The sequence below is a fragment of the Macrosteles quadrilineatus genome, unplaced genomic scaffold (genome assembly GCF_028750875.1).
Source record: "Macrosteles quadrilineatus isolate MER2022 unplaced genomic scaffold, UCM_ALF_1.0 Scaffold_1__1_contigs__length_201487025, whole genome shotgun sequence".
Lineage (NCBI taxonomy): Eukaryota > Metazoa > Arthropoda > Insecta > Hemiptera > Cicadellidae > Macrosteles > Macrosteles quadrilineatus.
In genome coordinates, this window is record NW_026542594.1 from 137375337 (window position 1) to 137885966 (window position 510630).

Consider the following 510630-nt stretch of genomic DNA (forward strand, 5'->3'; position numbering starts at 1 on the left):
AGAAGGATTTTCATTTCATTTCATTTCTAACTTATAGGAGGCTGCACTTTGGGTTTTTTTACTTCGCACTTTAGATTTGTTTACTTCGAGTCAGGTAAAAAATACTACTTACCTATGGGCCTCAGGCCAAATCAGATCAGTTCAAAATCGGCTCGCTTTATAAACTGTTGATTTGATATAACATCGATTTTCGAGCCGAGCAGAGCCTGACCTACAATCTTAAAAGATCAAGCACAAAGTCAGAAAATCAAGCTCGAGCAGATTTTCTCAGTACTCGATACAATAATGCCCAATTAAAAAAAAAAAGCTAAAAGCTTTTTGTCCGCGAGGATCACGCTCACGAGATTGAATGATTAGGCCTACGCTTTTGCCGCGATCGAGGATATCGACGAGAACATTTTCTCGTGCGTGACGATGACGATGTCTCCGCGCCCGCAGGAGATGTTAAATATTTTGCCGCTACTGCGGAAGAGGATAATGACGTTTCTTTTTCCGCGATTGGGGAAAAAAACATTTCTCTGTCACCACGAGTCGTGGGAGAAATTAGGGATTGGGCCGTGAATCCGGGAGACGATGATGTTGTTATTTGATGATGTCATAGGTTTGGTTGCAATCACGGTAGACTATGATGATGTTTCTTCCATGACTACGAGAAGTATTCATGATTTTGCCGTGATCATGGAAGACTATGATGACGCCTCGGTGCCTCGGGAGATGCCGTGCCAAGCTAAAGTGCAAGTTTAGGTGGAAATACATGTGATAATGTTTTTACAGGGTGTCCACCAGACCAACCAAAAAAAATTCATGAGTAAAAAATTTTAGGTAGTTCAGGTTGTACTTTTTATATTAAACTTTCCAACATGTTTTGCGCCAACTCCCGCAATACAGTTTTAGCGTTAACACAGCTTGCTATTTGGTTATCGGAAAAGCATCTATACTTATTTAATACGCAAGCAGGTTTTTTGTGACAATTACTCCTCCGAAACTACTGAACCGATTGACATGTTTTTGGTGTCATTGGAAAGAGCGTAACGTGAAATTGTGCAGGAAACTTTCTTTTCAAGAAAATAATTAGAGAGTGAGGCCCTGGCGCCTTTTAAAGTTTCGTATTTCTCCATAAGGATAACATAGGAGATAATTTTTATTTACAGAAACATATGTTTGTTACTTGAACATAGTCAAAGTCTACTACATAATAATTTCTGTGTATTATGACTGTTAATGTATACTACATTTCATTCAAGGATTGTATACCTTAAAGTTTACTCATAATGAATCTTACTACTTTATTTTAATGCTGGGAATAGTAAAATGTAGTTGAGAATAAAGCCTGGTTTACACGGGTCGAGTATGTCAGACGAGTTATTCGGCCCAGTTGTTGATTTGTTCAACTCGCCCAGTACTTGACTGAACTGTCTACACGTATTCCTATTTCAAACAGGGACAGTGTAGGCACAGAGAAGTAATTTTTATTATTTCTCTATGGTGTAGGGTAACTTATTCTGTATACCGTAGCTTTCGTGTTGATTGTTGTTTGAGTTTAAAATGGCCCTTCAAGAGTTTAATGCTGAATCCATACAGTAACTTAATTAAATCACTGATTTAGATTATAAGATGTATAAAACTGAATCACCACTTAAATTCAGAGGTTGCTTAAAAGCTTTTTTGCAAACAACTTTTAAACGGAAGGAAATAGACCAAAGTGAAAGGTGATATTCTGAAAGAGAATAAGATTTGTTACAAATTACCTACTATACTGCATTTCTTTAAAAAAGGCAGCCAAAAGTTGCCTCCAAATAAAAAATTTGAAATCACTGATTTCAATGTATTTCTGATAGAACACATTTTTAGAGAGTGGGCTTTCTAACGACCCATTGATAAATAAAATCGGTCCAGTAGAACTGTAAATGTTAAGTTGTACAACAATTTCGAAAACTGAATTCTATAAGAGTAGATTTACGAGACAATGCAACACAGTAGGCCTACTGTTCAACTTGTACAAAATCACTTGTACTGTTAAAATAAACCATTGAGCATTGAGGGTGAGTAAGCCTACACTACTCACTGAACTAACCTCAATACTGATCGTTCATCGTTGTGTGTGATCGTGATCGACTCACTCAGCGACCACAAAAAATAAAAAAAATTACTTCTGTGGTCGCTGGGACCCACTTTATATCAGTAAACAGATGTTTCGCGGGCACATCGTGGTGGTGGGGGTAGCTACTGGGCCGAGCAACTCGGTTTTCAACTAAATCACTCGACTCGCTCTCAACTGACCTATTTTTATCAACTCGCCCGTTGCTCGACTCGCCTGCATGTCTACACCATGCGAGTTAAAGAGCGAGTGGCAACTCGCACACTGACTCGCCCGCCGGACTCGACCCGTGTAAACCAGGCTTAAGTTACCATGATTTAGAAAACTTTACTAGCCTATAATAATTTATGTATTTAAAATCACAAATCTTTGACATTATTAATTCATTTGAAACAAAACAGCTGATTGAAAAATCAAACAAATCACCTACTTCATGTGAGTAATGTTGTTACACAAACATAGGTTTTTTTAACCAATAACTTTATTAATTTTTACTTGTGGGTGCATTTTGAGTTTACAGTTATGATAGCACCAAGCCAAGTAACTTAAACACTTTAATTAAAGAGCAGTACTGTTCTTACCCAGACCAATTTCAGTCATGAGCAACTATATTATGTGTTGTTTTATGTAAGGCTACATCTTTTAACAGGTTACACATATTCATTACGGAAAATTTTGACGAGGGTAATCTTCCTGAAGACTAAAATCGTAGTATATGTGACAAAGACATTGTTTAGAAGTGCTTTTGAGGTTAAAATATTGTTTTTTTAGTGTTTTTTTTTTTAAGTGTTTTCTTCAAGCAGAATTTTTATGACTCTCAAAATATGCTAACTTACATAGGCCAATTGGTTTGATATGATAAAATATTTTGTTAAATCTGTTTTGAAAAATCTTTTAAAAATAACTACCCTTATAACATACTTGAACTTGAACACTTATTAATTTACTAAATATAAGTACCTGGGGACCGAGCGAACTCTGCGATGCCAGCCTTTACTACTTCCTTCACCATTTCCTACGTCATGGACCTGTTTCCTTCCCTTCTCATAGCATTTAGGTATTACAGATATATTAATCTAACTGCCACAAACGGTTCCCACACTCTGCGATGCTAAACTTTACTACTTCCTACGTCGTGGACCTGTTGTCATCTCTTTCCATAGCACTTTAATATTTTAAATACATTTATCTAATTGCCACAAACATTTCCCTCACTCCGCACTGCTAAAAAGCATTTACTACTTCTTTCACCATTTCCTATGTCTTGGACATGTTTCCATCCCCTCTCATAGCGTTTCAGTATTTCAATTTCAGATACATAAATCTAACTGTTACAATTGGTTTCCAGTTCCCAGACTCAAAACTGCTCGCCTTTACTACTTCATTCACCTCTTCCTACGTCGCGGACCTGTTTCCCTCCCTTCCCATTACATTTTAAGATTGCAGTGTACCGATTTTGTTGTAAAAAGGCAACAAATCAATACAGGGTAACGCGAAGAACAGTCAGCTGGTTTAAACAATAGATCAGTATAGACCAGAATGCACCACGCACTAAAGTAGGAGGGGGAATAAGGTCTAGCCGGATGGTCACTTGCTTCCAGCAGTTCCAGTTCCTATCCAAATCTCATCGTAGCTAGTTCGGTAAAATTGTTCTTCGTTCGTGGAAATTAAATTCATTTCGCGGCGTTTGGTCGGGCAATCTTATTTTTCCTTAAAATCGTACAGCCTATATCCCTAAGGGATATAATTGCCCCGCGATTGGAAATTAGTATCAGTGTCATTGTCAGAAAGTGAAAAAGTTCGTTACCGGCCAACGCAGTTCTGCCATTTGAAAATTACACGTTCGTTTCACGAGTTCAATTGATCGCGTCTTGTAGAATACCGGCTAGTTACATTTCCCAATCCCTTCCCCTTTATTTGTGTTATATTTGTGGACGTCCAAACTGTAAGTAATTTGTGTTATTTATTTGTTAATTTAAGATTTCAGTGAGTCGCACTTTTGTAAATTTTTCCTGTCTTGTTTTGTCATTTCATGTAGAATAAGCACATGTTCGCAGGTTCGAATTCAAATTACTGATTTTCATATCCATTCATATTGTAGCAATCCGCTTTATTAATTAGACTGTAACAACCCTATAGTATTAAGAATAAATAGGTAAAAATGTTTTTATAGGGCAATTCAGAGTTATTTAATAAGATTTTTATAGTGTTGGAATTTTACACAGAGTCATTGTTAATTTTCATTGTTGAGCAAATGGTACAATTCTTTTAAAGAGTGTCACAGTCAGTATCTTTTGGGGGAAACAAATTATTATCAGAGAAGGGAGCAGGTAGCTGGTTCAATTGATACGGAAGTGTTGTTGGAAGTTGTGCCAGTTTGAACATAGATGAACCACCAAAGTGCCAAATTAGCTATAAAATAATAAAGCAACATTCTGATAAACATTACTACGATTGAATACAATATAGTTCAATCAGTTTGGACTGCGAGACGACCTTCGTTTTTAATCGTTGGCCAACGAAAGGATTTGCTTGGTACAGGTCATCTCAACCATTAGATTAAATACCACTCTTCCATTGATACTTTCGAGATCGGTGTGAAACCGCACCACACCTCCCCTTTGATAAATCCATTCAACAGTTTCAATAAATTTCCAACTGATTGTGTATCTCTAGGTCATTTTTACTTGAAAGAACACAACAACGACTGTAATCTGAAATAAGTGTATTATTAAATTCTGTGCAATAAATTCAAATTGTTACTCACTTCTAGTTCTCAATAACCTTGGTATTTTAGCATATGCAATAGTATTTGATAAACAAAAGGTAATTCAGTAAATCATAAACCACTACAAAAGATTCACCTTTTAAGTGCAACACTAGTCACTAGTGTAGTAGTGAGCAAGTAAATTCAGTGTAGAATTAAGACTGGTAAATTGATCTCATTAAAGGTATTACTTTATTGGAAGAACTACAAACAGTGCCAGGGGCGTCCCCTAAGGACCTTTGGGGAATATTTATATTTTGCAGGGTCCACTCATATTTTTCAATAACATCAAGCTTCCACTGCCAAAAAGCTCTGTCTGATATTTTTATTTTCTAGAGTTCTTCCAACCTAGGGGCAACCAACATTTGTAAAGAATTCATTAAAGAGCATTGCAAGGAGTAAATATATTTAAATATAACATTTAAATATATGAGAGTCTAAGTCAGAGTTACTTTTCTTTTTTTTCTTTACAAAAAAATGATATCATCGCGTGATCTCTTGGTACTGTTTGTGTCTGTGCGATTCACTGAAATTGTTTAGATTATAAGAAATTCTATTGTTATTGCCATCGTCATTGTGTATTGTGCTGTAATTAATTGTCAATTGGTTTTTGTCATCGTGGAATATTCATTTTGTTAAAGTCAGATATATCACCGTAAATCGAATTATTTTCCTAGCGAAAAAATGCACCAACAATTTGGGCCTGGGTATAATACAACTGCGAATGACCGACGTGACCGTATGTTAAGGAGAAATTTAGGGGAATTAATCGATTTAAATGCAACGATCAACCATAACAATGAAATAGTTCCACCAAATGACAATGGAGCTAATTTAGGTAGACAAAATTCCGATTGTCGTTTACCGATCGTGAACGATGACGAACCGTCGCCAAGTAGACAAAATTCCGATTGTCGTTTACCGATCGTAAACGATGACCAACCATCGCCAATTAGACAAAATTCTAATAGTTGTTTAATGGACCTAAACAACCACGAATTGACTGAAATACTATCAAGTACGTCGAATATAAATCAAAACAACAGTCATGCCAATAGCTCATCGTATGTGGATATTCAACCTTCGAACAAGTGTGTGAGAGAGAGAGAGATAGCGAATGCACAACAACGCGCGTCATTTCCTGTAGCGACTGGTTCTCTGTCTACTGTTGCCCCGGCCAGTGCCACTGTACAGTCGCAACACACCCTCACTGACCATACCCAACACCCACACCCACACACTCGACCTCTCACATACACTCACCATGACACACACGTACACGCTCACGCATACAATGTCAGTCAATCACTTTCCAAAACTGATCAAATCGTGGTAATTGAATTAATTAATAAATTGAACATAGTCGACGGCACAGATGAACTTGAATTAATTTCATTTCTCAAAAACATCAAACCAATATTTGATATTTCTCCGAATTGTCATACAGAGATCATTAAACTTATTATCCCTAAGGTCAAAGGTCAAATGTTCCAATTGTTCTTAGAAGCAGTATCAAGTAACGCACGCTGGAATGTCTTACACGACGAGATATTACACAGATTTATTCCGTCAATTAGGCGACGAGAGATTGCATCGTTTGAGTTAGATCGACCACAACAACCGAATGAAACTTTTTCAGAATACGTCGATCACATCATATCTATCGCATTCGCTTTAAAATCGTCAATGTCAGAAGGCGAGGTGATTGAGATTGCTTTGACAAAATGTAATCCAACTGTTCGAAGTCATTTTTCGTTCGGTCAAATGCCGCAAAGCTTATTCGAGCTAAAATCATTCGCAAATAGAATCACTAGTTCAATGCGTGCCGAAGAGAGATATTTTGGTAATGCAAATCGACGCCCTTTGATTAATTCGTCGCCTAGGGTTGTAAACCAAACTCGTCATAATCCAACTACGTCGTCAAACGATCTACGTAATAGACCTAGGGAAAGGATCGTAAAATGTTATCGTTGTCAAGGTGAAGGTCATATCGCTAGGAACTGTAGGGTTTCTTTAAACTAGATTCCGACGTTGTCAAGGGCACACAACGTCGAACTGTAAAGTTATCGCCCAACAAAAGCATGCAAGCAACAGATGTATCCGCGAAACTGCCGCTGATTAAGGTATTGTTTGGAAACAATATAGATTGCCTATCGCTGATAGACACTGGCAGTAGCAGGTCATTGATTAGTAAAACACTTTTTAATAAGTTGAAAAGTGCGAATTTGATCAAACAGTCAAGTAAAATTAATCAATCAGTAGAAGTCGCGAACCGTCAGAAGATAACTGTGCGGACGGAAGTCAAAGTTCATTTTAAGATAGATAATCTGTCATGGGACTACAATTTCTGGGTAGTTAATCAACTTCCGTTACAGTTAATCTTGGGGTACGATTTTATGAAGTTTGCGCGAATGTCCGTGAATTTAGGTGATTCAACAGCGGAGTTTAAGTTTAGGGAGAGTATTAAATCATATTGTTTGATAGGAGAAGGAGAGATCCCAACTTGTGATAAACCCGATCTGGGTGACTCACCGCTCACGGAAGTCGAACGAAACAGCTTCGAAAATCTGCTACGACAGTTTAGCGACGTTGTCACAGACAAAATCGGCTTAGCTAAGACTGAGCCTTACAAAATTCGTTTTAGTAAGGATATTGTGCCATTCCGACAAAGACCTTACCACGTCCAGCCAGATAAGATGGTAATAATGAGAAATACTGTGCAACAATTACTAGATGAAGGGGTAATAGAAAAAAGTGTTTCCGAGTTCAGTTCTAGCGCCTTCCTAAGACCAAAAAAGGAACCCGGGAAATTTAGATTGGTAGTCAATTATAAAGAATTAAATAAGTTTATTGAAATGGACAGTTTCCCACAACCAGAAGTAGATAAAGTTTTTCCTTATTTTAAAGATGCTCGTTATTTCACTACACTTGATTTGAACAATAGCTATTACCAATGTCTATTACACCCTGATAGTAGGAAATACGCCGCTTTCAATGTAGGATATGCCTTATATCAGCCTCGTACTTGTCCCCAAGGAATAAAAATCGGCAGCCAGGTGTTAGGACGCATAGTCGACGAAATGCTAGGAGACTTAAAATTTAAATGTGTAATAAACTTTGTCGACGATCTCTGCATTTATAGCGCAAACCCACAGGACCATTACAATGACTTGAAAATGGTTTTGGAACGTCTAAGAGCCGCCGGACTTACGATCAAACCTAGCAAGGTCACCTTGGCAAAGAGGGGCATGCGTTTCCTGTCACACATAGTAAAGGATGGTAAACTGTATGTGGACGATACTAAAGCTGAGGTTATTAGTAATTTTCCTCGACCACGCAATTTAAAGGGTGTACAACGATTTATCGGCATGGCTGCTTTTTATGCCAAGTTCATACCTAATTTCTCCGAAATCAGTAGACCATTGAACTACTTGAAAAAGAAAGGCGTAAGATTCAGGTGGGGTCCCGATCAACAATCTAGTTTCGACAAAATAAAGCAAACATTGTCCTCGCCCGTCGTACTTCATTTGCCAGACTGGTCGAAAAAATTTATTGTGTCGTGTGACGCAAGTGAAAACGCCGTAGGAATTGTCTTGGAACAGGAAATTAACGGCAATAATGTTCCAATTGCTTTTGCCAGCAAAACGTTCTCAGGCGCTCAATTGAAATACAGCATGTATTTGAAGGAATTTGCCGCTGTATTGTACGGCCTGGAAAAGTTCAAAGATTACCTTACTGATAACCCATTCATCCTCAAAACAGATTGTATGGCTGTAACATATGTTATGGGTTCGGACAAGACTACTGGTATGTTAGCGCGTTGGAAGCTACGATTTTCACAATTTCCATGCGAAAAAATCGAGCATTGTAGGGGCACACAAAACATAGTAAGCGACGCTCTAAGCCGGATGTTTGAAGTCAATGAACCACAACAGACTAAAACCCCAGCGCCACAAAGCGACGTTGGCCCCGACCGAGTCAAAGTCAACAAACAAAAGCAGACTAAAACTCCCACATCACAAAATGATGTTGTCCCCGAACAAGTTTTCTTTCTACAACACTTCCCTGAAACTTTTGAGTCACTGAGTTCGAAACAACGCGAAGATCCACAGCTCCTCAATATTATAAATAACATCGAAGATGGAATCGACGTACCAAATTATTTCATAAAAAAGGGTATACTACGTTATCAAAAAAACCCCAGAAATCCGTCTAAAATCGTCGTTCCGACTCAAATGAGGAAAATGCTAATGAAATATTTTCACGACATTTCAATATCCGCTCACTTGGGAATAAAAAAGACTATCGGGCGAATCACACGCGAATTCACTTGGGAGAAAATCTTCGACGAGGTTAAGCAATTTGTCAGGTCATGTAGCCTTTGTCAGCTGTCTAAACCAGCTCAAGCGCTAAATATTGGCCTGATGAATTCTAAACCTCCCGAAAGATGCTTTGAGAGGCTGCACATCGATACCTTTGGACCATTAATACGAACCGCAAATGGAAATATGTATGCATTAGTGTGTGTTGATACATTTTCGAAGTTCAGTTGGATTATTCCATTAAAAAAGGCGAATTCCAAAACAATCATTGCTGCGCTAAAAGAAAAAATTTTCACCCAACATGGCTTCCCAGAAATAATTGTATCTGACAACGCATCCATTTTTAAGTCTGAAATGTTTAAAAGTTTTCTATTCAGCTTAGGAATAAAACACATCAATACTTCTGTAGCTAGGCCAAACTCAAATCAGTCAGAAAGAGTAAATCGAAACCTGAAAATAGCGTTAAAAATATTCCATTCGCAAACACAAAAACGCTGGGATGAAAATATCGCATATTTAAACATGGGTTTAAATTCAGCCGTCCACGAAACAACCAAAGCGACGCCTGCGCGAATTTTCTTAGGACGAGAAATCAAACATCCATTACAATTGCAGTGGGATATCGATCAGGAAAACGATACCGAAGTCACAGAGGATTGTATCGCGAAAATCGTCGATAATATTAAATCAGCCCATCGCAAAAGTAGCGTCAGATATAATAAAAATAGGAATCCATCGCCGTTCAAAGAAAACGATTTGGTATTATATAAAAGGTACATACCAAGTAATAAGGCCAACGAAGTATCGCACAAATTGACTCAAACATGGAAAGGTCCATACGTCGTAACCAATGTGTTAAGTCCAGTAAATGTCAGAATTGAATTAGTCGAGGATCCCAGTATAAATCGAGTAGTTCATGTATGCCAATTGAAAAAATATTACCAGCGGTAGGCGAATCGTATCGTATTGTTTTGTATGTGTTTAAATGTTTAAATGTGGTAACGTAAAAAAAATTGTAATTGTAAAAAAAAAAAAAAAAAAAAAATATTGTTGTGAAATGGTAATAGTGAGTGATTTCCCTGACAGTGAAAAATCAATGATGTGCAACGGTGTAAGTGTGCTGGGTGACTCGCAGGCCAGACGGATGTGCGAAACATGGACTATGGACGACCCCAGTGTCAACATCGACGCCAGTGGGACTCGAGGCGGATGGACAACTACAAACCTATTATCATCCCTAAAATCCATAATGCCACATCTCCGTAAAACATGCTTTCTAATCATTTCTATCAACGACATATTTAAACGAGTCCCCCCAAATCATATCAAATCAAATATCAAAACCATCACAAAACTCATTAAAGCCAGCAGCAGAAATATCATCATTTCAACCCTCCCCCCCACCCTCAACAATAATCCTCAACATCAAACTCAAATCAAAGAAATCAATATTTTCATTCAATCCTTACACAATCCGCCCAGAGTAAGAATTTTACAATTCCACAAGCTATTCCACCCTTTAAATAGTACACGGACGAAGAAATATTATAAACGTAGATATCCTAATGGAAAAAGGGACATTGTTCACCTGTCACGAGAAGGTTATCGCATGCTTATCGCATCACTGACAACACTGATATCGGACCATTGTTGAGCGCTGGCCCACCCCTCCCCGCTGCGCCGCTGACTCACCACAACAATGGACTACTACTACTACACCACAACAATGTACGAGCCCAGCTGTTCGCCACTTCTGACAACACACTCTGCGGGTGGTCACCTTGGTGATACACCAAAATGTTATTCTGTGCGCGGGATGCCTTTGTGTGTTCAATGAGGGAAATGATCAGTTGGTGTCTTGTTACAAAATAGATCATTGTTGTAGTTTAGTATTCTTGTTACCATAATTTGAATTGTTGTCGTTATTGTTGATTGTAAATTGTAATTGTGTTCATGTGTATCGTCGTGGTCCACCGGCTAGACCAAAAATGCTCCGAGGTAGTACGATAGGTTGGACTGTCCTAGGCCGATCACGGATCATTTTTTTCTGCTAGGGGGCATTTTGTACCGATTTTGTTGTAAAAAGGCAACAAATCAATACAGGGTAACGCGAAGAACAGTCAGCTGGTTTAAACAATAGATCAGTATAGACCAGAATGCACCACGCACTAAAGTAGGAGGGGGAATAAGGTCTAGCCGGATGGTCACTTGCTTCCAGCAGTTCCAGTTCCTATCCAAATCTCATCGTAGCTAGTTCGGTAAAATTGTTCTTCGTTCGTGGAAATTAAATTCATTTCGCGGCGTTTGGTCGGGCAATCTTATTTTTCCTTAAAATCGTACAGCCTATATCCCTAAGGGATATAATTGCCCCGCGATTGGAAATTAGTATCAGTGTCATTGTCAGAAAGTGAAAAAGTTCGTTACCGGCCAACGCAGTTCTGCCATTTGAAAATTACACGTTCGTTTCACGAGTTCAATTGATCGCGTCTTGTAGAATACCGGCTAGTTACATTTCCCAATCCCTTCCCCTTTATTTGTGTTATATTTGTGGACGTCCAAACTGTAAGTAATTTGTGTTATTTATTTGTTAATTTAAGATTTCAGTGAGTCGCACTTTTGTAAATTTTTCCTGTCTTGTTTTGTCATTTCATGTAGAATAAGCACATGTTCGCAGGTTCGAATTCAAATTACTGATTTTCATATCTATTCATATTGTAGCAATCCGTTTTATTAATTAGACTGTAACAACCCTATAGTATTAAGAATAAATAGGTAAAAATGTTTTTATAGGGCAATTCAGAGTTATTTAATAAGATTTTTATAGTGTTGGAATTTTACACAGAGTCATTGTTAATTTTCATTGTTGAGCAAATGGTACAATTCTTTTAAAGAGTGTCACAGTCAGTATCTTTTGGGGGAAACAAATTATTATCAGAGAAGGGAGCAGGTAGCTGGTTCGATTGATACGGAAGTGTTGTTGGAAGTTGTGCCAGTTTGAACATAGATGAACCACCAAAGTGCCAAATTAGCTATAAAATAATAAAGCAACATTCTGATAAACATTACTACGATTGAATACAATATAGTTCAATCAGTTTGGACTGCGAGACGACCTTCGTTTTTAATCGTTGGCCAACGAAAGGATTTGCTTGGTACAGGTCATCTCAACCATTAGATTAAATACCACTCTTCCATTGATACTTTCGAGATCGGTGTGAAACCGCACCACACCTCCCCTTTGATAAATCCATTCAACAGTTTCAATAAATTTCCAACTGATTGTGTATCTCTAGGTCATTTTTACTTGAAAGAACACAACAACGACTGTAATCTGAAATAAGTGTATTATTAAATTCTGTGCAATAAATTCAAATTGTTACTCACTTCTAGTTCTCAATAACCTTGGTATTTTAGCATATGCAATAGTATTTGATAAACAAAAGGTAATTCAGTAAATCATAAACCACTACAAAAGATTCACCTTTTAAGTGCAACACTAGTCACTAGTGTAGTAGTGAGCAAGTAAATTCAGTGTAGAATTAAGACTGGTAAATTGATCTCATTAAAGGTATTACTTTATTGGAAGAACTACAAACAGTGCCAGGGGCGTCCCCTAAGGACCTTTGGGGAATATTTATATTTTGCAGGGTCCACTCATATTTTTCAATAACATCAAGCTTCCACTGCCAAAAAGCTCTGTCTGATATTTTTATTTTCTAGAGTTCTTCCAACCTAGGGGCAACCAACATTTGTAAAGAATTCATTAAAGAGCATTGCAAGGAGTAAATATATTTAAATATAACATTTAAATATATGAGAGTCTAAGTCAGAGTTACTTTTCTTTTTTTCTTTACAGCAGATACCTTAATCTAATCCTCATAAACAGTTCCCACACTCCGGACTGCTCGCCTTTACTACTTCCTTCACCACTTACTACGTCTCAGACGTGTTTTCCTCCCTTTCCATAGCCTTTTAAGATTGTAGATACCTTAATCTAATCGTCATAAACAGTTCCCACACTCCGGACTACTTACTTCACCACTTCCTACGTCGCGGACCTGTTTCCCTCCCTTCCTATAGCATTTTAGGAATGTAGATACCTTAATCTAATCGTCATAAACAGTTCCCACATTCCGCACCGCTCACCTTTACTACTTCCTTCACTACTTCCTTCACCACTTCCTACGTCGCGGACCTCTGTTTCCCTCCCTTCCCATAGCATTTTAGGATTGTATATACCTTAATTTTATTGTCATAAACAGTTCCCATACTCCGGACCACTCACCTTTACTACCTTTATCACTTCCTACGCCACGGACCTGTTTCCTTACCTTCCCATAGCATTTTATAAATGCAGATATTTTAATCTAATCGTCATAAACAGTTCCCGCACTCAGGATAGCTCACATAGACTACTTCCTTCACCACTTCCTACGTCGCGGAACTGTTTCCTTACCTTCCCATAGCATTTTAGGATTGCAGATACCTTACCATCCTTATGGAACAGCTGAAGCCACTTTTATAGTTAGTTCTGTCTGGTTTTCGGTAGATGTCGTGTTTTGTTTACAATTTGTTTCTATTATTTTAGGGTTAGTTTCTCATTATTTGTGTCTCACTGCTTGGTTATATAGCCAACGATAGTAATATAGTAATATAGTACGGTAATACAGTGAACGAGTTATCGTTTATGATAAAATAGTATTATTTGGTTAAACGAGGTTTTAAATTACTGAAATAACAAGAAACAAATTGTAAACAAAGCACATCTACAGAAAACCGGACAGAACTAACAATAAAATTGGCTTCAGCTGTTCCATAAGGATGGGAAATCTACCTTAATCTAATCGTCATAACAGATCCCACACTCCGCACTGCTAAGTTAGCCTTTACTAGAATGTATCGAGTAAGCAGCTTCAGTATAATCAATGCTCAATAGTAACAAGTGATGTTTTTGCTTTTGTAGGCCTACTGTATTTTGTAATTTCTAGTATACTGTTGGTAGATGCCTTTATGAACACATGTGTTACAACTTACAAGTCTATGGTAGGAAATATTTTGTATGTATTACAAGCACAAACAGTCATTGCCGCTCTCAGCTAAGGCTTTGTGTGTCCATCTACAGTTCTCAAAGCAGCAATGACATACTTTGCGCCCTGAGTCATCATCAATCAATTGCTATTAATCGTTAAGATGGGGACACTATGTGTGTATTTGACCCAATTATGAGTGAAGGATGAGTGTAGAATGAAGTGTGATGATCTGTGTGGATTTGCTACTTACTAAAATCAGCTATTTCATTACTCAGCTCGTCATTTATTTAAAGCCCAATGATCAGGAACAACTGAGTCCAGTTTCGAACCTTCAAAGTCACTCACTTTTCTTAGGATCGATCCCAGCAACCTTAAGACTGTTAGGCGAGCACTATAACCACTCAGCTACCCAGCTACTCTATAGCTATTGTGTATAGTTGTTGATTTTAAGATAGAAGGAAAAACCTGGCTGTTGTAAATCTCTTAGAAAAAAAAAACAGATTTTATACATTTCAACCATTGACTAACCGAAAAAATAGGTTCACCCCCTTTATTTCAGTTATTAGGATATGAACAGTACCGCATTTCCCATTGGGCCCAGGTCGAGGGCGCCAAAATTTAAGGGGCGCAATTACTAGTGCATTTAACGTCTTGAAATGCATCCCTCGAACACACCTGCGTGTCTGACCGGTAGCCCTGCTACCAGCACACTGATGCGCAGGGGCATCCGAGTGTAGTTTGAATTTGCCGCAATTAGTACCTAAGCAAATCGAAGAAGAAGAAAGGTTGCCTTGTTTGGTACTTTTATTTTGCCTACTGTTTACAGGTTAAAGGCATTTATTATGTAGTCCTATAATAGCAATGTGATAATGTGACAATTTGTCTTGTGGAAATTTATCCACATGAAAAAAAGCCTACATCATTTTGACGTCACGAGGGGCGGGGGCCTATACACAGCCAAGAAACAGCCTGCGACTGGAAATTCACGCCCAATATATTATTAAATAATCAACATGTAATTGCTTGCTTATAAAGTGATTTGCAATACCACAGAATTTCACCCCCAAAATCTCCCCTCTGTGGTAAAATGAGACAAGTCCGACACCGGAATCCTACCCCCCGTGGTCGGCTACGCTATGTATCGTCCAAGATTCATTGTTGTAGTTGGTTTTATTAATTGGTTTATGTAAATCAAAGGCTCTTTGGTTTATCATTACCTTCAAATATCCAGTATTAGGTTAGGTTAGGTCAGGTTAAGTTAGGTTAGGTTACCAATTAATGAAATCAACTACAACAATGGAATCTTGGCTGATACATGGGGGGGGGGGGGGGGGGTAGAATTATGGAGTCAGACATTTCTGATTTGACCACTGGGGGTAGATTTTGTTGAGTTTTTACTTTGGGTTTTTACTTTTACTGTTATAGAAGTGAGAAACACACAGTTATAGAATATTTGTTCAACTCTTGTCCATGAATCCTAAGCTCAAAAACAAAACACAAACTATCTTGTTGCTAGGCAACAACTTGCTCTAATATTAAGTTAAACTCAAACCATATGTTTAAGTAAAGTCCAAATGTTAAAACTATTTCTTGACAGATTTCTGGAATAAAAGGTTTAAATTACCTGTAAAAAACACATCTTCGGGTCAAACGTACATTGATTTAATCCATGGAATGGTCGTCATAAGGTTTAAAGTTCACAAAAATAACACATACACGTACACGAAAACATAAATTGGCCAAAACAAAAATACGAAAAACGCGTGATAGGCATCGGACACGTACGGCGCTGCTAGAAGGTAGGTCATGACTCCCACAAATCAGGATCACTTGACGGATACAGGTAATTTAAACCTTTTATTGTAAAAGTCAGTGAACCAGAGGCTATACCATAAAAATGAGATTTCTGGAGGTAAAATTCCGGTGTCAGGTTTATTGGGATTTTGATTAATTACAACTGTTAAGTAAGCCGTAATATGTCAATTGATTGAAATAAATAATAATTTATCTGTCCTAAAAGTTTGTGGCCATAAATCTCCCCCTAGACCTGTGACATCAAAATGACATAGGAGTTTTTTCATGGGAGCATATTTCCGGGGGTTGAATTCCTGGCGGCCCCCCAACAAGGCAGTGGTTCGCGGGAATTACCTGCTGTTTCGCGTGGATATTTATTTTGTTTTGCTGTAGTCCCGACGACATCCCTGCAGCGACCAAAAGTCAGCTATGTTATTCTCTCCTGTTTACAAACATGTTGTGTCGTTAAAAAAACTCATACTTTTCAAGTTATTTTACACACCATCCAAATAAAATTTTGACAATATCAACAATTATTATTTACGTATTATATATATATAGATTTAAAAATGGTGGGTACATATACAGGGTTAGTAAAAAGTGTGGAGACCCCCTGTTATTTTTTTAACGGCCCATACTAAAAAAATTAACTCGGTACACCATTATGGCATGTTATGAAGTACGTTTTGGGCATAACCACTACTTGGTGTACATCCTCAAAATGGGGGATTTTGGGGAAAACTCAAAAATTTCAAACACAAAGACCCATTGAGTGACCCCTCATTTTGAAGATAATAATAAAATAAAACTAACAATGCACACTAGAGGTCTCTATCTTAACACAGTAAAATATGGCAGCCAATTGAATATAAAATTAAAAGTTATTTCTGATTTCTAAAGATTTCAATCAGCTTCCATTTTTACTGGATTGACATAGAAACCTCTGGTTTGCGTTGTTAGTTTTTTTTTACCAGGACCTTCAAAATGAAGGGTCACTCGATGGGGCTTATCGTTAAAAATTTTTGAGTTTCCCCCAAAATCCCCCATTTTGGGTTTGAGAACCAAGTGGCTATTAGGCTTAAAAAGTACTTCATAACATGCCAAAAAGGTGTGTAGAGTTTAGTTTTTGTAGTATGGGCCGTTAAAAAAATAACAGGGGGTCTCCACACTTTTTACTAACCCTGTATATTTCTACGATACAATATGGTATTGTAAATATTCCACTTCAACATATTTACAAGATTGAGCTTTTCTGGTGGAAGGTATTTATCATTAATCAGTTAATCTCATTAGAGGTGTAGTATTAGCATAGACTAACCAACACAAGTAGACTTCTCATCCCATTGAAAATTTTGAAGCACGTTTTTCGTGTCTAGTTCATGTACGTGACACATGGGCGCTAGTGTCGACGAAACTTTGTTTCTATTATTTTAGGGTTAATTTCTTGATTTGTGCTTTACTGTTTGGTTATATAACTAGGGGACAGGTTATTGTTTATGATTAGATCGTATTATTTGGTTAAACGAGGTTTTAAATGGCTGTAATAACGGGAAACAAATTGTAAACAAAACACGACCTCTACAGAAAACCGTACAGAACTAACAATAAAATTGTCTTCAGCTGTTCCATAAGGATGAGAAATCTACTAAGGGAGTATGTTTTATCTATGGTATTAGGGACAGGTTATAATGCCAATTACAGTACTGCAGAGTTTAATGCTATTATAAATTTTAAAGGAGTTGATTTATTTTAACCTTGTATATACTACCATTGACTATTGGATAAAGAATTGTTATATTAATAGTCAAAGATACTACTCAATGACAATGATTGTGACATTATTTACGTTTTGCGACCAATATTACAGCAGGAAGGGTGCAACTGTTTTGTATGCCTAGGGGCGCCGTTTGGCTAAATGCGGCCCTGGATACGAAGTTGAAGGTCTTAAATTAAAACTTACAATGTTTCTAAACTATTATCATTTATTTAAAACGTATAAATTGCTCAAAGGTATAAATATATTCAAGTAATAAATATGGCACATTAACACAAGAAAAACAGGATTAAAATTTGATCAACCATATACATTTAAACAGCTAACACTTAATAAAGGTATTTACAAAGTATAAATTACAAGTGATGACACATTATGCTAAAACTATTATTAACAATAAGCTTACAAAATGACACAAGAGTGTGCTTTGAGATCAGGAATTATCATATAAAAAAGCTAATAAATATACTAACACTAAAAGTATGGCAAGAAAGAACTGCCATTTTGCATGACTGAAATATAATAATATGCGGTGGTATAGTATTATTTAAACTAGTAGCAGTATACACTTTAACCCTAAAATGCTCACATCATCACACGCTATGATCATGCCTGAAAAATTTGTAATACGGACTATTTTTTTAGTTTAACAAAAAGAATGAAATTAACTGTAATAATTATTAGTAAAACTTATTAAAATAAGCAATAGTGGTATATTTAACACATTTTTTCTCATGATCAATCTATTAGGCGTTTACTTGCAAGACAAAATTTTAAAAACTAAACACACATATTGTAATTTCAGCCAGTCACTTGACTGGGACCCCACATGTGGTAGACACACCAACAGGTTTGAAATATTAAGAGGTTTCATGTATAGCAGTGTGAACACAATGTATGGTTAGGGTGCGTTCACAAAGAAAGCTCGTTACAAGTTACAAGCCCTTGCAAGCTCCAACTGGCGTGAGAAAAGTCTACATTGTATCAAGCGTGAGCGTTCACAGACAAAGCTTGTCCCGGCTAGCAAGCATTTGCTACAAGTTCTGACAAGCTTGCAAGAACGATTGTACTTGTTTTCCAGCTCTTGTTGACCAAAACAGTCAGTGACAAACAACTGTAAAGTATGGATGTCAATGAACTGATATCTCAAGTCTTTAGAAGATGGGCTATTTTGGACAAACGCCTCAAACTACATGCAATAGTTTCTTGGGGATGTAACTAAATGTGGTTAACTTCATTCTCATAAAAGTAAAAAAAACTTCACTTTGTCCAATGTCAATCGAGGAAATAGATGGTGGTATTCCACAAAATACCTCTCCCGCGGATAGCTGCATGAACACAGACTTTCATTCTACGAATTTTTTATACGTCATTTTAAAGCAAAAATAACCCTTCATCACTTGATGAAGACATTGTCTTAACAAAAACTAGCTTGAAATGCAAGCTTTTGTTGTGTACACACAACTAAATTCTCTAGCGCTTGGAGCAAGCGCTGAAAATATGTTACTTGTAACCAGCTTTCTTTGTGAACACACCCTTACAGTAACAAGATGTTGACATTATTTTGTCAATCTTCATTTCAAGTCTTCTACTACTCTTGTTTGTAAATTTAATCCAATAATTTCAAGCTACATGTCTGTGTTTGCTAGCTGTTGTATTATCAAGTCCAAAAACTAGATATAACGAATAAAAGGCTTCACAACAATTTCAAACCACTAAGCTTTATGAGGTTAATTTGCTGCTGTACAAAATCACTAAATGTACTATGATTTCAAAGAACAGATTTCTAAACATAGGCCTACACAATTATTACCCTATCCTGTTTACACTCCAAATATCAAAACAATGTGAGTAACAGGAAACATACATAGGCCCTACATGATTTAAAAAAATTTACTAGCTGTTGGTCCGTCTTACGTATGGGAATCGAGTAGCCCATTAAAACTGTATATAGTTATATTAATATGTCTATTCCTAATTCAAGCCTAGTTTAAGCAGTTCTGTAAAGAAAAATCTGCCAAGATCAATTAAAACATGTGATCATTGTTATTTTGCAAACCTTTCCTCAAGAAGTTGAGGAAAGGTTATAAAATAATTTTCATAAGCTCTCTTTTGATGACTTGTGAGCTTCGATTCGTATACAGCAAAGGTTATAGAATCTTACTTATTTCCTATAATCAATGACAAAACCACAGAGTAAATAAACTAACCTCATAGTTTTATATAATATTTTTATACTCAACCAGCTGTTAGTCAACACATATTATATTGCACTAAAACAAACTAAAGATTTTAAAGATTGCTCAAAAAATCAATTAGAACATCTAGTATTTTACTATGTATATTTAAATAATCTCTCATCCTCTTACCGAATAAATGAACGTATCAATGATTATAGCATTACACACAGTATAAACAAGTCAACCCTACGTATGTCATTTCATTTTCATCCAAATGCTGAATTTGTGTCGACAACGCTGAATGTTTACGTCGGCTGCTAGATTTTTTAAATTTGAAACTTAATTTCTAAAAAACTGAAACCCTAAACTAAAATTATGGCTTCGACATTCCCTAGCTCTCAAGATTATCTTTCTTTCAACACAAAAATCATGAAAATCCGTCAAGTGGTTGATTCAGAATCGTGAAATAAAAAAATCCTGTCACGTTTTAATATATATGATGATGATGATTGCTTATTCTAAAACTGTATTATAGTAATATTGCATGGTTATGAAGTAGTCAATGTGATGAATTACTCTGTCTAATTAGTTAAGTGGTTGCACCTTTTACCAAAATATATCCTTGCTTAGCTTGGGCAAGTAGAGTTACATTGATATCTTAAGATACACAATAAGCATTACATAGTACTAGTAGCAGCCTAGTCCCTACAGTATCACAATGGAGGTTACGTACACATGAAACTACTTTAAGACGTAAAGCTAATAATTTATACTCCTTTCGTTTTTCTACTTTTATATTGTTACACTAAATGCTGCACTGATTTTGCACAGTTTAGTAAAATATTTTAAAACAGTAAATTTTAAGTCTTAACAAACTAGGCTAAAAAAATATAATGTTACACAGAACAACCGTCGGATGATGATATTCTTCTGGAGAAGCTGTCTGCATGGCAGCGTCAGTGACAGTGGCGATTTCCCTTTAACATCTTGTGGTACAATTTCCTACAAGCGCTACAAGAGCTACCTACCTCCCTTGCTCTTTCCTCCACATGAAAACCCCCAGGAACCCGGCAAACCGGAATCAACATCGGGGCAGAGAAGCTACCAGAATTCAGTGGCTGTATTGTACAAACTCCCACAGGGCTATGAGAGATTTAGGGAAATGCTATACTTCACCGAAAGCCCAGCCTTCCACGGCCAAGGCTTTCCTCACCAGTACCATATTGGTTGCTTCATTAGCTCGGAACACCCTTCGCTACCAGAATACATCTGCAAACCCTCCTAGCTCTAAAGCCAAGAAGTCAGGCCCTCCTGTTCACTACTCCAAACCTTCATCACCTAAATTGACTCTTGAAGATTTGTTTCCTGCGAGGCCCTCTACACCTCCGAGGCCAATCTACACCTCCAAACTTAAGACATATGAAGGAAGTTAAATAGTACATAACTTTGGTTTAACAAAATTTACATTTCTTATCAATATTTTTAGACTTATGTCACATAAAGCATATTAAAATATGAATGTGTCATGGATTAAAAATGTCTGACCTACATTTCCACATGAGATTAAAACTTGATACATCAGAGCTTTGATCTGATAATTTTAGGTCCTTGTCCACAACAAAAGCTCATTGAAGACGTTGAGTTAGACAACTACATGTCAACCGGTTTCAAAGTGCACTGCTTCTAAAGGTATTGAGTAGGGATGGTCAAGTCTCAAAATTTCGGGAAATTTTAAATCTCGTTACATGAGACGAGATTTCTTTTTGGCCGAGATTTTTATCGAGACGAGAAAAAAAAAAAAATTAAAAACTCCTGCAGAAAGTCAATGCAATACCCGAAATACAGGAGCGTGTTGTAGTTGTGTTTCCTTTGCGAAGGCGTTCTTATTTAATTAATTCTTCAAATGTAAATATTACTTTAATTATTTAATAACATTTGAGAAGTTTTGTTAAGTGTTAGCAGTGTGAGGAATGTTTTATTACTATAAAAAAAAGGCAAAACAAGTAACTATTTTATCAAAATTAATATTTTATTTTATGATTTATTTTATTTTAGGATAAGTTGAACTCTATTCTAACTGATATCACTATGTTTCCTAATCGTAGGCATTTTTAATAATTTAGGCATGATTAATAAAAAAATGTTATGCTGATGTTTTTTAATAAAAGATTGTAAATATTCTTGTCTATTATCATTATTTTTGTACGTGGGTTATCCAGAAAGTAAAGAACGTTTCGTTATGACGCCGCTAGGCGCGCGCCGATCTCGTACATTTTGGTATGTGCGTACTCGGCAACTCAGTCGGCATCCAGCCGTGACAATTGGAGCATTCTAGCGCTGCCCGTTTTTTCACAATTTCAACTTAAGATGAGCGCTGCAATAAAAAATCCCGCCAGTTAAGGGGTGCGGTCAGTGATACGGTTTGTGTTGGCATTAAACTTAAAATCGATAGACATTTATCGCCAAGGGTATGAAGTTCAAGGAAAAAAACATAATGATTGAAAGTTCTGAGAAAATGGTGCATTCAGATTAAAAATGGCCGATCTGACGCTCATGAGTCATGACGAAGCGAAGGGCGGACGCCGAGCATTGTGACTGATGGAACTGGTCACTAAAGTTGATGAAACGGTTCGCAAAAACCGCCAATTCCCGATAACGGGTCTTTCGCTTTGTTGCGTGACAATTTTAAACAACAAAGTCCGTGAAAATTGAGGAAAAATTTCGGTTTTAAGTGTTTTCCAACAAAAACCGTATCACTGACCGCACCCCTTAACTGGCGGGATTTTTTATTGCAGCGCTCATCTTAAGTTGAAATTGTGAAAAAATGGGCAGCGCTAGAATGCTCCAATTGTCACGGCTGGATGCCGACTGAGTTGCCGAGTACGCACATACCAAAATGTACGAGATCGGCGCGCACCTAGCGGCGTCATAACGAAACGTTCTTTACTTTCTGGATCGCCTAAGTATTTAAACAGTCATCTAACAATGTTACAAAATCAGGTAAAAATTCCGAACGTGCATTTCCCGTTGTGTATGAGAAGGGAAATCCCGTCTCGATCTCGTCTCGAAATTTTATGAGAAATAAAAAATCTCGTCTCGAACTAAAAATCCAATCTCGTCCATCCCTAGTATATTGAGTGATGCACAGAATTAGTTGGGTCACCTTGACCTCCATCTGCTACTAGCAGTTTAGAGTCTAGACGTCATGGTGTCGTCACTGTTAATGTGTGACGAGTGAAGTTGATATCAAACACATGTTTCTTTTTTATCCGTGTTGGAGTCGTCTGAGCACTTTTGCTCCGAGTCACTGGTGATCGGAACCGAATAGTCGTGAGTTCCCAGGTTCACTCGTACACACTCGTTCTTTGAATCTATTGTGAGACCAATAGGCATGGGGCGATGTTTTCGCCTCTTGTGGAAAGGTGATGGAGGGTCAATGGTGGCGTAGAGGTGGCTGCCGTCTGACTGGTCGGAAACAGCAATGTGACAGGAGCCACAACTCTGCTTCGCTGACATACCTCGGCCACAGTCAGTGTCGACAACACTACATTCACTTGGCACCTGGACAGTGAAAATTTTGTAAAATTTGGTCTTTAACAATTGTAAGTTCAGCAAATATAAATATTCATTTGATTTTCTGATACTGATTTTGATTTTATATACAGTAGAACTTCGCTAATCCGACCTCGAATGGTCCGAATCTTCGCTTGGTCCGACCGTGCCGCCTACACAATAGGCTTCCGCTAACATAACTTCATTGTCCAAGAAAAATACCTAAAGAAATCTATAAATTGTTTTTCTTTCGTAAATGTGTTGAAATTTGTTGTATATTTAACTAGTACTGCCCATCATTTATATTCAGTAGGCTCCCAAATTATTATTTTTGAAAAATCACAATTTATTTGACAAAAATAAAATGCAAGCAAAAGAAAGAAATGTCACACAAAGCTTCAATGTCAAGCTATCTGTTTGCACTGACAATCATCTGCTCCTTAAACATCTGTCTGCTGTGTGCTTGCTATGACACATTTTGTGATTTGGTATTTGGTAACCATGACAACTTTAGTAGGTAGCCTGTGATTGGGTGATTAGTAACCATGGCAACTTATTGAATGGGTGGTTGAAGAGAAACTAATGAAAGAATAGAAAAACAAAGAGAAAGAATAAGCGATGTTTTTATGTCATTATTATCTTTATCTGTGTACTTTACGACTGATGTTATCATCTATAAGTAGACTACGATTATTTTATAGTTTTTAATGTGTAATCTAATGTTTTAATCAACATTCTTCTGACCTGAAACAGCGTAGCAGTAGCCTATGAATAGCAGTAGCTTACCGGACTTTATATTGTTCTTTTATTTACTTTGCTGTACAGTGTTTGGCAAATGGCAATTTGTTTGTTTGAGAAAGCTGTGATTTTAAACATTACAGTACATACAACCAAGGTCAATGACTTAACATAATTATCATGATTGCGCAATAGCCTACTATAGGTCGGCCTGATAGATAGCGACCTGCGCGAGGATTTTTAGTGCATGTAGCGTAAAATGGTAACATGGTAACGACGAGTAGGGTATGTTCCCCCTCTCCGCCAATGGCCGTTTTCACACTGCACGACACAGCACTGCCGTGTCGGTGTGTGTGTAAGCAGTTCCATTTGGTAACACAGGATTCCAACTAATTTCCAATTGGATTCCAGTTGTCAAAGAGCAATAAAGACATTATTATTATTAACTCCCACGACACCGGGGCGGTGACGTGCCGTTGTCAAGTTGTGCAGTGTGAAAACGGCCATGACGGGAGGGGCGCATACAGCAGCTGAGTGGGGGTAGAGCCATAGTCTGTCTCACTCCCACAGCTCGGTATTTCTCTCTCGCACCAATGCTATGAAGAGGTCGCTTTCTAAGCGGCCGACCTATAATTATATTTTGACGATGTAATGTTGGATTAACCATGGTTTCCAGTTATCCGTGGTCTGTTCAAAATACAGTTTTAATATGTTTTCATGTCAACAAATGTGTTCCTCTGATAATCCAACCTTTTTCTGTGTTCCGACCTTGCTCCCGGTCCCGGAGGTGACGAATGAATGAATGAATGAGCATATAGTTTATTCCAAAAAACATTGGCTACAATCTGTGATTATAAAACATAAAGTATATTAGACAGAGACTTTTGTCACTAAAAATACATACGAGATTTAATAAAGCCAAAATATATAACAATAAAACAAAGGAACTAGCAGACATAGGCAGTGCTACCTGTGCGTCTGCTAAGTTGCTGTCAAATAGAAAAAAGAAAAATTATTGAATTTTTGGAACGGATATAAAAAAAGACAATAGGTTGTTATTATTATTATTATTATTATTAGTTATATAAGTAAATGTATTTCCATGAACACAGTGCTGGTAAGGTAGCGCTTTATAGATTTTCGTGGTGGCCAGAAGAGAGAGAGAGAAAGACAGTGTAAAGGGGTAGTGAAGAGAGTGGAGAGTGATGAGTGGATTGTAGGGTAAAGAGTGGAGTGGAGTGGAGAGTGGTAAATTCAACTGCGGACAGTCCAAGCAAGGTCATGGGAGCGGAGTCATCAAGGGTTCATATTATATTGTTTTTGTCATACTGCAGTAAAAACAGTCGTTTTTAATGCATTCATTGAGGGTCTATAGTAGAATTTTTAGTCTTTAGGGAGTAAAAATAATTTTTAGCCTCTATGGAGTAAAAATCAGCTGTTGTCTACTCAGTTGTAAATTTCTATTGTAAACGATTGCATGTATCGAAAATATATATCGATTTGTGCTTCGTAATCATTTTAACCTACAGTCTACAGTCTCTTCCCATAGCATTTTAGCATTGCAGATACATTAATCCATTCCCAAACTCAACACTGCTCACCTTTACTACTTCCTTCACCACCCCCTACATCGTCGTGGGGCCTGTTTCCTTCCCTTTTCATAGCATTTTAGGATTGAAGATACATTAATCTAACGGCCACAGACGGTTCTCACACTGTGCTCATACTTTACTACTTCCTAAGCCACTTCCTACAACGTGGACCTGTTTCCCTCTCTTCCCATAGCATTTTAGGATTGCAGATACATTAATGTAATTGCCAAAGACAGTTCCCACACTCTGCACTACAAGCCTTACTACTTCCTTCACAATTTCCTACGTCATAGACCTGTTTCCTTCCCTTCTCATAGCATTTAAGTATTAGATACATTTATCTAACTGCTTAAACGGTTCCCCCACTCTGCACTGCCAGCCTTTACTACTTCCTTCACCACTTCCTACGTCGTGGGGCCTGTTTCCTTCCCTTCTCATAGCATTTTAGGATTGAAGATACATTAATCTAACGGCCACAGACGGTTCTCATACTTTACTACTTCCTAAGCCACTTCCTACATCGTGGACCTGTTTTCATCACTTTCCAATTTTCCATAGCATTTCAGTATTTTAGATACGTTAATCTAATTGCCACAAACATTACCCACACTCCGCACTGCTAGCCTTTACTACTTCTTTCACCATTTTCTATGTCATGGGCATGCTTCCATCCCTTCTCATAGCATTTCAGCATAGCAGATACATTAATCTAACTGCTACAAACGGTTTCCAGTTCCCACACTCCACACTTCTCACCTTACTACTTCCTTCACCTCTTCTTACGTCGCGGACCTGTTTCCCTCTCTTCTCATAGAATTTTAAGATTGTAGATACCTTAATCTAATCGCCATAAACAGTTCCCACACTCCGGACAGATCACCTTGACTACTTCATTCACCATTTCCTACGTCTCGGACCTGTTTCCCTCCCCTTCTCATAGCATTTTAGGATTGCAGATCCCTTAATTTAATCGTCAAAAACAGTTCCCACACTCCGGACAGCTCGCCTTGACTACTTCCTTCACCACTTCCTACGTCTCGGACCTGTTTCCCTCCTTTCCCATAGCATTTTAAGATTGCAGGTACCTTAATCTAATCGTCATAAAAAGTTCCCACGATTGGGACTGCTCGCCTTTACTTCCTTCACCACTTCCTACATTGCGGACCTGTTTACCTCCCTTCCCATAGCATTTTAGGATTGCAGATACCTTAATCTAATCGTCATAAACAGTTCCCACACTCCGGACAGCTTGCCTTGACTACTTCCTTCACCACTTCCTACATCGCGGACCTGTTTTCCTCCCTTACCACAGCCTTTTGCGATTGTAGATACCTTAATCTAATTGTCATAAACAGTTTCCACACTCCGGACAGCTCGCTATGACTACTTCCTTCACCACTTCCTACACCGCGGACCTATTTTCCTCCCTTCCCATAGCATTTTAGGATGGCAGATACCTTAATCTAATCGTCACAAACAGTTCCCACAGTCCGGACTGCTTGCCTTTACTACTTCCTTTACCACTTCTTACGACACGGACCTGTTTCCCTCTTCTCCCATAGCATCATAGGATTGCAAAAACCTTAATGTAATGGTCATAAACAGATCCCATACCCCGAACAGCTCGCCTTTACTACTTCCTTCACCACTTCCTACGTCGCGTTCCAATGACACCAAAAACATGACAATCGGTTCAGTAGTTTCGGAGGAGTAATTGTCACAAAAAACCTGCTTGCGTATTTAATAAGTATAGATTTAAATAGAATTAGTTTAACGAGTACTTAGGTTTGCTGTAACAGGGAGGGTAAAAAAGAGTTTTTTAATGTAAAATGTTAATAGGTACTGTAGTTTAGTAAGAAATTAATGTATTTTCCAAATTTGATTAATATATGTTCATAAATAAGCAAACTACAAGAGTTGACTTATTCTCCATAAGAATAACATGGGGATTTAAAATTACAATTTTTGGGTTCAGTAGTTTCGGAGGAGTAATTGTCACAAAAAACCTGCTTGCGTATTTAATAAGTATAGATTTAAATAGAATTAGTTTAACGAGTACTTAGGTTTGCTGTAACAGGGAGGGTAAAAAAGAGTTTTTTAATGTAAAATGTTAATAGGTACTGTAGTTTAGTAAGAAATTAATGTATTTTCCAAATTTGATTAAAATATGTTCATAAATAAGCAAACTACAAGAGTTGACTTATTCTCCATAAAAATAACATGGGGATTTAAAATTACAATTTTTGGGAATTTTCTCCGTAACCCTTAGGCGCATAATAACGCTTCAATATACAGTACTAAGTTATTTGTAAGCTCTACATAATGGTTTGGAAAGTAATTGTGAAATTTTGTGATTTTAGGGTCAAAAATGGGAAAAACCTATTTTTACCCCATAAAACCCCGTTCCCATAGTCCGATCATGCTGGTTCGTGAACTCATTCAAGTTTATCCTGCCTTACACCTTTAAACCAAATTTCATCAAAATCGGACAAAAATTACTCAAGTTATCGTGATCACGGACACACACATATATATATATATATATATATATATTAATCTATATATATATATACATATATAAAAATTTTAACAAATGGTGTTTTTGGCCTCTGGGGACATCAAAATGAAAAAGTAAATAGGTCCCGGGTCTAGGTCTTACCATGCCACCTACGGTAATAGCTTACTTCCCTATAGGGAAATTCACTAACAGGGGCCCCAGTTAGAATGTGTCAGTAGGTGTGATAGTGACGTATGGTCTATGTACGTGTGTGGAGTAGTGTCTTGTGACGAAGCAGGTTGTGTTGTAGTAGGTTTAGTGATAGTGAGGCCAGTGCTGTAGTGATCAGTGATGGTCGTTTGAATCACAGCTGATTTAATATCGCATTCGTCGTTATATTTTACAAAAATGTGATCCAAGCAGCTCTCAGATACCCCAGACACTCTTGTAGGTTTGTCAATACATTGTACAAATCCTCCTCCCATTATAGGCTAGGCATACTAGGAATATAATTGGCAGTTAGCGGAAAGTTTAGGTACAGTCCTAATCATCTTTGGGTCGCTGAACACGAATATGAGGTTTGCTGACAGATATTTTGCCCGAAACATTGTTTATTTTGTGAAAAACCTTAAAATTTGGGCACTTTTTTTTGGTTTTTCGGGCAAATCTCGGTAAGTATGGGTTTTTGAGGAAATCCTGCTTTGAAAAATTAAAGATGACAAAATTTACTACAAGTTTCCTATATAATGTTTGTTTCTACGATGAACCGTTACGCCACTAGAGCACACTAAAAAAGGCCAGAAGTGCAAAAAATTAAAAACATTGCTAAATGCTGCCGTTTTACATTAGGTTTCCAAGGAAACAACCCATGTTACGATAATTTTAACTATTTATTCATGATAACAAACTGAAACACACTTTAAAATACCCCCGCCGCAGCAAACCTCAGACTAAGCGAATTTCCATTTCCCTGATTGGATTTACACTAAAATGTCTCCTTAAAAATATCACATTTATTCCCTATTTAAATAAAAGTTTAACAAGTACTTAGGTTTGCTGCAACAGGGAGGGTAAAAAGTTTTTTTTTTTTGTAAAATGTAATAGTTTAGTATGCAATGAATGCATTTTCCAAATGTGATCTAAATATGTTCATAAACATGCAAACTACAACAGTTTACTTATTCTCCATAAAAAAATAACATAGGCATTTTAAATTTACCGATTTTTGGAATTTTCTCCGTAACCATTATGCGCATAACAATGCTTTAATATACTAAAATATTTGTCTTTTTAAGCTCTACAAAATGGTATGGAACGAAATCTCTAAACTTTAAGTTTATATATAGGGTCAAAAATAGGAAAAACCAATTTTTACCCCATAAAACCCTGTTCCCATAGTCCGATCATGCTGGTCACAAACTCGTTCAAATAGACGTAGGTTTACACGTTTACAAAATTTCATCAAAATCGGATGATTTTTGCTTGAGTTCTCGCCCTAACGGACACATATATGAATTTGAATGGATGGTGTTAATGAAATATGTGATGAATAAAATAGGAAACCTGGTTTGAGGTTTTTCAGTCCCCTGTGGATAAAAAATATGATGTTTTTATTTCTATTTTTAAGTACTTGTTTGACTTGAATTTTCCAAAGATTGTTAGTGTTGATAAGGGAACCAGGAATTGTGTATGGAAGTCAAATGAAATATTAGAGAAAAAAAGGCACCTCACGGATTTGGAAGAATTAAGCAGAGTGCAAAAAACAAAAGAGTTAAATAAAAAGTTGAAAATCTGCAAAAAAGACTTAAAAGAATCAATACTTAAATCTAAACAAACATTTTACAAGGGGAAAATAAAAAGTGCAACAAACAAAACTAAAATGACATGGAATATAATTAAAAAAGAAATCAAATTAAACTCAAAGAAAAATTCTAACACCAACATTAGCATGTCTCAAAATGAAAAAATCATAACACATCCAATTGCTGTGAGCAATATTTTAAACAAATTTGTTGCTTCTGCTGTGGAAAAACTAATTTTGCCCTCTGTTTCTCAGCAATCTTTAGAAAATTGTAACACTCAACATAAAGCTCCAAATAAAATCTTTAAATTTCAAACAATAACAGAGGATTATCTTGAGAAAACTGTTCTTTCTTTTAAAAACAAATTTTCCTCAGGGTATGATGAGATACCCATCACGATTGTTAAAAAATCTATAATTTTTATTCGTAAGCCATTGACTCACTTAATAAATTCTTCTCTTTCTGGTATTTTTCCTTCTAAATTAAAATTGGCTAAAGTAATTCCTATTTTTAAGAGTGGCAATAGTACAGATCCAACATGTTATCGCCCTGTTTCATTATTACCAGTTTTTTCAAAAATCTTTGAACGTATCGTATATAACTAGGGATGGACGAGATTGGATTTTTAGTTCGAGACGAGACGAGACGAGATTTTTTATTTCTCATAAAATTTTGAGACGAGATCGAGACGAGATTTCTCAACGAGAAATGCACGTTCAAAATTTTTACTTATTTTGTAACATTGTTAGATGACTGTTTAAATACTAAAATAATGATAATAGGCAAGAATATTTACAATCTTTCATTAAATAACATCAGCATAACATTTTTTTATTAATCACGCCTAACTTATTAAAAATGCCTACGATTAGGAAACATGGTGATATCAGTTAGGATAGAGTTCAACTTATCCTAAAATAAAATAACTCATAAAATAAAAGCAATATTAATTTTTATAAAATAGTTACTTGTTTTGACTTTTTTTATAGTAATAAAACATTCCTCATACTGCTTACACTTAACAAAACTTCTCAAATGTTATTAAAGTAATATTATTAAAATAATGAAAGTAATATTTATATTAAAAGAATTAAAGTAATATTTACATTAAAAGAATTAATTAAATAAGAACGCCTTCGAAAAGGAAACGCAACTACAACACGCTCCTGTATTGCGGGTATTGCATTGACTTTCTGAAGGCGTTTTTAATTTTTTTTTTTTTTTTTTTTTTTTTTTATTCTCGTCTCGATAAAAATCTCGGCCAAAAAGTAATCTCGTCTCGTGTAACGAGATTGAAAATTTCCCGAAAATTTCCCGAAATTTCGAGACTTGACCATCCCTATATATAACCAATTTTCTAATTTTCTTGAAATTAATAATTTGCTAGATAGGGAACAACATGGGTTTCGATCTGGAAAATCCACAATTACTGCCGCTGTTGAATTTATTGAATCCATCATAAATGCAATAGACAAAGGTGAAAATGTCATTAGAGTATTTCTAGATCTTAGTAGGGCTTTTGACAGTGTATCACACTGCAAGTTATTATCTAAATTGGAGGAGATGGGAGTTTGTGGTAAGGAGCTGAGATGGTTTTCTTCATATTTAGACAACAGAGAACAGTTTGTTGAAGTTGATTATATTGTCGAGAGTGATAGAGCTCGATACCTTGAAAAATCCAGGTCTCAGTGTCAGACACTGCGTTATGGGGTTCCCCAGGGGTCAATCTTAGGCCCTCTGCTCTTTCTTTGCTACATAAGAGGCATGCCGGAAATGATCCCTGGGCCCGATGCATCAATGTGTCTGTATGCTGATGACTGTAATATTCTGTTTTCAGGAAAGTCACATGATTATGTTGAAAAATCTTTAAATAAAACAGTTCAGTTTATCCATGAGTTCCTTGATCAAAAAAATCTATTAGTAAATAAAAAGAAAACAAACCTAATATCATTTTCAACCAAACAATCAAAAGTCAAATTCGAGCCAAATATTTTCTTGAAATCAGATAGAATAGATCAAGTGGGCCTAACTAAATTTCTTGGTTTAATCATTGATGAAAATCTCTCATAGGATGATCACATCAACCACCTAGTAAACAAATTATCTTCTGGTATCTATGCTCTGAGACAGATGTCCAGAGTCTGTGATTTGGAAACTTTAAAAATTATTTATTATTCATTAGTTCAATCCCACATTTCATACGGAATCACAGTCTATGGTGGAACAACAAAATCAAATCTTGATAAAGTACACTACTTAAACAGCAAAAAAGAGCAATTCGCACTATTATGAAATTACGGAAAACCATCTCAGTGAAGAATCTTTTTCATAAATTGGACATTTTAACTGTGTATAATTTATATATTCTTGAAACCATAATCTTTTTGAAACAAAGGGAACTAACAGCACCCTCCAATCCCGGGCATAAATATAATACTAGGTTAAAAATTAGATTGCCTCAGCATAAATTAGAATATTATACAAAGAAACCCACCTATGCAGGATTGAAATTGTTACAATATTTACCAATAAGCTGTTGCGTGGAAACGCTCTTTTATGGTACAGAAATAACAAGGATTTCTGGCAAACTTTTGAGGACTTCAAAGAATCTTTTGAGGTACAATTCTTGCCCCCGGGGTACAAAAGAAATCTTGAAGACGAGATTCGCTCGCGAACTCAAGGTGAAAATAAGCCATTTCGCAGCTTTGTTGTCGCGCTGACGACTCTTATCCGACGATGTGGTGGCTATAGCTTAGATCAAACTCTTGATAGGTTATTCCTCAACATGCGACCCGAATATAAGCTGACACTAAGAAGAGACTCGTGTTCTAGCTTAGCCGACATGATTACGGAAGCTGAAAGATATGAATCTTACATTAGAGATAAAAATCTGACTGCTTATTACGCTAAAAATAGGAATCAGCGAAACGTGAGTGCAGTAACCGCTCCAGAGGGACAAAAATTTTCTCCGGCGAGGAAACAAACTCCCACAAACATATTTCAAAGTAGAGTTAGGAACGTAGATGACGATCCTCGACCCCAAAACGCACGCACTGGAGGGTTCAATAAACCCCCAGACATCCCAGTTCGTAAGGATTGGCAAAAGCCGGTTCCTAATGCTAGGAACAATGATAAAGTTCCCACTTGTTGGAACTGCCGTGAAAACGGCCACCGGTTCAACGATTGTCCAAAGCCCGAAATAATAAAATATTTTTGCTGTCAAAAGGAGGGCATGCGAACAGTTAATTGCCCATGTAGGCAGGGAAATGCCGGGAGGGTCCCAGCAATGAACGGACCGCTGGGGCCCACTTCGTCCAACAATCACCAGTCAAAGTAGACAAACCAACTCCAACGATAGAACCAATGGCGAGCTGTGGATATTCGAGCATGCGAGACAATAGACCCTTTGTAAATATCAAAATTCTAGGTGAAACCTTCAAAGCTCTTATAGATACAGGAGCTATGATTACTATAATTGGAGAAAAAGTAAAAGATCATCTTCAAAACGCCAGCATAGTACCCGAACAAATAAGTCAACTCTTACAGTTGGCAAATGGAGTCCAAACGTCTGCCACAAAACGATATGATTTTACATTTGAATTTTCTTCTTCAGAATATAATTTATCAGCAGTGTACTTACCCAAATTAACAGTCGATGTGGCATTAGGCATGGATATTGTTAATAAACTCCAATTAGTGAAATTTCTAATAAATCCTGAATCTGGGTCAGGATTAAATGGTATAAACTCGCATCGTAACGCGATCGATGGGCAACAACAGCTAGACTGTGAGGTGTGCTATAGGAAAGGTTCCCTAAATAAAGTGGCTGACGCACTTTCTTGCAACGCACTCCCTGCAATCGACACTACTGAAATGAGTGAAGAGGTCGCTCAGATAAAACAGATTTCCCCGACCTGTTTAATTAGAACACAAGACCCAGATGAACCGTCCATATCTCACGAAGAACAGAAAGACTGGTACTTTCGCATTCTTGGCAAGGTTCAGAAAAATCCAGATCATTTTGAGAACTACAGATTAACTGAGGATGGCAAACTCCTCCGTAAAATGTCAACGCAAAATCGTAACAATAATTACGACCCTACCACAGAGTGGAAACTTTGTGTTCCACCAAACCTTCGTCCGATGGTATTGGAAGAAAATCACGATCGCCAGGGGCGGACTGGGTACTCTATTAGGGCGTAAACCTTGACCAGCCCGAAGGCGCCAACCGGGGGGTGTGGGGGGTATGGGCCAGTCCGCCCCTGACGATCGCCCTGAAGCAGGCCATCTTGGTGTTAGGAAAACCTTGGCATGGGTAGCCGCAAGATACTACTGGCCTGGTTGGCAATCAAGCGTCAAGTCACATGTCCGGAAATGTTTTTCCTGTCAAAAGTACAAGGTAGAACATCAAAATTTTTTAAAAATTATACCTGTAAACTCGCATTTTTAGGCAATCTAGAGGCATTAACAGTGGAAAATCAGAAATCTGATAACTGACACTATTGCTCAATGTTTTGGTTTACAAAATTTAGACTATTTACCCACACGACTTGGTGCTATTCTGACAGTAAATATCCTAACAAAAATAAAAATACAAATGATTTTCTTAGGTTCTTTCGTATTATATTCGTGTATTTTCTTTATTTTCCCTTGCATGACTTGGCTGCATGCATACAATATAAATCATTTGCTTCCTCTTTACAACCTGAACTTGCAACTGTTGTATTTTTTGGCACTGTAAATAACAGAAGTTATATATTTTAGATTTCTATGAAATTATTTTAACACAAACAATATACTTTCACTGTGAACAAAACCAATTTATTGACTTAAACTTTTTTAGCATTACATTAAGTCAAAACTGTAACCCTAAAGTAGGCCTACCTAACCTATGAGAACTACGAAGGTATTTTGAGCTGGCTATCTGTAAGTAAAATAGGAAAGTTGACCAAATTAGTGCCATAGTGCATATTGAAATAATTAATTAATAGGCGGTAGCCACATACGGTATTAAAATAATGTTTACTGTTTAACCTTTACTGTGTAATGGTTAAGTTAACAAATACACTGTCACTAAATCTAATTTAAATTTTGTAAAAGTAGTGATTCTACAATACTGCTTTCGTTCATGTTTCCTGTGTAGGTAAATAATATAAAAATAAATTGAAGCTTTCGACACAGAGACACAAATCAGACACTCACTAAAGAGAGACACATTTTAATTGGCAGCTCACACTCTTTATTTATTTATTACATGCACGGCAAACGCCATTTTACAAGAGAGTTGAGTTGAGATTGATAAAAATTAAATGTGACTTAAAATGAAATAGTTATAGTGTGAGCAATAATTAAATATTATAACAAATATGAATAATATTAAATTATCTTCACTAGTTGTTTACCACAGACGACATCGTGACACCGACCAATGTCGGATTAGTCGGACTGCAGTCGCAGTGCAGTTTTTTTCGGGTTCGGCGTAAAATGACGCGGGAAGAGGACAGCTGTTTTAAGTACCTCAGACCACAGAGTAAAGTGCCTTCCACTCGGAGTAGGCCTACACGTACGAGAGAGAAGAGCTGCTTTGCTCTCGCTTGTCGACAGTGTCTATTCAGGTCTCACACCCGACTTTATGTTTTGCTATTCACTGCTGAAACTTTTACTCAAGGTTTTTCCTCTTGCTTTCTAAAAACACATCTCGTCTCATTTTTTAAATTTTTTTATGAATTTTTCCATTAACGAGGGCGCAAACATTGGAATGTTGAGAAGGCGTATCGGCCCACCGGCCGGTGGGCCGGCGGGCCAGTCCGCCCCTGACGATCGCCCTGAAGCAGGCCATCTTAGTGTTAGGAAAACCTTGGCACGGGTAGCCGCAAGATACTACTGGCCTGGTTGGCAATCAAGCGTCAAGTCACATGTCCGGAAATGTTTTTCCTGTCAAAAGTACAAGGTAGAACATCGAAAACCAGCAGGGAAAATGTATTTTCGACGACCTCAGGCTCCTTGGGTCACGGTAACCCTTGACATGATCGGTCCGTTGCCACACTCGAAAAAAGGAAACAAATTCGCCCTAGTTATTCAGGACAACTTCTCAAAGTGGGTAGAAGTCGCACCACTGAGATCAGCAACCGCTAAACAAGTAGTAACTCATTTCCGAGAACTGGTATTATTCCGGTATGGGGCACCAGATGTGATCATCTGTGACAATGGGACGCAATTCACCTCCAACATTTTTTGCGATTTAGCAAAAGAATGGAGCATTCGCCTTCAGTTCACAGCACCGTACTCGCCTCAGGAAAACCCGACAGAACGAGAAAACCGAGTCTTAAAAACGATGATATCGCAGTTCGTGAAAGACGACCATCGCGCTTGGGACGAGAAGCTCCCCGAATTCCGTTTTGCTATGAATTCGGCGATCCACGACTCCACTAAATACTCTCCCGCAATGCTGAATCTGAACAGAGAAATAAAGATGCCGCGGGCACTTTATCAGGATACTCTGCAAGGCAGCAACGATCCAATCGAACCCCCACTTGAGGAGGTCATACTGGAGCGAAATGCTCGTATGCACTCGCTAATAGGGAAGGTAAAGGAGAATCTGGATAAAGCGTACCAGAACCAAGCTCGATACTACAACCTCCGCCGCCGTGACAATCCGTTCAGAGTAGGCCAGAGGGTTTTAAAAAGAAATCACGTGCTTTCGTCCGCAGTAGACGCTATTGCGGGTAAGCTAGCCGCGAAATATGAGGGTCCATTCGTGATATCAGACAAAGTTGGCGCAAACATCTTCATGTTAACAGACGAAAAGGAGAAGCCCGCGGTGCATATCCATGTAAAGGATTTGAAGCTTTTTCACGATACATAAAGTACGTCACATTACAATTTTCTCACACTTGTAGCTTGCATATAAGTACCTATCCCGCTGAACATTCTTGAAGCCCAAGAAAAAGTATTTTTTCTTTTTGGTAATTTTCTTTTTACTTTGTCCGAAGTGGGGAGGGAGTGTAAGGGTTCATAATATTCGTGAATATTTATAATAAAACTAAACCCTTACTAGCAGAATCGCCTCGCCAATTCGCCAAAGTTAAGTTCCAAGATGTAAACAAAACAAATTAGCAGATGGCACAAGTTCAGCAACAGCTGATCTTGTGGTTCACCGCCTTACCACCAGGCCGCGCATCAGTCGCCCGCGCATGCGCAGGGACCCCAGCCAGAGCGCTGGATGTGCGCGGCACTCGCCGAGACAGTGAGTCGGAGTCGGCGAGAGTCGACAGTCAGCAGGAGGAGTGGCCTGAGCAATTAGGCAGAAAAAGGACGCCCGACCCTACACTCTCGCTCACGCCAAGTAAGTGGACGACATTCGCCGTTGTTGTACCTAGGGCGCCTAGGATAACTCGAACTCACTTGCTATCGCTTTTATTACGCCTATCGTTTATTCACTGTTAATCAATTACGCTATTTAAGTCAAACGTCTGCGGGAAGTTTAGTCTTAAATTTAGTTGAATAATTAGCAGAGATCGCTTTATTTAAACTTGTGATTATTCCTATCGTTCTACTATAACATAGAGTGTTATCTGTTTTGTTAAAATAACTTTGAAAATATATAACGATCAGCTTTGATTTGTGGAATATCTGAATTTCGTTCGATACATAATTTATAGACCGTGAGTTAAAAAGAAGTAACAGTCAGAACGAGATCCGCCCGGTTATAATTCCTTTCTGTTTTAATTGTGTTGTTTTATTTGTATTGTTTAAATCTATTCAAGTTCGATCGGTTCCGGTCACGCAAGGTGTCTTTTCATATTCGTGTGTTTTGTTTGTTTTGTTTATCGCGTAGGTCCGTGAGAACACGGTTTTACCTAAATATAATGTGTGGTGTTTAGTTTGTAGTCAATGTTGTTTGTAATTACTGTAGCAGCACTTCAGCTGTGAGATATTTTATCTATGGGAATAAGAGTGTAAGGTGTTAATTCCGAGGGGGGTAAAACTACACCTTATATGCCTCGGATCTGCTAACAGTCAGGTGTGTCCAGGGTTCAATTTATATTATTAATTGGCTGGGCTCAGACCAAAGGATGTTATCATTGATTCAGTAAATCATTGGTCATCATCATTGCCCAAATTAAAGCCAATTAATCCCCGATCGTGTTTTTATTATCATTGAAGTTAAGTAAAAAAAAGTTAATCAAACGTCACAAAAAGGAAGAACCTTAGGTTAGCCGTGAACAAACACTATCGCTCGTGCGTTACCTACGCTCACCAAAATAAAATTACTTCTACAAAGGTTACTTCACCTTTTAATAAAAACTAATAAAATCAAAACTAAAAATAACTAACGAAAATTATTGTCACGACTAACAACTACGTCCTAGGTTCCCTGAGTTGTTTCACCCGGGTGTGACGTGGGAATATATCAGGTTTAAAACAATTATTTTAAGTGTATTAATCTAGATAGATGTGTATTAATTAATAGACCACACGACGGGACTGATCACGACAAGGCTGTTCCGCCCGTCACCTAATAATCATCGTAATTTGTAATAAGTAGTGATTTAATATAAGCTGAGCTTTTTCGCCCGCCACCTAGTAATCCGATTTAACACAATAAAATGCGTTCTGTAACCACTATAATTTATGGTTATGAATGAAGAGGAATAGGGCTGAGCTACTATCGGTTACGATAGACGTGAGCTGTTTCGCCCGTCCCCTAACAATCGAATTTTAATAATAAAACTAAGTAGAGTACGTTCTTTAACAATTATAACTTGTGGTTGTTACAGACAGTTGTAGAGCTAAGCTACTATCGATGGACGTGAGCTGTTTCGCCCGTCCCCTAACAATCGAATTTTAATAATAAAACTATAGTAGACCACTATCCGTCTACACCATGAAATAAATCTACTCTCAAGAAGACAACTAACAATACCCGTAAATAATCTTGTTAAGAGTATAACCTATCTAACTGTTTTAGCTCGAAACTATCGTGGCCCATAAATTCCAACAAAAAGGAATATTACAGCAAAATTAATAGTAGTGAATTTAATTAATTATATTTAATACCCAGAGTACTTACAGTTGGTGATCGTTTAGAATAGGGACGACGTCCACGTTTATTTTACCCAATGGGTTTTTGTGAATGAGAGCGGGTTAACAGGGAGTAGTCAAGAGAGGGAAGTGACCAGCTACACGCCGGCCGATCGAGTGTCGGTTGATCCTAGGTCCTGGAGAACTCTCGCCCTACCCCTACCACTACGTCCTTAAGACGCTACTAGTGCTGCGGGTGGACACTGCCGGTAACATTTCCCGCTCTAATTTAAAATTGAATAGAGGTCCAATTTGGGACCTTACACCCTCTTCTCACTTTCGGGAAAGAAAAAAAAAACAGACGGGAAAAATGTTTTCCAAATAAAGTTTAGACTTTTATAAGGGTTGAATACGCTACTAAGCTAATGAAACAACCCCCTTTTCAAAATAAAATAAAAGTGTACTTCACAATGACACAAAACAACTGTTAACAATCTATATAAAATAAAATTAAAATAACAAACTTCTCTTCTGGCAAAATTAACGAATACTGTCACAAGGAACTAATAATTGGTAACAGAAACACGGCCCTAGGCCTACGGAAACAATACTTCTCATTAAAAGGAAATCACCCAAATCACCCCAAAAATAAACCCGACTAGTACCAGCGCCTGCGGTACTGAGGCTTGCGATACTGAGGCTTACGGTACTGAGGCTTCAGTACTTTCTCCCGGTAGAAGGTCCCGTCCTCTCTCCACCTTCTTATTTTGTAGAAGCGGTTCGGCCTCCGCCGCCATTCTGATCCTCCGGGAAGTTCATCTGGTCCCAGGGGAGTGTTACTCACCTCCCTCCACAATGGCGTAGACACAATGGTTAACGATGGACGAGAGCTGTTTCGCCCGTCTTCGGAAGCACTGATCTCGAGATCGTCCTCATTCGCCAAAATACTCAGAACCGGTATCGATGGTCGATCTACCGGGTCCACGACTTCCCCCTCTTCCAGCTCGGGCACCCGGGTAGCTTCCTCTTCCGTCCCAGTTAGATCAATAAAAACTGGCGCTGCCCTAAATGAGTTGTAGCTCCGGAAACTGACTTGATCCTCCATTAAATCGTCCCTTATTTGACGTCCTTCTCCAGTGACTATTGTTAAAAGTAGGGGTCTGGCATGGGGAAAGCCTGCATAACGCCGCCCGTGCTCGTCTCCCGGCTTAACCTCAAGTAGGGCGAAGTTCTCGTCTTCTAATCGCCCTCTCCTAAGGGCTCGGGCGATTTTCTTTCGCCACTCGCATGGGTTGATGTTCAAATCTTTAATAAACCCCGAATTATTGGACAGCTTTTCCGCCATCGCACACAAAAAGACGCCACACGACGTCTTGTCAGGCTGTCGCGGAGCCTCGTCTGGTGTCTCAAAGAGGGACCACTCCTCGGGGTTGAACTCCACCCCCTGTATCAACGCCACCTTCTCTAGATAACTAAGCACTACCTTCATTTGGGGAGCCCTGCGCAAGTGGACCGAGTCGTAGGCCTGCAAGAACTTTGCCCGAGTGTTTACTACCACCAAAGCCCAATGCCCCACTTCACTAACCTCCGGAAGGTGTACCGGGAATAGCAACAGTTCGTGCCCGAACAAGGCAACTTTACTCACGCGCCCCCTGGTAGCTCCGATACCACCCTTCGCCCAGTCTCCAAAGAATTCCGTGTCAAAAGCCCAAGCGGAGGGCACTTCACGGTAATACCGACTTCGGCGCTCTAGGAGCCTTACGTAGGCGTTAATTACTAGTCCATCCACACAATCATTATTGTACAGCGCATCCAGCTCACCACTACTAATTTTTATTATCGGCCTTAAGGTAGCCATGCTAAAGTGCACAAGGTATGGCGTAAAGCAACAGTGGGGAAACTATGGTAGCATGCACAAGCCAAGCACTACAATGCAAAAGCGGGACCTGCAAACAAGAGAAATCAATCAATTTTGGATAGAATAGTGATAAAAATATGCTACGCACTAACTATGTACAGCAGTTTAATACTAGTGAAATGAAAACTTAACTATTGGGACCATTTAGGATTAGTCAACTGTGTAGACTTATTTATAACTTAGTCGACAATCGTACGCTCCTGGAGTGCCTTTAAATCTTTGACATGAGCGGTTTGTTTTTTCCTTGAACCGGGCAATTGAATTTCATACATATTGTAGCCTACTTTACGGGTAATAACAAATGGCCCTTCATACTTAGGCGACAATTTCGTGGCCACGGCATTAGCTTTGGACGATAAAATGTGAGTCCGTTTTAAGACTTGCTGGCCAACCGCATATTGTACATCCCGGCGTCGCAGATTATAATATCTAGCTTGAGAAGAAAACGCGTTTCGCAAGTTTCTCTGAGTTGCTTGGTATAGAGCCCTAAAACGTTGCATTCGCTCGTGGTGTAATTCATCAGGAGTTATTTCACCCCCGTCATTAGCAACCTCAAATAATGGACCACGGATCGCCTTAGGCACCCTTAACTCCCGACCATAACACAACATGGCGGGCGTGTACTTGGTAGACTCGTGCACCGCCGTATTCATAGCGTACACGATTTCCTTCAAACTCTCGTCCCAGGTTTGCTGAGAACCCTTAATACTTTGCGCAACTAGGGTTTTAATTACCCGGTTGCGCCTCTCAATAGGGTTGGACTGGGGACTGTATGGGGCTGTATTTTGACAGGTTATGTCCCAGTCCTTTGCTAGCTCCTGGAATACGCGAGCACCAAATTGAGTGCCATTATCGACGATAAGCACTTCAGGAGACCCGTGCCGCAATAAGACCAGTTCCTTAAATTTCTGAGCTACTTGCGCGGCAGTGGCACTCCTAAGTGGCGCCATTTCAGTCCACTTACTGTACTGATCTTGGAAGGCTACAATAAACGTGTTTCCTTTTTTAGAACGTGGTAAGGGTCCCATAAGATCTGCCGAAACCGTGTGCCAGGGCCCACCTGGAGGGCAAAAATGCATAACTCCGGCCGGCTTGGTCTGTTCGACCTTAAACCTTTGGCACGTAGCACAACTTCTAACGTAAGCCCGGACGTCGTTCCGCCAGCCCGGCCAGAAATAACTCTCTCCAGTTCGTTTGGCTGTTTTCTTAAAGCCAAAATGACCGGCAGTAAGGGAGTCGTGGGTTTCAACCAATACCCTTTCACGGTCCTCTACTCGAACGCAAAGCTTCCAACATTCCTTCGGTTCGCCCTGAGACTCTTTCCGCCTAAACAATTTATATAGTTTATTGTCCCGAATAGTGAATCTATTGTTGGAAACTGGATTTCTGTCTACCTTTGCAAAAAGACGGTCGTACCATTTATCCACGGACCCTGTAACACTGTCCTGGGGCTGTTTCGCCACCTGACTCGGGGTGTTCACGTCCACGGGACAAGCCGACACGTCAAGGTCGTCAGTAGTCAAAGCCTCGACCGGAAAACGCGACAACGCGTCAGCTACACGGTTGTACGCCCCTTTCCTATACTCGACATCAAACTCATTTTGTTGGAGCTCGAGAACCCACCTGGCCAGGCGTCCAGTAGGTTCTTTTAGACGCAAGAGCCACTTTAGTGCGATATGGTCCGTCACCGCAATAAAGCGGTAACCCTCTAAATAGGGGCGATATTTCTTTACTGCCCAGACTAAAGCCAAGCATTCTTTCTCGGTTACAGTGTACTTGCGTTCGGCATTTGAAAGCAGACGACTCGCGTAGGCGATGACCACCTCCCCATTGTCATGACGCTGGGTGAGGGAGGCTCCTAGTCCTTCGTCTGACGCGTCCACTTGAAGGACGAACGTCTTTTCAAAATCAGGGCAGGCGAGTATAGGTGTAGAAGTAAGGCGACTTTTTAATTCAACGAACGCCTGTTCTTGTTTATCCGTCCACATCCACGGGTTTCCCTTCTTTAACAGACTCGTAAGAGGGGAAGTGATGCGGGCAAATCGATCTACAAAGCGCCTGTACCAGGAAGCGAGCCCTAAGAAACTTCTAAGGCTCTTAACATTCGTCGGCCTAGGAAACTCGCTGATCGCTTTTACTTTGTCAGGATCAGTACTTATACCTTCGGCGTTAACGATATGTCCTAAATATTTCAATTCGGTCTGACAGAAATTACATTTTTCGTAATTTAGTTTGAGGCCAGCGGTACGCAAACGTTCAAAAACCTCTTTTAGCAAAACAAGATGCTCATCAAAGGTTGAGGTAACAACGATAAGATCGTCAAGATATGCGAACGCATGAGGTTCTAATTCAGGGCCTATAATTTGGTCTAAAAGTCGTTGGAACGTCGCAGGGGCCGAATGGAGGCCAAACGGCATCACAGTAAACTGAAACAAACCCACCCCCGGTACAGTAAAAGCCGTTACTGGGCGGCTCTCAGTGGCTAAAGGAACCTGCCAGTAGCCATTGGCTAGGTCTAGGGTTGATATAAATTTGGCATTTTTCAGTTTGTCCAAAATAGCATTGATACGCGGAAGTGCATAAGCATCCAGTTCGGACGCCCTATTAATGGCACGAAAGTCAATGCAAAATCGATACTTGCCGGATGGTTTACGGATTAGAACAACCGGCGAAGACCAGCTACTACTTGATTTTTCAATTACTCCATCGTCCAGCATTTGTTTCACCTCGTCGTTAATCACACCCTGCATCGCAGGGTTGCGAGGATAGTATCGTTGCTTAATAGGAGCCACTCCCGGTTTCAGATTTATTTTGTGTTCTATTAACGAAGTTCGTCCCGATACCTGATTAAAAAGGGGCAATTGCTTACCTAAGAACTCGTCTAGTTGGGATTTCTGACCTTTGGTCAACGAGGTTAGAGCTCCTAACCCCTTCTCTTCTCGGGTACTATCACACTTGTCCGATCCCTTTAAACAAGTTACTTTGATGTTGTACGAAATCAAATTTAGCTGACTAATCATATCAATTCCTAATATGACATCACACGTCAATGAGGGCAAACAAACCGCCTTAATCTCCTGACGCATACCCTCAATAATACCCTCAAACTCATAAACACAATTTTGTTGCACTTTAGCCCCATCCGCTAACTGTACTAAAATAGACGCGTTTTTAGCTTTTATGCCCTGTGCCTCCAAATGTTTTGCAACTTTAGAGTTAATTAAAGTTATCGCGGCACCAGTGTCCACAAGAGTCCAGAAGTCCATGTTATAAATATTAACTTGAATATAAGGCCGTTTATCTAAACTAGTAGTACCGACTCCAAACCCTTCCGGAAACATTTTGACTTTTTCCAGCCAAATTTGCCAGTCGGAGGATTTAGGATTAGATTTGGACTCGGGCGACCTCCTATCACCTAAGCCCGTGGCTCGTTTCCCTGACGACATCCACAATCACGGGTTCGAATACCTACCTTCTTACAGTGGAAGCATTTTAACACTTTTGGTAATTTACAATCGTAATATGCATGACCAATTTCATTACAATTCCAACAAGTAGGTGTACGTCTTTGTTTATTTGTTTGGGACATCAGTGTATTATTATTCGGCTGTGTTTGTTTACTAACATCGCGGGGAACCCCCTTATCGGAGAGTTGATAAGCCGGTCGAGCATTACACTGCGGACTACTTTCACTTTTTACCTGAGACAAGTCCCGCGGCATATTATTTTGCCATCTAACTGCCGCTTTGTCACTTACAGCCGATTTATTTACAGCAGATATTTCTCCGCTATAAAAAACATTAACACCACAGTGTCCCATTTGTCTATCCTCTTTTCGCCTCGGTTGGTACGCGGTTTCCGGGACGAGTGCTATTGAGGGGGGAGGGGGCGGCCTATATAACGCCTTTTCCCGAAAATAACTTTCCACATGCTCAGCCTGCTTAAGCATACCCTCATAGGAAACGATTTCATCACGTTTCATTGTAAGCTTATAATCAGGTTTCATGTTAGTATAAATAATGTCTAGCTGTTTCGCCAGAGATAACCCACCACGTCGCCTCATTAAAGTGCTCAATGCGACGACAAAGCTACGAAACGGCTCTTTTTCGCCTTGGGTTCGGCACCGTATCTCCTCATCAAGATTCCTCAAATAGCCCGGTGGTAAAAAATGTAAATCAAAACTATGACGGAAATCATCATAAGAAAACCAATTACTTTTATTATTCCTATACCACAATAGCGCGGTGCCATGTAACAATTCGGGTAACACTATGAGAATGTGTCTGTTATCAATACCGTAGGATTCCTTCAATTCCTCTAACCTCTCTAGGAATGATATAGGATCTTTACTCCCATCAAATTTGACATTCCATTTTCGAACAAGGTTACACAACGAAGATGGATCATCTCGGTTTACACCCGGAAAATTATTGTTTTGAGGCGGAATAACGGACGAAATAGGTCTAGCTGAATGACTATGTACAAGGTCGTGCCCATGTTGGTGAGGCCAGCCTAGATAATTACTCTCATCATTTTCCTTAACGTTCGACGTCGATTGTGATTTAATTAACAATTGGGATACCGACCTACAAACTTCATCTATTGAGGTCTCAGGTGGCATTCCTAACACTTCAGAAATTTTATGCCATTCATTCCCTCTCAACTGAGTAAACGTTGGTTGTGAAACGCTTTGAGCAATATCGCTTTGAAAAATATGATCCGCGCTATGTAATGTGTGATCGCGGTACAATAGACTTCCGGCCTCGGTCGACTCACCGGCCTGACCAGTAGGTGTTTGTTTATTTTTCTCGCGGGGAATTCCATCCTTCCAAAACTTTGAAAAACGCCGTCTAAGTTCGTCTACTGTTCCCGAGGTATCTAAGTCGTACTTATTCATTTCAAGTCTAAGTTCATCTTTGCTTAATGACCTTATCCAGCTAGTTCTGGGGTCATCTTCGGACGGGGTTTTGGATATTACACCTACAGCCTGTGTAGTTAATGGTAACTCTAATTGTGATTTACTCACAGTAACTGTATCGACTGGTTTGACAACTTTTGGTATTGTCCCAGTACTACTAGTACTGGTACTAGTCAAAGTACTACTTGCTGTACTTGAAACGACTTTCAGGGTCTTATCACCCTTATCACCCTTGCTCTTATCAGGGGTATTTATGTAAAATGTAGGCCAGAATAGCTGGAACAAAACTTTCAAAAACAAACGCCAAATTCTCATTTTGAAAGTTTAAGATTCTACAACAATACGGTATAATTAATTAATTAATTAAGTCCCTGTTCGGGCGCCAATTTGTAAGGTGTTAATTCCGAGGGGGGTAAAACTACACCTTATATGCCTCGGATCTGCTAACAGTCAGGTGTGTCCAGGGTTCAATTTATATTATTAATTGGCTGGGCTCAGACCAAAGGATGTTATCATTGATTCAGTAAATCATTGGTCATCATCATTGCCCAAATTAAAGCCAATTAATCCCCGATCGTGTTTTTATTATCATTGAAGTTAAGTAAAAAAAAAGTTAATCAAACGTCACAAAAAGGAAGAACCTTAGGTTAGCCGTGAACAAACACTATCGCTCGTGCGTTACCTACGCTCACCAAAATAAAATTACTTCTACAAAGGTTACTTCACCTTTTAATAAAAACTAATAAAATCAAAACTAAAAATAACTAACGAAAATTATTGTCACGACTAACAACTACGTCCTAGGTTCCCTGAGTTGTTTCACCCGGGTGTGACGTGGGAATATATCAGGTTTAAAACAATTATTTTAAGTGTATTAATCTAGATAGATGTGTATTAATTAATAGACCACACGACGGGACTGATCACGACAAGGCTGTTCCGCCCGTCACCTAATAATCATCGTAATTTGTAATAAGTAGTGATTTAATATAAGCTGAGCTTTTTCGCCCGCCACCTAGTAATCCGATTTAATACAATAAAATGCGTTCTGTAACCACTATAATTTATGGTTATGAATGAAGAGGAATAGGGCTGAGCTACTATCGGTTACGATGGACGTGAGCTGTTTCGCCCGTCCCCTAACAATCGAATTTTAATAATAAAACTAAGTAGAGTACGTTCTTTAACAATTATAACTTGTGGTTGTTACAGACAGTTGTAGAGCTAAGCTACTATCGATGGACGTGAGCTGTTTCGCCCGTCCCCTAACAATCGAATTTTAATAATAAAACTATAGTAGACCACTATCCGTCTACACCATGAAATAAATCTACTCTCAAGAAGACAACTAACAATACCCGTAAATAGTCTTGTTAAGAGTATAACCTATCTAACTGTTTTAGCTCGAAACTATCGTGGCCCATAAATTCCAACAAAAAGGAATATTACAGCAAAATTAATAGTAGTGAATTTAATTAATTATATTTAATACCCAGAGTACTTACAGTTGGTGATCGTTTAGAATAGGGACGACGTCCACGTTTATTTTACCCAATGGGTTTTTGTGAATGAGAGCGGGTTAACAGGGAGTAGTCAAGAGAGGGAAGTGACCAGCTACACGCCGGCCGATCGAGTGTCGGTTGATCCTAGGTCCTGGAGAACTCTCGCCCTACCCCTACCACTACGTCCTTAAGACGCTACTAGTGCTGCGGGTGGACACTGCCGGTAACATTTCCCGCTCTAATTTAAAATTGAATAGAGGTCCAATTTGGGACCTTACAAGAGCAAATTAATAGTGGATTTATTAGAGTGATTTTAATACTTTGTTGGCTTCTTTACTAACTAACACGCTTTAATTTGTTTGTACATATTTCAGAACTGTACTAACCATTGTAGCTATTCATTATCTTTTATACTAGAACCAGTGCACAGTAGTTATGTTCTATGTCGTTGCTTAGCCGCTATTAACTGTTAATGTTCTATGTAGTTGCTTTACTATTCTTTGCTATATTTACAACTTCATTATTCATTATTCATTTAGCCTAGTAATTATTGATGTGTTGAACAATATGCATTTAAATATTCTAACTTATGATACGATTCCGCTGCTAACACACTAACCATCGAAATTGCTTCAAATCTTAGCATAACGCTTAACCTTTGACTATCAATGCTTAAAAGGCTTTGGGAAAACTGATTGGCTTTGGGAATTTTAATTCGCCGTGACGTTAGACAGTTAAGCCCCAACCTCTGTTTCCATTCTTCACCATTTCCTTGATTCCTGGAATGTTGCTAATTGAGTGATCTGTGTGTTGTATGTGTTGTGTGTGCAGCTAACTGCTTTGGTTAGCTGTAGTTTGCTAAGTAGCTTTTCTTCTTTCTCTATTACTTCGGGCACACCGGAAATAAGTTAGATTTAATTAGCACTTAAGCTCTTAGCTATAAGTCTTCTACTCTGTCACCTTATGACTATGAATGTTTGTTGTGGCAAACTTTTCTTTCTTCTTTCGCTATTACTTCGGGCACACCGGAAATAAGTTAGTTATAAGTTAGCTTTAACCTATTCTGGAAAACCCGGAAATAAGTTAGTTATTAGCTAGATTTCATCTATTCCGGAAACCCCGGAAATAAGTTATTTATAAGTTGGCTTTAATTACTTCGGGCACACCGGAAATAAGCTAGATTTAATCTATTCCGGAAAACCCGGAAATAAGCTATTTATAAGTTAGCTTTAATTACTTCGGGCACACCGGAAATAGGTTATTTATAAGTTAGACCTAAGCTATCCCGGAAAATCTGGGAATAAGTTAGTTTTTAGTTAGGCTTAATCTATTTGAAATGAGTCTTTGTGTGCTCAACCTGTCTGTGTGTGTGTGTGTCTCGTATGTTACTCTTTCTATAACGACCCTTCTCCGCCCTACTCTGTATGTTCGTTTGCACCTTTCCATATTCCTACTCTCTCACGGGGCTTTGAACTAGTCCACTCGCCCGAAACGCATTGTATTATTTTAAATAATAAAGACGCATCTAAACTAATTCTGCTCGGTCCGTGGCGCACGGACGTAGGGTAGTAAATTAAATAAATAATTAATACTCCACCGAGGAGGCTGTGAACAGAGTCGCGCACGAAGCAATAACTTCGAAACAAAACCTCGCCCTCCCTCTTTTATTCGCTCGTTTCCTGGCGATGATGAGGCACGAATAAAGCCAAGAGGCATAACATTCCCGCCTGAGCCAGGAAAACGACTTTAGGAGACAAAAGTGGGAAACTCGACCAAAATTGACCCCCGGAATAACCCAGCTCGGCTAGGCTATCAGGGACAAGTAACTCCCCGACCCGACAAATTAACGAAAAACACCCGGAAGCGGGTTACAAAATGGCGCCCGAACAGGGACTTATCGCATAATATATTGTTTGAAATAGAGAGAAAAATGGTTGAATTTGAAAATGGAAATACTGTACTAAAATAATATAGAAGGCCTACATATACATACATATACATACATTCCTATTTAGATTGAACTTGATATTTGTCCAACTCCTCCTGATGACAGATCGCAGCATCCTTCTCTCTTGGCTTGACCAGGATCTTGCCAACCTGATATTTGTCTAACCTGATGACAGATCCTAATCGCAGCATCCTTCTCTCTTGGCTTAATCAGGATCTTGCCATTGAAGTACCCAGCGAAGTGGATGAGGCCGTCGCGCTGCATCCCCCTCACATGTCCTAGGAGTTGTTTGTTGCAGGCTGTTAGGTGGTCATTGACGTAAACCTCGCTCGGGTGTAGGATAGGTGACGAGTCGGTCGACTTCAGATTCCTCTTCTTCCTCGCAGCTGTTAACCATTGATCTTTGACAGTTCTTGAGATAAATTGCGCTATGATAGGAGGGTGCGCATGTTTCATGGAGTATAGTCGTAGGCGGTGAGCGATCGAATTAGCGAGGTTCTACTGTATGGTTTTTTTATATATATTTTATGGTCAGTTTAAACAGTTTTTGACATTATCATCTATGAAATGAAGTTAATGTATTAAAATGCTTTCAGAAAATTGTTCATGACCAGTTGATTGAGAATGTTAAAATTACTTTAAATAAAGAGTAATTGTTAAAACCAACTTTGTTCTTGTTCTGCTTTATGTTCCTCTACTGAGAAGATTGAGTTCAATTAGTAGTTTCTAATAATTATGGTTAAATTAAAGAATTAAAAATAATATTTTTTGTAATTCATTCTTTATTTTTATTAATATTATTTTGTGTGTGTTTCTACATCAGTGGCATTTTTAGCGAATTTCCCATATAGGAATAAGCTATTACCGTAGTACTCATGGTAAGACCTGGACGTGGGACCGATTTTTATTTTCGTTTTGAGGTCCCTAGAGGCCAAAAACACCATCCGTTCAAATTCATATATATATATATTTATATATATATATATATGTGTCCGTCAGCACGATAACTCGAGCAAAAATTATCCGATTTTGATGAAATTTGGTACAAACGTGTAAACGTACATTTATTCGAACGAGTTCGCGATCCAGCATGATCGGACCATGGGAACGGGGGTTTACGGGGGGTTTTATGGGGTAAAAATAGGTTTTTCCCATTTTTGACCCAAAAAACATAAAATTTAGCAATTTCTTTCCAAACCATTTTGTAGAGCTTAAAAAAACAAATAATTTAGTATATTGAAGCGTTATTATGCGCCTAATGGTTACGGAGAAAATTCCAAAAAATTGTAAATTTAAAATTCCCATGTTATTCTTATGGAGAATAAGTAAACTGTTGTAGTTTGCTTGTTTGTGAACATATCTTGATCAAATTTGGAAAATGTTTTTATTTCTTACTAACTATTCACATTTTACAAAAAAAAGCAGTTTTACCCTCCCTGATGCAGCAAACCTAAGTACTTGTTAAACTAATTCTATTTAAATCAAGAATAAATGTTATATTTGTAAGTAGACATTTCAGTGTAAATCCAATCAGTCAAATGGAAATTCGCTTAGTCTGCAGGTTTGCTGCGGCGGGGGTATTTATGTTTTGAAAGGGACCGGTCCAACCCCTGGTTTTGTTACTACCTAACGTCGACCTTTTTGTTTGATACCATCATTAATTCATAGCCCAATGACAAATGGCATCTGGGTCTGAAAACAATCTTGTTTGGAATCGAACCAGCAACCTTCAGATTTGAAGGCGAGCACTATAACCACTCGGCTACCCAGACAATTGTTGAATCTAAGTACGATTGTAATACTGTATACTAATATAGATCTTATATGTATCCCAAGTAAGTTCAACAAACCTGATCTTCAGTAGAGTATCCAACTCTGAAGCTGCCATCATTGTTGAGGATGGGTTGAGACCCTTCAGCTCCAATGACCAAGCGCTCCAGTGGAGCCTCCCCATGGAGGATGTTTGGGTTGGAGGAAGGTCGCTGCTCAGGGAATTCCACATGGAAGTTAGTGTTGTTGACTTTGGCTCCTCCTATGAAGGGACCTGGGGAGCCCCCTCCGTCTCCACATCGCCTGGTACCAAGATTGTTCTGCTTACGACGCTGCTTCTTGAAGAACTTGCGTGCGACCCCGCTCTGATGGGGATTGTAAAACACCTCTGCTTCGTTTCCGCTATTGACCAGATTATTAGTGTGGTACTGCCTCCTATGCAGTAACACCAAGTTGAGATTTGCAGGAGATGCGTTTTTATTCACTCCTTGGGGTGGAGAGGAATTTAAAGTGATTGCTGCAGATTTCAACCCCGAACTCGAATTTAAACTATCCGACGAAGAGACTAATGGAGGTGGAGCAGCTCGAGAATCAGAAACATTCCTTGTTCTGAAACAAGGCTTGACTGAGAACCATCCTGATCTCACATCGTTTCTCGCAAAGCAATGAAAGAAGATGACAAATATTCCGAGATTTAGTATGAAAAAAGCGTATGAGAAGCTAAATATTGTTTCTTCGTAAGGTATGTTGAAAGGCTTTAGAACTGATAGTGCTGCAGATATCCAAATAAGAATGAAGAGCATCAAAACAATTAGGAAAGCCTTTAATTGGGTGGAGGGGCAGTGTTCAAGGTCTTCCACTTGACTGGAAGGCGTGACGACACTGTGAAGGCTGCTTCTCTCCAGGGGTACATTGTTGTCTAGCAGTTCTAGGTCAGTTGCTTGAGTGCCTTCTGACAGCTGAGCGTTACTCTCTATGCTGAGTGTAGCACATCGCACCATCAGAGAGCGAGCTAGGAGATAGAGCACCACTCCCACACATGGCACAGTCAATGCACTCACTCCTGGCCCAGGGCCCAGGCTGGAAACAAACATTCTTTAACACCATATATTTGGTGATAACCGCAAATAACAACTAATTCAAAACTAAACAAAAATGGCTCAACAGTAGGCTATAAAAGTTGAATCTTAGAAATTTTAAAATGTCTAGGCCTATATGCGTGCCACTTTGTGTATGTGATTATGACAACCCCAAGGATTAAGAGGATCTTTTTAAAAAAACTTGGTACTCTGCTTGAAAATTAACCTAGGTTTAAAGCCGTGGTTGCTAATCTGAAAAAAAGATCACCAGACTAGACAGTACCTGCAGTGACATGGAGGAGCATAGTGTGGCAGGTTGACAGCCCCACTGAGGCCACACAGTAGCCCAGCTACTCCCCACCCTACCAGGTACAATCCCACCAGTGGTTGGCCGACCACTACAGGCTCAGCTAAGTCCTCTGAGCCAGCAGTCACCACCTCAGGCTGCCTCATTCTCTTGTACATGCCGCTGTAACAACAACCACCTGGAATTATGGTCCTTCCAACAAGTACCTTTAAAAATAAAAATTGATTTTTGTTATAACAATTTTAAATTTTGATGTAATTTTATGTGATTTTTTCAGCTATCCAACATAATGTCACTCTTGTAATGTATTCAAATAAAAAAAAAAAAAAACATAATGAGAGTTTTATGAAAACATCACAATCTCATTTACATTAGCCTATTTGAAAATTGTGAAAACTGTTCAGATTTATTTCCTACATTGAATACATAGAACTTTTAACATAAGCAAAACAAATGTCAACTAATTCACTGAAACAACTGGGAATTCTCGAAGTTTTGATTTTTAAGTTTGAACTAAATATTTTAGGCTCAGCAATAAAATATTTCTACGGTGTACATCAATAAAATACAGTACTCATTTATTTTTTGTTAACTTACTTTATTGTTACTGCCATCCAGAACAAGGAACACAGAGTGAAATAATGGACTAGGAGACCAATCACTTCACAAGTTACTAAATCCTCTGTCTCATATATTCCAAGACTGTAACAAATGCAAGTTGCTATTTTAAAAATGTTTTCAAAACCTTCAGCTGTTCTGAAAAAAAACTGCAAATAAATATTTTATGCAATTTACTTATGGAACAGCAGTCTTCAGAGCTGTACTCAGACCAGTTTTTCCGGACAATTTTACCGGGGCCCGACTTCAAGAGGGGAGGGGGGGTGGGCAGGCCTAATATCTTTACCGGGGCCTGCCACTGGGTACAGCCATTAACTATATAACACTATAGATTGAAGACTATGCGGGCGAACGCGTGAACAGGAAAATTCTACAATGTACTACGTTGTGCACTGTGGATGCACGTAGTACTGACCCCTCTAACTAGATCGCAACACCGTCACCACGAAGTTCATGGAACCATCGCCTGGTGCGCTGCAAGTGCTGCTAACTGGACTGGACTGAACTTAGCGTCGCACTACACTAGACTGGACTGTTGGACTAGACTCGGCGATATGGATTGAACAATTGCCCAACACGAACGATTGCTGTTTGTTGGGTTGTACTCGATGGCGGCGCAGTTGTGTGAATGCGATGTAGGTCATTGCTCCTGATGTAGTAGGCTACTGTTGCGCGCGCGATACTGCGTTTTGTTCACTCATTTGCATGTATGCTTGGTATGGTACGAGTTTATTCAGGAGCGTATAGCAAATCTTTGACAACTTATTTTTACTTTCTCCCCCTATTTTTTTTTTTTTTTTAGGGATGGAGGGATAATGCTTTTACGCACACAGGTAGTCAGCCTATAGTGTGAGACTCCTGAATCTATCACAGACTACTCACTAAAAAACCCCCTCTACTCTGTTGGACACAGACCTGGAATTGTTTGTCACATTACTTCAAGTCAGGCCAACATGTGACCTAAGCCCTAAAAATGTGACCTAAAACTGGAGAAACTCAAGAAGCAGAGAAGAGTAAAAATAAATTCCAAGAGGTGGTGGAGAGTAAGAATAGCATAGCTGAAAGATCACCAGGAGCAAAACTGAGCAAAGCGGAGTCGACAAATCAGAACAAAGCTGAACTCCAATTTATAGAAAAGAGCAAAAACAAGAAACTTGAATCCCAAAAGATGGAGCAAGGCAATGAAAGTGAGACAGTTAGTTAAAAAAAAGCGGTGACAAATTCACTAAATAACCCTAGTAATCGCATCCATGACAAGCACTAAAGAAAAGCAAAGGAAATATTGATTCTTGGGGATAGTCATGCTAGGTACATTGTGCAAAATCTTATGGACTTATGGCCCGAAAATAAATTTAGGATAAGCAACATCTTTAAACCTAATGCGATGACGGCAAACGTCATAAAGGATGTAAAAGCCTTAACAAAAAACTTTTCTAAGGAAGATACATTAGTCTGGTTAGGAGGGTCGAATGATGATATTGCTCAAGCTGAAAGATGTCTAAGCAATGAAGTAGAAAGTCTGCTTGATCAAACTAAACACACCAATGTTATCATTTCAGGCTTACCGTACAGACACCATAATCCAGCCTTAAATAACAAAATAAGCTACCTCAATTGGGATATGGAGGAAATTGCAAAAAAATTCGACCATGTTTCCTTCCTAGCTATAAATAGTCTAACAAGGGAATCATATACTAGGCATGGATTGCATTTCAACAGGCACGGAAAAAATAAGATAGCCCTAATGATTAAAGAAATATTTCAAGTGAAGTCAACTGTTAGGCAAAATCAATCCATCACATTGAACTCAGTGAATGTGATTGCTGCTAACATGAACAAAGTTATTGATAGTCACAAAAATGACCCGTCTGTGGCTTTTGCCCATACAATTTCTAGTGACCTTCAGCATGAAAGGAACATGAGCGCGGGTGTCGCTGTCGTATTCCGAAAACAATTTGGAAGACCAAAACAATCTGAATTTGTATGCTCCAGATTGACATGCCAGACTAAACAAAATGGTGCGACAATTTATAGCCTTGTCACAAAAGACTTGTTCAATGGGAAACCATCGAATAAAGAGTATGACGAGGCATTTGATCAACTTATTCAAGACTTCAAAAGAAAGAAACTTAACAAATTGATTTGTTCCTCCATGGGTGTTGTCCGTGACCAAATAAAGCTGGAGCATTTAATGAGAAACATTACTAAATTGCAGAATGAGACCAATGCAACCGTAGTCGTAGTAGCATATGATCAACCTACTGCCAGAAGAAAACTGTGGAATGGGCTGTCGTATGCAGAATTTCTGAAGCAGTTGCAGAACCTTCTTAATTCCTATCAACCTACCTTTGTCCTGCCTTCTGCTGAGAACAACTACTCTGAGGATCCATCAAAGCAAACCGAAGAGGGCTCCCAGTTCTCTAGCTCGACAAAACAGGATTATCTTGTCAGACCTCAACCTGCTGCCTTGACTTCTTCACAATCTGTTGGTCCCATAGTACACCCGGAAGAGAATCCTTCTAGACCTGTCAGCCCTGCGTTGGTAACTGATCAACTCAGCTACAGTGAGGCACTGAAGTCTACAGTGAGGCACTGAAGTCAACACCAGTGTGTGCAGTGGAAAAGCAGAGTAAAGTGTCTTGCATTCAAAATAGTGATTTATTTTCTTCTGTAAATTTAGATTTAAACTAAGCTGTACTGACAAAGACCATAAGTCTGCCAGTCTCCAAAATTTTACAGTAACAGATATTAATAATTTTGATATAAATAATTTTGACATAAATTCAACTGAAGATAATAAAAATCCACAACTTATTTATCCAGAATATAATTCAGATCTTATAATGTTTTATAATATTCAAAATTTAAGCTCGTCAAAAATATCAGAACTCAATTTGTTTTTAACTCAGTCTGCTTTAAAAATTAAAGTAATATCACTTGTTGAACATTGGCTTGACAATGACTCTATTAATCTGGCTAACACAATCAATAATTTTTGTTTGGCGGATTTTTATGTAAGAGAAAATTGTGTAAGAGGAGGTTCATGTATTTTAATTAATAAACAATGTAAATTTATACCTTTGGATTTCTCTGATTTGAATGAAGATTTTATATTTGAAGGTTCAGCAGTTGAACTCCCAGATTTCAATTTAATTGTTATTTCAGTCTATACAATTCCAACCTACAAAATGAATAAATTGTTTCTGGTTAGATTCGAAAAGCTGCTTTTGCTTCTGCAAAAAAGAGTAAAAAATAAGTCTGTTTTCATCACCGGTGATTTTAATATTAACATTTTGGACAACAATCCTATATCTTGTAGATTTAGAGAAGTGGTTGAGTGTGGTGGGTTCTGGCTGCAGTTTGAGGAGCCCACAAGGATAGACCCAAATCGCAATTCAGAAACTTGTCTAGATAATATTATTACGCAAAAGAAATATGAGGTAAACTTTAAGCTAAATACTAATTTATGTATGTCAGACCATAATGCTATTTTCTTAAATCTCCCCAAGCCAACTAACTGTAAGATTGCTGTAAATAATCCGGCACCATCTAGTAAAAGAATATTTTCAAATGAAAAAATTAATTACTTCATAGATTTTTTAAAAGTAATTGCAATTTTAATTTTGATCCGAGCTTGAACCCAAGTGAAAACTATTCCAACTTTCTGCACCAATTCCTACTAGCATTCAATCACGTTTTTCCTCCAAAAACTTTGAAAAAAACTTGTAAATGTAAGCCAACAGTTTTGAATTGGGTGACACAAGGCATCAAAATATCTAGTGTGAGGAAAAGGGAACTCCACTTGCAAGTAGGGATGGACGAGATTGGATTTTTAGTTCAAGACGAGACGAGACGAGATTTTTTATTTCTCATAAAATTTTGAGACGAGATCGAGACGGGATTTCCCTTCTCATACACAACGGGAAATGCATGTTCGGAATTTTTACCTGATTTTGTAACATTGTTAGACGACTGTTTAAATACAAAAATAATGATAATAGGCAAGAATATTTACAATATTTTATTAAAAAACATCAGCATACCTTTTTTTTATTAATCACGCCTAACTTATTAAAAATGCCTACGATTAGGAAACATAGTGATATCAGTTAGGATAGAGTTCAACTTATCCTAAAATAAAATAAATCATAAAATAAAATATTAATTTTTATAAAATAGTTACTTGTTTTGACTTTTTTTATAGTAATAAAACATTCCTCACACTGCTAACACTTAACAAAAAAACTCTTCAGTTATTAAAATAATTAAAGTAATATTTACATTTGAAGAATTAATTCAATGAGAACGCCTTCGCAAAGGAAACACAACTACAACACGCTCCTGTATTGCGGGTATTGCATTGACTTTCTGCAGGCGTTTTAAATTTTATTTTTTTTATTCTCGTCTCGATAAAAATCTCGGCCAAAAATAAATCTCGTCTCGTGTAACGAGATTTAAAAATTCCTGAAAATTTCCCGAAATTTCGAGACTTGACCATCCCTACTTGCAAGCTAAGTATAATCAAGATAGACAGTTTTTAATGTATGTGAAACAGTACAAAAAAAATCTTTAAAAAAGTAGTAAAGAAGGCAAAAATAATTGCAAATGGTGACTACATAGAAAAGTCTGAAAATAAGTCTAAAGCTGCTTGGCAAGTTGTTAATAAAGAACTTGGTCACGTAAAAAACAAAACTGATGGCAAATTATTTTTAATTAATAACGACAAAGATATAATATGTAAACCTCAGGATATAACTAGAATATTTAACACTTTCTTTGCCTAAACAGCTTTGAATATTAATGTACCAAAGGCCACCGTGCAAGGAGTTCATGAATCTGTTCGAGACTATTGTAGAGATGAAGGAATTTTGTTGTGTAATCTGCAGCAGATTAGTAAGGGCGAAGTGAAAAAAAAATTCTTTCCCCAAAAAACAAAACTTCTGTGGGTTGGGTTGAAGTACCGATCAAATTAATTAAAGCTGCTGTAAATTTAATTTCTGAACCCTTATCTATTATCATAAATCGGTGTTTAACAAATGGAATTTTCCCAGACAAACTTAAAAACTCACAAATAACTCCAATTTTCAAAAAAGGCTCTAGGTCAGATATCAACAATTACCGTCCAATATCAGTTTTAAGCAAATTTTCTAAAGTCTTTGAAAAAGTTATAAATAACCAATTAGTTTGTTTATTTGAACATAATAATCTGTTTTATCAAAATCAATTTGGTTTCAGGAAAAACCTTGGAAAAAATAAAGCTCTTGTACACTTTATTAATGAGGTATCGGAGGCTTTGGACGGGTCAAGGAATGCAGCTGGTGTCTTCTGTGATCTATCCAAGGCCTTTGATTGTGTCGATAATTCGCTTTTGCTTAAAAAACTACATGACTATGGAATTTCAGGAAGTTGTCTTTCCCTAATTAGATCATACCTTTCAGATCGGAAAAAAAGAACTGTAATTTCTGATGGAGGAACCAGGCATTTCTCACATTGGAAATGTATAAAGCTTGGGGTGCCTCAAGCCTCAAGGCTCCATTTTAGGTCCCCTTTTCTTTTTAATCTACATAAATGACCTCCCTAAAGCTATTAATAGAGATTTGATTCTGTTTGCTGACGATACTACTGCAATCATTAAAGAAAATAGTAGAGAAGAGCTTCTTACATCTCTCACAGAAGTTATGAAAGAAATGGAAAATTGGTTTAAAATAAATGGCCTTAAACTTAATGTGGATAAAACCCAAATTATCAAATTTTCAGCCAGAAATGAAAGAGAATTAAATAGTTTTTCCAATTTAGTCAATTCAAATAAATTCCTAGGCATTCATCTAGATGAAAATATTAACTGGAAGGTGCATCTAGATGTTATAAAGAAAAAAATTAGATCTGCATCATCAGTCTTTGTCCACTTGAGAGAATGTGTCACCATTGAAGTACCTACTTAAAATGGTTTATCATGCCTATGTAGAATCCATCTTGAGGTATGGTGTGATTTTGTGGGGACAGGCAACTGATGCAAAAACTATTTTCAGACTTCAGAAAAGATTCATCCGAATTATGACTAATTCCCACCCCAGAAGTCCTTGTAAATTATATTTTCAAAATTTAAAAATCCAAACACTCACAGGACTAGTAGATGCAATTCTATGACTAAATTACTTCTTGCAATTTTGCTCTAAAATTACTTGTTTAGGAGCTACATGATGTAAAATGTACACCGGAAGTCATTTTTCCATAGGCTGTAACTCCTAAACGAGTGGGTTTATCGAAAAAATGTCAATAATAAAAAAGTTTTTAAATTGCATATTCTATTCGAAAACATGATAAAATATAGGGTGTTCCATAAGAAATTTCAAAGTTGGCCTCCATTTTGGAAAATGGCGGCTGAATTTCAAAAAACTAAAATCATATTTTTAACTGCCACACAAAATAAAGGAATGTCCCCCATTTAAAGTTTTCTCTTATTCTTTTGACTGGGTAGGAAATATGCTGTCAACTTTTGTTATTCAGTTAATGGAACATATTTGTTACATACTTCTATCTCTGGGAAACGGACAGCTGGATTGCAATAGTTTAATATAGTTTAGGTTTCCAAACTCAAAACCAAGTACCTAATTAAAAATTGCCTCCAATCCAGTGTTGTTGAAATATAACGTTTTAAAAGTTTTTCTTTTCAGTGATATATACATGTAAAGGTTAAACAATTTATTCTTGCGATAAACCGTTCTTGTATGAAAACCTCTTGACTCAGCGAAACTGAACTTATATTTGATCGTATTTCGTTATATTAAAACTGCTGTTGCTGTTGCATTAGGTCAAATTCCCAATGTGTCAATCGCTTTAACATAGACTACGTTTTTAGCACGGACTGTATTATTTGACTTACTGGGATTTTTGATCTACAGACACTGCAAACATTGTAGTTTTTGACCTATTGGCACAAGTATAAATTATTTGACCTTCCGGCACTGTTGACTTTCTGCAACGCGTCCATTTGTATGCTGTACAACAGTAATTATTCATATATTTTTATACCATGTTGGAGTAACCGTAGTTTTCAGTTATCAATTTTCTCCCTTCCACCAACTACCCCAAATAATCAAGGTTCTACTGTACTAGCAGAAACACTGCTAAATATAAATGATGTACAATTAATATCTTTACTTAATCGGGATGTTCCCTGTTTTATTTTGATTCCTCTTACTTTAGTAGTGATGGTAAAAGAAAATAAAAAATAAAACGTCCCCAAAATCCTCTGAATGCAACTGATGTCTGCCGTTTGCCACTTACTCTACATGATGTGTTAAAATGGCTTAAAAAGCGTACAACAAATTTGTTGGACCTCTGGACCAATGACGGATTATTGAAAGTTGAGGACCATTGGATACCACACTAGAGGGTTTTTACTGTATAGTAAAAATTTACCTGAATACCAAGCAGAGGGCTGAGATGGCCAGCCAAGTGTTGGACAGAGAGTGCTTGGCTTTGTTGGACATCTGTATGGTAGAGTAGCAGACCATATATGTGAGAGTAGTCACTATCATACAAGTGACACTAACAAACGTGCCCACTAACACAGCTGGCTGTGGTAATCTGGAACGGTTGCGGACCACCCTGGAAACAGTAAAACTAACTTCAAGGTCGGTTAACTAAACCGTTGTCACGGTATAAAACGATACTACAAGGTCGGGTAGCCTTGAAACCTTGTAAGCTTTGATTTAGTCTACTAAATCTTACTTGAAAAATTCAAGGAATTACACCATAGACTAACCAACACACAAGAATACTTCTCATCCTATTGTACATTTATTTTTAAGCTCGATTTTCGTGTCTAGTTCATGTAAGTCGACACTGATCGCTAGTGTCGACAAAATTTTGTTTCTATTATTTTAGGGTTATTTTCATGATTTGTGTTTTACTGTTTGGTTATATAACTAGAGGACAAGTTATGATTAGATCATATTATGTGGTTAAACAATGTTTTAAATGACTGAAATAACAAGAAACAAATTGTAAAAAAAAAAAAATCTACAGTGCAGTGTATAGAACTAACAATAAAATTGGCTTCAGCTTTTCCATAAGGATGACAGATCTACTAATGGAGTATGTTTTATCTATGGTTTAACAGAAGATTAGAAGAATTCAAGACAAATTTCTAAATATTAGAACTATTATTGGAATCCTACTTTAAAGTTCATCCACTTTTAACTATAAAAAGATTTCGATACCCCCCCCCCCCGCAGCAAACCTGCAGACTAAGCGAGTTTCCATTAGCCTGATTGGATTGACTCTAAAATGCCTCCTTAAAAATATCACATTTGTTCCCTATTTAAATAGAATTAGTTTAACAAGTACTTAGGTTTGCTGCAACATTGAGGGTAAAAAAGTGTATTTTTTTTGTGAAATGTTAATAGTTAAGTAAGAAATGAATGTATTTTCCAAATTCGATCAAAAATATTCATAAACAAGCAAACTACAACAGTTGACTTATTCTCCATAAGAATAACATGGACATTTTTAATTTACAGTTTTGTAGAATTTTCCCCGTAACCACTTGACACACAACAACGCTTCAGTATACTATAATTATTTGTTTTTTAAGCTCTACAAAATGGTTTGGAAAGAAATTTTGTGTTTTTAGGGTCAAAAATGGGAAAAACCTATTTTTACCCCATAAAAACCGGGGTTTACCCCCGTAAACCCCCGTTCCCATAGTCCGATCATGCTGGTTCGCGAACTCGTTCGAATAAATGTAGGTTTATACGTTTATACCAAATTTAATCAAAATCGGATAATTTTTGCTCATATATAATAGTTGTTTCTGACCCACAAGAAATTTTACATCACAGGCAGCTTCCCGTTCCAGTAGTATCCCAACATGGCCTTATCTACTGTGTTTATTTGGTTAAAGCTCCTAAGCCCAAGACAAAATTTGTTAAATATAGAGATTTCAAGAATATGAATGAGCCTCAGTTTATGTTAGACGTACAGCAAATACCATGGCACACCATCGAAAATCTTGCCTCTGTTGATTTAATGGTCTGTGAGCTTAATAGTCCATTAATGATCTCCTTGATAAACAAAAGGTTCCCAAGATCAAATTGAATTGGAAGAATATCGACGTCTACTTAATAGAGTCAAGCAACTGCTGGGAAACTCAAAATTTAGATACATTCACAAGCTTTTTGGAGATAAAAATCAGTCATCCAGAGTTTTATGGCGCAATGTAAAAAGTCTTGGGAACTGGGAACAGAAAACTGATTCACAACCAGTTAGTATATCTCTTAACAAATTAAATTCCTTTTTTTCTTCATATAGTCAAAATATCAACCAACAACCAGATAATAACTACGTTAATGAGTTGGTTAACTCATTGGACCAATGGTTGGAATATCTAATGTTTCTTTCAAACCTGTTATACAATCTGATGTTTTAAAGGCTATTCGCCGGATTCGTAGCAATGCTGTCGGATCTGACGGTATAACAATACGATTCATCAGACATATGCTTTTTGCCATTCTTCAAAACTATTACTCATATTTTCAATACGTCTTTGAGACAAAGATCATTTCCTTCATCTTGGAAGTCTGCCCTCATTCGACCATCAGTCAGGATTTCAGGCCGATCAGCATTTTACCCGCTCTATCTAAAGGCCTCAAAAGAATCGTTCACAGTCAAATTACTGACTTTTTAACTGAAAATAACATCCTCTCTCACTATCAATCTGGTTTTCGCAAAGGTCACAGAACAGAAACTTCCCTTCTTCGAGTTACAGGTGACATTAGACTCTCAATGGAACGTCGACAGGGTACGATTCTTACCTTATTAGATTTTTCTAAGGCCAGGGCCACACGTGGCGGATCGTCCGCGCGGCTTATGATCGTACGATCATAAGCCGTGCGACGATGTCCCGGCCACACGGAGCGGACGAACCGCTTCCGGTTGAGGTTTCCCAGCCTACGTACTGAGATTCTAACATGGTTTAATTCACTCGTTCTCGTTGTAGTCATGGAAGAAACACGTATGTTAGTTTGTGCATTAGAAGCGTGTGGCTGTTGAAATTACTTATAGTACTTTGTGTAATGGCAAAATGTTCTGCCTCCTAGAAACTGTAAAATAGTTAATAGTTTAATACCATATGTTTTTAGTTTTGTGTTATGAAAATAAGATCAATAATGAAGACTGGTTTAGATAGAAATAAAGTTTGTTACAAGTTCATCTATGTCCTTATTTAAATGTTAAAAGCTATAATTAAAAGTAATAAAAGTAAAAGTAAAACTACAAAATAACAGAAGTGGCGAGCTAGAGTCTCACCACAAGGCAACCGAAGGCAAACCGAAATCATTGGGTCCATCATTTCATAACCGATAAACCATTTGTGTTCCAAACCTTTTACGAGGACATGCGAAACCATAGTTCGGAGTCTTTTTTCGTTACTATCGCATGTAGATAGCATCGTTTGACGAGCTACTTCAATTGCTTTGACCGCATATAACTAAGGAAGATATACTCATGAGAAATGTATAACATGAGAAATCCCACATTATCTTTAACAAGTTCTATTGATTTGTCTGTATCGAACATTTTACACCTATAAACCGAAATGCACAAGCACAAACTAAAAAAAAAACCACTACAAATGCTTGAAAATGAGCTCCAACCGCGCGGACAATCCGTATCGTGTGGCCACTCTCATAAGACTACGTGTGTCATCCCCTCCAACGCGGCTTATGATCGCGCGGACAATCCGCGACATGGCGCGGACACTCCGCCCAGGCGGCTTAGGATCGCCCCGTGTGGCCACTCTCATTTGATTCAATGTGTTGTCGGACCACGCGGATGATCCGCGTCGTGTGGCCCCGGCCTAAAGCATTCGATTGTGTAAATCACAGACTATTATTGCAAAAATTAAGGGCCATAGGATTTTCTGATAGTGTTCTTAAATGGCTAAGATTATATCTGTCAGATAGGCGGCAGTGTGTTCAGGTTGATGACTTGAGATCAGACTGGGAGATAGTTACATGTGGTGTGCCTCAATCCTTGGGCCTCTGCTTTTTGTAATGTACATCAATGACATTGGCACAATCCTCACCCACTGTAAATACCACATGTACGCTGACGACCTACAAATTTACTCACACTTCAATGCCAATGACATTAACTATTGTGTTTCAAACATTAACAAAGACATTGGATGAATCATTGAATGGACCAAAAAACATGGACTTCAAATCAATCATGACAAAACCAAACCCATCATAATATGCCATCAACGACTGCAAGGCTCAATTATTGACTTTCATGCTATAAGGGTGAATATCAAATTGAGAGAGAAAATGAAAACTGAAGAAATAAAAAAATATTATTTTGGTAAAATACACAATTTATTGACCAAATTATTAACAAAGTGTTACATTATACCATGCTAACTTTAGCAGAGCTTAAATGTAAGTTTTTATATTTTTTTACGAATATTTGTCTTATCAATTACAAAAAAACATCAGGTCGCTAACATTTTTAAAAGTAAAAAAAAAGTAAATACTACTGAAAATCAAAAACGATGTTTATTAACATCTACCTTGTTTCCTGAATAATGCATCTTTCATATTATTAAAATTTAATTTTTTATTATATTGAAAAACTCAACAATAATAACGGGAACATTCTAAAATTTACACGTTTTTGATTGATAATTTCAAATATTTAATGTAAAAATTTTTTTTATTATTTTTTTTTACTATTTTAACCAAAGAGAGAACAAACTATTAAAAATAATACATAAACAGTGTAATATATTTTTTTAAATTCATTTTATATTCATTTTTGTGAGCGTTAGCGATCTGATGTGGCGTTAGTGACCTGATGCGGCGCTAGCAAAACAGACGTTTTTCGGCTTTAATTATGACATTTAGAGATGTAAAGAAGGAGTATTGAACACAAATGCAACTTATTTTCAGACAATACAACTTTTAGTACGAATTATCTTGTTTTAGTAATAATATTGATGTTAGAAAAACGTTAGCGATCTGACCCATAGACAAATAACATGGTCATCACCAAAGTACTGTTAATTTGAAACAAAGAAGAGTTACAAAATCAAATCATTACATCTAAATCTACAGGATATGTGATGAAACAAAGAAAAATGTATGAAAACAACAAGATTACATTGTTGAACAAATTAGTAAGTTTGGAACAACTCTGGCAAATTAAACACCCTTTGAAATGATATCAGTACATTTAAGGTTTTTTGTGTTTCTTTATTTAACAAGTGAATTGTTATGACTTGAAGTTAACTCACTAAAAATCATGTTCAGGTACGATAAAATACATAAATAATTACATAGATTACATATAGGAAAATTAAGAGCAGAAAACACAATAGATCGTACCAAGATAAAAAATCTCTAGTACCGTATCATAACTAGCGTAAAGTTGCAATTTCTGAGAAAATTTGTAAAAAAGCCTATTTCCTTTTTGAATAATCTTAGGGGTGGGAAGTGCTCCGACAATTTGTGAATAAGAAACATAACTGATATCGTTTTCATCTGGTAAAAACATTAACTTGTCTTTGGAACAATTTTTCATGAACATGACTTTCACTTCGTTATTATTGAATAACTTCTGGACGACGGCGACAAACTTTTTTTGATTTCCCTACTCAGGGCTGTATTTAGAATCTATGAGGCCCCCGGCGGCTCTCACCAGAGAGGCCCCACTCTATATTCTGATTCTTCAAAGGTTGGAGCTTAAGGGTTTAGAAATACACATGGTATTGCTTCAAGTTGATCAATTGACCTTTTGTTTCCAACAATCTGATTGAAAGAGTCCTAGGAGACTAGCTAATAAAAGGGTCCATTGATTTCTTGCATTAACGCTGACATGTCATCTCAGTCCCTTCCGATCACGTAGGAATCATGAACGTCTCGACATGTGGCCGCGGGGAAATGGTGAAAATCTTGCGTGAGCGCTGAGGCGTTATCTCTGTCTCCTCTGATCGCGGCGGATTCATGAACGACTCATGTGGTCTCAGAGAAATCATGAACATCTCTCGTGGTCGTGAAGACATCATCATCGTCTCCCGTGGTCACGAAAACGGGATCGTCGTCTTGTGATAGCGGCAAAATCATGAACATCTCCCGCAGCCGTGTAAACGTCATCATTGTCTCCCACGTTCTCGAAAACGTGATCGTCGTCTTTTGTGATCGCAGCAAAATGAAAATGAAGAAAATGAAGTCATGAAAATCTCCTGCAGCCATCTAGACATCATCATCGTCCCCTGTGGTCACAAAAACGTGATCATCGTCTTTCACGATAGGGGCAAAATAATGAACGTCTCCCGCGGCCGTGTAAACGTCGTCTTGCGTGATTGCAGCAAAATCAAGTTCATTTCCCGTGGCCATGTGGACATCACCATTGTCTCCCGCGGTCACAAAAACGTGATCATCGTCTTTCACAATAGCGGCAAAATCATGAACATCTCCCGCGGTTTCGAAAACGTAATCGTCGTCTTGCGTGACAGCGGCAAAATCAAGTTCATTTCCCGTGGCCGTGCAAACGTCATCGTATTTCACGATCGCGGCAAAATCAAGTTCATTTCCCGTGGCCGTGTAAACACCATCATCGTCTCCCGCGGTCGGGATACAATCTTGGACTTCTTCCGCAATGACGGGCGAATAGAGACAACTCCTACGCTAACGAGGAAATAGCGAGGATCTTTTGCGGTCCCTCAAATTTCATCAACAGCTCCCGCTATCGCTGCAAAAAAGATGATTAGTGAAATAAATTCATCAAGAAAATAATATTTGAGGCCCCAAGTGAGGCCCCCTTCTAGGCCGAGGCCCCCGGCAACAGCCGTGTCCGCCGTTAGGGAAATACGGCCCTGTCCCTACTTCCAGAGTGACAATAACAAAAGTGTCCGGCTTATATGTAGAGGCCTTTTCTAATTTCACAGGACTTGTCGTAGGTGAAGGTGGATGCTCGAATTTGTCCTCAGATGATGAATAGACCTCTTCAACCTTCAAAACTTTCTTCTTTTTCAAGCAGGTACCAGAAGATGTTGAATGTCGTATTAACTTCTTCTTTTGGGGTTTTGAAAATTCAGGATTTTCACCTGTGGCACTTATAGCAGGGTAATGTTTGCACTGCTCAGACATCTTACATTGAAAACAAGATAACTTGCGACCATTGACGTTCCCATCTTCAAAGCAAAACTGCCTGATCTGCATTATGTCTTTAACAACAGGCAGATTGTTTGGCAATAGCCTTTTTGCTTCTTCGACCTCATCATGGGAGACTTCGTAAGTTTAATACTAGTTTCATTTGTTAATGCATTAACAAGGTCGGCAGCAGACATTATGTCCAATCCATATCTGACTTTGGAGTCAGCGCACCTTTTGATGGACCCCCAAACACCGTCCATGGAGCCTTTTCCATGACCTGGCTCGGAATAGTTCCAGGTAATGTCTTAAGATGCTTGAAGTAACCCGGTAACAAAGTTATCATTAGGAATAGGTTCCCTTTGTTGTGATATTGGGACGATGGGCCATCAGACAAAATATGTACTGTGGTTGTGTTGGGGAATTCCACAGCTAGGTCCCCCAAAACAGGTCGTAGATGGGCCCAAACCCCGTGGCAGTGGTGGCCGAGGTTATCTGATATGGAACAAAAGGACTTGACAGTTACCTTCTCATCTTTCCTCTGGTAGCAAACTCCAGTGTGGAGGGAAATTTGCTTCTTCGAAACCCCAAAATGCATGGCCTGAACTTCTGTGGCACACTTAGCAACGTAATTTTGGGAGAAATCTATTTGAAGTAAAAGTTCTCCCTCCTTTAGGTTTTTTTTCTTTAATTCTGAAGCAGACCTGCTTGATGGAGCATGCTGTAGACATGACTCTTGTACACGGGCAGCGCATTTTGGAATGTATTAACAACTTCTGACGCAAGAGCATTTTCTTCTTTTTTCACTACCCTCTTCACTTTCTTCACCTTCCCCTTGATAATTCTGTCTTCCGTAATTTGTACCCACTTGAAGTACTTAACTCGTTCATTGTCTGTCATGGTAAAAACTATCTCTTTAGACTTGCATGTTCTACATAGGCCAAGCATGCATTTCTCGTTCTTTACTGAACAAACAATTTGTCTTAAAACATCATGGCTATTGCTTTCTTTGATAATGTTTTCTTTTTTTAGAGCAGTGACGAGGAACTCAAAATTCTCATACTTCATACATGAATATGTTTCTCGGTCTTGTGCCTTTGGGAAGGTGACCCAAAACGGCCTTGAGCATGCAAATGTTGCGTAACTGATTTTAAAATCATTTTCCTCGGTAAACCTTTTATAAAGGTGCTTTATAGAGTCCTGTAGTATTCGCCTCTGAACTTTCAGCTTTCCTTTGCAGACAAAATTCTTCTTTCCCGGACACATTTTGGAAAGGTATCGCTTTCAAAAAACTTGCGCAGGGACTGAGCTTCTTTCACTCTTACTGTCTGATACTTTTTCCTTGAGTAATTGAGGTTGAGGCGAGAGAAGTATAATGTCGTCGGCATACATTAATAAATTTACTTTTTCCCCGCTAAAGCTATACTCTCCTCCTAACGCTTCTGGCAAATCATTTAAAAATAGGCTAAAAAGGGTAGGTGAGAGATTACATCCTTGCCTCAGACCTGTCCTTTTAATAAAACTGTTTGTAACTCCCTCCTTGCACCACACACTAGCAAAAGTCTCGTCATATAGTAACTCCTAATATTATTAATCACGCGCGTGGATACTCCAAGCGTTGACAGTTTGTAGAACAATGCCTTGCGGTCAATCGTATCAAACGCAGAACTAAAATCAACAAAAAAGCAGTAAAGTTTACCCTGTTTCTACGCAAGCCTTAGCTTGACCATACAACTTAGGTTAAATATATTATCAATTGTCGAGTAACCCTTTCGAAAACCTGCTTGAAACTCTGTTAGAATATTGTTATCATTGATCCAATTTTGTAATCGATTTGTTAACATACTGGTAAATAATTTAGCTACACAATTTATGAAAGATAAACCTCTGTAGTTCTTCACTAAATCTATATTTTGCCTTTTTTGTGTAATGGATGAATTATGGACTCCTTAAAACTTTTATTGCTTTTGAAAATGCAGACTGCTTGAAATTATAGACTGATAATAATGTGTTTAGAAAATGATCAGGTACGTTTTTCAGGGTGTCTACTACATTCTGGATAAAAATTCATGGACAATTCCCGTACATTTAAGGACACTTTGTCGTAACCTTTGTCGGTGGCATTAGGCCTACCGAATAATTTTCCTGATTTGTCAAACTGTATTAATCTTGTTATTAACTGTAGTTGTACCAGAGAGAACAGTAAATAACAATAGATAAGAGTTAAAAATTTCAAAATAGAAATTTATTGAAAGTAAACAAGTATAGGCCTACCTATACTTTAGGTAAAGCTTTTATAGTGTAACAGAGAAACGCAATCATTGTCTCCTGCGATAGCGACAAATATCTCCATCGGTCACGTAAACTTCATAACATAGCTTATCCGATCCAGGCGGATTAATTTGGCATGATTCCCCCTGGCACAACGTTAGGCTCTCGACTACTTTTGAAAAAAAATCTTTAATGCATATTGTTACTCAGTTCTTAGTACAAAATCAAGGTATGGTAAGCGGCTACCAATAAGCAATAAGCACAGAGTAAGATTATTGTATTTTCATTTGCAAAGTTAATATAGACACATAGCAATCATTAATTGTTTATCTAGGCTCAATTACATTTTCTTAATATATTTTACAGCTCTTTCAAGAATCAAAATACCCAGGCCTAGACCTAATTATTTAGGAGGGCCTATATAAACTGGGTAACAAACAATGAGGTTATAATAGCAGCAAAGTCACTATCATCATTCTAGTTCATAAGATTTAGATTGCTTAAAGCATACAACTCAAAATAAATAAATATATTGGAAACAAAAAACATTGAAACCTGAATAGCCAACAATATAAGACAAAGATACAGAAAATGCAATGACATAATTTGAAACCAAGCAGGCCTACATAGTGATAAAACATTAATGCAAACAGCATTGCTTGTGGTTTTGTCAATTAAAAGATCAAATATCCATAAAAAAGGGGTTAACTTACAAAATAAAACTGTAGATTATTTACATGTTTAATATGAAACCATCAACAGTTTTATGGCACTAGGCAATGGCCGCAGCAAATTGAATCTTCAAGCCAAAGTACAAGTAAGAAGTGAAATTTAACAGCCATTATAAATCTATTATTTTCACGATAAAATAGGTTTGGGATCTCATAATAATTACCCTAGTAATAAAAAAAGAAGTTGTAAAGGAATAAAAGTGATACAACTTTTATGAGCTATAACTGAGTCAACAATTCTTGGAAGTACTTGACTTGACACTTGATTGTCGTGATAAAATATTAATGGGTTTGAAATTGCTAATAGGATTTTTATTGCATAATAACTCTAGTAATAAATTATGAAAATGTAAACAAACATCTGATAAACCTTTTATGTGCTCCTAACCAACTAGCGATCAATAAAATTATGGCCCATTAAAAATTTAAGGACATAGTCTGGCATTTAAGGACAATTCCCGTACATTTCATGGCCAATAAAAAATTAAGTACAATTCCCGGTTTTCCCGGATTTCCCGGTTGGTAGACACCCTGGTTTTTGAAAAACTCGTAAGGAATTCTATCAACTCCTGGGGCCTTATCTGCCTTGACCACGGCCAATACATTCTTTATCTCTACCAAGGTGAAATCGCTGTCTAATCGGTCGTTATCTATGGAAGGTTCTGCATAGCTCATCTCACCTGCCACAAGCGGGGGGTTAAGCAAGGCGCTAAAATGCTCTATCCATTTGTTGGTCGTTATATTTCCTACTGCGTTACTGCACTTTCTCTTAAAATTTAAAATTGCTTGCCACATAGCTTTACTATCTGTATTATTATTGTTCAAATCTGAAATAATTTTGTCGTTATATAACTTATTTTTTAACTTGCACAATTTTTTGTATATATTTACTTGAGTAAGATAGTTACTTTTAACCAAGTTCGAATCAGTTTTTCTAAAAAGACTAAGCAATCTGAACATCTTTTTCCTCTCAGATAAACACTCAAAATCAAACCACTTTTGCTTGTTTATAAACCTGTTTTTTACTGCTGTATGAGTTTTATGTTTTGCCGATCGAACAATGCACTTGGTCAAATTGTCTATATTATCCTGATTATCATTTCCTATCTGAACGTTGGTCAAATTAAGTAATACCCGACTTTTGTATTTCGATTGGTCCTCATCCGACCACTTTAATTTTGGTAACAAAGTTGATGTATTAACCTCTCTCCTCTCCCCTATGTTACTATTTATTTCATCAACTGACAGAATAATTTTGATCGATAGGTGATCGGACCCTGGATATGGCACTACTCTAAAGTCCTTCACTAAATGCAAGGAATCCAATGACACAGTTGCCAAATCTATAACAGACGAGCCCATTGCCCCTATAAAAGTAAACTCACCCTCCTTATCACTAGCTGACCTTCCATTTAGAACGATATTATATATATTTAATATATTTATAGATATATTTAATCCTCTATTGTCAAACAATTCTAATAGCTTATTCCCCCTTCTCTTTATGGTTTTGTCTTTTGACTTCCTACCACTATCTAAATAACTATTTAAATTTTTAATTTCACCATTTTTAAAACCCTGTTCATCACCTATTCGTCCATTCAGATCTCCAAAAAATATTAAATTCCCAATTTCATTACTACTGAAATATTCAACAATTTCACTAAAACTCTGATCCCACTTATTGTAATTCAAATATAAAGGTATGACATTTAGGGATTTTTGAACACCATTGAAACTCGCCTTTACATAACTTAGTTCCTGTTCATTAACAAAAGTCAAATTTTTCTGGAAAGGTGAATTCAAAATTAACCCAATAATATCACCTCTGCTATATCTGCCAACATTACCTATCCTCTCAGCAAATTTAATACACAACTTAAAACATTTTAATTTGTCTCTAATAAAAAATTTGTCTGATTTAACTAAAAATGTTTCTGTTAGGAAAAATAAATCATATTTACATAAAAATTCAACTAAACTGTCATCAATAATTCTATTTTTAAGCCCACATATGAAAGTACCTTAAAGGTTCCTATACCATGTCCCATTACTTGCCCAGCGCTGTCTCCGTCCTGCTGTTGGTTCTCAGAAGGTTTGGCGTAGTCCCCTCACATGACGACCTGCTGAGGAGTCGTGGTCTGCGCCGCCTCAGGTGCCCCCCGCAATGTCTCTCTAGGTCCAGCGCCCGTGTCCATGGCTATAGCATCCGCATATTTTTGAGACGTCATCCGTTGTGGCTCCTCTTCGTCGTCGTCCTTCTCCGTGCCCCGTCGAGACAGTTTGGTGAGGAAGTCTGAGAAGTCATGTCGGAATAGTTTCATCAGTTCTCGGGCTCCTTCAACTCGTCCAGCTTTCAGTGTGTTGTCTTCCCAGGTAAAACGTGTGCCCTTCACGTACAGATGATCATGGACAAGTGGCATCTTAAGTCCTCCAACTAACTTGTTTTTTCTGCTCGTACTGCCACTAAAAGCGACCGTTTAACCCTTATTTCTTGCGGAAAGTCTCTATGTATGATATAGTTAGTTCCTTTCAAAGTCCTAGCCTGGGTCAATATGTAGTCTATATCTGCGACCTCCGGAATGTGAGCAATAATAGAGTTTCCCTCTCTCCCAATTGTATGAGCCCTATTAACCCACAATTTATCGATGCCCAACACTTCTCGGCAAAAGTTTTTTATAATTTGTTTGCAATCTGGACGTTTCCCACTAAACTTAAGGCCTTTGAGTATTAAATTATTCCTTCTAGACCTCCCTTCTAAGTCAATAAGTTTGTCATGCACAAATTTTCCCTGACGCCTAAGCTCACAGATTTGATACCTTAGCGATTCATTCTCAATTACCAGTTCCTGCACCTTATTGTTTATACTACACAGGTCATCTTTAGTAGCTAAATTCCCTAGTTTTTGGTCCAATTTTCTATCCAACAGATCACTCAAACTTTTCATTAACTGCTCGAGCGGCATATCCCCGACCTTCTCCGCACCCATGTTGAGGTTATCCACGCTGTCGACCGGGCTTTCAGGTGACGTGTATTTTCGGTGACGTTTACTTCCCCTCGGCGCTGCAGGTGTGATTAGTCTTCAATTTTTGAACAGCTCATTAAGAACACTTTCACAATTTTAACGTCTTGTAATAAAAACACAAAACATTGGTCACTGTTCGATCACCGTTATACACTATTGCACTAGACTAACCCGTTTGCTCCGGCACGACACGACCACGTTGACTCGAAACTGTTCGGATAATAATCTTAAGCTGCAGAATAAAGCTCTGAGAAATATGACTGACAGCGGGCGATTAGTCAAAGTCAAAATAAACTTTATTCGTATGAATACATTGCAGCATCAGAATAGAGTCACATATAACTAAAAATCCCATACTTTCATGCTATATAGCTAAAATACAATATATTTAAAACTATATATAAAACCCAGGCAACCAGTAGTGGAGCCCTCACTTAAGGAAACTCCGAAAAAGAATAGAGAGCTTTATTAACAAGATATTCTTTCAGCAATTTTTTTAATTTATTGTAATTTTGCTCATTTCTAATTAAATTTGGCAACTGAGTAAAAAATTTGGTACCCATATATTTAGTTTTGTTTTTATAAAAATGCAGATTATGTTTATCAAAAATAATTTTATTTCGGGTATCATAATGATGCTTGGATTCAAAAAATATATCACTTTCATGTTCTTTGACATACTTTATTGTTTCTAAGACATAAAGACTGTAAACTGTCAAAATTTTAAGATCTTTAAATAAGTTTTCGACACTCTCTGTGCTTTTTAAACCTAACATGATTCGTGATTAGGAGCATTGCAAGCCTATATTTGTTGACTTGGGCATACTCACCATACACAGTAACTACATCCTTCAATGTGTCAGCTACATACACTCCAATGTGCATACCTTTACCACCAGACAACAGGTGCATGTGCATAACACCAGGCACAAAAATCACATTGATGTACCCTATTGTAGGCTCAGCAGGACAAAATACGCTTTTCCAGTCATGGCCCTCAGACTGACCAATAAGTTGCCGGTTGCAGTTAGGCATTTGAACCATAATCAGTTTTAAGCCAGGTTAACCTTTATAGCGGTCCATAGGCGAACAGAGTCTGACATTGCGTCATTGACAGTTCCGGTCCTTTGGCGGACTCAGTCCGACACTATTGCGCAACTTATATCGGAGCTATACATCGACTTAAAACGCGATGGTTGCCGATGCATAGGTTATACAGATATCGGGTAATCGATATATTTCACTTTTAGTCTGTTCCAAATCGTAAAAAGTAAAATAAAACAAGTGTCAGATTGTTGTCAGCTCGAGCTCGCCAGCTGTCAGCTGTCACCAGAGTCTGATCGTCATTGCTGCTAACCTCTATTGTTGTTTAAGTACGTTGTGGTGTATTTTATTCGTGTTGGTGTTATTTTCGCAACAAATATTATAAAGAAGGGTTTGTTCTTTGTTTTTATTTGGTTTTCAATAAGTTTTTATGGCTTCAACAAGTAGAACCGGGCCTGACGTTTTAGATGATGATGAAATAGAGGACGCTTTGTTTGACGATATTGATAGCGAAGAAGACGCGGACGATCCTCTTTTTCATTACTCTTAAAATGAGTCTGAAAGTGATGAAAACGATGTTTTAGGGGAAGAAATGTCGGGAAGTGATGAAGAAAGTGAAGTTGAACCAGAAATACCGATTGATGGTGCGGGTGATGCGGTGAATAGGCCTAGGCGTGGACGACAAGTTAGGCCTAACCTGCTGCCAAAAGTTGACGCTGAGTGGGAGTCTTGCGATGAAGATACTCCTGATTTCGATATTTTACCTTTTGATGACAGTGAATTTGGTTTCGTCAACACAAGAGATCCTGGTCAAGAACCACCTACCAAACCTATAGACTTTTTTAACCTTATTTTCACAATTCAATTGTTTAGTGAAATAGTACAGGAAACAAACAGGTATGTGAAACAAAAGATTGCCAAAATAACACCTCTGCGACAGCACTCTATTTGGTGGGGTTGGACAGATGTGACTGTCAGAGAAATGATTGCGTTTCACGGTGTGCTATTGAACATGGGACGTCAAGCCAGACAAACTTTGAAAAGTTTTTTTTTCCGATGGTTGGGTTGATTCATCAAACGTTTTCAAAGAGGTTTTTTCCAGGAAAAGGTTTTTGCAACTTTTTTGGGCTCTTCATGTGTCTCCACCAGATGGATCCCGAGCCAGAAGTATGCAATCTAGGGCTAGAAAAATAAAAAATGTGATGGATTATGTTGGTAGCAAATTTATTGAACTTTATAGGCCTAGCCAGTTTATTTCTGTTGATGAGTCAACTGTCAGTTTCAAAGGGAGGGTAACGTTCAAAATTAGGGATGGTCAAGTCTCGAAATTTCGGGAAATTTTCGGGAAATTTTCAATCTCGTTACACGAGACGAGATTACTTTTTGGCCGAGATTTTTATCGAGACGAGAATAAAAAAAAAATAAATAAAAAAAATTAAAAACGCCTGCAGAAAGTCAATGCAATACCCGCAATACAGGAGCGTGTTGTAGTTGCGATTCCTTTTCGAAGGCGTTCTTATTTAATTAATTCTTTTAATGTAAATATTACTTTAATTCTTTTAATGTAAATATTACTTTCATTATTTTAATAATATTACTTTAATAACATTTGAGAAGTTTTGTTAAGTGTAAGCAGTGTGAGGAATGTTTTATTACTATAAAAAAGTCAAAACAAGTAACTATTTTATAAAAAATAATATTGCTTTTATTTTATGATTTATTTTATTTTAGGATAAGTTGAACTCTATCCTAACTGATATCACCATGTTTCCTAATCGTAGGCATTTTTAATAAGTTAGGCGTGATTAATAAAAAAATGTTATGCTGATGTTATTTAATGAAAGATTGTAAATATTCTTGCCTATTATCATTATTTTAGTATTTAAACAGTCATCTAACAATGTTACAAAATCAGGTAAAAATTTCGAACGTGCATTTCCCGTTGTGTATGAGAAGAGAAATCTCGTCTCGATCTCGTCTCGAAATTTTATGAGAAATAAAAAATCTCGTCTCGTCTCGTCTCGAACTAAAAATCCAATCTCGTCCATCCCTATTCAAAATGTACAACCCTAAAAAGCCCACTAAGTGGGGACTCCGCCTTTATGTCCTGGCAGACGCAACCACCGGGTATGTAAGCGTAGTGACCCCATACTACGGCTCGTACACCACAAACAGTCTGTTACGCCCCGACTTACCTTTCACTGTAAGAATAATTCTACATTTAGCTGAACAGCTCCAAACTGCTACACAGAATGTAGGTTAATTTTTTTTCACTGACAGAGTCTGAAATGGTGGCGCAAACTTTACTTTTGGATGTTGGAGGTTTCTGTTGTAAATAGTTTTATTTTGTAAAACTTGGACAGGAAAAATCATGACTTACCTGCTGTTCGTCACCTCGATTATCGAAAGCAGCTCATAGAGCAACTCGTAGGCGATGTCCGCAACATGCGTCGTAAGAGAGGTAGACCTTCATCTTTGGACAATGATGCAGCCATTCGCATGAATGGCTTATACCATTCAATCAAGGCTCATGAAGGGAAGAAGACCAAAGACTGCGCTGTATGCTCAGATCGAAAAATACCCGGAGGAAGAAAAGAAACTTCGTTTTATTGTGACACTTGTTCGCGTAAACCGGGTCTTCACCCCAATGGATGTTTTGAAAAGTATCACACAAAGAAAAATTATAGAGACTAGACTTCAAAGCCATCCCTTGTAAATATGTAAATAGTAACTACGGTAGCCTAAATGTGGAACTTGCGATTTATTCCAATTTTTGTTTGAACATTTTTTATTTTTTCGATGTGAGCCTATGTAGATTTATTCTTGGTTTTTAGTCTAGATTTCTTTTACATAAAGCAATGTGAAACTAGTACAGTAGTCCATTTTTATTACCCAGTGATTCAGTGGGTGGAGTTAAAGTGAAAGTGGGAAACTCCAGACAAATGATAGGCCTACTTTTGCTTCCCGTAAGTTACAAATTTTATTTTTATTATTTGTATTTTTATAAGTAATAATTTTCAATATTATGTTTCTAAGATTCTTTTTTACATTACTAGAATGCTCTTAGCTATAAGGAATAATAAAGACCATGGAAGAAATATAAAAAACTGACACTTCCTAGGCTAGCCAAAGAATTTTTGGGTTATTTTGTTTTATTTTTGTACATATAAATAAATGTTTTACTAAACATCAGACATCTCATACATAATTGATTTTCACTGAATTACTAGTATTAACATATCGAATAAGTAAAAAAATTTTTTGCATACTTTGAAAGCATAAAAAGAAAATTTTCTGTCATAAGAGAGATGTTTACAAACACAGGTGATTAATCATACTAATAAATAGGACCTGGTGCAACAGTATACCGCCATTTAAATAGACCCCAAAAGGTTAAAGTGTTGGCTGAAAGCTCGGCCTTACTACTCTCTCAAGGAGTTTTTTTGAGGACGACCTCACAGGCCTTTAAATCCACCGCCATATAAGTTTATTTTTTTTTAGTTTTTTTTTAGTCTTAATGACCATACAAAAATCCTACAGTAAACGGAAGTCTGTACATACTGTAAATATTAGTTTTATTTTTTTATTGTAAATATTCTTGACACAGCCTATCCAGCTTTGCTAGTATCAAGCCAAGGAGGAGGTAATAAGGCAATACAGTAGACTCCCTCTTATCAGGACACCTTTTAACCGGCCATCGGTTTAACCAAACTACACTCGGCGGAAATGACATCTCTTTTACCGGACAATTTTTATCAGCACATTGGTTTAACCGGACTAGATGGCAGGAAGTGGGCAGTACTGAAACGACTGTTCTCGTGGGAAAGATTTGAGACCAGTGATCACGTGTCTAAATACAATGCTCTTCTAAATTTAAGTCAAATACTATATACAGTACGCATTTAAACCTTCTATTTTACGATTTTTTGGGACGTCGGTTTTACCAGAAAACCCGTTATCCGGACTGGCCTCGGTCCCAAGGAGTCCGGATAAGAGGGAGTCTACTGTAAGGTAATGTTAAATTTATTGGTTTAGCAGTGAATCATTAAAAAAATAGGCCTATATTTCTGGAATGGTATATATTGTTTTGATTTGAATGAGTTTGGTTGTTAAAGTGTTTTTTGTACAAATAGGCCTAAATTTTATTTTCTTAATCCCTTTATAAAAAAAACCTACACTAATGAAAAATAATCAGTTTTAAAAATTGAAATAGGGATACTGTATTTCCTTTTAAAAATAAAACAATTAAGTACCATAATTTAAAATGAGGTACTGATGGTACCGGAACCGAAATCCAAGAATCAATTTTGGTTGGGAACCGGTACCGGTACCGACATTGAAAAAGTGATACCGACACATCACTAATTCTAAGTGAAAATTTGTTATGTATAGTGCTATTACTCACACTTTGTTGGTGGACAATAGATGAGACGTATCTTGTAAAAGTGCAAAATAGCCCAGTCGATTACACTGGAACACCAAGAGACCATGCAGAAAGTCAGAAAGCTGGCAACCTTCTTGTCTCCATGAGAGAGAGGGAGGGTGCCACCAGGCGGGTCGTGGAGAGCCACTGAGAGGAGCTCTCAACATGACATACACTGGCTCACTCAGCTGCTCTACTAACATGCCAACTGTAACAGTAGAAGCATTACTTTAACTAGTAGCTGGCAACCTTCTTGTCTCCATGAGAGAGAGGGAGGGTGCCACCAGGCGGGTCGTGGAGAGCCACTGAGATGAGCTCTCAACATGACATACACTGGCTCACTCAGCTGCTCTACTAACATGCCAACTGTAACAGTAGAAGCATTACTTTAACTAGTAGCTGGCAACCTTCTTGTCTCCATGAGAGAGAGGGAGGGTGCCACCAGGCGGGTCGTGGAGAGCCACTGAGATGAGCTCTCAACATGACATACACTGGCTCACTCAGCTGCTCTACTAACATGCCAACTGTAACAGTAGAAGCATTACTTTAACTAGTAGCTGGCAACCTTCTTGTCTCCATGAGAGAGAGGGAGGGTGCCACCAGGCGGGTCGTGGAGAGCCACTGAGAGGAGCTCTCAACATGACATACACTGGCTCACTCAGCTGCTCTACTAACATGCCAACTGTAACAGTAGAAGCATTACTTTAACTCTTGTTTAAAGTTTAAGTAATTTATCTTGCCTAGGTGAATGTAATTTTTATTTTCGTAACAATTGTGTAAATTGTGTAGGGATCTGCAGGCCAGGATTGTTTTACTTCGGGTAGGGTTATTTCAGGTAAATAAAATTTGGCAAAAAAGTCTTGGGCTTAAAACGGGTTGCTTAGGAAAGTATTGATTTGAATTCGAACAAATATTAATAGTAATAGTACTATCGGATTATGCATAATATTGTACAATGTACATGATTTCCCCATACTTTAGATTGCGCATCTTCGCAGACTCTCTATGAATGCAAAAATAAAAGCTCAACTTCGCTTGACCCCAACCGAGTCCCCGGGTGGATATCTCCCCAGGTCACGGTAAATCTAGAACACCTTTGCAGTCACAGCAAAATCCTTAACATCCTCGGAGGTTTCAGCAAAATCAACAACATCTTTTGTGGCCACAGCAACATCGTCATCGTCTCCCACGATCATGGCAAAACTATGAACAGGACGTGCAATTGTTGCATATCCTCATTTTTCGATTGCACATCTTGCAGACGCTCTCTGTGAATGCAAAAATAAAAGCTCCCATTGGCTTGACCCAACCCAAATTTGGCCCAAAAATTATTTCCAGCCAGAGCTTATCCCTAGAGCTGACTGTTGGCCCAACCTGACTCAAAAATATAGGGTACTCGCAGACCCCTAAAATAATCTGTTGAATACAACATCAGGTGATAGCACTTACTGAGTTTGCTGCCAACCACAAAGGAGGTGACTTGTTTGCTGGTGTTGAAGTGGGGGAAGAGGCCTCCATTGCTGTACATAGCCACCAGCAAATGTTCTCCAGAGGGGCTAGAGGGAATGCCTTGGACCTCCAGCTGTTCAAAGAGTCTAGCAGGCACCTGGATGGATGCCTCTACTGTCTACAACAGTAAATCAATGATGATCATTGAATAAAATTATGATGCGGATAATCCTAAAACACTTCCTCAACATGAGAACATACACTTTGAACTGAACAAGTCAGTCCTGCTTCCTAATTAATTAGTTATTTACACATCCTCCCTTGTCGATTTGCTATTATTGTGGATCCGGTAAAAACAGTTTTTAGGTTATTTCTGTCTGGTTTATGTAAAACCCCATTTTGTTGTTTGATGTGTGTTTATAGTTAGTATTAAGCTTATATAAAAACAGTATTAACCATTAACATGACCATAAGCTTAGTATCTATTAATACAGGGTGGAACAAAGTTGGTGTTAAAAAAATTGTATGTGTTAAACTACTAAGTATTGCGGTGGGGCACACGGAAGATTTCTCAGGTGCCGTTTGACGTCACTAACTGCTGACGTCAATAACTGCTGCGTCTGAAGAAACAGACAATTTTATAATTTTCTATTATTAGATTAAACTGTCATAACCTAACCAAACTAACCAAACGTGCTGACAATGGAAAAATCGAATAAAGGTTTACTAATCTAAAAAATAGTTTTGTTCATAAAATAAAATTATAATTGCCTAAAATTCAATTTTATAATTTTTTTATTATAAAATTAAACTGTCATAACCTAACCAAACCAACCAAACTTGCTGATATGAAAAAAATTGTTGATAAAAAATTAGTGCCGCCGGCGGGATTCGAACCCGGAACATTCGGATTATCAGCCTGCAACGCTATCCACTGCACCACCGAGGCCTCAACGTATCTTCAAAGTAGCTCAGAAACGTATCGTTGCGGTATTGGCGTTCCCTCAAAGTGACGTCAGCAGTTAGTGACGTCAAACGGCACCTGATAAATCTTCCGTGTGCCGTTTCGCTAAGTATTGGTGACAAAATTACACCAATTTAGGTTTACATACCCTCACAGGTAGGGGGCAAATAGACAACTAAATACTTTTCAAAATATTTGTATTTGCTTTGATAAAATGGCTGTAAGTGCACTAAACATTGTTTTTATTTTGAATTTATTGTCTTCATTAGGATGTACCTCAACTTTGCCTCCAATCACCCCACACACGTTAAGACACTATTATGCCAATACAGCACAGAGTTTTTTATTAAGAAGCCGATTGTAAACCCTATTGATCTGTATGTCAAAATGTGTGTTTTCGTATGTGAGGAATCGGGGGATCCGATTTTGGCGTTTTCAAACGTTCGAAAATGTACCGTTTAGGCTGTATAGAGAAAAAGACGGAAAAACTCAAATATTTATTTAACCAGATTTTTTTTTTATTTAAATACAATAGTCTCAAACCATACTCCGAAATATTCTGATTCATAATGGTTATTACTACTATGATCGATAATGCAGCCATAAGGAAAATCAAAACTCTTATGTTTGCGAGACTATTATGCCAATGCAGTACAAAGTTTTTTATCAAGAAGCCGATTGTTAACCCTATTGATCTGTATGTGAAAATGTATGTCATATGTGAGGAATCCGATTTTGGCGTTTCCAAACTTTCGAAAATGTACTGTTTAGGCTGTAGAGAGAAAAAGACGGAAAAAAGGTAATATTTATTTTAATCGATATATCTTTTTAGTATCAAAATAAATTAATGCTATATAAAACGATATTTAAACCAATATGGACATATGGAGTGCAACTATGGGGCTCGGCGAGTACTTCTAATGTAGAAATTATCCAAAGATACCAATCGACAATGCTGAGGAAGATAACAAATGCACCTTGGTATGTCACCAATAGAACACTAATCAAGACCTTATAAGATGCCTACAGTTAAGGACGAAATCATGACCTCAAGTGAACAATATATTACGAAATTAGAATCTCATCAAAATCATTTAGCATTCAACTTACTAAAAAACACGGATACAATTTACAGACTTAAGAGGCCATCATTTCTGGACCTGCCCTTCAGATTTTTGTAAAGTGTTTTATTGAAAAAATTTTTGTTGACAGTGCTTAACAGCTAATTTTTAATGCTCAAAAACTAATTTGTTGTATTACATGGCATTTAATTATTGTTCAACATAGCCTATTATAGAACAGATTGTAAAGGAAACAAATAAAAAAAAATCATGACATAGGCCTAGTCAAAAGCTTAACATTTTAACAATCTCTAGCAACAGCTGTTACATAATTGAGCGGAGCGAAGCGAAGCTCTTATACTACACTCCTGCTTTTGTTCTACAAATACTCCTCCTGAACGGCTGAAGTGATCTGCATGAAATTTAGCACAGTCATAGTAATCAACCATGGGAGGGTATAAATCTGAAATGGTACAAATCGGACCACAGGGCTCTTCCCTATGTGAATTTAAACTTTTAGAAATTTAACACGGGCCTTATGGGTTAATTGGTTGCCATGACATTGCAAGATAACAATAAAAAGAAAAAGGTAAACAAAAGTTGTAACATGTGTTTACCAATAAGTCATCTAAACTAGCACATTGCAAAATAGAGAACAAAAGGAAGAACAATCGGATTGATACAGTTGAGCATTATTTGCCACGAAATGTATAACCAATAAGGATTATGAACCATTGGCTTTTGATGTTACAAGTTGACATTTTTCATTTACGTGAACCAGACGTACAATTTAATTTGAATACTGCACATGCTGTACATAGGGATTCCAAATTATGTGAACCAAATATATCATTAACTTTGGATACATCAATTAGACATTACATTAACGTGAACCAGATGCATTATTGACTTTAGATACTGGAAGGATAGATATCCCATTTACAAGAAACAGAGACATTGACTTTGGATACTTCAAGTAGACATTTAATATATGTAAACCAGATGAACTGTTGACTTTGATAATGCAAGTAGACATCAGATTTACGTGAACCAAATGTATCATTATCTTTCGATAGGTACTGCCAGTAGACATTCCATTAACTTCAACCAGACGTGCCATTGACTTTAGATACTGCAAGTAGACATGTAATTTATGAGAACCAGATGAACCATTGACTTTAGATACTGCAAGTAGACATTTCATTTACGTGAACCAAATGTACCATTGACTATGGATACTGCAAGTAGACATTCCATTTACTTGAACCAAATGTGCCATTTGCATTGAATACATTAATAGACATTTAATTTATAAGAACAGAAAGAACATTGACTTTAGATACTGCAAGTAGACATCTCATTAACGTGAACCAATTGTACCATTGACTTTGGATACTGCAAGTAGACTAGACATCCCGTTTACGTGATATAAATGCACCATTGGCATTGGATTGACTTTGGATACTGCAAGTATACTTCCCCTTTACTTATAACAAATGTAGCATTACCTTTGGGTTCTGCAAGTAAACATTCCATTGTTTATGTGAACCAAACGTACCATTGATTAAGGATTCGACCAGGAGACGTCTCATTTATGTGAACTAGATTTAGAATTGACTTTGGATACAGTAAGTAGACATTCCATTTACATATAACAGAAGTAGCATTGACTTTGTTGAAATTGATTAATATACTTGCTCCGTTCAATATTGCAAGCATACAACTGCATTGCACACCTAGTAAATATTAATATTAAGGAAAGACTAAAGCATCACGATCACAGCTGTGGCTAAGTTGACGCCACATCAGCCCCCCCCCCCCCCCGCAGAGACCAGGAAGCTTGACCTTTACATTTTGACCAGACCGAGTTGTATAGCTTCTGAATAATTATGCTGGGTCTGGAAGTTTGAGGGATGTGTTTGAAGGTTGTATATTTTGAGGCTCTTTGATTGATGGTGGAGAGTTCATGTTGTTGCTCTCGTAGTAGATTCGCCATCAGGGGCAGATCCATAGGGAGGTGAAGGGGGTGACCGCCCCCCTCGGGCATACACTTCAACCAGGACGTGATTGAGCCATGCGAACGAGCTAATCTTGAAAATGAACGAGCATTTGACATGAAACCACATTAGGACAGGACGACGTCTGTCGGGCCAGCTAGTAAATCTATGTTATATAAAATCCAATGTATGTTTGTTTGTTTGTCCTTTATGGACTCCGAAACCGCTCAACATTATTGAGCAGCCATTATTGTTTAGAGTTTTGTGTTGGCATGCCTAGAGCCACTAGAGCCCTCCCGGTAGTAATACTGGCGAAATCTGGCACCGGATAATGGCGAAATCTGGCAACACTGTTGAACATAATTTCAATAGCCGTCTCCTCACAAAGGTTTGCACGTTCTCTCCAATCTCCTCATAAGGGGGATATCTCTCATTACTGCTGTAGCCCCACAAGTCACCTAAATTTTAACATTTAAATTTTTTAATTGTTGAGAGAGAAGGGTGTTTTTAAAACTGTTATATTTTTCGAAGAAAATCTGTGTTTTCCGATTTTCAATATCTTAAACGGTAACGGAGTTCCCGCAAGGGACCGTGGATTCAGTCTCCTCGCAAGTCACCTTTTGCTGGACAGAGAGAGAGAGAGAGAGAGAGAAAGAGAGAGAGGTTGCTGCTGATCAAATTGAAGAATATTGGATTGGAGGAAATGGCTCTAGAATTATTACGATCATACCTATTCAATCGAAAGCATCGCACAATTCCACAATAGTAATAAAAAAATCAATAAAATATTATTCTAATTGGGCCAGCGTTACATATGGTGTTCCCCAAGGTTCCATACTTGGGCCTTTATTATTTATTATATTTATTAATGACTTGCCTAATTGCCTTTCCACAAATTCCTGTGCTTTCACTTTGTATGCCTATGACACAACTGCTCTTTTAAAAATAAAAACACTAAGTGAACTTAAATTAACTTTAGACAGAACAATTAAAAAAATCAATGAGTAGTTTGAGAGCCATGGTCTGAAATTAAATGAATGTAAAACTTATGTTCTTCAATTTAAACTCAGAAACAGAGTTACAGACACCACAATCAGTAATACAAAAATTGTTAAGTTTTTGGGTCTAAATTTAGACTCAAAATTAAGTTGGTCCGACCACATTCATCATCTGAATAAAAAATTAAGGCCAACAAGGTGTACTGAGTGTACTATCCAAGGTCACGCCGCTAGAAGTCTGCTTGACAGTATATCATGCATATGTTCATTCTTTGTTGGCTTATGGCGTCACTCAATGTGGTAACTCTGCAGAGGCCAAGAAAGTATTCACTTGCCAAAAGTCCATTCTAAGAACTATTTTTCACCAGAAGTCTAAAAAAAGCTGTAAAGCATTTAAAAAAAACATTCTATTTCAACATTACAGGGTGTCCACCAGGCCAACCAGAAAAAATTCATGAGTAATTCATGAGTAAATAAAAAAAAATCCAGGTAGTTCAGGTCGTACTTTTCATAGGCCTACTAAAATTTCCGACGTGTTTTTCGCCAACTCAACAGCTACAAACTGATATTGATGAACTAATTGCTTGGAGTAAAGAAAATATATTATTTAATGTTAAAAAATGTGCTGTTATGAGTTATACAAGGAAAACTACCCAAACTATTGTAAATTTTCCTTATTCAATGGATGGTGTTGTCTTATGTAGAAAGTCAGCATTTAAAGATCTTGGTGTTGTTTTCGATAGTAAATTTCTATTTGCAGAACACGTGATGAATACTTGTAAGGCAGCTTATTCAGTATTAGGTTTCATTCATAGATCTTGCAGCTTTTTAAGAAATTTAAACTCAGTAAAATTATTATTTTGTTCATTGGTGCGCTCACGATTAGAATATGCATCAGTTGTATGGTATCCTCATCAGCTTTATCTTGTAAACATGATTGAGGCGATTCAAAAAAGATTTTTAAGATTTATGTATTTTAAAACATTTGGTCACTATACATTCAACATCTCATACCACCAGCTCTTGACCATGTTTGATATGACTAGTCTCAGTGACAGAAGGAAGTTGGCCGCCTTATCTTATCTCCATAAAATGGTGAGCGGTTTTCTGGACGATAGTGACTTGCTGGGACAAATCAATTTTCACGTTCCACGACACAATTCACGCAGCACTCTTGTATTTACCCCTCGTTACTCTCGTACCAATCTTGGATTCAATTCTCCACTAAATATTATGTCTCGCACTTGTAATTCCTATCAGTATGATATATTTCATTTACCACTAAAAAAGTTAAATGTCTGTTTGTTAAATGAATTCAAACTTTCCTATCAACGTTAATTTATAATTTTTCTAAATAGTACATATTTATTTGTTATATATTTATTGCATATTTATTATATTTGATTCATGACCATCAGTATTATTTTAGTTAGTATAAATTCTCTTGTTACTGTATATTTAAATGTTATATTGTCATTCTTATTTATATTCTTATTTATATTTTATATTCTTTATTTATATTTTGAGTGAAACTGTCACCATTGAAGACGGACATTTTTTCCCTAGTTGTGTTTATTATTAATTGTAATATCATGTTAACATTCCTGTTATTTGATTAATGCTACAAAGTAATTGGCATGTGCTGTTTTGTAGCATTGAAAATAAAATAAATAAATAAATAAATAAACTCCCACAATGCTGTTATAGCGCTAACACAGCTCGCTATTTTAGTTATCGGAAAGAGCATTCTCAGTTAAGAAAAAAATAAATGATTGCTGTAATATTGCCTGACACAAGTATTCAATTTTTATATATTACTGATAAAATAATCCAAAAATTAAAAACTAATCCTTAAACCTGCAATTTATTAATAACTTCCTAAAAATAGTGATATGTCGATAACAAAATTTATCGAATCTCTGTACAGACACCTGAAAAATAGATTCTTAATACTGATTATTTCAATTTTACAAAATTTTCTGAAGGATTACTACACCAACTCCTGGTTTTATGTACTTTCATATAAATAGAATAATTTTGGAGTAATGGGTTGTTTTGTTTTCCAAGTGGCTTACAGAAATAATAATGCAGAAATAACAAAAATTGCACTTAGCCAATTGATGTTTTAAACCCTTCTAAACACATTAAATAAATACCACATTAAAGGTAAATAAAGATATTACAAAACAATATAAAGCAAATTGTTTAGAAGTATGGTATTTTGAAATTTTTGGTCAAGCCAAACTCGAGGTTATATTGTGATTACAAACTAACACAGTCGTAGAGACACCATCATAGTTTTCAGCAATAACTGAAAAATCCTGAATATCTCACTCAGTAACAGAAACATCACCACTGTCTTCCGTGGTCGTGAACAAATCCTGATATTATTCAGCAGCAACTGAAACATTATAATCGTCTCCCGTGATCACAGTAAAGTTATCATAATCTTCCTCGATCGTAGCTTAATTCAAATAATTTCCCGCGGTCATCATCGTCAAGCAATATTTTTGGACAACATCATCGTTTCCCGAAGTCACGGAAACGTCAGCGTCGTCTCCCGCGGTCACAAATACGTCATCGTCGTCTCCCACGGTCACGGAAATATCATCGTCGTCTCCCGCGGTCACGGAAACGCCATCATCGTCTCCCGCGGTACGGTACGTCATCGTCCGTATGAGCGATCGCGGCAAAATCACTAACATATCCCGCGGCTGTTTGGACATCATCATCGTCTCACGCGGTCACGGAAACGTCATCGTCGTCACACGCAGTCACGAAAATGTCATCGTCGTCTCCCGCGGTCACGGAAATGTGCTCGTCATCACCCGCGTTCACGAAAACGTCAACGTCGTCTCCCACGGTCACGGAAATATCATCGTTGTCTCCCGTGGTCACGGAAACGCCATAGTCGTTTCCCGCGGTCACGGAAATGTCATCTTCGTCTCCCGCGGTCACGGAAACGCCGTCATCGTCTCCCGCGGTACGGAAACGTCGTCGTCGTTTCCTGCGGTCACGGATACGTCATCGTCGTCATGCGCGATCGCGGCAAAAAATTTCCGGTTGAATACAAAATTCATGCATAATTCCTGGTTTTTTCCCGGTTCAAAAAAATGACGCATAATTCCCGGTTTTCCCGGTCGGTGGACACCCTGCATTACCATCTCCTTATATATTTTAAATATCAAAGTATGTTCATGCAAATCCTTTCTTTTATGAAAAATATAAAATAAATCATAACTATCAAACGAGAAATAATAACAAAACTTTTCAATATCCCAAACATTCGCACACAAAATTTGAAACTGGGACTCTTTACATGGGATTAAAAATCTGCAATCATATACCTAATTCATACAGAACTTTATCAAAATCAAATTTTACATATAAGCTTAAAGAGACTTTGAGCCAGAAAGCGTATTACAAAATTAAGTTTTTTAAAGATACATTTTAATAGTTTTTACTCTTGTTATGGTATAATTAGATTAAAGAACCTAGATATAAATTAGATATAGATTGACAATGTACCAGCTTGGGAATTACTTTTGTAATTATTGTATCAGGCGTCATGTACAATAAAGCTTTGTCTATTCTATTGTCTATTGTCCACATAGCCACACAAAAAATTCCTGGCAGGCCGACGAACCACACCATATGAGTTGTGTATTTTGCATTGAGTCAGTCTTCCACATCGTTTGCATGTACCATAGAACCAACACAGTAAATAATATTTAATATTCTCAGTCAATAAAAAGAAATCCTGATTAAAAATTAATCACAAAACAGGTTTATAAGGTTGTTAATCCTAATAATTCCTTAATATTATTATTAGGAATTTTACAAGAATTCTGAAAATTACCATACGACCCATTTAAACTTTATTTTTATGCTGCTGTTGCAATATTAGGAAGGCAAATACAAGGCTTTTTACAGGAAATTCAATGGAAGTTTTAGTTATTCCGTGTTTTCAAGAGGAGAATAAAAAATCAAAGAAACAGTAGGTTTTTATTAGGGATGGACGGGTCCCAAAATTTTGCGAATTTTTCGGGGAAAAAATATTCCCGATTATCGGGACAGGATTACATTTGATTCGGGAATTTTTCGGGACGGGATTTGGTCCGATCGTCGGCAATTTTTCCGCTTCGCGAGTGCCGATAACGCCGCTATTGCGAGCGATAGGTCCGCGAACGCAGGAGACGAAGTCATTTCGACGATTGCGCCGTGACCGCAGAGTCATAACGACGATCGCGCCGTGACCGCGAGTCATACCGACAATCATGCCGTGACCGCGGAGTAATACTGACGATCGCGACGTGACCGCGGAGTCCTACCGACGATCGCGCCGTGACCGCGAGTCATAACGACGATCGGGCTGTGACCACGGAGTCATACCGACAGTCACGCCGTGACCGCGAGTCATACCGACGATCACCCCATGACCGCCGAGTCATACCGACGATCTCCCTGTGACCGCGGAGTCATACCGACGATCGCGGCGTGACCGCGGAGTCATGCCGACGATCGCGCCGTTACCGCGGAGTCATTCCGACGATCAAGCCGTGACCGCGCATCATACCGACGATCACCCTGTGACCGCAAGTCATACCGACGATCACCCCGTGACCGCGGTCATTTTGACGATCGCACCGTGACCGCGAGTCACAAGTTTCTATAGGTACCTGTAAATTGTTACCCATTTTTTGGTTTTTATAGATCAGTGCCACAAACGGTAAAAAATGATTTTGTATGTCTTTTTTGGTAACTGCAATAAGCAAGACCTTCTTTTTATGCCCAGAAAAAAATCCCGAAGGAAATAAATAAACCCTTCTTCCCTCCGTGGAGTGGATGCGGTGTCCACACACACACTACTAGTATGGGATTAGTGGCCTTAAGGGGTTGATCGGAGAAAGTTACCAAATTATGACATTAAAATATTAATGGGGGACTTTAATGCAAAAATTGGAAGAGAATATATCTGGAGAGATGTTGCTGGAACGGAAAGTCTGCATGAAAATAGTAATGAAAATGGAGTAAGATTACTTAGCCTTGCGGTGGCAGGAGAAATGAAAGTTATGAGCACATCTTTCCCTAGAAAAGATATTCATAAAGCAACTTGGACAGCACCAAATGGTGTCACAAAGAACCAGATTGACCATGTTTTGATTGATCGTAGACACTCAAGAACCATCACAAACGTTAGAAGTATTAGAAAAGCAGAATTTGGAACTGATCATTATCTAGTCTTAGTGAACATACACCAAAGATTGAACACTGAGAAGAGGAAAACGTCAGATCAAGTTGCCAGGATTGATATCGAATCATTTAAAGACAAAAGAAAGGAGAAAGAATATCAAATTAAGTTAAAAAACCGATTTCAAGCATTAGAGTCACTAAATGAAGAACCTCCCCAAGAAGAAAACACTGTAGAAAAAAGCTGGGAAAACTTAAAAAATTCTATTCACAAATGTGCAGAAGAGGTCTGTGGAATAAAGAAAAAAATAAAAAAGAAACCTTGGTTCGATGAAGAATGTAGTGATGCAGTAAGAAAAAGAAAAGAAGCAAAAGAAATGTGGATAAATAATCAACAAGATCACCTAAAGGAAAACTACAAAACACAAGCCAAAGAAACTGTAAAAATACTGAGGCGAAAAAAGAGAGAGTGGATCAACAGAATATTAGAAAAAGCAGAAGATGATAGAACAGCAAACAATGCAAGAGATTTCTACCGTTCCATTCGTTTCTTTAAAAAAGGCTTCACCCCAAACACCTATGGAATCAAGGATAAAACGGGAAAAATCATAATCCAAAAAGAGGAAGGAATAAAGGTTTGGAGGGAGTACTTCCAAGAGCTTTTAAATGGAGAAATTCAGGAAAAAGAAGACGAACCATGTGAAATATACTATAATGTACAACCCCAGATTACCCCCCCAACATTAGAAGAAGTAACAAGAGCAATAAAGGACATGAAAAACAATAAAGCGCCGGGAGAAGATGGAATAGCAGCAGAGATGTTAAAAGCAGGAAAGAAATACGTAGCAGAACAAATTCACAAACTGATCACAAAAATATGGGAATCAGAAAACACACCAGATGAATGGAAAGAAGCTTTAGTAGTCCCCATACACAAAAAAGGCAGTAAACAGGAGTGTAACAATTACAGAGGTATATCACTTTTAAATGTAACTTACAAAGTATTGTCAAAAATTACACAGAGAAGATTAGAAGAATACACATCAACCATCATTGGAGAACATCAAGCTGGCTTTACCAAAGGAAAATCTACCATAGATCAAATTTTCATTTTAAAAGAATCAATAGCAAAATACTATGAATTTAAACAATCTTTCTACTGCATTTTCATAGACTTTACAAAAGCTTACGACAGTTTAGACAGAAAAAGAATATGGAAAGTAATGGAAAAACAGGGAATTCCAAAAAAACTTATAAAAATGGCCTCATTAAGTGTCCAAGACTCAAAATGTAAAGTAAAAGTGGAAGGACAAGTGTCAGAGGCTTTCTCAGTAGACACTGGAGTGAGACAGGGAGATGGAATATCCCCAATACTTTTCAACATTGCTCTAGAAGAAGCACTACAGAAAGTTAAAAGTTCAGAGGTAGGGATAAAGATAGGAAAGAAAATAAATATTTTAGCCTTTGCGGATGATGTTGCGATATTAGCACATACAAAACAAGACTTAGAAGATCTAGTCAGAATATTGATTGAGGAAACGAAAAAGGCTGGCCTTGAAATAAATGATAGAAAAACTAAATATATGCAATGTGGTAGACGAGATGACCAAGAAGAGGACAATGAAGTCCTGCAGATAGAAAACCATGTTTTCCAAAAAGTGAACAATTTCACCTACCTGGGAGTCTTATTAACAAATGATAATAATGAAGAACTGGAAATAACTAACAGACTCAATGCTGCAAACAGAAGCCTCCATGCATGTAACAAAATTTTGAGCTCAAAGCTGTTATCCCGCAATACTAAAGTAAGAGTTTATAAAACTATAATTAGACCGACACTAATGTATGGATCTGAGTGTTGGGTAATGAGCAAAAAATCAGAAAAACGGTTAGTAACTTTTGAAAACAAAATTCTTAGGAAAATATATGGCCCAACTAAAGAAGATGGATTCTGGAGAATTAGACATAATTTCGAAATAAGAGAGCTATATAAAGACCCAGATATAACAGCTGAGGTAAAAAGCAGACGCATTAGGTGGGCGGGTCATGTCCTCAGAAGAGAACATGGCACAACCTTAAGCAGTGTATTAAGGAACGACCCAGAAGGCAGAAGGCCACCAGGCAGGCCTAAACTGAGATGGAAGGACCAGGTGCGACGGGACTTGAGGAAGCTGGGTAGAAATGAAGACCAGGCGCAGGACAGAGAAGGCTGGAGGCAATGTGTAGGCGAGGCCAAGTACCACTTGGGGTACCTATGGCCACTGCAGTAAAGTAAGTAAAGTAAAGGGGTTGATCGGGTGAATTTACTGTTTGTTATTGGTTTTATCAATTGATTGATTAACTGATTAGTGATTACTATTGCCCTAGAGTTCTTTCATGATTCAAGAGTTTTCTCTCTTATCTGGCATCAGCTAGAACAGGACTGTTATTGCAGGTAATTGATTGTTCTTTTATCATATGAAACACTATATCTCTTATTTCCAATGCAGTAATACAAGACTAGAGGCTTAATAAGCATTTGAATCCATTTTTTAATGTACTTTTGTAAATGCTTAGCTTTTGAATATTGGTAATTAGGTCCTTATTGACTTTTAAGGCTCTAATAGACTATATATCATTAACTAGATAGCCTTGTGTTGTAATATAGCATTTTTAAGAGTTCCAACTATTAAATTACTATTAATTAAAAAATTGAATTAAAAAACTATTATCTAATGAAGTTAATTTCTGCAGCAAAAACTTAAACTCTTGTGAAAGAATCAATTTTTGTTTCATTTTCTACTCAAACAATTGCAATTTTAGAAGTGTTTTTAACAACAAATGATAAGGTAGATATCACTTTAATGAATAGTTTACCTTTATTAATCTCCTAAAATGTTATTGTGCAGTAATATAGTATTTGTTAGGTTAATGAAATAGTAAAATTAATATGGAAAACTACTAATTATTTAAGATGTTTCAACAATCATGAATAATTGGTTTCAAGAGTAATAGTAATCTATTAATATTTAACCCATTGTATATAAAGAAGGTTTAATTAAAACAACAAATATAATATACTAGCTGTAACCCACGGGCTTTGCCCCGTTTAACTTCTTAATTTTCAAGATTATCTCGTTCGCATGGCTCAATCACGTCCTTGTTGAAGTTTGTTCGCTACGCTCACTCACCTTTAGGTTGGAGCTCGTTCGCTACGCTCACTCACCTTTAGGTTGGAGCTCATTCGCTGCGCTCACTTGCCTTCAGTTTAGCTCGTTCGCTGCGCTCACTTGCCTTCAGTTTAGCTCGTTCGCTTCGCTAACTCGCCTCCAGGTTGAAGTTCGTTCGCTACGCTCACTCACCTTTTGGTTGCAAATTAGCTGTTGTCATAAATGTAAAAGAAATAATAGTGCTGCACCCTGTTGGTAATCCTTGTAACTTTAATGCTATTGAACATCATAGAACAGGACCAACTTGTTTAATTGAAACAGCTGTTAAGATTCAATAATTCCATTTCTCATTAGGTTAATATGGGAAACTCCAGAGCCACTGGGGCGGAGCCCGAAAGGATTTTTGAAATAAGAATATGCCTATATGTTAATCGGGAATGTCAGCTATCATCATGCCAAATTTCAGCCCAATCCGACCAGTATTTTTCGCGTTCACTTGTCACAAACATACATCCATACATCCATATATCCATACATCCAAACTTTCTCATTTATAATATTAGTAGGATACAGGGTGTTCATTTGAAAACTTTCCATATCTGTTGTGTGCAAAGGTAAGGCTTTTAACACTTATTTGTTCTCATTTCCCCCTAATTTGGACATGCCAAATCCAATAAAATTATTTTCAATTTTGAAAAATGCCCCAAAAGGGCCCAATTTGGGGGGTAGGGGTGCTTTTTGAGAAATTTTCAAATGTAAACATGGGTTGTGTGATACATCAATTTAAAGGTCTAATCACCCCGATCATTTTGGTGCAAAAAAAGTTTAATTATCTTTAACCGTATTTACAGGGTGGGTCAAAACGTTTTAAAAAAGGACTTTGAAGTTAAGTACCGTATTACCCTAACTACTGAACGGAACAGCGCCAAATTTCTTTCCAAGCTTATTCTTGAGCTACTCTTTAAGATAACTTGTAGTAAGGGCATTTTCAAAGTTATTTTCCAATTTTAAAAAAATCTCAAATTTTAAGAATAAAAGAAAGCTGAAAACTCACAATTCTTAAATAGCAATGTATAACAAATTTCATACCACAAAAAAGTTCCTTTTTTAACAAACATTTTACGTATTTAAGTTTTCTTTCTATCTCTTACCGTTTAAAAATTGCATCGGAAAAACATAATTTTCAATGGTAAAATTATAACTAGTTTTCTAATAAAACACATTGCACTTTGTTCAACGATGTAGTAGGATTCATAACAAATTGATCGACTACTTTTACGTGTGTCAGAATTCATCTTGGACCCTTCATCCTGTTCTTTTCTCATTGGTAACTGAGCCAGTTTCAGAAAACTTCCTAACTAAATCATTTATAGCCATATGACTCAAGGTTATACCTGGATATCTATTGTTAAACACTTTGCAGTTATCCTGGAACACTTTTGTTATGACCAATAAGTAAAATAAAGTCTATTTTTTTAAGTTTACACCATATTTGATTAGGTACTACAGGAAATGGTACTTTTGAAATTAGTACTACCATTGACTAGTCAATGGTACTACAGAAAGCTGGCCACGCTTGGGGTTTTCTCATCAGCTATAAAACTTGTTTTTCTCAAAGTAAAACGTAATGACTTGTTTGCCTATCTGCCTAAAAATAATTATGAATTGTTTCCTTCAGTTATTGTACCATTTAATGTGTCTAGAGACGAATTTTGGCTGTTTTATTAGAAAACTAGTTACAATTTTACCATAGAAAATTATGTTTTTCTACTGCAATTTTTAAACGGTAAGAGATAGAAAGAAAACTTAAATACGTAAAATGTTTGTTAAAAAAGGACCTTTCACGTGGTATGAAATTTGTTATACCTTGCTATTTAAGAATTTTGAGTTTTCAGCTTTCTTTTATTCTTAAAATTTGAGATTTTTTTAAAATTAGAAAATAACTTGGAAAATGCCCTTACTACAAGTTATCTTAAAGAGTAGCTCAAGAATAAGCTTGGAAAGAAATTTGGCGCTGTTCCGTTCAGTAGTTAGGGTAATACGGTACTTAACTTCAAAGTCCTTTTTTAAAACGTTTTGACCCACCCTGTAAATACGGTTAAAGATAATTAAACTTTTTTGCACCAAAATGATCGGGGTGATTAGACCTTTAAATTGATGTATCACACAACCCATGTTTACATTTGAAAATTTCTCAAAAAGCACCCCTACCCCCCAAATTGGGCCCTTTTGGGGCATTTTTCAAAATTGAAAATAATTTTATTGGATTTGGCATGTCCAAATTAGGGGGAAATGAGAACAAACAAGTGTTAAAAGCCTTACCTTTGCACACAACAGATATGGAAAGTTTTCAAATGAACACCCAGTATACTTTTATTACCTTAAACAACATTATGTTATTATTATACAATATTTAAATATTTACATTCAATATAATACACAAAAACAATATTCTATTTACAATATATATACATATTATAGTTATACTTCATTTTGTATTATCCATTGCTTCATTAAATTGACATTCTCAAAAGAACATGTCTTATGTGGTTTATTATGAATACATGTTGTTGATGGATTATATGTAGTTTTTAATACATTTAAAGATGGGCAACTGTAGTCTTCTATATTTAAAATCCTCTTGTCATTAATAAAGTTTTCAACAATTGTCTGTTTTTCTAGTCCTTAAACAAATATTTCTTCAAAATCATTGGTACAGATTTCAAATATTCTTCTTATTTCTTTATAATTTATGTAACCATCCTTCCAGTTATATCCATGATGTTTATTTTCAAGCCAGTTTGCAACTTTTTGTTGGTCTTTAGACAATTCAAAGTAATTATAAGGTGGTTTAAATGTAAAATTTTGAATAGTTATTGATGTAAATGATAGAAATACAATTTCATTTATAACAAAATCATTAAATTTACCTCTAAACCCTTGAAGATCAACAATAACTGACTTGGAGTACATTCTGTTTACTAAATGTATAAAAGTGTTGGTTGTTCTTTCATAGTCAGCAACATGAGATATAGGATGTACCTAAATGTACACTATATGATAACATTTGAAGTATAACCTCTATAATGGTTTATTCACCTTTATATCTCTTCATCTTGTTTCTTGGTGGTCCATTGTCAATAGGATTTCCAGGTCCTAGGTAATTGAAGCTGGGTATAGGGAGTCCTGCAGACGGCCGAAGTCCAGGATCCTTTATTGAAACACCTGGTGATAGGAGTTCATCTTCCTTCCCTCTTCTTTGAATGAAGTTGAGGACGATCCATAAACCACGGTGTTTCTTTCTTCTAGATCACTGTTCTCTCTAACATGTTTAACACTAAGCACAAGTAATAATGTCTGATATCTCTCTGCCTTATCCCCTAGACCAACACTTACATGTCTTTTATTCTACATCTGGCCTTTTACGTGATCATCTGAAGGCCTGTGTATACACAATATTTAGTAGTGATATACCTTGGACAGAAGAGCATTAGAACAGGTAATTGTATTATGTCATCAAACGTGACTTTAGATTAAACAAAAGGTGATTGCTTTACACTTTAAAAACATGTTATATTATCACAAAAAACGGTCAATCTAGCATCTTTTTGGTAGTTGTAGCAGAAAAAACAATCAATCTAGCATCTTTTTAGTAGTTTTAGAACCTTACCTAATCAGTCAATCTATTAATCAGTAATCAGTGTATCTATCAATCAGATAAAACCAATAACAAACAGTAAATTCACCCGATCAACTCTTAAAGCCACTAATCCCATACTAGTAGTGTGTGTGTGTGTGGACACCGCATCCACTCCACGGAGGGAAGAAGGGTTTGCGAAGAAGGGGAAGCGTAATCAAAACTTATGTAATAGTTATTGAACTTTCTCAAAAATCACAAATTCAAACTTCCGTTACAGAATAAGGGATTATAAAGATGTTTTATCTTAATTACTCTTTACTACTATTATTGTAAATTTAACAGGGATTCTAAAAATGACAATAAAAACAATTTTTAGAGCAGTCTAGGCAGTTTTATCAATACTGTACAAATATTTAAAAAAATTGTAACTTGTCTGTTATTCCCTACCTGCAAGGGTATGTAAACCAAAAAAAATGTGCCATTTTGTCACCAATACTTAGTAGTTTAACACATACAATTTTATAACACTAATGTTCCACCCTGTATAACCTGACACCATAACATAAATGAGAAGAACCCTTTAGTCAACATCAGAACACTCTATACGTTACTAACATAAACCACTCATCAAATTGGCATAAAATATTACAATAGGATGCAATGTCTGCTTGTGCTATTCAAAGTCATGGGTTATAATATGGCAAGAGTGCCAGATACATTCAAACACATGGGGTACAATATCGCTTCTGTGAATATACAAGATTTCTTTAGTTGTAATACTCAAATATTTGAAGTTGTCTGTAAATATTTTGTTGTGACTGTGAGTGTTGACCTGTTTGGATCAAAATAGATACATGCAACACCAAAGGGTGCAATACCATTTAAAATATCCCTATGAAGTTCAAACTATGGTCCCAATGGAATCAATCAGAATTGATGACAGATTTGGGTAAGTCCTATTCTTCTATAGTTTATCTTAAGTAATTCTCTTGAGCATAAATGACACCAAACTTAACAACAATTTTTATTTAAGAGCGTTGCTGGTAATAAAAGTTACTGATTATTACCTTATCTTTTTTCCCAATATATGCTGTGTCGTTTGCTATAAGGCAGTGAAAATCCGTGATGACTCCATTGTGGCTATACCAAGTACAAGTGAGTCCATGGAAATCACGGCGAGTGATGGCAATCTCTTGCACAGCTACATTGCTCTGAAAACACCACAGTATTGAAACCATTTTTTTCAAGTGATCTTTAAAAACAAGTTAGGTTTACAAATGAGATTGTTATACCTTGTGTGCTTGGAATGCAGGAGTGAACTGAGTGATGGTCTCTACAGCAGACACAAGACGGGTGCAGGCATTGAAGCTGTGTTGGGCCTCAGTCAGCACTCCTCTAGGTTGTCTCATCACTGCATTCACCACCTCTACCAGTAAGTCTCCTAGCTACAACACGATACCACTACTGATTAAATCAAAATTCTAATTTACCTATTTTAAAGCATGATCAAGTTTGTACTGTAGTAACAAAATATTTTGGTATCAATATATGAGGCGTTCCATTCCAAAACTCACTTATTGCAGTTTAGAAATCTTTGCACAAACTAAAAAAAAACATTCTTGATTGTAATTATCTGTTTTTCAGTTGTTATGGGATTACCTTGTTGGCAAATTATCTCTGGAACCTCTTGAAATATTTATTTTCTATTTCCAATCAGCCGTTTTCCTAAAATTGAGCTTCAAATTCTGTAAGAAGCAAGTTTTGTCATGACCTTTAAGAGTGAGTTTTAGCATGATACAATTGTATTGAGTGAGATTAGATATGACATTCTCTGACAGTAGTGTCACGTGACAATTTGAAGCAACATTATTGGCCAGACGGAAAGAGAGAGTTTTGGAAAGACTATATTATTTAGAAAATAAAATTTAGTAAAGTACACATAATCTGACTGTGTAAATATCCGATTATAAAACAAAACATAACTAGTGACAATCATGAGATTACCTCTTGTTCACGAGGCACGTGGCTTAGGTAGTTGTCTACGGTCGTTGCAATGAAAGCTATATCCACTTTATCTACAAACTGACGAGTTTCGTCACACGTGAAGTTGTGGAACCGACGGAGGCTTTCAATGACACTTCCCTCGCTTGAGTTTAAATTCATCTACGGATAAAAATTCTTGTTAAATAACATAAAACCAACTAAAAAGCATAATACATTCATAGTGTGTCACCACATGTTACAATGTCCAAATGGTTAATAGTACACCAACTATAAAGGACTTGTTTGGTACAATGAAATAATTTTTGACGACTATTTTAACAGAAAGTATGACGACTAGGTTATTATCATTGGTGGAGGGGGAAGACCCAAAGTCAATAGTGCAGAGTTAAATGTGCTCTCTGGTTTTTAAAAGTTTTTTACAAGAAATAATAATTTGTTTACTTACAATTGTCTACAGCTGTGTGAGTTATATTTCAGTGCACGATTTCTAAAACAGGGTTGTCAGCACGATCTATAAACGAAATTCACACATTTTTCCCGGTTTTCCCGGCTAAAAAGTACGGAATTCCCGGCGTCTATTATACTTATAAGAACGGCACAACACAAGTTACACTTATCAGTAAATTAAAAAAAAGCAAGCCAAATTGCCCAAGGGACTACGTAAGCCCCGACCGATGAAACGGTGAACACTTCGTGACACATTATTAATTAGTGACGCACTGATGGTCGGGCGGGTAAGGGGTAGCGCGGTGGGTCATTATGGGTGCCATTTTGATAACATCCACTCATAATACTATATTTGGCTAATAATTTGTTCAGAATTATCAGAGATTATACTCTATTAAACTCTATTAGGTTATACTCTATTAGGTTAAACTCAGGCAGTCAGCAAACTAGTACAGTAGGCTAGACTAGTCATTTGATCAGTTTCAAACTCAAATAAAGGCCACTCTTCTTACTTGTGTGTAATAATTGTTTAATAATGCTTATAAAAGGTTACTATAAGGTTGTATTACAGTGACATATGTCACTGCCACAAAAACTATTCTCTAATGTGAATGAATGAACTGAGTGTTTATTTAGTGTGAAGCCCCGCCCACCGTCTAACGGGACATGGGGTAGGAAAAGAGTAAGTTTGCTCTAAAGCCTGGTTCATATGCCCTCCCTTACCCTTGGCGTCAGTCGCTTGCAGATTTCCATTACACAAACGTTTCTGAGTGTTAATTATTTTAAAACACTGCAAATGTTTGAATTTGACTGTGATGAGGTCTAATAAAGTTTCCTCTAATTTATAAATAGGCTTTGGCCTACAAGTATTAATCTAAGTCATTTGACAGTTTTTGTATTTATTTTTAAAAGCAATTGCAGTTATACTTTTAAAAAACTACATACATCTTGACCTATAAATACTTTTTGTAAGGAGAGTCTTTTCTCTATAAGAAGTAAAATCGATCGTGGTCAAGGAATGACTGTGTTAAAACAGCACACTGTCAATTTTTACAAAAGTATTTTGACTGAAACCTGGTATTTTTTAAAGAGTTGTAGAATAAGTCGACGTCTGTGGAGTAAAGTATGGCAATAGATAAGTTTTACTTTTAGCCTACAATAAAGATTATGTTTAGGGACTGGAATCTCCAAAAGAGTGCTTTTATAAAACATGCCATAGTTTTATTTAGTAACAAAAGTGTTTGACTATGTTCCCGATGATACCAAGAGCATAGGTTCGGCAGAGTGGATTCACTGTGAACCGGCCTGCCTGGCCCTTATGCACGACGTCACTATAACTTCCGTGTAGGGGTGTCAAAAATGGATCGTAACAATCGATGTTTTGAACCTGTCTGTAACTAACCTAGTTTTTTTATACTTAATTACTCATTATGCATAAACGAACACGTACTACATATCGGATCTCGAATCACGATAAATTATCGATACCCTTCCCACCCACAATAAGCAAAGCACATAAAACGATGTCTAGCAATCGTCATTTGCTCCATTGAAACACGAAAGTCGATTGGCTGACATGGTAGTGCATTGTCGCTTCCTGACCAATGAGAACTGTTGTTACATACTTTTATTGTCAACATTCACCATTCGTTATAACATTACAAAATCTACATGGACTAAGGCTTATGATATTTTTCAATAAATGCATTGTGTCATATAGGCTAGGCATATTAGGAATATAAGTGGCAGTTAGCGGAAAGTTTAGGTACAGTCCTAATCATCACTTTTCTTTATGTTTTTTGGGTCGCTGAACACGAATATGAGGTTTGCTGACAGATATTTTGCCCGGAACATTGGTTATTTTGTGAAAAACCTTAAAATTTGGGCACTTTTTTTGGTTTTTCGGGCAAATCTCGGTAAGTATGGGTTTTTGAGAAAATCCTGCTTTCTAAAATTAAAGATGACAAAATTTACTACAAGTTTCCTATATAATGTTTGTTTCTACGACGAACCGTTTTGCCACTAGAGCACACTAAAAAAGGCTAGAAGTACAAACAATTAAAAACATTGCTAAATGCTGCCGTTTTACATTAGGTTTCCATAGAAACAACCCATGTTACGATAATTTTAACTATTTATTCATGATAACAAACTGAAACACACTTAAAAATACCCCCGCCACAGCAAACCTGCAGACTAAGTGAATTTCCATTTCCCTAATTGGATTTACACTAAAATGTCTCCTTAGAAATATCACATTTATTAACTATTTAAATAAAAGTTTAACGAGTACCTAGGTTTGCTGCAACAGGGAGGGTAAAAAGGTGATTTTTGTAAAATGTAATAATTTGGTACATGAAATTTGATCAAAATATGTTCAAAAACAAGCAAACTACAACAGTTTACTTAGTCGCAATAAGAATAACGAGCTTTTTAAATTTACAGATTTTTGGAATTTTCTCCGTAACCATTAGGCGCATAACAACGCTTTAACATACTAAATTATTTGTTTTTTTAAGCTCTACAAAATGATATGGAAATCGCTAAATTTTAAGTTTATAGGGTCAAAAATAGGAAAAACTAATTTTTACCCTATAAAACCCCCCATAAATCCACTCCCATAGTCCGATCATGCTGGGCAAAACAAAAAATGAAAATAAACCCTAACCGTTTTACAAAGGTTTTACATTGGGTTTCCATGGAAACAACCCATGTCACGATAATTAGAACTATTTATTCATGATAATGAACTGAAACACACTTGATAAATCTATGCCAAGATGTATGACTGACTGCTGGAACATTCCCCGTTCCCACAAAACCCCCATTTATTTTCTCAGCACAGGGATGTTGCTGGGCACAGGGTTGACTGCTGTAGTGATTGAAAAAAAAGGATGAAATACATTAAAAGAGTTGTAGATAACTTTTAACTTTGGTAACGTCAAATTCAGATGAGTAGACCGTGTCTACGTCTATTCGAACGAGTTCGCGAACCAGCATGATTGGACTATATGAACAGAGATTTATGGGGGGTTTTATGGGGTAAAAATTGATTTTTGCTATTTTTGACCATAAAAAACTTAAAATTTAGCGATTTATTTCCATACCGTTTTGTAGAGCTTAAAAAACAAATAACTATATTAATAAGTATATTAAAGCGTTGTTATGCGCCTAATGGTTACGGAGAAAATTCTAAAAATCTGTAAATTTACAATGCCCATGTTATTCTTATCAAATTTGGACAATGCATTCATTTCATACCAAATTTTTACATTTTACAAAAAAACAACTTTTACCCTCCCTGTTGCAGCAAACCTAAGTACTGGTTAAACTTTTATTTAAATAGGGTATAAATCTGATATTTCTAAGGAGACATTTTAGTGTAAATCCAATTAGGGAAATGGAAATTCACTTAGTCTGCAGGTTTGCTGTGGCGGGGGTATTTTTAAGTGTGTTTCAGTTTGTTATCATGAATAAATAGTTAAAATTATCGTAACATGGGTTGTTTCTATGGAAACCTAATGTAAAACGGCAGCATTTAGCAATGTTTTTAATTGTTTGTACTTCTAGCCTTTTTTAGTGTGCTCTAGTGGCAAAACGGTTCGTCGTAGAAACAAACATTATATAGGAAACTTGTAGTAAATTTTGTCATCTTTAATTTTAGAAAGCAGGATTTTCTCAAAAACCCATACTTACCGAGATTTGCCCGAAAACCCAAAAAAAGTGCCCAAATTTTAAGGTTTTTCACAAAATAACCAATGTTCCGGCCAAAATATCTGTCAGCAAACCTCATATTCGTGTTCAGCGACCCAGAAAACATAAAGAAAAGTGATGATTAGGACTGTACCTAAACTTTCTGCTAACTTTCCTAATATGCCTAGACTAATAGTAGCACTTAAAACTTCACTAAACTCTTTAATCAGGTAGATAGTACAGATAAATATGGACCTACTTTTTGGCGCAATATAAAGCAAGCCTAAACATACGACGATGACGATGTTAAAGTTTAATGGTTGAATATTGCAGGGAGGAAACTGAACATTTCGACGTGTTTAGGTTATTTATTTTGTACTAAAAATAAAAATAATACATCTAAATGTCTGACTTATTGATACAGACATTGTTTAGTATAATTAATTTCTTGTTGGCAGGATATTCGCGCGCCGGTTGTCTCATGAGTTGAGTCTGACATCTTGAAATGTAGATTGTGTTGTGCAATGAGCTGAAGCTAAACAATGTCACCGGCACCGTCGCTGTTTTGAACTAGATTTTCTATGTTGGCTATGAAAATTGTTAACTGTGATTACAAAACTAATCGTGATTACAAAACTAATCGTGATTACAAAACTAATACTGTAGCTATAAAGTTAATAAATGTTAAAAAAAATATTTATCCCTGTCGAGTGTCCGGTGTTATCGGAATCGACTTTTGACAATCGAGTCTTGGTACCGAACCGATACCAATGTCCAAGTGGTAACCAATGGATGGTGGTATCGATGACGATATTAGATACATCCCTTTTTAGAATCAAATTGAAATTTCAATACATCGCACTCGCTGCACACCACTACCTATCACTATCACCATCACCCAGTGTCAGCTGTCGCTGTCAGTGAAATGGATGACGCAAGCGATGCCTAGGTTGCCGATTATTATTAGGCCTAGTATGTCAATATTGAAAGGGGTTAAGGGATTAAATAAAACTCAAACATTTTCCTTTCTTATTATTTACTTGTCAAACATCAACGAAATCGGCTTAACCTCTACTACTCGACTCGAGTTGCAAGTATATTTAACTAAGTGCTTCCGGCGACCGGCGGCGTCGGCTTCCCGCGTAGGCCTATTCATGGTGGTAGGTAGTGTACATCCAACTTACCTTCTGCTTCTTCCGAACCAACGCCACTCGCCAGTAAACCGAAAATTTTTGTTTACTATAAAATCAATCAAGAAAGTATTGCAAAACGGTTTATAACTATTAAAATTACTTGAAAAAAACTGTATTAACAATATCAATTAAATTCACGGAATAATACGATTTTCACGCATATTTCCCGGTTTTTTCACGGCTGTTAAAATTCACGCATAATTCCCGATTTTCCCGGAATTCCCGGCCGCTGACAACCCTGTAAAAATAATATTTCTGAAACCGGTTTATTCTGTGAGTAAGATGAGAAAAACATAAAAGTTTTACTGTGAAATCACCAGTTTATGCAGGTAAAGAGATAGGCTGGGATTCTTATCAGATCAGATAAGAGGGTTGCACTGCTTGAGTTTTCCTTATCTACATTGGGATGAGTCAACTTTATCTCTGAGCTTCAATCCATTGGACATGGACACCTATTATCTGCCAGTTTGTTTACTTCCTTGTTTACATGTTGTTTGCAACCGGAATTACAATACTGAAGAAACTATAATTTTTTACAAATATTGCCATTACAAAGTTAGAACTAGAGGTGAATTGAGTAGCCACTTATTTTTATTTTTAAAGCTACTAACAGCATTGGAATAACAATACAGTACATGCTACGATTAAAAATTTAATAAGAAATTCCGAACGTGGCGAAACCCATAACCCTGACCCTGATATTTCACCAGATATGGACCCTAATGAAGAAGAATGGAAACCTGTCCATGAAAGTGATGACCCTGGATTTGACCATAACATTTTATTTTTCAAACAACCTGGTCCAAAGCACTGTCCTCCTCGTGATTCTGAACCGATTGATTATTTTTATTTATTTTTCACGGTTACAATCCTAACAAAATTCGTAAGAGAAACAAACAGGTATGCTAATCAGTACATCGAATCACATCTACATAATTTGACTCTTAATTCTAGAGCCCATAAATGGAGACCTCGGTAACATTATCTGAAATGGGCAAATACGGAGGTGTTGGTAAAAAATCGGGGTTGTATTGTGATACAGACAGCTTTGTGTTGGTAAAAAATCGGGGCTGTACAGTGATACAGACTGCTTTGTGTTAGTAAACATATCGGGGGAAAATCGGTCTCTTACATGGATATAGACAGCTTTATGTTAGTAAACAAATCGGGGTTGTACAGTGATACAGACAGCTTCGTGCTAGTAAAGAAATCGGGGTTGTACAGTGATACAGACAGCTTTGTGTTAGTAAAGAAATTGGGGTTGTACAGTGATACAGACAGCTTTATGTTAGTAAAGAAATCGGGGTTGTACAGTGATACAGACAGCTTTGTGTTAGGAAAAAAATCGGGAAAAAATTTGAAAAAATCAGATCCATCAAAACCGGATCCAGCCCAAGATCCGGAATTTTTTGGATCCGATCCGATGCCGGTTCTAGCTCGGATCCGGTAGTCCGATATCCGGATCCGACCATCACTAGTATTTTTGTTTGTTTGTCCTTTATGGACTCCAAAAACCCTCAAAAGATTGTAATAAAACTTTCAGGCATTATTCAGCATTATTCAAGGATGGTTTGTGTGAAGTTTGGTGCAGATCCGTCAAAAGGGTACCGCCCCAGTGGCTGTGGAGTTTCCCATGTTAACCTTATGAGTTCTCATATTTAAATGGAACTAGCTGTGTACCCGTTCTACGCACGGGGATCTTATGGTAATCAGTTGAAACCTTCTTATATAATATAAAGAACAGCAGTTGGTTTGCAGATTTTCAGATATGCTGGCCAAACTATTTATTATACATAACTTCATTTTATGTCGTTTGTTGTTGTTCCGGATCGGTATGACAATCAATAAAAGGCTAAATTACCTGTGTCCACTGGTCGATCCTAATGTATCCTATTACAGGAGATGCATTTCGGCGAAATTAAATCGCCATCATCAGTCCTATAAGGTCTTGAGCTTCCCCATTAGGTGCGTCTTGGAGTTTTTGAAACACATACACGAACTGTACACTTATACACATGACGAATAAAACATAAATACACAGTAGGCCTACTTTTATTTTTACTATAGACAAGTAGACGCGCGTCGGTCCTGTGCCGAGTCTCGACTGAAAACGCTCATTTAAAAAATGTAAGTTTCCCAGCAATACATTTTTACATGGATACCAAAACGCCGCATCTTACTGCAGGGAAAATCAGAAAAGAGGGGGAGTATCCATTCTTGTAAATGATCATTTTAAAATTAAACATAGGCCGGATTTTGAAGAATTAACGATTGAGTCAAGTTTTGAATGTTGTGGGGTCCAAATAGTTAAACCCATAGATCTTATTGTACTGTGTGTCTACAGACCAACTGTTTATACCAAAGCTGCTTTTGATGTGTTTTTTGAACGTCTCCATTTCCTTTTAAGCTATTGTGTAAATAAGACCCCTAAGGCTCATGTTTTACTTGCAGGAGATTTCAATATCAATGTTTTAAATTCTGACTTCTATACCGAAGAATTCTTATCAATTTTAAGTTCCTTTAATTTTTTTGCACATTTCAATGTTCCAACTCGAATTACGAATGTTTCTAGTTCCTGTCTTGACAATATTATCACTAATTTCTGTCCTAACTTGTGTAAAGCAATAGTTTTAGAAAATGGTTTATCTGACCACTTAACACAGTGTTTATGTTTAGATTATAATTATTTTGAAAAAAGACAATTGGAGCCAAAGATAAAAATCAGTCCATCCTTAAAAAGAAATTATAGTCAAAAAAATTTGGATAGTTTTGTTAACGTTTTGAAGTATGAACAATGGACTGAATTTTTTAGCAAATCTGAAGTAATTACTGATGTAAATGTACTTTATAAGTGTTTTCTTCAAACTTTTAAACTGCATTTTAATTCTTGTTTTCCTTTAGTAAATAAGAAATGTTATAGTAAAAATTGTGATAAAGGGTGGTTAACAACTGGAATTAGAGTCTCATGCAAAAGGAAAAGGGAATTACATGAAATTAGTAAAATGTCAAATGATACAAGTTTTAAAGATTATGTAAAAGAATACAAGAAATTATTAAATAAATGTATAAAATCAGCTAAGATATTGTACAACAGAAATAAGATTAAAGAATCCTGTAACAAAACCAAAACAGCCTGGCATATTGTTAAAAAAGAGACTAATACAACTGACAACAGCAAAAAAGAATACCCCTTCTTGTTGCATTCAATGTCTGACAGGACGCAACTAAATCAAATTAATGCATTTTTTTCTGACACATGTAAAAGCTTGAATGTTGGTTCAGATTCTTATAAAGCTCTTGGCTTCCTACACAGTAGAATCCCTCCCGAGTCCAAACTTATATCATTTAAGCCAGTGAACCTTCAAGAAGTGCAAGACATAATAAAAGACTTAAAGTCATCTAAAGCCTCTGGATGGGATGAAATTTCAACTTCATTAATGAAATTAAGTTCAGAGTTTATTGCTCAACCCATTGTTCATTTGATAAACATTTCTTTGTATACTGGTGTTTTCCCTGACCTATTGAAACTATCAAACATAATACCAGTCTTTAAAAAAGGTGACCCAAAAGATATATCCAACTACAGACCTATTTCTTTATTGCCTAGTTTCTCAAAAATATTTGAGAAAGTCGTCTTCAATAGATTGTGTGATCATTTTGAAACATCCCAAATTTTGGATACATGTCAGTTTGGATTCCGGAAGGGACGGAGTACAACAGATGCAATCTTTAGCTTTATTACCGAAGTCACAGGTGCTCTTGACAGATCACAGGCAGTAGCTGGTCTCTACTGTGATCTGTCAAAAGCATTTGACTGTGTAAACCATAGCCTGTTAATACAAAAACTAAACTTTTATGGTGTGTCAGGTATGGCTATAAAGTGGATAACCTCGTTTTTATCAACGCGGAAACAGTGTGTGGACCTACGGTTAATAAATCTGAAATCTGATTTCAAATTAGTCACAGAGGGTGTGCCACAAGGCTCAATACTGGGTCCACTACTGTTTTTGGTTTATATTAATGACCTACCTTTGATTTTAAAGTCAAAATCAGTAATGTTTGCTGATGACATTTCCATTATTTTCACTGATCATAGTAAAATTGTTATGCAACAAACAGCTGAACAAGATTTCCTTCAGCTAGAAAAATGGTTTGAAGCAAATGGTTTGGCGTTAAATAAAGATAAATCTCTTCTGATGGAATTCCAAAAAAACTACCAGAAATCAGACTCATCAACAAAATTAGATTTGAACCTTTCTCTAAATTCAGTAAGCTCAGTTAAATTCTTAGGCATCACAGTGGATCAAAAATTGACTTGGCAAAATCATATTGGTGAAGTTGTAAAAAAATTAAATAAAGCACATTTTATGTTCATTATTTTATCTAAATCTGTTGACATATCCACTCTTATGATGGTTTATTACGGTTATGTCTATCACTTGTTTAATTATGGTGTGATCTTCTGGGGACATTCAGATAGGAGGAAAAAAGTTTTTAAAATGCAGAAGAGAATTATCCGTATTATTTTTGGACTTAAAGGAAAAAAATCCTGTAAGAGTATTTTTAAAAATCACAAAATTCTTACTTTTCCCAGTATATACATATATAATTTAATCTTGTACATAAGACAACATTTATCAAATTTTCCAAGTAACTCTGATTTTCACAACTATAACACAAGACAAAAGAATAGCCTTACATACCCTAGACATAATACCTCCAACATTGAACATTCTCCATACTACTCTGGTATAAAATTGTATAATAGCCTGCCTAGCACCATAAAGGGTTTGACAGATTTTAAAAGATTTAAAACCAGTTTATTCAAATTGTTGTCAGATAAATGCTGCTACAAGATTGGGGACTTTTTCAATTAGCTATTAGTATGTCAAATCAATAGTTAGTTGTAATGGTTGAACAGTAAGTAGTTGTAGGGGAGAAAGTGTATATAGATTATAGCTCTTAATTAATTAGTGCTGTAAATTTGCCAAATGTATAGTTATGTTTATTCTTGACTTGACACAATTCATGTATAGAAATGTACTGTTTGAATAAAGGATTTTTTGATTTGATTTGATTTGAATATACAACACTGATTCAAGGTCTATTTCCCGGTTATCAAAACTCAAGAACAATTTTATACACAAAGAATCTCTATTTTCATTTACTGTTACCCTACATATTATTGCACTTGCGATTAATTAAATCCGTTATGTAAGGAAAAACGTTTTTAATCTTAATTGGTTTGGATTTGCTTTCAAAACGTGATCGGAAATGGTTGCGGTATTTGTAAACAACATTCAATGTAAACATATCAGTGACAGCTAGAAGAAATAATCTTGATTTGAACAGCTGTTCGTTATTTCATAGAAGAATATGTGCTAAACATTGGGAGAAAACTTTACAAAAAATCGCACAAAATTGGGTTTTTAAACGTCCGTTATTTTATTTACAAAGTGGTGACGCCATATTTTAATGGCTAAAGACAATTTCGCCAATCCAGTGAATACATTAAAATGATTTGGAACTTGATAGGTACTCTCGTTTTTCAGGAGTAGGCCGCGTAAAATGGCTCTTGGGTCGTAACAGACATGAAGACAGACAGAAATTTAGATGATGAGACTTGTTTCGGTTTCTCTAATGTATAAAACGTAAAAATAACCTAAAAGTTTATGATTCTGAGCAATGTACAGAAAAAACTCTAATTTTATTTATATAGATTAAAGAATCTTAACAGGTGGTTCAACTAAACAATTTAATTCTGTGATGTTCAATAGCATTAAGAAGTTAATAGGTTTACCAACAGGGTGCAGCACTATTATTTTTTTTTAATTTATGACAAAACCTAATTTGAAACCAAGTGAGCGTGAAGATGAGTGAGCATAGCGAACGAACTTAAACCTGGAGACGAGTCAGCGTAGCGAACGAGCTGACCTGAAGGCAAGTGAGCGCAGCGAACGAACTTCAACCAGGACGTGATTGAGCCATGCGAACGAGCTCATCTTGAAAATGAACGAGCATTTGACATAAAACCACATTAGGACAAGACGACGTCTGTCGGGCCAGCTAGTAGAGTGTAAAATAAAACAAATGCCTCTATCTGTTCAGACAAGGGAGATACATAAATTTTACCAAACGCTTACAGGAATTAGTAAAAATGTCTGGAGTTTTTGGCTGGTATTATCCGACAAAGTACCGGCATTTTTGGCTAGGCCCAAAAAATTTTTGCTGGAGTGCAAAGGGTTAAGATGGGGTCACCACCTAGGTTTGTATTTTAACTCAAATATAAATGAAGGATGAGTGTAGAATTAAATGTGAATATCCGTGTAACTGACCTTGGAGAATTGTTCTAGTATACGAGTGGTCTCACTGGCAAAGGGACAGTTGTCAGTAAAGAGCTGCTCCCACTGACCGCTGGACCCACACATGTAGGATGCCTGTGTAGTAGCTCCCTCTACGATACAGGGAATCTCTACCAGATGACCTCCCACAGTCTTGGGCCATGTATACACACCCTTGTTGTCACTAGTTACTGCAACAACCCACACATCACATTAGGTATTGATACAAGTAGAAATGGACACAATTGTACTTTTAAATTGGGATGGGATAAAATTTATTCCTTGTTAAAAGGGGGTTGTTTTTTTATTTTTTTTTATCTTAAATAAACATTCTCGAAGATAGCAATAATGACAACTAATCTATTTGCAGTCTTTACATATGCATCACCAGTGTTGGGGAAGCTACTTTTAAAATGTAGCTAGCTACAACTACTGCTACATTTACAAAAAAGTAGCTTAGCTACAGCTACAGCTACAGTTCCGAAAAAGTAGCTAGCTACAACTACAGCTACAATGAAATGTAGCTACAGCTACAATTTTAGCTACTTTTCCAAAGACGTTACTTTTTATTCCACGCACATTAGGTAAATGTAAAATTAATTGTAACTACATTTTTATTGAACAAATATTTTAACAAAAAATGTCAGTATTGTATCATTGACTATAGGCCTATACCACATGATATAGGCTTATAACATACATACAGGCATATATAGCATTCCACATTCACAAGCACATTGCATTCTACAGGTATATATAGTCAATGATTGTGTCTAACATTACTTGGAAAACAAATTATTCCTAGATTGTATTTAATTTGTTGGCATTATATACCTAACATTAAAACAACAGAACCAAATAGTTGGGTTTCCCATCATATTTAGTACTTATTTTTCAAATATTGCATTATTTTTAAGCATCTTATATGTAAATTTCATTAAGTTCAAAGGACATAGGCCTACAACCAAACTATATTTTAAAAGCTCATTTTATTTCTTTAATATAGATTCATTTATAGATGTCTTGTATAAACAATTAAGACCAATAAAACTGTAAAACGATTATTTAAAAATACTTGTTGGTGTTACCTACTGAAATTTGAGTTTATTGCCTTTCTTAACTTTTAATGTTAAAAACGACATTGTTATAACTTTTAACCATAGTGATAAGTTACTTGTTCTATGAATAACACTTTTCAATGTCAAGAAATCGTCCTTTATTGTCATTATGCATAGGGCAAATTGCAAATTGTGCTTCAACCTAGTTGGTACAGAAAACAGTATTCAGCAACTTATCCTGAAATCGGCTTTTAATTTAAACATGTGGAAATTTGTAAAGTAAAAATAACATAGCCTATAGGCCTACTTGGCTATGTAACAAGTTGGCTATAGTAGGCTTGTTCTTGCAAGGACTAAACAGATATATTCCTAATAATTGAACTTGGAACTTGGTATTTGTCTTAAACCATAACATAGCCTAGGAATAGTCCTATACAAGAGCTGTTAGCAGGAGCAAACTATGCTATTTTTTCAATGTAAGTTTCATGTTATATGGAGATTTTTTCGTTACAATTATCATTTAGTCTAGGCATATCTTAAATCACATCAGGTAATTTCTTCTTTGTTAATTTAGTAAACCTTTGAAAAATCTTCGTAATCTAACCAAGGAAGGGCTTGTGATGATGAACCACAATCAACAGCTAAAGCAAAGGTTGATAGGACAGCTTTCTCATTATCTTAAGGTTTAGTGTTGGTTTCCATTAAAACCCAAGTTGAAACACTATCGATATAATAAAGAAACTAAATGGATTACTAATTTCCCTGTCAATCACTTGCAAGCGTTCAATAGCTTCTCTTGTCACCGCCCACCGGTAACGTTTAAAAGTCGTCTGCATCTAGCGGTTTTATTTAATTTGACAGTAATCAGAGAGTAGTAAATTAAGGAAATGAGAGCCAAAAATGTGGATAACACTTATTTAATGGCCTCCATGTCCACACAACGTTTATAGGGAATGAAACGGCTGCAACCAGCTGTATGACGCCAAGAAAGTAGGCCTAATTTTTTTGAAAATCTCAGTTTAAAAGGTTTCATGTAAGGTTGAGGTTATGATAAAAATCACTATCTCAAACAATGTTAATGTAGCGAGAAAAGTAGCTGAAATTCCGCTACAACTACTTTAGAAATGTAGCTAGCTACAGCTAAAGCTACAAAATCTTAAAAGTAGCGTAGCTACAGCTAACGCTACAAAAAAAGTAGCGCGCTACTGTAGCGTCGCTACTTGTAGCGCGCTACTTCCCAACACTGTGCATCACAATGGTTACATTGTAGTTAGTATAATGTTTTTGGTTTTGCAGGTGTTGAAACCTTGGATGTACTAATATTCTTTTGTGATTGAGCAGGAGAAGGTTTGTTTAGTTGGTTAATTTCACAAGTTTTATACTTTTGCTTCCACAGAGATATGATCCACGACGATGTGAACTGGTTGGATTGTTTTTTGACCGGTCAGGAATTTTCGGGTGGACTAACATATTTCCGAGGTTGGGTGATAGTCTGAAAACAATGTTTTCAAGACTCTTTTCCATTCAGGTAAGCCTGCTACCCTCACAAAACATCTAATTACAATATACGGTTTTGAAATAGCATATGTTAGCATTTTAAGTATTCAGGGCTGTGCGAATCCAGAAATTTTGGTTCGAATCCGAATATTTTAATTAATCCCGAGTTGAATCCGAATCTCAAATTTACAGCCGTTTTCAAACCCGGATGGAATCCGAATCTCAAATTTAAAGCTGTTATGGAAACTGAATATTTAAACCAGTTCAGAGTCGAATAAAAAAAAGTTATATAATTGAGGCCTACCTATCTGAAGTTTTGAAACTAAACAATTGGGCATAAGTTAGGCCTACCACCTAGGTCTAAGTTACTCGCTAAAAGTGATGGACTACTAATTTGTGTAGTTTAAAACATAGGCCTAGCCTATACATCTCAGTGTTATTCCACTACATAAGCCTAAGTCTGTATTACTGTTACAAGTAACAACTCACACTGTGAGGTTAAGTTTAGTGATAGCCAAGATAGTGTTCAAATGCAACCTACACTAATGTGCCCAAAGCCTAACACCAAGTTATAACTTACTATAGTCAGGTTCCTAACATGAACCAGTCAACAGCAAATCAGAGTATACAAGTAGTTTTTATATCAGCTTTCCAATTGTGACCAATTGCAACTTAGGCAATATCCTACCTTACGTCAGTAAATTATAAATCAAACATGCTAAAAACAGACTAACTCAAACTCCAAATTTAAGTCAAACCAAAGTTCTGGTTCCAATCCCAATTCCCATTCAATTGACACTGAACAAGAAGCAACAAAACCCAACCAGTCCGCCATTTCATTCTCCGTTGGTTCTATAACCGACTAAAACTGATCGAGTGAAGTTATTACAGGGTGCGGCAAAAAAACCGAACCATTTTCTGCAGCGCACTGTTCAGCGACAAGTCGTCTGAGGAAGGTGGGAGTAGGCTCGTTGGAAAGCTCATACAATGTCATTTTTTGTAGTCATAGAGCAGTGGTCGTATGAGCTATGTGCAGTTGTTATCAAGTCGTTTTAAAAAAGTTATTATTTAGTCATTGCATCTCAGCGGTAGTTCCGTGCTTTTATTCAATTAGGTTGACATAGAGAGGTTCTGTCGTGATTATCTGTATGGATGGTTACCAAATTATACAGATTATTAATCTAATCCATAGGGGTGAAAATTAACCTCAAAATTTGTATAGCTCAGCGGTCAGACATGTTCAAGGCAGCCGCTTGTTTTTGGGCTGGCCTACGAGGACTGTTTTCCACAGCAGCACAAACTCTATTGAATGTTTGTTGTCTGGCGTCCGATCTGACTTTGGAAGGCCTGTCATCTTCCTTTTCAACGCAGAAGCCGTTGTTCTAATGTAAGTAACCCACCGCATTATTGTGCTACAGAACAGAACTCCTCCATGTCGCCTTAATTGAAAGAATGCATGAAACTGCCACTGAGTAGCAAGAATGAATTCACTATTTTATAAAAACGACTCCATAACAACCGCACTAGCTCAGGCGACCAGTGCTCTATGACTTCAAAAAATGGCATTGTGTAGGCTTTCCAACGAGCATACTCCTACCACTCTCGGACGACCTGTCGCTGAACAGTGCTCTACAGAAAATAGATCGGCTTTTTTGCCGCACCCTGTATTATTATTATTAAACCCGGCGAGTGTAATTCAAAAACGGAACCAAAGAGTCGATTGTCGAATCTTTGGTTAACAACTCGATAACAATCCGCTTGCAAAACTACCAGTGCGATATACAATCTACTGAAGGAAAATACATTTTGCCGGGTCAGCCGTCAGTTGGTGCTTTAGTGCTTTTGTTTCTAATCTTTGAATGCTGGACCCAGTATTTCAAATCAAAATCAGATGATAAAAAATTCAATTGAATCTGATCCAAATGTGGTAAAATCGAATATCGAATCCTGACTCAGATCTATATCCAGGAAATTTCAATATCGATTCCGAATCAGAATTCAGTTAGAAACAGTAGATCGTTCTCGAATACAAATCGAATCTCTAAAAAGATTCAGATTCAATTCGTTTTTCGAACTATTCGCACAGCCCTGTAAATATGTGACGATCTAGATGCTAAACTTTTACAGCCAGATTATATTTTACTATCTTGTTAATCTCCCAAAGGGCAATAGGCAATACAAAGTGCTATTAGGTGGTTCGGATTTACAAAGGAAATATCTAGATGATTTTTGACTATCAATGAATGTATGCAATACAAAGGTTATGCAACAAATATACTTAAATGTCTTGTAATGTTGGTGTTTTCAACCAAAAAAAGTATTATGAGGCTTAATAAAATATGTTCATATGAAAGAATAATACTGTCAAATTAAGTTTAAACAACACAGATGATTGGTACCTGTGATTGGGCAGTAGATAGTCTGGTTGCTGATGACTATGACAGATATACTAGATGTGTGATTGCCATCATCAGTATACAACTGACACCGCCATTGGCCACTGTGATTGGACTCAAGATGGTTTATTATCAGCAAACTGCAAATCATTAAAAATTCTGGTTGGTAAAAAAAGGTTAAACATGCAGGTGACTTTGAACAGAGTAATTGCTTCTTAAGTACAGTATATTTTTACTTAAATTGCCTCTTATATAGTGTATATAAGCAACAGGAAAGGATAATTTATGTTCTCATGTTGTGTCCCACTACCAAAGGATTTTGTACATTTATATAAACTAGGGATTTGTCGATTCTCAATACTGATTCTCAATACACCACCGATTCTTGGTCATTGGTATTGAGAATCGATCATCAAGAGTTAATGCCAATATTGATACCCAAGACATCCGCAAAGATCTTGCAAAAAAATGCTCACTTTTGCTGCGATTGCCTGACAACATTAACGTTGCTGTTGTGACGCATAGCGGCACGCTATTTTATATAGTGTGAGTATTTCCCGAAGCCGGGCTGCATGACCAACTCGTAGCCTGCCGCAACTGCATGAACGCTCTCTCCCCACCTTCCTACCTACACTCTTGTCCTCCGTCTTGCTCATCCATCTTTCGTACGAGAAGCAGCCGATTTTCAGGGCGTCTCTTCCAGCATTACGGATAAGTAACTTAGAATATAATAAATTATGTAGAATTTAAGTAGTAATTATGTGCGGATAAGTCAGGAAACAAGCGGGAAGCCCTTCAAGCTTCGCCCGACTATTGAAATGTAGGAAATTTAACACTTATCCGGCAAGCCCTTCAGGCTTCGCCCGACTATTGAAATGTACTAAATTTAACACTTATCCGGCTCGCTGCCCTCAGCAGCGAGCCTTCTCAAACCTAAAAATTCAATCTCATGTCCCCAGCAGAATGTAGCTTAACATTTCTCAATCAGGATATTTTTCATTCAGAATTTGAATTTAATCTACGTACAATTTCATTCACTCAGCAGTATTAATTAGCAACTCTCCATGTTCAGTTCATAGTTTGGAAGGGTAGGTATCTAGTTAAATAGTTAGTTAAATTAGTGTAAATCAAAGCTGGCTAGGCAGGTGTTCTGATCTGGTTAAAAGGTCTCCGCCCCTTTGGTCCCCAGCAATCTTCCTAATTTGATTGGAGCAGATACGGCACGTTTAACTTAGGTTTGGTCCAGACACAGATATTCCAAACCTATTAGCCCTTTTTATTCCCTCCAGAATTCCCAAATTCCCTCCAATATCCCACCTAATAGTAACCCTCAATCTGAGCATCCACCATCATATATTCTAGTGATGGTCGGATCTGGATATTGGGCTACCGGATCCGAGCTGGAACCGGCAACCGATCGGATCCAAAAAATGTCGGATCTTGGGCTGGTTCCGGTTTTGATGGATCTGATTTTTCCCGATTTTTTTACTGACATAAAGCTGTGTGTATCCATGTACAAGACCGATTTTATCCCAATTATTTTACTAACACAAAGCTGTCTGTATCCATGTACAAGACCGATTTTCCCCCGATTTGTTTACATAAAGCTATCTGTATCCATGTACGTTCATCCGGACTAATGTGGCGGACGTCCGCCGACTATCATCTCGGGAGACGATAATGTTGTTGATTATGACACGAGACATGGCCATGTCTTTGACGCAAAGATGTAATACGATGATGTTGTTTCTATGACCGTAGGTGATATTCAGGGTTTTGCTGCGATTGCAGAATACAAAAATTAAGGTTACCTACCAACTAACTGTGACTACAGGAGATGTTCAATATTTTCCCATCATCGAGGGAGACAATGATGATGTTTCCGTTATGGCTATCAGATGAAGACATTATTTTGTGTATTATCTACGCCAATAGCATTTTTAAACATTTTAAAAGGAACAATCCAAACCCTGGTCTTGTTGCTAACGTCGACCTTTTTGATAGCATCATTAATTCATAGCCCAATGACAAATGGCATCTTAGTCTGGAAACGATCTCACTTGGAATCAAACCAGCGATCTTCAAATGACCGGATATATCACAGTCAGCCGAGATTGCGATAAAATCTCTGAAATCTACCGCAATTGTAAAAATTGTGTCAATGTCAAGTGGTTTTATCGTGATCTCTGCTGACAATGGTGATGTTTCCGGTTTGAATTCCAATTGGGTAGATAGAACTTGTTAACAATGCCTTATTTTTTCTCTACTTCAAAACCCCCCATTAATCCAAACTTTCCTTTTAATTAGGGCATAGAGACAGGGATTAATTAGTTGGACCAACGCATATACAAATTTGATAAAATGGTACAAAAACTGCTTCAGAATTGAAAATTGATAGATGTTGGTATTGACACATCTCTAACACAAACCCTGGTAGGTATACATATCCATTGTACCAAAGTTTTCCAGAATTGTCCTGGTTAGGGAGAACTATATCTTCTAAGATTTGGAATTGAACGAGAACTTGAGTTAAGTTAAAAATTGGAGTGCCAATCATTCTTCTAAGAAATGTCAACCCACCACTATTGACTGACAAGTAAAATTAAAATAAGAATATCAAGGGGGAAGTTGCTCTCTTGCCACAAATTTTGATTATCGCCACCGATATGTCCTTCCAGTTCATAAGGTTACAGCTTCCACAGTTTGACTCACATAGACAATGACAATAAACTAGGGGTGTGCGAATATTCGAAAGTTCGAATAGTTGAACGAATACTTTAGTATTCGAGCCCGACTCGATCTGAATGAGTATATTCGAACATTCGAATAGTAAACAAACTTAGAAATAATCTCTAATTTCAACCAAATAAATCATGGTATTGTGTTGTTTTATTTCATCCCAACATTTCATGCATCGTCGGCATATTATGACATCTTCCTTAAATCTACACACGAACACGACCATTTTCAAGGACGATAATTTTGTTGTGTGAATCACTCCGCTCAGCTGGCTAGCTTACAATGCTCCAATACGATAGGCTTACTGCAACCTACTGGCATGGAAAAACAAGACTCAACCATTCTTATTTGATTAATTAACAATAGCCTATATTTAGCAGCAATTAAGTTTGAATTAGTTTACCAGACAGATCTCTATTTTATTGCTGCAGAGATCGTGTACCTTTCTATGAAGCCGTTGTCCTTGATGTGTTTGTTCTGTACTTGTATAGAGTGGTGGAAGACGTCGGTAGGATCCTTGTTTGCCCAGAGCCAGTTGACTGAATCATCAGAGTCAATGTCTCCAGTTAGAGCTCGACATTGTAGGTTCAACGAGTCACCCTCAAACACAACCTGTCACATGTCATTGCCATTGAAACTTACAACCTGCATTTACAACTTCATGTACAACATCTATTGCGGCTTAAAACATTCAACTATATGGATTAAATCAGTATTTTACCCTTTAAATCTTGGCAAAATGTTCCCTAATTTAACAACACAATAATTCAAATGGTCTAAAGTTAAGTTTTATATGGAGAAACAAATACAGTAAGGATGGGTTGGGTATAATTCCCCACCCAAGAGTGTAGAAGGTTATTTGTAAAAATAAAAACCATACTATGTTGCAAAAATGACTGCAGGAAGATTTAGAAAAATAGGTAATTGGTGTACAGTAAACAAACTAATTGTAAGTATTAAAAAGACTAAATGTATTGATTTTTCTTGAAAAGCAAATTAATTTTATCTTGTCCTTAACTGTCATGTACATGGTTGTATTTATAGTTTCAATTGTCATGAAATTTAAATGTGTGAAAAAGTTAAATATTTAGGCTTAAATCAACTATTAACCCTTCTTCCCACTCATGGTTGGAAACATTCCTGGTTAATACTTTTTGTCCCTTAATAAAAACACTGGCTTTCTTTAGTGCTGTTTTATTATACTGCATACCCTGGCCAAGTTTGCTTGTCACTTCTCTATCATCAATAATCTGTAGTTTACGTTTTGAAGGTACAGTAGACTCTCTGTCATCCGTATTGGCCTTGTCCGGACTCCCGCTAGTCCGGATCGGCAATCGTGATTTTTTTTAGCGGCACATTACAGTATAAGTCCGATTATCCGAGCTAAACGGGGCCAAGACTACCATGAATCATCAAAAACTTGGATAACACGGCGGTAAAAATTATTACCGGTGGAATTGCATTTGCCTGGCTATGAATACTGTGGACCTGGAACAAAATTGAAAAAAGGGCTATATAAAGCCCTATCACCTGTCATTATCACCTATCAGCCAAACACACCTAGGAGTGTGTTGTTACCTATCAGCCTGTTTATCATTTTGTATTCGCTCGACTCTCGATAGTCCGGATTTATCGTAATTCGGACCGGACGTCCGCCACATTAGTCCGGATGAGCGAGAGTCTACTGTATTACAGGTAACTTAGTGTTCAGAAATTTACTTTGAAGTAGTTGCGAAGGAGAATACCCAATATTCGCAACTGGAGATGACCGATAATTTAGAAGATATAAACTTAAGTCTGACTTTTCATGCTTTGTCTTTTGCAACATTGACTTTTAACTATGCCTACTGCTTTCCCCAATCCATTACTGCGAGGATAATGGGGACTAGTAAACTTTACTTCAAACTTCCACAATTTACTGAAGTCAATGAATTCTTGAGAGTTGAATGGGACATTGTCACTTACAAAAATACTTGGTATTCCAAAACGAGCAAAAATTTGCTTAAATGCAGCAATGACAGTTGTTGCTTTTTTATCTCGAATACGCTCAACTTCAATCCATCTTGAGTAATAATCTATTAATAATCTAATAGTCGAAATCGGCTATGTCTGCTGCTACCTTGTAAAAAGGCATGTAAAAAACTTCATGAGGTTGAAGTAGATCTTTCAATTTTGCTCGCATAAACTTGGCGCAAGTAGCACAGCTGTCAATAAGATTTTTAAAATCTGAAATTAATCCAAACAGTAAACAAGTTTTTGAGCTTTCTTCTTTAACTAGCTGAATCCCAAGTGAGTTTAATGGAGTGTCTGTAAAGTATACATTCGCATGGATGGTGGGACTATCAACCTTTCGTTAAAATACACTAGTCCATCTTGAACTGTTAGGTCATAGCTTATTCTAAAATAATGCATTAGTTCATGGTCATTCAGCGAAACTTTGCTGGGCCAACCTTCTTGATAAAACTGTATAGCTTTGTATAAGGATTCGTTCCACAAAGAATCTCTATTTTCATTTACGGTTACCACATACATTATAGCACTTGTGATTAATTAAATCCATTATGTAAGGAAAAACGTTTTTAATCTCACTTGGTTTGAAATTGCTTTCAAAACGTGATCGTAAATGGTTGCGGTATTTGTAAACAACATTCAATGTAAACATATCAGTGACAACTAGAAATAATAATCTTGGTCCGTACAGCTGTTTGTTATTTCATAGATGATTACTGTATGTGATAAACATTGGGAGAAAACTTGACAAAAATGGCACAAAATTGGGTTTTTAAACGTTTGTAATTTTATTTACAAAGTCCTGAGGCCATATTTTAATAGCTAAAGACACTCTCGCCAATCCAGTGAATACATTAAAATGATTTGGATATTGATAGGTACTCTCGTTTTTCAGAAGGCCAAGTAAAATGGCTCTTGGGCCGTGATAGACAGACAGACAGACACAAATTAAGATGAGACTTGTTTTAGCTTCTTTAATGTATAAAACAAGAAAATTACCTAAAAATTCATGGTTCTGAGCAATGTACAGACAAAAGTCTAATTTTGTTTATATAGATAATTGATAACAAGTTGAAATATCACGTAGAATATTTAAATTTAAAACTTAGAAAGATTAACTATTTATTATATTTTGTTAGGAGTTATGTTAGTCTTGTGTATCTGAAAACTCTGTATACAGCATGGTTTGAGTCTACAATGTGTTATGGTCTTATACACCGGGGAGGTACTTATCAAACAACTCTTTTCCCATTACATATCAAATAAAACAAAGTATGAAAGTATAACTTACATGTTCTTGTACATATGTTACAAGAACTAGATATATTCACTGTTTCACAATTATACATTTTTTCTGTAATTAATTTTGTAATAAAAAACCACAGTTTGTATTATATTAAGAACTACCAAAAATGTACAAGAGCCTCAAAAATATATACACTTGTAGTTCCATGTTTTAATCGTGACATGTCAACGAATCAGTTGTGCGTCAATAATGATTTTCAATAAATTTTCCAAAACCATTATTAACCTTTTACAAAATTCCTATAACGTAACTAGCGTTAAGAAAAAAATTTAGAACTTTGTAAAATCTTTATAATTTATAAATGTAAACGCTTTATCCTTGTTAAAGCATTAGTATTTTATTGTTCTTTGTTGCATGTTTTTTTTTTGTTATAAAGTAAAAAAAAAAATTGCTTTGTCATTGTTGTATGCTTAGATGGTATGCTTAGATGCCATGATTATTTATTGTATTTGTGTATTGTTATCAAAAGTGAATAGACTGCCAGTAACAACATTGTAAAATTTCATGTACCTAAATATTTCCTCCCACGCGCGTGTGCACAAGAGGATGTGAAATATTTAGCATATGAAATAAAGCTTTTTGAATTGAATTGAATTGAAAAAGGTATATACTTGATTGTGACTGGGGTTGAGTTCCAGGGCAGCAGAGTCATATTCACTGTGAGGCCAGGCACACTGTGTCCCTCCCTTGATCTTCCTCAGTGGTTGTCCTCTCAACAGTGAAGGAGCGCTACACTTGGGCACAGGAGACAACTTGACTGGTGTGTTCTTGGACCACTCTAGGATCCACCACAGAGCACAATCACACACCAGTGGGTTGCCTGTCAGGTCACTGCAACAATAAACAAGATAAACACTACTTCAGAATTTTCATAGGCTAACTACGAAAAGTTTACTCAACCTCAATATTTCAGTGGCTATCTACCTGAGCTGGTCATTGGCCAGTATTGAAAAGTGGACTATATTAGCTTAGAGTAGGAAACATTTATGAACCAACTGCAATACGCCTATTCCTTTAGACTAATAATTATCTGAAGAGTATAAAATTCCATTTCAAAGTGAAATCCAAAAACAGAAGTTCTACAGTTCTACTACAAGTTTATAAGTCTGATTATTAAATTAATGTATCTTAAACATAATTTCAATCGTAGTGCAACAAATTAGGGATAATTTAACGTATGAAAACATAAAACTAAATTTTTTAGTTTAAAAGTTTAAGTCACAGCAAATAGTTTAGCAGCCGCTGGTAAATATCGCCAGCAGCCAGCGGATCTGTAGGGTTCACCTTATAACCACTAGCCGCCAGTAAATAGCCGCTATTTTGTAAACGTCACCTGCTCCTGCACCACTCTTCTTTGACTTCTTTACGTTGTAAACTTCATTTCTATATGAATCACGTTGACTTTTTTTAATAATAATAATCTTTATTGTCATTCGGCAACATAAAATTACAATAGACAACGTCAGAAGTCAGGACACAAATATGACATCATGCTTAAATCCATATCATCTTATGAAGCATTGAACATTTTGTTGCATAAACTGTACATATAGGCCTAATATTTAAATTTATAATTCTAAGATGGAAAGCTCTTACACAAATTTATAAAAAACTTAAGTAAATAATACTTCAAAACTAAACAATTTGTAAATATTCAAGAAATTTGTAAAAATATTTTTGGTCATGCAGGCTGCCTACTAGTGGCCAATAGTATTAAGAGTTCAGAGTAATTATTTGTGTTTAAAAAGTCGTCTATGGAAAAAAGGCTTTGCTAATTAGCCGTCTTGATAATGTCGATTTAAAAAGTTTTGTTTTTGAATTTTTTTTTGTCAATTTTTTGGAGTTGTAATTAAAAATATTTATTGTGCTGAATTCTAAACCTAGCTTTAAGAAAGGGTTTTCTGACAAAAATGTTAGCTCTAAGGTCTGCTACAGGTGCGGTAAAGAACATGATCTAAGGAATTGTCCGTATATAGAGGCTATACTTGTAACTTATGTAAACGTAAAGGACATCTTGCTGTTGTTTGTTTCCAGAACAAAAATAGGCAAAATGTAGGCTATAGTAAAAATAGGCCTAGCTCCAGGGTGAATTTCTGTGATGAAAAGAGCGACCAGGAGAGTTGCTCACATGTTCAACAGGCAAAAAACATCAATCAAGAAGATGAATGATGAAGATGATGAATGGGAAGATGAACTAGAATTGTACACAATAGCCTACTCAAATGATAAAAGTAGGCCTAATAAATTTGTTGCTGAAATGCGTGTAAATAATGTACCTTTACAGATGATGATCGACACAGGCGCTGTTGTTAGCATGCTACCAGACACTGTTTATTTTGATAAATTTAAGGATTCTGTCCCACAGCTCTCAAAAAGCAAAATATGTTTGAAGACATACACAGGTGAAAAAATTTATGTCCTTGACGAGTTTCAGGCAGATGTAAATATTTCCAATGGGAAAAGAATGGTCCTTCCGATGGTTGTGATTCCACCGACCAACCAATTTTAATGGGAAGAAATTGGCTAGAAGCAATGAAGGAATTTTATCATACGGAATTTCTAGTGCAGGTTCTATATTCCAGTCTGTAATGGACAAAATCATGTCAGGGATTCAAAATGCCTATTGCTATCTTGATGATATTCTATTGATAAGTCACTCACCAGAAGAAATGGTAGTTTTAGTTCATAAGGTTCTAACTAGGCTGAGTGAATATGCTGTAAAAATAAACGAGGCCAAAAGTAAGTTCTTCCAAAAGAGTATTGTATTTCTAGGGCATCTTCTGGATGGTACAGGGATCCATCCGAGTCCAGAATTGAGTAGAGCGATTGTAGAGGCTCCAAGGCCTAATGATGTCACGCAGTTACGTTCGTACTTAGGATTATGGAATTATTACGGCAAATTTTTGCCAAACCTGTCAACTTTGCTGTACCCCCTTCACCAGTTGTTAAATAACGGAGTTCAATGGAAGTGGAATGACAAATGTGAGGAAGCGTTTGAGAAAAGTTGCAAGTTGCTCCTACAAAACAATGTATTGATGCCATTTGATCCAAAATTAGATATTTTAGTAACTTGTGATAGCTCACAATATGATGTAGGTGCAGTGATGGCTTATCACTATCAAAATAGGCGGATAGTGACAAACAGATGAGTCAAAGTGTCGCTACAGTTTTAAAATAAAAGTTTGGCAAGCCAAGTCACTCAGATTATTGCCATTCAAACCTGACCTGTCAAAAATCCAAACAGGGAGCCATAATCTACAGCTTAGTAACAAAGCAAAAATACGACTTTGTTCTCTTTCACAAGACCAAAGATGATTTTAGTCTTTGTTCTTCAAGTCTTTGATTTTGATATGACTCATTATTAGCTGTGTCTTTGGTATTCCTGTCAATGTAGATGGCAGACTAAGCATCCCTCAGGCAAGGATAATTTTGGAAAAATCTAGAAATGTTACAATTTCTTTTCCCGACCGCATGTTGGTGTTAACCATGTTCAATATTCACAAAAATAAGTATAAAATACAGTACATCAAAACTAAAATTGCATAAGCATTTTTTAAACAGTTTGCGAGTTTCAGAGGCAATACTCACATCTGTTTTAGAGCTTCCAGTTCATCAAATGTTCCTTCTTTAATTTGACTCAGGAAATTCTGACTTATCTTCCTGAAATACACAACACATCCCAATGAGAATAAGTTTTAAATGCTCATGTTTACTTAAAGCTTACCAAGTTACTTTACCTGCACATCACTTTCAAAAAGATATCATAACTTACCGTGACATCTGCTGCTCGGATCTTCTTGTGGGTCCCAGGGGCTTCCCAAACTATAAATCGCTACCCTAACTACTGATGATTCGAAGGAGCAATTTTGGTTGGTCACGGGAAGAGACCAAACATTAAAAAAGCTTTTTTTTACCGAGACTTGTAATTCTTCAATCCTGGAAGGGTTTGTGAAGCACCAGAATAGTACTGAGCTGGTAGCAAGGGGTACGGCTGTACATTAAAATATTAACAGAATATTCACTGTTTAACGTGACTTGTTTAAGATTTAAAATATGAGTTTTAAATATTATACTAATTGTTTGGGGTTTTTATTTTCAATTTTTAAGTGTGGATTTGAATGGTTTTGGAACTTTTTTTAGCTCAAATAACATTGTAATTTTTTAATAAAGGAAATTGTTATAAATGTTTTTGAAACAAAGATTTTACAATATTTTTGAGATATAAAAAGGGCCAACCCAGCCCATTTGTTTTTGGATGAATCTTTACAAAGTGTATATTATTATGATGTTACCACAATTGCTGAAGACAATTACGACATCATCGTGATTGTTGAGATGGCTATAGCCTCTATTATGAAATTTAGTTAGGATGGATAAACAATACATTAAATTTACTAATTAACTTGTAAACATATGAAATATACTTTTAAACCCTCTAGAGCTGTTTTAAACTACTGGAATTTTCTTAATTAAATCGGCAGGAAGACTTTATTAAATTATTAACAATTAATCCCCTGTTGAACACTTCTGAGAGTGTTTGATTTATTAGGGGTTTCTGACAGTACAATTTAATTATTTGGTTACAAAGATTTCACCAAAACGTTTAAGTTATCATGACAGATTTTTCATTTGTCTATATCTTTTGTAAATACTAAATATGGGATATTGTTTATTTTGAACCTGACCCGAAGTAGGCTAAATTGAAAATAGTTTGGTTTCAAAAACTTCCGCAGGAGACTCCTACTTTGCTGGAATGGAATCCAAAGAAAATTGAACATCAATACAGATAAAGTCTCTTGTGTCAGACCAGAGTTTAAATAGTTGGCATAAACTTCAGTTTCAAATAATTTAAAGTTTCTCAAACAATAGTGTTTTTGGATTAGATTATTGTACGATTGTATGATTATTGTATGATGATAATTCAATAACATCATCCTCACACTTTGCATTTAGTCGTTTTTTCAGTGTACATGATAGTATAAATTAATTAATAAGAAAACATTTTAAAAATTATTATTGCCTGGTAATATTATTTTATAAGTGGGTGCAAGAAAAAATTCTAAGGTGGTAGTGGATTGCCAAAACAAAAGGTTTGGGAACCACTGTTATAGGTAGTTCACATTAGTAAATTGTTTATATTCAAATCAAATCCTTATTTTAAATAACATGTCTTACAATACAATAGATTTTGTCAAATTAATTTAACTAGAGGTCGTCCAGTGGTTGAAAACTCGACCAAAAATATGTATTGTAGGCCTACAGACTTCTCTATTTTCACCCCACGATGTAAATAAAACATGTTATTGGAATTTCTTCCATTGTTTTGATTTTCTTTTTATATTCTGTTGTTATTTCGTCACCACCATGGCAACCCATAAGGCCCATGTTAATTTTTTTTTTATTTTAGGCCTAAATTTATTTGTTGTGCTTATTTTTAAATTATACAGGTATCCTGCACATCTGCAGGCAAATAATTTTCTAACAGTTGACGTAGATTTTCCTGCGATGCACACAAACTGAGAAAAAAAGGTTTTCCAAATAATACTTGCCTGTTAGCCTAAAGATTATTTTTAGCGAATTTCCCATATAGGGAATAAGCTATTACCATAGTACTCATGGTAAGACTTGGACCCGGGACCGATTTAAACTTTTTCGTTTTGAGGTCCCTAGAGGCCAAAAACACCATCCGTTCAAATTCATATATATATATTTATAAATTTATATATATATATATATGTGTCCATTAGCGCGATAACACAAGCAAAAATGATCCTATTTTGATGAAATTTGGTACAAACATGTAAACCTACATTTATTCGAACGAGTTCGCGAACCAGCATGATCGGACTACGGGAACGGGGTTTTATATGGGGTTTTATGGGGTAAAAATAGGTTTTTTCCATTTTTGACCCCAAAAACACAAAATTTTACAATTTCTTTCCAAACCATTTTGTAGAGCTTAATTTAGTATTTATTATTGGTTGTTATCTCCCGTATGTAATGGCACTATTGTACAACGGCTTCTGCCGTGAATAAACGAATTGAATTGAATTGAATTGAATTGAATTGAAATGAAAAAACAAATAATTTAGTACGTTGAAGCGTTGTTGTGCGCCTAATGGTTACGGAGAAAATTTCAAAAAATTGTAAATTTAAAATTCCCATGTTATTCTTATGGAGAATAAGTCAACTGTTGTAGTTTGCTTGTTTATGAACATATTTTGATCGAATTTGGGAAATACTTTCATTTCTTACTAAACTATTAACATTTTACAAAAATAAAACACCTTTACCCTCCCTGTTGCAGCAAAACCTAATTACTCGTTAAACTAATTCTATTTAAATAGGAAATAAATGTGATATTTTTATGTAGGCATTTTAGTGTAAATCCAATCAGGTTAATGGAAATTCGCTTACCGTAGTCTGCAGGTTTGCTGCGGCGGGGGTATTTTATTTTAACTTGTATAAAAAAGTTTTAGGGAGTGAGTTTTAGTGTTACCAAGTAGCTACAGTACCTATCTACTTAATTAGGCTCTACATACAGACAAGCCTTTTAGCGAGTTTCCCATATAGGGAATAAGCTATTACCGTAGTACTCATAGTAAGACCTGGACCCGGGACTAATTTACTTTTTTGTTTTGAGGTCCCTAGAGGCCAAAAACACCATTCGTTCAAATTCATATATATATATAAAGGAAGATTAAACAAAACTTAGTACCCAAGTAAAAATTATTTATTAAAATATTTACTGACGATAGTTTCGGCTCTAAGGCCATTTTCAAAGACTTATGGAGAATAAATCAACTGTTGTAGTTTGCTTGTTTATGAACATATTTTGATGGAATTTGGAAAATACACTATACTATTGGAAAATACAAATAAACTATTAACATTTTACAACAAAACTTTTTTACCCTCCCTGTTGCAGCAAACCTAAGTACTCATTAAACTAATTCTATTTAAATAAGGAATAAACAAGAGATATGTTTAATGAGGCATTTTAGTGTAAATCCAATCAGGCAAATGGAAATTCGCTTAGTCTGCAGGTTTGCTGCGGCGGAGGTATTTACTAATTATTAAACTCATAATAATTAAAAGTTAACTTACAATTTTTCTAGTTTATGAAGATTTTCAAATGTTTTCCTTGTGATACGCCGAAATCTGTTGTTAGAGAGATCCCTGAAATAAAATATTCATGAAAACTCTCATGGTTTTAGGCAATACAAAAACTATATGAACAAAATAAAACTTTCGAATGAGTTACAAACATAGCTATATTGTTTAGTGTGTGTTTGTTGAGTGGCGAGTTGTTTAGAATAATAATAAAGTAATTTCAGCAAAAATATAAAATCTTAACCTGTCCCAAAAAATGGTGCTGACATATGACATCCATGAATATCTATAAATATGGCGGTTATATACCCATCTTTACAAGTAAGTAGAACAACTAATCATAAATTTTAAAAAATGGTCTACTGTTTTTTGGACAATATTTTATTTGAAAAAATAGTCCCATAAAAGTATGAACCTGTTTTTTACCATACAAACACTCCATGCAACAGTTATGTGGATAAATTTGTCACCAGCCCAGGAAGAAGTAGTGATAAACAAATTGTGAATCGTAAAAAAATGAAAGAACTGGTGCAATATTGCACAACAATTTAACTGCTATTAAATATTTTATACCTGAATCTATTTTGGTTATGATTAATAGCAGGTAAGTAATAAATACATTTTCATAAACTAAGCTGAAAATTCAATTCCTACAAACTCTTTGAAAACTAATACTTATACGTCAACCCTGTACGAAGGACGGGTACTCAGCTAGCTTGTACCCGCGATGGTATAACCATAAATATTATACAGCATAAGAAATAAACAGAGTATAACAATCATTACAATAATTATCCGTAGTGGCTTCGTCAGCAATCACAAAAATAAGATATTATCATTATTCATTCTCACAGTTAAAAAATGTTACGATTAAGAATTCTACAGCGATTAAATTACAATTAAAAACTAAATAAAAACCATTTAAAACAAAATTACACGGCTAAAATATTTTACAACATAAAATCTTGGAACTGAAAATGCCGCGACTCTTCAGCTTTTCCAAGTAAAGTTCTTTCATAGCTGTATCAGAATTTTCATAATACAGAAGAAACTTTTCCAACAGAACAAAACATTCCAGCAGGCTCATCTTTCTATTTTAATGCTCTACAGTGTATACACTCTCTGTCCATCCGATGTAATGATTTGGGTTGTCTATAGCGTGGTATTCCATTGCATCATTTTTAAACACACACCAAGTATCTCTTTTTAATGCTTGCCAACAATTATTAAATTCAAACATAAACATAAGTGTAAACAGTCCTACTTTGACAGTTCTCATTGTATATAACAGGTTTTTGGTTGCTGCTAGTTCAAATTATAGCTCGGCCGCTTAGAAAACGACCTGAGCGCTAATGCTAAACCAATGCTGGAGGAGGTCGTTTTCTAAGCGGCCGAACTATAGCTGTTGTCATAGATGCAAAAACATTAATAGTGCTGCACCCTGTTGGTAAACCTTATAACTTTTTAATGCTATTGAATATCATTGAACCAACTTGTCTAGTTGAAACAGCTGTAAAAATTCTTTAATTCCTTTTAAATATGAATGCTCACAAGGTTATCATAGGGAATTCCAGAGCCACTGGGTCTGAGCCCGAAAGGATTTTTGAGATAAGGATAGGCTTATATGTTAACACGTTGACTGCGCGTGCCGACTTTAGTCGGCGTCACCAGCGCTCCCAGGTGGCGCGCGCCGACTAAAGGCGGCACCAGACCAACAGAAATATATTGAGTCAGTGTGAGCTTAGCCTCAGACGGAGACGTTATAATCGTTGCCAGCCTGCCAGCTTAGAATGCGAGCTTTACTTTGGTGTAGGTTGGTACTAAAATTTCCTGTAAAATCCTGTCTGGCAATGCTTTTGTCCCGGTTTCGGGGATTTTTTCTCTTCAACCCACATTACAAAGACACTGGATACGGATCCGTGCAGTGCTGCTACCTTTGGGTGTTTCAGTGAACTACATCCACTCTCGGGGTAACGCAGCACAGTCACCACTGCTCTTTTGTGATTCGTCAGACTGAAATATTTGAATGCCAATTGCGTTCGATGATTCGGTTGCGCGCCGGGGCTTCGCCCGCCACTGGGGAGCGCCTGTAAAGTCGGCGCGCGCAGTCAACGTGTTAATAGGGAATATGAACTATCATCATGCCAAATTTCAGCCCAATCCGATCAGTAGTTAAAGCGTGATTGGAACATCAAACAAACACACAAACTTTCACATTTATAATATTAGTCAGATAAGATGTGTGTCCGTTAGCACGATAACTAGAGCAAAAATGATCCGATATTGATGATTGATTGAAGAAATCCAGCCAGGTAAACGGAAATTTGCTTAGTCTGCAGGTTTGCTGCGGCGGGGTATTTATATTTTATTTCGGTTGCAGAAGTATTTTATAAAGGTAAATTTGGTTTTTATTTGCTGCCACTGTACAATATCTATTACCTTAGTCAAATGTCTAATAAATGTTGATGGCGAGGTCTTCCGCGATTGCGGCAAAATTCTGATTATCTCCCGCGACCGTGTAGACATCCTAATCTACTCCCGCAGTAACGGAAACGTCATTGTCGTCTCGCGCAATGGCGGCAAAACCATGAACATCTCCCGCAGTCATGTAGGCATTATCGTCGTCTTTCGCGTTATCATCTTAAAAATGTTATCATCTCCCAAGGCCGTGTAAACATCCTTATTCACTCCTGCAGTCACAGAAACGTCACCGTCGTCATGCGCGATTGCGGCAAAATCATGAACATCTCCCACGGACAATTAGACGTTATCATTGCCTCCCGCGGTCACCAAAACGTCATCGTTGTCATGCGTGATCGCGGCAAAATCATGAACATCTCCCGAGGACGTTTAGACGCTAACATCGCCTCCCGCGGTCACAGAAACGTCATTGTCGTCATGCCCCGATGTGGCAATAGCGGTTTCAGATCATGCGATCTTCCGAAGATCTCCACGTGTTTTAAGGGCATTTTAAGTGTTTTTATTGATAATATTCCAGTAATCCGACATTTTCACTAATCCGGCAGTCATAGTCCTATATCTACCAGATTACTGAGAGATTAAGATGGTGGCTGTATTAAGATGGTTGTTTTGTTTCAGGTTTCAGGTATCTAGTCCAGTGAATAGAGGTATATTAACTTACAAACGGTCGGGTAAGTCTAAATTTTTTATATGTTGTCTAGGATGGTAAGTAGGTGTTTAAAACGAAAAATGCACAATTCTCCCCCCTCCGCGCCCGCCGCCATATCGAAAAATCGGTACTTTCTAGAGATTTTCGCCTATATCTCCGTTTTGGTGCGCTTTAGCGAAAGATATGTAAAGTCAATGTTGTAGACTATTAAATTTCCTATAATATAAGTATAATAATTTGGTTCTAAGACTTATGGATACAAAAATATTTAATTATTTTTACAATAAAACGTCAAATTTTTGTTATTTTGTCAAATCTCTATTAGTCCAAGCAAACTAAAAAAGCTGACACAGGGAACGTTAAAAAAAATGCAAGAAAAGGTTTTATGGTTTTATTTTGTACTGTTAGGTCTGCAGAGTGACATACTAAAAGTTGCCAAAAATCGGTCCACAGGAAACCTACTAAAATCTCGATTAAAAATGGCGGCTTTTTCCAACATTGGACCAATTTGAAAAAGATATACCACATCCATATTTTATTCAAAATTTTTTTGATATTGACTCGGGACGACCACCGATGTTTATTGGGTGGGCAGTACTTCATTTCGATAGGGAACTCATTTTTGGCCGCCATCTTGGATCCGCCATATTGGATATAAATGAAAAAATTAAATTTAATGACGTTGTGACACATCATTCATCAAATCAAATATGCTTTAGGCCTATTCATAAAGTACAGTTTTGTACATTGAATGGTGTCAACTAAATCTATCTTAAATTAATAATTTACAAATTTGCATATCTTGGATCATTATCTACATTAAAAACCAAGAACCAGGAAATGAAAATAATCAAAACTGAATCAATTACTAGGCTAATGCTAAGAGGGGAGGTGGAAAAATACTCTTCCAGGGAATAGAACACTTTCTCTACTAAATAAAGTTTTAGTTTTCTCATGAAATTCTTCCTGCTTTGTTCATTTCTGATTTCATTAGGAAGATGCTTAAAAAATTTAAATCCTATATAGGATGGTTTTGATTTTCATAGATTTTCACATTTTTAATTTATGTTTACTTGAAATAAGGAATTTTTCATGCCGAGTGTTGTATGGGTGATAATTTGTCTCAGAGGTGCTCAAGCAGTTTTTTGCTAGAATAATTGTGTCGTAAATAAATTGGCCATATACCGTTAAAATTTTCAGTTCTTTGAATTTGTTTTTGGTTGTTCCGTTGTGTTCTAATTTCAAAATTATTCTTTTTGCTATTTTTTGAAGTTTAAGTATCCTATCCAAATTTGCTAGTGTAGTTGAAAAGGCACAAACCATAGGATAAATGTGAATGGACATTAGCATAATATATGTTTTTTAATGTTTTATGGTTACAAAAATAAGACATTCTAGAGAGTGAATATAGTCCTGAACATAATTTTGAAAGAAGATTATCAACATGTTCATCCCAGTTTAAATTTTGGTCTACAGTTAGACCTAGAAACTGTGTACTGTGTTTATGTTCAATTTCTTCTGCATTATACATGATATTTGGTTTAATTAACTTTTTATTTTGATTTGTTTTAAAAGTTAAAAAATTACTTTTTTTAGGATTAAGCTTCAATTTATTTTGCTCTAGAAAGTTTCCAGTGTTTGCCAATTCAACAAAAACTAGATTTTCACGCCGATTTAAATGCCGAAATTTGTTTTTTAATATCTGTTTACGTTTTAAAGATATATTCAAACGAAAACTCTCCCCCATACATTTCTTATGGACGTTTCGTACTTTAAAGGTTTTTAAAAACCATTTTTATATCTCCAGTTCTTATCAACGCTTGTAGTTCAGTCTACCCTTTAAATATTCTGTGATGTAAGCGCTTTCATTTGACCTACTGATAATTCAAATCGAACGAGTTAGCAACGAGCTACAATCCCCAAAACAATATTAAATTTAACTTTTTAGAAATCTTTTTTTTTTATTAAAAGATTTATATCTCGACTGAACTGCAAGCGTTAAAAGAACTGGAGTTATAAGAAAAATGGTTTTTAAAAACCTTTAAAAGTACGAAACGTCCATAAGAAATGTATGAGGGAGAGTTTTCGTTTGAATATATCTTCAAAACGTAAACAGATATTAAAAAACGGATTTCGGCATTGAAATCGGCGTGAAAATCTAGTTTATAATGATGTGTCACATCGTTATCATTAAATTTAATTTTTTCATTTATATCCAATATGGCGGATCCAAGATGGCGGCCAAAAATGAGTTCCCTATCGAAATGAAGTACTGCCCACCCAATAAACATCGGTGGTCGTCCCGAGTCAATATCTCAAAAATTTTGAATAAAATATGGATGTGGTATATCTTTTTTCAAATTGGTCCAATGTTGGAAAAACCGCTATTTTTAATTAAGATTTTAGTAGGTTTCCTGTGGACCGATTTTTGGCAACTTTTAGTATGTCACTCTGCAGACCTAACACTACAAAATAAAACCATAAAACCTTTTCATGCATTTTTTTTAACGTTCCCTGTGTCAGTTGTTTTAGTTTGCTTGGACTAATAGAGATTTGACAAGAACGAGAATTAATCAAACTATCAAACATTTTAGATATGTATTGTTATTTCTGAAACAAAACGGCACTGAGGCCGCTGTACAATAAATCAGGAAAATAGGGGGCCTAGTATCACTCAGCCCAGGGGCCTGTGACGCCTCTCACCGGCCCTGGTAATATGGCACACAATGCATCATTCACAGTGGTGCACTGCAAACTTTTGTGCGGTGTGTGTGAGTCGTGTGACTGAAACGCTACTCTGACGCTTGGCACTAGGATGAGTCATGTCCAGCCGCCACCATCTTGTTAGAGTTTCGGGGCAGTCTTTGACTTGACAACGCACGCGCCTGTGCTACATCTATTTGTACTATGTGGTTGCTGTTATAAGGTCATAATTCACATTATGATGACGTAATTATTATTTGTTTACATTCCACAAAAAATTAATACAACAAATACTTACAGTAGTTTTAAATTTGGTACATTAGAGAATGCTCCATCTTCTATTTTTGATATTGAGTTGTTGTTGAGATACCTGAAAAAAAAAACAATCAATAATAGAACAAACTTGGCACACATTTGAGTCCTAGTATGTAACATCAAATAAATAAACAAGTAATGAGCTATTAAAGAACTCTTGGGTCGGTTTTAAAAGTTTTTTTATACTTTCTCCCCCTGGCCCCTATAAATAGTTTATGGAGAAAGTATTGTTTGCGTCAATATGTTTAAGTTTGAGTTTTGGGTAGATATATCCTTTTGTGTCACCCTGAACCCAAAAAAGTGGTTAACGAAGGGATTTCCGTGTATGTGTGTGTGTGTCTGTATGAGTGTGTGGATATGTACAGAGCTACAGACCACACATCTGTGGTACGATTTTGATGAGATTTAGTATGTGGGTCCTAGTGAGCCAGGTCAATGCTCATGTCACCACTCTCATGTCCCCGACTCATTTTTTCATAGTATGTAAGTTGTCAGTGTGTTAGCTATTTAGTTGGCTGTGTGCTGTCAGGCTTTGGAGATCCTTGGGCAGAAGTGACTTGTAATAGTGTCTGCAACTGCATTAAGAGCCACTCGTTGTTAATTCTGGTCAAGGTATTTTTACTTACCAAGTGTTAATTAATTATTTATTTGTTGTATTTTGTCTTCACAATGAGTGGTTAATTTTTGGGTAGTTCGCACCACCAATGGGGTTCACCTCCGGAGTTGGTCCTCCTGGAACTGCGGCAGACATCGGCTGCGCCAGGATGGACCACTAACCAACCTGCATCGGCCTACTCCTACGACAGGGTCAACTACACATACTGATGAGTACCCTGCATGAACAACTACAAGACACAACTCTAACACGTAAGGTCTTAGGTCACGTGACGCAACTAGACTAGATGCGTGCGCAGCCAAAATGATTCACCCGGGAGTAGACGAGACGGGAGAGAAGTAGTGTAGTGTAGTGTGTGTGGGCAGCAGGACATCTTCTTCCATGGGATGAGTAACCTTAGAATGAGCAGATAATGACTTACGAGCTGACTGGGAGACAGTTACTAGTGGTGTACCTCAGGGGTCCATCCTTGGTCCTCTGTTGTTCGTACTATACATAAATGACTTGAGCTCAGTCCTCACACACTGTAAATACCACATGTATGCTGACGACTTACAGATTTATACACATTTTTCACCCAAACAGATCAACGAAAGTGTTCTGAGAGTGAACGAAGATATTGAGAAAATCATTACTTGGACTAATAAACACGGACTCAGACTTAACCACGAAAAAACTAAACCGATCATAATTTGTCATCCACGTTTATGGAACTCTATTCACTTTCTGACGACGAATCCAATAACTATAAATGGAACAGGTTTGCTTTATAATGACAAGGTCAAAAACTTAGGGCTTACTATCAACTCGACACTTACTTGGGGCGATAGACATCCGTAAAAAGGTGTTTGCATCAATCCACTCACTTAAAAAGTTACAGAATTTCTTGCCTTTGCACATAAAGTTACACCTGGTTAAATCACTTGTTTTTCCCCACTTCACTTACTGCAGCTCTGTGATCAATGACATGACTGTAAACCTCGCTGATGCTCTCCAACGCGCTCAGAACTACTGCCTAAGATTCATTTATGATCTAAGACGCAGTGAGCGCATCACACCTTTCTACATTCATTCTAAGTTATTAAAGCTATGTGACCTGAGATCAATCAAAATTCTTTCGCTAACCTATTCAATATTAAAAAACAATTTTCCAAAATATTTTGTAGATGATTTTAGGTTTGTAGCTGAAGAAAGTGTCAGATTCTCACGCCATGCATCATAACTTTGCGTATGCCTCACCATAGGACCGCAGTTTACGACAGAGCGTTTATTGTAACTGCTTGCCGTCTTTGGAACGATCTCCCTTTAGCTATTAAATCCCTCGATAGTCGTTCCCGGTTTGTGGCAGCACTAAAAATTCTCTATTTTGAACGTATGGTCATGGTAGGTTTGTCGTAGGAGCCTGTGCGCATGGCGGTCGCTGACTTGTATGTGTGTGTGTGTGTAAGTATTTTTAAAATTTACTGATTTTTGATAAAAGTTTCTGTATCTATGATTTCTGTTTTGTTTTATTGTATAAGCTGATTATGTTAAAATATTTATATTATGTTTTAAAGTACAGGTTAAGTGTAAGAAAGGGCCATGTGGCCCTAACTTTGCCTGTATAAATAAATGATTTTTCATTTCATTTCATAATATAATAGAGGTTGGGGAAGGGTGTAGGCTAGGGCAATGAATTAGTAATTAATTCTGTAATTTTGGGACGAGTAACCTTAGAATGAGTAGATAATATAATAGAGGTTGGGGAAGGGTGTAGGCTAGGGCAATGAATTAGTAATTAATTCTGTAATTTATTAGGTTTACCAAATGGTCGTGGTCTCGTGATCAATATTCCAAATTTATATAATTAATATTTGAATTCACGTTAGCTACACCTAGTTACTATTACGAATCAGAATAAGTCCATTCACATAATTATTTCTCTGTTCACTATGTATTAATTAGATGTATTAAATAACATAAAAGCTAGCTGTGATATGCAGCCAAGGTATTATTGTGCACTTTGACGAAGTAGTTAGCTTGTTTGCAACAAAATTTGAAATGCGACAGGAAATGTGTGTGATTTAGTCGTGGTTAGTGGAGGATATATTGGATTCAGGTATCTTTATTAACACTCATACTGCTGCATTTCACCACAATTCTGGGGGCAGTTTTTATACCGAAGTCTGGCATGATTTTGGACTTAAGGTGTGGCCAGTGTTTTTTTTTTATTTTCTCGACGGGTGTCAATACCATTTTCCAATGGAAATCCTCTTGGTGCAGCTACCGTAAAGCCTGATGCGGGAAAAGCTGAGCCTGTCGATTAGTTAGGGCATCTGACTTCCAATTAGGCTGAGGCCATAAGGTGCATCCTTGAGCGGTACCCTGATGTGCTGACGCCAAAACTGGTAGTCACTGATATACTAGAGTATGAGATCTGACTAACTGACAGCCGTCCTGTACGCTCTCATCCGTACAATTTAGCTCCTCCTAAGATTTAATCATCACCTTGAGAGGAATCATCAACGAACTGCTTGATAATGGGGTGATTGAGCCTTCGCGTTGAAGTTTTGCCAATCCAGCATTTCTAGTACCAAAACAAAATGGAAAGTCTTGGAAGGTTTTGGATTATAGGAAACTTAATGCTCAGATTGAAATAGACTCTGTCCCTCTCCCAGGTTTGCACTCGGCTTTTGACTGGTTCGGTAATTCCAAGTATTTTGCTGTCTTTGATCTTAACCAGGCTTATCATCAGATACATTTGAAACTAATTTAAATGCCTCAATCTCATCTTCTGAAGTTGGCTTTGATGGCTATGTTGTGTTCCGCAAGGACCGGTCTTCCCTAACCAGTAGTAAGCTAGACGGAGGTGGAGTACTGATAGCTGTTCACAAGTCCCTGCACTCACACGAAATTACTCAACCCGACCTTCCTATCGAGGCGTTGTGCGTCCTGGTCAAACTGAACGCGGTTTGCAAGATCCTGATCTGCGGTGTCTATATTCCACCACAATCCCACATGAGAATCTATTCCTTGTTTGCTGATTCACTTAGTGACACCATTTCAACTTGCCAGAGCTATGATCACATCTTAATCGCTGGGGATTTCAACCTACCCGTCCATACTTGGATTAATCCTGACCCTACTTCCGCTCCTCAATCTGCTTGCGTACTTCTGGATCTTGCTGCTCATCTGGGAATCACACAGGTCAGCGACGTAATCAACGACAGAGGTGTCCAACTAGACCTAATATTTGGATCCCCGGAGTTCTTCACCGTGTTTCGTGCTGATGAACCTCTCCTCGCCCACGAACTCTGCCACCCCTGCTTGTGTGTACATGGAGAAATCCCAAGCCCTCCTAAAGCGCGTCTGGAGTCCTCATCCTTCATCAAAAACCTAAGAAGATGTGACTTGGCGAGCGTCAAGCAAGATCTTCAGCAACAAGGCATTCAGATAGATGACAGCATTGATATTGACCTGATGTTCTCCTCGTTCTGCAATAAGCTCAGTGACCTTATCAAGACTCACTCTCCCTGGAAACGCGTAGGTCACTCTCACTTTCCTAGGTGGTTCTCAGTGGAACTTAAACATCTAGTCATTCTTAAGAAGACACTCCACAGACAATACAAAACATCTCTTGATTGGCGGGACTACCAATCATTTTGCAGAATTCGTGACCAATGCAAGACTATCTCCAGAGACTGCCGATCAAGGTTCATCAACCACGTCAACTCAACCATCACTTCCATTGTCAAGGTCTTCTGGAGCTTTGTTAAAGACCTCAATCGTTCGCCTCCTATTCCTGGAAATATCAGATTTGGTTCGTATGAGGCTGCTAATAATGTGGAGTCATGTCAACTCTTCGCTGACTTCTTTTCATCCGTCTACTCTCCCGCTCACCATGGTGAACTGCCTGTGCGTGTGTTCAGCACCCCTCTTTATTATCTCCGAATGTTCCGTCTCAGTTCACGATGTCGACAGGAAGCTGTTGGCTTTGGACACAACCAAGGGAAACGGGCCTGATGATATAACTCCAGGAGTGCTCAAGTTCTGCCACTCTGAACTAGCCTTTCTACTCCCAATACTTGTTCAACAGTAGTCTGTCCTCTGGCACTTTTCCATCGGTCCTGAAGAATGGTTTTGACGTTCCCATATTTAAGTCGGGAGACAACCGTGACGTTACAAACTATAGGCCAATTGTCCTTCTGTCTGTTATAAGCAAAGTTTTCGAAGGCCTAATATTGGATATTGTACAGCCCTTGTTCAGACAAGTGTTGATAGACGAGCAACATGGATTCACCTCTGGCTGCTCTACTGTGACCAATCTCCTCAAGCTTCAGTGCCAAGTTATGGATGCCTTCAGCCGACAAAGCCAAGTTGATGCTATTTACATAGATTTCAGCAAAGCCTTTGACAAGAATAGTCACTGTCATCTTCTTGCTAAGCTGGAGGGCTATGGCGTTGTTGGCACGATGCTTCGATGGTTTGAGAGCTATCTTTCTGATCGACATCTGGTTGTTGTCTTCCAGTCCCACGTCTCTGCTAGCTTCGTCGCGAGTTCTGGCGTCCCGCAAGGTTCTCATCTTGGCCCACTTTTGTTCTCGATCTTCATCAACGACATTAAAGATAATATAAAGGTGCCTTTTCTACTGTTCGCTGAAGTCAACTCTCACTCTGACTGTCAACTACTTCAAGAAGCTCTCGACAACGTCATTAGTTGGTGTTTAGTGAATGATATGTCAGCAAATCCTGCTAAAACGAAATGTATAACGATCAGTAGAAAGAAGAACAACTTGGAAGCTGACTATTTCCTTGACGGGAACAGGGTGGAAAGGTGTGACACCATCAAGGACCTGGGCGTTCTGATTGATGCATCGTTTGATTTTGGACTGCACATAAGTCATATATGTACCAGGGCGTCACGCATGCTGGGATTGATCTCTCGAACGTCAAGACATGGGTTGAGTGCCAACTCCTCAACGATCCTGTTCAAGGCCTTAGTTCGTCAGCTGCTCGAGTACGCCTCTGTGGTCTGGTCGCCATACCTCCTCGGCCAAATCAACCATCTTGAATCAGTCCAGTCACGCTTTGTGAGACATATGGGTTGCCGCGCTGGGTTCAATTTCATGGACGTCCCAGTCGAGACAATATCTGCAGCTTATGGTCTCCAAAGCTTGGAGTGTAGAAGAAGAGTTGCTGATGTTGTCTTCCTCTTCAAGCTGCTAAACAACCAGATCAGCAGCCCTTTTCTGCTCGAGAGGATCAATCTGCACGTTCCCAGAAGTACCAGGCATCAACGCTTGTTTGAGCTAGACCATGCTTCGACCAGCTATCTACGCTTCTGCCCCATACCACGTCTGATGCGCTACGGGAACGAAATATGTTCGTCGGTCGACTTTTTCGCTTCCAGTTTGGTGGCTGTTAGGCTAGTGGCAGCAGAGGAACGAGTCGACCAATAATAATTTCACTTTGCTGCATTAATTTAATTTGCACTTTGCTTTTTTGCTGTTATCGATATATATTGCATGTTATCTCAAATCATTAGTATTGTTAATTTAATTATTTATTATTGTTGTTCATTTCTTTATTTATTATTGTTACGCATTTCATTGTCTATTATTGTTATCAATTTTTTTTTTATTATTGTTAATCTAGTCATAAGCACAAACATTCACTGTTGAAGCTGTCAAACTACTGATTATCTTTGTAAATTGGTGTATTGCCGTTGGTAAATAAAAAAAAATAAAAAAATAAAAAAAAATAAAATAAAATAAAAAATAAAAAAGGCGGAGTCTCGACCTCTCACTGCTTTCTGTGTGCCCTGGAACTTGTATCAGTTCACCCGGGTACCGATGGGTTTAGCTGTGGGAGCCCAAACCCATCTAGGCTTCTAGATTCAATTTTTCATGATGTGAAATTCAAATTTGTGTTTAATTATCTGGATGACATTCTGGTGTACAGTGATAGTTTTGAGGACCACCTAAAATATCTAGAGGAAGTCTTAGTCAGGTAACGTAAGCAGGCCTTATCGTCAATCCCGAAAAGGTGAGCTATGCTCAGGAGGAAATTCTTTTCTAGGGCACATTGTGTCTTCTCGAGGCGTCTGCATAGATCCTGCTAGGACCCTGGCCATCAGGGAGTTTCCACCTCCCTAGGATGTCTAGGGTGTGGCCCATTTTGTTGGTATGATCAATTTTTTTAGACGTTTCATTCGGAATATTGCGAAGTTGGCATCTCCTTTGAATGCACTTAGGAAGAAGGGTGCCAAGTTTGAGTGGGGTGAAGCCCAGCATACGTCCTTTGATTTGTTGAAGGAGGCAGTGATGCAACCTCCAGTGCTCGCTATGCCGGATTTTGGTCAAAAGTCCGTCCTTCAGACAGGTGCTTCCTCCTCAGCCATTGCCGCAGTGTTGTCTCAAGAAGAGGGTAAGGTATTAGGCAGCCTATTGCGTATGCTTCACACACCTTAACTCCTTGCGAGAAGAAAAGCTCTTCTGTTTATGAGCTGGAGTGTTTGGCAGTCGTCTTTGGCATAAATAAATTCCGAAGGTTCCTACAACACAAGGAATTTTTGCTTGAGACTGACAACCAGACACTCTCCTGGATTCTTGCACATCCCCATCAGCCCAGAAAAATTGTTTGTTGGGTTGTCCATGTCCAAATTTCCTCCCTAAAATTCCAAGTGCAACATGTGCGTGGCACTCAGAATGTCATTGCTGACACACTTTCTAGGATGTACCATTTACCTGACGACCAGGCATCAGATTTGGAGCCAGTTTGTGGAGCTGTGCTTTTGGATTTTCCCCTAGCCTTTTCCGATCTCATCCCGCATCAACTTAAAGATGCAGAGCTGGCCCAACATTATCAGTGAGCTTCAAAATAGAGGAACCCACCCTCCTTACTTTCTGTCCAAGGGTGCTCTGTGTTGCCGAAGTAAGCAACAGGGTAAACCTAAGCTTGTGCTGCCAAGTCTTCTTATACCGATGGTGTTTCAGTATTTTCACACTTCTCCTGTGGGTGGACATCTAGGCATTCACAAAACCATCGCCAAGATTAGGGAAAATTTCATTTGGAAAAGCATGGACCGGGATATTGCTGCCCGAGTACGTTCTTGCCAAACGTGTTCATGAAGCAAACCAGCCCAGAATGCCAAGTTGGGGTTGTTGTCATCGGAGGTACAGTAGAACCTCTTTAATCCAAGCTAATTGGGACCGGGGGTAATTCGGACTAGGGAATAGTTCGGATTACAGAACATATTGTTGTTTTTACATAACAATAGCTAGGGAAAAGTGAAAAATGCTTTATAAAGTAAAATACAGAGTTTATTTAATACAGTAGTAAACATAGGGAATAATCAGTACTGTACATTACAATTGAAATAATTACGGTTGTAAGGTACCAAATTTTGAGGGGGGTAAAAACGTACTGCGAATAAATGAACACCAGAACTTACCCGATTTTTATCCACAATAGCCTACTCCTAGGCCTATGTGTTGGCCATAGCTTGGGCTATGGGCCAAAGAACGTAAGCCTACTTTTAATCACAGTGAAGTTCATACACACACCCACAACTACATATTTATCCATAACAGCACTCCACTTTACCAAATAAAGCTAAACCGACCGACTTTACGAGTATTTAACGCCGACGACGACATAACCCCCACCTGGTGTTTATTTGTTGACAGACGACAGACAAAACTAGACCGGCTCAACAGTTGAGTATTTGAACAGCTGTTGTCTAGTAGTACTTAAGTTCGCCGCTTGAGCGCGTAAGCCTCGACCGGACTGGAATGAAGGATTTTACTTCAAGAAAGAATTATTCTATTCGTTCAAATGCCGTCTTCGAAGTAACTTCGTCTTTACATCTACGCATGCACGATAATCGACAATTCGTTTACTGAAGGTTAGATATACTAGTTAGGCCTTTTTACGTTTTATTTTATCTTCGTTCAACACACGCATTCTCGTTTTACGACTATTTTCGTTCCAAAATTTGATTTTAAATAACTAAATTTTAATAACTTAGTTTCCTCCGACTTGAGTCTTGACCCGCCAGTTCCTGCCTGCCAGTGACTAGCGGTGGATATCTTTCGGTTTGTTTAGATCAATTGGCTACAAAATTTAATTACGTTTGTTCCGTACGTTCAACGATTAATTATTACGTACATTTAGTTAATTAATTCGCCGTTGAAATACCCCGAGACTTGTCGTTGAGTTCTAAACCCCGTCTTTGGCGGGCAAGAGAACCTAGTCATGGGTGAGTTCAGATTTGAACAGTCAGTTACGAATATTAGTATTAAATTGATTTTAAACCTATCACGTTAAATTCTCCGTTCAATTATATTAATTAGGCCCCGACGACTCTGTAGGAATTGCTCTTTTATATTATTCACCAACGTCTTTAGCCAGATACTTGCAGTTTAATACGAGTATTTACATCACGTTGGCTAAGATTGAATACTCGTCGGCCCTACAGAGTCATTCTAAAAGCTAGGCAAAATTTACCAGAACACTTAAACGAAGGTGAGGGTGATATAGCTCCTACTGAGTGTCTGCAGGATTTCCTGAGCGCTTCTAGAGCTCTGAGCCTTCGATTAAATTTAAATAAATTGATCAGTCAAAGCCATGACAACTTTGTATCGACCCCTGGATTTTTCTCGGCTCCTTCTGAGCACTCCGGGGAAGAAATTTGAGGGTGGCCGGTTCTAGGGGTAGGCCTAGCCTGACTTAGGTGAATACTAGTTTATTCCCCACCCCCTAGAATTTTGTGTCACACGGTGCTTATATCAATAAATACAGTATACAATAAAAACTACTGTACTGTGTATAGTACAGCAATGAGGCGTTCGGATTAGTGGACGTTCGGATTACAGGGGTTCGGATTAAAGAGGTTCTACTGTAAAGGAAATACCTCTGGAAGAAGTTTTCATGGACAACTTGGGGTCTTTCCCTCGTAGAAAGTCTGGGAATTACTACCTACTTGTATGGTTCGTTTCTAAAGCCTAATCGGGAAGATCCGTAGGTACTCTTTGTCTGTGCAGAAAGTGTGTTGGGTCCAGATGCCTGATCAACTTCTGTCCCTAGTTCACTGTATTTGTTTTCCCTTTTTTCTCAATGTCGTGCGGTGCAGCACACAAATTTTCCTGGTGGTGAGTTTTCCCAACCACCACCAGTTTGGGAGTTTGTTTGGGGAGTTTTCCACCAGTTTGGGATCCATTGACAAACCCCGCATTCCAGACAATTTGAGTATTTGGTTGTTTAGATCTTCTAAGATGGGGAGAGGCTGTTTCGTTTTGTTTCCACTAGGGGGGAGAGTCCACTTTTGGGGGGGGGGGAGGCTGAGCTGGGTCAATGCTCGTGTCACCACTCTCATGTCCCCGACTCATTTTTTTTTATAGTATGTAAGTTGTCAGTGTGTTAGTTATTTAGTTGGCTGTGCTGTCAGGCTTTGGAGATCCTTGGGCGGAAGAGACTCATCATAGCGTCTGCAACTGCAGAGCCATTCGTGGTTAATTCTGGTCAAGGTATTTTTACTTACCAAGTGTTAATTAATTATTTATTTGTTGTATGTATTTTGTCTTCACAATGAGTGGTTAATTTTTGGGTAGTTCGCACCACCAATGGGGTTCACCTCCGGAGTTGGTCCTCCTGGAACTGCGGCAGACATCGGCTGCGCCAGGATGGACCACTAACCAACCTGCATCGGCCTACTCCTACGACAGGGTCAACTACACATACTGATGAGTACCCTGCATGAACAGTGATAAAAAGAACATTTCTTGTTGAAAATTAGGAAGTTTATCCAGCCATTTTACTCGTTATATATATTATATTTATTGTTAACTAGTTTTTAGTAAGTTAGTTTATTTTTATTAGGAGCCCGCCTTTTGCCAGACAGAGGCCTCCGGATGGAATTCAGCCCAATTCTTTTACTACTAAAGGTTATTGTTCACATTTTGATAATTCCTGCAAGTTTTTTGACAGTAACCTATTTAATAATATTTTTCTGATTTGTAAGCATTTGTGATATCTCTCACATGATTATTTTTGAACTTTATTTTTTTCTTGCTTGCCAAAACCACTTTTTTATTTGTACCTTTAGTAAACCTGTGTTCTGGATAGCCACCCGGCACATGGGTAGTGCGTTTCCAGTTTTGGGTGGGGTCGAGACTGGTGCCCGGTTCACTAGTTTATAATATATCCAGGAGTAATTTTCAATCTTAGTTTGATGGTGATCTTCCCATAAAACCAAAAAATTACCGGTAAAATTAGATTTTCAAAAATACGATCCAAACTATTTTTATTAAAATTGGCTATGTTATAGCCCTTTCAATTCTTTAAAATACAGTGCCACCCCCAGTTGTAGTAAATTTTATCTACGTAGGCATATTATAGGCCTACTAAATTAATAGAATTCTAAAAGAGTTTCATCTCAGTCAAGATTTTATTTTTGCTAAATTACACATTTTGCAGCTGTTCTTTGGTCTCTTTATAGGCAAGAACGTCATTTTTTACAAAAATAGCTCAGGAAAATAAGTATAAGTGTTGGATTTTAGTAAATAAAAGTGGTTTCAACTGGGCACTTCTTCTAAAAGACACACAATATTTGGATAAGATAATTGTGTTTGAGTTCAAAAATGAACTATTAAATTCAACAAAGCTACACAAATTATTAACAATTCATATAAAATTTTCACAAAAACAAAAACAATGGAAATAGTGTTACCTGTCTAAACATGTGAGCATTTTGTTAAATGGTGTGTTGAAAAAAAAATTGAATTAGGGACTATTCTAAATATTTGTTGCTGGTAGTGTGGCATACAACTATTATACAGGGTAACAAGTAAGTCTTAGGACAACTTTATAACTTTAAAACTTCTTCATTAGATAGCAAGTATAGATGCCACTTCGAAGTTCTAGACCATAAGAAGATCTGCGGAAACATCTCACCTGTCATGCGAGGACCCTGGATAGAAGAGTTAGCTATGCAGAACATCACCTTCAGTGAGATTGACTCTAATGGGCCTATAGATATACTAATAGGAGCAGATGTAGCACGAAACTTATGAACAGGTAGTCACAAGGCTCTGGACTGTAAATTGGTTGCAGTAGAAACAAAGCTCGGATGGACATTGATGGGGAAAATCCCAAACAAGCAGCATAACAAGCAAAATGCAACGAATTTGGTAACTTCTAAGCTGACTACAGGTAAAATTGACTACAGGACAAACATATCTAAGAAGGTTGCCGCAAACAGATTTCAAATATCTCAAATGGTTGAAAAGCTAAGGGGGGTGCAAGTTACTTTTCAGCCACCCTGTATATGCAAACAACAACTACTATGCTTGTGGTTTCATCAATATAAAGATAAAATATCCATAACAAATATCTTAACTTATAAAATAAGATTGTAGATTAGTTACAAGTTATATGATTATATGAAGCCATAAACAGTTTTATGGCAGTAGGCAATGGCCAGCGGCAAATTGAATATTCACGAAAATACTGATTGAATTAGAGATACAATTTACAGTCATCATAAAACTATTATTTTTATGATAAAATAGAATTGGGGAAAGTTGTAAACGAATAAAAGTGATAAAACTCAACAGTTCTTGGAAGTGCTTGAATACAACGATTATTGAATAAAAGTGATAAAACTCAACAGTTCTTGGAAGTGCTTGAATACAACAATTATTGTTGTGATAAAATGTTAATGGATTTGGGACTGCTAATGGGTTTTTTATTGCATCTTCACCCTAGTAATAAATTATGAAGATGTAACAAACATCTGATAAGACTTTTATGTGCTCAGAACCAACTATAGTAAATGATAAGTAATTTATTATTATAATAGGCTGTAGGAACCGAATTTGAACCTGATGACGGTAATTAAGCTTGTACCGTATCGTACCCGACAGTTATCAATAATTTTTTAAGTTCATTTCACTAGTAAAATGTTCCATGAACTTAGTGGTGGGAGGATATTAGAAGTTGTCAGATTATTATATACCCCTAGTGTAATAATTTGAATCAGCTGTTATATATTTTATTTTCTTTGTATTTGATGTTTCATTGCAGCTAAGATTCAGTTATGATTAAATGCTTATTGTTGTGAGTTCAAATTAAAAATAAAAGTGTGTTGAAAATAATAACTATCTGATTTTACGTTTTTTAAAGCTTTTTCCAACTTACATAGAATCTAATATTGATGTGAATTCTAACACAAACTAACACTCTGTAGAGTTTTAAATTTTTTCGGTTCTCCGTTTGTTATTATATTTCGCCCCAAAAACTTATAAAAAAAAATAATTTCCTAACGTGTTATATATTTCTATGTAGGGAATTAGATTGTCTACAATACCCTATGTTAATGAATTTCCCATAAAAAAATCTGTAGAACAAATTTTACCGAGGCTGCTTTTGAAATTACAAAAAAAATTTGAACTTTTTTATTTTTTTCACTTTACCGAAAAAAATACACTATCTAAATCATTATTATATTACTACGGTATTTCTAGATTCTCCTGCTCTTTCCGACCAAAATGAATATATGAGGTTGGCCAGGTTAACTTTAGTTATACGGTTGAATTTTTACAAATTTTCAAAAAAAGGTCTGCAAAATCGCCAAAATGGGTTAGCCATTCCCCACTTCTAACATTGTCCACTCCTAGGGTTAAAAGAAGTAGTTTTTATAGTAGACTAGCAGAGTACCCGTCCTTCGTACGGGGTTGGCATATAAGTGTAAAATAATTATTATTGCAGTTATACTCTAACGTAGCATTTGCAATGGGGGAGGACACAGTTTGATAAAATTTGTCTCTTTAAATTTACGGTATACTATAGTATTACACATCTACCATAGACATAATGTTCTAAATGTTCTACCACTTCACCTAAACAATAGAAAAAATACCCCCGCCGCAGCAAACCTGCCGTCTAAGCGAATTTCCATTTGGCCGAATTGATTTTCAATTGATCTATTTAAATAACATTAGGTTTAACGAGTACCTAGGTTTGCTGCTACAAGGAAACTAATAAAGTAGTGTGTTTTTAGTAAAATATTGATAGCTTACTATAAAATAAATAAATTTGCCAAGTTTGATCAAAATATATCCATAAACAAGCAAACTACAACATTTTACAATATTCTCCATAAGAATAACATGGGAATTTTAAATTTACCATTTTTTTAGTTTTCTCCGTAACCAATAATCGTACAAAAACACTTTGATATACTGAATTGTTTGTTTTTTTAAGCTCTTTAAGAAGGTTTGGAGAAAAATTGGGAAATTTTGTGTTTTGAGGGTAAGAAGTGAGAAAACCCAATTTTTACCCCATAAAACCCCCCATAACACCCTGTTCCCATGGTCCGATCATGCTGGATCGCGAACTCATTCAAGTTTATCCCGCCTTACACCTACAAACCAAATTTCATCAAAAACGGATAAAAATTACTCAAGTTATCGTGTTCACGGACACATATATATATATAAATCTATATATATATATACCTATATATATATACATATATAAAAATTTGAACGAATGGTGTTTTTGGCCTCTGGGGACATTAAAATGAAAAAGTAAATCGGTCCCGGGCCTAAGTCTTACCATGAGACCTACGGTAATAGCTACTTCCCTATAGGGAAATTCGCTAATAAATTATTAAAACTTCCCAAAATATCACAATTTATTTATGCAATTAAAAACATAAAGATAAATGTAAACAATCCTACTTTGACAGTTCTCATTGCCTATCACAGTTTTTTGTTGGTGCTTAGTTCAAATTAGCTGTTTTCATAAATGCAAAAAAAAAATAATAGTGCTGTACCCTGTTGTTAAATCTTTTAACTTTTTAATACTTTTGCATAATAGAACCATAGATAAAACATACTCCCTTAGTAGATTTCTCATCCTTATGGGACAGCTGAAGACAATTTTATTGTTAGTTCATGTACGGTTTATGTAGAGGTCGTGTTTTGTTTACAATTTCTTTCCCGTTATTACAGCCATTTAAAACCTCGTTTAACCAAATTATACGATCTAATCATAAAAAATAACTTGTACCCTAGTTATATAACCAAACAGTAAAGCCCAAATCAAGAAATTAACCCTAAAATAATGGAAACAAAGTTTCATCGACACTAGCGCCTTTGTGTCACGTACATGAACTAGACACGAAAAACGTGCTTCAAAATTTACAATGGGATGAGAAGTCTACTTGTGTTGGTTAGTCTATGATAGAACCAACTTTTTTAGTTGAAACAGCTGACTAAATTCTTTAATTCCCTTTAAATATGAATACGCATAAGGTTAACATTGGGAAATACAGAGCCACTGGGGCGGAGCCCGAAAGGATTTTTGAGATAAGAATTTATGCCTATATGTTAATCAGGAATATGAGCTATCATTATGCCAAATTTCAGCCCAATCCGTCCAATAGTTAATGTGTGATTGAACTTCAAACAAACAAACAAACACACAAACTTTCACATTTATAATATTAGTAAGATACTTACAATTTTTGAAGATTTGGCAGAGAAAAAACTCTAGATGGAATACTTGTATAGTTATTCTCTGACAGATCTCTGGAAAGCAAAACACAATACTTAAAAAGCTGAGTTAAAAAAAACTGTAATTTACAAAGAAAAGCTAAATATATTTTGTGTAGGCCTATAAATGGTTCAATGTCCGAAGGCAATTGTTGGTTCTTGAAAAATGTATTGCTTCCTGAAAACCAATATAAAAATCTTTTTAACTTAGGCCTAAGTTAATGGTATTTTGGTACCAACAAGGAAGGATTTTTTTCCTATAGGAAAATGCATTGCACCGTCAGGGCCAAGTTGTATTTTATACTGGTGTGTAGACTCTCCCACCAAAAAACTACACTATACCTAAGTCCAGGCAATGGATAACCTCTCGGAAATGCTGTATGCAATAATTCCAGAAACAGAAGAGAGGGTATCTCCATCAATCCCTGTAAGTTTACCTTTTTGTTCCTACCCCGAAACATCATCATAATCTCCTGCAGTCACAATTTTCAGGTGTAGACTTTCATAGGTGGGGCAAAAAACAATCGATTGAAAATATCAGATCGAAGATTCGATATAGGCCTATCAATTATTTCATTTGGTTAGTTAGGTTAGGTTAACCTGACTAACCCAACTTGATATAGGCCTATTGAATGAATTTATTAGGATTAACTTATTTATTTTAACTCTTTGCATGTACCTATTTTTATCTATTTAAATGTAAAACTATTTATTGTAACGTTTGTGATATAGCCTAAGTTATCTATTTTAAATACGCATGAAAAAAGGTGACTGTGATAATGTATCGCTATCGAGTAGCCTAGCTTATATAATGTGTCTCTGACGAGGTCTGTTGTAATCAGTGATGAGAGTACTGCTTCTGGACATAAGGTGGGTGACTGGGACGGGTGGCGTCGTCCTCTAATCCAACTACTAGGAAGTCACGAATTGTGGATATTTATAGGCATGCACTGTGGATGTGATACTCCCTGGTGTGGATTAAAATGTCCGCACTAGTGAGTATGACTATCCGCAGTGCTATCCTGATAATTAAGTTAGACCAATTCATAAATACCAAGGAAAAAATGTGGTTCAGACTCCATAAACTGTAGGTCCCTCAGTTGCCATTAGCTGTAGGCCTATGCGCTATTAATTAACAGCTGTGTCTAAGGAATATGTCGGCCTTAGTCACTAACAAGACTACAAGATCGCGCTACTCATCCTACACTCATCTCCATTCATACTTGGCTTAAAATACCCAGGGCCGTATTTAGAAGCTATGAGGCCCCCGGCGGCTCTTCTCTTACCAGAAGAGGCCCATCTCTATATTCTGATTCTTTGAAGGTTAGAACATAAGGGTTTAGAAATACATGTGAAATTGTTTCAACTTGATGAATTGACCTTTTGTTTCCAACAAGCTGATAAACAACAAGGGACCTAGGAGAATAGCTAATATGTCTATTAATTTCTAGCGCGAGCGCTGAAACGTCGTCTTCGTCTCCTCCTATCGCGGCGGAATCATGAGCGACTCATGTGGCGGCGCAGAATTGGTCAACATCTTAAATGCGATCACAGATAAATCATCTCCATCTTATCCGAACATGAAATCATTAACGTGATGGCCGCGGAGAAATATAGTTAGCATCTTGCGTGGGTGCTGAGACAGGGTTGGTACTAAATTTGGAAAACAAAATTCCATGACTTTTCGAGGTTTTCCAGACTGATATTATACTTTTTCCAGGTGTACCGCAAATTGATATCGACCAATCAAAATCAAGAAATATTAGAAAAAATGTAAATAGCTTATTTAACTGTTTTAATCACTTCCGAATACAAAACTTGTTTCAAACTATGTACTATATCGATTCCTCCCCCTAACGATAAATAGGCCTAACTATCGATGATATAAAAATGTGCTTCAGTTCTTATGTTGTTCTTTTGGCCATTAGGCCTAGTCATCACCCTGGTAAAACAATTTTTAGGTGCGTAATGTACCATATATCTGTAAAAAAGTAGTCTTTCAGGAGAAATTCCAGATTTTTTTCATAATTCCCTGACTTTTCCATGTTTTCCCTGACCGTACCAACCATGTGAGACGTCACATCTTCAACTTTTCCGATCGCTGCGGAATCGTGAACAACTCATGTGGCCAAGGAGAAATGGTGAACATCTACAGCGGCCATGTAGACATCATAATCGTCTCCGCGGTCACGAAAACATGGTCGTCGTCTAACGTGATAGCGGCAAAATCATGAAGATCTCTTGCGGGCGTGTAAACGTCATCATCGTCTCCCGCAGTCACAAAACCTGATCGTCGTCTTACGCGGTAGAGCCAAAATAATGAATATCTCTCACGGCCGTGTAAATGTTATCTTCGTCTCCTGCGGTCCCGAAGTCATGATCGTCGTCTTACGCGATGGCGGCAAAATAATGAACATCTCCCGCGGCCGTGTAAGCGTCATCTCCGTCTCCCGCGGTCTCGAAAACGTGATCGTCATCTTGCAAGATAGCAACAAAATCATGAATAAGGCCTATCCCCCGCGGCCGTGTAGATCATCATCGTCTCGTCTCCCACAGTCTCGAACAAGAAAAAAATAATAAATTTATGAGGCCCCCTCCTAGGCAGAGGTCCCCGGCAACCACCGTTAGAGAAATACAGCCTTGAAAATACTACTTAGTATGGTCGCCATTTCATTGAACAGTATTGTTAGACGACCAATAAAATACCGTAGGCCTACTTGATTACTTTACTTGATTAGGCCTACTTAAAAATGAAATAGGTAATTATTCCGTATAGGTGCCTCCAAACAAATTTTTAATTTTGATATCTTACTTTATATTTTTTTACCTCCTGAATCCAAATATACCATTATTTTTCACAGCTGATGAATATTTCTCAAGATATCGCCGTAATAATATACAACATTACAATAAACAAGGTGGGATGGATGACATTTACAAGTGGAATGAACTGTGGGTTAAGTAAACCAACCAGCTGATTGTTTTCAATCATAGTAAAGCAAATGGAAGTGACAACTTTAATTAGCTAACTCTGATTCTGCAATATGAAAATCACCTGATTAAGTTACACTTTTCACTTTCTAAGACCAATAAGTTAATAATGTATTATTGTTACCAGTATTTTATCCTTAAATGATTTATTGATTTATATTTCGCCGTTTAGAAATTACATAATAAAATGGTGCTATTCTAACATAACCTAACCTAACCAAACCTCTAAAATGTGTAAGCAAACTCCTTTTGATGTCAGAAAAGGCATGTCAGGGTGATAGGTCGTGCTTTATGTGAATTGGTGACTGCATTAAGTCCTTTGAAGGTAGGTTAGATTAGGTAAGTTTAAGTTTTGGTTATAATGTATCAAGTTGTTAGTTTATGTTGCCTGCAGACTGTTTTTGTAAAATTAAATTCCAGAAAAAACACTTCAAATTACTATTCGCTTTGAAGTGAATAGTAATAGTCGCGCTATTCGCTTTCGGACTACAACCAGTTCTTTGTCAACTCATTTAAAGACATAACTGAAGAACTGAGCAGAAAAGCCGCTGGAAACCGAAGCGGAGAAATCAGAGTCCAGGTACAGACCCTGACCCCTTTGGAGGAATGGAATCCTACTACGCAAGAAGAAGTAATTAAAATAGTTAAATCTTTCTCCAATCAAGAAGTCCAGATATCTACGGAATCTCACCTTGGATTTTCAAAGTCCGTTATAAATGAAATATCACTGCCTCTGTCTGAGGTGATAAATAGGTGTCTGCGGGTGGGACTTTTCCCAGACTGCCTTAAAATCTCAAGGACTATACCTATTTTCAAAAAGGGGGACGCAAACCTTACCTCAAGTTATCGACCAATCTCAATAATCCCGACTGTAGGGAAGATTGTGGAGAAGATTGTACAGAGACAGATTGTCGACCATTTTGAAGTAAATCACTACTTTACAGCATCCCAACACGGGTTTCGGAAGTCGAGATCAACAACAACAGCCCTCGTCTCCTTGATCAGTGAGGTTTTGGACTCCTTTGAAAATAGACAGTCAATGGCTCTGGTCCTTTGCGACCTGTCAAAAGCCTTCGACATTGTCTCCCACGACATATTGCTTGAGAAGCTCGGCTATTATGGAGTTGGCGGAGTTGCCCTCCAGACCTGTAAATCCTACTTAGAAGGTAGAAGTCAGATGGTAGCAGTGCAGGGCGCACTGTCCTCCCCAGCCGATGTGAAGTTCGGAGTTCCGCAGGGCTCAATAGTTGGCCCCACTCTCTTCCTGATACTGATAAACGACCTAGGTTGGGATAGAGATACTCTACTCTTTGCGGACGATACAACCCTGCTGGGCAGGGGGCAAGATCCTACTGAGGCAGTCGCTTGTTCAGAACTTCTATTCCAAGAGGCTAAGGACTGGTTCCTCATAAATAACTTGAAGCTCAACGAAGATAAAACACAAAGGCTCCTGCTCACCCTAAGCAGATCATCTCCATCTCCTGACCCTCCTGTCAAACTTCTTGGCTTCGTCCTGGACTCCCCAATTTACAGTGGGGCCCTCATATAAATTCTGTTTAAGACTAAGTAGAGTAATCTTCCTCTTGAGAAAACTGAAACTGCGCAGTACCTGCTGACAGTCTATTTTTCGCTTTTTCACAGCCATGTGGCCTATGGCATTCAACTGTGGGGACATGCCGCTGACAGCAGTCGTGTGCTTCGCTTGCAGAAACAGGCACTACGAGTAATCACAAATAGTAGGAAGCGGAAGCCATGCAGACCCCTTTATAAACTGTTAAACGTCTTCAAAGTCTATAACCAGTACATCCTTGCCTGTGTTGTTCACATTAAAACCAACCTGAGCAATTTTGAACTCCGAGAAAATATTTCATTTAATCCAAGTCAGTAAAAGTTTGTAGCAAACTGTTAAATTAGCAAACTTATTGACGGTTTACAATTAACATATGTTATTCTTCTCACTTTTAATTTCTGACAACAGCTGGAGTTTCATAACAATGTTTGTTTCCCATGTTAATCTTATGGAGAAATACAAAACTTTAAAGGGCCCCAGGGCCTCACTCTCTAATTATTTTCCTAAAAATAAAGTTTCCTGCACAACTTAACGTTACGCTCTTTCCAATGACACCAAAAACATGTCAATCGGTACAGTAGTTTCGGAGGAGTAATTGTCACAAAAAACCTGCTTGCGTATTAAATAAGTATAGATATATAGATAATCAGAAACAAACATAACCTAGTAAATATCCAGGAAATAAAAATATTATTTGAAAAAATTGTTAATTTAACGTATTAAATCAAGACTACATATTAAAAACCAAAAGGTTATGGGAAATACTGAAATGACATATTTGCTTTCTATTTCTGTATTTTTTTTTAGTTTCCTAGTCACTGTCACTTTTTATGTCAATTATATTTCCTTCGTCCTTCTCGTCATCTACATCTCCAAATCCACAAAAATCGTCTTCATTGTTACTTGACAAGTCAATCTCATCCTCATCCCTTTTCGATCTCAAGGATGTCTTCATTTTCTTCCTGTCCTGTTTCCTCTGGGTTGTCTTCTGCTTGCTTACTCTCTCTTAGAGGTTGAGCATTAATGAGTTTCCAGTTGTAAGAAAGAAATGTCAGTTTTGCTGCTCGCTCAGGTTTCTTTTCTTGGAATGCAATAATTAAAATCCATTCAGTTTCATAAATTTAAAAAAAAATTACAGGAATGTACATGGAATGACAACTCTTAGATTTAAATGTAAGAATTTTTACTATAGGTAACATAGTTTTAAGGTTCTTTAACCGTCAATAGGCTATGTGTTAAAACGTTCAGAATTTTAAAAAAATTATAAATTCCCAATTTTTGGGAATATTCCCAGTTTTGGGCCAAAGAAATATTCCCGGCAATATTCCCATTTTATAAGTTCCCTCCCACTGGGAATATTCCCGGCCCACATCACTACGTAGCCATCTTTCCATCATCCCTGGAAGTTTTTCTTTTTTTTAACTTGTATATATGTATATATATTGTTTTATACATTGAACTGTTGTACACGTTGTGAAGAATTTTTTTTCTTTTGTGCGTGCATAAGAAATGTTTTATTTATTTTTGACGAGACGCAATCTATCCCTATTTTGGGTAAAAGATGAAGAAGGAGTAAGTAAGTAAGTAAGTAAGTACTTATAATAAACTAAACTAAACTAAACTAAACTAACCTAACCTAACCCAACTCAACCTAACCCATGCTTAGGTTAACAATGTGCCAAAATGACCGATTCTGGGTAAACCCTGGTTAAGTTAACTTAGGTTAGGTTAGTATAGTAGGGCCTATTAATTTATTGACACCAAGTAAAAAGAAGTTGGTAGGTACAGTTTCTTATCTAGGCTACATATGCTAATAACGATTATTAGTAAACCTTCATTCAATGTTTTCACTATCAGCAAGATTGGTTGGTTAGGTTAGGTTATGACAGTTTAATTTTATGATATACCTGATATATTGATTATTAAACGATATTTTCAATTTGATAGTTTCAATCAATAGCCTATTAGCATTTTAAGTTAGTCCGGTTAAGAAATCGGCGTGAAACTGGCAATAGAACAGCAATAACCCATTCCACTTCTCCTACCGCCCCTCCGACGAATATACGTCATAGTAAAACGTCACAACAATGATGGCGTCACAGCAGGATTCGTCATAGAGTAGACGACATAACCTCCAAAATATCAAGAGGCGGGAATTTTTTTTTGCGAAACACGGCCAAGATGGCGTTTGGCGGTACACGCACAGCGTTGATTATGAAGGTTAAGTAATATATATGTATAAAACTGTACAATACGTTGAATGAAATTAAACTACTATTTCATTATTTAGAGAATGAAGAACAATATTAAACACGTTTGAGGTTATTTTAAGTAGTAACCACCTCCAATTTTTTCCAAATGATAAAATTAGCTGACTACCATAAAAACCTATTGCTGGCGATTCCCCTTAAATTTTTCTTCAGTTTTTCTTTTGATACGCGTTAAACACATGATTATGAACAAAAAATTACCTCTTCTAGGTTAGCCCACTCTTTAATAGTGTAGCTATGTATCCTGGAATGCACTTCGTGTGACCTCGGTTGCACGCCGATGCTATTACAAAAATGTATATTCTAAATGTCTATTTACATTATTTATCTGGTATTGAACAATACTAGGCACTTTTAAGCTTATTAATGTAGAAATCACCTTGATATTAATACAAACTAATAAACTACCTAAAATTACTAACTAATTATCGTAAAAACCTATTGCTGGCATCTCCTATTAAATGTTTTTCTCGTTTTCCTTTTGATATGTGTTAAACACATTGTTATGAACATAAAATGACGTAGTATAGGTTAGCCCACTTTTTAGTAGTGTAGCTATGCAGCCTGGAATGGACCTTATAGTAGAATAATAAATTACCATAAATTTCTATTGCTGGCCTATCCCTTTGGCACGATTTTCTTCATTCTTTCAAAATATGTTTATTACATCATTACGAACTAGAAAACACGTCGCCTAGGTTCGTACACTCCTTTATAGTTGAGATAGGCCATTTTGATTGTAGCTGGTGTGACCTCGGTTCCATAAGAACCTAACTTACTAAAAATCACTTTTTTCGTTTATACATGTTAGTTACACCTTAATAAACAATACCTAACACCATTTCGATAAAAAATATTAATATTTATCAATTTTATGCATTATTTAAAAACTGCCTCAAAATAACAATAAATTACCATAAATTTCTATTGCTGGCCTATCCCTTTGGCACGATTTTCTTTATTCTTTCAAAATATGTTTATTACATCATTACGAACTAGAAAACACGTCGCCTAGGTTCGTACACTCCTTTATAGTTGAGATAGGTAACTTTGAATTAAACAGGTGTGACCTCGGTTCCATAAGAACCGAACCTTATTTACCAAAAATCAACTTTTTCGTTTATACATGTTAGTTACACCTTAATTAAAAATACCTAACACCATTTCGATAAAAAATATTAATATTTATCAATTCAATGCATTTTTTAAAATCTGCCTCAATAGAATAATAAATTACCATAAATTTCTATTGCTGGTCTATCCCTTTGGCACGATTTTCTTCATTCTTTCAAAATATGTTTATTACATCATTACGAACTAGAAAACACGTCGCCTAGGTTCGTACACTCCTTTATAGTTGAGATAGGTAACTTTGAATTAAACAGGTGTGACCTCGGTTCCATAAGAACCTTATTTACCAAAAATCAACTTTTTCGTTTATACATGTTAGTTACACCTTAATTAAAAATACCTAACACCATTTCGATAAAAAATATTAATATTTATCAATTTAATGCATTTTTTAAAATCTGTCTCAATAGAATAATAAATTACCATAAATTTCTATTGCTGGCCTATCCCTTTGGCACGATTTTCTTCATTCTTTCAAAATATGTTTATTACATCATTACGAACTAGAAAACACGTCGCCTAGGTTCGTACACTCTTTTATAGTTGAGATAGGCAATTTTGATTGTAGCTGGTGTGACCTCGGTTCCATAAGAACCTAACTTACTAAAAATCACCTTTTTTCGTTTATACATGTTAGTTACACCTTAATAAACAATACCTAACACCATTTCGATAAAAAATATTATTATTTATCAATTTAATGCATTATTTAAAATCTGCCTCAGTAGAACAATAAATTACCACAAATTTCAATTGCTGGGAATCGCCAGCAATAGGTTTTTATGGTAGTCAGCTAATTTTATCATTTGGAAAAAATTGGAGGTGGTTACTACTTAAAATAACCTCAATTGTGTTTAATATTGTTCTTTATTCTCTAAATAATGAAATAGTAGTTTAATTTCATTCAACGTATTGTACAGTTTTATACATATATATTACTTAACCTTCATAATCAACGCTGTGCGTGTACCGCCAAACGCCATCTTGGCCGTGTTTCGCAAAAAAAAATTCCCGCCTCTTGATATTTTGGAGGTTATGTCGTCTACTCTATGACGAATCCTGCTGTGACGCCATCATTGTTGTGACGTTTTACTGTGACGTATATTCGTCGGAGGGGCGGTAGGAGAAGTGGAATGGGTTATTGCTGTTCTATTGCCAGTTTCACGCCGATGGTTAAGAAAATGTACCTGAAAAGTTTTTCATGCGCCTAAAATCGCAGATTTCTAGCATTTTTCTTGATTTTCAAACGCGATTTTCAGGGTGAAATACTTAGGCGTTTCCCCCAAAAGTGCCAATGGTAAAAAGTGCTTAAAATAGTCTAATTTAGGTAGATAAGGCAAAAAAATGCAATATAACATAAGTAGTATAGCCTAAGTTCAGTATTACCTAAGTTAGGCCTAAGTTATCTTAGCCTATATGGAACTGCAGCCCTTGAGGCTAAAACCAGGAAGGTAGGCCTAGGCCTAGGAGTAACCATACCTAAGGTTCTAAGTTATCGGGGAGAGAAACTTAACTTAGGCTAACATCTTCTTGTGTCAGTAACTTCAGTAAATAAACTTAGGTACTTACGTATTAAACGGAGGCCACATTTTGTCAGCGCGCTGCGGCGGTTATGTTAGGTTGGGTTATCGTAAATATTATGTGTGTAGGACTTTCCTCGCTTCGTTATGAATCGATACCAGACGAGTTATACTTTCTATTATGATAACCCAACCTAACATAACCGCCGCAGCGCGCTGACAAAATGTGGCCTCCGTTTAATACGTAAGTACCTAAACTTATTGTAACTTACCGGTACCCTACTTTCATGTAAGTTATAGGCCTATTGTTAGTTTAGAATATACTTACAAATTTATAACATCTGAACTGTTGGACAAATTTCCGAAATCAAGATCATCTAATGATGATAACTTGAAGTCGTTTCCACCACATTTAAATTTAGTAGGCCTACTTGATTTGGAGCAAACACAAAAAGGTGGGCAACTGAATTCATCACTGGCAAAAACACTCGCCAACTTCATTAAAATATTAAACCAAAATAAGTAGTTACAAACTATATTATTGGTCATTATTATAGTTCAGTTATAACTTGAATAGAAAATTTTAAGTATAGCATCCCACAAGCAGTTTATTTGCACAGTTTAACTTTCTGAAATTAGGAAACGTAGCCTAAGTTGTATCGTCTGTATACCGTGTGTGTGTAGGCCAACGTAGCCTAGTTTAAAATAACTATGGTAAAATAACTTAACAAACACTTTCCAAAAACCGGCATCGGCAATCAGTGGCACAATAAGTAAATTACTTAGTCAAACATAAATATGCAAATATGGACTGTGATTCAAGAAATAACTAGGCTGTTATTAAATCTATTGATTTTTTAAACATGTATAACCTCCTCACGATTTTCTACATAATAAACGTAATAATAAGCGAACGTTTCAACCACAAGTGTCAATGACAAAATATAAAGAATGTCCCATACAAGTTTTAGTTCGATTTCCATCCCCAATCAAAATACTCCATCATCATAACACTTCATTTTTAATACACTACGGTACGGGTACACTAATCGAAATTTTCGAAAATGTCCCGATTCGATTCCCGAAGGAAACGGCAAACGCATTCATCTCGCTATGAGTCTATGATTATGATAAGCTAACGCTAAAGCACGGGTCACACTAGGCTGGCATCAGCGGCGAATTGAAAGAAGCCGCTACTGTCAGCTTGATGTGACCACAAAATTCGCAGCTGACACTGAGCTGACCAGTGGAGCTGACTCAGCCTGGGTGCAAGATGCATGGAGTAAAAGATTTTACCATAGATTAAACATACTCCCTACTTACTACTCCATGCATCTTGGGATTGGTGAGCCGGTGATGCTGGTGCCAGCTGCTGATCACCAGCGGCTGACAAACAGCCTAGTGTGACCCGTGCTTAAGCTAAAAATATGACTCTACTATGAGAGTTTCCGTTTTTAAGAGATGAAAAAAGAAGGGCCTACTTGTCAATGCCAATATTTTGACAATCAACCATCAGCAATAAAAACAAGTTGGGTACAAATACGCCTTGCAAATAAATACCAGCAAAAATAAAACCAAAAGGCATACCGTAAGTTACCATAACCTTGAACCATAGATTAAATGGTTAGCCTAAGCCAGAAACATGAGGCCTAGCTTTTACCTAGCTACCTAGCTACCTAGCTTTTAATCCTATGGATTAAAATCCTTGATTTTATCGCTTGAAAACTTTGCGATCTTTAAAAATATAAATACTGCAAAAGTGTTTTGCGTGTATTTTTAAGAAAATGGTAAATGAAAAGAAGAGGTGATGCACTGAGTTATAATGACGGGGATGTTATAAAACAGGGTTAGGCACGGTTAGGGCTAATTATTTTACTATGTTTTGATTTTTTTAGGGTGTCCCCACGATTACTAGTATTCGTGTGTGTGCCCAGACCACAATTGTAGCGTCTACGGCCCTGTTTCGTAAAAGGTGACATGTACGACAGGTGACAGGACTATATTTGACATGTATGACATAGAAATTTGTAGAATTGTAGATACGAGAGGTCGTCCAGTGGTCGAAACTCGACCAAAAATATGTAATGTAATAACTTATCTATTTTCACCCCACACTGTAAATAAAACATGTGATTGGAGTTTCTTCCATTTGTTTTGATTTTCTGTTTATATTTCGTTGTTATTTCGTAACCAGCATAGCAACGCATAAGATCCATGTTAATTTTTTCAAATTTTTAAACTCATTTTTTGTGCTTATCTTTGAGCCTATTTAAATTTATAAAGGGGTTCTGCACACCTACAGGAAAATAGCTTTCCAACGGTATGCGTAGATTTTCCCTACGATGCACACGAGCTGAGAAAAAAGGTTTTAAAGAAACATGCTTGCCTATTAATATATAGACGAGAGGTCGTCCAGTGGTCGAAACTCGACCAAAAATATGTAATGTACTAACTTATCTATTTTCACCCCACACTGTAAATAAAACATGTGATTGGAGTTTCTTCCATTTGTTTTGATTTTCTGTTTATATTTCGTTGTTATTTCGTAACCAGCATAGCAACGCATAAGATCCATGTTAATTTTTTACAACTTTTAAACTTATTTTTTGTGCTTATCTTTGAGCCTATTTAAATTTATAAAGGGATTCTGCACACCTACAGGAAAATAGCTTTCCAACGGTATGCGTAGATTTTCCCTACGATATGCACACGAGCTGAGAAAAAAGGTTTTAAAGAAACATGCTTGCCTATTAATATATAGACGAGAGGTCGTCCAGTGGTCGAAACTCGACCAAAAATATGTAATGTACTAACTTATCTATTTTCACCCCACACTGTAAATAAAACATGTGATTGGAGTTTCTTCCATTTGTTTTGATTTTCTGTTTATATTTCGTTGTTATTTCGTAACCAGCATAGCAACGCATAAGATCCATGTTTTTAAACTCATTTTTTGTGCTTATCTTTGAGCCTATTTAAATTTATAAAGGGGTTCTGCACACCTACAGGAAAATAGCTTTCCAACGGTATGCGTAGATTTTCCCTACGATGCACACGAGCTGAGAAAAAAGGTTTTAAAGAAACATGCTTGCCTATTAATATATAGACGAGAGGTCGTCCAGTGGTCGAAACTCGACCAAAAATATGTAATGTACTCACTTAACTATTTTCACCCCACACTGTAAATAAAACATGTGATTGGAGTTTCCTCCATTTGTTTTGATTTTCTGTTTATATTTCGTTGTTATTTCGTAACCAGCATAGCAACGCATAAGATCCATGTTAATTTTTTACAACTTTTAAACTTATTTTTTGTGCTTATCTTTGAGCCTATTTAAATTTATAAAGGGATTCTGCACACCTACAGGAAAATAGCTTTCCAACGGTATGCGTAGATTTTCCCTACGATGCACACGAGCTGAGAAAAAAGGTTTTAAAGAAACATGCTTGCCTATTAATATATAGACGAGAGGTCGTCCAGTGGTCGAAACTCGACCAAAAATATGTAATGTACTAACTTATCTATTTTCACCCCACACTGTAAATAAAACATGTGATTGGAGTTTCTTCCATTTGTTTTGATTTTCTGTTTATATTTCGTTGTTATTTCGTAACCAGCATAGCAACGCATAAGATCCATGTTAATTTTTTCAAATTTTTAAACTCATTTTTTGTGCTTATCTTTGAGCCTATTTAAATTTATAAAGGGGTTCTGCACACCTACAGGAAAATAGCTTTCCAACGGTATGCGTAGATTTTCCCTACGATGCACACGAGCTGAGAAAAAAGGTTTTAAAGAAACATGCTTGCCTATTAATATATAGATAGATAGATTATCTACAATTCTACAAATTTCTATGTCATACAAGTTTAAAAATTTACAATTTTATGTAGAATATTTTCTATAAATACTATGTCAATGTCTTGACAAATTTGTCTGATTTGTGTTTCATAAAACTTCTAGTGTGACATGTAATTTTTGAAAAATTGTCGAGGAATATGTTGACAATTATGTCGATCAAAGTCTTCAAAATAAAAATTGATTTTACAATGTAACATTTTTGTCAAATTGTCGGAATAAATTGACATAGGGTTCTGCATGTGTAAAGCCATTGTCATTAGTAATAGTATGAATGTAAACTGTAATTTTTAAGGTTAATTTTATCTTTGTTTATAAAATTTTCAATAAGTTACGAGTTCAAGCGAAAGTAGTTATAGTTAGTATATAGCAGTATATAGTACTATACAGTATATACAGTACTCAGTTGTAGTTAGTTACTCTTGACAGTGATGTTGGTGAGGTAATTATATTACCAAGGGTTTTCAAACCAAGGATAAAATTCCACGGTCCTTTAAGTGACTTTGCTTTCAAGGAAAAGTTTCGTGTAACCCAACCTGTGGTTGAGTTATTAAATCAGAGAATTGGCCGGCACTTGCAAAAAGAAACGATGCGCAATCACGCCCTCCAACCAGTGAAACAAATTTTGTGTGCACTGCACTGGCTAGGCTGTGGTGTCCAATAACACGTGACAGCAGATGCACATGGACTTTCGAAAGCTACAGTACATCGTTGCGTAAAAAATGTGTGTTCATTGGGAATACTGAATCTTTTTCAGGAAGAAGTAGCTTGGCCAACCGAAAACATACAAACAGTGACGCAACTTAATAGCTGCTAATTTCCCATAAGAGTAGCAGTAGTTTGAATAGTTTGATATATATTCAAATATATATTTAAAATATTACCAAAAAGCAATGCAAAATATCAATTAAATATAAGTTTTGAATATAAAAAATAAATTCATAATATATATTGATAAAATAAGTATAGAATCTATAGTATACATATTTTATTTGTTTATTTTTCCTATTATATATTTAAAAAAATTATGTGTTAAAAATATTGTAAATATATATATATACAATATTTTTGAAAATATATTATATATTTAAAGTACTTATAAATATATTTTGAAACACGTCAGATATTTTTATAAATAAAGTAATAATATATTTGTAGAATATATACAAATCTATTATAATTGGCAAATAAATAATTCGCATCTTTTTGTTTTTTATAGTGTCTATAAATTTATACATGCATTTTTTTAAGAGTCAGTTTACATGTTCGACATCTACATGTGGGTCAAACGAAAAAAGTGTTGATGGGTTTTATTTTTTAATTGCAGTATGTGACAATGAATGTGATCATAGAAATGTCGAATGATTGGCTAGAAAAGGGTGCTAGTGACTGGTGACCTTTTAAGAAACTAATTACTGTTGTATATGACGTTCTAAAAATAATTATTTGATTTACTTATGTTATAAATTACATAATATTTGTCATAGTATTTAAATTAATTTTTGTAGTTTACTGTATTTGTATTCGTGGGGACTACTCACTATTCCCTACAACACTATTCAACTCAACTACTTGATACCAAAACAGAATCATATTATACTGTAGTATTAAAAATATTTTAAGTATTGCAACCATTGCAACTGTCGGCTACTCTTTCACCATTTAAAAACCAAGACTAACAACAGTTACGGATAGCTCAGAGGTAAGGTAAGAAGCTCACAAGACGAGGGACCCAGGTTCAAGACCCATCCGGGCCAAAAAAATTTTATCTAGTTTTTTTTCAAAATTTGTTTTTATGAACTATTTAATCAATTTACTCGACTGATTATTGTGCTTTTCATACTAAATCTATATAATTTTGTGTTTTTATGTTTAGGCCCCATATAGGATGTTTGAAAGTGATATTAAATATATTTTTTATTTAAATATTATTCACTAAAATATATTATTGGAACATATTTTTTAAATATTTAATAGATTCAAAAACATATATTTTATCTATTTAATATATTTTAAATATATAAAATTGACATTAATACACACTTGAGATATATATAATAGATTTTAAATATATTTATTCATATGTATTTAATATATATTTGTGCTACTAGGGGATCAGTGCATGATTCCCGGGTGTTATGCTCTACATTATGTCGTGAAAGAGAAAATGGATGGAAGCCATTCCCAAATTAAATTATTTTGGGTGACAGTGGTTATGGGTTTCTGACACCTAACATCCCTGTAGAAATTCCAAGAACTGATGGAGTGGTATGATATTTAAGATCGTCTACAAGAAGAATGGTTGAAAATTCTCTTGGAATTATAAAAGAAAAATGTCCTTGTCTAAATTATCTCACTTACTTCAACCTGTACCTGATGGATGCAATTTTAGCTTGTATAACTCTGCATTTACTTAGAAAAAAGGCTGAGTTCTGATGTCTATGAACCCTACAAATTGTTTAGTTGAACCAGCTGATAAGATTCTTTAATTCCATTTAAATATGAGTACTCATAAGGTTAACATGGGAAACTCCAGAGCCACTGGGACGGAGCCCTTTTAACGGATCTGCCCCAAACTTCACACAAACCATCCTTGAACAATGCTTAATAATGCCTGAAAGTTTCATTACAATCTGTTTAGTGGTTTCGGAGTCCATAAAGGACAAACAAACAAACAAACAAACATACATTGGATTTTGTATATCCTACTAGCAACAAAGCCCGTTGTGGCTAAATACAACGGTCTCTAGTAAAATAATGGTTATGAAATGCATACACCACTTTACTCACCAATATTAATGGTACAGATTAAGCACATAACTTTAGAAGAATCACACACTTAACATAAGGAGCACACTTTAAACACAAATGCCAATTGTTAGCAACAACATGCAATCAAAGAAAAATCAATTAAATAACAATATACCAATAAACTGTTCAATTAATTATTAACACAGGTTTCCTATTATTAATTATGCATAATGGTAAACTAATTATTACCATCTATAAAATTTATTGGTTTTTCTTTTCCGAGTCGGGTTAGCTCTTACCCGAACGATTTTCATAATTTTGGCCTTAAACTAAAGGTATGGACGCACCACAGAATTGCCATAAAGCATTGGTATTCATTTTATCGTATATTTCGAGTTATGCACAAACTGCCTCCCTGTACATTTCTTATGGGAGTTAAATTTGGTTTTTTGAGTTCGTTTGGTTCTTGTACCTCACCGATTTTCATAATTTTGGTCTTAAAATAAAGCTGTGCAAGCACATATTTGTCATCAAGTATCATCACTCATTTATCTAATGTATTACTTGACAAAAAGTGCAATTATTTTTTTTACTGCTGATGTATTTCAGCAGTTCTAATTACATTACCCTATATGTTTTGGTCTAAAAACCTTAAGTGAAATACCAGCTTTCATTTGAGCTATTGATTATTAAGATCGGACTACCTAAAGCACACTGCTGAATCATGAACCAACAATAATTATAATCGTTTTAAGACCTACCTAAATACACTCTACCACAGCCAGCATAACAAGTTATTTATTACTTCCGAAAAGGGTAACTGGTATAAGGGAATTGTAGATACAGTTCCCAAATGCACATGGTTCTGAAATTCAAGATTAAAAAGAAAGGACATTATCACGATGTGTCGACTACGTTTGGGACATGCAAATGTGAATAAATCTCTATTCCTCATTAAAAAGTATTTTACGCCACTCTGCCTTTACTGCACAATGGGCCGCAATGAATCAGTAGAACACCTGATTATTGAATGCCCAGCACATGAATCAGCCAGGAATAGATGTTTTAAATCAACACAGAAGATAATACAGATATGTAACAACTCCAACTATCTGCAAGAAATTCTCAGAACTAATGACTCCACCACGGTATATCAAGAAATCATAGATTTCCTCATACACATAAAGAGAACAATTTAAACAAAACAAAAAAAACAAAACCAAACACAAACACTCACATAATTCATTCCAATCCTTGGGTTCTTCATCCATGGGCCTCCTTTTCGGGATAGAAATGCTTGACAGCCCTCAAGCGAGAAGACTCCAACCCAACCCCTATCCCAACTATCCTATCATGGCCTTAGAATCCTACTAAATCCCATCTATTATCTGACAAAAAAAAAAACAAAAACAAAACCAAAATCAAATTGACCACCAAACTAAAACAATATCCTCAATAATTCCAAGTCAGTACTAACAAAAACTCACCAAACTCTAATGAAAACCACAGAATCGTCAAATAAATTAGTGCACAACGAGGCTGCATATAATATAAGCCTGCTTTCAAGCAAATAAGATAAAAAAAAAGTTATTTTATATGTCTTTTGGTCTTAAAATACTTCTAGAATTATGGTTTTTATTTGAGTTGTTGATAGTTTCAATGAGTTAAGTTCAAGATACTGTATCGCTCAATCAGAAAATATAAATTTGCTTATATCTTGGATATGGAATTTAGTTTTAGATATATTTACTTAATTCTAATGATGTTATCTTATTTTTCGTTCTCCAAAAGCAGGTTCTTTTCACCTAAGAACCTTCAGTGAAATACCAGCTTCTATTTAAATGATTGATTATTAAAATCGGACGTACCTAACGCACACTGCTAAATCAGGAACAACCCGAATTGATAAAAAATTGATTCATGTTGAAGCCTTCCGGAATTGGTAATCAATTATAACAGGTTACGTACCTTGACGTCCACAATTCCTTAGTCGGTATCCGTTGACTATAGTTTTGACTACTAGTCGTTATCAAAAACGGAACGTTAAAATATTACATTTGTTGAATGTCGTCAAATCTTAAATACATCGAACACAGAAACAAACATAACACGAACACGGTAGACATTTAACATAATTGGCCGGCCGGCACACGTCACTGAACTGGTAGTCAACGGATACCGACTAAGGAATTGTGGACGTCAAGGTACGTAACCTGTTATAATTAAAAAAATGAGGCAACGATCTTGCTTGCAAGGTCCGGTAGAAGTCTAGATTCAGTTGTACAAAGCTTAACAAAAATATATCTAATTCAGTATTTTCTCACCACTATAAATTGGAGGTCACTTAGCTTATTGCCAATAACTTTTAAATAGAGGGGAAATCTACCAAAGTGGATGTGATATTCTGAAAGCGAATAAAATTTACTACAAATAACTACTATGCATTTCATCACATTATTTATTTTATCTCATTATTTTTTTAAACATGGCATATAACATTTTTTTATTAAGCTACATTATATTATTTATTTCATATTAATTATTTGTATTAGCAACCTCTGTAATAGCAGCTCAACTGTAAGAAGGTGTCCAATTATTTAAATAAATCTTCTTTATATAAACAAAACTACGACGGCCCTGAAGGGACATTCCAGTTTCTTTTTGTCTTTCATTCACTTCGACTTTTATCTCGAAGTACTTCAACTTTATTCTCGAAGTACTTCGACTTTATTCTCGAAGTACTTCGACTTTATTCTTGAGGTACTTCGACATTATTCTCGAAGTACTTCGACTTTATTCTCGAAGTACTTCGACTTTATTCTCGAAGTACTTCGACTTTAATCTCGAAGTACTTCGACTTTATTCTCGAATGTGCTTATTATAGTTTGTTATAATTTTACGGCAACCACAACCTAACTAACTGTTGATGTAGGGGTGTGTTTCTGCTGTAGACATATTTTTGATAAGAATTGGCAGATAGAAAGGGGTTTGAGCTTTAGGACACATAATGGAATATGACATTAATGAACTGATTGAACAATATTTTAGTTTAGGCCTTCAACAGCCTGAAGTGCTTGCAATTCTTTTATTGAAGCATAACATTTGCATTAATAAGTGAGCGGACACTTAAAATAAGGTATACCAAGAAGCTCGGACTTCATAGAAGGAAACACTTTTCTGATATTGACTCTGTCAAGGATTTTATTAGGTCTGAGTGCGACAGAGACGAGAGACAGTGGAGACAGCAGACAGAGAAAGAATCAGAAACAGAAACGGAATAGAATGAACGTATTCGTATTGAAGTTGAGTTGAAGTAAAACTAGACTAGATAGAAATGTCGAAGTACTTCGAGAAAAAAGTCGAACTACTTCGAGAAAAAAGTCGAACTACTTCGAGAAAAAAGTCGAAGTAAAATGAAAGACAAAAAGAAACTGAGTGTCCCTTCAGGGCCGTCGTACGTCGTAGCTTTATCTGTGTTCAAGTACTAGGTATAAGGTGTTATTTATCTCCTAGAAAAAATATTTAAAATGTTTTTCCTGTAGCACCTTAAACCTTGGATGTCTTTGACTAGCCAACGGTTAACTCGAAATTACCGTTTTACAGTCTCATTCTAAATCTACTCTTACAACCCTCTTTTAAAATATTAACACCTACAACAGTATTTATATTCTCTATTTAATACGTTAATTCCTTTTGCAGCGTTCGGACTTAAGCCGGTCTTCCTGTACCCTCTGGAGAACGTGACCACCCTCCAGGAGAGGAACGCTACCTTCACCTCTATATTTCCTACTTGTCAACACGTTACTTCCTGTTGCAGTGCTCGGACTGGAGCCGGACTTCCTGTACCCTCTGGAGAACGTGACCACCCTCCAGGAGAGGAACACTACCTTCACCTCTATATTTCCTACTTGTCAACACGTTACTTCCTGTTGCAGCGCTCGGACTGGAGCCAGACTTCCTGTACCCTCTGGAGAACGTGACCATCCCCCAGGGGAGGGACGCCATCTTCACCTCTATATTTCCCTACTTGTAAAGGGTTAACTCTATGTTCTTATTTCAATTTAGTGCATTGACACTTAGACAGTTCTAGGGTTTAACAAGTGTAAATAATCAGTTGACATTGAATGTATATTACAAATATACTACGTTTGACTATGTGAAAACCTATTTTAACATCTGTGAATTGTATAGCAGTAATTAATTGCAATATATATTAGTTAATAGGAAATAATAACATAAGTTCAAGAAACAAAACTTAAGTTAGTATTTTCTAACCCATTGTAACATTTCTGTAGCTGAAATAAAATACGGTATTATATAGACATTGTTTTAAATTCATTTTTCCAACTCTCCGTGGTAAAACATAGGCTATTTTTAGCATATGACGGGATAACAGAAAAATTTGTTATCCGAAACGGTTCTCCCCTCTTCATTTTGGTTTGGTTAACCGAGACTCTACTGTATTTCTATTTTTGATGTGAGGTTTTTTTTATACAAGTTAAGAAGTTCAATATACCATGACGTAATAGAACACGTACATCACCCCAATAACATACACAAGGAAGCTGGTGATCAGACAAATAGAGACTGAAAAAGTAACCTCAACAGCTAAAAAGAATTAAGAATAAGAAATGAAAATAATGAGGTACGGTACGTAATGCACGTTATACCAAAGCATTGGAGATAAATTTACATTACAATATACGGTAAACAAATTTTTCATTTTCAAAAGATTATAATACTGAATTGCAGTATGTTAATACAACAACAAGATCTGTCAATGAAATCTATTAAACGAACATAGGCCACTCATCTGGTCTACCATTAAAGTTTTTGGTAGTTGTTGGCGGCAAAGAGAGGTTGATTGAATAGCTTTTTTGACTGAATCTGCTAGTAATTGTGCAGCCGTGATCATAGCAGTTGATGAACACTGGATGAACTGTCGGTACATTATCATTCAGCCACTTTCCGACTTTACTCTCAGATTCTCTCCCCTCTCTCGAGATATTAAGCTTTGGCCTAGGCTTACCTCAGCCTCAGATCCGCAGACTTGACTACCATTTGCCGATAGTGATTTCATAGAAGCCCTTATTTCTAGCATTTGTTTACGTCGCTCTAGCTCCCTCTCGTCTCTCAGCCGTTGTCGCTCCATTTCCTTATCCTCCAACCGTTGTCGCTCCATTTCCAGCCGTTTTTGCTCCATTTCCTTCTCCTCCATTAGTCTTTGTCTTTCCAGCTCCTTTTCTTCATTTTCTCGATCCAGTTTTTGTATTTCCTCCAACTTTTCAAGTTCTATTTCCAGTTGTCTCCTGTTGCTATATGTTGTGGATTTACTTTTTGTTTTCCTTGGACTACAATAGAAGTAATGCTGGTTTGTCTCAATGCTACTCCTTGAGTGTCATTGTTTCCATTCTCAGAAACATTCTTTGATAATTTGTCTGTATCATGATTTTCATTCTGATCAGGGGTGTACCTTTTTGGAGGTTTAACAACTTCTCTATTACTTTTTCTGTAAGACATGGTTCTTTTTTAGTTTCGGCACCAATATTAAATCGTCAATTATCAAGTCAAAAAAGAATAGTAGTCAATTTCAGTAAAACATTTCAATCACTATTTATTTACTCATTATTAAAACATGTGATAATTTATCTTCACAAATAAACCATACAACAGAAATATAAAGATTAATCAATGGTCATACATATATATGAAATTAGTCATTAACACCAATGAAAACCACAGAATCGTCCAAATAAATTAGTGCACAACGACGCTGCATATAAAATAAGCCTGCTTTCGAGCAAATAAGATTCGAGCAAAAAAAAAGAAAAACGCGATTTTGCCGAATGCTGATTGGGTGGGTTTGCTATTGCTTGATTTGATGCTTGCATTGCAAATGCAATGCAACTTGCATTGCATTTGCATTGGATTTTGGATTGGATTCCGTTCCGGTTCCCGGTATTCTGTAGCCTATTCATTGTATTGTATTTTGGTTAGTACAGTAGTACCTACAGTACGACAATACTAATTACTAAGTACTAACCAACAGCTTCAATTACATTTATATTACTTGAAAGACAGATACTTGGCCACGGCAAAGATTAACGGCGAAACCTTGTGAAAAAGTCTCTTGTAGTGCAGTGTAACTTATTGTTTTATTGACGTTTTAGGTAGGCCTATTTTTGTTTAGATTGAATGAACATCGTGTGAAATGGCTCATCACTATGTTGTTACCGCTCACAAACCTACGGCTGTTACGGCCTGTGTCACTGGTAAATAATACATTAAGGATCCCGTAGATTGTATTTATAACATAGGCTAGGCTAAGCCTTTTGTTTTAAGCGTTGAAGGGCTGTACTTTACTTTAGGTCCTACACTCATTCAAATGAAAATATCGTTCAATATATCGATTAATCGATTGTTTCATTCGATATATCGTTTGGTTAGTTAGGTAAGGTTAACCTAACCTAACTAACCAAACGATATATCGAATGAAACAATTGAATAAGCGAAATTTTCATTCAAATGAGTGTAGGACCTAAAGTAAAGTGCAGCCCGTTGAAGCTTTTTTTTTCAAATATGTCTTAAGTCTACACCACTGCCGCTGAGGTGTTCTCCAAACAATTTTGTAACCTAGGCTAGGTAAGTTTATATTAGGCCTAACCATTACAAATAGAATAAAATTAGATTTAGTTACGGTGAGGAGCGCAGGAGCCGTATGCTACCAGCAGACGCTGAACGGTGTGTGTCGAACTATAAGTTAAGTTAGGCCTAGGGCAAACCTATCGGTAGAAACTAGAACTGAAAAATAAGGCTAACCGCAGCCCGGCTGATTGTCTATTATTTATTCTCTTTGTCGGGTAAAAATTTTTAACTGGGCTATGCTAAGGTAAACATACCAAATACCGGAAGGTTAAGGTTAGGTTATGAATTAATCTGTATTTAGCCTATAGGTAAGTAGTAAGTTAAGCCTTATTTGTTTTTATTAAAATGATTGCTAATATTTCCTGATTGAATTTTCAGCGTTTGAAGTCAATAGGCCTATAATAATATATACTAGGGGGAACCCGTCGAAATCGACGGTTACTTTCAAGGCTTACGTTACCTAATTCATCTAACTGCAATAAATTGGATGAAATACAGTACCTATACATATTTTGAGCATTTAGCATTGTTTAAAGAGTAATAAGTGTAAAAACGATAATAATATTAATTGCGTTAGTTGCCAAATTTGTTGATCATTCAATGAATAAAATATTCCCCATACCGTACGTCATAGGAGTTATTATTAGTATGTTATATGGTAGGCTATCTCTTCCTTTGGAAGAACCTTTAAATAGTATTAAAATCGTATTGGTGGATCTTTTGTAGTTAAACACTTCCGTGATTTCATCAGTGTAATATGATTTTATTTGAAAAGAAAATATTTTTGGGAAGACATATTCTAACTTCAAAGGGAGGTATATCCGTTACAGTGTAAGATTGATTTTTCCTTCGTCACGTCGCGTCAGTTCATATCGTACTTCTGTGCCAGTGAGTGAACCCTCTAGCATAGTTTTGGGAAATTGATTGTGGGGTTAAGTTACTGTTAAAGCTGGGATTCCTTGACATGGGGGATGTCAGTTAGTTGTCTCAGCCTTATCAATAACATAAAGTTGTCAATATAATCTCTCTACGGAATGTTAGGTGTAGTGGAATACTTAAAGTGATGGGGTGGCTTTTATTCTTGAACTGTTAGGGGCCTCCTAGTTCATATGGTCTTGCAGCTTCATTGGCAACAATGCAAATGACATAGCAATGGGACATTTCCAAAAAGCAAAGATACTGTAAATTGGCTGTTACGTATATATATTGACGTTTACATATTGTTAATCAACGTACAGTATCTTATAAAGGATTATGTGATCTAGTTTAAAAGGAATATGACCTTTCTGTCAAGACAGTAGCTGCTTAAATAGTAGGCCTATTTTCTCTTAATTGTACCATATTTTACAGCCAAAATGTCGTGTTATTTTCAATAATGTTACCAAACCAGTGCGCCAAAGTCCGTAATATAGGCAGGTGCAAATAATTTGTCAAGATGGGTACCATTTTAGGCAAGGTTTCTATGTTTGGATTTTATTAGACACAATAAGAGCAGATATTTCTACATAAATATTTGATATGTGTATTTAATATGATAAAATGTAGGCAAAAGTGGTGAAAAAGGCAGACACCAACCCGTACAATAGATATAAGATAGTTCAATAAGAAATAATTTAAGAATTGCTGTGATAAAAGGATTTTCCACTGATTTCGTAATGGAACGTTATATTGCAAAACATGACATGATAAAGAAGAAATTCAATTTTAAAATCAGAAAATAACATTGCAAATACTTATTTGGTATAATTCAGTAACGCCCAATAAATGTGTGTTGTTTGAAATACAATTTTAAAACAAACAGCTGTTTCATTTAAAAGTATTATTCACATGGCCAAAATGTAAACAACTCTGTGGATGGATCTTTAAAGGTTTTAAAGTATTAACACTAAAGGCCCAATTTGATGAAGTGTTAAACCACGTCAAACCCAAATAACATGCATTTAATATAGGAACATTAGGTTTTTTGTTATTTACGCAAAAACTAAAAGAGATACGAAGTAAGTGTAAATTATAAAGTTGTTAGGAATTAAAAAACCTATAAAATGATGTGCCCCTTGACATGTGTTGCTATTTGAAATTTTTGAAAAATGAGCATTTGCAAATTTTCAAAAATAATTTTTTTTGGAATTTTTATAATTTCAAAAAACCGTTACTTGTAGCATATCAAAGTAAAGCTAATTTTATAACGAGTAAGAAAATTTAACCGGAGAAGGGATAAATGCATTGGTATAGGAAACACAGAGTATATTAAAAAAATATAGATTTTTTCCAAAAAAACTGCCGCCATTTTGAAACGGAAAAAGATAACTAATTTCTGTTTTCACCAAAATGTTTGTCTATCAAATACCTTTAAAATGATGTATAACATGACATATGTTTACATTTGAAAATTACGAGATTCGAACTAGTGACCCTCAGTTTTTGGCACACCCTGTATTGGGAAAAAGTTAAAAATATTTTTACGTTATTCCTTGGGGTCGATTTAGCGGGAAATAAATTTATTTCATCCTTGTACGTTAAGCCGTTTTTCCGTAATCGATTTGAGACACCTCTCATGAGACACCCTGTATAGGCCTATCATTATAAGTGTAATAATTACCGATTGTATACCGTAGCTGTTAACAGTTCATAATGTGTATAGGCCTATATAACACAAAAAATGTAAGGTTCGGCGGTTCCTAACTCCTTCATTAGGCCTAAGAAAACCATTATCTCGAACTCTTAAAGACGAATGTTTCTTCTGAAGACTAAGTACCTATTTAAAACGCAACAAGAGGCAAGCAGCTATGCAACAACTTGTCACTAATCTTGAACAGGAGGGATTTGGAAAGGCACACTCCAATGCGGTCTGGTTGGCATTTTAATTAACAAAGGGGCTCTTGTCTTTTCCGCGAAAACACTAAAACACCCCCGCCACAGCAAACCTGCAGTCTTAGTAAATTTCCATTTGCCTGATTGGATTTACACTAAAATGCTTTCTTAAAAATATCACATTTATTCCCTTTTTGGTCGAAAAACGTTGGGTGCTTGCAATAGATAGTTTACCTTCACCTACTGAACTAATGTATTATTATCAATTAATTGCATGCACCCAATGTTTTTCGTTTAAAATCGTACAAGTATTTATACTCTCTCAACATATTTATAAATTATTTGTAAATTATTTTCTACTTTTTAGGGCGTTTAAAAACGTTTTGTTTAAAAAAGTTTTTTATTTATAAATTATTTTCTATTTTTTAGTTTTTTAATGCGTGAGGATGTTAAATCTATTTCAAGCATCTATATCAGATTAAGACAAAGGCATGTGGGAAATTTAAGGTTTATTTGAGTTTCTTTTCATATAATTATGTATTAGATTGAATGTATGGCCTACCTACTAACTATAAATATATCAATCTATTTAATTTATTGTTTACTTTATAGAACATTAAATAAATAACAATTTACATTATTAACAAACATCTTTATATCTGCAATCAGATTGTTTATCTATATTTCCTCTGCTCTTTGAACTGTCAAATTTAAGTATTTACAGCTGACTCAAATTAATTGATATATTTATTTACATTCTTTCAAAATGTAAACATGAAAAATTTGAAAAGCCCATGGGGCGTATCCCAAGGGAAATATGAAAATTAAATTATATAATATTGCATTGTCATGCATTTGTGAGCTATGTTTCAAATTTCAAGTCTCTAGCTTATCGGGAACATCGTTTAAAATTGATATCAAAATTTGTAGGAAAGCGAGCTAATAAAAACAAGCCCATGGGGCGTAGCCCGAAATGAAATATGAAAATTAAATGATATAATATTGCAATGTCATCCATTTGTGAGCTATGTTTCAAATTTCAAGTCTCTAGCTCATCGGGAAGTATCAAAATTTGCAAGAAATCGATTTAATAAAAACAAGCCCATGGGGCGTAGCCCAAGGGAAATATGAAAATTAAATTGTATAATATTGCATTGTCTTCCATTTGTGAGATATGTTTCAAGTTTCAAGTCCCTAGCTCATCGGGAAGTTAGTATAAAATCGGTTGCAAAATTTGTAGCGGACAAGAAAGCGACCTAATAAAAACGCTTTAAAAAAGGTTAAAATACCTGTAACTGCCTTGTGATTCCTCTGTTCCTATACTGGACTATGCGCGTTTCAATTCATTTCATTTCATCATCATCAGGTCACAAACTTGAAGAACTTAAACCATTCTTGAATTGGTCGTGTCAAAGTTTACAAAAATAACACAAAACATTTAAACATTTAAAAAAACAGGGACAAAAACTGTAGGCCTACAAACACTGGTGTACACCATGACGGGTGCCGAGTCTCGACTGGTTCAGGAGCTGAACTTTGTCCCCTGGCCGCCTTTATCACGGTCCTTGTCCAACTTTATGAGTGATTCAAATAAAATATTAGTTTGCAGAGTGCTTTTGTCATTTAATATGTCCTGGGGATTGTTTTTTGCGGCTTTATAAATTTCAAACTGTTCCAGAGCTGTCATGATCCTGCCTTTGTTGCAAATGGGCAATGGTTTTAAGTTTGTTTCCAAATTTGTATAGTTGTGGTTGTTTACTACCAGATGTTCAGCATAATTAGATTTTTGCACCTTGGTGGCTTTTGGGATGTGTTCTTTGAATCTCGAAGGACCGCCCTGTTTGGCCTATGTAAAATTTACTGTCGCAGTCGTTACAGGATAATTTATATACTCCGGTTCTCTTGTTAACATCATCACCTGATACTTTAGTGTTTATAAGCTTATCTAATTTGTTGGAGGTTCTAAAGGATACTATTTTTCCATGCTTTTTCATTTCATTTTTTATTGTTAGAGGCAATTGTTTGCCAAATTCTGCTGAAACAAATTCACGTTTATTTTGTAAGATTCGTGAGGGAGGATTGTTCGATTTTTTGCAGTGTTTTTTAATTAAATTATCTATCATAACAGGACTGTATCCGTTGGATGTTGCGATGTGCTTCAAGATGTTTCTTTCAGATTCGTAATCTTCAGTGCTCAATGGCATGGTTAAAAGGCGATGAACAAAACTATTATATGCGGCAAGTTTGTGAGACATAGGGTGATGAGACGTTGCGTGAATAGTTATGTCTGTAGCGATTGGTTTCCTATAGATATTGAAGGCAAAACAATTATAAAGTTTTTTCAATGTCAGATCGAGGAAATTCAGAGAATTGTTTTCTTCTAATTCGAGAGTGAATTTTAATTTGGGATGGATGGTATTCATGAAAGTGGTGAACAACTGAACCTGTCTTGGATTGCCATCATACAAAATTACAATATCGTCAACATATCTGTAATAAAATATTACTTTGTTTCGATAGCGGTTGTTATCGGTCCATATGTATCTGTTTTCGATATTATTATGGGGCCATAGGAAGTAAGCTCAAAATCTTATAGGTAAGCATAGGTTGATATGTACATAATAAAGGTCCTGTTAAACTAAAAACATTGCTGCAAACCGGACCTCAAATGGACAATCGAGCCAAAAATTTCAGCTGTTCAAAGATTCATTGAATTTGCAATGGTATTATACGCTACCACAGACAATAGACCATTGGTGTCTATTGTCTCTGAAGCTACCTTCTACGGCGGCGCCCGCCAGAAGACGGACCTAAACGTAAGCATAGGTTGATATGCATATCTAGTTAAAGTTCTTTATTTGTAAAATACAATGCCGCAAATTTGAGCTCAAAAGAACAACTGAGTAAAAAATGGCATCTGTTAAAAGATTCAAAATGGCAGGTTTAAGAAATCTTTGACCAGCTGCCATTTTTGACTCGGTTGTCTATTTGAGGTTTGGTTTGCGGCATTGTTTTTAGTTCAACAAGACCTTTAATTTGATGCACATATCAACAACATATGGTTACCATTAAGATTTTCTACTTACTCCCTGTGGGCCGTCCCTTATACGACATCTGATCACCATGTACACTGACAAGTAGCTTGCTATTACCAGTAATAACTTTCCAAATTTGATTGTGATATCTCTTTTCGTTTTAAAGTTATTAAGTCGTCCTAAGACTTAATTGTCACCCTGTATATAGGCCCTATATATGGATTGAGAAATGAGACTGTTCTAAGCTAACCAAACTTGATGTAACAATTAAAAATTCTGTTTCATAACAGAAAATGCAAGTGGAGAATATCAAATGGAATTTTTAAAATGTTACAGGAAGTTTGGTTAGTTATGTTGGGTTAGTTTAGGACAGTTTCATTTTAATATAATTTTTTTGTAATTGTTTGTTGGTACTGCAATATATTTATGTATCATAGTTTGTCAGTTGATATGTTTCAAGTCGTCAAATATCATTAGTAAAAAAATTCAATCGAATGAATGTGTGTGTAAACTAAAGTACAGCCAAATAAACTAATACCCTGCCAAGTGTATAACATCAAAGAGACCTGCTTAGAAAAAAAAAAAAACGCTCGCAGCTTAAAAACAAATCCGTGATAGGAACAAAACTTATAAAAGATGGAATAACAGTCATTCCTTGATGCAACTCACATGCAGGGTTGGTACGGTCAGGGAAAACCTGGAAAAGTCATGGAATTTGGTTGGTCTGGAAAAGTCAGGGAATTATGAAAAAATTCTGGAATTTCTACTGAAAGACTACTTTTTTACCAATATGGTTTAAAAAACAGCACATTCTGCACCTAAACATTTTTTTACCAGAGTGATGACTAATGGCAAAAAGAACGACATAAGCACTGAATCACATTTTTATATCGATAGTTATTTATTGGCACGGGGGAGGAATCGATATGTACATAATTTGAATTAAGTTTTGTATTCGGAAGTGATTAAATAAGTTAAATATTTACATTTTTTAAAATATTTCTAGATTTTGATTGGTCGATATCGACTTGTGGTATACCTGGAAAAAGTATAATATCAGCCTGGAAAACCTGGAAAAGTCAGGGAATTTTGTTTTCCAAATTTAGTACCAACCCTGATATGGTATCCACAAGTTCCCCTTGTTCATTATTCTAAAAAAGCCAAGGGCATTCAGCAAAAATATAAACTTATCTTCCTTGCCAATTTATTAACCCCAATCAGAAATCTGCTCAACGAGTTTGTGCCATCAATAAAAAAATACTTGAAGCAAATAAATCTGCCTGTTCGTGCACTACTGTTGTTGGTTAACACACCATTACAACCGTCTAAGGAAAATTTGGTGAAAGGGGACATAAAAGCTGTCTTTCTGCCTCCTAATGTGACCTCACTCATCCAACCAATGGATCAGGGCGTAATCGAAAGGACAAATGGTGACATTGCAGTGAGTATGAGCTCAATCTTAGAAGAATCTTAAGAAGGTCATAACTTATTTAAGGCAATGAAATCCCTGAATTTCAAAGATGCTAAGTTATCTATACAATTTTGCTGCAGCATAGGATAAACTGGAACCTGACACACTGCAGAAATTGTGGCATTTAAGCGTTGGCCACAAACTATGGCTGAAAATGAGCATACCAAAGATGAGCAAAACGACGATGCACTGGAAATTGTTAACGATTTACAAACTATGGGGCCGAACATCCCTGCTAATGAAATTGAAGAGTGGATCAATGAATGTGACAAAGACTATTTTTAACACTTTTGAAGAGCTCAATGACAACCAGATTGTTGCCACTGTTAGCCAGGAGACTGTGAATGATGACTCGGACGGCAAAGAAGAATCCTCCACCCGAATTTCACCTAACGATGCAAAAAACTCTTTTGACGCCACCCTTCAATTTAAACAAGCAGAATCCAACTTCAACTCCAACAGACGTCTTGTAGATAAAAAAATTAAGGGACATAGCAGCTAAATCTAGAATGAAATTTGCTAAACAAAAATGTATCACTGACCTTTTTCTATGACAGAAACCAAATAAAAAAGTCAGGTCATGCCCTGCCAAGACTACATATAAAATTTCCCTCGTCTTGCCTGGCTCTCTCACTCTCAAATCGATCCACTCCCGCTTAACTTAAGTCTAGTCCAGGTTGCAAAATTTTTAGATTTGATATTTCACCAGCATTTCAATGGATTCCAATTAATTAGGCCTATTACATTTCTAAGTATTTAATACAAACATTCAATTTCTAGTTTAGGCATTTTGTTTGATTGAAACAATTTGTTTTAGGTTTGAGCACTTATATAAGTTATTATTTCATAACATTTTGTATATTTTACATAAACATTAAATTTTTTACTACAGGAAACTTCACCTCTACAAGTGACCTTAATTTGATACTGGCTAAAAATACTCGCATCGAAATCCATTTGGTTACTCCAGAAGGATTACGCCCATTAAAGGAAATTGGACTTCATGGGAAAGTTGCTGTCATGAAGTTTTTTCGACCATTGGTAATGTATTAAAGAATAAATATGATTTTGCTTAGCCAACTCTTTATGTATTTTTTCTTAAGTTAGTTAACAGCATAGAGCTCTTCATGGAACCTACAAAAAAAAAAAAAAAAATTATAACTATAACTATAAATTATAAATAAGAAAAAATAATTATAACTATAATTATTTAAAATGTTCCCAAAACCATGTTCATAACATCTTTATTATTTGTTAACTCCTAATAAAGTATTCAAAGCCACACATAAAAATTATTGTGAGAAAATCTTTTACAAACAAGTGTTAAAAATTCCTAGTTTTAAACTAAAAGACACATCTATCGTGAACTTTAGCTGTGAATATTATAATGTACAGCCGTGACCCCTGCTACTCACTCAGTACTATTCTGGTCCTTACTAGACCGTTCCGGTTTCAATAATGAAAAAATTAGAGTCCCCTTAAAAAATTTCAATGTTTGGTCTCCTCCCGCGACCCACTGGTGAGTCACCTCCCATAAGATCTAAATAATACTAATTTGCATGAAATAACAATAACAAATTCAGTCATATGTTTAAAATACCCCTGCTGCAGCAAACCTGTCGACTAAGCGAATTTCCATTTGCCTGGATTGATTTTCAATTAACCTATTAAATTACCATTTATGTTTAACAAGTACCTAGGTTAGCTGCTACAGGGAAACTAATAAAATGTGTTTTTTATTAAAATATCAATAGCTTAGCATGAAATAAATAAATCCGCCAAGTTTGATCAAAATATATCCATAAACTATCAAACTACAACGTTTAACTATATTCTCCATAACAATAACGTGGGAATTTTAAATTAAAAATTTTTTTGAATTTTTTCCGTAACCAATCACCGTACAAAAACACTTTGATATACTAAATTATTTGTTTTTTTTAAGCTCCTTTAAAAGGTCTGGAGAAAAATTGAAAAATTTTGTGTTTTAAGGGTATAAAATGAGAAAAACCCATTTTTACCCCATAAAACCCCCGTTAAATCCCGTTCTCATGGTCCGATCATGCTGGTTCGCGAACTCATTCAAGTTTATCCTGCCTTACACCTTCAAACCAAATTTTATCAAAATCGGACAAAAATTACTCAAGTTATCGTCCGGACGGACACACACACACACATATATACGAGATATATAGATATATATATATACTTATATAACAATTTGAACGAAGGGTGTTTTTGGCCTTTGGGGATATCAAAATGAAAAAGTAAATCGGTCCCTGGCCTAGGTCTTACCATGAGACCTACGGTAATAGCTAACTTCCCTATAGGGAAATTTGCTAAATACTTCCCTTTAGAGAAATTCGCTAAATACTTCCCTATAGGGAAATCCGCTAAAAATTAGTAGGCCTACCTATAGTTGACCATAGGTCCATTGTTTATTTCGTAGTATTTATCGATGTCTTTAAATCCAATTTGATGTATGTCGATCTTGATCCATGATGTAAAACACACAAAAAATGGTTATAAGAAACACACACCAACTCTTTTGGATAAGACTGGGTCAACTAACACATCGAGACTTGTAGAAATTTGTGTGTAAGGAAAAAAAAACTGCCAATTGTACCGGGGGAAAATCACCCATGTAGAAACCACCACAACAACATATTTATAGGTTACTAGGGGCTTGTAGGGACATAAGTCCCTAAAAAGCTCAAAATGTAAATCAAATTATTGTACAACTTATCTTTTGTGTGAAAAAAGTTTTTGGTTTGTCTTTGTTTGCAGAGGTTTAACTCTGCTAAAGGCAGAAAACATGTCTGTGAATAAAAATAGTCTGTGAATAAAAATATTGGTTTACTAAGGTAGCTTTGGTCTTTTGGTTAATGATGATAAAAATGCTTCTCTGATTGAAATATTGGTAATTGTCTTCGTCAAATATGAAAAGGCAAATAAAGGTTTGTTCAGATAAGCTTAGTTATTGGTCAAAACCGCTAAATTAGCACCCCGACCCAGTTATTATTTATAAGTTTATACTCCTAATGTAAATTTTGAACAAAGATTAGTGTAACGGCATACCATTGACCAATCTTAACCCTAGATTTGTTTCTGATCAACATTAAAAAAAATTCTATTAGCCTAGTGTATGTTTATGTGGTGGTATTCCTCCTAAAGTTAACTGACCCCCCTCTATCAAAAAGGGCCTAAACAACGCCTGATTACTAACTTTTTTACGGATGGTTAGGGTTCCATTACCCAGTTATCGAAACCAATCATGAAATTACTTTTCATAAGCATCTTCGACATGCATATTTTTGGTTAGTTTGAGGAAACGGAAACTACCTCTAGGTTATACTGTTATTTTTTATTTGGATGATCCCATTACTACAGTGCATACTAGACTATATTACTTTAAATTTTTTTGCTTGGAGCAACAGGCAGTACCTGGTTAAAATCTCCTCTAAACAATATTGTTTTTTCGCCTAATGGAACTTGGCATAGTAGGTTACTTAATGAACTAATTAATACCTCTACGAACCTATTTCATCTTTATTCATTAAGACTAAAAAGTCTTAATTATTATAGCTAACGTCATCCCTGGTTTATATAGTATACAGTACATTGCAGAATTGACTGGCAAATAAGTAATCCAAATGTAATATTGCTTACTGTCTGAATGATAAATCACGATCAGCTGTATTGAAGTAAACACAAATCAGCAGTAAATGGCTTCTAATGCTATTCTTATGGAGAACATTTTACGTTATATCTAATTTTGTGGTAAAATTTGGGGAATTTCACTATTTTTCCCGCCGTCACAGGATCGAGACCTTAATTTTAACCCTCTCCCGTCGTTCTACGATTTCCCAGTCGCCTACAATTTTGACACAAAGAATCGGCTTACGTAATTAATATATAGATTCCATTAGTGCTACAACTAACAACCAAGTCGATAAAAAATAAACCGTACATTTGTGACAAACCATAAAGTGTATGCATGTTGGCATCAACAAAAGGTGGTTGACATCTTGTCCAGTGAGTTTGCCGGTCATTGGCAAAAATCCTTACGTCATCAATTGTTGACACTCGTCGGTGGTGAAGCAATTTTTTTAACATGTTGTTAGCGAACGTGTTAGAATCATAAATACCCACTTGAAAATCTGAAATAACTTTTGAGTATTTTAAAGATATTTCTTGAGTTTTTAATCCCCCATATTTAGCCAATTATACACTCTAACCAAGAAATCGCCATAATTGTTTACTCAATGAACTACTGTAAAGTAAATGAACTTCAACTCAATGAACTATGCCAAAACACTGCTAATGTTTATTCTTTTTATAAATACAAACACTTTTGGGTATTTATAAAAACCTTAGGGTAAATACTCTAATATATATCTATTTATTAATACCCTACCCACTGGGTATTTATTTGTCCCACATCACTAAAGGTAAAAAAAATCAGTAATAACTTCTTCCAGATTGACCCCAGTAACAGTGACAAACAGTAATTGTGATATTGGGCTTTCTAATTTCTCTTTAGTCTTTCATGCGCCTTTATTCATATTGACTCTGAAATTGTTGAAACTTAGAAGATGTAATAATATTTGAATTGCTATAGAATGACTCGTAGGTTAGTGTAATGCATTTTATGTACATTGGACAACATTTTTGGGATCTTTAAAATCCCTGTATTTGCCAAAACTAAATTGTAATTTGTACTTAGTAAAATTTGTAATTAAAAAAATTTGTAATTTGTAATAGAAATTGTTTAGAACATCTTTAAAAATCAGCTCTATTTGAAGGTGTGAAATTTTTCAGAATGAAAAGAAAGACCTCCTTTTTATTGTTACTGCCCGGTACAATGCTATGATCTTAGAATGTAAAGGAGAGGGAGACAGTTTAGAAATTATTACAAAGGCTCATGGAAATGTAGCTGATCGAATCGGGAAAGCATCAGAAAATGGAATCATTGCAGTAATTGATCCAGAGGCTAGAGTTATTGGACTGAGATTATATGATGGACTGCTCAAGATAATCCCACTGGATAAAGACAACTGTGAATTAAAAGCATCTAGTATAAGGTAAGTGTACATTTGCATTGTATTAAAATTTAAGTAATGGGGCTAGCCAGTTGTTTTTTTTTATAGGCTACAGTCAGGTTTTTTATTGCTTTGCCTATATGAAGGAATGTTTGTAAACCCTCTTAAAAGTTACTGTTCTTGAATAAACTAAACCCCGTATTTAAGGGCATCTGAAGATTTTGAATTTTCAATTGTTATCAGTTACTTGAAAGCTGAGTATGAATGCAAGGTGAGTGGAGAATGGAGTAAGATGATCTGAATAGGTTTGTTACTGACTAAGGGTAGAAACACACGCTGTTGTGAGCGTAGCGGTTAACTTTTGAACAATCTTGTTTGTTTTTCTAGCGTTTGGGAGGGGAGCGGGCAACGATCTTGTGGACATTTTTAGTTCAACTTTCGCCAGTAGACCGCCCATTCTACCGTAAACGTAACTTACCCAGAGCGTTTTGGAACCTTCGAACCTTCTCTTTTTGAAAGAATGTATTCAAAGGTCAAGGTAGACATGTATTGCATGAATCGCGATTAATGCTTCTTAAGAACTGGAAACAAATGGTGATATTCACCATGTACCTCCCTTCCTCCATTCACTCCATGCAACCACTCCGATCGGTTTGAGGCACGCAAAATTAATGTTTTTAGCCACGTGATTTTGCTGTGCTGCAAATTGCTTGCGAACTTACTATCTGATATCTTGGAAATGAACAAGCTCCCGTCCGTGTCGCTCTCACTAGGTGCTGCATATGTGTCAGTTGCGCCGCTACAGCTCGCTCTGGATCGCCCCGCCCGCTCCGCTCCGAATCGCTGCATGTGTGTTTTTACCCTAAGACCATTCGTAGCATTAGTCAGGATCATTTATTTTAAGCGTGTTGATCAAGGACACGGTCTTACGTTACGGAAAGTGTAAGAAATGTGGCATATTTCGTATGCCAACACTCTCAAGTCTCATTACGACCGTTATAAGCGAATTGCCGGGTGTTAAGTGGCTGTGTACCGAGTGTCATTGTCTGTTTTGGGTACATGTACCGATTCTGAGTTGAAACCGTTCAACTTGTGAATTACAAGAATGATCAGAGTGATATCTCAGCTATTCTAAATATTATTGTCACCAAGCTGATTGAGTTACGCAAAAACAATCTGGCATTATCTGAAAGAATTTTGGAACTCAAAAGTGATAACAAAGAAATAAAACTTGACTATGGGAAATCAAGGATCAGATCAAATCAACTACAGTGAACAGCTCTTTTGACCAGGAATGAGTTCGATCGACAATAGTTCAGAAACTGAACTAGCCTCTAACCTCGTTTCTCGCAGTACTGAAATGCTTGAAATCTATCTTACATATATGAAAATTGCTCTTTTCTGGAGAATGACCCATATATATATATATAATACGCTAAGCCGATTTTTGTGAACAGAACTCCTCCCTCATTTTTGGACCGATTTTGATGATTAAAGTGTAAAAACAATTCCCCTGATCTGTAGTTTTGCAAAGTGTTTTTCATTTTTGGAAATCTTTATTAGTTTGGGCAGAATCTTCCATCAAAGTTTGGTTTTCTCCCATAAGATTAACATGGGGGAAAAAAAATATTTAATTGGAAACTTTGTCTCCACTAATTTGAGAGAACGGTTGAGCGTAGAAACTTGGCAGAGGTGTACAAAGCAAGTTCTTGGTCTGTAGATGAGCCATCAAAAGAAAAACAAAGTAAGTTACCGTAGGGCTCTGCCCCAGAAGCGTTTAAAAAGTTCCCTTCCCATATTTGTTTACATTATCGTCATATGGATAATTTTTCACTACTTTTTAATGAAACAGCTGTTAATATTTAAATTGTATTTTAAACAACACATATTATAGGGAGTTACTGAGTTTGTCAAAAAGAAGTATTTGCAATGTAATTTTCTGATTTTAAAATGTATTTTGTTCTGCATCATCTCATGTTTGGAATATAACGTTCAATTACGAAATCATTGGAAAATCAATTAATTTTACAGCAACTATAAAAATTATTTCTTATCAAATTATCTTATACTGTATCTATTTTACGGGTTGGTGTCTGCCTTTTTAAACACTTTTGTCGATATTTGTCATATTATTCAGGACAGATTCATCATAGGTTCATGAGATTTTTATCATACATGTTTTCAATTACCGTATTGGAAAAGATTTCGATTGTGTAATACAATGCAAAATACTACAAGTGCAGAAGGGCACGTTGCCCATATTGAACCGCGCCCTCGTGCCTGCACCCAGGCCAACGACTCGGAAGCGTGAATCCATGTGCAGGCCCGAGGAGCGGGCCACAAAAAAAAAACAAACAAGGTGAGAACCATGGATGGAGGTTCAAGAACAACATGCCATTTGAGAGAAACGAGCTGTAATAAACAATTTAAATGCACAACAACAATAATCAACAATAATACATGAAACTCTCAATGAACTTTAAATAATTTAGTTACCAGTCTGGCCTACTAACTTACAGTTATTTCTTTTAATCATCAAAATAGACTAGTATCAGTAAAAGGAAATTAATCAGTTTTAACCTTCAGAAATTATAAATATAAAGTTATAAAAAGGTAACAATAAATAAATATAAATATATCTATATCTCTTTCTTTCAATAAATGCAGTTTTAACATTTAGGGGCCCCAAAAATAAATGAATGGAATAACTTAAAAAATCTTTCAAAGAAGGCGAACGGAAATAGAATATGAAAACAATAACAATAAGCTTAGGCTAGTTTGCATTAAATTTCAAAATATAACAATTAATAAATACTGTGCAACAAATTTAACAATAGGCCTAAATAACAACTAGTCCTACGTTGGATTTTAATATTCGAAGTTCATGATGGTAACAATCAATTAAATAAATTAACACATGCATGGTAACTTGCGGTATAACGGTTTGGCGGTACAGTTCTGGTTTAGGCACAGGTCACTGGAGGCATGCTGAAGCTGGGCGGAAAGGAGGCCAGCCGAAGTCCAAATGGAGGCCATAGGGTGTGAAATACTCTCCGCCTCATGTTGGTGCTCCACCTCCTGGGCCCCAAAAGGCGCGCTGGGCGCTCTAAATTTACTCCATGATCGACATAATTTCCACTAGGATGAAATTAAAGGCAATATACATATGAAACATGCCACAAAATTAGGATGTAATACGATAAAATTTATGCCGAACCGGAGTGGAAGGCAGCCACAGAACCTATGACACTTGGCGGTGGGAGTAATAAGAACAAGGCACAGCCTTGTTGAGGGTCGTGGGAAGTAACAAATCGAAACACTAAACTAACCTACTATACAAAAAAAACACTTGGACCGTTGAATATGAGTCGTGACATTCGCCGGTGGAATTAGTCACGGCTCAACATGAGCCATGTCCATATTTTGTTAAATTAATAGTAGTTTGCAGCAACTGGATTAATTTTTTAATAATTTTTATGAAGAAATATTTGCATGATTTAGAAAGTGATTAATCTTTAAAATTACTATTAATTGCAGAATTTTTAGAGATGTTACTTCGATGTATTCATTCAGCTTAGTGAAAACACGGTAGGCCTAGAGCCTTTAATGTTTTTAACCAACAAAAATGGTTGTACATGTTTACTAGTGCTACTCAGCAACAAAAACCATTAATTTATCTCTAAATTAAATTTCTCAAAGTGCACCGGTAACTTGCCAAGATAATAACATAAACAAAATGACCAAACTCGATTGATACTACAAAAAAGATCAGGCCAGAGCCATTTTAATGCGCTTGGATTGTGACATTTATTGATTCGGCTTATATTTCTCTTAACCAACAGATTATTCATTTGCAGATGAAGTTCATTGTGCTCTTATCGTGTCTAATAACATCTAAACACAGAAAACTTGCCTAAAATAGTACCTATATCTTGACAGATGTTTTGCAGTGGCCTATTACGGACCGTGGCCCACTTGGTTGGCCTTAAGTGAGATTTGTGAACATAACACTACACTTTGACTGTAAAACAAATTTCACAAAGAGTAATTACCATTTAAGCTACTGTCATGACAAAAAGGTAGTGTTCATTTTGAACTAGATATCCTCATCCGTTCTAAGATACATTGATTAACAGCCATGTATGTAAACGTCACTATCTACAATTTACAGTATTTGCTTTTTGGAAATGCAGCATTGCTTTGTCATTGTCATTTGCATTATTTGTTGCCAATGAAGCCGTATGACCATATGAACGAGGTCCCTCATTTCAAGAATAAAAGACATAACACATACACAAGTATATTCCACTACACCTAACAATTATATTGAGCACTTTATGTAATTGATAAGGCTGAGACAACTGGCATCTGCATGTCATGGAATCAATGTTATGTTAAAAAAATATTATTGCTAAATTTAGAGGGTTATTCATTGGCACAGAAGTACGGTATGATGACCGTCGTGATAAAGGAAAAATGAAACTTACACAGCTTTAGGGTGGGCCTCCCTTTAAAGTAAGAACAACTTCTTAACAAACAGATATTAAAAAAAGCATAGATTTAATCTGCATAGCCTAACAACGATGAAATCGTGGAAGTGTTTACCACAAAAGATCCACCAATACGATTTTAATACTATTTAAAGGTTCCACCCAAAGCATTCTTCATATATTCCTCCAAAACAAGAGAAACCAGTTAACATAGTAACAATAATAGTGATGGTCGGATCCGGATATCGGACTACCGGATCCGCCGGATCTGAGCTATAACTGACGCCCGATCGGATACACAAAAAATCGGATCTTGAAGCTCGAGCTTATCTTTGAACTCGCCAGTTTGGTTTCAAATTGTAAAAAATCAATATTTGTTGAAATGTAACTTGTGTTTACACCCATGTGTTTATCCTCGGATCCGGATCCGATTTTTTCAAGATCTGGATCCGGTACTGACATTTTCTTGGATCCGCCCATCACTAAACAATAACTCCTATGACGTCGTACTGTATAAGAAATATGTTATTCATTGAATGATCAACCATATTTTGTAACTAACGCAACAGGCATAATTGTTTTTACACTTATTTATTACTCATTAAACAATGATTTATAAATGCTCAAACCTTTTATAATTTCACTTCATTTATTGCAGTTAGATGAATTAGCGTAAGCCTTTAAAGCAACCGTCGATTTCGACGGGTTTTACCTAGTTTCTAATAATATGCCGATAAATTTTGGTAATAGGTCTTTTTTGGGAGTCTTAAAAACTGTTTAAATTGTGTGAATATTTCTCCAAACCAAAGCAAACACACTGACTATGGACAGCTCATGTTGGCTCCAAATCTACGAATCAATACCCTAGTTCCAAAATTTTGCCAAATCAAGAAACTCTGCCTTCTATTAGCCCATTGGACTACAATAATGCAGAAAAAATTCTACTGTAAATTTTGAGGAAATGAATGTTGGACGGTGGAAAAATGAAAATAGGATTAAGAAAAAATTGCTAAGACCCAACAACAACTAGCCCTAAGCCTACCCACAATGTAGTAAATTATAGAAACCAAGTACTGTAAGTCCTAGATCTAACTCTAGCTATAAGACATGTAGGCAGTTATATATACAGGCGACTGAACCTTAGAAAATTAGGCCTAGAAATAATACAAAAATGCAATGATTGTAGGCAATACAAACTCAGAAAATGGTTCTAGCTTAGGTATGTGTGGAATGAAAAAATCTTGGTACACCTTGGAAGCTAAGGGGACTAGCCCAGAAGATGTTCATAAGTTTGTTGAAAGCTGGGGTTACGTTTGTAGTTGAGGAGCTATAGAGCAAAGATGTAAATGACAGCTTCAAACTTGGGGTTGAATTTGAAAACTATGTTATGTATAGCAAGAAATACTACATTAAAGCGTTTTTTATTCTGGAAACTTTGCAAGACAATTTTAACTTAGATCTTACACATGCCCTTGAGGCCTATTTGTCCTACATCTGAACTTGAGCTCTCAAATCACATTAGGTCTAATGAACCACATGGTTTAGGTTGTATTGAAAGAAGGTGAGTAGAATCAAACAAAAAATTATATCTGTAAACAACAAAGTAGGAATGTTAGAATCTCAGCAATATAAGCGTTAGCCTAAGATTTTGTGTTTGGTGAAACATAGCTGAACAAAGGTAAAAATAAACATTTTAAAATAGATGGCTACAGCAAAGCTGCTAAAAATTTTAGAGAAAATATTCTGCGTAGCCATTTTTAAGGCTACCAACCAATAATGAAGCAGTCAAGGCCAGTCCTATAAATTTACTTGCAGCCCTATCAATTGAAGGGGTGTTTGAATGTTGTAGTGTTATTGTCTCAAGTAATAAATTTGGGTTCATTCTACTGACTATTTATAGGCCATCATAATAATAAAATCTTTCTACAGTTAATAGAAGCATTTGAAAATGTAGTTAGTACCATTAAGAATATGACAAGATACCATCTGTGGTGATTTAAATATTGACAACCTCGAGAAATCATGGGATAAAGAATGTTTAACACGTTTATACAATTTAATCTTACATATAGAATGGCTGTCACTTGGTTAACAGTACACACAGACCATGGACAAAAACCTGTTAAACAGTGATAATTTACTTTGTATTACTCTGCAATCTTGTTTGTAGATAATATATTCTTGTTTTTTTTTTTATATTTTTGATAACCTTTTATAATGTCGCATATTTGTGACACCCGGTCTACAGGGAAGACAAAAGTGAAAATTATTATATTTTTCTTGAAATAGCCCAAACGTATATGCGACACTTAATTTTTGTTTATGTTTTTAAGTGAAAGTAAGTAAAAATAACAGATATTTCAATAACAGTTTATAATTGAACAAATATAAAAAGTTACATGAGATAATGCAGCATTCATACAGCATAAATACATACAGTGATGCAGCAAAGTAAAGAACAGTTTTTCCAACTATCATATGACGTCACCAATGATCTTATCCACAGACCAAGCGACGCAGTTGTGCGACAGACATCCCTGTAGACCACTGCAGAGAATTCAGTGCCTTCAAATAGACCGTAACAAAGATATAAGCGTTTTGATAACATTGGAACACCGACACAAATGGCAGTCTATGGGTAGAAACCAGCCGTCGCAAATGTGCGTCGCTAGTCCATATGAATGAAAAATTTTGTACTATTGCGGTAGCGAACGTGTTAAACGACGTATTACTGTCAAACAATCTTACCATCACATTTGAACAGTATATAGGAATTGACAGTAACTCTGGAAGACATAGTCAACTGGATTACTTTATCACGAACATAAACGGCACCTTGTATTCTGTAGAGATACTACCTCCGCTTCTCTCTAAACACAGTATTTTTATTTTAATGTTTTACCTAATTGCAAGTGTATTTCAAAATTATAAGAAGATTGAAAAGAGAAATATAAATCATAGTAACCTAGAATCATCGATATATAACAAACATGGATCGCGCGCTGCTTGTGTTGCTTGAGCCGTAACGCGGTCCGGCGCTGTCAGACACCCCCCACCACAGTCCGGGCAACCACGTGCACTGCCACTACTGTCAGTATAGCTGTACAGCGGAAGTGCGTGGTTTTATTTTTTCGTAGTAGTATTTCTTCGACGTGATGTACTTTGATCATGCCAGAATCGTGTTCTGCATTCAATTACACAAGCAGAAGAAGTAAGAACAGTTCAATTTCGTACGAAAGAAAATCTCATGCGTGATTCAGAAATGTTGAACGAGTGCATAGAATACTTACAGACTTTGAAAATTTAAAATGTTTCAATTTTGCAGCATCCTAGAAAACCCTTTGCTCTAGGGTTCATGACTAATATATGTTCCATAAGAATTATAACCAGCAGATTATTAGATGACTTAAATTTTTAAGTAGGCTACATCTTAACATAGGCTATAAGTTTTCTCAAGACCATTTTTGGAGCTGTTGTTTTCCACATATCTAACGTGGAGTTTGGGGAGGATAACCACAAAATGAAATGGGCAAAATCCATAGGAAACTTTTTTTTTAGCAACGTTTGATGTTTTGTACGTGAGTGATTTTGTAGTTTTGGTTTATATACAGGGTGTCCCGCAAGTAAACAGCCAAACTCCGGGAAATAGTTCTATATGGGTCAAAATAAAAAGAAAATCAAGAATAACATTTTTTCCAAAATCGCTTCGTTAACCAGGTCCCATTTTACAACTAAATACCTATCGTAATATTTCAGCTATTTCTTATTCGATCTTTTTGAACTTTGTATTGTTTGATACGGAATAAAAATGCTAAATAGAAGTATTCTTGACATTTTTTTCATAACAGCCTTTTTTGAGCAATTTAAGTTCAAACAATTAAAATGGCCGCCATTTTGAAATTTTAAGTTTAACCAAGATGATTTTTTTCTAGCATTGGTCTTTTCTATCTTAACCTACATACCAAGTTTTATAAAGATCGGTTGAAATAAATTTCATAAATAAAAATGTTTATGTAAAAAATACAAAATGGTGGATATCTGGTTAACGAAGTGATTTGAAAAAAAAAAATGTTATTCTTGATTTTCTCTTTATTTTGACCCATAGAACCAATTCCCGGGGATTGGCTGTTTACTTATGGGACACCCTGTATAGGATATCGTTTTGTTAAGCAAGATATTTTCTTGAATTTATGTGCAAATTAAATTTATTCTAACACAAAGCAAACAAATAAACATTAGCATATGTAAATGCAAAGATTGGCATTATAGGCAGAAATTGACAAAACATCCTTTGTTTAGCAACGTATGATGTTTTGAACGCGTGTCCTTATGTATTTGTGTTGTTTCTTTATGATATTGTTTGATTAAGAAATGCATTTTCATAAATTGAGTGTACAGATTAAATTATAAATATATAGCCCTACTTTTGTCTTTAATTGTTCCTATTCCCTCTGTTCTTATCATTTAGTAAGCAAAACTGTCCCAAAACTGTTTTACAATATTGGAGTTTTTATCAAAATATATTTATTATTTTTCAACAAACAAAATCAATTAAACTTACACAATAAACAGTTAATACTGTAAAATATAGATAACGAATGTTAAACGATGCAATCACATGTGATGTAGGTGTTATTCAAGTGTAAAATAACATTGCATTAAATGAAAGCGCTGCAGGTATGCCCGGAAAGTGGTGGGGGGAGCTGTCTGTAGCCGGACTGCACAGCTGCTACTCAGCGCGCGATCCATTGTGTTTATATATCGATGCCTAGAATTAGTCAAACGGCTAATGTCAATGCAAAGCTGGGCATCAAGTAAAATAACAAGAAGTGTTGATGAATGTTTCAGAGATTTTTAATCTACATTCATGTATACATTTAACTAGCTGTACCCGCGGGCTTTAGGTTGGAGCTCGTTTGCTGCGTTCACTTGCCTTCAGGTTAGCTCGTTCGCTACGCTAACTCGCCTTTTGGTTGCAAATTAGCTGTTGTTATAAATTAAAAAATAATAATAGTGCTGCACCCTGTTGGTAATCCTTGTAACTTTAATGCTATTGAACATCATAGAACGGAACCAACTTGTTTAATATAAACAGCTGTTAAGATTCATTAATTCCTTTTAAATATGAAAAATCATAAGATTAACATTGGAAACTCCTGAGCCACTGGGGCGGAGCCCGAAAGCCCGATCAGAATAAAAACTACTTAGTTTTCCTATTTAATGCCCAAAGAATCAGTGTACCGAATTTCAGCCTCCTAGGTAAATGGGAAGTGGGAGAATTAGTGATGAGTGAGTGAGTGAGCGAGTCAGTCAGTGAGGGCTTTGCCTTTTATATATTTAGAATTTGTTTCCTTAAGTCATAAGGGAAACTAATTATTTATTCCCTACGCAGTAAAAACCTACTAATGGCAGTTACTAAATGAAAAACTAGGTTCAAAATATAGGAAAAATACAATTTAAAATAGAACAAGTACATAAAACAATACTAACATGGCGAATTGAAAAAAAATAGATTTTAAACAAGTTAACAAAAAGTAAATAAAAATTACTAAAGTGGCACTTAAAACTAAAACAAGTACGGGTCTTTGAACAACAATTTGAAATGTACAAAGTAGTCTTAAACACATTATAATTAACATGGTGAGGTAGAATTTAGTTTGTTGAAAAGTTGTATACCTATGAAGTGAGAGATTCTAGTGTTGTACGAGTGAACATTTTCATTTAAAATTAAACTACTGAATCTCCTTTTTACATACAACAAAAATAGAAAGATGTACATATGTCAAACAGTCAATAGTTTACTATCAACAAAAAGAGTGAGTCGGTGGCTCAGTTGGTAGCGTCACGGACTTCGGGCCCAAGGCAGCGATGTCGTGGGTTCGGATACTGATCACTGCCACTAAAATTTATCAGTACAGTTCATCTTCGTAATGTACCGGCTCATCCCTTGCATTGCTGGATACGTTCCACGCACAGATCTGTAGTATATGTGGACGGGCAAATGCAAGGTTAAAGAGGTAAAAAAAGAGGCCTAAAGTGAGCTAGATATCAAAAGATCAAAACTTCAGAGGCATTACTGCCATTACATCAGATAAGAAGGCCGTCATGACACTCTGGAATAGAGCAAAGTATACCATTAAGAATGGTTGGGAAAGTTAGTCCAAATATCTAACTAGTTAGAAGTTAGAAGTTAGTCCCATAAAAAGTAACTGATAGAAGTTACTAGTTAGTTAGTTTAAAAAGTAACTGATAGAAGTTTTAGTTAGTTGAAAACTAACTGATTGAAAATAAAGTAACAGGCAGGACTGCCTGTAAACGGAATTTTTTTTAATTGACACGACGTAAAATGTATTTAAACAAGCTTATATTTAATTTTTGTTTCAACAAAATCAGATAATTTATCTCAGAGATATTTAGGCTCAAACTCGAGTGCACATATTTATTTCCCCGACAAAGGTGATACAAAAACTTGTCATCACTCTGGTTTCAATAGTTCAAAAGACAAAAACAAATAGCGATCATCTCACCTTTCCTGTCATAGAAATAACTTTCGATACACAAACATAAGTTACAACTGAAGTTCTCGGTTAGGTCAAAACACAGTTTGTTGATGTTCAATTAGCTGAATTTTACACTAAAATTAATTGTACAGCCGTATTTTGAATAGTAGTTTGATTTTTGAATAGTCTTCCTGAACAAATAAGGAAAGAAAGGAACGAAAAACGGTTCAAACGGATTTTAAAAAGATATCTGATTAAATAAAGAATATTACACTGTGGGTGAGTTTTTTGACACAAATGAGTATATGGTGTTCGGCTGCTCTGAGGTTCTAAATCAATCAAATGACAAGTTCTGTGTAATTTTTTAATCATTCGTATTTTTAATTCTTTTATGCTGTTGTATTTATTTGTTTTGCTGTCGCTTGTTATGCCTGTATTAAATGTTGACGGATGCCATGCAATTTTATATTTGTTTCACGGCAATAAAGATACTGTATTATTATTATTATTATTGTTGTGTTTAACTTAGAAACAATTAATGGATTACGAAATATCAGATAATTTTTTAAAGTCTGATGCAGTAGTTTTCCCAGTGTGTTAAAAGTATAGTTTACTACTAAATTTAAAAGTGGCCTATTTGTGGCGAGATAAAGTTTAAAAGAGCACGGGAAACACATTGAGAAATACACGATAACTCTACTAAAAAATAAAAAGATATTCATTAAAAAAATATATACAGTAGGCCTATTCCAATTCAAGTTAAAAACGAGACCATCATACTCTTTCTCCACTTACCGCGAAGCACTTGTGACTGATGCTTTAATTATTTTTGTTTTGGGTAAACACAATAAACATTTGAACGCGTGTATTCTATGACATGACAAATGCTTACGACTTGCTGTCGCACGCAAAGCTACTTGAGAAACTTATGTCAAAGGGTATAAGTGGCAAGCCTCTGAATTGGATAGCCACATACTTGAAGAATAGGAAACATATTGTAATTTTACGGCACCCTTGTCACATGGACTATCTGATATTTTCGTTCTGCAACTTCGCCTCCCATTAACACAGGTGTGCTTCAGGGCTCGAACCTAGGCCCAGTCTTGTTCCTCCTTTATGTAAATGAGTTACCTGAATCCTTAACTGTTGGTAATGTATGGATGTTTGCCGACAACATCAGCCATCTGTTTCACTGTGAGAATGAACAACTACCGTACTCAGGATCAAAGCCCAAGAAGGTTTAAACCAGATGAGTGAATGGTGTTATGCAAATAAAGTATTGCTTAACAAAGGAAAAACATAAGCCATACAATTTTACAACAGAAAAAAAAACTGGACATTGCTTCGACTCGAAGGTGTAAGCGTCTGCTTTTTCAGCTATATCAAGTATCTTGGCATAACCATCATTGAAGACCTTAGATGGCAAAAATACATGTTATATGGTGCGGCGGCTGCAAAACCTAGTTGACAAAGACATACTCATTAAGGTTTATTTTGGTTGTTTCCATATCATCATCAAATATGGAATAGTCTTCTGGGGCAACAGCCCACTTGCTCAACACATTAACCTGCTAGAAAAACCCGTCATTAGAATAATCTGCAATAAAAATTATATAGCCCACTGTCAAGAACTATTTGTAGAATCAAAAATCCTAACTTTACCAGCCCTTTTCATTCTGGAGTCAACACTGATGGTCAAAAGGAAGCCTGAAAGTTTTAGAAAGAATTTTTTTCATACATAGCTACAACACTTGCTAGAGAAATAATCTACACATACCCCAAGTGTCATTGAGCCTAGCTAAAAAATGGACCAAGATTCATGTACTAAAGTTTTCAACAGGGTACCAATAGAATTAAGAGCTATTGAAAATGTAAAAGTCTTGAAAACTAAAGGCTTCCTTCTAAAGAAGCCTTATTACTCTGTGGAAACTGGAAACATTTTTCAGTGATTACCAAGAACAAATTGCAACCACGGCACATCAGTGCTTCCAGTGTGAGACTTAAAAGTATCAAAGTAAGTAAGTAGCTCAAAATATTTTATCCTCATCCATTACAGTAATCAATAGCATTCAGAGATCCTTTCTGTAGTAGTTAAGTGAGTTTTTGTTCTTGTCCTAAGACCCATGCCTTTATTGTTTAACAAAAAATGTAACATCTGTGCAGAATGGAAGAGTTAGAAGTTCAAGACTTGGATTTTCTCCATGGGTGCCCAAACCCAACGATTATACTCATTCATCAAGATCTCAATGGCCGCCATGTAAAAACCCATGAGATATCATTAAGAGACAAGGAGTTTGTAAAGGTAGGAACAGACTTAAATAAATAGACTTAATGTTTGTTACAGGTACCATCTATTGTTAATGTTGATTATGATTATGATTAATGTTGATAATGTTGATTGTTAATGTTGTTGTTAATGTTAATGTTGATTTGATTTGATTTAATACAATTTTTTATTAGTTTTTATCAACCCAATGATCTTAGCAAAAATATCATTTTACTTACTGTGTTTTAAAATGTGTATGATTTCATTTAAGCTCATTAAAACAGATATTGCTCCAACCTTTTTATGAAAATTGTTATCTAATTTTTGTCAAGAGCAGATATTTTTGCCTTAAATTATCGTGCTTACGGGCACGTGTATATTTATCACTTTGAATGGCTAAAGTTTTGGCTTCTGGGTACATCAAAATGAAAAAAGCTGGCCCGGGTCTAGGTCTTACCATGATACTTAACCCTCCGAGTGTTATTTGTCGCTGCAGCGACTCACAAACACTGTTTACGGCGAAGGCTCTATGACTGACAAAATCGGATTGAAGTGGATCGAGTTAGGTATCGTTTTATTTTACAGATTCAGAGCTTTCTCCGGAGGTCTGTCTCTAAGCGCTATTCATTTTAGTTCCAAAAATATTGTAGCAGACAGCTGACGTGCGTATTTATTTGTAAACAGCTTGGTTATCCTCGGACCGATGACTGATGTGTTTTATTACGTTTATCATTGTTTTAGTGTTAAAAATCAAAAGTAGTGATATACGTGGTGCATTATAAGAAGATTTAAGTGATTTTGAAGGGCTGGTTGATGATCCTGAAGAAGTAGGTAGTGATATTGATGTAAATTATCAGCCAGATTCCTAGCTATGGTTAGGCTATGCATTCTTAGCTAAACGCTATGTACTGAAATCTGTTTTTTGCCCATAACTTATTTATTTGCAAATCTACTTCCTTATATTATTATATATTTGTAATCCTCATAAAATTTAGAACAAAGTGGCTATTTTCAAATATTTATTGGCCTATAATTTATACAATTTCATTGAGCGCAAACTTAATTTTTTTTTTTGAAAATTTTTCAAAATATTTTTTTTACCTAAAAAACTTTTTTGAAACAAATGTTCCTTATGTTCTATGTATAATATTGAAGCCCATGATTTTCCAGACAAAATGGTATATAGAACAGTATAATTAACATTGTTTTCAAGCTTCTCAGATCCGTTTTAATAAAACCTTGCAAATGAGCAAAAAATAGGCAGACATTAAGGCCAAAACAAGGGACACTCGGAGGGTTAATATCTAGGGGTCTGGAGTACAGAAAATTATGGTAAGTATGGTACAATACAGGGGTGCCCACAAGGGGGGGCTGTGACGCAGACTGCGTCATTGAAATTCTTGGGGGGGGGGCTCAAAAAATTCAAATTGGGGGGGGGGGGGGTGGCTAAAGCTAATTGCAACAATGTTCAACGTGACGACAATCCAAAATATAGGCCTATTACAAAGTCGCCAGATAGAAAGTATATTAATTAATGACTAAATTTATTTAGTTAAAATTGGATTTTAGGATAGTTTAGGATTTGTGTAGAAAGTTATTATTCAAGATTTGCAAGACGTGAGATCTAAGAGGGAGCGCACGGAATAGCTCAACTGCTGTGATAGATAAAAGATAACGCGTGGTACAGACACGTCCAGCTACACCGCGACTTAGCACAGAACGCTTTGTTGACATAAAGCTCGTTTACAATCAATAAAGTAGCATACGCTACAATACTTTACACTATTGTGTAGATACTCGATTACCTGAGTTAATATGGAGGGGGAGTAATGAAAAATACGGTTAATCCAATATAGTATAAAAACAGATGACAAACCCATTAAAACGCTGTAAACAGCTATTAACGTCACGATTTGCATTCTTATAAACGAAATTCAATATTGCACAATCATTATTATTGTGCAATAACAATTTTATTGTAAATTTCAAATCATTTATCTTGGTTCAGTTGTACAAACGGCAACGTTTAAAATTATAGCTAACTCAAACTCAACTAATAACTAGCCAAACACTGCATTGCTATAAATATCGTAAATATTAAAGGGACCTGTTATAAGGTACTGCTCATGATAGACAGGTAGGCTACCGATAGGTGCTGTATCACAGCATAGGAATTTATAGATAAGTAATAAAAAAGTGTAAATTTATATTTAGAGATACCTAATAAAAACACTCTTAAAAAAGAATGTAACGAGAACAATCTTGTTATTCCTTTTCTTTGTTCTTCTGTTCTTTAATAGGTTTCTCTTAAATTCATACGCAAATTCAACAAGTCGCCATATTTAGGCCTACTCATTGGCCAATCACAGCCTTACTAAAGTTACCATGGTTACTATAATCACTCAATCACAGTTTACTAAGCATTATATCGTCATCATTCCCCAGCTGTTGTATCTGAAATCTGTTGTAACATAGCGTACAGCAGACAGAAGTGTAAAACGGAACAGACGATTATTGGCGCTAGCGTTGTTTCCATTTCATTTTCATCAAAGGAGCTGTGATGTTTCCAAAGGGAGGGAGAGGGGATCGTTATATCAAGAGAAAGACGCTGACAATTCGTTAAGCAGAGGTTACGAACGCTATTTGGATATTCTGGCAATAAAAAATTCCTTAAATTGAGGTGACTTATAAAACTGTAATTTTATTTATATAGAAAGATAAGTTTTCCAGTCCTGTACAACACTGATTCACGGTCTTTTCCCGGTAATCAAAATTCAAGTACAACTTGAAACACAGAATCTCCGGTTCCCGACCTGGATGATGGCTAGTTATTTAATTTAATTTACAGTTACATATTAGTCCCAGTGATCAATCAAACCCGTTATGTAAGCCAAAGCCACACGGTTATTAATCTCACATGGTTTTGGATTTGCTTACAAACGTGATCGGAAATGGTTACAAACGTGATATGGAAATGGTTAGGGCCTACACAGCATTCGTAAACAACATTTATGTAAACGTATCAGTGACATCTAGAAAAAGGAATCTTTATCAAAACATCTGTTCATAATTTCATAATATGACGTGTTCTCTTAACAGATTATTAGTATTTCATAAATGACGTATGTAGTAAACATGGAGAAAATAAACTAGAAAAATCACACAAAATTGGGTTTTTGGTCGTCCGTTATTTTATTTCCAAAATAGTGAGGCTATATTTCAATGGCTATACGGACACTCTCGCCAATCCTGTAAATACAATTAAACCATTAGAATCATTAGAACCATTAGAATCACACAAAGAGTTTTTTATCGTCAATTTAATTCCAGAACACTAAAAATCCAGTTTCAAGCAAGACAAATATAAAAAATTTTTAAATTATACGAATAATTATTTTTTTTCTATTCATTTTTTACCTCCCATCTAAATTAACCTCTTCGCAACTCGAGTCTACACACAGGCCCTGCCTATGTAGACTTTTCCCTTTGTTATAGAAGGTATTTGTTTTTTTTTACACTTTTGTTCGCTTTATTTCTACAGTATATAATTTTTAAGTAATGTTTGCTGTATTATATTTAAGTAAAAAAAAAACAAAAAAAACAATGTACTTATATGTATATAATGAATGGGAAATAAAAAATATTATTTTATTCATTCATTTCATTTTATTTCATAGGCTAATCGGTACTCTAGTTTTCTTTAGAGTAGGCCTAAATGTCTTCTGGGCCGTGACAGACGGACATGAATTGAGACAAGACATGTTTCAACTTCTTCAATGTATAAGACGTAAAAATAACCCAAAATATGTATAATTCTGAGCAACGTACAGACAAAACAATAACTTTATTTATATAGATTAACTGGGTTCAAATTTTAAATATCTAAAAAAAATTATAAAACTTCTTTTATAGTTTTACAAATAGTGCTGGGCGGGGGAATAATGTTTCTCATTTGTTGTGTAAATCCTTTATGGGGGGGGGGGTTGTTGCTCAATTGGGGGGGGGGGGTGCGTCATGAGTCTAGGGGGGGATGGGCACCCCTGTACAATATTTTGTAGCTCGGTTCTCGGTACAAAATCGGTACGGTATGCGGCTACCAGTATTTTTGCTGTTTTCTTCTCGAGATAGTATTCAAACCATTATTTTAAATTACAATACTTTACATTACTATGAAAATGGATAGTATCCTACATTCATGTGTGATTATAATATCTTAGAACAATGTGTGTCCCTGTTTGAGCGCCATAAAGTGACGTCAAAATTCTGTGTGGGGACCAAATTCATTATAATATTGTTGCGTGCTTAACAGGTTCTTGACAGTAAAAACTTGGTTATTTTATAATAGCTATTTATTTACACTTATCATTCTCTATTTAATTACAATCACCTAACACCTAACTAACCCTACCTAAATTTAGCTAAAAAAAGCCGAGGTTATTTTAACTTACAATGTTTCTACTTACAGCTAACCTCTACAGGATTTATCCCTGTCTCTGTCACTACACCGTCACTACACTGTCACTACACCGTCACTACACTGTCACTACACCGTCACTACACTGTCACTACACCGTCACTACACTGTCACTACACTGTCACTGTCACTAACACTGGTCACTCACATCGGCGGGCGGTCGCTGCGCTGGTCTCCGACTCGACTAGACTTAACTGCCGTGTGCAGAAAGATGGTCCCTTATTTAGGTTTACCGTAGAACATTCTAGAGGAATCAGGCACCTTTGGACAAAGCTGTTTACAAATCGCCGTGGAAGCTTCTGGTGGATGTCAAAGACCCTGTTGACGTAGTCCGTTGACATGGGTCTATTGTCTGTCACTGGTGCGTTCTGAGAATCCCGTGTTGACAAACAACCCTTTTGAGACAGCGTCTGTTGTTGCGCGGGGCTCCTGACTTGTAACACTACCCCCTCCTTAAGACTGTTCTGCCCCAGAACAGATTTCTCCTGAAGCTTGCGATCTTCTGGACCCATAATTTCTCCGGTTCTCCACGGGTTGTATACGCAGACCACAATATTGATGTCAGTGCCCTTAAATAGCTCCTGCACCATATTTCTTACAATTTTCCATTCCAATCCAAAGAATCTTGTCTCGCAGTTCTTGCAGGCTTTTCTTCAACGATTCCTATGACGTCCTCTTGTTTGACGTTTCCTTCATGAAAGGTACGAGGTAAAACAAATGCTGTCCATTGCGCTTCAGGTTAAGGGTTGTGCCAATGGCCGGGCTCTGACGCTCAAGATCTTCGGCCCCTCCAAACTTTTTCCTGAAGACTGTAGCTATACCTCGCGACGCTCTCAGGTCTTCTGCTATACAGTGGGCCAGGGCATATTCCACTGGCAAAGTGAAGAGGTCCTTGTATAACATCCTCGGTTCTTCATTTCCACGTCTCTCAGACACGACGTCTTTTGGCTCCGTAGAGAGGTTCCAAACTTGTTGTTCCTCTTGTTGGCTGTGATCTCCTTTGTAGGGCGCAAGCCTATTGAAATGAACTATTTTGGGTTTGCCATTTGGTTGCTTCTTAATCCAGTAGATGACGTCATTTAAACAGGAAATAACTTCATAAGGTCCTTCCCACGAGTTCTGGAGTTTTGGCGAATATCCACGACGCCTTCAGGGATTGTGTAGTCACACGAGGTCCCCAGGTGTGAACCCTCCTTTCTCGGCCTTCACGTCATACCTCTCCTTCATCCTGTCACTTGCTCCAGATATGTTGCGACAGACTTTATCCATAAACAAGCTTATTACAACATTTTACAATATTCTCCATAAGGAATTTTAAATTTACAATTTTTAAATTTTCTCCGTTACTAATAACCGTTCAAAACACTTTGATATACTAAATTATTTGTTATTTAAGCTCTTTAAAAAGGTCTAGAGAGAAATTGGGAAATTTTGTGTTTTGAGGGTTAAAAATGAGGAAAACCATTTTTTACCCCATAAAACCCCCCAAAACCCTGTTTCCATGGTCCGATCATGCTGGTTTGCGAACTCATTCAAGTTTATCCTGCCGTACACCATTAAACCAAATTTTATCAAAATCGGACAAAAATTACTCTAGTTATTGCGTTCACGGACTATAATGGACATATATATATATATATATATATATATATATATATATACATATATTAATAAATAATACACCATAGTACCCTTTTTTTAATTATTTTTAATGACTGATGCATTTCAACACTAAGGTCATGGTCACAGTCTTTCACAATGTTATTAAATCTAATATGTAAACAAAGAAAATAAATACAATCACATGTTTAAATTTTAACTAAATCTATCTTGACTTGGAAAATTATATAATTAAGAATATCGTTATGCCAATGGTTTTACTTATAAATTTTGTCTTAATTCTTGGATCTTATCATAAATTGGGTTTAAATTTTGTGTCAATTTTTAAATTTAAACCCAATTTATGATAAGATCCAAGAATTAAGACAAAATTTATAAGTAAAACCATTGGTATAACGATATTCTTAATTATATAATTTTCCAAGTCAAGATAGATTTAGTTACAATTTAAACATGTGATTGTATTTATTTTCTTTGTTTACATATTAGATTTAATAACATTGTGAAAGACTGTGACCATGACCTTAGTGTTGAAATGCATCAGTCATTAAAAATAATTAAAAAAAGGGTACTATGGTGGTCCGGCTAATCCAAACTAATTGGGACCGAACCCCGTTCGGATTAGCTGATTGTTCGGATTAGCCGAAATAATGTAAATAATCAAGAAGGAAGCAACTTTATGCGGTCGTAGTGTCGTAATATGATCGAGCCATACACAAAAACCAATATTAAAAGTCCATTTACTACAACAAAATTAAAAAACAAAAGTTAAATAAGCGCATTAGTTAATCAAACTTAGCGTGTCAACAATCAACTTAGCGTAGAGCGATATGAACGGGTAGGCAGACGTGTATGATGTGACGATAATGCGCGCGGACTGGACTGTACGTCTGCTCTGACTGACGATGACATCATAGCAGCTAGTAGCAGTGACGAAAGATCATGTTCAGGGCGACGAGGGGGAGGGTAGTGATGACGAGCCAGGGGGCGGGGGAGGAGAGGAGAAAGTGACACACAATGAGGCAGCTGCAGCGCTTGACCTTGCCCTTCGCTACTTAGAACAACAGTCAAACAGTCTACTGCCACACCTGCAGATGCGATGTTCATGAGAAAATGGCGGAACTACGCGGCAAAAAACAGACTTACTAAACTGCAGCAAATGACAATGCGGGATTTAATGTCCAATAACAAGTAGGCCTAACCAAAGTTAATTTTTCAGTACGGTATGTGCAATATTTCTTACAAAATAATTCTTTGTTTTATTTGTTGGTTTTTATTACGATTTGTAAATTTAAACTTTACGTAATTGTAGGATTATTATTATCAGCTGAGTTATAAAGTTATGAATCATCTGCCTTTTGGTTTGTTTACATTATTGTTTGTTCTTGTAAATAAATAGTATTGATTTAGTTTACTTAAATTGAGTTTTAATAATTAATTATTCTATATTGGCGACGAGAAAATGCCTAGGAAAACAGACCAGTCTCAGTATAAGAGTGTAATTGACTGTAGTAACATGTCTTGCATACAAGATAGAATGAGCAGATTTTCATTTAAAGAGTATAATAGTGAACAATTGTGGGAAGACTACATAACTCGTTTTGAGTTGACCTGCAGAGTTAAGGGACTTGGTGGTGCTAACACAGAAGAACAAGCGGCTCGGCGAGATCTTCTATTGGCAAATATCGGAGAGGAGCACCTCAGGGCACTGTCGGACCAGATGTATCCAAGGGCCTGGGAGGAGTGCACCTACGACGAAGTCAAAGAGGAAGCCAACCGGTTGTTCAAGCCTACAAGGACCCTTTTTGCAACAAGGTTTGAGTTTGAAAGAGCAATAAGAAAAGATGGTGAGACATTTATTTTGTTTTATAACAGATTGAAGTCTTTAGCTAGAAGTTGTAAATATGGAGATAGCTTAGATGAACGAGTACGAGATAGGTTTGCAGTAGGAAGCAACTGTCCAGAATTTGAAGTAGAAGTCAGACAAAGATGGCCCGAGGGAGTTGATAACCGAGGTGAGCGTGTTAAGTCAACAGTAGTACTAGAGTTAGCTCAATCTATGGAACGTGCGAGAGAAGAAGTTTCCAAACATTCGTGTAAAAATGAGATTTTCAAAGTAAGTGACAGTAAGGAAAATAGGAAACCAGGGGTACAGAAATCTACTGGTTTTAATAGATGTTATAGATGTGGGTTTACACATGACCCTAGTGAAGATAGGTGTCCTGCTGTTTCTGCTGTGTGCAAGAAATGTTCAAAGAGAGGCCACTTCGCAAGAATGTGCAAAAGTAAAAATAATTTTGTCAAGAGAACAGACGGTAATTTGAGAAAAGTAGATGATTCTTGTGGTCTAACTTACGATGATGAGTGTAGTTCTGATATTGATGTTAGCGGAACACAAATTAGGTCAGTTAAGAGTAAGGTTCCCAGAGCTACAATAGATGTAGAATTGAATGGGTATAATGTTAGAATGGAGTTTGATTCCGGGGCTCGGGTAAGTGCTATAAGTTTGTCTCTTTGGGATAAGATCAATTCAAGTGGCGAATCTCTCAAAAAGACGTCTGATGTCATCACTGGCTACGGAAAAAATAAGCTGGAAGTCATGGGTAAGACTTTTGTGGACGTTACTTTACGTAATCGTACTAAGCGATTGCCGGTTATTGTATTACTAGAAGATGATGTTCCATTATTTGGGTTGCCGTGGAGTGTAGCTTTCAATCTTAATTTGCCTAGGGAAGTAAGGGTTAGGCGTATTGACAATGGAAAGACAAATAGTAAAGAGACAGGTAAGAATGAAGAAAGTTATAGAAAAACGTTACAAAAAGAAGTTGAGGCATTAACTCAGGAGTTTTCAGAACTCTTTCGTGATGAGCTAGGAACGATATCTGACTCTAATGAAGTTATCCATCTAAAAAGTGGAACAAAACCTGTATCTTACGGGGCAAGACGAGTCCCATTTCCCTTAAGGGAGGCAGTGGAGCGAGAATTACAGCGATTAGTACAGGAAGGAGTTTTGGAAGCAGTGGACCCTTCCGAAACACCGATAGAATGGAGTACCCCAACAGTCAACGTAGACAAGGGTGGAGGTAGAGTCAGGATCTGTGGCGATTTTCGTACAACCTTGAATCCAAACATCGTTCCGGAAAGACACCTCTTGCCAACCTTTGATGACTTGACTTCCAAATTAACTGATGGAAAGATATTTTCAGTCATAGATCTTCGAGACGCGTACTTGCAAATGAAAGTACACCCTGAGTCACAAAAGTACCTTACAATAGCAACTCATGTAGGCTACTTTCGCTACAAAAGGTTGCCTTTTGGTCTTTCCTCGAGTCCGGCAAAATTTCAAAGGTACATGGAAAGTTTATTAAAAGGACTTAATGTCGGAGTTCTACTTGATGATATAATCATTTCTAGTAAGGATAAGACCACCCATATAACCACTCTTAGAGAAGTTTTGAGGCGGCTAGAATCAAGTGGAATAAGAGCAAAACTGTCAAAATGTAAGTTCTTTGAGAAATCTGTAAAGTATTTAGGCCATACAATTGATGGTAATGGTATTCATCCCTCCGAAGACAAAGTTGAAACCATAAGACACGCACCAAGGCCAAGAAACGTGAAAGAATTACGAGCTTTTCTAGGGGCGCTAAATTTTTACGAAAGGTATATACCTAATCTTCATGCGATCGCTTCGAACTTGCATAAGCTGACTGGTACGAAGACTAAATGGAAATGGACTGACACAGAACAAAGTACGTTTGACAAGTTGAAGAATATCCTGTCATTGGAGAAGACATTAGTTCCATACGACATATCAAAGCCGATCATTGTTGAATGTGATGCTTGTGAACAAGGGGTTGGCGCTGTGCTGTTACATTTGATGCCGGATGGAACGGAAAGGCCAGTGATGTACGCCTCGAGGACACTAACCGAAGCAGAAAAAAGGTATGCTACAGTTGACAAAGAAGCACTGGCGTTAGTTTTTGCCGTGAAGAAGTTTAGACAATACCTCAGTGGAAGACATTTCAAGGTGAGAACGGACCACAAGCCACTTGAAAGAATATTTGGAATGCATCGAGATCTTACCAAAGTAGTTAACAACCGTTTGGTCCGTTGGGCTTTGTATTTAATGGAGTATGATTTTGAGATCCAGTACATCAAGGGACAGGATAATTGTTTGGCTGATTTTTTATCTCGGTTTTCACTCAAGACACAAGAAGTATTGGATCCAGATGAGAGAGAGATTCGAGCATTGGTTCAGGAGAAAATTGACGTAGTTTATCCAAATCATGAACTTGTACTGGAGTATAAGAAAGATCCAAATATGAAGAAACTTATAGACTACCTGGAACATGGTTGGCCAAAAGATACAGGAAACTTACCACCATCCATGAAACCATATTGGAATAAGAGAGAAGAGCTGACATTAGAAAACGGCATAATCATGCGATTAGGAAGAATTGTGGTGCCACAGATTTTGAGAGAAAATGTATTGAAAGAACTCCACAAAGGACATCCTGGAATAGAGGCAATGAGATCCCTATCAAGGTATTATGTTTGGTGGCCTAATCTGAATAAGGATGTTGAGGTTTATGTCCGTAGATGCCACCCTTGCCAGAGTAACCGATCATTTGACACAGAAGTACCTCTATATCCTTGGAATGTGCCAAGTGATCCTTGGGAGCGAATTCATCTTGACTTCGCAGGTCCATTCGACAACCGATTCTGGTTAGTAGGAATCGATGCGTACTCAAAATGGGTTGAGATCGAAGTTATGGACCGTACGACAACTGCTGCTCTTGTAAATAGATTAAGGACTTGGTTTTCGAGGTATGGTGTTCCTAAAAAAATTGTATCGGATAATGGCACCCCCTTCACATCTCATGAGTTTAAGAGTTTTTGTAAGGACAATAACATATGTCATGTTACATCTGCGCCGTATCATCCAAAAACCAATGGTTTAGTGGAGAGGATTATCAGAACCTTCAAGAGTCGATATAGTGCTTGCAAACAAGAAGGTCTCAGTTCATCACTTGCACTTTTACAAGTGTTGCTTGCCTATCGAAATACCCCACAAAAGACCACAGGACAACCACCATCAGTCCTTTTCTATGGTAGAAGATTACCAACAGCTTTGGATAGGTGGAGGTATAATAGCAGAGAGAGAATAGAAAATCAAGTGTGGCGACAGAAGTACTACCACGACTTAAAATCCAAACAAAAGGAGTTTTCTGCCAAACAAGAAGTGTGGGTTCAAAATGAAACGAAGAAGGGCTGGAGACCAGGAATAGTACAAGAAAGGACGGGAGAGCTATCATACACCGTTTTAGTAGGGGGAGATATAAAGAGAAAACACGCTGACCAGCTGAGAGCAAGAGAAGGTGCAACTGATCCACCTCAATGGAAAATGCAAATGGAACCTGAAAATGATGATGTACATAGTTTCGGAAACTCAGCCTAAATTGAGTGGGGAGAAATGTAGGATTATTATTATCAGCTGAGTTATAAAGTTATGAATCATCTGCCTTTTGGTTTGTTTACATTATTGTTTGTTCTTGTAAATAAATAGTATTGATTTAGTTTCCTTAAATTGAGTTTTAATAATTAATTATTCTATAGTAATAAACAAACCATTGTATTCCTCAATTGATTACTCTGTTTATACTTCATTTCAAGACCTTTCCCATTGCATTTTATATAGTGCAAATTTATTAAAAATAATATCGGGAACGTGTTCGGATTAAGCGGACGTTCGGACTAACCATGTTCGGATTAGCGGGACTCAAGTGTACTCTAATTAATTATAAAATAAATAATAGAAACATGCATATTTACTCAACACAAATTCTGTTTCATAAATGTTTTCAAAACAAATACAACAGAAAACATATGATAATAAAAATAGATATAAATGAAGTATTGAACAGTTTTAAAGAATTTACAACAGTCTCCCCCACTATTTTGAACTGGCAATGGAATTATGAAAGAACAAAGTCCTTATATCGGCACGGCATTTGCCTTTGTCGCCTTGATCTATCTTGATTAACAGAAACTTCGGCATTGTTTGTTTCTGTTCCCTGAACTACTGGAACCTCTGAAGTGTTTGCTTTGGGAGTTGGTGGTCTTTCGGAAATTGAAGGTCCTTCGGAAGTTGATGGTCTTACGGGAGTTGATGGTCTTTCAGGATTAGAACGAGTAACAGCCTTAGTATTTTCTTTTGTGCTGTGTTTAGAAGCCTGTGGAACATAAAATATGTGGATTGGTCCCGCAAACAATTTTTGGTTTTGGTATCAAAGTAGACCGCAATTGATCAATGTGTCGTTTTACAAGTCGGCCTGACTTGTCAAGGGAAACTAGATAGTTCATTGTACATAAATTGTACATATTATGAATAAAGATATATTTGATTTGATTTGATTTGAGTTCCCAACTTTTTATTTACCTCTCCAAACTCCCAAACGTTCTTGTTGTTTATGAAGAGACAAACCTGAACTCTCTCCCCCTCATTGAATGAACGTGCAGAAGGAGCATTTCTAGTTGAAGCTTTTTGTACGTTAGGAAAAATGGCATCCATTTGTATTCTTAACTTCCTGTGGAGGTAAAGTTCAGCCGGTGATTTGCCACATGCTAGAGTAGTTGCCCGGTACCGCATAAGATCTTCTGGACCTTTATTGCCATTGGTATGTTTTCCGTAGCTGTGGACTTCAGGCGGTTCTTCAATGTTTGAACAGAGCGTTCTGCTAAGCCGTTTGTTGCTGGGTGTCCTGGAGATATGAATTTCTGGAAAATGCCATGCAATTTGCAATAAGCTTGGAATGTATCACTTTGAAAAATTGAGGCGTTGTCAGATACCATAACATTCGGATAGCCGTGTGTAGCAAAAATCTGTTCTAGTAGATGTATGGTATTGGAGCTGGATGGTGCATCTTTGATTACTTTTATCTCCGCCCATTTTGATCTAGCATCAATACACACGAGGAAGTTGAAGCCTTGAAACGGTCCTGTGTAGTCAATGTGTATTCTTTCCCAGTTCCCTTTTGGAATTTCCCAAGGGTGATTGGGAGCTTTGGGCAGATTTGGCCGTGTTAGTGCACAATTTTCACATCCTTTCACAAGATGCTCAATGTCCTTGTCAATATTTGGCCAGTAAACATAGCGCCGTGCTAGCTGTTTCATTTTTGTGATTCCAAGATGACTTTCATGAAGTTCATTTAGAATCTTGTTTCTAAGTTGTGATGGAATGTAAACTCTTCCTCCCCGGAAAAAAATGTTTTCGACCAAAGTAAAGTCAGAACAAAGTGAATTGGTGAGTAGGTCTTTCAAAATCTTAGAGAGCACTGGGTCTTTGGCTGTCTCATTCTTGATACTTTCAGCTGTGATTTCATGGCTTGAAATTTGAAAAATTGCTTGGCTGCAGATTTGATGTACCTCTTTTCTAATTTTCTTGTCTTTAGTAAAGTGAGTCTGTGTAAGCTCTTGAAAGACAATCCACGTTTTTTATTTTCCATGCCCTTTTTGAACACCAACTTGTAATTGAAACCTGACAGATATGATGCGTATCTGAGTAAACGAGCTGAAGTTGTTTGTGGTAGAGCCTTGTCATGCCTGAAGATCCTAGATATGGGCTGATTATCTGTTACAAGTTGAAATTGAATCCCATCCTCGTCGCCAATTAAAATGACTCCAATTAATTATAAAATAATTAATAGAAACACGCATATTTACTCAACACAAATTCTATTTCATGAATGTTTTCAAAACAAATACAACAGAAAACATATGATAATAAAAATAGATATAAATGAAGTATTGAACAGTCTTAAAGAAGCTACAACAATATACAAATATAACAATTTTAACGAATGGTGTTTTTGGCCTCTGGGGACATCAAAATGAAAAAGCAAATCGGTCCCGGGCCTAGGTCTTACTGTGCCACCTACGGTAATATCTACTTCCCTATGGGGAAATTCGCTAAAAAAGGCTCATGCAGAAAGTGGATGAAGAGGCAGTTTTATGATCCTCAATATAGGCAGGCCTATTTATGATAAATCTAGCTTGCGCTAGGTGCTACTGGGTTGTATCCTGTTTTCACAGCGTTTTCCGAAAGTTCAACTTTTTATAACAAAGGTAGCTTACACATATCTCTGGAACTAATTGACCTAGAGACTTGAAATTTTTTATACATAATTGTTGTGTTATAGGTGACATTTAGACCCATTTTAGCGAATATCCCTTATAGGGAATAAGCTATTACCGTAGTACTCATGGAAAGACCTGGACCCGGGATTTACTTTTTCGTTTTGAGGTCCCTAGAGGCCAAAAACACCATCCGTTCAAATTCATATACAGTATATATATTTATATATGCGTCCGTTAGCGCGATAACTTTAGCAAAAATCATCCGATTTTGATGAAATTTGGTACAAACGTGTAATTCGACGTTTATTCGAACCAGAATGATTGGAATATGGGATCAGGTGGTATGGGGGTTTTATGGGGTAAAAATTGGGTTTTCCCATTTTTGACCCTAAAAACTTAAAATTTGGCATTTTCTTTCCAAACCATTTTGTAGAGCTTAAAAAAACAAATAATTTAATATAATGAAGCGTTATTATGCGCATGCGCCTAATGGAAAAAATTCCAAAAAAACTGTAAATTTAAAATTCCTATACGTTATTCTTATTGAGAATAAGTAAACTGTTGTAGTTTCCTTGTTTGTGCACATATTTTGATCAAATTTGGAAAATGCATTCATTTCATACTAAACTATTAACATTTTACAAATAAACACCTTTTTACTCTCCCTGTTGCAGCAAACCTAAGTACTCGTTAAACTAATGTTATTTAAATATAGTAGACTCCCTCTTCTCCGGACACCTTTTAACCAGACTACACTCGGCGGAAATGACACTCTCTTTAACCGGACAATTATTATCAGCACATCGTTTTAACCGGACTAGATCCGCAGGAAGTGGGCGGTACTGCAACGGCTGTTCTTGTGTGAAAGATTTGAGACCAGTGATCACGTGTCTAAATACAATGCTCTTCTAAATTTAAGTCAAATATTTGGGTTACATAACAAGCTTTTGGGGACATAGGTTTAACCGGAAAACCCATTATCCGGACTGACCTCGGTCCCGAGGAGTCCGGATAAGAGGGAGTCTACTATAGGGAAAAAATGTGATATTTTTAAGGAGACATTTTAGTGTAAATCCAATCAGGCAAATGGAAATTCGCTTAGTCTGCAGGTTTGCTGCGGCGGGGGTATTTATTACTGTCACATTGCCAGTGTTTAAGAAAAATTTATGTCTTTTAATTTTGTTAATGTAATACTTGATTGAAAAATTCAGAAATTGAGTCTGTTTACACATAAAGGGCTGATAATTATAGCCTACAATTTTGAAAGCCATAGCTTTACACCTTTTGAAGAAACGTGTACCTAAAGATGGCAAATTTTACATTGGCGAGATGCCCTGTTCCAGCTCCCCCTAATAAAGCAATAAATAAATCAAATGCTTAACTAAAGATATAATATAATATACAGCGGTGTTTACACTGCCGTATTACCACGTCCATAACAGGCGTGGTCGCCAGGCCAATTGACAGCCGTGCGCAAATGCCGTGGCGCCACGGTACCGTTCCACGGCCACAAGCAGCCGTGTAGTGTAAACAGTTTTCTGGTAGAAGCGTATTCATTTAAGGCATGTTCATTTTTTTTTAAGGGTACGTTATGGATTGTTCCAACAGATTAATTATTTAATGTTGTGCTGCAGTGAGTGTTATTTTAGCTGAAGAAATTACGATGGCCCTGAAGGGGCACTCAGTTTCTTTTTGTCTTTCATTTTACTTCGACTTTTTTCTCGAAGTAGTTCGACTTTTTTCTCGAAGTACTTCGACATTTCTATCTAGTCTAGTTTTACTTCAACTCAACTTCAATACGAATACGTTCATTCTATTCTGTTTCTGATTCTTTCTCTGTCTGCTGTCTCACTGTCTCTCGTCTCTGTCGCACTCAGACCTAATAAAATCCTTGACAGAGTCAATATCAGAAAAGTGTTTCCTTCTATGAAGTCCGAGCTTCTTGGTATACCTTTTAAGTGTCCGCTCACTTATGCAAATTTTATGCTTCAATAAAAGAATTGCAAGTATTTCAGGCTGTTGAAGGCCTAAACTAAAATATTGTTCAATCAGTTCATTAATGTCATATTCCATTATGTGTCCTATAGCTCAAACCCCTTTCTATCTGCCAATTCTTATCAAAAATATGTCTACATCAGAAACACCCCTACATCAACAGTTAGTGGGGTCGTGGTTGCCGTAAAATTATAACAAACTATAATAAGCACATTCGAGAATAAAGTCGGAGTACTTCGAGATTAAAGTCGAAGATCGAGATTAATAATACTAGTGTACCTGTTGCTCGAATTCGAGCAATTGCGAAGCATTACAGGCGTTATTTTAAAACGAATAACAGTCTTAATTTCCGATGGCTTTATAAGAGTCGACTCAAAGATTATGGAAATACTCAAGATGTACACAGCAGTTAGATATAATCAAAATTTTTTGTGAATATCTTATATTTTTTTCAAAAGCTAACCTTGTTTTTTAGTGTTTTCTACAAATTTTCCCCACTCATAGCCCCATTAGGTTGTCTATAATAACGATTATAAATGAAAAAAAAACAAACATTATTTCTATTTCTTCTACTGTACTTGGTTGTGTTCTATGACTCTCCTGTTTCCATTGTTTGCAAATCGGCTCTTTAAATTATTGCTCAAGAAATGTAGCACAGTGTTAATTCAGTTTTATTTTTAGAATATCAAATTGTCCAGTATTTCTGACTTTTTTCCATTGTTATTTTAAAAATTACACCAACCAAGTATTGTCTACTGCAGATGCAATACGCCAAAGAATATCGTCTACGTGCAATCTCCAAGAAGTGGTAAAAAGGCAGAAACCAACCCATACAATAGATATAAGTTAACTCCATAAGAAATAATTTTAAGAGTTACTGTGATATTAGGATTTTCCACTGATTTGGTAATAGAACATTATATTGAAAATCATGGCACGATTCAGAAGAAAATCGATTTTAAATTCAGAAAAAAACCATTGCAAATACATCATTTTGACAAATTTAGTAAATCACAATTTAAATATTTACAGCTGTTTTATTCAAAAGTAGTGTAAATGTATGCATATGGTCGTAATGTAAACAAATCTGAAGAGGGAACTTTAAAGGCCTCTGGGGCAGAGCCCCAAGGGAATTTACCTTGTTTCTATTTTGTTGGCTCATCTACAGACTAAGACCTTTCTTTAGAGACCCCTACCAAGTTTCTACGCCCAGCCGTTCTCTGTAATTAGCTGTGACAAAACCCCGTTTTTCCTCCATAAGAATAACATGGGATAGGAATTTAAAGGCCACTGGGGCAGAGCCCCAAGGGAATTTACCACGTTTCTCTTTTGATGGCTCATCTACAGACCAAGACCTTTCTATAGAGACCCCTACTGTGTTTCTACGCCCAGCTGTTCTCTCAAATTAGCTGTCACAAAGAAAAACTGTTTCAAATTAATAGATATATATGACAGTTTGAACCAATAGTTTTTTTGGTCTCTAGGGACATCGAAATGAAAAAAGTTAATCGGTCTTAGGCCTAGGTCTTACCGCGCCACCTATGGTAATTAGCAAATTCTCTATAGGAAAATTCGCTAAAAGTAAATTTGTCCCGATTCTAGATCTTACCATGAGACCTACAAACAGTAATAGCTTATTCCTTATATGGGAAATTAGCCAAAAACTACTTTTTGCCTATGATAGTGAATTGAAAGTTATTAATTTTTAATAGGCTGTACACTGTGTTCCGAACCGATAGCGGTAATTAGGCTAGAACGGTACCCTGTAGCATACCTTTTTTACGGAGAATTAGCTAAATTGACTTGAACAATTATTATAAGGTGAGATTGTGACAGACATTTGTCAACTTGTAAGTCGTTATAATTAATTTTCTCTCTTTTTAGATTCCTTGGAAGCAAGATAATATAGAGACTGAAGCATCAATGGTTATCCCAGTGCCTGAACCACTTTGTGGGGCCATTATAATTGGCCAGGAGTCAATTTTGTATCACGATGGTAATTCTTTTGTGGCAGTAGCTCCTCCTGTTATTAAGGTGAGCAACCTATTAATGTTATTAAGTTTAAATCACTTTGTAACACTCTTGTTATCACTATATTAGTACTATAATTTATTTCTGTACTTTATTTCAATACTTCAATATTAATTTCAGTTGAATTAGTATTAAAGTTAGTTAGTTGAATTACAATCATCTCAAAGCAAACAAAGTACGCCTCACCTGACAGAGGCCGCATTATATTTAAGTGTGAGAAGATGCACATGATCTTTCCGACCGGGTGAAATAAAAAATTCAGTTCCTAATTTAATTTAAACCTTCTGAATATGCTTAAGATAAGTGATGGATCAATTCAATTCAAGTCAAGTCAAAACATCTTTATTCATTAGTATATACTAGAGAACCCGTGCTGCTCAATGAGCCGCATAATATGCAGGGCCGAATTTCCCAATAGGCCCAGTAGGCCTGGGCCTATGGGCGCAAGGTCCCAGAGGGCGCACGGCCGAGAGGATTTTTTTTTATATCTAAAAACTAAATAGTCATAGGGTAGTTGACAAAAAAACTATGCATTCTGAAGTTCATAAAAAGAAATAATTGTTAGGAAATTTAAACTATTTTTCAGAGCTACGCATCAATTTCGTTAGAAAATTGGTAACATTGGTTATACGAGAGTAGGCTGTAGGGATGTTGACGTTGACGAGCGCCCAAGGGGTACGCATCGCATTGCCACTGCACTGCCACTATGCTGCCTCGGTACCACTGATCAGAGTGATTAGGAGCGCATGCGTGCTAGACATTGTTACCACCCACACCTCAAAAAACAAAAGATAATAACTAATCTTTTGATTAGTTTACAACAATCTGCAGGATTAAGTTAAACTATATAATATGTTGTGTTGAATATTAAAACAACGACAAATTTACCTTTAAAATTAACAAAAAATATTAATCTCGCATAAAAATATTAAAGTTTGCATTAGATTTAAAAAAAAATCCATACCCTCCAAAGCACTATTAATGTTGTTATTTTCTCCTCAGACCGGATCGGTATGGTTGGCCGGAATATTGCTCTGTTTTGGTTTGGAAATATAACCTAGATGCAGTATGACCATAGATTAAATATAATAACTCAAGTCGACTTCTTATGACATTGTTAATTCAAAATTTTTCATGTCTAGATCATGTTGGTGACACTGGATGTTAGTTTTGACGTAATTTTGTTTCTATTATTTTAGGGTTTAGTTCTATGATGTGTGTTTTAATTTCTTGTAGTTATATAAACAGGAGACGACTATGTTGATGATTAGATCGTTTTATTTTGGATAAACTAGGTTTAACCATAGATAAAACATACTCCTTAAATAACAAGAATTGTTTTCAGCTAATCCAAAACTATGACAAATCTACTAAAGGTGAATGTTTAATCTATGGTATCACATACTGTATGGAGTTCATGTTTTTGTGCCTGAAATTGGAATCAATGGCCATGTTTTTTTGCAGGAATGTTTGGTGGGTTGAGTTGTTTTGATTCAGTCCCAATGCGCAGCCACAAATGTGAGCATTTATTAAAAGCATAAAATTGCTAAAAGTGTTTAAGATGGCATTTTGTTAAAACTAAACAATTCAATTCTTAAAAAAAACCTGCAATGATTCCGACGAGGAGTGTTATTCAAGCAATTAACTTAGGCCTATGGGCATGATATCTATATATATAATACGTGAAGCCGTTTTTTGTTAACGCAACTCCTCCCTTATTTCTGGACCAATTTCAACGTTTAAGGTGTCAAAAGATTCGTCTCAATATGTAGTTTTGCAATAAGGTTTTAGAATTTCAAAATTCCTACTATTGAGGTCAGGTTTTCCCCATAAGAAATACATAGAACAAATTTAACTAGTGTACATGTTGCTCGAATTCGAGCAATTACAAAATATTACAGGAGTTATTTCAGATTGAATAACAGTCATATTTACAATGAGTTTAAAAGAGTCAACTCAAATATTACCGTTAAGTAACTCAGACCCTGTTTATCTTCGTTATTGATAAACCTAAAGCATTCCGGACGGTTCTCTCCTTCTCAAAGAGGCCTCGCTGTACAGGCAACACAGGTCATTAATAGAGGGCCAATTGAGAACGAAAAGTCGTTTTGGGGTAGTGTTAGGGCGCATTTGTAACCAAATAGTTGAAGTTGTCCAGGTTCAGGTTCAGACTGTGATGAGTTAAGCGTTACGCACCACTGTTCTGTAGCAGCTGCGGTCGTTATCACGATTGCGCCTCCTGTCTATGTTTCGTTGTCGTTGCGTCGGAGACATTTAAAAGAAATTAACAAATTATAGCTACACAAAACAACGATAAATAGGTACAAAAATTTAAGATACAACCATACTAACACGATCCGTCTTGGGGGTTATGTTTACACAAACTCCAATAGTAAATAAATGTACTCAATGTGTTTCATTGAATTGAAAAGTAAATAACAGCAATAAAATTATACAGCTGATCAAAATGTAAACAATTATGTTCTTCATAAGGATAACATGGGAACTTTCAAAGCCACTGGGGCAGAGCCCAAGGGACTTTTTCAAAAATGTAAGGTCAGTTTGCAAATCTACGCGACACGCTCTTTCCAATGAGACGTCAATGGGTAAAATCGGTTAAGAAATGGCGGAGGAGTTCAACCGACAAACTTTCGTGTAGCGTATTAATTATATAGATAACAAAAAACAGCTGTTTATAAAAAGAAACTCATTAGCTTTTTAAATATTAACTAGGTGAAACCCGTCGAAATCGACGGTTACTTTCAAAGGCTTACGCTAATTCATTTAACTGCGATTAATTGAGTGAAATTATGACTTACATATTTTTAGCATTTAGAATTGTTTAAAGAGTAATAAGTGTATAAACAATAATGATAATAATTGTGTTAGTTACCAAATATGGTTGATCATTCAATGAATAAAATATTTCCCATACCGTACGTCGTCGGAGTATGTTAACTGGTATCTCTTATTTTGAAAGAACCTTTAAGTAGTATTAAAATCGTAATGGTGGATCTTTTGTTGTTAAAAACTTTTGCGATTTCTAATCTATCTATATATTAATAGGCAAGCATGTTTCTTTAAAACCTTTTTTCTCAGCTCGTGTGCATCGTAGGGAAAATCTACACATACCGTTAGAAAGCTATTTTCCTGTAGGTGTGCAGAATCCCTTTATAAATTTAAATAGGCTCAAAGATAAGCACAAAAAATGAGTTTAAAGATTTGAAAAAAATAACATGGATCTTATGCGTTGCCATGCTGGTGACGAAATAACAACGAAATATAAACAGGAAATCAAAACAAATGGAAGAAACTCCAATCACATGTTTTATTTACAGTGTGGGGTGAAAATAGAGAAGTGAGCACATTACATATTTTTGGTCGAGTTTCGACCACTGGACTACCTCTCGTAAAGATTAATCTATGATTTTATTTGAGAAAAAACTATCTGTTTGTTGAGAAGACACGTTCTAACTTCAAAAAGAGGTCCATCCGTTACAGTGTAAGTTTGATTTTTCCCTCGTCACGTTGCGTCAGTTTATATCGTACTTCTGTGCCAATGAATAACCCTCTTGCATAGTTTTGAGAAATTGGTTGTGAGGTTACTTTTAAAGCTGATAAGACACTTCTGCACTTGTATTATTTTGTATTGTGTTACACAATTGAAGATTTTCCCGATGATTGAAAACATGTATGACAATAATCTCATGAACCTATGATGATCTGTCTAGAATGATATGATAAAATATAGCCAAAAGTGGTGAAAAAGGCATACACCAAACCCATACAATAGATATAAGATAGTCCAATAAGAAATAATTTTAACAGTTACTGGAGGATAAAAGGATTTTCCACTGATTTTAGTGAATTTCCCTATAGGGAAGTAGCTATTACCGTAGGTCTCATGGTAAGACCTAGGCCCGGGACCGATTTACTTTTTCATTTTGATGTCCCCAGAGGCCAAAAACACCGTCCGATTTTGATAAAATTTGGTTTGAATTTGTAAGGCGGGATAAACTTGCATGATGATCGGACTGTGGGAACGGGGGTTTATGGGGGGTTTTATGGGGTAAAAACAGGTTTTTCCCATTTTTGACCCTAAAAACACAAAATTTCACAATTTCTTTCTAAACCATTTTGTAGAGCTTAAAAAAACAAATAATTTAGTATATTGAAGCGTTATTATCCGCCTAATTGTTACGGATAAAATTTTAAAAAGATTGTAATTTTAAAATTCCCATGTTATTCTTATGGAGAATAAGTCAACCGTTGTAGTTTGCTTGTTTATGAACATATTTTGATAAAATTTGGAAAATACATTAATTTCTTACTAAACTACAGTACCTTTTACCATTTTACATAAAAAAAGCTTTTTACCCTCCCTGTTGCAGCAAACCTAAATAGGCTACTCATTAAACTAATTCTGTTTAAATAGGGAATAAATGTGATATTTTTAAGGAGACATTTTAGTGTAAATCCAATTAGGCAAATGGAAATTCGCTAAGTCTGCAGGTTTGCTGCGGCGGGGTATTGTAATTGAACGTTATGTTGCAAAACATGACATGATACAGAAGAAAATCAATTTTAAAATCAGAAAATAATATTGCAAATACTTCTTTTGGACAATTTAGTAACTTCCAATAAATGTGTGTTGTTTAAAATACAATTTAAAAATTAACAGTTGTTTCACTAAAAAGTATTATCCACATAGCCAAAATGTAAACAAATCTGTGGAGGGATCTTTAAAGGCTTCTGGGGCAGAGCCCTAAGCGAATTTACTTCGTTTTTCTTTTGATAACTCATCTACAGACCAAGACCTTTCTTTGGACAACTCTACCAAGTTTCTACGCCCAGCCGTTCTCTCAAATTAGTGGAGACAAAGTTTCCAATTAAATATTTAGATTCCACCATGTTAATCTTATGGGAGAAAACTCAGATTTGATGGAAGATCCTTCCCAAACTAATAAAGACAGGGTGTCTACCAACCGGGAAATCCGGGAAAACCGGGAATTGTACTTAAATTTTTATTGGCCATGAAATATACGGGAATTGTCCTTAAATGCCAGACTATGTACTTAAATTTTTAATAGGCCATAATTTTATTGATCGCTAGTTGGTTAGGAGCACATAAAAGGTTTATCAGATGTTTGTTTACATTTTCATAATTTATTACTAGAATAATTATGCAATAAAAATCCCATTAGCAATCTCAAACCCATTAATATTTTATCACGACAATCAAGTGTCAAGTCAAGTACTTCCAAGAACTGTTGACTCAGCAGCTAGCTCATAAAAGTTGTATCACTTTTATTCCTTTACAACTTCTTTTTTTATTACTAGGGTAATTATTATTAGATCCCAAACCTATTTTATCATGAAAATAATAGCTTTATAATGGCTGTTAAATTTCACTTCTTACTTGGGGGCTTGAAGATTCAATTTGCCGCGGCCAGTGCCTAGTGCCATAAAACTGTTTATGGTTTCATATTAAACATGTAAATAATCTACAGTCTTATTTTGTAAGTTAACCCCTTTTTTATGGACATTTTATCTTTCAATTGACAAAACCACAAGCATTGTTGTTTGCATTTATGTTTTATCACTGTGTAGGCCTATGCTTGGTTTCAAATTATTTCATTGCATTTTCTGTATCTTTGTCTTATATTGTTGGCTATTCAGGTTTCAATGTTTTTTGTTTCCTATATATTTATTTATTGAGTTGTATGCTTTAAGCAATCTAAATCTTATGAACTAGAATGATGATAGTGACTTTGCTGCTATTATAACCTCATTGTTTGTTACTCAGTTTATATAGGCCCTCCTAAATAATTAGGTCTAGGCCTGGGTATTTTGATTCTTGAAAGAGCTGTAAAATATATTAAGAAAATGTAATTGAGCCTAAGATAAACAACTAATGATTGCTATGTGTCGATATTAACTTTGCAAATGAAAATACAATAATCTTACTCTGTGCTTATTGCTTATTAATAGCCGCTTACCATACCTTGATTTTGTACTAAGAATTGAGTAACAATATGCATTAAAGATTTTTTTTCAAAAGTAGTCGAGAACCTAACCTCCTGGATCGGACAAGCTATGTTATGAAGTTTACGTGACCGATGGAGATATTTGTCGCTATCGGAGGAGACAATGATTGCGTTTCTCTGTTACACTATAAAAGCTTTACCTAAAGTATAGGTAGGCCTATGTTTGTTTACTTTCAATAAATTTCTATTTTGAAATTTTTAACTCTTATCTATTATTATTTACTTTTCTCTCTGTTACAACTACAGTGAATAACAAGATTAATACAGTTTGACAAATCAGGAAAATTATTCGGTAGGCCTAATGACACCGTCAAAGGTTACGGCAAAGTGTCCTTAAATGTACGGGAATTGTCCATGAATTTTTTATCCAGAATGTAGTAGACACCCTGAAAGATATCAAAAAACGAAAAACACTTTGCAAAACTACAGATCAGGGCAATTTTTTGACACTTTAATCATCAAAATTGGTCCAAAAATGAGGGAGGAGTTCTGTTTACAAAAATCGGCCATCTTACTTATATTATAAATTAGCTGGCCCGACAGACTTCGTCCTGTCCTGGTGTGGTTTTATGTCAAATGCTCGTTCATTTTCAAGATGAGCTCGTTCGCATGGCTCAATCACGTCCTGGTTGAAGTTCGTTCGCTACTCTCACTCACCTTTAGGTTGGAGCTCGTTCGCTGCGCTCACTTGCCTTCAGTTACATTTGACAACAAATATTCGTAAAAAACAAATGGAATAGAAACCTATTTGATAGCACTCATTTGTTATGCGTAGATTTGTTTTTAAAAATTAGGTTATCATTATAATAGCTGTTTCCTTAATTTAATTTAATCAAGAAATGACAAACATGGCATGGTAAACAAAATAAAACATTCTTCCATAAGATTAACATGTAAACTGCAAAGGGCCATAGGACGCTTCCCTTAAGGGTTTTTGAAACGGAAACAGGCTATTATGTTATTCTAGTACCTAAGGAATATCCCTGTAAATTTTCATGCCAATTGGTTCAGTAGTTTTCTACTTATAAACGCTGTAACTAACACAACTTTCTTTTATATTAAGAAGATGTGAAAGTTTGTGTGTTTGTTTGAAGTTCAATCACGCCTAAACCACTGGACGGATTCGGCTGAAATTTGGCGTGATGATAGCTCACATTCCCGATTAACATATAGTAGGGGTGGGCGAGTAGTGATTTTTCAATTCGAGTCGAGTCGAGTCGAGTATTTGAGTAAAAACTCGAGTATCGAGTCGAGTCGGGTAGTTGCGCGTTAAGTAGGCCTAGGCCCAGGGTTTATGCAGCGGTAGTATTTTTAGCATCTTGCTATTCACAACTTAAAAATGCTAAGTTTACATTGTTTTGCAGGCTAGGCCTATGGCAAATTTTCCACAAATAAAATTGAAAGATGTAATGTTCAAACAAATGTAATATTAGCCTACTGGAATTTTTTGTTTTAAATGCTTAAGTTATTGAATAATATTTTTTCTACAGTTAGGCCTAACTTAGTTTTTGTCTTTGCAGAGAGTTTGCAGCATTTTGCTGAAAAAATTTCATCCTAGCTTAAACCCTGCCTAGGCCTAAATAGGTAGTTTAAGTACTTATACCAAATTTTCTAAGTTATATGGTTACTAATTATTAGTACCTCCTACCTTAGGCCTAATAAAAAAATTGGCTTAGACTACTTTGTTGGCTGCAGCATTAAATTATTTAGGCCTACACATCACTTGTTATTGTGTGTTTTATTTTTTCTTGCCTTTAATTCCTCCTAACTAACATGATAATTAACCTAACTAACTAACTTAATAAGGTACCTAACTTTAAGAATAATTTCAATTCAAATAAGAAACAGAATTTATAAAAATAAATTTATTTATTTAACAGAAAACTTAAACTACATATTGTATCACAAGTTAAAAACATCAATGAGGTATTTTAAAATAGGTTATCACTTGGATAAGCACTTCATCTGTCTGAAGTTTGAAGGTTATGGGTACTAGGGCTATCCTCTTCACTCAGTACATTTATAAAAATGATCAAGTGACTCGTCTCTGACAGACTGAAAATATCAAATAAAAACATAGTAGGCCTATTATCTCGAAATAAAATCCCACATTAAACACTTAATTTAAAATTAAAACACATTTCACTGTAGCCTGGTATAGCCTATTTGGCCTTTCTTTTAAACTCACATTTTCTAGGTTAAGTTACAATTCAAACTGTAGTTGTCATGTTTCTGCCACCAGATTGAAAATTGCACAATCAAAATCACAAACAGAATATGTTTATTTTACTTTCTATTAAACTTCCACTAACAAAATCAATTTTATTTTAAGTTACAAATTCACTTCAAAGTAAAAACATTTCAAACTGACGTTGACATAACTTCACTCCAATCCTTTTGTTTTGTTCTTGTTGTTGCTATGCGTCACCATCTTTATCTCTCTCTCTCTCTCTAGTCGGTCTGCTCCTGCTGTCTGCTTCTGCTTTGTTTTCCCATCAAACAGCTGTTTTGCAGGGCTGACGTTGCCATATTTATCATTACACCATTATGGTGAATGTCGGCAAAATTATCATAAAATTGTTATAGCTTTTATTTCGTAAAAAAAGTTAATAGTTTGACTAATTTAAATCATGTTTATGTAAACTCATTAGAAAATTATACTTATAGTTTGTTTACGCCAATACCACAGTTTTAAAAGTACAAAAATTATCGTCCATCTGGCAACACTGAGTTTAAAGTGGAACTGATCTTTTCTTTCTGCCATTTGCCTAGACCCAATGAGATTGCGTCATTCAGATGCATCGATGTTCCTTGCAGTAACTTATCGGTTTGTAAAACTAAACACCAATACCGATTAATTTGAAAAAATATTATGCCAGGGGTCCCCACAAGGGGGGGCTGTGACGCAGACTGCGTCATTTAAATTCTTGGGGGGGGGGGGGGGGTGGCTAAAGTGAATTGCACGACAATCAAAAATATATTACGAAGTCACCAGATATAAAGTCGATTAATTAATTACAATAGTTATATTAGCATATTGAATTCAATTAGTTAAAATGATTTACGGATAGTTTAGGATTTGTGTAGGAAGTTATTATTCAAGATTAGCAAGACGTGAGATGGAGGGGACGCATGGCTCAACTGCTGTGATAGATAAAATATAACGCGTGGTACGGACACGTCCAGCTACACCACGACTTAGCACAGAACACTTTGTTGACATAAAGCTCGTTAAAATACAATCAAGTAGCATAGGCTACAATACTTTACACTATTGTTTAGATACTCGATTACCAGAGATAATAGGGAGGGGGAGTAATGAAAAATACGGTTAATCCAATCTATATAAATAATACCCCCGCCGCAGCAAACCTGCAGACTAAGCGAATTTCCATTTGACTGATTGGATTTACACTGAAATGTCTACTTAAAAATATAACATTTATTCTTGATTTAAATAGAATTAGTTTAACAAGTACTTAGGTTTGCTGCATCAGGGAGGGTAAACTGTTTTTTTTTTAAATGTGAATAGTTTTGTAAGAAATAAAAACATTTTCCAAATTTGATCAAAATATGTTCACAAACAAGCAAACTACAACAGTTTACTTATTCTCCATAAGAATAACATGGAAATTTTAAATTTAAAATTTTTTGGAATTTTCTCCGTAACAATTAGGCGCATAATAACGCTTCAATATACTAAGTTATTTGTTTTTTTAAGGTCTACAAAATGGTTTGGAAAGAAATTGCTAAATTTTATGTTTTTTGGGTCAAAAATGGGAAAAACCTATTTTTACCCCATAAAACCCCCCGTAAACCCCCGTTCCCATGGTTCGATCATGCTGGATCGCGAACTCGTTCGAATAAACGTACGTTTACACGTTTGTACCAAATTTCATCAAAATCGGATCATTTTTGCTCGAGTTATCGTGCTGACGGACATATATATATATATATATATATATATATATATATATATATAAATATATAAATATATAAATATATATATATATATGAATTTGAACGGATGGTGTTTTTAGCCTCTAGGGACCTCAAAACGAAAAAAAAAATTGGTCCCGCGTCCAGGTCTTACCATGAGTACTACGGTAATAGCTTATTCCCTATATGGGAAATTCGCTAAAATTAGAGTTTTGTCTGTACATTGCTCAGAATCATAAACTTTTAGGTTATTTTTACGTTTTATACATTAAAGAAACCGAAACAAGTCTCATTTAAATTTCTGTCTGTCTTCCAGTCTGTTACGGCCCAAGAGCCATTTTACGCGGCCTTCTCCTGAAAAACGAGAGTACCCATCAAGTTCCAAATCATTTTAATGTATTCACTGGATTGGCGAGATTGTCTTTAGCCATTAAAATATGGCATCACTACTTTGTAAATAAAATGAATGGTTATTTTGGTGGTGGAACCACACTGATCGGTAAAAGAATCACAGAGAAATTGGTGAACATACATAGAAAAAAAAAAACATCGCCACAAACAAATTGAGAACCTCCTCCTTTTGTTGGTAGTGGGGAAGTCTTGCTAATAGTCGAGCTTGCCTAATACAAAAGTTTACTTTATTGAAATTATTTCATTCTTTTTAGAGCGTTTGAAGTCGGTTGTATTTTTTTACAAAAATAAATTATTTCATGATTTTTAGTGATTGTATAATTTTTTATGTATTAATTTACTTGAGGTTTTTTGATAAGCAAAACTGTTTGAAACAATCAAAAGTTCCACAGAACAATCATTATTTTAAAACTGCTTGAGTCACCTGTTCAGGTTACATAATCAATGGGTATGCAAATAAACATTTTTTGATATTCCTTAAGAAAAAAAGAGTTGTCCATTACATCTTTTTTTTTGTCCTAAGGACGCTAGGCACGAGCCTAGACCTAGGGGTTGCGGCATTATCACTTAGATAAAATCCATTGGTGACTTGGCGGGGGTCGAACCCGGGACCTCAGGGACTGAAGTCCCGCGCTCTAACCACTACGCCAGCTCGCTCCCCTGTCCATTACATTAGGCCTAATGAAATGTCAGACATCATCGTTTCCTGCAATCGGTGTACTTCTACATTATAAAAAGAAATACAGTAACGTATCAATAAACAATATGAAAGTTATTCCTCAGCCACCAGCACTAAAATATCTCTCAAAAGTGGAAAATTGGTCGTTAACACGTTTAGTACCTTTGGAAAATATTATATGAAAGATTGGTTCAGCTAAAAGTGGTGTAAGTCATGTAAGGGGTTTTGTTTGCTCAAGATATAGCCTAGTCGAAATTGCAAATCATCTTCCTCTAGGACTTTCCGAAGCAGGCATAATAGTATTGATATGATATAGTAACTGGGTAGAGAATATCAATAAACATTCCACATCTGCAAATGAAATATGTATATGAAAGATTGGTTCAGCTAAAAGTGGTGTAAGTCATGTAAGGGGTTTTGTTTGCTCAAGATATAGCCTAGTCGAAATTGCAAATCATCTTCCTCTAGGACTTTCCAAAGCAGACATAATAGTATTGATATGATATAGTAACCGGGTAGAGAATATCAATAAACATTCCACATCTGCAAATGCATGTTTAGTAATTAAAATATTTAACACTTTTAAGACAATTGACGATTATGCACTGTCACACTTCTTAGGTTGTGTAAGGAATAATTGCATTTAATTTATATTAAGACCTGTTTTACGAATGCTTTGGTTTTCACAATACACCTTTATTTGTCAATATCATACAGCTATTCACTGAAACATATATGTTTTTGTAATTCAGAATATTCTATACTAAAAACAGAATTACTGTATACACAAATCAGGTCAAACGTTAAAATGCATTTTTTATAGTAACCAAAACAAAATGCATTTTTTTTTCAATGTTATTCATTTAGGCTCCATGGCAATAAATAGTTAATTGATCAATATGAAGCAACTGTTTCATGAAGAATTGTCTGTAGCTTCATTTAAATGGTTTCAACTAACAGCTGTAGGAATGTTATTATTATTTATTGCCTTCTCTGCACAAATGTAAACAATCTGCACAAATGTAAACAAAATAAGTGTTGAATACTTAAGGTTTTCAGAATTTTTCACCGAAACAAATATTATACTTAAACATAATATATAAGGTACCAAATAGAAACTCTCCTGGTTATTTTAGTGGTGGAACCACACTGATCGGTAAAAGAATCCCAGAGAAATTGGTGAACATACATAGAAAAAAAAAAACATCGCCACAAACAAATTGAGAACCTCCTCCTTTTGTTGGTAGTGGGGAAGTCGGTTAATAAAATGACGGACGTTTAAAAACCCAAATTTGTGCGATTTTTTGTTAAGTTTCCTCCTTTCTCCCAATGTTTATCATGTATTCATCTATGAAATAACGAACAGCTGTTCGAATCAAGATTATTTCTTCTAGCTGTCACTGATATGTTTACATTGAATGTTGTTTACAAATACCGTAACCAATTCCGATCACGTTTTGAAAGCAAATCCAAACCAAGTAAGATTAAAAACGTTTTTCCTTACATAACTGATTTAATTAATCGCAAGTGCAATAATTTGTAGGGTAACCGTAAATGAAAATAGAGATTCTTTGTGTATAAAATTGTTCTTGAGTATTGATAACTGGGAAAAAGAACTTGAATCAGTGTTGTATATGGCTGTGAAACTTACATTTTTTAAATGATCGCGTTTTCAGTCGTGATTCGCCGACTCGGCACACGACTGACGCGCGTCTACATGTCCATTGTAAAAATAAAAGTAGGCCTACCGTGTATTTATGTTTTATTCGTCATGTGTATAAGTGTACAGTTCGTGTATGTGTTTCAAAAACTCCAAGACGCACCTAATGGGGAAGCTCAAGAACTTATATTAGGACTGATGATGGATTTAATTTTGCCGGAATGCATCTCCTGTAATAGGATACATTAGGATCGACCGGCGGACACAGGTAATTTAACCTTTTATTGATTGTCATACCGATCCGGAACAACAACAAACAACATTAAATGAAGTTAGGCCTATGTATAATAGTTTGGCCAGCATATCTGAAAATATGCAAACCAACTGCTGTTCTTTATATATGGTTTCAACTGAATAGGCTACTATAAGATCCCGTGCGTAGAACGGGTACACAGCTAGTATAGTATAAAAATAGATGACAACCCATTAAAACGCTGTAAACAGCCATTAACGTCACGATTTGTATTTTTATAAACGAAATTCAATATTGCACAATCATTATTATTGTGCAATAACATTATTATATTGTACATTTCAAATGATTTATCTTGGTTCAGTTGTACAAACGGCAACGTTTAAAATTATAGCTAACTCAAACTCAACTAATAACTAGCCAAACACTGCATTGCTATAAATAACGTAAATATTAAAGGAACCTTTAAAAAGTGTTATAACATACTGCTCATGATAGACAGATAGGCTACCGGTAGGTGCTGTATCACAGCATAGGAATTGATAGATGAGTAATAAAAAAGTGTAAAATTATATTTAGAGATAATAAAAACACTCTTAAAAAAGAATGTAACGAGAACAATCATGTTATTCTTTTTCTTTGTTCTTCCGTTATTTATTAGGTGTATCTTCAATTCATACACAAATTCAACAAGTCGCCATATTTAGGCCTACTCGTTGTCCAATCACAGCCTTACTAAAGATACCATGGTTACTAATCACTCAATCAACAGTTTACTAAGCATTATATCGTCATCATTCCTCAGCTGTTGTATCTGAAATCTGTTGTAACATAGCGCACAGCAGACAGATGTGTAAAACGGAGCAGACGATTGTTGGCGCAAGCGTTGTTTCCATTTCATTTTCATCAAAGGAGCTGTGATGTTTCCAAATTTATACACACAGAATCTCTGGTTCCCGACCTGGGTGATGGCTAGTTATTTAATTTAATTTACAGTTAGATATTAGTACCCGTGATAAATCAAACCCGTTATGTAAGCCAAAGCCACACAATTATTAATCTCACTTGGTTTTGGATTTGCTTATAAACGTGATCGGAAATGGTTACAAACGTGATCGGAAATGGTTAGGGCCTACACAGTATTCGTAAACAACATTTATGTAAACATATCAGTGACAGCTAGAAAAAGGAATCTTTATCAAAACAGCTGTTCAAATGACGTATGTAGTAGGCCTAAACATGGAGAAAAAAAACTAGAAAAATCACACAAAATTGGGTTTTTGATCGTCCGTTATTTTATTTCCAAAATAGTGAGGCCATATTTTAATGGCTAAGGACACTCTCGCCAATCCTGTGAATACAATTAAATCGGTACTCTAGTTTTCTTTAGAGTAGGATGCGTATTTTGGTATTTTGCATTTTGCCTTCTGGGCCGTGAGAGACGGACATGAATTGAGATAAGACATTTTTCAACTTCTTCAATGTATAAAACGTAAAAATTACCCAAAATATGTATAATTCTGAGCAATATACAGACACAACTATAACTTTATTTATATAGATAGATTAACTGGGTTTGAATTTTTAATATCTAAAAAAATGTATAAAACTTCTTTTTTTTACAAATAGTACTGGGCGGGGGAATAATGTTTCTCATTTGTTGTGTACCTCATTTATTGGGGGGGGGGGGCTGTTGCTCAATTGGGGGGTGGGGGGGGGGTGCGTCATGAGTCTAGGGGGGGATGGGCACCCCTGATTATGCTACAATAGGTTATTTTTATTTGTTGTATTTCTATATTTTGGTATAAAATATTTTGTTATTTCTATATTTTGGTATAAAATATTTTTATGGCAATTCAAACTAAATCTGATACTGTACTTTATAATATCTTCAAGAATCGTCTGCCATTGTTAGGCCTACTAGTCACGAGACTCCCTTGTTGACTATCGACTATTGCAATTCGATAGATTCATTCAATGCTTTATTTCAACTTACTGTATCGTTATCGAGACGTATTGTTGACTGTTGTAGGAAAGTGAAAGTCTGTTGTTAGTAGTAGTAGTCCTCTTGCTAGCTCTGCCGAATGACGATGGGTGTTTGTTGAACATTTGGTTTACGCTGGTCTAACCTATATGAGGTTAGATAGTTGTTTTTTGTAGGAATGGGGATTAAATAAGGCATCAACACAAAACAAAATATAATTTATTAAATATGGATGTAGAAAATCGTGAATTGGCAGTATTGGTACTATTTATAACTACTCGACTCAAAATTTTTGATTAGTAATTACTACTCGACTCGAGGTCGAGTATTTGAAAAAACTCGAGTAATTACTCAAAGGTCGAGTACTCGCCCACCCCTAACATATAGGCATATTCTTATCTCAAAAACCCTTTCGGGCTCCGCCCCAGTGGCTCTGTAGTTTCCCATGTTAACCTTATGAGTATTCATATTTAAAGGGAATTAAAGAATTTTGTCAGCTGTTTCAACTAAAAAAGTTGGTTCTATGATATACAAAAGCATTATAAAGTTAAAAGATTTACCAACAGGGTGCAGCACTATTTTTTTTTTCATTTATGTAAACAGCTAATTTGAACTAAGCAGCAACAAAAAAAAAACTGTTATACGCAATGAGGACCGTCAAAGCAGGATTGTTTACAGTTATGTTTATGTTTTTAATGTCATGAATAATTTGTGATTTTTTGTGAATTTGTAATAATTGATTTTGTTTCATTTTTTAGATGAAGTGGTAGAACATTATGGCTATGGTAGATGTGTAATATACCGTCAATTTAAAGAAGCAAATTTTATAAAAATGTGCCTCCCCCCTTGCAAACGCAACGCTTGAGTATAACCATAGAAAGGGAGTATGTTTGATCTATGGTATAACTGCAATAAGCATTTTAAACTTATATGCCAACCCCGTACGAAGGACGGGTACTCTGCTTGTATTCAGTATAAGACCAAGTTAAACAGTTAATCAGTTTTGTTGGAAGAACAGAAAATGCCCCAAGTTCAAAGAAGAAATATTGAATACGGCAGGATGAGACAATTAATAATAAGATATCTTATCCATATGAGGAAAGTAGAAAAAGAGAGGCCTGATCTAACAGATACCCATCCAGATAGGCCTACACATTCACTTGGTACAATAATAGACGAGCTACATAATACTCTACTTCGCTTTTGGCAACAAGAAGAGGTACCGCAGTGCAATCTTATCTCTGAAGATGATCGCCTCACTGAAGATCACTTCAAATCAACTCACTCCCGCTCTCCAGATGGAACATATGTGGTTCAACTCCCTTTCAAGGACCAACATCAACCTCTGGGCACTTCAAAATCTGCTGCTGAACATAGACTTCACTCAATTGAACGAAAGTTTGAATCCAACTCTAATTTCAAGGAATTGTATACACATTTTATGACTGAATATGAACATCTCGGACACATGGTCAAAGCATCCCCTTCCGATCTTTCGCAGCCACACTACTATTTGCCTCATCACGGTGTACTGAAGGAAACCAGTAGTACAACCAAACTTCGTACAGTTTTTGATGGTAGTTGCAAAACCAGTACCGGTGTCTCACTAAATGATATTCTTTTAACCGGTCGCAAACTTCAAATTGACATTTGTGACATTTTGTTGAATTTTCGTTCACATAATTATGTGTTCAGTTGCGATATAAGGAAAATGTATCGTTGCATTCAAGTTCATCCTGACGACCAGAAGTATCAGTTAATTTTATGGCGAGATCAAAAGACTCGAGAAATCTCCACATACAAATTAACGACAGTTACATACGGTCTAAGCAGTTCACCTTTCCATGCCATCAGAACGTTACATCAACTTGCTGACGACGAAGGAGGGTCGTTCCCAGCAGTAGCCAAAGTTTTACGGGATAATACGTATGTGGATGACGTCATCTGTGGAGCTCATACACTCAACGAAGCTAAGCAACTACGAGATCAGCTGATTGAACTTCTTGCACGTGGTGGTTTTGAGCTAAGAAAATGGACATCCAATTGCCCAGAAATACTCCAAGATTTGCCTCAAGATCATCTAGAAACACCAGTCTTTTTGGAAGCCACTAATCACCCTCATTTTGCCATTCTTGGACTACATTGGTCACCCATTTCAGATTGTTTCACTTACAACTTAAGTCTCCCTGATGGTCCTCCTACAAAACGATCAGTGCTGAGCATTATAGCACGCATTTTCGACCCTACCGGATTTTTGTCACCCGTGACCATGTGGGCAAAAACCCTCATGCAAATACTCTGGTCACAGGGTATCCAATGGGATGACACTCTTCCAAATGAACTCGCCGAAAAATGGCACATTTTCGTTGATGAAACCTCTCTACTTTCAAGTATTAAGATCCCTCGCTCGTTCCATTTCACTACCACATGTTCCTTAGAACTCCATGGATTTTCAGATGCCTCCGAAGTAGGATACTCAGCAGTTTTATACTTCCGCTGTGAGTTTTCAACTGGAGAAATCATCACTCGTCAGATTCTCGCAAAAACACGTGTAGCTCCTTTGAAACGTGTTACTCTACCCCGCTTGGAACTATGTGGTGCATACTTACTTGCAAAACTCACAACCTACTGTTGTACAATTTTCAAAGAAAAGATTGACCTTTCTCAAACTACATTATGGCGTGATTCATCAGTAACCCTCACATGGTTACACACCCCTTCATATCGACTAAAAACGTATGTTGCCAACAGAGTTGCTCAAGTCCAAGAATTGATCCCCTCTCACTCCTGGCGCTACGTTCCCTCAACGGACAATCCTGCTGATTGTGCGTCACGTGGTTTGCTTCCCGCTCAACTCATTGATCATCCTCTATGGTGGAATGGCCCTCCATGGTTAATTCTTTCGGATGATCATTGGCCATCTAATCGCTTCGTTCCCATAAACTTGCAAGACACTCAAGAATGTAAAACTACTCCTCTAAATGTCCTAGTTTCAACCCAACCTCCAGAATGGGATCTTCTCTCCAAGTACTCATCGTGGTCCAAACTACTTAGAGTAACAAGCTATGTCTTGCGGTTTATCCACAATGCATGTAGCTCTGACCGAAGACATGGGCATCTCACTGTCTCTGAACTTAAGAACTCAGAGCGTACGATCATCAAGTGTGTACAAGCTACATGTTTTACGAACAAATTGACTCTACTTCACAAAAACAAACCCAGTACCTCTAATCTTCAACGTTTAGACCCTTTTCTGGATGCTTCCGGCATAATTCGTGTGGGAGGCCGGCTTAAGAAGCTATCGCTGAAATTCAACGTCAAACACCCAATAGTACTTCCAAAGAAGCATCGTTGATCTTCTCATAGACTTTGTCCACACTACTCACTTACATTCCGGACCACAACTGACTCAAGCAATCCTTTGCCAAAACTATTGGATTCTTTCGGCTCGTCGAGTCATACGGACACGTATTCATAAATGTGTAAAATGTTTCAAAGTGAAACCAAAGAACATTGGGAGAACCTTCACTCATGGGAGATCTTCCTACCGCAAGAGTAACTCCAGCTCGACCATTCACTACCAGTGGCATTGACTATTGTGGCCCATTGTACATGAAAGTTGTCAATCTTCGCGGAATGCGTCATATCAAAACCTACATCTGTGTTTTTGTTTGTTTTGTGACAAAGGCAGTGCACTTAGAAGTTGTAGAAGATTTAACAACTGAGGGATTCATCGCTGCACTCACACGATTCATCTCCCGAAGAGGATTCTGTAAAGATATCTATTCCGACTGTGGCACGAACTTCGTAGGCGCTGATTCTGCACTGCGTCGAACAATCAAAAACACTCTGCGCACCAAAGAATCTGAAGAACAACTATTGCATTTCACTTCATCCTGGAAAATAAATTTCCATTTCAATCCTCCTGCTTCGCCCCATCAAGGTGGTCTATGGGAAGCAGCAGTGAAAAGTGTCAAATACCATCTGCGTATGGCTCTGCCGTGTCATGACTCTCCTAGAATTCTTACTCTCCTAGAATTCATGACTCTGACTACACAAATAGAGGCAATCCTCAATTCCCGTCCTTTGACACCATTATCTAATGACCCTAATGACTGTTCAGCACTCACTCCAGGACATTTCCTCATAGGATCTCCGCTGGCATCAATTCCAGAAGAAGACCATGCTGATATTCCACTAACTCGGCTCAAAAGATGGCACCTAGTACAAGCTCTCCACCAAAGGATTTGGAAGCGCTGGCAACTAAAGTACCTTCATACACTCCAGCAACGATCCAAATGGACTCATAAAACAGAAAACATATATTCATGTTCTAGTTGTTTTTCTAGGCCACTTCATGCAAATCAAAATAAGAAGGTTACAATACCTGCAGACTGCCTTTAGTGGTCCTTAAATATCCAACAGGATTACGCGTTTCGGTATTTGTTATACCATCATCAAATCCATATACAAACTTGAAGTTTTTTGACTCATGATGTCACGTCACAGTTTTAAAACACAGTTACAAAACATTTAAACACGAAAAACTATTTACAGTAGGCCTACTAATTAAAAACGAGAGACAAAAGTGAAGCAATGCATGCATTTTCAATGTCGAGTCTCAACTGGAGGTTATCTTGTCCTAGTAGTTGTACTTTGTACCCCCGGCTTCCTTTATCATTCCTTTCTGTCTCTGTCTAATCCTATTAATGTTTCAAATAATATATTAGACTGGAACAAGCTTTTATCATTTAATAAATCATTAGGGCGAATTTTTGTTGCTTTATATATTTCATAATTTTCCAAAGTTGTCATAGTTCGTCCTTTCCTACAGATATGTAAAGCTGTTAGATTTGTACTGACATTTGAATAACTGTGATTTTCATTAACAAGATGCTCTGCAAAACTGGATATTTGTGTCTCCCTGGTTCGGGGGATATGTTCCTTAAATCTTTTTTCAAAAGATCGCCCAGTTTGACCTATATACATTTTGCTGCAATCATTGCATGTTACTTGATAAATTCCAGATTTGTTATTAATGCTTTGTTTTTCCTTTGGATTAACTATGTTTTCCAATTTATTGCTGGTTCTAAAAGCTGCAATTTTCCCATGCTTTTTTAATTCATTTTTAAGAGTTAGAGGGAATCTGCTACCATATTCGACTGGGACATAATCTGAATTTTTAAACCGCTGATTAGTTGGTTTTGGTTCAGTCCTCTTTCTTAAATGTTTCCCGATTAAATCGTCAATTATATTAGGATTGTAACCATTTGAAATTGCTACATGCTTCAGTGTATTTTTCTCTTCTTTAAAATCTTCTGGACTTAATGGTACATTTAATAAACGGTTCACAAAACTATTATAAGCTGCCATTTTGTATGAAAACGGGTGATGGGAAGTTGCATGTATGGTGGTATCTGTAGTTGTAGGTTTCCTGTAAATGTTGAATGAGAATTTACTATTTTCTTTTTTCAGGGTGATATCAAGGAAATTCAACACATTAGCTTGCTCCAATTCAGCTGTAAATTTTAGTTTAGGGTGAATGCCATTAATATAGTTATTAAATAGAGCTATCTGTCTTGAGTTTCCGTTGAATAGGACTATTATGTCATCAACATATCTGTAGAAAAATATTATTTTTTCTCTGTATTTATTCTTCTCTGTGTTTATGTGCACGTTCTCAAAATTGTTTAGGAAAATTTCCGCTAGTATACAAGATAAAGGTGAGCCCATCGCCAATCCTTCATGTTGAATATAATAGTTACCATTGAAGCTAAAATAATTTTGTTTTAGTACTAACTTTAATAAGGTCATGAGTTCCTTTTGTTCAATCTCAGTCAACTTTGAGTGTTTTTCTAAATTGCACTCTAATATTTTCAAGGTCTCATTTACAGGTACGTTAGTGTATAAATTTGTGATGTCCAACGATGCAAGTGTATATCTGGGATTGAGACTTACATTTTTTACTTTCTCTATCAATTCTAAGCTGTTTTTAAGGCTACTACTATTTTCTAATTTTACCTCCTCCTTTAATATACGTTCCAGCTTTTTGGCAAGTTTATAGGCAGGTGCAGGCATGTAATTTACCAGAGGTCTGATAGGTATTTCATTCTTGTGGATCTTAGGCAATCCTTTTAACGGAGGAGCTAGAGGGTTAATTGGCTTCATGTACCTTATCTCTTTCTCTGATAACAAATGTTTACACTTTGACATGGCTTTATTTACTTCTTTTGTAAAAGTTTCGGTTGGATCCTTATTTAACTTGTCAATGTCATTTTTAGTTATGAATTCATCAACTTTACAATTGTAATCAGTTTTATTCATAATCACAACAGTGTTCCCTTTGTCAGCTTTTGTGATAATTAAATTATTATTTTCTAACTTATTTTTAATTCCTTTAAGAACATGCATTTCTTTAGTGTTAGGATTATACTTCTTATGAGTTTTTATAACTTGATTTACTTTATTGTTTATCATAACCCTTGCCGTTGTTTGTGCATTAACATCAGAGAACTATCACTACTAAACAAAGGGTTAAAATATAATTTTAAAAATAATAGTGAAAGGGGATTCTTTAAGGAAATAGTCAATGCTGAAGCCGCGATTCAAGTATTATCTGATGTTAATGCACAAACAACGGCAAGGGTTATGATAAACAATAAAGTAAATCAAGTTATAAAAACTCATAAGAAGTATAATCCTAACACTAAAGAAATGCATGTTCTTAAAGGAATTAAAAATAAGTTAGAAAATAATAATTTAATTATCACAAAAGCTGACAAAGGGAACACTGTTGTGATTATGAATAAAACTGATTACAATTGTAAAGTTGATGAATTCATAACTAAAAATGACATTGACAAGTTAAATAAGGATCCAACCGAAACTTTTACAAAAGAAGTAAATAAAGCCATGTCAAAGTGTAAACATTTGTTATCAGAGAAAGAGATAAGGTACATGAAGCCAATTAACCCTCTAGCTCCTCCGTTAAAAGGATTGCCTAAGATCCACAAGAATGAAATACCTATCAGACCTCTGGTAAATTACATGCCTGCACCTGCCTATAAACTTGCCAAAAAGCTGGAACGTATATTAAAGGAGGAGGTAAAATTAGAAAATAGTAGTAGCCTTAAAAACAGCTTAGAATTGATAGAGAAAGTAAAAAATGTAAGTCTCAATCCCAGATATACACTTGCATCGTTGGACATCACAAATTTATACACTAACGTACCTGTAAATGAGACCTTGAAAATATTAGAGTGCAATTTAGAAAAACACTCAAAGTTGACTGAGATTGAACAAAAGGAACTCATGACCTTATTAAAGTTAGTACTAAAACAAAATTATTTTAGCTTCAATGGTAACTATTATATTCAACATGAAGGATTGGCGATGGGCTCACCTTTATCTTGTATACTAGCGGAAATTTTCCTAAACAATTTTGAGAACGTGCACATAAACACAGAGAAGAATAAATACAGAGAAAAAATAATATTTTTCTACAGATATGTTGATGACATAATAGTCCTATTCAACGGAAACTCAAGACAGATAGCTCTATTTAATAACTATATTAATGGCATTCACCCTAAACTAAAATTTACAGCTGAATTGGAGCAAGCTAATGTGTTGAATTTCCTTGATATCACCCTGAAAAAAGAAAATAGTAAATTCTCATTCAACATTTACAGGAAACCTACAACTACAGATACCACCATACATGCAACTTCCCATCACCCGTTTTCATACAAAATGGCAGCTTATAATAGTTTTGTGAACCGTTTATTAAATGTACCATTAAGTCCAGAAGATTTTAAAGAAGAGAAAAATACACTGAAGCATGTAGCAATTTCAAATGGTTACAATCCTAATATAATTGACGATTTAATCGGGAAACATTTAAGAAAGAGGACTGAACCAAAACCAACTAATCAGCGGTTTAAAAATTCAGATTATGTCCCAGTCGAATATGGTAGCAGATTCCCTCTAACTCTTAAAAATGAATTAAAAAAGCATGGGAAAATTGCAGCTTTTAGAACCAGCAATAAATTGGAAAACATAGTTAATCCAAAGGAAAAACAAAGCATTAATAACAAATCTGGAATTTATCAAGTAACATGCAATGATTGCAGCAAAATGTATATAGGTCAAACTGGGCGATCTTTTGAAAAAAGATTTAAGGAACATATCCCCCGAACCAGGGAGACACAAATATCCAGTTTTGCAGAGCATCTTGTTAATGAAAATCACAGTTATTCAAATGTCAGTACAAATCTAACAGCTTTACATATCTGTAGGAAAGGACGAACTATGACAACTTTGGAAAATTATGAAATATATAAAGCAACAAAAATTCGCCCTAATGATTTATTAAATGATAAAAGCTTGTTCCAGTCTAATATATTATTTGAAACATTAATAGGATTAGACAGAGACAGAAAGGAATGATAAAGGAAGCCGGGGGTACAAAGTACAACTACTAGGACAAGATAACCTCCAGTTGAGACTCGACATTGAAAATGCATGCATTGCTTCACTTTTGTCTCTCGTTTTTAATTAGTAGGCCTACTGTAAATAGTTTTTCGTGTTTAAATGTTTTGTAACTGTGTTTTAAAACTGTGACGTGACATCATGAGTCAAAAAACTTCAAGTTTGTATATGGATTTGATGATGGTATAACAAATACCGAAACGCGTAATCCTGTTGGATATTTAAGGACCACTAAAGGCAGTCTGCAGGTATTGTAACCTTCTTATTTTGAGAAAACATATAAGTTGGAGATCTAGTCTTGATTCACTCTTCATCGCCTCCTTTGTCCTGGCCCTTAGCCCGTGTCACACAGTTGCATCCTGGCACAGATGGACAAGTCAGGGTTGTTGATCTGAAGACTCAACACGGTTATCTTACTAGACCAGTTGTTAAAGTGTTCCCTCTCCCTCAAAACTAAGCCATAAAACTTAGAAAGACCTGTAAATAGTTGTAAATAATATCCAAAATATTCTTCAGTGCTCCGTTTTTTTACAATTTTGTGCTCATTGTTATAAAACTATCGTTTTATGGAGGCCGGTATGTTCAGTCAAGTTGCCTTTGTTTTTTGTATTAATTTTATATGTCTTTGTTTTTAACAGTCCGTCTGTAATTCCCATCACATTACCATATGTCAATTTTCATTGTTGCATTCATTCATCGCGAATCACCTCTCATACCGCATCATTTATATATATATAAATATATATATAATGTTACTCATTATTTCTCTCATAAATTAAACCTCTTTTATATCAAAACCTCGATTTTTTCCTCTTTTTAGTATAATTACACCACACAAATAGTTTGCTACTAGAGTTTTAAAGCAAAATTGTCCATTTAAATTGGGATAAAAGTTTTATTCAAACGCTTAAATTCCCATAAATTTAAAGAAGTGTCGGGGGCACCCCTTCCCTCTCCGCATTATAAACATAACTATGGGTTAGTCCCCAAACCTTCCGGCATGGGTTAAACAACGAATTTGGGGGGGATTCTGCGACGTGAGCTTTGGGGGGGATGGGCACCCCTGCACTGTAATGTAATAAGTAAAACTGTTGCATTAAATAGTAGCTTAGAAATTAATGGTTCTAAGATTAAACATTTGATTTCATACACAAATAAAAAGCTACCGGTGCTTGGTGAATGTACTGCAACTGTAGAAACAATTAACAAACAACGACAAAAAGTCAACTTTATTGTAGTTGATGGAAATTATCCAGCGATTTTAGGTCGAGATTCATGTCAGACATTGGGATTTGTTAAAAGGGTACATGAATTACACGCTAGCAATCTTGATGAAAACCTATTCAATGGGATAGGGTGTTTGAACAATTATGAATATGACATTGATATAGTTGACAATCCTTCACTTAAAATCTATCCAGCTAGGCGAATTCCTTTTGCATTAAGAGAAAATGTTAAACGTGAGCTTGATTACATGGTAGAGTTAGGTGTTATTAAACCTGTAACTGAACCTACTCCTGTAGTATCCCCCATGGTCAGGGGTGCCCACAGGGGGGTTTGATGTCGCAAAATGTGACATCAAAAATTTATTTGGGGGGGATTTTATGATTTTGGGGGGGATTCAAGCCAGTGGTTGGTTAAAAGCACATAAAAGATTAATCAGATAATTTTTACGACCACCTTAATTTATTACTGGGGTAATTATGCAATCAAAATCCCGTTTGACATTTTATCTTGATTAATAAATCATTTTATAAGTAATTGCTATAAAATATATAGATACATTTATGTGGATTTCCACTTTCTGACTCGTATCATGTTTGACAGTGAGAACAACTCCATGCCAACTGCTGTCAAAGGATTATGGTTGGCTTATTAAATTGTATCTGCAATTTGAGTTTGTTTTTACCTTTCATTATGAACTCATTCTCAAATAGTCTCATTGCCTTGAGGACCTATTGATGGTTTTTTAGGTTTGCTTATTATAATACTAGCTGGACCCGCGGGCTTTGCCCCGTTTAACTTCTTAATTTTCAAGATGATCTCGTTCGCATGGCTCAATCACGTCCTGGTTGAAGTTCGTTTGCTACGATAACTCGCCTCCAGGTTGAAGTTCGTTTGCTACGTTTACTCACCTTTTAGTTGCAAATTAGCTCTTGTCATAAATAAAAAAATAATAATAGTGCCGCACCCTGTTGGTAATCCTTGTAACTTTAATGCTATTGAACATCATAGAACAGAACCAACTTGTTTAATTGAAACAGCTTTCATTTTGAAAAGATTCATTAATTCCTTTTAAATATGAAAAATCATAAGGTTAACATGGGAAACTCCAGAGCTACTGGGGCGGAGCCCGAGAGTCCGATCAGAATAAAAACAACTTAGTTTTCCTGTTTAATGCCTAAAGAATCAATGTGCCAAATTTCAGCCTCCTAGGTAAATGGGAAGTGGGAGAATTAGTGATGAGTGAGTGAGTGAGTGAGTGAGTGTGTCAGTGAGGGCTTTGCCTTTTATAAGTATAGATAGATATACTTGATTCATAAAAAACCAGTATTATGATAATGATAATCATTTTGCTATTTTTACAACATGAACAACAACATGAAAGCTTGTGATGATATTTTGGCTCTCCCAAATAATTATGTCTGGGTCATTTATTCATTGGAAGAAATTGACATACAGTACTGTGACAATTTAATTAAGGTTTTTGATAGGCTACGTGTTTACGTTAACTTCAAGAATTGAAACACATGATTCTGGATTAATTAAATTGTATTTGTTATTGTCTTTTCTTGAATCTAGGAAGAGCTTAAAACAAATTTTACTAGTCTTAGAATAGATATATAATTATTTTTTAAACCACACTACATTTTACACTATTTTGACGAACTTCACATGCAAGGATTTAGTCCAGAAAACAGCTGTTTGTCGCCAGCGTAATCAAATGGGGTTTCATACAGTAGGCCTACTTACTGTACTGTAATGAGTTTTACGCCACACTACATTATTTTGATGAACTTCCCACGCAAGGATTTAGTCCAGAAAACAGCTGTTTGCCACCAGCTTATTCAATTGGGGTTTCATTGCGTAGGCTACTACTGTATTGTAATGAGTTTTACCGGACACCAATCAGCTGATTATACTGTATTTAAGTGGCAATGAATGGTTATAAACAAAAACATAACCTCTCTTGGAGGTTATGACTAGTGATTTTTAGTCCTTGGAAATATATAAGGATTTATATAGATTTAGTAGTATGGCGTAAACTATCGTACGTAACTCGTCCAAACTGTGTATACCGGACTCGTATGGTAATCCCGTACTCGACTCGTGTGCTCCCACTATCTCCGCGTTCCGCCATCTCCGAACCCAAATCTGTCCCGCCACCTCCGAATTCTTGAGTGACCCTTATAATCCCATCACTGCCTGCGTTGTTAGCTGTCATTGCAGGGCTGCGAAGCCCCGTGGATAGAAGATTTAATGAAAATTTAACCCGTGGGTTATGTTAGGTTAGGTTAGGTTAGGTTTGGACGGAAAGTCTTAACGCAGGAAGTAACCGAGGATTATAGGTGTCACTCTGAAATTCGGAGATAGCGGTACACGGAGGTGGCGGGACGCGGAGATAGCGGGAGGTAACCACTCGACTTTGTCTCGCACGGGAACGACCACACTCGTCCGGTAAACACTTATTTTAATAGTGATTATTCCATAAAACCCTATAAAATAATGGATGAATAAAATTTTCTCAGAATTGGCCCGGACGATTTTGATTAAAAATTAACATGTTATAACTTACTCTTTGACTATGACAAAAATTGTATAAACCCTCTATGCCGTAAAAATTATGGTTCAAAAGTTATTGCAACTTTTGCGATTTTTCCCTTTTAAAACCTATTAATTAATGGAAAATCGGATAAAAAAAACTACATGGCCAATTTTGATTCAAATTGTGTGCATGTTAAAAATCCAACTCATTTAAATTAAAACTTAACTAACAAATAGTTTGCTACTAGAGTTTTAAAGCAAAATTGTCCATTTAAATTGGGTTAAGTTAAAAGTTGATTCAAACGCTTAAATTCCCATAAATTTAAAGAAGTGTCGGGGCACCCCTTCCCTCCCCGCATTATAAACATAACTATGGGTTAGCCCCAGACCTTCCGGCATGGGTTAAACAACGGATTTGGGGGGGATTCTGCGACGTGAGCTTTGGGGGGGATGGGCACCCCTGCCCATGGTTGTTGTACGCCAAAAAGACAAAGTCCGAATCTGCTTAGATCCAACTGATTTGAACAAAAATATTAAACGTCGCCATCACCCACTTCAAACTTTAGAAGAAATACTATCTAGGTTAAATGGCTCAAAATTTTTCACAATCCTAGATTGCAGAAAAGGATTTTGGCAAATTAAGGTTTCTGAGCGTACTTCTAAGTATTTAACTTTTTCCACGCCTTGGGGAAGGTACAGCCACTTAAGAATGCCATTCGGCATAGCCTCTGCTCCCGAAATATTCAAGAACGCATGTGCTCCATTCAAATTCCACATCAAATTCTTGGGATTAGAAATTGATGAAAATTTGAAGTGGAATCATCATATTGATCAGTTACTTTCTAAAATTTCATCTGGCCTTTATGCGCTAACAAGATTAAAACCCCTATGTGAAAAGGAAACTTTAAAAATTCATTTGGATCAATCTTTGATTGTTAATATTTAGCTCAACTGCACTCTCTTCATATTGTCTAATGTGTCGCTAGTGTCATTAGAAATAACCATCTTGTTTCTGATATGTCCGAATGTAGTACTTAATGCTGCATAGTATATCGATCGGGTGGACCGATGCTTCTAGGTATCAAATGAGGCGACTCTCAAACCGATTATGATTTTCATAACCAGTGTTAACCCAAAACAGATATTTATTACAGTATTTGTTGATACGATTAGTTTTCGTGGCGACATTGCTCTTACGATGATTTGATATTTTGCCATGGACGATTAGTCGCCGACCGCTGTCACACTGATGGAAATGTAATGTTGAAATAACGTCCTTGGAAAATGTAAACTTATGATGATTGTTAACTTATGAAGATTGTGTTTTCAGTCTAAAACATCACAATATACAGCCTATCCGAAAAAGTTGGATATCGGTCGAACAGTGTCAAATATCAAATCAGGGCTCGGTTCGGTCCCTGAATTTTCGGATATCTGCACACCTTTAGCAGACGTGATTGGCAGTTCAACAATTGTCACATTTGAGTGTCCCTTGTCGCAAAATGTGACAACTGCAACCACAGCTAAAAACCCTGTCTAGGCTATAATTAGTGCATCATGACTCAGTGAGCCTAATCAATATCTGTTTTCTTGTCTTACAGCAAAGCACTATTTGCTGCTATGCCAAGGTGGATCCCCAGGGTTCTAGATACTTGCTGGGTGACATGGCTGGTCATCTTTTTATGCTGCTGTTGGAGAAGGATGAACGAATGGATGGCAGTGTAGCAGTAAAAGATCCCAAAGTTGAACTCCTTGGTTAGTTATCTCAGTGATTACTTCATATTGTTATATATTAATAAACTCAATCCTTATATATAATACATGAGGTGATTTCTACAAAACACTACTCCTCTGTTAATAATGGACGAATTTTTACAAACAATGTGTTAAAATTAAGTATTTTTTGTGTAGACACCTCCTTTTACCAATTCCTGTCATAAAAAACCTTGGGCTTTGCCCAAACAAAAACCCACTTTATTTCTTTTGAAGAATTTTTTTCTTCCAGTGGTTATGCTTCATTCTGCTATTTAATTAAACTAGCTGTTACCCACAGGCATCACCGCGTTTGACTTCTTAACCCTCCGAGCGTCACTCGTCGAAAAATCGACTCACGACACACTTTGTGTAGTGTCACGCGTCGATTTTTCGACACACGAACATCGTTTACGGTAGGGATGGTCAAGTCTCGAAATTTCGGGAAATTTTAAATCTCGTTACACGAGACGAGATTTCTTTTTGGCCAAGATTTTTATCGAGACGAGAATAAAAAAAAAAAAAATTTAAACGCCTGCAGAAAGTCAATGCAATACCCGCAATACAGGAGCGTGTTGTAGTTGCGTTTCCTTTGCGAAGGCGTTCTTATTTAATTAATTCTTTAAATGTAAATATTACTTTAATTATTTTAATAATATTACTTTAATAACATTTGAGAAGTTTTGTTAAATGTAAGCAGTGTGAGGAATGTTTATTACTATAAAAAGTCAAAACAAGTACCTAACTATTTTATAAAAATTAATATTGCTTTTATTTTATGATTTATTTTATTTTAGGATAAGTTGAACTCTATCCTAACTGATATCACTATGTTTCCTAATCGTAGGCATTTTTAATAAGTTAGGCGTGATTAATAAAAAAAATTTATGCTGATGTTTTTTAATAAAAGATTGTAAATATTCTTGCCTATTATCATTATTTTTTTATTTAAACAGTCATCTAACAATGTTACAAAATCAGGTAAAAATTTTGAACGTGCATTTCCCGTTGTGTATGAGAAGGTAAATCCCGTCTCGATCTCGTCTCGAAAGTTTATAAGAAATAAAAAATCTCATCTCGTCTCGTCTCGAACTAAAAATCCAATCTCGTCCATCCCTATTACGGCGAAGGCTCTATGACTGACTGAATCGGATTGAACTGGATCGAGTTAGGTATCGTTCTTTTCGTTAGATTCTAAGCTTTCTCCAGAGGTCTGTCTCTAAGCGCTTTATGTTCTCTGAGCCGATCGTAATTGTAGCAGACAGCTGACGTTCGTGTTTTAGACAACTTGGTTATTTCACATCGGTGACTTGTGTGTTTTTGTACGTTTATCGTCGTTTTTAGTGGTAAAAATGGACAGTAGTGATATACGTAATGCACTAGAAGATGATATTAGTGATGTTGAAGGACTTATTGACGATCCGGATGAAGTTAGTAGTGACATTGATGTTAATTATCAGCCAGATTCCTAGCTATGGTTAGGCTATGCATTTTTAGCTAAACGCTATGTACTGAAATCTGTTTTTTGCCCATAACTTATTTATTTGCAAATCTACTTCCTTATATATTATTATATATTTGTAATCCTCATAAAATTTAGAACAAAGTGGCTATTTTCAAATATTTATAGGCCTATAATTTATACAATTTCATTGAGCACGAACTTATTTTTTTTTTAACTTTCCAAAATCATTTTTTTTTTACCTAAAAAAATTTGGTACTTACGTATTAAACGGAGGCCACCTAACCTACAGATTCGATTCGATTAGTAAACCTTCACCATCAGCAAGTTTGGTTGGTTAGGTTAGGTTAAGATAGTTTAATTTGATAAAACAACATATATTTATGATAACCCAACCTAACATAACCGCTGCAGCGCGCCGAAAAATATGTGGCCTCCGTATAATACGTAAGTACCAAAAATTTTTTGAAACAAATATTCCTTATGTTTTATGTATGATATTGAAGCTCATGATTTTCCAAACAAAATGGTATATAGAACAGTAGAATTTACATTGTTTTAAGCTTCTCAGATCCGTTTTAATAAAACCTTGCAAATGCGCCAAAAATAGGTGGACATTAAGGCCTAAACTATGGACACTCGGAGGGTTAAGTATTAACAAAACTATTGATTGTTTAAGTTAAGCTGAAATAAACAAAACAGAATACAGTAATACAAACAAAGAATCACACCTGATATTAATACAGTAATAAATTGAAAGCGTAACAAACAAATAAGTACAGCTGAAGTATTTTTAACATTAGGTATACAGTAGACTCTCACTCATCCGGATCGGCCTTGTTCGGACTCCCGCTAGTTCGGATCAGCAATGGTGATTTATTTAGCGGCACGGTACAGTAGAAGTCCGATTATCCGAGCTAAACGGGACCGAGACTACCTCGTATAATCAAAAACTGGGATAACACGGCAGTAAAAATTATTACCAATGGAACTGCATTTGCAGCTATCAATATTGTGGACCTGGAACAAAATTGAAAAAAAAACACTATATACAGTAGGCCTACTGTATTTGCTCAACTCTCGATAGTCCGTATTTTTTGTAATCCGGACCAGTCGTCCGCCACATTAGTCCGAATGAGCAAGAGTCTACTGTACTAGCTGTTACCCATGGGCTTTACCCCGTTTGACTTCATAAGTATTAATTGAAATGAAATAAATAAAACAGAATACAGTAATACAAACAAATAATCACACCTGATTTTAATAAGGTAATACAAGACCTTAAAAATTTATATATTTATGTTTTAACAAAAAATTATATAATCATGTTATTCAATTCTCAAGCTGATTTAAACAATAAGAACCCAAACTTACCTAGAGGTTGGGTAAGAGAAGAAAAGCTGAGAAAAAATGGTTTGAGCAAGGGTAAAACTGATGTTTACATTAAGTCACCAGGTGGCAAACTATTCCGTTCTAAAAAAGAGCTAGATAAATACATTAAGGAGAAAGGGCTCCCACTTAAAATTGAAGATTTTAATTTTACCTCAAGAAAAAACAATAGTAATGATTTGTCATTTTCAAGTAGCAATGAATCTTTCAGCCATGAATCGTTAAATTCTTCTGTCTCAACAAAAGTATATGAAACCATGAGTACTCAAACAGATCACATACCTGAACCTAAGCTTGTAACATCAATAGAAACAAAAACCGATCCCACTTCAGTTAAGAAAATGAAATTCACTGATGAACTCTTGGAAAAACATTGGTTGACTGATTTAACAATACAGTCTTACCTAGAAATAATCAGTGACAGATTTTTGGCCTCTAAGTCATGCATTGTTGTAAATCCTCTTATTGTGCATGCTATTAAAATCTTGTTGATTTTATCTATATATTAGAACCATTAAATGTGAAAACAAGCAATGTTTTGATATTGCCAGTAAATGATTCTGAAAGCTTGGATGGAGATAGTGGTACCCATTGGAGCTGCCTGATATATAATAAGATTGGCAATACTTATTACCATCTTGACTCACTCAACCATCACAATCTACCTTCAGCTAAGAAACTTGTTACCAAACTTTCTAGCTACCTAGTAGGGGAATCGTTAACAGCACCTCTCATTCCAGTGAAATGTCCACTACAGCCCAACACCTATGACTGTGGTGTTTTCACGTGTTGGTTCATTGAATCAGTAATACAGGACATAATGGATAATAAACCTGTTGATATTGATTTCTTTCAGAGAGTGTCCCTATCTAACTCGGAGTTGACAAAGATACGTTGTCTTATGGCATATTTTTTGCTTAACAATCACAGTGTTAGTAATGCCACATTTTATTCTGTTATGATTGAAAAGCCAGAAAAATGCACCAGTCCAGCGACAATGAACAAGGATGATTCCAAGGAGCAGTCATGGAATTTGGTCACACATAAAAATACAAGGCAAACTCAACACATTAATCTGGACAAAACGAGTAATCCAAATAAATGCTTTGATTTACCCCTGAATAACAGTTTTGGTCCATTGAGCAGCCAAAGTGAGGGGGACAAGACTGTTGGCCAAACCATGAAAGCTACTGACGATACTCAGAAAAAACAAAAACACCCAACAAATTGTAAAAAACTTGCAGGAAAACCAAAGATAAGAAAAATTTGTAAAAGAAAAGCAAATCTAGTCATTCACTCGGATAGCCAAGGTAGAAACTTGGCAAAACAAATTAACCTAATGAGTGAAGGGAAAATTAACTGCTTAGGAATTGTAAAACCTAATGCAAGACTAGTATCCATTCTTGACAGTGCTAACAACAATGAAAAAACTCCAATTTTGATTATTGGTGGTACAAATGATTCTCTTCAATGCAGTACAAAGGATCTTTATAAGACTATAGAGGAAAAATTGAAGACACTGTCATATAAAGAACACATATTTTTGGCTACCATACCTCCAAGATTTGATATACCTAGAAATAGTCCAGTCCATGATGAATTGATCACCCTAAACCACCACATTAACGAGTTAAGCTCACGCATCCCCAATGTACACATCATCAACTTAAACCCTTTAAGAAAACACAACTTTACACGACACGGGCTTCATTTCAACTATAAAGGGAAGCAGACTATTTCAAAAGCAGTAATTGAGCAATATGAACAAATAGTGTTTGGAAGAAAAGGGACTGTAGAAATTAAAGCACCAGCCTTCAACTCTTTATCGATGTTTCCACCACTCCCTACCAAAGACAAAAGCAAATGAAATTGAAGAATCTAATTCACTCCCGATTACCATAATTCAAACAAACATGAAGAACCTTATAAATCAATTTCGCAGTGATAGTTCAGTTGGTTTTGCTCATACAATTTCAGCTGATATTGAAAACAAAAGGAGCTTAAGTGCCGGTGTAGCAGTCACATTTAAGAATGAATTTGGTAAACCACAACCTCCGGATTGCATCAGTAGTCATTTGGCCTACCAGAAGATAAATAATGGTGCTAGTATCTTCAGCTTAGTGACCAAACCAAGATTTTATCTAAAACCCTCTCAACTTGACTACGATAAAGCATTCGAACAGTTAACCGAAGAATTTAAAAGAAGAAAACTGAAAAGACTTATTTGCTCTGCAATGGGCTGTGTTAGGGACCAGATATGCCCCAACCACTTTATTACAAACTTGGTCAATTTTCAAAAGAGCACGGGAGCACAAGTGAATATTATTTGCTATTACCAAAAAGCAGACCGCCCTTTACACAATGGTGTTCCATTCAACTACTTTGTACAACGCCTGCAGCAGATGATTAACAACCACCATCTACAGACTTCATCGACTGTTAATTTGGTTCTGCGGAGGTCTAACTGTTTGATGAAAGCATCCTTTGACCAACATAATACTACCCAGCTCTCTCAAGTACCAACGGACGTCTCTCAAGCCAAAGAGGAAACTCAAGTCATCGATCTGAGTCCGACCCTGAAGACATCTCATAATCTCTCCACAGTGTCCAGTGAGGGGGGTGATGAAGTCAGTAGTGGTGGGGGTGATGTGTCCAGTGTGGAAGGAGCTGAAGACACCGATGGTCATCAACTGAACCTTGTCACTACACAAAGTCAATTGTCCCCTTCAGCAAACCTTCCTGATAACTGTACTAGTGCTAGTGTTACGTTAAATAAAGATTCCACATCCTCTGATTTTTTTAGAAAAAATGCAACATTTATCACTTCCAGTTTAAAAAACACATTGAAAAATAATCAACAGGGTGAAGTTTTCAAAAATGTTCAAAAAATCTTACTCAAGGGGGAAAAACATTAACAAAAGATTACTGGTTCCTGCATTTGAATATACAGGGTTTCATAAATAACTATGAGGATTTGGAATTTTTGTGAATAACTGTGGCAAAAAACGTTAAAATAATGTCACTGAACGAGCATTGGCTTAATCAAAATAATATAGCTTTTCTAAATAAGATAGACAAATTTAGAGTTTGTGACTTTTTTTGCAGGATTGATAAAGCTAGAGGAGGATCAGCACTTTTAGTTTCTGATGACATCCAATTTAAAGTTAGGAATGATTTAAAATTTCTTAATGAAGCAAATAGTTTTGAAGGTAGTTTTGTGGAAGTGACTCAATGGAAAACATTGTTTATTTCTATATATCGTATTCCAAACTTAGAGATGGATAACATTTTTCTACATAAATTTGATCAGTTATTGAATAAACTAAATCTTGAAATTAAATCTAAAAATATTTTGATTGCTATGGATCACAATATGGATTTTTTGAAAAACAGTAACAGATCACAAAAGTTAAAATCTCTCAGTGGTTTTAAGTTTCACTTTGATGCCCCAACGAGAATCACTCCAAAAACAAAATCTTGTATTGACAATATATTTTCAAATATGAAATTAATGACTAAAAAAGCAGAAACAATAGTAAGTAGTGCTGGGGTTTCTGATCACGAAGCCTTATTAATTTCTCTAGTGGAATTGACATCAGATTTTGTAAACCCTTCTAAATCAACGGTAATATTTCAAAGAAACTTTTGTCAAGAAAATTTAGAATATTTTAGAAAATTTTTAATTTTATCGCAATGTTGCTTTAATCCTCTAGTTAGTTGATGTAAATACAAACTATAAAAGCTTCCTGTCTAATCTTTTGTTAAATTTTAATCAGGCCATACCACTAAAACCTAACAAATTGTCAAATAAACCATTAAACAAAAAATGGGTAACACTAGGTATTAAAATATCAGCAACTAGAAAACGAGAACTTCATTGGGAGTCAAAGTGGAACAAGAATCCGTTTTTTATTGAGTATTTTAAAAATTACAAAAAAATATTTAAGTCAGTGACCAATCTTTCCAAAAGAACGACAAACGAAGATTATATTAAAAACTCAAATTGTAAGACCAAAGCTTCTTGGGCAGTTGTAAAGAAGGAGTTGGGCCACAATAAACTAAATAATGAGATACCATATAATGTTCAGAGCAGCCTGAAAAATAACTGCCAATCTTTGAAGACTCTGGCAAATAATTTTAATCATCATTTTTTGAACTTAAGTAATTCAGCAGCAGTAGCTCCGAATAAGAACAAAGCATTGATGTTCATGGTTAGTAACTTAGCAAAGATTGATGAGCCTTTTAAGTTTAAAAAAATTAAAATATCTGATTTGAAAAAAATTGTTTATTCATTGAAAAATACTAAATCTGCAGGATGGGATGAAATCCCCATATTTGTAATAAAATATGTGATTCATTTGATTCAAGAATCCTTGTGCAAAATAATAAACCAGTCCCTAGAATGTGGAGTTTCCTTGAAAAACTCAAAATTTTCTGTAATCAAGCCTTTTTATAAAAGAAATTGTGTTAATGATTTGAAGAATTATCGTCCAGTAGCTTTACTTCCGTGCTTTTCTAAGATATTTGAGAAGGCAGTTGAACTACAATTAAAAAATTATATGGAAAACAATAATATATTTAATATATCACAATTTGGTTTTAGAAAAGGACTTAATACCCAAACATCAATAACACAAATGGTTAATCATATAGCTGGGGCGCTGGATGGGTCGCAGAAGGCTGCGGGTGTGCTGTGCGACCTATCCAGCGCTTTTGACTGTGTTAACCACGACATTTTAATTGAAAAGCTAGGCAAAATTGGAGTTATAGGAAAAGAGCAACTGTGGTTTTCTTCCTATTTAACTAATAGATACCAGAGAACTAAAATCAGCAAAAATGGTCAACAAGTAAATTCATCTTGGGATAAAGTGCAATGTGGTGTGCCACAGGGGTCAATATTGGGTCCCTCTTTGTTTTTAATCTATGTAAATGATCTGCCAAATATAACAAAGATGAAACTTTTTCAATATGCAGATGACACAATGCTTTTGTGTAGAGGACCCACTATTGACGTCCTGCAGACTAGCATAGACAAAGAATTCTCTGCTCTGGGTAACTGGTTCCGGGCAAATGGTCTGGCCCTAAATGTGGAAAAAACCCAAATTATAAACTTTTCAGCTAACTACAGGGAAGATGATTCAAATCACATTATCCTTTCAAATCATCAATTATCTCCACAACAAAATGTAAAATTCCTTGGATTAATTTTGAATAAAAATCTTAATTGGGCATCTCAAATTGAAAATTTAAGTAAAAAATTAGACCCTTGCATTTTCTCAATAAGAATAATCTCACAAGTAACGAATCTAGAAACCCAGCTAATAATATATCATGCATATTTCTCATCATTAATGACATATGGTATCTTGATCTATGGTAACTCTCCTCATTCAAAAAAAATTTTAAATTACAAAAAAAAGTAATACGAATTATTGGCAAAGTTCCCTCTAGAACCCCTAGTAAAAAAATGTTTCAAAACTTTAAAGTTCTTACTTTTTACAATCACTATATTTTGGAAATAGCATGCTGGGTCCATAGAAACCTCTCTACTTTTATGGAGACCCAAACTCAACATAATTACAAGAAAAAAGAATATTATCAAACCTGTAGCTCATAATTTACAAATATTCGAGTCATCACCACAATACATTGGTCCAAAAATCTTAAATAACTTACCAACAAGTTTAATTACTCTAGAAAATCCCTATAAGTTTAGACTTTATTTAAAAGAATGGCTCAAGACTAAATCTTTTTTTTCATTGGCAGATTATTTTAAGGACTGCTGGAATTAGGTATATGTAAACCTTCACACTCCTGCTGGCTCAATTTTTTTGTCATGTAACAATGTTGTATTTTGGGAAGATTCAGTTGTTTTATGTAAATACAGATGTATTAGTTTTATCTATTAGTTTTAAGTCTTTATTTAACCATTGACAATATGTCCTGTTATCTATATATCTAATTCCGTAAGCCCAAAATTTTACAATGAAATTGTGAGCGAACGGGAGGCCATAGAAAGCTGGGAGAGGTCTCATTTTAAAGGTATGGTCATGAAATTTTGGGGAAAATTATTCATTTTTCTTAATTATGCACCAAACGGTTGTTAGGGAATAAAATAATTCACATTTAAATAGCATGGGAATCTAATTGTATGTATTTTTATTTAGTGTAAACACAGCTGTGATTATATAAATTGAAAAAATTATAACCACACCTGAATGTGCATTATTTTGTTATTGTAAAATTGTTAGCACAAAGTGTAAATGAGATAAAATCTTTTGAACAAATGATTTGATACTTTTAAACTTAATACTTTAATGTATTGTTCTTTTGCACAGTAATAATGTATAATGTTGGAAGACCACCACGTAGAGGTATTGTTCCTCGAAATTAAAACAACAGGCGCCAGATTTGGCACGATGAGCATCGGATGAACATTAAGTTATTCCCGTGTATAGATTACCATTTTGATTTGGTGAAATTGTGACGCAAGGCCAAATCTTCACAAAAGTTGGCATTTATTTGAAAACCCCACTACCCATGGTCAACTTTATGTTGTGTTCAGCCGGGTAAGCGGCCAGATGATGTTAAAATAGTACTAGAACCAAATAAATACCAAGGAATCGACCAAAAAGGATACTATACAACAAATGTTGTTTTCAGAGAGATTTTGTTATAGCAGCACTTTACAATTTGGATGATGACATTATCTCTATGTGTTTTTCTAAGTGAATTTGTCTATATTCAAAGAAATCTATATAGATATAAATACAGTAATTGTAATGAAGATTATTATTGGGAAATGTTCCTTAGTTATAGTTGTATTATGATTAGAAAGTTTATATTATAATCACACCGCATGTTCTTTGAAATTTTTATTTCAAACAGAGCAGACATCACAATGCATTATGCAGGTATGCAATAAGTAGGCATATTATACATATTATAATATACAAACATGTTAAACGATAATTCAAGGTAGGGTACAAAATAATTACTAGAATATAATATATATATAGGGGCTATTGCCCCTAAAAGCCACTAGTTATAATGTAATGACATGTAACTCAATAAATAAAAAATAAATAAAAATAAATTGTAAGAATAAGAAACAAATAAGTACAGCTGAGGTATTTTTAACATTAGGAATATGGAAAGTTCCCTTTAGAAAGGATTTACTACCCTAGAGGATTATTATGCACAAGGATAGGGGTCAGCTAGCTTACCTGGTAGACAGAGTCCTCAGTCCAGACTAGCCTTGGTTACACACATAAATCACATGACACAACACAGAAAAACTTAATATTTCGTCCCAGTTAGGGATTTAATCAGAAGGGAGAAGAAAGAAAACTTTCAGTTAAAGTTAAATTCAAAAGTTCCACAATAGTGTTGCCAACTGTTGTTTAAAATGAAATGAGAATTCCTGTCACTATGCACATCTATGTACACACACACACTCATATATACACATGGTAGGTTGATTAAAAGTTCATTTAAAAAAATTTGAAGCTAGCTAAGGGAAGGGTTGGGTGGATTATCTGATTTTAAGGTTAGTAGGGTTTTCTGGAATCAGTAATGTAATGGTAGGCTTGTTCCCACCTTCTGAGTAGGGAGCTGTTGCATTGATCTTTGGGGAGGGATTTGATGGCTTTTGTGGTAAAACATGTATCAAAATCTAAGTTGTGGTTTGCTGCATGTATTGCAATGGGTTTAAATTTGTTTGTTTTAACATCCTGTCTATGTCCATTCATCCTTTTTCTCAGAGTTCGGGTGGTTAGGCCGATGTATTGAGCTTGACAGAGTTTGCACTGTAGCTGATAGATAAGGTTTTCACTATTGCATGTTATGTGTTCCTTTATTTTGTACTCTTTGTTGTAGGATGTCCTGGTGAAGGTTTCCGCAGGAATGTTGATGCCACAGGTCTTGCATTTAGTTTCATTGCATGGGTAGGAACCTGGGGGCAGTCTTGGAGGTGGTTCAACAGATGGGTTGGGTAACTTAGGATGGACTAGGATGGTTTATAGATTGACAGGTTGTCTGTAGACTATGATGGGGGGTTTTTGGAAGAGATCTTTGGTCTGGGTGGAGCTTCGAAGCATGTTGTAGCCGGTTCTCAAAAGGTTAATGAGCCTGTTGAGACCTGGGTGGTAAGTAGTCACCAGGTTGACATCATAGGTGGTTTTGGTTTCCTTTGGTGGATTATCATTAGCATTTTGGGCCGCTTTTATCTGTGAAGAGACTGTTTGTGTCGGGTATCCTCTATTTTCAAAAGCAGTTTGGAGTTGTTTATTGTAAGTTTTCAGATTCTTCTCGTCGGAGTTTATTTGTTTCCCTCTTAAGGCAAGACTGTAGGGTAGGGAGCGTTTGGTGTTGTTGGGATGGCAGCTGTTGTAATGTAGGTACTGTTGGTGGTTGGTGGGTTTGGTATAGACAGATGTAGAGATTGAGCCATTTTTCAGTTCCATTATGATGTCAAGAAAGTGAACAGATAATTCCCAAGTGAATTTTAATGTTGAGAATGTGTTTAGGCTGTTTAAAAAATGGTTTAGGCTATTTTGTCCATGGGTGACAAAGATGAAATGACAAAGATGTCGTCTATGTATCTAAACCAACAGGTTAGATGTAGAGTCTGTTTTTGCAGGAAGTCATTTTCAAGTTTGCCCATAAACAAGTTGGCGTATGAGGGGGCCATCCTGGTCCCCATGGTATCTTCAGTTCATTTATCAAGGTAATGTTCAACTGCAGCAAGTCCGTGGGCCTGGGGGATGTTGGTATATAGGGATGTAACATCTATTGTAGCTAGGATGGAGTTAGGTTTGAGCTTGTTTGTAACTGAAGAAAGTCTAAAAAGGAAGTCTGTTGTGTCTTTGATGTATGATGAGAGATTTTGTACTATAGGCTGGAGATAGGTGTCCACATAAGCCGAAATTCTTTCCATGGGAGAACGGCAACCTGAGACAATTAGTCTACCTGGTGGTGGGAAGGTATCTTTGTGGATTTTGGGGAGGATATATAATTTTTGGGTGGATGGGTTTTGTGGCGTTAGCAGGCTGACCGTTTCTGGGGTTAGCTGGTTCAGAGAGGCATTCCGTTTTGAATTTGAACTTTAACTGCCAGTTTTCTTTCTTCTTCCCCCCCTGATGAAGTCCATAACTGGGACGAAATATTAAGTTTTTCTGTGTTGTGTCATGTGTTTTATGTGTGTTACCAAGGCTAGTCTGGACTCTGTCTACCAGGTAAGCTAGCTGAGCCCTATCCTTGGACATAATAATCCTAATCAGCCAATAAGCCTTTCCTTAACTCCTTACTACCTTAAAGGGCAATTTATTAAATAATAGATAGTTTTGCGCAAGGTTTCTCGTCATGGCGAACATTTTAAGTATATGGTTTATGAGGGTGTGATTTTTAGTTTTCTCAAAAGATCATGGGTACTTTAGGATTTATATATAGATTCGTTTATATGAAGATTTGTTTCTTGGTGCCATGTGGTCAATGAATTACACTTTTGCAATTATTTTAAATGCAATACACTATATAAAGTGATGGTAATACATTAAGAAATCTTAATTTAAATAATCAATAAGTACTATTGTGCTTTGCCTATATGTTTCCTGGTAAGTGTGTTGTAACTGTTTATTATAGTAGATTTAAAAATCCGAATGATTCTTTTCTGTGTTCTCACCCCGTAGCGAAGCACGGGTAGAGCAACTAGTTCAATAAATGTACAACATAACACCAATCCAAAGTGGAGGGTTTAAGCAAATAAGGATAACACACTTGCTTTACCTGACAAGAAATATTTTGTTGAGCAATGACATCCTTAATTTTACTATTAAAATTGACTTAAGAAAATCACTTTTCCACTTTTTTTAGAAAGAGGAGGTAAAAATGCTTTTACGCACACACCTGTAGAGTGAGACTCAGACTACTCACTAAAAAAAGTAGTGACGGGCGGATCCAAGAAAATGTCGGTACCGGATCCGGATCTTGAAAAATTCCGATCCGGATCTTCGGATCCTGATCCAGATACACATTGTCATAAGGGCGGGTTAAAAAACGTAACTAATAGAATGCCAATTTAAATCATACTGTTTAAAATTAAATTGGTAATGTTTAAAGGTTAATATATCTTATATATAGAGTAATCTCCAGTTGAGCCCATAGTCGTTCATTTTTTGGGGACACTAAAACTTTTCAAAATCTTAAAAAACTTTTCAAAATCTTAAAATGAAGATAAGTTTGCACGACCACCAAAAGGGTATCTGTGTATATTTTACTATAGTTCGATCTTGAGTATGCTTTATCGTGCTTTGTGCATGCAGCATCCAATTTATTTATGCCTGGATCACCTCTTGTTAATCTCTTACTTAAATTCGTTCCAGGTCCACAGTACTGATAGCCGGGTATGTGAAGTTCTACAGGTAAAATACCCTGTGTCTGTGTACAAGAAGACTATACTGTGTTCTAACATATTAGATGGGGGAGTCTTGACTTTTTATTCACCCTTTATGTACACAGAAAATCTTGTACACAGACACAGGGTATTTTACCTGTAGAATTTCACATAACCGGCTATCAGTACTGTGGACCTGGATTGAATTTAAGGAAGAGATTCCCTGTCCATCTAGCCACGCTGCAACTTAGTCGCGACTATACTTGATCTACGACCATTTAAACTTAAGACGCGAGCTCCCAAGCCGCCTCTAATTGTTTAAGTTTTTAGAATTTATCTTTGTTAATACTTCTGTGCGTTGTTATTGTTAAATATTGTTTAAATAGTTTAAGTAAAACATGGGATTGTTACTTACCTGTAGTAAATTGGTTTTTCAAATATATATTTACTTGTATTAAAACTGTTGTTATATTATTAGTTTTCATATTATTGTTAAAACAATGTAAGAAATGGTAATGAAATGTGGATATTTATCTACTTAGTACAATAGATTGGGAGAATAGCTTGTACCAGATATAAAACTGACTGGAATTTTGTGAATGGACTTTTAAACTGGACTCTTATCTATAGCTACGGACAAGCCAACTGAGGCTTTTGTAGCTTTATATTAAATGTATTTGGTTTATGTTATAATGTTTTGTTGCATGAATAAATAAATAACCGGTATTTCTAATTTTTTACACTCAAAACAAAAATTTTTTCAATTTCTCTACAGACCTTTTTAAAGAGCTTAAAAAAACAAATAATTAAGTATATCAAAGTGTTTTTGTACAGTTATTGGTTACGGAGAAAACTCAAAAAGTTTTAAATTTTAAATTCGCATGTTATTCTTATGGAAAATATTGTACAATGTTGTAGTTTGCTGGTTTATGGATATATTTTGATCAAACTTGGCAAATTTATTGATTCTATACTAAACTATAATTATTTTACTTAAAAACACACTTTTTTAGTTTCCTTGTAGCAGCAAACCTAGGTACTCGTTAAACCTAATGTTATAGAAATAGATTTATTGAAAATCAATTCAGGCAAATGGAAATTTGCTTAGACGGCAGGTTTGCTGCGGCGAGGGTATTATTTATGTGCAATAGTGCACTACTAGTACAAATTAATTAGGAGTATGAAAAACGACAATATTTACAAGCAACTCAGTCAAGTGTAAGTAATATGACCCTTGTCACTTCTGCATCATTGAACTCATCAAACTCCGCCGCGTGAAGTAGTAAGTGCACCCATAGATGAGGTGACTTTGCATGCAACCACTTAACGCTTAAAGTAAAATGTAGTAGGAACATAAGTCCTCAATAATCCTATTAATGCAGTTGATTGGTTCCGCCATTGTTAACCTGTCAAAACTGCTATCCCTCATTTAATTAGCTGGCGCAGCGCTGGTGCCACGCAGCGCAAATACCACTCAGCGCAAATACTACTCAGCCAAGTAGAATGCCGTTGGTTACAGGAGTTTTGTTCCTACATTTTTATATTTTGTTGTTATTGTTTATTGTTACACTTCTTTTTAATGCTTTTAGAATTAAGTTTTGCTGCCGAAATACTCTTGTTACAAATAAGTGCCTGCCACAAACTGCTTAGAACTAGTATGATAATTTTTGTACTTAGAAAAAAAGTAAAGAAAAAAATCTGTAAACCGGAACTTTGTTTGTCATTTTATTAATCTTTTGGTCCTCGCCAACAAGTTTTGTAAACTTGGCGAGGCCATGCATGTAATATCTTGAATAAATATATTTGAATTTGAATCTATTGTGGTTTTATAATTTATATGTAGAGGTAGAATTCTAATTCATATGGCATTATTATTCTAGGTGAAATCAGTATTCCTGAATCAATAACCTACCTTGACAATGGAGTTTTGTTCATTGGCTCTCGACTAGGTGATTCACAGCTCATTAAACTAAACAAAAAACCAGATGAAAACGGTTCTTATGTGAGTGTAATGGAGACCTTTACAAACCTCGCTCCCATCGTAGACATGGTCGTAGTAGACCTGGAGAGACAGGGTCAGGGACAGCTCGTCACTTGTTCAGGTTAGTTTTGAAAGTTTACAGAGTAGTATTATTAGTATGTTGTTGTTGTAGTGTTTGGTTACAAATTGGGCACATTGCCCTAAAACATTTTATGAACCTTACAATTTAAAATGCTTTGTACTCATCTACTTGATATATAATTCAGTTTTAAAAATCTTTGTACAACTAAATCTAGAGTTCTACTGGACCGATTTTATTAATTAATGGGTCGTTGGAAAGCTTAATTCATGTAGATTTGCAAATAATTATGAAAGTTTGTATTTGTGATGATTTATGGTGAAAAAACATGCTTTCCATAAGAAATGCATTGAAAACGGAGTTTTTCACACTTTTTATTTGGTTGCGACTTTTGGCTGCCTTTTTTGAGTATTTCCAAGAAGTGCATGGTATCAATATGTAGGAAATTGTATTCTCTTTCAGAATATCTTTTTTTTTTTTTATTGGCACAAAACGTACAGAATATTACAGGATGTATGTACAGGTGCTTCGTCATAAATAAAATTGTCCTTATAGAAGTTGTTTCTTTCCTTCTAGGTTTAAATACATTTGAAAATCGTTAACAAAAATATACTATGTTTATAAATACTAATAAAATTCAACAGTTTAATATACCAAAGGGAAAATTCAACAGTAACTATAACAGAGGATAAAACTAAGCTTACAACTATTTAACATGGTCTTAATTTAAATAAACAATATAAAACATTTCAGTATCAACAAGGTTTTAAAGCAGTTTTTTTTTTTCAGTCAAAGCTATGGTAAGTAGGCATCCAAGACATATCACATTTCAGAATCATTCAAAAAGTCGTTAACTTTGTAATAGGCCTTTCTAATCAACAAGCTTTTCACCTTCTCTGAAAATTGTGTTGGGTTGAGGGTGTAACTTTTCATAGGGTTAAGCAATTTATTATAAAGTTTCATTCCCATATAGTAAATGCTTTTCTCTAAAGTTGTTGTGGAATGATGAGGGTACACAAGTAAGTTTTTGTTTCTTGTACTATAACTGTGACTAGTTTTTTCTTGAGAGTACCACATTAAATTGTTTCTGACGTGACAAAGTACCTCGTGGATGTATATACTTGGTACTGTCATTAATTTAAAACTTTTAAAAATACCTTTACATGAGGTTCTGTGTTTTTTTAGTGTCATAATTCTTAGAATTTTTTTCTGTGCTTTTAAAATAATTCTTACTAATTCTGATGAGCCCCATAACATTATTCCATATTTTACTAATGGATATAAATAGCCATAGTATAAAGTTAATTTTGTCTTCATACTGGTACAGTGGGTAAGGCAACTCATGTTGAAGCATATTGAATTTAATCTCTTACCTAACTGCATTATGTGTTCTTGCCATTTAAGATTTTCATCACAGACCACACCTAATAATTTTACAGATCTCTGGCTTTCTATATAATCGGTTCCTATTGCTAGCCTTAGTACACCCTCTCTATTTTGAGAATTTCTAAAATGTATTATATTGGTTTTGGCAGCATTTAGCGAAAGCCCATTTATTCTAAACCAATGCTCTAGTTCTTTTATAGTAGTTTCTGATGTAGTTTTCAACTCCTCTAAGCACATTTTATTTATTACAGCTGTAGTGTCATCTGCAAACATTACTATTTCAACATTTGTATTTTTGGGAAGGTCATTTGCATATATCAAAAACAAGGTTGGGCCTAAAATTGATCCTTGGGGGACTCCTGAATTAACAACATCATATTTAGATTCACACCTCATGTCATCTACAACTAAACAAGTTTTCTGTTTCCTCTCAGTAAGGTAGGATTTAAACCATCTCCAACTCAAACCTTTTATTCCGTACACATCTAGTTTCTTTAAAAGTAGCTCATGGTCTACGCAATCAAATGCTTTTGACAGGTCACAGCAAACTGCGGCAGTAGTCTGTGACCTGTCCCATGCTCTGTAAATGTTGTCATTCAGAGAAATTAGTGCTGAGTTTGTCGAATGGGATTTTCTAAAACCATGCTGACTTTTGATTATTAGTTCATTTTTTTCTAGGTACTCTTGTAACTGTTTATTTACCACTTTTTCAAATATCTTTGAAAAAACTGGTAGGAGTGAGACAGGACGATGATTTTCTATCAATTTTGGGTCACCTTTTTTAAAAATTGGTCTTACTATAGAAATCTTAAGCTTTGTTGGAAACTCCCCTGTGGATAGAGATTGATTAACTATTTTACAGATTGGCGTAGCAATATAATCTTTACATTCTTTTACTAAGCTTATGGGTATTTCGTCCCATCCAGTCATCTTCCACTTGGTCGATTTCCTCACCATTTAAAAGTTATTTGCAAAAAGGCTAAGCAACCTCTGAATTTTAGTAATGATAAAATACTGAGTTAGGGATATTTTTGTTAAACTTTGTAAAACTAAATCTAGAGTTCTACTAGACCGATTTTGTTGATTAATGGGTCATTGAAAAGCCTAATTCATGTAGATTTGCAAATAATTATGAAAGTGTGATTTTTTTAATGTTTGTGGTGAAAAAGTAAAAATAACAAAAATACATTAAAAACTGCTTTTTCAAGTTTCTGTTTTCAAGTTTCTATTTGTAGCCAGCTTTTGGCTGCCTTTATTAAGTACTTTCAAGTAATGCATAGTAGTTATTTGTAGTAAATTTTATTCTCTTTCAGAATATCACCATCCACTTTGGTTGATTTTCCCTCCATTTAAAAGTTATTGGCAATAAGCTAAGTGACCTCCAAATTTATAGTAGTGAGAAAATACTGAATTAGATATATTTTTGTTAAACTTTGTACAACTAAATCTAGACTTCTACTGGACCGATTTTGTTACTTAATGGGTCGTTGGAAAGCCTAATTTGTGTAGATTTGCAAATAATTTTGAAAGTTTGACTTTATTACATATATGAGGTGAAAAAATAAAAATAAACAATAATACATTTAAAATACCTTTTTTCCAAGTTAATATTTCCAAGTTTATATTTATAGCCATTTTTAGGCTGTATTTATTGAGTATTTTAAAGAAATATATAATAGTAATTTGTAGGAAATTTTATTTTCTATCAGAATATCACCCTCCACTTTGGTCAATTTCCTCACCATTTCAATGTTATTTGCAAAAATGTTTAGCAACCTCCCAATTTATAATGGTGAGAAAATACTGAATTAAAGATGTTGTTGTTAAACTTTGTACAATTAAATCTACAGTTCTAATGAACCGATTTTATTAATTAATAGATCATTGGAAAGCCTAATCCGTGTAGATTTGCAAATAATTATGAAAGTTTGATTTTTTAAAGATTTATTAGGTGAAACCCGTCAAAGTCGACAGTTACCCTGAGGTTGCAAGCAAATTTGTTTGACTATAAATTGATGATAAATAGCTAGAGGTGTGCGGATATTCGAAAAATCAGGTCGGATTCCGATATCCGAACCGAGCCCAAATTTGATATCCGACACTATCCGTTATATATCCGACTTTTTTGGATAGACAACATATTTTGACGTTTTGGACAGAAAACTAAATCTTCATAACCATCATTAGTTTCCCAGGACAAAATTACAGCAATACGTTTCCAACAACCTAACAGCAAACTACAAAGAAGCTGTATGATGCAATACCGATATCTATCTAGTTTAGTCGTTATCGGCTGTTTTGCTTAACGATTAGATTTATCTGGAACGAACAGACATAAAGCAGGAAAGAACTACCTTGGTCAAATGAAAGTCAACTCGTGCTTGTCTCCTGATACTAGGGGCGCTGCGTAAAAGTTTTTTTACAGTACTGTTTCAAAGTAGAAAAATATAGCCTACTACTGTGCTGTTACGTAAACAATAGATTTTTGTTTCCCAAAAAAAAAGTCAGAAGAGAAACAATAGAAAGGCAACACAATAGAAGGGTGGGAGGGGTGGGGCAATGACCTCGGTTAGCAAGCCCTGGGTAGCAACATGAGTCCAGTAGGATGGGAGGGGGGAAGGGGTGCGTACGACCTTGAAGCTATATATAGACTTGCACTACTTCCAAAAACCTAAAGGACTGGCGATTGGTATTCCAATCACAGGACAAGATACGTTGTTTTTCGGGTATTCATTGCCAGGTATGACTTTGGATTGTTGTCTTATTGTGTAGAATAATCAAAAATAAAGTTAGAACTAACCACGATTATTTAGCATTGATTGATCATTAATTGTCATTGATCATCATTATCATTGATTGATTGTGTATATTAAATGATAGGGACCAGGGAAATATACAAACTTTTGTCATGATTTGAATTTCAACATCAAAATACAATATTGCACAATCATGATATTTTAGGTCATTGACCTTTATTATGCATCCGGTATTGCTGTTTCAGAAGAGAAGCACGTTGATAAATTATAAATTGATATTCCCGTAGTTAAAAAGAATTATTTTATAAACCTATAAAACAAAATCATAAAATCTTACATAAAGATAACAATAACAGAAATTGTAAAAATGGTATAAAGATAACAACGTCATTATTCTTTCTCTTTGTTCTTCTATTTCTTGGGTTTCCCTTCATCACGCATTCAACAAGTTGCCATGGTTACTAATCACAATCACCCATGTCGTTATCAGCTTTTGTGACAGCACACAGCAGGGGGTAAAACTTGACGAAAATCGGTTAATTTTTACCTATTATTTAATTACCAATGTACTTTATTGGTACTGTATTAATAATCGGTCAAAATGGCCGATTTTTGTCAAATTTTACACAAAACTTTTTGAAATTTCAAGGTGAATATCAATAAAACAATTATTACCAAATATTTTTTTTATTCATTTAAAAGATTGATTTGTGGTATTGGGTTCCCCACTGAGTGCAGCCGAGCGGCACTATTGAGGGTTGAACCGCCTTGAGGGTGAACAATAGACGGCTTATCAGACCCGACCCTCCCCAGTGGTCTGGAGAAAGCTTGTAAAAAAACTACTGCACAAGCGTGACTTGACCTTGGGCTGCTTCAACTTTTAATTTTGTCAAATGAACTGTGAGGTTTCAAAACCAAAAACAATAATTTGGGACCATCCTGCATAACAATAAGGACTGCAATTGTTGAACATACAATCCATTTTTAACAAACTAAGATTATACGATTCAAATACAATTTTAAAAATTATCTTGGTATTTTACTTGGGGTAATGAAGTTATGTAGGCTAGTGTAATTCTCGGTTCATCAAGGTTCCACTGAATTATGTTTGGCAGTGAATAAGTGTAGAATGAAATTTATAAATTCAGGAATACACACCTTTTACAGAGTTATAATAAAATAAAGCCTAATTGCCCAACATCTAATCGTGAGCTAGAGCCCAGCTTAGTGCATTAGTGATGTTTTCTAAACTTGGCAAACCCACAGAATGCCACTTAAGGCCAATAATCCGTTCCAAAAACGTAAGGAAATACAATGTGAAAATAAACTTGAGATAGAACTCCTTGTCTTGTGAGAACCAGGAAACAACATAAAACATAACCTCAGGTAAACAAGTCCAAACGTTTGACATCAGTCCTGCTGAGCTAAAGTGTTGTGTGAAGATTTCGGCTGCTAGTGTACTTAATTCAAGCAACCAACTTTTGAAAATAAATGTTGTGAATTGTGATTTTCAAGAAAGAGAAAACTGTTGACGTGGCTAATTTGAAATTCTATAATTCATTTAAGTTTATTTACACAGCTTTACAGTGTTTTATAGAACAGTTCGATGGAACAGTACGTTCTATATGATAGAAAGATTTTTAGAATTTGTGACAGTTGTAAGCCAAATACTCGTAAATGACAGTTCTGGCCCAGAAATGGTAAGCGGTTTAGATATCTCAGACCTACGCCAACTTGAAAAACTTTTGAAGCCATTTGAATTCGCCACCAAAGAAATATCAGGAGAAAAATATGTGTTGATTTCAAAGATAATTCCCATGGTTAACTGTTTATCAGCCCACTTGGAAAACTTTGACACCACTAATAGCTCCAACTCAATAAATGCCGCCAAAAAAGCTCTAGATGCAGAAATGTTAAAAAGATTTGGGTCCTTTGAACAAAACTCTCGATTGGCATTAAGTACACTCCTTGATCCACGTTTCAAAAACATACACTTTAGAAATCGTACAGCATGCGGAAACGCAATTTCTAAACTTAAAGCTGTGTGTAAAGCTGACAGTGACAATGTATCATCGTCTGGAGAATCCGAGACAGAAGACAAATCTTCAAATGGGCCCAAGTTTGACTTCTGGCAAACACATAAAGAACTTGCTCAGGGGAAGAACAAGAAGAATAAACAGACCGATTCATCAGAAATAACCTTGTACCTATCAAACCCAGTTAGTTCGCTAAAATCAGATCCACTTCAAGAGTGGGAGGACATGAGGACTGTATTTCCTAACCTATACATGCAAGCAAGAAAACATTTACTGCAAATGGGAACTTCAGTACCATGTAAACGGTTGTTCTCTAAAGCGGGGGCTACCGTCAATCAACTGAGAAACCACTTGTCACCAAAGTTTTTGGACAAAATTGTTTTTTTGGCCAGTGTTAAGGATGAACAATGGTTTAAATAAACATTTGACAATCATTGATTTTGGAACCATTTATTTTGTGTTTGAAAAATGTGTTTACATTGGTTTAAATAAATAACACCTTTGTAATTTTTTATTCGCCTATTTTATATTTATTAATTTGCCTTTAGGCTGTACTTTCATAAGCGGCACAAATGAAGGTATGCTATCGGTTATGTTAGGTTGGGTTATTGATAAATTACTAGCGCTTTCATTTGTGCCGCTTATGAAAGTGCAACCTGGTTTTTCAAGCTTTCGTTCTGTGTTCATTGTCCAGTTTATTTTTCCGATACTTTTGGTCCGATACTGAGATGGTATCGATATCACACTTCCTATACCATATCGATACCAAGTATCTTATCGAAAGCGGTATCGGAACGTCCCTAGATGTTAAATAATGTTTACATTCGGGCTAGTGACTTCATTATTTTAAATTTATAATCCTTACCCTCTCTGTTCTAATATTCGTGCAGTATTTAATATGTTTTAAGAACCAGCTGTGTGGAATTGTGAAGTCAAAATTCATTTCACAGTAGTTAGTTCTGCTTGTTTACATTTTTAAACTTTAAGTAGGGTTGTTCTTTGTTACCATGGATACCATTAATCAATATTTACTTTTATATCTCTCACCTCAGATTTTTGAAAGCGCACGGGGCAGAGCCCTAGGACAATATCGAAGTGGGAATAGTTCTATATGTATCCTCGGAGCTGTAGCTTCATTTGTGTGCAATTTGAGCCCAGTCGGTTCAGTAGTTTTTGAGATTATCTCATACAAACACACAGACACACAGACACTACTTAAGAGCGACTCTATGATTGAGGTTTTGCTGTTTATGTTTTTTGTTCTTTATTATTTTATTACAAGTTGCAGGTTTGCTCAATTTCGAGCAACAGGTTATCTAGTCATAATAAAATTGGTCTATTGATTTTTTCAATAAAGTGCTTAAAATATATTATAGGATTTACTGTCAACAAAATAATTTTAAAAAGTGAAAAATTTCTAACTGAATATTTAAACAGAAATATAACATTATTGCAATCATAACAACACACAAGCCGTAAGTAAAATATAAAATATACATAAATTTCCCGTGCTTAAATAAACAACAAAAAAGTATTACTAATTTACTAAACATATTTTATAATTTTATTTTATAATTTTACAATGGAATTCAAATTTAAATTAAAAATTAAGTAAGCTAAAAATCTTTGTAAAAAAAAAAGTCTTCTATGGAATAAAATGGAATTAAACATGTCAATGCAAATTAACAATTTTTAATTGGGTAAAACCAATTAGCCTCATTGGATTTACACTAAAATGTCTCCTTAAAAATATCACATTTATTCCCTATTAAAAAAAAAAACACTAGTTTAACAAATACTTAGGTTTGCTGCAAGAGGGAGGGTAAAAAGGTGTTTTTTGTCAAATGTTTATAGTTTAGTATGAAATTAATGCATTTTCCAAATTCGATCAAAATATGATCATAAACAAGCAAACTACCACAGTTTACTTATTCTCCGAATTTTAAATTTACAGTTTTTTGGAATTTTCTCCGTAACTATTAGGCGCATAATAACGCTTCAGTATATTAAATTATTTGTTTTTTTAAGCTCTACAAAATGGTTTGGAAAGAAAATGCTAAATTTTAAGTTTGTAGGGTCAAAAATGGGAAAAACCAATTTTTACCCTATAAACCCCCCATAAACCCCTGTTCCCATAGTCCGATAATGCTGGTTCGCAAACTCGTTTGAATAAACGTAGGTTTACACATTTTTACCAAATTCCATCAAAACCGGATGATATTTTCTTGAGTTATCGTGCTAACGGACACATATATATATATGAATTTGAACGGATAGTGTTTTTGGTCTCTAGGTACCTCAAAACGAAAAATAAATCGGTCCCGGGTCCAAGTCTTATTATGAGTACTACGGTAATAGCTTATTCCCTATAGAGGAAATTCGCTAAAAGGGACATAGAACAATCAATGGAGATGTTTTTGTGTTAATAAGTGATTTTCACTTCTAAACAATTTTTTGAATGGAGTAAAATGTTGACTTAAGTTCTAGTGTTGGGCCGATTCCAGAATTTGTCGATTCCGATACTGATTCCGGCTCCAGAACTTTGGTTTGATTCTCGATTCCGCACTTGACACCAGTACCTGTTTTAAATTCATTTAATAACACATATATATGTGAGTGTGTGCTTTTCGCTAGCCCTATAAATAAAGGGGCATGTTATTTTTAATTAATCTTTATACAATAAGATAACTGCATTGCTATTTATTAAGGTTACATAGATTAGGTTAGCCTATAAGTAAAATAAGATACTTCAAGAAGACATACATTTTAACCTATTTAATATTCACTGAGTTTTTTGTTTGGTATCGAGAATTGGAATGGGCCCATCCCTATTAAAAACTTATTTGAATTTAAATTGTTCTCTAATTTTAACATTTCTGGAGGGTGGTGTAAATTTTTTTTCCCCAAAAAACTAGTTTTTTTCTTATAAAATTCCAAATTGTGCTGCTCTACCAATTGTTATGATCTTGTGTTATATTTATTTTTGAATATTGTTACCTATTGCAATTGTATCATTCATCTAAACAAATTTAATTGGCCCATAAATGAAAAAAAACTGTAGACTGTGAATATTTTTTAGATTTGTTTAATAATATTTTTTTATTTTTAAGCCCAAGAAGTTAATCTGTTCTTTAGATTCATTAGCTAAAAGAGGTTGATTGAAATTAATTGTTTTCAGGAGCATACAAAGAGGGTTCCCTAAGAATAATCCGGAACGGCATCGGTATCCAAGAGCATGCATCCATTGATTTGCCTGGCATCAAAGGAATCTGGGCCCTAAGTGTGGGTGCCAACAACAAATTTGACAACATGCTGGTCCTCTCATTTGTGGGTCACACTCGGTATGTTACCGCTTATTGGAAATTACCATCCAATTTTTTTTTTTTTTAATAGCCTAAACTCTAAACATTGAAGTACCAAACTGTTTGTTAGGGGTCTGCGGGTCCTCAAATTTTTTGGGTCGGTTCGGGCCAGCGGAAGGCCCGAGAGACCGGGTCGGATCAGAGATTTGTTCGGACCAAGATCGGGGTTGGGACAAAAAAAGAATAATCATTTATTTTCTGAGAAACACTCTTATATTATATCTATTATTGCAGAGAAATGAAAATGTTCAAATGAGAATTAAATATTAAGTATGCTCATGACGTTTAAGAATAAAGACACAGCAGAGCAATTGCCGCACTGCCAGTCATCTACTGACAACAACCGTGAAGCAACATTAAGAATAAGAATAAGAATATTTTATTCCATTGATCTTACATGAAAAATATTCTTACAAAGAAATAGGACATGTCATACACATTACAAAATAACCATCTTCATAGTCAAATTTCTTATACATCAAAACACAAGAATTTCTTGACCTAGAGTTTAATTCAAAACCTTCTGGGACTTGAAGGGCTTTTGGATGTTTAGATTATTTTACTGCTTTCTTAATTTATTTATGATTGTTATGTTTTGTTGAGAATCTCTATTGTAATAGTATAAATAACCATCTTTTTTGGTAAAAAATGGTAGAAATAAGTTATAAAACAGTTTTAAGTTATAATAAAGAATCACTTTTCGACACTGTTCAATGTACTATAAATATCTATTAAAAGAATAAAGATTGTTTGAAATGAAATGAAATTATGTAAAATACAATTAAGCATAATAACTTATTTTAATTAAAATTTAACATCAAAATTACAGTTGATAAATTCACTTCAGTGCAAATAAAACAAGTCAGTACATCCACTTTCTGGCGTCTCTCATAGCAGAGACCGGCAAGTGTAGCGTGTCGCCATTTTGAACAATCAAAAGGCGGAGAACTTTGTTATTGTGATTTGTGATCACAAGAGATGTCCCCCAATTAGCTGCTGTACGCTATCGGCAAAACTGGGAACTACCAAGAGCAGCCAATGCACTCTGTATTAAAAGGCGAGTATAGTCATTCATATCGTTTTGAATAAAGGGAATTTCGGCAAGTATATTCGTCTACAGCGTGGTAAGGGTTAAAATAGTAGTTTTTCAACACTACCGTAGAAGCGAAAGTGGCTCTTTTTGGTAAGCAATCATGTTTTACAAGCAAGGCCGAGCTTGGAAATATGATTAAGAACCAAAAAGACACTTTTGCTCCGTGTGATGAATAACTATTTTCATCATACTGTGGAAATAACGTTCTAATCATAACAGATTATACCACGTAATTTTAGGTTGTACAAAGCCGTCATCAATGTTTACTTCTCTGTTGTTTACAAACATAATTTAAAATATTGTGTGATTAGCAGCGTTTTCATAATGTGGTAATACAATTTTAAGGTTATCAAACCGAAAAGTTTGCTTAGTGTGTTTAATTCGTGGCAATAAATTTGTAACTAGGCCTATTTCATTAGTTTTGTTTAAGGTAAGGCCCTCTTGGATTGGATTTTGATTTTTAGAATAGGTTAAAGGAAATGTAGCAAGCTTGTAGAAAAACACTGGGTAGGGCATAGTACACGCAGAAAATATACAATATCTAACATCTCCTGGGGACTAAGCTACCTAAAGCTACTATAGCTTATCTAGGCCTTTTCCAAGTTAATCTAGTTGCTGTAGCTATTTTTGAGTAATTTGTATCTATTTACCAATTTCTGTTCAGTGTGCTTCTCTTGAATGGAGAAGAAGTGGAAGAGACAGATATCTCAGGCTTCTTGTCAGACCAACAGACATTTTACTGTGCCAATGTTGGAGAGAACTGCATCGTACAAGTGACGTCCGTGTCTGCTAGACTTATCTCTTGTGACACCAAACAGCTGATCAGTGAGTGGAAGGCTGACTCTGACCGCAGCATTAGTGTAGTTGCCTGCAACAGCATCCAACTCCTCTGTGCTACTGGGTTTGACCTCTTCTACCTAGAGATCCTTCAGCAACAACTAGTTCAGGTACACAGTACACAAGAAAAGGTTAGAAAATAGGTTTTATGGGTCAAAATAACAAGAAAATTGAGCCTTACATTCCTTTCAAATATATCTTATTACCGAGATATCCACTATTTTTTTAAATAAAAAGCTATTAAATAAAGCAGAAGATTTTATGAAAAATAATCATGAACCCTTAGCGACTTTAATGTTCTGTCAAACGACCATGAGTTCAGAAATATTGAATAACAAAAAGTTGTAAAACCACACTTTTCAGTTGTTCAGGTCAGGCAAATCCTGACAGCCTGTCCTATCCACATGTATCACTCAGCTGATTAATCTGCACACATGACTCCATCGTTGGTAAACTTATTTTTTACTATGTTGGTGCCACTTTATGTTACTTTGAAAATAAAACCTTTGTTTGATTATAATTTATCAACAGAAACTTGGGTGTTAACTTTGACTTTGATTACAGAGGGGACATACTGTCTTAGAACATGAAGTAGCCTGCCTTGACATCTCTCCGCTCGACAATGACAGCAGCAAAGCAGATATTGTTGCTGTGGGTCTCTGGACTGACATTTCTGCTCGTATTCTCAAGATTCCCACTTTGGAGGAGATAAATCGAGAGTTTCTCGGAGGAGAGATCATACCTCGTTCTATCTTGATGACCTGCTTTGAGGGTCTCAATTACCTATTGTGTGCCTTAGGTGATGGGTCAATGTTCTACTTTTCACTCAACAAACAGAATGGGTTACTGACTGATAAGAAGAAGGTATGTAAAACTATGAAAATAACAATGATCTACGGTCATTTATCTCGTTTAACTTTTCTCATTCCAACGCATCGTTTATTTTTTCCAGTTTTCTTGTTTTTATGCAAACTGTTGATCTAAGCATAACGTGGGGGTCTGCAGTGCACCGAAAAAGTCTGTACAGTACTGTTCTGGCCAAAGTAATGCCAACGGTTCGGTACAGTATTTTCCTTCTTACCATTCCATGCCAAATCAACCAATGGTCTGGACCTTGACTTCTTAGATTTGCTTGATTTTTTGTATGAAGGTTCTACTAACCAAGTCTAGTTAAAATATAAATTTTTAGATTTTTCTGACTTTTGGTTTTTGAGTTACAAAGCCTTAAAAATCCGAAAATCTATGTTTTCGAGCCGCGTTTTGAAATCCTTAATATTGTATAACTCAAAAACTATTCCACTTAGAGAGTTCAAATTTGTGGCATTCTTTTTAATTTGAAATGCCCTTTATCTTGATATGTCACATTCCGATGTTTAACCCTCCGAGTGTCACGCGTCATAAAAACGACGCACAACACACTTTGTGTAGGGTCACGCGTCGCTTTTAAGACGCACAAACATCGTTTACGGCGAAGGCTCTATGACTGACTGAATCGGATTGAACTGGATCGAGTTAGGTATCGTTCTTTCCGTAATATTCTAAGCTTTCTCCAGAGGTCTGTCTCTAAGCGCTATTCATTTTAGTTCCGAAAATATTGTAGCAGACAGCTGACGTGCGTGTATTTGTAAACAGCTAGGTTCCCCCGGACCGATGACTGATGTGTTTTATTACGTTTATCATTGTTTTAGTGTTAAAAATCAAAAGTAGTGATATACGTGGTGCATTATAAGAAGATTTAAGTGGTTTTGAAGTGCTGGTTGATGATCCTGAAGAAGTAGGTAGTGATATTGATGTAAATTATCAGCCAGATTCCTAGCTATGGTTAGGCTATGCATTCTTAGCTAAACGCTATGTACTGAAATCCGTTTTTCGCTCATAACTTATTTATTTGATAACTTACCTCGCTATATGATTATATATTTGTAATCCTCATTAAATTTAGAACAAAGTGGCTATTTTCAAATATTTATAGGCCTATAATTTATACAATTTCATTGAGCGCGAACTTATTTTTTTTTTGAAAATTTTCGAAATTATATTTTTTTTTTACCTAAAAATTTTTTTTTTTGAAAAAATGTTCCTTATGTTTTATATATAATATTGAAGCCCATGATTTTCCAAACAAAATGGTATATAGAACATTAGAATTAACATTGTTTTAAGCTTCTCAGATCCGTTTTAATAAAACCTTGCAAAGGGGCCAAAAATAGGTGGACATTAAGGCCTAAACTATGGACACTCGGAGGGTTAACAAATGTCAAAAATTTTGGAAAAAATTGAAAAACGTTTTTTGAAATTACCAAAATACGTCCCCTTGATTTTTTTTTCATAAAAAAGTATGTGATTTGTACCTTAACTGACCACGCTGTAACATGAAATGGCCCCATTGTCATGTGTAGAGGGTGCGAATTATGACAAAATATTTTTTTAAATAAGAACCCATTTGTATCCCATTCTGAAAATTTCAGTACATGTAGTCAGTTAAGGTACAAATCACATACTTTTTTATGAAAAAAATTCAAGGAGACGTAGTTTGGAAATTTCAAAAAACGTTTTTGAATTTTTTCTTTATTTTTGACATTTGTTTAACATAGGCATGTGACATATCAAAATAAAGGGCATTTTAAATTAAAAAGAATGCCACAAATTTGAACTCTCTAGGTGGAATGGTTTTTGAGTAGTGATGGGCGGATCCAAGAAAATGTCGGTACCAAATCCAAATACAAATAAGTCATTTTCTTTTTTCAAGGGTGGGTTTTTTTAAGTAAAATAATTCATATGGCTAGGCAATGTCAAAGACTAACTGTGTCCATATAAAAACACTTAATATGTGTCGTTATTGAAAACAAAATCATCACAATTCTACGTTGCGCAATGATTATCTGATTATCGATTGTAATTTTGAGGAGATACGAAAGAGACAAACTACCACTTATCGCGTTGTTTTTCTAACACAGCTATTCGTATCGTAATCTACAACGCAGTGCGAGTGCGTGATTGGCTAGTCGCTATGACGACATACGGTTGCCGTGACAACCTACAGTGCGCACTGAGTACTGCGCCTTGTGTGGGAGGGAAGATTATACCAACAAACTATTTCAGGAATTCCATTTTGGGACGGATGAAAGATAAGTAAGAAACAAAAAGTGGTCACGTGTGTAAAATGTAGTGGGCGAGACAATAAGGCTATAAACGAGTATTGTCGCGTAATTTATATTTTTACTAGTCTTGGTTAGTAGAACTTGCATACAAAAAATCTGAGAGGTCAAGGTCCTAACATTATGGTCAAAGTGTTTGATTTGGCATGGAATGACCCAAATTCAGTTTGGTACAGCCAACAATAATTAATTATAAATCTATACTATAATACAAGTAATTTTTAGGCACAATACTAAAAAAAAAACGGCTCTAATGATTCCTCTAAATTATTAGAAATGTCTTCTATACTTTCAGGTAACATTGGGTACTCAACCAACTGTGTTGAGGACGTTTAAGTCCTTATCAACAACAAATGTTTTCGCCTGCTCAGATAGACCTACCGTGATATACTCTTCCAACCACAAGTTGGTATTCTCGAATGTGAATTTAAAAGAGGTGAACCACATGTGCTCATTGAATGCAGAGTCTTATCCAGACAGTTTGGCCCTGGCCACAGACAGCACTGTCACCATCGGCACCATTGACGAGATACAGAAGCTTCACATCAGGACTGTCCCCCTAGGAGAGGCCCCTCGACGCATCGCATACCAAGAGAGTTCCAAGGTGAGCACATTTCAAACTACTAAACTCAAAGAAACTCGTAGATGGTTACATACCAAATCCTCCATTTTCGTTAGGAATAACAATCGTGGAATAGACATGGTCAATAGAGATGGATGGAATTGTACTTTTAGATTTTACTTCCTTCCTAAACTTTGGGACAGAAACAGGACGAGGCTCTTCTCCCTGGGGAAAAAGGGTTTGTTATAAAACTCTAGAGTAAAAATTCATGCAAGTGGGAGTAATGAAAAACAAAATAAATTTTCAGTTTTTACATGGCATTGTTATACCAGGTGTCCGATAATAGTCCCCCCCCCCCCTCAGCTTTTTAATGGGTTGGACCAGGGAAACTAAACTCATTATTATTGTAACAAGAAAGTAAAAAAATAAGTAATATGACAAATTTGCCTGGGAACCCATAATAGGGTTTTTTGGGGGCAACTCAAAATTTCTAAATACTAGATGGAACCCGTCGAAATCGACGGTTACTTTCAAGGCTTACGCTAACTCATCTAACTAAAAAAAAATTGAGTGAAATTATACATATTTTGATCATTTAGCATTGTTTGAAGAGTAATAAGTGTAAAAACAATAATGATATTAATTGCGTTAGTTACCAAATACGGTTGATCATTCAATGATTAAAATATTTCCCATACCGTATGTCATCGGTGTTATTATTGCCTGGGAACCCAAAATGGGCTTTTTTGGGGGCAGCTCAAAAATTTATATACTAGGTGAAACCCATCAAAATCGACGGTTACTTTCAAGGCTTACGCTAATTCATCTAACTACAAAAAATTGAGTGAAATTATACATATTTTGATCATTTAGCATTGTTTGAAGAGTAATCTTATATACTAGTGTACCAGCTGTTGCTCGAAATCTAGCAATTGTCAAGTACTGGTATTATACAGAAGTTATTTTAAAACTACAGTAGGCCTAATAACAGTCATAATTTTCGATGAGTTTAAAAGACCCGACAAAATGCTTATATAACTAATTGAAATAGCCTACTCACACTATTTAATAGCGCTTTGAAATAATAAATGCTAAATGTAAAAATATTTTAGCATTTTTTAGACCTGGCCTTATTTTTTAGTGTTTTCTACAAATGTTTCCCGACTTAAATCTGTTACCAGTAAACATATCTTATTTACCACTGTGACAACATGATGTGTATATTCTTCAATGTTTTTTTTTTTTACTTACAAATATTAACCCTTCAACACGTGACTTTCTAGATGGCAGACCACCCCCTCCCGCGGCACTTTTCCAAAGCTTTTACTGGGACCGTTACATGATTACATAAAACCTACAATAATTAACTTATTTATTAATGGATTTTTATAATTCTTCCACCAAATGGAAGAACAGATTATAGGCTTTAAAAATATATAATTGAAATAAAAGTTTGAATGTGATACATTATTTATATACCTCTTAGAAGTTAGTTTTTGTTAGTGGGACCGTCATATGTTTACATAAAACCGTCAATAATTAACTTATTTATACATGTATGTTTATAATTCTTTCACCAAAATAAAGAGCAGATTATAGGCTTTAAAAATATATGATTGAAATAAAAGTTTATATGTGATACAATAGTTACATACCTCTTAGAAGTTAACTTTTGTATGGTAGTCTTCGAAGCATGCTCCAAGACACAGTCCTGCTTCACACTTGGGACACCAATATCTGCTGTCTCTTCTTACTCCCCGTTTTGCACATACACAGCACCTCTTTTGTGCATTTACTTTACTTCCTGTAGGTGGTATCAGGTAAATGAAGTGCCTTTCTGTAAGTCTAGCAGGTCTCGGCTCAATTGAAGGTCTTCCAAAAACAGGTCTTGGTACTTCAGGGCCATGGGTCTCAAAAAGCATCTTTATAAGATCTAATCAAAAGGCTAGGTGGTCAATTTTCTGGGTATTAGATTTCCAGATTATAAAGGAATTCAATACAGAAATATTCAGAAGGCGTTAAAAGATTTTTACATACCATTTCAGGCCCCTTTTTCTTTCTAGCTGATATGCGTGCAGCATTTGGTCCCTCATATCAACCCCTCCCATTTGCTTGTTGAATGAACGAAGTGAATTCTCATACTGGTGTGAAATGCATCTTTATGTTGATCGAAATCTCGAGAATGACTAAAGTTATGAACTTGATGTGTTGCACAAAGATTCTATACCACTTTATCTTGCGACCATTAGTTGTTCAAAAATATTTGTTGCGTAATTATTATAAAATCTTAAAAAAACATTTTTAATTTTGTCCCATAAGATTAACATTATGAGCTACCTTCTTCTTCTTTTTATTTGTTTACATTTTACGACCTACAATTTTGTCGTTTACTTGAGACAAAGAGAACGACTACTCTTTCATCCATAGAGTAAGTCATATCGTATTCACATTATAACTCTACAATGTCTAGGATAATAATGTATTTACGAAAATACTGGCAGAGTTAACAAATTATCTACTAAAATGTATTGCAATTGATTGAAAAATAAATATTTACATGTTTATTCTACAGGCTACGTTTCTTCAGTAAGCTGTGCTATATAATAAGTACGACGCGACGGTAAACGATGCCGTGGGTGAAAGTCTACTATTGTTTCCTAACTTGCTAAAAGTTAAGTGTTATGTTTGCCCAATTAATATTTCAATGGTTTTAGTTATTTTCGTTCTGGTTGTTCTAAATTAAATTTCATAGGTGGCTTTATCTATTCAGTCAGTCATTCAAATGTTGCCCCAAAATATTTAGATAAGTTACTGTACTTTCATATTACGGTATAATGATATAACGTAAGTACTAAGACTTTTTTATCAAATAAGGTTTTTTTTCTTTTAATATATCTTTTTTTCATCGGTCGTCTGCAGTTCACTCGCTAACTAAACTAAGACAGAATCAGACAGAAATGCTGCCTTAAAGTTAAGTTTAGTCTTAGAACATACTCCTCAAGGTTTAGTGCATTCTGCTATTGATAATAAGACGGCAACCTAAGTAGGTTTTAAAAGTTTGTGAATAAAATCCTATCCATTTAAATTACGTAGGTAAGTAATGCAATCAACCTGTATTTTAGATTCAACTCAAACCTCATCCATTAAGTTAAGGTTAACCTAGAACAAGTAGACTCAGTTCTGATGAAGAGCGGATGAAACTCAGCCAATGGACACAAGAATAGGCAATAGGAAGGAGCTTTCCCGAATTTTGTCTGAATAAATGACAAATTTTAGTGAGTTTAATATTGAACTCTCAGTCGACTATGTGCCAACTGAGCGTATGGACCCTTCATCAAGTATTGAACAGTAAATAACTTACTGTAGGTCAATAAGTGGGAACCTACTGTTTCAAAGAGCTAGCCCACTTATAATAATGCTGCTAAGGGCCCATAACAAAAGGACTACGCTTAGATAGCCAAGAAGTGAAGATCAAGACGTACGGTACGAGCAGACATAAAATTGGGCTCACAGGCACAGGTCTTCACCGATTGTACCAAGGCAGTGGAAGAATGGTGAGACGGACAATCAGAATGCTGAGGTAGATAATCTTAACTTCAAAATATAGCCTAAACAGTATAAACTTTTGAAGGAAGGCGGTGAAGCGAGGAAGTGATGTGTCATGTAAAGTTGTTTTGTGTAAAGTGTGTCTGTTGACATTAATTGCCTAGACGGCCGTGTTGCCTAGCCTAGGTAAGTTATGGCCTGTCAAGTGTTTTGTTAAAATCTGTGTCTAATGATGTCACAGTACTATGTTTATTTGTTCATACAACAATCTGTGTTTAATGTGTTTTTCACCGTCAAAGAATATAGGCCTACGGTAGAAAGTTTAAACTAAGAAAGGTAGGCCTTTAATATAACCCTAACTTACCTAAATAAACCTAAAAAAGTAATATAGCCTATAATTTTTCTTTAGCTAGCCTACTAGATCTGTGTCCTTATAGTAGGTCTACTTAGATAAAGTTACCCATCTTCAGGGGAACAGTTTCGCAGAGAACCTAGCCTACGATAATTTATCAGATGAAATATTTTTGTTTAACTTAATATACCCTATATGCGATAACTTTTTGTAATCGGTTCACTTTTAGGCGATACAACTTACCGTACCTATTTATCATGTAGGCCAAGGCCTAACTTATTTCAATATTGAACAAATTATGCCTAAGATCTTTTTTTAAGGAGACTCTTTATACTGTGTAGCTTACTTTTTAGTTTAGGCATATAATAGGCCTAATAACAAAGATAACATTTCTAAAAATCAACATGAATCTTTTGTGTATGATTTGTTAAAGAGATAAATTTTTAAATACATAAGTTAGGCTAAGTTAGGCTACGGTAAGTTATCTTTGATCTTTTTTTTCGTGAGTTTATAAAAATGTAGGCTACCTATCTTACCTACTGGGTAGGCCTAAGTTACAGTTCCGCAGAGAACCAACAATAACTTGCTTATTTTATCAGATGAATAACTAGGTACTTATCGGTTTTATTTTAACTTAACTTAATATCGTAGGCCAAGGCCTATTGAATTTAAGTTCATCATACATTTACCATATGATATAAATAAAAAAATAACGTTGAAAAAATCCCACTCCCCAGAGCTACACCTACCGAGGTAACCAAACATTTAAGAAGCATTATATTGTTTTATCCTTGATTGATTTGTTATTAGGTAGGCCTAGGCCTATTTGTTTTGTTTATTTTGGGTACACTTCCATATCTGTTGGCACAAACAACCGAATGAGTAATATCGATCGATATATCGAATTAAACAATCAAATAATGCTCATTCGTTTGTTTGTGCCAAAGATATGAAACTGTACCCTTTCTTTTTAATAGGCCTAACTTATAATTTATTGTTGGTCAATTGTAAAGTTAGTCCTAGACAGTAGTTTAGCCTAATTTCTTAAACATGAACAAAAACCGTACCAACCATAAATCAATTTGATGTTTAGCGACATACATTGGAAAAAAAAGAATTGTTTGGAATCGGAAAATTGAATCGGATAAATATTGATATGCATTGTTAAGATTAAATGTATTTAACTTACTCATCCGATAAAATATTTGGCAACTATTTAGTATGTCTACATTGACAAATGATGTAATTTTTAGATGTTTACTTACAGTATTTTTCACACTGATTCCAAAAATGCAATCCGTTTTTGTCGGAAAGATTCCTAAGTGGATGTAAAACGAAGGCTAAAATTACTAATCTAAGGTTCATTTCGCGGTTCGGATGGTAATATGGCGTGGTTTGTACGGGTCCGAATGTGTGCTGAGGACTGTGTGAGCAAAGCAAACAGCTGTTTATACTTGACCCAATGCGTAATTAAATCAATTTGTTTTTAAACTAAATAATCAGCTCTTAGTTAGGCATGTGGGGAAGGTAGGTTGGGTTTTATGTGAATTTGTGACTGTATTAAGTGTTTTGAAGTTAGGTTCGATTAGGAAGGTAAAGTTTAGGTTATAATGAACTGGCTCATTAATTTATGCTACCTCCCAGACCAGACTGTGCTGTGTTTGCACAATTGAAATAGTGGTTGAAACACAATGAAATAACAATATAAAAAATGTTTGCAAATAAAACAAATTGAAATATTTATCTTGTTATTTTTACCTTAAATTCAATTTCCATAGGTAGGCCTACAGTACTTTATTTGTTTCTTTATACAGGCTTCTATTCTTCTGGAAACATAGTCCTACAGGTTAAAATACTGAAATAATAACATTGTTTTGCATCTTCCCTTAAGAAGGAGTTCCAGATTACTTATAAAGAAAATTAACTTATTTTTATAAAATAAAAAATAATATAAGATGTTTTAACATTAAAACCTAATGAACTATGCATTAAAAATTCAATAAAAATTAAAAAGTGAAAACATTGTTAGTACAAGTTTTAAATAAGCCCGACCGGGATTTGAACCAGGGACTCTGGGGCTGAACTCCGATCACTTAGCCACTACACCACGGCCACTTTTAATCACGTATTGTAACGAAAGCCATTACGAATATGAGAATCTAGGTCTCGTAACTGTAAGAACATTTCCCAAAAATTGTCTTGCTCGGCAGAACTTTTACCAAACGAAATTCGACTGACTACAACAGTTCCTACAGATTTAATCATTTTTTGATCTCATAGGCTTATCTATCAATGAAGTGAAAAATTGGAATATTTTAAAGAAAATGTCAAGAGGGGTTCACCAGTTAATTAATAATTAAAACAGTAAGCCATAGATAAGTTAGGCCTACACCCAATGTTTTCGTAGGCTAACTATAGTACTTTAATACTTTTTTAAATGGTTTTTTACTTATGCTAAAACAAATAGTTGGCAACCATATGACACAAAAACAACATTGATTGTGAAAGGCCTACAATAAACAACACTCTACAAACCAGGGTGTCCACATTCTGGAAAGTCAGGGATAGTCATGGAAAGTCATGGAAAAAAGTTCTGGTCATTGAAAGTCATGGAAATAGGCAAAAAGTCATGGAAAGTCATGGAAATCCCCAACGATGGATGGATTTCAGGGGTCCTTTCAATGATCTAGTCGGCCGTAACCCCGACTATTGTAGCATTTTTCTGAATTTTTCATAAATGTACGTCAATTCAATTTATACAGTTGTCTTAGTTTATAGGTTTTGAGTTTGTATTTAGTTCATTGTTGTACCTGTTGTACGCCATTGTTATCTGTCAATACATATTTCAGTATTTTCTGTCTAGGCAGTATTATTCAAGTGTTTACGGTATATTATAATTTTCGAGTAAAGTTCGTGAGTCATGGAAATCAATGGTTAATGGTCATGGATAGTCATGGAAAGTCAGGGAAATTAATGACAAAATTTCTGTGGACACCCTGCAAACTAAACAAATTAAAACAAGGGTTTTTCATTTTCTCTGTCAATGGTTACTATCTTTTTTAGGCTTGGATTTTATAAGAATAAAGTGTGGATAACATAAATGTTAGTTTGTCTCTTAAAACACAAATTTTACCAATTTCATATTCCATATCTGGTCAGATCTGGATACGATCAGATCTGGATGCCAGATACGATCAGATCTGGATGCCAGATACGATCAGATCTGGATGCCAGATACGATCAGATCTGTGATGCCAGATCTGAACTAATTCCATATCTGGTTAGATATGGGTGCCAGATCTGGAATATGTCCATATATGTCATCTCAGATCTGGCCAGATATAGAATCCAGATCTGGGACCAGTCCACTTTTCCATAAGGGTTACTAACACCATTTTATGGCATCAAACTATTGAATATTATTCATAAGAATTCCGAATTAACCACAGTACTCAAATTGCCATTCGCGATAGACCTAGGATACTCTTGCATTACTTGCTCTAGCTTTTATAATTAACATTATTTATTCAATTTATGTTAGGGCCAGGGGCCATCACATAAGGTTTAAAATCTTGTAAATTTTATGTTTTTTTTATTTGTATTGTTGATATAGGGGATAGAGTTTTACCGGGGAAGGGGTTCCGGTACCTCTCTTTCAGAAAGATGATAAAAATATTTGCATAAATAGGTACCTACATAAATAGATATTTCATTACATTTCATTTGACTTCAGTTAAAAAAGGTAGCCTTAAAAAAAACTTGAAATGAATGATGAACGATTTGCTGAATATAAGAAAGAATGGTATGAATATTAATAATTCTCTAAATGCACCGTAACAACGTGGTTACAACGAGGGTTTTACCAAAAGGTTTGCCGAAATCTTTAAAATTTGAATTCAGGGGATTTTGCGGGTAATCAAGACTTGATTCCGGCTAATTCCGGGGATTACCACAGGATCTTGCGGGTAAAATGAGCAAGTTGTGTTGGCAACGCTGGTCATCACTGCCACTGTCGCCGCACAAACTTGCGGGCACCAAAGACTAAAGACAGATTATATATGATAGCCTACATGGAATTGTCTTCGTTCATTCTCATACGCGACTTCGGAGCGTACTCCTAGTTATATTCATACACCAAAGCTGGCTTCATTTCTTGCCTCCCATTCTTGCTAAGTCTTTGCTCCATTTCATGGGAGTGGAAGGTAGAAATGAGAGTGACGATTCTTTTGTCGCGCCACTTCATCACCATCACATCTCCACTGTGTTTTACTACAATTTCTCCTTTTTCTAATTTTTGACTTTTGATTTCATCTGGAACATTTTTCCTTTTAGGGTGCCACATGTGTCTGTCTTTTTTTTCTTTTAATAATTTTGAAAGCTCAGGGGAATTATACCAATTATCCATCCACAAAGTAAATCCTTTATCAAGAAGTGGCTCCATAAGGGAGAGAACAATCGCAGTGGACTTGTTTGATTTAGGTGGGATGATAGGATTATCAAAGACCATGCCTTTTCCGGTATATACAATGAAGGACCACGTAAAGCCTGAGGAGGATTCACATATCTCAAACAATTTTATCCCGAATTTGGCTGCTTTTAGGGGCAAATATTGCTTGAAGCCCAAACGGCCCTTCCACAATGTCAGAGACTCGTCGATGGATATATTTTGAGACAGTGTATACGAGGATTAAAACCTAGCGTTCAGATGTTCAATTACAGAAAAAATTTTGAACAAACCCTTTTGGCCCTGATAATCACTGATCTTTGTATCATCACAGAAGTGCAAGTTCTTAGAAATGGCCTCAAAACGTTCACATGGCATTGTACTTGAAAAGATGTCTGAGCGTAAACAGGGTTTTTTGGAATAGTAAGATCTAATAGTAGGCCTCTGGTCCACACCCATCAGCATGATTAGAGCTAAATACAAATACATTTCGTCTTTGGTGACAGGACTCCATTTCCAGTTCCTTGAAAACTGTGGGAAAATCATGCCAAGCTTTCTGTGCTGTTGCTCCGCATAGAGATTGGTATTTTGTACTATTATGTCCAAAAGCGTGTCATCAAAAAAAAAAAAAAAAAAAAATGGAACAGATCTAGGGGATTTTCAACAGCGATTTGAGGACCAACACCACCAAACCCAACAAAATTTTCTCTGTGAGGAATGTAGTCCTCAATTGTCTCCCAAACCATAGAAGGCACATCAGTTGTAGGCCTACGGTTATATCTAAGGGGTACATCTCGCGCACCTAATACAACTTCATAGATTGTCACATCGACAGAATTTTGTTGAGGAATGTGCATTTCAACAGGAATAGTGTGGGTTTCAATTTCCATAGGAGAAATAGGCCTAGGCTCACCATTGTCTTGGCGGAGGTTATGTCTAGGAATAAGGAGAGGAATCTCATCGTCACACTCTAAATCATTATTTTCTAGGCCTAACGTTTGAAATTGGGCATAGTCTACATCAAATGAATCGTTATCACTTACATCGGATGCATTATCCGTATCCAAAAGCCAGTGATCGATCTCACTACTTCTTGCCATTGTAAAACAAACACTAAAACTCAGCTCCAAAACACAACACTTTAGTACTTTTACATCCCTATTTTACGACAACACTTCATACATACATACATTCAGCGGTTGAAACTAATAAAAAAACTTATACTAATACTCAAATACGATTTTAGAAAATGTTTTACCAGTAAATAATATATTACACACATAAAACGTACGAACAACACACGTATGTAAGCAAAACAAACAAGGCAGAAGTCTGGACAATCATCTGCTGAAAATAGCTGATGAATTTCGTCATCCAGAGACAAAAGAAAAAACGTAAAAAGGATTTATTTTAGTGGTTTGTGTAGCTCATTTAATCTACAATGTACTGCAGTATTGCACAAGTCCACGTAGTTGAGTATTTACTCACTAGTTGCCAGCATCTACTGGGACGTCACTGAGCGTACGCAATACGTCAAAACACGGCGGCGAGGTTAGGAATGGCGGCGTATCACGTACGGCAATACACATTGAAGGGTTAAATATTTTATTTAAATATAAAAATCTGATATTTTTGTGCTGTAGCCTACTGAAGTATAATCTCTCGATTTGTACTGAACCACCCCTTACTTTTCTGGATAGTGGTATGTCTCTCGCTCAGGCCTGAGACCTTTGTGGACAAGACAGGCCAATGCAATGTTGTAAATGGGACCACAACTTAAATAATACATGTACAACAGTAGCTAATGAGTTTTGTTTTATAAAGACATTTGGCGTGGTCACAATGAGATTGGATCTACAAGAGAGTGCTGGACCTACACCAGTACGTCCGAGTGCCTCCACCCAGGCACAGGCCACCACTACCTCTACCATCAGCAGCCTGTCCATCCTCAAGCCAGGGTCCACCAACACATCAGCTGAGTATGGGCTGGAGGTCGAGGTCCAAAACCTTCTCATTATTGATCAACACACTTTTGAAGGTATTCCTTTCTCCCTTAGTCATTGTTTTCCTAAGCTGCTCTAAGACAAATATAAATGTACAAGGGTCATCCACAAAGTTACTTCCGGTTTGAAATAAAAACAAAACCAGTTAAGATACGAAAACTTTCTAAGGTAACTTTTTCTTAGTTACCTTTTTCGTTTGTAAGTTGCCTTGAGTTCTTGAAGTGCAGTATTTTCCTTATGCGCATTTCGCCACTAGGTGTGGCATTTTCAAAGGTCACAATGTTGTATTTACATCCTACTATATAAAAAAGCTCATATCCTAATATATACAAAAGTTGATACACAAAGAGTCACTGCACTGTTGTATCACTGAGATCACTTGTACGGCGGACACGAGTTGAGAGTGCAGGAGGCTTGTTTCAGGACATCTTGAACCGTTAGACTGACAGTGTCTGGGGTTTGGTTTTGGGGCGTGGGTTTCCTGGAATTGTTGTATTTCCGATATCTATAGGCAAATATCTTTCTAACAGTGTGCGTAGATTTCCCCTGCGATGCACAGGAGCTGAGAAAAAAGTTTTTCAATAAACATGCTTGTTTATTAATATATAGAATTAGCCCCATGTTAAATCTCCTTAAGAAAAGTTTATCTTCCATTTTTGACCTAATTAACATAAATATTCTCAAAATAATAAAAACCTGCACATATAGGACTGATAACCTATTCTTTTGGTACAACCCACATGTTAATCGGTCCAGTAGTAAGATCAGGCTAGCTGTCATACGTTTTGCCAAAGTTTGTTAATATAAAAGATTTAATTTCCACCAAATCAGTAAAATGTTATTACTCTACATGCGTTTCCTTGAATAGCATCTGCATAGGTCGAGTTTGGTATCTAATTAAAGGTTTTATTTAGTAAAATACATTGCCGTAAACCCAAACTCACACGGACAACCGAGTGAAAATGGCAACCGCTCAAATGTTTCTTGAATCTGCCATTAAATACCCAGTTGTTATTTTGAGCTCAAATTTACGGCATTGTTTTCTACTAAAAACCTGGGAACCAAGCTTTGATCGGGGAAAGTAATTAGTTTACTCTGACAGAAGTCTTAGTATTGCAGAAACATTAATACAACTGCCACAAACGGCCCCCACACTCCGCACTAATCGCCTCTACTACTTCTAACACAAATTCTTAAGTCGTGAACCTGTTTTCCTCCCTTCCCATGACATTTAAGTATTGCAGATACGTTAATCCAACTGCCACAAACGGTTCCCACACTCGTCAATGCTCACCTTTACTACTTCCTTCACCACTTCTAACGTCGTGGACCTGTTTCCCTCCCTTCCCATAGCATTGTACATAAATCCAACTGCCACAAACGGTTGCCACACTCCGCACGGCTCGCCTTAATACTTCCTTTACCACTTCCCACATCATGGACTTTTTATTTCCCTTTCCATATAATTTTATTATTGCAGATACATTATACTAATTGCCACAGATGATTCTTTCTTTGAACAAAATTCGTAAAATAGTTAATATAGTAGGCTAAAATATAAATTGTCCAGTGGTTGAAAACTCGACCGAAAATATGTAATGTATAGACTTCTCACCCCCCTTACAGACTTCGTGCTTATTTTTGAGCCTATTTAAATTTATAAAGGGATTCTGCACATCTACGGGAAAATGAAAATATATTTCATTTGGTACCAACCGCATGTAATTCGGGCCAGGCTAGCTGTCGTAAGTTTTGCAAAAGTTTTTTAGTATATAAGATTGTGTGTGAAGGTAATAAAACCGACACACAGGTTTGTTTGTTTGACAGTGTTACATGCCCATCAACTGATGCCATCAGAGTATGCACTCAGTCTGCTGTCCACAAAGCTAGGAGATGACCCTAACACTTACTTCATCATTGGCACTGGCTTGGTTAACCCTGAGGAGTCTGAGCCCAAACAAGGCCGAATAGTCATCTTTCACTTCCATGACGGCAAGCTGACGCAAATAGCTGAGAAAGAAATCAAAGGTGGTTGCTATTCACTAGTTGAGTTTAATGGAAAACTTCTAGCCAGTATTAATAGCACTGTGAGTATATTTGAATCTTTTTTTGTCTTAAATTGTTACTTTAATAGGTCGATAGCGTAATATTGCATAGAAAGTTAAATTTGATGAAGCTTTTTAACTAGTGATGGTCGGATCCGGATATCGGACTACCGGATCCGCCGGATCCGAGCTAGAACCAGCACCGGATCGGATCCAAAAAATTCCGGATCTTGGGCTGGATCCGGTTTTTATGGATCCGATTTTTTCAAATTTTGTCCCGATTTTTTCCTAACACAAAGCTGTCTGTATCACTGTACAACACCGATTTGATTACTAAACACAAAGCTGTCTGTATCAATGTACAACACCGATTTTTTTACTAACACAAAGCTGTCTGTATCACTGTACAACCCCGATTTTTTACTAACACAAAAAGCTGTCTGTATCACTCTACAATCCCGATTTTTTACTAACACAAAAAGCTGTCTGTATCACTCTACAACCCCGATTTCTTTACCAACACAAAGCTGTCTTTATCACTGTACAACCCCGATTTTTTACTAATACAAAGCTGTCTGTATCCCTGTACAACCCCGATTTTTTACTAGGACAAAAAGCTGTCTGTATCACTGTACAACACCGATTTGATTACTAAACACAAAGCTGTCTGTATCAATGTACAACACGGATTTTTTTACTAACACAAAGCTGACTGTATCACTGTACAACCCCGATTTTTTGCTAACACAAAAAGCTGTCTGTATCACTCTACAACCCCGATTTCTTTACCAACACAAAGCTGTCTTTATCACTGTACAACACCGATTTGTTTACTAAACACAAAGCTGTCTGTATCACTGTACAACCCCGATTTGTTTACTAGCACAAAGCTGTCTGTATCACTGTACAACCCCGATTTGTTTACTAAACACAAAGCTGTCTGTATCACTGCACAACCCCGATTTGTTTACTAGCACAAAGCTGTCTGTATCACTGTACAACCCCGATTTTTTACTAACACAAAAAGCTGTCTGTATCACTCTACAACCCCGATTTCTTTACCAACACAAAGCTGTCTTTATCACTGTACAACACCGATTTTTTTACTAAACACAAAGCTGTCTGTATCACTGTACAACCCCGATTTGTTTACTAGCACAAAGCTGTCTGTATCACTGTACAACCCCGATTTGTTTACCAAACACAAAGCTGTCTGTATCACTGCACAACCCCGATTTGTTTACTAGCACAAAGCTGTCTGTATCACTGTACAACCCCGATTTTTTACTAACACAAAAAGCTGTCTGTATCACTCTACAACCCCGATTTCTTTACCAACACAAAGCTGTCTTTATCACTGTACAACACCGATTTTTTTACTAACACAAAGCTGTCTGTATCACTCTACAGCCCCGAATGTTTTTACTAGCACAAAGCTGTCTGTATCACTGTACAACCCCGATTTGTTTACTAAACACAAAGCTGTCTGTATCACTGTCCAACCCCGATTTTTTACTATTACAAAAAGCTGTCTGTATCAATGTACAGCACCGATTTTTTTACTAACACAATGCTGTCTGTGTCACTGTACAACCCCGATTTGTTTACTAGCACAAAGCTGTCTGTATCACTCTACAACACCGATTTTTTACCAACACAAAAAGCTGTATGTATCACTCTACAACCCCGATTTTTTACCAACACAAATCTGTCTGTATCACTGTACAACCCCGATTTTTTCCTGATTTTTTTACTAACACAAAGCTGTCGGTATCCATGTACCGTATTTTCCCCGAGTGTTTGTCTCTTGATGCAAACAACTTATATGGCAAGGCCATGTCTCGATGTTTGTATCTAGATGCAAATAACTTGTATGGCAAGGCCATGTCTCAGTGTTTGCCTCTTGATGCAAATAACTTATATGGCAAGGCCATGTTTCGATGTTTGTATCTAGATGAAAATAACTTGTATGGCAAGGCCATGTCTCAGTGTTTGCCTCTTGATGCAAATAACTTATATGGCAAGGCCATGTCTCAGCGTTTGTCTCTTGATGCAAATAACTTATATGGCAAGGCCATGTCTCAGTGTTTGTCTTTTGATGCAAATAACTTATATGGCAAGGCCATGACTCAGTGTTTGTCTTTTGATGCAAATAACTTATATGGCAAGGCCATGACTCAGTATTTGTCTCTTGATGCAAATAACTTATATGGCAAGGCCATGTTTCAGTGTTTGTCTCTTGATACAAATAAATAACATATATGGCAATGGCATGTATCTTTCCGAACTGAATCCGACCAGATTTTTCGGATATCTTCACACTTCTAGTTTTTAGTTTTGTACCTGGATGATAAGCTAACGGCCTATAATTTCGTCTCAAAAATATCCCGTTAGTATTTTAATCTCACCCGATGCTTCGTGATAAAAAATAATAAAAGTATGATTTAAATTGGCATTCTGTTAATTACGTTTTTTTTAACCCGCCCTTATGACAGTGTGTATCTGGATCCGGATCTTCGGATCCGGATCCGAATTTTTCAAGATCCGGATCCGGATCCAGTACCGACATTTTCTTGGATCCGCCCATCACTATTTTTAACCATTTTGAAGCATATAAATTATTTTGTGCTTGTTCATTTATGTATTAATTAAAACTATTTTAATTAAATAATTAATTCGAAACAAGATAGTGTTTATTCTAAGAAATCATAACATAAGATAATCAACAACTAGAGATCAGCTGGTTATAGCAATACCAACATCTCCCTCTTTAACTTTTCAATGGACGAATAAATCTTCTATTGCATCTGAATAGTCTTCCTTCAATTGATACAAGGTAAGTTCTCAACCCATCTTGTGACACTATTACGCCAGGCGTCCATGGTTCTGCTTTCATGTCTGGTCTCTTCTGTATTATATATTATTATACCTTTTGTCCAACTTTAAGTGGGTCCAATGTCTGAGTGCCTTTATCATAGTGCTTCTTGTATTTTTCTTGTTTTTCCTTCAACTTGTCTGTGACTCCTACGTGTATCTTTGGATTTAGTTTCATTTCTGTTATGGGCAAACGAGTCTTTGTTGATCTTGACATTAGCAACTGCACAGGACTTGCACCCAAGTAAGCCAGTGGTGTATTTAGAGCTGTTTGAAAGTCTTCTTTACTTTCATTTACCTTCTTTAACATTCTCTTTGCAATTTTAACTGCTGATTCTGCCTTACCATTGGATTGGTGATTATGCGGCGAAGAAACAACAATTTTAAACATCCAAGTCTGGGCAAAAAGCTTGAAGTCTTGGCTAACAAGTTGAGTACCACTAGTATGTCACAATTGATCACGTAAATAGCCATAATCAATTAATTACTTACACTTCCTCAACGAAAATTGTTAAGTATGGTGTCCCTCAAGGATCAATATTGGGGCCCTTATTATTCTCAATTTACTTAACTGACTTCCCCTCATTGATAGAATCTCCCAATCGTGTTTGTTTATTTGCTGATGACATCAATATAAAAATATCCGGAAATTCAAATGCTGAAGTGGAAGTCTCTTCTTTTGTTGAGCTTACCAAATGTAACCAATATTTAAATGAAATCAATTTATTACCGAATACAATAAAAACTAATTATATAAATTTTTCTTCAACGAGCAAAAAATCACCTGAATTTAATATTTTTATGGATACAATTTTACTAAATGAAGTTAAAACAATAAAATTTCTTGGATTGCATATAGATGATAAATTCAACTGGGACAGTCATGTTGAAAACGTTTGTAATAAAGTCAACTCAGGCATACATGCATTAAGACAGATGTCAAAATTTAGTAGTTTAAAAACCTTAAAAATAGTATATCATTCCTTAATTGAATCACATATTTCTTTTGGGTTGTGTCTTTATGGGGGCACATCAAATTTTAACCTAAATAGCATTCTGGAACTTCTAAAAAAAAGCAATTCGCATTATGTTAAAACTAAAGTCAAAAACATTCGCAAAAGAGCTGTTTAAAGAAATAGGAATTATGACTGTTTTTAGCTTATACATTTATCAAATAGCCCTTTATATTAAATCAAACCATGAAAGATTGCCAAAATTGAACTCTTTTCATACATATTCAACCAGAAAAGGTAATGAATTGGCGTTCAACAGACATAATTTAGGGGTCTGCGGTGCACCGAAAAAGTCAGTCCGGTACGGTACAAGCTTAATTACCGTCATCGGTTCGGTACAGCATTTTATGCGGTACAAATTCGGTTCGGTACAGCCTATTATAGTAATAAATTACTTATCATAGTCAACGGTGGTTGGTTCTGAGCACATAAACGTCTTATCAGATGTTTGTTTACGATCTCCATAATTTGTTACTAGGGTGGTGATGCAATAAAAAACCCATTAGCAGTCCCAAATCCATTAACATTTTATCACGTATTCAAGTACTTCCAAGAACTGTTGAGTTTTATCACTTTTATTCCTTTACAACTTTCCCCAATTCTATTTTATCATAAAAATAATAGTTTTATGATGACTGTAAATGTTATCTCTAACTCAGTCAGTATTTTCGTGAATTTTCAATTTGCCGCTGGCCATTGCCTTCTGCCATAAAACTGTTTATGGCTTCATATTAAAGTCATTACTAATCTACAATCTTATTTTATAAGTTAAGATATTTGTTACAGATAATTTATTTTTCTATTGATGAAACCACAAGCGTAGTAGTTGTTGTTTGCATATTTTTTCCGTTATGCAAGCCTACTCGGTCTTAAATTAATGTCATTGCATGTTCTGTATCTTGTCTTATATTTTTGGATGTGGCTGTTAAGGTTGAAATGTTTTTTGTTTCTTAGATTTTTGTATTTTGTTGAAGGTACTTTATGCAATCTAAATCTTATGAACTAGAATTATGATAGTGATTTTGCTACCCTCATTGTAACCTACTCAATTTATATAGGCCATCCTAAATAATTAGGTCTAGGCCTGGGTCTTTTGACTCTTTGGAAGATCCGTAAAATATACTAAGAAAATTGGATTGAGTCTGAGTTAATGAACTAATGATTGATATGTGTGGATGTTAACTTTGTAAATGAAAAGACAATAATATTACTCTGTGGTAATCCAAATTTTAGTGTAAGAAAAAAACTTTGCAAAAGATGTATCCATCTTATAATTAGTTTTCAAGCTGATAAAAAAGATGCTATTTGCCATTACTTCATCATAACATCCTGTTTTTCATTGTCATCTGTTGAATGTGAATAGCTGTCAACTACACTGATTTTGTACTGAATGCTTTTATAGGTTTTTAAAAGTTTAAAAAACAACTAGACATTGTATTGGTTGGAAATAATTTTTATCATGGCTATTCAAAGTATCTCAGAGTAAAATAGGTAAAGCCTTTATCTTAACTGTGGTGTGATTTTTCTTGACACAATCCTCGTAGGAGTAAAAGTTTTTAATAATGTGTGGTACAGTAATTGTTGTTAGAAAACCATGAATGTAGGATACTATCCATTTTCATAGTAATGTCAATGTATTAAAATTTAAAATAATGGTTCAAATACAGATCTGAGAAGAAAACCGCAAAAATACGGGTAGCCGCGTACCGTACCGATTTTGTACCGAGAACCGAGGTACAAAATATTGTACCGTACCGAACCGTACCGACCTTAAATTTTCTGTACCGCAGACCCCTATTTATCGGTTTATGAAAAAATTCCATCTTATAGTGGTGTTAAATATTTCAATAGCTTACCTGACAATATAAAAAATATAAGTAATTTTAATTCATTAAAAAAACGTTTGAAATTATTTCTCACCAACAGACCCTTGTATAAATTAGAAGGTTTTTTTCCAACTTCCTGAAATTTGATTTTATTATAATAACAATATTCTTTGTAAGTAGTCTTAAGTTTAATATTGTGTTTTTATAACTGACTCCATTCTGTACAAAATGTGCAATATGAATAAAGTTATTTTGATTGATTGATTGGTTGATATGGTTTTTACCACAAAAACGACACTTCCATTTGTTATCTAAGTGTCTACTCTTTGCTTGAAATGCCGCATCTTCTGATTTCACTGTCATTTTTGTAACAAACCTTTCAGTTGTTTCATGATGCATACATATTTCTATAGCCACATCAACTTTTAGGTCTTTTCTACGCAAAAGTGTTCTTTTTAATTCAGTATTGGTTATACCTACAACAAGTTGGTCGCAAATTAGAGTATCTTCAAGGCCTATCTTGTTGAGATTTGCTAAAGAATCAATGTCACACAATCGCATTTGCTCTTTTAGACGACCTATAAAGTCTTTAATCGTTTCATCAGTATTTTGAACAATGCCATTAAAAATAAATCTCTCATACAAAGAATTATTTGTCCCTAAAAAATACTTATCCAAAGCTTCAATTACCTGATCCAGGGTTGATTCATTGGAGCCAAGTATTCTTTCAATCAAATCTAGTCCATCACGGCCAATTACTGTTGAAAACATGGCCATCTTCAGTTAAGGTGTACTTAACCTTGTACCACCTAATGCTCCTGCTTCAGCTAATATCAAATAGTTCTTCCATTGTTTCTTGAACACTTCCCAGTTTTCTCATACTCGCGTTGGGTCACTTAAGTCCAGTGGATTCGGTACTACTGACACCATGTTCATTTATGTATTAATTAAAACTATTTTAATTAAATAATCAATTCGAAACAACATAGTGTTTATTCTAAGAAATCATAACATAAGATAATCAACAACTAGAGATCAGCTGGTTATAGCAATACCAACAGTGCTTGTGAATGGTACCGTTCTCCTTTGATTACTGCTTCTCGTAAATAAGATTGAATGATGGATCAAGTTAAGGTCACTTTGGTTCAACAATTTTAGTACATGGAACGTTTTAAGGAGTGCTTTGTGATAAATCTTTTTAGTTTAGATACTAAACTGGTGTGTTATGCCAGGTGCGATTGTTTGAGTGGACGGCAGAGAAAGAACTAAGACTGGAATGCAGTCACTTTAACAGCATAATTGCATTGTTCCTCAAGACAAAGGGAGACTTTATTCTGGTGGGTGACCTGATGAGGTCAATGACCTTGCTGCAATACAAGACAATGGAGGGCTGCTTTGAGGAGGTAAGCAGGGTCGGTGTCCAGCCAACCTGGTAACTGGGAAAAGCGAGAATTTTACGTACATTTTTGTGACTGGGATAAATCCGTAAATGTTAAGAGTTGATGAACGTTAAATTGAATTGTTTTTAGAGGTGTGCGATGCATCGAAAATGCATAGAAATTACGATTCGATTCAGTGGTGGTTAAAAACAATTCGATTCATGAAAGTCAAAAGTCAATGCAATACCTGCAATACAGGAGCGTGTTGTTGTTGCGTTTCCTTTTTGAAGGCGTTCTTATTTAATTAATTCTTTGCATGTAAATATTGCTTTAATTGTTTGATAATTTTTGTATTTAACATTGCAAATTATGAGAGCTTTTGTTAAGTGTAAGCAGTGTGAGACATGTGTTACTACTGTAAACATTAGCCAAAACAAAGACTCTGAAAATATGTTGCTTGATACTTAACTAGTAAGATTGATGTTTTAGTCTGTTAAATTTGGTATTTTTGTAGGTCTGATTCTATCCTCTCATTTTATTAATGTAAACCAATTGAAAGTTTCAGTATGAATAAATCTTACAAATGTTTTTATTTGTTTACACCAAAACATATATTTATTTTTTTTAATAAATATTATAAAATAGATAAGATGCTTAACAATATGGTTCTGCATGTAAAAATCATGAAATAGGCATGTAAAGCAGCTCACTGACATTTCCAGCAATACAGGTTCTTCTAATATATGATTGAAAATAAATATTTTTCCGCCTAAAATTCATATATTTCTTGTATGAATATGTTAGGCCTAGGGGTGTGCGAATAGTGATTTTTGGGTTCGAATCGAATCGAATACTTCATAATATTTTAGAATATCGAATATTACCGAGTGAATACTTATGTTATTATTGTGGACTCCAGAGTTTTCCAATTACAGCTTTGGAACTCTACTTACTTACGTTACATTATCATAAATACATAATTTTTTCTATTTTTTGCATTAGTAGGCATACAGGTTTAAGAATTATTTTTTATAGGGCCTAAAATAGTAATAGGCTAAGAAACATGACAAGTGGAGAACTCATTGAAGAAAAGATGTGGTGTAAACTGATTTACTATAAACTCAAAAACAGTAATAAACACACAAATTGCTTATGGACTTATGGTATAATTAATTTGGAAGGACTGTAATTGCATATCATGTCATACAGTATTAGGCCTATAGATAGACCTATTGCAAGAGATTTTGATAGCTAATAAATTAAAATAATTAAAAATCCATAAACTTAATTCAAACAATATCACAATTAATTAGTTACTCAAAAAGGAACTCTTAACTACTATATAGAAGATTATATTAAATAAAGAGAAAAGAAAATTAAATGCCAACATTGCAAAATTAGCAGATCCACTAGTGCCCTTAGCAACACAAGTCAATGTTTTTGAAACTGCAGGGTCTTTTTCTCGGAAAGAAGGGTAGTAGGATGTAGACAAAAACAATGAATCACTTCACCAGCCAGGCCCGGGTCGCACTCAAGGTCATAGACCCTCCCCCCCTCCCCTTCCCCTCTTACACCACCCGGTTGCCCCAATTAATTGCTGACAAATTTGTACAGTATAACAAAAGGAGTCAGAGACAAAAAGATATATTTCTTTATTCAAAAACATAAAACTGTTACGTTACAGATTATTTTCAAAGAAATCAATTCGTTTGTGACTTGTAAATACTTTATTTTATCTTAGAAATATATTTTTTGCAGATTATTTTCATAGAAATTAATTCACGGTAGTTAGTGTCTTGTTGAGGAGAATGTTTAATCTATGCTAAAGACTGTGAAGTGCAGTTCTAACCTCGTAGCTTGCTAGTTGCTACTCAGACAACAGTTTCATACGACCTATTTCGTCATTCTATTGTACTTTAAGTTCACATTACAAAAAGTAGATCCTAATGTTAACTAAGAAAGAGTATGTAATGAAAGAGAATGTATTTCAATATTTCATATTTATACAAATATATATCTATCTGATAAGCTAATACAAACTAAATTGCTGCTAAATATAGGCTATTGTTAATTAATCAAATAAGAATGGTTGACAGTCTTGTTTCCATGCCGGTAAGTTGCAGTAAGCCTAACGTATTGGAGCATTGTAAGCTAGACAGGTGAGCGGAGTGATTTTAATGATGACACAACAAAATTATCGTCCTTGAAAATGGTCGTGCGTGTAGACTTTGGAGTTGAAGATGTCATAATATGCTGAAGTTGCCGTTGTGATCTTTTATTACTAAGCATGAAATGTTGGGATCAAATAAAACAACACAATGCCATGATTTATTTGGTTGAAATTAGAGATTATTTCTAGGTTTGTTTACTATTCGAATGTTCGAATATACTCATTAAGATCGAGTCGGGCTCGAATACTAAAGTATTCGTTCAACTATTTGATCTTTCGAATATTCGCACACCCCTAGTTAGGCCTAATACCACATCAACAAAAATTTGCATTACACAAATGTGGTAAATTTTAATTTTTGTTAATTCACTCCACTGTCAAGTATGAATAGAAAAATGCCGTATTGCTTCGAATCGAGTTGCATTGAATCGTATCGAAAATTTTTGTTGCATCGCACACCACTAACTGTTCTGAGTCTACCATCCAAAAATCCACCCAAAATCACCTATTTCTCTCATATTGCATAGGTGGAAATCGCGATTGTGAAATCATTACAAATGTTCAAGATATGATCACATATGTCCGACATCACAAGAAATCATCATGAGCGTTGCTGTAATTGCGGCAAATTGTCACAATTATTGCCACGATCATGGGAAATAGAGGTGTAGACATGATACCACGGATGTTGCCGCAATTGTGGAAAATCATCTTAAATCTTACCACCAACAAAATATGTACGGTAATCACCAATGTGGCTGTTATCACTGATCACAAGACATTATCACAGAATTCTCCAAAGGGTTTTTAATGTTCTAGCAGATTCAAATAAACTTTTTGCTCATTTTAAGCAGCAAGTTGTTTTGTCCTGGAAATGTTTATCCTAGGAAACCTGAAAATTATCCTTAAATTTGATTTTGATGAGATGCTGGATGGAAGTAAGCATCTAAAATGAACCATTAACATTATCTTCCGGTTTGGTTACTTCAAGCAATCCACTGTCATTTAAGCTTTACATTTGCATGCTTTGTTTTCTTTATTTTTTCTTGGTTTTGCACCACAGTAGAACCTTGTTAATCCGACCTCCGATGGTCCGACTCCTCGCTTAGTCCGACCATGCCGCCAACACAATAGGCTTCCGCTAACATAACCTCACTGTCCAAGAAACATACCTAGAAAACTTTATAAATTGTGTTTTTTAGTCTAATGTGTTGAAATTCGTTGTATATTTACCATTTCTGCCCATTATTGATAATAAGTAGGCTCCCACATTATTGTTTTTGAAAAGTCACAGTTCATTTGACAAAAATAAAATGGAAGCATAACAAAGGAATGGCGATCAAAGCTTCGAGGTCAAGCTATCCGTTTACACTGACAATCGTCTGCTCCTTAGGCCTGCGCTTGCTATGTCACACAATTTTGTGATTGGTTATTTGGTAATCATGACAACTTTAGTAGCCTGTGCCTGTGATTGGGTGATTAGTAACCATGGCAACTTGTTGAATGGGTGGATGAAGAGAAACTCAATAAAGAATATAAGAACTAAGAGAAAGAAAGCGCAATGTTTTTATGTCATTGTTATCTTTATCGGTGTATTTTACGATTGTTGATATGCTATGCTATAATTAGACTACTATTTTTTTTATGCAATATCTAATGTTTTATCCACATTCTTCTGTCCTGAAACAGCGTAGCAGTAGCCTATGACTAGCAGTAGCTTACTTGATTTTCTATTGTTCTGTTCATTATTTTGCTGTACAATGTTTGGCAAATTGTTTGTTTGAGTAAAACTTTGAAAAATATGTGATTTTAAACATATTTTTTATTACTGAATCAAGGTTAATGACATAACATAATCATGATGATTGCGCAATAGCCTACTAATTGTATTTTTATGATGTAATATGCAAATTATCACATTAACACGTTCAGTGCTGGGGGCGGGAATTCACGCCTTGCGGTACCGGCACCACTGACGCGGGGCGGGAAATGTCGTCCTTCTCCAATGCTAACAACCTTACTCCAATGTGAGCTCAGCCATTGCCGGGGAACGTTGTAATCGTTACCAGCCTGTAGCTTAGAATATAAGCTTTAGTCTGGTGTAGGTTGGTACTAAAATTCCTTGTAAAATATTTGAATGCCAATCGCGTTCACCATTTCAGTTGCGGGGCGATTGGCGAGCAACTGTTTGAAGTTTGAAGGTATGCCGTACTGAACGTGTTAAAGTCCATTTATACAGTTAGTATTAGGAGTTGTTTATGAGTTGGAAATAACTGTTTTATGTCATGTTGGATTAACCGTGGTTATCAGTTATCCGTGGTCTGTTCAAAATTTAGTTTTACAACGTTTGTATGTCATTAAACACGGTCCTCTGATAATCCGACCATGCTCCCGGTCCCGTAGGTGAAGGACTAGCAAGGTTCTACTGTATTAGCTAAATACTAGATTGTGATTCTTCTCTAACTGTTTATTATGCTGTTTCAGATGGCCAGAGATTATAACCCCAACTGGATGACAGCTGTAGAAATCCTTGATGATGATACATTTCTGGGATCAGAAAACTCATTAAACCTCTTTGTTTGCCAAAAAGACAGGTACTTTTATCTTGATTTGCCTGTGCCCAAACCTTAGTAATTTACACCTTATATTTTATTATAAGGGATTGACAAGTCCGAAAATTTCTGGGATCAAAATTATTCCCGATCTTATGGTAAGAAAAAATGTAACAAAGGAATTTCTAGGTACATTCATTTAATTTCATTTGGGATTTTTTAGTACAGGATTATTTTGACTGCAATGACGCCGCGACAGCAAAAGAGGAAAGATGTTCACAAATTCACTGTGATCGCGGGAGAAGTTCACGAATTCACTGTGGTGGTGTGTGATAATGATGTCTCTGTGATCTAGGAGATGTCTATAATTTTTCCGTGAATGTGGATAATGATGATGACGTCTTTATGATTGTTGGAATTGTCTAAGATTCTGCCATCCATGAAGTTGTTGACGATGATTATGTCTTTGTGATTGCGGAAGATGTCCACAATTTGCGGGTAATCATGATGATTATTGATATTTAATGCTTGTGTCTGATATTTAAAATTATAATTGCATATCTTGATTAGGGATGTGCTAATATTCAAACTTCAAACTTTTTCTAATCGAATATTGGGATATCCGTCACGATTCGAAATTTCTAAATAGGTTCAAAGTTCAAATCAAATATTTAAATTCGACCACCCTACCATTTAAAAGTAGGTTATAATCAATTATTATTCCAAATTAAATTATTATTTATATTGTTTCATAATAAAAAATAAAGTCCAACTACAAGTTTACTGTCAAGAATACGTAAGATCGGCAGAATAGAATACAAACAACTGACGACACGCCGACATGGACGGGCTCGAATCAACCGAATCCTAAGAAAAGATTCGGATTCGATTAACGATATTCTAGAATCGGTGACAGAATACACCCACTCGCCGCCATCCGCCAGCTCTAACTATCTATAATAATTAATAAGTAACATGAAGCAGTACAGTTACAGCAGTAGCAGTGTCAATCTACGCATCATAGCTAGAACAAAGCTGAACTCAGTCTGAAAACTTAAGGCCATGGCTTGAATTACGCCTTAGTCGAATATTAATTGTATTTTAATAGGGATAGGCCGATTTTCTTGATTTGATACCAGTTCTGAAATATTACTAAGGAAGTTGCCAAGGTCAATGTTTTGCTGTTTGTTAAAATTCTGAATCAGACAACCGGCGTAGTTCATGTCGGCCCAAAATTATCGTGCGCTCTCAGTTATTTATGGTATCTAAGTGTGATAAGTAGGGGTGTGCGATGCATCGAAAATGCATCGAAATTTCGATTCGATTCGATTCGATGCATCGAATCGCGATTCGATTCAGTGGTGGTCAAAAAACGATTCGATTCACGAGGGAGTCAGTATCCATATACGAAAAACGCCTGCAGAAAGTCAATGCAATACCCGCAATACAGGAGCGCGTTGCTGTTGTGTTTCCTTTACGAAGGCGTTCTTATTTAATACATTCTTTGCATTAAATATAGCTTTAATTGTTTTATATTTTTTTGTTTTGACATTGCAAATGATTAGAGGTTTGTTTTTTGTCTTGATGTAAGCAGTGTGTGAAATATTTTACTACTGTGAACCTAGCCAAAACAAGGTAGGTTACTCCAAAATCATTTTAAAAATAAGTCTGAAAAATTTTTACTTAATACTTAACTAGTAAGATTAATGTTATAGACTGATTCATTTGGTATTTTTGTTAGGTGTCTGCCGGTCCCCGTCCCCGAATTTTTGTTGGGGCAAAAGAAAAAAAAAAGAATAATTTATTTCCAAAGAAACACTCTTATATTATTATATCTATTATTACAGAGGAATTAAAATGTTCAAATGAGAATTAAAAATTAAGTTGGCTCACGACCTTTAAGAATAAAGACACAACAGAGCAATTGCCGCACTGCCACTAGCCAGAGCCAGGTCTAGTCGTCTACTGATAAGAGTAACAAAACAAAAGCCGTGACGCAACACTAACAGTGCAAAGAAAACAAAGTCAAAAGAATAGAAAGACTATTTATCCAGACATACTAGTATAATCATTTATTGTTTATTCAATACCTAATTAAAAATATATTTTATTATTTTACATAATAAATTATAAACAAAAGAAATATCTGATATAGTGAACAGATCTGTATCTTGGTTAGATGGGGTTAAAAAAATATATTTCTAAGATCCAATACAATATTTACAACTCACAAATTACATTGAATTAATTTCTTTGAAAATAATCTCTAACAGTTTTGTGTTTTTGAATAAAGAAATATATTTCTTTGTCTCTACTTCCTTGTTTCATCACTTGCATTTTGTCAGCAATTGAAGCAACTGGGTAGCAACCGGGTGGTGTAAGAGGGGAGGGGGAGGGTCTATGACCTTGAATTCACACATCGTTGCCCGGGCCTGGCCGGTGAGACTGATTCATTGTTTTTGTTGACATACTACTACCCTTCCTTAAGAGAAAAAGACCCTGCTGTTCCAAAAACATTGAGGGTAGTTTAAAAACATTGACCTGTGTTGCCAAGGGCACTAGGCTAGAAGATAGCATTTAACTTTCTTGTCTCTTGATTTAATATTATTTTAATCTTCTATATATTATTTAAGAGTTACTTTTCGGGTACCTAATTAGTTGTGATATTGTTTGGCTTTATTTTATGGATTTTTAATTCTTTTCATTCATTAGCTATCCAAATCAGTTGCTTTAGGATTTTAATCTCTTGCAGTAGGTCTATACTACTGTATGACATGATATGCATTTTTTAGTCCTTATTAATTATACCATAAACAATGTTTGTATGTTATTTACTGTTTTTGAGTTTTATAGGAAATTAGTTTACACAATATCTTTTCTTCAATGAGTTCTCCACTTGACATGTTGCTTCTAGCCTATTACTATTTTAGGCCCTATAAAAATAATGCCTAGGTAAAGCTGTAGGCCTACTTACTGATGCCAATAATAATTCTTTATTTATGATGATGTAACAAATAATGTAAGTGTGAGGTTATTATACTAAGGAGGTTAGGAGGCAGGGAATGAATGATACATATTGCATGGTGGAAACATATTATTTTTATTTTCTTCTTGCTTGCAGTCCTGAAGCTGGTCCACAGGCCCTAAACTTGTGATATGTAAATTTATTTCTTAATGGTCTTTTTATATTAAGTTCCATTCAAATTTGTTGTAATTTAGCTACCGGCACCTATTTAGTTATTTAAACAGTTATTAAAATGAGAATGAATGTCTTGATAAAAAAAATATTTTCTTCTTTCTTGCAGTTGAGCCAATTCAAGTAAAAATTATGAAATAGGCAAGTAAAGCAGCTCACTGGTATTTCCAGCAGTTATTCTAATACATATGATTGAAAATAAATATTTTTTCACCTAAAATTCATATGTTAAGTATGAAATAGGCCTAATACCACATCAACAAAAATTTGTATTACACAAATGTGATACATTTTAATTATTGTTAATCCACTCAATTGACAATTATGAATAGAAAAATACCGTATTGCTTCGAATCGAGTTGCATCGAATCGAATCGAAAATCTTTTGAATCGAATCGTTGCTTCGAATCGAAAACTTTTTGCTGCTTCGCACACCCCTAGTGATAAGTAAACAGAATCAGGGAACCGCTCTTGTTTTTTACAAAACAAAATAGTCGTAGACTGAAAACATCCAAATGGAGGTATCACTGGCACGACAACTCTGCTAGAAAATCGAGACGCTGTATAAAACGTTGTTATGTTGGTACCACTAGAAGAATCAACCAGCTCATTGGCTGTTGGCAATTGCAATGCCATAGTTCCAAAGTACTATTCCCCTAGTAAATATGGCGGCCAACGTCTCTCAATTCTCACATTCAGGGCTACCTTCGGTTGTAGCTCTAGTTCAGTGCCAGCAACTACTGCCGCCATTGCCGTATCGACTTGACCTTGATCGCAATAAGTATTTGTCTGTGTTCGTTTGTGTGTGTGTGTGTGTAGACAGACACCGACAGTGAAACTAGGAAGACGCAGACGGCGACGATTTAGACAGTACCGTAGATAAAACATACTCCTTGAGGAGTATGTTTTATCTATGACAATATGATTCCCAATCTACGCTCTACTGTGGATTGAATTGATGTTTAGTATTTAATATGTTATTACAAATTTTATTAACAGAGTATACTACTGTATCGATCAACAAGTTTAAAATTACCAAAGTGTACCTACAACAACCATAAACTAGACACGAAAAACGAGCTTCATAATTTACAATGGGATGAAAAGGCTAATTGTATTGTTTTGTTTAGTCTGTGGTTCAACCAGCTTACTTGGAAAATAAAACAACTTGTAAAACCCTATTTCGTTTGCTTTAAATAAAATTTTCAGGGCTGTGCGAATCCAGAAATTTTGGTTCGAATCCGAATCCGAATCATAGCTGTACAGATTTTATCGAATCCGGATCGAATCCGAATATTTTAATTAATCCCGAGTCGAATCTGGGTCGAATCCGAATCTCAAATTTACAGCCATTATCGAACCTGGATCGAATCCGAATCTGAAATTTAAAGCTGTTATCGAATCCGAATATTTAAACCTGTTCAGAGTCGAATCCAAATCCGAGGAAAGTCAGCAGTACCAATTTTCACATTTTTAGACCACATTTTCTGGGGCTGAAATAACTTAGGGAATTGCTTAAAAAAATTCTTGAAATGGGCCAAATAAAAAAGTTATAAAATTTAGGCCTACCTATTTGAAGTTTTGAAATAGGTTAAGTTGGCATAGGTTAGGCATACCACCTAGGCCTAAGTTACTCGCTAAAAGTGATGGACTACCAATTTGTGTAGTCTAAAACATAGGCCCAGCCTATTATACACCTCGGTGTTAATCCTCCACACAAGCCTATGTCTGCATTACTATTACAAGTAACAACTAACACTGTGAGGTTAAGTTTACTGATAGCCAAGATAGACTTCAAATGCGACCTACACTAATGTGCCTAAAACCTAACACCAAGTTGGTCAGGTTCCTAACATGAACCAGTCAACAGCAAATCGGAGTGCACAAGTAGTTTTTTAGTGTCTAAAAAATTATATTGAAAATTATATTCAATCAGAATTTAGTAAATTTGAATATCGAATCCCAACTCGGGTCTATTTCCAAGAAATTTGAATATCGAATCCGAACCCGGATCTCTTACCAGTAAATTCGAATATCGATTCCGAATCCGAATCCAGTTAGAAACAGTAGATTCGTTCTCGAATCCGAATCGAATCTCTAAAAAGATTCGGATTCGATTCTTTTTTCGAACTATTCGCACAGCCCTGAAAATTTTACTTTACAAAAAGGCGTAGTATATATTTTTGTTGTGGTAAAAAGTAGGCCTACCTATACCATTTTTTTTTTCATACCATCGGTACTTTCGTTTTGATCTTACTCCAAATTTAGCTATATTTCAACATCTGTGTTTTTTTTTTCGTTTTTTTTTTCGTCACTCATCCAAATTAACACACCATTTCTAAATGCACATTTTTGGACTTGGACGTTGGTATAGCGCAACACAAGTAGGTGCCTATTACATTACGTAACATAAAATGATGTTAAAGGTTGAGGAAGTAAGGTTTAAATAGACAAAAAAAATTATTTTCATTTTATGCTATGGAGGTTGGGATTTATTTCTTGATTTAAGGCAGGGAAATCTGTTCTACAGTACAACACAACAGTAAATGATGGATCATTATTTAATTTAATTATTTAATTTTTCAGGATACAGAATCTTAACAGAAAATTAAAAACCCACTAACTAAAAACATCGCTATACCAAGGCCTGGGTCATGAATGATACATTATTAATGGTAGGCCTAGGGGAAAAAGGAAACGGTGATATAAATAAGTGAACACAATCATATAACGTTTTATTTTTGATTACATAAATTATAGTTTTTGTAGGCTTACATTGTATTATACTTACATAACATGCTGCCTTGTTGATCTCAAACTCAATTGAACTTAAAAACTCTTCGATTGAATATTTGCTTGTTAATATTCGATATTCGGAATAGTAAAAATATATTTGATTCGATTCAAACCTAAAAATCACTATTCGTACACCCCTAATCGTGATAAACTTAATATTGGAATAGTAACCATCTTGTTAAGAAGTGGATTCAATTCAATTCATCATTACATCAAATATAAACACAAATTAAAGACAAATAGAATACACAAGAATAAAACAACAAAATAAACTTGGTGTTGAATAACAACTGTTGCCATTCCATTCGGACTGCCGACTGCCGTTAGTGATATGATATCTGAAATACGATGTCATCTTGGAGAGACGTGGAGGTGGGGGTTAAAGGGGAGCCTCTGCTTCCAGTTGAAGGATGTATCAGAGGGTGTATAGTGTATACATTATATGTGAGGGAAACGGACACGGACATCGGTTCCCACGAAGAATGTCATTTTATGTCACATGCCACATTGTACAAGTAAAAACTATCGCTACGTTCCTATCGGAAATTCCGTGAAGAAGTTTTAAACTTTCCATTAGGGTTCCAAGGTCTCGCTCAAAATCACTTAATATTGATATTAAAATGATTCTCTGGCATCGAACACGTTTTCGGTTGTATTTAGATTCGAGGTCCCGCACCAGGACCTCGAAACAAGCGGGGACCTCGGACCCACGGTGGAAAATCACATCGATCGCCTCGGAACCGGCCTTATACGCACGCACTAAAAAATCCACAAACTTTAAGATTTATAATATTAGTAAGATGAATCATTGACTAGAAATGTGGTATAAAGTCAATGGATGAAACTATTTATTGGCTAAGTTAAGCTGAAATAAACAAAACAGAATCCTGAACACCAAGGAAACTAACGATGTTATTTTAACACCAACTTTAACTTATTTCTGCCGAACTTATTTATCTTATTTCTTCCGATTGCACAATGGTTTTTAATTGCCAATTTAAACTGATGTAATGATTTATTCTGAGCTATAGCAACTGTTATGGCCCAGCAACTATGCCAGTAACAAAAATTAAAGTATCCAATAGTCAATGATATAATATAAAGGACGTGTTGCAGAAAGTCAACAGTCCCGGAAGGTCAAATAATTTATACCTGTGCCACTAGGTCAAAAACTACAATGTTTGCAGTGTCTGTAGATCAAAAATCCCAGTAAGTCAAATAGTACAGTCCGAGCTAAAAACGAGGTCTATGTTAAAGCAATTGACTTATTGGGAATTTGACCTAATGCAACAGCAGTTTTAATATAACGAAATAAGATAAAATATAAGTTCAGTTTCGCTGAGTCAACAGTGCCGGAAGGTCAAAAGTATAATCTGTTAAAAACAGCGATAGTCCTCTCGACGCATGACTTCAATAATTTCGTGTTTTGGTGTACTTAAAGTTGTGCTAACATTTTTAAAATTGGCACAGAGCTTCTTGGTTAGTCCTACTCGATGACTATTTTGTTGGAACTTTAAACTATTTACCGATCTAATTAATAAAAATTGATATAAATGGTGAAATAGTTTTAAATCGTGATTTCTAGCATGAAAAAGTTAGCTTGCGAGATTTTGTTTTGTTTTTGGGTTAAGGAGGTTTTGTCTGTGGCAAAGTTGTAGCCAAAAGTGTGATGCGTAAAATATATTTTTTTGAATTTTTTACAATCAGTGGTTCAATAGATAACTTGGGTTGAAGAGGACGGCAAATTTAACATTTCGCAACGCATGGAAAGAACTACATCGTACGATGCGACTGCTGAGTGGACTTTTAATTTACAGTTCTAAGAACAAGAAAAAGATGAATATACAGATCACCAGTACATTCATATTATTTATAAAACATCTTTCTGTATTACCAGCTTACATTTTTCACTTATAAGAATACATCATAAACAGGGTGTTAAAAATAAGCGGGGAGATACTTTACCTAGTAATTTCTTGGGTCAAAATAAACAGAAAATGAAGGATAACATTTTTCCAAAATCGTTTCGTTAACCAGATATCCGCCATTTTGTATTTTTTACATACAAATATTTATCTTTACACTTTTCCAACCGATGTTTATGAAACTTGGTATGTATCCAACTTGGTATGTAGGTAGGAGAGACCCATGTTAAAAAAAAGATTAATCTCGATTCACCCTAAAATTTCAAAATTTAACACTTAACTACAATATAATATACTTTACTACACCACAATATTTACGTATCACCATAATAAGTCGTTTAGGAGTTACAGCCTATGGAAAAATGACTTCCGGTGTACATATTAAATCATGTAGCTCCTAAACAAGTAAGTTTTAAAGCAAAAATACGAGGAGTTTAATTGTCTTACAATTGCATCCACATTCCAAAAAGACCATAAAATTAATTAAAAATATAAATTATATTATTTAAAAAAAATGGCGGCAAACTTGAAAAGTGGAAAACTTTTTATTTTATAGTCTTTAAGGAATGAAGATGCAATTCTAAGACTAATTTACTTTTTGCAATTTTGCTCTAAACTTACTCGTTTAGGAGCTACATGATGTAAAATGTACACCGGAAGTCATTTTTCCATAGGCTGTACTCCTAAACGAGTGGGTTTATCGAAAAAGTGTCAAGGCTAAAAAAGTTTTTAAATTGCATATTCTATCCGAAAACATGATAAAAAAACTAAAATCATATTTTTAACTGCCACAAAAAATAAAGGAATGTCCCCCATGTTTTCTCTAATTCTTACCGTTTCCGACTTCCCAATGGTGGCCTCCTTGAGTTGATCACCCTGTATATATGAATTTGAACGGATGGTGTTTTGGCCTCTAGGGACCTCAAAACGAAAAATTAAATCGGTCCCGGGTCCAGGTGTTACCATAAGTACTACGGTAATAGATTATTCCCTATATGGGAAATTCGCCAAAAACCTAATAGTTATATAATATATAGAACAATATTACATTCAACCAGCTGTTAGTTAAAACAAATTATATGGGACTAAAACAAAACGATGATTACAAAGATTCCTTTAAAAAATAATTTGAACATCCTACTATTTTTCTATGCAAATTTAAATAATCTGCCATCCTCATACCTAGGAATTGAATGTATCAATGGTCAGCATTACACATAGTATAAATAAGTCAACTCTAAATATGTCTTTAAATTTTCCAAATGCTGAATTTGTGTCACAAATGCTGAATGTTTACAGCTGTTATGCAAACAAATTATATTGTACTAAAAGCTGGCTTAAAAGGTTAGCGTCGGCTGCTAGATTAAAAAAAAATTAAAACTTAATTTCTAAAAAATTGGGACCCTTAATTATAATTATGGCTTTGACATTCCCTAGTTAAATTATCTTTCTTTTAACACAAAAATAATGAAAATCCGTCTACTGGTTGATTTAGAATGTGAAAAAACCATATTTACGTTTTAATAATATATATGATAGTTTGGACAGATTTCAACCCTTCCGAGGCGTAATACACAGGCGTATTTACACAGTTTATGTGTAGACTACATTATAACTTATAAAATAGTTCTAAAATTAAATGGATCTCCTTTTACAAACGTATATAATAACCAGAAATTTTCAGATCGTCCTTGCGTGTATTTTATGCCACAAATTTTGACGAAAGGCTTTTCATTACATAAACTATACCTATTTACAGCGTTGACCAAACAGTTGGCAAGAAGCATTAATAGATAAGCTATGTACCAAATATGATAATTTTAGCTCTATTCTAATTATGACAAAACACGAAGTAACTAAAAGCAAGTTTTGTTGGTGTAGTAAGGGTTGCAGGAGGTCTACTTTACACTGAATCGACGTTCACTTTTATTGCTTTTGATCTTCCGGCACTGTTGACTCAGCGAAACTGAACTTGTATTTTACCGTATTTCGTTATATTAAAACTGCTGTTGCATTAGGTCAAATTCCCAATAAGTCAATTGCTTTAACATAGACCACGTTTTTAGCTTGGACTGTACTATTTGACTTACTGGGACTTTTGATCTACAGACACTGCAAACATTGCAGTTTTTGACCTAGCGGCACAGGTATAAATTATTTGATCTTCCGGGACTGTTGACTTTCAGCAACATTCCCTAATATAAATAAGAATTTTTTTTATCTCCATCGTACTTGTAATAACGAGCCAGCAAAAAAAAGACGTGAGATCACTAAAATTATTACAACTCTAAAAGTTGTTGCGTTATTGCCTGCCTGTATAGCCTTCATCTCTGGTGACGCAATGCCCGCCCACATCTTAGACCTTCCGGGAATTAGACCTTCAGCAACTCTCGTTTTATAATAATTTATTTACAAAATATACATTGTATGCCCAAGGTCTAATCCTGCAAGGTCTAAAACAGTATCAGTGGATGAGTTTTTTGCATTGACTGTACTCTTAGACCTTCCGGGACTTAGACCTTCAACATACTGCCAGATTAGACCCTCAGCAACAAGTACAAACTGCAAAATGTGTGTCGAAGGTCTAATTAGACCTTCCGGGACTTAGACCTTCAGCAACACTCCCATTTGAAACGCAGAAAAAATATCAAATATAACTGTAACTAGCCAAGACTGTTATATTAGTAAATGTAATAATATAGTTGTGTATGATATAATACACTTTAGTGCACAGTAATAACTGTTTTATAAGTTTTATTTGAGTTGGAAAAGAAAACATCATTTTTGTCGTAAAGGAAAATAAGTTATTCAAAGCTGTATATATTTTTTTACTTTATTATATTACAATAAAAGGTACAAATATTAAAAGTATATATATTTCTAAACAAGAAAATATACCTATATATATATATATAAATAATAAATAAAAAGGTTCCATAAGTATTTTAGACGAGAGACACACTGTTCAGCAAGTAGGCGGTCAAGGTCAATTGGCATGTCACTTGGTCTTGAGCGTTTCATTGTCACTAAAAAGCAAGCGACATTATTTCATAATCAAACATTTTACCACAAATACTAATCATTTTCCATAATTTACTAGGAAACCTTTGTGTTTTATTGTTACACATGTATTGTTTTATGGATAAAAATCATAATCACATCACTCAACAAAACAACACATTTGTAACCATAAAACACAAATATTCATGAATAATACCCCCGTCGCAGCAAACCTGCATACTAAGCGAATTTTGATTTACCCGGCTTGATTTCTACTAAAATATTCCCTATAAATGTTCAGATTTATTTCCTATTTAAATAACATTAATTTTAGTGAGTAGTTAGGTTTGCTGCTACGGGGAAGATGTTGAGGTGTGTTTTTTCAACTGAAATATTGATAGCTTAGTATGAAATAAATAGGGATGGACGAGATTGAATTTTTAGTTCGAGACGAGACGAGACGAGATTTTTTATTTCTCATAAAATTTTGAGACGAGATCGAGACGAGATTTCTCTTCTCATACACAACGGGAAATGCACGTTCGAAATTTTTACCTGATTTTGTAACATTGTTAGATGACTGTTTAAATACTAAAATAATGATAATAGGCAAGAATATTTACAATCTTTCATTAAATAACATCAGCATAACATTTTTTTATTAATGACGCCTAACTTATTAAAAATGCCTACGATTAGGAAACATGGTGATATCAGTTAGGATAGAGTTCAACTTATCCTAAAATAAAATAAATCATAAAATAAAAGCAATATTAATTTTTATAAAATAGTTACTTGTTTTGACTTTTTTTATAGTAATAAAACATTCCTCACACTGCTTACACTTAACAAAACTTCTCAAATGTTATTAAAGTAATATTATTAAAATAATGAAAGTAATATTTACATTAAAAGAATTAAAGTAATATTTACATTAAAAGAATTAATTAAATAAGAACGCCTTTGAAAAGAAAACGCAATCACAACACGCTCCTGTATTGCAGGTATTGCATTGACTTTCTGCAGGCGTTTTTAATTTTTTTTTTTTTTTTTTTTTTTATTCTCGTCTCGATAAAAATCTCGGCCAAAAAGTAATCTCGTCTTGTGTAACGAGATTGAAAATTTCCCGAAAATTTCCCGAAATTTCGAGACTTGACCATCCCTAGAAATAAACCAAATTGCCAAATTTGATTAAAATATATCCATAAACAAGCAAACTAGAACAGTTTATTTATTCTCCATAAGAATAACATGGGAATTTTAAATTTATAATTTTTTAAATTTTCTCCGTAGTCAATGAACATTCAAAAACACTTCAATATACTAAATTATTTGTTTTTTTAAGCTCTTCAAAATGGTCTAGAGAGAAATTTAGAAATTTAAAGTTTTTTAGGGTCAAAAATGAGAAAAACCCATTTTTACCCCATAAAACCCCCCATAAACCCCTGATCCCATGGTCTGATTATGCTGGTTCGCGAACTCGTTCGAATAAATGTAGGTTTACACGTTTGTACCAAATTTAATCAAAATCGGATCAATTTTGCTCGAGTTATTGCGCTAACGGACACATATATAAATATATATATATATATAAATATATATGTATATATATATATGAATTTGAACGGATGGTGTTTTTGGCCTCAGGGGACCTCAAAACGAAAAAGTAAATCGGTCCCGGGTCTAGGTCTTACCATGAGACCTACGGTAATAGCTTATTCCCTATATGGGAAATTCGCTAAAAAGTACGTACATTTACAGCTCGTTTGCAAGACTCACGACACGTGAATGCAGCACAACAGTAATGGCGACTGTCACCAAAGAAACAGCTAATTTGTCAACAACACCAGTGTATTTCAAATTGTGCGTCTTTATTTCTGGCTACATATCAATTTAAATTGTATCACGCTAACACAATCCTTAACTGATTTATTAGTCATTGCCTATATGACGATTTTCGTCATTTCAAATGTCAGCTGATTTCTAAATATTATTTCCCAAATTCTCTGACATTATAATCATCACTTGGTTCTTAATACGAAAATAAACTCCAGAACAAAATCTTACAATTGGGACCAACCACAACTGGAACCGGTTTCATGCAAGATTATCGGCACTACGATTTATTGAACATGAGTAATGAATTGACGCGCAAACTCAAAATCGTCTCGTGCCTAATAAATTTTAATTTGAATTGTAACGAACTGTTGAACTGTTAAGACTACAAGATGCGTTTATATATGAAAATGAAAGTTTGGAATCTCATCTTTCAAATGGTATAAAAATTATTTGGTTTTGGAATAATTTAAAATGAGTTATAAGCTGTTTATAAAAACGTGACACTATATGACAATTCTTGTCATATGGGCATTTTGGAAGCACAGACATTTGACGAGAATCGTCATATTGCTAGTCGTAGGGTTAAAACAAACAAAAAATTCTTTGTTTCGAGTGAATTAAAATCTCGTCCTTTACCAAACTAAAAGTAAAACCCCGTCCATCTTTAAATAAATTATTATTTATTCGTGTTTTTTCTCAAGTGGTAAATATAGAGTATGTCCTGTTTAACTTGAACATTGACTGTAATGAGAAAATCCTCATTCCATCATTCTCATTGTATAATAGAATACGCCTATGTCTACTGATAAAAGTAATAATATGTGCTGTAATTAAAACAAATAATGAGCTAGCTACTCTAATGCTGATGTTGTAGCTCATCCACTAGTGATGAAGAAAGACAGCAGATGCAGGAGGTGGGTCATTTCCACCTTGGAGACATGGTGAATGTGTTTAGACATGGCTCACTGGTGATGCACCACATTGGAGAGACGTCTACTCCTACACAGGGATGTGTGCTTTATGGGACTGTCAGCGGAGCTATTGGTAATTATTGTGTATTAAAAAGACTACAATGATTCTGTCAGCTCTAATGGTTTTGATGGGGCGTCACCCGTCAATTTAAATTTTAATGCATTTTTACACATAAGATTCAGGGTATACACCAACTGCTAAGACCAGTGAGAAACTTTGAGAGTCCTTGGAGGCTAGAGGCCATCTTGGATAATTTCAAACAGCTGCTGAAGAGTTATTTATCGTCCAAAAATATTTTTTCATATACCAAAGTGATAATAATTTAAAAATATATTATACTGTGGGATTAGAAAATGTTCTTTGAAATTTTGTATTGTTCTCCAAGGGAGTTAATGGAAGCTAGCGGCCATCTTCGGTTTGTCCGCCATAAGAGCAATGTTAATTCCGGTTAATGCAACAAGACGTAAACATATTACTTAGGGGTGTGCGAATACCACTTTTTCTTTTCGAATCAAATAGAGAGAATTTCGAGTCAAATTCGAATTTTTTCGAATCGAATACTTTCTTTCGAATAGTGAACATTTTTTAACCGAATACTAACCCTCAAATGATGAAGACTTGAAATCAATGTCAAGTAAACTTATTATTACCTTATTACCATGTCTTCATCTTTTACCCAATAAGGGATTGATGGCGTCAGAATTTCAATATATACAAAAATACATTTAAAAACAACTGAATTCGAGTAGATACAAACATAAATATTTACAAAAACTTTGGCATGTGGATATGCGGTTTAGTCAGACAATTCAGGAAAACTATCCTCAAAAAAATCCTTTAGTGAGTAGTACGCTCTTGACTTAAGGAGAGAGACGAGCTTCTTCATGAAAAGTTTACGCCCAAGACGCTTGATCGAGTGAGGCAGCTTATTAAAAATTTGAATTGCCACTGTATTATAGCTCCTTTGCGATCTTGCAAGCCTAACCCTAGGCACATCCAGTAGCTCGTGCTGCCTTGTTTGGTGGTTGTGAAATGCTGAACGGAGTTGGAGATTGTCGTAATTGTCATATACCAGTAGTGAGCAAGCCAGGATATAATGGCTGTAGACTGTGAGAATTCCCAATCTTGCGAAGATCTTACAGTGGGCAATGCGGTCACTAAAAGTAATGAGTCTTACAGCACGTTTTTGCAGCACTAAAATGTCCTCAACATCCGCAGCATGACCCCATAGCAATCGGCCGTAGCTCACATGGCAGTGGAACATAGCATGGTAGATGTTCAGCAGGTATGGCTGAGTGATGAAATTTTGTAGCTTGAGCAGCAGGCAACATACCCTAAAAAGTTTGCTACTAACTTTGCTGATGTGATCGTTCCACGCCAACTTCCTATCCAGATGAAATCCAAGGAGCTTTACTGGCTCATCCCGTGGGGCATTTCTTGCCAGACTGCAGACACAGTGCCATTCTGGACCAGTGCCAACTCTCAATAACTTAATTACTAAAACTGTTGGTATATATTTTTTTTCAGAATAAGTGTAGATTGTAAATGTATCTTTCGTTTATTTAATTTACTTAGGCCTAGTTTAATTCAATAGGTAACTGAACTTAGATACCTAATAGGTAAAGGTACAAACCTGAACCAAGTTTTATTAGTCAAAGTTATAAAGCACTACCAATAAAAAATTTTGTAAAACACATTCAACCAATTGGGTAGTGATAATCACCTGTGATTTGATTATAACCACATAAAAACGCACATTGTTTTCTTTTACTAAGTAGGGATTTAGGCCTACAACTTACTGTCAGCCCTAAGTTTATGTTTTAGAACATAATCTTTAAAAAGGTAACTTATGCCTAAAATAAGTAAAACTTGTTGTCATAACTTAACATAGCCTAATCTCATGACTTGGGCTTAGGCTACTGGACAACTAGGTTTGAAGGTACAAGAACCTAGACCCTATTTTTAACCATTTACAATACCTAGTTTCAATCTTCAATTGAAATAATAAAGCCCCTTTTAGCCTAAATGTAGGCTAACTTAAACTTAGGCATTTTTAGAATGAGTTTATTAAGTTACATAGGAAATGTATAATTATTAACTCTTAACCTACTTTTAAGGACCTTCTACACGTGTTGCATTCTGCAACAGAGTCCTTTTTGACAAAAAAATCCCAAATTAAACTCCTTTACTTATTTTTTAATTCTTGTGATGATGTTGAAGGCACATTTAGGCCTAAATCGGCTTCTTCATCTGAATCCATCTTGTGTCATTCAACTAAACTTAAATGAAGCCTAGGGCTACAACTTTTAGGCAATATCCAACTATATAAAAGCAACTGTTGTCAAGATATACAAAAATTTTGACTAGCCTAAGTTTAGCTGAAATTCTTAGCGCAGACGTGCCAAACAAACTGTCTCTAAACTCCAACCTCAAAACTTCTTGTCTTGTAACACAGCTTGCGCTAAAGCAAATGCAATAGAAAAAAGAAAGAACAGAAATTGTTGTCTGCTAGAGAAGCAGAAGAATAGAAGCAGACTTATGGCAAGTGCGAATTACGTTTTACTCTGGGATCACGACAAATCTATCTAGCAGACAACATTGTATATATCATATTTCAAGTTTATAAAGGTGACGGTGCGCGTTTTGTTACCATGTATAACTCAGTATAATTTGTTCCAGTATCTTATTCGCCATCACATTTTCAGTTTTACTTCGCTTGAAATAGACACATCTATGTCGTATGCTAGATTTATGTAGGTCTACCGTGATCCCAGAACAAAACGGAACTTGAACCCGATCGCCATCGCCAAGAACAATAAAAAGGCGGATGAATGCTAACGTAGTGTTTTGCAGCACATAATGAGTTTAATAATGTTGAAAAATAATAAAATAAAATATCTAAGTGAGTTTTAATTAAATATTGTATTGCATTTTTATTTAATCGGAAGCAGCTTAACAGTTTTTATTTATTTTCAAACAAAGTTAGAACGGAACTATTTTACAGACCTTGTTTATTTGGCTAATGGCGGAGGACATTATTTCATCGGAAACTCACGACACGATTACACAATAGTTGAAAATGAAACGTTGTCATTTGATAGTCGATAGAAACTGATTACTATTCGTATTTTAGCCCGATGGTAATTTTTTATTAATTACTTGAAACACTTGTTTGCTCAACTTGATGTGTTTTATGTTTTCCAAAGCTCCAACTAATTATGTGACCAGATGCGAAGTATTCGAAATGTCCGAACTATTCGACCACCGTCAGACTATTCAAAAAATTGAATACTCGCAGATAGAACGAATCGAATCGAATAGTAGTTTTACTATTATATTGCATTATATTGCTTTATATTGTATTAATGGACATTAATGTGATAAAATGCATATTACATCATCAAAATACAATTAGCATTGTAGCAATCATCATATGTTAAGGCATTAACTTTAGTTCAGTTTTAAAAAGTGGAATGTTTAGAATCACAGCTAACTCAAACTTTTACTCAAACAAAAGAATTGCCAAACACTGGGAAGAACCAATAAATCACAGTTAAGAACAGAACAATAGAGAAAGTCTAGTAAGCTACTGCTAGTCATATAAGCAACTGCCACATGTTTCAAATTAATAGATAAAAACATTAGATAACTCATAAAAGTATAAAATCTTGGTAATTGAAAATAGATAATATAATAACACAACAAATAAAATAAAGATAACAATTACATAAAACGTTGCTTATTCTTTCTCCTTGTTCTTCTATTCTTTCATAGGGTTTTCTTCATCCACACATTCAACAAGTTGCCATAGTTACTAATGACCCAACCACAGGCTACTAAAGTTTCCATGGTTACTAATTAATCCTCTAAACACAGGCTAATAAAATTGTCATGGTTACTAATTAGCCAGACATAGTAAGCCCTCAGCAAACAGACGTGTAAGGAGCAGATGATTGTCAGTACAAGGGATAATTTGACCTTGAACCTATCATTGATATTTCTTTGTTATTCTTCAATTTTATTTTTGTCTAATGAACTGTGATGTTTCAAATCAATAATGTGGGAAATGTATATAAATGATGGGCAGAAATAGTTTAATATAAAACACATTACACTAAAGAAACACCATTTTTTTTTTACAAAAGTGGTTTTATAAAAAAATTTTATAAACAATGTTGATGATATCATTATGGAGGAACAACTAATTCAGAGCTGTCTGTTTCAATGAAGAGTTTACATTTTTTATGTAATGAAGAATTTTGTACATTTTTTCAGGTCTAGTGACACAAATCAAAAGTGAGCTGTTCGACTTTTTGTATGAATTGCAAGACCGATTGACACAAACTATCAAGCCAGTTGGGAAGATAGAGCACGGGTTTTGGCGGTCTTTCAACACAGAAGTTAAGACAGAACCTAGCGAAGGGTTTATAGATGGAGATCTCATCGAAAGTTTTCTTGATCTCTCACATAAAGACATGCAAGAAGTAGCCACAGGCCTCCAGGTTAGTCTTACTCCTGCTGCATAATTTATTTATTTTTTACTTCTATTTTTTATCCAACTGAAAAAATATTTGTAACCTTCTGTTTTAATTTCATCCTAGGCCTTTAGTTGGAGCAAATATCTTATCTTACTAATATCATAAATGTGAAATTTGTGTGTTTTTTTTTTAAGTTCAATCACGCAATAACTACTGGTCAGATTGGGCTGAAATTTGCCATGATGGTAGCTCACATTCTCGATTAACATATAGACCTATTTTTATCTCAAAAATCCTTTCGGGCTCCACCCCAGTGACTCTGGAGTTTTCCAATGTAACCTTAAGCTACAATTATACTACGACGCTGTTGTCCCGGATGCTAACAGGGCATTTAATCAAATGGGGGCGATTGGACTAGGGATGATAGCGTCGGATGCTAAAAAAACCACCGGACTCTCGAATTGGTGCCTCCCGGCTGCAAAGCTGAAATTCGAGCGTCCGGTGACTTTGTCTCTCTTGGGATGCACAAAATCTGTTGTGGGGCATTGGTTTGAATACGGTGCATTATACTAGGCTGCTAATATCCGAGACGCTCTCTTTCAAACTGCTTTTATCAAATTTGGAATTTTTTAGGGGTGTGCGAATAGTGATTTGTCCTTGAAACACCCTTGCCTCTGAAACAATAAACCCTTACACCCGCGTTGCTGTTTTGACAACAGGTTTATGAATGTGTTCTCTATTTTTCATTTTCCAGAATTAACTATCAATTATTATTATTTGCAAGTTACAAATAGGAAACTACATCACATTATGGTATTCGATGACCCATGTATTATCAACAATTAATAATTCATTACTTATTTTGATAATAAAAAGCATTTATTACAGCATGCAGCACTTATTGATATATACCGTATATAATCATCAAAGTAACTGTTACTTTATACAAAATAAAATAGGTATAAAATTGTGTGGCCTGTCAAACTTTATAAACAAAAATTTTATTTTATAAAATACAGATAGTAAATAGGGGTTGGTTTAAAGGAAATAAAATACAAAACAGATTAATTAATTATTTTGATAAACAATACAAAGGTTATGGGATTGATTGAACTAAAATAACCACAGGGAAACGTATAAGTAGAAAACTCATCAACCACAATCTGTTTAATCAGTACATCGTTAGAGAGAGGGAGGGGGAGAGAGAGAAAGAGAAATAGCAGATAGGGGCGTTTGATAAGGAATCTGAAAAAGTAAACAAACAAAGAAACAAGGAACAATGACGCGACACTCGTTTACAGCCTTATTGTGTCGCCCACTACCACCTGTGTACCACGTGTGTGGCACACGTGACCACTTTTTGTTCCTTCCTTATCTTTCATCATCCGTCCCAAAATGGAATTCCTGAAATAGTTTGTTGGTACAATCTCCCATCCCACACAAGGCGCAGTGCTCAGTGCGCACTGTAGGTTGTCACGGCAACCGTGTGTTGTCATAGCGACGAGCTAATCACGCACTCGCACTGCGTTGTAGATTACTATACGAATAGCTGTGTTAGAAAGACAACGCGATGGGTGGTAGTTTGTCTCTTTCGTATCTCCTCAAAATTACGTTCGATAATCATTGCGTCTTGACTGAGCCGAGGTTCGTGCTTATCAAACCTCGAATGCATGAACAACGTAGAATTGTGATAACTTTGTTTTCAATTACGACACAAATTAAGTGTTTTTTTTAGTTTTGACTTAGTATTAAAAGCTCGGCTCGAACTTCGAGCTTTTTCAAAATGCCCCGAGCCGAGCCGAATAATGAAAAGCTCGAAGATTCGAGTACTCGCACACCCCTACATTTTTTATTTTATACTAAGATCAAGATATTGATATTTTACTAAAAACACACTTTATTAGAACCCCTGAAGCAGCATATATATACAAATATATTTTGGTTAAACCTAATGGTATTTAAATAGATATGTACAAAAAGGGACAAAACATTAAAATAAAATAACATTCCGAAGTTGGGATGCTAGCGTTCCGGACACCAGCATCCCATCCGCCAGCCTCCTAGTATAATCGTAGCCTTAGGAGTATTCCTATTTAAAAGGAATTCAATAATTTGATCAGCTGTTCTAACTAAACAAGTTGGTTCTATGATATTCAATAGCATTAAAAAGTTATAAGGTTTACCATCAGGGTGCAGCACTATTTGTTGAGCGGAGCGAGCGAAGCTCTTTGGGATCAACTTCAATGCAAACAATATAACACCATCACTCAATAACGGCTGAACACATTTCAGCCAAACTTAACAAGATTACTTGGAATAATAGTGAGATGGTTTGTAAACAAACAAATTTCAATTAGATAATGCTAATGCAATTTAAAACAAACTTTAAATTTCCAATTTTTAACATTAGGCATGGGACTAAAGTAGTTATGACAGTTTTATGAATTAACCAGAAAAATGTAAACTAGAGAAACATCAGGCATTTCTAAACTTTCTAGACTTTTCTTTTAAAAGTTTTTAAACCATTCCTACGATCTTTATAAAATACCTTTAAAACATTTTTAAGGCGCGGAATTCACTGCAAATTGAAATGAAATGAAATGAAATGAAATGAAATGAAATGAAAATCGTCTTTATTCTTGAGCGTTTTTCATATTACAACATATGTTTTTCAAAACAACTCACGTCAACATAAATAAATAATATAAAACAAAAGCAACTCTCAAATCTTAAGTTAGGCTAATTAAAAATTAAAATATGTTCTCTATTCCTAATTATTTTACCATTCTTCAAACCATTTGTTATATATTTTTTAAATGACTTTTCACTGTCCAACACCCCTGGCTCAGTCCTGGATGACAATTTATTCCAGATTTTAGGGGCAAAATAAGAAAACCCACAACGGTCGGACTCACAGCGCACACGGGGCATCTCCAGCATGTCATCCTGCCGTGTGCATCGGGATCGCATCTCAGAGCGAGCTCTCAGTCTTACCTTCAGGTACTGAGGTCTCTCCTCTGACAGTACCCTCCGGATGATGCAGGAAGTGCGTAAAAGGCACAGGTCAGCCATAGGCAATAAGCCAAGAGATGTGAGGTCTGATGAAATTCGATCAAATTTTCGCAGATCGCAGACGTACCTGACGCACATGTTTTGCACCCTCTGCATCCGACTCATGTCTCCCAGTGATATAACATTACCATACACCGGAAGACAGTAATCAAACACAGACAGTACAAGTGCCTGCACAAGCCGAAATTTGGTGGGTTTGGGGAACAAGTCACGATGCCTGTACAGCATTCTCAGACGACCTATTGCTCTCTGGCATGCGTAACTCACATGATCAGAAAAGGAGAGCTCAGGATCGAAATGAAGCCCAAGAAGCTTGGGAGCTTTACACTCTTTGAGCGGAATTCCGCCAAGGCATACTCCAGACAGGGGCTCGGACCGAACAACCCTGCTGACAGAAAAAGTCACCAATGAACATTTGTCTCTGTTCAGCTTGATGCCATGGGACATAGACCATGCAAAGACAGAATCCAAATCAGAATTGAAATCAGAGACTGCCTGATTTGCTGGGTCAGCGTCATGCTGAAAAGCCAGCTGAGCATCATCAGCGTATGAATACAACCGACAATGACGCAAATCTCTTCCCATAGATGCGGCAAACAAAGTAAACAGGACAGGTCCAAGACAGCTGCCCTGTGGGACTCCTTTGGACTTTTGCATGGGGGCGGAGATCTCAGATCCAACTTTGGTCTTTTGGCATCTTCCGTTCAAGTAGGAGTGAAACCACGACACTACCTGCTGGTCAAATCTGTAGTGATACATCATGGCCAACAGTAGATCGTGATCAATAGAGTCGAAGGCTTGCGAAAAATCCAGCATTGCCAGAGAAGTACACCTCTTTTCAGCTCTAGCTTTTATGACATCATCACAAAGCAGTAACAGAGCAGTTGAAGTACTGTACCCCCTACGAAAGCCAGATTGTGTTGCTGGAATTATTGACTCCAACTCCAGGAACTCAACCAACTGAGAGACAACAATAGTCTCCAAGACCTTGGAGAGGGCGGGTAACACAGAGATGGGGCGAAGATCGGCCAAAGAAGAGGGAGCACCAACTTTGGCCAGAGGAATGACAATGGCTTCCTTCCAGTCATCCGGAAACACCCCCGTAGCCAAAGAAACATTCAACAGGTGCGTGATGGCCTCAATACAGTACGGACTTACCATCTTTATCATGCTGATCGTTATCTCGTCAATGCCAACAGCCATAGAGGTGATCTTGTTTATGGCATCTTTTACTTCTCTTACTGTTACTGCTCTAAAAGAAAATGTGTTTTCTACACTCTGAGAAATGTTATTTAAGTAATAATCAAGAGTTTCAAAGTGAAATTGAGAGCCAGTTCCCATCATTGAAAAATGTTTATTAATTTCATCTGGATTACTAAGAAATGATGGGAGTTCAGCATTTTTTGCCTTAATTGCCCCACTCATCTTAATTTTTTTCCAAAAATCCTTTGAATTTGAGCATTTTGCTAATTCTCTCTGGAAATAATTTCGTTTGGCTCTTCTAATAGCACTGTTTAGAGCATTTCTAGCTCTACAGTATTGATCTTTGTCCATGTCATTTCTAGAAATCATTAGCTTTTTCTTCCAAAAGTTCTTTTGCTTTGTGAGATATATAATATTTTGGTTTCTCCACGGTGCTTTCTTTCTAGTAACCCTTTTTGTTACTAATGGGGCATTTCGATTAAACATTTCTAAAATAGCAGTGGTTATGAAGTTTAATATATTGTTTACATCACTCATTTTTTGGACTGTGTTCCATTTAACCTGGGAAGCACACTCAATCATATTCTCTATATTAAAATTTGAAAAGTCTCTGTAAGTGATATATTTTGCCTTTTCAGTGGTTCTGTAATGCTTAACGGGTATGTCACAAAAAGTCAATTTATGGTCAGAGACTCGGACACCACGCTTATCATAAATTATAACGTAAATTGCGAAAATATACGGATCTACTTTCTCAATGCGCGGAGCATATCGCAGTGACTACTTACTCTTGGGCACATATTTGTGTTGCCAGCTGATAAGAAATAAGGATTTAATAAGCGATATATCGAACCGCATCAAAATCGATATTTAATCCAATAATACCTCACAGGTTATATGTTGAACTACAGCGATGGTACAGTAAGTTATTACACTTATTAATAAAACGCAGATTGAACACTGTGATCTAATTTAGTCATGTGGGGAAGGTAAGTCGGGGTTTATGAGTATTCGTGACTACATTAAGTGTTTTGAAGTATAAGGTTAGATTAGGAAGGTAAATAGTAGGTTATAGGTAGGTGATCGGATTGTTTATTTTTGTTGCACTATATTATATTTTATCTTTTAAATAGTTGGTTAAACGGGGAAACGATTTCAAAAATGCTTGCATATGGTCTTAACAAACCATCTACAGTATTCTAGCAAATTACAACATACTGACCAAAAGAAAAGAACATTTGGATTTGGACCTTTGGCCATAGCAAAACTAACATATAATTTATGAAATGTGAAAAGTATTATCTCATTTAATACTGTTCTGTAAAATTAATAATTGTTCGGCAAATCCTCATTTTAATGGCTCGGCTGAAAATAGAATCTGCATTTTGTGAAACAGTAATTTGGTTACAATTCAGTAATTTCAAATGTTGATAACAGTAGCCTATCGTATATAAATACTGTTATTTGATTGCCAAGCCACGGACTATACATATGTCCAGTTACAACCATAATAATAAGTTAATAATTAATTACCTAGGCTTATAGAAGTCCACTTTTAACCAAGGTATGGATAATTGTCTCGGCCTGTTCAGAAGTAGGCTACTAATTTCTAATTATATAGCCTATTGAATAATTGTTTGTAGTTTATTAGAAATGTATTTGATTTATTCTTGCTATAACTCATTAATAAGATGTAGTAAAAAAACTAAATTTCAATTATTATAATTTTAATCGTTAAAACAAGAATTAGTTTGACTTTTTTACATTTAGTTACTTATACAAATATCAAATCATGTTTGTTCCACTCAACTGGCTTTCACCTCTCTGAAAGCAATCCTAGTTTATATTGCATTTATGAAATCAGCTAATTTGAAACAAGCAGCAACAAAAAGCTGTGATACACAATGATAACTGTCAAAGTAGAATATTTAACACTAACAGTTATATTTATGTTTTTAACTTAATAAAAAAATGTATGATATTGTGTGAATGTTTGATGGTTTACTTTTTTATATTGTTTAGGTGCAGTGGTAGGACATTATGGCTATTGCAGATGTGTTATACTATAGCATACCGTTAATTTAAAGAATACATTTTCTCAAACCCCTCCATTTTTCCTCCCCCATTGCAAACATAAAGCACGAGTATAACACTGCCAACGAGTAATACTTATACGCCAACTCCGTACGAAAGACAGGTACTCTGTTAGTTGTTTCTATAAAACAGGCAAACAATTGAATCACATTTCACATTTCGTATACCATTCCTACCATTAATCCAGGTAACAGGAATCGACCCAGCCTACAATAGTGGGTAGGGAAGGGGTACCAAATTCAGATTATCTTTATATTAGGTACTTTTAATCCTGAAGCTATGTTAAGTCTACTTATAATTCAATTCAATTAGTGTATTTACGGCATAAATGATTTATTCTGTACTCCTCGACTAAATTATCTGTCTGGGCATCATTAGAAACAATTGATATTCTTGTACAAGATGATTCATGAATGTTAAAGCTTAAAATTAAATTACCCATACAAATACCATCATGGGAAAACTTCATTGAAAATAAAACGTTATGAAAATGTGAACAGCTGCATCATGGCCTGTACAACCTATATTCTTAACTAGCAGTTACCCGGCGCACTTTTCTGCGCTACAAACTATTATTTTAAATGGTAATTTGTTCTTTACGAAAAATAATAAAAATGTATACGAAAAACAAAAATAGAATATTTATTTTACTTAATTGCCAGTGGATAAAAAATGTTTTTTTGTTTTTTTCATTAGGTGTATAAATGAAAGTCTTATTACTATCTGTCGAGCGGTTTCATAGTCCATAGGGTACATACATACATACTTACTCCTTTATAGATATAGATTATCTTAAATAGGCCTACCTGTTGCATAACAGACGTGTTTAAATTTATATTTAAATCGTTAGCCAAAAATTTACTTGTCCTACCACTGATATCTGCAAGGACCTAAACTGGAAACCACAAATAGATGTTGTGACTCCTGTGACACAACACTCAAGTTAGTGTTTTGTTTAGACATCAGCCATGAGGGATGACTCATCCATCCCCCTGTCAGATTATTGAATACCAACTGTAAATAAATTGGATATCAGATAATATGTAAAAGGCGAAAACCCAATTTATGTTTTGAATACCTGAGTTTAATTGAATGTTATTTAATATGAAAAAGAATTGATTTTAGTTTGTTTTTTAACTTGTTTCTCTGATGTGTAGATTGATAATGGCTCAGGAATGAAGCAAGATGCTACAGTCGATGATTTGATCAAGATTGTTGAAGACCTAACCAGGATACACTAGACATAAGAGTGTTCGTATTAATTATTTTATCTCTTGTACATAAACTGTGATGTACAAAACGTGTAAGACTTCAAATATGAAGATTTATTTTGTTCTCCAAAACTTAGTAATAAACTTGTTTGTATAGTAACTTTAGAATGTTTATTTGTTCTCTGCTTCTCTTAATAAAACACTTTTCATCATACTGCAGCGAAAACCGTTTAAGCAAATTTCCCATATAGGGAATTAGCTATTACTGTACGTCTCATGGTACCCAGGACCAATTCACTTTTTCGTTTTGATGCCCCCAGAGGCCAAAAACACTGTCCGTCCAAATTCATATATATATTAGTGATGATCGGATCCAGATATTGGACTACGGGATCCGACGGATCTGAGCTAGAACCGACGCCTGATCGGAAAAAAAAATAGGATCTTGGGCTGGATACTTTTTAATACTTTTCGATGAAATGGCGACCGGTTTTAATGGATCCGATTTTTTTTATACTATTAACACAAAATGTCTAGATATGTGCGAGTATTTGAGATTTTGAGTTCGAGTAGAGTACGGCCTTGAAACTCAAGCTTGACTTTGAACTCTCCAGTTTCGAGCCAGTTTGGTTTAAAATTGTTAAAAATCAATATTTGTTAAAATGTAACTTGTGTTTACATAAAATGATGGATAATTTGTATTACTGTAGGTTATACAGTAATACAAATATTTCTACAGTGTGGAAATAAGCAAGAGGTAGTTGTCCTAATCTATTTTATAGCTGTCACAACAGAATAGGTCAACTCAAGGTAACCCAGCAGTCCCTATCCCGCCCATGTTAAAAAGGCAGTTTTTAGGTACACATAACTTTTACAAATCAACTTTTACCTATCAACTTGAAATTTTTGTACTAAGTTTAATACATCATTACCAACAATAATAGGAAGTAAACAAAGTTTTTGAGCAAAATTAATTTTTTTGTATGATTTTTAAAATTTTATAAATTATTTTGTAATTTTTTTACATATAATATTTGTTTAATTCAAAAATTTATGGTTGTCATGGAAACTGATTCCTATTATTGTTTCTTATATTGTTTCAAAATTGAGGAACACACACACCAATTTTTATTGAAATTGGATTATAATTGAGGAAGAAAAGTGTACCTGACTAAACACCAATTGACTTTCGGAAAACGAAAAAAGTACCCCCTGTCCACGGGTAGTAGTAGGACCCGGGAATGTTGCTGAAAGTCAACAGTCCCGGAAGATCAAATAATTTATACCTGTGCCGCTAGGTCAAAAATTACAATGTTTGCAGTGTCTGTGGATCAAAAATCACAGTAAGTCAAATAGTACAGTCCGAGCTAAAAACGTGGTCTATGTTAAAGCAATTGACTTATTGGGAATTTGACCTAATGCAACAGCAGTTTTCATAAAACGAAATACGGTAAAATACAAGTTCAGTTTCGCTGAGTCAACAGTGCCGGAAGATCAAAAGCAATAAAAGTGAACGTCGATTCAGTGTAAAGTAGACCTCCTGCAACGCTTACTACACCAACAAAACTCGCTTTTAGTTACTTCGTGTTTTGTCATAATTAGAATAAAGCTAAAATTATCATATTTGGTACATAGCTTATCTATTAATGCTTCTTGCCAACTGTTTGGTCAACACTGTAAATAGGTATAGTTTATGTAATGAAAAGCCTTTCGTCAAAATTTGTGGCATAAAATACACGCAAGGACGATCTGAAAATTTCTGGTTATTATACACGTTTGTAAAAGGAGATCCATTTAATTGTAGAACTATTTTATGAGTTATAATGTAGTCTACACATAAACTGTGTAAATGTATTACGCCTCGGAAGGGTTGAAACCTGTCCAAACTATTATATATATTATTAAAACGTAAATGAGGTTTTTCACATTCTGAATCAACCAGTCGACGGATTTTCATTATTTTTATGTTGAAAGAAAGATAATTTTGAGAACTAGGGAATGTCAAAGCCATAATTATAATTAAGGGTCCCAGTTTTTTAGAAATTAAGTTTTAATTTTTAAAAAGTCTAGCAGCCGACGCTTACCTTCTAAGCTAGCTTTTAGTACAATATAATTTGCTTAACATAACAGCTGTAAACATTCAGCATTTGGAAACAAATTTAAAGACATATTTAGAGTTGACATGTTTATACTATGTGTAATGCTGACCATTGATACATTCAATTCTTAGGTATGAGGATGGCAGATTAATTAAATATGCATAGTAAAATTGTAGGATGTTCAAATTATTTTTAAAGGAATCTTTATAATCATTGATTTGTTTTAGTCCCATATAATTTGTTTTAACTAACAGCTGGTTGAATGTAATATTGTTCTATATAACTATTACGTTTTTGGCGAATATCCCATATAGGGAATAAGCTATTACCGTAGTACTTATGGTAACACCTGGACCCGTGGGACCGATTTAATTTTTCGTTTTGAGGTCCCTAGAGGCCAAAAACACCTTCCGTTCAAATTCATATATACAGGGTGATCAACTCAAGGAGTCCACCATTGGGAAATCGGAAACGGTAAGAATTAGAGAAAACTTTAAATGGCGCACATACCTTTAATTTTTGTGGCAGTTAAAATATGATTTTAGTTTTTTATCATGTTTTCGGATAGAATATGCAATTTAAAAACTTTGTTAGCTTTGAGATTTTTTTGATAAACCCACTCGTTTAGGATTACAGCCTATGGAAAAATGAGTTCCGGTTTACATTTTACATCATGTAGCTCCTAAACGAGTAAGTTTAGAGCAAAATTGCAAAAAGTAAATCAGGCTTATAATTGCATCTACATTCCTTTAAGACTATAAAATAAAAAGTTTTCCACTTTTCAAGTTTGCCGCCATTTTTTTAAATAATATAATTCATATTTTTAATGAATTTTATGGTCTTTTTGGAATGTGGATGCAATTGTAAGACTTTTTTACTCTTCCCATTTTTGCTATAAACTTACTTGTTTAGGAGCTACATGATGTAAAATGTACACCGGAAGTCATTTTTCCATAGGCTATAACTCCTAAACGAGTCGGTTTATCGAAAAAATGTCAATTATAAAAAAGTTTTTAAATTGCATATTCTATCCGAAAACATGATAAAATATAGGGTGTTCCATAAGAAATTTCAATCCTGAATTTCGAAAAACTAAAATCATATTTTTAACTGCCACAAGAAATAAAGGAATGTCCCCCATTTAAAGTTTTCTCTAATTCTTACCGTATCCGATATCCCAATTACAATTGAAATTGTAATTGGACACTAGCATAGACAAAGAGAATTAAAAGTACCAGTGCACTTGTTGTTACCTCCCCCCTTCGGTTTCATGTATTCCTCTCAATCACTTCAAACCTAGGAGGATTAAACATTAATGTTAATTAATGTTAAATCCTCCTAGGTTCAAACCTGAAACACCCAGATCGAAACTCGCCTGTCGTTATTTTAACATCGCTTAATTTTTTTTACTATATTTTTCAAAAAAGGAAGATTAAATTGATTTACTTTGGATTTTAAAAAGTGGACGTTTTATTTTATTAAAGATTTATGGTGATACGTAAATATTGTGGTATAGTAAAGTATATTATATTGTAGTTAAGTGTTAAATTTTGAAATTTTAGGGTGAATCGAGATGAATCTTTTTTTATAACATGGGTCTCTCCTACCTTAACGTACATACCAAGTTTCATAAACATCGGTTGGAAAAGTGTAAAGATAAATATTTGTATGTAAAAAATACAAAATGGCGGATATCTGGTTAACGAAACGATTTTGGAAAAAAATGTTATCGTTCATTTTCTGTTTATTTTGACCCAAGGAATTACTAGGTAAAGTGTCTCTCCGCTTATTTTTAACACCTTGTTTGTGATGTATTCTTATTAATATAAGTGAAAAATGTAAGCTGGTAATACAGAAAGATGTTTTATAAATAATATGAATGTACTGGTAATCTGTAGGTATATTCATCTTTTTCTTGTCCTTAGAACTGTAAATTAAAAGTCCACTCAGCAGTCGCATCGTACGATGTAGTTCTTTCCATGCGTTGCGAAATGCTAAATTTGCCGTCCTCTTCAACCCAAGTTATCTATTGAACCACTGATTGTAAAAAATTCAAAAAAATATATTTTACGCATCACACTTTTTGCTACAACTTTGCCACAGACAAAACCTCTCTAACCCAAAAACAAACAAAAATCTCGCATGCTAACTTTTTCATGTTAGAAATCACGATTTAAAACTATTTCACCATACATATCAATTTTTATTAATTAGATCGGTAAATAGTTTAAAGTTCCAACAAAATAGTCATTGAGTAGGACTAACCAAGAAGCTCTGTGCCAATTTTCAAAATTTTAGCACAACTTTAAGTACACCAAAACACGAAATTATTGAAGTCATGCGTCGAGAGGACCATCGTTGTTTTTAACAGATTATACTTTTGACCTTCCGGCACTGTTGACTCAGCGAAACTGAACTTATATTTTATCTTATTTCGTTTTATTAAAACTGCTGTTGCATTATGTCAAATTCCCAATAAGTCAATTGCTTTAACATAGACTACGTTTTTAGCCCAGACTGTACTATTTGACTTACTGGGATTTTTGATCTACAGACACTGCAAACATTGTAGTTTTTGACCTAGCGGCACAGGTATAAATTATTTGACCTTCCGGGACTGTTGACTTTCTGCAACGCGTCCGTAGGACCCTTTGGCATGCTAAAGTAAGAGTGTATAAAAGTCGCTGTAATACTTAAAATAATTTTTTCTTCCATAATATTTGGTATGTACGTGTTCAGGAAAGTGTGTTCTACAAAACTAAATAATAAAAAATGTTTACATAAATTTTATATTTGACGGCGTACCCTATTCGTCATGATTAGTAGTAGGACCTCGGGCATGCTAAATTAAGCTGCAAGAGTTAATAAAAGTAGTTGAAAATTTCAAAAAATATTTTTCTTCCTTAATATTTTATTATCTACGTGTTCAGAAAAGTATGTTCTACAAAACTAAATAATAAAAAAAAATTTTTTAAAAATCATGTTTGACTGCTGGGTTACCTCAAAGCAGTCGCCGGCAACTGACTGGCTGACTGACTGACTGGCGTTGTATACTGACTTGACACAGAATGGAATGACATGATCAGTAGTGATTTTGTTTTAAAGTACTGTTTCATAATAGAAAATTCCACTACTAAACTGTTGCGTAAGCAACAAATTTATGTTTAAAAAAGTCAGAATAGAAACACTAGAAAGGCAAAACAATAGAAGGGAGGGAGGGGTTGTGCAATGACCTCGAAATGAGCGGGGATAGCAACAGCGGGCATGGCAACAGTGAGTGGAAATGAAATGAAATGCTTTATTGTCATTAAAACTGAGTACAAAGTTCATGACAATCGTCAAAAGAAAAAGAAAACAATCAAGATGTTAACTAAAATAACTAAAACTAAAACTCTAAACCAAAGTACTCTTCATGTTTATACAGGCAAGCCTGGGTTAGAGTAGTTTTTAAAACATGTTTAAATTTTGAAACACACAGGTTTTTGATGAATGCAGGCAAGAAATTGTACATTTTAACACCTTGGTACTCAAAACTATTTTGAGTGGCTGTATACTTATGCCTTAGTGTAGACAGATTATCTTTAGATCTAGTACAATAGTTGTGAACATCAGATATCTTTTCAAAGTGAGAAATGTTTTGTTTTACATACAACAAACTTGCCAAAACATACAAGGATGGAAATGAGAGAATGTTAAGACCCACGAAAAGGGGCTTACAATGTGTTCTTCTATTCACACTACAAATTAACCTCACCGCCTTCTTTTGTAAAGAAAAAAGCAACCTGTTAGTATAAAAACTGTTGGCCCACAGTGAGGTACCATAGGACAAATAGCTATGAATGTGGCCATAATATATACAAACAAGGACATCATCTGGAACAGTGGACCTAAGTGCTCTTATCATAAATATGCCTTTTACAATTTTAGATGCTACAAAATCTACATGTAAAAAACCACTTCAAGTTTGACTGCAAATGAAAACCCAAAAACTTCAGAGTGTTTACATCATTACCGTTACTGCTTAGACTAATAGTCAGGTCCTGAGTCTTATCAGCATTAAGACATAACTTGTTTGAATTACACCAGTCATTAATAACAGCAGATTTTGTGTCCAATGTGTCTGTAACATCATTCAAAGAGTTACCCCGTACACACAAGGCCAAGTCATCAGCAAAAAGAAAGCTTTTTACGGATAAGTCATTAATATTACAAGGTAAGTCATTTATATCTATCTATACTATTATAAAAAAGAGGTGGTGTCTGTGTGTGTGTATGGGAAAAGTAAACGCGAAAACTACTGGTCGGATCGGGCTGAAATTTGGCATGATGATAGCTCACATTCCTGATTAACATATAGGCATATTTTTATCCCAAAAATCCTTTCGGGCTCCGCCCCAGTGGCTCTGGAGTTTCCCATGTTAACCTTATGAGAAATGAAATTATTGAATCTTAACAGCTGTTTCAATTAAACAAGTTGGTTCTGTTCTGTGATGTTCAATAGCATTAAAGTTACAAGGATTACCAACAGGGTGCAGCACTAGCACTATTATTTCTTTTACATTTATGACAACAGCAAAAGGTGAGTGAGCGTAGCGAACGAACTTCAACCTGGAGGCGAGTGAGCGTAGTGAACGAGCTAACCTGAAGGCAAGTGAGCGTAGCGAACGAGCTAACCTGAAGGAAAGTGAGCTCAGCGAACGAGCTCCAACCTAAAGGTGAGTGAGCGTAGCGAACAAACTTCAAAAAGAACCTAAATTTCTTAAACCATGTCCTCACTCATAACTGCTATAAGCATTTGATACTTATATGCCAACCCCGTACGAAGGACGGGTAGTCTGCTAGTACAGTATAAACAGGGTAGGGCCCAATATAGAGCCTTGGGGCACTCCGTGGGGCACTCGAACAGGACTAGAATAAGTGCCATCTAGATAGACTTTTTGCCATCTGTCACTAAGATAAGATTGAAAAAACCTAACCAAAACAGCATCAAGGTTATAGCAAGAAAGCTTATTCACAAGGAGATCATGAGCCACTGTGTCAAAGGCCTTAGACATGTCGTACGATCTGAAAACTATATAGCCCAGTCAACCTGTGTTGTAACACACCGGTTAGTAACAAGCAGATTTTTTCCCCATCAACTACTACCATTTAGAGAAGTCTTCAGCCAAAAGTCCCCACCCCTACCCCCCTTGCTTCACCCCCCCCCCCCTACGCCCCCCAAAACATATAAAGTGCAAGGGTTTTGTAAATCATGTTTTTCTCGATTGTTAAACAACGTATTGAATTGCTTTTAGTTTTATTGTCTTTGTTATAAAATTTCCTACAATCCTGTTCATTTAACTTTCGTCGTAGCTGTTACCGTTTGTTCATTATTTGTATAAAAATGTAAATATTTATATATTTTTCAACATATAATTTTATTTTTGTCGCCGTAACTTTTTTCGCTGACGTTTTATGAAAATATGTTCTATACAAAAGTTGTAGCTGCTTTCATTAGCTTTAAAATTATGTATAATAGTACTTACTTTAATGCAAATCCTGTGAGACTCAGCCGTTGTAATGCAGTATGCGTACTCAATCAGTGAGCTAAGTGGGGCTGTCGCGGCGTTGCAATACTATCATTGTTGTAATATGGTGAGTGGTTTTTTTTTTACTTAAGGTACACTATTGCATTATCTCCATACTCCAACGTAGAAAACTTGCGACTAAGCAAATTTTCATTTACCTGGCTGGATATTTACTAAAACATTCCCTTAAAATCGTCAAAATTATTTCCTGATCAAATTATTTTAATGAACACTTAGGTTTGCTGCTATAGCCAAGGTATTGAAGAGTGTCCTTTTATTGAAATGTTGATAGCTTTTTATGAAATAAATAAGTTTGATTAAAATATATCTAAAAAAAACAAGTAAACTATACAACAGTTTTTTTACTCTCTAAAAGAATAAAATGGGAATTTTAAATTTAAATTTTTATGAATTAGGTATCTCCGTAACCGTTATAATAAAAAATTATTTATTTTTTCAACTCTACAAAATGGTTTGGAAAGAAATTGTAATATTTTGTGGTTTTAGTGGGGAAATGGGAATAACCAACTTTTACCCCATAAAAACTCCCATAAACCCCTATTCTCATAGTCCAATCATGCTGGTTTGCCAACTCGTTAGAATAAACGTAAATTGATACGTTTTTACCAAATTTCATCAAAATCGGATCATTTTTGCTTGAGTGATCACGCTAACAGACTCATAAATAGATATATAATTTTAAATTTTATTTATGAATTTGATGTGGAGGGTGTTTTTGGCCTCTGAGGGCCTCAAAACAAAAAAATAAATCGGGCTAGGTCTTACCATAAGACCTACGGTAATAGCTTATGAGGAATTTGCTAAAAAAACAACCGAAACAAACCCCATATACAATTAATACAATTTATTTCTATCCTTTGTATTTAAAAAGCATTAAATTATTTTATATGTACGCAATCATTTTATAGGATGTCATTTTTGAACAAAATAATTGCATTATCATGATTTGAAGTTAAGAATTACTCATACTCAAATTGCAATTTTTCCCTTACAACTTCTTTTCCCCCTGATCTTATATTTTCAACACTGGGCTAAGACGAGTCATCATACACTCGGTTTTCAATTTCTTGTTTTATCAAAGCCGCAGCTGTAGAAACTATTCTCTTAATATTATCATCATTCCTTTTATTTTAAGAGTACCAAGTTTCAGAGAAAATCTTGTCCACCCTATATATTAAACAAACTATGGAGGATTTTCTTTTATGTTCGTAGTCTTTCACCAAGCTATTTAGTAATAATGTTTTGAACAACTTCGTTTCATAAACCTGGTCTCTGCCAATATAACAAGGTAAACAAATCCTTCTAGCCTGGGCCTAACCTAATCACCTATTGTTTTCCTATTTTCAATGCATTTACTTATGGTTTGCTTAGTAGCTGAATTACAGTATGAACTAAATCGACTGCTTTCCTATTGTTTTTTGGTGTCTTAAAATTTAAAATATCAAGAAAAATACAATAATGGGTAGAAACATCGTGCACAAGTGCGGTAACGGATCAGCTATGGAACGCAACATAAAAATAGTGCACACCATGCATTCACGGTTGATATATTGCGTTACGTAACCATAAAGTACACATTTCAATATATCATTTTAAAGCTGATAGCAGCAACAATTTTGTTTAAAGGTCGATTCACACATATCAGTTCAGTCACAGTTCCGTTACAGTCCAGTTACAGTTCAGTCTCAGTTGCACCCGCAATTTTTTCAGTCAATAGTCTGTCAGTTGGTTTCAGTCAGTCTTCTCTAAAATTCACAGTAATTTACAGTCAAAAGTTTTAAATTATAAACCTATATTCTATCAAGTTTCCATTGTCCATATTGTTGATTGTTACAAACAGTACTCAAAATATAAACACAACCATTTAAACAACAACAACTTTATCGTCTAACCTTAAACAGGTCTGTCCTCAGGCGTCCGAACAATCCAAAAGTATGACATTATCTCACGGATGCCGGCAGAGCGACTGACGGGACTGCAACTGATAAGTGTAGATAGTGCAATAGAAAATCCGTTAAAGAATATTTTGGTTGACTGTGACGTGCCTGAAGTGACTGGACTGTGACGTTCCGTAACTGATGTGTGTGAATCAAAAGGAATAAAACAATTGCAATTCGATGTATGTTACATTTTTTACTTCCAGATCTTTGTTCAAATATAACATCCTTTAAAAAAGACTACATACCTAAAAAAATAATTACATGCTTTTTAAGTAATAGGCCCTAAACAAAATAATTTTTTTTTTAATGAACTTTAAATAAAGTTAACTTTAAATGTGGGTTTCGATTGTTTTTTTTTTTTTTTAGAATAATACAATAGTGTATCTAAAGGTAAAGAAAAATTCTCCACATTTCAAAAATGATAGTATTTCATGCCAGCCCCACCTTCACCTAGACCAAACACACTGATTGAGTACGTATACTGCATTACAAAGGCTGAATCTCGCAGGATTTTCATTAAAGTAAGTACAACTATACATCATTTTAAAGCTAATGAAAGCAGCTACAACTTTTATCTTAAATATGTTTTTATAAAAGGTCAGCGAAAAAGTTAAGGCGACAAAAATAAAATTATATGTTCAAAAATATCTATCATTTCAGCCTCTGGATTGCTTATATAATCAAATAAATAAATAGTAAAGTCTTACCTTAGTCTACCATAACAAGGATTGCTAAGGTAAGACTTTACTATTTATTTATTCAAAAATATATACATTTTTATAGAAATAACAAACAAACGGCAACAGTTACGACTAAGGTTTTTAAAAAACTCAACATGCTTGTAGAAAATGTTATAACAAAGACAATAAAACAAATTGCAATTCAATATGTTATTTAACAATCGATAAAAACATGTACCTTATGTAAAAAAACACTCACCATATTACACCAATGATAGTATTGCATATTGCAACGCCGCGCCAGCCCCACTTAGCTCACTGATTGAGTACGCATTGCATCACAACGGCTGAGTCTCACAGGTTTTTCATTAAAGTAAGTACTATTATACATTATTTTAAAGCTAATGAAAGCAGCTACAACTTTTGTGTAAAACATATTTTCATAAAACGTCAGCAAAAAAAGTTAAGGCGACAAAAATAAAATTATATGTTGAAAAATATATAAATATTTACATTTTTATACAAATAACGAACAAACGGTAACAGCTACGACAAAAGTTAAATGAACAGGATTGTAGGAAATTTTATAACAAAGACAATAAAACTAAAAGCAATTCAATACGTTGTTTAACAATCGAGAAAAACATGATTTACAAAACCCTTGCACTTTATATGTTTTGGGGGGCGTAGGGGGGGGGTGAAGCAAGGGGGGTAGGGGTGGGGACTTTTGGCTGAAGACTTCTCTAAATGGTAGTAGTCGGAGGGAAAAAAATCTGCTTGTTACTAATTTTTTCCACCTAAAAACACAGGTTGACTGGACTAATACCACTTTTGGCCTCTAAACTTTGAAAGCAATTTGATATCAGTGCCTGGGTTGCTTGGACAGTGCTGTGTTTGGGCCTAAAGCCAAACTGACTACTTGCTAAAAGGTTACTATCCTCAAGATACTGAGAAAATCTACGATGTACGAGATGTTCCAAGACCTTCGACACTGCAGGGATAATAGATATAGGCCTATAGTTAGCAATAACATTTTTAGGCCCTTTTTTATGGACTGGTATAACCTTAGAAATCTTGAACTTGTTTGGGTAGCAGCCTTGTGTTATACAAAGATTAAATAGGTAAGTCAAAACTTCACTTACGTAACTAGAAGCTAACTTCAAGATGGGGACATTAATTCCGTAAATATCTGTTTAGAAAGAAACAGACTACAAAAATCTATATATTAATTTGAAACTGTTTTTCTTTGTGACAGCTAATTTGAGAGAACGGCTGGGTGTAGAAACTCGGTAGGGGTCTCTAAAGAAAGGTCTTGGTCTGTAGATGAGCCATCAAAAGAGAAACGTGGTAAATTCCCTTGGGGCTCTGCCCCAGTGGTCTTTAAATTCCCATCCCATGTTATTCTTATAGAGGAAAAACGGGTTTTTGTCAGAGCTAATTACAGAGAACGGCTGGGCGTAGAAACTTGGCAGTGGTCTCTAAAGAAAGGTCTTAGTCTTTAGATGAGCCATCTAAAGAGAAACAAGGTAAATTCCCTTGGGGCTCTGCCCCAGAGGCCTTTAAAGTTCCCTCTTCAAATTTGTTTACATTACGACTATATGCATACATTTACACTACTTTTTAATGAAACAGCTGTTAATATTTAAATTGTGATTTACTAAATTTGTCAAAATGAAGTATTTGCAATGGTTTTTTTCTAATTTTAAATCGATTTTCTTCTGAATCGTGCCATGTTTTAAAATATAATGTTCTATTATCAAATCAGTGGAAAATCCTAATATCATAGTACCGTAACTCTTAAAATTATTTCTATTGTAGAGTTCTATTGTGCAGTTAACTTATATCTATTGTATGGGATGGTTTCTGCCTTTTTTACCACTTCTTGGAGATTGCACGTAGACGATATTCTTTGGCGTATTGCATCTGTAGTAGACGACACTTGGTTGGTGTAATTTTTAAAATTACAATGGAAAAAAAGCGGGAAATCCTGGACAATTTGATATACTAAAAATAAAACTGATTTAACACTGTGCTACATTTCTTGAGCAATAATTGAAAGAGCCGATTTACAAACAAAGGAAACAGGAAAGTCATAGAACAGTAGAAAAAATAGAAATAATGTTTTTTGTTTTTTTTTCATTTATAATCGTTATTATAGACAACCTAATGCGACTATGAGTGGGAAACATTTGTAGAAAACACTAAAAAACAAGGCCAGCTTTTGAAAAAAGATAAGATATTTACAAAAGGTTTTGATTATATCTAACTGTTGTGTACATCTTGAGTATTTCCATAATCTTTGAGTCGACTCTCTTATAAAGTCATCGGAAATTATGACTGTTATTCGTTTTAAAATATCGCCTGTAATGCATCGCAATTGCTCGAATTCGAGCAACAGGTACACTAGTACTTATTAATTTGAAAACAATAATGATAATAAAATAAATTATCATTATAGCATAATGAAAATTGTTAGGTATCTTTAGGCTACCCCAGCATGCTTTAACATAATATTTTTTTAACATTTCTATAATCAGTCTTAGAAATTACTTTAGAGTGACTCTGGACAATATCACAAAAACATAATTCAACAAGTTTTAAACGAACCTGAACACAGTGCAAACTTTTTCCTGACTTATTCTTATCCCTGTCCTCTCATTGGTCAAATTTAATGTTAGTGGAGAGGGAAAGACGCCACTTGGTCAGTTCCGCTTGTATCGTCTTACCGGCAACTCCCGTGTTTCACGGTCACAAACTATCAAACCGCAATTACCGCAAAAATATATAATTTTACCATTCAAATACAGTAATACTTCGTAAAAGTTGTTTTTTAGTTCTTTTATAAACTTTTTAGACAGTGATTTTATTTTATTTTACCTTTCACTCGAACACGTGCTCGAGATCGTGCACAGACTTGTGACTTTTGTCGAAAAAGCGTGGTTTCTTTTAGTTTTTACGTACAATCTGGTTTGGTTTAAAAGTGCAAGTTTATTTTGATATTTTGGAGAAAAGTGTATATGTGTCATCTTGTGCCATTTTTGACTGTACCATTGTCATTGCCCCCCCCCCCCCCCCCAGAACGTCACTTCAGTTCCCAAAGAAGGCGCCTTGTCCCCCCTGCTGAGTCGACTCTCCTCGCTGATCCCTGGACCACGTTGCTGAGAGGCCCTGTACCAGCAGCCACAACCTCTCAAGGACCAAAAGTGCAGTAGTATTATCAGATACTGTGCTCCAATCAGAATATTACTTGCACTAATTCATTTATTAAGCAAAAGTTATTATGAACTTTCACGGTGTTGTTTCTTGACAAACTCATTGACATTTGTAAATTCTGAGAAAACCAGCGCATTGCTGTAACCGAGTATTTTGTTGCAGTTAACATTTGCTTTCTAGTTGTCCGAGAATTTACTCAATAACTATAATTAACGAGCGACTAAACTCACGTTCGGGAGTATATTACGGGCACATTATTCAGACTCTATGATTGAGATTTTGCTGTTTATGTTTTTGTTCTGCATTATTTTATTACAAGTTGCAGTTTTGCTCGATTTTGAGCAACAGGTTATCTAGTAGTAGTAAATAAAGCACAACTGAGCACCCTGAAATAATTCCGCAACTACAGAAAAATCCTGAATACCTCCTGCAAAAACATCATTATCTTCTGCGGTCCCAAAAACGTCATCATTGTCCCAATCTCCCTAAAAGCACATGGCTTAAGCTAAATTTTTTACTTTCTCCCCCTATACATAGTATATGGAGAAATATAACTTTGATTGGATACATCCTTATTACCCAATAAGGATATAATATCCACTCAAACATTAATATACCCCCTGAACTCAAATAAGTGGTTTAAGGAAGTGATGTCTGTGTGAATGGATGTGTACACAGCTACAGACCACACCTGTGGTCCAATTTTGATGAAATTTGGTATGTAGGTACTAATCCATAGTATCTCCAGGCGTTTTTTTTCATTTTATCAAAATTTTGATTTTGTTGTTGATTTTCCCATAAAATAACGGAAAAATTAGATTAAAAAATGGTATTTAGAATTACACCCGAACAATTTTGATAAAAATTTACAGTAGTCCTTTAAATTATGAACACAATAATACAAATTCCATTTCTGTAAAAATTATGGTTCTTAAGTTTATTGCAACTTTTATTTTCCCATTTAAAAAAATCAGATTTTAGTAAAAAAAGCCGGGTTTGATTAAAATTAATGTGTTATGGTTCTTATAATTCTAAACAAAATAGTGAAAACCCCCATTGCTGTAACAATTACGGTTCAAAGGTTATTGCAAATTTTGTGATTTTTCCCTATAAAATATCATAGTTACGCACCCCTTATCCATGATAAATAAAGGTTGATGACAAGCATATGGGATAAAGTATGTGTCAGATTGCTGATACCGTTTATTTGACTTGGTGCTCAATCAAAAAGTAGAGTTGATAGATTTTGTAAGAAAAAATATAGGTAAATAACATTTTAATTGTTATGTACACTTTATTCATATTATTGGACAGAGTATTAACAGGTAAGTAGACATTATACTTTGCTGATTGGAAAGTCGATGTAAGTCTTCCTCATAAATGAAATATCTGGTAACGAAGCCAAGAGAGTTTCTGCCTCTGCACTGGGTGTTTTTGGCAAATTTAATGTCGTCTTTAAACCTAAAAAAATAATAATATTACCCATTTAAAACATATTGCTCAAGAACATAAAACATTAACACACCCATGAATATAATCAATCGTCTTTATATGTTCACTAACATTTGATTTAATATTTTGTATTCAGTTTTCATCTGTGCCTTATCATTGTGATTATACTTTAAACATGTGCTATTAAAACATGGTTATATTTACAAATAAATACAGAGGTGCCCATCCCCCCTAAAGCCACAACCCCCCCCCCCCCCAAAGCCAGAGGAGCAGTTGCCCCCATTTTATGCTGCCCTCTATTTAACCCCCCCCCCCTGCCAGTTACTTGGCAATTTCTCCTTATAACATAACAAACATTTCAATTATTTAGTAAACTTGAGGTAAAGAAATACAACTGCTTGCTGACAATAAAAATGAAATGTTTGATAGGAAACGTTATTTAAACAATACCAAATTATACCTAACTAATGGACGAATTGGAACTTTTTCAATTTACAATTCAGAATCTGTATTTGCAACATGTGCTCAGTATTGCAATAACGTCTTCAAAACGTTCAACAATATACTCGGTGTATTACTCTACTACTACTCCAACTCCAACACAGTACTGTACAATATATTAGGTTAGTGTACATTTTTACAGGGCATAAGAATTCAAACAACTTTAAGTGCATGAATAATAATTTGACAAAAAGTATCTTGTTTCAAAATTAGACAAATGTTGAAAGCAGAGTCAAGAAATAGGGCAGACTAGGAGGGGTTGCTCACCACTCCAAGGCTGCCTTCTACGAAAATCGCCGGGCTAAATACCCACAATACCTTAATCACCACCAGCACGAAAGGTTTTTGTGACGAAGTAGTCTTATAATTCATTTTGATAGCCCCAGGATTGTGTTTTAGGATTAATAATGGTAGAAACTCATCTTGTCAGACAATTCTGAATTTTTACGGTAGTGTCAAATTTTACTTGCTACATATGTTTTGGTGGTTCTTCAACTTAACCATTGTCAGGCTTACAAAAGGTTCCACTTCCAGGGTCGTCAGAATTACGTTACAAACATTTAATACTAAACACGAAACGATTACAGATATGCCTATCAAATCACGCATGTACTTTTTGCCACAGGCAGGACTGGAAGTAAACTGAATCAGGTTATGATGGACCAACATGGTCTCTGGATTGTCGTCTGTGTTATCTGTTACAGCTTATTAGCTTATATTTGACTATATCCGTCAGTAGTGACGGATGAGTGTTAAAAATATAATGGGATTCATAATTGAGTTTTCCATTCAATATTATTATTATTAGGTACTATTTTTGTTGTTTTTATTATTGACAATAATAATTACCATGATATGCTCGATATAAATGATGGTCTCGACATTCTACATTACTGTGGGGAAGTAAATTTATAAAATACTTTGTACTTTACTTTACTGCTGTGGCCACTGGTACCCTAGATGGTACTTGGCCTCCCCAACACACTGCCTCCATAGGTCTCTGCTTCTTGCATCTTCCTTCCTTCTCCCTAGCTTCCTCAGGTCTTTCTCCACTTGGTCGAACCATCTAAGTTTCGGTCTTCCAAGGGGTCTTCTACCTTCTGGGTTATTCCTCAAGATGTTCTTTGATAGGGAGTTGTCATCTTTTCTTAAAATATGCCCTGCCCATCTCAGTCTTCTGCTCCGTACCTCAGCGACAATATCCGGATCCTTAAATAATTCTCTAAGTTCCCAATTATGTCTCGATCTCCATTGTCCATCCTCAAAAATCGGTCCGTACACTTTCCTCAAAATCTTGTTCTCAAATACATTAGCTTTCCTTTCTGATTTCTTGCTTAAGATCCAATTTTCTGAACCATACAGGAGAACTGGTCTGATGATTGTCTTATAAATCCTGAGTTTGGTGGTGTGGGATATTATTTTTGAAGTTAGTAACTTGTGACAGGCCGAAAAACTTTTTTGTGCTAGGTTTAATCTATTTTGAATTTCTAGCTCTTCATCATTATCACTGGTGAGGATGACTCCCAAATACTTGAAATTTGTTACTTTTTTAAATTTATACTTTTCAATTTCAATGTAGTTGTTATTTTGGTATCTTGGTTGGTCATCATCTTGTTTTCTTCCACATGTCATAAACTTGGTTTTCTCTTCATTTATGTATAGCCCCATTTTTCTTGTATGTTCAATAAGCATTTTTGTTACATCTTTCATTTCTTCTATATTATGTGTAATTAATACTATGTCATCTGCAAAAGCTAGCAAGTTTATGTTTGTTCCTATCTTAATCCCTACTTCTGTTTTTCTTATCTCCTGAAGAGCTGTTTCTATGGCTAAATTGAACAGCAATGGAGATACCCCGTCTCTCCATATATAATAATAAAATACTTTGTAAGAGTTTGAAAAATGTAAATACATAAAAACTATGGACAGCACACAAATTTTGAATGAAAGCACTCAATTAATTATGAATCCCATCATATTTTCAACACTTCTCATTCACTACAATAGTCCAAATAACTATAAGCTGTTGATAACGCAGACGACAATACAGAGACCACGTTGGTCCGTCATAACCTGATTCAGTTTACACAATCCTGTTCCACAACAGTGTTATAAGTCCTGCCCACATCAATGTACACGCGTGAATTGATAGGCATATCTGTAATCGTTTCATGTTTTGTGTTAAATGTTTGTAACATATTCTGACGACACCTTCAAAAGTGGATCATTTTGTAAGCCTGACGATGGTCGGGTTAAAGAACAGCCAAAACATATGTCGAAAGTAAAATTCAACACTACCGTACGTCTTAAGGATCGTCTGACAAGGTGTGTTTTTACCATTTTTAGAAGTCACCTTAATTACGAATAGCAAAATATATGGCGAGTGAACTAATTAGAAATACTTTTTTGGGCTGCTTATACAAAATTATACATTCATTATGACACCTAAAAAAAATATCCCCCCAGAAATCCGCCCAAAAAATCCCCCCCCCCCAAAAAAAATCCCCTCACTGGGCACCCCTGGCATTAGAGGTACTGTGTACCAATAGTTGGTATCTATGTTGCATGCAAGTAGAAGGATGTTATTACTCACTAGTTGAGAGTTGAGACTCAATAGTAATGATGAAGTTGAGATCCAAGAGAGAGTTGTGAGAAGCTGCCCACCACCACAACAAGCAAAGCAACAAATTAAGAGCTACTGTATACACTATCTAACAATTAATTGTACAAATAGAATCCAGTATAAGATAGTTCTGATACAATTTGTAATACTTCCATTGTGATGATCTCACAATGAGATTACAATTAGGTACTTTATGGGTTGTAGTTGTTAATTGATCACTCACAAGAATTTGCTTAATTTAAGTTATCTTATCAATCAGGCATTTAGGAAGTCATTAAGCTATACTAAAAGTAAAAACAAATTTTTCATCATATATTTTTGTTAACTTTCAAGGAAAAAAACACTTTCAGTACTACATAAGGCAATATAAATGGAGTTTTGAAAAGTACTTCACAAAACAGGCTATGTGTAAGAATTTCCCTACAATTTCTTGTGACGCATAGCGGCACGCTATATTTCTTATAGTGTCAGCGCTTCGCGTGGCAGGGCTGCATGACGAACTCGTCAGCCCAAGCGAACGCCTTCCCCCACCTACTTTTCCAATTCTCTTCCCACTTCGTCACCCACCTACAAGAAAACCGCTCTGAAATCTGCCTCTCCAGAAACCTTCATAAAATGGCTAATTCCTAGAATAATTATATAATAGATATTAGATTAGAATGTCAGGCTAACTAGCAAGGTAAAGGGGGAGACGTACAACGGTCACCCCGACATTGGATGTGTAGGAATTAATTAATTACGGTTCGAGGCCTTCAGCCTTTTCAACCATGAACATAAATAGGGTAACACGGTTTCCCCAGAAGATTCCATAGTTCTTCTCAGTAAATTCATACTTATTTCTGATTAAGTAGTTCAATCACCAACCAATCATTTCATTCATAGTCATTTTCTAGGTCACAAGTTTTGGAAGGATAGTTTAGGTGAATTAGTTGTAATTAGTATAAATCAAAGCTGACTATGCAAGATTTCGGTCTGGGTAAAAGATCTGGTCCCGAACACGTCTTTCATGTAAATAATTTGGTGGCAGAATCAGCACGCTTAAATTAGTCTCACAGTTCCATATCACTTCATCGTCACCGTCATGTCAGGTAACGCATCAGCCTCATATCCCCAAGTTTCTCTACCAATTCCCCCCCCCCATGCTACACTCTGACTATAACCAGATAGTTTGAGCTTATCACCGTGTACGTACATCGTTATTAGTAAATAAGCCAAAAATATGGGTGTAATTTAAGTTCTTTTATTGACCTACAAGTAATTGACTGTGAATTTACACACTGGCAATAAACGATTTGTACTACCTATTTCTCTATGTTCCATGTAAACACATAAAAATTAACCCTCCAACTAGCAGCACGTCGCGTTAGGTGGTTTTTGTAGTGGCAGCAGCTATAATAGTCGCATTTTGCAAGGTTTTGGTGAAATCCAAATAAATGGTTAAAAACTATTGTAAAATGGAATAATTTTTATACCTTTAGAAATATAAGATTCTTAACTTATGTTTATGATCCATACCGTTTATGTTCTAGTATCCGTGGAATACGATTGCAATGAGGGTTGCTTGGGTCTACATATTGTGGATTACAAAAAATACAAAAAAAATCTAAAACATAGTTATATCGTTTTAATTTCAAGCCACAATAAAATTTGTGTGGCTCTGACATAATATTTATAGACGTAAGCAACTACCCGTAACAGACGTCAGTGTACTAATGTTCTGGATACTCGCATTTTCAAGTCTAGATATGAAAATTTATTGACACATCGGCGGAAACACAGCGCCGGATGACTGGATGTACTGGTGTAAGAGACTCTACTGTATCAGAATCGAGAATCAGTAAATTTTGGTATCGATACATATCTAATAATTCTACTATTTAAAAAATGTATTAATTAATTACATAGATCAATTGAGTGCATGTATACAAACACTAAATAAATTTGTAAGAATGAAAGCATAAAAATAACACTGTGTGCCACCACCAAAATTATAAAAATTTAACCACAACCAAGGTGAAGGGAATTAATCAATTAAGCAATAGTATTTAAATAGACTTACAATCAAGAGGATTGGTGAGTCCACTGCCAACCCAGTCAAAATGTGCATCTGGTACAATCTCCTGGAATCAAATTAATAATTGGTGTTAAAGAAGTAATGTGATGCTGTCTGTAGCAAACTAAGCCCATTGTAACTTGCACTCATTTCTCAGTTTATCATAAGGTTGTCATCTTTCATACATGTTTTTACTTGGAATTGCACATTAGTTTCATTTCTGACTTACTACCGCGAAATGGGGAGTTGCCTTCTGATATATCTTCATAAAAATATACAAAATACACGTAAATTAATTAGTAAACTTTATTCCAGAACTAATTCAACAAAAAAAATAAAATGTAAACAATAACAATAATATCAACAATAATCATCTGATTATTTAAGCATAAGACAATCCTCCCCCCTATTAAGCTGCTCTTAGTTGGTCGCAGTGTCTCTTAATTAACCGCCCGTCTTCTGATTTAACAAGATACATCACGTTCCCAAGCGGCCTTTCTACTGTTCCTGTTGACCACTTTTCTTCTGACATTTTTGAGTAATTTCTCATCAACACTATTTGTCCTTTTGAGAAACTTCTTCTAGTTAAAACTTGACGTTTGGTTTGCGGTGTGGGTGTCCTCTCAACCATTAAATCCATTTCGGTTCTTATGTTTCTCCCAAACATAAGCAAGTATGGAGATTGTCCTGTTGCGTCTTCCTTAGCTGTTTCAGTATCGTGTTTATCTTATCCTCATTGTGTCCTCCCCCACAAGCATGTAAGAGGTTCTTGACCATTTGAACTGACCTTTCTGCTTGACAATTAGATTTTGGGCAAAAAGGAGCGATTGTTTTATGTATTATTTGATACTTCTAGAGGTAGTTTTCAAACAAAGTTGATGTTAACTGAGTCCCGTTGTCTGAAACAAGGACATGAGGAAAACCGAATGTTGCAAATAATTTATCTAGTTGTTTTAGGCACCAGTCACTTGTTGTCGATTTAGTCGGGATGACCTCTACCCATTTACTGTAAGCATCGACAACAATGAAGTAACTCCAGCCTTTTATTGGTCCTGCAAAGTCTACGTGAATACGTTCCCACGGCCCGCTTGGAGGTTCCCATGGGTGGACCGTTTCCTTAGGTGGGCTTTTGAGTTTTTGTTGGCATGAATAGCAATGTTTGACTAAATTTTCTATTTCCTGATAAATATTTTGCCAATAGCAGTAACTTCTAGCCAGAAGTTTCATCTTCGTCATGCCCATATGACCGGCATGCAACTCGTTTGGAACTTGTTTTCTTAAAGTTAAAGGTACGCATATTCTATTCCCTCTGAACACACAGCCATAAATTAAGCAAAATTCATTGTTATTTAATCCCAGTTCTTTTAAACTTTTTCCTGTGTTTAAATAGTATGATATCACTTTGAGATTTTCATCTTTCCTTGTTTCTTCTTCAATCTTTATTCTTGTCACTGGCATTGCTTCCACTTGGTTCATCAGGTACTGCTCGTGATCATCAAATGCATTTTCTGGTACCTCAGTGACTGGAAATCAAGATAAAAAGTCTGCATTAGCGTGTTCTGTTGTATTGCGGTATTCAATCGTGTAATCAAATCCTGATAAAAAGTGAGCATAGTTAAACATTCTCGAAGCTGTCATTGAAGGTAAGGTCTTTGCAGGATCAAAAATGGAGACGAGGGGTTTGTGATCTGTTATTAGAACAAATTTTCTTCCATAACAATAGGCGAAAAATGTCTTCAACCCCCAGTAAATTCCTACCGCTTCTTTGTCGATTTGGCTGTACTTCCTTTCTGATTTTGTGAGAGTTCTTGAGGCGAATGCTATTGGTTTCTCTGATCCATCTTTGTATCTGTGAGATAAACAAGCAACTAAGCCAGTTGGACTTGCATCTGTAGCAAGTACCAATGCTTCACTTGGATCATAATGAGCTAATATTCGTTCACTGGTGATTTCAGCTTTGATCTTCACAAAGGCATCCTCGCACTCCTTATTCCATGTAAACTTCTTTCCATGTCTTAGTAGATTATTTAATGGTTCCAGATAGGTTGACATGTTAGGCACAAATCGAGTGTAGTAATTTGTGAGTCCTAGGAAACTTCTTAGTTGAGTAACATCTTCGGGTCTCTTTGCTTTACTTATAGCTTCAACATTGTCAGGTGATTTATGAAGACCATTCTCGTCTATAACATGGCCTAGATACTTCACACTTTTCTTGAAGAATTTGCATTTGTCCCGATTCAATAGTAAGTTGTATTGTCTAATTCTTTGAAAAACCTCTTTTAGTCAACTCATAGTTACTTGGAATGTGCTCCCTTGAATGAGTATGTCGTCAAAGAAACATACAGTTCCTCCTGGTCCATGGAGAACCTTGTCCATAAATCGTTGCCATATACTTGGAGCTATTTTTATGCCGAACATTAGGCGATTTACTTTGAACAAACCTAAATGAGTACTTATGGTTTGTATTTTTCTTGATTCTTCATCCATAGGTAGGTGCAAATAGGCATTACTTATGTCCAAGGTGCAGAAAAATTTTCCTTTATTCATGTGTGTAAAAATGTCTTCAATGCGAGGGATAGGGTACTTCTCATCTAATATTAGTTTGTTGGCTGTTACCTTGTAGTCAGCGCAGAGCCTTACACTTCCATTAGGCTTTTTTACCGGAACAATTGGTGTTCCCCATTGCGAGTTTTCAACTTAGGAGATTATACCACTGCTCTCTAGTCTATGTAACTCATCTTCAACAGCTTTCCTTAGAGCATAAGGTATTTGTCGTGGTTTAACAAAAATTGGTTTAGCTCCTTCCTTTAGCTGTATACGTCCTTGTTCTGAATTTATTTTACTGATTTCTGCCTTGAAAATGTCCTGAAAAGTTGTTAGGAGTTTATCAAGTTCCTCTGATGTGTTGGTATCCGCAAGATTTATATCAGCCCAATCCATCTTGACTTCTCGGAGCCATTCACGTCCAAATATTGGGTCTACATTTTGTTTTAAAACATAGAGTTTCCCATGAAAACTGAAATTTTTGTACTTTCATTCAACAAAACAGACTCCTACAGGCCTTATAATTTCTCCAGTGTATGTTTTCATTTCCACTGCCGTCTTGAATAGATGTTTATTAAGTTCAAGTTTAAGAAAATCACTGTATGATAATGAGCTCAAAGCCGCCCCAGTATCAAGTTCCATATTCAATGACTTGCCTTCAATAGAATCGTTAATCATGAACTTGTCATTCACATTTGGTGTCCCCACCATGTAAACCTCATTAATGTTTTCATTATCATCTTCAACATCAATTTAATTTGATTTTAACTTATAAGCGTTCTCGCTTGCATTGCTAACCCTGTTGCGTGTAAGACAAACATTCGCAATGTGTCCAATCTTGTTACACTTCCTACAAAATTTATTTTTAAACTTGCAAGTATCAGCTTTGCAAGTTGAGCACTGCTGCATCTGTAACATTAAAAAATCTCTTAAATCTTGAAAGGTAATATGTGGTTTGATTTCATTTCTACTCTTTCTTGCCAGGTTGTTTACTCACATAGTTAACATCTTTAGTTTGTTCTGTAACGTAATGAGAGTACTTAGGTTTTATTGCATAACTTTCCAGTTTGGATTGTTCAATAGAAATAGCCATTTCTACCCCTTCCTTAAATGATTGTTTATTTCCTTTTTCCTGAAGAAGCCTAACTCTCACTTCATTATCTCTTAATCCTCGAATGAATTGTATCTTCAAGAACATCACAGACTGAATGTTCACAGTTGTAACACTTAAAGTCACAGTCAATTGCCAAACGTTTTAATTCTCGAGCGTACGTAGAAATTCCCTCTTCATTATTTTGAACTTTACTGATGAACCTATTTTGATTGGCAAGTACACTTGGAGTAGGTTCCAAGCAGTTTTGCAGTATATCCGATAGTTCTTCATACAATTTGTCACCTGGTGTCTCAGGAGCAATTGTGTCACATAATGCCTGATGCATTTCGGGTGTAAGAGTACTAACAAACAGTTGTGTTTTGGTTTTGGGCTCTGTGATTTGTTTTAGATCCAAGAAATTTTTAAACCACATTAGGAAATTCCGAAAGGTTTCATTTTCTGTGTAGGGTGTGAAACTCACATTCGGTATGTTCAATTTATAAGGATCATTTAATTCGCTAGAAACATTCCTATCAACTTCTGTTTGCTTAATAGTGACAAAGAATGGTTGTCATAAAGCTCTTGCCTCGAGGTATGTTTCCTCTACATCTGTACGATAATCTTCTTCTCTTTCAATTTCATCTTCATCGTCTGTAGTTGTTATAATCTGTTCATGTAACACGGTGAATCTTTTCCACGTTTCATCCAGTAGAGTTTGTCTGCCTAGAGCATCGTAGATGAACCTTTAGTTTTCAGCACATGTAAAGTCCTTGTAATTTGTGATTTTATGATTCCTCTTTGCTGTTTTAATTTTCTAGTTTCATTTTCACTTTTATCACTCGTCGCCATTGATATATCTTCATAAAAATATACAAAATACACGTAAATTAATTAGTAAACTTTATTCCAGAACTAATTCAACAAAAAAATAAAATGTAAACAATAACAATAATATCAACAATAATCATCTGATTATTTAAGCATATGACACCTTCATATAGACAATTGTGTCTAAATTAGGGGCTATGGCCTCTACAGGCCACTAGTATTAATTAATTACGTAAGCCGATTCTTGGCGTCAAAATTGTGGGCGACTGGGAAGTCGCGGAATGACTTGAGAGGGCTCAAATTAAAGGTCTCAATCCCGTGACGGCGGGAAAAATAGTGATATTTCCAAAATGTTTACACAAAATTAGATATAACTTAAAATGTTCTCCATAAGAATAGCATTAGAAGCCATTTTTCTGCTGATTTTTGTTTACTTCAATACAGCTGATCGTGATTTATCATTAAGCCAGTAAGTAATATTAAATTTGGATTACTCATTAGCCAAGCAATTCTGCAATGTACTGTATACTAGACTAGCTGGCCCGACAGACATCGTCCTGTCCTAATGTGGTTTTGTGTCAAATGCTCGTTCATTTTCAAGATGAGCTTGTTCGCATGGCTCAATCACGTCCTGGTTGAAGTTTGTTCGCTACGCTCACTCACCTTTAGGTTGGAGCTCGTTCGCTGCGCTCACTTGCCTTCAGGTTAGCTCGTTCGCTACGCTAACTCACCTCCAGGTTGAAGTTTGTTCGCTACGCTAACTCACCTCCAGGTTGAAGTTCGTTCGCTACGCTAACTCACCTTTTGGTTGCCAAGTCGAAATCAATTGTTTTACTGTGTAATTTGCAAACTTTTGTATTTTTAAGTAAATTAGTTAAGCGTATGATAAGTAGTAGAATGATAGGAGATGGCTCAAATCAAAGGAATTGAACTTAGTAAGGCTGAAAAAATAATCAAGTTTTTTCTTCGAATTTGAAGGTTGTTGTTGTGATCAAGAAAATTTTAACGTGAAATAACCACATTGAATATATATTAAACAATTCAAGAATAAATGGAAAACTTCTGCTATATTTTGATATCAAAACATATTTTAAAGCTTTATTCTAAACTTTTTTTGTATATTTACTAATATTTTTATTTTAAGATTTATTGTATTACTAGCTGTACCCGCGGGCTTTGCCCCGCTTAACTTCATAAGTATTTGCATGGCTCAATCACGTCCTGGTTGAAGTTCGTTCGCTACGCTCACTCACCTTCAGGTTGGAAATCGTTCGCTGCGCTCACCTGTTTTCAGGTTAGCTCGTTCGCTACGCTTACTCGCCTCCAGGTTGATGTTCGTTCGCTACGCTCACTCACCTTTTGGTTGCAAATTAGCTGTTGTCATACATTTTAAAAAGTCATCCCTTTTATTGTTTATAATACAGTACTTTTATAAAGGTTTTTATGTTTTAATATTTAACATTGGAGAATTTAAACGTTGTTAAGTGCACAGGTGTGCTGCGATTGGGGTTTAATACATTTGGACTTATTCAAAAGTAAAATAGTTTTCTGTGCTGCAATCTGTAGAAACACTGTGGCACTATTTCAAATCATGACTAATGCTAATACAGAATGTTGTAGTTATTCAAACGTACAAAACAGTTGGTGAAAGTAAACATCTGCTTTTAAATTATATTTATTTGTAAACATTCTAGATCCAAAAGTCTGACATTGGCCCACTTAAAACCCTCTGGGGCAGAGCCCTTTTGACGGATCTGCACCAAACTTCACTCGAACCATCCTTGAAAGATGCTTAATAATGCCTGAAAGTTTCATTACAGTCTGTCGAGCGGTTTCGGAGTCCATAACGTATATACACATATATATACATACATACATAGTTCCTCTTTTATAGATATAGATTTAATCAATATTTGTATGAAGTGGAATAACCTCAACGGCCACTCTTAGAAAACAACCTGGCAATAAATATGAAATAGGTTCGTACAGGCAATGTATTTGTTCATTAAGTAAGTACTATGACAAGTTACAATAAGCGGAAAAACAATATTGTTTAGAGATTTTAAACAGGTACTGTCTGTTGCTCTAAGCAAAAAAGGTTCAAATAATACAGCCTAGCAGTATGGTGGTAAAGGGAGCATCTACATATAACAGTAAAACCTAGAGGTAGTTTCCGTTTCTTAAAACTAACGAAAAATATTTGCATGTCGAAGATGCTGATAAAAAGTAATTTGGTAATTGGTTTCAAAAACTGGGTAATGGAACCCTAACCAGTCACAAAATAGCTAGGGATCAGCCGTTGATTAGGCCCTTTTAGCGAATTTCCCATATGGGGAATAAGCTATTACCGTAGTACTCATGGTAAGACCTGGACGCGGGACCGATTTTTTTTTCGTTTTGAGGTCCCTAGAGGCCAAAAACACCATCCGTTTAAATTCATATATATATCTAATATATAAAATTCTCGTGTCACAGTGTTTGTCTGCAAACTCCTCCGGAACGACTTCACCGATCGTTATGAAATTTGGTGTGTAAATTCTGTAGGTATGCGAATCGGACGTAAACTATTTCCCGTTTCAAAATTCTTAAAAGGGCTCCGCCCCAGTGGCTCTGGAGTTTCCCATGTTAACCTTATGAGAAATGGAATTAATGAATCTTAACAGCTGTTTCAATTAAACAAGTTGGTTCTGTTCTATGATGTTCAATAGCATTAAAGTTACAAGGATTACCAACAGGGTGCAGCACTATTATTTCTTTTACATTTATGACAACAGCTAATTTGCAACCAAAAGGTGAGTGAGCGTAGCGAACGAACTTCAACCTGGAGGCGAGTTAGCGTAGCGAACGAGCTAACCTGAAGGCAAGTGAACGCAGCGAACGAGCTCCAACCTAAAGGTGAGTGAGCGTAGCGAACGAGCTCCAACCCAAAGGTGAGTGAGCGTAGCGAACGAACTTCAACCTGGAGGCGAGTTAGCGTAGCGAACGAGCTAACCTGAAGGCAAGTGAGCGCAGCGAACGAGCTCCAACCTAAAGGTGAGTGAGCGTAGCGAACGAGCTCCAACCCAAAGGTGAGTGAGCGTAGCGAACGAACTTCAACCAGGACGTGATTGAGCGATGCGAACGAGATCATCTTGAAAATTAAACGTAACGGTACTTTCTTTCCATCGGTCTGTCTTAGGGGAAACCTATAACTTAGGCGATACGAAGTTCGCCGGGTCAGCTAGTATATATATATATGTGTTAGCACGATAACTCGAGCAAAAATGATCCGATTTTGATGAAATTTGGTACAAACGTGTAAACCTACGTTTATTCGAACGAGTTTGCGATCCAGCATGATCGGACTATGGGAACGGGGGTTTAGGGGGGGTTTTATGGGATAAAAATAGGTTTTTCCCATTTTGACCCAAAAAACATAAAATTTAGCAATTTCTTTCCAAATCATTTTGTAGAGCTTAAAAAAACAAATAATTTAGTATATTCAAGCGTTATTATACGCCTAATGGTTACGGAGAAAATTCCAAAAAATTGTAAATTTAAAATTCCAATGTTATTCTTATGGAGAATAAGTAAACTGTTGTAGTTTGCTTGTTTATGAACATATTTTGATCAAATTTGGAAAATGTTTTTATTTCTTACTAACTATAAACATTTTACAAAACAGTTTTACCCTCCCTGATGCAGCAAACCTAAGTACTTGTTAAACTAATTCTATTTAAATAGGGAATAAATGTTATATTTTTAAGTAGACATTTCAGTGTAAATCTAATCAGTCAAATGGAAATTCGCTTAGTCTGCAGGTTTGCTGCGGCGGGGGTATTTAATAGAATATTAAAGTCAGGATGAATACTGAAAACTGGTTCACCATATCGAATTGCCTATCGAATCTCCCGATGCGACCAAACATTCGTTAATCGATATATCGAACGCCGAACTATCGACTACTGAAATCGAAACTAACAAAATGGTGGATCTTCATCGTTCATCACAATCTCAGCCCGAAAACTCATCTAACGATCTAGAAGAGTGGACGAAACCCAAAAATAGGCACAGAAGTTATGCTTCTGCTACAAAAAATGCATTCAGCAATGTCACTGCAGGAAAAAAACAAAACTTTTGATATGAACAACAAAATCGATGACAAAACAACTCCCGCTAGACGAAGTGTTGGCAACACTGAAAATAGGAAAAAAGCAAAATCCAATTCTAATGTTGTAATCGGAACTTCTGATGGAAACGAAATAATAGCTGCTGGACAGAAGAAAGTCTGGACTTTTGTAGGCCGATTAAAGGGAGATACAACTACCGAAGCTGTTAGCGACTTTGTGAAAAAGTCATTTTCTAACATTGCAGTGACTGCAGAAAAGCTGGAAACTAAGAGGTTTAATGCAAGTTTTCGACTCTCCGTTGACTTTGACCGAAAGGATGAGCTAATGAACCCTGCCATATGGCCTAAAAACACCTTGGTGAAGCGTTTTTTATTCCGCCGAGTGGGGAACAAACCTCACACGTAGTGAAAGCAGACGACTCGCCCAAGCCCAAGCCTATTGAGGAAAATAGCACTCACACCATTGTAAACTATCGCAAGCACCAAGATATTACTATTTGTGCTCTTAATGTCCAGTGCCTAAGGAATAAAAGTGAACTTGTGTCCCTTTTTGTAGAAGAAATCAAATGCGATATCCTTTGTGTCTCAGAGCATTGGCTAGCAAATGGCGAAGAGTGTTGTTACACAAACTTAGCTAACCTCAAACTTGTAAATATTTTCTGTAGAAGTGAAAGACCCCATGGTGGTGTTGCTATTTATAGTACCTGTGACCTAGCATGTTCTGTGTAGAACTCGAACTTGAAGTGACTGCAGTCTTGTTGTTGGACTTCTCAACTGTTGTGCTGTCTGTGTACAGATCCCCAAACGTTAAAGTGGATCTCTTCCTTGATCTGCTGAACTCCTGCTTACACTACCTGCTAAACAATCTTAAACCTGAGAAAATAGTCCTATGTGGAGACTTCAATATTCACCTCGAGTGTCGCTCCAGAGATGAGGAACTTTTCTCAAACCTACTTCGCAGCTATGGGCTATACTTCACTACCAGACAACCCACTCGTGGGCAGGCGTGCCTTGACTCCATAGCAACTAACATTGACTCCTGGGACTGGAAAGTGGACATCAGGGAACCTGTTGTGGCTGACCACAGTGCAGTTTTGGTTACTATTAGCTCCAACAAGGTAAGCCTCAGCTCAAATAAACCTGATTGGTCTATAAAGTACGTTAATGTTAAAAGGGCCATTAATGACAATGATATGCCTCTATTGTGCCACAAATTATTCAATGCTTGTTGGACCGTACCAAATGTTCGTTCCGAACCTGAGGTAGAATTTAACAACTTTTTTGACATTTTCATAGAAAATTTTAACCAAGTTTTTCCTCTCAAAGTTGTGAAGGCCAAACCCACAACAGGTTGGTTCGTTTAACCAACAAATCCCAACTTGATAAATCCTGGTACACCCAGGAACTGGTCAAAATACGTTCTTATATCTGTATCTTACATGATTTCTATAAGACGTCTACTGTTCCTGAACGGAAAGAAAGACTCCATATCTTGTACCTCCAAACTAAAAGACTTTATCGCTCTAAAGTAAATGAAGCAAAAAAAAGCTACAATGTGTCTAAAATAAAGGAGGCGTCCAACACCTGCAAAGCAGCATGGGACATTGTAAATTCTCATCGGTCTCCTAGACCTAAGACTGTAGCAGCTGTTTCTCCTGACGATTTCAACAACTATTTCTCCCAAATCGCTGATAATGTTGTAGTCAATCTACCTGTTTTGCAGACTGACCCAGCGGCTTCCCTCCTGGATGTCTCATCTGTCTACAAATTAAACCATTGGAATAAGGTGAGTCCTAGCTTTATTATTAAACTTGTTAGATGTTTTAAAAGCTCAAATAGCCAAGATGTTTTTGGTGTCTCCTGCTCAGTACTAAAGGCTGTTATTAACACCATTGTGGATCCTCTCACGGATATTATCAACCACTGTTTGAGAAACGGCTGTTTCCCTGATGTGCTTAAGACTGCGCGGGCCATCCCTGTTTTCAAAAAAGGTGACCCCTCACAGCTGTCTAATTACAGACCTATTGCCATTCTGCCTGCTCTTTCCAAAGTAATCGAGTCTGTAATGAAGGTACAGCTGATTGAGTATTTTGAGTCTAATAGCCTACTTATAGATGCCCAGCACGGCTTTAGAAAGGGACGATCCACCACGACAGCCCTGGTTAGCCTGGTCGACCAAATCACAGATGCTTTTGAAGCCAGAGATTCAGTCCTGCTTAACATGTGTGACTTAAGCAAAGCTTTCGACGTGGTGTCCCATGAAATCATCTTGTCCAAGCTCAGGAAGTATGGGGTAACTGGCGTGGTCCTGCAGACAATTAACTCCTATCTTGAAGGTCGTAAGCAATTCGTCTCGTACGGCGGTGCAACATCTGGTGTAAAGCTGTTAAGACACAGAGTCCCCCAGGGCTCGGTCCTTGGCCCTCTCCTCTTTACTATCGTTATAAATGATTTATCCTTAAACAATCAAATTTGCTATTTGCAGACGACACCACTCTGATCACGAGAGGCAGGGACCTAAACCAAATACGCACTGATGCAGAATGCCTTCTTGCTAGTGCAAAGGAGTGGTTCAACCAGAATTTGCTAAAGATAAATGACGAGAAGACTCAATCACTGCTGTGCACCAGGGCTACATATATACAAGGGTTGGCTCACTCCTTTGATGTTAGCGGTCGCCGCCTGATCCTACTTCCCCTCCCCCGCCCCTCCTCAGTGACGTAGTGGAGATACATCGGCGCGAGGCGCGACGGTAGCCTAGCACGGCAGTGCATATGTCGCCCGGCATCTACGTGCATATTAATAATTGTGTTTATAATAATGTAATTTATAGTGTGATTTTTAAAGCGGGTTTCGTTAACCCTCCAACTTGCAATGGGCGAACTCTGTAGTGGCAAGGCATTTTTGGCGACTTTGCAGTCATATTTTCGAAAATTCATATAAACTAAACCAACAGATCAAACCTATGAACCATATTTATTATTTCCAACTTGAAGTGTTCGTAATGAAATGAAGAATTTGAAAATGGCAACAAGATAAATATTAAAAATATTGTAGAAACGATTGTCAGTAGGTAGAAAAATTGCTGCATGAACCAAAAATGTTTCATAAGATATACAAATTGTTTGGAATTTATTACCCTACATGGTCTTTAAACATCTTTAAAATGTAAAAAGATTTCAATTACCAATTATACAAAGTTATGGCCTAAAAACAATAAAATGACAAGTTTCACGATTTTGCACAACACATTTAAAAAAAAAAACCAAATAAATGTATTATCAAGAGATAAAGTAAAAGTAAACATTTTTAGGTAATAATATTGGAGATCAAATGAAGTAAGAATTGTTTATGTATACTGATCATTTCAATAGATGTTTATGACTTTTAATAAATGTTTATATTTGTCTAGAAAAACATTTTGTTATTCACACGTATATATTATGTTTTAAACCCCACAAACCAACTATATAAAATGAAAGTAAACTTATTCCCCTACATGAATATACATAGTTATAAAGGCAAATATACAAAAAATAATATTTTATAGTTTTTTCTATAAAATGCTGCTGTGCCTTTTTCATTTGGCAATTAAATCGTTTGTTAATTATGACGAAATGTTTCAAAAACGGGCTAAATGTAATGTCCCAGACCTCAAATTAAGAAAGTATATCTACATAAAACAGTTCATAAACTAAATAAGTACAATTTTTACAACTAATAAATACGATTAAAGTGATAAAGTCAAACCCGCGATATTTGTTGTTGGTAAACAGTCAATGAAGTTCACAAAACTGGCTAAAAAATAGTATCTCAAGTTTCTAAAAGTAATGTAACATTACAGTCGAGGCACAATAAATAATATCGTAACTAAACATTTACAACTTATAATCACGATGTAAACTGATAAAGTAAAATCACAGCAAAACTCGACTTGTTAGTTATTGGTCAACAGAGATTGAGATTAGTTAGTCAGGCAACTTAATGTAGTTTTGCAACTATATGTTATTTTAATGTATTGAAATATGTAGGGCCTATAATAAAATGTAATTGATTAATTGAAATTCTTTTCCTTCCTGTAAAAGTTTCAAAACACCAAGTATAGGTAATGTATTTTTATACAACCTCAATGTATTTGATATAACCTCAATGAATCCTAAAAGATATGAATAAGTAATAAATAAATACAATTAATAGCCTATACATTAAGATACATTCGAGCAATACGAACACAGATATTACACAGTAACTTAATACATTGGATCAATAACTACAGTATTCTTATAGCCATCGCTTTACATTCCACTCCCATCCTTAAATATTTACTAAAGTTAATTTTTTACTTATTAAAATTGATGTTATACGTAATCCTATTTGAAAATCAATTACTTTTATAAAATACATTAATACCTAATAAAAAATGTCCAACATAGAGCTTAATAAACGCTAAATGTGCGGTAATACCAGAGCTCACACAGACAAAGATATACGGTGCCGGGAGCCCAAGGTATCGCCGTGACGTCACAGCGGCGGAGTGGTGGGGAGCCACCTGGCATCACTTTCTGAGCTCGCGTGGCCTAGCCCTTGTATATCTCTAGCCCTGGCTGTGCACACTCAAGCCAAACTATCTGGGTGAGGAAGCTGTTAAACTCCTTGACTTCTGGATCGACTCCAGGTTAGGTTGGAAACACCACATTAGCCAGGTATGTGTCAAGCTTGCCAGAGTGGTCTATCTCCTAAGGAAACTTGTGTTGGTCATCACTAAACCGTACTTAGTCACAGTGTACCATGCTCTCTTTCAAAGCCATGTAAGCTATGGCATCGCACTCTGGGGCCATACAGCTGCAGCACATGACTTCTTGCTTCTTCAGAAAATGGCTTTGAGGGTGATTACGTCCGCCGGGCATCGTGACCACTGTAGACTTATCTTCAAAGACCTAAAGGTTCTGACCATCTATAGCCAGTATGTATTAAATAGCATGGTGCTACTTAAAGAAAATTCGACAAAACTTGCTCGACGTGAGGACCAGCATTCCTATCAAACACGACATGGCCATCTCCTTGACCTACCTAGATGCCGACTAGCCTGGACTCAAAAGGGCTACCCCTACTACACAAGTAAGCTCTATAACACGCTCCCAATTGAAGTGCGCGAGCTGGACATTAGGGCCTTCAAGGACACCCTGAGAGACTATTTGGTGGGCAGACCTCTATACTCACTAAGTGAGCTGGAGGACACACCACTTTTTGGCAACCCGCCGCCATCTTAGTTAGTTTTTATGTAAATAGTAGTACTTATTATATGTGACGCAATCTATTCTGACTTTGTCGGTCAACGATGCAGTATTCAAGTATTCAAGTAAGTAAGTACAAGAGGTTCTACCCGCGAATTCACGGGTGTACATAAGCCACCGTTAAATTAACTTAATCACCTTTGACTTTATATTTCATTTAAAGGGCCCAAGTTCGAGAAATTGTCATCTGAAAGGATGTTAAAAGCAGTGGAACCTTCATACTAGGGATGGACGGGTCCCGAAATTTCGGGAATTTTTCGGGAAAAAAATATTCCCGATTATCGAAACGGGATTACATTTGACTCGGGAATTTTTCGGGACGGGATTTGGTCCGATCGTCGGCGATTTTTCCGCTTCGCGAGTGCCGATAACGCCGTTATTGCGAGCGATAGGTCCGCGAACGCAGGAGACATAGTCATTTCGACGATTACGCCGTGACCGCGGAGTCATAACGACGATCGCGCCGTGGCCGCGATTATTGGACCGACGATCGCACCGTGACCGCGAGTCATAACGACGATCGGGCTGTGACCGCGGAGTAATACTGACAGTCACGCCGTGACCGCGGAGTCCTACCGACGATCGCGCCGTGACCGCGAAGTCCTACCGACGATCGCGCCGTGACCGCGAAGTCCTACCGACGATCACGCCGTGACCACGAATCATACCGACGATCACGCCGTGACCGCGAGTCATACCAACGATCGCGCCGTTACCGCGGAGTCATACCGACGATCATGCCGTGATGGCGAGTCATACCGACGATCACGACGTGACCACGGAGTCCTACCGACGATCGCGCCGTGACCGCGGAGTCCTACCGACGTTCGCGCCGTTACCGCGGAGTCATACCGACGATCGCGCCGTGACCGTGGAGTCCTACCGACGATCGCGCCGTGACCGCGAGTCATACCGACGATCGCGCCGTGACCGCGAGTCATACCGACGATCGCGCCGTGACCGCGAAGTCCTACCGACGATCGCGCCGTGACCGTGAAGTCCTACCGACGATCGTGCCGTGACCGCGGAATCCTACCGACGATCGCGCCGTTACCGCGGAGTCATACTGACGATCATGCCGTGATGGCGAATCATACCGACGATCACGACGTGACCGTGGAGTCCTACCGACGATCGCGCCGTGACCGCGAAGTCATGCTGACGATCGAGCCGTGATCGCGAGTCATGACAACGATCATGCCGTGACTCGAGTCATACCGTCGATAACCCCGTGAACCCGGAGTCATACCGACGATCGCGCCGTGGCCGTGAGTCATACCGACGATCGCGCCGTGACCGTGAGTCATACCGACGATCGCGCCGTGACCGCGAGTCATGACGACGATCGCGCCGTGACCGCGAGTGATGACGACGATCGCGCCGTGACCGCGAGTCATGACGACGAGCGCGCCGTGACCGTGGAGTCATGCCGACGATAACCCCGTGACCGCGAGTCATGACGACGATCGCGCCTTGACCGCGAGTCATACCGACGATCGCGCCGTGACCGCGAGTCATGACGACGATCGCGCCGTGACCGCGAGTCATGACGACGAGCGCGCCGTGACCGTGGAGTCATGCCGACGATAACCCCGTGACCGCGAGTCATGACGACGATCGCGCCTTGACCGCGAGTCATACCGACGATCGCGCCGTGACCGCGAGTCATGACGACGATCGCGCCGTGACCGTGAGTCATACAGACGATCACCCCGTGACCCGCGAGTCACAAGTTTCTATAGGTACCTGTAAATTGTTACCCATTTTTTGGTTTTTATAGATCAGTGCCACAAATGGTAAAAATTGATTTCGTATGTCTTTTTTGGTAACTGCAATACAGTAATTTCTTTTTATGCACAGAAAAAAATCCCGTCCCGTCCCGTCCCAAAAATCGGGAAGGAAATAAAAATCCCGTCCCGTCCCGTCCCGAACTAAAAATTCAATCCCGTCCATCCCTACTTCATACCTTACGTCCTAAGGTGGCCGAGGTGGGTACGGTTGCACCTGAACTCGCCGCTCTCTTTCACGACATCTTTAATACTTTAATACGTATTTTAATACCTATCAATGAAATTTCGACCTGTTAAAGATTGGTGACAACCTCTTGGAACGAACAAAATACATGGTTTGTTAATCTCATATTCATCGTGTTTCGAAATTCTTTAATAACTCACTTGTATCAAACAGCTACAAATAGCTTCACTGTCCATTCACCGCACCTTTTTTTTAAGAACATAAAAGTAAATAATAAAATAGGTAAACAAAAATGTAAACAAACAAAATATATTGTCAATTGCATTGGCCAGCTGTTGTTCACTAAATTAATCGAATAACGTTCAAAACATGCAAGGCGCAGCCCTTTGGAAATTAGCCTGTGGGGCAGAGCCCTTAGGGAGTTCGTCAATATCAATACTTTTCGGCAAATCTACACACTCTAAGCTTCATTTTGATATGCCATATGCCCATATTTCTATTTGGTAAATGGCCTTAACCGTTTACATAAAATTTGATTGTATCACTTTAATAATATAATAGATAAGAATACCACCACATAATCTAATAGTATACACTAGGCTAATAGTTGTTTAATAGACAAAAGTATCTTTATTACTGAACTCAATCTGTGTACAACTTGTAAATAATTCAAATGTAAACAATAACAATAATAACATAATATGACATATGATTATACACAGATAAAGGAATACTTTTAACCAAACATGCCCCTTTTCACAAATCTAATTTTTTTTTTTAGCTTTGACTATCCTGGTTCTGGTACGTTCAATGAAGGGTCGAATATACCACGAATTACGACGCAACTTTCTCCCATTTACTTCAACAATGTATGATCTGTTTCCCAGCACATCAACTATTATACCTTCTTCCCACTGAAGGTTGGAAACATTCCTGATTAATACTTTTTGTCCCTTCATGAAAACACTGGCTTTATTTAGTGATGTTTTATTATACTGCATACCCTGGCCAAGTTTGCTTGTCACTTCTTTATCATCAATAATCTGTGGTTTAAGTTTTGATGGTATTACAGGTAACTTAGTGTTCAGAACTCTACTTTGAAGTAGTTGCGAAGGAGAATACCTCAGATTCGCAACTGGAGATGACCGATAATTTAGAAGATATAAACTGAAGTCTGTTTTCTCATGCTTTGACTTTTGCAACATTGACTTAACTATGCCTACTGCTTTTTCCGGGAGTCCATTACTGCGAGGATAATGGGGACTAGTAAACTTTACTTCAAACTTCCACAATTTACTGAAGTCAATGAATTCTTGAGAGTTAAATGGGACATTGTCACTTACAAAAATACTTGGTATTCCAAAACGAGCAAAAATTGGCTTCAATGCAGTAATGACAGTAGTTGATTTTTTATCTCGAATACACTCAACTTCAATCCATCTTGAGTAATAATCTATTAACACTAAATAGCTTTGATTGTCGAAATCGGCTATGTCTGCTGCTACCTTGTAAAAAGGCATGTCAAAAACTTCATGAGGTTGGAGTGGCTCTTTCAATTTCGCTCGCATAAACTTAGCGCAAGTAGCACAGCTGTCAATAAGATTTTTCAAATCTGAAACTAATCCAGGCCAGTAAACAAGTTCTTGAGCTTTCTTCTTTAACTTGTTGAATCCCAAGTGAGTTTCATGGAGTGTCTGTAAAGTATATCTTCGCATAGATGGTGGCACTATCAACCTTTCGTTAAAATACACTAGCCCATCTTGAACTGTTAGGTCATTTCGTATTCTAAAATAATGCATTAGTTCATGGTTATTCGGCGAAACTTTGCTGGGCCAACCTCCTTGATAAAACTGCATAACTTTGTATAAGGATTCGTCTTCATTTGTAGATTTTATGTACTGATCCATTGTTTTTACATTTATTGTAACTTCATGAACTGAGTGAACAACATCCAACATACTTTCATCTTCTTGTGATTTTGTAGGAGCACACTGTCTTGAAAGAAGATCTGCAACATATAGTTTATTTCCTGGAACAAAATTCACACTGCGCCATGTTTAATAGACAAATGTATCTTTATTACTGAACTCAATCTGTGTACAACTTGTAAATAATTCAAATGTAAACAATAACAATAATAACATAATATGACATATGATTATACACAGATAAAGGAATACTTTTAACCAAACAATAGTAGTTTTTTTATATTGATCAGAAGCAAATCTGGCGTTGAGTTTGGTCAATGGGATGCCTTTACTTTACACTATTTTGTTAAACCTTTACAAAAGCAGCATAAACTTAGAAATAATAACTGGGTCGGGGTGCTGATTTAGCGGGTTTGACCAAGTACTAAGCTTATCTCAACACACCTTTATTTGCCTTTTCATATTTGACGAAGAAAAATTCCAGTATTTCAATTAGGGAAGCCTTTTTATCATCATTAACCAAAAGATCAAAGCTACCTTAGTAAACCAACATTTATTCACAAACATTATGTTTGCTGCCTTAAGCAGAGTAAAACCTCTGGAGTAATTAAAACTATTTATTGAAAATAACATAATAAAAGCAAACAAAGACGAACAACGAACTGTTTTTTACACAAAAGATATGGTGTACAGGGATACCTATCCTGACACATAGATAATTTAATTCTGATTCTGAGTTTGTTAGCGAATTTCCCAAGCTATTACCGTAGTACTCATGGTAAGACCTGGACCCGGGACCGATTTAATTTTTCATTTTGAGGTCCCTAGAGGCCAAAAACACCATCCGTTCAAATTTATATATATAGACCTATATAACAATACTTATATACAGTTATTTACAAACAAAAATTACAAATTATTTACTTAAAATTATTTATATATATATATTTGCGCGATAACTCAAGCAAAAATTATCCGATTTTGATGAAATTTGGTACAAACGTGTAAACCTACATTTATTAAAACGAGTTCGCGATCCAGCACAATCGGACCATGGGAAAGGGGGTTTATAGGGGATTTTATGGGGTAAAAATGGGGTTTTCCCATTTTTGACCCTAAAAACAAAAAAATTTGCAATTTCTTTCTAAATCGTTTTGTAGAGCTTAAAAATATTAATGATTTAGTATATTGAAGTGCTGTTGTATGCCTAACGGTCACGGAGAAAATTAAAAAATAGTGTAATTTAAAATACAAATGTCATTCTGATGGAGAAAATGAAAATTGTTGTAGTTTACTTGTTTATGGATATATATTGATACAATTTGGCAAGTTTATTTATTTCATCTTATACTATTGACGTATGGTCAAAAAACACTTTTTACCTTCCCCGTAGCAGTAAACCTAAGCACTCGTTAAATCTAATGTTATTTAAATAGGAATAGTCTTATTTATAGAAATATTTTAGTAAAAATGTAATCAGACAAGTAGAAATTCGCTTAGTCTGCAGGTTTGCTGCGGCAGGGGTATTTAAATATTACAATAAGTGGTTTTACATTTGAGTTTTTTAGGGACTTATGTCCCTATAAGCCACTAGTGTGGTTTAATTAGTATTAAATGGAAGTTGTTTTAATTTTTTTTTGTGTCTTGTGTTTTTTGGCTTGGCATTCATGATCACTAGTTTTTCTAATAATTTATAGTAAAATTAAGTTAGTTCTATTGTTTCTATTTTTTAGTGTTGTGTTCTCACTTCTATGCCAGTAATAGTAAAACCCAAAGTAAAAACTCCACACCAGCCACCAAGAAGCTGCAATAGCATAAAATATTAGATTCACAATTTGAATTCTATTTTCCACACGGTTGCAGCAAGAAGTTCAATTTTTTCTACAGTAGTAGGCCTATTCCTATTATTTGAACTAATATGTTGAGAACATCTGTTGATAATGTCGGGACTATACCTGTGTTGTGAAGATTGCAGAGGTGGAGACAATAGTTGTGGTGGTGGTGGAGGGAGAGATAGAAGTGATCGGCGGCTCAGAGGCTTTGATTGGCTCCAGCGGTCCACAGCTGAGGTTGGCAGCAAACCTGGGGACAGCAGTGAGGCTCCATGGTGTCAACAGCTGGACAATACACACACAGCTACATGCGAGTTACACCAGTCAAACTACTAGCAAAGGAACAAACCAATAACTTATAGGGCTTAAGCATTTCTCGCCAACACGATTTTTAGTGGCGTTATTCGCGAAAATTTATAAATATATTTCTCTTCCATTAACCCTCCAACTGGCAATGGGCAAACTCTGTAGTGCAAGGCATTTTTGGCAATTTTGCAGTCATATTTTTGAAAATTGATATATAAATTAAACCAATAGAGGTAACCTATTGAACCACATACTTGATATGTTGGTAATTAAATTATCAATTTGAAAATGGCACAATAAATATTTAGAATAGCAAGTTATATTAGTTATTGTATTATTAGTTATTTTATTATGTTAGTAGTTATTTTGGTTGACTCAAAAAAAAAACATTGCTGCATGAACCAACAATTTTTATATAAATTCAAGATATACAAAACGTTTGGAATGTATTTCCTTACATGGGAATCAGTGGTGTATCCAGGGATGGGGCCAGGCCCCTCCACGAAATTTATTGACATATACAGGTGTCCCACGTAAGGTGTCTCAAATTGATTAAGGAAAAATGGTTTAATGTAAAAATATGAAACAAAATTATTTCCTGCTAAATCGACCCCAAGGAATAACGTAAAAATATTTTCAGATACAGAGTGTGACAAAAACTGATGGTCACTAGTTTGAATATCGGAATTTTCAAATGTAAACATATGTTATGTTATACATAATTTTAAAGATATTTAATAGACAAACATTTTGACAAAAATAGAAATGAATTAACTTTTTCCGTTTCAAAAGGGCAGCAGTTTTTTTTTTTATCAATATGTTTTTAATACTCTGTGTTTCTTATACCAATGTACTTAGCCCTTCTCTGGTTGAATTTTCTTACTAGTTATGAAATAAGCTTTACTATGATATGCTACAAGTAAAGTTTTTTTTTTAATAATTAAAATAAAATAAAAGTTTTTTGAAAATACCAATTATGTTCATTGTTCAAAATGCTCAAATAGGCCTAGTTCAAAAAATTCAAATAGAACTTTTTTGAACAAAATAATTTTGGAAATCTTTTTTCAATCAATTTTCAAATAAAAAAAAATAAATTTTTTTGGGAATTTTTATTATTTCAAAAAACCGTTACTTGTAGCATATTACAGTAAAGCTAATCCCTTTGCCTTTACATTAGGGGATTCACCACGACGCTATCCTGAAAGTGTTAGGAAACCTGTGAATAGATTATACTTATGATTCTTTTACCAACTTGTATTTGTGTGTATGTTTGCTGTTTACCATGATTCTTGATGTTAAATACTATGTTATACGCAATGATGAATATACATTTTCTGATCGTTGATTACGTTAAGCGTCAAGAAATATCACTGCACCATCAATGGACTATATATTAAAAGTTGACATTTTTTTGCAGTGTTTTGTTCAAATTTAAAAGGGAGGAAATTGTAATATATCTTAAGAATATCCGTTGTAACTCTGATTTCCATATGTACATCACGCCACCATGTAATGACACGATCGTATGATTTTTAATAAACTCATTGGCTACAAACACAACCTGATCCCCTCCTCCACCTAGATCACACAACCGTCCATGTCCGTCCGTCCCTTCAACAGCCCAGTCTACCTCCAGAATTTGAACCTTAATCACCTGTTTGTGGCTGTGTTATAAACATGTAAAACTCTCGTATTTATTTAGTCCACTTCCAAAGTACATCATTTAACCCATGAACACAACAGTAACCATTGTTGAAGTCAAATTTTTGGCTAGGATTGGGTGGGGATGGATCTTGTTCAGGTCAAGCATAGTAATATGTTGTAGTGCATTTGTAGAACTAGCCCATGTCTTTAGGTCTATGACACCTATATGGCCTACTTCAGTGGCAGAGGATGCTTTTTTGACTTTCTTGACCTCCAGAGGTAGAGCTGAGGCAGGGGTAACACATTTTATACCACCCATGCTGTTGAAAATATTGAATCCATTGATGGTTGATGTATTAAAATATTAAAATTGGCATTGTCAAAGACGTATTGACAAAATATTTCCTGTGTAGCAGGCTCTTCAGGGTGGTAGATGAGTGATAGCTCTAGCTATTGAGCTGATGTTACCCCATTCAGTCTAGTATACAGGGTTAGGCAAAAGTCTGGAACCCCCCAGTTAACTTTTTAACGCGTTGCAGAAGGAAAACCAAACTTGGCACATATTTACAACATAAGAAATTGCACCTTTTCATCAAAGTTACAACTTTGCCCCAGCCCCCAAAATGGGGTATTTTGGGGGCAGCCCCAAATTTTCAAATGTAAACACCTATCATGTGACCCCTCATTTTAAAGGGTTTATCAAGAGAAATTGAATGGCGCAAACCAGAGGTCAATATCGCACTCCTAATCGAAATGGCAGTCATTTTAATTATTTAAGATGAGCAAGAAAGATAAAGACTGGACACCCCCAGTTAACTTTAAAAAATTAATATTTTAATACTGACCAAAAGGTGAATTCTCTTTTTTTATAAAGGTATGCTGAGTTTAGTTTTCCTTCTGTATCCTGTTAAAAAGTTAATAGGGGATATTTAAAAATGACTGCTATTTTGATAAGGGGTGCGATACTGACCTCTAGTTTGCGCCATTCAATTTGTCTTGAGAAACCCTTTAAAATGAGGGGTCACATGATAGGTGTTTACTTTTGAAAATTTGGGGCTGCCCCCACAATAACCCATTTTGGGGGCCGGGTACAAGTTCTAACTTTAATGAAAAATTACATTTCTTTATGTTGTAAACATGTGCCGAGTTTGGTTTTCCCACTTCCACACGTTATAAAGTTAACTGGGGGGTTCCAGACTTTATCGTGCTTGCTCATCTTAAATTAAAATGGCTGCTATTTTGATTATGGGTGTGATACTGACCTCTAGTTTGCGCCATTCAATTTGTCTGGACAAACCCTTTAAAATGAGGGGTCACATGATAGGTGTTTACATTTGAAAATTTGGGGCTGCCCCCAAAATACCCCATTTTGGGGGCTGAGGCAAAGTTGCAACTTTGATGAAAAAGTGCAATTTCTTATGTTGTAAATATGTGCGGAGTTTGGTTTTCCTACTGCAACGCGTTAAAAGGTTAACTGGGGGGTTCCAGACTTTTGCCTAACCTTGTATATTTTTCTGCAACATTTATGTACAACACCACTTTTCTTGTCTTTGAAAAGAAACCACCATCACTTTTTTCATCCTTTATAAAAATGCTAGCATTCAATAATCCTAGTATACCTTTTCACCAACCTCAGAATAATTGTCAACCACAACACTGTCACAAATCAAACATGTCATCGTCATTCTTCGTGATTACATTTTACACTTTAAATCAATAAGCTTATAAGTTTGTTGCTTTAAGCCCTTCAAATAAAAAAAAAATAATAAATCAACAAAATTTTGAAGATTGCTTGTAAAATTTTAGTTGTTTACTAATAACATTTTAACATTTGAAAATTAGTTCATATACTTTTATTATACAGTACAAGAGTGAGCCCATAAGACAGGTGTAACAAATTTTTCTGTAAGTTTATCTTAGTTACAGTATATTATTATGGCTACAACCGGTTGGTCCCTCAGCTTCCAGCCCTCGGCCTTTCTCCCCCATCACTTTTTACTACATTTATTATTAGTTTATATCACCCGAAGTAACATGAAACAATCACTTTACCACAATAAAACTATTTTTTTCTTAAACTCCCTGTATAGTTTTATTTCTTATACTCCCTGTATCTCGTTAAGTATTGATTTTAGGAACAAAATGAATAAAACCTTTTTTGTTGATAATTTAATGCTCTTTATTTTGTACATTTACATTTTTCCGCTAGAGGGTGTCGTTTTTGATATATTTGCAGATAACAAAAATAATTAGCATTCACAACCCCCTCCCACCAATAGCTTACACCCCACCGATCCGGACTTTAAGCACGGCCTCCTTTAACTACAGGCCGCGGCGTTCGAAGTGGCAACACCGCATCGGATGGCTGGATGGCTAAGCTACGCTACACCACACCAGTCAACGCTCGCGCTCACGTCGCGGAGGATTGGAACAAGCACGCGAATTATCTATTAATTTAGATGTTTTATATCTAATAACACTGATGTGTAGGAAAAGGAGTAAATAATTATGTGAGGCTTTCGTGTCAATACAAGAATGTAATACAATATTTATTAAAACCTTTTACGGTACATTGAACATGATTGAACGTATAAGTAGGCGCATGGGTACGTCCACAATCCACGCTGGTTTTCTGAGTCAGACTGTCGGCGCCGATTAAGTCAGACTTGGCGCACTTATCATCCCATGCTAGTAAACGTAAGCGGCCATAGTGCACCTGCGCGCCGATTTTCTGTGCGCAGGTAGTCTGACTCAGATTTTTACCGGAATGAATTGTTCATTCTGGTTTCAGACAACCTGCTTATATTTACGGACTGTTGATTTTTGTTTTTGTATTGAGTGTATAAGTTTTTCATTACATTAACCATGGATATTGACAAATTGCTATCAAATGTTCAACACGTTCCAGCAAATTGCAATAAGCGCATCAAAGTGCATAATTTTTAACAAATATAGTAACATTGTACCTTAAATTTATCTGCTAATTGAATTAAATTGTTTGTAATATTGAATTTTTACAAAATAAGCAATTTAACTTACGGAAATAAATTTAGTTACTTCAACGGGACATGCTATTTCCCAAGTTTTTGTAATATAATGCCAAGGGTTTTGTAATATTTTCCCAAGTTTTTGGCAAGCTTGTGCTCATTTTTAAGAAGGTGTTCAAGCTCATTCTTAAATATTAAAAAAAACCTGTTAGTTGTCGTCTGCAAGAAGTTAATAATATGTATAAAACCTGTATAAAATATGTATATATTATGTATGTATCAATCAATGTACAGTATCCCTTAAATAGGTCTCAACACAGACAGGTCCGGCTGACAACCTGCTTGCATTATGGCCACCTCATCAGAGTCAGACACTCGGCACCAAAAATCTGAATCTGACTTCCTGCTTATACCAGCGTGCATTGCGGACGTACCCCATGATTGTAGTTTTCTTCTGTCTCTTCTACGTATTTACTCTATGATTTATTAATTAATTGTTAAACACTTAAAATGTAAATCCTATCTGCAATGTTATTTAGTTACAGCTTGTGTAAGCAATTGTTTTATCATTGAAATGATGAAGTTTACTATACAAAGTAAAAATTAACAAAAGCAATAAATAAAATTATTTTATTCAAGAAAGGATTGACATTTTTCAATAGTTACAGTGGCTATTATTTTGGTCTTTTTTACTTTCGTGTAGATATTTAAAAAATATTGCTCATTCTCAAAATAATTTTTGATACTATTTCCTTCAAATTATTTATTCCACAAATGCAAACAGTTTCAGCTATTTCTAAAATATCGATATCTGACATAAAAACCACTGGTCACTAAAAACCAGCCAACACAGAAGAACAACTGCACGCTAATAATAGGTACAGGTTGTCGCTAATTTTAGTTATTCGCTAATTCCACCTAATTCAATGAAGATGGTGGTCGCCACGCCACTATTGGTTGATGAGCGCTAAATTAAAAGTTTTCGGTAGCCCCACCTTCCTATTCTGTTGCAAGAATATTATCAATGGATTAGTTATTAATGGTTGCGCAATAACAGAATGAATGAAGTAATGTTTTTATTTCTCATAATACTACATAATAACGTGTAAATAAAACACATACTTAAAATTCATAATAAACTACAGCAAAATTATTAAAACTAAAAGGAAAAGGCATTTTTGTTTTAGACTACGGTATTTAATTATGAAGACATTAAGTCGTGCAGTATTTGATACAAAAGTAATATTCTTGTGGATAACCAAAAGGCATATTAAAATGCTTGAAATAATTCAGTTGGCCTACATTAATTAATTATTAGCTATGCGATACTACAATACAGTTGCGAGCAGCGCTACTCGCCGCGCCGCGCCATAAAACTGAGATTTGGTCACTCTGTTCAACCCAAAATTTTAACAAAACTAAGCATGATAGAAAGAAAAGTTTAATTCAAAAATTAAAGTATATTTAATTATCTACAACTTTCTCACAGACGAAACTTCTCTGACCAACAAACAAAAATTTTAGTAGGCGACTAACTTTTTCACTTCACTATTCCAAAAATTTTCTTATGTGTTAATTTTAAAAATATATATATGTACTACCAAATAAAATTTTAATTTTCAAAACCATACCATTGGCATGAAGGGTTTATTCCCTAGCTCTGTACAAAATTTAAAAATTTATCTCAATTGTAAGGGTGTAAAAATGCAGTATATTTAAACCGCGACCACTAGTTTTGTACTACCGTAATGGTGAAATGGCCGGGAGTTAATGCTCAGTGCGACGTTGCCAATTCTCGCTGGCCGCGGCCTGTAGTTAAAGGGGGCCGTGCTTTAAGTATGTTATTCAGGAGGGTATCCCCTACAACTGTGCAAAAGTCCGAGACTACACAATTTTTTCCCACTCATTAAGCTTTGTTGACTGGGCTATCTAGCACAATTCTAAACAGATTAGATCCGCATACCAATGTCGGCCACTTTCGAGGTTATTCCCTATAAGAATAACATGGGTGGGGGGAATTCGATATTTCAGGGGGGAGGTTCATTATTGTAAAATGCCACCTTATGAAAAGGCCGCAAGACCTAAAAAATTTCCAAATTTCAGATCTCTAGCCAAACTAGAGGTGGGTTGACGTGATGTAGTGTCTACTCTTCCGTATGGTCTTTACCATCATATTAAAAGACAGTTATTTCTAACTAAATATTTTACATATGTTGGTTTTATTATTGTTAATGTTTGTTTTTGTAAACAGTTGAGTTTGACATTGACCTTAATAAAAAACTTGAATTCAATACAACTATTGATTTCATCATTTACTTTATTGGTGACCCCTTATAAGACAACATGAACATTAAGATTTGGTTATAGCCAACTTGTCTATTAAAGTTCCTCAATTCTGGAAACTTGACCCAAAAATTTGGTTCGTTCAAATTGAAGCTCAATTTCGATGATCACGAATTGTCTCAGATCAAGCCAAGTTCGACACGGTGGTAAGATCTATTGACGCTGATATTCTATCTCAAGTCTCTGAGATTGTCACAGATCCACCAGCAGAGAACTAATACATAGGCTAGCTATAAAAACTAAATTAATTTCCTTGTATGATGAAAGTGACACAAAGAAAATACAAACCCTTCTGACAGGTATGGAACTTGGGGACCAAAAACCCTCGCAACTTCTGAGTAGAATGAGGTCACTGGCTCAGAATAAGGTGAGTAATGATTTTTTAAAAGCTCTTTGGTTGAAACAACTCCCGATCAATGCTCAAACTACTCTTTCAATTTGTGATGAAAACTTATCTAAACTTTGGAGATGGCTGACAAAATTATTGTGAGCCGTGCGAGTTGACGACTCAGGTCTTCTATTACATGTATATGTTGTTTTTTTTAGGGGGAAGTGTCCGCTTGTTTCATTCGCCGGCCGTTGAGCTTCTAGAAGCTTCTCAAACGTTCCAACGTTCCTAGTTCTTTCGTCAATTTCCGGTTTCTTGGGGCCGTTTGGGCTGTCGGCTACTGTCAGTCTTCTTGGGTTACGTCTTCGACTCGCTACCTTTTCTCCATCTCGTTGATTTATTTAAGTCGAAATACCATCTTACTATGTTGTCTTCAAGTACTGTTCGGAGTTTTCATAAAGGGGCGAGCAACTGAGAATGTCGTCGTAATTTGATTATGTTGGGGCTCCCAGCCATGACCAACACCAGCCTGATGTGATGAGAACAGATTGAGGGGACCGAGGACCACACACACACACACACATCCTGCTGACCATGTAAGAAGCTACCGCTGCCGGCGTTTGGACACCTGCCGGTGTTTGGACTGTAACCTTACTGCTGATCCATGCAGGGGTGCCCATCCCCCCCAAAGACAATAGCGCGAATCCCCCCAAAATTTTACCCCCCCCCCTGCCATGGGATCAGTCCGGGGGGTACGGGGGTGCTCCCCCGGAAAATGTTTGAAATTCTAGACATCAAATAGATGGGTTTTTATAATTTTAGGTACCTGATAAGAAGTTGGGTTGGTTAAAAACTGGTACGTTATTTTCTTCATCTTTAGTATTGAAAACGTTGGTTTATCGCGAGTTTGTCGTAATTGAGTTTGTCTCTATTACTCTTCTTCCCAATCAATATACAATAAAAACAAAACAGACTCCCTTTGCTCACACTTGCTGTAAGCCAAGGTTTTTTCTCAAACCAAGAAGTGCAAAATGTTCTAATTTTCTTAGGACCATCTTCTTGAGAAAATGTAAAGCCTTTAGGTTGGTGATATCCTAGCTTTTTAATTGCTAATTTTTCCTCAAGAGCGAGGTTAGAAAAGTTCAATGTTAAAAGATTATCCACTTCATTAATTTTCCAAAGCTAAAATTAAACTAAATTAAGTTAGGCCTACCGTGTGTCAATCATCACAACTGTGAGTTAATAATATTAAAATGTAACTAATATTTTGCTGAAAGTATAAATAATTCTATTATTAGAAAAGGTTTAAATACCTGCTATCAAGCAATCCAATTTTGTTGTTAGCACAACTAGTTTCGGTGTCTGTGTGACACCTTCATCAAGCTGCACAAGGACAGTTTTCTTTCTTCATACGAAGAGCGTCATATTTACACGAAAATAAATAAACATTTAAACACGACACAAACACGAATACGTAAATATGACGCTCTTCGTATGAAGAAAGAAAACTGTCCTTGTGCAGCCTGATGATGGTGTCACACAGACACCGAAACTAGTTGTGCTAACAACAAAATTGGATTGCTTAATAGCAGGTATTTAAACCTTTTCTAATATTATTTGCCAATCCGGAGGCTAACAACTACGTAATTCTATTAATTTAGTAGACTACTTCAAGTATTTTACTTAGTAGGTCTAGTGTTTCGGTTATGTCTACTCTACTCGTCTACTAAACATGTTATTGAAATACGAGTAGTAAATAATTCCTAACTAATAGGCATTGGCCTGCTCAAAACTGTCTATCTACAAACATACAATTAGTCTGTAAATTTAAAATTTAAATCATGGCAAGAACTGCATTTTTTAATAATAACTCACAATTCTGAAAATTGCAGTACCGTTGAAGTAGGCCTAACCCTATTTGAACCACGAACACCCACTTCACAATAACATCACCACACCATCAACACACCTTTAAATTTAAATGATTACTAAAACCGACAAAATCGTAGTATGGCTACATACTCTAATAAATCTGTAATAACTTACTAAAAGAGTTAACTTATTAGTTCATAAAATATTTCATACAACTACAACCCGTTTGCCGGTTGGTGTACAACATACACGTAACATGGGCGGCGGGAATCGGGATGTAAACAAATAAGCTACACTAGCGAGCTCACTCGCCACTCGGTTGCCACCAGTACAGTGCTAGCGCATCTCACCGGCCATGCTAAACCTGACGAGTTGTGTTATGTTTTATATTTATGCTTGATTGTGAGTACAGCTTGTCTCTAAAATGTCCATACATTATAAAAATATTTATTTTTTGACAAAAAGTAGTATTTTTTTAATCCCCCCCCCCAAATCTAAAAAAACATCATTAAATCTCAAATTCCCCCCAAAATTGAATTGTATAGCGCAGTTTGCGCTATCAAATCATTCTGTGGGCACCCCTGGATCCATGCCCCGCCACATCGCAGCTTCTTGCCTATGGGATCATACTGTGCTCAGCCTACAGCTTGGTGGTGTTGTTCCATTTTATTACTTATTACAGACTCAGTTAAAAGCCAAATTAAAAATTTCACTCCATTTTTGCTACGTTCCGTTCTACTTGTCTAACTGTTAAATAGTGTGTGGGACATCCTCGGTCCAGCCTCAATCGTTACATAATCCAATGTCTACCTTTTTAACACCAATCAATTAATTTTTTATGTGTCAGCAGTTTCCTTGTAATTTAAACTTAGTGTAATTATTTTTGCTATTCGGCCTCGCCTAGTTAGAATTTATTTCAGTTTTCTTGACCGGCCTAGTGGGCACAATTCGTTATTCTTTGTCTCTAAATTGTACTTATTCGGCCTCTCATTCTAAATTTGCCCCTAGTGCTTAAGTTACGTTCTGATTTAAATTTAAAATATTTTAATTTAATTCTTGTCTTATTTTGTTTAATATTTGACTTTGTAGTTACCGTGACATGACTTATTTTATGCTTGATCGTTTATCGTTCAACTGTTTAAGGTGAACTATTCACCCATTTTGTAGGCCTAACCTTTTAATATCATTTTGTCAGTGTACTTGAACTTATTAATTTTGTTACCAACAAATATTGAGTAGGCTACTTATAATGTTTTGTGATTGTACTTGCTTATATATTTTGACTGAAATTAAATGGTATTTTGTTATTTCTGTGTTGTTTAATTACCTCCGGAGCTTTGTGACTGCTTATGACGGTTGGGCAACCATGGGCCGAACCTGGTTGGGTTAGGTTAAGGGTCTAGTGTGTTTCAATTGACAGCACAACTAATCATCTAAATTCCACTACCTATGTTTCTTCCATTGAACCACAGGATTAAATTATAACTAATGTCCAAAAACAAATATCAGAATTGTCTAATGAAATTCAATCCATCTACAAAAACAACCTAAGTCAATCCAAATGTGTTTCTCACAACTCGAACACAAGGAAATGTTCTCCGCAACAGTCTTTGTGTTACTATCACTTTAATTTTGGTGGTTGTGCTCGCAAATGCACACCTCCCTGTTTGTTATCTCATTTACCATTGGAACAGGAAAACTCCAGCCCCCAGGTTCTTCGGCGACACGACCGAAGGGGGCAGAAGTGAGTTGCCTATTTGTTCATGATAAACAGTCATTGTCCAAATTTCTCGTGGACACTGGAGCTGATTTTTCTGTGATTCCAGCTACTCTTAAGGATAAAAATCACCCACAAAAACTTGAACTTGTTGCTGCTAATAGTACCAAAATTAAAACTTATGGCCAAAGAGTTAATGCTCAGTGCGACGTTGCCAATTCTCGCTGGCCGCGGCCCGTAGTTAAAGGGGGCCGTGCTTTAAGTATGTTATTCAGGAGGGTATCCCCTACAACTGTGCAAAAGTCCGAGACTACACAATTTTTTCCCACTCATTAAGCTTTGTTGACTAGGCTATCTAGCACAATTCTAAACAGATTAGATCCGCATACCAAAGTCGGCCTATATTGGGAATGGGTTTCTTATCACATTTTAATCTTATTATCGATGCCAAGAAAACAGGCTCATTTATGGTGCACTTCAAAACATTCCCCAGAAAGTGTCTTCAAACCGTAACTCTTCAGTCTTCTCTTTGAGTACAAATAATCCATTCAATTCCTTATTCAATTCCTAATTTCCTGATTTATTAAGACCTAGTCCTATAAACAAAAAGATTGTTGAACATAAAGTCGAACATTTTATTGAAACTACAGGTCCTCCAGTCACAGCCCGACCCCGTCGCTTACCTCCAGATAAACTCCAAGCTGCAAAACATGAATTTCAGTTCATGTTGCAAGAAGGACTATGTCGACCTTCTCGCAGTTGCTGGGCAAGTCCTCTTCATCTGGTTCAAAAAAAAAAAAAAAAATGGAGACTGGAGATAATGTGGTGGTTACAGAAAATTAAATCAAGCTACAATTCCTGATAAGTATCCTTTGCCATTTTTAACTGATTGCAATAATTTTTTACATGGCACAAACATATTTTCCAGAATTGATTTAGTCCGTGCATACCAACAGATACCTGACCGTCAAGAAGACATTGAATAAACAGCTATCACCACTTCATTTGGATTATTTGAGTTCGCGTATATGACATTTGGCTTAAGAAATGCCGCTCAAACATTCCAGATTCATGAATCAGGTACTATTAGGTTTAGATTTTGTATTTTGTTACCTTGATGACGTTTTAATTGCATCAAAGGATGAATCAGAGCACAAAATTCACCTTATGACACTTTTCAAAAGACTTTATCACTACGGTCTATACATCAATGTTGAAAAATGTATTTTTGGCGTCAATTCATTGGAATTTCTAGGCCATGAAGTCAGTGTAAGCGGTCTAAAACCACTCCAAGCAAAAGTTAATAGTAGATTTTCCTGTCCCTACTTCAGCATCTGCATTAAGGAGATTTTTAGGCATGGTCAACTTTTACAACCGTTTCATTCCCCACTGTGCTCAACTCCAAAAACCATTGAATCAGATATTAAATGGTCACAAGAAGAACAGTTCTAAACCTTTAGCTTGGTGTGATGAGGCTTCAAAAAGTTTTGATAATTTAAAAGAAGCTTTGTGCAAAGCAACAATGTTGGCTCATCCTGATCCAAATGTAAATTTGACATTAACAACGGATGCCTCTGATACTTCAATCGGCGCAGTCCTTCATCAGGAGGTCAATGGTGTTAAGAATCCATTATGTTTCTTCTCAAGATCTCTCACTAACTGTCAGACTAAATACAGTGCTTATGACCGAGAACTGCTAGCAATTTACAGTGCAATAAAACACTTTAGATACATTCTCGAAGGACAAAACTTTACGGTTTTTACAGATCACAAACCTTTAATATTTGCATTTAAACAGGACCTAAACCAAACTTAACCACTGTTGGAAATCGAGTTATATTTTATATAGTAAAAATTCAATAATGAACAACATCCAATATATTTATTTATTAGGCTTTGTTTTTAATTAACAGATGGTTTATTTTAATTTATTTAAACAATGTAGAAGAGTTGTAGTAAGAATTTAAGAAAGTGATCAAGAACATAACAATTTAGTTAAAGAGAAATGTTATAAAATATTTGTTATTTATCAGAATTAAATCAGTTCTTTATTAGATTATATTTTGTAAAGTTCATTATTTTACACGAGTTCTAACATAGTGGCGACCGTGACAGGACATTTTTATAGTTAAAATTCAGATTTAGGACTAAGCTTGTATTTTACTTTACAATGGATAAGCTGAAGTCATTAAAGACAAAAAGGACTCAACTAAGAAGGACTTTTACAAAGTGTAGTAATGAAATGGATAAATTACTGGCAGAGGATATTAAAGATGAAGCAGCAATTAAAAGTAATCTGAACAAGTTGCAAGATAAAGCTGATAGGCTTTTTAAGCTAGATGAAGACATCGAGGAAGCCTTGTTTGAAGATCCTGCAACAACTGAAGAGGACTTAGAAGCTGAGTTTGATACTACAGAATCTTACAGAGACATGTTATCTTCAATGAGAGCTAAGTATGACCATTTCATTATTCAGGTTGGCCTAAACCAACAGTCAAGAAGTGAAGTCGGGGATACCGTTCACAGTCTTAAATTAGTATCCAAGAAGGGGTTAAGTCTACCTAAATTACAATTAAACCAGTTTGATGGAGATGTAAAAAATTGGATAGGGTTTTGGGGGCAGTTTAAGAAGGTCCATGAGGATCCTGATCTAGAACCTGAGGATAAGTTCCAATACCTCATCCAATCTTTAAAGCCAGGATCATCCCCTAGGGAATTAGTAGAAAGTTTTCCCCCATCTGGAACTAATTATGTAAAGGCCCTAGAACAATTAAAAGCAAGATTTGGTAGGGATGACTTTTTAATAGAAGTATATGTGAGGGAACTGCTCAGTTTAGTGCTCCAACAAGTAACACTAGGTCCTAATACTAAACTGTGCCGACTGTATGACAAACTAGAAACACAGTTAAGGGCACTTGAAACTTTAGGAGTCACTTCAGACAAGTACGCTTCAATGCTGTATCCTCTGGTAGAATCTGCTTTGCCCGAAGAAACATTACGAGCCTGGGAGCGGCATCGTTCAAGTAAGTTACCACACACACCGTCGACTTCTACATTGTCAGATGATAAATCAAGTAATTTTTTACAAGAACTTCTTGATTTTTTAAAGGCTGAGGTGGAGAGTGAAGAAAGGCTGGCTCTTGCTCGTTCGAGTTTTAAATCTGCCACTCTAGGGGAGAACAACAGCAAATGTAGCAGCCAAAAGAGAAGGTCAGCAGTTCACGAACCTCGTCAGGGTCAACCTACGGCAGCTGCTCTATTGACAACTGGTACAGATAAAGGGTCGGTGAGTAACTGCATTTACTGTTCTAAGGGAGGTCATAATGCTCAAGATTGTTCCTCATTTCAACAATTGACATTAAATGAAAGGAAGGAACATCTAACTAAGAAAAACTGCTGCATTGTATGCTTAAGACAAGGCCACGCAGCAAAAAGATGTAAGGTATTTGTAAAATGCCTCTTCTGTTGTAAAAGGCATTATGGAATCATGTGTAGGGACTTGTATGAAAGTAGATCTAAAATTGATGCTGATAAACCAGATTCTAATCTACAGCAGCAAAGTAGCCCTAAGCCTAAGTCAGAGGTTCTCAGCAATTTTGAAAATAGTAAAGGAGAAACTCTATTACAGACTCTTTTAGTTAAGGTTGTGGATGATAAAGGTAAAGAATATTTGGGAAGAGCACTTTTGGATCCAGGTTCCCAGAGATCCTACATTACGAAGGACTGTGTCACTAAATTAGGTCTACAAGAAACAGGTAGTGAAGTCATAAATCATAGCTTGTTTGGTGGTGTAAATGTAAAACAAAAATCTCATAAAAACTACCTAGTGACTCTTCAGAATGTAAATAACTCTTTCAAGATCTCTATTCCTGTGACAGATCAAGAAACAATTTGCAACCATGTTCCTAGGCTTAAGAGTGAAGAGTACTTTGACATCTTAAAAGAAAAGAACATTATTTTAACTGATGTGGGTGAAAATGTACCAGATGTTAAAATTTTACTTGGTGCAGATGTACTAGTGGATTTGTACACAGGAACTATGCAGAAGATCGATGACAAACTAGTCGCTATCGAAACGTACCTTGGGTGGACCGTGATAGGGAAGCAGCCATGCATAGGAAGTCGTAAAATGTCTCTGCTAACTCTATTTTGCCAGTCTAAATCTGAAATTAAAGATCTATGGAGCTTGGAGACAATCGGAATCAAGGACCCTATTGAGGTGAAGCAGAGAGACTCCATTGATGCAGAATTATTTCAACATTTCAAAGAAAATGTAAGAGTGAATGTTGAGAATAGGTCCGAAGTATGTTTGCCGTGGTTGGAGGGTCATCCTGAACTTCTAGACAATCATGAAATTGCAGAGAGACGTTTGATGTCATCAGCTAGAAGATTAAATACCCTTAACAAATTCAACGACTATGATAAAGTCTTCAAAGAATGGTTAGAAGAAGGGATTAAAGAAATTGTTTCAGATCCAGCAGAGTCAACAACAGTTCATCAATTGCTGCATCACCCAGTGACAAGAGACAGTAGCTTAACTACAAAAATAAAGCCAGTGTTTGATTGGTCTACAAAGAACAAAAGAGGTAATTCTTTAGACGAATGTTTTGCAAGAGGTTCAAATTTGTTAAATTTAATTCCATCCCGTGTAATGAAATCCAGGAAGCGGTTGGATTGGAAAACAATGAAACAGAAATTTGAAATCCATCAAATAACTTGGAAGTTTGATCCTCCGAGCGTCCTATGGTGGGGAGATATGTTGAAACAACTTGTAAACAGGATGGAAACATCGTCGAAGAGATCAAGATTTAAGAGAGAGTATGATGCAATGCTTCATCAACACCAACAGAAACAAGAAGAGGAAATAAGATAAAAATCCCTAGGAAAATGGACTAGTCAACTTAAAAGAAATATGTAAATAGTTTTGTTTGAAATTTTGATCATGTAAAACAAAATTCCAAGGTGGGGAGGATGTTGGAAATCGAGTTGTATTTTATATAGTACAAATTCAATAATGAACAACATCCAATATATTTATTTATTAGGCTTTGTTTTTAATTAACAGATGGTTTATTTTAATTTATTTAAACAATGTAGAAGAGTTGTAGTAAGAATTTAAGAAAGTGATCAAGAACATAACAATTTAGTTAAAGAGAAATGTTATAAAATATTTGTTATTTATCAGAATTAAATCAGTTCTTTATTAGATAATATTTTGTAAAGTTCTTTATTTTACACGAGTTCTAACAACCACGTCAAACTAGACAACTGAACTTTATTAGTGAATTCACAACAGATATTCAATACATTTTGGGTAATGACAATATCGTTGCAGATACCTTGTCCAGAATACAATCCATTACATTTCCTTGCCCTGTAGACTATAAAACTCTGGCAGACAGTCAAAAAGACGATCCTGAGTTATTGGATTTAAAGCTAAGTTCTAGCTTGAAAATAATAAAAATTAAACTTCCAAATTCATCGAAAGAGCTATACTGTGATGTATCTACAAAACTTACTCGCCCTTATATCCCTTTTCCTTATAGAAAATCAATTTTCTCCGCTATTCATTCTCTGTCTCACCCTGGAGTAAGAAGCACAACTAAGTTGGCGACTCAAAGGTTTATATGGCCAAACGTAAAAAGAGATTGTAAGTTGTGGACTCAAACTTGCGTAGACTGTCAAAAAACAAAAATCCAACGACATACTAAATCACCTCTTACAAACTTCCTTATTCCGGATCAACGGTTTAAGTCAATCAACATTGACATCGTGGGCCCATTGCCTTTGTGCAAAGGATTTTGTTATGTGCTGAAAGCAATTGATCGGTTCTCTCGTTGGTTAGAAGCTGTTCCTATTGAAGATCAATCTGCTGATACTGTGGCTAAGGCATTGGTAAACACTTGGTTTTCTCGTTTTGGTATACCTTCTCAAATAACTACTGACCAAGGAAGACCATGCACTCAGCATAGCAACGCTGGTGCTGCTGCCTACGATTGACAGGCAAAGCTCTCTCAAAACACTTAATGCTTTTTACCATGCGGTTGGTATTCTGGGTTATAGCATAGACTAACCAACACAAGTAGACTTCTCATCCCATTGTAAATTTTGAAGCTCGTTTTTCATGTCTAGTTCATGTACGCCACACTGGGCGCTGGTGTCGACAAAATTTTGTTTCTATTATTTTAGGTTTAATTTCTTGATTTGTGCTTCACTGTTTGGTTAAATAACTAGGGGACAATTTATTGTTTACTAGCTGTAACCCGCGGGCTTTGCCCCGTTTAACTTCTTAATTTTCAAGATTATCTTGTTCGCATGGCTCAATCACGTCCTGGTTGAAGTTTGTTCGCTACGCTCACTCACCTTTAGGTTGGAGCTCGTTCGCTGCGCTCACTTGCCTTCAGGTTAGCTCGTTCGCTACGCTAACTCGCCTCCAGGTTGAAGTTCGTTTGCTACGCTCACTCACCTTGTGGTTGCAAATTAGCTGTTGTCATAAATGTAAAAAAAAATAGTGCTGCACCCTGTTGGTAATCCTTGTAACTTTAATGCTATTGAACATCATAGAACAGAACCAACTTGTTTAATTGAAACAGCTGTTAAGATTCAATAATTCCATTTCTCATAAGGTTAACATGGGAAACTCCAGAGCCACTGGGGCGGAGCCCGAAAGGATTTTTGAAATAAGAATATGCCTATATGTTAATCGGGAATGTGAGCTATCATCATGCCAAATTTCAGCCCAATCCGACCAGTATTTTTCGCGTTCACTTGTCACAAACATACATCCATACATCCAAACTTTCTCATTTATAATATTAGTAGGATGATTAGATCGTATTATTTGGTTAAACGAGGTTTTAACCCTTTCAGTGCTATGAAACGATATATCGTTGTTTTACAAAAACCCTAAGGGATATAGAGAGGAAGGTTATTTAAAAAAAAAATAGCAAAACGGCCATTGGTGACCTGCATGGGCATAGGATACACTACCAACCACTTAGCTAAAAGATTCGCCCAATCCGATGATTTCGATGTGTATGTCTAAACCAAGGATTATGAACACCTCACTATGCCCCAGTGGTTGTAGTATATCGCTACAAACACACAGGTCACCAATTATTTGCCACACAGGACAGGATTCGAACCCGAGCAGACGAATGCCACTGGCCAAGTGACACACGCCCTAGCCTTCTCGGCTATCTGTGCTTGAAGACTGGGGAGTCAAAACCCGGTATTTAAGCTGTCGCCACCGATTGCGAACAGATGGCGCTGCAGATGGTTGTTCAATGCGTTAGTAGGTAGCAGCACCAGCTAGTCACGGACTATTTAGATGCAATCTTTTAGTTTTAGTAGTAGTAAATGTGTTCCTGAGACTTTGCTGCAAAACATTAGTTTCCCTAAAATTGCTATATTACAATAACCTCGTCCAACTAAATCAGGGTTAAATTCAATATTACATTGTAAACTATATGTCTTTTGATTTTGTAGGATTTCGGTTTCAAATAATGCTATCAGAACATAACAATTTATAGGAAAACCAGGAAAATTACAACAAAAACTAAGTTTTATTTGATGTTTACTACAAATACCGGGGTTTATCTTTCTTATATATTTTCTTATTGTGTTATTATTCAAAATTAGCCTAATTAATAAAATAGTGACAACATGACAGTTGAAATTCAACAACGGGTAATGGAATTAAAAGGCAAACAAAAAAGTCTTACAAAATATGAATTATTGGCCTAGCACTGAAAGGGTTAAATGACTGTATTAACGGGAAACAAATTGTAAACAAAACACGACCTCTACATAAACCGTACAGAACTAACAATAAAATTGTCTTCAGCTGTTCCATAAGGATGAGAAATCTACTAAGGGAGTATGTTTTATCTATGGTTATAGTAATATGTTTTCTGTGCTTAAAGTGAGGCACTCATTCTAGCGGGGGAGTGTGTAGTCTCTACTCTTCCTTATGGTCTTTACGATCATATTAAAAGACAGTTATTTCTAACGAAATATTTTACATATGTTGGTTTTATTATTGTTAATGTTTGTTTTGTAAACAGTTCAGTTTTAAATTGACCTTAATAAAAAACTTGAATTCAATACAACTATTGATTTTATCATTTACTTTGGTGATTTACACCGATACACCTGTGGTGGCTATAGGATAGATATAAGGGGGAAATCGATTTTGGAGGGGATTTATAATTTCTATTTTATATTCATACCTTGGTGTTAGCTCTAATACAGTAAACTGTGTATAGTTTCAACCCCTTGCGCCCGTAGAATAGGTAAATAATCTGTTATAACCTTGTAAAAGTGGTAAAATATTTTAAATTTTCACATTAACCTTAAATTTGGTGGGCCAGGGAGTAAAGTTACAAAAATCATGTGATGACTAAATGTTGAATATTGCAACCCAACTCATCTAGTCTGGATTAGTGATGGACCATCATATGTTTTTACATTTTACATATGCAGTTGTTTACTAAATATTTTTTCAGTGTTGTGTTGTGTTTGTAAGACAATAAAAGAGTTTACAACAATTTATTCTAATTTCACCAACAAAGGTTATGGGCCATTTGGAATAATAAAATAATCATTTTACAGTATTCTGTGCTTAAAAATAAGTAAAATGAGTTTTGGCTATAGAATTGAACCTTTGAAACGAAATAATTATGACCCTTGGAAAATTCAAGCTGAAGCTATATTAATCCAACAAAACCTAATGGAATATGTATCTGGGGAGAACAAATGTCCTGAGGATGAAGTTGGTAAGAATGCCTGGATAGTTAAAGATCTTAAAGCAAAATCAGAACTAATATTGATAATTTCACCTAGTCAATTGAAATTAGTAAACAACTGCAACACTTCCAAAGAAGTATGGGATTGCCTGCAGAACAATTAACAAAGTTCTGGTCCTGCAAGGAAAGCCACATTATTAAAGCAGTTAATAGTTCATAAAATGAAAGATGGAGAAGATGCTAGGGATCATGTCAACAAATTTATGGAGATTGTTGACAAACTTCAAGAAATGGACATCATTATCAATTCAGACTTACTTAGCATTATGCTACTTTACAGCTTATAATCATCATTTGAAAATTTCCGGGTAGCAATTGAGTCTAGAGACACTTTACCTTCTCCTAATGATTTAAAAATAAAAGTAATTGAGGAGAGTGAAGCTAGGTCAAAAAACACTTGTATGAATAATGAAGATACATTGTATTGCAAAACAAAGCAGTTCAACTCCAAGAAAGGTATTCACAACACTTATAGTCATAAGAAACAAGATGAGAACAACACTAAAAAAGTAGGTTTCAAAGTTAAGTTAAATGTTTTAGATGTGGAAAAATAGGACACAAAGCCAACAACTGTAGATCCAAACAAATGGGAAATAGTTTTAAAGCAGAGGCTGAATGTTTCTCTTCAAATTTGAACATTTTAGGTTCTACTTCATCTGATTGGTGTATTGATAGTGGATGTACATCGCACATTTGTGGAGAGAAATCACAGTTCAGAGATATCAACATTTCAAACGGAATTTTGAAACTTGCTCCTAAAGGAAAGACATCTGACGTTTCTGGAACAGGAACGGTTATACTGGAATTAAAAAATTCTGAAATCATACATTTGAATAACACTCTGTTTGTACCAGACTTGGCAACAAATCTAATGAGTGTCAGTAAAATAACAGACAAAGGATTTAAAGTGATTTTTGAAAAAGAGAAAGCTGTCGTCCAAAACCAAAGAGGAAATGTAATTGTGGCAGCAGAGCGTCAAGGTGGTCTTTACTATGTCAAAAGTACAAAATCTATAATGGTAAATGAAAAATCAAACTATACAAAAGAACCTGAGATCAAAGATTGGCATAAGAAGTTAGGTCATCTAAACGAGGTTGACTTAAAAACAGCTTTAAAAAATGAATCTTTGAATGGATTAACCTTCAACATGAAAGACAAAATTGGAGAATGTAAAAAGTGTATTAAAGGAAAATTGACACTAACACCATTTCAATCAAGAAAGATTGCAAATAATGTAGGCTTGTTAGAAGTCATACATTTTGACATTGTAGGTCCTATAAAAGTAACTACACCTGGAGGAAATAAGTATATTGGAACTTTCATTGATGAACATTCAAGATACTGCTATGTATATTTTTTGAAAAGTAGACAAAATTTTTTAACGTTTCAAAGAATATAAATATGAGGTGGAAAATCAAACAGGAAATAAAATCAAGTTTCTGCAAACAGATAACGGCAAAGAATATTGTAATGGTGAATTTGACAAGTTCTTGAAAGAAAGTGGTATAAGGCGAAGACTAACAGTTCCATACACGCCGCAGCAAAATAGTTGGGCTGAAAGAAAAAATAGAACATTATTGGATATGGCAAGATGTTCACTGATAGAATCAAATCTACCAGGATATATGTGGGCTGAAGCTATTAACACATCTAACTATATAAGAAATCGATGCCCTTCAAAAGCTACTCAACACTTAACGCCAAATGAAAAATGGACTGGAAGAAACCCTTCAGTAAGACACTTGAAAGTATTTGGATCAAAAGTATTTGTATTAAACAAAGCTTCAAGAAAAGGAAAATTTTATCCGAAAGCGGAGCAAGGAATATTTGTGGGGTATGCAAGCAATTCAAAAGCATACAGAATTTGGATGCCACAACAAAAGCAGGTTAAAATTGCAAGAGATGTAAAAGTTCTTTCAAAAATGTACTATGAAAGAAATGAATATGTAAATGATTACAATCTTATTGAGCAAAATAAAATAAAAGAAAGTGATAAAAAAAGATCAAGATTTTTGCATTATTCCGATCAAACAGAGCGAAAATAATGATGACCAGTCTGATTTTGACATTATATTTGAAGAAGAAAATGACAGTGAAATGGAAAATGACATTATTTTCAAAGATGATATTGAAAATCAACCTGATGATTCACCAAGCTCAAATGATATTCAAAATCAACCTGATGACTCACTAAGCTCAAATGAACATTTAAACATTGATGAAATAAGGATATCACAGAAAAGGCAAAGAAAACCTCCTCTTTGGACAAAAGATTATCAAATGTCAGCTACCTGCAATGAAGATTCAACTTTAGAATCTTCAGAGGAATGGAATGAAGCAATAAAAGACAAAAAAAAAGCTCATTTAAAAAATGAAACTTGGGTGCTCGAGGATAGAAACAAAGAAATGAATGTAATTGGTTGTTAAAACCAAATGGAGAGCTAGAAAGAAGAAAAGCACGATTGGTAGCAAAAGGATTTGCACAAAAACCAGGCATTGACTACGATGAAACTTTTGCTCCGGTAGCAAAGCTAAGTTCAATAAGACTTATGCTTGGACTTGCTGTTGAAGATGATCTAAGTATTGATAAAATGGACGTTTCAACTGCTTTTCTAAATGGAGAAATAAAAGAAAGAGTTTACATGGAATTTCCAAACAACTTTGAGAGATATCTCCAAGAAATAATGGTGGATGAGAGTAAAAATGAAGATAAAAAACTATTCAACAAAACAAAGAAAATGATTACTGACTTAAAAAATTCTCAAAACAAAAAGGTTTGTCTACTAAAAAAGGCAGTTTATGGTTTAAAACAATCAGGGAGACAGTGGTATATGAAACTTGATGAAAAACTAAAGGAACTGAAATTCACACCATCTCAAGCTGATCCTTGTATATACATTTCAACAGTAGGTGGATGCAAATCAATAATCTCTGTATATGTAGATGACATTTTAATTGCTAGGAAGAACCAAAAGTACCGCAATTACATCAAAGCCCAGCTCATGAAAACTTTTGAAATGAGAGATTTAGGTGAACTAAGCTATTGAATAAAAAAATCAGAGGACTGTAGCTCTGTCTACGAGTGAAGCGGAATACATGTCAATGACTGAAGCTGCTAAAGAAACCATTCATCTAAAACAATTAATTAATGATATGGGAAGACCTCAAGAAGTCATTGAAATATTTTGTGATAACCAATCAGCTATTACAATGGCTAAAAACTCCATTATAGGAAGTAAATCTAAACATATCAGTATCAGAGAACATTTTATACACAGGAAAAAGTACAAAATGGAGAAATAAAATTGAACTACAAACCCACAGAATACATGGCTGCTGATATTTTTACTAAAGGACTAAGCGAACCAAAACATCACAAATTTCAAAAGTGCCTAGGACTTTTACCTAGCTAAGTTGGGTGAGGGGGAATTTTGAATATTGCAACCCAACTCATCTAGTCTGGATTAGTGATGGACCATCATATGTTTTTACATTTTACATATGCAGTTGTTTACTAAATATTTTCAGTGTTGTGTTGTGTTTGTAAGACAATAAAAGAGTTTACAACAAACAATTTATTCTTTCATTAACCCTTAAGAGTGCCAGGCGAGAAATAAAAGTAACGCTCAAAAAATGCCGATGATTTTTCCCGAAGGTCGTGCTAAAAATGCCGAGCGCGATCTGGCGATTTTTAGGTTAAAATTTCGTAAAAATTGAATTTTCGATATTTCGACCAACGAAAATCGATGTATCGCATCTAGTAACTTTCGACTCAATGTTAATATACGGGTTAAAAGAATCCGAGTATCCATTCGGTTGTTATGACAACTGTTCGATCATTACGAAACGTCCGGTCAGCCGGACGTTGGCACTTTTGGCTTGTTCTAAAAACGTCCGGTCGGCCGGACGTCGGCACTTTTGGCTCGTTTTAAAAACGTCCGGTTCCCCGGACGTTGGCACTCAAAGGGTTAACTTAATTTCACCAACACTAAAATTTAAAGTAAACTGAGGAGAATACAAAGCGTTATTAATATTTGAAAAAAAAGGGGAAACCATTAAAGATTTGAAAGAAATTTACAAATTTCGTAAGTAGGGCGTTTTTTTAGGGGTGAAGGGGTGTGATTTTTGGAAAAACGCCTAAGAGGGTTTTGAAGAAAATTTGTAATTCCTGACCATGAAAATTCTTTTAAATCTTTGATAGCTCTTACAATTTTTTAGTTATAACCGTTTAACAAATTTGTCTTGTCGTTTTCAAATATCAGGTATTTATTCTAAAACAAGCAAATTAGAACATAATAATAAGAAAAAAAACTTGTTAATATTTCAAAACTAAAATAGCTATAGGCCCATGGTGGAAGTAAATAAGGTATGCTACTCAGCCGGACGAGTTTGAGACCGTTCTGCGCATCACGACGTGACGTCACCTTGGGGGCAAACCGCTTCGCGCGCGTATATAGCTCAGCGTGACACTGCTCTATTAACATCAACATTTTGAACTGTTAGAATTGAGGAAAAATTATGAAACTTGACATGGACATCAACTATAAGTGGACGATGCGTGTTGTGAAAAAATAGTTTGTAATTGTTAAAAACTTAAGCGTGAAATCACTCTTTATACTTGGCCTTTCTTAAAACTAAACATGTAAAAGTTAGTCGGCTACCAAATCACGTACTATTTGGTTAGAAGCATTTGACCAGCGGGAAAGTTTTAGATAAAGATCCAAATTTAACTTTCCTTCAAACTATATACCGTTAGAGTTGTTATTTCCTGAGATATGCTAAGTTATATGAGCGCGTGATCGGAGCGCATGCTGCGAGTCGAGTCAGTTGCCAAGTATCAATCACACATTGCCATCCAACAAATAATGTAGTTTCATGAATATAGTATCAGTGATATTTTTATTCCTGTATTTATATTTTGATGTGAAAAATTGTTGTTCTGTTGACTTCAGTGTGTTTTTCCCCGTTTGAATATGGGTTATTTCGTAATAGTTCACAGAGAATATATAATATTGTCCCCTCGGTGAATAGAGTTAACGTTGCCAAATTGCATTTAAAGTATTGCAAATCGCTGTTGATTAGTTAAAACCAAAGTTTGCAAATAGTGGTTTAAATAATAAATGATCTTTAACGCAAAGGAATGCATTTAATGTATTACAGTATATAAAATGAAATGTGCTCTGGTAAAAAATAAGTTGGTGATTAAACATTGTATTTATAATCAGGTTATAAAATTGTTTCATACTTGTAATACCATGATAAAAAAATTTCCGATTTTCACAGTCCCTACATGCACCAGAATCTGTAACTACCATTACCAATAAATTTTACTTAGTAAATGGCGACTTACAAGAAGACGTTGTCAGAAGATCTCTAAACGATACGAACATATATCAAAATCAAACAAATCAACAGGAGGCTAAGACAATGCAATTTTTCTAGTGGCAATAAAATAAAATTTCTAAAGAAACTTAAAAAAGTTTAGAAAATTCCAGAGGTGATGAAATGTTTAATTTTTAGATGTTTACTTTCAGGTCGTAAATATTTTTATAAGATTGCAAAATGTAATAAACTATGTTTTTGGTTAAGTAAATGTTATTCATTTCCGATCCTAAAAATTGTATGGCAACTGTTATCAAAGAGAGTTAATTTGTATAAAAACGAAGATGTTGCAATGCATTTTAATGTAAAACTTATTATATCTGTCACATGTTAATATTACATATTTCATTTAAAATGTAGAATACAAAGTATATCCTTATAACATATAGCTACAGTGTTTTGGATATTAAATGCGTGGCCTTATTATCCAATAAACGGTGGCATCGGCTGAGCGCGCGCTCCGTTGCCGCTTGATATAATTCATCGTAGCTAAAAAAGTAATTCTTTTATCGAAATCCAACCAATACTACAGTTAAATTAGAACCTTTCCCTAAAACTTTCCTGCAGGTCTGATAAACCTGACCAAATAATACGTGATTTGGTAGCCGACTAACTTTTTTGTGTTCGTATGAAAAAGTTCGAAGTTTGACCGGTGGTTGAATGGTTTTTATTTCAAATAAAATTTAAATCATAAGCATCCTATGTTAATAGTCCAAGACTATGCAAAGTTTCAGGAATTTTTATCGGTTCTTACTATTAAAAATTACAATTTTATTAGAGCAGCATCACTGCTCGATATGGTCGCGAGGCATGTTTGCCCCCAAGGTGACGTCACGATACCCCTCCCCGCACCGCCGGCAGCCGGCTACGATGTGCAGTAGCACACCTTATTTACTTCCACCATGTATAGGCCTACCATAATAATAACAGAGATATTACAATTAATTTTAATTAAATAATAATTGAACATTGTGTTAGATGACTTACAATGTTTCTGGAGTCAATGTTGAGTGCAGTGAGCAAACGACGGTTGGCAAGTGACTCGGTCCACTGATAGCAGATAGCAGGGGATGCCTCTAGAGGGAACAGACGTGACCACACAACGTCGTCTTGGCGCAGTAGGCCCTCCGCAACGAGGGAACTCTCCTCCTCCTCATAAGGAAATACTGACACCCAGTCCTGCAAATTGGCCATCCGAAATCAGATCACACAACAGTCTATCCAACAATTTGTATAAAATATATATGGTTTTTTAAGGAACGATTATAGTTTTATCTTTAATTCATCATTAGATCTAGTTTATAATGCATGATTAACTGTATAACCTGTCCAGTGTCCATAATGATGAAGTAGACACCTTCTCATTTGGTTCCGCTTTGTTTGTACTTCAGATGGTTGGGGCAGCCACCAGGGTAGTATGACACTTACTAGCAAGGAACCTTCCCTCTTTTAGCGAATTTCCCTATAGAGAAGTAGTTATTACCGTAGCTGGCACGGTAAGACCTAGACCCCCCCGTTACATTTGAAAATTTCCCAAAAAACCATCCCCATTAACATAGGCCTTTTCTTATCTCAAAAATCCTTTCGGGCTTCACCCCAGTGGCTCTGTAGTTTCCCATGTTAACCTGCTAGTATTATAGATAGATGTCTTGCAGTTCATTTTATTAGTATAATATGATTGAATCACTTAATTAACAGCTGGGTGTTTGCATTAGCAATATTCAAAGCAAGTTGGAAGTTGTTTTAAAAAGTTATCTTTACGCCTACATGAAAAGTATTTTTGTTTTCTAACTTAAGTTTCTTAAATTATTTTGCAATATGACAAAAAAGTACCGTATTGTTTATCACACGGGCAAAAGAAGTGTTTTCAACACAATCATTGAAACTTGGGTTGAACAGTCACTTTACGCCCTAGTGATGAAATATACTATCAGGCCAGGAATGAGACCATTTGGGCCGCTCAGCTATATGTTGTGAAGGGGTACCAGGGATTTTTTTTTAAATTAGGTGATTGGAAAGGATCTTTGCACTATTTTGGCACTCATACAGAAGAAGGAACTCAGCTAGGTTTTTATACAAATACTAGCTGGCCCGACAGACGTCGTCCTGTCCTAATGTGGTTTTATATCAAATGCTCGTTCATTTTCAAGATGAGCTCGTTCGCATGGCTCAATCACGTCCTGGTTGAAGTTTGTTCGCTACGCTGTGATGTTCAGCGCTTTAGCGAGGTGATGTTCACTCACCTTTAGGTTGGAGCTCGTTCGCTACGCTAACTCGCCTCCAGGTTGAAGTTTGTTCGCTAAACTCACTCACCTTTTGGTTACAAATTAGCTGTTGTCATAAATTAAAAAAATAAAATTGTGCTGCACCCTGTTGGTAAACCTATTAACTTTTTAATGCTATTGAACATCATATAATTAAATTCTTTAGTTGAACCAGCTGTTAAGAATCTTTAATTCTATTTAAATATGAGTACTCAAAAGGTTAACATGGGAAACTCCAGAGCCACTGGGGCGGAGCTCTTTTGACGGATCTGCACCAAACTTCACAAAAACCATCCTTGAATAATGCTTAATAATACCTGAAAGTTTCATTACAATCTGTCGAGCGGTTTCGGAGTCCGCTAAAGGACAAACAAACATACATACATACATACAAACATACATACAAACACACATACAAACATACATTGGATTTTATATATATAGATCAGAGCATTTACTTTTCTTGAGTTAATTATTTACTAAAATAAGAAATTTACTTTCTTTGGGTACCAAAACAATACAATACACATGCTGTAGAAGTGGCAATTTAAATACAACAGAGTTTAAATTAAATACTTAATTATCGACTCCGACTGTATTAGTTACAATTTATCAACTGCAAGTTACAATATTTTAACATTAGATCGGACAGCTAATTATTATTAAAACTAACCACTTAAGGATTTGAAGATACTTATTTAATAAAAACTTAGGCCTATTCATTGGTTGAGTTGTAATCAGGTCAGGAATTACATTTTAATTTTATGTAACTATTTTTTAAACGGTTATGTTATTTATCAAAATGTTAATGTTATTTTTTTTTACTGGAAGAAGGTCTTTGAAAGTATATTTTCAATAGTTGTCTGTTCAATAAATATAACAGTTTATTTGTTTTTTTATTTAACCTCAAAATTTGACAAGTCATATCACATGATCACACGGATCACACTACAGAAAAACACAGTTTTTGTAAAAGATAGTTCATCATGTCCATACCTCAACTGCTTCTAGTTAAAAAATCTAACTGTAAACATTATTTTCCCTACACTACTGTGAAATGACCCTTTTTGTTACTTATCACCTGCAAAAATTCATCATTACATTGTTTACAACGGAAAAAGAATGTTTACTAGGCTATCTTTTTTAAACATCAATGATTAAGATTTGTTATTATTTTTTAAACTGTTTTAATTTTCAACAGCCAATCAAGCCAATAGCCATTAAAGTTTATCCCGCCTTACACCTTTAAACCAAATTTAATCAAAATCGGGCAAAAATTACTCAAGTTATCGTGTTCACGGACACATTATATATATAAACATGTATAAAAATTTGAACGAATGGTGTTTTTGGCCTCTGGGGACATCAAAATGAAAAAGTAAATCGGTCCCGGGTCTTACCATGCTACCTACGTTAATAGCTACTTCCCTACAGGGAAATTCACTAAAAAACTTGCTAAAACACACAAATCTTACCATTTAAAATTCCTATGAGATATCTGTAAAAGACTTGCTAAAACACACAAAACTTACTATTTTGCACCTAAAATTGCAAAAAAACTTCCCCGGTCCCCCCTTTTTGCTGGGGGATTGGCCCCCCAGACCCGCCTCTGGGAGTGCTATTCGCCAAGGGCGCCATATACTCTAGCTACGTCCTTGCTTACTACTAACAAATATATATCTGATCCTGATCTCTCATTACCACCCAATTTGTCTCTTAGCACCAATGTACACCCAACATCCTAATTTTAAACATTTCCACTTGAAAACTTTTCCAACACCATTTTAAAATAAAAACTGACCTGAAATTCACTTTCTGTCCTTGAATCATCATTATCAAGTTTTAGTGGACATTGTAAGAGATTTTCTGAACTATTACTATTTTGTGCACTAACAAACACACAATCAGACGATGAGAAATCTGCAAAATTAGAAATTTCGTCATCGTCATCTTCCTGATTTGTAGGAGACAGGGGTAAGGCAGCTTCTTCTAATTTTGTGAGATCCACAAATATCTTGGAATGTTCAGATGTAGATAAGTCATGGTTATCTGGAAACCCTGCTTTAAAATCAGTAAAATCATCAAACTCGTCCTCATCAACTTCAATGGGCTTCCCAGTTTGACCTTCTTCTCTGTTGTCAAGAGGTTCATTATTAGGTTTTGTAGTGCCTAACTTGTCTTCTTTTTGTGATTCCTCTATACAATCAACATTATTATATTGCTCAGTTTCTCGAAACAGACTAGACATGGCATCTGTAGGTACTAAATTTGGGCTATCTGATTCAAAATTTAGTCTGTCATTTTTAGAAACAAAATCTACTTGTTCTGCTGAAACATCATTTAACTGTGAATTAATTTGTACATATTTACAAGTATCTACTTTTGACAAAGTACAGTTTTCATTTTCCGCCATAGATTCATTTACACTTGACTCCACTGAACTAAATTCTGGTAATGATTCATCACAATTCCTTACTTCTTCAGATAACTGCTTATTGCCAAAGTGAATATTCAAATTACTGTCTATATTATATTGTTGTACATTACAAAGCTGTAAATGTGATGGAGATAAACTTCTTAAATCATCTTCTCCAATACTTTCCTCTGCATTATTTTGTATTTTTAGGGATGGAATGGATTCAAAATTTCCAAAACTATCATCAGGTAGTTGGTCTGCATGGCCGTTGGGCAACAAAGGACATGGATCAGTTGGAGGATTTACACTCAGTTCACCACTGTTATCACTAGAGTTTTGTTTCAGTGGTCTCTCGTCATAGATGTGAGGTGTGGGTGACATGCCCTCACTGTCAGGACAGAGTCCAGAATCTGTTGCTGAGTCCTGGCTAGTGCTGTCTTGTTCTCTAGATTTAGAGACAAGTTGCTTCTCTTTGTCTTTTTCTTCAAATGAAATACATTCTGAAAAAAAAACACATTTTAATTCAAAAAGTAACATTCTTTTAGGATAAACTTTTTATAAGATGTGTGATTTTCCATATTGGACTAGATATAATGAAACAGTTACTCCTTGAAAGAAAGAAGAAAGAGAGAAAGAAAGAAATTGGTTTAGTTTCCTCATTTACAAATATTACAATGTAGCTTTACAAACAATTGTGGAAAATATAGGTACCTCTTTATGGGGACCCTGTGTTGAGGTTACCATCACCATAATTTAATTACACATCATTAAATTAAGTTCATCTATTGCAAAACTAATTTTTAACACAAAGAATATACACCTACATTCAAAATAAAAAATAATAAGAACTCTTGCAAGCATCGGAAAAATGAAAAATACTGTAACTTAAAAAAAAAATCAAAAGAGGACATTTTTGTTTAATACATAAACTAGCTAGGGACACAAAAATAGATACCCCCGCCGCAGCAAACCTGCAGACTAAACGAATTTCAACTTTTCTGATTACATTTTTACTAAAATATTTCTATAAATTAGACATATTTATTCCCAATTTAAATAAGACTAGTGCACCTTTTGCTCGAATTCGAGTAATTGCAAAGTATTAGGGCCTACAGGCGTTATTTCAAAACAAATAACAGTCATAATTTCCGATGACTTAAAATAGTCAACTCAAAGATAATGTAATCATTCACTCCATTCCAGTTATCGAAACTGAAAACGAACGCTCTTGTGTGTATCATGTGTTTACTATGAAGAGCTGTAATGAATACAAATTATTCGTCCGTTTAAGTAAACAAAATCTTTTATCCATAAGAAATACATTGGGATTTTGATGGCCTGTGGGGCAAAACCCGAGGACTTTTATTACAGGAATTGGTGAAAGGGGGCATCTACACAAACAATACTTCATTTTGACACATCGTTTAACAAATCCGTCCATTATTAACGGAGAAGTAGTGTTTCGTAGAAATCGCCTTCACGTATTTTATATAAGGATTAGATTTAACGAGTGCTTAGGTTTGCTGCTACGGGGAAGGTAAAAAGTGTTTTTGACCATACGTCAATAGTATAAGATGAAATAAACAAATTTGCCAAATTTGATCAACATATATCCATAAACAAGTAAACTACTACAGTGTTAATTTTCTCCATAAGAATAACATGAGAATTTTAATTTACCATGGTACCATTTACCCATGGTCCGATTATGCTGGTTCGTGAACTCGTTTGAATAAACGTAGGTTTACACGTTTGTACCAAATTTGATCAAAATCGGATCATTTTTGCTTGCGCTAACGGACACACACACATATATATATATATATATATATAACCAGTGGTCGAAAACTCGACCAAAAAAATGTAATGTTCACGTATTGACCATTGGATACTGAAGTGGACATCCCATCTATATGGACCAGCTTTTGAAATTTTCTTTATAAAAAACAGGTAGTTTTTTGAGCCAGTTATTGAATGCATGTCTTAAATTATATTTTCTACCTCATTCTTTGTTGCTGACAGAGTTGATGGGTCATAACAATTGCTATAGCTCATAATAAGTCATTCTAAAAGTTTGAATTGGTAAAAAACATTGTGTATTCGACAGATATTAGTAATTTAGATCAGCGCAATCTGTTGGTGGCTCACATCAACTACGACGAATTTAAAGAAACAACTGGTGACAACTTTAACATGGGGATGGAATGTAAAGGTACAGGCTTTTCTATTTTCACCCCACGCTGTAAATAAAACATGTGATTGTAATTTATTCCATTTGTTTTGATTTTCTGTTTATATTTCGTTGTTATTTCGTCACCAGCATGGCAACCCATAAAGCCCATGTTAATTTTAGTTTAAATTTCAAATCCATTTTTTGTGCTTATATTTGAGCATATTTTAATTTTTAAAGGGATTCTGCACTTCTACAGGGAAATATCTTTCCAACGTTATGCGTAGATTTTCCCTGCGATGCATGCGAGCTGAGAAAAAAGGTTTTAAAGAAACATGCTTGCCTATTAATATATAGATAGATAGATAGATATAAATGTTTTAGTTTAGGTGTTCACGTAATAGGGCTGCTGATATATTAAATTGTTGTAGTAAATAAGTACAACTGAGCAACCTGATATAAAAAGTCACTTCTTTTAAAAATATAATATTCAGCGTGCTCAGTTGTACTTATTTACTTCAATTATTTAATATATATAGGCTATATATGAATTTGAACGGATGGTGTTTTTGGCTTCTAGGGACCTCAAAACAAAAAAAAATAATTGGGTCCCAGGCCCAGGTCTTACCATGAGTACTACGGTAATAGCTTATTCCCTATATGGGAAATTCGCTCAAATGATAATTTTAACACTATTTTTATAAAACGCTTTAATTGGTAATATACAAAGTCTAAACATAATATATCTTTCACATAATTGAGCGAAGCTCTTATACGTCGACTTTTATGCATTTTGTAATACGCAAACTCCTAGACGGCTGAATCAATCGTTTTCAAATTTTGGATGGTGATAAAGACCATATCGGTGAGTGCCAACATCTATATGGCGTTAAAAATAACTCTCAGGAATCCGCCCCACTGGGTCTCAAAGTTTCAATGTAATCCTTATGGAAGCAGTATTTGACACATAAACAAAGACATATGATCAGCTGTTGATTTTTGAATGCAGTAGATAAAGAAATAGCTGATAGCATTATTCCACAGATATTAGAACAGAAAAAGAGTTAACATGAATCATAAAAATAATCAAATGACGACACTAGCTTGAGGTCCGTGACGTAGGAAGTGCTAAAGGAAGTACCAAAGGTGAGCAGTCTGGAGTGTGGAAACTGTTTATGGCGATTAGATTTAGGTATCTGCATTCCAAAAATTATAAGGGAAGGGAGGAAAACGGGTCCGCGACGTAGGAAGTGAGGAAGGAAGTAGTCAAGGCGAGCTGTCCGGAGTGTGGGATCTGCTTATGACCATTATATTAAGGTATTTGCAATCCTATGATACTATGGGAAGGGAGGAAAACAGGTCCGTGACGTAGGAAGTGGTGAAGGAAGTAGTAAAGGCGAGCAGTCCGGAGTATGGGAACTGTTTATGACGATTAGATTAAGGTATCTGCAATCATAAAATGCTATGGGAAGGGAGGATAACGGGTCCGCGACGTAGAGAGTGATGAGGGAAGTAGTCAAGGCGAGCTGTCCGGAGTGTGGGAACTGTTTTTGACGATAAGATTAAGGTATCTGCAATCATAAAATGTTATGGAAAGGGAGGGAAACAGGTCCGTGGCGTAGGAAGAGGTGATGAAAGTAGTAAAGGCGAGCAGTCCGGAGGGTTGGAACTGTTTATGACGATTAGATTAATGTATCTGCAATCATAAAATGCTATGGGAAGGGAGGTAAACAGGTCCGTGACGTAGGAAGTGGTGAATGAAGTAGTAAATGCGAGCAGTCTGGAGTGTAGGAACTGTTTATGACCATTAGACTAAGGTATTTGCAATCCTATGATGCTATGGGAAAGGAGGGAAACAGGTCCGCGACGTAGGAAGTGGTGAAGGAAGTAGTAGAGGCGAGCAGTCCGGAGTGTGGGAACTGTTTATGACGATTAGAATAAGGTATCTGCAATCATAAAATGCTATAGAAAGGGAGGAAAACGGGTCCGCGACGTAGGAAGTGGTGAAGGAAGTAGTAAAGGCGAGCAGTCCGGAGTGTGGGAACTGTTTATGACCATTAGATTAATGTATCTGCAATCATAAAATGCTATGGGAAGGGAGGTAAACAGGTCCTTGACGTAGGAAGTGGTGAAGGAAGTAGTAAATGCAAGCAGTCCGGAGTGTAGGAACTGTTTATGACCATTAGACTAAGATATTTGCAATCCTATGATGCTATGGGAAGGGAGGGAAACAGGTCCGTGACGTAGGAAGTGGTGAAGGAAGTAGTAAATGCGAGCAGTCCGGAGTGTAGGAACTGATTATGACCGTTAGATTAAGGTATTTGCAATCCTATGATGCTATGGGAAGGGAGGGAAACAGGTCCGCGACGTAGGAAGTGGTGAAGGAAGTAGTAAAGGTGAGCAGTGTTGAGTGTGGGAATGGATTAATGTATCTGCAATGCTAAAATGCTATGGGAAGAGACTGTATACTGTAGACTGTAGGTTAAAATTATTACGATGCACGAATCGATACATATTTTCGATATATGCAATCGTTTACAATCGAAATTTACAACTGAGTTGACAACAGCAGATTTTTACTCCATAGAGGATAAAAACTATTTTTACTTCCTAAAGAGTAAAAATGCTACTTTAGACCCGCAACGCATGCAGATGATGCATGAGCAGATTTTTACTCCATAGAGGATAAAAACTATTTTTACTTCCTAAAGAGTAAAAATGCTACTTTAGACCCGCAACGCATGCATTAAAAACGACTGGTATTACTGCAGTATGACCAAAACAATATAATATAAACCCTTGATGACTCCGCTCAATTTTGTGGATGCCTCTGCGAACGCCACCTAGTTTATTGTAAATGACATATATTTTACACTTTTTGAGAATATGGAAGCATTTAGGGCTGTCTTATTTTCAGGCAAATTATTAAATATTCTTGGAGCGATATAAGAGAAGGAATTACTAAAACATGAGAGACCTTGGAATAGAATCAGATAAACCAGAACATAAACCATCTCTATTAATTCTAATTAGCATATTTTGACTTCTGCAGTAGAACATATTTGACACCTTATAAATGTAAAAATGCCTTAAGGGTAAAATCTTTAAACTAAAAAACAAAGGCAAAGAATACTAAAATTTAAGCCTTCTTTTTTTAAAACGTTTTTATTAGCTCGCTTTCTTGTCCGGTACAAACTTTGCAATCAATTTTATACTAACTTCCCAATGAGCTAGAGACTTGAAACTTGAAATATAGCTCACAAATGGAAGACAATGCAATATTATATAATTTAATTTTCATATTTCCCTTGGGCTACGCCCCATGGGCTTGTTTTTATTTACTCGCTTTCTTTAAAATTTTGATACTTTCCGATGAGCTAGAGACTTGAAACTTGAAACATAGCTCACAAATGGATGACAATGCAATATTATATAGCTTAATTTTCACATTTCCCTTGGGCTACGCCCCATGGGCTTCCAAATTTTTCATGTTAACATTTTGAAAGAATGTAAATAAATCAATTAATTTAAGTCAGCTGTAAATACTTAAATTTGACAGTTCGAAGAGCAGAGGTTAAGAGGTACAAGTTCTGCTTCCGACATATTCTAGAAATATAACACAAGCATTTCAAAGTACTGTAAAGATAAAACATCTGATTACAGATAATAGGGTTTTGGTTATGTTATTAACAGCCCATATAAAATAGATTTAACCACATTAAAGACTAAAAAGTAGACAATAATTTATAAATATGTTGAGAAAATAAATACTTGTAAGATTTAAAACGAAAAACGTGGGACGCATGCAATATATCATAATAGTTCAATAGGTGAAGTTAATTGTAAATTAGCATGTGCTCCACATTTTTCGTTTTAAATCTTACAAGTATTGCCAGAGGTGCTGGAAGGTGGCTGTAATTTCGGTGGAAAGAGAGTAAATGTTTTGATGTATGCAGACGACATCGTATTGTTGGCCCCCACAGCAACAGCATTACAAATGATGATTAAAAACTTGGAGTGTTACAGTTCAATTTGGAACCTTACAGTAAATATATCCAAATCCAAAATAATGGTTTTCAGGAAAGGTGGTAGATTATCAGGACATGATAGATGGTGGTATAAGGGCAAACAGGTTGAAGTGGTAGATAGTTATAAATATTTGGGAATGTTATTTACAACGACATTGTCATGGGAAAAACATTTCATAGAGAAGAGGAGGCTAACTAATTATGCAATTAATTCAGTATGGCAAAGGCTAGTAGACAACAACAAAGTCCCGCTGCAGATTAAAATATTATGCTTCGAATCTATTCTCAGAGCTATTTTGTGTTACGGCGCACAAGTTTGGGGGTTTTCAGAAATTTCTCAGTTAGAAAATGCTCAGAAAACGTTTATTAAAAGGATGTTTAGATTGCCACATAACACTCCCAACTATATTGTTTACTTAGAAACATGTTTTGAAAAGTTGTATTTCTTTAATCTACAAATTAACGCAACATACATTTTTAAGGTTTTTAATATGCCAGAATCACGCCTACCAAAAATTATTGCTAAATCTGTAATTGGAAAAGGTATTTTTTGGGCCAAAGAGTGGAAATGTCTAGGGCGAAAACACGGTTTGGATATTAATTTCGAGTCAGCAGATGTTTTTGAGGGATTAGTGAAGATAATTGAGGCGGAAAGAGATAGCTGGAGAATTGATATGGTTGGCAGAGCGCGTACATCGCAATATCACCAACAACTGCTTGCCGTTGACCTTGACCTAGGGCCCAGGAGTTTTCTCACTGATAGCATCAATATAAGTCTTATCTCATGGGTCATTAAGGCCCGAGCAGAGCTGGTTGATTTGAATCACAAACCATGGATAACGAATAAAAATCATTTCTGTAGTTTGTGCAATTTGCGTGAATTTGAAACAGTTTTTCATTTTGTTTCTATTTGCCCAATTTTAGGTGATATCAGGGAGTATTGGTTTGGAAAACGAAGCATGCATTGGGAAGAACACATAGAATACATAAATGGTAGGGATTGGCGTAAATTAGCAAACTTTATGAGGGAGGCGTGGAGAAGGAGGTGGGAGTTAATTAGAGAATTTAATTACGAATAAATTATATGATTTTTTTTTCAAATTCAAAATTGTTTTATTATCTTTCTAATTTATAAATTAAATCAAAACAATAATTATGTCAAACAACTTGTCAGCCTGTCCTCTTAAATATTCATAGTAATTGTTATAGTTTTCATTATGCGTAAACCTTTTAAATTCTAATAATTTAAAAAATAAAATAATAAAAGTTATGTAAACAATATTATGAAAAAGGTATTTTTTTTTAGTTTTGTTGAAAATGGATGTAAAATTGTATGTAAATTTGTGTATGTTAGTAAGTGTATTTTGTTTCAAGTTAATTTTCATAAATGTGTTTTCCAGGTGTGCCAACCAAACAGACGGTCGTAGACCATTGTTTAATTAAGTGTATGCTTATGTCATGAGAGGAATGTTTATGTTAAAATAAAGCACTTTATTCATTCATTCATTCATTCATATTTTTTACAATGTTACAAGGTTTTTTTACAAATATATTTTTCAAATGTTTTAAGTTTATTGAATTTAGACACAACATTGGCGACGAGTATGGGTGAAGTACATAGGCTTAAAAATGTATTAACTGCAAGCAAAATTCAAATTAGTAAAGCAAGATGAATAAACGATGGATTTTTCAATAGAAATGAAGAGACTAGCAAAGTATTGTTGTTTTCAATGTGAATGTGGGATATCTGTATCAGATATGTTACTAAGAATGCAGTTTGTTAGAGGACTTAAAGATAATGATGTAAGAGGACAGTTACTACAGAAAGAAACAAATTCTTTTAAACAATCAGTGCAAGCTGCAATTTCCTTCAAATCCTCAAAAGAGCAGTATTGTATCAAATCCTACAGGCTGATTCTCAAATTATGGGACAATTTATGTCTCCATTAAATAAAAGAGTAATAAAGAAAAATGCTGTGTATTTTTTTATATTATATACCTTATCCAACCATTAACTGTTTAGAATTAACATTATTTATTGACAAAAAGGGTAAATTTATTTATATTTTTTAATTTTTATACTGTAAAACGTCATTTCGGTCACTGTCGGTGTTGCAACTTTCACTTTATAACTCACCATAAAATGTTATTAATGGTTATCTTCATGTTATTAATGGTTGTTAATTTTGTTTTAGCCAATATAGTTTTTGTTTAACACTCAAATATCAGTGTTTCACATCGTATTATTACATTTTTTAAAGTTATTTTGTAAGATATCCAAAAAAATATAGCTGTCGGCCAACTATCAAGGTCGCGGCAAATGAGTTTGAATTTCCCGCCGCACGCCGCAACATCGGAATGAAACGGAATCGGACCGCTCCAGTATCCAACAGGGGAGTATTCTCAATTAATTGTGCAAACAGTTTTGCTCTAAAGATATAACGTTAGTAGTGATTATTTGCAGTTTTACAGGTAAATATCATTCCGTACCTTTAATATGTGTCATTTAGGTAATGTTATTTTAACAACTAAACATAGTTTAAACGTTTTAACAACAGTCTAAAGTAATAGGTTTGCCGATCAACTTGAACAAAACCTCTCAGCTTCGTACCAACACGTGTTGTCAACGCTTATATTGGCATTTAAAGTGAAAAACATAATTCCGGTACACGTCATTTAGAACATATTACCGGACATGACGATTCATTACCTGAATGACGGATCATTTCAATGAATGATTAAAAATATAGTTCAAATATTAATTCTATAAGTTAGTGTTACAAAGGACAGTTTTGTGTCTGTTTTATATTTATCTAGGCTATCTATTATATACTTTATGATTGATAATTTTTGTTGAGTCTATTTATGCAATAAAAAAATAATTTGGGGAAGCAAATATATGAATAGGCCTACATTCCCACATTGTGTAATAGCCACTTGAAACTTGAAATATAAATGTACACTTTCAGATACCTATTTATTTTTTTAATTAATAACTCAAGTTGGTCTAGGCCTAGAAAAAAGGTTGACAAGTTGTATATTCTTGATGAGCCCGATAAACTTTTTTCAATATTGATTAAATGTGTACAACAAAAAATACGTTTGGCTACCTGTTTCTTTGATTATCAAATTTATTACCAATAATTCATAATTTAAAAATCATATCGTAAATTTGTCATTCTCTTTCAGGTCAAATGAGCCTGCTTGAAATCATGGTCAATTCTACTAAACACCTTGCAAAGAAACAAAAATACAAAAGACAAAGGCGATTAAATGCAGAGAGGGTTAGGAGGTATCGAGAGAAAATGACACAAGAGCAGTTCGAGGAAAAAAGAAGAAAAGATAGGGAAAGATACAAAAAAAAAGGGAAAAAAAACTTATAATATTTTGATGAAATGAAATAAATTTGTTTATATTCTTATTATGGTTCTTTTATAAAATTTTACCAAATTGAATAACTTGAATCTTAAAGTACAAACATTTATGGAAGATTTTATGAACCTTGAAGAGGCATATCTTTAAATGTGTTAGGCCTATAATCACCATTTTGGTCTTAAATTGTGAGTAATTTAATTTAGTTTTAAAGTAATTATGGTTGTTTTAATGAAAAATAATGATAAAGTTATGCTTTAGGGTTAACGTTAGCCAAACTTAAAAAAATTCAAAATTTGGTAATTTTAGCCGTTGTTTGCGGAGTCATATCTTGAAAACTATAAGGCCTGTAATAGCCATTTTGGTCTTAGATTATAGGTAATCTAATGTACTTTAAAAATGGTTATGGTTGTTCTTTATGAAAAAGTGATGCTTCAGGGTCAAAATCGGACAAACGTAAAAATAGTGTGAAATTCCGCCAATTTTTAAGCTTTTTGGAGGTGATCCGGAAGGTTGCCGAGGTCGAAAATTTGGATTTAGCAACTAGGTACTATTACAAACAACATAAAAAAAAGAAACCTACTACCCCAATTCATGCAAGGTAGACCCTGATTTTTATAACAAGGTAACTGGGTTAAAATAAGTAATCCAAATGTTAATGTTGCATACTGGCTTAATGATAAATCTCGATCAGCTGTATTGAAGTAAACATAAATCAGCTGTAAATGCAAGGGCGGTCCTAGACATATATTTTGGGGGGGGGGGTTACCGGGGCGCCTGGGGTTCCCCCCAGGGAAAAGTTTGGAAATAACGTGCTAAAATGAGTGGTTTGTAAGCTATTTTGAGGACTTGGTTTAATGTCTTCAAGCTTTTCAATTTATTTAAAGGTCAAAGAAATTTCTAAAAATAAACTTGTATAATGTCATGTTTTTACATTGTTGAGATTTTTGGTTTTAATATAAAAGGAAAACCGCAACATTACAACAAATTCAAGCATTAATGATTTACGAAAAAACCCTTTCAACTTTCAACTGGTGCCGATGTGTATGCTAAACAGAAAATGTCCAAAATCAGACCAAGATTTCGAACCAGAGGACTTATTTTATCTAAGAAGTGTTTAAGAACTTGCACCCAACACGACTGCATTATACCTGCCCAGTAAACAACAGTTAACCTACACAAAGGTCACTATCCAACAATTATGATAACGTTGCCGTCGGCGTCCCGTCACTGCTACCGCCTGAAGAATTGGTTCTTAGTGCTCTCATTTTTTTCTACGCCAGTGCCAGTGGCATTTTACAAGGGGTCAATGTGAGAATAAAGTTTTTGTGCAACGTTTTTGTGGTTGTGCGGGGAATTAAAATTCGTTAATTCCACATCTAAGTCTGAGACACTACCATTTTGTTGTTGTTTTGTGGTTAACAACATGCCAATTGGGTTGTGGTATTCTTAAATATGATATCAGGTGCTCTAAATATGAATACTATTTAATATTGAAAGTTTTGAAATTTACTACGGTAGGCCTAATCATTGAATTACATTACTCTAATTACAAATTCCTAACGCTGAACTCAGATAAATTAATATTCAACTACCTTTCAAGCTTTTGGACTATTGATACAACTTCTTTTCTTTATCCAATACTCAATTCAAGTTTTCAATCATCTTAGGTTAAAATGAATGATAACATTAAATGCCGAATAATTAAATAAGAAGAATGCGGCCGAACGTCGAACGTCAGTCAGCATCGGACACTGCCAATGTATAGGCTGAAAGCGTCCGTCGTATGCCAATCTTCTTTTCATAACGTACAAAAAAAAGTCAGACTCGAACGATCCCGAGTTTTAGGATAGAGTTTGTAATTAGTCCTTTTGTTCACCACAAGTGTAAGGACTACAATGAATTTCAATTTGGTAGATCGATTTACAATAAAAATTATTAAAGTTCCCCTGGTATAATAGTTTATGTATATAAACAATATTTGTGGGGGGTGGGGTCACGACCCCCCTGGGACCACTCTTGTGTAAATGGCTTTCAATGCTATGCTTATGGAGAACATTTTACGTTAGATCTAATTTTGTGTTACCGTAACATTTTGGGAATTCCACTATTTTTTCTGCCGTCGCGGGATAGAGACCTTTAATTTGAGCCCCCTTCTGTCGTTCTACGACTTCCCAGGCACAATTTTGACACAAAGAATCGTCTTAGGCTAGTTAAATATATAGATATACAGTAGAACCTCACTAATTTGAACCTCAATAATTCTAAAACCTCTATAATTAGTATAGTTTTTCTGTTCCCCTCAGAAAACCTCCAAAATTAAAAAAATAATACATATACCAATAATTTTAAGTGATTTTTATGCTTAATGCAGCCTCTACAATACAAATTTGCACATACTCGAGCCTCTACCATTTGAATTTCCACATACTTGAGCCTCTATAATTCGAATATTGTTGCCGTAATTCAAACTGTAACCTCCAAAATTCTAAATCAGCCTCTACAATTCGAACTACATTTACCTTAAGCCTCTGTAATTTGTATTCACAAAAAAATATGCCTGTTGAAACATGATCTGACGCTCACTTATTGATGTTCCCACGATGGGTTAATTAGTCACCGTTCTCTCAAACTCTTTAAACTTAAAACTGGGACCTCCATTAATTGAATTTTATTTATTCTAACCTCTATAAATCAAACCCTATATTTCAAACTTCTCATAATTTGAAATATATTGTCTTTCCTCTGAAAGTATAATTAGCAAGGTTCTACTGTCCGGTACCATTTTAAAAAGTTGTTTACCCTACTAGTGCATGCTGGCCCTTTTTTAAGGTAGTTTTGATGATCCGGATAGTTTGATAATCTGAATAGGGTCCGGTCCTAATTAATCCGGATTATTGACATTCTACTGTGTACAGGCAATGAAGTACCTAATGAAGACGGACTAAGTCTTCATGTGTTCTAGAATACACCTGGTCGACTCAAATCACTCAATGAGTGAGTAGCATTGATGAAGGTTTAAAAATTCTACATGTCTGTGGGAAAGGTAGCAAACTTGACACCTTGGAGGAGTTTGAGATTTATAAAATTTATAATGACGAACAGTGTAAGGACCACATCCTTAACGAAAAATTACAGTTCCAGTCTCACTCGATTTTTAATACAATATTAAACTCAGGAACAGCTGATCGAAGATCTGATAACAGTAGAGGAGACGACGTGACGAAGACCTCCAGTCTGCTACCAACCCCGCGCCGCACCAAATCAGTATTATGATAGCGCTATCTAAATGTCTATCGTGTATTCGTACCGTATTAATGTTTTCTGTGTTGTCTTCGCAACGAAACATGTAAGCTGTTGTGCTATATCATTTATTGTACTATTTGACTGAGGTATGTAAAAACCCTATTATTGTCTTAACAATATAGTCCAGGGGCCGAAAACATGAATTTTGAAAAACTCAATCTTGTAAAATGTGTTCTATTATTTTTTTTATATATATTATGAGGTTGTTAGAGTATTTGTCGTATCACAAATGCTGTACAATGTTTGTTCTGAATAACAAGACAGCACAGTTATCTCCCATTTTCTTTACCCATTACCTCCGGATTCCCAGTTCCTCTGGATATCAAACTGGATTAAAAAGTCTGTCCCCGCCAAGGAAACACAACAAAACAAGGAAACGGACAAGAAATACATCATGTCTATTCAGAACATCGAGGAATAACAAAATGCAGCAATACATCATGTCTATTCAGAACATCGAGGAATAACAAAATGCAGGAATACATCATGTCTATTCAGAACATCGAGGAATAACAAAATATAAATCACAGCAAACCTATTTTTAAATAAAGGTTTAAGATTTATTCTCGTACTAAAAACGGCCACAGCTTCTATTATTGCCTATCCTATCTTCTATTGAAGCTCGTCCCCTAATTTCTTAAAATCTGCAGCAAGAGAAGTTACGTCTTCATTTTACAAAGCTCCTGCCATTTTTGCATATGTTTGTTTAGTAAAATCTCGGTGCCCAATTATTTTAAGGGAGGTATCTGGAGGACATGGACAGTGCGAACCCACAGCACCTTACAGAAAGGGGATATGATTAAGAGAAAAGAGAAAGGATTGGTTGAAGGGAGTAGTGTAGGTGGAATGAGTAAGCGGGGTGGCTGGTGCAGGGTTGTCATACTGTCATGATAGCGAGTGAAAGGACCAGTGCCCGGGTCACGTGTTTTTTTATAACATATAAAGGTTGGTGCAGGGTTGAATAACTCCCGGGGCGCGGTGGCGGCTTGTTTTCAATGCCGTATTCTCGTGCCAGGGCGTGATCTCCAGTTAGACTATATGCATTGATGGAGACGTCACCCAACTTCTACAATGTCACAATACTAACCATTATAGTCTATTTCCTCTGCAGTGTTGTAAAGTCCAAAATCATCCTCTTCCTCCTCCTCTTCATCATCAAAGGCATTCAAAGGAGGTGGAGTGGAGGAAACTAGTGGTGGAATGTTTCCTGCCATAACCTAACAAACAAATAATCCTGATTATATTACAGGAATTATTGTGATATCAAGATTATTAGTGGAAAAAGGTTTTTACAATGTTTATTGAGGAAATAATATTTTTTTCAGTCCTGGGAGGCTATTTTTAGATAATGAATACAGTATACTCCCTCTTATCTGGACACCTTTTAACCGGACATCAGTTTTTAAAACCGGACTAGATCGGCAGGAAGCGGGTGGTACTGAAATGATTGTTCTCGTGGGAAAGATTTGAGACCAATACAATGCTCTCCTAAATTTAAGTCAAATACTGTATACAGTAAGCATGTGGTCTGTTTTAACAAGTTTTTGGGGATGTCGGTTTAACCGGAAAAACGTTATCCGGACTGGCCTCGGTCCCGAGGAGTTCGGATAAGAGGGAGTCTACTGTACAGTATATTTCATCACTATGGCCTAAACTAACATTTTTTTACAAAAGTAATATTTTTCAGTCCTAAGTGGCTATTTTGGATTATGAAAATACTATATTCTATCAATATGGCCTAAACTAACACTTTTTGACACAAGTTTAAGTTTAACAACTGAGATTCGAAATTTGGTATTGAGCAAGGGTAAAGGCAATTTGGCCTGTGTTGTACACGTATTTCGAGTCATTTGCACAATCATTAAAAGTCATCTGATTCAAAAAACACAAAAATTGTTTATATTCTAAACTCTCATAACTTGCTTACTGGAAGGTGATGACGACAAATTAAAATTTATAAATACCCTTGTGCATCGTGTCTGACACCGTGCGTGTTATGGCCGGCTGTGCATTTGTTTTTGTTAATAATTTATGACCGTTTTCGTGTATGTTGAGTAACTTAAACGTATTCTTGTGTTTTAACGATGACAAGATGCTCCAATAATTTTAAGAAGCAACAGGCTTGGGACGAAGAAACTGTTGTTTCAAAACTTAAGTTAGGCTGGTTGCCCTAAAATATTTTAGGATATATGACGTAGCCTAAGTTACCTATATAAACCTATTTATAGTGTCAAAACCAAACCTGGAGGCAATGATAAATAAGTTAAACCATGACATAGATTAAATGCTAGGTGGGACCTTTCCCATATGGGGTAGGCTAGATTATTGAGTATGAGGATATTTTTAGGCTAAAAGAACCAACTGTTGATTGAAATTAATTTAATATATGCCTAGTCTAAATGATAGCATAGTAGTTTACAACATTTTTTAACCACATTCTACCTATTCTAACTCAAGGCTATGCAAGAAAGGTTCATAGGGCCTACCCAATTTGTTTGACACCAAACAATTTAGGCCTACCGAAGAAAAATTTAAGTTTACAAGTTACAACTTAACTTCAAATAAGTTAGCCAACGTAAGTGAAAAGGGCATACTTAATTAAGAATTGTTTGGTAATTTGCTAAGTCAAAACGAAAAGCAACATCAAATTTTGCAAATTTTAACAGACGACATTTAAGGTTTGACATAGACTTGTTACAGAATTGTACTTACATTTGAACTTTATAAGATGATCAAACTGATACTTATTTACCATGCGTGACTGAAAACTTTATAAAACCTAGGCTAAGCATAACTAAATTTTATTTAATACTGATAAATTAATACTTTAGCAGACTGGTAACAATTCACAATCACGTCCACTGGTCCACTACCCTACTACTAACTACAGAGTACAGACACTAGACTAGACTAGCCTAGACAGACACACACACTGTATAGCTCAGTGGACAGACACAGAAAGTATTGCACTTCCATTTCACTACTTGTCATCAACAGCTGTGAGCTGTGTGATCAGATCATGATGGTCAAGTGGTCAATGGGTCAATACAGTATTCTGTGGGGGTCGAGTTCCCGCAAGACTCACAGGACGCTCCATGACGTCATAGTGATGGCACGTTTCCCATATTCCAGCTTTCCAAGATTACTTCAGATCATCTGCACTGTCTTTGACAGTGTCGTAGTATATTAACTACGCCAATTCACAACTGTTTTCGTCTGCCTTTGCAAATGTCACAAAGACGAAGCTCTCCTGATAATAACACCACCCACCGCCGCGCCTTACCCCACCACCACGCCGCCGTGCCAAACGCTTCTGCTGTTGTCGTCTGTCTGGAATGGAAACGGCTGTGTTCGCGACTGGAGTCTAAACCTTCGCTGTATCATCGCGATGTTGTCCCTAAGCGCTCCCATTGACTTTATATCTACACAGTGTAGATATAAAGTCAATAGCGCTACTGAGTGGGGGGAAATGATTCTCCCTCCACCTCCCCTCTAGCACGGCCGCCTTTAACTCCAGGCTGCGGCCTTCGAAGTGGCAACGTCGCAAGTGGTGTTGTAACAGCTGTTTTGTTTGGAAGCAGCTAATTGTATTAGCTGAGTAATTGTATTTCCTGAGTTTAATATTGTATTAAAAATCGAGTGAGACTGGAACTGTAATTTTTCGTTAAGGATGTGGTCCTTACACTGTTCGTCATCATAAATTTTATAAATCTCGAACTCCTCCAAGGTGTCAAGTTTGCTACCTTTCCCACAGACATGTAGAATTTTTAAACCTTCATCAATGCTACTCATTGAGTTATTTGAGTCGACCAGGTGTATTCTAGAACACATGAAGACTTAGTCCGTCTTCATTAGGTACTTCATTGCCTGTACACAGTAGAATGTCAATAATCCGGATTAATTAGGACCGGACCCTATTCAGATTATCAAACTATCCGGATCATCAAAACTACCTTAAAAAAGGGCCAGCATGCACTAGTAGGGTAAACAACTTTTTAAAATGGTACCGGACAGTAGAACCTTGCTAATTATACTTTCAGAGGAAAGACAATATATTTCAAATTATGAGAAGTTTGAAATATAGGGTTTGATTTATAGAGGTTAGAATAAATAAAATTCAATTAATGGAGGTCCCAGTTTTAAGTTTAAAGAGTTTGAGAGAACGGTGACTAATTAACCCATCGTGGGAACATCAATAAGTGAGCGTCAGATCATGTTTCAACAGGCATATTTTTTTGTGAATACAAATTACAGAGGCTTAAGGTAAATGTAGTTCGAATTGTAGAGGCTGATTTAGAATTTTGGAGGTTACAGTTTGAATTACGGCAACAATATTCGAATTATAGAGGCTCAAGTATGTGGAAATTCGAATGGTAGAGGCTCGAGTATGTGCAAATTTGTATTGTAGAGGCTGCATTAAGCATAAAAATCACTTAAAATTATTGGTGTATGTATTATTTTTTTAATTTTGGAGGTTTTCTGAGGGGAACAGAAAAACTATACTAATTATAGAGGTTTTAGAATTATTGAGGTTCAAATTAGTGAGGTTCTACTGTATATCTATATATTTAACTAGCCTAAGACGATTCTTTGTGTCAAAATTGTGCCTGGGAAGTCGTAGAACGACAGAAGGGGGCTCAAATTAAAGGTCTCTATCCCGCGACGGCAGAAAAAATAGTGGAATTCCCAAAATGTTACGGTAACACAAAATTAGATCTAACGTAAAATGTTCTCCATAAGCATAGCATTGAAAGCCATTTACACAAGAGTGGTCCCAGGGGGGTCGTGACCCCACCCCCCACAAATATTGTTTATATACATAAACTATTATACCAGGGGAACTTTAATAATTTTTATTGTAAATCGATCTACCAAATTGAAATTCATTGTAGTCCTTACACTTGTGGTGAACAAAAGGACTAATTACAAACTCTATCCTAAAACTCGGGATCGTTCGAGTCTGACTTTTTTTTGTACGTTATGAAAAGAAGATTGGCATACGACGGACGCTTTCAGCCTATACATTGGCAGTGTCCGATGCTGACTGACGTTCGACGTTCGGCCGCATTCTTCTTATTTAATTATTCGGCATTTAATGTTATCATTCATTTTAACCTAAGATGATTGAAAACTTGAATTGAGTATTGGATAAAGAAAAGAAGTTGTATCAATAGTCCAAATCTTGAAAGGTAGTTGAATATTAATTTATCTGAGTTCAGCGTTAGGAATTTGTAATTAGAGTAATGTAATTCAATGATTAGGCCTACCGTAGTAAATTTCAAAACTTTCAATATTAAATAGTATTCATATTTAGAGCACCTGATATCATATTTAAGAATACCACAACCCAATTGGCATGTTGTTAACCACAAAACAACAACAAAATGGTAGTGTCTCAGACTTAGATGCGGAATGGACGGATTTAATTCCCCGCACAACCACAAAAACGTTGCACAAAAACTTTATCCTCACATTGACCCCTTGTAAAATGCCACTGGCACTGGCGTAGAAAAAAATGAGAGCACTAAGAACCAATTCTTCAGGCGGTAGCAGTGACGGGACACCGACGGCAACGTTATCATAATTGTTGGATCGTGTACTTTGTGTAGGTTAACTGTTGTTTACTGGGCAGGTATAATGCAGTCGTGTTGGGTGCAAGTTCTTAAACACTTCTTAGATAAAATAAGTCCTCTGGTTCGAAATCTTGGTCTGATTTTGGACATTTTCTGTTTAGCATACACATCGGCACCAGTTGAAAGTTGAAAGGGGTTTTTCGTAAATCATTAATGCTTGAATGTGTTGTAATGTTGCGGTTTTCCTTTTATATTAAAACCAAAAATCTCAACAATGTAAAATCATGACATTATACAAGTTTATTTTTAGAAATTTCTTTGACCTTTAAATAAACTGAAAAGCTTGAAGACATTAAACCCAGTCCTCAAAATAGCTTAAAAACCACTCATTTTAGCACGTTAATTTCCAAATTTTTCCCTGGGGGGAACCCCAGGCGCCCCGGTGACCCCCCCCCCAAAATATATGTCTAGGACCGCCCTTGCATTTACAGCTGATTTATGTTTACTTCAATACAGCTGATCGAGATTTATCATTAAGCCAGTATGCAACATTAACATTTGGATTACTTATTTTAACCCAGTTACCTTGTTATAAAAATCAGGGTCTACCTTGCATGAAATGGGGTAGTAGGTTTCTTTTTTTTATGTTGTTTGTAATAGTACCTAGTTGCTAAATCCAAATTTTCGACCTCGGCGACCTTCCGGATCACCTCCAAAAAGCTTAAAAATCGGTGAAATTTCGCACTATTTTTACGTTTGTCCGATTTTGACCCTGAAGCATCACTTTTTCATAAAGAACAACCATAACCATTTTTAAAGTACATTAGATTACCTATAATCTAAGACCAAAATGGCTATTACAGGCCTTATAGTTTTCAAGATATGACTCCGCAAACAACGGCTAAAATTACCAAATTTTGAACTTTTTTAAGTTTGGCTAACGTCAACCCTAAAGCATAACTTTATCATTATTTTTTATTAAAACAACCATAATTACTTTAAAACTAAATTAAATTACTCACAATTTAAGACCAAAATGGTGATTATAGGCCTAACACATTTAAAGATATGCCTCTTCAAGGTTCATAAAATCTTCCATAAATGCTTGTACTTTAAGATTCAAGTTATTCAATTTGGTAATAGCTATTTACATTACAAGTGTAGTAAGAGCGTTTTTACATCACGCAGGTGAATGTTGTGCAACGAGCGGAAGCGAGTTGCATAATTCACCTAAGTGATGTTTTACACGCTCTTGCGTAACGTGTAACGTACAAGATTTTACCTGACCCGACAATATACATGGGTTTACGTACAATATTTTTCATCATTATCCATTTCACTCATCTTCTAACAGTAACGTTCTTTTACAAACAAAAGCTAGGTTAGGAAAATACTTTAAAGCATAACAATAACATTCAAGCGCACAGCTGATTTCTAGCGTTGAATGTCGTTGGCTCCATAGAGGTATATTTTTTAAGTTATGCACTCAATGTTATTTAAATGGGTTTCTTTACATCACCGAGTGAGTTTTTTATACTTTACATCACTCGAGAAGTAAGGAAGTTGTATACATCACGCTTGGGATAGGGAAGTTTAACATGGCGGGTTAGGTAAAATTTTATAAAAGAACCATAATAAGAATATAAACAAATTTATTTCATTTCATCAAAATATTATAAATTTTTTTTTCTTTTTTTGTATCTTTCCCTATCTTTTCTTCTTTTTTTCTCGAACTGCTCTTGTGTCATTTTCTCTCGATACCTCCTAACCCTCTCTGCATTTAATCGCCTTTGTCTTTTGTATTTTTGTTTCTTTGCAAGGTGTTTAGTAGAATTGACCATGATTCAAGCAGGCTCATTTGACCTGAAAGAAAATGACAAATTTAGGATATGATTTTTAAATTATGAATTATTGGTACCGGTAATAAATTTGATAATCAAAGAAACAGGTAGCCAAACGTATTTTTTGTTGTACACATTTAATCAATATTGAAAAAAGTTTATCGGGCTCATCAAGAATATACAACTTGTCAACCTTTTTTCTAGGCCTAGACCAACTTGAGTTATTAATTAAAAAATTAAATAGGTATCTGAAAGTGTACATTTATATTTCAAGTTTCAAGTGGCTATTACACAATGTGAGAATGTAGGCCTATTCATATATGGCTCCGTGTTTAGCCCGGACGTGTTTGACACGGACGCCCTCAAAATGGTGGTTCGCGCAGACGGACGCTTTAGAAATCCCCGCGCCAAGGCCGGGTGGGTAATTCGGCACCTTTCGCCCCCATTATCGAGTAAGGACGCTCGGTGGCGTTTCCCTCAAAACACAGGGATTTATAATTATCGTAACCAGAACTGGCGCGTAGCTACCAGTGGGAGAGAAAACTTTTATTTATTATTAATTCCATTCGGATTTCAAAAATGAAACATTATTATTATAAGACCTGTCATGCTTATAAACAACTAGCTGTACCCGCGGGCTTTGCCCCGTTTAACTTCATATGTGAGCTCGTTCGCATGGCTCAATCACGTCCTGGTTGAAGTTCGTTCGCTACGCTCACTCACCTTTAGGTTGGAGCTTGTTCGCTGCGCTCACACGTCCTGGTTGAAGTTCGTTCGCTACGCTTACTCACCTTTACGGTTGGAGCTCGTTCGCTGCGCTCACTTGCCTTCAGGTTAGCTCGTTCGCTACGCTAACTTGCCTCCGGGTTGAAGTTCGTTCGCTACGCTCACTCACCTTTTGGTTTCAAATTAGCTGTTGTCAAATATAAAAAAAAAAATAATAGTGCTGCACTCTGTTGATAATCCTTGTAAATTTAATACTATTGATCATCATAGAACAGAACCAACTTTTTAAATTGAAACAGCTGTTAAGATTCATTAATTCCATTTAAATATGAGTACTCATTAGGTTAACATGGGAAACTCCAGAGCCACTGGGGCGGAGCCCGAGAGTCCGATCAGAATAAAAACAACTTAGTTTTCCTATTTAATGCCTAAAGAATCAGTGTACCGAATTTCAACCTCCTAGGTAAGTGGGAAGTGGGAGAATTAGTGATGAGTGAGTGAGTGAGTCAGTCAGTCAGTGAGTCAGTGAGGGCTTTGCCTTTTATATATATAGATGAATCTGAGCATGTTCCATAACAATTTACTTGATAATGATTACTTAGGTGTCTATTTTACAATCAAAATTTAAACTTCACTTTTATTCCTGAACCACGGATGGGAACAAGACTGTTTCATGATTCTCAGCCTGTATTTTATATACTGCTTTATTGCGGTTCCGGATTCTTTTAATTATGACACATCTATATACTGTATATTAACTAGGTGGCGTTTGCAGAGGCATTTACAAAATTGAGCGTAGTCATCAGGGTTCCATATAGTATATTGACCTTCAACATTGAGCTTCATAATTATTTTTACCAACAATTTTAAGTGAAGGAAGAGAACGTTTGTGTAAAGATAGGTATTGGTGTAATTAGATACACGTTGTTCGTAATGAAGGGGAGTAAAAAACACAGATAGAGATGTAATTTTAGACATTTTCGGAGACCTGAATTTACATGTTAATTAAAAACCCTCAGGATTGGTCATGAACTTATTCTAAAACAGAGTGGTACAGTTCTAGCTAGCTATAACCTAGAAATAAATCCTTAACAGTTTCGGATTCCACCATTTTGGCTACTAATTACTGCATAAGAGGACATGATGGTGAGTATATCAGTGAAACCACGAAATATATACGAAAAATATCGTTAAAAAAGTTATATTGACATTCACATTTGCATTGATTCAAACATTTAAACCATAACCCATGTGTTCCACGTTAATAATTGTATAATCAATCGGAACTGGGCTATAATGCCGTTATTTTAAATACAAAATCAATATAGGTTAAGATAAGGTTTCCGTCATAAATATGACAAATTTAAGTATATAAAATATATATGTTGATCTTTAGCTTATGTTCTTTATTTTCATACCTATTAATAATTGTTGCGGCACGTGATGCGCCAATGTTTTGGTAATAATACAAACTAACACTTTCAACTAAACTATGATTTTATTGATGAAGATATGATATAAACAAATTATAACAGTGTACTGTATAGTGAAACTGTAATAAATTAATTTCTATAACGAAACTACTAAATGTGTATTAAGAGTCATAATTTAAGACTAATGAAATACGTGAGATGCTGAGAGAAAACAATGTTACTCGGCTGACACGACAATCAGTAGGCTACTGATCACATAGACCACAGACCACCCCGTTGCGTCTCCCGAGCGCCGAGTCTCCCGAGCGCCGAAGGCAAAAGAGTATCCCGAGCGCCGAAGCCATAAATTACCAAAGGGTCTGCTCAGTGACGTAGAAGTGACGAGGGTTAATATGTTTTCTTTTAATATGCCGGTTACAATGAGTTTAATCTGGAAAGCAGTCAATATTCATCGTAATAATGTCATTAAACTCAAAACACAATTTCACTAGGTATGAGAACAGTTTCATTAGTGCACGGACATAGTTTTGATATTATTCATTTATAATTTCATCATATTATATACCTTCTTCACAGCTGTTGCGTGGTTGTAATAGTATTATTTAAAGGACAATACAGAACAAAACACATTGAAACTGGCTTTAGTACAACTTAGGGGTGCAATGGCGCATGGAATGTGGTTGGATCAAAAATCCCAAACACTTGTTTGGGGAGGCCCCCCATCCCTTAAACAGGGCGAAAAAATGAAAAAATTTGGCATTTGGAGTGGAAACTTTGGGTTGACAGGTTCAGTGACAAGTTGCAATGGAACTAGCTGAAACCTAAGGTAATTCATGTTTAGTTATGGGTGGGTGCTCATACAGAAAACAGATGTGCAACAAGGACGGTAGTGTTGTGTGGCAGTGTGTGAAAGAAAAAAGAAGGTGCAAGGGGAAACTTGTGATTCAACATGAAGAAGTGGGAAGTGAAGTACTGTACAGCCATCGAAGTATGTGTGTTAATATACTTCGATGAGTACAGCCACACCACAGAAAATATACTAGTAAATACACTAGCCGCGGGTGATGTGCGGATTACAGTAAATTCTATAATATCCAATAGTCAATGATAATAATTTAATGTAGTAAAGTTATCATGAGATCAATATAACTGAGAAAACCCAAACATTTAAAGAAACTGAATTTATTATTTAGTTTCCAGCCTAGTATTATTATTCTTATTTAGCATCGAGCTTAATTGAATTGTGGCAGTGTTTTAATTTCCAAGTTCATCATAGACTATATTAATGCCCATTGCCTTCATACAAACAAATATGGGTCTATAAATAATGTAGAAGGCAAACAGATTTTTACTTTTCATCTGATATGCAGAGTTTAGTTTAATTAAAGGTTCTTGGAAATATATTATTTAAAAACAATTTTATAACAATGCCAGTTCTAAACTTAGCATGCAATAATTGCATGTGCAATATGGTTGTACCAAATTATAACGGGTGGTAGTTTTATTTTAAAAGGATTTCAATGTATTAAGTTCATGCTATAGGTATTATAATAAATAGTGAGTTAGCTTTTTTTGCACAGATCTAATAACATTAAAATACTAGTGAGAGAGGTGAGGACCTAACTAATTTCTCACTAATAAAATAAGAAAATTAAAAAAAATGCAATTGGAATTGGGATTAAAAAATCAAATTAGGCCTATTGCGTATTTTATTCAAATTATTGGTTCCGGTATTTTATTTTTATTTTCATATTTTATCAACGACAAATTTATTAGCAATGAATTTGTGTATTCATTGTTATTAGGTCCTCGCCTCTTTCACATGTCAGTCTAAGTGATTAGATCTGTAGATTTTTAGAGTTTAAAGTGTTGCCGCCTGCTTGATTTCGTGCTATAGCAGAGAATAATAAATATATTTGTTAGTTTAACTTTTTTATAAAACAGTTCCTTTAGTTCCTTAATTTGTTTAAAGTGTGTATTCATTTTTCAACATTTGTTGTTCATAATTTTGTTTATGTAAAAGTGATTAAATAAAAAAGCCAGAAGGCCGCTTTTTATATTACTGGACTTGATTTAAAATATTGAACCATAGACAAAGCATAAAAAAAAAATAATAATAATGGTCTATTGTCTGTAGTTAAACCAAATCATTTTAGTAATATAAAAGTGGCTAAATTCAATATTGAAAGGCCTACCCGCCTACTACAATGCTCAATTGGGCACACGACTTTACTGCGGTCCGTTGCTTTTGTGAATTCCAATTCGACTGTCAAAACTGTCAGATTATGCCAGGTAACCCGTTCGGCGCTCCGGAGACTCGGCGCTCCGGAGACTCGGCGCTCCGGAGACTCGGCGCTCGGGAGACGGAATCGTCGGACCCTAGTGGCGAGTGTAGATCCCGGGCCGACGTCGACGATGGAGCCAGGTGATCGTCGTGACCACGTGACCTGGCTGCAGGAATGGACTGGTTTGTCGAAACATGTTTCTTGCAAACTGTTTTAATTTATTCTACTAAACTGGACTACGTTTTAAATTTTATTTATTGACGAAAGTTATTTATTTATTACGCGGTTGCAAAGTGGCGGAGAATTTTGAAAATCCTCGGCCAAGTATCGCTTCTCGGCCTGTTGGCTAAGATCAAAGTGTAGCCCGATCTTCGCTTCTCGGCCTGTTGGCTAAGATCAAAGTGTAGGCCTGTTGGCTAAGATCAAAGTGTAGCCAATGTCTTTTTTGAATACAGTTGTGCGTGTCACGCGTGTTCAGTGCCGTGCCACGAACGTTCTACACCGTGTGCTACACGTGTGAGTGAGCTCGAGTGCGCGTGGTGCCAACGTCGCTGACCACCACGAGGAGCACTACTGACGTGGACGTGACAAACGTGGGACCAGTGAAGTGACATGTGTGTCGGACCCTAGTGGCGAGTGTAGATCCCGGGCCGACGTCGACGATGGAGCCAGGTGATCGTCGTGACCACGTGACCTGGCTGCAGGAATGGACTGGTTTGTCGAAACATGTTTCTTGCAAACTGTTTTAATTTATTCTACTAAACTGGACTACGTTTTAAATTTTATTTATTGACGAAAGTTATTTATTTATTACGTGGTTGCAAAGTGGCGGAGAATTTTGAAAATCCTCGGTCAAGTATCGCTTCTCGGCCTGTTGGCTAAGATCAAAGTGTAGCCCGATCTTCGCTTCTCGGCCTGTTGGCTAAGATCAAAGTGTAGGCCTGTTTACTAAGATAAAAGTGTAGCCAATGTCTTTTTTGAATACAGTTGTGCGTGTCACGCGTGTTCAGTGCCGTGCCACGAACGTTCTACACCGTGTGCTACACGTGTGAGTGAGCTCGAGTGCGCGTGGTGCCAACGTCGCTGACCGCCACGAGGAGCACTACTGACGTGGACGTGACAAACGTGGGACCAGTGAAGTGACATGTGTGTCGGACCCTAGTGGCGAGTGTAGATCCCGGGCCGACGTCGACGATGGAGCCAGGTGATCGTCGTGACCACGTGACCTGGCTGCAGGAATGGACTGGTTTGTCGAAACATGTTTCTTGCAAACTGTTTTAATTTATTCTACTAAACTGGACTACGTTTTAAATTTTATTTATTTGACGAAAGTTATTTATTTATTACGTGGTTGCAAAGTGGCGGAGAATTTTGAAAATCCTTGGTCAAGTATCGCTTCTCGGCCTGTTGGCTAAGATCAAAGTGTAGCCCGATCTTCGCTTCTCGGCCTGTTGGCTAAGATCAAAGTGTAGGCCTGTTGGCTAAGATCAAAGTGTAGCCAATGTCTTTTTTGAATACAGTTGTGCGTGTCACGCGTGTTCAGTGCCGTGCCACGAACGTTCTACACCGTGTGCTACACGTGTGAGTGAGCTCGAGTCTGCGTGGTGCCAACGTCGCTGACCGCCACGAGGAGCACTACTGACGTGGACGTGACAAACGTGGGACCAGTGAAGTGACATGTGTGTCGGACCCTAGTGGCGAGTGTAGATCCCGGGCCGACGTCGACGATGGAGCCAGGTGATCGTCGTAACCACGTGACCTGGCTGCAGGAATGGACTGGTTTGTCGAAACATGTTTCTTGCAAACTGTTTTAATTTATTCTACTAAACTGGACTACGTTTTAAATTTTATTTATTGACGAAAGTTATTTATTTATTACGTGGTTGCAAAGTGGCGGAGAATTTTGAAAATCCTCGGTCAAGTATCGCTTCTCGGCCTGTTGGCTAAGATCAAAGTGTAGCCCGATCTTCGCTTCTCGGCCTGTTGGCTAAGATCAAAGTGTAGGCCTGTTGGCTAAGATCAAAGTGTAGCCAATGTCTTTTTTGAATACAGTTGTGCGTGTCACGCGTGTTCAGTGCCGTGCCACGAACGTTCTACACCGTGTGCTACACGTGTGAGTGAGCTCGAGTGCGCGTGGCGCCAACGTCACTGACCGCCACGAGGAGCACTACTGACGTGGACGTGACAAACGTGGGACCAGTGAAGTGACATGTGTGTCGGACCCTAAAGGCGAGTGTAGATCCCGGGCCGACGTCGACGATGGAGCCAGGTGATCGTCGTGACCACGTGACCTGGCTGCAGGAATGGACTGGTTTGTCGAAACATGTTTCTTGCAAACTGTTTTGATTTATTCTACTAAACTGGACTACGTTTTAAATTTTATTTATTGACGAAAGTTATTTATTTATTACGTGGTTGCAAAGTGGCGGAGAATTTTGAAAATCCTCGGTCAAGTATCGCTTTTCGGCCTGTTGGCTAAGATCAAAGTGTAGCCCGATCTTCGCTTCTCGGCCTGTTGGCTAAGATCAAAGTGTAGGCAATGTCTTTTTTGAATACAGTTGTGCGTGTCACGCGTGTTCAGTGCCGTGCCACGAACGTTCTACACCGTGTGCTACACGTGTGAGTGAGCTCGAGTGCGCGTGGTGCCAACGTCGCTGACCGCCACGAGGAGCACTACTGACGTGGACGTGACAAACGTGGGACCAGTGAAGTGACATGTGTGTCGGACCCTAGTGGCGAGTGTATATCCCGGTCCGACGTCGACGATGGAGCCAGGTGATCGTCGTGACCACGTGACCTGGCTGCAGGAATGGACTGGTTTGTCGAAACATGTTTCTTGCAAACTGTTTTAATTTATTCTACTAAACAGGACTACGTTTTAAATTTTATTTATTGACGAAAGTTATTTATTTATTACGTGGTTGCAAAGTGGCGGAGAATTTTGAAAATCCTCGGTCAAGTATCGCTTCTCGGCCTGTTGGCTAAGATCAAAGTGTAGCCCGATCTTCGCTTCTCGGCCTGTTGGCTAAGATCAAAGTGTAGGCCTGTTGGCTAAGATAAAAGTGTAGACAATGTCTTTTTTGAATACAGTTGTGCGTGTCACGCGTGTTCAGTGCCGTGCCACGAACGTTCTACACCGTGTGCTAGACGTGTGAGTGAGCTCGAGTGCGCGTGGTGCCAACGTCGCTGACCGCCACGAGGAGCACTACTGACGTGGACGTGACAAACGTGGGACCAGTGAAGTGACATGTGTGTCGGACCCTAGTGGCGAGTGTAGATCCCGGGCCGACGTCGACGATGGAGCCAGGTGATCGTCGTGACCACGTGACCTGGCTGCAGGAATGGACTGGTTTGTCGAAACATGTTTCTTGCAAACTGTTTTAATTTATTCTACTAAACTGGACTACGTTTTAAATTTTATTTATTGACGAAAGTTATTTATTTATTACGTGGTTGCAAAGTGGCGGAGAATTTTGAAAATCCTCGGTCAAGTATCGCTTCTCGGCCTGTTGGCTAAGATCAAAGTGTAGCCCGATCTTCGCTTCTCGGCCTGTTGGCTAAGATCAAAGTGTAGGCCTGTTGGCTAAGATAAAAGTGTAGACAATGTCTTTTTTGAATACAGTTGTGCGTGTCACGCGTGTTCAGTGCCGTGCCACGAACGTTCTACACCGTGTGCTAGACGTGTGAGTGAGCTCGAGTGCGCGTGGTGCCAACGTCGCTGACCGCCACGAGGAGCACTACTGACGTGGACGTGACAAACGTGGGACCAGTGAAGTGACATGTGTGTCGGACCCTAGTGGCGAGTGTAGATCCCGGGCCGACGTTGACGATGGAGCCAGGTGATCGTCGTGACCACGTGACCTGGCTGCAGGAATGGACTGGTTTGTCGAAACATGTTTCTTGCAAACTGTTTTAATTTATTCTACTAAACTGGACTACGTTTTAAATTTTATTTATTGACGAAAGTTATTTATTTATTACGTGGTTGCAAAGTGGCGGAGAATTTTGAAAATCCTCGGTCAAGTATCGCTTCTCGGCCTGTTGGCTAAGATCAAAGTGTAGCCCGATCTTCGCTTCTCGGCCTGTTGGCTGAGATCAAAGTGTAGGCCTGTTGGCTAAGATCAAAGTGTAGCCAATGTCTTTTTTTGAATACAGTTGTGCGTGTAACGCGTGTTCAGTGCCATGCCACGAACGTTCTACACCGTGTGCCTGACGTGTGAGTGAGCTCGAGTGCGCGTGGTGCCAACGTCGCTGACCGCCACGAGGAGCACTACTGACGTGGACGTGACAAACGTGGGACCAGTGAAGTGACATGTGTGGTTGACCCTAGTGGCGAGTGTAGATCCCGGGCCGACGTCGACGATGGAGCCAGGTGATCGTCGTGACCACGTGACCTTGCTGCAGGAATGGACTGGTTTGTCGAAACATGTTTCTTGCAAACTGTTTTAATTTATTCTACTAAACTGGACTACGTTTTAAATTTTATTTATTGACGAAAGTTATTTATTTATTACGTGGTTGCAAAGTGGCGGAGAATTTTGAAAATCCTCGGTCAAGTATCGCTTCTCGGCCTGTTGGCTAAGATCAAAGTGTAGCCCGATCTTCGCTTCTCGGCCTGTTGGCTAAGATCAAAGTGTAGGCAATGTCTTTTTTGAATACAGTTGTGCGTATCACGCGTGTTCAGTGCCGTGCCACGAACGTTCTACACCGTGTGCCTGACGTGTGAGTGAGCTCGAGTGCGCGTGGTGCCAACGTCGCTGACCGCCACGAGGAGCACTACTGACGTGGACGTGACAAACGTGGGACCAGTGAAGTGACATGTGTGTCGGACCCTAGTGGCGAGTGTAGATCCCGGGCCGACTCCGACGATGGAGCCAGGTGATCGTCGTGACCACGTGACCTGGCTGCAGGAATGGACTGGTTTGTCGAAACATGTTTCTTGCAAACTGTTTTAATTTATTCTACTAAACTGGACTACGTTTTAAATTTTATTTATTGACGAAAGTTATTTATTTATTACGTGGTTGCAAAGTGGCGGAGAATTTTGAAAATCCTCGGTCAAGTATCGCTTCTCGGCCTGTTGGCTAAGATCAAAGTGTAGCCCGATCTTCGCTTCTCGGCCTGTTGGCTAAGATCAAAGTGTAGGCCTGTTGGCTAAGATAAAAGTGTAGCCAATGTCTTTTTTGAATACAGTTGTGCGTGTCACGCGTGTTCAGTGCCGTGCCACGAACGTTCTACACCGTGTGCTACACGTGAGTGAGCTCGATTGCGCGTGGTGCCAACGTCGCTTACCGCCACGTGGAGCACTTCTGACGTGGACATGACAAACGTGGGACCAGTGAAGTGACATGTGTGTCGGACCCTAGTGGCGAGTGTAGATCCCGGGCCGACGTCGACGATGGAGCCAGGTGATCGTCGTGACCACGTGACCTGGCTGCAGGAATGGACTGGTTTGTCGAAACATGTTTCTTGCAAACTGTTTTAATTTATTCTACTAAACTGGACTACGTTTTAAATTTTATTTACTGACGAAAGTTATTTATTTATTACGTGGTTGCAAAGTGGCGGAGAATTTTGAAAATCCTCGGTCAAGTATCGCTTCTCGGCCTGTTGGCTAAGATCAAAGTGTAGCCCGATCTTCGCTTCTCGGCCTATTGGCTAAGATCAAAGTGTAGGCAATGTCTTTTTTGAATACAGTTGTGCGTGTCACGCATTTTCAGTGCCGTGCCACGAACGTTCTACACCGTGTGCTACACGTGTGAGTGAGATCGAGTGCGCGTGGTGCCAACGTCGCTGACCACCACGAGGAGCACTACTGACGTGGACGTGACAAACGTGGGACCAGTGAAGTGACATGTGTATCGGACCCCAGTGGCGAGTGTAGATCCCGGGCCGACGTCGACGATGGAGCCAGGTGATCGTCGTGACCACGTGACCTGGCTGCAGGAATGGACTGGTTTGTCGAAACATGTTTCTTGCAAACTGTTTTAATTTATTCTACTAAACTGGACTACGTTTTAAATTTATTTATTGACGAAAGTTATTTATTTATTACGTGGTTGCAAATAGGCGGAGAATTTTGAAAATCCTCGGTCAAGTATCGCTTCTCGGCCTGTTGGCTAAGATCAAAGTGTAGCCCGATCTTCGCTTCTCGGCCTGTTGGCTAAGATCAAAGTGTAGGCAATGTCTTTTTTGAATACAGTTGTGCGTATCACGCGTGTTCAGTGCCGTGTTGCGCTAGTTTTTTTGTTGGCTATGATCAAAGTGTAGCCAATGTCTTTTTTGAATACAGTTGTGCGTGTCACGCGTGTTCAGTGCCGTGCCACGAACGTTCTACACCGTGTGCTACACGTGTGAGTGAGCTCGAGTGCGCGTGGTGCCAACGTCGCTGACCGCCACGAGGAGCACTACTGACGTGGACGTGACAAACGTGGGACCAGTGAAGTGACATGTGTGTCGGACCCTAGTGGCGAGTGTAGATCCCGGGCCGACTCCGACGATGGAGCCAGGTGATCGTCGTGACCACGTGACCTGGCTGCAGGAATGGACTGGTTTGTCGAAACATGTTTCTTGCAAACTGTTTTAATTTATTCTACTAAACTGGACTACGTTTTAAATTTTATTTATTGACGAAAGTTATTTATTTATTACGTGGTTGCAAAGTGGCGGAGAATTTTGAAAATCCTCGGTCAAGTATCGCTTCTCGGCCTGTTGGCTAAGATCAAAGTGTAGCCCGATCTTCGCTTCTCGGCCTGTTGGCTAAGATCAAAGTGTAGGCCTGTTGGCTAAGATAAAAGTGTAGCCAATGTCTTTTTTGAATACAGTTGTGCGTGTCACGCGTGTTCAGTGCCGTGCCACGAACGTTCTACACCGTGTGCTACACGTGAGTGAGCTCGATTGCGCGTGGTGCCAACGTCGCTTACCGCCACGTGGAGCACTTCTGACGTGGACATGACAAACGTGGGACCAGTGAAGTGACATGTGTGTCGGACCCTAGTGGCGAGTGTAGATCCCGGGCCGACGTCGACGATGGAGCCAGGTGATCGTCGTGACCACGTGACCTGGCTGCAGGAATGGACTGGTTTGTCGAAACATGTTTCTTGCAAACTGTTTTAATTTATTCTACTAAACTGGACTAGGTTTTAAATTTTATTTATTGACGAAAGTTATTTATTTATTACGTGGTTGCAAAGTGGCGGAGAATTTTGAAAATCCTTGGTCAAGTATCGCTTCTCGGCCTGTTGGCTAAGATCAAAGTGTAGCCCGATCTTCGCTTCTCGGCCTGTTGGCTAAGATCAAAGTGTAGGCCTGTTGGCTAAGATCAAAGTGTAGCCAATGTCTTTTTTGAATACAGTTGTGCGTGTCACGCGTGTTCAGTGCCGTGCCACGAACGTTCTACACCGTGTGCTACACGTGTGAGTGAGCTCGAGTGCGCGTGGCGCCAACGTCACTGACCGCCACGAGGAGCACTACTGACGTGGACGTGACAAACGTGGGACCAGTGAAGTGACATGTGTGTCGGACCCTAGTGGCGAGTGTAGATCCCGGGCCGACGTCGACGATGGAGCCAGGTGATCGTCGTGACCACGTGACCTGGCTGCAGGAATGGACTGGTTTGTCGAAACATGTTTCTTGCAAACTGTTTTAATTTATTCTACTAAACTGGATTACGTTTTAAATTTTATTTATTGACGAAAGTTATTTATTTATTACGTGGTTGCAAAGTGGCGGAGAATTTTGAAAATCCTCGGTCAAGTATCGCTTCTCGGCCTGTTGGCTAAGATCAAAGTGTAGCCCGATCTTCGCTTCTCGGCCTGTTGGCTAAGATCAAAGTGTAGGCCTGTTGGCTAAGATCAAAGTGTAGCCAATGTCTTTTTTGAATACAGTTGTGCGTGTCACGCATGTTCAGTGCCGTGCCACGAACGTTCTACACCGTGTGCTACACGTGTGAGTAAGCTCGAGTGCGCGTGGTGCCAACGTCGCTGACCGCCACGAGGAGCACTACTGACGTGGACGTGACAAACGTGGGACCAGTGAAGTGACATGTGTGTCAGACCCTAGTGGCGAGTGTATATCCCGGTCCGACGTCGACGATGGAGCCAGGTGATCGTCGTGACCACGTGACCTGGCTGCAGGAATGGACTGGTTTGTCGAAACATGTTTCTTGCAAACTGTTTTAATTTATTCTACTAAACTGGACTACGTTTTAAATTTTATTTATTGACGAAAGTTATTTATTTATTACGTGGTTGCAAAGTGGCGGAGAATTTTGAAAATCCTCGGTCAAGTATCGCTTCTCGGCCTGTTGGCTAAGATCAAAGTGTAGCCCGATCTTCGCTTCTCGGCCTGTTGGCTAAGATCAAAGTGTAGGCCTGTTGGCTAAGATAAAAGTGTAGACAATGTCTTTTTTGAATACAGTTGTGCGTGTCACGCGTGTTCAGTGCCGTGCCACGAATGTTCTACACCGTGTGCTACACGTGAGTGAGCTCGAGTGCGCGTGGTGCCAACGTCGCTGACCGCCACGAGGAGCACTACTAACGTGGACGTGACAAACGTGGGACCAGTGAAGTGACATGTGTATCGGACCCCAGTGGCGAGTGTAGATCCCGGGCCGACGTCGACGATGGAGCCAGGTGATCGTCGTGACCACGTGACCTGGCTGCAGGAATGGACTGGTTTGTCGAAACATGTTTCTTGCAAACTGTTTTAATTTATTCTACTAAACTGGACTAGGTTTTAAATTTTATTTATTGACGAAAGTTATTTATTTATTACGTGGTTGCAAAGTGGCGGAGAATTTTGAAAATCCTTGGTCAAGTATCGCTTCTCGGCCTGTTGGCTAAGATCAAAGTGTAGCCCGATCTTCGCTTCTCGGCCTGTTGGCTAAGATCAAAGTGTAGGCCTGTTGGCTATGATCAAAGTGTAGCCAATGTCTTTTTTGAATACAGTTGTGCGTGTCACGCGTGTTCAGTGCCGTGCCACGAACGTTCTACACCGTGTGCTACACGTGTGAGTGAGCTCGAGTGCGCGTGGTGCCAACGTCGCTGACCGCCACGAGGAGCACTACTGACGTGGACGTGACAAACGTGGGACCAGTGAAGTGACATGTGTGTCGGACCCTAGTGGCGAGTGTAGATCCCGGGCCGACTCCGACGATGGAGCCAGGTGATCGTCGTGACCACGTGACCTGGCTGCAGGAATGGACTGGTTTGTCGAAACATGTTTCTTGCAAACTGTTTTAATTTATTCTACTAAACTGGACTACGTTTTAAATTTTATTTATTGACGAAAGTTATTTATTTATTACGTGGTTGCAAAGTGGCGGAGAATTTTGAAAATCCTCGGTCAAGTATCGCTTCTCGGCCTGTTGGCTAAGATCAAAGTGTAGCCCGATCTTCGCTTCTCGGCCTGTTGGCTAAGATCAAAGTGTAGGCCTGTTGGCTAAGATAAAAGTGTAGCCAATGTCTTTTTTGAATACAGTTGTGCGTGTCACGCGTGTTCAGTGCCGTGCCACGAACGTTCTACACCGTGTGCTACACGTGAGTGAGCTCGATTGCGCGTGGTGCCAACGTCGCTTACCGCCACGTGGAGCACTTCTGACGTGGACATGACAAACGTGGGACCAGTGAAGTGACATGTGTGTCGGACCCTAGTGGCGAGTGTAGATCCCGGGCCGACGTCGACGATGGAGCCAGGTGATCGTCGTGACCACGTGACCTGGCTGCAGGAATGGACTGGTTTGTCGAAACATGTTTCTTGCAAACTGTTTTAATTTATTCTACTAAACTGGACTAGGTTTTAAATTTTATTTATTGACGAAAGTTATTTATTTATTACGTGGTTGCAAAGTGGCGGAGAATTTTGAAAATCCTTGGTCAAGTATCGCTTCTCGGCCTGTTGGCTAAGATCAAAGTGTAGCCCGATCTTCGCTTCTCGGCCTGTTGGCTAAGATCAAAGTGTAGGCCTGTTGGCTAAGATCAAAGTGTAGCCAATGTCTTTTTTGAATACAGTTGTGCGTGTCACGCGTGTTCAGTGCCGTGCCACGAACGTTCTACACCGTGTGCTACACGTGTGAGTGAGCTCGAGTGCGCGTGGCGCCAACGTCACTGACCGCCACGAGGAGCACTACTGACGTGGACGTGACAAACGTGGGACCAGTGAAGTGACATGTGTGTCGGACCCTAGTGGCGAGTGTAGATCCCGGGCCGACGTCGACGATGGAGCCAGGTTGCGACGATGTTTTCTGCACTGGAAAAAATAATTATTAAAAGTGCAGCAGTCGTCGCCGTTTGCCGGGGATAGCTCAGCCTACAATGGCTGGGTAAAATTCCAGGGTCTACGATAAGGTCAGGGAAACCACTAGGCCAAAAGCCGGGTCTAACCGGTATAGGACTGGCTCATACACGGGCACTGTGAACAAGTCAAAAACAAGTCACCAAAACAAACGTGCAATAATCACTACCAGGCCTACGCCGATTCTCCACACTCCTAGGGGGTCGTTGCTGACTACGCAACTCGGGCTTCGTCCTAACTATCCAATAGTTAAGCCCAGAGTGCCTAAAACACGGTGAGTTACACGACGACTTGCCAATAAAAACCACAACGCGTGTTATCACCAGGCGGGGTCTACTAGGCCACTATAATCCAATACACAACTCTATTGCCCAAGCTAACAACCAAACAGTTTACTCAATAATAATACCAGATAACAATACAAGTGCACTATATGTAGAGTGACTACACCACTAGTAGCTGGTCTCAATAAATACCAAGCCAAACAAGCAAAACTAAATGGCAATTGCACTATTAAAATATTGAGCTACTTAGTAGCAGATAAATAAATATTAAATACGTTCCAAACACTAGATAAATATATTATCTGATAGCCGGTACTCCGCTACCCAAGCTACCAAGCTAACGTGTTGGACTACTAAGCAAGCTGTTCAGGTTAAATTAAAATAATTAAAAATGATTAAACAATAACAACCCTACTACTGCTACTGCTACTACCAACTTTATGTTACTTAGCTGGGCTCCTGTTAATCGGCTAATAATATTAGCTACTAGCCTACTGGCCTCGTGCTTCCAACTACGCACGCTAAATCGTGCAGCCTAGGTTTGTCGGGCCTCAGAGTTATTAGTAATATAACTAACTCTAGGTACAACGCAAAATAATATCTACTACAGGCAATTAAATTATATTATTTGCGCTCTAGCACCTGCCCAGAACCGTCAGGAATACACTTTAATATTATCCCTGACTAATATAAATCCTAACTACCGTCAGGCTTTGACCAGCACGGTTACAACTCTAACTCTCGCAATAAAACCCGATATTAATATTATCAAACTAATAATATCAAGTCGTCCACTCACCAACAGTGGGTCTGTACCGTCTGTACCCAACTTACACCAACACTCGGCGCGATCACACCACGTACACTCTGTACCTCCAACGTACGCCAGCCGTTTACACAGGACACCAACACTGCCTTCTTCACTGCCCGGGATCCACCACTAGAATGTCCTTCTCGGCTATCCAGTAGTCCCAGGATACCCAAGCTTATCCGAACTGATAAGCCGGGTCAAAGGGCGCTCGCTAGCTTCACCGCCGCCGCTTGCTGATGCCAGCAATAGGTGCGCGGCTAAATAGCAAATATTTACCCCCCTAGGGAAAATAACTCGTTACATCCCCCACTTACATCGGGATGAAAAAAAAAGAAAACGGCCAAAAAGAAAAAAAAATATTCAAACTCCGGCCAAAACAAAATACTCCAACACCTAACCCAATGGTGAATCCTACACCACAGGTCTCAAACTCAAAACAAAGAAAGCTCTTCTCCTAGCCACTACCAGCCAACATGGTGCTGAATGATTTGGCATCAGGAACCAGACGGGGATTTCCATTGCAAGGGCCTTCGGGGTCTTCGTCACCAATTTTGACACTGTCTATGCGGCCCACTTGACCAGAACAGTCCTCACCCACGCCCATTCTTATCACCTCCGTCACGACCGTCACAAGTCCGAGATGTCGTATGACATCCATACCCAAAATCATATCTGTGGTAAGAGTGGGAACGTACAAGGCGTCTCCAACCCACCGTCTTCCCGCAGCCTCCCCTGCCAATCGGAACACGCCCCACCGTGTTCACCGTATTCACTGGGCCCTAGACCGCGACCCATCTGCCATCCTTAGAGGAGCGGGTTTCTTAAAAGGCTCGACCCCCTGGCGTTGAAGATGATCGGCGACTTCTCGCCCAACCAGGTTAACTACGGACCCAGTGTCCAATAACGCCTTAAAAACGCTGCCCATCAGCACAACTTCAACAAAGGGCCTTGTCTCCGAAACCAGCCGGTTCTCGTCTACTCCACCAACCAGGCTGTTTAGTTTTCCGAGCCACTCGGACCAATCTTCTGAGGTCGTTCGTTTTGGGTGGCCTTGCCCAGTTGACCTCCTGATGTCTGAGCTGGCCTGCCGTTTCCCGCCCGACATCCACACTGACTCACCGTCAAACCAGGTTTGCCACACCCATAACAGGAGACGGTCCTTGGTTTACCACATTCTCGGGCAAAGTGACCAATCTCCTGGCACCTAAAACATTTCACCGTCCCCTTTGGACCCTCAGGCGCTCTAGCTGCTGTCACGGGCCGTTGACCGTGGACCCGATTCAACTTCCAAGCTACCCGCCCAAGCGACTCGGCTTCCGGAGATGGTCTCTCGAAACTCCGCTTCTCGAATGCGGCAGTTTCGGATCGCTTCTCCACTTTCTTTTTGGGTGCGTAGGCGGTTTCCAAAACCAACGCTACGTTTGGAGAAGGAGGAGATCGGAAGGCCGCCTTCTCTCGCAGATAGGCCTCATAGTCTTCAGCCAACTCCACCATCTCGGCCAGGTTGCTGAAGTCACGCCGGCGTACCATCAGCTTGTACTCAGGACGCATATTGTTGTAGATCAAGTCCAATCTACCATGCTCTGACAACGTACCGCTACGCCTAAGCAAGGTACTTATAGCCACGACATAATCTCGGAAGTGTTCGGTCTCACCCTGCGTCCTTTTCCGGATCTCCTCATCCAAATTCCTCTGATAACCAGGTGGAAGGAACTGGATCTCAAATTGATGCCGGAAAGCTTCAAAAGAATACAGGAGCTCCTTGCAGTTCCTATACCAAAGAAGTGCTGAACCTTGCAGCAGCTCCGGTAGCGCTCTGAGCAGGTCCTCTGATGTTATAGAGTACGAGACCATCAGCTCTTCAAGGCGCTCCAGGAACGACACAGGGTCTCGTCGGCCATCAAACCTTAACCCCCACTTCCGTACCGTGTTGCATACTTTGGAGCAATCCTTTGGCTCCACCCTGCTGGCCTCATTTGAGAGCATATCCGAACCTCGAGGCAGCTCCAAGCTAGAAGGCCGGGCTGGTCTCTCAGAACTATCACTAGGTCGCTGCCATCCCTCGGGTCTACTTGGTAACCCAAAGGTAGGCATGGGAGCAGCCACAACAGGGGACGTAGGGTTGGCGGGTCTTTCGAACCCATAGCCGACCCCATTACTCGGCGAGCCTCTCGCCTGTCGCACCACCGATGCCAGATGTTCTCTAAGAGTCCGGGTATCAGTCTCCAAAGACAACCCAAGGATCTCTTTAACCACCTCTAACTCCCTGCTAAGTCCCACTATCTTTGCTTGATTCGATTCCGCATTACCCAGTACCTGAGGTACGGTTCTCAGGGGGTCAGGAAGCTCCACAGTTGTAGTAGCGGGCGGTAAATATGTCGGTGCAGCAGCCCCAGCTGTACACAGCCTATCATCGCTGTACCGACGGGCATTCCGCTGCTTCCAAAACGACGAGAATCGCTGCCGTAATTCTGCAGAAGTACCAGTGGTCACCAAACCATACTGGTCCATCGTCCTCATGAGCTCCCCTTTCGAGAGGTCATAGATCCATCCCACGCGAACGTCCCGGGGCTGCGACCCCAAGGACAAAGTCGCTGGCGCGGAATAGGTCAACGAAGTTGTCACCGTCGTAGCCACTACCGAAGAAATTGTCGGCCAAACGGGCGAAGACGCCGGCCACAATGACGATGTCGTCATCACCGACAGTTCGGAGCTAACCCCAGAACTCGTCGTAGCAATAGCAGACGTAATAGGCGTACCGCCCAGCACAGACGTCGTACTCGTAGTCACAACCATATTTAAAATTCAAAACACCACGACAAATCCGCAAAAATAAGGGCGTAACCAATTAAAATATATTTAACACCGTTATAATAAATCAAACCAATTATAGGTGTGAAAGTCAAACCACAAATACACAATAAGGGTTCTCACTCAAATAATATTCAATGATAAAGCTAAATTAATTAGCAAAATAATAAATCAAACCAATTATGGGTGTGAAAGTCAAACCACAAATACACAATAAGGGTTCTCACTCAAATAATATTCAATGATAAGGCTCAATTAATTGGCAAAATTAAAATTACTAACTAATATCTATGTATACAACCACTAAATAAATTAGGGTTCACAACACACCACGCTGTAACAGAAAACAGGTTAGGCCTACCCAACCGACTATAAAATCACAGCAGGTCTGCCTATAACTCTGCTCAACAGCTCAGGTCCGCAGCCAATCTGCACAAGTCCGCAGCAAATCTGCACAAATAAAATTATTTTGTTCGGGCGCCGTTAATACGTCAGCAACTCAGCACCACTGCCAACCTCAGTCCCTGTTCGCAGGCGCCATCTTGCGACGAGATTTTCTGCACTGGAAAAAAAAATATTAAAAGTGCAGTCGCAACCGCCGTTTGCCGGGGATAGCTCAGCCTACAATGGCTGGGTAAAATTCCAGGGTCTACGATAAGGTCAGGGAAACCACTAGGCCAAAAGCCGGGTCTAACCGGTATAGGACTGGCTCATACACGGGCACTGTGAACAAGTCAAAAACAAGTCACCAAAACAAACGTGCAATAATCACTACCAGGCCTACGCCGATTCTCCACACTCCTAGGGGGTCGTTGCTGACTACGCAACTCGGGCTTCGTCCTAACTATCCAATAGTTAAGCCCAGAGTGCCTAAAACACGGTGAGTTACACGACGACTTGCCAATAAAAACCACAACGCGTGTTATCACCAGGCGGGGTCTACTAGGCCACTATAATCCAATACACAACTCTATTGCCCAAGCTAACAACCAAACAGTTTACTCAATAATAATACCAGATAACAATACAAGTGCACTATATGTAGAGTGACTACACCACTAGTAGCTGGTCTCAATAAATACCAAGCCAAACAAGCAAAACTAAATGGCAATTGCACTATTAAAATATTGAGCTACTTAGTAGCAGATAAATAAATATTAAATACGTTCCAAACACTAGATAAATATATTATCTGATAGCCGGTACTCCGCTACCCAAGCTACCAAGCTAACGTGTTGGACTACTAAGCAAGCTGTTCAGGTTAAATTAAAATAATTAAAAATGATTAAACAATAACAACCCTACTACTGCTACTGCTACTACCAACTTTATGTTACTTAGCTGGGCTCCTGTTAATCGGCTAATAATATTAGCTACTAGCCTACTGGCCTCGTGCTTCCAACTACGCACGCTAAATCGTGCAGCCTAGGTTTGTCGGGCCTCAGAGTTATTAGTAATATAACTAACTCTAGGTACAACGCAAAATAATATCTACTACAGGCAATTAAATTATATTATTTGCGCTCTAGCACCTGCCCAGAACCGTCAGGAATACACTTTAATATTATCCCTGACTAATATAAATCCTAACTACCGTCAGGCTTTGACCAGCACGGTTACAACTCTAACTCTCGCAATAAAACCCGATATTAATATTATCAAACTAATAATATCAAGTCGTCCACTCACCAACAGTGGGTCTGTACCGTCTGTACCCAACTTACACCAACACTCGGCGCGATCACACCACGTACACTCTGTACCTCCAACGTACGCCAGCCGTTTACACAGGACACCAACACTGCCTTCTTCACTGCCCGGGATCCACCACTAGAATGTCCTTCTCGGCTATCCAGTAGTCCCAGGATACCCAAGCTTATCCGAACTGATAAGCCGGGTCAAAGGGCGCTCGCTAGCTTCACCGCCGCCGCTTGCTGATGCCAGCAATAGGTGCGCGGCTAAATAGCAAATATTTACCCCCCTAGGGAAAATAACTCGTTACAAGGTGATCGTCGTGACCACGTGACCTGGCTGCAGGAATGGACTGGTTTGTCGAAACATGTTTCTTGCAAACTGTTTTAATTTATTCTACTAAACTGGATTACGTTTTAAATTTTATTTATTGACGAAAGTTATTTATTTATTACGTGGTTGCAAAGTGGCGGAGAATTTTGAAAATCCTCGGTCAAGTATCGCTTCTCGGCCTGTTGGCTAAGATCAAAGTGTAGCCCGATCTTCGCTTCTCGGCCTGTTGGCTAAGATCAAAGTGTAGGCCTGTTGGCTAAGATCAAAGTGTAGCCAATGTCTTTTTTGAATACAGTTGTGCGTGTCACGCGTGTTCAGTGCCGTGCCACGAACGTTCTACACCGTGTGCTACACGTGTGAGTAAGCTCGAGTGCGCGTGGTGCCAACGTCGCTGACCGCCACGAGGAGCACTACTGACGTGGACGTGACAAACGTGGGACCAGTGAAGTGACATGTGTGTCAGACCCTAGTGGCGAGTGTATATCCCGGTCCGACGTCGACGATGGAGCCAGGTGATCGTCGTGACCACGTGACCTGGCTGCAGGAATGGACTGGTTTGTCGAAACATGTTTCTTGCAAACTGTTTTAATTTATTCTACTAAACTGGACTACGTTTTAAATTTTATTTATTGACGAAAGTTATTTATTTATTACGTGGTTGCAAAGTGGCGGAGAATTTTGAAAATCCTCGGTCAAGTATCGCTTCTCGGCCTGTTGGCTAAGATCAAAGTGTAGCCCGATCTTCGCTTCTCGGCCTGTTGGCTAAGATCAAAGTGTAGGCCTGTTGGCTAAGATAAAAGTGTAGACAATGTCTTTTTTGAATACAGTTGTGCGTGTCACGCGTGTTCAGTGCCGTGCCACGAATGTTCTACACCGTGTGCTACACGTGAGTGAGCTCGAGTGCGCGTGGTGCCAACGTCGCTGACCGCCACGAGGAGCACTACTAACGTGGACGTGACAAACGTGGGACCAGTGAAGTGACATGTGTATCGGACCCCAGTGGCGAGTGTAGATCCCGGGCCGACGTCGACGATGGAGCCAGGTGATCGTCGTGACCACGTGACCTGGCTGCAGGAATGGACTGGTTTGTCGAAACATGTTTCTTGCAAACTGTTTTAATTTATTCTACTAAACTGGACTAGGTTTTAAATTTTATTTATTGACGAAAGTTATTTATTTATTACGTGGTTGCAAAGTGGCGGAGAATTTTGAAAATCCTTGGTCAAGTATCGCTTCTCGGCCTGTTGGCTAAGATCAAAGTGTAGCCCGATCTTCGCTTCTCGGCCTGTTGGCTAAGATCAAAGTGTAGGCCTGTTGGCTAAGATCAAAGTGTAGCCAATGTCTTTTTTGAATACAGTTGTGCGTGTCACGCGTGTTCAGTGCCGTGCCACGAACGTTCTACACCGTGTGCTACACGTGTGAGTGAGCTCGAGTGCGCGTGGCGCCAACGTCACTGACCGCCACGAGGAGCACTACTGACGTGGACGTGACAAACGTGGGACCAGTGAAGTGACATGTGTGTCGGACCCTAGTGGCGAGTGTAGATCCCGGGCCGACGTCGACGATGGAGCCAGGTGATCGTCGTGACCACGTGACCTGGCTGCAGGAATGGACTGGTTTGTCGAAACATGTTTCTTGCAAACTGTTAAAATTTATTCTACTAAACTGGATTACGTTTTAAATTTTATTTATTGACGAAAGTTATTTATTTATTACGTGGTTGCAAAGTGGCGGAGAATTTTGAAAATCCTCGGTCAAGTATCGCTTCTCGGCCTGTTGGCTAAGATCAAAGTGTAGCCCGATCTTCGCTTCTCGGCCTGTTGGCTAAGATCAAAGTGTAGGCCTGTTGGCTAAGATCAAAGTGTAGCCAATGTCTTTTTTGAATACAGTTGTGCGTGTCACGCGTGTTCAGTGCCGTGCCACGAACGTTCTACACCGTGTGCTACACGTGTGAGTAAGCTCGAGTGCGCGTGGTGCCAACGTCGCTGACCGCCACGAGGAGCACTACTGACGTGGACGTGACAAACGTGGGACCAGTGAAGTGACATGTGTGTCAGACCCTAGTGGCGAGTGTATATCCCGGTCCGACGTCGACGATGGAGCCAGGTGATCGTCGTGACCACGTGACCTGGCTGCAGGAATGGACTGGTTTGTCGAAACATGTTTCTTGCAAACTGTTTTAATTTATTCTACTAAACTGGACTACGTTTTAAATTTTATTTATTGACGAAAGTTATTTATTTATTACGTGGTTGCAAAGTGGCGGAGAATTTTGAAAATCCTCGGTTAAGTATCGCTTCTCGGCCTGTTGGCTAAGATCAAAGTGTAGCCCGATCTTCGCTTCTCGGCCTGTTGGCTAAGATCAAAGTGTAGGCCTGTTGGCTAAGATAAAAGTGTAGACAATGTCTTTTTTGAATACAGTTGTGCGTGTCACGCGTGTTCAGTGCCGTGCCACGAATGTTCTACACCGTGTGCTACACGTGAGTGAGCTCGAGTGCGCGTGGTGCCAACGTCGCTGACCGCCACGAGGAGCACTACTAACGTGGACGTGACAAACGTGGGACCAGTGAAGTGACATGTGTATCGGACCCCAGTGGCGAGTGTAGATCCCGGGCCGACGTCGACGATGGAGCCAGGTGATCGTCGTGACCACGTGACCTGGCTGCAGGAATGGACTGGTTTGTCGAAACATGTTTCTTGCAAACTGTTTTAATTTATTCTACTAAACTGGACTACGTTTTAAATTTTATTTATTGACGAAAGTTATTTATTTATTACGTGGTTGCAAAGTGGCGGAGAATTTTGAAAATCCTCGGTCAAGTATCGCTTCTCGGCCTGTTGGCTAAGATCAAAGTGTAGCCCGATCTTCGCTTCTCGGCCTGTTGGCTAAGATCAAAGTGTAGGCCTGTTGGCTAAGATAAAAGTGTAGACAATGTCTTTTTTGAATACAGTTGTGCGTGTCACGCGTGTTCAGTGCCGTGCCACGAATGTTCTACACCGTGTGCTACACGTGAGTGAGCTCGAGTGCGCGTGGTGCCAACGTCGCTGACCGCCACGAGGAGCACTACTAACGTGGACGTGACAAACGTGGGACCAGTGAAGTGACATGTGTATCGGACCCCAGTGGCGAGTGTAGATCCCGGGCCGACGTCGACGATGGAGCCAGGTGATCGTCGTGACCACGTGACCTGGCTGCAGGAATGGACTGGTTTGTCGAAACATGTTTCTTGCAAACTGTTTTAATTTATTCTACTAAACTGGACTACGTTTTAAATTTTATTTATTGACGAAAGTTATTTATTTATTACGTGGTTGCAAAGTGGCGGAGAATTTTGAAAATCCTCGGTCAAGTATCGCTTCTCGGCCTGTTGGCTAAGATCAAAGTGTAGCCCGATCTTCGCTTCTCGGCCTGTTGGCTGAGATCAAAGTGTAGGCCTGTTGGCTAAGATCAAAGTGTAGCCAATGTCTTTTTTGAATACAGTTGTGCGTGTCAAGCGTGTTCAGTGCCGTGCCACGAACGTTCTACACCGTGTGCTACACGTGTGAGTGAGCTCGAGTGCGCGTGGTGCCAACGTCGCTGACCGCCACGAGGAGCACTACTGACGTGGACGTGACAAACGTGGGACCAGTGAAGTGACATGTGTGTCGGACCCTAGTGGCGAGTGTAGATCCCGGGCCGACGTCGACGATGGAGCCAGGTGATCGTCGTGACCACGTGATCGGCTGCAGGAATGGACTGGTTTGTCGAAACATGTTTCTTGCAAACTGTTTTAATTTATTCTACTAAACTGGAATACGTTTTAAATTTATTTATTGACGAAAGTTATTTATTTATTACGTGGTTGCAAAGTGGCGGAGAATTTTGAAAATCCTCGGTCAAGTATCGCTTCTCGGCCTGTTGGCTAAGATCAAAGTGTAGCCCGATCTTCGCTTCTCGGCCTGTCGGCTAAGATCAAAGTGTAGGCCTGTTGGCTAAGATCAAAGTGTAGCCAATGTCTTTTTTGAATACAGTTGTGCGTGTCACGCGTGTTCAGTGCCGTGCCACGAACGTTCTACACCGTGTGCTACACGTGTGAGTGAGCTCGAGTGCGCGTGGTGCCAACGTCACTGACCGCCACGAGGAGCACTACTGACGTGGACGTGACAAACGTGGGACCAGTGAAGTGACATGTGTGTCGGCCCCAAGTGGCGAGTGTAGATCCCGGGCCGAAGTCGACGATGGAGCCAGGTGATCATCGTGACCACGTGACCTGGCTGCAGGAATGGACTGGTTTGTCGAAACATGTTTCTTGCAAACTGTTTTAATTTATTCTACTAAACTGGACTACGTTTTAAATTTTATTTATTGACGAAAGTTATTTATTTATTACGTGGTTGCAAAGTGGCGGAGAATTTTGAAAATCCTCGGTCAAGTATCGCTTCTCGGCCTGTTGGCTAAGATCAAAGTGTAGCCCGATCTTCGCTTCTCGGCCTATTGGCTAAGATCAAAGTGTAGGCAATGTCTTTTTTGAATACAGTTGTGCGTGTCACGCATGTTCAGTGCCGTGCCACGAACGTTCTACACCGTGTGCTACACGTGTGAGTGAGCTCGAGTGCGCGTGGTGCCAACGTCGCTGACCACCACGAGGAGCACTACTGACGTGGACGTGACAAACGTGGGACCAGTGAAGTGACATGTGTATCGGACCCCAGTGGCGAGTGTAGATCCCGGGCCGACGTCGACGATGGAGCCAGGTGATCGTCGTGACCACGTGACCTGGCTGCAGGAATGGACTGGTTTGTCGAAACATGTTTCTTGCAAACTGTTTTAATTTATTCTACTAAACTGGAATACGTTTTAAATTTATTTATTGACGAAAGTTATTTATTTATTACGTGGTTGCAAAGTGGCGGAGAATTTTGAAAATCCTCGGTCAAGTATCGCTTCTCGGCCTGTTGGCTAAGATCAAAGTGTAGCCCGATCTTCGCTTCTCGGCCTGTTGGCTAAGATCAAAGTGTAGGCCTGTTGGCTAAGATCAAAGTGTAGGCAATGTCTTTTTTGAATACAGTTGTGCGTGTCACGCGTGTTCAGTGCCGTGCCACGAACGTTCTACACCGTGTGCTAGACGTGTGAGTGAGCTCGAGTGCGCGTGGTGCCAACGTCGCTGACCGCCACGAGGAGCACTACTGACGTGGACGTGACAAACGTGGGACCAGTGAAGTGACATGTGTGTCGGACCCTAGTGGCGAGTGTAGATCCCGGGCCGACGTCGACGATGGAGCCAGGTGATCGTCGTGACCACGTGACCTGGCTGCAGGAATGGACTGGTTTGTCGAAACATGTTTCTTGCAAACTGTTTTAATTTATTCTACTAAACTGGACTAGGTTTTAAATTTTATTTATTGACGAAAGTTATTTATTTATTACGTGGTTGCAAAGTGGCGGAGAATTTTGAAAATCCTCGGTCAAGTATCGCTTCTCGGCCTGTTGGCTAAGATCAAAGTGTAGCCCGATCTTCGCTTCTCGGCCTGTTGGCTAAGATCAAAGTGTAGCCCGATCTTCGCTTCTCGGCCTGTTGGCTAAGATCAAAGTGTAGGCCTGTTGGCTAAGATAAAAGTGTAGCCAATGTCTTTTTTGAATACAGTTGTGCGTGTCACGCGTGTTCAGTGCCGTGCCACGAACGTTCTACACCGTGTGCTACACGTGAGTGAGCTCGATTGCGCGTGGTGCCAACGTCGCTTACCGCCACGAGGAGCACTTCTGACGTGGACATGACAAACGTGGGACCAGTGAAGTGACATGTGTGTCGGACCCTAGTGGCGAGTGTAGATCCCGGGCCGACGTCGACGATGGAGCCAGGTGATCGTCGTGACCACGTGACCTGGCTGCAGGAATGGACTGGTTTGTCGAAACATGTTTCTTGCAAACTGTTTTAATTTATTCTACTAAACTGGACTAGGTTTTAAATTTTATTTATTGACGAAAGTTATTTATTTATTACGTGGTTGCAAAGTGGCGGAGAATTTTGAAAATCCTTGGTCAAGTATCGCTTCTCGGCCTGTTGGCTAAGATCAAAGTGTAGCCCGATCTTCGCTTCTCGGCCTGTTGGCTAAGATCAAAGTGTAGGCCTGTTGGCTAAGATAAAAGTGTAGCCAATGTCTTTTTTGAATACAGTTGTGCGTGTCACGCGTGTTCAGTGCCGTGCCACGAACGTTCTACACCGTGTGCTACACGTGTGAGTGAGCTCGAGTGCGCGTGGCGCCAACGTCACTGACCGCCACGAGGAGCACTACTGACGTGGACGTGACAAACGTGGGACCAGTGAAGTGACATGTGTGTCGGACCCTAGTGGCGAGTGTAGATCCCGGGCCGACGTCGACGATGGAGCCAGGTGATCGTCGTGACCACGTGACCTGGCTGCAGGAATGGACTGGTTTGTCGAAACATGTTTCTTGCAAACTGTTTTAATTTATTCTACTAAACTGGATTACGTTTTAAATTTTATTTATTGACGAAAGTTATTTATTTATTACGTGGTTGCAAAGTGGCGGAGAATTTTGAAAATCCTCGGTCAAGTATCGCTTCTCGGCCTGTTGGCTAAGATCAAAGTGTAGCCCGATCTTCGCTTCTCGGCCTGTTGGCTAAGATCAAAGTGTAGGCCTGTTGGCTAAGATAAAAGTGTAGACAATGTCTTTTTTGAATACAGTTGTGCGTGTCACGCGTGTTCAGTGCCGTGCCACGAACGTTCTACACCGTGTGCTACACGTGTGAGTGAGCTCGAGTGCGCGTGGTGCCAACGTCGCTGACCACCACGAGGAGCACTACTGACGTGGACGTGACAAACGTGGGACCAGTGAAGTGACATGTGTATCGGACCCCAGTGGCGAGTGTAGATCCCGGGCCGACGTCGACGATGGAGCCAGGTGATCGTCGTGACCACGTGACCTGGCTGCAGGAATGGACTGGTTTGTCGAAACATGTTTCTTGCAAACTGTTGTAATTTATTCTACTAAACTGGACTACGTTTTAAATTTTATTTATTGACGAAAGTTATTTATTTATTACGTGGTTGCAAAGTGGCGGAGAATTTTGAAAATCCTCGGTCAAGTATCGCTTCTCGGCCTGTTGGCTAAGATCAAAGTGTAGCCCGATCTTCGCTTCTCGGCCTGTTGGCTAAGATCAAAGTGTAGGCCTGTTGGCTAAGATCAAAGTGTAGGCAATGTCTTTTTTGAATACAGTTGTGCGTGTCATGCGTGTTCAGTGCCGTGCCACGAACGTTCTACACCGTGTGCTAGACGTGTGAGTGAGCTCGAGTGCGCGTGGTGCCAACGTCGCTGACCGCCACGAGGAGCACTACTGACGTGGACGTGACAAACGTGGGACCAGTGAAGTGACATGTGTGTCGGACCCTAGTGGCGAGTGTAGATCCCGGGCCGACGTCGACGATGGAGCCAGGTGATCGTCGTGACCACGTGACCTGGCTGCAGGAATGGACTGGTTTGTCGAAACATGTTTCTTGCAAACTGTTTTAATTTATTCTACTAAACTGGACTAGGTTTTAAATTTTATTTATTGACGAAAGTTATTTATTTATTACGTGGTTGCAAAGTGGCGGAGAATTTTGAAAATCCTCGGTCAAGTATCGCTTCTCGGCCTGTTGGCTAAGATCAAAGTGTAGCCCGATCTTCGCTTCTCGGCCTGTTGGCTAAGATCAAAGTGTAGCCCGATCTTCGCTTCTCGGCCTGTTGGCTAAGATCAAAGTGTAGGCCTGTTGGCTAAGATAAAAGTGTAGCCAATGTCTTTTTTGAATACAGTTGTGCGTGTCACGCGTGTTCAGTGCCGTGCCACGAACGTTCTACACCGTGTGCTACACGTGAGTGAGCTCGATTGCGCGTGGTGCCAACGTCGCTTACCGCCACGAGGAGCACTTCTGACGTGGACATGACAAACGTGGGACCAGTGAAGTGACATGTGTGTCGGACCCTAGTGGCGAGTGTAGATCCCGGGCCGACGTCGACGATGGAGCCAGGTGATCGTCGTGACCACGTGACCTGGCTGCAGGAATGGACTGGTTTGTCGAAACATGTTTCTTGCAAACTGTTTTAATTTATTCTACTAAACTGGACTAGGTTTTAAATTTTATTTATTGACGAAAGTTATTTATTTATTACGTGGTTGCAAAGTGGCGGAGAATTTTGAAAATCCTTGGTCAAGTATCGCTTCTCGGCCTGTTGGCTAAGATCAAAGTGTAGCCCGATCTTCGCTTCTCGGCCTGTTGGCTAAGATCAAAGTGTAGGCCTGTTGGCTAAGATAAAAGTGTAGCCAATGTCTTTTTTGAATACAGTTGTGCGTGTCACGCGTGTTCAGTGCCGTGCCACGAACGTTCTACACCGTGTGCTACACGTGTGAGTGAGCTCGAGTGCGCGTGGCGCCAACGTCACTGACCGCCACGAGGAGCACTACTGACGTGGACGTGACAAACGTGGGACCAGTGAAGTGACATGTGTGTCGGACCCTAGTGGCGAGTGTAGATCCCGGGCCGACGTCGACGATGGAGCCAGGTGATCGTCGTGACCACGTGACCTGGCTGCAGGAATGGACTGGTTTGTCGAAACATGTTTCTTGCAAACTGTTTTAATTTATTCTACTAAACTGGATTACGTTTTAAATTTTATTTATTGACGAAAGTTATTTATTTATTACGTGGTTGCAAAGTGGCGGAGAATTTTGAAAATCCTCGGTCAAGTATCGCTTCTCGGCCTGTTGGCTAAGATCAAAGTGTAGCCCGATCTTCGCTTCTCGGCCTGTTGGCTAAGATCAAAGTGTAGGCCTGTTGGCTAAGATAAAAGTGTAGACAATGTCTTTTTTGAATACAGTTGTGCGTGTCACGCGTGTTCAGTGCCGTGCCACGAACGTTCTACACCGTGTGCTACACGTGTGAGTGAGCTCGAGTGCGCGTGGTGCCAACGTCGCTGACCACCACGAGGAGCACTACTGACGTGGACGTGACAAACGTGGGACCAGTGAAGTGACATGTGTATCGGACCCCAGTGGCGAGTGTAGATCCCGGGCCGACGTCGACGATGGAGCCAGGTGATCGTCGTGACCACGTGACCTGGCTGCAGGAATGGACTGGTTTGTCGAAACATGTTTCTTGCAAACTGTTGTAATTTATTCTACTAAACTGGACTACGTTTTAAATTTTATTTATTGACGAAAGTTATTTATTTATTACGTGGTTGCAAAGTGGCGGAGAATTTTGAAAATCCTTGGTCAAGTATCGCTTCTCGGCCTGTTGGCTAAGATCAAAGTGTAGCCCGATCTTCGCTTCTCGGCCTGTTGGCTAAGATCAAAGTGTAGGCCTGTTGGCTAAGATCAAAGTGTAGCCAATGTCTTTTTTGAATACAGTTGTGCGTGTCACGCGTGTTCAGTGCCGTGCCACGAACGTTCTACACCGTGTGCTACACGTGTGAGTGAGCTCGAGTGCGCGTGGTGCCAACGTCGCTGACCGCCACGAGGAGCACTACTGACGTGGACGTGACAAACGTGGGACCAGTGAAGTGACATGTGTGTCGGACCCTAGTGGCGAGTGTATATCCCGGTCCGACGTCGACGATGGAGCCAGGTGATCGTCGTGACCACGTGACCTGGCTGCAGGAATGGACTGGTTTGTCGAAACATGTTTCTTGCAAACTGTTTTAATTTATTCTACTAAACTGGACTACGTTTTAAATTTTATTTATTGACGAAAGTTATTTATTTATTACGTGGTTGCAAAGTGGCGGAGAATTTTGAAAATCCTCGGTCAAGTATCGCTTCTCGGCCTGTTGGCTAAGATCAAAGTGTAGCCCGATCTTCGCTTCTCGGCCTGTTGGCTAAGATCAAAGTGTAGGCCTGTTGGCTAAGATAAAAGTGTAGACAATGTCTTTTTTGAATACAGTTGTGCGTGTCACGCGTGTTCAGTGCCGTGCCACGAATGTTCTACACCGTGTGCTACACGTGAGTGAGCTCGAGTGCGCGTGGTGCCAACGTCGCTGACCGCCACGAGGAGCACTACTAACGTGGACGTGACAAACGTGGGACCAGTGAAGTGACATGTGTATCGGACCCCAGTGGCGAGTGTAGATCCCGGGCCGACGTCGACGATGGAGCCAGGTGATCGTCGTGACCACGTGACCTGGCTGCAGGAATGGACTGGTTTGTCGAAACATGTTTCTTGCAAACTGTTTTAATTTATTCTACTAAACTGGACTACGTTTTAAATTTTATTTATTGACGAAAGTTATTTATTTATTACGTGGTTGCAAAGTGGCGGAGAATTTTGAAAATCCTCGGTCAAGTATCGCTTCTCGGCCTGTTGGCTAAGATCAAAGTGTAGCCCGATCTTCGCTTCTCGGCCTGTTGGCTGAGATCAAAGTGTAGGCCTGTTGGCTAAGATCAAAGTGTAGCCAATGTCTTTTTTGAATACAGTTGTGCGTGTCAAGCGTGTTCAGTGCCGTGCCACGAACGTTCTACACCGTGTGCTACACGTGTGAGTGAGCTCGAGTGCGCGTGGTGCCAACGTCGCTGACCGCCACGAGGAGCACTACTGACGTGGACGTGACAAACGTGGGACCAGTGAAGTGTGTCGGACCCTAGTGGCGAGTGTAGATCCCGGGCCGACGTCGACGATGGAGCCAGGTGATCGTCGTGACCACGTGATCGGCTGCAGGAATGGACTGGTTTGTCGAAACATGTTTCTTGCAAACTGTTTTAATTTATTCTACTAAACTGGAATACGTTTTAAATTTATTTATTGACGAAAGTTATTTATTTATTACGTGGTTGCAAAGTGGCGGAGAATTTTGAAAATCCTCGGTCAAGTATCGCTTCTCGGCCTGTTGGCTAAGATCAAAGTGTAGCCCGATCTTCGCTTCTCGGCCTGTCGGCTAAGATCAAAGTGTAGGCCTGTTGGCTAAGATCAAAGTGTAGCCAATGTCTTTTTTGAATACAGTTGTGCGTGTCACGCGTGTTCAGTGCCGTGCCACGAACGTTCTACACCGTGTGCTACACGTGTGAGTGAGCTCGAGTGCGCGTGGTGCCAACGTCACTGACCGCCACGAGGAGCACTACTGACGTGGACGTGACAAACGTGGGACCAGTGAAGTGACATGTGTGTCGGCCCCAAGTGGCGAGTGTAGATCCCGGGCCGAAGTCGACGATGGAGCCAGGTGATCATCGTGACCACGTGACCTGGCTGCAGGAATGGACTGGTTTGTCGAAACATGTTTCTTGCAAACTGTTTTAATTTATTCTACTAAACTGGACTACGTTTTAAATTTTATTTATTGACGAAAGTTATTTATTTATTACGTGGTTGCAAAGTGGCGGAGAATTTTGAAAATCCTCGGTCAAGTATCGCTTCTTGGCCTGTTGGCTAAGATCAAAGTGTAGCCCGATCTTCGCCTCTCGGCCTGTTGGCTAAGATCAAAGTGTCGGCAATGCCTTTTTTGAATACAGTTGTGCGTGTCACGCGTGTTCAGTGCCGTGCCACGAACGTTCTACACCGTGTGCTACACGTGTGAGTGAGCTCGAGTGCGCGTGGTGCCAACGTCGCTGACCACCACGAGGAGCACTACTGACGTGGACGTGACAAACGTGGGACCAGTGAAGCGACATGTGTGTCGGACCCTAGTGGCGAGTGTAGATCCCGGGCCGACGTCGACGATGGAGCCAGGTGATCGTCGTGACTGGTTTGTCGAAACATGTTTCTTGCAAACTGTTTTAATTTATTCTACTAAACTGGACTACGTTTAGAATTTTATTTATTGACGAAAGTCATTTATTTATTACGTCGTTGCAAAGTGGCGGAGAATTTTGAAAATCCTCGGTCAAGTATCGCTTCTCGGCCTGTTGGCTAAGATCAAAGTGTAGCCCGATCTTCGCTTCTCGGCCTGTTGGCTAAGATCAAAGTGTAGGCCTGTTGGCTAAGATCAAAGTGTAGGCAATGTCTTTTTTGAATACAGTTGTGCGTGTCACGCGTGTTCAGTGCCGTGCCACGAACGTTCTACACCGTGTGCTACACGTGTGAGTGAGCTCGAGTGCGCGTGGTGCCAACGTCGCTGACCGCCACGAGGAGCACTACTGACGTGGACGTGACAAACGTGGGACCAGTGAAGTGACATGTGTGTCGGACCCTAGTGGCGAGTGTAGATCCCGGGCCGACGTCGACGATGGAGCCAGGTGATCGTCGTGACCACGTGACCTGGCTGCAGGAATGGACTGGTTTGTCGAAACATGTTTCTTGCAAACTGTTTTAATTTATTCTACTAAACTGGACTACGTTTTAAATTTTATTTATTGACGAAAGTTATTTATTTATTACGTGGTTGCAAAGTGGCGGAGAATTTTGAAAATCCTCGGTCAAGTATCGCTTCTCGGCCTGTTGGCTAAGATCAAAGTGTAGCCCGATCTTCGCTTCTCGGCCTGTTGGCTAAGATCAAAGTGTAGGCAATGTCTTTTTTGAATACAGTTGTGCGTATCACGCGTGTTCAGTGCCGTGTTGCGCTAGTTTTTTTGTTGGCTAAGATCAAAGTGTAGCCAATGTCTTTTTTGAATACAGTTGTGCGTGTCACGCATGTTCAGTGCCGTGCCACGAACGTTCTACACCGTGTGCTACACGTGTGAGTGAGCTCGAGTGCGCGTGGTGCCAACGTCGCTGACCGCCACGAGGAGCACTACTGACGTGGACGTGACAAACGTGGGACCAGTGAAGTGACATGTGTGTCGGACCCTAGTGGCGAGTGTAGATCCCGGGCCGACGTCGACGATGGAGCCAGGTGATCGTCGTGACCACGTGACCTGGCTTCAGGAATGGACTGGTTTTTCGAAACATGTTTCTTGCTAACTGTTTTAATTTATTCTACTAAACTGGACTACGTTTTAAATTTTATTTATTGACGAAAGTTATTTATTTATTACGTGGTTGCAAAGTGGCGGAGAATTTTGAAAATCCTCGGTCAAGTATCGCTTCTCGGCCTGTTGGCTAAGATCAAAGTGTAGCCCGATCTTCGCTTCTCGGCCTTTTGGCTAAGATCAAAGTGTAGGCCTGTTGGCTAAGATAAAAGTGTAGCCAATGTCTTTTTTGAATACAGTTGTGCGTGTCACGCGTGTTCAGTGCCGTGCCACGAACGTTCTACACCGTGTGCTACACGTGAGTGAGCTCGAGTGCGCGTGGTGCCAACGTCGCTTACCGCCACGAGGAGCACTTCTGACGTGGACATGACAAACGTGGGACCAGTGAAGTGACATGTGTGTCGGACCCTAGTGGCGAGTGTAGATCCCGGGCCGACGTCGACGATGGAGCCAGGTGATCGTCGTGACCATGTGACCTGGCTGCAGGAATGGACTGGTTTGTCGAAACATGTTTCTTGCAAACTGTTTTAATTTATTCTACTAAACTGGACTACGTTTTAAATTTTATTTATTGACGAAAGTCATTTATTTATTACGTCGTTGCAAAGTGGCGGAGAATTTTGAAAATCCTCGGTCAAGTATCGCTTCTCGGCCTGTTGGCTAAGATCAAAGTGTAGCCCGATCTTCGCTTCTCGGCCTGTTGGCTAAGATCAAAGTGTAGGCAATGTCTTTTTTGAATACAGTTGTGCGTGTCACGCGTGTTCAGTGCCGTGCCACGAACGTTCTACACCGTGTGCTACACGTGTGAGTGAGCTCGAGTGCGCGTGGTGCCAACGTTGCTGACTGCCACGAGGAGCACTACTGACGTGGACGTGACAAACGTGGGACCAGTGAAGTGACATGTGTGTCGGACCCTAGTGGCGAGTGTAGATCCCGGGCCGACGTCGACGATGGAGCCAGGTGATCGTCGTGACCACGTGACCTGGCTGCAGGAATGGACTGGTTTGTCGAAACATGTTTCTTGCAAACTGTTTTAATTTATTCTACTAAACTGGACTACGTTTTAAATTTTATTTATTGACGAAAGTCATTTATTTATTACGTCGTTGCAAAGTGGCGGAGAATTTTGAAAATCCTCGGTCAAGTATCGCTTCTCGGCCTGTTGGCTAAGATCAAAGTGTAGCCCGATCTTCGCTTCTCGGCCTGTTGGCTAAGATCAAAGTGTAGGCCTGTTGGCTAAGATCAAAGTGTAGGCAATGTCTTTTTTGAATACAGTTGTGCGTGTCACGCGTGTTCAGTGCCGTGCCACGAACGTTCTACACCGTGTGCTACACGTGTGAGTGAGCTCGAGTGCGCGTGGTGCCAACGTCGCTGACCGCCACGAGGAGCACTACTGACGTAGACGTGACAAACGTGGGACCAGTGAAGTGACATGTGTGTCGGACCCTAGTGGCGAGTGTAGATCCCGGGCCGACGTCGACGATGGAGCCAGGTGATCGTCGTGACCACGTGACCTGGCTGCAGGAATGGACTGGTTTGTCGAAACATGTTTCTTGCAAACTGTTTTAATTTATTCTACTAAACTGGACTACGTTTTAAATTTTATTTATTGACGAAAGTTATTTATTTATTACGTGGTTGCAAAGTGGCGGAGAATTTTGAAAATCCTCGGTCAAGTATCGCTTCTCGGCCTGTTGGCTAAGATCAAAGTGTAGCCCGATCTTCGCTTCTCGGCCTGTTGGCTAAGATCAAAGTGTAGGCCTGTTGGCTAAGATCAAAGTGTAGCCAATGTCTTTTTTGAATACAGTTGTGCGTGTCACGCGTGTTCAGTGCCGTGCCACGAACGTTCTACACCGTGTGCTACACGTGTGAGTGAGCTCGAGTGCGCGTGGCGCCAACGTCACTGACCGCCACGAGGAGCACTACTGACGTGGACGTGACAAACGTGGGACCAGTGAAGTGACATGTGTGTCGGACCCTAGTGGCGAGTGTAGATCCCGGGCCGACGTCGACGATGGAGCCAGGTGATCGTCGTGACCACGTGACCTGGCTGCAGGAATGGACTGGTTTGTCGAAACATGTTTCTTGCAAACTGTTTTAATTTATTCTACTAAACTGGACTACGTTTTAAATTTTATTTATTGACGAAAGTTATTTATTTATTACGTGGTTGCAAAGTGGCGGAGAATTTTGAAAATCCTCGGTCAAGTATCGCTTCTCGGCCTGTTGGCTAAGATCAAAGTGTAGCCCGATCTTCGCTTCTCGGCCTGTTGGCTAAGATCAAAGTGTAGGCCTGTTGGCTAAGATCAAAGTGTAGCCAATGTCTTTTTTGAATACAGTTGTGCGTGTCAAGCGTGTTCAGTGCCGTGCCACGAACGTTCTACACCGTGTGCTACACGTGTGAGTGAGCTCGAGTGCGCGTGGTGCCAACGTCGCTGACCGTCTCGAGGAGCACTACTGACGTGGACGTGACAAACGTGGGACCAGTGAAGTGACATGTGTTTCGGACCCTAGTGGCGAGTGTAGATCCCGGGCAAACGTCGACGATGGAGCCAGGTGATCGTCGTGACCACGTGACCTGGCTGCAGGAATGGACTGGTTTGTCGAAACATGTTTCTTGCAAACTGTTTTAATTTATTCTACTAAACTGGACTACGTTTTAAATTTTATTTATTGACGAAAGTCATTTATTTATTACGTGGTTGCAAAGTGGAGGAGAATTTTGAAAATCCTCGGTCAAGTATCGCTTCTCGGCCTGTTGGCTAAGATCAAAGTGTAGCCCGATCTTCGCTTCACGGCCTGTTGGCTAAGATCAAAGTGTAGGCCTGTTGGCTAAGATCAAAGTGTAGCCAATGTCTTTTTTGAATACAGTTGTGCGTGTCACGCGTGTTCAGTGCCGTGCCACGAACGTTCTACACCGTGTGCTACACGTGTGAGTGAGCTCGAGTGCGCGTGGGGCCAACGTCGCTGACCGCCACGAGGAGCACTACTGACGTGGACGTGACAAACGTGGGACCAGTGAAGTGACATGTGTGTCGGACCCTAGTGGCGAGTGTAGATCCCGGGCCGACGTCGACGATGGAGCCAGGTGATCGTCGTGACCACGTGACCTGGCTGCAGGAATGGACTGGTTTGTCGAAACATGTTTCTTGCAAACTGTTTTAATTTATTCTACTAAACTGGACTACGTTTTAAATTTTATTTATTGACGAAAGTTATTTATTTATTACGTGGTTGCAAAGTGGCGGAGAATTTTGAAAATCCTCGGTCAAGTATCGCTTCTCGGCCTGTTGGCTAAGATCAAAGTGTAGGCCTGTTGGCTAAGATCAAAGTGTAGCCAATGTCTTTTTTGAATACAGTTGTGCGTGTCACGCGTGTTCAGTGCCGTGCCACGAACGTTCTACACCGTGTGCTACACGTGTGAGTGAGCTCGAGTGCGCGTGATGCCAACGTCGCTGACCGCCACGAGGAGCACTACTGACGTGGACGTGACAAACGTAAGACCAGTGAAGTGACATGTGTGTCGGACCCTAGTGGCGAGTGTAGATCCCGGGCCGACGTCGACGATGGAGCCAGGTGATCGTCGTGACCACGTGACCTGGCTGCAGGAATGGACTGGTTTGTCGAAACATGTTTCTTGCAAACTGTTTTAATTTATTCTACTAAACTGGACTACGTTTTAAATTTTATTTATTGACGAAAGTCATTTATTTATTACGTGGTTGCAAAGTGGCGGAGAATTTTGAAAATCCTCGGTCAAGTATCGCTTCTCGGCCTGTTGGCTAAGATCAAAGTGTAGTCCGATCTTCGCTTCTCGGCCTGTTGGCTAAGATCAAAGTGTAGGCCTGTTGGCTAAGATCAAAGTGTAGCCAATGTCTTTTTTGAATACAGTTGTGCGTGTCACGCGTGTTCAGTGCCGTGCCACGAACGTTCTACACCGTGTGCTACACGTGTGAGTGAGCTCGAGTGCGCGTGGTGCCAACGTCGCTGACCGCCACGAGGAGCACTACTGACGTGGACGTGACAAACGTGGGACCAGTGAAGTGACATGTGTATCGGACCCCAGTGGCGAGTGTAGATCCCGGGCCGACGTCGACGATGGAGCTAGGTTATAGTCGTGACCACGTGACCTGGCTGCAGGAATGGACTGGTTTGTCGAAACATGTTTCTTGCAAACTGTTTTAATTTATTCTACTAAACTGGACTACGTTTTAAATTTTATTTATTGACGAAAGTTATTTATTTATTACGTGGTTGCAAAGTGGCGGAGAATTTTGAAAATCCTCGGTCAAGTATCGCTTCTCGGCCTGTTGGCTAAGATCAAAGTGTAGCCCGATCTTCGCTTCTCGGCTTGTTGGCTAAGATCAAAGTGTAGGCAATGTCTTTTTTGAATACAGTTGTGCGTGTCACGCGTGTTCAGTGCCGTGCCACGAACGTTCTACACCGTGTGCTACACGTGTGAGTGAGCTCGAGTGCGCGTGGTGCCAACGTCGCTGACCACCACGAGGAGCACTACTGACGTGGACGTGACAAACGTGGGACCAGTGAAGTGACATGTGTATCGGACCCCAGTGGCGAGTGTAGATCCCGGGCCGACGTCGACGATGGAGCCAGGTGATCGTCGTGACCACGTGACCTGGCTGCAGGAATGGACTGGTTTGTCGAAACATGTTTCTTGCAAACTGTTGTAATTTATTCTACTAAACTGGACTACGTTTTAAATTTTATTTATTGACGAAAGTTATTTATTTATTACATGGTTGCAAAGTGGCGGAGAATTTTGAAAATCCTCGGTCAAGTATCGCTTCTCGGCCTGTTGGCTAAGATCAAAGTGTAGCCCGATCTTCGCTTCTCGGCCTGTTGGCTGAGATCAAAGTGTAGGCCTGTTGGCTAAGATCAAAGTGTAGCCAATGTCTTTTTTGAATACAGTTGTGCGTGTCAAGCGTGTTCAGTGCCGTGCCACGAACGTTCTACACCGTGTGCTACACGTGTGAGTGAGCTCGAGTGCGCGTGGTGCCAACGTCACTGACCACCACGAGGAGCACTACTGACGTGGACGTGACAAACGTGGGACCAGTGAAGTGACATGTGTTTCGGACCCTAGTGGCGAGTGTAGATCCCGGGCCGACGTCGACGATGGAGCCAGGTGATCGTCGTGACCACGTGACCTGGCTGCAGGAATGGACTGGTTTGTCGAAACATGTTTCTTGCAAACTGTTTTAATTTATTCTACTAAACTGGACTACGTTTTAAATTTTATTTATTGACGAAAGTTATTTATTTATTACGTGGTTGCAAAGTGGCGGAGAATTTTGAAAATCCTCGGTCAAGTATCGCTTCTCGGCCTGTTGGCTAAGATCAAAGTGTAGGCCGATCTTCGCTTCTCGGCCTGTTGGCTAAGATCAAAGTGTAGCCAATGTCTTTTTTGAATACAGTTGTGCGTGTCAAGCGTGTTCAGTGCCGTGCCACGAACGTTCTACACCGTGTGCTACACGTGTGAGTGAGCTCGAGTGCGCGTGGTGCCAACGTCGCTGACCGCCTCGAGGAGCACTACTGACGTGGACGTGACAAACGTGGGACCAGTGAAGTGACATGTGTGTCGGACCCTAGTGGCGAGTGTAGATCCCGGGCCGACGTCGACGATGGAGCCAGGTGATCGTCGTGACCACGTGGACGTGACAAACGTGGGACCAGTGAAGTTACATGTGTGTCGGACCCTAGTAGCGAGTGTAGATCCCGGGCCGACGTCGACGATGGAGCCAGGTGATCGTCGTGACCACGTGACCTGGCTGCAGAAATGGACTGGTTTGTCGAAACATGTTTCTTGCAAACTGTTTTAATTTATTCTACTAAACTGGACTACGTTTTAAATTTTTTTATTGACGAAAGTTATTTATTTATTACGTGGTTGCAAAGTGGCGGAGAATTTTGAAAATCCTCGGTCAAGTATCGCTTCTCGGCCTGTTGGCTAAGATCAAAGTGTAGCCCGATCTTCGCTTCTCGGCCTGTTGGCTGAGATCAAAGTGTAGGCCTGTTGGCTAAGATCAAAGTGTAGCCAATGTCTTTTTTGAATACAGTTGTGCGTGTCACGCGTGTTCAGTGCCGTGCCACGAACGTTCTACACCGTGTGCTACACGTGTGAGTGAGCTCGAGTGCGCGTGGTGCCAACGTCGCTGACCACCACGAGGAGCACTACTGACGTGGACGTGACAAACGTGGGACCAGTGAAGTGACATGTGTATCGGACCCCAGTGGCGAGTGTAGATCCCGGGCCGACGTCGACGATGGAGCCAGGTGATCGTCGTGACCACGTGACCTGGCTGCAGGAATGGACTGGTTTGTCGAAACATGTTTCTTGCAAACTGTTTTAATTTATTCTACTAAACTGGACTACGTTTTAAATTTTATTTATTGACGAAAGTTATTGATTTATTACGTGGTTGCAAAGTGGCGGAGAATTTTGAAAATCCTCGGTCAAGTATCGCTTCTCGGCCTGTTGGCTAAGATCAAAGTGTAGCCCGATCTTCGCTTCTCGGCCTGTTGGCTAAGATCAAAGTGTAGGCAATGTCTTTTTTGAATACAGTTGTGCGTGTCACGCGTGTTCAGTGCCGTGCCACGAACGTTCTACACCGTGTGCTACACGTGTGAGTGAGCTCGAGTGCGCGTGGTGCCAACGTCGCTGACCACCACGAGGAGCACTACTGACGTGGACGTGACAAACGTGGGACCAGTGAAGTGACATGTGTATCGGACCCCAGTGGCGAGTGTAGATCCCGGGCCGACGTCGACGATGGAGCCAGGTGATCGTCGTGACCACGTGACCTGGCTGCAGGAATGGACTGGTTTGTCGAAACATGTTTCTTGCAAACTGTTGTAATTTATTCTACTAAACTGGACTACGTTTTAAATTTTATTTATTGACGAAAGTTATTTATTTATTACGTGGTTGCAAAGTGGCGGAGAATTTTGAAAATCCTCGGTCAAGTATCGCTTCTCGGCCTGTTGGCTAAGATCAAAGTGTAGCCCGATCTTCGCTTCTCGGCCTGTTGGCTAAGATCAAAGTGTAGGCAATGTCTTTTTTGAATACAGTTGTGCGTGTCACGCGTGTTCAGTGCCGTGCCACGAACGTTCTACACCGTGTGCTACACGTGTGAGTGAGCTCGAGTGCGCGTGGTGCCAACGTCGCTGACCACCACAAAGAGCACTACTGACGTGGACGTGACAAACGTGGGACCAGTGAAGTGACATGTGTATCGGACCCCAGTGGCGAGTGTAGATCCCGGGCCGACGTCGACGATGGAGCCAGGTGATCGTCGTGACCACGTGACCTGGCTGCAGGAATGGACTGGTTTGTCGAAACATGTTTCTTGCAAACTGTTGTAATTTATTCTACTAAACTGGACTACGTTTTAAATTTTATTTATTGACGAAAGTTATTTATTTATTACATGGTTGCAAAGTGGCGGAGAATTTTGAAAATCCTCGGTCAAGTATCGCTTCTCGGCCTGTTGGCTAAGATCAAAGTGTAGCCCGATCTTCGCTTCTCGGCCTGTTGGCTGAGATCAAAGTGTAGGCCTGTTGGCTAAGATCAAAGTGTAGCCAATGTCTTTTTTGAATACAGTTGTGCGTGTCAAGCGTGTTCAGTGCCGTGCCACGAACGTTCTACACCGTGTGCTACACGTGTGAGTGAGCTCGAGTGCGCGTGGTGCCAACGTCGCTGACCGCCACGAGGAGCACTACTGACGTGGACGTGACAAACGTGGGACCAGTGAAGTGACATGTGTGTCGGACCCTAGTGGCGAGTGTAGATCCCGGGCCGACGTCGACGATGGAGCCAGGTGATCGTCGTGACCACGTGACCTGGCTGCAGGAATGGACTGGTTTGTCGAAACATGTTTCTTGCAAACTGTTTTAATTTATTCTACTAAACTGGACTACGTTTTAAATTTTATTTATTGACGAAAGTTATTTATTTATTACGTGGTTGCAAAGTGGCGGAGAATTTTGAAAATCCTCGGTCAAGTATCGCTTCTCGGCCTGTTGGCTAAGATCAAAGTGTAGGCAATGTCTTTTTTGAATACAGTTGTGCGTGTCACGCGTGTTCAGTGCCGTGCCACGAACGTTCTACACCGTGTGCTACACGTGTGAGTGAGCTCGAGTGCGCGTGGTGCCAACGTCGCTGACCGCCACGAGGAGCACTACTGACGTGGACGTGACAAACGTGGGACCAGTGAAGTGACATGTGTGTCGGACCCTAGTGGCGAGTGTAGATCCCGGCCCGACGTCGACGATGGAGCCAGGTGATCGTCGTGACCACGTGACCTGGCTGCAGGAATGGACTGGTTTGTCGAAACATGTTTCTTGCAAACTGTTTTAATTTATTCTACTAAACTGGACTACGTTTTAAATTTTATTTATTGACGAAAGTTATTGATTTATTACGTGGTTGCAAAGTGGCGGAGAATTTTGAAAATCCTCGGTCAAGTATCGCTTCTCGGCCTGTTGGCTAAGATCAAAGTGTAGCCCGATCTTCGCTTCTCGGCCTGTTGGCTAAGATCAAAGTGTAGGCAATGTCTTTTTTGAATACAGTTGTGCGTGTCACGCGTGTTCAGTGCCGTGCCACGAACGTTCTACACCGTGTGCTACACGTGTGAGTGAGCTCGAGTGCGCGTGGTGCCAACGTCGCTGACCACCACAAAGAGCACTACTGACGTGGACGTGACAAACGTGGGACCAGTGAAGTGACATGTGTATCGGACCCCAGTGGCGAGTGTAGATCCCGGGCCGACGTCGACGATGGAGCCAGGTGATCGTCGTGACCACGTGACCTGGCTGCAGGAATGGACTGGTTTGTCGAAACATGTTTCTTGCAAACTGTTGTAATTTATTCTACTAAACTGGACTACGTTTTAAATTTTATTTATTGACGAAAGTTATTTATTTATTACATGGTTGCAAAGTGGCGGAGAATTTTGAAAATCCTCGGTCAAGTATCGCTTCTCGGCCTGTTGGCTAAGATCAAAGTGTAGCCCGATCTTCGCTTCTCGGCCTGTTGGCTGAGATCAAAGTGTAGGCCTGTTGGCTAAGATCAAAGTGTAGCCAATGTCTTTTTTGAATACAGTTGTGCGTGTCAAGCGTGTTCAGTGCCGTGCCACGAACGTTCTACACCGTGTGCTACACGTGTGAGTGAGCTCGAGTGCGCGTGGTGCCAACGTCGCTGACCGCCACGAGGAGCACTACTGACGTGGACGTGACAAACGTGGGACCAGTGAAGTGACATGTGTGTCGGACCCTAGTGGCGAGTGTAGATCCCGGGCCGACGTCGACGATGGAGCCAGGTGATCGTCGTGACCACGTGACCTGGCTGCAGGAATGGACTGGTTTGTCGAAACATGTTTCTTGCAAACTGTTTTAATTTATTCTACTAAACTGGACTACGTTTTAAATTTTATTTATTGACGAAAGTTATTTATTTATTACGTGGTTGCAAAGTGGCGGAGAATTTTGAAAATCCTCGGTCAAGTATCGCTTCTCGGCCTGTTGGCTAAGATCAAAGTGTAGGCAATGTCTTTTTTGAATACAGTTGTGCGTGTCACGCGTGTTCAGTGCCGTGCCACGAACGTTCTACACCGTGTGCTACACGTGTGAGTGAGCTCGAGTGCGCGTGGTGCCAACGTCGCTGACCGCCACGAGGAGCACTACTGACGTGGACGTGACAAACGTGGGACCAGTGAAGTGACATGTGTGTCGGACCCTAGTGGCGAGTGTAGATCCCGGCCCGACGTCGACGATGGAGCCAGGTGATCGTCGTGACCACGTGACCTGGCTGCAGGAATGGACTGGTTTGTCGAAACATGTTTCTTGCAAACTGTTTTAATTTATTCTACTAAACTGGACTACGTTTTAAATTTTATTTATTGACGAAAGTTATTGATTTATTACGTGGTTGCAAAGTGGCGGAGAATTTTGAAAATCCTCGGTCAAGTATCGCTTCTCGGCCTGTTGGCTAAGATCAAAGTGTAGCCCGATCTTCGCTTCTCGGCCTGTTGGCTAAGATCAAAGTGTAGGCCTGTTGGCTAAGATCAAAGTGTAGCCAATGTCTTTTTTGAATACAGTTGTGCGTGTCAAGCGTGTTCAGTGCCGTGCCACGAACGTTCTACACCGTGTGCTACACGTGTGAGTGAGCTCGAGTGCGCGTGGTGCCAACGTCGCTGACCGTCTCGAGGAGCACTACTGACGTGGACGTGACAAACGTGGGACCAGTGAAGTGACATGTGTTTCGGACCCTAGTGGCGAGTGTAGATCCCGGGCCGACGTCGACGATGGAGCCAGGTGATCGTCGTGACCACGTGACCTGGCTGCAGGAATGGACTGGTTTGTCGAAACATGTTTCTTGCAAACTGTTTTAATTTATTCTACTAAACTGGACTACGTTTTAAATTTTATTTATTGACGAAAGTCATTTATTTATTACGTGGTTGCAAAGTGGCGGAGAATTTTGAAAATCCTCGGTCAAGTATCGCTTCTCGGCCTGTTGGCTAAGATCAAAGTGTAGCCCGATCTTCGCTTCTCGGCCTGTTGGCTAAGATCAAAGTGTAGGCCTGTTGGCTAAGATCAAAGTGTAGCCAATGTCTTTTTTGAATACAGTTGTGCGTGTCACGCGTGTTCAGTGCCGTGCCACGAACGTTCTACACCGTGTGCTACACGTGTGAGTGAGCTCGAGTGCGCGTGGTGCCAACGTCGCTGACCACCACGAGGAGCACTACTGACGTGGACGTGACAAACGTGGGACCAGTGAAGTGACATGTGTGTCGGACCCTAGTGGCGAGTGTAGATCCCGGGCCGACGTCGACGATGGAGCCAGGTGATCGTCGTGACCACGTGACCTGGCTGCAGGAATGGACTGGTTTGTCGAAACATGTTTCTTGCAAACTGTTTTAATTTATTCTACTAAACTGGACTACGTTTTAAATTTTATTTATTGACGAAAGTTATTTATTTATTACGTGGTTGCAAAGTGGCGGAGAATTTTGAAAATCCTCGGTCAAGTATCGCTTCTCGGCCTGTTGGCTAAGATCAAAGTGTAGGCCTGTTGGCTAAGATCAAAGTGTAGCCAATGTCTTTTTTGAATACAGTTGTGCGTGTCACGCGTGTTCAGTGCCGTGCCACGAACGTTCTACACCGTGTGCTACACGTGTGAGTGAGCTCGAGTGCGCGTGATGCCAACGTCGCTGACCGCCACGAGGAGCACTACTGACGTGGACGTGACAAACGTGGGACCAGTGAAGTGACATGTGTGTCGGACCCTAGTGGCGAGTGTAGATCCCGGGCCGACGTCGACGATGGAGCCAGGTGATCGTCGTGACCACGTGACCTGGCTGCAGGAATGGACTGGTTTGTCGAAACATGTTTCTTGCAAACTGTTTTAATTTATTCTACTAAACTGGACTACGTTTTAAATTTTATTTATTGACGAAAGTCATTTATTTATTACGTGGTTGCAAAGTGGCGGAGAATTTTGAAAATCCTCGGTCAAGTATCGCTTCTCGGCCTGTTGGCTAAGATCAAAGTGTAGTCCGATCTTCGCTTCTCGGCCTGTTGGCTAAGATCAAAGTGTAGCCAATGTCTTTTTTGAATACAGTTGTGCGTGTCACGCGTGTTCAGTGCCGTGCCACGAACGTTCTACACCGTGTGCTACACGTGTGAGTGAGCTCGAGTGCGCGTGGTGCCAACGTCGCTGACCGCCACGAGGAGCACTACTGACGTGGACGTGACAAACGTGGGACCAGTGAAGTGACATGTGTATCGGACCCCAGTGGCGAGTGTAGATCCCGGGCCGACGTCGATGATGGAGCCAGGTGATCGTCGTGACCACGTGACCTGGCTGCAGGAATGGACTGGTTTGTCGAAACATGTTTCTTGCAAACTGTTTTAATTTATTCTACTAAACTGGACTACGTTTTAAATTTTATTTATTGACGAAAGTTATTTATTTATTACGTGGTTGCAAAGTGGCGGAGAATTTTGAAAATCCTCGGTCAAGTATCGCTTCTCGGCCTGTTGGCTAAGATCAAAGTGTAGCCCGATCTTCGCTTCTCGGCTTGTTGGCTAAGATCAAAGTGTAGGCAATGTCTTTTTTGAATACAGTTGTGCGTGTCACGCGTGTTCAGTGCCGTGCCACGAACGTTCTACACCGTGTGCTACACGTGTGAGTGAGCTCGAGTGCGCGTGGTGCCAACGTCGCTGACCACCACGAGGAGCACTACTGACGTGGACGTGACAAACGTGGGACCAGTGAAGTGACATGTGTATCGGACCCCAGTGGCGAGTGTAGATCCCGGGCCGACGTCGACGATGGAGCCAGGTGATCGTCGTGACCACGTGACCTGGCTGCAGGAATGGACTGGTTTGTCGAAACATGTTTCTTGCAAACTGTTGTAATTTATTCTACTAAACTGGACTACGTTTTAAATTTTATTTATTGACGAAAGTTATTTATTTATTACGTGGTTGCAAAGTGGCGGAGAATTTTGAAAATCCTCGGTCAAGTATCGCTTCTCGGCCTGTTGGCTAAGATCAAAGTGTAGCCCGATCTTCGCTTCTCGGCCTGTTGGCTGAGATCAAAGTGTAGGCCTGTTGGCTAAGATCAAAGTGTAGCCAATGTCTTTTTTGAATACAGTTGTGCGTGTCAAGCGTGTTCAGTGCCGTGCCACGAACGTTCTACACCGTGTGCTACACGTGTGAGTGAGCTCGAGTGCGCGTGGTGCCAACGTCACTGACCGCCACGAGGAGCACTACTGACGTGAACGTGACAAACGTGGGACCAGTGAAGTGACATGTGTGTCGGACCCTAGTGGCGAGTGTAGATCCCGGGCCGACGTCGACGATGGAGCCAGGTGATCGTCGTGACCACGTGACCTGGCTGCAGGAATGGACTGGTTTGTCGAAACATGTTTCTTGCAAACTGTTTTAATTTATTCTACTAAACTGGACTACGTTTTAAATTTTATTTATTGACGAAAGTTATTTATTTATTACGTGGTTGCAAAGTGGCGGAGAATTTTGAAAATCCTCGGTCAAGTATCGCTTCTCGGCCTGTTGGCTAAGATCAAAGTGTAGGCCGATCTTCGCTTCTCGGCCTGTTGGCTAAGATCAAAGTGTAGCCAATGTCTTTTTTGAATACAGTTGTGCGTGTCAAGCGTGTTCAGTGCCGTGCCACGAACGTTCTACACCGTGTGCTACACGTGTGAGTGAGCTCGAGTGCGCGTGGTGCCAACGTCGCTGACCGCCTCGAGGAGCACTACTGACGTGGACGTGACAAACGTGGGACCAGTGAAGTGACATGTGTGTCGGACCCTAGTGGCGAGTGTAGATCCCGGGCCGACGTCGACGATGGAGCCAGGTGATCGTCGTGACCACGTGGACGTGACAAACGTGGGACCAGTGAAGTGACATGTGTGTCGGACCCTAGTAGCGAGTGTAGATCCCGGGCCGACGTCGACGATGGAGCCAGGTGATCGTCGTGACCACGTGACCTGGCTGCAGGAATGGACTGGTTTGTCGAAACATGTTTCTTGCAAACTGTTTTAATTTATTCTACTAAACTGGACTACGTTTTAAATTTTATTTATTGACAAAAGTTATTTATTTATTACGTGGTTGCAAAGTGGCGGAGAATTTTGAAAATCCTCGGTCAAGTATCGCTTCTCGGCTTGTTGGCTAAGATCAAAGTGTAGCCCGATCTTCGCTTCTCGGCCTGTTGGCTGAGATCAAAGTGTAGGCCTGTTGGCTAAGATCAAAGTGTAGCCAATGTCTTTTTTGAATACAGTTGTGCGTGTCAAGCGTGTTCAGTGCCGTGCCACGAACGTTCTACACCGTGTGCTACACGTGTGAGTGAGCTCGAGTGCGCGTGGTGCCAACGTCGCTGACCGCCACGAGGAGCACTACTGACGTGGACGTGACAAACGTGGGACCAGTGAAGTGACATGTGTGTCGGACCCTAGTGGCGAGTGTAGATCCCGGGCCGACGTCGACGATGGAGCCAGGTGATCGTCGTGACCACGTGACCTGGCTGCAGGAATGGACTGGTTTGTCGAAACATGTTTCTTGCAAACTGTTTTAATTTATTCTACTAAACTGGACTACGTTTTAAATTTTATTTATTGACGAAAGTTATTTATTTATTACGTGGTTGCAAAGTGGCGGAGAATTTTGAAAATCCTCGGTCAAGTATCGCTTCTCGGCCTGTTGGCTAAGATCAAAGTGTAGGCCGATCTTCGCTTCTCGGCCTGTTGGCTAAGATCAAAGTGTAGGCAATGTCTTTTTTGAATACAGTTGTGCGTGTCACGCGTGTTCAGTGCCGTGCCACGAACGTTCTACACCGTGTGCTACACGTGTGAGTGAGCTCGAGTGCGCGTGGTGCCAACGTCGCTGACCGCCACGAGGAGCACTACTGACGTGGACGTGACAAACGTGGGACCAGTGAAGTGACATGTGTGTCGGACCCTAGTGGCGAGTGTAGATCCCGGGCCGACGTCGACGATGGAGCCAGGTGATCGTCGTGACCACGTGACCTGGCTGCAGGAATGGACTGGTTTGTCGAAACATGTTTCTTGCAAACTGTTTTAATTTATTCTACTAAACTGGACTACGTTTTAAATTTTATTTATTGACGAAAGTTATTTATTTATTACGTGGTTGCAAAGTGGCGGAGAATTTTGAAAATCCTCGGTCAAGTATCGCTTCTCGGCCTGTTGGCTAAGATCAAAGTGTAGGCCTGTTGGCTAAGATCAAAGTGTAGCCAATGTCTTTTTTGAATACAGTTGTGCGTGTCACGCGTGTTCAGTGCCGTGCCACGAACGTTCTACACCGTGTGCTACACGTGTGAGTGAGCTCGAGTGCGCGTGATGCCAACGTCGCTGACCGCCACGAGGAGCACTACTGACGTGGACGTGACAAACGTGGGACCAGTGAAGTGACATGTGTGTCGGACCCTAGTGGCGAGTGTAGATCCCGGGCCGACGTCGACGATGGAGCCAGGTGATCGTCGTGACCACGTGACCTGGCTGCAGGAATGGACTGGTTTGTCGAAACATGTTTCTTGCAAACTGTTTTAATTTATTCTACTAAACTGGACTACGTTTTAAATTTTATTTATTGACGAAAGTCATTTATTTATTACGTGGTTGCAAAGTGGCGGAGAATTTTGAAAATCCTCGGTCAAGTATCGCTTCTCGGCCTGTTGGCTAAGATCAAAGTGTAGTCCGATCTTCGCTTCTCGGCCTGTTGGCTAAGATCAAAGTGTAGGCCTGTTGGCTAAGATCAAAGTGTAGCCAATGTCTTTTTTGAATACAGTTGTGCGTGTCACGCGTGTTCAGTGCCGTGCCACGAACGTTCTACACCGTGTGCTACACGTGTGAGTGAGCTCGAGTGCGCGTGGTGCCAACGTCGCTGACCACCACGAGGAGCACTACTGACGTGGACGTGACAAACGTGGGACCAGTGAAGTGACATGTGTATCGGACCCCAGTCGCGAGTGTAGATCCCGGGCCGACGTCGACGATGGAGCCAGGTGATCGTCGTGACCACGTGACCTGGCTGCAGGAATGGACTGGTTTGTCGAAACATGTTTCTTGCAAACTGTTTTAATTTATTCTACTAAACTGGACTACGTTTTAAATTTTATTTATTGACGAAAGTTATTTATTTATTACGTGGTTGCAAAGTGGCGGAGAATTTTGAAAATCCTCGGTCAAGTATCGCTTCTCGGCCTGTTGGCTAAGATCAAAGTGTAGCCCGATCTTCGCTTCTCGGCTTGTTGGCTAAGATCAAAGTGTAGGCAATGTCTTTTTTGAATACAGTTTTGCGTGTCACGCGTGTTCAGTGCCGTGCCACGAACGTTCTACACCGTGTGCTACACGTGTGAGTGAGCTCGAGTGCGCGTGGTGCCAACGTCGCTGACCACCACGAGGAGCACTACTGACGTGGACGTGACAAACGTGGGACCAGTGAAGTGACATGTGTATCGGACCCCAGTGGCGAGTGTAGATCCCGGGCCGACGTCGACGATGGAGCCAGGTGATCGTCGTGACCACGTGACCTGGCTGCAGGAATGGACTGGTTTGTCGAAACATGTTTCTTGCAAACTGTTGTAATTTATTCTACTAAACTGGACTACGTTTTAAATTTTATTTATTGACGAAAGTTATTTATTTATTACGTGGTTGCAAAGTGGCGGAGAATTTTGAAAATCCTCGGTCAAGTATCGCTTCTCGGCCTGTTGGCTAAGATCAAAGTGTAGCCCGATCTTCGCTTCTCGGCCTGTTGGCTGAGATCAAAGTGTAGGCCTGTTGGCTAAGATCAAAGTGTAGCCAATGTCTTTTTTGAATACAGTTGTGCGTGTCAAGCGTGTTCAGTGCCGTGCCACGAACGTTCTACACCGTGTGCTACACGTGTGAGTGAGCTCGAGTGCGCGTGGTGCCAACGTCACTGACCGCCACGTGGAGCACTACTGACGTGAACGTGACAAACGTGGGACCAGTGAAGTGACATGTGTGTCGGACCCTAGTGGCGAGTGTAGATCCCGGGCCGACGTCGACGATGGAGCCAGGTGATCGTCGTGACCACGTGACCTGGCTGCAGGAATGGACTGGTTTGTCGAAACATGTTTCTTGCAAACTGTTTTAATTTATTCTACTAAACTGGACTACGTTTTAAATTTTATTTATTGACGAAAGTTATTTATTTATTACGTGGTTGCAAAGTGGCGGAGAATTTTGAAAATCCTCGGTCAAGTATCGCTTCTCGGCCTGTTGGCTAAGAACTAAGTGTAGGCCGATCTTCGCTTCTCGGCCTGTTGGCTAAGATCAAAGTGTAGCCAATGTCTTTTTTGAATACAGTTGTGCGTGTCAAGCGTGTTCAGTGCCGTGCCACGAACGTTCTACACCGTGTGCTACACGTGTGAGTGAGCTCGAGTGCGCGTGGTGCCAACGTCGCTGACCGCCTCGAGGAGCACTACTGACGTGGACGTGACAAACGTGGGACCAGTGAAGTGACATGTGTGTCGGACCCTAGTGGCGAGTGTAGATCCCGGGCCGACGTCGACGATGGAGCCAGGTGATCGTCGTGACCACGTGGACGTGACAAACGTGGGACCAGTGAAGTGACATGTGTGTCGGACCCTAGTAGCGAGTGTAGATCCCGGGCCGACGTCGACGATGGAGCCAGGTGATCGTCGTGACCACGTGACCTGGCTGCAGGAATGGACTGGTTTGTCGAAACATGTTTCTTGCAAACTGTTTTAATTTATTCTACTAAACTGGACTACGTTTTAAATTTTATTTATTGACGAAAGTTATTTATTTATTACGTGGTTGCAAAGTGGCGGAGAATTTTGAAAATCCTCGGTCAAGTATCGCTTCTCGGCTTGTTGGCTAAGATCAAAGTGTAGCCCGATCTTCGCTTCTCGGCCTGTTGGCTGAGATCAAAGTGTAGGCCTGTTGGCTAAGATCAAAGTGTAGCCAATGTCTTTTTTGAATACAGTTGTGCGTGTCAAGCGTGTTCAGTGCCGTGCCACGAACGTTCTACACCGTGTGCTACACGTGTGAGTGAGCTCGAGTGCGCGTGGTGCCAACGTCGCTGACCGCCACGAGGAGCACTACTGACGTGGACGTGACAAACGTGGGACCAGTGAAGTGACATGTGTGTCGGACCCTAGTGGCGAGTGTAGATCCCGGGCCGACGTCGACGATGGAGCCAGGTGATCGTCGTGACCACGTGACCTGGCTGCAGGAATGGACTGGTTTGTCGAAACATGTTTCTTGCAAACTGTTTTAATTTATTCTACTAAACTGGACTACGTTTTAAATTTTATTTATTGACGAAAGTTATTTATTTATTACGTGGTTGCAAAGTGGCGGAGAATTTTGAAAATCCTCGGTCAAGTATCGCTTCTCGGCCTGTTGGCTAAGATCAAAGTGTAGGCCGATCTTCGCTTCTCGGCCTGTTGGCTAAGATCAAAGTGTAGGCAATGTCTTTTTTGAATACAGTTGTGCGTGTCACGCGTGTTCAGTGCCGTGCCACGAACGTTCTACACCGTGTGCTACACGTGTGAGTGAGCTCGAGTGCGCGTGGTGCCAACGTCGCTGACCGCCACGAGGAGCACTACTGACGTGGACGTGACAAACGTGGGACCAGTGAAGTGACATGTGTGTCGGACCCTAGTGGCGAGTGTAGATCCCGGGCCGACGTCGACGATGGAGCCAGGTGATCGTCGTGACCACGTGACCTGGCTGCAGGAATGGACTGGTTTGTCGAAACATGTTTCTTGCAAACTGTTTTAATTTATTCTACTAAACTGGACTACGTTTTAAATTTTATTTATTGACGAAAGTTATTGATTTATTACGTGGTTGCAAAGTGGCGGAGAATTTTGAAAATCCTCGGTCAAGTATCGCTTCTCGGCCTGTTGGCTAAGATCAAAGTGTAGCCCGATCTTCGCTTCTCGGCCTGTTGGCTAAGATCAAAGTGTAGGCCTGTTGGCTAAGATCAAAGTGTAGCCAATGTCTTTTTTGAATACAGTTGTGCGTGTCAAGTGTGTTCAGTGCCGTGCCACGAACGTTCTACACCGTGTGCTACACGTGTGAGTGAGCTCGAGTGCGCGTGGTGCCAACGTCGCTGACCGCCTCGAGGAGCACTACTGACGTGGACGTGACAAACGTGGGACCAGTGAAGTGTCATGTGTGTCGGACCCTAGTGGCGAGTGTAGATCCCGGGCCGACGTCGACGATGGAGCCAGGTGATCGTCGTGACCACGTGACCTGGCTGCAGGAATGGACTGGTTTGTCGAAACATGTTTCTTGCAAACTGTTTTAATTTATTCTACTAAACTGGACTACGTTTTAAATTTTTTTATTGACGAAAGTTATTTATTTATTACGTGGTTGCAAAGTGGCGGAGAATTTTGAAAATCCTCGGTCAAGTATCGCTTCTCGGCCTGTTGGCTAAGATCAAAGTGTAGCCCGATCTTCGCTTCTCGGCCTGTTGGCTGAGATCAAAGTGTAGGCCTGTTGGCTAAGATCAAAGTGTAGCCAATGTCTTTTTTGAATACAGTTGTGCGTGTCACGCGTGTTCAGTGCCGTGCCACGAACGTTCTACACCGTGTGCTACACGTGTGAGTGAGCTCGAGTGCGCGTGGTGCCAACGTCGCTGACCACCACGAGGAGCACTACTGACGTGGACGTGACAAACGTGGGACCAGTGAAGTGACATGTGTATCGGACCCCAGTGGCGAGTGTAGATCCCGGGCCGACGTCGACGATGGAGCCAGGTGATCGTCGTGACCACGTGACCTGGCTGCAGGAATGGACTGGTTTGTCGAAACATGTTTCTTGCAAACTGTTTTAATTTATTCTACTAAACTGGACTACGTTTTAAATTTTATTTATTGACGAAAGTTATTTATTTATTACGTGGTTGCAAAGTGGCGGAGAATTTTGAAAATCCTCGGTCAAGTATCGCTTCTCGGCCTGTTGGCTAAGATCAAAGTGTAGCCCGATCTTCGCTTCTCGGCCTGTTGGCTGAGATCAAAGTGTAGGCCTGTTGGCTAAGATCAAAGTGTAGCCAATGTCTTTTTTGAATACAGTTGTGCGTGTCAAGCGTGTTCAGTGCCGTGCCACGAACGTTCTACACCGTGTGCTACACGTGTGAGTGAGCTCGAGTGCGCGTGGTGCCAACGTCGCTGACCGCCACGAGGAGCACTACTGACGTGGACGTGACAAACGTGGGACCAGTGAAGTGACATGTGTGTCGGACCCTAGTGGCGAGTGTAGATCCCGGGCCGACGTCGACGATGGAGCCAGGTGATCGTCGTGACCACGTGACCTGGCTGCAGGAATGGACTGGTTTGTCGAAACATGTTTCTTGCAAACTGTTTTAATTTATTCTACTAAACTGGACTACGTTTTAAATTTTATTTATTGACGAAAGTTATTTATTTATTACGTGGTTGCAAAGTGGCGGAGAATTTTGAAAATCCTCGGTCAAGTATCGCTTCTCGGCCTGTTGGCTAAGATCAAAGTGTAGGCCGATCTTCGCTTCTCGGCCTGTTGGCTAAGATCAAAGTGTAGCCAATGTCTTTTTTGAATACAGTTGTGCGTGTCAAGCGTGTTCAGTGCCGTGCCACGAACGTTCTACACCGTGTGCTACACGTGTGAGTGAGCTCGAGTGCGCGTGGTGCCAACGTCGCTGACCGCCTCGAGGAGCACTACTGACGTGGACGTGACAAACGTGGGACCAGTGAAGTGACATGTGTGTCGGACCCTAGTGGCGAGTGTAGATCCCGGGCCGACGTCGACGATGGAGCCAGGTGATCGTCGTGACCACGTGGACGTGACAAACGTGGGACCAGTGAAGTGACATGTGTGTCGGACCCTAGTAGCGAGTGTAGATCCCGGGCCGACGTCGACGATGGAGCCAGGTGATCGTCGTGACCACGTGACCTGGCTGCAGGAATGGACTGGTTTGTCGAAACATGTTTCTTGCAAACTGTTTTAATTTATTCTACTAAACTGGACTACGTTTTAAATTTTATTTATTGACGAAAGTTATTTATTTATTACGTGGTTGCAAAGTGGCGGAGAATTTTGAAAATCCTCGGTCAAGTATCGCTTCTCGGCCTGTTGGCTAAGATCAAAGTGTAGCCCGATCTTCGCTTCTCGGCCTGTTGGCTGAGATCAAAGTGTAGGCCGGTTGGCTAAGATCAAAGTGTAGCCAATGTCTTTTTTGAATACAGTTGTGCGTGTCAAGCGTGTTCAGTGCCGTGCCACGAACGTTCTACACCGTGTGCTACACGTGTGAGTGAGCTCGAGTGCGCGTGGTGCCAACGTCGCTGACCGCCACGAGGAGCACTACTGACGTGGACGTGACAAACGTGGGACCAGTGAAGTGACATGTGTGTCGGACCCTAGTGGCGAGTGTAGATCCCGGGCCGACGTCGACGATGGAGCCAGGTGATCGTCGTGACCACGTGACCTGGCTGCAGGAATGGACTGGTTTGTCGAAACATGTTTCTTGCAAACTGTTTTAATTTATTCTACTAAACTGGACTACGTTTTAAATTTTATTTATTGACGAAAGTTATTTATTTATTACGTGGTTGCAAAGTGGCGGAGAATTTTGAAAATCCTCGGTCAAGTATCGCTTCTCGGCCTGTTGGCTAAGATCAAAGTGTAGGCCGATCTTCGCTTCTCGGCCTGTTGGCTAAGATCAAAGTGTAGGCAATGTCTTTTTTGAATACAGTTGTGCGTGTCACGCGTGTTCAGTGCCGTGCCACGAACGTTCTACACCGTGTGCTACACGTGTGAGTGAGCTCGAGTGCGCGTGGTGCCAACGTCGCTGACCGCCACGAGGAGCACTACTGACGTGGACGTGACAAACGTGGGACCAGTGAAGTGACATGTGTGTCGGACCCTAGTGGCGAGTGTAGATCCCGGTCCGACGTCGACGATGGAGCCGGGTGATCGTCGTGACCACGTGACCTGGCTGCAGGAATGGACTGGTTTGTCGAAACATGTTTCTTGCAAACTGTTTTAATTTATTCTACTAAACTGGACTACGTTTTAAATTTTATTTATTGACGAAAGTTATTGATTTATTACGTGGTTGCAAAGTGGCGGAGAATTTTGAAAATCCTCGGTCAAGTATCGCTTCTCGGCCTGTTGGCTAAGATCAAAGTGTAGCCCGATCTTCGCTTCTCGGCCTGTTGGCTAAGATCAAAGTGTAGGCCTGTTGGCTAAGATCAAAGTGTAGCCAATGTCTTTTTTGAATACAGTTGTGCGTGTCAAGCGTGTTCAGTGCCGTGCCACGAACGTTCTACACCGTGTGCTACACGTGTGAGTGAGCTCGAGTGCGCGTGGTGCCAACGTCGCTGACCGCCTCGAGGAGCACTACTGACGTGGACGTGACAAACGTGGGACCAGTGAAATGACATGTGTGTCGGACCCTAGTGGCGAGTGTAGATCCCGGGCCGACGTCGACGATGGAGCCAGGTGATCGTCGTGACCACGTGACCTGGCTGCAGGAATGGACTGGTTTGTCGAAACATGTTTCTTGCAAACTGTTTTAATTTATTCTACTAAACTGGACTACGTTTTAAATTTTATTTATTGACGAAAGTTATTTATTTATTACGTGGTTGCAAAGTGGCGGAGAATTTTGAAAATCCTCGGTCAAGTATCGCTTCTCGGCCTGTTGGCTAAGATCAAAGTGTAGGCCGATCTTCGCTTCTCGGCCTGTTGGCTAAGATCAAAGTGTAGGCAATGTCTTTTTTGAATACAGTTGTGCGTGTCACGCGTGTTCAGTGCCGTGCCACGAACGTTCTACACCGTGTGCTACACGTGTGAGTGAGCTCGAGTGCGCGTGGTGCCAACGTCGCTGACCGCCTCGAGGAGCACTACTGACGTGGACGTGACAAACGTGGGACCAGTGAAGTGACATGTGTGTCGGACCCTAGTGGCGAGTGTAGATCCCGGGCCGACGTCGACGATGGAGCCAGGTGATCGTCGTGACCACGTGACCTGGCTGCAGGAATGGACTGGTTTGTCGAAACATGTTTCTTGCAAACTGTTTTAATTTATTCTACTAAACTGGACTACGTTTTAAATTTTTTTATTGACGAAAGTTATTTATTTATTACGTGGTTGCAAAGTGGCGGAGAATTTTGAAAATCCTCGGTCAAGTATCGCTTCTCGGCCTGTTGGCTAAGATCAAAGTGTAGCCCGATCTTCGCTTCTCGGCCTGTTGGCTAAGATCAAAGTGTAGGCCTGTTGGCTAAGATCAAAGTGTAGCCAATGTCTTTTTTGAATACAGTTGTGCGTGTCAAGCGTGTTCAGTGCCGTGCCACGAACGTTCTACACCGTGTGCTACACGTGTGAGTGAGCTCGAGTGCGCGTGGTGCCAACGTCGCTGACCGCCTCGAGGAGCACTACTGACGTGGACGTGACAAACGTGGGACCAGTGAAGTGACATGTGTGTCGGACCCTAGTGGCGAGTGTAGATCCCGGGCCGACGTCGACGATGGAGCCAGGTGATCGTCGTGACCACGTGACCTGGCTGCAGGAATGGACTGGTTTGTCGAAACATGTTTCTTGCAAACTGTTTTAATTTATTCTACTAAACTGGACTACGTTTTAAATTTTATTTATTGACGAAAGTTATTTATTTATTACGTGGTTGCAAAGTGGCGGAGAATTTTGAAAATCCTCGGTCAAGTATCGCTTCTCGGCCTGTTGGCTAAGATCAAAGTGTAGGCCGATCTTCGCTTCTCGGCCTGTTGGCTAAGATCAAAGTGTAGGCAATGTCTTTTTTGAATACAGTTGTGCGTGTCACGCGTGTTCAGTGCCGTGCCACGAACGTTCTACACCGTGTGCTACACGTGTGAGTGAGCTCGAGTGCGCGTGGTGCCAACGTCGCTGACCGCCTCGAGGAGCACTACTGACGTGGACGTGACAAACGTGGGACCAGTGAAGTGACATGTGTGTCGGACCCTAGTGGCGAGTGTAGATCCCGGGCCGACGTCGACGATGGAGCCAGGTGATCGTCGTGACCACGTGACCTGGCTGCAGGAATGGACTGGTTTGTCGAAACATGTTTCTTGCAAACTGTTTTAATTTATTCTACTAAACTGGACTACGTTTTAAATTTTTTTATTGACGAAAGTTATTTATTTATTACGTGGTTGCAAAGTGGCGGAGAATTTTGAAAATCCTCGGTCAAGTATCGCTTCTCGGCCTGTTGGCTAAGATCAAAGTGTAGCCCGATCTTCGCTTCTCGGCCTGTTGGCTGAGATCAAAGTGTAGGCCTGTTGGCTAAGATCAAAGTGTAGCCAATGTCTTTTTTGAATACAGTTGTGCGTGTCACGCGTGTTCAGTGCCGTGCCACGAACGTTCTACACCGTGTGCTACACGTGTGAGTGAGGTCGAGTGCGCGTGATGCCAACGTCGCTGACCGCCACGAGGAGCACTACTGACGTGGACGTGACAAACGTGGGACCAGTGAAGTGACATGTGTGTCGGACCCTAGTGGCGAGTGTAGATCCCGGGCCGACGTCGACGATGGAGCCAGGTGATCGTCGTGACCACGTGACCTGGCTGCAGGAATGGACTGGTTTGTCGAAACATGTTTCTTGCAAACTGTTTTAATTTATTCTACTAAACTGGACTACGTTTTAAATTTTATTTATTGACGAAAGTTATTTATTTATTACGTGGTTGCAAAGTGGCGGAGAATTTTGAAAATCCTCGGTCAAGTATCGCTTCTCGGCCTGTTGGCTAAGATCAAAGTGTAGCCCGATCTTCGCTTCTCGGCCTGTTGGCTAAGATCAAAGTGTAGGCCTGTTGGCTAAGATCAAAGTGTAGCCAATGTCTTTTTTGAATACAGTTGTGCGTGTCACGCGTGTTCAGTGCCGTGCCACGAACGTTCTACACCGTGTGCTACACGTGTGAGTGAGCTCGAGTGCGCGTGGTGCCAACGTCACTGACCGCGACGAGGAGCACTACTGACGTGGACGTGACAAACGTGGGACCAGTGAAGTGACATGTGTGTCGGACCCTAGTGGCGAGTGTAGATCCCGGGCCGACGTCGACGATGGAGCCAGGTGATCGTCGTGACCACGTGACCTGGCTGCAGGAATGGACTGGTTTGTCGAAACATGTTTCTTGCAAACTGTTTTAATTTATTCTACTAAACTGGACTACGTTTTAAATTTTATTTATTGACGAAAGTTATTTATTTATTACGTGGTTGCAAAGTGGCGGAGAATTTTGAAAATCCTCGGTCAAGTATCGCTTCTCGGCCTGTTGGCTAAGATCAAAGTGTAGCCCGATCTTCGCTTCTCGGCCTGTTGGCTAAGATCAAAGTGTAGCCAATGTCTTTTTTGAATACAGTTGTGCGTGTCACGCGTGTTCAGTGCCGTGCCACGAACGTTCTACACCGTGTGCTACACGTGTGAGTGAGCTCGAGTGCGCGTGGTGGCAACGTCGCTGACCACCACGAGGAGCACTACTGACGTGGACGTGACAAACGTGGGACCAGTGAAGTGACATGTGTGTCGGACCCTAGTGGCGAGTGTAGATCCCGGGCCGACGTCGACGATGGAGCCAGGTGATCGTCGTGACCACGTGACCTGGCTGCAGGAATGGACTGGTTTGTCGAAACATGTTTCTTGCAAACTGTTTTAATTTATTCTACTAAACTGGACTACGTTTTAAATTTTATTTATTGACGAAAGTTATTTATTTATTACGTGGTTGCAAAGTGGCGGAGAATTTTGAAAATCCTCGGTCAAGTATCGCTTCTCGGCCTGTTGGCTAAGATCAAAGTGTAGCCCGATCTTCGCTTCTCGGCCTGTTGGCTAAGATCAAAGTGTAGGCTTGTTGGCTAAGATCAAAGTGTAGCCAATGTCTTTTTTGAATACAGTTGTGCGTGTCACGCGTGTTCAGTGCCGTGCCACGAACGTTCTACACCGTGTGCTACACGTGTGAGTGAGCTCGAGTGCGCGTGGTGCCAACGTCACTGACCGCGACGAGGAGCACTACTGACGTGGACGTGACAAACGTGGGACCAGTGAAGTGACATGTGTGTCGGACCCTAGTGGCGAGTGTAGATCCCGGGCCGACGTCGACGATGGAGCCAGGTGATCGTCGTGACCACGTGACCTGGCTGCAGGAATGGACTGGTTTGTCGAAACATGTTTCTTGCAAACTGTTTTAATTTATTCTACTAAACTGGACTACGTTTTAAATTTTATTTATTGACGAAAGTTATTTATTTATTACGTGGTTGCAAAGTGGCGGAGAATTTTGAAAATCCTCGGTCAAGTATCGCTTCTCGGCCTGTTGGCTAAGATCAAAGTGTAGCCCGATCTTCGCTTCTCGGCCTGTTGGCTAAGATCAAAGTGTAGCCAATGTCTTTTTTGAATACAGTTGTGCGTGTCACGCGTGTTCAGTGCCGTGCCACGAACGTTCTACACCGTGTGCTACACGTGTGAGTAAGCTCGAGTGCGCGTGGTGGCAACGTCGCTGACCGCCACGAGGAGCACTACTGACGTGGACGTGACAAACGTGGGACCAGTGAAGTGACATGTGTGTCGGACCCTAGTGGCGAGTGTAGATCCCGGGCCGACGTCGACGATGGAGCCAGGTGATCGTCGTGACCACGTGACCTGGCTGCAGGAATGGACTGGTTTGTCGAAACATGTTTCTTGCAAACTGTTTTAATTTATTCTACTAAACTGGACTACGTTTTAAATTTTATTTATTGACGAAAGTTATTTATTTATTACGTGGTTGCAAAGTGGCGGAGAATTTTGAAAATCCTCGGTCAAGTATCGCTTCTCGGCCTGTTGGCTAAGATCAAAGTGTAGCCCGATCTTCGCTTCTCGGCCTGTTGGCTAAGATCAAAGTGTAGGCTTGTTGGCTAAGATCAAAGTGTAGCCAATGTCTTTTTTGAATACAGTTGTTCGTGTCACGCGTGTTCAGTGCCGTGCCACGAACGTTCTACACCGTGTGCTACAAGTGTGAGTGAGCTCGAGTGCGCGTGGTGCCAACGTCACTGACCGCGACGAGGAGCACTACTGACGTGGACGTGACAAACGTGGGACCAGTGAAGTGACATGTGTGTCGGACCCTAGTGGCGAGTGTAGATCCCGGGCCGACGTCGACGATGGAGCCAGGTGATCGTCGTGACCACGTGACCTGGCTGCAGGAATGGACTGGTTTGTCGAAACATGTTTCTTGCAAACTGTTTTAATTTATTCTACTAAACTGGACTACGTTTTAAATTTTATTTATTGACGAAAGTTATTTATTTATTACGTGGTTGCAAAGTGGCGGAGAATTTTGAAAATCCTCGGTCAAGTATCGCTTCTCGGCCTGTTGGCTAAGATCAAAGTGTAGCCCGATCTTCGCTTCTCGGCCTGTTGGCTAAGATCAAAGTGTAGCCAATGTCTTTTTTGAATACAGTTGTGCGTGTCAAGCGTGTTCAGTGCCGTGCCACGAACGTTCTACACCGTGTGCTACACGTGTGAGTGAGCTCGAGTGCGCGTGGTGGCAACGTCGCTGACCGCCACGAGGAGCACTACTGACGTGGACGTGACAAACGTGGGACCAGTGAAGTGACATGTGTGTCGGACCCTAGTGGCGAGTGTAGATCCCGGGCCGACGTCGACGATGGAGCCAGGTGATCGTCGTGACCACGTGACCTGGCTGCAGGAATGGACTGGTTTGTCGAAACATGTTTCTTGCAAACTGTTTTAATTTATTCTACTAAACTGGACTACGTTTTAAATTTTATTTATTGACGAAAGTTATTTATTTATTACGTGGTTGCAAAGTGGCGGAGAATTTTGAAAATCCTCGGTCAAGTATCGCTTCTCGGCCTGTTGGCTAAGATCAAAGTGTAGCCCGATCTTCGCTTCTCGGCCTGTTGGCTAAGATCAAAGTGTAGGCTTGTTGGCTAAGATCAAAGTGTAGCCAATGTCTTTTTTGAATACAGTTGTGCGTGTCAAGCGTGTTCAGTGCCGTGCCACGAACGTTCTACACCGTGTGCTACACGTGTGAGTGAGCTCGAGTACGCGTGGTGCCAACGTCGCTGACCGCCACGAGGAGCACTACTGACGTGGACGTGACAAACGTGGGACCAGTGAAGTGACATGTGTGTCGGACCCTAGTGGCGAGTGTAGATCCCGGGCCGACGTCGACGATGGAGCCAGGTGATCGTCGTGACCACGTGACCTGGCTGCAGGAATGGACTGGTTTGTCGAAACATGTTTCTTGCAAACTGTTTTAATTTATTCTACTAAACTGGACTACGTTTTAAATTTTATTTATTGACGAAAGTTATTTATTTATTACGTGGTTGCAAAGTGGCGGAGAATTTTGAAAATCCTCGGTCAAGTATCGCTTCTCGGCCTGTTGGCTAAGATCAAAGTGTAGGCCGATCTTCGCTTCTCGGCCTGTTGGCTAAGATCAAAGTGTAGCCAATGTCTTTTTTGAATACAGTTGTGCGTGTCAAGCGTGTTCAGTGCCGTGCCACGAACGTTCTACACCGTGTGCTACACGTGTGAGTGAGCTCGAGTGCGCGTGGTGCCAACGTCGCTGACCGCCTCGAGGAGCACTACTGACGTGGACGTGACAAACGTGGGACCAGTGAAGTGACATGTGTGTCGGACCCTAGTGGCGAGTGTAGATCCCGGGCCGACGTCGACGATGGAGCCAGGTGATCGTCGTGACCACGTGGACGTGACAAACGTGGGACCAGTGAAGTGACATGTGTGTCGGACCCTAGTAGCGAGTGTAGATCCCGGGCCGACGTCGACGATGGAGCCAGGTGATCGTCGTGACCACGTGACCTGGCTGCAGGAATGGACTGGTTTGTCGAAACATGTTTCTTGCAAACTGTTTTAATTTATTCTACTAAACTGGACTACGTTTTAAATTTTATTTATTGACGAAAGTTATTTATTTATTACGTGGTTGCAAAGTGGCGGAGAATTTTGAAAATCCTCGGTCAAGTATCGCTTCTCGGCCTGTTGGCTAAGATCAAAGTGTAGCCCGATCTTCGCTTCTCGGCCTGTTGGCTGAGATCAAAGTGTAGGCCGGTTGGCTAAGATCAAAGTGTAGCCAATGTCTTTTTTGAATACAGTTGTGCGTGTCAAGCGTGTTCAGTGCCGTGCCACGAACGTTCTACACCGTGTGCTACACGTGTGAGTGAGCTCGAGTGCGCGTGGTGCCAACGTCGCTGACCGCCACGAGGAGCACTACTGACGTGGACGTGACAAACGTGGGACCAGTGAAGTGACATGTGTGTCGGACCCTAGTGGCGAGTGTAGATCCCGGGCCGACGTCGACGATGGAGCCAGGTGATCGTCGTGACCACGTGACCTGGCTGCAGGAATGGACTGGTTTGTCGAAACATGTTTCTTGCAAACTGTTTTAATTTATTCTACTAAACTGGACTACGTTTTAAATTTTATTTATTGACGAAAGTTATTTATTTATTACGTGGTTGCAAAGTGGCGGAGAATTTTGAAAATCCTCGGTCAAGTATCGCTTCTCGGCCTGTTGGCTAAGATCAAAGTGTAGGCCGATCTTCGCTTCTCGGCCTGTTGGCTAAGATCAAAGTGTAGGTAATGTCTTTTTTGAATACAGTTGTGCGTGTCACGCGTGTTCAGTGCCGTGCCACGAACGTTCTACACCGTGTGCTACACGTGTGAGTGAGCTCGAGTGCGCGTGGTGCCAACGTCGCTGACCGCCACGAGGAGCACTACTGACGTGGACGTGACAAACGTGGGACCAGTGAAGTGACATGTGTGTCGGACCCTAGTGGCGAGTGTAGATTCCGGTCCGACGTCGACGATGGAGCCAGGTGATCGTCGTGACCACGTGACCTGGCTGCAGGAATGGACTGGTTTGTCGAAACATGTTTCTTGCAAACTGTTTTAATTTATTCTACTAAACTGGACTACGTTTTAAATTTTATTTATTGACGAAAGTTATTGATTTATTACGTGGTTGCAAAGTGGCGGAGAATTTTGAAAATCCTCGGTCAAGTATCGCTTCTCGGCCTGTTGGCTAAGATCAAAGTGTAGCCCGATCTTCGCTTCTCGGCCTGTTGGCTAAGATCAAAGTGTAGGCCTGTTGGCTAAGATCAAAGTGTAGCCAATGTCTTTTTTGAATACAGTTGTGCGTGTCAAGCGTGTTCAGTGCCGTGCCACGAACGTTCTACACCGTGTGCTACACGTGTGAGTGAGCTCGAGTGCGCGTGGTGCCAACGTCGCTGACCGCCTCGAGGAGCACTACTGACGTGGACGTGACAAACGTGGGACCAGTGAAGTGACATGTGTGTCGGACCCTAGTGGCGAGTGTAGATCCCGGGCCGACGTCGACGATGGAGCCAGGTGATCGTCGTGACCACGTGACCTGGCTGCAGGAATGGACTGGTTTGTCGAAACATGTTTCTTGCAAACTGTTTTAATTTATTCTACTAAACTGGACTACGTTTTAAATTTTTTTATTGACGAAAGTTATTTATTTATTACGTGGTTGCAAAGTGGCGGAGAATTTTGAAAATCCTCGGTCAAGTATCGCTTCTCGGCCTGTTGGCTAAGATCAAAGTGTAGCCCGATCTTCGCTTCTCGGCCTGTTGGCTGAGATCAAAGTGTAGGCCTGTTGGCTAAGATCAAAGTGTAGCCAATGTCTTTTTTGAATACAGTTGTGCGTGTCACGCGTGTTCAGTGCCGTGCCACGAACGTTCTACACCGTGTGCTACACGTGTGAGTGAGCTCGAGTGCGCGTGGTGGCAACGTCGCTGACCGCCACGAGGAGCACTACTGACGTGGACGTGACAAACGTGGGACCATTGAAGTGACATGTGTGTCGGACCCTAGTGGCGAGTGTAGATCCCGGGCCGACGTCGACGATGGAGCCAGGTGATCGTCGTGACCACGTGACCTGGCTGCAGGAATGGACTGGTTTGTCGAAACATGTTTCTTGCAAACTGTTTTAATTTATTCTACTAAACTGGACTACGTTTTAAATTTTATTTATTGACGAAAGTTATTTATTTATTACGTGGTTGCAAAGTGGCGGAGAATTTTGAAAATCCTCGGTCAAGTATCGCTTCTCGGCCTGTTGGCTAAGATCAAAGTGTAGCCCGATCTTCGCTTCTCGGCCTGTTGGCTAAGATCAAAGTGTAGCCAATGTCTTTTTTGAATACAGTTGTGCGTGTCAAGCGTGTTCAGTGCCGTGCCACGAACGTTCTACACCGTGTGCTACACGTGTGAGTGAGCTCGAGTGCGCGTGGTGCCAACGTCGCTGACCGCCTCGAGGAGCACTACTGACGTGGACGTGACAAACGTGGGACCAGTGAAGTGACATGTGTGTCGGACCCTAGTGGCGAGTGTAGATCCCGGGCCGACGTCGACGATGGAGCCAGGTGATCGTCGTGACCACGTGACCTGGCTGCAGGAATGGACTGGTTTGTCGAAACATGTTTCTTGCAAACTGTTTTAATTTATTCTACTAAACTGGACTACGTTTTAAATTTTTTTATTGACGAAAGTTATTTATTTATTACGTGGTTGCAAAGTGGCGGAGAATTTTGAAAATCCTCGGTCAAGTATCGCTTCTCGGCCTGTTGGCTAAGATCAAAGTGTAGCCCGATCTTCGCTTCTCGGCCTGTTGGCTGAGATCAAAGTGTAGGCCTGTTGGCTAAGATCAAAGTGTAGCCAATGTCTTTTTTGAATACAGTTGTGCGTGTCACGCGTGTTCAGTGCCGTGCCACGAACGTTCTACACCGTGTGCTACACGTGTGAGTGAGGTCGAGTGCGCGTGATGCCAACGTCGCTGACCGCCACGAGGAGCACTACTGACGTGGACGTGACAAACGTGGGACCATTGAAGTGACATGTGTGTCGGACCCTAGTGGCGAGTGTAGATCCCGGGCCGACGTCGACGATGGAGCCAGGTGATCGTCGTGACCACGTGACCTGGCTGCAGGAATGGACTGGTTTGTCGAAACATGTTTCTTGCAAACTGTTTTAATTTATTCTACTAAACTGGACTACGTTTTAAATTTTATTTATTGACGAAAGTTATTTATTTATTACGTGGTTGCAAAGTGGCGGAGAATTTTGAAAATCCTCGGTCAAGTATCGCTTCTCGGCCTGTTGGCTAAGATCAAAGTGTAGCCCGATCTTCGCTTCTCGGCCTGTTGGCTAAGATCAAAGTGTAGGCTTGTTGGCTAAGATCAAAGTGTAGCCAATGTCTTTTTTGAATACAGTTGTGCGTGTCACGCGTGTTCAGTGCCGTGCCACGAACGTTCTACACCGTGTGCTACACGTGTGAGTGAGCTCGAGTGCGCGTGGTGCCAACGTCACTGACCGCGACGAGGAGCACTACTGACGTGGACGTGACAAACGTGGGACCAGTGAAGTGACATGTGTGTCGAACCCTAGTGGCGAGTGTAGATCCCGGGCCGACGTCGACGATGGAGCCAGGTGATCGTCGTGACCACGTGACCTGGCTGCAGGAATGGACTGGTTTGTCGAAACATGTTTCTTGCAAACTGTTTTAATTTATTCTACTAAACTGGACTACGTTTTAAATTTTATTTATTGACGAAAGTTATTTATTTATTACGTGGTTGCAAAGTGGCGGAGAATTTTGAAAATCCTCGGTCAAGTATCGCTTCTCGGCCTGTTGGCTAAGATCAAAGTGTAGCCCGATCTTCGCTTCTCGGCCTGTTGGCTAAGATCAAAGTGTAGCCAATGTCTTTTTTGAATACAGTTGTGCGTGTCACGCGTGTTCAGTGCCGTGCCACGAACGTTCTACACCGTGTGCTACACGTGTGAGTGAGCTCGAGTGCGCGTGGTGGCAACGTCGCTGACCGCCACGAGGAGCACTACTGACGTGGACGTGACAAACGTGGGACCAGTGAAGTGACATGTGTGTCGGACCCTAGTGGCGAGTGTAGATCCCGGGCCGACGTCGACGATGGAGCCAGGTGATCGTCGTGACCACGTGACCTGGCTGCAGGAATGGACTGGTTTGTCGAAACATGTTTCTTGCAAACTGTTTTAATTTATTCTACTAAACTGGACTACGTTTTAAATTTTATTTATTGACGAAAGTTATTTATTTATTACGTGGTTGCAAAGTGGCGGAGAATTTTGAAAATCCTCGGTCAAGTATCGCTTCTCGGCCTGTTGGCTAAGATCAAAGTGTAGCCCGATCTTCGCTTCTCGGCCTGTTGGCTAAGATCAAAGTGTAGGCTTGTTGGCTAAGATCAAAGTGTAGCCAATGTCTTTTTTGAATACAGTTGTGCGTGTCACGCGTGTTCAGTGCCGTGCCACGAACGTTCTACACCGTGTGCTACACGTGTGAGTGAGCTCGAGTGCGCGTGGTGCCAACGTCACTGACCGCGACGAGGAGCACTACTGACGTGGACGTGACAAACGTGGGACCAGTGAAGTGACATGTGTGTCGGACCCTAGTGGCGAGTGTAGATCCCGGGCCGACGTCGACGATGGAGCCAGGTGATCGTCGTGACCACGTGACCTGGCTGCAGGAATGGACTGGTTTGTCGAAACATGTTTCTTGCAAACTGTTTTAATTTATTCTACTAAACTGGACTACGTTTTAAATTTTATTTATTGACGAAAGTTATTTATTTATTACGTGGTTGCAAAGTGGCGGAGAATTTTGAAAATCCTCGGTCAAGTATCGCTTCTCGGCCTGTTGGCTAAGATCAAAGTGTAGCCCGATCTTCGCTTCTCGGCCTGTTGGCTAAGATCAAAGTGTAGCCAATGTCTTTTTTGAATACAGTTGTGCGTGTCACGCGTGTTCAGTGCCGTGCCACGAACGTTCTACACCGTGTGCTACACGTGTGAGTGAGCTCGAGTGCGCGTGGTGGCAACGTCGCTGACCGCCACGAGGAGCACTACTGACGTGGACGTGACAAACGTGGGACCAGTGAAGTGACATGTGTGTCGGACCCTAGTGGCGAGTGTAGATCCCGGGCCGACGTCGACGATGGAGCCAGGTGATCGTCGTGACCACGTGACCTGGCTGCAGGAATGGACTGGTTTGTCGAAACATGTTTCTTGCAAACTGTTTTAATTTATTCTACTAAACTGGACTACGTTTTAAATTTTATTTATTGACGAAAGTTATTTATTTATTACGTGGTTGCAAAGTGGCGGAGAATTTTGAAAATCCTCGGTCAAGTATCGCTTCTCGGCCTGTTGGCTAAGATCAAAGTGTAGCCCGATCTTCGCTTCTCGGCCTGTTGGCTAAGATCAAAGTGTAGGCTTGTTGGCTAAGATCAAAGTGTAGCCAATGTCTTTTTTGAATACAGTTGTGCGTGTCACGCGTGTTCAGTGCCGTGCCACGAACGTTCTACACCGTGTGCTACAAGTGTGAGTGAGCTCGAGTGCGCGTGGTGCCAACGTCACTGACCGCGACGAGGAGCACTACTGACGTGGACGTGACAAACGTGGGACCAGTGAAGTGACATGTGTGTCGGACCCTAGTGGCGAGTGTAGATCCCGGGCCGACGTCGACGATGGAGCCAGGTGATCGTCGTGACCACGTGACCTGGCTGCAGGAATGGACTGGTTTGTCGAAACATGTTTCTTGCAAACTGTTTTAATTTATTCTACTAAACTGGACTACGTTTAAAATTTTATTTATTGACGAAAGTTATTTATTTATTACGTGGTTGCAAAGTGGCGGAGAATTTTGAAAATCCTCGGTCAAGTATCGCTTCTCGGCCTGTTGGCTAAGATCAAAGTGTAGCCCGATCTTCGCTTCTCGGCCTGTTGGCTAAGATCAAAGTGTAGCCAATGTCTTTTTTGAATACAGTTGTGCGTGTCACGCGTGTTCAGTGCCGTGCCACGAACGTTCTACACCGTGTGCTACACGTGTGAGTGAGCTCGAGTGCGCGTGGTGGCAACGTCGCTGACCGCCACGAGGAGCACTACTGACGTGGACGTGACAAACGTGGGACCAGTGAAGTGACATGTGTGTCGGACCCTAGTGGCGAGTGTAGATCCCGGGCCGACGTCGACGATGGAGCCAGGTGATCGTCGTGACCACGTGACCTGGCTGCAGGAATGGACTGGTTTGTCGAAACATGTTTCTTGCAAACTGTTTTAATTTATTCTACTAAACTGGACTACGTTTTAAATTTTATTTATTGACGAAAGTTATTTATTTATTACGTGGTTGCAAAGTGGCGGAGAATTTTGAAAATCCTCGGTCAAGTATCGCTTCTCGGCCTGTTGGCTAAGATCAAAGTGTAGCCCGATCTTCGCTTCTCGGCCTGTTGGCTAAGATCAAAGTGTAGGCTTGTTGGCTAAGATCAAAGTGTAGCCAATGTCTTTTTTGAATACAGTTGTGCGTGTCACGCGTGTTCAGTGCCGTGCCACGAACGTTCTACACCGTGTGCTACACGTGTGAGTGAGCTCGAGTGCGCGTGGTGCCAACGTCACTGACCGCGACGAGGAGCACTACTGACGTGGACGTGACAAACGTGGGACAAGTGAAGTGACATGTGTGTCGGACCCTAGTGGCGAGTGTAGATCCCGGGCCGACGTCGACGATGGAGCCAGGTGAACGTCGTGACCACGTGACCTGGCTGCAGGAATGGACTGGTTTGTCGAAACATGTTTCTTGCAAACTGTTTTAATTTATTCTACTAAACTGGACTACGTTTTAAATTTTATTTATTGACGAAAGTTATTTATTTATTACGTGGTTGCAAAGTGGCGGAGAATTTTGAAAATCCTCGGTCAAGTATCGCTTCTCGGCCTGTTGGCTAAGATCAAAGTGTAGCCCGATCTTCGCTTCTCGGCCTGTTGGCTAAGATCAAAGTGTAGCCAATGTCTTTTTTGAATACAGTTGTGCGTGTCACGCGTGTTCAGTGCCGTGCCACGAACGTTCTACACCGTGTGCTACACGTGTGAGTGAGCTCGAGTGCGCGTGGTGGCAACGTCGCTGACCGCCACGAGGAGCACTACTGACGTGGACGTGACAAACGTGGGACCAGTGAAGTGACATGTGTGTCGGACCCTAGTGGCGAGTGTAGATCCCGGGCCGACGTCGACGATGGAGCCAGGTGATCGTCGTGACCACGTGACCTGGCTGCAGGAATGGACTGGTTTGTCGAAACATGTTTCTTGCAAACTGTTTTAATTTATTCTACTAAACTGGACTACGTTTTAAATTTTATTTATTGACGAAAGTTATTTATTTATTACGTGGTTGCAAAGTGGCGGAGAATTTTGAAAATCCTCGGTCAAGTATCGCTTCTCGGCCTGTTGGCTAAGATCAAAGTGTAGCCCGATCTTCGCTTCTCGGCCTGTTGGCTAAGATCAAAGTGTAGGCTTGTTGGCTAAGATCAAAGTGTAGCCAATGTCTTTTTTGAATACAGTTGTGCGTGTCACGCGTGTTCAGTGCCGTGCCACGAACGTTCTACACCGTGTGCTACACGTGTGAGTGAGCTCGAGTGCTCGTGGTGCCAACGTCGCTGACCGCCACGAGGAGCACTACTGACATGGACGTTGTAACAATTTTCGTGTACCACTTAAGCCCATTCATAAATAATTGAGACTGATCACCTCGATTATGGATTAACCAGTTGAAGTAGCGCGCCTTCAAATGTTTGGCAATATCTACCCGGAAATGTTGTGCCATTGCCTACCCTCGCCTGAAAGGAGCAAAAGAATTGCCGTTGAGCCAAAGTAGGTCAGTTACCCTCCCCTCTCCGCCTAGACCATGTTGAACGCTGCCGATGATTCATGAATCACGTGACTTTGAGGATTGTCGGTGCATGCAAAAATTCCAGGAAGAGTCGACAACGGTTGTAGCGATGCATTTTGGACCTTAGTTGGAGCATAGACCAGGACATTGGAAGAGTTAGGACCCTCAACACCTTCGTCGGTGGATTTGAATTTCGATAATTAGAAAATTTCTGAGGTAAGCAAGGAGCCTTTTCTAAAGTATCATGATTGAGTATTTATTTGGATTTGTTGTACATAAATGTAATACCCGATTGCTTCAAAGATAGGTTTATGAATTTAGTATGTCGATCAGCCGTATCAAACCTGTTCAGTAGGATGTTTGAAACTCAAAGTTGGAGAGAATATTTAGTTAACAATCCAATTTAAAATAAAACCGTGTCATGTAAATTTGTAGGTTAGTAAAAATGTTGTACTTTTCTTGAGCTTTATTTAAAATGTTTGATTTAAACAAATGTAATTAATATCAGTTGTTACATAATTTCGTCATTGTATTTGCAAGACCATTCATGTAGGTTATTTTATGTAAATGTACACGATTTTGTTTGCCATCTTGAAAATTTCATGTTTTATGTTTCTGTCGTAAATGTAAATTAGTGATGTTAACTTTTTGAAGGTCAAGCACCAAGGAGATTAAATATTAAAGATTGAAAAATCAAAGGGAATAAATAGACGATTTTAATTAATTAATAATTTTGTTAGTGTTAAAATTTTAGAGTGTAGGCTATGTTTCAATTGTAGTAAATGTTAAAGTAAATAAGTAACTGTTGACTCGAAAAGTTATAAAATGCTTAGATTTTAGTAGTAAAAAAAAACTTTGCGAATTAACTAGTGTACCTTTGTTGATTTCAAGTCCTTAGGTATATAATTTGGTCCTGGACCTAAATAAATATTTTGAGAATTAATTGTCTTTGAGTAAATATTATCTGTTGTTGAGCTGTAATCTGATTCAAGTAAATGTAACTTTGTTTTGAGGAAAAGGGTAAATATTTGAATTTTGAAATATTATTAGGTGATTAAAGAAATATTTGACTTTTGAAATTTATTTGAATAAATATTGTGTTCTAGCTCAATTTAGTCTTTTTATTGAAGTTTTTGGTATCCTTGGTATATAATTAAGTTAGTGTAACTGAACATATTATTTCACTTGATTGAATATTTCTTGCTAGTTTTAAGATTGTCTATTTGGGGTATGATATGTCCCTCATTAGGGTAAATACGGCTCATTGACATAGTTAGATTTTTTTTACTTTTCTCCCTGCTTACTGAAGGAGTCACTCGGACTGGGAAGGATTGGCTCCTTGTTGCATCCTGTTAGTAAACCCTCAACAAGGTGGCGCCCTCAAATGAATTAATTATAAAATATCGCCCGAGTGTCTGCTTGGCCCAAATTCAGGACTTACCCCGACCCAAACAGAGCTAGTCAAACTTTGCTGGTGGCATATTTTTTCAGTCAATTGAGACTGTTGCAAATGACGCCCTGAACGTGGGGCCTTCTTGAATTGATTGTGAGTAAGGGAGAGAAAAATTGTTTTGTGGAAATTCAGGAAATATATATTTTTGAATTTTAGACTGTTGGAGAATATTATTGTTTCTTGTGTTGTATGTATTTTTGCTGTCTGACTCAAAGATCTTAGTATGGCAGGCAATGCTTATTATTTAAGGAAAACTGAGATACAGTACGAACTGAAAATTAGAGGAATCAGTTCTGAAGGCAATCAGGATGAACTGCGAAAAAAATTGTCCCAATGCTTCACATCTAATACTTCAGTAGATCAAGATATTGTCATGGAGCTTAAAGTTGAACAAGAATTGGAAGAATGTGAGGAGAAGTTTACAGATATAAGACCCTTAGTTGAAAATTATGATGGTGATAAGAAAGATAACGAGTACAAGCGCCTTTTAGCTCGACTTTGGCATTTATATCACAGGATTGAAAGAATTCCTACCAACGACACAGACGGAGAAGACGATGATGGGGATGAAGAAAAGAAATCTGCTCTTCTGGAAAAGACTAAGGGGTTGTTGGATTCTTTTGCAACCAAAGATGCTGAGCCAAAATCTAAACTTGATAATCCACCTGATAACTTAAGTATTCCAGGATCATCTCAGTCAAATATAGAGATCAAAAAGACTTTGACTGAACCACTTCAATCTTCTGAGGATTTGTATGCTCCCGCACCTGTCAACACTACTACAGACCACCCTAAGCCGGAACAGACCAGCAGTAATCCATCAGTAGAACACGTTCATCAACAGCAGAGCTATTCCAGTAATTTTTACCGAGGAAAGTCAATACCTGTCTACAAATGGGGACTCAAATTCGACCCGGACTCTGGACATAGTGTTGGTTCATTCTTAGAGAGAGTCGAGGAGTTGAGGCGAGCCAGAGGATTGACTCAACAGGAACTCTTCGCTTCAGCCGTTGACTTGTTCTCAGGCAAGGCTCTCATCTGGTTTAGGTCAGCGATAAATCGTGTGTCGTCGTGGGATCAGCTTTGTAAGGAACTTAAACTGGTATTTCAAAGTCCTGATTATGATGACATGTTGAGACAAGAGATAAGAAATCGAGTTCAGGGACCTGAAGAGCCTATTGATTTATTTTTAGCTGCTTTTGAAGGATTATATGGAAGACTTTCTGATAAAGTGTCTGAAGGAGAACAGTTACAACAGGCTTTGAAAAACTTGAATTCCTTCTTGCAAGAAAAACTCTGCATGTTTGACGTCAAGAATATGGATCAGCTTCGTGAACTTGGAAGAAGGGCTGAACTAGGGCGTTTAAGGACTGCTACTCACGTCACGCCCCAACGACATCAAGTATTAGAACCTGATTTGGCCTGGGGATCCTCTCCTAGACGGAAGACTTCGCAAGTTGCCGCCTTGAGACCTAGTAGTTCGGGTCGAGCTGATTCATCTATTAAATGTTGGAATTGTGGTGTCAGTGGACATAGGTTCTCACAGTGTTCTCAGAACCGAAAACGTTTTTGCTTTGGCTGTGGCCAGCCTGATGTTGTCAAATCGAACTGTCAGAAGTGCATGCCAAAAAACCTGCATGGCGGGGAGCCGACTTCCTAAACGAAGACGACTCCCTGGAAAATGAAAATATATCGATACCCCTTGCTGATGATCAACCTTGTGGACATAGAGCTGTCGTATCCTATCTTTTGGAAAAGTGTGAAAACGACCCTAGGCCTTATCTTTCTGTTAGGATTTTTGGTAGAGAAATCAAGGCATTGTTAGACAGTGGAGCGTCTCAAACGTTGATTGGAAAAGAAGGGTTGTGGATTTTAAAGGAATTTCCTGCTCATTTACATAGAAATACCGGACAGTATATAGAGACTGCAGATGCAAATAAACATCAAGTAATAGGTCATATAAATGTTCCTATCACTCTTAAAGGAAAGACTAAAGACTTATCAATCCTTGTAGTGCCAACACTTCAGCAAAACTTAATTTTAGGGGTAGACTTTTGGGACATCATGAATATTGTGGCTGATGTTCATAACCGTCAGTGGGATTTTGCCCAAAACATCAACAGGAACTTTTGTTATACTTTGGAAGGCATTAGGGCTGAAGAGACTTTAGTCACTGAGGAGAAGAAAAGGCTAAATCTGTTAGTGGACAATTATTTCAAAGATGAGTCTTCAACTCTGGGCCGCACTGATAAAGTTAAACACGTAATAGATACTGGCGATGCCAGAGCGGTTAAGCAGCGCTACTACCCCATCTCACCTGCCAGACAAAAACTTGTAAATGATGAATTGGATAGGATGCTTGCACTAGGAGTTGTTGAACCATCCCATAGCGAGTGGTCATCTCCAATACTACTTTTGGACAAACCTGATGGATCCCATAGATTCTGTGTTGATTTTCGAAAGGTTAATAGTTTATCGAAAAAGGATGCCTACCCTTTACCCCATGTGACAACTATCTTAGACCGTCTTCGTGATGCAAGATACCTCTCGAGTCTTGACATAAAGAGTGCCTATTGGCAGATACCTCTGGACCCTGCCAGCAAAGAAAAGACAGCGTTTACCATCCCAGGGCGTGGATTGTTCCATTTTGTTACGATGCCCTTTGGCCTAAGCAACGCACCTGCCACATGGCAGCGGTTCATTGATAACGTTCTTGGCCCTGATCTTGAACCGTATGTCTTCGTTTATCTGGATGACATCATTGTAGTAACCCAAACATTTGACCACCACTTAGAGGTTCTCTCAGAGATCTTTAGAAGAATCAGACAAGCAAAACTGACCCTGAATAAAGAAAAATGCCAATTTTACCGGCCAGAACTTCGTTACCTGGGATATGTGATCAGTGAGCAAGGACTTAGGGTTGACCCTGATAAGGTGAAGGCTATTGTAGATGTTCCGGTTCCTCGCAGTCAAAAGGAGGTTAGACAGTTCTGCGGCACTGCGTCATGGTATAGACGTTTTATACCAAATTTTGCTACCAGGATGTATCCTTTGACCTCTCTGCTGAAGAAGAAGAAGAATTTTGTTTGGAGCAAGGAGGCTCAAGAGGCTTTTATCGATATTAAGTCATGTTTAATTACCGCTCCCATATTATCATGTCCTGACTTCACTCAACCATTCATTATCTCATGTGATGCTTCGGGAGTTGGATTGGGCACCGTCCTTAGTCAACAGTCACCACAAGGGGAAGTTGTCATAGCCTACGGCAGTAGGACTCTGTCAAGGCAGGAACAAAACTACAGCGCAACAGAGCGCGAGTGTTTAGCAGTGATCTGGGCCATTGAAAGGTTTAGACCGTACATTTAAGGGACCAAATTCACAGTAATAACCGACCATTATAGTTTGTTATGGTTAAATAATTTAAAAGACCCCCAAGGTCGTTTAGCTAGGTGGGCCTTGCGTTTGCAGCCCTACGATTTTCAGCTTGTGCACAGAAAAGGAAAAGAAAATGTAGTTCCTGATCTCCTATCTCGGTCTGTCCCGCAGAATTCCACTCCTGCACCCATTCAATGTAACTTGGTGGTTACGGGCACTATTAAGGACAAATGGTATTTGAAAATGGTGAAGAGTGTGGAAGAAAAGCCTGAAGCCTACAGCCAGTGGCGAATTAAGAACAACTCACTTTGGAAGAAAGTCCCTGATGTTTTACCCCTTCCCTCTGGAGATTCCGAGTGGAAAGTAGTTCTGCCTAAGGATTTAAGACAACAAGCTCTACAAGAATGTCATGACGCCCCGACCTCAGGACACCAAGGAGTGCTGAAGACGTATAAAAGGATGCAGCTTAAATACTATTGGCCAAAAATGCGCAAGGATGTGGCTTCATATGTTGCTCGTTGTAGAGTATGCCAGAGTATCAAGTACGATCAACAAAAACCTGCCGGCATGATGGGAGAGTACCGTGGGGTTGATTGCCCTTGGAAAATGATATCTGCCGATCTAATGGGACCTTTTCCCCGCTCAGTCAAGTCAAACAAGTATCTTCTGGTCGTGACAGATTCCTTCACTAAATTTGTTTTGCTGAAACCGTTGAGAGCAGCCACCGCAGTTTCAGTTTCAAAGTTCCTGGAAGAAGAGGTGTTTATGGTTTACGGTGTTCCAACCTTTTTGATTTGTGACAACGGGTCGGAGTTCATCGGCAGCCCTGTCAAGAAATTAGCTGAGAGATACAAAGTAAAACTCTTACTCAATGCAAGTCGGCATCCTCAGGCCAACCCGACTGAGAGGGTGAACAAGAACATAGTGACAATGCTACGGGCATATGTGGGAAATAATCACAGGAATTGGGATAGCCAAATCGCTCAAGTGGGATTTGCACTGAGGTCCTCAGTCCATGAAGCTACCGGCTACACTCCAAACTTCCTCAACTTTGGCAGAGAAGTTCCTATTTCTGGTGCAGGATTTAGCCTTCTTCAAGATGGAAATGGAATCCCTGAAGTAGAAGACTGTCAACCATATAGTGAACATCTGCAAGAGATAAGAATATTACATCAAGAAGTCCATGAACATCTCAAGGAAGCCCATAGACGAAATGCCAAGCACTACAACCTGAGAAGACGTCCACAGGAATACAAGGAAAAAAGTCTTGTGTGGAAGAAAGACTTTTGTCAGTCCAATGCGGCCAACTATTTCTCTTCTAAGCTAGCACCTAGATATGCAGGACCATATGTTGTTGCCAAAAAGGTATCCCCACTGATTTATGCCTTGGAAGATCTAGAGGGCAAGAGAATTGGGAACTGGCATGTCTCTGACTTGAAGGCATATGTTTAACGAAGACACCTTGGCACTTGGAGAAAATTTAAGGAAATTTTCTTTTGGCAGGGGGGTATTTGTAACAATTTTCGTGTACCACTTAAGCCCATTCATAAATAATTGAGACTGATCACCTCGATTATGGATTAACCAGTTGAAGTAGCGCGCCTTCAAATGTTTGGCAATATCTACCCGGAAATGTTGTGCCATTGCCTACCCTCGCCTGAAAGGAGCAAAAGAATTGCCGTTGAGCCAAAGTAGGTCAGTTACCCTCCCCTCTCCGCCTAGACCATGTTGAACGCTGCCGATGATTCATGAATCACGTGACTTTGAGGATTGTCGGTGCATGCAAAAATCCCAGGAAGAGTCGACAACGCTTGTAGCGATGCATTTTGGACCTTAGTTGGAGCATAGACCAGGACATTGGAAGAGTTAGGACCCTCAACACCTTCGTCGGTGGATTTAAATTTCGATAATTAGAAAATTTCTGAGGTAAGCAAGGAGCCTTTTCTAAAGTATCATGATTGAGTATTTATTTGGATTTGTTGTACATAAATGTAATACCCGATTGCTTCAAAGATAGGTTTATGAATTTAGTATGTCGATCAGCCGTATCAAACCTGTTCAGTAGGATGTTTGAAACTCAAAGTTGGAGAGAATATTTAGTTAACAAACCAATTTAAAATAAAACGTCCATGTAAATTTGTAGGTTAGTAAAAATGTTGTACTTTTCTTGAGCTTTATTTAAAATGTTTGATTTAAACAAATGTAATTAATATCAGTTGTTACATAATTTCGTCATTGTATTTGCAAGACCATTCATGTAGGTTATTTTATGTAAATGTACACGATTTTGTTTGCCATCTTGAAAATTTCATGTTTTATGTTTCTGTCGTAAATGTAAATTAGTGATGTTAACTTTTTGAAGGTCAAGCACCAAGGAGATTAAATATTAAAGATTGAAAAATCAAAGGGAATAAATAGACGATTTTAATTAATTAATAATTTTGTTAGTGTTAAAATTTTAGAGTGTAGGCTATGTTTCAATTGTAGTAAATGTTAAAGTAAATAAGTAACTGTTGACTCGAAAAGTTATAAAATGCTTAGATTTTAGTAGTAAAACAAACTTTGCGAATTAACTAGTGTACCTTTGTTGATTTCAAGTCCTTAGGTATATAATTTGGTCCTGGACCTAAATAAATATTTTGAGAATTAATTGTCTTTGAGTAAATATTATCTGTTGTTGAGCTGTAATCTGATTCAAGTAAATGTAACTTTGTTTTGAGGAAAAGGGTAAATATTTGAATTTTGAAATATTATTAGGTGATTAAAGAAATATTTGACTTTTGAAATTTATTTGAATAAATATTGTGTTCTAGCTCAATTTAGTCTTTTTATTGAAGTTTTTGGTATCCTTGGTATATAATTAAGTTAGTGTAACTGAACATATTATTTCACTTGATTGAATATTTCTTGCTAGTTTTAAGATTGTCTATTTGGGGTATGATATGTCCCTCATTAGGGTAAATACGGCTCATTGACATAGTTAGATTTTTTTTACTTTTCTCCCTGCTTACTGAAGGAGTCACTCGGACTGGGAAGGATTGGTTCCTTGTTGCATCCTGTTAGTAAACCCTCAACAAGGTGGCGCCCTCAAATGAATTAATTATAAAATATCGCCCGAGTGTCTGCTTGGCCCAAATTCAGGACTTACCCCGACCCAAACAGAGCTAGTCAAACTTTGCTGGTGGCATATTTTTTCAGTCAATTGAGACTGTTGCAACGTGACAAACGTGGGACCAGTGAAGTGACATGTGTGTCGGACCCTAGTGGCGAGTGTAGATCCCGGGCCGACGTCGACGATGGAGCCAGGTGATCGTCGTGACCACGTGACCTGGCTGCAGGAATGGACTGGTTTGTCGAAACATGTTTCTTGCAAACTGTTTTAATTTATTCTACTAAACTGGACTACGTTTTAAATTTTATTTATTGACGAAAGTTATTTATTTATTACGTGGTTGCAAAGTGGCGGATAATTTTGAAAATCCTCGGTCAAGTATCGCTTCTAGGCCTGTTGGCTAAGATCAAAGTGTAGCCCGATCTTCGCTTCTCGGCCTGTTGGCTAAGATCAAAGTGTAGGCCTGTTGGCTAAGATCAAAGTGTAGCCAATGTCTTTTTTGAATACAGTTGTGCGTGTCACGCGTGTTCAGTGCCGTGCCACGAACGTGCTACACCGTGTGCTACACGTGTGAGTGAGCTCGAGTGCGCGTGGTGCCAACGTCGCTGACCGCCACGAGGAGCACTACTGACGTGGACGTGACAAACGTGGGACCAGTGAAGTGACATGTGTGTCGGACCCTAGTGGCGAGTGTAGATCCCGGGCCGACGTCGACGATGGAGCCAGAAGATCGTCGTGACCACGTGACCTGGCTGCAGGAATGGACTGGTTTGTCAAAACATGTTTCTTGCAAACTGTTTTAATTTATTCTACTAAACTGGACTACGTTTTAAATTTTATTTATTGACGAAAGTTATTTATTTATTACGTGGTTGCAAAGTGGCGGAGAATTTTGAAAATCCTCGGTCAAGTATCGCTTCTCGGCCTGTTGGCTAAGATCAAAGTGTAGCCCGATCTTCGCTTCTCGGCCTGTTGGCTAAGATCAAAGTGTAGGCCTGTTGGCTAAGATCAAAGTGTAGCCAATGTCTTTTTTGAATACAGTTGTGCGTGTCACGCGTGTTCAGTGCCGTGCCACGAACGTTCTACACCGTGTGCTACACGTGTGAGTGAGCTCGAGTGCGCGTAGTGCCAACGTCGCTGACCGCCACGAGGAGCACTACTGACGTGAACGTGACAAACGTGGGACCAGTGAAGTGACATGTGTGTCGGACCCTAGTGGCGAGTGTAGATCCCGGGCCGACGTCGACGATGGAGCCAGGTGATCGTCGTGACCACGTGACCTGGCTGCAGGAATGGACTGGTTTGTCGAAACATGTTTCTTGCAAACTGTTTTAATTTATTCTACTAAACTGGACTACGTTTTAAATTTTATTTATTGACGAAAGTTATTTATTTATTACGTGGTTGCAAAGTGGCGGATAATTTTGAAAATCCTCGGTCATGTAACGCTTCTCGGCCTGTTGGCTAAGATCAAAGTGTAGCCCGATCTTCGCTTCTCGGCCTGTTGGCTAAGATCAAAGTGTAGCCCGATCTTCGCTTCTCGGCCTGTTGGCTAAGATCAAAGCGTAGGCCTGTTGGCTAAGATCAAAGTGTAGCCAATGTCAATTTTGAATACAGTTGTGCGTGTCACGCGTGTTCAGTGCCGTGCCACGAACGTTCTACACCGTGTGCTACACGTGTGAGTGAGCTCGAGTGCGCGTGGTGCCAACGTCGCTGACCGCCACGAGGAGCACTACTGACGTGGACGTGACAAACGTGGGACCAGTGAAGTGACATGTGTGTCGGACCCTAGTGGCGAGTGTAGATCCCGGGCCGACGTCGACGATGGAGCCAGGTGATCGTCGTGACCACGTGACCTGACTGCAGGAATGGTCTGGTTTGTCGAAACATGTTTCTTGCAAACTGTTTTAATTTATTCTACTAAACTGGACTACGTTTTAAATTTTATTTATTTGACGAAAGTTATTTATTTATTACGTGGTTGCAAAGTGGCGGAGAATTTTGAAAATCCTCGGTCAAGTATCGCTTCTCGGCCTGTTGGCTAAGATCAAAGTGTAGCCCGATCTTCGCTTCTCGGCCTGTTGGCTAAGATCAAAGTGTAGGCCTGTTGGCTAAGATCAAAGTGTAGGCAATGTCTTTTTTGAATACAGTTGTGCGTGTCACGCGTGTTCAGTGCCGTGCCACGAACGTTCTACACCGTGTGCTAGACGTGTGAGTGAGCTCGAGTGCGCGTGGTGCCAACGTCGCTGACCGCCACGAGGAGAACTACTGACGTGGACGTGACAAACGTGGGACCAGTGAAGTGACATGTGTGTCGGACCCTAGTGGCGAGTGTAGATCCCGGGCCGACGTCGACGATGGAGCCAGGTGATCGTCGTGACCACGTGACCTGGCTGCAGGAATGGACTGGTTTGTCGAAACATGTTTCTTGCAAACTGTTTTAATTTATTCTACTAAACTGGACAACGTTTTAAATTTTATTTATTGACGAAAGTTATTTATTTATTACGTGGTTGCAAAGTGGCGGAGAATTTTGAAAATCCTCGGTCAAGTATCGCTTCTCGGCCTGTTGGCTAAGATCAAAGTGTAGCCCGATCTTCGCTTCTCGGCCTGTTGGCTAAGATCAAAGTGTAGGCCTGTTGGCTAAGATCAAAGTGTAGCCAATGTCTTTTTTGAATACAGTTGTGCGTGTCACGCGTGTTCAGTGCCGTGCCACGAACGTTCTACACCGTGTGCTACACGTGTGAGTGAGCTCGAGTGCGCGTGGTGCCAACGTCGCTGACCGCCACGAGGAGCACTACTGACGTGGACGTGACAAACGTGGGACCAGTGAAGTGACATGTGTGTCGGATCCTAGTGGCGAGTGTAGATCCCGGGCCGACGTCGACGATGGAGCCAGGTGATCGTCGTGACCACGTGACCTGGCTGCAGGAATGGACTGGTTTGTCGAAACATGTTTCTTGCAAACTGTTTTAATTTATTCTACTAAACTGGACTACGTTTTAAATTTTATTTATTGACGAATGTTATTTATTTATTACGTGGTTGCAAAGTGGCGGAGAATTTTGAAAATCCTCGGTCAAGTATCGCTTCTCGGCCTGTTGGCTAAGATCAAAGTGTAGGCCTATTGGCTAAGATCAAAGTGTAGCCAATGTCTTTTTTGAATACAGTTGTGCGTGTCACGCGTGTTCAGTGCCGTGAAACGAACGTTCTACACCGTGTGCTACACGTGTGAGTGAGCTCGAGTGCGCGTGGTGCAAACGTCGCTGACCGCCACGAGGAGCACTACTGACGTGGACGTGACAAACGTGGGACCAGTGAAGTGACACTGGTCCCACGTTTGTCACGTCCACGTCAGTAGTGCTCCTCGTGGCGGTCAGCGACGTTGGCACCACGCGCACTCGAGCTCACTCACACGTGTAGCACACGGTGTAGAACGTTCGTGGCACGGCACTGAACACGCGTGACACGCACAACTGTATTCAAAAAAGACATTGGCTACACTTTGATCTTAGCCAACAGGCCTACACTTTGATCTTAGCCAACAGGCCGAGAAGCGAAGATCGGGCTACACTTTGATCTTAGCCAACAGGCCGAGAAGCGATACTTGACCGAGGATTTTCAAAATTCTCCGCCACTTTGCAACCACGTAATAAATAAATAACTTTCGTCAATAAATAAAATTTAAAACGTAGTCCAGTTTAGTAGAATAAATTGAAACAGTTTGCAAGAAACATGTTTCGACAAACCAGTCCATTCCTGCAGCCAGGTCACGTGGTCACGACGATCACCTGGCTCCATCGTCGACGTCGGCCCGGGATCTACACTCGCCACTAGGGTCCGACACACATGTCACTTCACTGGTCCCACGTTTGTCACGTCCACGTCAGTAGTGCTCCTCGTGGCGGTCAGCGACGTTGGCACCACGCGCACTCGAGCTTACTCACACGTGTAGCACACGGTGTAGAACGTTCGTGGCACGGCACTGAACACGCGTGACACGCACAACTGTATTCAAAAAAGACATTGGCTACACTTTGATCTTAGCCAACAGGCCTACACTTTGATCTTAGCCAAATGGCCGAGAAGCGAAGATCGGGCTACACTTTGATCTTAGCCAACAGGCCGAGAAGCGATACTTGACCGAGGATTTTCAAAATTCTCCGCCACTTTGCAACCACGTAATAAATAAATAACTTTCGTCGATAAATAAAATTTAAAACGTTGTCCAGTTTAGTAGAATAAATTAAAACAGTTTGCAAGATACATGTTTCGACAAACCAGTCCATTCCTGCAGCCAGGTCACGTGGTCACGACGATCACCTGGCTCCATCGTCGACGTCGGCCCGGGATCTACACTCGCCACTAGGGTCCGACACACATGTCACTTCACTGGTCCCACGTTTGTCACGTCCACGTCAGTAGTGCTCCTCGTGGCGGTCAGCGACGTTGGCACCACGCGTACTCGAGCTCACTCACACGTCTAGCACACGGTGTAGAACGTTCGTGGCACGGCACTGAACACGCGTGACACGCACAACTGTATTCAAAAAAGACATTGCCTACACTTTGATCTTAGCCAACAGGCCTACACTTTGATCTTAGCCAACAGGCCGAGATGGTGGTTCGGTGATCGGACGAGAACCGGTATATTCAACGTGGTATGGCCGTTGGCGAGTGCTGGAAGTACCTGTCACCATCCTGAGTGAACCATCATTATTCTAACTGACAGAGCAATCAGCAATACATTATCAGTTTTATAAATCAAAATGGATAAAAACTCGAAAATTAGTGGATTCGCCAGATCCGTGGTAGGATCCTAGTCAGTTTTGCGCTACGAAATTCATCGACTGTTAAAAAAGTAAATAACAATCAACATTGAATAATATAACGTATTGCACGATTTAATATTATGAAAAATTTAGTCCGTTTCTTTTTTGTTTACAGGTTATTGCGCTACGTTATTCTTATTCAACGATTGTTAACAAAAATATCATTTATTTACGTACACTACCGCTGTTGTTTGTATAAAATAACGAATGACTTTCTCTACCTACTCACTATACACCCCATTGGAGTTGAATGTGTATTATTAGGGACAGCGCGAACGCAGTCCCCGCTACCAAAAATTACGCGCCCGAGATACCCACATTTGGGGCATTCGCAGGAGTCAGCCCGACCGTAGTGCAATGGAAGGGCCTCATCCTGGGGGAACCGCCTTCTTGATCACGGTAACCCCTACGCCAGGTAAGTATGAGTGCGAGAGCGACGAAATGGGCACCCGGCTCTGGCGTGTAGCGGGTATCAGTGCGAGAACCGATCCACACTACAGCTGTAACGGTGTCGGTAATTGTAAATTTATGTCGCCAAAATCGTGTCGTCGTCTTGAAAACGGTTAACGGTAAACGAATCTCGAGGTTTCAAAAAGAAAAACCTCTGGGCAACGTGTAAACACCGAGCGAAACCGTCCACGTCGTCCAGACCAACAGTGGCTGGCTCAGTTTACCGATCGGGCTATATAATTCTATCTCGATCAAAGGAAATTGCCGCCGCCCAGAAATTCACTCTCTCTTAGTGTGTTGTTTCATTTTTTTTTATTCTAGAAATTCATTTCTTTGTTATTATCATTTTTATTTTCATTTTCATTTTCATTTTCGTTTTCATTTTTATTTCATTCCATTTACTTTTTTACTACAATTTTACTGAAAATCATGATACACGGTGTCTCGTCGAACGTCGTCGTCCCCCTCCTCCTCGTCACACACGTGCAGTGCTAGTTCACGCCGTGTGGAGCGCTAGTAGCGCAGCGCGAGGTCCACGTCGCGTCGCCACGACGAGGCTGCAGCCCGGCTCAGGCTCACCTCGTTCCCGGCCGGCGGCGCAGTTTAGTAACAGTGGTGACACGCGCAATCGGCACTCTTGCCGACTGGTGTTCCAATAAGATACGTCCACTGTGACGGGTCCCGTTTGTCTAGATTGTTGTATATTTCGTAACATCGTGTTTTACGTGTGGACATTCGTGTCAGTTGGCTCTCGCCGGCTCTAACTGAGTCCAGTACTAGTGGGTCGCTCGGGTTTCGTCACGCGCTCCACTCTAGTTTCCCTTCAAAACGAATAAATCTTTCGCCTTTTACTAAAGATTTCCGTGGAGGGGAACACACGATGAGTCTATAAATAAATTTTTAATTAGCGCCCGATCCTTATGGGATTGGGCCACTCACTCGAGTACAATGTTGATTGATTATCACCTCACTGAGCACGAATATACTGTCGTGTAAAAACCTATGACACGCTTGTATTCAATTCAATTGAAGATTGATATTATAAGTTGTTTATTTCATTTATTTTTTTTTTTTTACCACTCTGAACGTCCACCTCTCGACCAGTACCCTAAGGTAAAGGCTGAACGATCATCGATGACGTGCTCCCGTGCCGCTAGGGCCCGGGACCTCGTCTGCCTCACGCTCAGAGAGATGGACCGTAACTCTTCATCGTGGCTGGTATCCACTTCCGTAATGGAGTGTATAAATGAAGATCTTACTACAGAAATGATCCTGTGAAGTATGATCTTGACACGACGTCGGTCACGACCGACGGTCCAGCCGAATTCGATCGTACACAACCCTGTGAGAATCAATATATAAACACTATCGACAGACAATCTCGCGCCGGACTCGGACCTCAGTAAAGACGCTGTTCTGCAAGGAGCTCAGTCACAGTCTAAGCGAAATAAGTCGCAAACAGCACGCGACCGTTTGCCGATCGGTTTCTATAGCGTGGTTTCACCTCGTCTCCGCGCCGGCGCAGCCAGTGACCGACGACGTGTCCGAGCCAGCCACTGTTGGTCTGGACGACGTGGACGGTTTCGCTCGGTGTTTACACGTTGCCCAGAGGTTTTTCTTTTTGAAACCTCGAGATTCGTTTACCGTTAACCGTTTTCAAGACGACGACACGATTTTGGCGACATAAATTTACAATTACCGACACCGTTACAGCTGTAGTGTGGATCGGTTCTCGCACTGATACCCGCTACACGCCAGAGCCGGGTGCCCATTTCGTCGCTCTCGCACTCATACTTACCTGGCGTAGGAGTTACCGTGATCAAGAAGGCGGTTCCACCAGGATGAGGCCCTTCCATTGCACTACGGTCGGGCTGACTCCTGCGAATGCCCCAAATGTGGGTATCTCGGGCGCGTAATTTTTGGTAGCGGGGACTGCGTTCGCGCTGTCCCTAATAATACACATTCAACTCCAATGGGGTGTATAGTGAGTAGGTAGAGAAAGTCATTCGTTATTTTATACAAACAACAGCGGTAGTGTACGTAAATAAATTATATTTTTGTTAACAATCGTTGAATAAGAATAACGTAGCGCAATAACCTGTAAACAAAAAAGAAACGGACTAAATTTTTCATAATATTAAATCGTGCAATACGTTATATTATTCAATGTTGATTGTTATTTACTTTTTTAACAGTCGATGAATTTCGTAGCGCAAAACTGACTAGGATCCTACCACGGATCTGGCGAATCCACTAATTTTCGAGTTTTTATCCATTTTGATTTATAAAACTGATAATGTATTGCTGATTGCTCTGTCAGTTAGAATAATGATGGTTCACTCAGGATGGTGACAGGTACTTCCAGCACTCGCCAACGGCCATACCACGTTGAATATACCGGTTCTCGTCCGATCACCGATCACCATCTCGGCCTGTTGGCTAAGATCAAAGTGTAGGCCTGTTGGCTAAGATCAAAGTGTAGGCAATGTCTTTTTTGAATACAGTTGTGCGTGTCACGCGTGTTCAGTGCCGTGCCACGAACGTTCTACACCGTGTGCTACACGTGTGAGTGAGCTCGAGTACGCGTGGTGCCAACGTCGCTGACCGCCACGAGGAGCACTACTGACGTGGACGTGACAAACGTGGGACCAGTGAAGTGACATGTGTGTCGGACCCTAGTGGCGAGTGTAGATCCCGGGCCGACGTCGACGATGGAGCCAGGTGATCGTCGTGACCACGTGACCTGGCTGCAGGAATGGTCTGGTTTGTCGAAACATGTTTCTTGCAAACTGTTTTAATTTATTCTACTAAACTGGACTACGTTTTAAATTTTATTTATTTGACGAAAGTTATTTATTTATTACGTGGTTGCAAAGTGGCGGAGAATTTTGAAAATCCTCGGTCAAGTATCGCTTCTCGGCCTGTTGGCTAAGATCAAAGTGTAGCCCGATCTTCGCTTCTCGGCCTGTTGGCTAAGATCAAAGTGTAGGCCTGTTGGCTAAGATCAAAGTGTAGGCAATGTCTTTTTTGAATACAGTTGTGCGTGTCACGCGTGTTCAGTGCCGTGCCACGAACGTTCTACACCGTGTGCTAGACGTGTGAGTGAGCTCGAGTGCGCGTGGTGCCAACGTCGCTGACCGCCACGAGGAGAACTACTGACGTGGACGTGACAAACGTGGGACCAGTGAAGTGACATGTGTGTCGGACCCTAGTGGCGAGTGTAGATCCCGGGCCGACGTCGACGATGGAGCCAGGTGATCGTCGTGACCACGTGACCTGGCTGCAGGAATGGACTGGTTTGTCGAAACATGTTTCTTGCAAACTGTTTTAATTTATTCTACTAAACTGGACAACGTTTTAAATTTTATTTATTGACGAAAGTTATTTATTTATTACGTGGTTGCAAAGTGGCGGAGAATTTTGAAAATCCTCGGTCAAGTATCGCTTCTCGGCCTGTTGGCTAAGATCAAAGTGTAGCCCGATCTTCGCTTCTCGGCCTGTTGGCTAAGATCAAAGTGTAGGCCTGTTGGCTAAGATCAAAGTGTAGCCAATGTCTTTTTTGAATACAGTTGTGCGTGTCACGCGTGTTCAGTGCCGTGCCACGAACGTTCTACACCGTGTGCTACACGTGTGAGTGAGCTCGAGTGCGCGTGGTGCCAACGTCGCTGACCGCCACGAGGAGCACTACTGACGTGGACGTGACAAACGTGGGACCAGTGAAGTGACATGTGTGTCGGACCCTAGTGGCGAGTGTAGATCCCGGAAGTGTGTTCATCTTATTGGAACACCAGTCGGCAAGAGTACCGATTGCGCGTGTCACCACTGTTACTAAACTGCGCCGCCGGCCGGGAACGAGGTGAGCCTGAGCCGGGCTGCAGCCTCGTCGTGGCGACGCGACGTGGACCTCGCGCTGCGCTACTAGCGCTCCACACGGCGTGAACTAGCACTGCACGTGTGTGACGAGGAGGAGGGGGACGACGACGTTCGACGAGACACCGTGTATCATGATTTTCAGTAAAATTGTAGTAAAAAAGTAAATGGAATGAAATAAAAATGAAAACGAAAATGAAAATGAAAATGAAAATAAAAATGATAATAACAAAGAAATGAATTTCTAGAATAAAAAAAAAATGAAACAACACACTAAGAGAGAGTGAATTTCTGGGCGGCGGCAATTTCCTTTGATCGAGATAGAATTATATAGCCCGATCGGTAAACTGACGGTATTAAACACAATATGTCGTTTTACGTGGTAGAAAAGTGGGCGTGGCCTGTTTTGTTTGATTCGACCAATAGGAGAAGAGTTGGGTAGTTCTCGCAAAGTGCATAGTTCAGACCGAGAGGCGGACGCGACAAACGCGATTCTCCCGTTAACATATTCGACCTGTGCACGACGGACACGATAGCAGTCGTTAAAAAGAATGGCGATTCGACGTGTTACAGATTTTTACACTATCTCGTTATTATCGGTGACGCGACTGCCGGATAGCGGGAGCCAGCGACGAGACCGACGACGAACGAACCCTCTGACGTGGACCTAGTCTCGCGACGCTAGCGCTACAACCGGCGTGGACAGCGTGGACAGAACTGGCATTAGCACCCGGACTGTTCGGGGCCCGAGTCGGTTCTCGTACGCGTTCGCAGACGAGAGTGTTGAAATAAGTCGATCAACAACACACTCACGTACACATAGTACGGAAACAGTTGTTGTTATTCTCTCGTCCTGTCGCAGTTGGAAGCCCTTTTTTCAGTATTTTCTACTCCGGTTTGCCGCCGACGGTGTCCGAAGGCCCCGCGATTCCGTGAAAAACTCACACCAACGGGGGTGGTTGCAAAGTGGCCGAGAATTTTGAAAATCCTCGGTCAAGTATCGCTTCTCGGCCTGTTGGCTAAGATCAAAGTGTAGCCAATGTCTTTTTTGAAAACAGTTGTGCGTGTCACGCGTGTACAGTGCCGTGCCACGAACGTTCTACACCGTGTGCTACACGTGTGAGTGAGCTCGAGTGCGCGTGGTGCCAACGTCGCTGACCGCCACGAGGAGCACTACTGACGTGGACGTGACGAACGTGGGACCAGTGAAGTGACATGTGTGTCGGACCCTAGTGGCGAGTGTAGATCCCGGGCCGACGTCGACGATGGAGCCAGGTGATCGTCGTGACCACGTGACCTGGCTGCAGGAATGGACTGGTTTGTCGAAACATGTTTCTTGCAAACTGTTTTAATTTATTCTACTAAACTGGACTACGTTTTAAATTTTATTTATTGACGAAAGTTATTTATTTATTACATTTTATCATCTGACTATTTATTCTACAGTATTTATTTAATCTACATATATTTATTCGTTGACATTTTTACTGTTGGACTGGAGAGATATTTATTCATCGTTATTTATTCTATAGTATTTATTGCACGTTATTTATTTATTTATTTATTACGAACATGGACATAGTATATTATTTAGTGCCCTTCCCTTTGGACGAGAATGAAGGCCCCCTTAGATGTGAGGACTGTTTTGGGGTACCCAATAATAGGAAGCAGGGTGTATATGAGTCCCGTAAGAAGTTGGAGCAGCACCTGTGGCGCATCCATAGAAAAAAACCCAAATACCAGTGTCGGGTCTGTGGCGAGCAGAGCCAAATGCTAAGAACAGCACAAAACCATGCTCGTCAGCACGTGGCTCCCCCTGCAGTGCCTAGAAGAAGAGGAAGACCACGACGGCAGCGGAACAGTAGCAGCGAGGCAAGTGACACTTCCGACGTGCCAACTCCGCCACGTGGATCGCCGGCGCCTGACCGTGGAGCCAGACGTCTGCACCATGAGGGGGAGGTTGACGACCAGGTGGAGGCTGCGGCTGTGGAGGATCACGAAGTGATGGGCGACCAGGTGGAGGCTGCTGCTGTTGGTGACCACCAAGAGATGGACGACCAGGTGGAGGCTGCGGCGGTTGGGGACCACGTCCGGGACCTGCTGAACTTCACGGAGGAGGTTGCTGACCTGCGTGCTGAGATGGAGCTTGACATCGACGCTTCAAGGGCCGTACTGGAGACATCTGTGGCTGTGGGACCTGCTGCCTCGACACCAGTGCCTAGGCTCCAGGCCGAGCGGCGGGACGAGGTGGACCTCGATGCGACCCTGGCCCGGCTGACGGCTGCTGCAGCACGTGGGGACGGCGACGCCTGGGACGTGGTCCTGAACGAGAGTCTGCGGGTGCGGAGACGTCGCAGCCGCAACGCTTCGATTGTGAGTGTCAGTAGCAATAATGGGGGGGCTCAGATAGGGGGGGCATTAGATTTAGACATTGTAAATACCACTGATGGGGGCAGAGATGAGCTTGGGGGTCCGCCCCCTCCCGCGCCGCCGAATGGCCGCCAGGGTCACTGGCTGAGGGAAGTGGTGGAGGCAGTGACCTTTGAGGCTTTCGAGCGGGTCGTGGGGGCGTGGATTCTCGAGGCAGCTCCCAAGAGAAGGGAAAATGGCCCCCCTCGGGTGGCAGATGGGACTGGTCGGGGCCGTGGTCGTGGCCGCGGGCGGGGCCGGGGCGCTCAGCGACCTGGAGCCCGTGCTCGTGGGCATGGCCTTGGTCCTGGTCGGGACCAGGCAGCCCGGGGTGGGTTTGATCCAATCGAAGCTGCCGCCATCCAGAAGCTGTTCCGTCGCAACAAGAAAAAGGCGGTCAATCAGATTCTGGGTGGTGACAGTCGATTCTGTACCGTGGATGACGCAGTGGTGGAGGACCATTTCAGAAGGGTTTTCTCGGCGGGTGACTTTCGAGTCGGGCCAACTCCCCAGGTTGTTCGTGACACCATGACTCCTCACGAGCCATGTGACGGAGACCAAGACCTGGTGGGTGAGATAACCCCTGACGAAGTGTTGGCTAGGCTGGGGCGGGCTTCCAATACTGCACCGGGCCCTGATAGGGTCCCCTATTGGGCACTCAAGAGGGCTGACCCGGGTGGTGTGGTGTTGGCGGCCATCTTCAGCCGATGCCTTGAAGAGGGCCGGACTCCGGCAGAGTGGAAGAACTCCAACACTGTGCTCATCCACAAAAAAGACAACCCCATGGACCTCGACAACTGGAGACCATTGACCCTAGCTTCCTGCATTTCGAAGCTGTACACAGGGCTCTTGGCCTCCAGAATTGGCAAGTGGGCCAGGAATGGCAGGATCTCCTGGCCCCAGAAAGGTTTTATGGAGCACGAGGGGTGCTATGAGCACAACTTCGTGGTCCGATCAGCCATCGATGACGCCAGAAGGGGAGGGAAAAGAGTCGTGCTTGCATGGCTTGACCTCTCCAATGCCTTTGGGTCTGTGCCGCACAGCTACCTCTTGCATGCGCTTCAGATGCATGGGATGCCCCAGAAATTGATTGACGTGGTGAGTGAGCTTTACCACGGGGCAACCACGAGAGTCCGCACGTCACAAGGCTTTACCGGTCCTATACCAATGGCGGCAGGGGTGAAGCAGGGCGATCCGCTCAGCCCTATTCTCTTCAACCTTGCCATTGAGCCAGTGGTCAGGGCAGTACATAGTGCTGCTGAGTCGGACGGGTATCGTCTTGGTGGACGCCACTTCTCTGTCGTGGCCTACGCGGACGATCTGGCACTGATTGCGTCAGGCGAGGAGCAGATGCGCAGGCTCCTGAGGACGGCGGAGGATGTCGCTGCCTGGGCTGGCCTAAGGTTTAACCCCAGGAAGTGTGCAAGCCTCGAGGTGGATTGCCGCAACCGCAGGCGAGTCCTGGCGACCGAGTACGAGATCGGTGGTTCTCCTATGGTGTGTCTGAAAGAGGGCGAGGAGTACCGTCATCTCGGGGTGCCAACTGGATTCAAAGTGGACCAAACACCGGAACATGACATTGCCAGAATGGCCGAAGATGTGAAGAAGATTGACGAGAGTCTTCTGGCACCTTGGCAGAAGTTGGAAGCCGTGAGGATGTTCATACTCCCACGGCTAGACTTCATCATGAGAGGAGCCAGGGTGGCCAAGACCCCACTGAAGAAGCTCGACAATGACGTGAAGAGAATGGTGAAGAAGTGGCTCTACCTTCCACAGCGAGCCAGTGCTGAGGTGGTCTATCTGGGTGTGGCAGAGGGAGGGGCCGGAATGTTCCCTCTGGCAGACCTAGTTGACATATCCTCCGTGGCCCATGCCTTCCGCATGGTCACGTGTACTGACCCTGTGGTGAAAGACCTGGCTAGAGCTACTCTTTCGCATGTCGCCAGGAAACGCCTTGGGCGTCCCGTTTCCCTTGACGAGGTTGCCGACTACTTGTCCGGTAGGTTGGACGGTGACTTTGCCAGGGATGGAGGTGACATCGGTTCTCTGTGGACTGATGCGAGGAATGCCGCCGGTAGGCTCCAAAAGAAAATCGGAGTCTACTGGAAGTTTGACCATGCCAGGGAGGAGTTCCAAATTCGAATTCCCTCGCCTGACGGCACTTCCGGTCCAGTCATTGTCCCAGAAGAAGCAAGGGGCCATCTATTTTCAAGACTGAAGACTGCCATGAGGCTCAAGTTGAAGAAGACACTAACTAGGAAGCCTGATCAGGGGAAGGTTTTCGACGTGGCTTGCCGATGCCGTGATTCAAATCATTTCATCCAGGCCGGCAAGTTCACTCGATTTGCCGATTGGCGCTTTATTTTTAAGGCTCGCCTCGGCACCGTCCCTCTGAACGGTTGCAGGCGTTGGGGCGAAGGCGATAGGAGGTGCAGGCGCTGTGGTGAGCAGGCAGAAACTCTGCCTCACGTGCTGAACCACTGCCAGCCGACCAGTGAGGGCTGGAGAAAGCGCCATGATGCAGTACTCCATCGCTTAGCCGAATCAATCCCGGAAAGGACCGGAACCACCAGGGTTGACCTGACCGTTCCCGGTGTCGAGAGTACCTTGAGGCCCGACCTGGTCGTCACGAACGAGCGGGAAAAGCGCATCCACTTGGTGGATGTGGCTATCCCGTTCGAAAACAGGTACGGGGCGCTAGCTGACGCGAGACGACTCAAAATTGAGAAATACCGTCAGCTAGCTGATGAACTTCGCCTCAAGGGATACTCTGTCACCCTGGATGGGTTCATCGTGGGTTCCTTGGGATCCTGGGACATGGCGAACGAGCGAGTGTTAAAACTGTTGAACATCTCCTCGCGCTGTGCCCAGGCCATTAGACGCCAGATGGTCTCTGATGTGATCATGTGGTCACGAAACATCTACGTGACTCATATCACAGGCCATCGGCAATGGTAGGGAACCCCCATCAGTGGTATCGAACGCATGGCCCGTTGTTTTTGTTAAGAATTGTTAATTTTGTGATACATGTGATGTGTTTTGTGAAAAAAAAAGTGTAGTGAAGTGTTAAAAGTTCATAATTTATTTCTGTGCATTGTTAAATTTAAAAGTTCTATTATTGTTATTTAATTTCTAAGTGGCTTGCTGTACCTTTGTTAGTTATTTATTTGTAGTAGTTTTAATTAGGGAAATTTAATTTCCAGAATTGTTAAACATTTTTTTGAAGCTCAATGATAGATTTAAGATGGAGTGGCGTCCAATGTACAGCAAGCCTGGGCCGTTCCCCTGGGGGAGTTGTTGCGTTCAAATTTCAATATTAGGGTGCCAGTACTCAGGTTAATGTTAAGTTTGATTGACTAGTTAAGAAGTGACTCAGCATGTGAATCATAGGATTTGATGGTGGACTGCAATTTTGATCTACATTTTTGATATGCATGTTAAATTTTATAAAAGTGAAGCTCAAAAGAGCATGTGGACGATATTTATTGCATGGAAGATTCCACCTTTTTTGGCATGAAATGTAAAGGGTTTGCTTGATGTAATATTTAAAAATGTTCAATAAAAAGTTGTCAATCTGTTCTTATCAGCTTAACATCTGATACGTCCCTCATCGAGGGACCAGTTTGTTAAACTGATTTTTGGAAATCGACGGAGTGCTAGGAGCTTGCTCCACCTCTGTCACGGGTTGACCCGGCATTGCAGTACCGCCGGGACCGGCCCACCATAATACCATATCGTACGTTCAACTAATAATAAGTAGTACAGAGATATTGACACGCATCAATTAATTGATTCTAAGTACTGCATTGTAAAAATGTAGACCGAATAAATTATTATCGACGTTCGAGCGACCGCTGACGAGACGACACGACGGGTCGTTCATGTTACCGTTGTTATTAAGTCAACACTAGTTCGTTAATAGACTACAGTATTGTTTGCTGTACACAACATACCGAGTATTCCAAATAAATAAAAATAAATGTATGCCTAATGTGAATACAAGTGTGTCACAGTAAACGGTGAAAACTATTGGAAATAACAAAAAATTAGCAATAAGAAAATAAAAATATAGTGAAAAGAAGACCTTTGGAAATAACAAAAAATAAACAAGAGGAAATTTTAAATATAGTGAAAAGTACAAAATGAAAAAAATGCCAACAGCACGTGGTGTTCCCAAGCGGTCACCCATCCAAGTACTAACCACGCCCGACGTTGCTTGACTTCGGTGATCGGACGAGAACCGGTATATTCAACGTGGTATGGCCGTTGGCGAGTGCTGGAAGTACCTGTCACCATCCTGAGTGAACCATCATTATTCTAACTGACAGAGCAATCAGCAATACATTATCAGTTTTATAAATCAAAATGGATAAAAACTCGAAAATTAGTGGATTCGCCAGATCCGTGGTAGGATCCTAGTCAGTTTTGCGCTACGAAATTCATCGACTGTTAAAAAAGTAAATAACAATCAACATTGAATAATATAACGTATTGCACGATTTAATATTATGAAAAATTTAGTCCGTTTCTTTTTTGTTTACAGGTTATTGCGCTACGTTATTCTTATTCAACGATTGTTAACAAAAATATCATTTATTTACGTACACTACCGCTGTTGTTTGTATAAAATAACGAATGACTTTCTCTACCTACTCACTATACACCC

General features: G+C 37.9%; 4 protein-coding genes and 6 non-coding genes across 11 annotated transcripts; 5 read left to right on the plus strand and 5 right to left on the minus strand.

Annotated features, from left to right (window-relative positions):
- Positions 1–22887: 22887 nt before the first annotated feature.
- On the minus strand, positions 22888–160935 carry LOC128985548 (adhesion G protein-coupled receptor A3). The gene is made up of 19 exons (XM_054405147.1): positions 160237–160935; positions 150394–150462; positions 135257–135328; positions 129120–129191; positions 125601–125672; positions 122624–122843; positions 119139–119308; positions 115961–116097; positions 111001–111197; positions 99333–99491; positions 98621–98773; positions 98396–98539; positions 80330–80507; positions 78863–79088; positions 60653–60841; positions 53210–53314; positions 52589–52774; positions 51307–52306; positions 22888–23526 (listed from the first exon to the last, which is right to left on the minus strand). The coding sequence occupies exons 1-19, from the start codon at positions 160455–160457 to the stop codon at positions 23212–23214; spliced, it is 3885 nt and encodes a 1294-aa protein (XP_054261122.1). The 5' UTR covers positions 160458–160935; the 3' UTR covers positions 22888–23211.
- Positions 160936–172459: 11524 nt separating this feature from the next.
- Positions 172460–326658, plus strand: LOC128985557 (DNA damage-binding protein 1). The gene is made up of 18 exons (XM_054405159.1): positions 172460–172790; positions 181373–181521; positions 185302–185564; positions 198676–198814; positions 216888–217037; positions 245864–246017; positions 261139–261360; positions 270675–270837; positions 272616–272898; positions 273353–273652; positions 276242–276550; positions 286675–286888; positions 288681–288940; positions 295844–296014; positions 300645–300754; positions 314343–314512; positions 318716–318942; positions 326445–326658. The coding sequence occupies exons 1-18, from the start codon at positions 172730–172732 to the stop codon at positions 326526–326528; spliced, it is 3429 nt and encodes a 1142-aa protein (XP_054261134.1). The 5' UTR covers positions 172460–172729; the 3' UTR covers positions 326529–326658.
- Positions 326659–341306: 14648 nt separating this feature from the next.
- On the minus strand, positions 341307–412095 carry LOC128985564 (uncharacterized). 2 transcript variants are annotated; one of them, XM_054405172.1, is made up of 8 exons: positions 411903–412095; positions 410278–410407; positions 395700–396814; positions 392622–392813; positions 366372–366533; positions 346654–346714; positions 344565–344627; positions 341307–341479 (listed from the first exon to the last, which is right to left on the minus strand). In XM_054405172.1, exons 2-8 carry the CDS (start codon positions 410402–410404, stop codon positions 341355–341357), a joined length of 1845 nt encoding a protein of 614 aa, XP_054261147.1. In that variant the 5' UTR covers positions 410405–410407; positions 411903–412095; the 3' UTR covers positions 341307–341354. The 2 variants fall into 2 exon arrangements, with proteins under 2 accessions (XP_054261147.1, XP_054261156.1); XM_054405181.1 differs by lacking the exon at positions 344565–344627.
- An 87401-nt stretch (positions 412096–499496) lies between these two features.
- LOC128983746 (U1 spliceosomal RNA) lies at positions 499497–499658 on the minus strand. The gene has a single exon (XR_008489924.1). It is a non-coding gene; the product is annotated as a U1 spliceosomal RNA (small nuclear RNA).
- Positions 499659–500492: 834 nt separating this feature from the next.
- Positions 500493–500613, plus strand: LOC128983738 (U5 spliceosomal RNA). The gene has a single exon (XR_008489916.1). It is a non-coding gene; the product is annotated as a U5 spliceosomal RNA (small nuclear RNA).
- A 147-nt stretch (positions 500614–500760) lies between these two features.
- Positions 500761–500974, minus strand: LOC128983781 (small nucleolar RNA U3). The gene has a single exon (XR_008489956.1). It is a non-coding gene; the product is annotated as a small nucleolar RNA U3 (small nucleolar RNA).
- Positions 500975–501475: 501 nt separating this feature from the next.
- Positions 501476–501637, plus strand: LOC128983763 (U1 spliceosomal RNA). The gene has a single exon (XR_008489940.1). It is a non-coding gene; the product is annotated as a U1 spliceosomal RNA (small nuclear RNA).
- A 3490-nt stretch (positions 501638–505127) lies between these two features.
- LOC129000853 (uncharacterized) lies at positions 505128–508922 on the plus strand. The gene has a single exon (XM_054427906.1). It carries the CDS (start codon positions 505128–505130, stop codon positions 508920–508922), a length of 3795 nt encoding a protein of 1264 aa, XP_054283881.1.
- Positions 508923–509505: 583 nt separating this feature from the next.
- LOC128983776 (U2 spliceosomal RNA) lies at positions 509506–509691 on the plus strand. Its single transcript, XR_008489952.1, has one exon. It is a non-coding gene; the product is annotated as a U2 spliceosomal RNA (small nuclear RNA).
- Positions 509692–510116: 425 nt separating this feature from the next.
- Positions 510117–510235, minus strand: LOC128983715 (5S ribosomal RNA). The gene has a single exon (XR_008489896.1). It is a non-coding gene; the product is annotated as a 5S ribosomal RNA (ribosomal RNA).
- Positions 510236–510630: the final 395 nt, after the last annotated feature.

Bases quoted from the DNA above. Each gene is read 5' to 3' on its own strand.
- LOC128985557 (XM_054405159.1), top strand. From the start codon at position 172,730: ATGGCTCATCACTATGTTGTTACCGCTCACAAACCTACGGCTGTTACG. The intron at 172,791-181,372 runs GTAAATAATACA...TTTTTACTACAG, and splicing joins TGTTACGGCCTGTGTCACTG to GAAACTTCACCTCTACAAGT. The intron at 300,755-314,342 runs GTACTTTTATCT...CTGATGTTGTAG, and splicing joins TTTGTTTGCCAAAAAGACAG to CTCATCCACTAGTGATGAAG.
- LOC129000853 (XM_054427906.1), top strand. From the start codon at position 505,128: ATGGACATAGTATATTATTTAGTGCCCTTCCCTTTGGACGAGAATGAA.
- LOC128985548 (XM_054405147.1), bottom strand. From the start codon at position 160,457: ATGACCAATAATATAGTTTGTAACTACTTATTTTGGTTTAATATTTTA. The intron at 129,192-135,256 runs GTAAGTATTTGT...ATTTTATTTCAG, and splicing joins GTACCAAATTTAAAACTACT to GGATCTCTCTAACAACAGAT. The intron at 116,098-119,138 runs GTACACGATCTC...AATGATTTGCAG, and splicing joins GACAACGGCTTCATAGAAAG to TTTGCTGATAATAAACCATC.
- LOC128985564 (XM_054405172.1), bottom strand. From the start codon at position 410,404: ATGGCAGGAAACATTCCACCACTAGTTTCCTCCACTCCACCTCCTTTG. The intron at 396,815-410,277 runs GTTAGTATTGTG...TTTTTTTTTCAG, and splicing joins AGAGGAAATAGACTATAATG to AATGTATTTCATTTGAAGAA. The intron at 344,628-346,653 runs GTAAGTCTATTT...GGTGGTGGGCAG, and splicing joins ACTCACCAATCCTCTTGATT to CTTCTCACAACTCTCTCTTG.